Here is a 576,716-nt window from a genome sequence, read left to right as displayed (position 1 = left end):
TCATCTTTCCACAGTTTCTCCCATTGCGTCATGAAAATATTCTGTATTTTGGGGGAACCAACTGCTTTTAAGGAAAGAGCTCTTAATAGTGTGCTGTACTAATTTAGTAGATCCATTTTTTACATTGTTTATGGATAGTTTAACTACTTTTTAACAATAACCTATTGGTTTTAGTTATATGTGTTTTGTCTGTGTTTTAATTTTTGTGAGCCAACTTGAGTCCTGGTTCTAAGAAAAAGGCAGGATAATAATAATAAAATTATTATATCATCTAATCACCAATTTCTAAAAGCTTTTTTGAATGAGGAAGCCCTTTACTATCTCCATTTTAAGATTTAGCACCTCCTGTGCTATGTACGGTCTAAAACATTTGTATCCTGAATTCTGCTTTCTTCCGCTTTGCTGAACTTCAATATAGCAAAGTTGGGGTTTGTTCCCCCTGAATTGACTGCCTTTCCAAAACTAGTTCATTATATATCTGTGAACTACAGCACCAAAGTAGGTACTCATAATGTCTCAGACCTTCAGATGGTATAAACCATCAAAGTTCAATTAACATCAGTTTTCTAGTCTAATTGACATTGGAATCCTTGGCCCTCTGACTCAAACTCAGCATTTTATTTCGCTAGAGTGATTGCTATCATTGTGGGACAAATTACTTCATTTTTTATAGCTGATTTTGACTTAGCAGAGTATTGTGATGAGGTGCTAGAATTTGCTACATAGCAAATTGACGTAAAAGGAGGGAAAATACATGAAACAAGAGAGAAGATATACCGGATTTAGAAGAGGACTGGCTTTACCCTTATCTCTGCACTTCAGTGCTTGGGGCCAGCTCAACTATTAGATTTCTTAGATGTCTTGCTTGCTTCCATCAGATGGAAGTAATATAAAATTATGTAAATCAACTTTACATGAAGTAAAGAATCATGGACCAGTCAATAATGTTTATGCATTAAGAAAGGGCATCTCCTCCTGGAAGAAATAACACAGGGAGCAGATCATAAGCAAACATTTCTAAACAGACAAAGGGCTGGTCCCTGCAGCACAATATATTATCATATTTCCACATAATTAGTTTGTTTTCCACTTGAAATCAGAAAACGATTCGACATTGCAGCCTGTGCCTCAGGATGGTACATACAGTAGAATTCTCGTGTGCAGGTTCATATGTTGAATAATTAGCAAGAATTAATCTGTTGAAATTAAAGTTTGGAATATTATAGAACTCATGAATAGTGTATGGGACAATCAAGTAAATTAAACCAGAAACAGAATTTAAGAAGACAGACAATAGCAGATGACTACTGGCAATCTGTTTTTTAATCAGTGAGTTTGCAAGCCAGAGGGTTTAAATATGGTTATTGACTTGGGGGGGGTATATAAAACCCTTTGCAGGCACAGTAAAGGAAGACTTTGCAAGGTAAGCATAATTTTCTTTTAAATTCTGGAAAGCGGTTCAAAAAAGGGGGGGGGGAATGTTCCTTCTGTAAGGCGCTTTCACCTTTCTCCAGCACATGGTAAGCAGAAAAGCACAGTTCTGAAAAAGAATTTGTTCCAACTGAACTGCAATATGGATTGATGGTAATTCAACTCTTCCATTCAAACTTACAGTTTCTTTCCCGAAGCCACATGTGCAATATATGTTTAGTTTATTTGCATAACCCACCCCAACTATCTTTAAAGTAAAACAAAACAAAACAAAACAAAACAAAGAACCCCAGACTGAATTCACATGACAGGCAACTAATCAGCATAAAGAACTATTTATTTCTTGTGCTTATTGTGCAGAATGTTTCAAAGCAACAAAAAAAACCCAACCTAAATAACTCTGAATTCATAAATCCTTCAGCTAGTGATATATTGGATGGAAAAATAATATTTCGCGTTGGAGGAAGTGGCTTTGAGTCGGAAAACACACTTGAGTTCCAGTAATCTGTAGGATGCTGTTAAATTTGAAGCAGCTTCCAAACCGTTTTTTTTTTTTAATGGCCGTTACTGAAACCTCACTCTTCAAAATGAATGAATGGAGCTGGTCCAGTACATTGGCTGTAGACCAGTCTTTAAAATACAGCAGAACAATGAGCACCCGAATTCGCAGCCAGCTGGTATCATGCTTGGGCAGTGAAGGTGTCAAAATATTAGTGACTTTTTTCATTTGTCAAACTCATTGCCAATATGGGGAAAGCATGGGCAGCTTGCAAATGTGAATCTTGCACCGATGCCATTTGGAAATCTTGCCTTAAGAATATGCATTCAATATCTTTTTTTTATACAGTGCCCTAAGTCTGGGGAGAGGGGAGGCAAAGATAAAATATATTTTACTTGGAAGATAAAAGTGGTTATTGATTTATTGTCAAACATCAACAACTAATTTATTATAGTGGTTCTGTTTGCCCTGCAGTAAAAATGGATCCATCAGCATTCTTGTCTTTAATTTTCTGGAGTCTAGTAAGTCAACCATTCAATTCACCCTAGAACTTAGTATGCGAGGTCACAGGGTGTGAGTAAATATATCTATACAAAATGTAGATGGTGGGGAGCAGGGATAGAGCAGAGCGTGTAGAGAAATGTTTGCCTATATTTCAGTTACAAGAGGGAAATTAACATATGTTAGTGGTGTCTGACACTATTTCTGCTCCAATAATTTCTAAAAATGTATGCTTTTCCATATATATATATATATATATATATATATATATATATATATATATATATATTTCCATTTGGAACATCTTGTAAAGTCCACGCACACCCTGACTTTCAAACTAAAATGGCTACTGTGGCAGTTATTTCACCATGATAAAATTCGGATTTGAAAGTATTGATAATTAAATAGATCATATATTGTGTTCTATAATTTCCTTAATATATCCACACCTGATTAAAATCGATTGTTTTGAGTTTCATTTTGATTGGATTCATCCCCACCGAATGGCGCATTCAGAGATTCGGGTACAGAAGTGTTCAGCATGTAACTACTGTGCTTCAAGCAATCAGATCAATTCCAAAACAATCAATGATTTGCTTCTGCTTTCCCCTCTTCCACCACTTCAGTCTCTGAGCAATGCAAGATTCCATGGATTCCAGGCGCAAAGTTCAGTTTCCTCAGAATGAGGGGCAGCAGAGACTGTGGTGTCTTCATGATGGTTTATTTTGCATATAAATACAACCTGAGCCTATGATAATGGGGCTCACAGCATTAACACCCCAAGAAGGCCTTGCTTCTTCGATAGCCACAGCCTTGGATCCCAGCAGAAATCAGGCATGGTTCTGTCTCCCAGCTCCTCAGCCTGCAGCCTTCCTTCTAGCTTCTACTTTGCACACACCTCAACTCTGACTTTTGAATTTCTAACTACCAGCAAGTTGAGGGAGGGGACCCATGCATTGACTGCCTAGCCCAGAGCCACGTCCTTTGTTATGTTAATGGACCATATTTAGAGGGCCATTACCAAGAAACTTGTCTGGCTATTTCAATAATATGAATCCTGGCTTAGATTTTTACCTTGCTGGATCCAGGAATTAGAAGGGGCCTTAGGCATACAGCATACCCTCACCCACCCAAACTAATATATATAAGTTTTGTTCCACCGCCCAGAACACCCACTCTAATTTCAGGAAGAAAAAGATTGACACAACTTTGGAACAGAGTGACAATCTAGCAAGGCATAAACTAAAATAAACCTAATCCATTGTTCATGTGACATATTCTTTTTTAAATCTCTATTGGAGACATTTGAAGTTTGTTACTCTCTTAAATAAGGACGCGGGTGGTGCTGTGGGTTAAACCACAGAGCCTAGGGCTTGCTGATCAGAAGGTCGGCGGTTCGAATCCGTGCGACGGGGTGAGTTCCCGTTGCTTTGTCCCAGCTCCTCCCCACCTAGCAGTTCGAAAGCACTTCAAAGTGCAAGTAGATAAATAGGTACCGCTCCGGCGGGAAGGTAAACGGCGTTTCCGTGCACTGCTCTGGTTCGCCAGAAGCGGCTTAGTCATGCTGGCCACATGACCCGGAAGCTGTACGCCGGCTCCCTCAGCCAGTAATATGAGATGAGCGCCGCAACCCCAGAGTCGGACACGACTGGACCTAATGGTCAGGGGTCCCTTTACCTTTTTACTCTCTTAAATATCTAAAGCATTTCTTAGGAAATAAATATTTGACTATGTTGCAGTTCTTGAATTATCCCATTCATGGGGTTAGGAAAGAAGCCAGGGGTTATAAGTATGACCCATGGGTACTATGAACACATGGAGACCTCTTGGCAGGGTTGGTCAGAGAGAGGGAGGGGGGTGGGATGAGAGTGTTGAGCTTTGATGTTAGGAAAGGGTTGAGTAATCTGACAAAAAACAGCCCTGCCCCAACAGTGCTGGACATCCCAGCAGAAGAGGGACAGCTGCCTGAACCCTGTCCTGCAGTAGTATGCAGAGAAAACAGGATGTCCTGAGAAGTTTGTTGTCTTCCAGGTGCAAAGATTCAAGATGTGACAGAGAAGTTGCCAAAACCCACTGACCACAACCCCTTCCTTTTTATTCATGTGGGTACAAATAATACTGCCACACACAGCCTTCAACAAATAGCAAGGGACTATGATACTCTGGATAGGAAGCTGAAGGGCCTTGGGGTGTTTTTTTATCACTCCTTTCTGTGAAGGTCGTAGCTCAGGAAGATAGAGGAAAACACTGGAAGTAAACCACTGGCTGCCCCAGGAAAGAGTTGGCTTGTACAATAGCTGAATCCAACCTGAGCGGAGCCCAGAGTTTGCAACCAGTGTCAATAGTAGATAAAACTGAGCCGTGATCTTACTTAGTAGATGGCAGCTTCCTGTGTTCCTTTGCATGAAGAGCTCTGCATGTCCTTGGTTGTGTGTGTGCATTGTTTGAGAGGGTGTAGAATGGGTAGGGCAATGATGTCCTCATGGGGCTGCATGCTGATTAGTCCCTTCTCTTCGTGGCCAAGATGGAAACATCACCTTGCCATCACACACTGGTATGTGTGGCAGTTTTTAAAGATGATTTGGTGTGCTTGTTCTATTTTGTTTCTATAGCTATTGTTGCGATGCTGATGTTCATCAGATTGTGACTAGATTCCACCACCATTTGCTCTAGCATAATGGAACCAAAGGATTGCTCTGCCTGCATTCACTTGGAATTTCTCCCTTTATGAGTGTGAACGTTTTCAAAGCCCAGTGGACAATGTTCCTTTTCCCTCTTTATGACTAAGTGCTGTAAACCATGTTTCAGCCTTCCTCTGCTACGCACCATATTTTCATCCTCTTGCAAGAAAATGTTCTCCTCCTAAGCAAAACAATTACATTCCTCACATTTCCTTCAAAATGCCTTTCATTTTCTATCTTGCCTGATGGAAAAGAAAGAGTATGCCAAGTGTCACTGACCTTAACTCTCCTGAATCAAACATATCTGATGTGATATATAGGAATCTTTGATGTGTGGATATGCTAATCAGTTAAGAAATGTCAAATTTGCATATATTTCAAGTGACCCAACAATATTTACCTTAGAGCAAAGTTTCATATTTTTCTGACAATTGCAGCGTTGAACAAGTGACTCATTTAGCATATTTAAGTAGCATGATGTCGCAAGAATTTACCAAAGAGTTGTTTGAAAGCATCAAAAAGATGAACATCACTGTCTGAAATTAACAAGAAGACTAATTTGATTTGACAATGATGTTGATTTCATTAGGGTCACTAGCTATTGAAGAGGCTGAGGACAAATAGTGCCTTGAAGCCCTGATAAAACTGAATATTTAAACAGTTCATTATGCAAATTTGCCCTCTACCTGTCAGTAGTAACTAAAATATAGGGTTAGAATGCTGGAGATGTATAGAGTTAGAATTCTAGAATATACCAGTACCTGGCTGTTGTTGTTTGTAAAAGTTACACCTGTATTGTCATTATATAAGTGTTTCAATGACCAAATAAGTATAGAGTTTGGTTCTATTTTCTATAACCAAAGTATAGAAAATATAACATCACCAACCCAAACAGTTAGTACCTAGTAGGTGGTAAAGCAATTTCTTTAACCTATTTTTAACTGAATTAATTTTTGCATTATCTGAGAGTTATGCTTAGTTGACTTCCATTGAATTATTTCCATGGCTATATATGAAAACAAACTGATAAACTAATCTTCATGTAGTCGGCAGTGCAGCAGTACATTTTGAAGTGCATTTAATGTAGAGGTTTGTTGAATAATAACCCATTAATTAGGATCAATTGGCAGTCACATAATACATCAGGCATGGGGAACCTCTGATTCATGGGCCACATTAGGCCATCCAGGGGTCCTAATTGGGTCAGGGCTCTTTTACTTCAGCCATGTTCACCTGCCCCACAACTGATTTCAGCTGTAGGACAGGTAAAGTAATGGCTGCAAAAATCGAAAATATTGTTCCTCTGCAAGCAGGGCTTGCATTAAGCACCTTTTACATTTAGCTTGGCTCAGCTCCACTCAGGAGCTCTCAACCATAACTCTCAATCCCTGCTGCATCTGGGCCTTGCATTTAGCATGGGATTTAAATTCAGAATTGATTACAAGCCAAATGGGGTTGACTCCATTTGGGGGCTCCCAATTGGAGCTGCTAAGTGGAGCTGATCCCTTCCACAAGTGGGTCTTGTGCTCTTCCTTTGAGGACACAGCTCATTCCAAGCTACAACTGCAAAGGAAGAAAGGGAATAAACAGGAGCACACTCCTGATTCTGTCCTTTGAAGTGGATGCATTTGAAGTAGATGCCTTTTGATACTTTTTTTTTTTTTTACCAAGTTCTGCACTGGAAGATGCAGGAAATGTGAGAGCTAGTGGCTAACAAAGTTCCCATTAACCCAGTAGTCCAGAAATTGTGGATCAGTTTATTTTGCACTGGAATTTGTAGATAATTGATCATGTGAATAGTTATAGGGCATAGACATGAAGGGGAAATTAAAAGGATCTATTAATGCTTGTATAACATGATGTGAAATGTACATTTTTAATCCTCCAGAGATAACACAGGCATTCAGTTCCACATTTTATGAAGTTCCTAAATTAAGAAGAAAGTGTATATATAGAGAAATATAGCTGTATTCAATGTAACATTGTGTTAAAGTAACTTCAGGGTACACTTGTTCTGCTGGTAACTTTGTTAAACAATAGAGTCTAGACCAGTGATGGCCAAACTCGGCCCTCCAGCTGTTTTGGGACTACAACTCCCATCATCCCTAGCTAACAGGACCAGTGGTCAGGGGTGATGGGAACTGTAGTCCCGAAAGAGCTGGAGGGCCGAGTTTGGCCATCACTGGTCTAGACTGTGCAATCTGTTGCCTAATGAGTTTCTGCTATTACAACTGTTACAATGGATTCCTTTTGCTGTGCAACATTAAAACTCGCCAATCTACTAGCTCAAAGGCTCTTGAGCTGATGGGCAAAGAACTTTGGATGTATCCCATTATGTCTAAATTGAAATGGCTGGAATCATTCTAATGTACCAACCCAGCTAAAGCAAGTTATTTACCACCTCTCAATGAGACTTAAGTATGACTTACTTTCATTACCTGAAGCCAGTGTCTCCATTTTTATCATGAAGAGGAACAGTGGGAACTGTGGAATTATATGAGAACCAAAAATACTGATGATTATTTTTTAAAAAAAAATATAAACGAATATCATTCTATGGACTGGGTAAGTGCCATTTTTATTCCTGATTTTTGAAAAACGTGTAGACTGTGAGAATGCTCCCCCACCTGCCCCCAGAATATGTTGGAACAAGAACTAGAAGTGATTAGTGTTTGACATGGTCATTTATCATGTCCCAAACTGAATTGGCTATTAATTCTGAAAGCATAACAAAAACAGAATGAACTGAGTGTTTAACAAAATTGCAAGTATTATTCAATTATGACAAAATATTAGATTGGCAGCATCAAAAACCTGATATATCAATGTGCCACATGCAACCCTGAAACAGAAGGGAATGCTTTGAATGATGTAGATCAAGAATGGAAGCCTGACTGAGGGCCAAACCACATAAGATTCAAGAGAACTATTATTAAATCTCTGGGTAGGCAGGCGTGTGTGTGTGTGTGTGTTTTAAGTGCTAAGCAAGTACAGGGGACTCTGAATTTAACTGTGTCAATAGTGGTAGCAGAGGGACTGTTAATTTTATTTCCATTTTACTGATCAAAACCCATCCACGTAGCTCTGAAATGGTTGAACACCCCTCCCCTAATATCACCAGTCTGATCAAATTTGGAGCCCCTTTCTCCTGCTATAAAGATTTATTTAAAAGAATTCCAGTAATGGATAGTCTATATCACATGGGTTGTAGCCCTATAGAAGTCTTTGGAAACACCTACAGAGCATAATGCATATTTCATGGATATTCATTTCAATGGTCTTGATAGGAGCTAGTGGCAAAAATTAAGCTACCTCTACCCAAAGTATCAACTTATATAGGACTGGATCCAGAATTTGCTCCTTCCTGTGGTAGAATGCTCTGAATGCAGCTCAGCTCAGCATGCTATCAGAAGTAGAAAGGGAAAGGATGTGATTTTGGCCAATTTCTCCTTTCCCCTGCAGCCCCCAGTACCACCTCCCATACCATTCCAGAGTTTGGGCGCAACCCTCCAGGTCAGATCTGAACCTTGTTCTTACACTGGGCTCTACAAAAAAAAATTGATACTCTTTTTTAATGAGTACGGCACCATGTTTTGAAGTATGCCCTTGAAATTTAAAACATAATGGTGAGTTGGCCAACGCTGACCCAACTAGCCTCACTGAAGCCCAATTTAATTTTTGAAAAAAGCATTTCTCTCTTACTCTTTGTACTCGTTGCTTTTTGGCATGCAATCTGAAAAAAATAGATGCAACTTGGTGCAGTATCTGTTAAGCAGCCATGGGATTGTTAAGCAGCTGTGGGATTTGGTGTGTGGAATTTGCCTTAAGAATGCTTCATATTCACTCTTCGTATCCATGGGCATTTTCCAGTGGATTTTAGGGCATTTGAAGCTAGCGCAGAACTGGTCAACATGCCAAAACCATAGAGCGGGACGTGCATGTTGACTTCATAATTTTAAAATGTAGCACAGCTACATATTTTTCCAAAGGTGCAAGAGAACAGAGAGTTCTCTGTACAAAGAGGATGAAGTGGAGCCAGCTTTGTCTGAGTCAATGGAGAATGGAAGAAGGCTTAAGCTGCACATTTTCACTTACACGCTCGTAAGGTTGTTGCTTTTTTCTGTCTAGGGGTTCTTCTATGCTCTTTTTCTTGTGGAGTTTCAACTATCCATGCAATAAACTCTTCCATCAGTGAACCATTTCTGAATGACTGGATCCAACTCAGTGCCTTAGCAGTTGTCGTTGTTTAGTCATTTAGTCGTGTCTGACTCTTCATGACCCCATGGACCAGAGCACGCCAGGCACTCCTGTCTTCCACTGCCTCCCGCAGTTTGGTCAGACTCATGTTGGTAGCTTCGAGAACACTGTCCAACCATCTTGTCCTCTGTCATCCCCTTCTCCTTGTGCCCTCCATCTTTCCCAACATCAGGGTCTTTTCCAGGGAGTCTTCTCTTCTCATGAGGTGGCCAAAGTATTGGAGCCTCAACTTCAGGATCTGTCCTCCCAGTGAGCACTCAGGCCTGATTTCCTTAAGAATGGATAGGTTTGATCTTCTTGCAGTCCGTGAGACTCTCAAGAGTCTCCTCCAGCACCATAATTCAAAAGCATCAATTCTTCGGCGATCAGCCTTCTTTATGGTCCAGCTCTCACTTCCATATGTTACTACTGGGAAAACCATAGCTTTAACTATACAGACCTTTGTCGGCAAGGTGATGTCTCTGCTTTTTAAGATGCTGCCTAGGTTTGTCATTGCTTTTCTCCCAAGAAGCAGGCGTCTTCTAATTTCGTGGCTGCTGTTATCATCTGCAGTGATCATGGAGCCCAAGAAAGTAAAATCTCTCACTGCCTCCATTCCTTCCCCTTCTATTTGCCAGCAGGTGATGGGACCAGTGGCCATGATCTTAGTTTTTTTGATGTTGAGCTTCAGACAATATTTTGGGCTCTCCTCTTTCACCCTCATTAAAAGGTTCTTTAATTCCTCCTCACTTTCTGCCATCAAGGTTGTGTCATCAGCATATCTGAGGTTGTTGATATTTCTTCTGGCAATCTTAATTCTGGCTTGCGATTCATCCAGTCCAGCCTTTCGCATGATGAATTCTGCAAATGTTAAATAAGCAGGGAGACAATATACAGCCTTGTCGTACTCCTTTCCCAATTTTAGCAGTAAGGTTGGTTAACACCGAAAACCGGGAACACATACGGCAGTGCTTTTTGCCTACATCTAATTTCTCAGATCCACACAGCAAAACAACATCAAAAATTCTTCCAGCAGTTTTGAAGCTGGTCAAGCATGACCTAAATCTACAGGCAAAGCTCCACTGAGTGTTTACTGCAGCAGAAGCGATGCCAATTGCTTTTCCTCTTTGTCTGACATTGGAAAGCAGATCAGCCAAGACAACATTGGCCTGCCCGGGAGTTTAACAAGTCGCTGGTGTCGCTGGTGTTTGGCCTCCCTCACATAAACACAGACCTTAGGTGACTTTCCCAAGAATTGCCGTGGTCATCCACACTTTGGGAGTCCATTACAACACTTTCACTTTCCTACCTAATAATACCTTTCTTTTTTAAAAAAAATAATTCTGATCCAATTGAATGGTCCCAAAGTATTTGCTATATAGTCCCATCTAAAGGACAATGTTTTTATGCCAGACATATGGCTTGGTCCTATCTATTGGCCAAAAGTTGCACATTTTCTCATGTAAGGTTTTCAAAGGGCTGGTCTCTTGCACAGCTTGCAAGTCAGTGACCTGCTTGCAAGGTTCCAGTTTGGGAATTTCAAAGCTACAGATTACCATGTGAAAAGCTGCTCATGAACTTAGATTACATGAAAAATCAGTTCCTGCAATGCATTTTGGACATGCTTTTTATTTTTGGTTTTTGTTTTCCCTCAGCTATACAATCAATGAATCAGAATAATAAAGGGGAAAGGGGAAATGAACATCAAAGTTTCATACAGTTCAATGAAAGAACAAAACTAAAGTGGGGAAGGCATTTGGTGAGGGAGGGAGGAAAGGGGAAGAATAGGCTCCAGCAGAGCGTGCTGTGAGTAGGCACTGGGGAGTATGTTGCTTCCATATTGAGAACACCAGCATTTTGGCCACCAACAGGACGCACAAAGTCCAATTATGGTGCCCCTCCATCAAGCCCTACAACATTGGATTATGATGGAATACCGCATGAGTTAAGATGGACAATGCTATGGGGTTATCTAAATAGTGTGGCTCAATTGCTGAAAATATGGATTTCGGCAAAGGAGATCTGGATTGATGTCACACCTCTGTAGCAGCCTCATTGTGTAAGCTTGGGGTGGTCATTATTTCTTGGCTTTTATGCTTACCTGTAAAATGAAAGTCTTACTAACCCACATCACAGAATTCCTGTGAAGTTAAGCAAGAATGTAGAGCTCACAAATATTCTGTAAAAAAAAATTGGTGGAATTGTTAATTTAAAAGATTTTGTAGCTTAAAGATGACAATTGTTGGGTGCTAATCTTTGTTTAAATCGCTTCCTCTTTGTTTGCATACCATTGGCGAGAATCATGATAATTTTAGACACAGATCTTACTGACAGGCTATACTGGCAGACATGAGTGTTGTCTCCAAAGAAGATGCACATCAATAGGCAAAATCTACAAGTTGTCACTGTGCCCAGACTTCTTACTTGTCATTGTAAGGAAATTATTTTGACTGGGCTGTATTCCTGAAGGTCAATGCCAAGGTTACTTATTTGTTTTTACGCCATCAGTCGTGGGTGGACAATTGCTGGAAGACTTGTCTTCTTTGCCAAATATCTTCTGCATGGTGCCATCCTGCACATTCCTATTCTTCAATGGGTGGCCTCTGAGCCTCACAGAGTCTGCCCATTCTTTCAAAGAACCTTGCTAAGTTCTAACTCTTTTTCTTATCAGTACCACCACGCCCCTCTCTGTGTCTTGCCAATTTGCATCAGTGTCTCAGTCCTAAAATGCATGCTTTCCAAATTGTACCTAATTACAGAGGAGGTGGTAATCCATCTGTTCCTAGGGGTTGAGACCATGTATGACCACAGCTCTACTTACCCATAATATCTGAGTCAGGGAAGACTGTGCATGAGCTGGACTGTTGTCTGGGTGCAGTGGTAGACTGAATGAGATCTAATAAACTGAGCTTGAACCCAAATGTATTATATTCCTGCCTGATCACTGAGGTCTTTTGGGGAGTCACTGTTTTTCTAATTTTCTCCAGTGGCTTGCATCCACCAGGAGCCATGTGTTTAGTATTCTAGGCCCAATTTTATAGAACTCCCTTCCACTTGAGGTCTGATAGACCCTCCTTCCTACTGAACTTCCAGTACCTACTGAAGTACATAACTTCTAGCAGGCATTTTAACTGATGTTTGGTTTTTTAAGGCTTACTTGGTTTTTATTTTTGTATTCTATCCTTACAAGAGACTAATATAGTTAAGTGGTATATAAATTGTTAAATAGTGTATAATTTGTTTAAAACAAGCAATCAAAGTAACCCTTATATCTGTTTGCTATCCTAGATTGAATAATTCTGCATTTGCATAGACATTATATCTCCACAGGGCATTAAAGGTATTGAACAGGATACAAAGTGATTGAATAAGGTTATCACAATGATTCATTTAGCTTTGATAGGTTTTGGTATTGCTGCTATAAATTTGACTGTATTGATTACTGTGAACATGCATATCACTGGACAACTAATTGATGATCATGGATTGAGTAAAATAATATTAATGCCCATTGATGGATGGCAAACTCTCTCCCCTTCTTTGGAGAGGACAGCCTTCAGCTAGCAGGAGAGACAGAGAAGCAGCTAAAGCAAGTTGGATTTGGACACAAATTGAGACAGAACTGAGAGTTTTTGGCTGGAGTTGTCTAAAACCTGAAGCATTCTTTGGTGTAGTTCCTTTTTTGGAATGTGAAGTGGGATTAGCAGATCTGCTACTTGTTTTTAGGAGTTTCCTTGCTTCCAATATGTTTTGCTTCTAACATAAAGCCTCTTGGTTTCTTCTTCTATCATACGAACCCTAAAGCTGTTCCCTTGGACTTCTCACAGTTCAGGAAAGTGTGGTTGGCATAACAATATATCTTCTATAATAATAGGGACGCTGGTGTCTCTGCGGTCTAAACCACTGAGCCTCTTGGGCTTGCGGATTGGAAGGTCGACAGTTCAAATCCCCATGGCAGAGTGAACTCCCATTGCTCTGTCCCAGCTCCTGCCAACCTAGCAGTTCAAAAGCACACCAGTGCAAGTAGATAAATAGGTACCACTGTGGCAGGAAGGTAAGCAGCGTTTCTGTGCACTCTGGCTTCTGTCATGGCGTTCTGTTGCACCAGAAGCAGTTTAGTCATGCTGACCACATTACCCGGAAAGCTGTCTGTGGACAAACGCCGGTTCCTTCAGCCTGAAAGTGAGAGGAGCACCACAACCCCATAGTCACCTTTGACTGGACTTAACTGTCCAGGGGTCCTTTATCTTACCATCTATATCTATATATCTTCTATAATAAAACAATCTATGGTCTTTAAAACTGTGGGAGTATTGTTTTTGTTTCTAACTATGTTATGTATTTTTGTATTGTTATTATAATAATTAATTAATTTAATTTCTATACACCACACACTGGGTTGCTGGAAAAAATGCACACCACACAAGCTAATCCATTTTTGTCATGCAGTGCAGAGAACCAGTGTCAACTTCTTAGCAGGGATGGGGAGTCTGTGGCCATGCTGATATAGCTGGGCTACAATGTCCACAATCTCTGACCACTGGCTGATGAGAATTGGAGTCTAACAACATCTGGAAGCCACACATTTCTCATCCCTGGTGTGCGAAAGGCAGCCTTCCAGGGAGTTGATGCACTGAATGAGCTCACTGAGTCCAAGCCTCCAACTACACACAGTAATCTGCAATTACTTAATAACTGTGCTAATCAAATGCTGCTCAAAGATTTAGCCAGCAGAGTATACAGTTTTTGTAGCATATAGGAGTGTTTCAACTAGGGGAGCTCCAGATTTCTAGCACTGGATTACATCATGCTCATAGTTAATATTAAATCAATTTCGCATATAACTGGAGAACTCAACATTAAGGAAATGGAATGACCTGTCTGACAAAGAAGTCTTATAGGAAAGGTTATTATTACAACATAATCGTATAACCTTGCATAGCATACAGCAGCAGAAGGACATGCATTTCACATGCTTCATTATAATTGCATCCCCATTATAATTTTGCAGTTAGTTGCTATGAGCTCTGGTCATGAAAACATGCCAACTTTTGTATGGGATTGAAGCCTGCCTAATTTTAGCAAATTGAGAGCTGCACAAAAGAAAGGAGATAACTACTATGTTGTTATTTTTCATTAGAGAATTGCTATATTAAGAGGATGTGATCCAGCTGTGTTTGTTTAAATAAAAGTGTGATTTGAATACCTCCTACAGCTATGCTCCTGCCAATGAATAAAAGATAAAATGCAGCTCTCCTTGGATGCTGGGCTCCCAACTTCTAGCTGACTCAGAGATTTATTGTTTAACATAAGGAAGTGAAAAGCATGTTGAGCAGACCACACACAGGGCTCTTTTGTGTATTGTTTCAAGCCATACCGCTAATAGATTTGTTCCACCAAGGCTCACAGCAATTCAGCTGTGCTAAAATGCTCCACTTAACTGTGAAAAAATGAAAAAATAAAAATAAGTAATTATCTCTAAATAGTAAATGCAGCTTAGATCAAGGCCGTGAGTAAGATAAACAGGAAACAGTGCAGTTCAAAGCTGCATATAATCATCCTTATGATAATGAAATTAAGCTTTTATTTCCTCAAAGTGAGCCCTTTAACATGGTACTGAGATCCTGTGACTTCCACAGCTACCATGATACAATCTGTGGCATTGTTTGAAATGCATCCTGTTTATGAGCCTTGCATTTCATTAGGCATTTCAAGAAATATGGTGTCTACAGGGCTGATGGAGATAAAACATTCTTGATTGCTTAATCATGGGTAAGCAACTGTGAGTGGGTGCTGCCTCCCCCATCACTTCACCAATTCCTTCCTTCCAATTCCCATGTCATTGGGTCTAATTGTGGTTATTCGTATTGGGTTGGACTCCGACAGAATTAGTTCAACTTCAATCCCATTGGCCAAGATTCAGTTAACTTCGTCTAACTAATTTGGAACATTATACCTGTGCCTCCACCAGGTTACCATTTTCAATTCTTGAATGGTGCAGACTCATTTGTCATATGACAAAGTCTTACACAGCATTTATTAGAGATTTATGCTCATTTGGACAGCCTCTCTTCCAGTTTATTAGGGACTAGGTGGGGGATGGTTTGCAACTCGAGAATATTTGTAGACAGAGCAACTGGATTGTTGGGATAGAGATAATGCTATATAGAACATTGGGACTTGGCTGTGCAATTAGATGTCAGCTAAGATGACCACTGGTTTCTAAAGCTTTATGTGTAAATGCAGTTAGGTCAATTTTCTGTCATGTTTTATAGAGTCCCTGTTATCATACTTTTATATCAAGAAAGAAGACGGAGCGTGTGGCTCTTCTTATGCATGAAAGTTACATTAGTTTTGTATTTTCTGTATCTCAAAGCAAAATGAAGAGCCTGCATTGGCTAGACTGCCCATTCAATTTGAAAATAGCTATTTTCTTCTTTCCATCCAATGCTATCACATCCACATTGAATGGTGTTCTCTATGGGGGGGGGAAACAATTGGATATGCAGAAAGTTTCCACAAGTTTTCAGACTTTACTTGGCAATCACAAAGACTAGAAGCTTCACTTCATGTTCTAAATGAATCTGACTCATGATTCTTTGCAGGATGCCCAATTTTGCATTAGAAATTCATGCTAGTTGCTGTGCGGTTTCAGCCAGTCAGATTCCTAGACCTCCTGCCTAAGAGATGACAACTTGCTGAATGTTATAGTTTTTCAGATCTTTTCCAGAAATAAATCCTTGGTGTTTAATGAAGGGTCATCATAACCAGAGTGTGTTGCAATTGCCTTCATAGTTGCATTACACCCAGGCATGTAATCATGATGAAGAGCTGAATGGGCTTAGTTATTGGGCCAAATGCAAAAGTGAATGGCCACAAGCCAGCGAACATTTACGGTCAAAGGGCCTGGAATGTAGATGGACTGACTTGGATGCATTGAGTTCATCTAAATAACACAAATTCTCCAGTGTATTTCCCCCCATCTATTTAAACAGTAACCTTTCTGTTGTAATTAAAACAATATGGATTCCTAATTTGTTGTTGTGGAGATCAGTTCAATAGAGTGTCCTAGGAGAACTGTGACCATGACTTCCCAGGCATTAAGCTGCAGGCAAGGATCTTCCTTGGACATCTATCACCCATTGTCTGTGTCTGAATGCTAGAGGAATTCTAATAGGCTTTCCTCTACCTTTAATCAGGCAGGGGAAAGATACCTCTGTTAGGCTGTATACCAATTGCCATTTACTCTGGCTCCAGTGTGCTCCCATCACTGGCTTTTGAACAATGCATTTTCACTCTAACCAGTTGCCACCTGAAAGGACAGTTGACAGCGCAAGCACAGATGATAGTGTCTTGGGTGGGAGTTGAGGAGGTTGCAGACACAGGCAAATAAAACAGGGAGTGTGCATCAGGTCAAAACATCCCTGCCCCCTCTTGGGTGGGTTCAAGAGTGTGCAAATGTGACTTGAAATGTAGCAGCAGAAAACAACCACACTGAATTTTAAGTCACTAGTGTATACATAGCTTTAGTACAGTCTAAGTCAACTTCACCTTACTGTGGAATTTTACAAGACCTAGGCATTCACAGCAATTTTCTTAGCAGCTAACATCTCCTGATGCTACCATTTTCAGCTTTTTAGAGACCCATGTGCATTGGATTTAAATAATAGAAGGGCAGGAAGAGCCTCAAATCCCTACTTTCTGCCTTTTCCTTTTCCTTCATGGGAGCAAGAACTCAAAATGCCCGCCTTCAAGTAGTGAAACATGGACTTCCCCTTTGCCATGTAATTTGTGTGAGATCTGCTATCTTGTGGTCAAAGAGACTCAGATGTTCCATCAAAAACAGACATGGCTTCTGATGAGGGAACTTAAGTCTGCCTTATTTTAGGATAAGAAACACAATTGAGGGGTCACTGCTTTTTAACTGCACTCTTAAGAGCAACATTTGGGCTGCTTCCTCCCACACTGCCCTTGGGAGGCAGATCAGCTATAAAGATCATCTTTCTGGTCACCATAGCACCATTTGCATGCCATTGACCATACTTGTAGCTGACTATATAGTTCTCTGCTTCTTTTGAGATGTTTCCTTGGGACCTCAAAGTGCACCACAGCATGTCTTCTAGTGTTCATGTCTTCTAGTTCCTCTGCCATTGGGGCACATGGTTGCTTTCTTTTCCATTGCACTTGGGCAGGGTAATATTTCCTCTTAATTTGCAATTTTACTAATCCCTAAAGGTAGGGGAAAAGGTAAGTCCAGTCAAAGGTTACCATGGTGTGCAGCGATCATCTCACTTCAGACCAAGGGAGGTGGCATTTGTCCACAGATAGCTTTTTGGGTCATGTGGCCAGCATGACTAAACCACTTCTGGCGCAACAGAATACCATGACGGAAGCCAGAGCACACAGAAACACCATTTACCTTCCCACTGCAGCGGTACCTATTTATCTACTTGCACTGGTATGCTTTCAAACTGCTAGGTTGGCAGAAGCTGGGACAGAGCACGGGAGCTCACCCCGTTGCACAGATTCGAACTGCTGACCCCCCATCAGCAAGCCCAAAAAGCTCAGTGGTTTAGACCACAGCGCCATCCACTCCCTAACTAATCCCTACCTCCCCCTCCCCCCTAGAACATCTGCCTATGTCGGGTTTCAGGAATAAATTGCCATTTCCAAGCATCTGATGTGTCTTGCCCAAGGGGCGGCAGAATTTCAGTGGCAGCTCCTCTGCATACTAGAAATTGAATAAATGTGTACCATGTAAATGAATGAGTTTATGGGTGCTTTAGAGCATTTATCGTGGTAGCTTTCATCAAGGTCATGTGCCTAAATGGTTCTGCTTTCTCAGATAAGCCAGGCAGTCTCAGATTCCAAAGCAACAAAAACAGGTTCAAGAAGGAGCCTGGCTGGGTGTATGGATACTGGATGGGACTTTATTATGCCTGACTTCAGCAGAATATCCAAGGCAACGAGGGTGGGGGCAGGGGGAAGAAATGTGAGACCATTGAAGGTACTGGCTGAGTTATAGTGCCAGAGAGAGGGAGGCAGGGAGAGAGAAAGGGGGGAAAGCAGACTACAGAGGGAGAGAAAAATGCCTGAAATGTCTGCAAAATGTAACTCAATTATCGGAGATCAGCCATAACAAGGGAGGGGGGGGTCACATAAGACTGCAAGAGCTATAAGTATCAAATAGTTACATTTACTGCATTTATAAACAGATATCTTTTGGCAGGAGTATCAAAGAGGCCTCCACAAGGCATGAGATTCTGGGCTCGAATCCATTCACTCTGTGAATTAATTGACTTGGTTTGAACTCTGCTGTTTTCAGTCGGAGAATTCACTGTGAACATGTTGTACGTATCTCAGATATCAAATAGCAAATGTTCCGAAGCCAGACACTGAAAGGAAGCCAGAAAATTTTTCATTAATCGGGACTGTATGCTTTCTGAGAAAAAGGAAATGGGACAACACCGAGGGAACGAAGGAAAACATCCCTCCTATTTCTGTTTGCACCAATTTCCCAATGACTGTTATTAGTCCGTGTTTGTATTGCAGTAGCAGTTAAACAGCAACAACAACAATCCAACTGTGACTGAGGTTGCTTTGTGGAAAGCAATGCATTTGAACATGATAATGTGCAATTCACATCTAGGTTTAAAATCACAGTGGGATTAGAAATAATGAAGGGGTGGGGGAGAAGGAACACTGTACAACCGAACCAGGAGAAGGGATTGGAATAAATCCAGCTCTTGTAATCCTCAGGGCCCCAGTCTATGCATCTTTCACTTGAGGAAGATATATATTCCATCTCAACATGTACAACAAGATCAGAACACAGACATGCTTCCTCCACAATGTGAAAATGGAGGTCTGTATCCATGGTGAAAATCCAGGTGTGTGTATCCTAGCGAATACAAAGAGCCACTGGATCAGGGCAATTGTATTGTTGGTGCTTTTGACAGCCTGTAAATTTTGCAGAGTCATGTTTTCACTTTTGCTAACTTAATCAAATACTGCTACGGACAACACCAACCTATGTTTTGCTCAGAAGTACCAGTAAGTGCTTCTGAATGCATTGCAGCCAACAGCTATGTATGGGTAAAAGCAGCAGTTATTCCTTGGTACAGAAGCCAACAGGTAAAATAAAGTGCTGGCTTATATGCCTGAGGACATTATAGCAGATCAGATAGTTATTCAGCCAGCTCCAGAAAAGGCAAATACTGGAATTCAGAGCATTTACTGCAGGCTTTTATATGGACCCCTCCAGCACCATCAAATTTTAATAAAGTTGTGGTTTTGAAAAAAAAAAAAGTGTTCACAGCTTCATAAGAAGAAAGGGAAATTGTACCCCAGAACTGTGAGAGGCAGAGGCATTCTGTCTCACCTCATCTCAAAAAGGACATTGTAGAGTTGGAAAAAGCTTCAGAAAACGATCAAAGGGAAAGAGCAAATCCATTGTGAAGAACAGTTACAGGATTGGGGGCATTTTAGTTTAGAGACAAGGCAAGTATGAGGTAACATGATAGATACTTATAAGATTACGCACAGCATTGAGAAAATGGATACTGAAAAGTTTTTCCTCCATGTTTCATAACACTAGAGCTCATGGGCTTGGAATTAAATATATCCACATCAGGGAGAAAAAAAATCTCAAAAGAATTCATGAAGATTAAGAGCACTTCAATGTGTATAATCAGCCATTATAACATCCCCTGGGGTGGCTCTCAAATTCAGAAAGCCATATTGCCTCACAAAAATGAAGATTTTAGTAAGGAACACTGTATTCCTTTTCTCATGAAGCATTCTTCAAATTAAGGATAGCTGGTCCTGAGTACCATCCTTGCACTGATTCCCACTAATTAGCACCATCTTGAAAAAGCCTCCTTTCGTTACAAACCTACACAAATTACTGTTGGATAGTCAACCAATAGCTGAATCACCTGCATTTCCCTTAAGTCATCACAATATAAAACAAAACATGAGGGGATAAGCATAAGAAAAACCACAAGTCATCCAAGTATCAAACCATAAAATGTGCAGAAGGGGGAACAGAGTGATATACAATGAATTCTGATATAGATGTTTGTTGGACCATTCACCAAAAGTTACCTACATTTAATGTTAATGTTTTCGTGTGAAATGTAATGATTGCATAGATCAGCCTGAAAGCAATAAAGTGGCAAAGCAGTTTTCATCCTAACAAGAGCCCACTCATTGCATAAAAGTGCCTGTGGAGTGGAGACATGTGCAGCTTGCAGGCTGTAAATTAACCGCCTTTGCTCTGTGTAAAGGAACAACAACAACAAAATTAATGTTGTAATCTGTTGAGATCCTGTATTTGGCATGAAGGGAATGCCAGCCAGCTGTTGAATCTAAGGTTGCTTAATTTATAGCAGAAAACTACTGCTTGGTTAAAATGAAGTCTGGATATATTTAATTACTCAATCTGATATATATATATATATATATATATATATATATATATATATATATATAGAGAGAGAGAGAGAGAGAGAGAGAGAGAGAGAGAGAGACACACGCACACTATGAAAAAGTTGCAGCAACTTTAAAAGAGATAATGTTGGCAGCAATGAAGTTTTTGGACTAAATATAGAGCTGACAGTATTTTGTTCACAGATTTATAACTGGAAGCCCCATGCTACCCCTCTCTGCCACTGGTGGGCTGCACCACTGTGGAAGTCACTGTTGTACCTGCTGAAAGTGCAGTCTTGTGGAAGATAATGTTGACAGTATCCCTACCAGTGGTAGCCAGTGGAACCCCCTGAAATCAAGTGTTTCTGGGGCTTGGGGGGGGGGACTGGATTAGCTAAAGATATGCTGGATCCTAAACTGTTCCAACTACCAGTGCCAGGTCTTATCCATGCTGTTCTGCTGCACCAGTCCGAAGGCAAAAAAAAAAAAAAGGAACAGCCACAAAAGCACACCTTTTTGTAACATGAAAAGCAGCCCTGATATTAATTTATACTGTAGTTTGGACATACATTCAAGGCATGTGTTACTAAGCATGAATGAGTGAGTTTATACAGATACAGTGGTACTTCGACTTACGAATTACTCAACATACGAATTTTTCGACTTACAAATGAAAAAAGTGCCCGCACGCCTACAAATTTTTCGACATCCGAAGGACATCTGTTGGCGGTTTTAGATGGGGTTTACTCGACTTACGAATTTTAGATGTGGTTTACTCAACTTACGAATTTTTTCGAATTTTTCATTTCCAATGCATTCCTATGGGGTAATCGCTTTTTTTGACTTACGAATTTTTCGACCTACGAACGTGCATTCAGAACAGATTAAATTCGTAAATTGAGGTACCACTGTAAATCAGGTTGCTTTATGTCAAGAATACTTCCACATCCTGAACTGCATTGGCTGGGACTAGATGACCCTTTGGGTCTTTTCCAACTCTATGATTCTATCTTCATTCAAGTTCATGGTTGCCATCTCTGAAGATCAGACACTAGATTTAAAGATACTGTATGCTCATCTGGGTTTCCGGTTCCACATGCCTTAATGGAGGCAGCCCCCACAACAGCGGATGATCGCCGGCGAAAGAAAAACAAGGATGACAGAGGGTAAATCATCCTTGCAAATTCCCCCCAGGGATGGGGGGAATGGGCTTTACTCGCAGGTCATCTTCGTACCTGGCTCTTACTCCGGCATGGATTATGGGAGGCAGGGAGGTTCTGAGTGCAAAAGCACTTCGCCTGGCAAAAATCTTCCTACGCTGCTATTAAGAAGCAGAGGTTCTCCTTTTAATTGGATCTTTAATTAGCTTTAAAATACCAACATGTGATGGGAAAGGGTTGCAACAACATACTGCACAAATGTGCTGACTCCCAGGAAAATCACAGTCACTTGGCTCCTCTCCATATCAAGGTAACATAGCAGTTATAAGCCAAGGCTTGGCTTAGTGGGTCTGAACTCAGGATCATAGTTATGCTCTGTCCTTCATAAAACCACAATCTGTAGTCAAGGTTTGTTGTCATGGTCCCACAGTTTGGCTTACTGTGATGTTTGAACCAAGCCATCTTAAGTGAGGGATGGAGGGAAAATTAAATTTAGTTTAAAACCAAATCTATCAAATTTACACTTTGTCCTGTCTCAGGGACTCATGACCCAAACATGGAACAGGTGCAAAGGTTAATGGTTAAACCAAAGCTGTGAGGTCCATGGCTAGGAACAAGCTAACATGTTGTCCCAACATATTATCCACTTCTTGATCTCTCCTTTTGAAGAGTAGGGTGAGTAGGGTGGGTACAGTCAGTCACAACACTCCCATACTGAGGCATGGGGACTAGGCAAGCAATCATATACTTTGATGGTTAGGCTGGGTCTGGACATGCCAGGTCAGCTGAAATTGCATCCTTGGAGATGAAGGAGGGGTTGACACTGTCCAACCTAGTCACAGGCACTTCCCCAGAGGTGGGAAGTCCCTCACCATCAGGAGCTCAGACCGAGGCCATATCAAACACACCCTCCTCTGTACTTGGGATATCTGCTGTCAGTGAGGTGGGAATATTCCCCAACAACCCACTTGGTCCATTCCCCAGCTCCAGATCAGCACCTCTCCTTCCACTGGGTCTCACCCCAAGATTAGGTTGCCCACTCTTGTCACACCTCTCCTCCCCCAGTTGCCAGGCCTGCCAAAAGGTTTCTGTGTGGCTTATGACACACTTTCCTAGAATTTTGCAATGCAGTTCTCCTCCCAATGTTTACAAAAATGCATATAAAGGGAAACGCCACATAAAATAAATATATACCGTAAGTGAACATAAATTTGATTAGGAGAATTTTTTGTGAAAAGGTTTACATTAGTCAAAACTGCATGCAAATTGTGTTTATTCAGTAAAATTTGCACTTAAGCATTGAAGAATTTTAATGAGGATTTTTTAAAAGAAAAATAACCAATTGGTCCCCCACTCCTAATATACAAGATATTTTCACTAACGAAAGGCATTTAATTCTATTATTTCTATTCATGGTCAATATAGTTCTCTCCCAATTTTGCATCCTGTTAAACAATGGTGTGTAAGGCAGACAAATGGATTTTGTTTGTTTTAAATCATAACAATTGCATCAAAGGAGCAGCATTTTTTCGCCTAACAAAATAATATAATAATGGAAAACTGCATCAATAGCTTATTTATTCTAATTAGTTATACTCCTTTGCATCTCTTTTTAAATGAATTACAGTAAGTGACTGCATAAAAATAGCGGGGGAGGGGGGCACCTTTGCCAAAAGAACTTTCCTCATCATCACAAGCTAATGAGAGTGTTTAATGTCAACCACTTCTTATTTTGAGAAAGGCATTCATTTAAAAAAAATCACATCACAAAACAAGAATTAGTAGTTTTATCTAAACACACTGTCTACACAGTAAACAAGTAAGCTCCATAATTGATTTTATTAGTGTGTTAATCCTTGACAGCATGAAGTAACAACAGACTGCTACATGACAAAACAAAAACCAGGATGTATAATTGCCATTTTAGGTAATTCTGACTGTAGCATTTTAACCATAGATCACTGGGAATTTGTCATTTCACCAACAATGAAGCAAAATAAAGATAAATATTTTCATTTCTCTTGCATCCTCATTAGCTACTGGTCTCTTTGTGCTTCATCCGAGTGCTTGCTTATTTTTTCAGATACCTGACAATAAATACACATGCTGTCTGTAATTAAGAACAGCAAATGACTGTAGCAAAATATCTCTCGCACAGAGTAACATAAGAATGATGGAGGAGAAGGCTATCAGTGACTGCTCCAGTGGCTGGTAATCATAAGTGATGGAGTGTGCTGGCAGGCTACCCAGGGGCATCTAGCTGTGAGAACAGGATGCTCAAGTAGATGGGTCTGATACAGCAGGGCTTTTCTGAATTCTTATGCAATGGTCAATATGGCAATCATCATCATTCAGTCTCCATTATTGGTATACAGAGGATACTAATGTATATGAATCAAAACATAAAGTTGTTATCTGTTCATAAAAGGAGATGCTTTAAGATAAAACTGAAACAATAAGGGTAAAAAGTGCCTCTCAAATCTTATAGTGATGTAGTTTCATCTCAGAAATTTTGCTACATTCTCCGTAACGTCACGGTCTTTCCATTTATTTTTTTCCAAGAAAAGTAGCTTGTGCACCTGTGTATAAGATGCAGGGAGAAAAATTACTGAAATCAAAACTCTAGTCCAGTGTGTTGTTGGTTTTTTGCTATTCATTTGTAATGTTCCATAAAACACACACGCAACACACACATATGCCTACTGTTATAATGCTGTTTGCCTGCTTTCATGCTCTCTTCCTCAAGCTTCACTTAGGTCTGTTTCAACCAGGATCTTCTGAAACACAGTGTTACAAAATCTATAAACAGAGTTGTGCCACTACAATAGGAAAGGAGGAGGCAAGAAGGTGACTTCCTGTGTTTTGCACAATGGATATGCCATTGGATCTGAGTCCTTATTCATGGCTGTGGACCTCATAGACTTCCAGTTTCTTCAGTTCCACTTATTGTTTCTTGCAGCCGGGTTCTGTCCTTTGATTATATAGCAGGACTATGCACTGCTCTGCCTCCAACCCATTCTAGGGCCCAACCCAAACTCAAGGGACCATACAACTTCTTAATTTACTCAGATGTCTGTATTGCGCTCAAAGAAACTAAAGGGGATTTAACTGTCCTGTATTTGGACAAGTTTTATATCCACTCAAGCTATGAATTTTTCATAATGAAGTCTATAAGGATTACAAATGTTTGGCAGCTGAAAAGGACTTTATGTTGACATGCGTCTGGCCTATTCATCGAAGGAGCACTCATTTTTAATTGCTATTTATCCTATCAGCAGAACATATGAGTGCATTCTGTAGTGTATACTTACAGAATATTAAAAGTAATTTTCAGATATGTAAGGCACAACTGAGTATTTCACCTTAACTCTGTCTTCTGTATTCTGAGAGTGGAACTTCCACCCGCTCCTTACCTCTACTTGGCCAAAGCCCAGATGTGTTGTTCGGCATTCAGGCTTAACCCAAATCCAGTGCCCAGCCCTGTTTTATAAAAAAACTTCTTGAGGAATCCAAGCAGGCTAAGCTTCAGAAATATGAAATTAGCTTAAGTCTTCCTGCTTCTGTTGTTCACTCTGGCCCCATATACCAGTCTGCCCAGAGTTCTGTTTTTCCTATGCTCATGAGGGCTTTCATCCTAATACTGAGAAGACTTTTTGGCTTTTAAACTATAAAGAAATAAGGTCATATAGCTGGACTTGCTATAGAAATGGGCCTTGAAAATACAAACAAAAAAGAGAAAAATCCAAATGTTGGAGCAGAATCATCCCTGGCTTTGCACTGCTCTTAAGGTGTAGTGTATAGGATGCTTTATAATATGTTAAACTGAATCCCAGTTCCACTAAACCGTTGGATCCATGTTCCTCAGCAACATATAGATTAAGCTCTTTACAGTAGATATATGCATTATTATGTACTTTATCACAAGCAAATGACATAGCCATTTACTTTGGCTTGACTTTATCCTTTTAAACATGATTTATGGCTACAATCATGTCCTTATTCAATAACAATTAATGCAGGGAAATCTCTCAGTAAAGCAAATTTATGCATATAAGTACTGTATGTCTTTTAAGTAAACTGGTCCTGAATTACTAAACGGTTTGGGGATCTAAAAACTTTAAAACAAGGAGCAGAGCTCCTATCCTGGATTGTGAAATTGTAATCAGTTGCTGAAAGTCATTACCATATAGCATTAAGGAAATAATTTTATTAACTGGAAGACAACTGCATTTCTTATTGTGATGCCAAAATACCAAAAAAAAATCAATTATGTTTTCCTAACATTTTAAAGTTCCCATTTAAACCACTCGTTTTGCTAAGGGCAAGTGGTGGAACTCAGATCTGTTCAGTGCGTTCTCGTTTATTTATTCTTTAAAAACGTGTTGGTTGCTTTTCAGGCAAGAAGTTGCATAAAGAGATTTATAACAATGTTGTTGGCATCCATCTGTCTTGAGAGACAATGAAGTGCATCTCTGGGGGGTGAAGAATCACAGCACCTGCTGTGGGTGCAGAAACTGGTAACTCATAACTGCAGTCTCCCGCATTGTTTTTGCTGTGTTAGCAGCACCGAAATGAACTCTTCAGGGCTCAAGCCTGGGCTGCCCAGATGACAATACCCTTCTCTCAGCCTCACTGATGTGGTCCACAAGAATACATTTGGCACTAGCTTGGTTGCAGGAGTTGCCAGAAGGAAGCATAGGAGATGTCTTAGGTACTCCATTCCAGATTTGGGTAGGGTTTACTCCATAGTCTTCTCCTGAAGAAAAAATCTGTACTCCCACAAGGTAACGAGTACAAATTTTTTCTCAGGGTTTACTGCCAAAGCCTTTCTCACAAATGAGTATAGACTCAAGGCAGCGGAGGTTTAGATCAGAGTTTTCTATCTCCTAGATGGGCTACCTTCCCAAGTTGACAAGCCCCACCTGCTCCTCATTTCCCTCTACAGCCTTCTTGAGCCACCATTTGTCTGTTCACTCAATCGTCTTCACATGCACCTAAACCAGAATACAATTTTAAAAGCAGATAGCTGCTTCACTGTTGAGACCTGCTTCCCAAAAGGAAAATGGCTGCCGCTGAAATGAGCAGGCTACAGTGGTCTGCATTTGTAAGAGTGTGGACCATCTATATGCTTGCATATTTGTAGATGGGGGGACATCTGTTTGTGAATTTGCATGTGGTTTGTGTGCTACTGTGAGGTTTTACAGATAACGTGTGTCACTGCATGTACCTGTGTATATTTAGATATCCTCTGATGTTCTTCATCTATTTAAATATTTCTGTCAGGTTCACTTCATGTGCCATCGGTGACTACAATAATGGACTAAGTTCCCGAGCATTTTAGGCCACACTGTCTTGGTTTAGTTCCCCCACCTCTTGCAGCTAAACAAAAATAGAATATATTGTATGTCTAGTATATCTCCAGGCAGGGCTGGCAAAGACTCCTGTCTTTAGAACCACTACCAGGTAATGTAGTCAGTGTGGAGAAAGATGGACCAATGGTCTGATTCAGCATGTGGCAACTTCCTATGTTCCTACTTAACCGAAGAAAATGATTGATGTTGGAATCCAGGCCTGGAGACATAGTTTGTTGCTTTAACATAACCCATGACACATTGTTCCTGCTATAAATGGTATGTTTTCCTACCTTCCCCATATAAAGCAGGACTTGAGTTCTTGCAAGTGAGACCCCCATGTGCCTCACTGCCCTGATGTTAAAGGAACAAGGGGTACATCTGAGTGAGAAACTGGAACCATAGTTGACACTGCTTGATAAATAAGTGTTCTTGTAGCTTAAGTGAGAAGGCATTAAAATACAACTTGAGAAAAACAGCTTTAACCTTTTCTTCAACACATCATTCTTATCTTGGCATTTGTAGAAGGGAAGGGTAGTTAAATTAAAGGGAGCTATGTACATACGGCCAGTGCTTTAACTTTTATCATCAATGTGCAATCGCCAAACAGTTTACATCATTAAAAACAAACTGAAATCCACTAAAAACAAAAACAAAAAAACTCCTAATGGAATTTAAACCAGGGACAAGATCAAGTATCTAACAGCAAACAGGGGCTTCAAGTCTTCTGTCTCCAGAAAAGAAGACTACATCGGGCCCAAACCAATCTCCTACTGGAGGAAATGCCACCGTACGAAGGCAGCCACTGAAAAGGTTCTGCACTTTATGAAAACTACTCTCACATCGACTAAAGATGTCACCCTGAGTAACTAGCAGATTGTGAAGCAGAGGGAGAAGGCCAAAAGGAGTGAATATCAAATCCTTCAGTCACAACCGCCTCCCCTTTATTTGCAAATATTGGACATTTAGGCACAAAGATAGTATTTCATGTGATCTTTCACAGAATATTTTAAATGTTTAAACCAGTCTACAAACAAACAACAAAATCACTACAACTGATACTCCAAATGACAAATTAATTCCCTTCCTCAGATTTTATATGACTTCAAATTTGATTGTGAATATAGGTTTTTAAACCATTAAAGTTGTTTTCCTCAGGTATGAACATGGGGTCATATTAGGTATCACTGCAGTTTATCTACTTTAAAACAGTGGGAAGAGGTTTCTCTCACTAGAGCTTATTAGAATCATTGCCAGATTAGCCAGAGGCAATTTTAGCCTGTATAGGTGCCTTTTGGAAAATTGTAGCTTTTATAGATCTTAAAGAGGGTTTTTTTTAAAAAAAGAAGAAAGAGCTTTTAAAAACATACAACATGGGCAATAAGCTAATACTAGCTTCTGTTGTTTATTTACATTTTCATCTCTTCACCTTCTTTGGGGGTTTCTTTTTCCACCCCTGTAGTCTTCCAGTTTTCAGTGCCAGAAACACAACCTCTGCAGTTTTCCACAGAGCAGCAAAATAAACACAGCCCATTGGTCTTGGCTTTGAGTCAAGGCAGCTTCCTTCACGCAGCAGGGAGCACTCTTGGGCAATCCATTCCAGGCTACCTTTGGCCTTTCACTCTGGCTATTGGAAGAATTTACAACCTCTCAGAGCTCAACTCCAGAACCTGTTTCATGGGATATTAATGCATTTGCTTTCAATATTGGCCAAAGGTAGCCAATATTGCACCCTCTTTTTCCAAACTGTTTTTCATGTTCTGTCGAGAGATGATGGTTGTCTCTCACTGAAGGTTGCTGTCAGGGCTAAGACCACTTAAGAACCCATTTCAGAATGTGGTTTCTGTGGGATATAAACACAGAGCAGTCAAAACACAACATTGCTAGAGTGGACATGAAAGTGTCTCAGTCCTCCAGCCTTAACTTTCTGTTTACCTGGACTGAGACAACTTCCCCTATGTAACTGGAGATGGGTGTGGCTTCACCTGGGCAGGTTTACACAAAAGCACAGGGGGCAGTCTCTATCTTTCTCTTTTGGACTCGTCTCTTCAAGGAGCAGGATGCTCTCTTTGCTTGCAGCCGAGAGGAGCACAGGAGAAGCCTGTTCCCCTATGGAACCAGCTTCACTACATGTAAATACATTTATCTAAACTAGCCTGCCTTCTGAGACTGTACTGTAACTCAGGATGACTGTAAGTAAACTCTTTCTATATCTTTTATAAAGCACTGTGTTGTGTCTTTACTTTTAAGAGGGAAGAAGGGGAATATACCAGGAATATAAATTCTTCTAGAGGCTTTAGCAAGCCTGTGCAACCGTTTTCTGCTGTGCTTTAGAAGGGGAATGAAACTCTGCTACGTTTGGAGCTTGTTAACACAAGCTGGGATAGGATATCCTCATCCACATTCCTAAACATCCCCACAGTTTCAGCTGAGGTTAGGTGGTACTGGGTAAAAAATTAATTCCAAGGCATACATGAGAGCATCCTAGATTTCTGATGTAAGCATTCCGACAGTACGGGAGTCAGCCACAGGGGAACACATTATTGTGACATCCATTCATCAGTCTTCAGATGAATCAGTAGTCAGATCTGCTGACTAAGCAAAACAAGAAGGTAAGGTATAGCAGGCATGGTTATTGCATAAGCTTCATACTTCTTGCTGATTGCAGGCACAGATGCTGAATATTCCTTCTGTACCAGAAGTGGGCTCCACAGACTGCAACACATATCACAGAGGAGTGTTCATTCAGAGCTAAGCTGGATTCCACCCTATCAGTGCAAGGATTTCTGCGTGCTCAGCAGTGTCCCCTCTGTTACAGAGGTTCTCCCAACCCTCTAGAGCTATTTTAAGGAGGGTGCAGGGCATGCATGGGGAGGGGGGGAATCCCACTGTGCAAGTGAACATTTCCCATTATTTCATCACATGTCACATGTCACTTGTTTTGATGAACCATTATTGTTCTGTTCCATTTGGAATATCTTTTGCATTTTAGAAATGATTTTATCTGTCTTTATTATTGCATGTTTTATGGTTGTAATCTGGCCTGGGATGTGGCACTGAAGGATGGGTAAGAAACTTTATAAATATTAAGAATAAATAAATATCATCTGGTTCCTGGCTGAGGCCCATGAGCCCACTGAGTCTGTAATCCTAAACACATTGAGCACTTACTTTTGAGCAGGGGCAGAGGAAGGGGGTGGTGGGGGCGGTTCACCCCGGGTGTCACCACTGACGGGGTGACAAAATGGCAGGTGGCACTCACCGCGGGGCATGCAGTGCTCCTGGGAGTGCAGTCCTGGGAGTGACACGGTGGCTTGGGCACCCACAGACTCCACGCTGCCCCAAATGGTCCACCCGCCGCCTCCCCCCCCCAGCTGTAGGGCAGCTGAGAGGGAGGAGGCAGGCAGACTCCGTGGAGGCCCCACATAGCATCTTGCCCCAGCTGGCCCCACCCCGTGGGCACCTGGCCCCACCCCGGGGCGCAGGGCACGTGTACGCACTGCAGGCACCCAATCGGCTTGCTCCGCTGCTGCTTTTCAATAAACCTGCACAGGACTGTACTGTGAAAGGAGAAAATGAGTGGTGAGAAGAACATTGTCATTCTCCGCTGGTGTGTCTTGTTCCTGACTTAAGGAGAGGGATAGAACTGTTTGCTGGATTCTATCCAAGTGTAGCAGCTACAGTTATGATACACAGAGAGTAGCTACCAATTTAACACGAATCATACCATGATATATGAAGTTCACATAACCAATGGACTCCATAACACATGAAAACATCCTTCAGGCATGTTGCCCCAAATTTATTTATTTTAGTAAAACCCTGCAATACTTTGTAATATGACAGTATTACAGCGTAGTGTGGATATTTTGACAAGGATCCCACAGAGCCCTGCTTACGTTTTGAATAATATTTTTGTTTAATTCGTTTACTCATTCCCATTCCAGAGCTTCTAGATTTACAGCAGAGATTGTTTTTAAAGGGTAGCACTATGGCTGCTACATTAAACAGGCATTCTAGTGGCTTGCTACAGTAAATCACTCTGCCCTCAGCCTATCAATCCCCTTTCGGTATTTGCAGCTTTTGAAAGCTGTGTTTCTAAATGGAAAATGGCCTAGCATGAAGAAATTATCATCCCCATTTAAAGGAAATGAGCCCCTTTTGTGGGAGGGGGGTCTTCAGTTTCATACATGTAAAAGGCCCTGGACCTTGAATGAAATAACATGTGAAACAGAAGGACACAGATATACATTTACAGGCAATTACTGTGATTGCTTGTGATCCAAAAAGTAGTTGAACACCACTTTGTGTATTCTTTGAACAGAGAGACAGTAAAGAAATTAGATGAATAAAATAGAAATGAATAAAGATGGGTTGTTACACAACAGCAATAAAAGCAATAATATGCAGGTTCTTCCACAGGAATATGAGCAAGCGAGAACCACTTGATGTCTGTATGTAGGAAATTCAGGAGCATGTCTGAATGTGTGGACTGGCTGAATGACCTATGCCAAATGCCTTGAGGTTTGTGTTTAATCTTAGAGTCTGGAGCAAGAAAACCAGAAACTGATCATGGCAAACAGTTGGATGACATAGAACGTCTTCTTCAGAGCTGCTGTTAGAAAAAAAGAAAGAAAAATATGTTATACATCCAGCCTGCCACTATCCCAGCAAAATGGCCTGCTTTCTTAAACAAAGGTGGTCTTAAACAGATATTATCTGCATTGGATTAAAAACCATTTGGTATTGCTGCGCAGATCAGACCCAAAGTAACAAAGCCTTTCAACAAGATGTAAGGAATTTAAGCTAAGATACATAAAAGTGGGTTGCTGAAATACAAACTAGATTGCCAAATTGTCTGCGCAACTAAATTGAAAAGGTACAGTCTAATTTCTTTCCAATCTATCCCCCCCCCCGGCTTAGTCAGTATTCAAAGCCCATGTGCGAAAAGAGAGCTACAGATATATCTACAGAAAGACAACTTAATGTGTTTTCGGAGTTGAACTATATAATGGCTGCTAGAGCAATCACTAGGCAGTACATGCAGAAATTCCTCCAGCACACAATGTAGGTCACTTGAGTCACCATGCAGCACCATGCAGACCATCCACAAAGCGCCGGATTTAGGTTTGATGAGGCCCTAAGATACTGAAGGTAATGGGGCCCTTTATATGTCCAGCTGTTCTTTGCCAAAAACAAATTGTCACTGTTTTTTGTGTTGAATATATACCGTGTTTCTCCTAAAATAAGACACCGTCTTATATTTTTTTCCCCTCAACAAAACACAGTACGGCTTATTTTCAGGGGATGTCTTATTTTAACCGCATCGCATCAGTACGCTGTATAGCCACGCCTCTCCAGGCTGTTTTAATGGGAGGTGCCGCATCACTATGGCTTATTTTCGGGGTATGGCTTATTTTCGGGGAACGGCTTATATTTCGCAAATGCATAGAAATCCTGCTATGGCTTATTTTATGGCCATGTCTTATTTTAGGAGAAACAGGGTACTATATGGTAATTTATGGACCTAATAGGTATCTAAAGCCATTTGCACATAACAAAATAGGAGCCTACAGAACACAAAACACTGTTGCTGTATGTAGGTTTTATTTTATTTGTTTTTTATCTTACATTTTGGAAATGTACATCCAGGTGTTTTTTTCCTTTAATCTTTTTGGGGCCCCCAAGAGAGTGGGGCCCTAAACTATAGCTTGTTTAGCTTATAGGTAAATCTGGCACTGCATCCACAAGAAGCTCTTTAAACACATCAGTAGCAGAGCACCATCTATGAGTGAGGCTGGACCCTAAGATGGCAAGGGAGTCAAAGGTATGCTAAAGCAGGATAAGGAGATTCCAGAGAAACTCAATTACTCTTTTTTTTTCTTTTTCTTTTTTTGCATCTGTCTTCACAGCAGAATATATAGAGCAGATTCCAGTGTCTAAACTAACTTTTGCAGGAAGTGAGTCTGGGGATGAGAGATGAAGTTCTAGGCCTAATACACTAAATAAAAACTGACAAATCACTGAATTCGGGTGGTATGCATGTGAGAGATCTAAACAAACTCAATTGTGACAACAACCAGCATTTCGAATGAGGCCTAGAAGCACACTGGCAACAGGTTCAGAATCACTGTTATCTACTCAGGTTGCTTGGCCTTCACAAGCAACCAAACAGGTGGAACTTCCACACTGCCTCCAAAGGCAGGCACCCATAGAGTGCATTGTAGTAGTCCAGTCTGGATGGAACATAACCAGAACATGAATGGCTGTGGCAAGCTCTGCTTTCTCCATAAAGGGAGAAATCAGCTCAAGCTGTTTGAATGAATAGGTGTTGGTTATATATAAAAAGGATTCTGTATTAAAAAAAAAAAAAAACAATTCGTGAATGCTACCTGCAATTGCCAAGGCCCATGATCTTAGACCGTTAAATGTGGACAAGGGAGCCAGAGTGTTTTAAAAGGTTTTTGCTGCAACCAGCCACCTACCAGACTGAACAAGCTTGCCTGTTCAGCTAGGTGACTGGCTGCCATAAAAGATTTTCAATATGCCCCAAGCTATGCACACACATCTTCCATTCTTTTCCTTGGCTGTCTAGAATTGCAGCCAAGGTCTGTATTCTTTTATTTCAGCCATTCTTTTCTATGCAGAGTCTTCTACCCAAAACATGCATTCAATGCTCTGCCTTTCTTTTCTCAGACTACATATTTACAGCATAAAGTAACTTTTTTTCTTATCTGGGTGCATGCGCACACACAAAAACACACAATTTTTATGTGTTTGTGTTAAACTAGAACTGTTTTGGAGTGTGATTTTAATTTCTTTCTTGGAAAGGGGACGGCAACTGGTTTTTAATGGTTACAGAGTAGTGACTCACAGCACACTGTCCCAGATGCTGTCACCGTCGCTACCAGAGCAGATTCGCAACATCTTGTCGCAGGCACACATCAATGCCTGTGCCTGCTGCCTCCTTCCCAGAGGACAGCCTAACACCTGCTGCTGGCAGTGTGCCAGGCCTTCAGGGAACAAATGTTCTATTGCTACTGGGTGATAGGATGGGACAGACTCTAAATTTCAACTGAACTGGCTAAAGGCACCCTAGGGCTCACTGCACCCAGGCCTGCACCCATATGGTTCCCAGTTCTACAGGGGGAAAAGAAAAGAAAGCATGAGGCTGAACATACATTTGGTGTCGTCTTTCAAGAAATTCAGGACTGAGATCAAATATAAGCAAGCATTGAAATTTGTAAGCATTAGCGGAGAAACTGATCTTTGTAGCCATTGCTATAGCACTGGTTTAAATCTATTCTTTTCCCCCTTCCTGGTGCTTCTTATGGTATTATAAAGTTCTTTTGGTAGTACTTTTATTTTTTTATTTTATTTTTTACAGATGAACCATAACCACAGCGACAGTTATTGCAGAATATAATGTGCCTATCGTCAGCTGAACACTCCTTGCCCTCAACAGTTTATAGCAATAGAGAATATAAACTGTTTCTGTTAGAGGCTGGTTTGATCCTGAACTCTATTCCTGTAATACTAAATGAGCTATTGAGGAATGATGGATAAAGACAGCTAAGGACAGCTATCAGAAAGGTGAATATATTTAGTAGGTAAATGTTTACAACAAAAGAAGCACACTTTGGTGAACACTACAATCCATAATTAAAAAACATCAAAATGATATAATAAATCCAAGCAAAAATTTAGCTCCTTAAAAAAAATTCTGTACTCTTTGTATGCTCCAGTCTATCTCTGCAGGTTAAATGTAACTGAACAGCATAGTATATAGGCATAACCAACAGTAATTTGCCTAATTGCAACAATTGTTGGACAATTGTTACATTTTAATAACTCTAGCGTCACATTATTACATTTTTCCATGCATCTTTCCCTGGAAATGTAGTTTTATTTATTTGTATGTATTTTTATGTAATATATAAAAAAATAAACCACCCATCATCCAGTCATATATAAGTACAGGATACAACAACAATAAAACACAACAAAAGCAAAACATTATATTGTATCATAAAAGAATAAAAAAGCTAAAAACAAATCACAAATGTAACTTCTTTCAAATGCCCCAGAAAACAAACCAAAAAAAGAGAGGCTTAACCCATTGTTGAAAATATTGTAATGTACATTATAATGCATTGGGACGGGGGTGGGGTACACAGAAAGTTATGGCAAGCAGACATAACCAGGCCTAGGGTCCCTTGCTAGAACAGCTCTGCTGGCTACCAGAGTGTTTCTGGACAGAATTCAAAGTGATTGTTATGACCTGTAAAGCCCTATGCAGGTAAGGTCCAAGCTACCTGAAAGGCCGTATTCCCTCATAAGAAGCTGCCCGAGTTTTGAGCTCTCCAGGGGAGGCCCTTCTCTCAGTTCCACGACCCTCACAGGCACAGTTAGTAGGGATGCAGGAGAGGGCCTTATTGGTGGCTGCTCCCAGACTTTGGAACTCCCTGGAAAAACTAAACTGGCTCCCTCCTTGTCCCTTGTCATCCTGCTGCTGGCAGGTGAAGACCTTCCTGTTGTGCTGGGAACCAAGGTGTTTGAGAACCAAGATACCACTGTACTGTTAAACTCGGCAGGAGAATGTCTTGTGGCCTAGATTTTTTGGTTATAGCCACACCAGAAGAGCATGTTAGTACCATGTTATTTCAGATAAAGAAAACAAGACTTAACATTGAGTTAATTTTTTAAGGTGTGTGTGTGAGAGAGAGAGAGAGGGCGGGGGAGGGAGGGAGGGAGGGAGGGAGGGAGGGAGGGAGGGAGAGATTCACTAAAATGTAGCTTTTATACATTTTGTTATACTTTGGAACAGTCTTTAAAGAAAAAAATTATATTCAGTTATAAAAATAATCAAGCTTCCAACTAGCATGTTCTGGGTTACTATTACCAGATGTCCAATTTTTAGCTGACATGTGAAACAGAGGGAAAACAGAGGCCAACATCTACATTTTGCAGGTGTTTATTTTTAAATATAAGCTCAGTACCTCTGACCTATATAGTTTAAAAAAAAATAGGAAGAAATGAGACTCTTGCAAGCTTAGAGCACATTTGTGTCTTTTTATTACTGACTCCAAAATGTTGTTTGCATTCATAATGCTGTTAATAAAAAATATCAAGAGGCCTGGGCAATTGAAGGGCTGATTGCGCGATAAAAAGGTTCCAAATTCTAGGTCTCTGGTTTAGATTTATTCCCAGGGAGATAATCACTGAAGGATGTTCACATCTGATGTTTATTTGCAGTCCTGTATGACATCAGCTTGTTATTCTGACAGTGGACTCTCACATGAAACATTCCTCCCGCCTTCCTGTTAATGGCCTTAACTATATAATCACAACTGTTATGTAAACGCTGTCTTAAAAACCTAATTCCTAAGGGCCAAACTGTACACTATGTAGAGAAATGTGCCATTTTGGTTTGTTTGCTTTTACTAAATGCAGTGGTTGGGGATGCTAATATTTGCAAATGGTACAGTTAAAAAAAGAAAGAAAAGAATTAGCCCCAAATAACTCCTTGTTTTCTTCAGCAAGGGTAACACTTTAGTATCTGGCTTGCATAGGGAAACTGGCACAGGGAGAAAGGAATAAATACCCCCATCTCTATGCCATTTTTTGATCATCACCCTCTGATGGTTCAATGTAGTAAAAGTAAAACGAAGTCTGCATAGATCTCCCAGCATAATAGGGGGGTCTAATAAATGCACTTCAGCCCATTGATTTCAATGGGTCTTCCCTGAGTATGACATAACTGGATGACACCCTGTGCTTTTTAGACCTGAAGCACAGCTGAATTGTAAGCGCCTCCATAAACTGTTTCACTTTGAAAGGCTTTTACGATCAGTCACTTCTTACTTCCTTTTTTTACTGCTGGCCACTTCATCCACTTCCTTCTAAGAGCATCTGCTTTGCATGCAGAAGGTGCTCAGTTTAATCCCCAGCATCTGCAGGTAGGGCTGGGAATGGTTCTCTGCCTGAAACCCCAGAGAACCAGCATTTGATCAGACAATGTTATTCTAGATGGACCAGTGGTGTCACTCAGTATAAGGAAGCTTCCAGTGTTCCTTTGTTTCTCCTCTCTTTCCTTTATCTATGGATTTTTCTGGACCATACCCTATATAGCCTTTATCCTGGACTGTGGACGACAAATGTAGCATGCAGTTTGTATCTCATGAGGACAACCCTCAAATAATTCACGTGGATGTACTTGCACTTGGTCTTATTTCCAGATACCTCAGTATTATAGATCCACAATAGTCACAGTGACCTACAAAGCTGCTTGTGCAGCATTCAAGTGTGTGAGTAGGGTCATGTGTCTTACTTTACTGAGGTCATTATCTGAAGGTCTAATAGAGGACAGTCCTCTATTCCAACACCTATCCAGTCAAGTTGAAAGATAAAGAACCATGTGGAAGGAGAGCAGGAACCTTGAAGTTGTCCATCAACAGTTAACACCTGGACAGGTAAACTGGGCAGGTTGCATTTCTCCACTATGGTGAGATGTATTGCATTTCCATTTAAATCACAGTAGGTACTGTATGCATATGTTTACATCGACACTAATAATAATAATACCCCGCTCAGCAGGCTTGGTTGCCCCAGTCACTCTGGATGGCTTCCAACACACATAAAAACATAATAAAATATCAAACATTAAAAACTTCCTGGTACAGGACTGACTTCAAGTGTTTTATAGCTCTTTATCTCCTTGACATCTGATGGGAGGACTTTCCACAGGGCAGGTGTCTCTCTGCCTGGTTCCCTGTAGTTTCACTTCTTGCAGTGAGAGAACTGCTAGAAGGCCTTCAAAGCTGGACCTCAGTGTCCAGACTAAACAAAATTTGTGCAAATCTGCATCCACCTGTATCATGTGATTTTTGGTGATACTTTTTCTCATTTTTTGGCAAGGCATACATGCCCACCATACACATGGGAAAGTGGGGAAAGATTAGTTGGTTGGCCAGGGAGGAGGACTGAGTGGCTGCTGGATGAATTTAAAGCTTTGGTCCTAACAGCACTTGCACAGAAGGCAGTCCCACTGAAGAAGGTGGATCTTACATCTCAGTAAATAATAAAATACTGATAATAAAACTGTAATGGTATCATGAGTAATATGCATGATGGGTGCTTGTAACTGTGTTTCAACTCAGCTATGCAGATTCTTTATTCCAAAATTAATAATGAAGGACTGAAATAAGAGTCTTTCATTTAACATGACAGCGTGGGGGCTATGTGTTGATCCTTTTGTTAAAGAAATGCATACAACACATCCCGTTTGCCTTGACTTCTTAGAGAAAGTGATTTCAGACAAATTAATTAAGCAATAAGACATGACAGTGTGTGAATCACCCTGTAATGATTTACGCTTTATTGTGGTGTTAGGCACAAGGCCAAAGGCCGAGTGCTGTCAAAGCATCTAGGTGTAAATTATTTGATTATCCGAGCCCTAGAGTGCCTTCCAGTAATTAGAAATGCTTCGCTATAAAACTTTGCAAGAAGAATACAATGGAACATACTTGTTTATCAAATTTCCAGGCAGGCCGCGCTACTTTTTGCTTTGGCCTTGAGCACCTCACATTATAAAGAACTAGCATTTCATACACATAACCAGCGATGCTTCGTTCTCTTAGCCATGCCCACACTCTGACCTCACCGGAGCGTCACTGGCACATCCCTTCAGCCACTTTCTGGATATCCTCCAACAGTACACAGTGCTCAACATTTTTCTGTCCCATGCCATGATTCTGAAGGAAGAACCCTGCATTGAAGAAGCTGCAGGTAAATGGAATCACTTACAAACGATTTTATTCTGGCTACAACCAAGTTGCAATCATTCTTTCTTTGCCGTGATTGCCAGGGCTCTTCAAGGAATATAGAGGTAATAATTTTGTGAGGGCTTGCTTTTGAGGGCCTACCTGAGGCATTGTCATTCTTCAGAGAAGCTGTTTGAACACTACTTAAGAACACAGTGCTCTTATCTGTCCTCTGTTGCCATAATTGGAAATTCTGAACCATGCCATTTTCTATCCCAACAAGCATTCCTTTCTTCCTACCACTTTTCACTATATTTCAGGACAGAGGAAGACATTCTCTTGCAGCTTTCTTTTCTTTTCATTTTCTTTTTTGCCTTTGAGTAGGTGGAGAAGGACAGAATGGAATGTTATTAACCTCTATTAGAAGAGGCCCTGTTACTTTAAAAAAGTGGATTGCCAAGTCATACGAAACTTGCAAGTCACCATTTCAACCATTTTATGATGCGGAAGAAACTACTCATTGCTAAATCCTGATTGAACTAATGAGTCAGCAAGCAATACGGTACCTTGGGTTTTTCCCCCTTGTGGGCAAACTTTTCCACCACATTTATCATCTCAACACCTATTACCAGTCTCTCAAAATTGAAAGAGCTCATAGAATCATAGAATCATAGAGTTGGAAGAGACCACAAGGGCCATCCAGTCCAACCCCCTGCCAAGCAGGAAACGCCATCAAAGCATTCCTGACAGATGGCTGTCAAGCCTCTGCTTAAAGACCTCAAAAGAAGGAGACTCCACCACACTCCTTGGTAGCAAATACCACTGCCGAACAGCTCTCACTGTCAGGAAGTTCTTCCTAATGTTTAGGTGGAATCTTCTTTCTTGTAGTTTGAATCCATTGCTCCGTGTCCGCTTCTCTGGAGCAACAGAAAACAACCTTTCACCCTCCTCTATATGACATCCTTTTATATATTTGAACATGGCTATCATATCACCCCTTAACCTTCTCTTCTCCAGGCTAAACATATCCAGCTCCCTAAGCCGTTCCTCATAAGGCATTGTTTCCAGGCCTTTGACCATTTTGGTTGCCCTCTTCTGGACACGTTCCAGCTTGTCAGTATCCTTCTTGAACTGTGGTGCCCAGAACTGGACACAGTATTCCAGATTCCAGATTTTTTTGGAGAATGGATTAAAAGGCCTAGTAATCAACACTTTTTTTGAGTTCATTATAAATTTTCTCCCAGAAGTTCTCTTTAAGAATTATCCAAATGGCAGGACACACTACATAGCTGAGCTGGGCTGAGTTCAGACTGGAAGATCTGAAGGTGTATGGCCTGGTATATGCAAAAGAAGAGGTTTCTTAGTTCTACTTCCAAGTTCTAGTTTTGTTTGATTTTCTACTGATATTGATGTTGAGCAGGAGGTTCAGAGCAAAGTGCTCCCAGTTCCAGTGGTCACCCTTGCCAGTGATCTGGGGTTGGGGAAAGTTGTGACATGGTTTGACCCAGATCTAAGGTGTTCCACATTGCATAGCACTTTACAGCTTTCTAATTAGAGAGTCGATACCAGTTCTTACAAAAGAACAGCCTCTTATGTATAAGATTAAAATAAAAGGGAGGAAAAACCCAGTAGATCAATCACAGCAACATAAGCACTTAATGTAGTAGAAACTAAATTTGTGAGAGATGCAACTGTATAAACCTATTCCAACAGAATCCTACCCTGAAAACATAATTTATTTTTCACTCCTACTTTGGTTGTGTTGCTGGCACCCAACACACATTTGTATTCTTTTTCTATCCAATGTTTCCCCCTTCGTTTCATGCTGTCACAAAAACTGCAGCATGTCCCATGGTGCATCCTACTCAATCAAAAACATTCACATAGCAAAAGGGATTATTTTACTATCAGCCCCATCACGTTATTAGTCAGATAGCTTTGTGGAACCTGACAAAGGAACAGGTGTTGGGATTGTTTTAACATAGGATGAGTGCTGCAGTTGCACACAGAGGTCAGGGTATTTTTGTTGTGTGTGTGTGTGTGTGTGTGTGTGTGTGTGTGTGTGTTTTAAGAAAGTGTAAGCAGGTAGTAGAGAAAAAAATGCTAGAAATATATCTAGTGAGTTAATTAACGCAAAGTTTTCATTTAGACTAGATTCCCCCCTTCTCTGTCTTTTCTTCTTCTTCAACAAATTGTATACAAGAATTAACAATTCCTGGGTAGAATACTAAATTGCAGCATCTCATACTGTGTACACATCACTGACTGAAAACACAGCCAGTTTCAATTTGGATCGAAGATTGTTTGGGGAGAGATGCATCAAAACACAAAATTTCATAAGAAAGAACAGGAAAGAAACAGGATACATACAGATTGTGGCCAGCATCATGTATACACCCTGTTCCACACCAGTGGTGGGAGCACACTGGATGCATAGTAAACAGGAGGGTGTACACAGCCTCATTTGAACAAGGAATCTTACTATTAGTCCTGACTACTGTCTGAATGAGATTCTCTTTTATTTGTAGGGGGCAGGACTTATGTGTTGTAAATGACATATGCATAGTTAGTTGTCCCTTTTAATGCTCAGAAATACCTGGATCAGCAAAGGAAAAGCAAGTGATATTTTATTCAGTGTTCAAACATCTATAGAGAATGAAGCTATTCACTGGAATAAATATAGCATTCTCAAGAGTCATATCTTACAAACCTGGCAGGCCACAAGACAGGTGTGACCCAACAAACTGGAGAAGAACCAAAAGAGACAATTTGTCTTCACTGCTTCATTCCAGAAATCAGAGATTTAAAGAGTGGCTTCACATTTGGGAGCAAAGCTGTGGAAGTCAGTAAGTACATTATGCTTCTTCTGCCTTTCTGGGGTAACATCCAAAAGGGTTGTATCCAGCAGAGTTGCCCCACCTATTCAAAGGACCTCCACTTGTACAACAGAACTTCCCTTTCCTCTCCTCCCTGCCTCTGTGCATCACCCAAATAGGTGAGAGGAGGCACAGCAAGAGAAGAGGGAAGGGTCTCCTGTTCAACAGACGTCCTTGTAGGAATGGGATGAAGTTGTTAGATACAGTCCTAAATGTGCTGGATTGGTGTTAGACTAGTAGCAAGTCTATTCCAGTGGTCATAACTTGAGGTCTGGACTGCTCTGTAAGGCTGCAATCATTAAGCATGCTTACTATTGATTGATTGATTGATTGATTGAAAAAGTTCAGTGGAACTCACTGGAACTCACTCATGTGTTCCACTATAGAATACATTTGCCCATAGGTGAAATTCAAGAAGGCACCTGCAAATAGAAAGTGAGAGTAAGATGCAACAGGCATCCTTGGAAAGTAACAAATATTACAAGAATATTTAATATCAATAGTAATAAAGACATAAATTTCAATGGTGAAAGTTTTAGTCTAACCTTCAAGATTTATATCGTTACCAGTGTATTAGATCTTTTACAGGTGCCTTCTGATAATCTAATAGGCCATAAAAACTATGGGTGTATTACACCAATAGGTAGCAGATACACATTTGAATTTAGACTACTCTTTTCATTAATTATAACACATCACTTGGAATTACACAGGATAGCCTCCAGATATTAACAAGCAATATCTGCTTTTGATTTATAGCCTGGCTATTGGTTCTAGCCAGGTTTGGAAAGGGAACTGGGAAAGTCTGCAGCCAGTAGTCCAGTAGATTTCTCTTAAGGAGTATGAAGGCTAATGTTTGTGTCCTGCACAGCGTTAATTACAGCACCATAGAGCAAAAACTTTTTAAGAAGGGTGCTATAAATATATTGAATGGGTTAATTAAGCAAAGCTTTAATCTGTATTAGCCCCCCTTTCTATTTTTTTTTCTACAAATCTCAAATTTTGCACAAATCTCAAATGTTACTCTTTTTTGGTACACAAATTAGCCATCCCCAAGTAGAATGAAAAACTGCATCATCTCTGGCTGTGTACACTTTACCAGTTTAAAACACAGCTAGATTGTTCTTGGTTTTTTTATCAATTCAGATTGAAGCTGGTTTATGGGGAAATGCATAAAAACACAGTGTTTCATATGGAAGAACACTGTATACATATGTGCTTTGGGGGGTGGGGTGGGGGGAGGTACTAACAGGTTGTAAATGATACATGCCATTCTTTGCCTTTTTTAATGCTTAGAAATGTTGGCCTCAGCAATCAGTATAATACAGCCTGTTCTGCAGGCTACCACAGCCAGCCTGTGGTAAGACTACCAAAAGATCTTTTTAAATGCTTCCCATACACTCTGCCATCTTGCGCTGCTATCTTAGCAGGAGACCTGTAATGACTGGAACGAGTCCTGACTGAGCAACCTGCATTCCTAGGTTAAAGCAAGTTGTTTCACAAGCTATTTTATAGGCCATAAGACTATGGTTGGTCACATAACATCAGAGGGAACAGCTTAACCTTAGTGTATTCCAGACACTATGCAATGCAACTGGAGCATTTCAACAGAGCTCAGCATTTCTCCTGGGTGTTCTGTGCTGAATGGAGCTATTATTATAATTTTCCGGTGAGCCATCCCTGCCTCGGTTACTCAAAATATTTTGCAAGCATTGAGGAGGGTGAGTTGGATCCAGACTTACTCCTATGAATACAGAGGAAATACCACTGATATCAATGGATCTACTCTAAGTATAACTGTCAGGATCCAATCCAGTTAGTTTTCTACAAAGTTGCTGATTATGAAACTGGCAATGTGTTTTCTTACATTCCGCTGAAAGAAAAATAAATACTAAGTATGGACCACTTTTTCCTTTGCACTGTCTCTTAATGAAACAGAAGAGAATGCAAGTCCATTCTTAAGGTGGCTTTGAAAAGCAGAGGGTAACAGGCATCTGGTTGTACCTGCTGCTCTTACGTTGGGTCGCTCATGCAACAGCACTTCACCAATTCTCTGGAGCTGATTTTAAGGACACACATTAGGCTGGAAGGGACAAGAGAGGAACCGGAAGTTCAGGTGTGTGCACTGAAGTCTGTTGCTTGAGCAGAGCTAGAGCATTGGATACAGGCCATAGCTATGGAATAAATGAAAGTGTATCTTCAGACCATAGCCAGAGAAAACACTTCTAGTCAAACATTCTCATCAGGTCTAGCTGGACTCTGGCATACAATATTTCTCATCCAGCAATGATTCTGCAGGAGAAGTGCCTCATCCCAAGACAACTGATGCCTGCAGCTTTAAATTGTAGTGGTTAAGTGTGGTGTAGTGGTTAAGTGGTTTAGAACAGTGGACTTGTAATCTGGTGAACTGGGTTTGCTTCCCTGCTCCTCCACATGCAGCTGCTGGGTGACCTTGGGCTAGTCACACTTCTCTCAGCCTCACTCACCTCAAAGAGTGTTTGTTGTGGGAGAGGAAGGGAAAGGAGATTGTTAGCCGCTTTGAGACTCCTTAAGAGGAGTGAAAGGCAGGATATCAAGTCCAAAATCTTCTTCTTCATCATCATCATCTGAGGCCCTTCTTCATGCACCTTCTCCACAAGAGGTCCAGAGGGTGGCGACACAAGAATGGGCCTTTTCTGCTTATGGAATGCTCTCCCTAGTGAGGCTCACCTGGCACCTTCATTACATATTTTTAGGCACCGGGCAAAAACATTGCTCTCATCCAAGGCCTTTGATTAATTAAACAATCTATGACCTTTAAAACTGCTGGGTGTGGGTGGGTAGGTGATGTTTTTGTTTGCTACTGTGTAATGTATTTTTGTTTTTTATGCTGTAAACTGCCCTTTAATCCTAAATTAAATGGCAGTATAGAAATTTAATAAATAATAACTGATTTGTTATTATTGTAAACTGTTTTCAAGATCATTGTCATTAAAAAGAAGTTAATAAATAATAATGTCAGTGGAATCTGAACCCAAGACCACCCTCATCTCACTTACTATATAATGGTAAGAAAGATTAGTACATTATATGCTTATCAAACCCAAGTTTTCCCTAAATGCCAGGATGCTGGAAATGTGATTCAGTGGCAAGTCATAAATTATTCTACTGCCAGAGAGAAAAAGTGGACATCCATTCATTCTTTCCTCCCCTCACAGACCTGCTACATCATTTTACATCAGATTCACTCTGGACTCTAGGACTTCAAGTACAATTATAATTAATGTTTATCATACATAAGATTTCTTAATCTCATTAGAATTTAATTATGTTCAATGATGAGTAGAGTAATGAAATACTCTGTGATTCTTCTGGTGCTATTTATGGTTTCTCTTACATATTTTGGAGTATTGGTTAATGTCACAATCATTTCCCCAGTCACATCACAAGTGAAACCATCATTGTGAGTTGTTTCACTTTTCCTTATGCTGCATCTGTGGTTTACGCTCTACTTTCTGGCTCTCATCTGCCATCTGACTCATCCACCAAATCACAAAGTTGTAAGGTTTAACTACCAGCATGGAAGCTTCAGCAATACAAATTTGAATCTGATTGTTCTCGACTAACATGCTGCTCGGGCGCATTTCAGTACTTTCATACGCTACTCCATTTTGTTAAGTCCATCTGTCAGATCTCCAAGATGTGCTCCTCTTCTTTCAAGCAGCTTGTTTTCCCTCGTTCACTTTCAGCTACTTACTCCGTCGTCCATGGATGGAAAGATCCAGCAAGAGGGATCGTGATGGTGGATGGAGGAGACAACATTTGCCTGTTTGCCTCCCCCCTGCAGTGCCACTTTCCTTCACTGTCCTGAAAGGTCCCTCAACTGAAGGGTGGACGATGCCACCAAGAGCTGCAGGGAGGAAGATGAATCAACAAAAGTCACTTCCCCTGTCCATCAGAAGCAGCATCTGCAGAAGACTCTGCTGCAGAGATGCTTCCACTGCCAGGTGTGAAGTCTGAATCTTACCCTCTGTTGTTTTTGTTTCCTCCAACACACAACTACAGCTACCTCTCTGTAAACTGTTATATCCAAATAAGATCTCTGTGTGAGGAGTATGTTAAGTTGTGAAGGGACCTAGGTTTCTTCATTTTGCCAAAAAAACAATTAAAAAATACCTTTCTGCTTAAATGAATGCAGTTAAGCGTAAAATAATGAAGTCATACTTTGCTCCCCAGTACTACAGCTCAATGTGAACAACACCAAAGAGTCCAAGATCTCTTGGAAATGATTTCAGCGTAAAAGTAAACAATGGTTTGGCTTGGTATGCAACTAAAGAGTCAGGTACACTGTAGAAAAAATAAAGTAAAATAAAAGTCAGTACTAACAACTACATCACAGTCTAGCCTAGAATCAGAGTGTCTCTGTGTTAACCCATGACCACTATCTACTCTAACCAGCTATCAATACTTAAGGTTGCTACTTGCTGCCACAGCTCACCAGAGCCATTCCTTTGACCAGTGACAAAAGGCATGATCCCTGCCTGGAACCCTGGCAAGCTGCTGCCAGTGTGTGTAGATGCTTCTCTGAGCTAAATGGTCCAATAACTTTCACTCAGTTTAAGCTCAGATCAAGTATTATTATGTTTAAACAACATTTGAAAAAATTATCTTTTTGCCAAGACTTTTCCTCTTCTTTCCTCTTCTGTGTCTTTTTTCCTTCTCGTCCCTTTTCAGATGTTAAGTCTGCAAGTAAAAGGCCAGTTTCTTATTACTGTTCTCTTGTATAGAGCAAAAATGTATGTGCTGAACAAAATTATTGCACTTATGCCTAAACATATATGAGTTCTACATGCAAGGAGGAAAAATGTGCCTTGGAACTCACATATGACTGATTTGTAGATGCCCCCCTTCATTTTTTTCTCCAATATGTAACTTTAAACATAACACAGAGTGCTGTAAGAACTCATACCTAAGAAAATAATGGTATATATATATATATACCATAGTTTTATTCTGCACAAACAGGGTTATGCTGGCAACACATGTCAAAACTAAGTAACTTTTGCCTAATTTAAATGCATTGTCGTTTTATGCAACATATGTTCATTTTTTAAATACTTGCTTTGCCAGAAGCTAAGGAACCAGCCATAAAAATAAATTAAACCAGACAATGTCTGGTAAAGTTTAGAGGGGGGAAATGGCTCTGAGATGTATTGCAAAACTATAGTCTTCTCTACTATATCCTATAAAGTGATGCATTGAGATGATTAGGTTACTGTGCACATGGTTAGACAGAAATTAATAAGAGTACTGAAAATCACTTTTGATTGTAAAAGACAAATATCACCACATTTAAGGGAGAATGTCTAGGCTGGGTTTTCGGGTGCAGTCCTATCACTGATAGGGGGATAATTACGAAGGGAATTTAACTGCTCAATGGCAGGGTAGAAATGTGAGCAGAGGAATGCCCTGTATTCTTCCATTCATCTCTGGGGTTTGATTTTTTTTTTAACAATGAGACACATCCTCAACAGCATGACCAGTGGATCTAAGCCACTTCCTAGAACAGCCTATTTTGGGTCCAAGTAACATTGGTGTTCCAATGTGGGTTGAGCCAGGGCGCTACTGGAATGGGGAAGGGAGGGAAGCTTCAATTATGGATCCCCCTCACTGAGACTCACTCACTCTCTCTCTCTCTCTCTCTCTCTCACACACACACACACACACACACACACACTGGGGGAATAGATCCAGTCTATCCCGTTATCCCTGGGCAACTTTCCATGGACCATGGGATTTCATTCTTTGCACCTAACAAGGTAAGTAAATTCTTTACTTTGTTTAGGTCTTTCTGAAAAGAAGAGATACTAAATCTCAATCATTCTGGAAAGTCATGTATTTTGTGTTGACTCCATGTGAAATGCAAGGGGAGTAATCACTTCTTATCTCATTAGGGCTTGTAACAAGCATTCTTCACCCAAAGACCCAGATTCTGTGGCCACATAGACAGTCACAGGTATAGCACTAAAATAAAGAACATGTGCTATCTGTAGAAAGAAATATCCTGTTGGTAGGAGGGCATGACGGAACTTTGATCCCATTCTGCATTCTTGCCTTATTCTGGGCCAGGATTCTGTAAAACAAGGAATACGGGATTAGCAAGAAGCAGGGGGAAGTGATCCAAGGGGGAAAGGAGGCAATAAAAAAGAGTGCAACTGAGCCTGTGTAGAATGACTTTTCAGAATGTTCCTGGAAGTAGGGCTGAACTAGATCTGATGTTTGCCATGTAGGTTGCCCTTTCATAGTTGTTATTTTTTTAATTAAAAAATGCAAGCTTTCCTCCCACTGCAAATTCTACAGGAATGGGGCAATTCTGTTCAATACTATGGTGGGGCCAAGCTGAAGCTTCTCTCCCCTTCCCCCCACCCCACCCCACACCATTTTCCTGGTCAAAATTATCCCACCCCACAAAGCTGGATATTTCTTTAAAAGAAAAGGAAAAGATCCACAATACAAGGGCAAAATACATAACAATTGTCCGGTTTATCCCTAAGTAAAATAGATTCCACGTCAGATTGTGTAGCTTCCAAAAACAGGCATGGAAATTTAACATTGAGGAGCCATAGATGAGATATAGCGCACTATTTTTAAAGGCATGTATATGTATATGCATTATAGAGGTCAAAAGGATTCAGCCAAAAAGAGGGAGAGACAAATGTTTTTGCTAAAGTAATTTTGCAATTCCCTTTCCAATGAGGATTCCATTGCATATCTAAATCATGATACATGGGGGTCTTGTCTAAGAGCAGCAGGCTCATAAAACATAATAAGGCCAAACCATCAACCGTCTACTGACCTCTCTATATGCTTACAGTAGAGGCGCTTTAATAGAGATAGCTGCATCCTCTAGATCCCCAGACCTTTATTTGAACTCTTGGCTGCAGCATAATTGACATGCAGAATTAGAGTAGATATTAAGACCTGGAACTGAACTTCTTCAGGAGACTTTGCTAAATTCATATAGCTCATAGAATTATAGAAGAAGCTCCTATGAACATAGTGGAATGATGCCATCCTGATTCAGATTAACCAAATCTACAATTATATTTAATTGCCATAATTTGAACACGCTGCTCAGTTCCTACTGTCAGCCTCACATTCCCTTTAGGGCAACTAAGCCATTTCTTTCCTTCCTCTATAAATTTAATGCCACATTCTCTGTGCTGGTATTTTGTTGAGAAGGCTTTGTTTATTTCAATTAGCACTAAAAAGAAACTGGAATGGGACAGATTTGCTATGTGAAACCACTCTGTGAAGAAGCCATAGCCTTTATGTTTTTGCAATTGAAATACAGAACCCACATCAAAGTTGACTATATAACCTGACAACTTAGCCTGGAAAATGACAAACGTACGTTTGATGTGGAATCTGTATTTCAATTTCAAGAATCCGTGGTCTTTTGTGCTTTTCCTATACCTCCTAATACCCAGCACTTAGCTGGGCCACCCAGAAAGTTTCTGTAATTTCAGCCATGTATCTCAATTAGGAAAACTATTAAGCAATTCATATGCATGATTTATTAATTAATGCATGAAAATGTGGAAAACTGGCATTCTTTACATGTTGTACTAATGAGCCGTGGTGTACTCTTTTAGGGGTTTTAAAAACAGTAATACTAGATTGGGTACATTGTCAGGTCTAATGAAGACCTTTTAACAGGTAAAAGTCAAAAGCCATATGGGACATTCAAACTCCTTGTGATCACACCTATTTAGCACTCTCATTATTGACAAAGAAGCAGTTTTTGTCTGATACCACTGCATCTTCACTGTTGTCTCCAGCAGAGCTTTCCCAAGGGGTTTGGGACTTCTGCAATCTGCATCATCGGCTGATGTTCAGATAGCTCTCAGAATACTGCTGTGACATGTTCTCAAAGCATCTGAGGTTAAAATTAAGTGATTCAGGTGCAGGAACTGGATCAGATCAGTCTATGGAAGTGTCCAGAACACCATTTTGTCCTATATTGTTGATGGATATCCATATTTGAGGCCTAAAGACTTCTTGGATAACTGCTTTCCATTTCATGTGTACTCGAAACTGCTTGGACTAGTGTGGCCCATTTAGATCAGCCCTTTCCTCTCATGGCTCATTACATCAAACAGGAAGGGATTGACTGGTTGGGTTCAGGAGATGACAAATGTACCCTTGCAAGAGGGAGTGGTCCCATCTGTTATAAAATGGGTATTTTTTTAACTGCTCCTGAAGAAACCTACTCTGCACCCAGAAGATTTCAATGATTGTTGGCCAGTTGCTAATAATTCCTTGTTTCACTGGATGCTTGAGCTCATGTCTGCTATTCAATCCTGGATTTTTTTTTGGATGAGACTGTGTTTGTATATCTATTTCAGTTGGGATTCAGGCTGGGTTGAGCGCCCTAGATTGCTTTGGTCACCTTTGGCAGAAGAAAGGCAGAGACAGTATGACCATGTTGATGCTTCTAGAACTCTGAAGGAGTTTCAGGACCTTCAACCATGTTATCCCTCTGGGTGGGCTGACTACAGTGGGAATTGGGGGCACTGTGTTCAAGTGGTTGTGCTCTTACCTGGGCAGACAGTTCCAGAAGCATGCTACTTGGCAGTTATGCTATGGGTCCCATGGGGTTTATTTTGTCCCACATGTTAATGAACATCTACATAAAACTACTGAGATCATCCAGAGGTTTGTGATGAAGTGCCATCAGTATGCAGATGACACCCAGATCTATTCCTGCTTTTCATCAAATTCAAATGAAGCACTAAAGTGGAAGCGCTAAACCAGAGCCTTGCTGCAACAATAGACTGGGTGAATGCTAGCAAACTGAAGCTGAATCCAGACAAGATGGAAGGACTAGAGTAAGCGGTTTGTTGGAAAGCTGATAATGTGAAGTTTGACAAATGGAGAGATGGGGTTAGGCTTGTTAGGCATATCTGTTTATTAAGCACTTAAAGACAGGCAATGTAAGGAACAGCAGGTACACCAGTTATATAAATGTAGCATGTGCTCAGTTTCCATACTTGAACCTCCCAAAGCATGGTAAAACACATTCTTTTCCTTGGCTGGGACCTCCCCTCCTTCATCACCTTCATCTTCAGGCAGGTAATACTTTGTCACAGCCTTATAAATACCCTTAAAATATTCTAAATATAGAACCTAAACTTAGGGAAGGTTTTAATGTTCAATGCTGTTTTGTGTTCTTACTATTTGGTTGGAAGCCGCTCAGAGTGGTTGGGGAAACCCAGCCAGATGGGTGGGGTATAAATAATAAATTATTATAATATTATTATTACAAAACTACAGTTGTGAGCAAAGTCAGGCCAGAGTCTAGTGATGCAGCCCTTCAGAATTCCACCATAGTGCTAGAGCCTCTTGCTGAATGGCTATGAAGTCGGCTAGCCACAGAGTGGGGAGGCGCAGTAACCTGGGAGGGCAAATTGTGGTAAATTATTCTGTAAATACAATTGCCACTACACAGTAGATAAGAACTACTGATTGCTGTGGAGAAGCATACACTGAGCAAGCACACTTTGCATTTGTTTGCTATTGTTTCGGGGGTTTTAATGTCTGGGTAATTTGGGCAGTTGTAAAATCTACTTTTAAAAAATCCTGGTGCCCCAAACTGCTCTCAACCATAGACCTGTAAGTGCAGTGGCTTCCCACTCGCAGATGTCCACCCTCACTGTGTGGACATCAGAGGCACAGTCAGTGGTGCTTCACGGGCAGGGCCAGCAGTGCAGCACTGCAGACCATTATAATTTCTTCAGGTAATTAACACATGGAAGGTGTCCTTGATTTCTGGCTTCATTAAAACTTCCTTCCCCTCTTTCTTTGCAGATTCAACTGCTATCACTTTTCTGTCAGCTCACAGCTTCGTATCACAGATATAAGTAGTTCTCAGCACCTAATGTATTCGCCATATATATAGAAGCAGAATGAAACCTGCATTTTAATTTTTGGAGGCTGGGATTTGAAAGAACAATCTGCTTTGTCTGATAAAAGCACCTACTCCTCCCAACACGATTCTGCTTTGTATTTCGTATAAACATAAATTCCTCCGGGAGCAGGTACCACCAGCAGACCTCAGAAGCCTCAGAGCATTTTAACAATCTCATGTCTTAAATAGCATATTTTGCACAATGTGTTGAGGGTTCCAGGCCTTCTATGGGAGTCCTCATAGATAACTATAAAATCTATCAGGCAGCTTTGTTCAATGAATGCAACATATCCTGAAGAGCAAGAGCCTCAGGAGCACCAATATGGCTAACGCAAGCTGGAGTTTTTAAGCATGACTGTTTCATGAGATGCCCAACAGGGACAACTCAATTTATGTGGCCACATTTCTAATATAGCATTTGGAAAGCACATATGAGGCCATGATTGCTTATATCACCCTTCCTTAACCTCACCTTGCATGTATTAACCTTGTTTATTTCCACTGTATCAATGCATAAATCAAATTTATATTTAATCACGTGTATAAATATAAAATGGGAATTGTATAACATTAAAAAACAATGCAATATAATGTGTAATAGTTGACCTATCATACAATCTTTTTTTAAGTTCAGAAATAGCTTCTGATTTCCTCACCAGCTTTTCCCCCTAGTAAGCATAATTGTTTCATCATCACTGTTTTTTTTGCTAATCCTAATTTATTTTTTCTATTCCTAATAATAAAGAATTGTAACTAAAGCAGAAAGCTTCTGAAAGTGGCCTTGATGCGACTGATAATATCATCATCAGTTTTAGACCCTTAAGTAGTAGCAGTTGCCAGGACATTGTCCAGTTCGCCTCTGCGTAGCTCCTTCCTTATTTCAGATAATGTGATATGTCGAGATATTGAAAACCAGTAATCGCCTAGCCCTAGTTAGGATGTATGCAGCCTTAAACTCCAAATTTAGATTAGAATTAATGATTTGGTGGCGGGAGGTGTCAACACCTCTTTCTTAGATGTTGCGGTACTGTCCAAATTTCAGGAGTGCCGCTAGGACCTTTCTATCCTACTGAATTTTTAAAGTGGTGTGATGTGTCTAAAGTTGTTTTAGCCCGCTTTTATTTTATAGTGGTTTTTATTGTTCTGTTTATGGTTTTAATCTGTTTTAGTAATTTAGTGATTTTTGTGTATTTGAAAAAGCAGGGTAGACATCTCTAAATACGTAAAAATAAGAATTTAAACCTGCAAAGCAAACTTGCATGGGGAGGGGAGATCTACATGTTCCCCTTAAGCTGTTAGATCTTATTTCTAAACCCTGTCAAAAAATAATAGGGAAGCTAAACATTAAATTTCTTAATCTACCCAGGCTGCGTGCTAGTAGGAACTATGGGAACAGACCATCACTCATGTCAATGAAACTTGCATGACAAAAATGCTTGGTTATGTTCCATGTCTGTTCACCAAGCATATTTGCATTAATGCCTACAGTATTCTTCTCAGTATGGAGGCAGTGAGAGATTTCACTTTCTTGGGTTCCATGATCACTGCAGATGGTGACAGCAGTCACGAAATTAGAAGACGCCTGCTTCTTGGGAGAAAAGCAATGACAAACCTAGACAGCATCTTAAAAAGCAAAGACATCACCTTGCCGACAAAGGTCCGTATAGTTAAAGCTATGGTTTTCCCAGTAGTAATGTACGGAAGTGAGAGCTGGACCATAAAGAAGGCTGATCGCCGTAGAATTGATGCTTTTGAATTATGGTGCTGGAGGAGACTCTTGAGAGTCCCGTGGACTGCAAGAAGATCAAACCTATCCATTCTCAAAGAAATCAGCCCTGAGTACTCACTAGAAGGACAGATCCTGAAGTTGAGGCTCCAGTACTTTGGCCACCTCATGAGAAGAGAAGACTCCCTAGAAAAGACCCTGATGTTGGGAAAGATGGAGGGCACAAGGAGAAGGGGACGACAGAGGATGAGATGGTTGGACAGTGTTCTTGAAGCTACTAACATGAGTTTGGCCAAACTGCGAGAGGCAGTGAAGGATAGGCGTGCCTGGCGTGCTCTGGTCCATGGGGTCACGAAGAGTCGGACACGACTGAACGACTGAACAACAACAACAACAACATTCTTCTGGGCAGATATTTTGAAGGATGCCTAATGCAGAATGCGGTGATTTGTAAGCAGATGCCAGTACTAAGTGCTTAGATTAGATAATAAATAGTACCTATCCCTTGGATGCATTACAGTGAATTTTACTATGCTGTGTAGTATTAGATTTTGTATGTGCGAGAGAGAAAGCACTTTTAGCACCTTTCCAGGAAACCTGTGGGCCTTGCACAGTTACCATTGGTTACATATAATCTTAAATGGATTCGTTCTCATTTAAATGGTCCCCACTGAGTGCTTCATTAACCTTGGGGGTAATAAACAACATTTCTTTTATTTTACCACAGCATTTAACACTATCCTACTTATGGCTAAATCCACTGCGTGAGCTGAAAATACACCTCTGCCCCTCCCAGAGAATAAACCACAGGTTTCCTCGAACAATGTGCAATTTGCCACATGTGTTGAAGACTTCTGAAAAGTCAGGATTCATCAGATAGCCAGACATTATTATGGCAATAGACTTGCTTTGGACTTTTAGCAACATGCTTTGGTGAATGATGGGGTTTGGTCATCAGCCCAAGAAAACTGTTTACAGGTAGGTAGCCATGTTGGTCTGCCGTAGTAGAAACAAAATAAAAAAATTCCTTCCAGTAGCACCTTAGAGAACAACTAAGTTGGTCATTGGTATGAGCTTACGTGTGCATGCACACCTCAACTGGTGATAGGTGAGGTTTACAGGTATATGCCAATAGCTTCAGATATTTCTTACGGCGCCGCAAGATGTGAGGGATGAGGAAACAGGGATATAATGGATAGCAAATGGCTGCTTAGCGCAGGAGCTCCAAGCCAACACTTCACAGCCCCATTAAATAATACCGGATCACAGATGTTTTTAGCACCCGCAAGTTCTCTATTATCACTGGCACGTGAGCAACCCCTCTCCACCTATTTTCAGGTGCAAAACTCCACTGGAAGTGCATTGGCTTTACAAAACAGGACTGCCAAGGTGTCTGCCAAGGTGAGAAAACTGGGAAAGCCACAGGGGAAAGAGCTTGCATCCTTAAACAACAACAAAAATGGGATAGCCAATGTAGTGCCCTCCAGATATTGTGCACTGCAATTTTCACCAACCCACCAACCCACATTTTCATATATTAATTGTTACATAATACTGTGAAGCAAAGATATTGACTGGACGAAAAACAGCAGGGGTACCAGCACACTGTATCACAAAAACGTTTGGCTTTTTGTGTGACACCACTGACATCACTACCACAGCACCACACTTTATATATGAGGAAATAAGGGCCAAAGAATTCAAACTGCTGCAGCATTAAAGAAAGAAGCCTTCTTCTCACTGGACTGGTCAAATTAATTATGCTAAATAGCTGAAAACAGAGAGAAATGAAACAGAATTGGCCCTTCAAACAGAGCTTGAGGCAAAGCCAGAAATGAGACTACTTCCGAGTGATCCAGTGATATTTACAAATCAGACTTTTTTGCTATGCTCCCTCTGGGTTTCCATTAGCATTATGGACTTGTGCAGAGGAATTGCAGCATATGGGGACCCAGGGTGCAAATGTGAAACTCTGGGATGCTGTTGTCGCTAGAAATAGAATTTCTCCAAAGATGTTTCAGCAGTTATCACCATTGACTTTTGATCCAGCAGTTTTGTGTCATTTTTAATGCTATTTACATAATGTGATTATTATGTTTTTAAAATGGAAAAGTGTTATGGGAGAAATCTGTCTTTGAGGTCTCAGTTCAGGATGTAATAGATACAGATGGACAAAATCCATCATTTTGATGGGGATAATGCAAATGAAGTCACTTGGGCTCAACAGGTAAAAATAATGGAGGTAATGAGTGCTAATTTAGTTGGGATGCATGAGAGGAGATTTTCTGGAGCCACTACCCAATTGTGGAACAGCCTCCTGTGGAAGGTTTATTTGTGTGGCGTCCCACCCCCTTTCTTTTAAACTTCTGTCACTGCATAAAGATAACTTTGTATTCTCATTTTGTATTTTTGTTTTGAACCACCCTAGAATCTTCAGATGAAGGGCAGTATACCAACAACAACAACAACAACAACAACAACATTGTTCCAGTGATTTTTCATTAACCTTAACCAATTGATGTTTTTATGATCTCATATGCTGTTTCTGTTTTTAGATTTTTAACTTTGTGATTGTTTTAATTGGACATTGTGTGTTGTTTTTATTGGTATTTGTATGTTGTTAGCTATCTTGGAATGGCTGCTTACCCAGTCTATAGGTGGGTGGTGGTTGCGGCCCATTGTGGCAGACCCTCAGCTCCACAGAGCAAAAGACCTCCCCATTGTGTGGGTGGCAGTTGGGGCATTCCCCTGAGTGGCCACAAAGGATTGTGGGATAGCCTGCCATCCCTGAGATTTCAAACTGGTCGATCACATGGCCAGAGGACCTTGCTATAGAGGCCAGCATAGTACATTGTGGCCTACTTCACAGAACTAAGGTTCAACTACCATGGCTAATGGTCAAGGATTAAGGGAGTTGAAGTCTAGCAACATCTGAAGCGCCATAAGTTCCCCACCAACAGATTTATGCTCACATAGACAAACATCAAGCCCTTGACAGTATGTGAACCAGTTTTCATATGATAGAGAGTCAATCAAAAGTGTTTCCACAGAATAATAAAGAAGACTCAGCTTCATCTAGTCTCCTCCATTTCCTCCCAGTTTATCATTCTCAGTCACATAGTACATTCTAAAAGTAGTAAGCGTGCTATCTGGATATAAGCCAATAGGCTAGTTTGAAAAGAAAGAAAGCCACACTAATTAAACCCAAGAGTCGGAAGGAGGTGTGAAAAATACTGAACATAAGTTTCATGACACATTTAGCCATGCAACTGAAAAAGAAACAAGAGCTAACCTAAAGAAAATGTTCAAAAATGGAGGGGATCTTTCATTAATAGACTTCTGGATAGCTAAACAGTATCAAGCTAATATTTTCTTTTTTTAAAAAAAAAAGAAAAGAAAAAAGGTTGGGTTTATTTTATTTTTACTGTTTCTATACACTCTTGTCCTCTGTTTTTATGCTGCATTGATTTATCTGTATAGAACAAATTGCTAATGCTCGAACTGACTGCTAAGAATAATGAAAGGATCAATGCTCCTTTAAATACATCATCTCTCATTTCCCCAACAATGATCATATTCAGATCCCAAATGAGTTGTACAATACCACACAGAGCACTCCGGTAGTTGGGGAAAGAGCCGGAGTTCAATGGTAGAGCACATGCCAGTCATACAGAAGGTCCCAAGATCTTCTACCATCGAAGGGAAGTCAAAGAGAAGCCCTCTCCCTCAAATGTTGGAAAGTTACTGCTGCTTGTTGGCATGAACCAGTCTTGCTGGCTGAGGCTGGTGGGAGTTGTATTCCAAGATATATGGAGAGCACGAGGTTGGGAAAGGCTGGTATGGGGATAAATGGAGCTAACTCAGCACATGACAGGTAAATACATAAGGAATTGGGGGGTGGGGGACATGGACATGATCATCAAAATATTTAATAATGCTGGTCTCAGTTATAGTTTTTACTGTATGCAAGCACTTGGATGTCCTTCATAGCTATGCCATCTGTATAGGGTCAAATAGCACTATTTCATATCTAATGGAGAATGAGTGCCATCATTCATATAGATCACAGTACTTAGACCTCTGCCAGCCTGCACTGTAATTCAGATGTTTCTGTAGTTATATCCAGATTCCACACGGGGCACAAGAAGACTACAAATGAGTTGGGCTAAATTAAGAACTGGTTTGAATCTTTGCCAGTGTTGCCTTTTATAATCGTTCAAACGTAATGATCTGGATCCTGCAAACAAAAAAACCTAAAACCTAAAAATGAACGAATGAGAGTTGTTTGGTGTGTTATGAAAAGTGGTGAAAAGCAGGGGTGCATGTGCTGTACACTACTGGCCGGCTTGATGTAAATGCAGAACTTATTTTGGTTCTCTGTAGCAAGATGGAGAAGTTCCAAATGCACATGGGAAGAGGATGCCAACGCTTCCTTTCATCACTTATTCCTTTTGAGCATGAAAAGAAGTATGAGAAGGAAGTGGGAGAATAAGTTGCAAGAGCAGTTTTTAATTATTCCTTTCCCGTTGTAATTATTATAGAGTGTGTGTTTTAGTCATGGACTCTTTGAAGCCTATCAGAGAATACATGAGGGGATCCCAGAGACACGTGGCATAGCTCTGTGCTGCCACATAAAGGCTGGGAACGCTCTCTGGTGGATGTGCATTCAGTGGCCGCATGAAGTGGCCCTTTGTGTCCGCAGCTCCTCCACACAAGTGGACAATCCAGATCTTTGGCTGAACCTTACCATATGGAGATGCTGCATAGCAAGCAGAGCCTCTCTACCAGCTACTAGGATCCTCGTAGCAAGCTGTGCTACACATTACAGCCATTGTACTCTGGGACGTACTGCTTGCAGCAGCTTCCACATAGGTTTCATGACAGATCAAACAGCTCCAAGTATGACTCGGCATCATGGGGAAGTACTTTCATTGGTTTAATATGACAAATGTTAGTATATTACAGAGCCCCGATGGTGCCAGTGGAGCATTTTTGAGTCATGGACTGTTAATCATTTATGGCCCTTCTTTCATAGTATGCCAATAATGGTTGGGATTTAAAAAAACAATGCTAATTTAGATGCTTTTCAAAAAGATGCCTGTACACATATATGCAAACACACACAACAATTTACATTGTATATGTGTGCTATTGCAGGGGGGTTAAGTGTGGGCTCCCCCTATTACATGATTTGGAATGCAGTTTTGCAAAGTGAATCTGGACTTGCTCTTGCTGCTATATCAATCATTTTTGTGAAGAGATTTCAAGCAAACAGGCATTAGTGGCTTAGCCTTTTGTGTGTTACACTGGGTGCTGCACACCTATTTAGTGTAGTGCCATTGGACATATTAATCAGGTCTGCTAAGGATGCTTCCCTGCACACCGCTTGATAAATAATATCCACTTCAGAGCGGAGTATGTACGGGCAAAGGTTAATGGTCTGGCTGATGCATTGTTTCATTTACACTGGCTGTAATTCTGCTTGCTGGCACTGAAAACGGACAAGAGACCATATGCTGTATGACACATGTTACAGAGTATTGGCGGCCAAGAGTTTTAACTTTGCTCCCCAAAGAACAGTACAAGAGCATAAAGGGAAGCATAATCTCCTGTCCTGAAAGGAAGTATGCTTTCTGTTAACTGCTGGACAAATGCACATCACTACCTAAAAGTTAGGGATGCGGGTGGCACTGTGGATTAAATCACATAGCCTAGGGCTTGCTGATCAGAAGGTTGGCAGTTCGAATCCCCGCGATAGGGTGAGCTCCCGTTGCTCGGTCCCAGCTCCTGCCAACCTAGCAGTTTGAAAGCACGTCAAAGTGCAAATAGATAAACAGGTACTGCTCCGGCAGGAAGGTAAACGGTGTTTCCATGCGCTGCTCTGGTTCACTAGAAGTGGCTTAGTCATGCTGGCCACATGACCTGGAAGGTGTACGCCAGCTCCCTCGGCCAGTAACGCCAGATGAGCAACGCAACCCCAGAGTCATTCGCGACTGGACCTAACGGTCAGGGGTCCCTTTACCTTTACCTTTACCTAAAAGTTATTTCTTTCTGAGACATTGTATGTCTCTGTTCTCACTCAACTAATGTGAGCTTTGGAGGAATGCAGAAATATGCATGAATGAATGAATGAATGAGGAAACCAGTAGAAACATCAGAGTAGCCACTGAATGTTAGAAGATGGCAGTGTATATCAAAGGGCCAGGGACAGAAACCAGGACTTACCGTATATACTTGAGTATAAGCCTAGTTTTTCAGCACACTTTTTGTGCTTTAAAAGCTGCCCTCGGCTTATACTCAAGTCAACCATTCCTTAAGAAGTGTACAAGAATGGCGGTTCTTTACTCTCCCCAGGCAGCTTGTTCCATTCCTGAACTGCTCACATAAATGCAAACTTTAGACCCCAGAAGGCAGAAAGCCTATCAGTTAAGGAAGTATTAAAACCCCACAGGTGCTCACTTTCCCTGGCTCCTGCTTAAACAGGACAGGATCCCAGCCTTCTCTGTATAACACAAGGGAACATTGCGCTATGGGTTAAACCACAGAGCCCTAGGGCTTGCTGATCAGAAGAATGGCGGTTCGAAACCCTGCGACAGGGTGAGCTCCACAGCAGCAAAGGAGGAAGAGGAAGGAGCAGTCCAAAGGGCTGCTTTGGGCTGCTCGTTCCTCCTCTACCACAGTGGCAAAGGTGAACCGGCTTATACTTGAGTCAATAAGCTTTCCCACATTTTTGTAGGGAAATTAAGTGCCTCGGCTTATATTTGGGTCGACTTATACTTGAGTATATACGGTATCACAAGTCAAGAGCTGCCAGGAAATGTAACATTGGCTTCTATTTGAGGTAAATCCATTGAAGATGCTCTAATAATAGCTATCATTGAAAGTGCAATGGAGAAAAGGGAAGGAACATCAGACGTTCCTGTTTTGTACATGGTGTCTAGTTAAAATGAGAACCCTGAGTTAGGTATGCAGAAATCTGTAGCATTCTGTTTTCGGTTCAGGAAAATTTACGACAGTGCAGTTGTCTGCTTGTGGGTATAGTAAGTATTAACATAAGCAGTTGAGGGGGTTTCAAAAGGCGGTCAGATTGAAACTCAAATTTTGACAATACATTCTGGCCCCCAATTTTAACAAAAAGCACCACTTATCTGGTTCAAGTGGAAATGGCCTCCTGAAAGTCTCTACCCTATCTGTGGGCAGCAAAAAAAAAAAAAAAAAATGGAAGGGAGCTGATTAGTCTTTAGAGTTAATGCTCCTTTGGAAAAGAAAGTCCTATTCTGAGAAACTTTGGCTCAGTTAACACTAAATGTCAGTTGATGGGATAGATAAAAAGACCAAGGGACTATGGGTGGGGATTGGAAAGAGCAGGGGCCAAGACCATTGCTTCCTTCAACAATAATGAAATATATTTTGGCTGGATTCACGGATGAGTCTGAAATCGTACATTTCCTGGAAGACATGCTATGTGGGCAGAACTGAAGAGATATACTGCCAATATAAAAGGTGCTCCAGCAGAACAACCCCGTTATATTGATGGAACAGACCAAAATGCCAGCGGAGCACTTCATCAGGAGAGCTGTTCCACTGGTGAAGAAAGGATGGCAGGAGGGCTCAAATGGGTGGGTAGAGTCAGGGTGGAATGTGTGCGGCCTAAGGGCATCACACTTGGGCTGTATCCAGTACTCCTTCTCCTCTCCTCCCCTCTCCACTTTATCCATTGCCAAGGCTGGTTTTCCATAAACAAGGCCACGATTACATTAAAGCAGACTTTGCATCTAGCTCATAGTTTGACTAAATCATAATTAAATAACTAAGAAAATATTAAAAAACAACACCAAAAATAAGATTAAATAAAAATAAAATAAAATGAACTAGACGCTCAAGGCAGAGACCTATTCATCCTGCTTGGAAAGCTGATCAATGTTATACAATGTGTATGGTAGAATGTTGTATAATGAAGAGAGGAAGCTGATTTGAAGCTTATCATGAGCTGTGAACCCATTGGCTTTTGAATCTGTTTCAAAACTCTGCAGTGGAATCTGGAGCACAATTCCCACAAATAGTGCATTAGGCTGACTTTTGAACATTTTATCCTACTGCCAAAAGTAAAGGGGAAGAACTGAAACAGTTAGATTTCAGCAACTCTGTGCAATATATATCAGCTATATAAGAATTACACTTGAAAACTGGATAAATATTACAAAGCAGGTAGGATCCAGTTTGTGCAATATATATCAGCTATATAAGAATTACACTTGAAAACTGGATAAATATTACAAAGCAGGTAGGATCCAGTTTGGACATGCTGGCCTTCGCCTGTCACTACAATCTTGGTCCTAACTTGATATTCAAAATGGTGGGGACTTCATCTTAGTGTGGACAGCTCTTTAAATTAGTTTAAAAGACAGCCTATTACAGTGCCAACAAAGTGAAGATAATCACACATGCCAATCCTGAAACTATGCATCCTTCTATATTGAATCACTGTCAGTTACAGGCATACACTGAAAATCCCCAACGCCACACTTGTCACTCACTAGCCCATGGGCCTTACTTTGTCAAAGTCGTTTTGTCCTTCAGCTCAGAGCACTAATTGCTCAGACATTACTCTAGAAAGATTATCCAAAAGTAGAATGGTGACTCTGTTTTAGTTTTCTTTTCTTTCCCCACAAAGTATCCAGATGGAACAGAGACTCACAGACATGACCCCTCCCTGTATTGCAGCTGTGGGGAACCTCTTATGACTTGGGGCTCCTCTTCTTCATCGATGAGCAACAGGGGTCTCATATACCTCTTGCGTATTCTTTAAGGTTTGGAATTAGAAGCCCCAAAATCTTAGCTGGCACCACTAATTCTTACATCGCTTTCTGACTTTACAGGGATTGCAGAAGACCAGCCATAAATCTACATCCGTAACCCATGTCTTGATTCCATGATATAAATTACAAAAGTAGAGAATTGGCTGTGACTGTGTTAGTCTGGGACATGGGTACATTTAGGTTAAGTCCGCATTCTTAAATATACTTACCAGGGAGGAAGCACCACTGGATCTAATGGAATTTATAAAGGTAAAGGGACCCCTGACCATTAGGTTCAGTTGTGGACGACTCTGGGGTTGCGGCACTCATCTCGCGTTACTGGCCAAGGGAGCCAGCATGACTAAGCCGCTTCTGGTGAACCAGAGCAGCGCACGGAAACACCGTTTACCTTCCCGCTGGAGCGGTACCTATTTATCTACTTGTACTTTGACGTGCTTTCAAACTGCTACGTGGGCAGGAGCTGGGACCGAGCAACGGGAGCTCACCCCATCGCGGGGATTCGAACCGCCGACCTTCTGATCAGCAAGCCCTAGGCTCTGTGGTTTAACCCACAGCACCACCCGCGTCCAGTAAATATGCCCAAGTTTACACTGTTATTCTAGGCTTGGTATCCATTTCTGGTGGTGCCCAACAGCTCTAGTGCTGTTCAGATGAGTGTTCAAAAAAATGTTTCAGACTCTTCCTTTACAATAGCATTTGCTTTATATGCTTAAATTTAAAAAAAAAAACACAACTTTCAGGTGTCAGGTAAGCTTACCTTCAAAGAAAAGATGGAAGGAGGGTTTTTTGCTTTGCTTTTTTAAGTTCCCACAGCAGGAGGGGGAGAGCTTTGCCGCCATTTCAAGTGGCATTTCAAGATGGCCCTTAGCAACTGGCAGCATTCAAATTTGAACACAGTATTCTGGTGCGGCATCATTCTTGGGCCATTCTGGGGTTGGATTGATGGCTGTGTCATTTTCACACATGGGACAAATTTACACTCAGTCAGGATGAAGTGGTATTGAAGCTTCTTCTTTTTTCAGTTAAAAGTGGGGTGGGGGAGAGAGACTTTTCTCCAAAGGGAAGCTCATTTTTACCAAAAGTTGCCAGTATTTCACCACCTTCACAGCAGAATGAATGGCCTTGTGGAAGGGGTGTGAAGGAAGAAGATTGAGCTTGGTCTTAAGCTTCTTGAATTTGATTTGAAGCCAACATCTTGACTACGATGTCAGCACCTGGCCTCCTCAGTCAGCTTCCAGGTACCTTGCTCCCCAAAAGATGCTACAAATGCCTAGGACTCCTGCAGAACCTTTCCTGATGCCCCAAACCCCATCAGATGGCTGCATCTTGCATCCATCTTAGTTTACCACAATGGCCCAGAGTGACAGTACATGATGAGCACTGTGAGAAATTAAATTGGCAGCAAGATCGGGAGCTCAGTGCCCCGTAGAGTACAGTATTGTTCCTCACTTTCAGGTAAGCCCACCGGGGTCCACCAATGGAGGAGAAGCCTCCCACAGCTTGCTTTTCCTAGGACCCTCCCAAAGGTGCAGCCAGCCCTGGTGTCCAGAAGGTTAGAGGAAACCATTCTACAGGCCAGGCTTGTGATAAAATCTGCTCATGATGAAGTACTCCCATTTGTACTGGCTGAAACATTTCAGCAGTCTTTGTGGGAAGTCCAATAGTGAACACATTGCATCAGTCAAGCCTTCAAATAAGTCTGAACCTGGAATAAAGCACCACAGCCTTATGTAAACACACAGAAGGCACATGTGGATATTTTTTCCCATTTTAATAAAAAGAATGTCTGCAAAACAAAGGTGGGTTTCTATGCTTGGGAATAATTCTAGAAGATATAGTGCACCTTCTACACCCCTAATATTGCGGGGGGGGGGGGGGAATTACTGAACATTTCCAATAATTTCACTCATTATATACTAAGTATAATATATTATGCAGTTTTAGAAAATTAGCCACATCAAAGTGATTGTGTCATCCTACTCTGGGAATAGACTGTCAAATATTTTTTCAAATACAAGGAGCAATCTTGCAGATGATTTACCCAAGGAAATGCCATACTCACAGTGCTTCACTGAGATCTAAACAATGGGACTATTCTAAGACAAAAATGTTAGAACATTTTTTTCTTTATTAGCTTTAATCATTAGAAAGACATATAGCAACCTACTAATTCAGTACTGTATTTCTTTTAAACTGTGTTTCTAAACACACACAAGTTAAAGTGAAGCATTTTTGTTTATATGGAAGGAGAATAATTTGATGTGTTTTTCAACTTTTCCAAATTGTCCTTCTAGCATTATCTTTTTTGTGCTGTCAAAATAATAATTCAAAATGCAATTTTTCTCCAAAAAAACTGTTTATATTTACTCTAGACAGCAAATTAAAAAAACTACTCAATATGAAATAGCTGCACTGATGTCAATGCTTTCACTTGCTGCATGCATACTGGTTGCAACCATTGATTCTTTGGCAATTTTCTTCTTGAGTTCAGAAATGCATGCCCCAGGGCTTATCTGGGCCTTATTCCAAACACACACAAACAAACACACACACACACACACACACACACACACTTTTTCCTATGACAATCTCAAATACATGTGCAAAGATTAGTGTCATTAAATTCATTAAAACTTATTTGGGCGTTTTAAACTGATTCATATAAAACAGCTGCCATGTAGAACTCATTTTTAATTGTCTCTCCTGGCCTGAAATCCTGCACAATAGCTGCTTGGTGTGCTGAGGCAGCCACAAGAGGGAGCTATTTGAAGCAGACCTTTACGCCACAATTGCTATGGTCTGGCCTGCTCCCATTTGGGAAAATACCCAAACTTTATTACCAAAGCTAACATGCAAGCAAAACAGACAATTACAGCTAGTTTGTGTGCAACTATGCTCCATTTATTTTTCTGAATTATATCTGTCTTAGAGAGGGAAAGCTGTGGCATGTTCATCCGTCAGCTTTCTCTCTGGAATTGAATGGATGAAATGTTAATTAGGATTTTACTCAGCAGTTGTCAGGTAAATGTTCTATCCTTTCCTAGCCTATCCTGCTTGAAAGTGGAAGTCTGTTGCCAGGCAGAGTTGAGGAAACTTGGCTGAGAGGATGAGGTAATATTCTCTGAATTACTGACACTTTACCGGCTGTTCAGAAGCCTGACCTCTCATGCAAAATGCATATTTGGGAACTATTTATTATGGAAATTGTGTCTTCATCACAACAGTGGCTCATTTAGACCTGGAGAATGCTTCATTTCCATATTGTTAGATCCTCACCTCCCTTTTCTGTGAATACAACTTTTCTCAAGTTCAAAACCTGAAGAGGAGCTTTAATGACAGCAGGAAGTGAAAGGTTGACCTAACAATCAGCCCTGTGGGTGCTCACTGGGTGGGGGAGCAGCCCCCACTCTAGTGAACCATACTCCCCAAATGCCCAACTTTCAGTTTGAAAAGGTGTAAGTTTCGAGCATTTATAGAACCTGAAATATGATACAAAAAGTGCAGGCACTATTCTTCTCTTTAGTTAGTGAGCAACTAGTCAACTCTATCCTTCAGTGTCTTCCCCTACTCCCTGGGGAAAATCCCACAGACATGTGTGAATCAGCCTGAAGACTAGGAGATCCATAGGCAAGGGGTAAAATGAGCAACTTAAAGGTAAAGGGTAAAGGGACTCCTGACCGTTAGGTGCAATTGCGGACGACTCTGGAGTTGCAGCGCTCATCTCACTTTATTGGCCGAGGGAGCTGGCGTACCGATTCCAGGTGATGTTGCCAGCATGACTAAGCCACTTCTGACAAACCAGAGCAGCGCATGGAAACGCTGCTTACCTTCCCGCTGAAGCGGTACCTATTTATCTACTTGCACTTTGACGTGCTTTTGAACTGCTAGGTTGGCAGGAGCTGGGACCGAGCAACAGGAGCTCACCCCATTGCGGGGATTCGAACCGCCAACCTTCTGATCGGTAAGCCCTAGGCTCTGTGGTTTAGACCACAGCACTACCCGCATCCCTCTTTAAATGAGCCACAGTTTTCCCCCATTATTCTACAAAAAGGTGCAACTTAAATTGGTACTGAGAAAAACCAACGTATTATCACAAGAGTGATGTTTTGCAGGGTTTTATGTATTACAAAGTAACTAACTAGCTTTTGGGGGGGGGGGAGCTCAATTGCCAAGTTTCAGCCAGAAGTGAATTTCTATCACCAAGTTAATCCATTATGCCTGGAAATAAGAGCTCACAGCAGAAATGCTGACACAATCTTCGCAATGGCAGCAAAACTGTTTGCGCTGTTGCAGCACAGCTTCGATTGTGCTTCAGCCAAGAACACCTTGACAATCTTGTTTGGGTCTTGTGATTAGTTTTTTCTCTCTCTCCTGTATGCTGGGGCTCAATAGAACTAATAGAGGAAGGGTTTTTTTGGCAAAGGTTTGGTGATTACACAGCACCGTGGAATGCTTCTGAAGCAGAATCAGCCTAGGTGCAAATAACAAATGAATTGTCAGTGCTGCTCCATGAAGTCAGTACAATGTTGTTCATACAGATGCTTATTTATATTCAGCCAGCTCCTTCTCCCTTGCTCCCTTTGTTAACGTTATTGAAGAAAACTGACTCCTGCTGCCAGTGTTATAGAAGCCGGTGCCAACAATTTAAAGGCACAATATAGTGGAATGGAAGATAAACATATAGTCTCCAGCCTAGGAGGAAGACACACGTGCAAGGCAGCTAGTGTTTTGCAATTCTATTCCTGGCCATGTGAAATTAATGAGGCACTTCTTAGAGAAAGATTAATTAACACCTGGGAAATAGAAAGATTTATGGGGCCAAATTCTGCATGACAGAATCCCAGGACAAATCCATTTGTAGTTATTTCAAAGTGTGTTTTTAAAGGGGGGGGGGGACTAAGAGAAAACGGTGTCACTGAGTGCAGAACCGCATTAATATAGCAAGATTACTCAGATACTGTGTCCATCAAAACCAGCAGCGTTAAACTTGAAGAAGGAATTGAAAATTAATTACTATAAGGAACTATTATTGTTGATCTCAGTATTTAAATCCTGTGTCTGATATTGGATTCTAACTCTGGAAAGCACATCATAGAATTTTAGGCCTTGTGAGAATCATTGCTCTGTAGAATTTAAAAAGAGGAATGAATATAAATACACCTCCATTTCTGCTTTTCCTTGCCTCTTTATTTTATCTTTCTCAGCTGCTTTCTCATATGGAACAGGAAATATGATGGTGGCTGTGCTCAGGCAGAGGTGTAGCATGGTGGGCATGGGGGCCGTGGCCCCAGGCAGAATTTTGTGAGGGGACGCAAACAGGTGCCCCCACAGCAGGCTCCTTCATTGGAGCCTGGTTCCACGCGAGAAGGAGCTGCACCTAGGCTGGGGCGCTCATACCTGGCTGAAGCTCTGCCCCAGGGTCAGGCCTGATCTGGGGCCAGAGAGCAGGTGGAAAGTGGGCAGCAAATTCCCCACCCCTCTCCTCCCTGGACAGTGGCACCCAGGAGGGCACCCCCCACACCCTTCTGCCCTTGTGGGTGCTCCCTTTTTCCTGGGGGGCATGCCCTGCACACATGCCCCGGGCAGCACAGGCATGCATTCCACCGCTGTGCTCAGGTACCCTAACTCAACACTCATACAGTTCTGACAATCTGAGAAGGAGAGGGAGAAAGCGATGTACACCACCTTGAGTTCCTTGGAGGAAAAGTGGGATATAAATGTAATGAATAAATAAAGTAAATTTTAGGACAAGGGGGGGGAGTCCTCCTGTTCTCCTGGAGAACAACCAGAAATAAGCAATAAGCCCTCAGTAAACATATAATTACCTTGAATATTTTTTGCTGTATACACTTTGTTTCTCCATCAGAAGAGGAAATTCTTCTATTGGATGATTCAATAAAAGAGAAGATTGTGGTGTGGTTGTTAGAGGTGTGGCAGCTAACTGAATATTGTTACATACACACACACACACACACACAGAGGCCTTAGATCACATCAAACAGCTGGCTGCATTCCTCACAATGTCAAACGTGGGTGTGATCCAATAGGTACGTTGGGAAAGTCAAGGTGATGCAGGAGACCACATGCTTCCTTCACTTGTACCAGTTCAACTGAAATATATACAGATTAACCTGCTGTTCACTTCGTGTCCTTGATCTTGCTGATGATCTCTGTCAAAAGCTGATAAAACACAATTATCTTTTTTCTGTTCTTCTACTTCCCCAGCATTTAATGTCTGAGCCAGGACAAACATTGTTCTCCTGTGTGCCCAACATCGGTTATGTCAGCGTAACCACATCCACTCATTGTGGTTTGCAATTTCTGACGCCATAAGCAGATTCACACTTTGCTTTCCAAGTTCTGATTGCTCCATAAAGCAAACAGTATCATTCAGAATGTTCATGGCTCATTTTAAACTAAAATCTGTAGAAGCCTATTAACCACACAGTGTAAGATGTTTGCAGAAAATAGCAAACAACAGTAAATATACAGATATTATACTTTATTGATTGATTGCTTAGCATAACTGTCTTGCTTCTCTGCTGAAAGCAGCGTCTGACACACTGAGCAACAAATACTGTATATTCTGGCGTATAAGACTACTTTTTAATCCAGGAAAAATCTTCTCAAAAGTCAGGGGTCGTCTTATACGCCGGGTGGAGAATCTGCGGTCGAGTATATCTCAAATTCTATATTTTAACTGGAAAGGTTGGGGGTCGTCTTATATGCCCAGTAGTCTTATATGCAGGAAAATACGGTAGTGATGGGGGGAAATTGTAACACAAAGACTGAGAACTCAGAAAGCTCCAAAAGGCATCCTAAAAACCGTCAGAAGTACAAACAACCAGTAATGCCTGAGTCTTAAAATACTGCCAAAATGCAAGCCTCTAAAGGGAAGTATTATGAAGTGTGGGGTCCACCACAAAACACAAGTCCATGCCAAAGGAGCTCTCCTCTGTAAAGTCAGAACCTGAAGCATGACTTCCCCTGAAGATGTGCACAGACCCCATCCGCCAGATCCGATTAATGGACCTGATTTTTAAAATTCAGATCTGACCTTATTTTTGTTCGGACCGATACAGATTCAGTTCAACCTGGATCATGACTGGAAAAATACAAATCTCCAGAAATCCTGTTGACTTGCATTGCAAAAACAAAAAAAGGGCCATAGGTGATATATTTCTTGTTCTTTCACATAGGAACATGACATTTGGAGACAGTTAGCCACTATAGAGGAGATGAACCCTGCCATATTTCAGATAGCTGCAGTGGCCTCTGTGACAGGCACCTTTAAAGTTTACAATGTGTTGAAGTTAAAATGGACACAACGTTTATGTTTTTTCACACAGAAACATGAAATCTGGAGACAGGATGGTCCCTGCTGAGGGGAATAATCCTGCCAAATTTCAGGTGGGTAGCTCAGTGGGTTTTAAGGTTAGTCACGTTTTAATTTGGCTTTTTCCAAAATGCAAAATATATTTTTAAAAGACTATGGACATAAGAGCATAAGAAGAGCTTGCAGTGGCCCATCTAGTTCAGTAGCCAACCAGATACCTGTGGGAATCCTGCAAATGGGACCTGAGCACAAGAGTGGTCTTCTATCCTGCGGTTTTCAGCAACTGATATTCAGAAACATACCGTCTCTGACAGTACTGCCTCCTCTTAGAACAGTCTCCATAGTTTAACTATGTGCTGCTTCCTTTTATCAGTCTTTAATCTTCCAACATTCAGTTTCATTGGATGTCCATGAGTTCTAATGTTGTGAGAGAGGGAGGAAAAAACTGTTCTCTATCTGCATCCTCCATTGTAGTGGGCATTCGTCTGTCTCAAGAGACAATGGAGTGTGCCTTCAAGGGTGAAGTCAAACAGCTGTGTTAGCAGCACCAAAGTGACCTCCTTGGGGCACAAGCCTGGGCAATGTGTATGGAAGTCCTGGGCTGCCCAGATGACAACCCCCCCCCTTGGCCTCACTGATGTGGTCAAAGGAAACCAGAGCAATATATTTGGCACCAATTTGACTGCTGGAGTTGCCAGAAGGAGGCATACCAGGCACCATCTAAACGTGTTAGGGACCCCACATTTGTGTACGGTTTACTCCTTAGCCTTTTCTTCTCCCAAAGACGTCCTACAAGGCAGCAGAGGTTTACGATCAAAGTTTTCCTTATCCTAGATAGGCTACCTTCCCAGGTTGACTAGTCCCATCTGCCCCTCATTTCCCTCTACAGCAGGCATCCCCAAACTACAATTCCCATCATCCCTGACCATAGTCCTGTTAGGTAGGGATGATGGGAGTTGTAGTCCCAAAACAGCTGGAGGGCCAAGTTTGGGGATGCCTGCTCTACAGCATCTGCAGAAAACACCTTCTTGACTTTACACTTGTTTCCATTGAATTACATATGCCATTTTACAACCCATTCACTCGATTCTCAAAATTCCTTATGGAGCTCTTCAGAATATTTTTGTTTGTTTTAATGACCCTGAGCAAACTTAGCCACTTCGCTCCTCACCCCTAAATCTGAGCCGTTGATAAATAAGTTAAAGAGGACAGGGAGGACCTTCACTTTCTACACCCCTCCATTGGGAGAATGGTCCATTCATTCCTGCTCTCTTGCAGTCACAGTTCTATGACACAGCAGGTACTGCAGTTTAAAAGGAACATTAGTAATCAGCACAGAAGCACTAGCGTTATAACCAGTAAAACTAACACAACGAACTACATGTCTGAATGCAGTCTCAGACTGTCAATCAGGGCAAACCAAGCAGTCTTGTTCCTGAATCTTACCCTGGTGTCCAGCTGGTACGAGTCAAGAAAATCCAAGAACTGCTGCAGCTGTCTGCTCAACCGTCTTGTCCCAAAAAATAAAAATAAAATTATATACCCTGGCCCAATGTCAATATTGTGTAATGTGAGAATCCTCTCATGTACATTTTTATTTTGAAATATCAGTCTGTTCTTAAGAGTTTTTAACTTACGGTATATGTTACGTTTGTGTTAATTAAAGCCTCTACATGCTTTCCTCCCCTCTTCCCCTCCCCTACCGGAATATGGATATCTTTGGAAAAAGTGATCCAAGTGAACAGAGCTATCCTTTCCCCTAATGATATCCAGCCACATGGAACATTAAAACTGATTTGTCCAGGCAAACTAGAGTTTCCATTTCCCCTACTAATTTGGCCTATGGCTTCATTTCCTCTTTGAAATGAAAACCACATTAGCTTGATGGAGGAGGAGGAGGAGGAGGACACAGAGTAGAACCACCTCAGAATGCATGGAGGAGCTTTACCCATGGAAGGTGTGTGTTTTAAAAATATATGTGCTGGCAGATAGGGACCCTGCACAGTCAACATCTTCCGAAGACAGCATTGAGAGGCAGTAAAGGAAATGGTCACCTCATGAGAAGAGAAGACTCCCTGGAAAAGACCCTGATGTTGGGAAAGATGGAGGGCACAAGGAGAAGGGGACGACAGAGGATGAGATGGTTGGACAGTGTTCTCGAAGCTACTAACATGAGTTTGGCCAAACTGCGAGAGGCAGTGAAGGATAGGCGTGCCTGGCGTGCTCTGGTCCATGGGGTCACGAAGAGTCGGACACGACTGAACGACTGAACAACAACAACAACAAAGGAAATGGTACTACACTTGATCTTAGCCAGAAACATCACCTTGCCAACAAAGGTCCATATAGTTAAAGCTATGGTTTTCCCAGTAGTGATGTATGGAAGTGAGAGCTGGACCATAAAGAAGGCTGATTGCCAAAGAACTGATGCTTTTGAATTATGGTGCTGGAGGAGACTCTTGAGAGTCCCATGGACTGCAAGAAGATCAAACCTATCCATTCTGAAAAAAATCAGACCTGAGTGCTCACTGGAAGGACAGATCCTAAAGCCGAGGCTCCAATACTTTGGCCACCTCATGAGAAGAGAAGACTCCCTGGAAAAGACCCTGATGTTGGGAAAGATTGAGGGCACAAGGAGAAGGGGACGACAGAGGATGAGATGGTTGGACAGTGTTCTCGAAGCTACTAACATGAATCTGACCAAACTGCAGGAGGCAGTGGATGACAGGAGTGCCTGGTGTGCTCTGGTCCATGGGGTCACGAAGAGTCGAGCACGACTAAACGACTAAACAACAACAACAAAAGTAAATGGTGGCCCTCATCCAATCCTCTACTGACTCTAGACACTGATCCAGCCCATGAACAGCATCCCATACTGATAACACTGCACTTCAAATCCCTGGATGATTTCCCCCAGTGGCTTCCTAAAGGGACAGAATACAACCTTATGAAACCCCACAACCAGAGCAGAATGCTGTTTTCTGGTATCTGTCCTGCAGAGCAGCAACAGAAAACTGTAACACAGGCATCCCCAAACTTGGCCCTCCAGCTGTTTTGGGACTACAACTCCCATCATCCCTAGCTAACAGGACCAGTGGTCAGGGATGGTGCGAGCTGTAGTCCCAAAACAGCTGGAGGGCTGAGTTTGGGGGCGCCTGCTGTAACACAATGCCCACAACTTCCAATCTGCAGAGCAGATCCAGAACTTTGCCAATGCATGGTCCATAGTATCAAAAGCTACTGAGAGATCAGGAATAAACAGGGCCACACACTCTTGCCTCTATCCTGACAAAGGTCAACACAACCACAACTGTTTGCATGTTGAAAACAGAGTTGAAGCTGGATTGAAATGCATCGTTATGTAATAATCTGGGGGGGGTGTAGATATAATGTGGAGAGACGGCTCTGAAGTTGCATATATGTTAAACCCCAAAAGCTAAATATACAAACACACTATATATGTGTGCATAGGAGATGAGCTGTATTAATTTTGAAAAACCTGGTTTTTCTAAAAATGGACATTAACCACCCAACTGCTTCTAAGCCCTCTTTACAAAGCAGAAACCTGATAGATGCAATTTGGGAAAGTATGGTTTATTTCACTTTCCTGCTGAAAAGCAAAGGACAAAATTGATTGAGAAAGGGATTTTGTTTTTCAAGCTCTAGAGGGCAAGGGCACTGCAAAGCAATGGAGATGAAAAAGGGAAATGAAACTATAAAGAAGTACCTGACAGTGTGTTTTCAGTACCAGTCATAAGATGCTGTACAAGCAAAAAAAAAGTGTGAGAGAGAAAAGAGATGGGAGTAGTCTTTGCCCTTCTGTTTCCTTTTAATATGATCATATTTCTGCCTCCCAACTACATCAGACTACTGAATAAATGCTTCCTATAACATGCAGAATGGGACGCAGGTGGCACTGTGGGTTAAACCACAGAGCCTAGGGTTTGCCGATCAGAAGGATGGCGGTTCGAATCCCTGCAACAGGGTGAGCTCCCGTTGCTCGGTCCCAGCTCCTGCCAACATAGCAGTTTGAAAGCACGTCAAAGTGCAAGTAGATAAATAGGTACCGCTCCGGCAGGAAGGTAAACAGCGTTTTCGTGTGCTGCTCTGGTTTGCCAGAAGCGGCTTAGTCATGCTGGCCATATGACCTGGAAGCTGTATGCCGGCTCCCTTGGCCAATAAAGCGAGATGAGCGCCACAACCCCAGAGTTGTCCATGACTGGACCTAATGGTCAGGGGTCCCTTTACCTTTACCTATAACATGCAGAAGCACACCTTATTATCAATGGCTAAAGACTGACCTCCCAAAAAGCCTGTTCGAATAGATGGTACTTACTTCAGAAGTTATGACATAGAGACACAATTTAAAATCCAAAAGTATCAAAATCTACAGCAGCCCTTTTTGACAATATATTATGCTTCTTTCCTTGTTTTTGACTGTGACTGGTTTGTTACTCAAGGAATCTTTGGATATATTTGCAATAAATGACTTTCCTATTATTGCAGAATTGTTTTTCTCCAATATGGTCATTTCTTGGGTTAAAAAAAAAAGATTAGTGCATTTCCAAAGCTTGCTTCATGTGGGAAGGAGATGCTAATTTGAAAAGTTTTTAGCCTAAGGTGGAGGAGGGAGTGGGGATAGTTTTCATTTTCTGAGCCTTGCTTTCAGGAACTTTTTTTTTTTAAGAAAGAAAGAAAAAAAGGCTAAAACCAGGTTCACTGCATCATTCCAGAGGCCCCAAACAAAATAATTCTTTGTTCCTCAGTGAAACATATCTGCAGAGGAGCTGAGTTGCTTCCTGTGAAATACAGCCCCACAGATGTGCTTTGCTAGGAGTCACCCTGCTTTCGCTTCCTTTGGTCAAGTCATCAAGAATAGGCACTTTGTGCTCCAGTGAAAATGATGCTGGTGGGCTTTCCTGATCTCTGTTGAGATTAAACTTTTCTCACAAACTGGCCCAACTTCCTGGTGACATTTTTCTGGTGTCTGCAGATATATATACATACAGTGCTTTTTTTTCTTATGTATACCCTATGTACCCTAAGGTTACCAGATTTTTTTCAATGAATCTGGGGACACTTGTCAACTTCAATGGATTATGGGGACTGATTTGTAAATCCGGGGACTGTCCCCGGGAAACAGGGACATCTGGTAACCTTTGTGTACACCCCCCCCCCCCGAAAAAACACTGTGTGTACACACACACACACACACACTGAAAGAGTGAAACAACTGTTGTTGTTGTTGTGTTGTTGTTGTTGTTTTAAAAAAATGTTCTCAGTCCAGAACAAACCTTCAAATCTGGTATGGAAACTGCAAAAAACAGACCAGCAGAAGACATTTCCTATGTGAATTTGCAACCGGGTGGAACCAAACAAGCATGAAATCAAGAGTGGATTCAGTCGTGGGGAAGCCACTCAGTAAAAGTCAAATGCTGTGGTTGCAGTATATCATTTTCTGGAGTTGACACTACTGAACTGACTTGCATTTCCTGTATTTATCAAACTTACTAAGTGTGGGCAAAATTCCCGCAGTCCTTATGAATCCCCTGTCCCAAGTTCCATTTTGGTGTAGTGGTTAAGAGCGGCAGACTCGTAATCTGGGGAACCGGGTTCGCGTCTCCACTCCTCCACATGCAGCAGCTGGGTGACCTTGGGCTAGTCACACTTCTCTGAAGTCTCTCAGCCCCACTCACCTCACAGAGTGTTTGTTGTGGGGGAGGAAGGGAAAGGAGAATGTTAGCCGCTTTGAGACTCCTTAGGGTAGTGAAAAGAGGGATATCAAATCCAAACTCTTCTTCTTCTTCTTCTTCTTCTTCTTCTTCAATTCTGTTTGGGAAAAACAAAATGCAGATTTAGATGTTTCCCTCTAGACTCTGTGATTTAAGATTTGCAGACCTGTTTTAAGCAAAACCTGTGCCTATATAATCTATATGGCTTCATCACACCTGTTACTTCATGGAAATTCAAGGCTTTCAAACTCTTGGGTGCAGCCTGGGGCGTGGAGGAAGGAGGCACACTGGAGGAGAAGACTTTTGATTGAGAGCCGCCAGAGGGGCAGTCAAGGGAGTCTGGACCTGCCTCTTTTATAGGGTGTGCTCTACTTACCTAGTTATTGTCTTGAGGTTTTTCAAATCTATCTGGAGGGTGGCGCATACATAACATAAATGTCTGAGTCTTTCCTTTTTTTGTAACGGTTGTTTCTAGCATATAATAGAATTGTGAATTATTTTAAGGGGTTGATTTCTTGTTTTAGGGAGGATATAGCATTCAAAAGACATTCACACATTCTGATCAGGCTGGGGTGGGGGGGGGGAAGAGAAAATGCTATTCTTTTGGTTGCCTTTCCCCCTCCCTGATTCTTTGCAAAATTACTAAGACGCATGATCTGTGGTAGTTTGGGACATGTATTAACCAAGGAAGCAATCTGCACATATTATTCATTTTTAGCACTCTGGTGCACATCAAGACCAAAGATTATTCTAATTAACCCTGTTAATTAGAACCCCCGTGTTCTAATTTGTCTGCTGAGATTCAAAATAAGCATGGGTGCTTTTTTTAAAAAACTATTTAAAGTGCCAAGCTAAAATAATACAGGAATCCCCCCTCCCGCCAAGGAACATTGTCAACTGCTGCTACTCAGCTTACATTTTCTCTTGTGCCATCAAAGCAGCCTGCTGGTAACCTAGATATATACATTCCAGTCATTCCTACAGCACAAGCTTCAAAGCCTGTCGGGAATGATTTCAGGAGCCTTTTTCGGCACAGAGAACATCTAATCCCGGCCACGGAGGCCAGTTCACTTTGCAGGATCAGTCTGCCCAGGAGATAAAAGGGTAGGCCCTAGATTCTCTCTAGGGGTCACCCAACAGACGCTGTTAAAACGACCACTGAATGCAAAAGGGGCTATTGCTTTCTCTGCTGTGGAAGGAGAGACCAGCGATGGGTAGGGTGAACGCAATGGGCATCGCGATTTGGTGGAGAGTGTGAGCCAAGCATTTCCTGCTGGCAGAGGTCCTATGGAACTCGGAGGCAGATTAAGAATGCTCTCATCTTAGGCAGCCACCCAACGGGTGAGTGGTAACAATACCACTTGCTCTGCCTGACACGGCCGGTCCCTCAGGTAATTAAAGGGTCCAACTGGCACCAGTTTATGTAATTTAAACCTCTTCCTGCCAGCTTTTTTTCCTATTACTATTTCAAGCTAGTCCAATGAAAACTGACTAGGAGGTAACTTATCTGTTCCAACGACAACATTCTATGTATTAGCATTCAGCCACAACTGCAGGGGAGACACTGAGAACTCAGTATGCAAGAAATGCAGAGCTGAGCTTGAAAGCCTGTCCTTAACTCTGTCCCTTGACTCTATTTTCAGACAACTGCTTGTTTAGAGATCCATGCCATGTTTTTGTCATAGTTTGAGCATACCAGGATCCAGGAGCAGCAATAACCCAGCTTTTACCCAGGTACATTGGGGCACCAGGGTGGGGGATTTTCATTGGATTGTAGCTAAGGAGAGATGGCCATGAAAATTACAGTGGGATGCACCATGGATTTTTTTTTAAGCCCCATATATAGCTATGAGCCATACAATTAAAGCAGTGTCTGGTTTTGGCCTCCAAAACACTGCATGTACAGGACCTAGGACAGCCACTACAAAGTGCATGCATTGGTCCAATAAGAATCAGAGCTAAAGCACTTCTGAAACAAGGACACTGATGACAGCCTGAGCCCCTCTCCTCAACTGTGAATTGGAAGAGCACTGCTTGGAATTGTGCTCCCAGTGTCTCTAGCCTTCTAGCAGTGCCTTCACCCATTTTGCAGGAAGGCTTTGAAAAGGAACCAGAGCTACCTGTTGAATGGCAAAATGGTGCACATTCTATGTTGAACAGGTCCAAGTCACTGGTCCCATAGGCAGAGTTTCCTTCTTCAGAGTCTTCTGCAGCTTGATTTTCCTGTGTAAATTGAGTATGATGCCCGTACATGGTACATGAGGCCTCTAATGTAGTTCTTCAACGCTGAGATCACACTGTGAGGGCATCTGAACTCTGAGACACAATCACTGTTGGGAGAGCTACCCAGGTTGCTTTGAACTCAGGGTGGGCTGTGTTGCCATTTCTGTGTATCTTATTCTGTATGTGTTGTCCGTTCAGTGGTAACTCATGGCAAGGCCTTCTCCATAGTCGTACCCCAATTATACAGCTCCTTTCCTTTGGAGATACTGTTGGCCCCCTCAGTATTGTCCTTCCAGCAGCACCTGAATGTACATTTACCGGTATTCATTCAGGCCTTTGGCAGGTACTGAGATGGTCAGGCTGTATATGATACTGAGAGGTTAATAGCGCAATCCTAACCATGTCTACTCAAAGCTAAATCCTACTGGATTAAGTGGGGCTTACTTGCAGGTAAGCGGGGTTAGAACTGCAGACTTGATGACTGATTGTCACTGATGGTTAGTCACCCCTGTAGAACATATTTTCGTTGATTTGTATGTTTGACAGGGCCGCAGGGTCAGCTTGTGCATAAGTTATGCCTGTTTTTCATTGCTGCCTTTATTTGATGGCATAGCAACACCGGCGTGTAAGGTGCTGTAAGGAGTACAAGAGTATATAAGGTTCCTGCTTTGAGGTGCAGGAACAACAGGTAACAAGAAGGAAAAGAGATACAGTGGTAAGCAGGGCAGCAAGATGTGCATGTGCTTACACTTAGTTTCAGGGTGGATTACAGTACAGCATTTTGCCACCTCCAGAAATGTCATGAAGGTGGTACAATACATTCATTGATTATCATATGCAGCCCTGGTACAAACGAACTGTGCATCTTTGCCTATGGATTCAGAGAGTTGTTGGATCAGTAATCATCTTAAAACTGGCTCAGCCCACCTTTCTATGCCTTAAGCTTTATTATCCCAGAAGGAAAGCTGCTTGCTAGTAACTGATTGTGGTGTTTTTTTAATCCTAAATGTTTGTAAATGGCTTGTAAATCAGAAACCATTTTCTGCTAGTATCTACAGTGCTGTGAAATTAAAGAAAAATTCTTGTGAATAAGCTGGTTCATAATTGGCTGACCCACAATACAAGCTACTCCTGTGGTTGCTATTTGGAGGAGGAGGAGGAGGAGGAGGAAAATGTTGTCCAATAATAGTAGAGAGAGCAACTGTTCCACAACTTTGCCAGTGTTTATCTAACACAATGACAGTTACTACATCATTAATCACACAGTACATTGGAAGTAAAGTCAATGCAATAGAATGGTGTCAAAAGAAATGTTTCTGCATTTGTAAATAAGCTTTTTGGACTAAACTTGTCATTTCTTTGATATGCTTTATACACAGACACACACATACTTTACCAAGCATGTCTTTCAAAAGGCTGATATTATAAAATAAGGGATGTTCAAAGTAGATGCTCAATTTGCATGCACTTGAATCCACTGCTCCTCTGAGATTTAAATAAAATCTGTATATAAATACCATGTAATTAAGGTTCATTATCCCAAAGCTATACATTGTAATGCCTTTATAAGTGTGATGTAAGTGTAATGTAAAGTGACTGTGTGATGTAACAGCAGCTTTCCCTTTTTAAAAAAAATAAATAAATGCTATTAGCGAATGCAATTTAAAACTTATTTGATCAGTTTATTCAACTGAGCCAGGTGAAAATGTCTACTTCTCTTGTTTCCAAAGGATCCCATGCTAAAAAAAAAAAAAACCCAAGCATTTTTTACATTATAAACCCCAGGAAGATTGTAATTAAACGCACAAGCAATCTGCCTTCCCCGACAAGTTTAACAAAAGAGATCTGAATCTTTTAAAGTCTCTTTCCATACGGATTGTGGCTCCCCTGCTGTTTGGAAAAGATAATTTCACTTGTAACCCTAATAACTTGAGCACGGCGGAGGCTGGCTCTGCGAACGGCATGCACTTCACTGCACATCTTGGCTCAGTTAGAAATCGGAAACAGATGGTCCTTGCGGCTGGCGTCCCACTCGGGTCCACTCAGTGCCAGCCCATGGTCGCTGGCTGGTTGCTGCTGGCACTGTGTGACTTGAACATAGTAGGACAGTGGCAGAAGAAATCAAATCTTTTTCACTGAGCAGCACACACTAATGTGGTTTGACAGATCTGACATTCTATACCCAACATCGAGTTAGAATATATTAACCTTTTAGTTTTCTTAAGCGTCTCTTGTTCAAGTTACGAAGCCACCATCAGTAAAGAGTTTTGGGGACAAGGAAGCGCTTTGCAAAAACTACAGACAACCCTTCCCACGTGCTCCCCCACCCCTGAAGTTGTTAGAAACGACATGGTTGCATTCAGGAAAACAAGGCGCTGAGTTTGGAACCCCTGCCCTAAAGCAGGCCAAACCCTAAGCTGGTAGCGTCAGCATCTGCTGCAATTCAATCAAGGAAGAAAACCAAACAGCAAGTGGGGGGGGGGAGAGAATGCAAGCGCTTTTGTAAATGTACAGTGCAATCCTATATACAGTATATCTGCTCTCAGAAGTAAGCCCTGTTGATTTTAATTGGATTTACTCCCAGGAAAATGCATATTGGATTACAGCAATGGTATCTTTTTTCTTTTACTTCCTCCCTCCTCCCCAAAGAATCTCGACTACAAATAAGATTCTTTGTTTTTGTTGACTAAGGGAATGTTCCTGTGCCTGCCTGAGCTTGGCTTTCATGCCACAAGTCTGCTTGCTCTTGTTGGCGAGGAGCCTCAGCTTGGCTAATCTTTCTGGAATCGAGCTTTGGCCTGTGATGAAGCTGTGATGCCATGCCCAGCTCATACACTCTCCGTGTGGCAGAGCTGCTGCTTCCCAGTAGCTGGATCCCCAGCCATGCTGATAATGTCCAAAGGATGGAATCAGGCGGATGTACCGCCACCAGTCTCCAAGGACGCATCTGAATATGGGGAGGAATTCAGTTCAGGTCACATTCAAAAGCAAACACACTGAATCAACACTTTCCTAAACAAGGTGTGAACCGGAAAACAGCCATCCTTCGGAACTCACACCTCTTCACATTTTTCAGTGCCAAGGACTGCGGAGGAAAATGAATATACAAGAGTAACGCGTAAAATGAATTATATTAGAGGGGAAATGCTTGGTGAAAATCTGTATATTAGGCAAAATTGCATACAAAAAAAATGTGTATATTTGGAGAAATTTGAACTAAAGTGATTGTGAATTTTCACGAGGACTTTTCTAAGGAAAAAATGCAAACTGGTGTGGAAATGTGGAGAACAAAAATTACAATTGGAAGTGTGTGTTGGGGAGTGATCATTGCAAGCAGCACCTATGTGAATCACTCATTTATTGTGATCTTGGCCTCTAAATGTTATGAGACTGGGATGGAATGCAACCATAGTGAGGACCCAGCTACACATGCCATTAACAATGTGACTAGTGTTGAACATTTAAAAAAAAAAAAAATTCCCGGTGCACTGCTGGGGAGGGGTGATGATCGAGTTCACTGCCTAGGGGGAAGTGAAAGTTAAGTCTACCTCCACATCTGCAGTCTCTATTAAATTCATCACACACAAACACACGCCCACCCTGCATGGGATTTAATATCAGAGTGGGGAAACTCCTGTCTGCACATATGGGAGGTGTTTTTGTTTTTATTTTCTTGGGGGTCATGGGGGTGGCTGGATGTCAAGGAGATTGTGGCTGGGGAAGGAAGACTTAAATCTTTCCACACCATACCATGTGATCTCCACCAATGCTTGGTAGTTCATTTTGTAAAGCACACGTGGTGTTTGCAAATCGCAGCTTCAACCTCACTTGTAGTTTTGCCCTGAGCCAACTACTTTGGTTATGTATGAATGGAGCCAAAGTCTGCTTCCATAAGATTCTCCTCCTGGGAAGATTCTAGCGGGATGGAGAAGTCCTCTGCGAAGAAGAACTGTGAGAAGCCCAGAACATAACAGCATCCTGGAAAATTCCTCTGTGTAGACTTGTAGCCAGCACACACCAGTTGTGTGATTACTGCAGCCTGCTCTTTGTGGCCTAGTAGAGATCTGCCCAGGGATTAGCAAATGCTCTTAAAGTGTGTTTTGCAGAGACAAGTTGCACTGAGAACAATCCCATGTGCTGCACGTGCCCTTAGGACACATCTGCCCTGCAGGATGTGCCGGTTATATTTCATGCAGCTTTGATTCACTTTGTCTATACAGAACATTTGCATTTTCCACATTCCCGTGCCACATTGTTCTCCTTTTATTTCATCTTATCTCCACAATGTTTGAGGTTTTTTTCTCAGGTATCCAAATATGATCAGCTTCGCTGAGGCACATGGTGAGTGTGCCAGGTCTCCATCCACATATTTGGGGAATGATTATTGCTTGCTTCTTCATCACATTGTGTAATACACATAGTAAGTAATAAAATCAACAAAAGCTAAGACTTCTCCAGTCATGTATTTAAAAGGGACAAGGTCTACCTACCCTGTCTAACGGACGAGCACAACAAAGCCCACTGACATCTCTAACTACCCTCCCAATTGTGAAGCGTAAGCCTCGGTAGGTGGGAATGTTTTTGCCTGGTGTCTAAAAGCAGGAAGAGATGGCGCCAGACATGCTTCTTTGGGGAGAGCATCCCGCAAACTGGGAGCCACCACTGAAAATAATGTAGTAGTAGTTACATTGTATTATTATGTGTTCAATGAGCACATGGAGATGGGGAAGTGTGAGAGGGATTTGAGAGCATGCATGCCAGCCCCACATCCCTATACCACCTGTGCCATCTTGATACAGCGTTTCCAATAATGCAACGTCTTCTAGCCATGCATCATATGACACATTAGGGACAACTCCCTAATACAGCTGGCAACTTTTTTATTTTCTTTCAGAGGGCAAAGAGGACTCTTGTGCCTGTTTAACAGCCACAAGGCAAGCAGAACTTGAACAGATGCAAATTTCCCTCATCGCTGCATAAGCAGGCTGAGAGGTACACACCCACTGAATTTCTGCCTGTTGTGCATATTGGCCTACTGAGAAACATCATCCTGTTGAATTTTTGCCTCCTGTGCATCTGCTAGGGGAATAAGAGCCCAACCCAGGAAAATAATGACAGTCCTTGAAGACTAAGTTATATAAATTTTCAGCTCGAATCTCTTTTAATTATACCTCAATACCACATTTATTTAGAGTTTGGTCCTGCTAGTGCATTAGTTGATTTAATGCACACCACACTAAGGATTCAAAGTGATGAAAAGAGAACGACTCACATTATGCCTGAAAAAGATTGGGCCCTAAGGCATTAGAAGTAGCACTTTGCTTGTAATTGAGTTGGCTGTCATTTAGGGTTTTGGTTACTCAAAGCCCTTCTTAAAACACCATTGTAATCAAACATTTGCTTAGAGGTAATCACATATGTGCTTTGTTGAATTGGGACCATACCGAGAAATGGCGGAGGAGAAGGGGAGGATAGACCTAAACTGCTAAAGAACATTTAATTGTTGAGCCACCTAAAGATGTAATTAAATGCTCTTTTACACTAATTTCAAGACTGCTATACCAGTGTAAGCAATGTTTGGGTCTTCTATAGCCAGGCCAATCTAATAAGTTTCAGAGGCCCCAGCAAAAGCATTTTAAGCATGAACTCGTGTGGCATGGAAAACTTTGCACATGTAGCTTGTAAGCAGGGTTCCCAGGAACTAAGCAACACTCCTGTACAGATCACTGCAAAGCAAAACACAGAAATTAAGGTGGCACAACTTTTCATATCAATATGGGTCCATGCCTGAACCAAATTTCTGCATGTCAGATTTATGTTAGATAAGTAACTGGATGTGACCAGTTTTTGACCTTTCATATTTACTCACTTAAACATGTGGTGGTTCCTTTTCTCTTCTTCATTTTAGCCCCCACCCCTATAACATTTTTAGCCTGCAGTCCTAGTCATACTAACCTGAGAGCAACTCCCATTGAACTCAGTGGCACTTACCGCCAAGTAGCCACATATAGACTTGCTCTGCGAGACTCTTTTGCCAGCCTGCATGTGAGATGAGGGGTCTTTAAAAAAAAAATTGATTGCACTATAGGATATCTTGCAGGTGTGTTCAGACTCTGGCTCCCATCAGTCCCAGCCCATATGGCCAGTTTCCGGGCATGATGGGGATGGCAGTCCAGCAGCATCTTCCAGGCACCATGTTGGCTAGACCTTCCCTATCCCTACCACTTTCTGTTAGAGCTACCATCTTTTTTTAAGTGGTCCTGGTCCTCTGCATCCTGGCACTCAAAGATAACTTCCCCAGCACTTCATCTGCACGCTGCAGAAAGGTTTACTGTACTAGTTAAATCTTAGCTTGCCATGTGACACTTATAGGAAAAATCTCCCTTCTATGCATTATATTGGTACCGTTTCCTATATTTAAGAGGAAGGGCCGTGGCATTGTGGCAGGACATCTGCTTTGCATGCAGAAGGTCCCAAGCAATCCCCAGCACCTCCCAGTCAGGACTGGGAGAGATTCTAGTCTGAACATCTGAAGAGCTACTGCAAGTCACTGCAGGCATTGCTGAACTGGATAAACCAACGGTCTTCTTCAATATAAGGCAGCATTGTGTATGTTCCTATTTCACAAGACCTTCTTTCTTTGCTTTGACTGTGCTCTGCTACAAGAAAGAAGAAGAGTAGAAGAAGAGTTTGGATTTGATATCCCGCTTTATCACTACCCGAAGGAGTCTCAAAGCGGCCAACATTCTCCTTTCCCTTCCTCCCCCACAACAAACACTCTGTGGGGTGAGTGGGGCTGAGAGACTTCAAAGACGTGTGACTAGCCCAAGGTCACCCAGCAGCTGCATGTGGAGGAGCGGGGACGCGAACCCGGTTCCCCAGATTACGAGTCTACTGCTCTTAACCACTACACCACACTGGCCAGCAGGAAAAGCTTTTCTAGGTATAGTAATCAATCTATCTATTTAATGTCTGTGTGCAAGGATGTTCTTAGAGGCAGAGGAGAATGGCATCTTTGAAAACTGCCGTGTGATCTTCGGATGAAGGGCAGTATAGAAATGTAATAAATAAATAAAAATAAATTAAAGGTGGTCTTATGTGCAAATATACAACTTTCTGTCTACCTTGCCTGTTTTCCAAGATGCTCTTCATCTACTATCCTGCTGCCACCATTTCACACACCCTTCAGTGGGCAAGGGAATTGCTCAGACTCACAGATGCAAACTGTGTACTGCTTTAGTTTCGGTAGCGTTTCCAAGCTGATTATTTGACTAAGCAGCTCTTGCTGCTTAGGAGCACTTTCTAGACGAGTACAGCAGGTGGCAGTGCCTATGCTACGTGCCACTGAGAAAACTTTGAGAGAGAACAACAAAGGGCATCCCTCTTGCTCCGTCTGTGGAGCCAGTGTGGAAAATGCCAGCTCAGTGGTAGAGAGCATGGCTTGCGTGCAAAAGGTCCCAGATTCAATCCCAGGTAGTGATGAGAAAGATCCCGGCCGGAACGTCTGGAGGTGCTGCCAGCCATTGTCAACAATACTGAGCTAGATGGAGAAATGGTCTGACATGCTACAAGGCAGCTTCCTGCATTTTTAGTATAGTGGATTAGCAAAAAAAAATGAGAAACCTACACCCTTACAGCACAAAAATGGGTTCATATAAAGGGTGCCCATAGAAAGTAACTTTAAGAGGTAGAAGCATTCCTAATATTTTCAAAATGCAAAAGGGTGGTCAAATTTGTACTAAGTTTGGGGGTGGGTTAGTTATAAATAATGTGACTGAAATATACTCAGAGTCAAGTGTGGATTTCATGCAGTTTATTCAGCTCATAGTAGCGAGGTATGAAAGTTCCCCCAAAACGTCTGCTTTATATACATTATTTACACAATGGGCCCCACGTGATTGGCTAATTCCAGGATACTCCTGTATGCCAATCAGGTTGCGGATTCACTTCCACTTGGAGCTGGATTGGGTGGCTCCTGTGGACCAATCAGACTGCTGCATTCTGGATCCTATTGTTCTAGGACCAACCAGGCTGCTGCATTTTGGATCCTATTCAACTCAGTACATAACAGTGACATTTATTTAAAAGTGGGAGTGCTCTGCAATAAGTTCACAGCATGCGGGATTTTCTGAGAGAGAAAATGCTGTAGAGTTTGCTCCTAAGACTCAGCAGGGCAGATGTTGCTGCAGGGCAGCTAAACAAATCATTTAAAAACTATTGTGATCTTTGACTTCATTAACAAAAGCTTAGTGCCCCAATAAGAAGTAGCAAGACCTGTTCAAACAATTGCCTAAACCAAAGGTGAGGAAGCCTTGCAGCCAGGCAGCCCAATATATTTATCTTCATAAGTTTGACAGGTGAGTGGGGTCACCCACCTGACATCAAAACAAAGACTGGGATCCATCTTGGGCAGGCAGGCTGAAGGCTGGCTGGGAGAGATGCCTTTGACTCCAGGGCAGCACTGCTATGGGGAACAAGTCCCTCTTGAAATGACCATGCCATAAGATCTGGACTCCCTCCATGCAGACTGAAGGTGTGAATAGGTGAAATAAACCATACTTCTTATACTATGACAGTCTCCATTGTGTCTCCAATTCTCCAAAGGGGCACAAACCCTGAGTGAGCACCTGGAACCCTCTGGCAGAGGGTGGGGGTGGCACCCAACTTTTGTAACACTATTTTGTGTAAACATCTGAGGAAAATTCCTAATGATAAGAGCTGTGGGATAAACTTCCTCAGGAGGTTCTGGGATCTCCTTTGCTGAATGCATTTTCACTCTAGATTATGTTTCATCTTCCAGGAATACTGCAGTTGCAAGGTTCCTGCACTTAGCAGGGTGTTGGACTGAATATGACCCAGAGAAGCTATAGTTAAAAAGAACTTCCCCTTCTCTCTTCTGTGCTGTTCCTATTTCTATTCAGCTTCTACCACCAGCAATCAGGACATGTGCATTATGAGGGGGAAAGGGTTCTAGTAACAACTGTCAACACTCTTTACATGCCCCATTTCTCAGAATTCTTTGAGGGAAGCCATGACTGTTTAAAGTGGCATGATGTTGCTTTAAATATATAGTATAGATGAGGCCCAAATGCAGCAAAACAAAAAACATAGTGAAAAGCAATTTGGTGACTGGTAGGTAGCCGTGTTGGTCTGCCATAGTCAAAAAAAAAAAAATCCTTCCAGTAGCACCTTAGAGACCAACTAAGTTTGTTCTTGGTATAAGCTTTCGTGTGCATGCACACTTCTTCGGATACACTGAAACACTGTTAACAGTCGTCAACAGGTTTTCCACACTCATCAGCCAATCACCCATTCCCACCACCCTTCTGAGTAATACCCCTCCTCACTCTCTCACTATATATAAGGGTCTGGTGACTTCTGTTTCAGTGTATCTGAAGAAGTGTGCATGCACACGAAAGCTCATACCAAGAACAAACTTAGTTGGTCTCTAAGGTGCTACTGCAATGATTATTATTATTATTATTATTATTATTTTATTTTTATTTAGCAATTTGGTGGTTTACCATTGCATTTATATAATAATGTCCAGTGTGCCTATTTTATATTCTCTGTTATGATCTACCATATTTACTTGGGTGGTCAGGTTATGACTATGTGCTGTATAAAATACATCACTGAGTTCTGAGCTCGTGTTGGACATGGTTAGTTTTCTTTATCATGGGAGCAAGGAGTGGGGTTGTTCTAAAACTTCCCAGGATGTTTAACTTGGGCTAGTTAAAAAAAAAAAAAGAATTGAGGACTGTGGTATTTTGATTAATCATATTGAAGAAAAATACTTTGTTTCCATAATGCATTGAAAATTATGGATTGTTCTAAATTTAGGTGACTAATTAGTTAAAATAAGAACGTACCTGGGATGTGAACTCTTCCTTGGAGCCCATGCACAGTTTTGGAAAATTCAGGAGGGTTGATTCAATTACACCAGCACAGTTCCTTAAGAGACCTAATCAGAAAAACCTGTCTTCAGTTGCACAATGCTAGCGTGCATATTCAACACAAGGCCAAAGGCATGTGATTGGATGGGGCTTTAATTTGACCAAGGATCCAAAAATAGCTGGTGGGATAATTTTTTCCCCTTGGATTTTCTCCCACAGGAGAAATGTACTGCTTCATCCCATTGTGATTTTGTTTCCCTTCCAAGCTGGAAGACTTGGTCACTTTAGGCTTGTTCTGCTGGATCAGAAGAAACTTATCTCAGCTGCCTTCCATGCTACTGACTGGGATTATGTCACCCTAATTCCCATCCCTCCACCCTATATAGTGAAACAAACAAAAAAAAAACGAACAAACAGTGTTGAGCAGGCCTCTGCCACAAAGGGGAATGGAAACCGGGTCAAAGCTTTTGCTCTCATTTTGCATTTGCAGCTAGAATAATAATAATAATAATAATAATAATAATAATAATAAACAACCACCCTTCATCAAAAGATCTCAGGGTGGTTCACAAAGATATTGGGTGCTCCAGCATCTTTTTCAAAAATACCTCTCATGATCTGGTGGATGCTATCTATGGCTGATCATTGGTGCACACGGTTTGGTCCTGCCTGGTAGTAGCTCCTTTCTGTTTAGATGTAATCACCTGCACTAATATGGACCTTTAAGATTTGCAGATGTACAATACTGGAAGAACAGTTCAATGCATCCAGTAGTACCATAGATCAAAGGACTGAAGGATCTCTTGGTGTGTAACTATGGCAGACTGTGGCAGAAAATAATATATCTAGCCATTTCATCTTCATATACTGACTTGTCTGCATAGCAGGCAGATGTGTTGTTTTTGTGCTAATAAGGACTTCAGGTTTCACTGGGAACCTGTGCAGTTTGTTTCCCCTCCCAGCCCTTCTACTCACCTATATTCCCTTCCCCCTCGTCCCTGGCAGGGTCATGTGCTTCAAGAGCTGGGAAGAATCTGGTTGTGCAGAATCAGCAAAATTGGGAGGTGGTACTATGTGCGTGACACCTCATGAGAAGAGAAGACTCCCTGGAAAAGACCCTGATGTTGGAAAAGATGGAGGGCACAAGGAGAAGGGGACGACAGAGGACAAGATAGTTGGACAGTGTTCTCGAAGCGACTGGCATGAGTTTGGCCAAACTGCAGGAGGCAGTGGAGGATAGGGGTGCCTGGCGTGCTCTGGTCCATGGGGTCACAAAGAGTTGGACACGACTGAACGACGACAACTATGTGTGTGAAGGAACAGTATCACAGCATTGGTCTATGTTTCAGGAAGACTTCATCATCCACCCAGATTTTTATAAAGGCATTTTATTCAGGTATCACACCATACAGGAAAGAATGCAACAGTGAGTTTCTTTCTATAATAAATATCTATTTTTACTTAATCAGTTTGTATTTATTTATTCTTTGAAATGGGAAATTGGGAAGATAAATAATGGATGGCTTTTATATGTCTTGCAACAAATTCTGCATTAACAATTTCCCTGCATTTGCCCATTAAAAGCAGCAGCACCAACTGCGAGGCACAGGGCATATAGATCTGAGCAATGTCAGTTCCATAGAACTTTGCTGAGCATTTCCAGAAAAGGTGTATGGGTCTGCTTCGAGCATGCCCCTCCTCAAACTTAAATTGAGAATATTTTTAATGCAGAGGAATGGAGGGAAATGTTGTCACTATGATTTTGAGCTTCCTGTTTTGTGAATTTGCCATTTCATTTCAAAAATGAAAAGTGTGAGCTTTATTCCTTTCTGGCTATGACTCTACATCCTTCCCCAAACTTAGAAGATATTCTCCCTAACCTCAGACATAACAGAAGCTGATTATATTAAGTCTGGTGTGCTGTACTCTGCACATGAACAGAGATGGTTACTTCACATGTTTGTAAATTATCTGTGCATTGCATGTTCTGCTTTGCTCTAATGTGTCCTGGACTCCTGACTCGAATAAAACTATCATTTAGAACTCCTCCATGGAGAGGGAACTCATAATGGGTGGAACAACAGGTTATTTGGTATTCATCTGCATGCATTCACAATAGGGATATAGGAATGGTACATCTCTACCCTACTCTAAGATTTCACTTCTAGAAACTCAGATTAGAAACTTGAACCTTGAAGAACAATGCTAGGAATCTACACAAATACACACAATTAATGTGGAATTCCCCACAGGCTGTAATTTTCTAGGGACTGCTTTAAAAAAAACAACACAGGACAATCAAGTGATTATCACCTGCTAATTCATGGGACATAAACTTATCAGTGGCTCCTAGTAATGGTTAGTAACTGGTGAAATTATTCCATCAGAAATCATAATTAGCTAATCATGTTACAAAACATATGTATCAATCTAAGGTGAGCGTTCTTCATTATTTGGGGATACTGTAGTTTATACAATTATTTGCGCATCAACAAAGTGCATCTCGAAAATGTCTAATGTGTAGTATGGCATCCCAATGTCATGATGGGTGTCACGGAGTCATGTATCACCCTCTCTATGACTGGCTACTTTCATGGGCCCTGTGTTTACAGTTAGGTTGACATGGGACCAAAGGAAATGGTTGTGGCACAAGCAGAATCAGATGAATAGGCAGCAGAAATACACAAGAGGATACCTAGCAGAACTCAGGCAGCTCTTCTTAAGGGTGGGCTTATTAAAGGATTTCAGATCCAAATTTTTAAACAGATTGCCTCAGCAAACTAAAGGGTTAAAACACAGTAATTCCATGAGGATATGCATGGCACATTTCTTGAGGATATGCATGGGACATTTCTAGTTCGTTAAACAAGTAAAAGGTTGCAGCAATCAACATCTGAGCACAAGCAAAGATGACTGAGTTTGAATGTTTAGTTGTGCCAAATTGTATGCACAGACAACAGAAATTAATATTAAAAAATCTATGTCTTAATTGTGAAAATATTAAAGTTTGTTAGATAACTGAATGTGTACATCTGGACATTGAGAAACCTCATAGATGTAGCCTGCAATGTCAGAACTGGTCCTTTAGTATGGTGGAATCGATCCTTTTGAACTCCCTCCCGTTACATACCAGACAGGTACCATCTCTGTTGTCTTTTGGGTGCCTGTTGAAAACATTCCTCTTTCAAAAAGCCTTCAAAGTGAAGATTCTTGCCCTAGTTGCTATGTGTATTGAATCTGAAAGAGTTTGGTGTCGTTTATTTTATTCTATTTATTACATGTATATCCCACCTTTCCTTCAAGGAAAGAAACTGTGACTGCCCAAGATCACCCTGTCTGTGAGCTTCATGGCTGGCTGAGTGAGGATTTGCACTCTTAGCAACCGTCACAACTTTGTAAGGTTTGGCGGTTAGGCATTGGCTCATTGAATTGCCGGGGAGGGGAGGGGAGCCATCACCTGCCCCTCCTCTGAACAAGGGTATTCTGTTAAAGGAATCCAGGGCCTGGATCCTGTCTGAAGTCCGCTTGAGGGGCTAGGGCCATGCCAAGCATATGGGAACACCAAGGAGAGCAGGGTCCCCTGATGTGGCTCCCTCTTTGGGTGGTTTAACCTTATTGACTTCCTGCAAAGGGGGCAGGAGTCGGATATAGTCTATGCCAGGGGTCTGCAACCTTTAAGACAAAAAAAGCCAATTGGACCCGTTTCCGAAGAAAACAACAACTGGGAGCCGCAAAACCATTGCAACATTTAAAACAAATATAACACTGCATTTTATTTTTAAAAATCTGATTTAAATTTAAAAAATCTGATTTAAATAAAAAAATCCATTTTTTTAATCATTCATTTTTATCCACCCTGGGGACCACTACCAGGTCACAGCCTGATCCAAGGTGGGTTGCAACAGCATACAAATATTTGATTTGTTGTTGTTTTTTTAAAAAATGAGTCCTCAACTGCACACTTGTGTTAAATGTTTGTCCCATGTCTAATTGAAGACTGCTGGCTTTTACAATAATCTTAGTGTCTTTTACCCTTAATATTCCAGACCAGAGGCTATGCTCACCTCTTCCAATCTCCTCTCTTGCTAAATAAAGCACAGAATTGCACCAGAGAAGCCTGTGATGTTTGTGCTGACTTGCATACAGGTGGCTGTAGTAGTTCATAGTGTTCAAACCTTTTTAGGGGAGTTCTCTGCCCCCTTAATGACAATGGCGATAGATTTTGCACATGAACACAGATCCAAGTTAGGACTCCTCTCTTCCACGCCAAGAGGTGCTTTGTCAAGGCTCCCCTAACACACACTCAGGACAGAGGAAAAACTGCAACCTTTTGGGGCGTCCTGGCCTTGCTCCGGGGCGGAGAGAGACGCGCGCCCGCGAGAGCGCGGTCTGAGGCTGCGAGCGGAACCAGGAGCGAAGGAGGCAGCGGCAGGGAAACAGGCGCCGCTTCCTCGACCATTTTTAAAAAGAGGGCTTCCCCCTTCGCTGCTACCCGCCGCCCCTGGCCCAGCCCACAGCTGCCTACCTCGTCGTCGCCTCGATGCATCAGCCAGCAGCACCTTCACGCCAGCAGCAGCAGCCACACCTCCGGAGGGAAACTGCTGCTGTCTGCTGCTGCGCCTGCGCTGGCAGAAACGAGGCACGACGCATGAGCAGAGCAGCACAGCAGCAGCGCCCTCAGCATCCGGAGGGCGGGTGCTGCTGCTGGCCAGCTGGGGAAGTGGACGGGCGTATCCGCCCCGGAGCCCCAGAGCCGCAGCAAAGGTGTAAAAGAGCCACATGCGGCTCCGGAGCCGCGGGTTGCTGACCCCTGGTCTATGCCAATGCCTAAGCCAATACCGCTCACATTTCTGTAATTCAATAAAGTCGTGGCCAAATTTTGCCCAATAACCTTAAACTTAAAATTTCTGTGTCTGTGTGAATTATTTTGACAAGGGGCTGGTTTGGGGCCTTGCCACGCAACCACTACACCACACGGATTGTTTTTTATGCATGCAATTGTTTTCTATATGTTTTTATTGTACTGTATTGTGAAATTGCTTGGTGAGATGCTTCCTAGAAAGCAATCAATGAATGAAATAATTAAATGAATAGTACCAAATGCCTAATTTCGATTTTTGGCATCATCTCTCATCATGATGGGATCAGAGGTGAAATGCCTCTGAACACCATTCGCTGGGGAACAATAGCAGAAAAGGGCTACTGAGTTCATGTCCTGACTTGTGAGCTTTCTAGAGAGACATCTGGTTGTAGGGAACTGGATGCTGGACTAGATAGAACTTTGGCCTGGTCCAGGAGGGCTCTTCCTGTGCTCTTAAAGGAGCTGTCTACATTTCATTTTGTGCTAGATGTTTTATCCTTTACATGAATGAATGCTGGAACCTTAAGGCAATCTCTCAACATGTGTTCTGTAATTCTAATGTGGATGGGCTGCTTGATTTCTTATTATAACTGCTAGCACAGCTACTACTTTCATACTCACTTAGCAATGTACGGTAGGTGTGCTTAAGTCTTACTGAGAGTACAAAAGTGACACTCTCTGACCGTAAGGCTTAAATCTAAGTAGGCTCATAGGGGAGTGCTTGAAAGTAACCGAAACAGAGCAGGCAATGGTCCCAGCAGTAAATTTTAAGAAAGTCAACTTTATTTATCTAGGGGGGTTAATGTGCTTTTGCAGATACTGTCTTTTGGCATTTCCATTCAAGTTTAGTAAACACTTCACTAATTCTTTCCCTGCCTTCAATCTCGGACACATTGTGTTTTGTATAGGAAGTAGTCCACATTCATAACAATCTCCGTAGGCAAATGTGTTCTAATTTTCATCCAGCATCTTGCTGAGTAAACATGCATGCTAAAACTGTCATACACATATAATCCTGTGTTAATCAGGAAGACGAAAAGGGGCCAGAGGAACCTGGATATGCAGGTACAATTGGGGGGGGGGGGATGTTGACGATGATCTCAGTCCTGAGCAGTTTTTCCTACTTTACAGAAATTGAGGTTTAAGGGGAATATGTCTTTGTGGTTTATTAGCTTTCTAATGATATGGTTTTGCATGGGTGTCATTCACATGTCATGTTTTGCAGAACAGTGATTGACAAGAGTTAAATTCAAAACATGTAGTCGTTTTCTAGTGTGTGTGGGGGGGGGGTTATTATTTCCTCCCCCACCCTTTTCTGTGATTGAAGGAAAACTGTTTAGATGTTTGTTTCCAAAACGGCATCTGTCAGCAATCAAAGCGGGGGAAATGCATAAAACAAATGCAATTGTTTAGAGTAGCATTTCCTGGATCATGTTAAATGCTTGATTTGCTCCCCATTATGTTCACTAAATAATTTTGTTTTCCACAATAATTGTAATATTTTACATGTTGCATTTAATCTTCTTTCAAGGCTATTAGTAACAGCTCACTTAGAAAAGGAGTAGTTGCTCAACAAGAAAAGATCCGCTGCCACCCACATCATAAAGAAAAATGGTAAAGTTAACTGCACCCTAATTGTTCTGGATCGAAAACACAGTTATTCAACAGCATTGATTCTTTACATCAGACTACTGTACTGTCCAGAATGGAGTGATTTCATGCTGTTTCCACTGCTAAAATGAACTCTATATTCTTTTCCTGTAATCACTTCGAGTGTTTGGCATGTTTTTCATAGCTAAGTTAAAGACAGAGCCAATAATATCAATACTGGGCCCAAAAGACCCTATCCACATAGTGGAAAACAAAGAATTTCATGCAAATGTTATCAGTCAATATATAATCAAACAAGGCCACACCAACTTATAGACATACTGGGGAGGGGGGCAGGTTTGATCGTTTATTCGCCTACATTTTTAATAAGAGACAGAAAGCAATGTAGGCTCAGTGCTACTCAATTAATTATCACAAGTGCTGGCTAGTTGTTTCCTGTGAAAGAAAGGGAAGCAGGGAAGGATGAAATTCAATCTCATGTTGGTTAGATGCTGATTGTTGCTTAATCATCTTACTTTATATTTTGCATTACAGTTTTTTAAGAGCACCAAGCAGCCTATAGAAGAAAGAGCAGGTACTTTTGTTGGCGCCAGAGTGAACAGACGTGGATATTTCGGCCACCCATCACAAAGGCCTCTGCTAACAACATCCATTTTCTTCTTGGATTCTGAGCACAACTTTACGCTAGCCAAAGCTACACCTGTAAATGGAGCTGATACTGAACACGCAGAGCATGCTAAGGACAAGTCTGACACCTGCGCCACTGATGTGATGATTTTATCATTACACACTTGTATGCATGTACATTTATGATATGCATAAACACATTCATTGGTAAATTTATTGGTAAATTTACCTGGAAATTCTGAAACCTTCTATCTCAAGTGTCTTCTTGAGGATAAGTCAAATGATATTACCCAAGCCATGGCAAAATTTCTCTCGGAGGTAATAAGAAATAGAAGTCAACATGCTCTATACAAAACATAGTGACTGCCTTGAAATCTTTTCCTTGTATCTCTGCTGCATTTTTGCTTTTGAAACTGTTTTTGTGGGTCTTAGGACCGTAATAAAGAATGTGTGTGAACACGCAGAGCACACTAAGGACAAGTCAAACACCTGCACCACTGATGTGATGAATTTATCAAATACACACATACTTGTATGCGTGTACATTTAGGATATACATAAATACGTTCATCTGTGTGCACACCACATGTGGAAAGAAAAGGAAATCTCACTCAGAAATGCATACGTACACATAGAATTTTATTCTGTCCATGCATATTTTTAAGATTCTTATCTGACATCTGATACGCACATGCACACACACACACACACACACACTGTATAACAAAATTCCTCAGTGTTGTTAGAGCTGAGTAAAAACTACTTCTGACCAATAATTAATAACTGTCATGCAGGTGAGACAGTTAGAAAAGTCTGCATTTTCAGGAAGCTAAACTATGGAATTCTTATTAATAGGCAAAATATTTCTCCATAATTTCAAAATCAATTTTGAATAGTTTTACACTGATGAAGCGCATTTTAATGAAGCTTAGATATCAAAATCTTATTATTCCACAAAAATTATCAAAACTATTTTCCAGCAAGCGGGAGATATTTAAACCATTGAAAAATGTGACCACCAATCTGCTAAAATTAAATATTTGAATGAAATCAATAGACTCGCAAAACGAAACACTCTTTTTGTTGGTTCAGTTGTTCATTCATGTGTCACTGAAGGAAATATCTTCATAAAGTATGTTTGGATCCTGCATTTCCAGATCCCTTCTTCAAGAATATGAGTAACAGGTAAAAATATTTATATTAATACATATGTGTGAGCCTCATGTCAATAACATGTGTCACTTACTAGGAAACACATCTCATAGAACTTAGAAGGGCTTCCTTTCAAGTAAACATGAACAGGATTGGCTGCCAATAAACCAAAAAAACAGAGGACACAAATTATATGGTTGAGTTTTCATTGTAGTTCAAGGTGTTCCGCATACAGTATTATGCAACTTTGTGCACAACATCGCAGAATTGGTCTTCTACTTTCGTGTTATGGCATGACTTTTGTTGAACAGGTGATGTATATCAGTGGTGCAGGTGCTAGAAATATAAGTGGCAAACATTTGTGATGTTTGCCACTTATATTGATGAAAATGATGACATACAAAATGTGAAATGGTTTCCTTCACTGAAGTGACTTTACTGAGATAGATATATAGCTGTATGAATGATCATTTGTGGTGTAGCCTGAAGTGAAGATATGGCGGGCATGTGGGTGATTTTGGATAACTTGGTGTTTTGGATACTCAGTGTATGGAAAATAGGGCTCTAAAAAATTAGAACCATAAAGAGGAAAAGTCTAATTCAAAAGTACCACGTCTGGTATCTGTTTGTAGGCCAATGGATTATTTTGAAACGTTATCAAATACACACACACACACACACACACACACACACCTGTATAATACTCAGAGGGGTGAAGTCAAATCTTAGATTTCATTTTTACATGAGAGCATTTTTAATTTTCTGAAGGATAAAACTCTTTCTTTAAACTATTTAGACCTGCATTTTGCTTTTATTTCCTGAAATGATTATCTTGTGTGCATAATGTTAAAAAATCACACATCTGAAACCTTCATTCCAGTTTGTGTTTCTTCTTGGTCATATGTATGGGGAAAGTAGCTGTGATAAACAGATACTGAATCAGACTGCAAATTCTTTTTTCGGGGGGGGGGGGGGGGAGCAGAACCTAAAACATTGCATGATAGTCTCTAAGCAGTTCCATCTGTCAAGCAGAAATTTTAGGCTAATAGCCTGTGGCGATCTTCCTCCGCAGTCCACTACCTGCCTTTGTCCTACTAAGTCTCTATTCATTTTTTTTTAAAGCTGGGGGGGGAGAGAGAGAGAGTGAGAGAGAGAGAGAGAGAGAGAAAGGAAAGGGGAAAACCTAACAGACCAAAATCATCTGAGTGATGAAGCCCTAATTTTATCCGCCTCTCTTTGATGTTAAGCGGTGGGTTCTTACTTTAGAAAAAAAAAAGAGGGGGGAGAGGGAAAGAGAGAGAGAGAAGGAGAGGGAGAGGGAGAGGAGAAGACAGTGCTGGGAGCAGATGACTTTTCATCCCTACTTCACCTTGCCACTGGGTCTGTGAGAGATTGGTTCACTGTCAAGGAGATTTTTTTTTTTTTACCCATGATTCCATATGGTATGGACTGGGCTACATGTTGCCCAACATGCCAGTGCAAATGTTTTCTCAATTAGGTGTCTTATCTCCCGTGAGTTAGCATCAGATGAAGCTTGCTGACAGCATAATGGCAGGGAAAACCTCCGACGGATCCATCAAATGGCAGCTCTGCTATGACATCTCGGCCAGAACTTGGTGGATGGTGAGTTGGCAGCACGGCTGCCTTTTTTTTTTTTTTCCCTTCTCCCTCCCCTTCCTTTTTCTACTTTCCCTCCCTCTTTGACAAAATGTCCCAGACCTCACATTTATCAAATTAACATTTGATTTTTTTTTTCACACTCTTCACTGGAGTAGCCTTCCACTTGTCCTACTTGTGTGTTTTTCCTCTGTAACAAGAGACTGTTCATGTGCCCTACATTTAAAATTGCTCCCTCCCCTTTCGGTTCTATTTGTTTTAAAATATAAAAGTACATGGACAAGTAGTTTGAAAAGCTTTCTTTTCGAATAACAACTTTTTCCTCAACTCCTTTGGGTCATCGTCGGTGATGTGCTTTTGTTGTACTGTGTTACAGATTCTTGTTTTTATGTTTCCCTATTGGACATGTGGCTGCTTGTGTCAAATTATTAGAGTTGCTGATTTATAATATTTGCCAGGCAATATTAACACGTAATGGGCTAAGGAAGTTCAAGAGACATTTCAGGACATGCCATTTCTAGGAAAACTTTGGTGGTGGTTTTTTCCCCCCCTCTCGTATCGCCGTGTATGAATCATGGCATGAGTGTCCCATACGAGGACCTGGTCTAACTTTTCCTTTCATATGGTTCTGTTAGAATTGATTCCTGTCCTGTTAGGATCTGGAGCTGGGTGTTATAGATCCCATTTTGAATGTCTTTTGGGTTCAATTAAAAGTTTTAATAAAGTTCCGACAGGCACTCTCAGAATGAGTTAACTCGCATGTCATGGTCACTCGGGCCAGACAACCTTTGACATCTTGAATCTATCAGAGGTACAGTGAGTTAGGAGGATGCACAATAGCCCATTGTGGCAGAAGATGCAAGCCCTGTTGTGTCGAAGAGAGCCCTCAAATCATTACTGCCCTCGTTAACGTGCCGTCCGTTAGGGATTAATTTGTTAGCAGGGCTTCTTCTTTTCTTTTCTTTCTTTTTTAAAGTTTTCTGTAATTATTATTCTTGTGGCAAAGCGTGATTTTTTTTCTATTTTTTTTTAAGTGAGAGAAATTTTGCTGCCAGGACAATACATGCATTATGTGCTCCTAGCTGGACCGTGAACCCCTCCGTTTCAGTTCACATAGATATCACGGCTTGTTTTTGTTTTCTGTTTTTTTTAAAAAAAGGACTGGTGAATGGAATTACAATGAAACTGATCATGCCATTGTTTTGTATGATATGCTGAAACAAGTAAGTGGGAGCAGTGAGGCTTACACACAGAGAGACACACACGCACACACAGAGGAAACATCTCCCAGATCAATTTTGATGTCATTCGGAGAAGTTTAGGATGCCTGTGGACTTGAAATACATGAAAAAAGTGCAATATGGAAGGATTTCATTCGGCGACTTGGTGGTATTCATTGCTTATATCAAAAGGTGTTTGAGCTGTTAGATTTGTTTGAACTTTTCTTCGTTAGAAAGGTTTAACTGGTGGTTGCTAGCTAAATATTACATGCCGATTTGGGTTAATTAGAATAGAGGAAGTCTAACCGCTTCATTCATACCACTGATTTTCCAATTAGACTTTCTGCCAGCAGAAAATACAGAAGGGATGTTCTTGGGTGCTCTGAAACTGTCTATTCATTTGACTGATTAGCCTGTTATATACTGAACTGTGATTATTGATGCAAATCTATTTTTCAGGGAATAGCCCTAAACTGTTGTTCTTCAGTACATAGATTAGACGCCACACTTATGCTCTTATAAAGCTCCTGTTTTTATTGTCTTGTTCTTATGGTGAGGTGGGGGGGGGACTGTTTATATTTTCCCCAGGAATCTTAAAACATTGTCTCAATTTTGAAAATATATTAAAAGGCTTCATTTTAAAGAAAATGCATTTACTTTGCAGATGCCTTACTGTTGTGAATATAATATGAAAAAAAAAATGCTGGAAACATTTAGCAATGCACTTGACAAGAAAATAAACAAGCTTCATAACCAGACAAGCTGTTGTTTAGATGAAACCTTACAGAAAGTTCCTCTAAAACTTTTAACATGCCACATAACTTATTTCCTCAATGTACAGACACTAAAATCAACCCACTAAAAGTTAGTGGACTAAAAGAAAAAGACATTTTTTATATTTAAAAAAAAATCATTGAAATGAACCATACAATGATTTGTACAACAGACATGTTCGCTTTCAGACAAGGATTCAATTATTGATACAAAAGTAAAGCAGTTTTGATGCACACTCTGTAATATAAAGCATATTTTAGCCCCCAAAACCTCATCACATCTGTTAAGTTCTTTTAATCAAACCTCAGCTACACAATACATTTTAATATACAAAGACAAAAAAGGAAGCTTTGAAAGTTACCTCATGCATCGTCTGGCTGCACAAAAAAATCTCGGCTACTGCCTACTGCTAAACTTCAGTTTGGTACTGCCAGCATACAAAGAGATGAGTGAATGCCCTCTTTCCACCCGCTTGGACTCAGCTGCCAACACTGGGATATGCAATTTTGCTTTTTAATGAGTCGTAAACAATTTATGTGTGTCAATGGAGCGAGTTTGTTTTATTTCGGGGAGCAGGTTCAGAATCGGTTTGAAGTGGCTGCCGTCTCTACTGTATGGGAGTATGCTGTCCAAAATTTAAAGGTTCTGTGTCATTTTGATGAAAAGACCTATTATAATGAAAGAAATGGCTGTATAAAAGGGTGGGCACAGTAATCTCTTAGGCTCGGACTCTCTCTCTCTCCCCCCCCCCACTCTCCCTGGCATGATTTTACTCCAGTCTACAGTGTGTCTGTAGCTAGATAGTTGCTAGAATGGATGTCTAGTGGGGAGGGGGGATGAAAAGCTTATTTTACTTTTGGACTAAACACTCTGTGTGTAAAAAGAAGAAGAATGAATGAATGAATGAATTTTGGCTTTACAATGCAAACTTCTCATTACATCTTTCTGATAAATTGATCTACATACAACTGATGCCATGGTGTATATATTAGGTCTCATCTTCATGGGAGTGAACAATGTTATAGTCTAAGTAAAATGCAGACTGTAGGTAATTTTATTATTTTGGTGGCTCTTGCTGCCAAGTGATATGTTCAGTATCATCAGACACTTCATAGCACAGTACTGTAAGCAAGACTCAGTACATGTGTACATTTTAAGAATAATTACATTTGTTGTAATGACTGGCAAGAAATCTTTTGAAATCTAACCCTCTCTCCCTCATGCTTTAATCATGCCATTCTTGAAACAGATATTAATTTAGGCTAACACTCATATGACATCTTGGGTTTGCAAACTTCTGACATACAGCAAACCTATGTGAAATGAATTTGCCTCCCTAAGGTTAAAAGACTGTAAAGTTGGGCACTGTGTTAAGGACATTTTATTTTCTATTTGAAAGGGGGGGCATGTAATATCCAACAGGTATTTAAAATATTGAAGGAGGTATCCAAAGTTTATGTGACTGCTACCATCTCTGCTAGCTTTATCAATGTTAGTTCCTGTTTTTTCCCCCCATTTTAGTAGTATCCTATAGAGGATTATCACATGGGTACAAGTGATAAAAGAGTTACAGAACTGTATACAATGCTGCACTGACTTCAGATGCTGAGCCCGGTCCCAATACCAGGTTGATGTAAAGATGGAGTTGCAGAAGAGACATGAATAGAGTGAATCTCAGTCATAGCTTGCCGTGGTTGAGATCAGAAGAAATATTTCTGGCAAACTGTTCATCCAAGTCTCTTCATGATGACTTTGCGTCTTTAAAAACGAAGACTTATAAAAGAAGCTCTTCACTTGTGGGGACAGACATACTTGCAGGTGCTTCTGAGTTTAAATAAATCCTCCAGGCTTTCAAACTTTGTAACAGGTACAACTTTTTAATGGACACCTACAGGGTACTTGTACCTGCCACTATTAAGCATAACACAGTAATTCAGGGACCAAAGCTACCAGTAGGATTACACCAATGTAAACCCTTCTAATATACTGCAAAATCTTCATTTCAGGATAGTCATTTCTTTCTTATAACTACCATAAAAAATAGTTTTTAGAAATGTAACATTAAACATATTTAGGCCTTCTACAACATGATTCCTGAAAATTATTTTTGTTGCGTTTGTGTTCCTTCCGAGTTTCCTATGGAAGTGCTTAAAATGATTCAGGCAATCTTGGAAGCACCTAAAGTGCATACACAAAAAGCGAAAATGTGTAACTCTTAGCTTAAGAATGCGTACATCTTCAAAGTAAAGTATTACCAACAAAGAGAAATGTAAACCACAGCATGTTTCGTAAGTGTTGTATTTCATGATGTAGTCTGAAAAGATTCCATTAAGCATTGCAACTTTTTGTTTGATGTACAACTGTCTGAATGCATTGGCAAGTTATACTTCACTACTCTCATTTTGTATTTCTGATGGATATACAAGTACCATAGGACTTTTCTTGTATTATTGCATTGGTGTGTGTGTGTGTGTGTGTGTGTGTGTAATATCACTCTATCGTGGCAAAATTTTTGCCTGAAAGTGTACAGCATCTGTGAAATCCAATTCTGAATCCTCTTTTAGAAATGTTTTCCAACTGACTAGCAAAACTTGCTTTATACAGCATGATGACCTGCATGCATTGCATACTTTCTGTCCTGCTGTATATCTTGTTCTTTCATTGTACTGTCCCCAGTTTCTTCTTTTTCCAGATATATGCTCTATCTCCATTTCTTTTCTACCCTCTTCCTTCACCTGCCCTGAATATTGTTAGGAATGTTTCTAATTTAAAGTCGAAAGAGCCAGTGGCTGATTAGAAGACAGGAAATTGGAAGATTAAACTGTCTGGTTGAACTTCCTTTACTTATCAGCACTCTGAAACTTACACTGGATTATAAACTCAACAACAGTTACAATGTTATTTTCCCTGTTGTGCTTAATTTTTCTTTCTTTAGACAATCTGGAAATTAGGCAGTTGATGACTCTGAGCCAAGACTGGTTGTTTCCAGCAATTGGGTAAAGGAGATTCGAATAAATATGGTTATTATAAAGATCTGTTCCCCTTTACGTTCCAGGATTTGCATGAATCTGAGTGCATACTGTGTTTGGGATATATAGATATAATGTAGACATGATGTGTATAATATGAGCCATATCAGCTATTGACATTGAATCAAGCATCAGATCATATCATACTTTCCAAGGGAAATAACATTATTTAGTAAGAGCAAAACGCAGCATGATAATCCTTACTCAGACCTTAATTCCCCCTTCAGAAATATATATATTTTTTTTAAAAAAATGCAATGCCATGGGTACAGCTGTGCAATATGCTGGCAGAGGAATAGCAAGGTTCCCTAACGGAGACATCACTAGGCTATTGTTCCAGACCATAGCTTGACAGCAGAAGGAGCTTGTTTTTCCCCAATTGCTCAAATGCAAAAAAGAAAAACATTGGGAAGCATTTCTTATAATAGCTCAATGTGAACAGTTCAGGCCCAAATCAAGATTCCGTTGGCTGTACATAGAACAAGAGCTGACTGACCAAGTCGCTGCAATATAAGCATCCTGAATATTATGAATCTCCTATGAATGGCGAAGCCCTTTATTGCACTGGTTCAAAATTTGGGACGAAACTACCACTACTATGCAGTTCTGTTACTCATACCTGAAAGACCTTTACTCCATTCCAATCTATAATAACTTTTATGTATGTGTTAGCTTCTAATATTTAAATGGTAGGAGACTATGATTATTATTTTTTTAGATGTTATTGAGGTTTCCTATACAGCATTATTTTTACAGTAGTTCTGAAGTTTGGTTTTTCTGAAAATATTTTAGGTATTCATCTCAGTTGCAGAGAAAATCTGAGATAAAAATGTAGCTAAAATAAAAATGAGATCAGTAACGAGGAGCTCGGAATCGAAGCTGCTTATATTATGCCCAGCAATAGTACACATGCTACATAGAAATGGCCACCGGCAACAGATCCAGTGTGGTGTAGTGGTTAAGAGTGGTAGACTCATAATCTGGTGAACCGGGTTTGTGTCTCCGCTCCTCCACATGCAGCTGCTGGGTGACCTTGGGCTAGTCACACTTCTCTGAAGTCTCTCAGCCCCACTCACCTCACAGAGTGTTTGTTGTGGGGGAGGAAGGGAAAGGAGAATGTTAGCCGCTTTGAGACTCCTTCGGATAGTGATAAAGCAGGATATCAAATCCAAACTCTTCTTCCTCTTCAACTACAGAAGGTTTTAAATCCTTTTCTCCTGTTGTTTTAACTGGACAGCCATCATATCCACATTTGAAGCACATTTAAAACACACGACTCCCCCCCCCCCATATTCCTGGGAACTGTAGCTACAATTCCCAGTACAGTAACCTTAACAAACTTCAGTTCCCAGGATTCTTTGGGGGAAGTCATGTGTTTTAAATGTATGATATCATCCTGCTTCCCACCCAGCACACACAGACAGAGGCTCCTATGTGTAAGTAAGAAAGAGATCTTTATTCAGACACAAAACAGTACAGACTTGCTAATAGACACATTGGGCTCATCCACACTTTTACTTGAATTCTAGGCTTCCCCTGGGAAAGCCCACTGTTTACTTCTGAACTAGACCAAATGCCAATAGGGTTTTCTGCAGATTGACATTCTTCTTCCGATTTAGTGGTAAACAGCGAGTTTTCCCAGGGAAAGCGATGGGACAATAGAAAAACCTCCTGGACCCGTGTCTAGAAATCAAATGGAAGAAATCGCGGGACAAAGGGAAGTAGGTGAGCCCTGTGTTCAGGAGCTATAATTCAGGAATTCAAGAGTCAGGCAAGATGTTCAGAACTGGACGAAAGCATTGATGATGTCCCAACCATTTCCTTCTGATGCAGCTGAAGTTAATGTACAATAGGGAGAGACCTCCACCCCTGGTTTCCACCAAACAGCCCCTCTTTTGTTTCTTCTTCCTCTTCCTCCTCCTTCTCCTGCGTCAGGGCCTGCCAACCCAAGTCCATGACCACCATTGATATATGTTGGTAACTACTGTAGCCAGGACAAGTTAGTTAGTAGGCCCATACCCACACACAGGGTGTGATAAAACTTTCGGGAGCTCAAGTGGACAATGAGAAAAGATTATTCTAGTAGGGCCTTACGTATCTGTAGACAGAAGAATTTATCACAGCTTGAGATGGGATGTCACACCGGGTGGACCATTGAGGGGCTCCATTCTGGCTTCTGGTATTATTTGAAAAAAAGTCTTTGCAACTGTTGTAGCAAAGTTCAGTGGCAGAGCACATGCTCTGGGTGAAAAAGATCCAGGCTGTGGATCCCACACAGACTTGATCCCTGGCATCTCAAAGCAGGGCTGGGACAGACTCCCATCTTAAACCCGAGAGGGCCCTTGACAGATGGCTTAGTGGTCTGACTTGGTATAAGGCACTGGTCTTCAGCAGGTGTGTGAGGAGAACCCAATACAGTGGTACCTCGGGTTACAAACACTTCGGGTTACAGACTCCGCTAACCCGGAAGTAGTACAGTACCTCGTGTTAAGAACTTTGCCCCAGGATGAGAACAGAAATCGCACTGGCAGCCTGGCCCAATTAGCTAAAGTGGTACCTCAGGTTAAGAACGGTTTCAGGTTAAGAACGGACCTCCGGAACGAATTAAGTACGTAAGCAGAGGTACCACTGTACCTGAATTGCAACCTAGCTTAAGGTAGATTGTAAGCACACCATGCTATCATGTAAATGCACCATAAGAAATTAAGAAGTGGGTCCCCAAACACTTGTTTGGGCTAAAGGTGGCCCCCAGAATTCAGAAGGCTCAAATCTGCTGTTATACAGTAAGGTAACTTCCTAAGCACATGCTTATCTGCCATGTCAGGCCTAACACTTTGATGTTGGCTATCATTTAGAGCCCAGCGCATGCCTATGTCTCTGGCTACCCACTATGGCAAGTGCAGCTGCATGGGGCCCTTCCATTTTTCATAGGGCACAGTGGCGCAGCGCAAGTCACTGAATCATGTTCCGGACTGCTTCTCTGTAAGAATAATTCAACATATAGAGAATCTTATGAATATTTCTAGCTGCAAAGGGGAGAAGCAGGTGGAAACAGAAGGGGCTCCTTTTTAAAGGCTCTGATAAATTGCAGTGGCAATAAATTGTTTTGAAATAGAAAAGGAAATATATGTTTGTGTGTGATATGTATAAAATGGCGTGCTATATCAATGTCATTTTATCTCTTTGAATATGCACATTTAAGAAAGGGTGCAGGAGGTGTTTATTGTTAATTAGGAAAATCCATATCAAAACTTTACTTAAGGACCAAGCAGTTAGAGGGTCTAGGAGTTTAAACATATTGCAAATATAAGAGCCTGTCCTAAACAGCTTTGAATTTATGGCCACTGAAGTCAAAGTTCTGGACTATTTCCCATATACCAGATTGCTGAGACATGGCTATGGCTAATCTATGCGTTCCTAGAAGAGACAAAACAGTTATATTAACTAATGGAGCTGAATTCAAACCATTTGTTACATGTAAACATAGATTTTCCACAGGGCTGCTGAGTATAAACTTAACCATCGTCCAACTACAGACACATCATGGCGTGGTATAATACAGACCCCACATGTTTCATAGGCTTTTACTACCAACAATTGCAGCAACCTTCCTTCAACAGAAACACTTGCTGTCCTCAGCCTGCACTGACCATGTAGATTAATTTCAATATTCAGTTAGAATTCTGCAAAATGGGACCAAATACTGCATCAAAGAACACATATCACCACAGAAAACACACAAGAGTATTGCAAGCCATTTAAAATATAGTCTGTTAGGTTGTAAAAACTTGTAAAAATTTTGTAAATAAGGTTAATGAAAGTTTGTTTGTTCATTTGTTTGTTACATTTCTATACCACCCTTTTCTTCCAAGAAGCTCAAGGTGGTATACATGGTTCTCCTCCCCATTTCATCATCACAACAACCCTGTGAGGTAGGTTAGGCTGAGAGTGAGTGACTTGTCCAAGGTCACCCAGTGAGTTTCATGGCTGAGTGGGGATTTGAACCCTGGTCTCATCCAACACTACACTGGTGTATTGAAAATTCTGCATCTACTTCAGAATGCATAGAGAGATTAGAGGCATCATTTTGTTTTGTGGCTATAGACAAGGGATAGGGGAACCTGTTGCTCTCCAGATGCTATTGCACTTCGACTTCCATCAGCGGATACAACGCTATACCTATAGGCCTTTAGGTGTACAGGTTGTGAACTAAAGGTAGCCTACAAAGACAGCTGCCAACTCTGCTGTCATTTTTAGGGATCTACCAATGAGATGTGAATCACATTTCTCATTCTGCCCAGGTCACCATATCCTGGAGTGGGCAGCACAAGTGGTCTAACAATGGACACACTGGATTCTTCACCCATGGTGTGAGCCTGACTTCCACCTGACTTTGCAACCTGTTTTGCACATGTGTGTACCTCTGAGTTGAATGTCAATTGTACCTTTCCCTATCTTTTACCTATGTTATGTGTATGTCTATTCATCATTAAAATTATTTTAAGAAATGCAATTTTTTTAAAAACAATCCCAAAACTTCTCCGGGAATTAGGCAGGGCACAGGGCCTCTCAAAGAGGACTGGCCACATACAACTTTTGAGGCCCCTAACCATAATAAAAATAAAAATGACAACACCTGAAAACAAAATAAGGCATCAAAAATAGAGGAAAAATATTTTAGTCTAGTCTGGTCTGGTCTGGTCTGGTCTGGTCTGGTTTACAAATGCTTTTCTAGCCGGAGAGAGTATGTCACATTTTGGTCTGATACACATGAAAACAGGTTGGGAAACAGAATGGCTGGGGCAACCCAGTCAGATGGGTGGCATACAAAAAAAAGAAATCATCATCATCATTCATCATCATTATTAAAAAGTATCCAAATTTTAGACCACCTATGGAGATAGAGACCCTGGGCCAAATGGACCTCTTCACACACACACACACACACACACACACCACATTGGCCCTTGACATGGCAGGTGTGTTTGTGAAGTCAAAGGTACTAACCACTGTCCACAGCTAGCATTTCCCTGTTCAAAGAGACACATTTTGAAAAGCTGCCATATGAGTCTTCTTATAGTTCACACTGCAAGCGTAAAAAGTATACTTGGGCTGAAAAGGGTGAGGGCACTTCCAAATTGTCTTGGGGGGGGGGGGCTCTACAAACTGTTACATCTATCTTTGCCCTTCAATTTACATGCATGCCTTCATGTGTTTCAGGATAAAATAGTATTAACTTTTTCCTAAGGGCATATCAGATTTCCCACTCCCCTCCTGCATGCCTTTTGTTCCCTCTGCCCACGTGTAGTTCTCGTTGATTTCAGTGGGATGTGGGCTACAGAGGGTCCTGAGGCTTTTATGTGTTTACTGCGCTAACATTTTGCAACTGTCAATCTGCCACATTTAGAAACAGAACCGTCAAGTGTAAATTTAAGTAGAAATGCTAGAATTAAATGTACTTGCAGAACCACAGACTCCAGTGAATAACCTAGAAATCTGTTTCCTAGCTGGGTTTTAATGTCAACTTTTCATTCTACATTAATTCCTCTGAGGCATCCTCCCTCTACAGCTTTCATGTGGTTGAATGGCATTATGCATCTTTGACAATTTGATCCATCCTGGATCTTTTGCTTTTGCACCACTCTACTTGTTGCTGTCTTTCTCAGTTAAGAAGTACAAGGCGCTGTGGCATTGCCAGCTGCAATCCCAGGCTGGATCATTAGTCAAAATCTGAGGTTAATCAACTGCAAATTCCATTAGCTTCATACAGAGTGAAAATAAAGAACAGACGGTCTCACATGCAAGCCAGAAGTCAGGTGCAATACAATGAAGCTCGCCTTCAGGTATAAGACTTTTTCCATTCCTCAAAGAAACATTCTTCATGATAAGAGGGAAAAGATCAAATGCACATGGGGGGGGAGTAATGGGGGCAGGAGTTTCAGAGAAACATCTGTACAAATTTTGTATTAAGACACCTCTTTGCTTCCAGTACAGAATAAATTTCAGTTCTTCCTCAAATGTTATTTCCACGTACATGCATATACAGTACATTTTTTCTCATTCTAAGAAATAGAGGTCAGATATTATTCCAGTTTTCTGATATTTACATTTATATTTATGCACTAGCAAGGAGAAACCAAGCATTTTTTTTTCCTATTTCTGTAAGCTCACATTTCACAGGGATACATTACTTACTCACCTGTAGAGGGTCTGTACTTGAGTAAAACAGAAACAATTTTCACAATTACTTTGAGAATCAATAGTTGATTTTTTAATTCCCTTGAATTGCCAATTAAATATTCTCTCTCTCTCTCTCTCTCTCTCTCTCTCTCTCTCTTTCTCTCTCGCTCTCTCACACACACACATTAACTAAATGCTGTCCTAAGAGCAATTTATCTGTAAGATTAATCTGTTCCACTTTGGATAAATAGTGCTTCTTTGCTAGGACATGTACCGGTAAGTAAAATTATTCATGACAAAAATTAACAAATGAAAAATTAAATCTACAGTTGAAAGCAATGCATATGACATTAGCTGCTAAAATAAATGTTTTCCTATTAAAAAGCCACATAATGCAACAAGGTTCCAATAGTTCACACTTAAAACTGATTTATTTCGTAGATGCAGATACTGTAGTGATTGCTTCCCCCCTGCAATTAACAATTCACATGAAAATGACTAATAGCATGGGATCATGTTTTAAGAACCCGTTTTCTTTTTCTCAAACTTCCTTGTTGCCGTTAACATGCTGAATTCCTGTATCACAAGAAAGTTAGACAAAAAGGAAAAAAGCAGGCTCTAAAAATATTAATAATAATTTGATAAATGATTATTTGGATCCTGTTAATAAGGAATCAATGGGAATATTGCAACCACCAAAACAAAAGGCTAAACTACCCAAGCTCTGGGAACTGTAAACTAACAATTGCTAACACAAATGGTCCCTTTCTGATCATAGTTTGTGGTGGAATGAAAGATGCAATTGTCTGGAAGTGATGAATATGGGATCCATGCTGGCGGAAGAGTCAAAGGTCATCTTATGCAAAGGTCCTTTTCTCTCTGGCACCGTTTCCTTTGTATAGCATAGTTTGGCAGCTATCTCCTTGCACTTCGGCTACCTGCCAATGCAGCTGGTACTGTGCAACTATCTGGTACAGACTACAAAGCATCACTCAGCAACCAGCAGCTTCACATGGGGCCCCATTTGCAGGATGACAAAGAAAGATGGGCTATATGTTCTACCATCTATGCCCATTTAAAAAAAAAATACTCTTAAACTGCATCACTGCAAGTTATTGCTAATAATGTAGCGGCGACTGGATCTGTATGATCTGTTCTGGGGGCAATGGTATTATCTTTGTCATGTGTGAAATGGTGCAATCAACAGGGAATCAAATATTTGCTCTGTGTACAGAGATATAGATATAAACAGATTAATGTTAATTCGCTCTAGCATTCTCAAGAGTGAAAGAAACCTTTTCCCCCTAGGTCATCATTAGTGACCAGTAGCACAATCAACAATGAGACCAATCATACTCCATTTAAGTGGGGAAAGGGGTATTGTTTTAAATCTTGTTTCAAGTGTCTTTAAGAGGCAGGGAAATGATTTTTGAAAAACAGGCAGCATGACTCCTATTTCTTTAACGAAACTGAAAATCTAGAAGGCAATTTGTGCAGCTGTCATCCAAACTTGATTTTCTTATGGAAAAGGCAACACTGTAATCATGACCGCAGGAGAAGTTTTGGGGTTGATTTTGCCACACACAATAAACACACAGTGTGCTCCCACTCTTTTGTCTTATTTCTTCAGATCTATTGTGATCTATTGAGCCAAATGAAAGGACTATCTTGGCTAGGAGGATGCTCAGCCGCGGAGTTTCAGTTCCTTTCCCCCAGATGCCCATCGTGCCCAATGCCTACATAGAGAGGAATTAAAATTCTCTTTGAGTGAAAGTTAGAAGGGTTAAATTCTCTTCCCCTGCTGCAACACAGAAAAGCAATATTTTATGCATTTTAAAATGAGTTCTTCCGTATTTTAAACAGAACAGGTTCTTGAGCAGTAGAAATGGCACTGACACACACTCTCCCTCTGTTGACCACTTTAGCTTAAGTAGCCAGCCATAGATTTCATATCACTAATTTTATATGTTAATGTACCAGTTTCTGTGTAAATTTGTATAGCCATATTGAAGACACTGGGGCAGATCTGCTTCAGCCCAGATTTGAAACTAGATCCCTTTGCCATCAATGGATTATTACAAATTTGCATAGTTCACATTGAATTCAGTTTCTATCCTATAATTTTTTATTTTTTTGTGGTTGGAGGGAGAGAGAAATTAATTTAAAGGATGAGAAAACATAGAAGGCATTCTTGGACTCTTCATACTATTATTATTATTATTATTATTATTATTATTATTAGCCCTGTAGCCATATTACATATATGTAATCGTTTGGGCTTTCCTCCCATCCTCTTTGTGTGACTTGCAAGGTTCTTGAAAAATACACTAACTTTTAAATGGAAGTAGGCAATGACAAATGATGATCAAAGATGCCATTGAAGAACCACTTCTGTTTCCTTCCTTCCTTCCTTCCTTCCTTCTTCTTTTTTTTGGTTACAAATTACAGTCAGAATCTTAGGGAGATGAGACACAATAGGGGAGGTGAAAACCCCCGAGTCTTTGGTTTCTGTCTCTTTCCATTTGTCCCTGATACTCCGTTTCGTCACTTGTTCCGATATCAGCTACTTGAAATTGTTATATATAATTTAACATTATACAGAAGCATTGTCATATCAAACATAGTGAAATGGATTCCAAAAACACCATCTGGTATTTGGGAATGCACTGTGAGTTGGGAACGTGAGAAGAGATATTCTTTGCCACTTTGCTTGGGATCCAGCCATTAGCAGTGTAATTGCCAAGGAAAGGTGACAGGCTTCAGGCAAGTGGGTATTTTTCCTTCCCCAGCCTATTAACTCTATGAGTCCTAAACCAAATACAAGAGACATTTTCAGGACAACCTTGTTTTTACAAATGTTTTTTTTTTCCTTAATGGGGCAAATTAAACAACCATAAAGGTTATTATTGAACCACTAAGACGAGGAGAATAAATTGAAGAATCAGCTTGTTGAGATAAGAGTTGAAATTGAGGCACGTCTGTCTTTAAAGCTGCAGCGTGCATTAGAAGTGGATTTGCAATGATTAGATTTTTTTACAAGCTTTATCCAAACGTTCATTTAAAAGCCACCATTGGTTTCTTCTAATCCACCCGAAATTGCAAAGTCCATGTTGTTTAGGTCATCTGTGACCATTCTAAACTGTATTTATCTGATGCAATCTGAGTTCAAGATCCAAAGCACTGTGGAAGAATGTAGGGAGACTTCAGACTTGATGATAGGGCTGTTTCCTTCCCTGCAACCCCTTCTCCTTCCACCCCTATGTCTTATGGGAAACTGCTTTTGAAACAGAAGGAAATTACTACAGGATTTTGTGATATGGCATGGGACAAAAGCGGGACAAATAAGTTAAAAACTCTGCACTAGTCCAGTCGAAAGCAACATTTAGAACCTGTCCTGCATTCTCTGTCTTCTTCATCTTTGCTACCTGTTCTGTATTTTGCAAACAATGCATGAAACTCAGTTCTGAAATCACATGATATATTGAGTAGTCAGAGGGAAGCATAAGTCTACTTTTTTGTTTTCAAAATCTTCATTATGACTTCATTTTGATATTATAGTCTACAATCACCTGCCACAGGGGGGAAACTGCAGCTAGGAATCTGAGCGCAAAAGATATGGAGTGATGTTAATTTATGGTAAGTTGCACCCTGCTACTGCTACTTGAATATATAGCTATGTAAATATGCACCATCTAAATGTCTGAGCCATGATTTACATAAAATTAGAAGGTGGGTTCTTCATTTTAAAATAAACACTACATGGCTTGGACCTGTCTGCATTGCAAACCACCTCCTCTCTTCTTTACTCCTCCATTGCAGTCTTGATCAGGCCTTCCATGCCTTGTGTATAAATAGGGAGGGTTCATAGGGACTCCTTCTCAGAGGGATCTCTCTCTGATTCACCAAAGCCCAAACCTGTGCATGTGATGGAGATGGTGCTTAACTTATTCACATTTTTATATGTTTTGTTTATATATATGATAGCCCAGACTTTGTCGTCATGAACAGAGTGGCTCCTTCAATCTGTGGAAGGCTTCTGATCCAGCAAAGAAATCCCACTGGTGTGGCAGAGGTGGAAGCAATTGCTGTTGATTCCCCCTTTCCCATGAAAGTCCCTGTGCAGTCTGAAAGCCCGCTTCATGGAACGGAGGTGGCACTGGAGGCTAAAGGGGGAAGGGGGAACGGGGAAAAATATCAACCCAGGACCACTGGATCCATCCCAATATAATTATAACCAGGATGTTTAAAATCCTGAAGCTTGTAGAATGAATTTAATTAAATGTATAAATGCAATGAAATCTGCCGTTCTAAATTTACATATAATACACATGGATTGCATAAAAAAATAAACTATGCATGTTGTATTCAATACTTCTGCTTCTATATGCTTGGAGGAGGAAAATGGTGCATTATATATGCACTCACATTTGATGCGATCCAGGTGTATTTTGGCCTGGAGGAGCGGTGTGCATACTGAAGTACAAAGAGCAACACAAGGAAGTGGCTGTAAGGGTCTACACATGCATATTATGACTTGTACATGTGTGTGAGTCTTCCTGCTCCACATGCCCAGGTAGAGCGTCCATGCTAGCAGTAGTAGACAGCATGGCGGGTGGTGCAGCTCACTTGACCTCCAATCAGTTGTGTTACTACTGCTTGCCAGGAGAGATTGGGGAAGTGGCAGCAGCAAGGTTGGCATGGTGCAAAAGCACCAGCGGGAACAGTGGATTGGCTCCTGGGTGGCTTTTATTTATTTTCTTTTTTTTGCAAAAAAATAAATAAAAGAGATCTGAAGTTTGAAAACAATGCCTTTCAACTTAGTCAGTTCACACATTCATATGCAAGTCATCAAGGCCCACTCTTTTCCTTTTTCATTTGCTCTGGTAAGTTGTTCCCACAGAGTCCTAGCTCCAAATGATGCAGTATATCTCTTCACACCTTGATTTATTTTCACACCAACCTTGCTGAGTGAGGGCTGTTCAGCAGCTATGAGAAAAGTAAATTCGGTGTTAAGAGATAATTAGGAAAAGGTTCAAAAACTTAAACTGCCAATATCATAGTGCATACCCATAATACAATTCGATGGGTACCACCACACTTTTTGATTCTATGCTGGTTTGGGTTGTAGCATCTCAAAATGGATACTGTGCCACCAGGAAAAAAAAGTGCAGAAAGGAGCAATGAAAATGATTGATAGTGTGGAGCATAAGAAAATAAGAAGACCCTGCTGGATCAGGCCAGCGGTACCAGCTAGTTCAGCATCCTGTTCTCACAGTGGCCAACTAAAAGCAGGTGCTGAGGGCAATAGCATCCTCTCCTATGAGGAAAGGTTACAGCCATAGGGACTTCCTAGCTTAGAAAAGAAAAAGAAAAAACATGTGTAAGAGGGACATGTAGGCAAGAGGTAGGCATGATGGGGAGCAAGTAGACAAAAAGAAGTTTTTCTCCCTCACTTCTCATACTAGAACTCAGGGGTCATCCAGCAAACCTGAATGTTGGTGTGTACCAGACTGACAAAAGCAAGGCACTTCTTTGCACAGCACATGGTTAAACTATGGAATATATTACCGTAAGATGTAGTGATGAGCAACAACTTGGATGACTTCAGAAAGGACTAGACAAATTCATGGAGGATTAGGCTATCAATGGCTACTAGCCATGATATCTGTGTTTTGCCTCCATTATTTGCGAATTTGACTGGATACTCCTCCTCTGTGTCGATGAGTCCTGCTCAGGACTGGGGTGATGTCAAAATGTGCGTTTTATCTATATGTTTGCCTCATTTCACGGATAAAGGGTGAGTGGGATAAATTCTTTGAGTGAAAAAGAGCTGGCAAAAAAACCCAAAACATCCTTGTCTGGCTCTTTTCTTTCCCAGCCCAGGTGCTGTACTCCAACTCCCATCAGCTCCAGCCAGCATAGCCAATGGTCGGGGCTGATCGGACATGTAGCCCAACATCTGAGGGCTACAAGTTCTCTACTCTTGGATTAAAGTAACAGTGTGTAATGCAGGGCTGTTGTTGGACTACAACTCCCATCAGCCCCAGCCAACATAGCCATTGCTTAGGGATATTGGGAGTTGCAGTCCAATGTCCTCCGGAGGGCCTCAGCTTCCCCTGGTGTAATGAGATGAGGCAGGGTGGGGGTGGTATCCCTGCCCTTCTCTACAAAGAGAATATCCAACTCACTTCCCATGTTTATATGAGAACAAGGCACCCATGGCTAACCAGTTCTGTCTTGCTTAGTTCTCCTGCACCACGAGAAGGACATATCCTTCAACATTTCTCCAATGAAAATGGGGACATCATGTTTAACAACAATGATAAATTTTGTTCTTGGTATGAGCTTTCAAAAGCTCATACCAAAAACAAACTTAGTTGGTCTTTAAGGTATTTTGTATCGACTATGGCAGACCAACACAGCTACCTACCTGTAACTGGAACAACAATTTTATTATTTGCACCCTGCCCGTCTGACTGGGTTGCCCCAGCAACTATGGGTGGCTTCTGACATATATAAAACAATTTTTTTTATTCAATAACCTTTATTAGGCATAACAAACCAAACATTTTCAAACATATATTATGTATAAAATATATAAAATATGAGCTCAATAAAATAAGGCTTGTATTAATTAAATCTTTAACTCTAAAATTCAATACTAGTCCGTTAAAAATAACTTAAAACTTCTCATAATAATCCTTAGTTAAAACATCCATTGATATAAATGATATAACAATATAATAATGCCGCATTACTAGTTAGTTGAAATCTCCTAATCCTCTTTGTAATGACTTAGTCTTTCTGTATGGACTGAGCTTAAAAATTCGGCTACTATTGAAGTGATTTTATCATTACTGTCCGACAACAGTGTTTGAATAGTTGGAAGTATAGAGGTCGGTCTATCCATTTGTAAGGCATCTAATAATTGATTTCTAGCGTTAGTGTCAAAATTACAAAAGAAGAAAATATGATCCAATGTATCAGGTTCCTTCTTACTGCATTTACAGAAACATTCAGATTTTGGGAGAGCTAAATACCTTCCTCTTACTATCATGGAGGGGAACATATTAAATCTAGCTAACATAAACAGCCTACAAGATTCGTGATTCTTAAGATTTGTAATACAGTATATCCCTTTTGGAAATCTCTGCACAAAGGGAAATTTAGAAAGAGGGGGGGAGCAAGTGCTGTGTTTGGCGACATGAAGAATGGAGAGAACACTATTTTCTAAAAGCTTCTTCCTAATAATTGCCCAAAAATGTTTGGAATCCGAGTTTTCGAGGCCAGTTAAATTAAACCCTATGGAATTCAGTTTTCTTCTACAGATCACAGACAGATTGTAAATTAAATTATCACTTAGAAGATCAGAAAGGAGAGAGGTAGGAGTTGGGGCTCTGTAATGAAGGAAGATCCAATATTTCAAGGTTCTCAACCATGCTCTTACTGATAAGGGAAATATTCCCAACTCACAACATATTGATTCAAATCTTACTGAGTTCGCAAGTCCTAGTAATGACCTGAGAAGGGATGCATGAAATTTATCCAACCTCTTAAGATATATAAAACATAATAAAACATTAAACTTTTTTTTAAAAAAAAAACCTTATACAGGGCTGCCTTCAGATGTCTTCTAAAGGTTGTATAGTTACTTATCTCCTTACCCTCCAAAGTTTCTCCAGTGAAAATAGGGGCATCCTAAGGAAAAGTGGGACAATCAAATCAGAAACTGGGATGGCTTCTGTAAATCTGGGCAAGTCCCTGGAAAATAGGGACACTTGGAGGGTTTGGAGGCCATTAGTGGCCACAGGATTGTATAATCCAGGCAGAAGTGGCCAGCACGCTGTATGCAGAATGTGGGTGAGTTTGGGCACACTAAAAGCAATATTTGTCTAGCGCACCTACACATGATCCATACCAAGGGTTACCAGATGTCCACATGCTCATGTGGTTCATAAGCCCTGCATCCTCTGCTTCCCTTCACCATGGAGCACTTTGAACTGAACATAAAAAAGCAGTAGTAATCTCCCTGCTGTTCCACACTCCAATTCCTGTTCCTCATTTTATGGCAATCAGATCGTGCAGACACTCAGTTGTGGAAGATATTTTTAAAGCAGCAGCATCTGGCTGCTTGGCAGAGACTCAGCAGGCAGTTGGGTTTGGTTGCTTTGGAGTTGCTTCTGGATCTGTCACATGTTTTGGCTCCAGGGGGGAGGAAATAGTCTGGGCAGCCTTGCTTCCTTGGACATATTTCTTATTTGACTCACCTTTTGGGTCCGAATTGTGCATTTCCATTCATTTGCCAACAAGCAATGACTTCAGCGGATCCCTGGCTTTGTTTACAGAAAAAAATGCTCGTGTCCTCTGTTTTTTCTGCATGACTCACATACAGATCTCTGCTCGCGTTACAGCTGCGCAAAGCTTGCCAGCGGAGGTGGACGTGCTTGCGAGGAGAGTTGTTGGCACAGCATTCAAACCTGTATCAGGCTGTGATCAGGCTTATCTCCTCCTGGAAAGTAAATTATCATCCTCTGAGAGGCCAACAGTTCCAACAAGAGCCTCTCTTCCTTCCCCTCCACAAACCAAGCTAACGCGTTCAGTGCTTCCCGAACACTTTTGTTTAGAGGTGGTGCCTTGTTTTAGTTTTGTGTTTTCATTGAAATCTGCCTGGCTGGTTAGATTCACAAGCTGCAATTGTCATTTTTAACAGATTCCAACAATTCCTCACATGGAGTACAAAAAAGTAGTCCCATGCTAGAAAACCCCTTGATCAAAATTACTCCTCACTAGCTGAAGAAGTGTGCATGCACACGAAAGCTCATACCAAGAACAAACTTAGTTGGTCTCTAAGGTGCTACTGGAAGGAATTTTTTAATTTTTAATTTTGTTTTGACTACGGCAGGCCAACACAGCTACCTACCTGTAACTCCTCACTTTGCAGTCTATTCTGTGATTCACCAGCATATGAGGGTAGGTGTGTTGGTGTCCAAGATAAAGCTTGCCACAAGTATATGTGACAAATATGTTATGAGAACTACAGAATTGTTGATAAAGTCGACAGGTGTTAGGAACAAGGGAAGTGCATTTCACAGTAGTACCCATGAGCCACAGTATGCTTGGCGCTGCATATCAGGTGCCCAAAGTCTGTTTGCTTTGCTTTGTGCAACTGACTAAAGAGTCATTGTGTAACATTCAAATCACAATGTGGTAGAAGAATTCTGGTCAATACCAGTTCCATTTGCAGACATGGGAGGGGAGTGACTTTCTCATTTCTCATTGATTAATTTAAGAAATTTAAGAAATTTCGAACCTTTTAGAATTTGCATGTATTTATTTAACTTCTCATAGCAGCCCACATGATGAAAATTATAAAAGAAAAAAACCAAGTGGGCCTTGCAACAAACAGTTGTAGCAGTGTTCCATCCAGCCATGCACCCTTCCAGGATACTCCCTTGTATTCTGCTATGGCATTCTAGATCTACACCCATCAGATATTCTGTATCCTGAGGCCACTAAGCATGCTTGGCTGTTCCCCTCCCTTGGAGTTTTTGTTCAGTTTTGTACTTCGGTAAACCTTGTAAAGGATGCGGGTGGCACTGTGGTCTAAAACCACTGATCGGAAGGTCTGCGGTTCGAATCCCTGCTATGGGGTGAGCTCCCATTGTTCGGGCCCAGCTCCTGCCCACCTAGCAGTTCAAAAGCACATCAAAGTGTGGGAAGGTAAATGGTGTTTCTGTGCGCTGCTCTGGTTCGCCAGTAGCGGTTTAGTCATGCTGGCCACATGTCTGTGGACAAACGGCGGCTCCCTCGGCCTATAGAGAGAGATGAGAGCCGCAACCCCAGAGTCGGACATGACTGGACCTAACAGTCAGGGTCACCTTTACCTTTACTGGTACCCTTTAAAAGCTCACCAAGTTCAATGCGTCGCAAGGGAAAGAGTTGGAGCACCATAACTGAAAGACCCTTTTACCTGTCTCATCTCTGTAGCAGTGGAGCCTGAAAGAGGGTCCTCTGAAAAGTATCTAAATAGCCAGGGAGCGTCATATGGGCAAATGAAACCCCTGCATAAATGCATCCTCTGCATTCCCAACAAAAGGGGTATACTAAATCTTTCTCATCTGCTAATTTTCTGCATGATCCCTGGCATGCTATTTTACAAAACGCAGATTTGGAGTTTGGGTGAGCAGTTATATATGAAGTAGGGTTGCTAGGAGAAAGGGCATCAGCAGCAAGCATAAAGGTGGCAGAATAAAAGCTTACAGTCATGGTTTCATCACCCTGTACTATGCAGCAAAGTGAATATGGCATTAGAAACATCTGGTTGTCAACCAGATATAGCTACATTTGAGCTTATTCCTTACAGGTCATTGGGTTAAGGACAGTGGACAACAGCTACATATTTGGCAGAATCCTTAGTGCTTCCAGTATCTGCTACAGTATGAGTAATTATGAATTTCAGAATGTGGGAGGTTGTTTTTAAAGTATCTCTGTGGTTTCACCTAACAAATGTTAGCTTCACAGAAGTTTATCCCTTTGACCTGCTGTAGCAAGTCAAGATAATCCAGAATTTTTACAACTATCAAGGGACTGACAGAAACAGGTGGATTCCCAGCAGGAAACAACAGCAAATTCTTCAATATAACGTGTGTGTGTGTGTGTGTGTGTGTGTGTGTGTGTGTGTGTGTTTTAAAGAGACCAAACTAAGCAAAATTAAACCAAAGTTTATTTAAAATAAGAGTCATTTAGCATGTGGTGTCCAGAGCTACTCTATTAATTATATCAGGACAATTTTTCATATTTGTTTTATTTCTTTGTCCTTTCCTTCAAAGTAGATAATTTATCATCATGAATGCAGAGGGTAATCCTCTTTTAACTTATGACTCCTTATAAAGCTTCCTTTGCTGCGCTTTTGAAGTTTCTTACCATGCTTTCAAACATTTGAAATAGGTTTTAAGACTGGCACACTCAAAATTAGTAGACACAACCTTTAATTTATTCATAAGCAGCCTAAATATTCTAAAACGTGTTATTCCAATAAATTATTCTTTGTGAGAGAGTTTTCATTCTGCAAACTGTATATTTGGGGTAGTTGAAAATATGGCTTGTCCTCTCTGTACTCAAAATGGGAAAGTCTTTAATGACTTTTTAAAAATATTGTACATGTTTACGTCCTACAGAGGGCTGTTTCAAATGTTGCTACTGCCACACAAGGGTCACTAAAAAAGTTTTTCACTTTTGCGGTGTTCCATGTGGAAGGAAGAACATCTAACAGCTTATTGCCACACAGGTCTCTCCAAATACATACAAACAGAAGCAAAAGGGAAGGATGCCTCAAATAGTAATATAAAATATAATCGTATAAAATGATAAAATGCCTTTATATAAGTGGTTAGATACCCAATGCATTTCAGTAGCAACTTTCCATGGAGGCACATGAATATAGTTCTCCTTGAGGCAACATCCCTCAAGATGGTGCAATCCTGTACATCATATTTCACCAACCAGGTGTCCTCCAGACAGCTTGGACTACAATTCACATCAGCCCTGGCCAATGTTCTATACGTGTCTACACAGAGGTAAGTCCCGCTGAATTCAGTGTGACTTGCTCTCAGGTAAGTGTGTAATAGAACTGCAGGCTAATATGTGTTTTGATGCCGCTGCTTCTGTGTGGAACCACGCCATGGGGAAGTGCCAGTTCAAAGGGTGTGTGGCAATTTTGTACTGGCCCAGATAGTCTAGTCAAATGGAAGTTAAGGCTTCTCTATCAAAGTGGCCAATCCATTCTTTTTTCACCATAAGGCTTGGCAAACAATATAGGTATCATGGGGTCATCGAGCTTGGCTTTATTGTTATTGGTTTACCTGCTCTGTTGTCACAAAGAGACAGGGCAGCTGTGGGCCCAGCAACTAAATATTAACCCACTATTTTAATTCTGTATACTGTAAGTTGCCATGGTAAGGGAAAGTAGCCCTGAGGGATAGCTCAGCCGGTAGAATAGCTCAGTTAGCTCGAGCCCAACGTTGGGTGAAAGATTCTTGTATCACAGGGCATTGGACTAGATGATACTCGTGGTCCCTTCCAACTATGATTCAAGAAATAAAGTGATAATGGTGATAAATGGGATGTGAGTAGAAACTAAACACTATTGTATATATGTATATAACTATATAAACATAGTGTACCATGGGCTTTCAGATGAAAAAAAAAGATTTTAAAAAAGAGTTTGGAAACCTTTAAACAGCAAATCATTGGTCCTTGACAGACTGGTATTTGTTGCTTACAGTATAGGGTCTAATGAAGGTGCTGGAATGTGGGGCAAGGCAGATGGAAGTGGCCATCCCCTGGTGGCAAACACAGAGCTTGCCACCACATGCATTTATTTGAACTCTGTCCACCTGATCCCACCATGCAGATTCCTGTCATAAAAGCTCAGGTGAACAAATAAGCTGGAAATAAATGCACATCTCACTCCAAGTTACAGGTGTTCTCTTCCCCAGGAGGATTGTTTGTCTTTGAATTGCTGACCTGCTTGGACATTGGAAGGAGCCAACCACACCTCTCCGTGCCAAAGACAGGGGAGAGGGAAAACCTCTCTTTTGCCAAGCATTAAGACCTGGATTGAGATTTATCCAAAACTGTTTGAAATTGTGAGGCAGGGCTTCCTCTTGGCACAATTTGTTAGCTGAACAGAAGCCAAAACATCAGTCAACTTCACTAATTTTAACTCTGGTCTGTGGTTCCAGCTTGGTGAGTTTGTGTTTAATCTATGTTCAATTATGGATTTAGTCTGTGGTTTAACATATGTGGCTGAAGTGTGGAGGTTCTTTTATAGTCTTTTCACATTTGTATCCCTAGCTGGATGAGAGACTTGTGTGCTCAGTGAACAGTTCTGCCCCAGATGCACCTGCCAGGACTGCACAGGTGCATGGCCCTATTAGAGGGGGCATGGAAGAGGCTGGAATAGCCTCTAAATAGCTATTTAGAGTTTCAAATAGCCTTCTAAATAGATAAACTGTATGTTTTCTGGTAAGCTTGTATGTTCCCACACATTAGACTGAAGCTCATTCTGCAGCACAGATGATGGAGAGAAGTTCTGCAGTAGAAATATAGTGAAACCTTCCTTGTGGTAGACACTTGTACATGCAAACTGATATTACATGAGAGAGCTTTATTTTTTAAATAATTTGTATTAGTTTTCCAATATACCCCCAATAATAACCAAATTATAACAATAACAATTAATTACCAAATTATACAATTATCAAAGCACCAATCAACTTCCAATTAACACATTTTAGTTAAAGTGGCTCCCCGCATGATGGTCATGGGGGGATTTCTGATCTTATATCACTGCGTTCCATAATCTTAATGAATGTCAGTTACATTTCAGTTATAATAATAATCCCTTAGTCAACAGCTACATAATTAAAGATTTCCATTCGTGATGTTACAATACATAAATTCATAAAGATTCAAGTGAGGAACTCAAATTATCTTTATTTCTGCCCTGCATTTGAAAACTGTTATATCCATGGAGATTCCTTCTGTCCATATATGGTGTTGTCTCTTTCACTTCCCAGCTGTTGTTTTCTCCCATCGTGACTTGGGGCAGAACTGAATCTCGAAGTTTCTCAGAGGTCTTATCTCTCCGTCACTTGCTTCAATGTCTCAGAACAGGCGACAAGTCTGCTAGGAACCATTCTGTCTCACAAGTAAAACATGCCACAGATCTTCGCCATTTCCCCCTCAGCCTAGGAAGAGGTGGGGGAAGGTGGAGGTGAGAAGAATGACTCTGTCTTTCCAACACAGTCATACTTGAGCTTCCCCTCCCCCCTCCTTTCTTCATTTCAGATCAAATGCAGTTTCCATTTTTGCTTGTTAATATCAATATTACTCCAATGTCCCTTCAGGTGGACAGAGCCAGTTTGGTGTAGTGGTTAAGAGCGGTAGACTCGTTATCTGGGGAACCGGGTTCACGTCTCCACTCCTCCACATGCAGCTGCTGGGTGACCTTGGGCTAGTCACACTTCTCTGAAGTCTCTCAGCCCCACTCACCTCACAGAGTGTTTGTTGTGGGGGAGGAAGGGAAAGGAGAATGTTAGCCGCTTTGAGACTCCTTCGGGTAGTGAAAAGCGGGATATCAAATCCAAACTCTTCTTCTTCTCTTCTTCTTCTTCCTTCCTCACTTGCAAATATCTTTTTATCTTATATTCCAGAGAGGGTTGCCAAATCCTAAATATATAAAAGAAGCTTAGAATAAACAAACCATGGGCTTCCCTCTCCCCAACTGACTCTCATGCTGAAGAAAATCTTATCTCAATTCAAACCTTTGATCCATGTAGCTGGTATATTCGGTGGTATGTTGTTGCAACCCTTTCCCATCACGCACCATTACTTTAAAGCCAATTAAAGATCCGATTAAATAGAGAACCTCGGCTTCTTAATGGTGGCATAGGAGGGTTTTTGCCATGTGAAGTACATTTGCGCTCAGCGCCTCCCCACCTCTCACATTCCATGCTGGAGCCATAGCCAGGTACCGAGATTACCTGCGAGTGAAGCCCATTCCCCCCTGTACCTGGGGGGAATTTGCAAGGATGATTTATCCTCTGTCATCCTTGTTTTTCATTCGCCAATGATCCCCCGCTGTCATGGGGGCTGCCTCCATTAAGGCAGGTGGGACCGGAAGCCTACATGAGAGAGCTTTACAGCTTGAAAGGTCCTAGTTGACAAGATGCGGGCAAGATTGTGCTTTGATAGGAACAGTCCTGTGATCAGATAATTATGACAGGAAAGATGCAGAGAAGTAATGAGTTCATGCAATGACATGAACATTTTGAAAACACCACCTGTCCTCCAGTTGTTGCTCTTTTTAGCCAATTAGCAAAATAACTGGTCGTGCTGACATGATCCATCAAGACCAGCTATTTAAGCAAGTTTGTCGTAGTAGGATATTTCTGGTTTGTTTTTGTTTAATGGCATGGGAATGAATGTCATATTTGGCCTCACCTCAAACAACAAGATACAGTCAGTGCTGCAGAGATCAGTGGCTGTGGCTAAAATTGACTGTGACCTTTCTGTTTATGTCATTAGATGATTTTGAAGTGACTCCCACCACCAACACCCGATAGCCTTTTCAAGAGTGAGCATACATGCTTTCTAAGTGGTTACTTGTTCTAGTTTGTTGCTTTTGGTTATCTATCAGTTTGTTTTAATTTGGGGGCAGTGGCGGGGTAGAGCTGACTTGGTAGCATCAGTCACCAGTCAGCAATTGATGTTAGTAGTTTCACACATTCATACCATCAGAATAGGATTAACTTAAAGCTTACCTGAACTATTGGCCACCAATAGTTATTTCAAGTGAGGAGCACAGGAGAGGAAACACTGGCAAGCCAAACTTTTCCTCCACAACTTGACCAGTGTCAGATAAAAGTTGATGAAACCTCAGGAATATTGTTTCTACATTAAAAAAAAGATTATGCATGCTCCTAAGCTACCATTTTTAAAAGGCTACAATGGAAAGTGCATGATTTACCTAAAACTGGAAGGTGTCAGGGAAAGGGGCTTGTACATTTCCCCCTATAGTTTGATCGCTGACATTGTCTAGGAGCTCAGAGATCAAAGCAGTGAGTTTGGTGAAAGTGTTATTTGGCTATTTAGTAACTATGAATATACAAATTTTACTTTCAGACCTCAAAAGATATATGCTAATATTAACACACATATGCTTGATTTTCTTTTTTAACGCTTTGGAAAGTTCTTTGAAATATTTTTAAATATCTCTCTATACTCAGCATCTGTTGGGACTATGGATGGAACTGGTTAAAATAGCTCTGCTGGCTTAGATTTAGCACTCTGGTCTCTGAGCAGAAAGTGGTTTTTATATAGACCGTTTAAGTGTTAATTCTGAATTTCCTATATTTTGCTGGTTCAAACCAGACTCCTGACATCATTATGTTTCTTGTTTTCACTTGGACTGCAGTCTGTTTTTATTAGCCAGAGGGGGAAAATATTTAAAGTGGAAATAAAATTTTCATGGAAGTGTTGACATGACAGGAGTTGTGTGTGTGTGTGTGTGTGTGTGTGTGTGAGAGAGAGAGAGAGAGAGAGAGAGAGAGAGAGAGAGAGAGAGAGAACGAACTCCACAGACGCTTCATAAAATCTGAAAAATATTTGGCCAGATAAAGATTAATTGTCCCAAACATTCTTGTCTGATGGCAAATAATGAGTTTGCCATCCAATAGGTCCGTGCCTAATAATAGACACTCTTGTGTGCTAGTAAACTTAACACCATTTTAATAGAATGGGAATTGAAACCTAGGTTCATACAATAGAAGCTTCAAGAACTGGAACTAAATTAGTATATATTAATATGAAACTAATTAATCATCATTTGTGATTGTCATTTGTAATCATTTAATAAAATTATTATTAATCCTCATTTGTGAGCATTTGTCTTTAGGAGTCGTACAAGATGTACACCTTGCCATTCATAATTGCATTATGCAGTTGCATCTCATGCAGAAGATGAGGTGACCATGTAAATAAATGCATGGAAAATGTCCAACTCCATTTGTTTATCAAGGCAGCTCACAGTGTCACATTTTGCAAAGAGCTGCCTAACTTAGGCTAATGCTGTGATGTCTCTTGTGTCTAATATTTCGAAGATATCTTAAGACAAGGACTTCACTACAAGGGCAAATACAAAAGCACTTACGGCTTGGTTTTGGTTTTCTAAATGAAGAGCCAATTTAAAGTTGGCCAAGTAGTTTTCCAATGGAAAATAGAAGCTTCCTCATACTAATGGGAAGACTGTGTTTTTAATTGACACTCTCAATCAATGTTTTTATTAAGCGTTTTAAGATAAAAGTAGATTTTATTGCTTCCAAAGAAAAGTAGTTAAGCTATTCTAAAGAGAGGGATCCCAAGCTACAGTCACATCACTAATGACGTGGGATGTTTGGGGGGGGGGTGAGGCTTGTATCAAATGCAGCGCTGAGTAACCGTCTCATTGGTGAAAATATTTCCACTTGTGCAATGGGTCTTCCCCCACTTCTTCCCCCAATGAGTCCTTAAAATCTCTTTTAGGGTTTCCCGCAATCTTCTGGTGCCCATTAGGGGATGACACAGGGTTCATGTTGGGGGAGGAGTGGGGCAAAAGTCCCATTGCACAAGCAGATATATTTGCTCTGACTGTCGCCTCATACTACATTGGATAGAGACCTAAGACTTTCATTCCACTTAATGTTTGTTTGTTTGTTTGTTTGTTTGTTTGTGATCAATAATCCTGTTTAATCCTTACATATTTTAAAAGTTTTTTTTCACTGCCTTGTGACTAATGTGAAAGGTGGTATAGAAATGTATTTTTTTTATTTATTTATTAAAAAAATGTTTCTTGATTTCTTTGATACAAGCCACATTTGTATTTTGTATTTGTTTTTCTATATGAGCAAGTGCAATTGTGTCGTCACATCTTTGCAGATGCCCACTAGCTTATTGATTTTGTTAAGACTGAACATTAAAGCTAGTGACATTTTATCTGCAAAAAGTTTTATGAATCAATTTATTTAAAAGGACATGTTGTAATGATGTATGGTAGGTGCTAATAATTATTATCATCATCTGTAAAAGCCTCTGGCAATTGCACCAGATACATGAAAGAAGCAGCGCTTTTCTGTTATGTGAACATATCTCCTACATCACAGTGAAAAAGTTTATCATGACTTCTGTTAAAAAATGGACTTCCATTTCATGCGGCTGAATGTGGTGCCTTCCATAGTTCCAGTTACAGGTGGGTAGCCGTGTTGGTCTGCCATAGTCTGAAGAAGTGTGCATGCACACGAAAGCTCATACCAAGAACAAACACAGTTGGTCTCTAAGGTGCTACTGAAAAGAATTTTCTATTTTGTTTTGACTATGGCAGACCAACACGGCTACCCACCTGTATCTGTTAAAAAAGTGAGACTGTTTTGAATATCTGGGTCCAAATATTTTTCTGCATTTTAAAAAAAAATCTGAGGCAATGACTAGGTTTTACATAATGGGAAACAAAAGCCCCAACTATGGCAAAATAATTTTGCAAAAAGAAATAGTTTTTAAGGTCTGTTTTTATGGTCAACAGCACTTTAAATTAGTACATCTGTTATTACAGTGTTTGAACTGTATTATTATGTGCCTGAGGAAGGTGAGTTAAGAGAGGGGAAGAGAAAGGGGCATCTTCTGGTGGAAACAGGCAGGGGTGATATGGTTGCAGGAACAACACAACACATGTCAGGTGAGGGGAAGAGGCGGGAGGGACTATTAAGTTTGGTCCCAGTCTTCTTCTCTACCTTGGGTAACATGAATGGTCATGCTGACTTCACAAGTGCTGCTGTTGCTTAATGCCACTAAGTTTGTAATAAATAATCAGTTTTCTATTATCTGATCTTGGAGGAGGGAACCAACCTGTTATACATACAAAGCCATGAGCGGATAAACCTTAAGGAGTTGCCCTCTTTCAAATGTTTCCACTTCGGTTTTGGAGACAGTACCAACATAAGCTCAAAATTTGCCTCACCATAGTCTCTTCAGCGGTTACCCTTATGACCACCATGCTGAATGTGAGGTTGTTCCAATAAGTCAACAGCTACAAACATGTGACAGGTCACCCTCTGGATCTGGTTTGTGAAGAAAGTGGACTGATAGTGGAGGGTTTTGTTATGACCCTTTTGTCATTTCCTGAAGTCTGCTCATTTTAAACACCGGGTATGAAGTTTCTATTCTACTATGTTAATGGATATTTAATTGTGCGGTTTGTTTATTAAGATGAGCTGTTTTATATTTTATTACGGTTTTGCTTTAACTGCATTGTAAATTGTGCAGGGATAAATATTACGAAGCGCAGCAGATAAATGCCTTAAATAATTAATAAATTAATGGCACTTGTGAAGGTATTACCACATTGGGGGGGATCTAATGTTCATTTTCACATTCTTTGACTTTCACATTGTTACGCCTCCATTATACTATAACCGACTGCAAATAAATGCCCAGAATAAAAACTAGGCATAGGAAATCAGCCTTAATCCTCAAATGCTAATTATATATTAAAAATCACATTGAAGTGAATGGAACTTTGGTAAGATCATTCCCCTAGGAATTGCAAGTGGAAACATATCCCTTTGTATTAAAAGTGTTGCTTATCGTTAAAGCTGAACCTAGAAACCCCTAAACTTGCATCTTGTCTTGGACTGCATCTGCTTTCCATTTTACATAGTTCCTTGTGATGACTGGCATACTGCACCATAGGAACACGCAAGCATTCTTGGTATATTTATGTACCTAGTCAAAATCTTGTCTTGCATCTTTCGAGCTCTTGTCGCCACAGTAACTGCACCTCCCCTGTGGAAATGACAGTATTAATAAAGCTCTTAGTAATAAAGACTCTCCCTCCCCAAGTATCTGTGTATCCACAATGAGTGATGACACTTGGAGCTTTGAAACTATCACTTGCTTAATAACTTTCCATCCTTTATTTTGGATCAAATCCATGGAAACAGAATGTGATAAGTGAAATCTAATGAGTGTCTTCAGGAAGGGATGGAGAGCTTCTGTTATTTCATTTCAGCCCTAAGAGTTTTAACTTCTGGCACTTTCGTCACATTTCCAAAGGGTAACAAAAGGTTTGTTAGATTCTCCCCAGCCCCCTCCCAATTTTGTCATGCTGTATAGCACATTTCGTCAATTAAAACACAACTTCGGCCTAGCAATTACAACAGGGGCACGGATAAAGGCTGTTGCTGTGAGATTTCTCCTAGAGAAGGATATCTGGTTTGATGCAGGTAGGATTTATGGAATAGCATATTAACAGCAACAACCTTCTGTGCAACCACTTAGCCACTGTTCCTCAAACAGTGGACCACGGCCCATCATTGGTCATCACGCCACCCTCAGGTAGGTCTCAGTGCCACAGCCTTCCCAGAGCCTGGCTGTGCTTTAGCCTTTTGGCTAGACCAGTGCCAGCACCAGCAACACCCTGCACAATGAGAAAAGTTGGCCAGGAGACCATGAAATTTTGGGGTGGGGAGAGAGAGTAAGGAAAGAAGGTCTTCCTTCTCTGAGGAGAAGGGACCAGAGGGGATGTTGAAGAAATCTGGAATGTGTGATAAAGGATTGTTGTTGTTGTTGTTGTTGTTGTTGTTGTTGTTGTTGTTGTTTTAAAACTAATAAAGTGAGAATAAAAAGAAAAGGGTAAGAGACTACAGTATAAGAAAACATGAATGGAAGAAAGGGCAAGGAGGAGGAATGAAAGAAACTGGTGGTTTGTGGGAAAGAGATGAGGTACATGTTAAACACAAAAGGATGACAGAATAAATGAAGTTAGAATACTTTGAGATACATTTGTGGAGAGAAAGGGAAGACATAAAACAAAAAGCTTTCTCTATTTAGGGTGGGGAAGTGAGCCCTTGGCTCACGTGCAGCCTAACAAGTTGCTCCAAGCAGCCCCCAGAGCCCCCCACAGCAAAATTGGGCACTCTTCTCCCTCTGGCACAGTGCCATTCCTATAGGAGGTCTTACTGTCAGTAAACAGGAAGGACTTGGGTCCACTTGAGAGCAAAGATATCCTAGCAATGATGCTGTGCCAGAGAGAGAAGGGATGCCTTAGATGGGGAAACAGATGGGCCAAAGGCAAGCAGAAATTGCCCCATCACTGTGCTGAGCTGAGTGAAAAGATTTATGCTCCTCTCAGTCCAATGCAACGATTGAGATGAGTGCGGTATGTACATGGATGTGTGATGTGTGCCTGTACGTTTGTGTGTGACTGAAAAAGAGGGTGTGCAGCACATGTGTGGGGGGAATGTGTTTGTGTGGCATGCATCTGTGCATGAGTGAGTGAGACCACTTTGGCCATGACCACTCATGCAGGCATGCTGACATGCATCCCTTTAAGGTCAGCCACCCCAGATGCGGCCGTCATGCCAGAAAGTTAGCCATCCCCAACTTAGATCCTCTGGATGAGCAAATTCTATCTAAAATGAGAGGTCTCGCACAAGCCAAAACACAAACAATGTGGGGCTTTAATTAACGCAGGGTATAGATATGCAGCTACATATCGTGACAGAGAAACCTCTCCAGTCAGCGTTACAATATAATGTGCCTGAGATCAATAATGTGTTCATCTTTCTCAGTCAACTCCCACTGACCCTCATCTGCAAGGGAATGCACAGGTCACCCAAGGGGTGTTTTGTTTTGTTTTGTTTTGTTTTGTTTTGTTTTGTTTTGTTTTGTTTTGTTTTGTTTTGTTTTGTTTTGTTTTGTTTTGTTTTTGTTACTTCAACCTGGCTTCCTTCTTTTCCTTTTTTGAAGTTGGAGAAATGTAGGATGCAAACCACAACTCAAGCCAGGTCTTGGTGAATCCATCCAAGTTCATCGCTACCTCTTGTAGGAGCAAATTCCATAGTTTAACTATGCACCCTATGAATAAATACTTCCATTTGTCTGTCCTGAATCTTCTAACATTCAGCTTCATTGGATGAACCCCTACTTTTGCTATTATGAAAGATGGAGGGGACACTTATCCCTATCCACTTTTTCTGCAGCACACATAATTTCACACACTTCTATCATGTCTCCCACCCCGACCCCCTTGTTCTTAGAGTTGCCTTCTTTCTAAACTAAAATGTCTGAAGTGTTCTAACTTTTCAACATAGGAAAAGGTTTGCAACTATGTTTTTGATTAACAGGCTTAGTTGGTTTAGTGTGCTACTTTACCTGTTTGTCATTTCTTCCTGTGGACAAGGCCAAAGGTTTCAAAGGAATGGCACATTGGCATGCAATTCAGCATATCTTGCACAATAAGCAAATAATACACAATTGCCTCGTGTATTGGAAAGGCCTGGAATCTCTAGTTCTTTTGGTACACAGAAGTTTGAATAAAAGGGAGTACTATTCACACAGGATTTCTTTAAGATATGGCTACATGAGAGGGACATTTAAAAGTGGATTGTAAACATGGGGGGGGGGAGGGGACCAACACATTTCTGAGTTTAAATTATGTATGCCATACAACATTATAAGGTATTGTCAGAAGTAAATACGTGTTACCAAAATTAGAAATTGTTGTTGGCATCCATCTGTCTCGAGAGACAATGGAGTGTGCCTCCACGGGTGAAGCCAATCTGCTACATTAGAAGCACCAAAGTGACCTTCCTGGGACGCAAGCCTGGGAAGTGCGTATGGAAATCTTGGGCTGCCCAGAGGGCAGGACCCTGCTCTCGGCCTCACTGATATGATCCAAAGGAAAACAGAGCAATACATTTGGCACCAGCTTGGCTGTAGGAGTTGCCAGAAGGAGGTATACAAAGTGCCATCCAACCATCTTAAGGACTCCACTCCGGATTTGCGTAGGGTTTCTTCTTTAGCCTTTCCTTCTCCCAAAGCTATCCCACAACACAGTGGAAGTTTAGGATCAGAGTTTTCCTTCCCCTACATGGGGTAGTTTCCCAGGTTGTTGAGCCCCATCTGCCCCTCATTTCCCTCTACAGCACATGCAGAAACCGCCTTCTTGACCATTGGACCCACTATTGGTCTTGTCCACTCAATCCACTGTAAGCTGTGTCTGCATGCAGGGGAAGTCCCTAACTCACTGAGGGCTTGAGTCCTGGTTCAGCCAGCCAGTTGAAGCCATTCCCAGGGTATGGCCACTGTCACACACTGACAGCTTCTAGAAGCCGCATGTAAGAGCTGAGTGCAGGGTGGGGACCAAGGTGGAGCATGACATGTTGCCCACCAGAGGTTCTACCCCTGCCCTAACACACACACTCCCAAAATTAGACATAATGAAACCAAATAATCTGTAAACAGCCCTTCCTTCCTTTTAAATGCCTATCCTCACTGGAATTTTGACCCGTTAATAAATGTTGTGAGCTTTCCTGAGAGACAAAAGTATTCCTTAAGCTCCAGCAATTCTTGTATACAGAAGCATATGAGAGATCACATTTGTCACAGGTTTGCTGTTCAACTGACATTAAGACCAAGGTCATACAGAGAATAGAAATAGCTTCCCAAAGTTAATTTGAGTGAAGCTTTAAAGTTAAAATGTAGCTGAAGTCTCACCCATGACATTCAAAATTTTGAATACACTTCAGGGATCTTTCAGAATAAAAGGAATTATATTTAAAGATGGTGAAGGTTGGCTCATTCTCTTTTATAAATCAGGCAACCAAGCATCATCTTAATTGTATTGACTGCAAAGTCGATCAATAGAGGAGCTGGGAAGCAGCCAGTTAAACAGCCAGCCACATAACTTGCTGACCTAAAGAAGGTTTATCCTAGAATGTCTTGTCGTGGTGGCTGAATTTTATTATTGTCAGTAAAATATAAAATGTGTATTTAAAGAAAAAGGTTCTGTTGAGCTAAAAACATTTCTGCTGCAACCATGCTATTCACTCTTACTCCCTCTCTTACACCCCTTATATTATGACCCCTGATTCTTATGCTCCATTACAAGGAAGAGGGGAGAACTGATGTCTGTTTTTTTCTTTTCTTCCTCCTAACCTGATTGCAAGGACACAGCATAGCTCCTAACCACAGTACACTGGGATTTGTTGTTTTGTTATGGGGAAATTAATTTTCTTACTTCCTTTCATAATGTAAATGCCACATCATTAGCACTAAAAGAAAGCCAATCAGAGCAACTAATGCATCATATTTTTTTGAAATAAAAATCATCTTGAACAAGTTACTCAGAAGTCCAGTTCCCCTTTGTGCCTTAGTGGGGGCTGGGTATACCTCTTCCCTGCCCTGCCAGCATCATTCTACTAACATTGGGATCACTGCCCATAGAAAACCCTAAAACAGGGTATGTCAGGGATGGGCTGAACTAGCCCAGGATCTAATGGATCCCAAGCAGGGCTAACCCAAGACATTTTAGCACCAAATAGATAGATAGATGATAGATAGATAGATGATAGATAGATAGACAGATAGATAGATATAGATGATAGATTCTATACTTCCCTTCATCCGAGGATTACAGGGCAGTTTACAATACTAAAACACAAAATGCATAACATAGTAAGAAACAAAAATGATACCCTCCCACACACACACAGTTTAAAAGGCCGTTGATAGTTTAATTATCCAGAGGTCTGGGACAAGAGGAATGAGTTTGCTTGTGTAACAAAGGCGCCAGGTGAACCTCCCTAGGGAGAGCATTCCAGAAGCAGGAAGTCACTGCAGAAAAGCCCATTCTCTTGTTGCCACCCTCTGGACCTCTCATGGAGGAGGCACACTGAGAAGGGCCTCAGATGATGATTGCAGATTCTGGGTTGGTTCATAAGGGGAGAGGCGGTCCTTGAGCCATTTAAGGCTTTATAGGTCAAAACCAGCACTTTGGTCACATGATGGCCCCTCCCCATCAGGGAAGAAGGAATGGAAACAAGGAGGAAATAAAGATCCACATCAGAACCTGCTGCCCCTGGATCCTGCCATCTGAGATGGTAGCGCTCCTTGCCTAATGGATGGGACGGGATGGCCCTGGTCCTAAGTTGTCCCAACTGCAATCATATGAAGGCATCAGGCCCAATCAGTGCTGTCACTGTGATTTGCCTGCCCCAACCACTGTTTGTTGTGGGGGAGGAAGGGAAAGGAGAATGTTAGCCGCTTTGAGACTCCTTAGGATAGTGATAGAGCAGGACATCAAATCCAAACTACTACTACTACTACTACTACTCTTCTTCTTCTTCTTCTTCTTCTTCTTCTTCTTCTTCTTCTTCTTCTTCTTCTTCTTCTTCTTCTGCAGATGACAGGAGTGATGGAAGTGTGTATACAGTAGTGTCTCCATCACACCATTAATCCATTGGAGTGCAGCTTAATTCAGCAGCAGCATACTATAGAATACCAGGTTGTTAAGCGCTTTGCAGTTAAAATGACTTAGCTCCACTGCAGCTTGGACTTCGGGTTGATTGTAGAATGGACAGTTTGACTCTTACTGTCATAATAAGCAGCCAAAACGATTTTAGGGCAGTGCATAGGAGCGGTGCTTCTAGCCTTGTTCCTGTCCTACACTGACTCCAACCATTTCCTGTCATATAACAGCTTTGAGCCATGTTTGAATTTCCTTTCTGGTGAATGGTAGCAGGTCCTGAGAGTTCCTGGCATGGTGACAGTGATGTATCCCTGCTGCCTCAGCACAATACCCAATCAGGTGTTGAGGAGTTAAACATAACATGCACGCCCAGAAAAAGTCAACATTCCATTAATGGGCTTTCTTAATTTAATATTAAAAAGATATGAGAACTACAGAGCTAGATTATCTCATCTGTACATGAACTTTAAAACCTGTTATCTTTGGCTGAAAATTCGATTTTAGGTTTTAAAAAAAACAAACACAAAACCTTGATGGTATTATGTTCCATTCATTCATTGTGGTGGCTTTCTCAGTATGAACTGGATGCAAATTCATATGGATGTAACCAGAATAGGAAATATGAGCAAAGTGGTTACATCCTTTTGCAATCAACTGTTAGAAAACCTGGCTATCATCTGTTCAATTAGATGGCTTTCCCAGTTTCCACTGAGCTGAGTTTTTAATTTACTTAATTGCAACCATCTCGGCCTAGCAATTAAAATAGAATGTTACCTGTGGGATGGGATCAATTAAAGGTTTGAAAATTCAATTTAGGATCATGATTAGCTTGCTTTACATGGGTTGAGTTTTTCCTAAATCATATAATTGTATAATTCAACTATTTTTGATACATAATGTAATGCATCCCTTATTTCATTTTTAAGTGAAAACATATTTTTAGAGTCCTACTGGGAAGGGGGGGGGGAAGACAACCATTTCCCTTTTTTATTAGAAAGATCTGAAAGTCTAATACAAATAAATATTTTTTAAAATGTATACTGTGCTTGGTAGCTGCATATCCTCCAGAACTAAAATCATTATGCCTTGGCTTGTTGCATTCCCCATATATTATATCTTTTAAGTTACAATCTGGAAGAAGAGAAAATGGGCCATAGCATCATATATTTTATGCCATGTCCCTGGAACTAGCTTCTGAAAATAGACAAAGGAGCTTCATGTTCTGAAGTGGAAAATTGATAGCAGCACAAGGCTATTACGGGGGGGGGGGTGCTTCTTCCAAAATGTGCTGACTCAAGTGCTTTCTCTGTGGCTGGAGTGGGAGAAAAGTTGGTCTAAAGGCGGCTGGTACTTAAAACAAATGCAGCATGGCAGGCACAGACTTCCTAGCAGGATTTTGCAAATTTGTATAGGCTTGCCAAATAACTACCTAATGGCTTCTGCCTTATTTCCATTGCTTCCCTCCAACACATGAATGTTAGGGGAAATGTGCAAAATCACAAATAAATTCCTTCTGGAAACAACAAGGAGGCAAAAAAGTAAAGAAGAAGAAGAATAATGTAGAAGTGCTTCCCTCGCGTTCACCCACCCTTGTTTGTACTGATTGTCAGGTCTGTACACAGTCTATTCAAGTATTACTGGGAGATGGGAACCTGAGATGCAGTTGGAATGCAAATGAAACATGCGCTTGTTTTCCAAAGCCTCTTGAAAATGCAAGCGTAGCCAGGAAGCCATAGCCCCTTGTTGTGTTCTTTTGCGGTTATAAAACTAACCAAGAGTGTTACCATCCGAGAGAGAGAGAGAGAGAGAGAGAGAGAGAGAGAGGTCATTTTTAGATGAGCACAACAGCTAGACTAATCTCAATAAAATTGTAGGATTTGCTGGTATGATTGTATGGCTTGCAGTTTCGTTAATCCCACTTGGTGGGGCACCTTAGTACACAAATCGGACTATTCCAAGCTTATTTCCTGTCATTTAGAGGATAGGTGGGTCTGAGATTTGAACTGAGGGCTTCCTTTAACATACCTTTAATCACTACACTAGCCACTGGTCTGCCTAATGGGGCCTTATTGTGAACCTGCCCAGGTAGATTAATCTAACTGTGATCCTTTCTTCCTTCAGGAGTCAGAATTACCACTGGTGCAGGGCTTTTTCTCTTGGCATGCTTATGATGGCAGAGCTTGGGTAGTACCTTTTTGTTTGCAGAAGTTTAAAGAAATCTCCCAGGGCCATATCCATGGTCATGATACAATATAATCAACACTGGAACAAATAAGGTATCATTTAAAAGGTATCAGGAGAAAACAGTGGTGCCAACAGGGCAGAAACAAAAATGGTTGCATATGCATAGGTGATTATTAAAGAGGAAAAATAAGAGCATTTTTTTTATCTTTAAGCAATATTTATACACACATAAATGCATGTAATATGACATTGACTTTTGCTAATGAAGGGGCCTGGAAAGGTCCTGAAAACAAAATAATTATAATGTTTCGGAATCCACTTCATGTTTTCCAGTACGCCTACTGGAGTAACTCCAACTCAGGTTTTACTAGTCAGGCAGCATGAAATATTATGGTGCGCCTCATTCTCCTCTGCACTGATTTTAATAAAACAGGGCTTTGTCTTGAACATTCCTCTGCATTTTTCTGGGTGATAATTTGTAGAATCACTGGTGTGGTCTGCATGTAAGAGCTCATACTGCCTAAATGAACTGCGTTTTTGCTTTGGTTGGAAAATGTGTGAATTCCTCGCCCCTACCATTTATATTGTGTGATGTCTAGAATCCCAAAACAATCTGCATTCTCCCTCTAAGAAACCCATCCAAATGACAGGCCAATCTTTGGTGGTCATTTCTAGTTTTGTTGCTCCACTGTCAGCAGTAAAGACACACAGCTGCATTTGCTTCAAGCCACATTCTCTTTCCCCATCTCACCCTGTTTGGCTGCTGTTCCAGCACATTTCCTATAGCCAGAGGCTAATGAAGCAGTTTCCTTCTCAGCTGATAGTGGGAAATCCTAGGGTCCCTTGGAAGATAACCAGAGATTTCTCAGTGGAAAAAATCAGTAATGCTAGGAACAGGAATTTGGGATTGTTTAATAGGGAATCAGACCCTTGGTCCATCACCAACTATATTTTGGTTCATCAACATCAGCATGCTGAAATGTTTTCAGAATACAATGATACATATATGAAATGCATATATAAAACCATTAAAATATTACATATATAAAAACAATTTAAAAACCAATACAGATACCAAATAGGATGTAAAAAAAATCTCCACTTAGATGGCTTGTTGAAACAGGGAAGTCCATATAGCTCCCTATTGTCTACACTGGAATGAGGAACCAGTTGCCCACCCAATGTTGCTAGACTACAGCTCCCATCATCCTTTGCGTTTGGCCAAGCTGGCTGGGACTGATGGGAATAACACTGGGAGTCCAACAACACTGGGAGAGCTACAGGTTCTGTATTCATGGTCCACACTGATGGGCTGTAGCTCTCCGAGGTTTCAGGCAGAAGTCGTTTCTCAATCCTACCTGGAGATGTCAAGAGTTTGCACCTGGGATATTCTGCATGCAAATCCCAATATCTAGCATTAAGCTACATTCTCTCCTACAGCTTCTCTCTAGACCAGGGTAGCTATCCTGTGGCTTTCCAGATGGTGCTGGTGTCCAACTTGCATCCATCCCAGCCAGCATGGCCAATAGTCAAATATGATGGGAGTTGTAGTCCAACAACATCTGGAGGCCACAGAACAGCCACCCCAGGGCAACACAATCTTGCTTAAGCTTCAGCTAGGCTGCAGTTACTAATCTTCCTCTGTAATAGGCAGTTATAGAGGAGTGTTGGGTGTGTTCTAGGTTGCAGCCACATTTCAAGCAAGACAATAGTGAGATCCAACATGACTGGACTGGCAGTGGTGAAAGAGGAGCATAATCATGTGCCATGCCTATTTGCTCTTTGTGTCAGATGCATTTGATGCAGATAATTTTAATAAACTTTCCATTTTCCCAAAAAGGTAATGTTCTTCTTTTTATATTTGAAGAGTCATTCAAATCCATCTCTAAACCAGATACCTCCTGGCTTCCCTTTTCACATGCAAAACCGCTTCGTGTTGAGGATGTTAATGTACAGGTCTGATAAGCTAAAGGGTTCTGATAAGTTAACAAGAAGTCTGTTAACTTCTTTAAATGTTCTTCTTTTCTACCCTCTGGCAGCTTGGGCAAAGAAATGCTTTTCCTTTTAAACAGACTTTGACTAATTAATTTATTCCATCTGTTCTTTCCTCCACCAGTGCAACCATGACATAGAAATTTCCGAAACAGATTTGGTTCTTATATTGATAACCAGGTCATAGAAGAATGAAAGGGTATGGAGAAAGGGGGAGTGAAGACAGAGGGGCTGAAGAGGAAAGAAGTGGGTAATTATTTTCATTCTGAATGGCTTTAATCCAGATTGCTGATATCCACAGTATGGTGAATACATTAGAGCAGTCAACACGTCTGACATCATTCATGCAACTTAAACAAGTAGGGAAATCTAGAATGCCTTAGGAAAGGGTCTGAAATATATAGTGCTGTTTAAAAGAATTATAGTTTTGTTTTGCATCTGCCATTAGGTTTCTGCCTTGGGGTAAAAATGAATGGCTAACACTCAACAAGGCCTAAATGTGTTTTCAGACGTCATTGTGCATCCTATACTGATGACAGTCCATCACAGAACACATTGAATATTTGTATGCATTTGGCTACTGCTTTACATCACTGTAACATTCTAATATATCTGTATTTTAATCTTTCCCCTGAGAGGCAGTGTGGAGTAATGGACTTAGAGTAGTGGATTTGGACAGCGGAGATCTGGGATCAAATTCTCACTTAGCCATGAACCTCACTGGGTTGCCTTGGCCAAGTCACAACATATCAGCCTAGCAATCCTACCTAACAAAAATGGGATAGTCATCTGTACTTGCATCTCTTGACATCCTTGGAGGGACGGCTCTATATACATCAGAGGAATTGTTTACTTGTTTCTGGCACCATATTTCTCCTATGGCATTCCACTGAACTGATCTATTTTCTTGATCTATTTATGATACAAGTAACACCATGGTCTGTAATCCTGAGAGCAGTTCTATACTGAGTCCCACTGAACCATGAGTTTTCCTTGAGCCTCAGAATACAGAGAGACAATGTCAAGGCCAGACCATGATCAGCTTGTTTCTGGTCTGTGTTGATTTTGTATATTCCATCCTTTTCCATATTAATCTGCAATTGTTTTAACCTGCATTTAACAAATCATGTTTAAATATATTTAATATGATATACAAGAGCAAAGACCCAGAAATATTTAGAGGAGTCTATAACATTGAGTAAAATCTGAATAGGTATAAGCTGCCAAAAGCACAACATACCTCTGTAATCTAAAAATTAAAATACCAAACTGCCTTACTCTTTAAGCATTTTCTCTGCCTTACCCTTTATGGTGAATTTTTCTATGTCCATGAGAGATTTCTCTTATTCCTAATGGGTCTCCATACATGTTCACTAAGCGAAACTACAGTTTTGCATACTACTCTAGCCCCTTTCAACGTGAGTCAGAGTATCGGCATGAAAAATGGCAGCCTATGCTTCTGACAAGGAAGTCAGGCATTTTGCTGATCACAACCATAAACAAATGAGTCCAGTGCACCAGCCCTGAAATCATGCATTACATTGTTCTCTAACTGCTCTGGATTGGATCCCGTTTCTGCAATGTTCATAGGAAGAAATGGGCAGTTGCAACCCGCCTATCTCCAACTACAATCAGATAATTTTAAAATGCAGCTGCCAAACCAGATGAAGCTGACTTCAGCTAGACTAACCAGGAAGACAAGGAAAGCCTCATAATGGGTAGCCATGATTGTGGATAATCAGCTTGACCAATCCAAACCATTAGGTCATCCCAAGCAGGTATACCTTACATACCTAGAGTTTATGTCAATTCCAAAGTAGAACTTTCAGACTGCACACAGTTGCACACCATGCAAGAACTGTGAACCAGCATTCTTTGCAGCATTAAAAAGTATCCCAATATGTACTTCTTAGTTGCATGTTGCTTTATAAATTACAGACTTCAACATTCATTCACCTAAGCTATTGCAACTCCATGTAACCACTTGAGTTTAATGAGTACATTTGGGTTGGCCATGATAATGGGGGGTTTCCCTGTGTTTGCACAGAACTAAGTAGCATGAATCTGGTGCTGGAAAATGCCAGTTTAAGTTTAGGAGCTGTTCATTGGAACTGACAGCAGGTAACAGATCAAATATTAGAGTTTGCCTTTAGGTTTGAAACAGGGAGGTTTTTCAGTTTATGGTGTTTTAATGGCGTGCAATGCTTTGTGACAGAACCAAGCAGTATGGCAGAACATAATGCAACATGACAGGCAAATTTCCTGTTCTCTTACAACAATTAACTATCTTGCAGGTACAGCATGACAATGCAATTCAGATCATTGTAAGGAATTTAAAAATTTAGCTAAAGGCATGTGGCAACAAATTTGTATTGTTATTAATTGCACTAGTGGAGACAGTAACCCAGGAAGAGTGGCTGAAAATAGACCCTCCTCAGTTTGCAACAAGTGTGCACAGTTTGATAATTTTTTTAAGGTAACATTAAAGCAAGAAAACCATTTAGTTTTTCTTTTCTGTCAAAAGGCTTTTGATGGTTTTCGTATCTTGGGTGAAAAAATTGTGTTTTAATGTCATAATGTTTTAACAATGCTGTTATGCTGCATAGTACTTCAAGTACCACTTTAGTTGCAAATTAAAGTGCGACATAGATCTAAATCAGGCATAGGCAAACTCGGCCCTCCAGATGTTTTGGGACTACAACACCCATCATCCCTGACCACTGGTCCTGTCAGCTAGGGATGATGGGAGTTGTAGTCCCAAAACATCTGGAGGGCTGAGTTTGCCTATGCCTGATCTAAATAAATAAATATTTATCTCGGTGTCAAATTATTTCTCCTGCCATTGTGAATTACATTGTCTGGTCAAAACTGATTGGTTACACAGCAGTGTTGGTGTCTCCTGGTGATCCAGAAGCATTCTATTCATTCTCAATTTCATCATCGAAATCTTATTAGCTATGTAGTGTTGTGTCATCACATTCACTACATGAGCCTTGATTGATTGGGATCACCCAGGAAGAAGAAAGAAGCAGCAGTCTGGAGAAACAATGACACTGAACAGGATTGAGGGGGAAATGAATATTTACATATAATATAATGTATGTGGGAAATATTTCTGCCCTTTCAAAGTAACTATTTTAAAGATCAAAATCTGATAATATTTGACACAATCCTGCTTTTTCTTCTTGGTGTGTACCAATTTAATTATATAGAATAATAAACTGCCCAGTCTGTGTGACATACACTTTCTCCTTGAAGAAAGCATGGCTCCTCTGTCAGGCATGACAAGGATCAAGTCTGTAACTGGAGTCAAATACTAACACCAGCAAAAATCCAATGTTGATTGGTCTTGCTGAATAATGTGGTAGCTATATATGCAACCTCCCTCATGTGATTTGCCCATCAACTACTTGAATATGTCTATGACGTGATGACTTCTAAGCTGTTCATTCTGTCTGGCAGCGAAAGAATGGATGGCAAACAACAGACAAATACCTGAAATTAAGAGAGGCAACAAATTGGAATGGGGTTTTGTTCAGACATACAGAAGATGGTTCTTTTGTGCTATTCTATCCCACATTGCTCTTCCCAAGCAGAGTGTATTTCTGGAGTTTGTAGAATCTGGAAGGTGATCTAGTAAATGGTGTCATGTGGAGAGCAATGTCCATACCAGACATCCCCTGCATCTTACAGAATAGACAGAGCCATCAATTTAAAGTGAAGATGAGCTAGCATGTAAAAATCATATCTGCCAAATCTAACTCAAGTGCCAAGATTTCCAGGTGTTCCATTGTGCTAAGATACAGAACTAACTTTTTTTATTTCACTCTCTCCCCTTAATTTCTGAAGAGATGGTCCAAAATGTTTCAACTACATTTTGTTGCAACATGTCAGGCTGGGAATTTATTATCTCAGCCCCAATAGGTCTTAATAAGCCTTACACAACTGTTTAGGCGTTTATTCTATTAACGGCTGTTCATTCCAGTCACTACACCTGAATATTCATGATCTTGCTATTCCCAGTGCTTCAGTGTAGCAGCTGTTTGAAATCCACAGCAAATGTTCAAGAGAGTTCCACAAATATAAACACCCTCACAGCTAAATGTTCGGGGCCTGTGCATCACTAAGGAGAGACATGAAACATTTATGTGGAGCGTTTTTTAAAAAGAGAGAGAGAGAGAGAGAGAGAGAGAGAGGAAGAAGAAGAAGAAGAAGAAGAAGAAGAAGAAGAAGAAGAAAGCATTTATAAAGCTTAAATGGTCCTTGCCCTTTGGGGAACACATCAATGTGATTTGGGAGCATTTCGCCATGGAGGACAAAGAGTCTGGAGAAGCTTACATTCCATGATGATGTTACTCACTTGGCTAAACATTAATTCTGTGTAATAATGGAGGAATTCAAGTTTAATTACTTTTTGACTGGGTAGTAGTATCCAATGATATGGGTTATTTCAGAGTTCATTGAAGTGGGCTGATTGAGAAATGTAGTTCAAATATGTGAATTTACCCTAAGATAAATGTTCTTGTTTCTTTAGTGCACATCACCTCATGCCAATCAGCATATTATTAATTTTGCCATAATTTCAATTCTTTTTACAGTCGCTAGATTGTGGAGCCTTATGGGTTCCTCTTTAAACTATATTTCCAGTTCTTCATGAGATGCAGACCACTTAAACCAGGCATGTCCAAAGTCCACTTCGGGGGCCTAATGTGGCCCACCGGTCGGTTTAATCCGGCCCCTGTGGCAGTTTATTTCCTGGGGTAAAATCATAAAAAGCTCAACAACTTCAATTGGCCCTTTGGTCCACCCTCACGGCCCTTAACTTCTTCAAATCTGGCCCTCTTTGAAAAAAGTTTGGACACCACTGACTTAAACTTAACACAGCTTTCCTTTCTGACCATTTGCCCCCCTTACTTTCCTCTGTCTTGGATTCTCAAGGTCTAATCCTCATTCTTTGGATGATTTACTCTAATTCACCTTGAATTTAACTCTGACTGCTGCAATTCAGGGCATTAGCTTTGTCTTCACTTCCTCACAATTCCACTTCCATTCTCTCCAGAGGCTTTGAAGTTATTGTTGTTGGGGTTAGTTTCTTCCTTTTGCCAACAGTGTATGCTATAATATCTACCCCCATCATCATTCACATCAGCCATTTTTAAAGTAATGCCAAACTCGTGAATTTGGAGCGTTTAAACTTTGGAATTGTAAAGGTTCCCACTCATGAACAATTCTGTCATTTCTCTACTCCATAACATTCATAGTAAGGAGGTTTTTTTCAGTGCAAAGAGACATTTGGTAAAGTTAGCTTTCATGCTGATCTAACCAACAACAGGAGTTTGAGCATTTGTAGCAAAGTTTATAGCAACCCTGGGATTAGCAGTAATACACCGGGGAAAGAATTGTTCATACACAGACCTGATATCTGTGAACAGTAACGGTTCCAGGCTAATAATGAAATAATCCATTTTTACCAGATGAAAGAAGAGGGATCAGAAACGTAACTTGAGCTGAAGCTCATAATGGTACCAAAAGCTTATAATGGAAAATATCTAAAGAATCCGAGACTCTCTTTGTTGGATATGAATGATTTCTTTTTTCTTGTGAAAAGTGGATGAAGAACTTGAGAAGAAGGGCCTGAGTGGATTTTATGAGAAAAACCTCTGTTTGGGAAAGAACGGCTGGTGTCAGGTTGCAGGCCAAACACATCTCACTGTTACGTAACAAGAGGCACAGATGAAAGATGTTCAAAGAATGATGTGCACAGCAAGTTTGAACTTTTTCATCTTTTGTCTCTTTTGTGGCCAACAAAAAGAGGGGGTGGCAAATTAGATCATTCAACATTCAATAAGAGGTGCTTTCCAAAATAAAGCAGAATATAATCATTCATAATATAATTTGCCACAAAATATATGGCTTCAGCACCTCACTTAAGCCTGCAATTCTCACTTGTGTGTGTAATTCTTACTCAAGCATGCATCGCATTGAAATTATTGAAACTTCTCACCTTTAATTTATGATGTGTTGCAGTTATATTTCAGGTTGGTTGGCTGCTTCATTCTTTCCCCTTCTCATGATTTTATTCCTCATACATACAAGAAACAAAAGGAAGGCAGGCAGGCAGGCAGGCAGGAAGGAAGGAAGGAAGGAAGGAAGGAAGGAAGGAAGGAAGGAAGGGTTTTAAAGCGTTGAGCTCTGCCACTATTTTCTTCTTCTGATGATGATGAAGAGTTTGGATTTGATATCCCGTTTTATCACTACCCGAAGGAGTCTCAAAGCAGCTAACATTCTCCTTTCCCTTCCTCCCCCACAACAAACACTCTGTGAGGTGAGTGGGGCTGAGAGACTTCAAAGAAGTGTGACTAGCCCAAGGTCACCCTTGGAGGAGCGGAGACGCGAACCCAGTTCACCAGGTTACAAGTCTACCGCTCTTAACCACTACACCACACTGGCTCATGAGGAATGATATCCCATGTGCCCTAGCCACAAGAATCCTTGGTGTCCTATGACAGTCCCTTCTCCTAACTTCAGAAGTTTGAAAGCAATTTTTAATTAATAAGTAGGAAAGGAAAAGGACTTCTTTTTAAAACATGTTTGGAGTTAAATGGGAAAAGGGGTACCACTTTTAGCTTCAGGGTACCACAACCTGCCTCTGATTCTACATCTAATTTTTCCCTGGAAGGCCCTACAGAGAGACTGTATGTAGAAAATAACATCTGCTCCATGGGGGCAGCCATCTTTTTTTCTCTTTGACAGCAATAGCACGGCATCAGGTCCAGTTGCTCCTAGGGAGAATTGCAGCCTGTTTTCAACATGCATGGCAACAGTTGCACACAGTAGTCACATCAGGCTTTTTTAAGCACGTGATTTTTTTAAAAAAACAACTAAATAATCTGTGCACATTTTAAAGAATTTTGTATATTCTCACCCTCTTTAAAATCTGCACAGAAATACGAAAGAATAGACTTAGGTTGGAGCACAGGCAGAAGCAGAATGGAACAACCTTAGGCCCAGCTATCCCTATCTTCACATGGTAGTGCCCTCCCCAATTGTGAAACTCCTTTTCCCAGAGAGACCCACCTGGTGCCTGTTGTAATGTCCAGTTGGCACAAGACAAAGACCTCTTAAATGACATCATTGTTTTATACTGTCTCAGCTCTCTGGATTTTTATCCGTCAGCTTTCTGTTTTAAATAGATCCGTCTCTGTGGATTTATTTCTTTGTTCTCTGTTTTAATTTAATGTTGTGGGGTTGTTTGGTGCCTTCGTTGTATTTTTATTGCAGTATGATGATTTCTGTTGCAAGTCACTCTGAGAACTTTTGTTATAGGATTCCATAAGTAATGCAAATAAATCAATAAAGTTTCGTATAAATAAGTAGTCATAATTTTAAGGGTTTTTTGTTTTGTTTTGTTTTTTGAGACGCTAGATGCTAGGGCAAAGAGAAAAATCTGAGGAGCAATAGGTATACAGAAAGATGTACTGGCTTACCTATCCTTGACTTGCACCTAAAATATCTTCTTTGGTAGAATTCTGTCTTCATATTACAGTTGTACCTTGGTTCTCGAACGCCTTGGTACTTGTACATTTTGGCTCCCAAACGCCAAAAACCTGGAAGTGCCATATTTTTCCATCTATTAGATGTCCTGTGTATAAGGACACACACACCCTATTTGGGGGGACTCAATTTTAAGAAAATGAGGGGAGATGGCCCAAAGTTGTTGAGCCGCTCCCCCCACGTAGCTGCAGGCAGCAAACACTCCCTAGATCATTTCCTGTGCTCAGGTAGGGAGTGTTTCCCTCGTGCAGCAGCAACGAGGGAAGTTGTGCTCCAACCAGTCAGCTGGTTGGCCGGAGGGCACCTTCCCCCATGCCACTGCACATGGGAAACGATCCAGGGGCATCAGGGAAAGCTGCGCACTGCCAGCCAGCACCCCCAGTTTACTCCCTGCACGCAGTGGCATCTGCCCCCCAATGCCACTATCTGTGTATTGGGTGACGCTTTTTTTTACATGATTTTTGTGCTAACAAGCCTTGTCCAATACACGGAAACATACGGTAAGTGTTCCAGTTTTTTAACGTTTTTCGGAAGGCAAACATCTGATGCGGCTTCTGCTTGAGTGCAGGAAGCTCCTGCAGCCAATCGGAAGCCACACCTTGGTTTTCAAATAATTTCAGGAGTCGAACAGACTCCCAGAATGGATTAAGTTCGAGAACCAAGGTTTCACTGTATATGCAGTGATACCATGTAGAAACACATTCCAAGGTGGCAAACTTCAGAAACAGAAGGTTGTTAATGACTCAAGACTGATTGTAATTGTCCATGCAGGTTTCCCAAATTATTCAGTAATTTCCTTGTATTTTTTCACACATCTCCATTCCCCACCACACACACCAAATTCCCCTGTTAGCTCACTCTAACTTCTGGCTTCTATTTTTCCCTTTTATTTAAAACATCCAGACTGCCTGTTTTTTGTTTTGTTTTTTAAAAGAACTCCATGATTACTCAATCAATGTGATAGTGTTCCCTGCAACAGCCAGGCCCAACCCTACTATTAGACAGAGTGAGGCAACCACCTCAGGCGGAGAATGGCTGAAGGTAGTAACAGCAGTCCCTGAGCACACACACTTCTGTTTACAGTATTGCCACATGACCTCTCCTGAACCCCCTAACTAACCTGCTGCCTCAGGTGCTGTGGGGAAAGTCAGTGAAGTCAGCTTTTGTATATGGAATGGGAGGGGTGCCTTCTTCTTCTTCACCTTAGGCAGCAAAATTTCTTGGGCCAGCCCTGCCCATAGCCCTTGGTAAGAAAGCAATGAGTGAAGAATGGAAAGGAGAAATATTGATGTGTCCCATGAGCCTGTCACTTTACATCTCTGAAGGCACCTAAGAGATAGATAGATGATAAATAGAGATAGATAGATAATAAATAGAGATAGATAGATAGATAGATAGATAGATAGATAGATAGATAGATAGACAGACAGATAGATATTAAACCCTACAAATTTGGTCCCAGGTTGGCTAAGAAGCCAGGTATATAATTTCTGAAATTCAATAACTTGGGCCAAGAATGAATGATGGCAAATTATTATGATTGCTCGGGGGGGGGATGCATACAGCATTTAAACACCTGCCTGCCGCCTCCTTCTATGCGATCACCTCTTTATTGAATTTAAAGTATGCATACTTGGTCCCAGTCACTTCCATTTTTTTCTATCCCAGGAAACTGAATTTGTGATATGCAAAACTACATTGTGTTAAAGGGAACAAATGTGTGTGTGTGTGTGTGTGTGTGTGTGTGTGTGTGTGTGTTCACTTATACAGAAATAGCACATTTCACTTTCAAAATCTCCAAGTGCATTACTGTATAAACTAGTTAAAACCTTGCGTGTAGGCAAATATGTATCCGTAAGCTTGCCTGTGCACACATGTTTATGAGGACAAATCTACATGATTTATATGTACACGGAGGCAGATAAATCTTTTTATTTCAGTGACTGCTGCAGAGAGAGTGAAATAAGAAATAGCTTGTTGATTAGCAAAGTGATTAAAAGGATCATCTTATTGATTCCCGCCCAGCTAGGCCCAGACCTCAATAATGAACACTGAATGGTTTAATAAGAAGAAAGGCAAGATTTACTAGACACATGTGCTTTTCATTAGAGAAAGCAGAAAGGAAATAAAAATGCTGACCTATCCAGTCATGGGCCATTGTGCCTCTTATTCCAATAAGGAGCTAACAGACAAGTACTAGAAAGTAGGCTTTAGCCGCAAAGGAAGGTTGCCTGTTGAAATCATTGAAGTATAGTGGATTTTTTTTATTAAAAAAAATGTTCTGTTTCCAAATTTTTGTCTTGTGTTTTATTATTTCCACGCAATCAATTGCCTGTTAGGAGTGCAAAATGCTCAGAGCAGAAAGATATTGGAAGGGAAGATTGCAGCAATGCAGCATGGCTTCTTTAGCTTAGATAAACTGTCAGCTGGTCTGGGAAATATATAGAAGAATTGCCTGTGTTATCCTTCCATTCCCCAAAAACACATACCAAGATGGTCTTTCCTCCAACTCCCTCCATCTAGAAATGTAACTCGTGGACAGATCACTAGTGGTCAGCCTTTTCAAAAGTGGGAGACACCGTTATTCCAGACATGCATTTGGAGATGCGCTTTTTCATTTTGCCATATATTTGGTGGTAATGCTGTTGTGACCCACCCTAGGTTAACCTGTGGGCCAGCAGCAGGTCTTCTCTTGCCCCACCAACTGAAGGCCAAGGGGAATGATGACAAATCTTGTGTAACAAAGATTGCTCAGGTCCCAAAGGTCCAACACTAGAAGTTTTAGATGAGTATACCTTTTTCAGGGTGCATAACTATATCCTGGGCTATCAGTTGCTACACACAACAGCTGACTTACACTACAGCTGGATTGGTGACATTATCTTTGTATACTATTATGCATTTTTAAGTGTGATTTTTTTTTATTCCATTATGTGTGTGTAGGTACTTTCATGAAAATATAAAATTGCCTTAAATACTAAAATATTAAAGCCTAAAATACTGGAAATGTTCTTACTTTGACCACAGATGAAGCATTTTCCCTCTGTTTATTGATATAAATTTAAGGATTTGGGAAGCATTTGAGTTATGCTATTAGATGGGTATAGGGGGGGAAATGGGTATAGAAAAAATGTTAAAACTAATCTACCAGTGCAAAATGGAATATTTATGGGGGTGAGGGCATCATAAAAGAAAGAAATCCATCCTGTTCTTGAATGCTCTGGTTGTTCTGCCTACATATAATTTGCCACATGGGCATTTGATGACATAAAGTACATATGTTAAGTTACAAGTGGGAAAATGCTTAAGATGGTGTGATGTACTATCTAGTAGTGAAGAAATTCACTTTACAAGTGAATTAACAATACACTCAAGCACTTTGAAAGTCTAGAACAGGGTTGCTACAGTCAATGCTTGTATTTGCTCTTACACAAAAGAATGTGCTAACCTATTTTTGAGATTCTCTTATCACAGAAGAGAGTTCTGTTTATTCCTTTTCCCCAAATCTTCTTCATAGGATATAGTCTCTGAAATTTAGATTGCTATATGATAGTTGTGTAAGGTAAAGGTAAAGGACCCCTGGACGTTTAAGTCTAGTCAAAGGTGACTATGGGGTGTGGCACTCATCTCGCTTTTCAGGCCAAGGGAGCTGGTGTTTGTCCACAGACAGCTTTCTGAGTCATGTGGCGCAATGAAACACCGTGATGGAAGCCAGAGCTCACGGAAACGCAGTTTACCTTCCTGCCACAGTGGTATCTATTTATCTACTTGCACTGGCATGCTTTCAAACTGCTAGGTTGGCAAAAGCTGGGACAGAGCAATGGGAGCTCACCCCATCGTGCAGATTCGAACCACTGATCTTCCAATGACCAAGCCCAAGAGGCTCAGTAGTTTAGACAACAGCGACACCCATGTCCCCAGTTGTGTATAAGTTGCATATAAAGAGTCTATGCCAAGAGTTACTAATATAATATTTTAAATTTAACAAGTTGCATTTTGCAATATAATATTTTTGACCATTTATTTCTGCTGCTGGTTTTTAGTGCATGGCTTTGAGTCCTCCTGATGATTTTATTCTCTGCTTACTTATAGTATTCTTTGTGTGGGCATGTATGCTGGTTGTTTTTAAGCTAAAGGAAAACTCATTTTATCCATGCCCTGTCTTTTTAAAATAAAGTCTCTAAATTCTATGGACAACAACTTGCTTGAGGTAGAGAAGATTATAAAGAAAAGCCACAAACTCTGGTGGGTTTGTTTGTTTGTAAATCTTAAGTAAAAGACTAGTATAGAATATGAGTTGTTACTCAAAAATTGATACTTCTCTATCCTATCGTGCTTCTTCATTCAGCAGTCATTATAATTTCTGGTTGAATACATATTGCTCAGTCTTTAATCTAGCCTACACAATTACTAAGTTGTTGGTTTGCCTCTGCCTTCAAATTGTGGCTGTTCATAGTTATTGCAACCCCACTCTTTTGGTATGCTTAATAATAATGCTATTATTAACTAGGTCCTGTACAGCATCACTTCATCTATCTATATCTATATCTTCTTCCAAACCCAATTTTCTTCCAATTCCTAAATATCTTTCAAACTGAATTCCTAACACAATGGAATTGCTAAATGTACAGGTATTAAAGGGGGGATGTGGCCCCTTCTCTTTGCACTTTTTAATAGGTGCAGCTTTGCATTTTTAGAGTTATTATATGAGCACTACTCCAATAGGTGTCATTGTAAAGCTGGTGAACTCTGAATAAACCCCCCAAATATGCTGATGCTTCTCTCTGAAAAAGTAAAGTGAGTATTATATGATTCTTCAATCTGCTTCATGTATCTTAGCAAATGTGATCTAACACATCACATGAGATTTTAAAGCGTTCTGCAGAAGTCTGATTAACAGCAAAGCACTAGGGAAAAGTATAGTATGCCATTTAATTGCACTATGTACTAATGCCCAAGTCATTTTCTTGTGGGCTAAGCTTTACTTATCAGCTAGCCTTCCCATATATTATCTGTATACAACAAACCATGAAAATGTTGACATTGCTTTCAAAGAACTCAGGCAGCCTAACCATGAAGCTGACTAAAATTAAATTCTTAAACTAGTTCAGCTGTATCAAGTTGGTCTGTATCCAAGGATTCAATATCAAAAGTGGGAGAGAGTTGCTGTGAAAGTGCTCTTTCTTCTCAGTGGGTTTTCAAGGGGGCTGTGAACAAGAGCAAAAGCGAGGAAGCCTTGGTTCCATCTTGGAATGGGTTTGGTGCAGTTGCCGCACACAGTTAAGTCAGATTAGCTACATGATGAATTAATGATACTGTAGCTACCGGTACACTATCCCCAGTTACCTGAAGTGACACAACCAGAAAGAGAAGCCCGGATTTAAAGTAACAAAAATGGTGCTAAGGTTACCTCAGCTCTTGAATAAGAGTTACAATAATAATAAGACATCAGGATTTCAGGCTCATTTCAAAAAATGAACATTCAAACAACAAATGGTTTCCACCTGCCATAAGAAGGGTTCTATGCATATTGTTATTTTATCTGTTGAAACCATTTAGGTATAAATGGATGTTTTAAGTACAATCAAATTTAGGTGCAATCAAAACAGAGTAATGCAGAAATCTGGGTGGTGTCACATAACAATGTGAGAGATGTGAGAGAGATAAAAATAGAGGTGATCTAGAAGGGAATTGTTTTTTCTAAAACCTTTGCATTTGCAAAAAGTGCCTCCTTTCGGTTATTTCATAGGGGAGCTGTAAATCGTTGTGAGTTCTTGATAAAAAAGAGGAGGTGATATTTTCTATGAACCAGAAATGTGAACAAACATTCCAACCACTATCACACAGAAAATGAGAATGACTGTTAAACCTCGTATGTATATATATATATATATATATATATATATATATATATATATATATATACACACACACACACACACACACACAATACACACACACACACACACATACACACACATACACACGGTGTAGATGTGTCCTGAGTGGATAGCAGACTAAAAATAAAGTGTTCTTTCCCACCATCAAGCTACAGTTTTCTCCCCGACAACTGGATACTAGTTTGTGCTACTGTCTGAAATACACTTACCAGAATATGCCCTGTTGAACATTGTGGGACTTTCTTATAAATAAAGAAGTGATAATTTCTAAATGGTGGTCAGAGTGAATGGAATTTGGAATGGGAATTTACTGTAAAAGATAACAAACTACTGTACTTATTGTAAACCGGCAAGTTTTGAACTGAAGGGCAATATAAAAATGTCTTGAATTAAACTAAATAGTTATCTCTGTTACACATATATGTTGAAGAGAGTATGCAAAACTTCCAGATGACAGGGAAGCGTGGACAGGACAACTTTTATTCAGCTGTCACACAAGCATATGGGCACATATGCAGAGCTGGTGAACAAATAGACAAGAGAACACTTGCCATCTTTCTTGCGGTCCATTACAAACCTTTACACAAATCATCCAAAGCAAGGAAACCACATTTGTCTGAAAAGTCATGAGAAAGTATGACAGGAAAGGGTTACTCTGTGTCATGTTCCAGTGAGGATTTGGGGGGGGGGGGAGACTGTCTAAGGTTTACTATTGTCTGCAGGTTTGTCTCGGTGAGAACAGAAGGTTGAGCCCAAGGTGAAGTGTCAGGAGGAAAAATTGAGGGAATCATAGAGAAGATGGGCCTTGTACATAATTGATCTGACACAGCACTGCCCACTCTATCATCATGGCTGAAGTATGGCTGGCCCCCTGTGCAATAATGCATGTGCATTTGACAGCACAAGACTGTGTGTATTAGGGGCTTGGTTTAATCAGGAAGGCTACGCTGCCTGTCAGCGCTGCCATATCCTTGTAAAAGTGAGAATGGGCTTCCAACCGGCAGGAAAAGCTCTGTGATCTTAAAACAAAAATGAAGTAAAAACAAAAACAAACCCTGGGGTGGGGGGGGAGCATGCATTTTACAGAGGTGCTGGTATTTTATTCCTTCTTCTTTGTTGTATTGTTTTTCCTGGCTTATTTCTGCTTTAAACTAGAGCTGGGAGGGTAATTGCACTGGTACATAACTTTAATAACCTCAGCAATACAGAGTGCAAGGAGTCCTAAGCTCAGTTTGAGCCAATGAAAACAGAACTGTCACAACTGTTATTTGAAATAACCAGTCTGAGAACATAACTGGAAGAGCAGTATATAAAATACCTACAATAAATAATAAATAAATTATTAAATACAGATAATTTAATCATGGAACATCAGTGATTGAGAAGGGAATAAGAGAAATTATGAGTGTGCAAATTAAAATTTGTCTCTCTCTTTTTATTAAAAAAAGGAAATAACTCCATGTTGAACTCAGAGCATATATTTACAGATTACTTCACTGTAGAAGCATTTCATATTAACACCAAGTTGAGAGGCTACCCCAAGGTAAGTGATCAGATTAGCATCTGTTGAGATGACGCACAACTGTTTGCAGCAATTTCCAGAGCTAATCCAATTATGCAGAGGATTGAGGAGGACACTGGAATAAGGAAGATAAGCAAGGAAGGTCTCAGAGATAAAGTAAGCCAGTCAAGGACTTACATTCTCAAGCAAGTCTAATCAGGATGTCTGGCAAGTTAGAATAGGACAAGAGCTTACTGTAGGAGATATTTATTTCCAAATAGAAATTAGCCACTAGTTTCAAATTTTATTCCAGACGCTGGATGGGGCAGGCTGATTGTGTAAGCCTATGCATATCTAGTCAGAAATTAAGCTGTGTTTAGTTCAGTTGGGTTTATCTCAAGGAAGTGTGCAGACCTTTCCCTGGCCTGATAATTTAGTGGTGCAGTAATACAATTCTAGAGAATCAACAATATCTGCCCAGGGCCCAGAGTTTAAGATGTTCAGCAACTAGCACATATCAAACCCAGCCCCATGACTTTACAAGTTATCACACTAGTCTGGATGTCCCACATTAGGTGGGCATTCCATGCATGTCTACAGTACCATTGGATATCTGCTGAGAATTCATGCTCAGCTAACTCACTGATCAAAGCAACAGTAGATGAAGCAAGGCATACATTCTATGCACATTTATTTGCACTTCAAGGTCCCCAAGCCTTTGAGGAGACCCAGAGCTTACAGGGTTAAAGCTCATGGGAAGTGACGTCCTATCCACTGGGGTGGTCCACATACGGGGACTATGTTCTTTGTTATGTGAATGTCTGTATTATTTTCTCTTTTGCCAAGAGGGAGAAGCAACATGCCTGCGCTATCTCCTGGTCCGCTGTTTATTTTAGCTGCTGTACAATAAATGCTTCCATAGTTTAGGAGAAGCTGTGTACTGGTGATTTATTGCCTGCTAGAATTCTTAACACAGACAAGCTGCTTCAACTGCTGCTGGGATACTCTGCCAGAGACGACGAAAGCTAAGTGGTGAGGTGAAGCCTGCCGGACACCATTGCACTGTCGGTTTTCTCACCTCATAACTCAACAAGTTATGGAGGTTATCTGACTGCATAACACCACAAAGCCACCCCCAGGGAAAATAAAGAGACAAGGACACAGAATTTAGGTTAATGTTAATGGGCAAAATTTGGGCCACAACTTTATTAGTTACAGAATGTGAGCGGTATTGGCTTAGGCATTGGCTTCAACAGACTGTATCTGACTCCTTCCCACTTTGCAGGAAGTCTGGAAGGGTAAACCACCAGTAGGGGGAGTCCCGCTGTTGAAGATTGACTCGAGCAGCCAGAGACATGCCATGGTTTAAATTGGCCCAGCCACGCCCCCCCAGCACCCTGATTGGCCGCCTGGCAAATGGCGCGGCCAAGTCACCCTCAGTGTGATGTGGGATGCTATCCTGCTCCACGCTGAGGCAGGGGTGGGGCCTGGCAGCCTGAGCGCAACCCAGTCCCACTCAGAAGCAGAACCAATTTGCTGCATTCAAGAGACATTTGTTGTCAGGAGCTGTTTGGCCTGCACGGTCTCCTTCACATGGAGAAGTTCACACACATACATTGGTATGCACATAGGGCCCTTCCACATACCAGCCAGGTGTGCAAGTGACAGAGGATGCTAAATGTGCATGTCAGGATACAGTAACTACTGTCTGCCCTCAGGGAACTATGTAAACTGTAATGGTGTGAAGGTCTCTAACAGAAATTGCTGCACTGTTTCCAAATTACAATTCCCAGGATTCTTTCAATAATGACAGTAGAACTGGTATGAAACAGAATTAGCTTTGTAAAGTAGATCTTCCCTCTACTGAGTATGAAGGAGTTATTGTAGAGTTCCTTAGTGCTTGCTTGATATATGTCTAAAAGAACCAGATCTTCAATGCATAGTTGTCCACCTCTCTTAAGTTCCCTGAATTGCTCAGAAGTTATTTCTTCAACAAAAACACCCCACATATAATCTAGCAACAAGTTTTGTACTCTGAGCTCCCACTAAAATGAGCAAATCCCAGGGCTCAGTTCCTCATCCATGGATAACAGGAGCTGATACTTTGTTTCTTATCCAATCTTGATAGTAACCACAGAAGTTATTTATAATCCTCTGGCCACTTTGACTTATCAGTCTCTGATCTTGCAATGTATCTCAACTCCTAATTGTTCTTTGTGTATCAACCAGAATCTCTTAACATTGTACAACATGACCCAAGCCTACTGTCCAAGCTATAGATTTGCCCCTGTGGGGAATTTACATTGTTTCATCCCTGAAAATGCCAAATGCTATGGGACTTAAAGAGCAAGAGCTGAAAGTAATAAACCTTTCACAGACAGTTCAAGTCTTTAAAAGGCATCATATATATTGGAAGAACATTACCTAGTATAAAAGAGGAATTTATACATTTTGGATTGTATCCACTGCTACTCAGAGTAGACCCATTGACATTAATGTACCCAAGTTAGCAATGTCTAGTAATTTTGATGGGTCTACTCTTAGGACTAGAATTTGGATAATCGTCTACAGCCATACTACCCTGAACACGCCCGATCTCGTCTGACCTCGGAAGCTAAGCAGGATCAGGCCTGGTTAGTACTTGGATGGGAGAATGGGGACAATCAACTTTCTGTTGCTTGTTAACCATTTTCATTCTCATTCTGCCCTTTGATGGTAAAGATCAACTACATCTGTGTTAAAGTGGCTGGTTAACAATATTAATTCACTACAGTTCATGCACGAATCTATTTATACAAAATAATATGTTTAAAAATACTAACAAAATAATATGCATATTCTTGCTATATACTTGATAAAACTAGATAAATAAAAACAGCAAATCAACTAACATTTTCTAATTTAATTGGTTAGGTGTGCTTGATTCAGTAACATTTTATTCCAGCACAAATGAGACTTAGTGGAATTTGTCTGAAGGGCATAGGTGCCTTTGATCACATATTATCATTTTTATAAAGATTAAGTTCTTTATTTTGGAAAAACCAACATTTGGCCTGAATGAAATCTCTCATTGTGGGATTTGTTTTTAAAGTAAATCCTATTAAATCCTGTTTGCTTTGAAAAATATGAATTTAATTCTCACAGTTCCAATCTTGTACAACATTCCTAATTTTGGATACTATTATATTTAGAGTAAACAGTGCCAGTTCTCCCATTAGGCAATATCTTTGACCTTTGCCTCAGGTGGCAGATCATGAGGGGTGGCAGATGAGTATCCTTGGACTGTCTGCCGCTGCCAGGCCAAGCCCTAAAATTAAACAGAGTGAGGCAGCAGAGTGTGATGGATGGTTTTGGAATGAAGCCACGCCTCCCCAATTGGCGCACTCACCTCGCACACATCCACAACCATGCCAGCCAAAAAGACAATTTTACCCGACAGCACCTCCCGGCGAAGCCTCCACCTCGTGCACAGAAACAAGCCCACCCAAAAACGCACGCCATGACAACACCTTACCTGGCTACACCAGGGGTAGACAACCTAGGGCCCGTGGCCGGATACGGCCCACTCGCCTTCTAAGTCCAGCCAACGGACGGTCCAGAAACCACCACCATAGTCATTTAAATGATTTTAAATGACTATAATGTGCCCTTTTAAATAAGATGGGGCCTCCCTGCTGTTTTTACATGAGAAGAAGAAGAAGAAGAAAGAAGAAACAAAAAGAAGAAGAAGAAGAAGAAGAAGAAGAAGAAGAAGAAGAAGAAGAAGAAGAAGAAGAGTTTGGATTTGATATTCCGCTTTATCACTACCCGAAGGAGTCTCAAAGCGGCTAACATTCTCCTTTCCCTTCCTCCCCCACAACAAACACTCTGTGAGGTGAGTGGGGCTGAGAGACTTCAGAGAAGTGTGACTAGCCCAAGGTCACCCAGCAGCTGCATGTGGAGGAGCGGAGACACAAACCCGGTTCCCCAGATTACGAGTCTACCGCTCTTAACCACTACACCACACTGGTGTACTTTTATTTGAAATGGATCTCCAAGTTCTTTATAGGACATAGGAATTCATTTATATTTTTCCAAAGCATATCCCGTCCCACCACAAACACCTCAAAACTGCACCAAGACAACAACTACACATCAAAACACACTGCAGACATCCTACACTTCAACAAAATAAGGTATAAAAACCATACGTTTCCTCTTTTCCACTATACTTCCTTTTCCAATCCACATTATTAGCCACAGCAACGCGTGGCCGGGTCAGCTAGTAACAAATAAAACAATCCCCAGTTGGGATAGAAAAAGCAGATGCTGCCTAAACCCTAAAAATGCTAGGTGGTATTCCTGCAGGTAGATTCCTCAAAATTGCCAGTGCTTTTAGTCTGAGAAAAGGTCTTCCTCAGAGTGAAGCACTGTGTGTGGGGTGGCAGTTCTACAGTTCTCTACTGTAACATTTTAAATAGCATTTCTTTGCCATAACAATCCATAATGGGACCACAGAGGGGAAGGATTACATCTCCCTTACCCTATGCCACAATTCTAATGCAGATCAGCAGCTGCTTATGGCTGCTACTAATTTCATTAATATCATAACTTCCAGTTTGGGTCCTAAATTTGGAGAAGAGGGCAGATAAGTAAAACCAGTGGCCAGAAATTACTTCCAGGTGAAAGTTGTCTCAGGTTGTTATGGCATAGCTGTCAACTTTCCCTTTTTTTGTGGGAAATTCCTTTATTCCAGCGCCGTTTCCCATTGCAAAAAAAGGGAAAGTTGACAGCTATGGCCATTTCCCAATGCAAAAAAGGAAGGTTGAAAGCTCTGTGTTATGGGTGTGGCTTTTACAAACAGGAATGTTTATATCCAACCCTACCCACTCCCAAATTCCAAAATTCAGCAGGATCCCTACTTTAAGAGGATGCAAAATATTCCTTACTTCAACAACAAACATTGAAATGTACTTGTTTTAGGTGCCCCTCAGTGTTGACTTTCAAACAAAATATATAGCAAAAAAGCATGTTTGTACAGTTTCATAATTTAATTTCATTCCAGTGCTGGTCTCCTGAAAACAAGGGAGAAATATTTTTTGGGGTGCTGTATGGGGAATCTTTGCCCCCCCCAGTTGTCAACTGACCATACTGGCTAGGTTGATGGCATTTGGAGCCCAATAGTACTTGGGTGGCCAAAGATTCCTCATCCCTGATTTAGACATTCTGATAAGTTACCTTTAATAACAAGTAGTGAAGAAAGTTGTCAGTGAAAATGAGAGAGATTATTTTCTGCACCTTTAGATCATTTGATTATCATGTTGGTTTCTGTAACAATACCAACTGAAGCTACACTTCAATATGTATTTACATGAGAAAACTGCATAGGGCTTACTTCCAAGCAAATACTCATAGCTGCTTTAAGATTTATTTGCAATGTAAATTGTTGCCACTTCACACATCAGTCCAGATTAATTTTAAACAGAACATATGTTATTCTGTTGTTCTGATATCTACACTGGTTATTCTGCTCTCATCATGATGTCTAGCAAATAAACTTTGCAGGAGTCTTTAGTGATATTCATTTTAGAGCGTATCCAAAAGTCTCTGGCAGACAAGGGTTAACAGTCTCGGTCTTCCCTCTTTGTGCAGACATGAATAAATTAGCATCCTGAGTGTAGAACATTCCCTTTTACAGTAGGTGGTGTTCTTGTTACACTTTCATACATAGCAGGCTAATTAACTATCTGAAAGAGAACATCGTTAAATTATTTCTCCTACCTCTGCTTAAAACATTTCAACATTTTAATGTGCCCAAGCAATTCAGTTATATTTAAAATGAACAGCTTAACCACAGTTTTCTTCTATAATGACATTCAGAACGGAGTTCACACTTTACTCTGGACACAGAAAAATTTTATAGAAGGGTGGGGGAGCCTATATTTGATTCATTATATTTGCCGGTAGCTAACATTTTCAAAGTCACAGATGGGTCTTTTTCCTATTCCGAAGGTGTTTGATGGTTGCAAAAGTATTCTTTCCCATGGATGTACAATCTCTACATTGTAATTTTTTAAAAAAAATGACAATATGTTTGGAGTTGCATTCATTTTTTCCTTCTGAAAGTATATTGCAAGCATTCTTAGTGCTTTTGGAAGAAAAAACATACAAAGGCTCCTTGTTTCCTGCCTAGTCAAAATATCTGAAGTGAAAGCACCAGTGAGACAAAATGGGATAGCAATTGTTCTTTCTTTCTTTCTTTCTTTCTTTCTTTCTTTCTTTCTTTCTTTCTTTATACTGCCCTTCATCTCTGGGAGGTTCACAACATAAAAATGCAACATAAAAGCACAAAATAAGTGATAAAAACAAGAACCAAAAAACCCATAAACCAATAACCTCCCCCCCCCCCAATGCTAAGTATTATCAGATTGTGGTGCTTCATTAATATTATCAACAACTGAGTACTATACATTGTGGCTTGCCTGTAGGGCAACATGGTTTTAATTTCAATTTTGCATCTGTTGCAATAAGGAAACACACAACAAACACATATGGTACTCCCTTTGTATCACACACACGGAATGGGGATGGACTTAAAAAAATTAATGACACATGAATTAAAACAGGGCAAATTTGATGGTTGCTTTTTCATGCTTACAGCTACCTGCGGAACTCCCTGCCAAGGGACAGTATGAATCTTAGTAGTATAAATGCCTTCAAAACTTCTGCATATCCCTCCAAAGCATGTATCAATCCAGAGCAAAGGCAGCAGCAGGGGCTGGTACTGAGAAACGCATCTTCAATTATTTGTATGATACCGATGACTGTGTGGCATTTAAATCTCTTTACAAAAAATAATAATTAAGTACTGTACTTCCGTATTGGGTCAGCATAGCCTTGTGTTTATATATGTATAACAAATATATATATATATAAGTGGCTGTGCATTATAGAAGTCTGAGCAAGTCCCATTCACCCCTCACAAACACAGCACCCCAGTCTAAAAAACACACACTGTTCCCCACCCTAGAGGAAGTTTGCCGGGGGGGAGCAGTGGTGCTTCTCTTCCAGTATTTAATATCACAACAACCTTGTGGGGTAGGCCATGTTGCGAAATAGTTATTTCTCAACATGGCCTACCCCACAGGGTTGTTGTGCCAATCCCTAGAGGGGGACCACAACCATGCATGTATCCCTCCCTGTAAACCCACAACCGCACCTCATGCCGCAAATACCCAACCACCTGACAACACACATCCTTCGAAACCCCAGACACTGAAACACCCACACCGCACAGCAACGGAACGGGTCACCTCTGTTCCGGGGATGCTTCAAAAGTGAGCCTGGGAAGCTGGGAAGCTGGGCACTCCAGGCTTTTCTGGCCTACTTCAGTGTTGTGAGGCTGCCTGTCGCCTGACACATCCAAAATGGCCTCTTTCTCGCCTCCTTGGCCTGCTCTGCCCTTTACCCTCAGGGATTGTGGGCTTTGGTTTTGGCCTTCTGCCTAGGCTAGAAAGCCTGTCATATCTGGCTTCTTCTGCCTCTGTTCTGCAGAGGGTATGAGGAGAGGCAGCTGTGTTTCTGCCAGAATCAGTGGAGGGTCCCAGGCCGGATTCAATGCCACAATGGCCCACAGCCAGCAATTTTGTGGCAAAAAGGACTATTCGAGGAGTTCATGAAGGGGGACAGAGACTCTGCGCAGAACACCAGGCACTTAAACGCAGGTAGACTTGGGCATTTAAAGTTATTTAAGTGTGTTAAATAGGAACACAGTCAATTTATTATTAGTATGTAGCCTGGCATGGTTGTGGCCTAGTCATTTTCCAAGACCGAGGCCTGGTGATAAGGCAAAGCCGCTAGTGGGATCTTTTAGTTGGAAACAGGGATATACAGAAAAATCACGGAGGGATCAAGAATTATCTTCTGTTCCTCCTTTGGCAAAATATATACTTGAAAAGCGTAATTGTTGTACAGTGTGTTAGCAAGATTTCAAAGCAAACCATGCACCAACAGAGCATTTCACCATACACCCACCCCTCTACTGATGGACTAACAACATATTACATTAAATGCATAGTGTGCAGAGCCATAAGCAGTGTTTTTAAATTAGTATTTGGATGGTGGTTGGGGGGAGAGGTTTTCATTGCATATGTTCAGAGAGGTCCCAGCTGCAGTCCTCCAAAATCAGTCCTTTTACAGAAAAAAGGTTCCCAGTAACACTGCTAATGTACAGTACAGCTACTGTATATAGTATGCTTAGAAGTCTCCTGTCATCATTCTATACACTCATATTAGACATAAGTTTATTTCAGTTCCAAAGTATCTGTGGCACAGTTAGTACAAATCACTCTTTTCGTTTGCTTAGTATTGGTCTGCCTTGAAGAAGTTCAACAAAGGGCATCGAAAACTGATAAACTATCAATAGAAGCTGGAAAAATTAGCAGTTGCCACTAGTACTTCTCAGTTAAGGCTATTAAAACAGCAAATAGTCACATGCAGGTACTAGATACAACAGAAAAAGCAAATGTAGTTCTCTTTTCTATGCATAAGGTTAATTAATAACATGCAAAAGCTCATAGTTTATGTAGGAAAATATTGTAGACATTTATTAGTATGTTAATGGACATGGGTGGTGCTGTGGTCTAAACCACAGAGCCTAGGGCTTGCTGATCGGAAGGTCTTCAGTTCGAATCCCCGTGACGGAGTGAGCTCTGGTTGCTCAGTCCCAGCTCCTGTCAACCTAGCAGTTTGAAAGCACATCAAAGTGCAAGTAGATAAGTAGGTACCACTCCAGCGGGAAGGTAAACAGCATTTCCATGCACTGCTCTGGCTCATCAGAAGTGGCTTAGTCATGCTGGCCACATGACCAGGAAGCTGTCTGCAGACAAATGCTGGCTCCCTCAGCCTATAGAGCAAGATGACCACACAACCCCAGAGTTGTCCGCAACTGGACCTAACAGTCAGGGGTACCTTTACCTTTTCCTTTACCTTCATCAAATTAAATAACAGACAGCAATGTTGTATCAGATAGGATAACTGAATTATCTTTTTTACTGACAGGCAGATTCTGGAAACCATACAGATTTGCTTTTGTAGTACTTTCAGTGTGGCTGAACAAAATACCCTATTTCTCTTCTTTCCCTTAGCTGGTATTTCCTTTCAGTTACATCCCTTTAATCTCTAACCATAAAACAGGCCTAATACTAGGTGGCCCTTGGCAGCAGATGTTTGTAGTGGCAATGAATAAAAAGTTACTGTTTTGGGTTGGTATATTTGTTTGTTTGTCTTCATTCACAACAATCATTTGCTTGGAAACAATAGCAGTAGAAATAGCATGGAGAAGCCATCTGTGTTAGCTGGGTGGGTCATATACAGTAGCGACAAGAGCAAATTCTGTCATGCAGAAGGATGTTGTGAAGATTCACTTGATCTGAAAGTTTGCTCACTTCCATGTAGTCTTGTTGACATGTGTCTTGATTTCTTGGTCATGGAATCTCTTTAAACTAGAGTCTCTTTGCCTCAGTTTTTCCTCTCTATAAAATGGGTAAATGTTTTCTAAATGCTCACTTTAATAATATACTGCATATATATCTTTGACATATGACTTGGCATGGAGTATACAATGGCAATTTCTTACTTCTTACTTTGTGCTTGTGATACTGTTTGAGCCTGAATTCTGTTAGGGTGATATATTGGACTTGTTGCATCATATAGTGCTTGATGGGATGGGGGAAATGGATCCTTTGGAACAGATAACATGCCTACTGCAAACTTACTCTTCTACACTGAGTCTACTGAGTGCTTGCTAGACCTTATCTGGAGTAAAGTATTTAATTTTTAGGAACACAAGTATTTATGTTTATGGTGTGGGCATCAGAAATTCCAAACTGCAATATTCTGGTTTTCCTTATAGATCCTTAGAATGTATTTATGATAATGTAAGAAGTTAAAATATGTCAATATTTGCCATTTCTTAGACTGTATTCAGTATTACAATAACTGTCCACTGAAAATATCTCAAGATGCTGAGGACACTATGTTAACACATATGACATATGCACACTAAAAACATCAGATTCTCTTGCGGTTCTTTAGTGGCCTTCTTTTCAAACTGTGTTCTTTGTCACTGAAAAGTGAAGCCTTGCTTTATTATCAGTTCTGTAGGGTTGTATTACACCCTTTGGCTATGCGAAGTTCACACGTTTAATTCTTACTGTAATCCCCCAGAGGTCACAGTAAAGGTCAGGATAGAACATAAATGATACTTTGTGGTCTAACATTCACACAGTAATCAACTCATAAATCCTGGTCATACTGTAATGAGAGTGTAAGCGATAAGGAAATGTAGAGACTGAGTCTTCATGAACAAATAATGCTGAAAAGATAAGTAAGCAATTAATGTTATTGTTAAATGTACTGCAAGTTGGGGAAAGCATTCTTATTTCTCTGTTTTAGTTTCTAATATTTATCAAGTATCCATCAGAGTGACTGTATTAATGTGAGCATATTAATTTATTGGTCATACCTAAAAACATATTACTTGTTTGGAAAATGGCATTTGATGAAAGGACTCTATTTCAATGGTAGAGGACATGCTTAGCATGAAGAAGGTCCCTGGTTCAATCCTGGACATCTCCTGTTAGGCAGTGGAAGGTTCAATTCCAAAACCCTAGAGAGCTGCTTCCAGTGCTGCACGAGATGGAGCAATGGTCTGACTTGGTACAAGGCAGCTCCTTATGAAAATGACTTTCTATTCAGAAATAATGAATGATTCCCCATATCTGGCTGTCATATAATAGTTCCTCGATAAAACACATCAAATCCCCCATTTATAGCTGAATGGAATGGGCACAACCACCTTCCATGAGAACTTGCAGGGAAACCTGGGTAAGAACAAAAATTTAACAACCATGAAACTCAACCATCACAATTTTTATTTTATCTAAAACGTACATCCTACGCTATTTCCAGAAAGCAAGTTTTTCTTTTAAACAAAATCAGCTTGTTTCATATGTTTAATTAGTCTCCTAATAATCTTCAAGATCATCTGCATTTGGCCTTTAACATCTTTCTGCTTGTGATGTTTGGAGGGCAAGGGTATCAACTCTTGGTTATGTTACAACTCCATCCATATCCTTAAACTCAACTGATCTTTCACTTGAGCAAATATTCCAAGTTTTGTAGCATTATTTTATTCAGGGTCAGTTAGAGAAAACCAGTGAAATGTGGTTATTTGTGGTTAGGATATTTGCATTTACATTAATATTTCACTATATATCTATATTTAATTAGCTCATATATGAAATATTATGAGAGAGGCAGGCCCCCTCTCTGTATACTGCATGACCCCCCCCCCCCGTTCATAGGTATGAAAACCTGTGATAAATACATGCTAACGAATCATAGCTAAAAATGAATGGTATGCGAATGGTTCCCATATGCTTTTACCTTTCCTGTAGTGCCTCTTATGTCAGTCTAGTCTCCTTGGAGGAAAGACATAATATATATGTGATATATAGAGAGAATAAAACAACCTTCTTCATCTGTGAAGAATTTTCACCCTGACCAATTAACTGATGTACAGATAATTGTCTTCAAGGTGTAGCATGGGTTGCCTATGCCTGGGGCCATGGGGGGTAGGACGGAGTACACATGTGCATTCAGCTGCCTAATGGCATCCGCATCACCCATGAAATCACAGTCACAGAGATAAAAAGAGTCATCCTGTTCTTTTGGAGAGGTCACTTCCTTGTTCACATGGAGAAGCCGTTTTCAACGGAACCCAGCAATGGAAGCATGCAGCTGTATTGAGGCAGCACTGGGTGTTGAATTTTTGTACTCCCTAACAATTTTGGGCCTGGGGCAAAGCCCCACACTATGCCACTGCTCCCAGGTATTAATAAAAGAACTGAGCATGATTTACTACAACACAGATTGACATCCATCTGTCTCAAGAAACAATGGAGTGTGCTTCCAGGGGTGAAGTCAAACTGCTGTTTTAGCAGCACCAAAGTGACCTCCCCGGGGCACAAACCTGGGCAGTGTGTATGGAGGTCCTGGGCTGCCCAGATGACATGACCCCCTCTTGGCCTCACTGATGTGGTCCAAAGGAAAGCATAGCAATACGTTTGGCACCAGCCTGACTGCAGGAGTTGTTGGAAGGAGATGTACAAGGCACCATTCAAGCATCTTAGGGACTCCAGTCTAGATTTGTGTAGGGTTTACTCCTTAGCCTTTGCTTCTCCAATTTAGGAACAGATTTATTAACATATGCTTAAAGTCAATCCAGGCTGGGGTTTTTCCATTTCATCAAATTATTAACACTTGGCTTAGGGTTTACTGAATAAAAACACCAGGCTATGAGGATCAAGGCTTGGGATCCCCATTATTGTTTAAGAATATGAAGACTCTTCTGGAAAGAAAAAAGAAACCTGTTGGGGTGGGGAGGAACCCCCTAATTTGCCTGATTTGGGACAACTGGACATTTGCAACAGGCATTCTCTTGTCATTTCAGGGAGAGATCACCATTTGACTCTTGCTCTCTGAATTATCCTAGAAGATTTGCCCACAGCCTTTCCTTTACATGATTTCTTCTTTTACGTGTTCTTTTTGTGGGTGAATCAGAGCCACGAGAAAGGAGAAAATGTGAGAACTTAGATTATCTGAAACACTTTCCATGCTACTTGGGGAATCCTGCATAATGTATTGTGAAGAGACTATTGTTTCTGACACCTTTTAGTGGGTATGGTATCTCACTCTTCTTAAATAGGCATAAACAGACTCTGAGGTAATTTGATGAACAATTGTTACAGCTTCTACAACTGCTGTGAAGTTTCTTCCCTTACCCCCTCCCTCCCACAGCATTCTTTGAGTAATTCACATACCAAATGTATGCTTATGTAAAACAGCTTGTGTTATAGGCTGCCAGTACTTTTTCATATGACCTCTAGTGTAAAATGCAGTATGACTGGCCTCAGTTATATTATTCTGTCAACATTTTGGTCTGAGCTTGAAGCAGCTCTCTGCACAGCTGGCAAAGGAAAAGTGGACATCTGTGCAACTAGTCCAATAAACCAAGAAAAAATAATAGAAATTCAGTGGAATATTATTCTAGTCTTGGGGAATGAAAAGAATTTCTTGCTCTGCAAAACACACACAAATGCTGAGATTTCTTATTCACATACCTCCAGAAAGACTAAATCGTAAATCAGCACCATGGAAAGGTGAGAAGTTTAATATGGCTTTTATTCCAAATGTAAACATATTCATTCATATGCCAAATAATGGGGATTAATTTAAAGAGCTTTAGTTTCCTAGGAGTTAAGGTAATTTATCCTGCATTAGGGATTAGTTGTACTTCATTATGTGATATCCCCCCTTTAGCACACGCTGCCACTTTTAAATAATATAAATAATAGCAGCAACCACTATTATCAATAGGCACAATCAGTCCTTTTTCCAATAATAATAATAATAATAATAATAATAATAATAATAATTTAGGGGTACTCTCATTTTCCTACTCATATTGAAATACTGTCCCTCAATGCGGCGAAATTTGATTCACAAAATGTTTATGGGTATGCATACCCCCAGAAAAAAGCACTGGGCACAATTCAATCAAATAGATTTATGTTGCAATCGTATATTCATTTACTTGGGAATAAGCACAATTGAAAGCAGTTGGACTTACTTCTAATTAGTCCTATATGGAATTGCATGTAAAGCATTGTATACAAATCATTCAATGATAACAAAGTGATTAGCAAATCCATAATAATAATGCTACCTACAGTAATGATTAGGGACGTAGGTGGCGCTGTGTGTTAAACCACAGAGCCTGGGGCTTGCTGATCGGAAGGTCAGCGGTTTGAATCCCCGCGATGGGGTGAGCTCCCATTGCTTGGTCCCTGCTCCTGCCAACCTAGCAGTTCGAAAGCACGCAGTGCAAGTAGATAAATATAGAGGTACCTCTGGTTACATACTTAATTCGTTCTGGAGGTCCGTTCTTAACCTGAAACTGTTCTTAACCTGAAGCACCACTTTAGCTAATGGGACCTCCTGCTGCTGCTGTGCCTCCAGAGCACGATTTCTGTTCTTATCCTGAAGCAAAGTTCTTAACCTGAAGCGTTATTTCTGGGTTAGCGGAGTATGTAACCTGAAGCGTATGTAACCCGAGATACCACTGTAGGTACCACTTCGGTGGGAAGGTAAACGGCGTTTCCGTGCGCTGCTCTGGCTCACCAGAAGCGGCTTAGTCATGCTGGCCACATGACCCAGAAGCTGTACGCTGGCTCCCTCGGCCAGTAAAGCGAGATGAGCGCTGCAACTCCAGAGTCGTCCGCAACTGGACCTAACGGTCAGGGGTCCCTTTACCTTTACAGTAATGATCAAGCAGCGATTTTACAATAACACAAACGAAAAGAAATAGGAGTAAATGCCAGCTTTCAACAGAAATTTTTTTTAGCATCAAAAGTTTTCAGGTTGATTTTCGTTTATAAGTTTATAAAAGCATGGAAGTCATGGTGCTGTAAGAGAGAAATGATTCTCTTTTTGTCTCAAGGCACTAGTACTTTGAGTCATTCAAAGAAACCAGTGGCACAATTTTCCGAACAAATAAAGTGTTTCTTCTATGATGTCACAGGTTGTTGTGAAAACGATTACTGTTAATGGTGTTTAAAAACTATATTACATAAATTAATTGAGGATACAGTATCAGTCTTCCTATTCATAGAGTGAATGCCCTGCTTACAAATGCACTACTATCACACAAAAAGGAACCTTTCATCTGTGATGTGGAAATCCCTTAAAGAGGGAGAGGTTGCTGTCTGTAAACCACAGGATGTGATCCATCCACATTGCATTGCTTTTGGTGGGTTGTGCACTGGATGTGTGTCTATGTGGGTATCCTGATTTGCTGTACATTCTGTTGAAAATGATGCAGTACAGATAGACACATGCACTTAAATTGCCATTCTTATGTCAGCACCCCTCTCCAGTAGATGTCTCTTGACTGTAATACACTTTGGCATGTAATTGCATGTCTGTGGACACTAAGGATGCAACTCTAAGCATACTTCTCAAAAAGCAAGTGCCGTTGCATTCAGTAAAAGTTCCATCTGAATAAACATACTTAATATTGCATTGTAAGGCACAGTATGAAACTATGATATCTATTTCAACCCAACTGGCCGTTGATTTCTTTTTCTTTTTTTCTGGGAAAAGATGGTGTGTGTCAAATGGTTAATTGAATAATGGTTCCCAAAAAGATGTATTTCCAAAGATCAGATATCATATTTTTGACAGGCTAATGAATGAGATTTCCTCAGCTGTAAATTCCAGAGCTCCTCTAGTCTTAATCAGATGAGTAAGAACAATTTAGTAAGCTATTCCATGATATCTAACACAATATACCTAACACTTCTAACACTGTGTCATCACTCACCTTAATTATTATCTGTATTTTAAAATTAAAATTTAATTTGTGAAATAATGTTTTTGATTTTAGCATTTTACGCCAACTTCACATTTTGTGATATGGTTGTATAGAAATATTTCTATAAATAAATAAAATATTCTGTGGTTTGTATAAATGATTTCCATTGTCCTTGTTTCCCTCTTTTTCATTACAGTATTTATGCAGTTAAGCTATTAGAACCAATTTATTTTCAATGTTGACAGAAGTTGGTGAATATCGTCTTAATCCTTTCAAGTTTTCCATTTACGAAATTCAGTGGAGACTGTTTCAATTAGGGTCATCTGGTCACGTATCCCTTGATCCTTTGATCGCTAGAGCAGCAATACTGTGTCAGTAATCTGTAGGCCACCATTTGGGTTAATGAATCGGCTTGGCTTTAATTCTTGCCCAGATGTAATCTTTTATAGTTTTAATGATTTGGTCTAACATGAGTTCCAATTGAATGTAAACAGCTTCTTGGATATATGTGAAAATTCTCTTTTTAACATTTTGCCTCTGTTTCTAATTAATTGTAGAGCAATTAAATCGAACCCTGATCTGTTGGGATCAAGATTAAATCATAGAATGGACTGTGCTGCTTATATCTTTGGTGAGATCATTATTGTCAAGACTAATAGTAATCAGGAAAAGAGGAAAGAACCAATGTAGCAGGGGGAAGGGAACCATTCAATCCCATTTTATTTCGAATATTCTCTTCTCACTAGACATCTGGTTTGGCTTAATGCACAATCATAGTTTCTCTTATATAACAGCTTTACTGAGAGATCTCAAAGTACGTATCTGCCAAAATAAATGTGAACTAGGTTACAAATATTTCTAATATAGAGACATGCTGAAGGAAAGACAAGGTATATAAAATAAATGTCTATGGTTTTGCAAAATGGTTCTTTAAAAGGCAAGGAGGAGAAAGATAACTAGTAGAAATGTGGGGATAGGTGGATGTGTGCACAATTACACTTATAGAAATACGACAAAGCAACTCTGAATGGTAAGGGGGAAAGGGCCGGTCAACAGCCAGGATAAAGGGAGGTACAGGAATGTTTGTCCAAAATAACGTGGGCAGTTGCAGGCGGAAGGGGGAACAGTGGGAGAGGGTGGTTGTCCTTCTGTGCTGCCTGTGGGTTTCCCATGGGCATCTGGCCTGCTGCTTTGAGAAAGAGGATGCCAAACTAGATATGCCTTGGATTCTGATCCATCAAAGTTCTTGTTATATCCTTAAACCTTGTCTTCTGTTATTGTGCTTTAGTGCTATGGACCAGCACCTAAATTAGTTCAGAGCAGCAATATTACTACTTGGAAAAGAGTTATCCACAGGGGTGGACCAAGGGAGGACGGGGGGGTCCGCCCCGTGTTCCAGGGGAGGGGGTTTGACACTTTGCGCCCCCCCCCCGCCCCACCGGGCGGGTCCCAAATGGGGGCATGCCGCCTTTCCCCCCTTCAAGCGGCTTTTTTTTCGGCGCGAGGGACGGGCCAGCGAGGAGGGGGTGTCACGCTTGTCGCTGGCATGATGCCCCCCCTTGCTGGCCTGCCCCTCACGCTGAAAGAAGCAGCCAAAAGGGGAGAAAAAAGGAAAAAAAAGGAAGCAAAGCTTCCCACTATGCTTCCCTTTTTTCCCCCTGCGCAGGCACGAGCCGCCACCCGGCATCCCTGGGGGCGGGGTGTTGCGCTGTGCACGTGCGTCATGATGTCATGACGCACACACACGCTGCGATGCCCCGCTCCCAGGGGTGCCTCTTGGCTTCCCGCCCCGGGCAGCCAAGGGGCTAGAAACACCCCTGGTTATTCATGCTCCACATACATTATAAAAGGTTAAGGAAAATAATCTAATGTTAGTAAGGTAAGGTATAAATTTGCATGAACCTTATGGCAGAACTAAAATTGTATTTTTCCTCTGTCTGTAACCTCAGCACCTTAGCAGTAATTGCTAATTTGCTGTTTATACTTTCTTTGAGCAAGTTGGGTAGGCCAAGGTCTCTGCTGGAAATACTGTAGGAGCCATCTGCTATCTTAACAGTGCCAGTAAAGCAGCATGCATTCTGAAAGGTGTAACACTCACACACCCAGACTCCCCTCAGTGCCACAAAGACGTTAAGCCACAATTTTTGCAAATTCAGGAGCTGCTGGGTAGCATCTTATACAATATTATGAGGGATCTCCGCTCAGCACAGCTCTTTTATTGCATGAGGTGGCAAAAAAATTCAGGCTTGGTCCTGTTGCTGCACACCTCAGCTACAATCCTGAGTGCAAGCAAGGGATCAAATTTGTAGGTGTGGACAGGCAGTACTAACACAGGTTTGCCCTTAGGATGAGTTGTTCAGACTAAGGACTAGGCCATTGTCAACAACTTTATAGAACCACCTTCTTCTGCGAAAAGCTGCCTGAACGCTCCAATTGTCCTTCAAAGCCATCAACAGTAAGGTGAGTGGTGACCTGTGACAGGGTGTTGTTGTTGTTGTTGTTGTTGTTTATTATGGTGCCCCATCTTTAGAAGTCTCTCTCCAGGGAGGGCCATGTGGTACCAAGTCTGCTTTCTTTTCTTCCTTGGTGTTAGGTGAATTACTTGCCGAGACCTTTTCGAGTTAATAGCTTTTTTTGTTTTTAGCTGGGATATTTTTCTGCTCTGCTGCTTATATTGCTGTTGTTTTTATTGAGTACTTGTGTTTTGAAAAATATTTTTATGTAAGCTGATCTGGGAGTCTTGCCAGCTGAAGAGCAGGATAATATGGTGGAACCCCTTTTGGCCCCTTGTGTCGGCTGATTTGTTGGCAGCTGCAGTATCACCCTTTGGACAGAGTGGTACAAAGAATGAGGCATCTGGGCTGTGCTCCCTGAGCCTCCAATCTGAGCCTTATGGCACTTTACAATAGCCTTTTGTGAGGTGGGCCTGTTCTAGAACTGTTTTCTTCAATGCAGCAGACCCAATTAACACGATTTTCCCACTCTATAGCCAATTAACTCAAGCTAAGTAGGAAATGTCAAGTCCAGGTGGGGCAACTGGATGTTTTCAGGATGCCAGAAATAACATAGCAGAAATTAAATTTGGTTCAGAATAAAGAAAATTTATGTATGCTGTGGAGTGTCAATTTATACTTCAGCTCCATATTAGCTTGCAAGGGGAAATAGAACAGTGCCATCTCTCTAACCAAATGTTATGATAGGAAAGGTTGCAAGTTAATTAGAATTCTGCCATCTTTGTGCCAAGTTTACCACAATTAATTATTATTTTTAAATCTATTTCTCTCCTTTGTAGTACTTGTTCTTTGGTAGAAAGGAGATGTTTGAGTCTTGCTGAAATTGTGTTAACAGTCTTCTTCTCTTTTACCTCTTAAGGTTTTTCAATTAAACTGCTGTAATTTGCTTTTCTTCTGCCAAGCACAATAATGACTTATTAGGCACTGACAATGTTAGTGTAACCTTTTCTTCTTCTTCTTCTTCTTCTTCTTCTTCTTCTTCTTCTTCTTCTTCTTCTTCTTCTTCTTCTTCTTCTTCTTCTTTAAAAATCCGAATGAATTCCAATCACAATCTAGGCGTCCAATGAATCAACACCCCTATTGTTACACCTGCAAATTGTACATAGAGAGAAGCATACTTCAGAATTAATGAGCACAGCTGCAGTCTCTTACATTCAACACTTGTAAAATAGACTTCTTTAAAGTGCCATTATCACAATATTGATAGAGTTATTTATAGTACTGCAAACGTTCCCAGTCATAACAGACTCCTTGTTATTCCACACACACCCAAATCCCCCAAAGTAGTACACACTGTTGCCATCTTCTGGCATCTTTCCAGAGCCCATGAGAAGGCAGCAGGTGGACAATCCTTCACAGATGAACTCAAAAAGACATGGAAAAAAGTTGTCATCAGCAAATGTTATTGGAGGGAATAAGCTGAAATGTCAGGGCCCCCAATCTGCAGCAAACCTGTTTACATGTGTTTCCAGTGTACCTTCCCCTCCCATTTCCAGGATGGAATGTGGAAAGTGGTCAGATGGAGTTGCCAGCTTAGAAGTGTTGTCCAAGAGTGAGAACTTCCATTTCTGCTTGTTTTACCATAACTCAACTAAGCAGATGCAAGTTCAGACTTTCAGCTATGGTTGTTGAAAACAAACATCTCAGGTGCCAACTTCTGTTGCTTCGGGAATAAAAGAAGTGTTGGCCTTGTGTTATATGAGTGCACAGCTAAACGTTGCATGAGGCAACAGCACTGTTGTCACTAGCTAAGTTCCTTCATTTCTAGGAATGTGTGGCAAAATTAATCCTAGTAATCTCAAGCATTATCCTTTGTCTAATGGTTTGGAAACCCAATATACGAACTGCTTGCATAACTATAGTCCTGTTGACATAGTGACATACAGATTTTAATGAAACCATTCTGCAGGAGGAGTCAGTGTTCATCAGTTGTATTCAGGCTTATCATATCTTGCCTTAGCTTCACACCCATCATCATACTACATATTTGTTTGTATGTCATTCAGAATGTTGAAATCATAGACCATCCATCAAGTGTGTCTTCCTCCTTCTCACGACTTGCTGCTTGCTGCCTGTTCATTTGCAGTTCCCTCTGGGCCCAGTGGGGATCAATAATGATCTCCTCGGCAGATGTCCAGCCTTGTTCACCTTGATGCCAACCGTGGCTGAAAGGATTTTAAGGAAGGAGAAATCAGGTTCAGGAGACACACCCTTAGTGCACACCCACTGTGGTCAGTTCTCCTCCCTCAGCCCTTATGGTGGCAAATACACAACTCTCCAGTGTGTCTGAGCCTAAATCTTCAGTCATGAAATAGCAGCCTTCCTTCACCTCCAAAGAAACCCCTGCCATCTAGGAGCTTCAGATACCCCATATACAAAGCATTATGGGAGCTGTTGGGAGAGTTGTCCCAGGAAACAGCTTTGTGCGTTACTTTGTAAATAAATACGTATTTATATACCACCCAATAACAAAATGTTCTCTGGTGACTTACAAGAGCTTCCTGTACTATAGGAAGGGATGAACATTGATTGATCTACCTTACACCAGGGACAATTGAAACCCATTCTTCGGCTATTGTCGGTGTGCCACCCACTTCTTGGAAGCAACGTTTTCCATTGGCATGAGAGAAGTGCATATGCACAACTTTCATCAGGGGTCATTTGCAGTAGAGAGGGGCTAAGGAAGATCCTGCTTGTGAGCTTCCCAAGGTGGCTTGGTTGGCCACTTTGAGAACAGATGGTATTTTGCCTGATCCAGCAGGGCTCTTCTTAAGATGGTGTTCTAGCCAACTCTGTATATTTATATAAGGGCAGAGGGTCAATACTACTCTCATTTCTGACCCCCAGCTTTTCAGTTTTCACACAGACACCTAGGCTTATTAAAGTGTATGTGTGTGTTTACACATACACACAGAGATAGAGAAAGAGTGTGTTTTTCCTTGACTTTTCCCCCCCCTCCATGGTGGAAACAATAGGATTTAAAAGGAAATGGTTATTTATTTCATTTATATCCTGTTCTTCCTCAAGGAGCTCAGAGTTCTCCATCCTCATACTAGCTGGTCTAGGCATCCTTAGCATCAGAAATGGAATGTGTGATATATTTGCAATATGTTCTGTTTCTATTGAAATCCTCTTTTCAAACAGCACATAGCTTTCAGCGTATACGTTGCAAAATTAATACACTTAAAATCAGAGTGGGAGTCCTCATAATTCATTTGGAGCTGTTTTTAAAAGTTGGACATTGGTCAAGGACAGCTTATTGATTGAATTTAACTGCATATATTTTCCTACCCATTTTATTGAAGCCTATTTTTCACGTCACTTGAAAAGGCTGCTAACATTTCAGTAAGGGGATATGCCAAAGCATTGCTTTAATTCATTATCTTTTGGACACTCAGTAGTTGTGGCTTGGCCTGAATTAAACCCTATGGAGAATGTGATAGTGTAATTACTTTCAGGTACCCAGAACTGCTTTTAATTGAATTCTCTAGGAGATTATTCTTATGATTTGTTCTGCACTCATATCAGAGATAAATGTCGGGTATTTCAATGATATATAAATATTTCATCAACTAAGCAGAGGTTTCTTTTGGTACCTTATGAATTTGAAAGGTCAATGATTTGGTGAAATATTGCTCAATTAAGAATGACTAATTATATAAATGAATCTGCTACGAATTGGCTTGGCCCCTTCTGTCATAATGAATAACCATGGTGATTTTTGAGGGAACAATCTGTGATTTTGTTTGTCTGCCTTCTCTGAGCCATTCAAAATCCCTTGAGATTTTTGTAGACAAAACTGAGCATTAGCTAGATTGCTTCAATAAAGTAAAGTGTCATGTGCATCCAAAAGTTTATGTCATCCTACTACAAACTGTAGTTAGGATCTAGATGTTCCCAGATTAGAATGAGTTATGAACTGTAAAGAAAGGTGAGGTAATGTTGACAATTATTGCAACTGTGTAATGGAGCAAATTCTGAAAAAAAAGTATCAGTCAAGAGCTACTTGCAGAACTTTCCAAGTTTTGTGGAACAATGGTATCTCGCTGAATTAGCTTTCCAGACTGATTGGGGGGCAGAATCTGTAGGTCCGCTATTAAGAGGATACCTTATGGTACTTGGATTTATTATGGTACTATGTCATTATAAACTGTCTTCAATTTGTTGGCATTATCATCACCTTTAATCTTTCAGCTTGTCCATACAAGAACAAGTCAGCACTGCAAATGTTTAGACCCCAAGTTGAAAAACCAACTCTAATAAGCTGAATTTTCCAAGCCACCTCATCATTTTACTTGTCTCTGTGTGATACTAATATTTTTTTAACTCAAAGAAAGCAATATATATAGCAAAATATATAGGTGGGTTTATATATATATATTCGGGACGCGGGTGGCACTGTGGTCTAAACCACAGAGCCTAGGGCTTGCTGGTCAGAAGGTCGGTGGTTCGAATCCCCATGACGAGGTGAGCTCCTGTTGCACGATCCCTGCTCCTGCCAACCTAGCAGTTCGAAAGCACGTCAAGTGCACGTAGATAAATAGGTACCGCTCCAGCAGGAAGGTAAATGGTGTTTCCGTGCGCTGCTCTGGTTCGCCAGAAGCGGCTTAGTCATGCTGGCCACATGACCTGGAAGCTGTCTGCAGACAAATGCTTGCTCCCTCAGCCAGTAAAGTGAGATTAGCGCCGCAACCCCAGAGTCGTCCGCGACTGGACTTAACGGTCAGGGGTCCATTTACCTTTATATATATTTCAATTAAGCAGTGGTGGGAATGCCCAGATTTTAGCCTCCCCTCCCCATCCTGTTAGCAAAAAAATAAAATAAAATTTGCATCATTATACAGTCAACCTGATGTGCCCTCTGCTAACTAAATCCAAAAAATAAAACCAGTTTTAGCAATATACAATTAATCTATCATGGGGGGGGGAGATGGGCTTCACCTATAGGTAATGAAGTATTTAAGCACCTTTGATTGAAACAAATTGGACCACAGAGGATGTGTGATTTTCAGGGCCACTGAACATTGACAGTTCTCTCACTGAACCATACTGACAGAATAGACGTGCATGGCTGCATTTGCAAAGTCAGCTTAGTGGTAGGTTATCAGTAGAAAACCACTTGACACAAGATATAACTGTAATCATTTTGCACTTTCATTTTGGTTTCAGAAAGTCTGACCAGAAACCATCTTAAATCCCTATACATTTCTAAAACCATAAAGCAGCATTCCTTTGGTCAGTTGTTGTACCTTAAATAATACTACAAGTGCTAATTTCATTTGTGCGTATGCCTGTCCTTGATCTATAAAAGTAGCTTTGTGGTTATATATCCAAAGTTCTAATCACAGTTCTTCAACTAAGATGGTCCTAAGGCCTTCTGTGGTGAACTTGTCAGGAAACGGCCTACTCACAAGTAGGACCCTGGCAGAACTAACATAGTCTCTCTCATTGGCAACATTTATTGTTAATAAAAACATACATCACATTGCAGTGCACTTGTTTGTGGTGGCTTCAACACTCAGCAGGTAGCAGAAGCAATAGGAAAAATTTCAACTGAAGCTAGCATATGTTGGTTTCATATTAAGATCACAACATTAGGACATTTTCTTGCCTCTAAATCTCTTGTTCATACTTGACTGCTATGTCGCAAAGGACGTCAGGATAGAATCACACTGGAACCCCCATCCTAGCCTGACTGAAGGCTTCAACCAGCAGCCACTGTTTGAGCTCCTTCTTAGTTGAACGCAGCTGTATGGAAAGCATGAATTTTGTGGTTTACTAAATAAGATGTGTAGCTGGGAGTAATACCCAGTGAAATCAGTGGAACTTCTGAATAAAAATTTATATGATTGTGCACACCTTAAATCTGTTCTGGGGGCTCCTTACCCTCCGGAACAGTTTTGGAGGAGAGTAAAGGGAAGTTCTGTTGCACAAACGGGAATTCTTTTGCTAACATATAGTAATTTCTTGGATACTGCCCAGTATGTTTTTAATTGCATAAATCTGCACTGTTCTTTGGAGAATATCAGTTTAATGCTATAATTTTAAAAATCAGTTGTACCATCCATATTTAAAATGGAAACTTTATTCACATAAACATAGCAATATAGCTATTTTTGATGGAGTGCAGTGACTAAGACTGATGATCATTTTATCATTCTCTTATGCTATGCAAAATATTCTGTAATGTAATATGAGTATTATATGACAATTTATTGCATAGATGCTACTGCACACATGCTTGTCTATGCAATGTTTTGTCCATCTTGTTGCTCTGCAAAGTGTTAACTTTTGTAGCCTTTGCAAGCCGCCTTACAAATACAAAGCACATACAAGGGACAGCCTCTGTTAATTCTGTGATTTCTAATGATAAGTGATCTGAATCCATATTATAGCCATTTAGTCAGGAGCACAGCAAGGGGCCTATTCTCCTGTCTGTACTCATGTGTTAACTCCTATTGACAGGCATTAATGGGAACTGCTTGCACATATGGAGAAGTGAATAGTCCCTATGGGAGTTGTATAAACTAGTCTGTGCCTATAGAGATGCTGCTTCAATGGCCAGGATTAATATGAGCGTTGAGGAATGTTGTGGTGAAACAGAGACCTTTCTGCTTCTGGTGATCAGGTGTGAAGGGGGGGGGGGACAATGTCAGAATTTGTTACTTAAGAATTCTAGTTTTTCCATATATACAAATCAAGCATATCAAGAACATAACATATTCCAGAAAATATTTTAAAAAATTATTAGCAATTTGGAATCAGTGTTGCTTTACTCTTCCTGCAAGTAAAAATGCCCCAAGAAATTTACTGTGACTAACAGAAATTTTACTTAAGCATTCTTACATCTGAGTTTATATGTTTTATTGACGGTCTGGCTAGTTATCCAGTCCAAACCCATATCAAGTCTCCTCTGCTCAGGTAGATGTTTGTACCCACCAAATTTTGTTTTGTTATAACCACACACTGGCAACCCTTTATTTTTGAAGGATTTCCTATAGTGAAACTCAAGCTGAAGCATTTGGGCATGTTTTGATATAAGCAACTAATTGTGCAGAGATGTTTGAGATTGTGTTAGCAGCCACTCCACTAACGTAACACGTAAATAGGACCTAAGTCCCACTGAAATCAAATGGATTTAAATACATGGAAGTGGGCACAACTATGATTTATATGTTTGTACTAATATTTGAATTTGGCCCGGTAGCTTGCTGGCAGCCACTGCAGTGCTTTTGGGACCAATGTCCAGGGTGGACCCAATACATTTTGGCACCTGAGGCAGACCCTAAAATGGCACATTCCTGCTTGCGAGGGAAGATCTACATGAGGAACAGAGGCAGGGGGGAAAGATTGACACTAGGATCTGATGTCCCAGGTGGATCCTGCCACCTGAGGTGGTCGCCTTGCCTTCCCTCATGGGTAGGCTGACCCTGCCAACATCATATGGTCCCACCCGGCAGTCGTACTTAGCAATTGAGCAGCCCCATTCTGCACTAGCTGCAGCCTCCGGTTTGACCTCAAGGACAGCCCCGTGTAGAGTACAAGACAGTTGCTAAAGCCAGAGGCCACCAGAGTATAGACCAGGGGTCAGCAAACTTTTTCAGCAGGGGGCCAGTCCACTGTCCCTCAGACCTTGTGGGGGGCCGGACTATATTTTGGGGGGGGGGGGAAATGAACGAATTCCTATGCCCCACAAATAACCCAGAGATGAATTTTAAATAAAAGCACACATTCTACTCGTATAAAAACACCAGGCAGACCACAAATAACCCAGAGATGCATTTTAAATAAAAGGACACATTCTACTCATGTAAAAACATGCTGATTCCCAGACCATCCACGGGCTGGATTGAGAAGGCGATTGGGCCGCATCCGGCCCCCGGGCCTTAGTTTGGGGACCCCTGGTATAGACGACTGAGGCCAGGCTATGCCAGGCCAGGAGCAGCTGCGGCTGGTGAACCAGCCTAAGATGGGTATGAGCAATCCTAACCACAGAAGCTGCTTGAGGAGGACTCCCAGGCTATGAAACTGATTATTCAATGGGAGTGCAATGAAGGCGTGACATCCTTTTCTGGCAAAGCTTGTGGTCCTTCAACAGCTCTGTGTTGGGCCAAAACTGAGTAAGTGAAGCTTACCTCTCCTCTGCCTATCCATGCAGGTAAAGAGCTGGAAAAGGATAGGTCTGAAACACAGAGAAGGCAACAGTGATAACATTTTTGTCAGCCAAAACAAAGGTGGATTAAACCAGATTAATTAAGAGTACTGTACAGACAGAAACTATGCTGAAAATGTTTTTCTTCTTCTTGATTTCCATCTTTCTTTCCCCTTTGTGCTACTATGCAACTGTTTTATACATTATACAGAGGATATTTTCTTAACCACCAGGCCATTCAAAGGCTTCGATTGCTTCATACTGGTCTCCATGATTATATTTCTTCTATGTTTCATTCTGAATTTTTCATTAGGCACGGACTATACACCTGACTTTCCTTTTCCCATATTAAGTGTGTTAAAAATACATCACTGCACCAGAGATGCTGACTCAATACTCTGGGTGGAGACTTGATCTGATGTATAATTTTAAAACTACTGCTATACATATATTAGATTTTTTTCTTGATAGTTAGTATATATATATAAGGATAATATTTTTCTACTATGCTGCTGTCAAGTTAACTATGCCAGCATTAAAATACCTTGAGAATGACTATTACAGATACTAAGATCACAACATGTAAAGGGTTCAGTGGTTTTAACTCAGTAGCCTGGTTCATGGTTTATCTCTCAGGGCTGTGCCGACTTGTGTTCTCTCCCTTTTTCATGTGCTCAGATACCTTCCCTCACTTTCTGGCTTGCAGACATTTGTAATTGTCTGTTGTTAAATCCAAATTGGGCAAATCATAGTTCAGCTTCAAATCAAAATTTGAAACCCAAATCAAAGTTCCCAATTTTGGGTTGGAGGCAAACTATGGTTTCTGGTAACCATAGCTTGTGCAATTTAGATGTGATATAATAATAAAAAAAATTATGGTTACCACAAACCAGGAAGTATGAGAGAGAATTGGAGTGCATGAGGAGTAAGAGAAAGGAGCTTGTGAGCCCCAAAGCATGACCCCATTGACCAAATCATAGTTCAACTGAAGTATCTGTAAAATTGAGTTTTGTGGACTCAGTTAAGGTCAGCTAAGAATGACAGTTTCTGATTGGCAAGGCAATTACCAGTGTGTATTCTGCAATTGCACTATGTATGCTTGGAATTAATTGTTTGATGCAGAATTTGACATGCTAAGAATCTCTGAGATCTTTTATTTCTTTAAAGCACTAGTCCTTCTGGTTCTAAAACTTTAAAACATGTGGGTAATGCCTGGTGAAAACTTGGATGTCAGGTGGGCTGTGCAAGAATTCCACCGGTCTTGGGACAGAACTTCCATGTTTTGCATTGCCCCGTGACTAGCAGGAGCACAGAAAATGGTGAGAAATAAGGAATTATGTGCATGTTTGATTGATTTCTAACATTCAAATGGGTTGCATAACTCAACCTTTTATCTTCAAAATTTGGGTTACCAAAATTTGCAGAATTTTTATTTATCTTAAAATGGTTATCCTTTTAGCCAAGAGTATACATAGCTGTGACTTTGTAATGGGTCAGTAGCAGGTGATGTATAAGGTTCTCTCAGGAACTAATTAGAAGCCTGATTCCACAAAGACACATAAAGTTTTCATGAATGTAGTTGGTGTTATTGATTCAAACCAGCGAGGTGCTTGCTCTCTGCAGGGTTTAATTCTTCTCACACCTGTGGTTCTACAGTGTTGGTTATACACACACACACACACACACACGCACGCACAAACAAACACAGTACCTTCACAATACTCCTAGTGTTAAAGCAACAGCAACACAGAGGCCTTTCCGCCCCCCATTATTACTTATGGACTCCCATACATTGAGGTTATTTTCAGCTTTCACCACTCCAGATAGCAGTGTTTTGCTTGCTATTTCGCTAATCGTAATGAGCTGACTCCTTGTAGTATGTTGCTGTCATTGGCAGCAGGCCACTATACCAACAAACTTAGCACCTTTGCATTTCCTAAAGGCAGGAAAGGGTTACACCCAGCACAAATTTAACTTGCAGTGTCAGCCTCTCCCAAATGTCTTGTGAAAAAACACAGTGGCAATGCACCCTGCGATGCATGTTTGGCATACAGGAACAACAAAACCAACCATCATGTGTTGTTGAAAACTCCCACTGAGCAGTCTTTTAGGTACAATATCATTTTTTAAATACAACACATGCAAAAGGATATCAGCTTTCCATTGCAGTGGACCTAAAGAGAGTGAAACCAGCTTAACTGGCTGCTCACCCAAACTCCTGCACACATGCTGGGGGATAGTTCCCACGAACCCCACTTGAGCTTGAATACCTATACTTTATTTATTTCATTGCATTTCACTTGTACATCAGTTCCAATGAAACACCTCAAAGCAATTTAACAGTAAAAATAGTTGCACTTGTGTTATTAATATTGGCAGGAGATGATCTCATGCATATTTGTAAAATATCCAGTCATCTAGTCCGCTGTGGCTGATGTGGGTGCGCCATCTTGCCCTGGAGGCATGTGCTACAGCAGTGTTGCTGATGCTAAGCAGATTTGGGTTTGGTCATTGCCTGGATGGGAGACCACTTAGAAACTTGGTGCATGTTCTCTTGAGCTTCAACAAAGGAAGCTGCCTTATATTGAGTCAAACAGTTGGTCCAACTAGCACAGCATTGTCTACTCAGCCTGGCAATGTCTTTGGTTTCAGACAGCAGTTTTTCCCAGCTTTGTCTAGAAATGGCGGGGATTGAAATGGGGCCTAATGTAATTAAATTAATAATAAATCACAAATGACCTCAGGTTATCACCAAGAGAAGCTTCTGCAAATTGGCTGGTAGTTCCTCTCCACCCACTTATGGACGCGGGTGGTGCTGTGGTCTAAAGCAGGCATCCCCAACCTTCGGTCCTCCAGATGTTTTAGACTACAATTCCCATCATCCCTGACCACTGGTCCTGTTAGCTAGGGATCATGGGAGTTGTAGGCCAACACATCTGGAGGGCCGCAGGTTGGGGATCCCTGGTCTAAAGCACTGGTCCTCTTGGGCTTGCTGACTGGAAGGTCAGCAGTTCAAAACTGTACAATGGGAACTCCGTTGCTCTGTCCCAGCTTCTGCCAACCTGGCATTTCAAAAGGCTACCAATGCATGTAGATAAATAAGTACCTCTGCTGTGGGAAGGTAAACAGTGTTTCTGTGGGCTCTGGCTTCCGTCACAGTGTTCTGTTGCACCAGAAGTGGTTTAGTCATGCTGGCCACATGACCCAGAAAGCTGTCTGTGGACAAATGCTTGCTCCCTTGGCCTGAAGTGAGATGAGCACCGCACCCCATAGTCGCCTTTGACTGGACTTAACCATCCAGTGGTCCTTTACCTTTTTTGTTTTTCTTTTACCTTTCCACCTCCTTCCTTTCAGGTTTCCTCTGTGACACAATGACTAACAAAGCAAGAAAGCTAGTAAACATTTATCAGGACCAGTAAGTTATTTTCATAAGGTTTCTTGGGTCCAAAATATGCCTCAGCCCAAAGTCTCTCCTGCCCCTTAATGCAACCATGTGTATTCTTTTAAACTACAACATAGGCGACCTCAGGCTATTTGTCAAAAGAGAACATGACAAAACATTGGCTATCAGTGTCTGCATTTCTGAAAAGTGAGTCTGCCGAGTCATAATTGAAGGTTTGAAAGGCAAATGATTTGAGTGCTAGTTTTAATTACCGCTTGGTGAACTTTAGCGTATGAGGATTGTCACAACTTTCCTTGAGGATTAATTTCAAGCCAGGCATTACAGTGGGAAATTATTAACTTGTACTTTGGTTCAGCAATTATCTGCATTACAAGGTTTATGCAATTAGCTGTTTAAGATGTCATTATATTTTGCCATCTGGTACACAGGAGTTTATGCATATGAACAGGCACGTGTTGAAGTGATTCTGACTATATGACTCTTGTTCTCACCCAAATCATCACTGTAATGAGTCGGAGACACTGTGTACAATACATTAATGGCAGGTGCATATCATCAAGCTTCATTTTAATAAACGACATTCTTTTTCCCTCATCACCCCCCACCCTAGTTTTAAAGTATGCTGAACAAATGCTAGAAGATTAATTACTAATTTGCAGTTTAGCAAAGACCGAGGATATGTTATTGCAAGATGTTAAGGAACATCAGTTTTCAGACAAGAGCTCTGCAATATTTAGTTTTTTGCTTTCTTCACTAACTTAGGGATAGCAGCAGGCATGACCCATGAAACGTCATGGGAAGCAAAAGCTCAGTGATTTATACGAGCAATTTTCAAAGGAGTAGTGAAGAGTAAATAACTGGAAACAAGTCTTCATGATTAAACAGCTCAGTAGGGTCATTCAGTATTAGCTTGTGTTACATTTGAACATGTGTAATAAAACATGTTGCATTCTGAATTTGTTTGCATCTATTTTCTAGCGCCTTTAGTAGCTACATGAAAGTTTACATTCAACAACAAAGTTTAAAATCCAAGCTTTCCGCATCACATTTCCAGGCTGGGAAAAAGTTCTGCTGGAAATTAGATACAACTAAAAATTAGCTTCCCAAAATCATTTATTTATTTTATTTATAGATGTATCTCTAAACTGCCCTGATGCAGAACCAGGTGGTGGTGTACAGCAACATAAAACATCATAACAGTGTGGGGTGCAGATTCCAAATAAATAAAAAAAAGAACCAGCTGTCAGGCAGCTGTTAACAGAAGCCTTGCTGGTTAAAAAAATGTGGCAACTACCAGTACTCTGATGCAAATTTGTTCATCCTTATCTTTTGAAGTCAGAAAAATGAATCTAGATATTTGAATCTTCAGTGAAATCTAGAATGGACTCTGACTTTGATATATTGTTAAAGTATAGAATGCAATTTATTTTAATAGGCTCTATACATAATGGTTTACATATTTTGTACCAGTTGTATACTAGTTGCTAAACAACAGATATGTGCTATGCAATCTTGTTGACACTATTTAGGACAGTTAAGGCCAAAATATTATCCCTTAAATGAAATGATTACTGAACAAATCATCCCATTCTATACATGAAGTGTATAGAAACTCCTTAACCTCACAAGAAGCCAGAATTAGATTATTAGCATAATCTGTGGAACTATTTCCCATGTTAGGCTCATTTATTCATGCACACTTTGATAAATCTCTTGAGACTGAACTTAATTTCTAGAGACCTACTGCTGGCATATTTACAACTAGTCCACTGGAAAATGCCCATCACCAAATATATACTTAGATGAGAAGCAAGGAAATATTCTGTTCAGGATGCCAGAACAGCAGTTATTCACAGCAGGAGGTGTCCCTGGGCATCTTTCAGCTACTACAAATCAATCACAGCCAAGCATCCCTCATCCACTAACACTTTTATTTGGATGGTCTGCTTACCATTGTTCACATCCCTGCAACTGGAATATTCTGCTGAAGTATTAAACGTGGCCGCATAGTACTGTATATGTTTGCCAGGCACCAACTGTGAAACTTTGATGGTTCCTAATACATTTATAAGCATTATATTTTTCCTTTGCTTCTCATTTTAGGTCCGTAGTGCAGCACTTCCATTTGCTTAGATCAATGAATTATACTTTAGATCACCTGAGAGGCAAAAGAGGCATCAGGGCAAGGTGTGTTTTCAATTAGAATCCCTGAGAGCCACTTCATGGGAATTATGTTCTGTGTATTTGTGTCCAAGCGTATTCAGTACTTCACTACTGAATTACATTAAAAGGGCGCCCTCTACTGCCACATTATATTAAGTGAGTAAAGGGGAGAGACACTAGAGTTCAAATGGTTGGTTATTTATAACGGGCATTTTTTCCTAAGGTTATACAATTCCACTGGTATGTAGTACTGTGTAATACATTTAAAGCATTCTATCAGATTTGACCATCCAAAGTAACTTGATAATCTACTAAGGCAGAGAGTTTTGCACTCTGTGGAATCAGTGAAATATTACTTAAAATCAGAACGAACACAAGGTATGCACCTTGACGCTTATGAAAAACTCAATGGAATTTGTTTTCCAAGTTGGAGGTGTGTGTGTAAAGTGTGTAATCATGTATTAATTAAGCTGTAGTCAATATCCTGTCGCTTTGTGCATGTACTGTATTAAGCAATATAGTGAAACTGAAATAATGGAAAAGATTAATGCCTTAAACTTTGAGAAGTTTTTGAACATACATGCAAATGCTAGGCAAGAGGTTCACTTTGCACTATAATGGTGAAATTTGCATGGGTAAAGGCTGGTTATGTGAATAAAGAACATTTGCTGTGGGAATTTTAATGCAGTATCATTAATGAAGTTCCTTGGCAGTGTCTGGGAACACACCATGATGTAATACTGATGAAGCTCAGCAGCTATAGAGCTGGTTAGTTCCTTGATAGGAGACTGGGGGGGCTCATATGAGCTTTATAAAGGAAGAGCCAAGATGTCAGCTGCCCAGAGTGGCTGGGGAAACCCAGCCAGATGGGCAGAATATAAATAACAAATGTATTATTATTGTAAGTGTTACAAGAAGGATGTGGTTCCTTTTACATGTTTTCCTAAATAAGATAAAAGTCACTTCCTCTTTTGTTAACCTTTTTTCTGCAAGTGAATTTTATGCCTTTCTTTACATGAAAAATCCCTTTAATATTTGCAGAAGTGAGCTGGAATTTGTACATTATTACCATTATGTCAGTTTCAAACTGGACAGCTAATAAAATGTGGTAGTGATAAATGAACAGTGGGGGATAGCTACCTTAGAAACATTGGGTTGCTTTAAAAAAAGTTTTCTTCATAGTAGAAGAATATTTCTTCTCTGATTCTTCTCTTTTATCATGAACAGACCTGCATTTTCAAAAGTTGAAAAAGGGACAAGTAACTTAACATAAATACCGGGAAACACTTCAGTAGTTGAATTTCTGCCTCTCATTGACGGCACAGGAACCTTACTACAGAATCATAGAATCAGAAAGGTGTAGAGTTGGAAGGGACCGTGAGGGTCATCTAGTCCAACCCCCTGCAATGCATAAATCTTTTGCCCAATGTGGGGCTTGAACCCATGACCCTGAGATTAAGTCTCATGCTCTGCTGACTGAGCTATTTGTGCCTTGGACACTGAAGTATGATTTAAAGTTTCAACCACCTTCTTCGGTGTCGAAATGAAGTGATTGCCAGTGGAATTTGGGACACAGGAATGGCCTCACTCCCTTAGTCACAATTCACACATGGGAGGATGCAGTTGGAAAGCCAAGGCCTGATTATTCTCAGTGGTCACAATTCCTCATTGATGGTTTGAAGGGTGGTGGTGGTGGTGGAAGGAAAACTAGAAGGGAATGATAATAGAATATAGGATCCTTGAAAAAGACATGGCTGACTGGCTGAAACCCTGAACAGGAACACTCCATACCATAGCATTGTGTTGCCTGTTCCACTTATTATTTGGTTTCAGTTGCTGCTTGCACTTACATCTGCACCCCACCTTCCTTGCAGGAGCTTAGGTGGTGAACATGGTTAATTAATTCCCAACCCATCTTAGCCTCACAATAACTCTGTGAGGTAGGTTATGCTGAGAGGTGGTGACCAGCTCAAGGTCACTTCATGGGTATGTAGGGTTTGGACCAGAACTAGCGTAATTTTGTGATTTGTTGGAGCAAGAACTGGGAAATCCCTGCTCAACCATGAAGCTTACTGGCTGACAGTGGATCAGTCACTGTCTCTCAGCGTAACCTACCTCACAGGGTTGGTGTGAAGATTAAATGGGAGTTAGGAGAACCATGTGTGCCACCTTGAGGTCACTGCAGAGAAGCTGGGATATAAATGTAATAATAAAAAAGAAAAATCCTAAATCTTCCCCATCCTAGTCTCTAATCACTATACCATGTGGCCATGTATCTGCCAGTTATCATATGGAGAGTGTACAGCGTGTGCATTGTTTGATGAACTTTGACTATGGAATTCAGGCTCCAATAGATGTTTATAATTTAACTGATTTGTTAACTGGGCTCTATGCAGTTCCTTTGCAGGGCTGTTAATACAGGCCCAGGCCAAGGGAAGAGAGGGAGGCCTAGAAGCTGAATGGAGCTTAAGTGGGTAGTATGCAGTTAAATTACTGTGCCTGAAAACGCAACACAGTGTGAACTAATGGAACATAGATATACTTTTGCAATGATTTCAGTAATGGTTGCAATGCTTTATGCACTGTCCCAGAAGCAAGATCATATGGAGAAAACACAGCAAGGAATGGCTGGCTGCATACATTCTTGTGTAGTAATAATCCATCTCTTTTACACAAACCTAGCTGCTGTTTTAGAAAATACTACACCAAGGTGTTGATCTTGACTGCAGAATTGTTCTCCAGGTGTTTTCAGTCTCTTGATTTTTGTGTGTCTTTTCCCTGTCACTGTGCAAAATGGGAAGCATTGAATTTGCTCATAGCTGTAGCCAAATTACCTTTACACATCCATTCAGTTTGTAGCAGTTAATGCTCCATGGATGTTGTGTCATCTGTACTGGCCCTTACCTTCAAGTGGACTTTTTTTTTTTAATGCCATGAAGGAAGGGGGAGTGGAAGAGATGCTGTTCTAGAAATGAGGAATGGTTTGCATGGAATTTTTTGCATGGATTTTATTATTTTTATGTCTGTCTATTTAAAAAATATGTATGCCTGAAAATATGTTTGTCTTGTTATATGTATCAGCCCAGTTGTTATTTTAATAAGTTTGAAAACTCCCTTTTGAAATCCCTTTTCCATTTCTATTTAAATGTTGCTGTTATTACTGATACATCTGTGATACATACCACTTCTTTTGTTTTGATTCAGTGTTCCTTTGAATTTGATAAATTTGCTTATTGCTGTTTTCATGTTATACAGTTTCAGGAAAACTAAGCTGCAGCCTTTGAAGGGGCATTACTATGGGTTCACCTCTAGGTGGCGTGCCAATCGCCTAGCTCAATTTTTCAAGTGCTAGATAATAACTCAAAGCATTCCTTTGACTGTCCTCTGCATGCATGGCTTCAGAAATACTTAGCTGTTTCCCTTAGCTTCCACTATTGATTTTTGTTGTTGTTTAAATATATAGATACATCCAAACCCTTTGGGCCTAGTGCTGCCGTTGATGAAGAAGAATGTTTTCACTTCAAAACACAGTTATTTGTAAAGTGGACTGACACCCTGACTGCTAAAAGCCACATTAATATGCAAGCTAGCTAGCTTTTGCATACCATTCACCATCCCAGACAGATTTCCTGCTTAGAGCTAGAAGGGGGAAGGGGAGGAGGGAACAGAGATTGCCCGGAATCAAATGAACAAGACTGTGTGCTTTAGAAATCATCTTTATATGAACTAGTAGAGACAGGAAGAGGAATTAACAACTTTCAACAATTTGTTAATACCTCAAATTGTAGATATTTTCCCCATTTCTGTATTAGTATACTGAGTGGACTGAGATCTGTTTCCAGCAGCAACGTACCGGGTAAGAAGTTAATAGTAAATCTCTGTTTGTAGTGCCTCCACTGAAACACCTGTAGAGTTACGTCTATTACTACTAGTTCTCAGTATTCTTAGGAGCATTTCACTTGCTCTTTCTCACCTTTTTATCACAGATTTCCTCAAACATATAATTTTGGAAAATCCAGATTCTATTTTACTTAACACATACACAACCTTCCCCATTCCACACAGCTTTGGCAGGACTTTTCACAAAACTTTAGGCGGCTCAAATGAACATGCACAGCTATTTTTGCTTTCAGTATCAGTCCAATTAGATTAAAAAAAATCAAGAGTCCACACATGTGTGCCTCTTTTTAGTTTCAAGCCAGCAGAAAAACTTTTCTGCAAGTTGCAAAAGTCCGAACTTTCTATCTCTTACTCAAACACACACACCCCTCTTTTCAGTCTCTGAAAGATACAATTGTACGGCTAATGGTTTAATGATAGATTCTTCATAATCATCCACAGGCAGGCAGATCTTTAGATCTGATCTTTCTTTAAAGCTTCTTCAGCTAATCTGTTAGCTTCAGTACCCCTTGCTGAGGTAAGCTGGTAAGCAGGTAGTCCTTTCTGCTTCTCCATAAGTCAGCTAACTATTACAGTCATCTGTGTGAAGCAATCACTGGAGGAGGAATGGAGCCATACAAAAGAGACAAGGAGCGTTTCCTGCACAAGCTGGAAATTTAATTTCAGAATTGCTTTTTCTGTGTGTGTGTGTGTGTGTGTGTGTACACAAGTGTCTTCTCTTTGTATATTCTGTGTGTGAATGATGGTGTTTACATCCAAATTAATTGCACAAGCCTACCTACAGAACACTCACAAATAATTTTCTGTTCATCCCCTATGCTATGTAGGAAACTTTTCTCTTTAATCTGTTATCTTAAGTGTTAATTCACACTATACTGTTTTTGTCTGTGCAAGCAGACTCCACTCATGCACACCCACACAAGCAGACATTTATAATGTGTAAACTAGACATTTGTGAATACAGTCAGCAGCAATTCAGGTTGTAGCGGATGGTGTGAACATGATAAGGCTATTCTGTTCCCTTTCTTTCCTGGCTGAAATATATGCATACTTACCTGAAAGTAAGCCCCACTGCATACAGTGGAACTTGCATCTGGGTAAACATGCATAGGATTGCACTGCATTTCAAGGCTGCTACTGATAGCAATGGAAGATACTGTTGCCTATCTCATAAAGACTAGCTTTTGCATTGAATTTGTTAAAAATAATAGCATCAGCATGTTTCCATCAGTTTAAAAGTGAGTTGAAATTACTTTGCACAATATTGTTACAGCCTGAAATTAGTTTGGGCATGATTTATCTCAATAATACTCTTTGGAATATGCAATTTTCAATGCTAATTTGTACCTCAGCTGTGTTAGATATATTTTTACACAAGGTTACAGTGTCTGAAACAGTGACTTAAAACTAGTAGTATAAAGATTTTACTATTTTTATTATAATGTAGAATAAAAGGGTTAGTAAAAAAGATAATAGAGGCAGGTTAGGCTAGAAGGCAAATAAGTTTTCAATCTGGTTGGTTGGTTTAAATCTAAAAGTTGATTAGCTGTGCAATAACCCCCCCCCCCTCAAATTTGTAGTCTCCAAAGTACATATTCATATTCCATAGCTAATAATTATTATTTTTACTATGTTGTTTTGGTACTTGTGTTAATTTAATTAATTGAGAATTATTATTTTAATTTTAAAGGACAACACAATTTAGTAGACAACATAATTTAAACATGATTTTTAGGCAAAACTTTTGTTCTATTTTTTCTGGATTTGCAGTCCGGTTTTAAGGTTGTACCTAAGTCATATTCAGAGCAAACACATTGAAATCAATTGACTTAAGTTTGTCATAATGGTTAACTTAAATCTATTAATCTAAATGAATCTGCTTGGAGGAGAGCTTATTTGGATACTACTCAGATAGTTTCTTCTGGTGGTTGATGATATTTTAAATGTGTTTTTAGAGGTTTGTATCTTTACTATTTCTTTTTGCATTCATATATTTTTATGATTCCAGACTGCTTTGAGAACCTTTATTAAGGCCCCCAAAGACAAGATATAGATGACTTAATTAATTAATGGGTTTTCACCTGAATTTGTGGCAGACCATTGTGGTTCAGTTTCTCATGGCGCATCTGCACTGAGGTTTACTTAACTTGTCCTGTACGTCACTGCAAAACAGAAGTACTACTATCTAGAAATAGGAGCACAGTCGATCCTGTGCACAACCTACAATTTCTCAAGTTGGTGATATAGACAAAGAGGCAAATGCAACTCATATACTGATGTTATACAGTTAACAACAAACATGTGGGCACATCCTTAGGCTCCAAAATTACCTTTTAGTAATGTATATCAACAACAGCAACATAATGTAATTTTAGGAGATCATCAACTGTAATTTATACATAGTGATATGCTAATGCAAACATGCAGTGGAACTAAAGTGCATATCAATTATTTTGTAGACACAATGATCAAAAATTAACAATGGATTTTTTTAATGCAATGAACAAAGTATTTCATTTTTATACCTTTTCATAATTCTTTGGCCAAACTCCAAATATTAATTGTTATTAACTGTGGGCCGTGTTTAGTAGTCAACCTTGGAAGTCATGCAAGCCAGGGATTGTTTGGGGTCACGAAGAGTCGGACACGACTAAACGACTAAACAACAACAACAAGCTTTTGAAATAAAGAAAGAATGTTTGGGCCTTGAGGGAACTTTAATATTAGACTATTGCTATCTATAAAATGTGAGTTTCTGTGAATGCTTAATTGTGCACCTGTAAAGGAAAGATTAATGTAATGTTATGTATAATATATATACCTCAAGTCCGCCAAACTTTTCTATTCTGAATACCCACAATAAAAAAGTGTATCCAGTTTCTCTTTAAACAAAAGTCTTTTATAAGCCATTAAGGTAAACAAAAGCCTTGCAGTTTGTATTAGAAACAGTGAAACCATAGTGGCCTGTACAGTATACACAGTGATGTATCACAATAAAAATAAAAATTGGTATGCTACTAGTGCTGTTTGTGGCCATGAAACAGGGAAATAAAGCCAGCACTGCTTTGACATATGTTCCTGTGTGTGCTAATGTGTACATGCATGTGGGCAAAAACTTCAGACCAGGGCACAGAAGAGAGTTAAATGATCTGTCGTGTGCGTGGACAAGTTGGTCTCAGTACTGTTCAAGTGGAAGTGGAGGATCATCCTTTCAATGCAGGTTGGTGCTTCGAGGAGCAGCATATGTAACTTTACTTTAAAATGGGCCATCTTATTCATGTCTTCTCAGAAATAACACCCACTGAGTTCAGTGAGATTTGGTTTGCAGCCCTGTCCTCTGTGTGTGAGAGGGGAGGGGGAGATTCTATTTTTTCCTCAATATCTGCCTTGGCTTTTTTAATCTGCTCAGGCATTTTTAATTGCATCCACATAATTCTCCAGTCTTGACTTATGCATTGAGCTTGGCAAACATAACTAAAGTCAGTTGAGAAGTTGGAATGAAGCCCTCACATATGTTCTAGCTGTAGGCTCCATCATAATGCTCAACATACACGTAATGTTGAGAAGCCAGCTGGAAGCTCCCCATTGTCGATTAGTTTGAGCAGGGTTCTTTATTCCAGTCTTTTGGAAATTATTTCCATCTGCACTGCATTCTCCAAATCCTGTGATAGTTCATAAGAATAGAATTCTTGGTTTAGGCCTAGATTTACAGCCTATGGTATCTTCCTGTAGAGTGCCGTAGAGTTCTGAAATTCCCAAGCAACTTAGTGTCTTTGAAAACGACTTTACATGGATCCTAAGTCTAGCAGCTAAATGTAAATCAGGAAGTCTCTTCTCCAAAACTTGCCACAGCCACGAACTCATTGGGTGACGTGGGGAAATTACTTTCAGATCCAGCCTCCTTAATAGAATCATGAGATGCCAAACTTACTGGCCTCCTTTAAGATTCCACAATTATTTAAGATTATTGTTACAAAGCCGACCCTACTATTTATTAGGCAGAGCATGGCACAGCAGTAGCACTATTGGTGCAGGGGGACAGAGAAGTTGCACGTGTCAGGATGGGGATAGCAGTGGCGATCAGGAGAGCCTCATGGTGACAACCCCACAGGTGTGCACATACCTGTTGGGCCACTGTCACCAACTCAAAGCTCTCTCAACCTCGCTGCCAGTACCACCACCCTGCTCCCCACTCTTGATAAGCATAGGGGCACTGGGAGAATGCCACTGGCTCCACTTCTCTTCACAAGCTGCCATTGGTGAGGCAGCTGGAAGACAGAGCTATGTGTGCTACGTGTCCTACACTGTTTAAGGTAAACAAATAGTCTACAGACTTTACTACTTTCATATGCAGTGTTGGACACTGCTTGGTGGGCACGGCAGTTCGGGGGAGCAAAACACACACCCTGTCAGGGGTGGGCTTTTGCTCCCCATCACCAGTTTCCCCAGAAACAGGTCTTCTAACTTGGGGACAGGGAGAGATAAACAATTGAGATTGTTTAAAGTTTTTGAGGGGTACTCACAAGTACTTTAGGGGAATTCTCACAAAAATCCAATTATTTCTGAGGCAAAGAGGAAGATGTTTGCCATTCTCTAACTGGAGGGCCTATTTTTCCCTAAAGAGATTTTAGGGGATTTCAGAAACACAGATTGCAATATCACAGGAAAGCAGCCTGCATTAAAAAGCAGAACTGGAGCAGGCACATTTTTTCTGCTTCTAATTCTGTATTATTTTCAAAATTAGCTCTGGGTCTGTGTAGAGGAAGACAGCTAGCGGAGAAGGAGAAAACTCTAAATACTATCCATCAGTGGGAACTATACCGTATACTGTTTTCAGTTGCATATTATAGAAATCACCCTTTCATATATGTCAGGCCTAGGAAATCTGTGGGCCTCCAGGTGTTGATGAACTACAACCCCCATCAGCCCCATCAGCCTTGTTTACCGGTAGCCAGTATGGGCTATGGTCAAGGATGATAAGACTTGTGATTCAGCAACTTCTAGAGGGCCACCTTTGTTACCAATATATACTTAATGCATTTGGCACTATTAATCATACTTGCACATTTCTAACTCATTCCAACAGAGTTTGTGCCAGAGAGGATCCCAGGAAAATGTGTCCTTCATGTATGGTTGAAATTAAGCATGGGTCAATTGGGTTCATGTACCATTTTGCAACAAAATTGTATCAAAAATATTTGGAAATGAGAAAAACATAACTATCACAACGCATATTACTTCAGATTACATGCACATCATACATTTAAACCACATACACCAAGAATCCTGGGAACTGTAATTTATTCCTTACAAAGCTACACTTCCCAGCACTCTTAACAAGCTACAGTTCCCAGGATTCTTTGGGTGGGTGTGCTTTAAATGCATTGTTTGTGGCAGCCTTCCTGCTGGCTTCCAGTGCTTAAAAGTTACATTTAGCTGAAATTTGTTCCCTTTCCTGTACTGGGAGGTATAAATTATATAAAGGCTTGTCAAGACACCAATGATTTATTCAATGCTTACAATGCTCTAGGTTATCAGAGTTTTGAAACTTCCCCAACTTATATTAGTACTCATAATTATGAAGTATGAGTAGTAAGAATGTAAACTAACTGTGCACCTGTTTGTAATTAATGCAGAGTGGCAGTTTTTAGCTGTAAATAGCACTTGTGGCTCATTTATTGGCACTAAAGACTAGCAGGGACTTTTCTTATCTGTTAAAAGATAATAACACAGCACTTTATAAATGAGCTACAGTATAAGCATACAGTATGTATGCAGAGAGAGAATACTTTCATGACTGTATCCTGAAATCACTAGCTGTATTCTCACATTCTTACTGAGGCCAGGAACAGAGCAGCACAAGAACCATACTGATAACACATGGTTTATTTGGGCTGGGATTGTGCTGATTCAGAACAACCATCCTACTGAGTACCAGCCTTTCAAGAGATAAAGCCTATGTATGCTTTCTCAAAGGTAAGTCCCACTGAACTGAATAGGCCTTACTCCTAAATATGTGTGCATGAGGTTGCAACCAGGCAGCCTCATCCTATTCGGAGTTCTGCTCAGATTTTCCTCTGATGTGTTAGCTTTAAACAAGCAGGTGTTTATAAAGGAAGGAAACATTTGAAACAGCTATGTGTAATTCTGTATGCCTAATTGTATTTATCTGTTGTACAGTATCTTGTTTCCCAGCTTTACCTTTTTGTGAGGTTACTTCATTTTATCCTCACAACAACCCTGCGAGCTAATGTTTCTGTGGGCTAGATTGAGAAGGAATTTGAACCCAGGTTTTGTTGTCTTCAGTTCATTTCAATGCTAACCATTACACCATACCAGCTCTTCTTGGGGAAACCTGCATTCTGAATGGTCCTGTTCTGGGAATAACAAATGACAACGAATATGTGCTCTATGTGGGGCTACCCTTGAAGACACTTCAACTCTTCCAAAACACAGCAGCCAGATTACTGGCTGGGGTTGTATTTAGAATTTATACAACCACTCTTCTGAAACAGCTGCATTGGCTACTGGTTCATCTCTGAGCCTAGTTCAAGGTACTCATTCTAAATGGCTTAGTCTACTTCCCTACAGACCCTCTCGGGTGTTGTTAAGATCAGCAGAGGAGGCTCTCTTGGCAGTTCCATTGCTCTCAGAAGGGTGGCAGAGGCCCAGAAGAGGGCAGTTGTGGTATTCATTCCCCATAGAGGTGCATCATTTCTAGCACATTCATTATACAGCTTTCTGGGAATGCTGAAAGACACACATGTTTACCCTGGCCTTTGACACCTGAGATGTGTGATTTCAAAATCTACCCTACTCCTGTGGCTATAATTTGTTTAAACTGTTTTGATTCTGGATTTTAGATTGTTGTAACCCGCTCCAAGACCTGGTGAAGAGTGGGTAATCAATATGATGATGATGATGATGTACTTCCTCCAAGCACCAGCATCAGGTGCTCTTGGGGCTGGCTCTTATACTACTCAACAAAAGTTGACATTGAATCCTAATGCAGCCTTGCAATTAATTAGCCACTTCCCCATTTCTCCATAGTGAGTAATGATTCCTTCTGGGCAAGCAGTTAGCCAGGTGCACTGTTCAAAGCACACTGTGCTCCCAATTCCTCCAGTGCCTTGAAAAGTTTTTGTACTTATCTGGAAGGTTGCACTAATGAAACTAATGTTAACTAATAACAGACCTAGGTGATATTCAAGGATTTGGAAGTACCATAAACACATTAGAGTATGTGCAATATTTAAATCTGCCATTAATAGGCATTTACTGGTAATTGCACATGTTTGAAACACCTTTCTCTCCCTCTTTCCTTTTCTGGTGAATGCCCTGCCCTATGCAGATTGTAAATGGCTTACTGCTAGGGGCCCATCTCAGCTTCTGTGGATGAAATCGAGTGTAGTGGAAGTGGCTTTGACACATACTCTGTGGCAGAGAACGTGTGTCAAGACCATGTCCACCACATTTTAAATGTGTGTTTGCTTGTTGTTCGTACAGTACCAGGTGCACAGCTGGTGCATTAGGTGGTGGTAGTAGACATGACCCAGCCAAAGCAGGAGAGAGTTAAGCTGGTCCTTAAGTCTCCTTCCATTGAAATCAATGGACCTTCAAGAGAATAACGTAACAGTAGATGACCTAGAGATGATGTTTATTTCTAAGGGATAATGACATTAATGAACAATGTTGATGCAAAAATAACACTGAACAAGTTTATACAGAGCAGGTGTGTATTTGTAATGTGCCTATTCTTTTCACACATCCTGTGGTTATTTTCCTGTGTGTCTGTTGTTGTTCAGTCATTCAGTTGTGTCAGACTCTTCGTGACCCCATGGACCAGACCAGAGCATGCCAGGCAGGCCTATCTTTCACTGCCTCCCGCAGTTTGGCCAAACTCATGTCTGTTTTACTTAAAACACAAGTCCCTGCTCTCTTTTCTTCCCCATCCACTTCCACAACTCTCCAATAATCCCGCCGATACATTTGGATCACACAGTCCAGCGGTAACACAAATGTGGTAGTTTAAAAGTCTGGCGGTGGCCCCCTTGGCATTAACAAGAGGAGGAGGCGAAGGCTCTTGGGGCAAGCAGCCTTGGAGCACCCCTGTTCGCAGGGACTTTCCTCCCCAGGCTCAGCGGCTGCTTACCTTCTCCAGCCCGTGCACAGCGTAGGTTTTGTGCCTTCCCTTTGCCACTGGTGTGTCTGTGTGTCTGCTAGAGACAAACGCGCTGCAGCAAAGTCGTGCTCTGCTTACAAGTGACCGGATTCCGGCAGCGGCGCCGTGAACGTCACTTTCCCCCTCCTACGTGCCTCGCTCGCTCCGTCTAGACTTTTTTTTGCCGCCGCCGCCGCCGCCGCCGCTTCCCCCCCCCCCGCCCAATTCAACCTGCGTTACAAGGCGCTTGCCCACAGTAAGGAAAAGGACTGTTTTCGTGTTTTTCTCCCCACTTTTAAGCTACTCGGATTCCTTAAAAACAGCAATTGTTTAGAAATCTTCAGAGGAAGCACTGCGGGGCAGGCGCAGAGCCGCCCGCCCCGTCCAGCGTCCTTGCTCTCGCTTTCTCCAAAGCGACCTGCGGCGGGAGCGGTGCGGGACTCGCCGCTGCGATCAATCATCTGGGCGATTCTCCTCCGTGCTTAAACTTCCATTATTCAGCTTAATGTTGGCGGGTGGGTAGTGGTTTGGGGCTTTTAAATATATATATATTTAAATATATATATTTATATATATATAATACACGATGGACTGCGGCAAAAATGGCACTTGATGGAGCCCCCTGAATTCTGCAGCAGCAGGAACGGCTGGCAGTGAAGGGGCAAACCAGCAGCCCGGACTTGATCCTTCCCTTTCCTCGTCCTGGGTTTTCTCGGCTCTGCCTTTCCAAGGGACTGCAGAACAAGCGCTGGGATTTACACGAGGATTCGGTTCTGTACCCGAAGCTCCGTTTTATGTGTTTTGCAATTGTTGTATGTGCGTGGCGTGTGTGTGTGTCGCTTATTGTCTTTTGCGTTCGTTTATGTTCTCTATCGCTTTTCCCCACCGATTTTGGAAAATATTTCATATGGTGGCAATTATATGTTAACTATTTTTTAAAATGAAACCCACTCTTCTCTTGGGGGTTTGTGATGGGGGGATCGGGAGGCGATGGGATCCTAAGCACTACAATCCTAAACACACACACACACACACACAAAACTTTGAAGGAAATGTCAATATAACTGTTTGTGTTAAGGAGCGAGGTGTTTTATTTGCTGCCTGGGGCTGCAGGGCGATCGATTCAAAATGCCCTTGCTGCACATCCAATGACTGTGTAATAAAATAAAATAATAATAATCATATGCTGTGACCTATGCGACTCCTGGTCAATATCCCCTTGATGGTGATGATACTAGGGAGAGGCGCAGAGGTTATGGAGGATAATGCTGACCCAGCTATTTCCCCCTCTCCTTTGAATATATACCACTCTCTTCTGACATGAGGACTGAAAAGCTTCTGTTTTGCACTCCCACTTTCTTTAATACTGGCCATGGGGTGGGGGGGGGGGAGACCTAATGGGAAAGAAAAGAATGTTGAAAAGGATCATTCCGTAGAAATACTTTTAAGTGACAGGTCAAACCATTCTGGAAGGTAGATCCTTGTGTGAAGAAAAAAAAATCCAGTGGGTAAAAATGTCTCCCATTCACAAAAAAGAATGGCAGAGTCTCTCTACTAGGTAGATAGCATGCCGCAGACTGCCAGCCGCAAGAGCTAATTGTGGTATCAGTAAAATCTAATAACACACTGGCAAGTCTAATATTAAACCCCACCTCATTGTTCACTTCTATGTAAACTTCCTAAAAAAATAATGTAAGTATGGCTTTAAAAGAGTTGAACTGTAGAACAAACTAGAAGCGAGCACCTGCCAGTTCTACCCATCTGCAGGCTCCAAGGCTTGCAGCATTTCTTCCTCGAGTAACTGTCCAAATCTGAGGATTATAATTAATGGCTGAGGTGTAAAGAAAGACCCGGGGATGGGGAGTGAGTGTCCCCCTCCTGCTGAAAAATCAAAAGCTGCACGTTATCACCTAACCATTTAAAAGGATATGTTTTGCTGCATGCAAAAGTTGGAAAATGGATTCTTGAAGTTAAAAATAAATAAATAAATAAATAAATAAATAGACCCAAAAGATGAATTCTGTTTGTATGTGGATGTTGGTGTATCAAATTTAATCAACGTACACAAATTGAGTCAATTTGTCCCTGTTTAATTCCTATGTGACCCGTTCCTAAGACTTGCAGTACCTGCAGGTGCTTAGCACTGGATGAACCAACACCAGCAACCTCATAGTTCTGTGCCAGTGGTGCAACCATGTTGCACTGGTGTAACCAGCATCTATAGTGGTACACAGGGGCCTGCCATTTTGCATATTTATGTTGTTTTTAGGAATTTTGGGGGGAATGTTTTTAAAATTATGCTTTCACTGGAATATTCTACTTTGAAATGAAAGCTAACCACCAATTGAGACTTTCTTTCTTTCTTTCTTTCTTTCTCTTTCTTTCTTTCTTTCTTTCTTTCTCTGTCTGTCACTAGGTACTGATACATATTCAAAAAGTATAGCTTTGAAATTAGTTAAAATATGTTTCCAAAATGCAATATTCCGTCACAAAATGCAATATTGCGTTTGACGCAACTGCTGTGTTTGTAGGCCAGACTGTGACCATACCAGGCATTTCAGTGCAGCAGTTCAAAGTATTCTATAGCTTAGTTGTATGCATATTGCCTCAGTAGTAACGTCCATGAAATTTAATGGGGCTGACTAATGTAGGTGTGCACAGGAATGCAGCCTGAGACAAACATTTCAGACCCAGAAATTAACATGCATTGATTTAGATGTTATCTTGTCACCTGAATCCTAAGAACATTTAAGTGGATGCAAATCCCATTGATTCAGATGGGATTTACACCTGCATAATTATTCTCAGGATCATAGCCCCAGACACCATTCATTTATAAAATGTCTTAGTCATGATCTTAGCTACTGAAGGAGATGCATATATTAAAATATGAATAACAAATCTATATGGAAAATTTATTTACAGAACAAATCTATATGGTAAAATTGAATGCGGCTTTTTAAAAAATAGACGTTTAATTTTAATTTTAATTTTTTTTGTAAATGGATTAACCAGGTCATGTGAAGGCAGAAGGCAGAATAGTATGGTCAATGATGGTATTTTTTTTAAAAGAAACCTTTAAATTATAAAAATTATTTAGTCTTGCTCTGAGTTATAGTGCAATCCTGTACATGTGTACCAAGAAGTAACTTCCATTGAATTTAATGAGATGTACTCAAAGGTGTGTATAGGATTATTATCTTTTTTTTGTAAGTGACTATAGAATCAAATGTCTATCTGTAAAAGCTGTCTGTCTTTTTCTGCTAATCCTAATCATCATTAATATGTATATTAACTTTATTAATTTAAAAAGTGGAGCAAATTTCATGTTTCTTAAACTCCATTGTATGGTAAACTGTTTTTCTTTTCTACTGAAATTTGCACCATATATATATATGTTTATAACTTAGGTTCTGAATTAGAGAAAATAAGACTTCTAAAATATATAGTTTTCTCTATTTCCATAATGGAGGGGTGGGCAATGGACTCTTTTTCACACTTTGAACTTACACACTTCCTTCATGTTACACATCTCAATACATAGGTTTGATTCAACTTCTAATTTAAAAAGCCAATTTTAGAGCCAGGTGTTGTGATACGTACCCAATAGTGATAAAGTAACTGCTGAAACTTAGTAGGCCTACCTTATCTCTCCCTGAATATACAGTGGGTGGTATCTGCTGTATCCCACGTAGGCAAACTGAAAACAACTTAAGTCCTTTAACTTCAATGGGAATACTCTTGAGTATAATTTATTACCCAGTTTCTTTAGGGCACAAGGTTTGCGCCATTAAGTTATGGTACTTAAGGAAGTTGAAGATATGACTTGAAAATCATTGCCATTGGAAAAATGTTCTGCCATTTCTCATATGAATTTTGTTGTCTATTTTTGAGAAAGTAGCAAGTATGGGGACAACTAAATAGTAACCCGCTGAGTTTGTCACTTCTTTGTTATTGGCCGGGATCAGCATAATTAGGACTGAAAGGTAGCATTCTAGATATTTTCCAGTTTTCACAAACCCATGTTGCTCTTCCATACTGTTCTTTTGGATGAGATTATCTTGCTTATATCAGTTATCTTGTTACAATCTACATTTTTGCCTCAATTCTAGAATTTCAGATTCAATAGCATATGAAGTAGCAAGCAATTATAAAAGGCAAACAAAACTAGTAGGTTCGCTTTTTTGACACTGTAGCAAAATAGTCACATAAATCAGCCATTTAATCACCATAGTCCATAAATACAGTTTGCAGTAATTATGCCTCTTTTAAAAACTGTGCATTTTGAAACATATTTTACTGCTGTTTTTCTGCTTGTTTTTTATTGCAGTGAATATATATAAGAGCAGGCCTCATATTATCTTCTTATGTATAGATTTGTAACCCAATTTGACAGATTTGAGTTGTAACTTGCTTTTAACTAATTAATTAAAAATTAAAAATTATTATTAAATAACACAATATTCCACAATTTTATCCTGAGAATATAATTTCTATTCGTGAAACAATGCAAGCAAATTCTATGTAAAACAATCAACCCCAATGCTGGACTCAAAAGATTTATAACCCTGCTATATGCATTGATCTCCTTTTTACAGGGACAGTCCTGATTAAATACCCACATTTTTTAATGTGCAATGAAAGGTTTCATTGATTATTTGTACCAATAACTGATAAATGCTCTTAGTATAGTAATAATTAGCTTTTAGTGCTAATTATTTATAACTTTACACAATATAAAATTATTGATTTGGAAAGCAAGACCTATTGGTAGCATAAGAATACAAATTTCTAAGTGCAGATAAATAATAAATTGTATTCATTGATATAGTACAGTTGTTTGTGATAGTACAGCCCTTGGCTGGCTGGCTGGCTGGCTTGTTGTTTCTAAAGCCTCTCCAAAGAAAGATGGCTTGGTGTATTTTATTGATGGTATGGTTTAATGAATAGTTATTATATTCTCCATACACTACAATTTTTGTTCAATCTTCAAATCTACTTGTTTTTATTTTTTCTTTGAAGCTACACTTTGGGTTTATAGTTTTCCAAATGGAAATTAATTTCAAAATACTACCCAAGCAGCAAACTACATGTTAGACAGCAGCTGTATATTACAATGCCTCTGGAGTGCATGATTTGCACTGAACAAGGGGCAGAAGTGAGAGAGTGCTTAACTCTTCCCCATTCAGTTGCTTTCTCCCTGAAACTCCCAACTGCTTTCATCCTTCAGGGATCCAGACACTTGTTTGTGAAACACAGAACTTGAGCCCTTCAGGGTTAAGGGTGGCTAGATAGGGCTAAGTTTCAAGGGAAGGGTTCTCCAGTGCAAATCACCTCCTGCTGGGAATGCATTGCAGCAGAGAAGGGACAATCTGGGGGGTCCCATGTATGTGGCTTTAGTGTAACATGTAGTTTGCCCTTTAAACACACAAATAAGTCATTTATTAGAGCTGCTCCAGGGACTGTTGCCTACCTAGAGAAGGCTGCCTGAAGCTGCCTGCTCTATCTTCTAAGAAAAGGTTGGCATCTTTTGCAGGGTGGCGTGGATAATCTCCACCTTTGAATGAGGGGTGCCAAGTCTTTTGATCATAAAGGATAAGACTGAGTTTCTTTGTAAGTTTTTTTGTGAAGTTATGAAGGAAGACGTGTCTGTCCTATTACTACAAAGGCCTACTGTTTCCTATTTTGTTTGTTCCCCAATCTGCTTATTTAAGGCTGGAAACAAATGAGACCTTTATTTATAGAAATATCTCATTTGTAAGGATCAGTGCCAGTCTCCCCGTAGGATAGTAGACTTTGCAAGGTTCAGTGCTAGCTACTAACACCTGCAGTGTCAAAGATCAGTGCCACCACTAGCTACACACCCAGGTTCCAGGTTTGGAAAAAGTTGTTGAAAGATGGTCATGCAAAAGCTTTGGGGCACTTCCAGTGTGATGGAACTTGATAACTATGAGGATATATATAAAACATTTCAGTGTATTATTGTCATAAGAATGTGATGCATCCAATAGTGATGCATTGAAAGAGCACTGACAGCTCTGTGGATCATGCCCCTTATGTTTATAGGACTCAGTTCACATGTGGCAGTGGGAAAATACCAACTCTTTTAATGGTGCAAATCTGTACTTTCTGGAGGAATCTGATTCAGAGCAGGATATAAAAAAGATAATGGGCATTGGGCAGCATTGGAAGGACATTAATAATGGTTCCTAGGTATGAAGCTGAAATAGTAAAATACATAACCTTCCCCTCAAATTGAGTGGTGAAACATGCTCCTAGCCACAATTTATTAAGTATTTATTGCTATGTGAATGCTGCAAGCCTGCAACTTAGTTTTGTACCCATCAAATTGTTGGGTATGTCAGTAAGATGCAGTAATTTGGTGTAATCATTTGTTGTACACTGCAGTCATAACTGGACCAATAGGTCTTGGATTCAAATCCTGGCATAACCATGATGCTCACTGAGTGATCTTGGGCCAGACATTATTGTTTCTCCTAACCTATCTCACATGATTGTTGTGCTGATAGAAAAATGGGGTAATTCCTACTTAGGAACACAGGAAGCTGCCTTATATTGAGCTAGACCCTTGGTCCACCCAGTATTGGATATGGTAACTGACAGCAAGCTTTAGGGTTTTAGGCAGGGATCTCTCCTGGCTCTCCTTGGAAATGCTGAGGATTGAACCAAGGGGCTTCTGCATGAAAAGCAGATGCTCTACCACTGAGCAATGTCCCCTGAACTTACCTGAGTTCTTTGGGGAAAATACAACTGTAATAAATTTATGTGTAAGTCTTGTAAATTGAACTATGATTGATGTAGGCTAGTATAATTGTTATGGTATGCCCTCCCCTTTTTAACACAGACTTTTATTTACAAATGAAAATACAGGCAATGAGAAGGAAGGGCACAGCTTAATTAAATCACTAATTTGGGGGGAAAGGAGTCATTAGTATTTCATGGGTAGACTTGTGGGACAACTATGGTAAGCAAACCCTTCTTATTTTTATATCTCCACTTCGTTGAGGCTGGAAAACCTTTAACTGTTACAAGTGCATTTGGAGCTGGACTGAGTCAAGACGATGTAACTTCTTTCATGAAATATCACATACACAGTGTAAGACATGATGCAACAGTGTTTCTTTTCAGCTGTGCAACTTGCATTGGCTACATCCTTATTTTATTCAATAACTACTTTGCCACAGCAGTCCATGTCTCTTTGACTATTGGTGTTGTTATTATTACCAGTAGTGGTACCCCATTGTCTGCAATTTCTACAGAATTTCTGCAGCAGCATAACTGCTTATTAGCTTGAGAGGAAGTGGTCACATTAGTCCAGCTCTGTGCTCTTTCCATTGGCTTCCTAAAGAGTGGCAGATTGAATTTAGAATGGCATAGCTCATAATAAAGGCAATGAATGATTTGAGCACTGGCCATATTTGAAATTTGCTTTTAAGCCTCTCCTACAGAAAATGCGTGCCACCCAATGTTAAGAGATATTCACTGTCTCATCTGAAGCCAGCCTTTGTGTTAGTATCACCCACCAATGAAGCTCTCTTTTTTCTGATATTTAATTTTGTCACCTTTCAACCTCCCGGCAGTCTTTTAAAATGTAATTAATATTTAAGGTTTTTAAATTATAATCTGCCTTGTTAGGGCTATAAACACATGGGTTATATGTAAAATTATGTTGCTGTTATTATTTTTTGTAATATTACTTCCCATAAGTAACATTCACTATGTGCGCACAATGAAGAAAAATACACTGATTATTATTTCCTAACAGCTGCACTTACCAACATGTGTGCTGCTAGGACCCAGCCTGAAACACAAAAACCTACAAAACCAGTTTGATTAGAGATTATACCTGGAGAGAGAGAGAGAGAGAGAGATCAGTATTTATATGATGGGTAATGAACAAGACTGAGCCTTCAGTTTCTCTATTACAAAAAAAAGAAATTATCAAGCTTGCTTTTTTCTTTAAACCTTCAGATAATTTTTATATATTAGGATGCTATTGTGCAGGGAAGTCATAGTACATAGCTGTTTTATATACATATACGGAGAAGGCCAATAAAATGGTAGCATCATTGCAAAGGGGCTAGCTAAATATTTAGAACTCCCCTCCCCTTTTGGTCTGAAGATCTAGCTGATAACATCCATAATTTGAATGCTATAGTGAGGAGTTCTTCAGCCTTTAAAAAATAAAATATTTAAATTAAATAAGGAGTTTAAAGTATACAAAATAGTGAGGTGTGCCACTTATAATTGGTGATGTCATGAGAACTTTCAAATGGATGTTCTAATAGTTTTTGTTAAAGATTGTTGTGGCACATTTTATTGTAGATGGAAACAGAAGTAGCAACTTGAGTAAAGATAACTATCCGCCTGTTTAGTTTTTCAGTATGTACATATATCTGGAAAAGCTCTTAGTTTCTACTTTCTGCTAACAAGCATACATCAGCAAATCAAGAACTGAATGCATTATTTACTGCACTTTTGCAGTATTAAAGTAATGAAACTAGAATATTTCTCAGTCACTAGTAAACTCACAACGCATACTATTTTCATGTAGCTGTCTTCTATCACTAGACCATTTGATCTATCCAGCCCAATGCTTTCTACTCTGGTAGTGACACTCCAAGATATTGGACAAAGATCTTTTAACAAGTGATTCCAGGGATTAAACTGGAACCTTCTGCACATGAACCATGTGCTTTACTACCAAGCTATGGGTTTTTCAGCCTAAAACACATTTAAACTGGTCATCTGATTTCCATCAATTTTGACTTTGAATTAAGGGAGCTGTCCTAAGCTCCCAGGTAGAACAGCTGAGGGGCCATTTGATGCTGTGCACCTCCCTTATCAACAAAAGAGAACTGCTTATGCTGCTATATCTAAAACTGTTGTTTAAGCAGTCCTTGTGCAAAATTATGCTATCAAATCTATAAAGCAACATGAATTAAGGGGCAAGCAAGTGCCTTGCAAGCAAGTCTCTGTAGCTATTGCACATTATAGGCTGCATCTCACATTGTAGAATTTGGACCTAAGTAAGTCAATTGATGATAATGGGTCTACTCTGGGTATTCGTTAGTCACAAACCATGCACAGAATTTAGAATTAGCCTCCATAGAATGGCCACTCTACTGGGTGATAAACTCAGAGACCTTCTCAGATGAAAACAGTTTTAAAATGTTAATAAATAATAGAATTATAGACCATCAAAAGAAGAATTTTTGGAGCACTGATAATATTCAGTATGACTGTAAAGCTGTTGTTTTTCAATTGCTCTCTCTCTTCTCCCATTCTCTGTCTTAAAATCAGATGATCACCATCATTTGAATGTGCAGTTATGTTCAATCTATTTAGCAGCTAAATTACCAACTGTTTAGCTGAACTGTGCAATAACACTCCACAACCTCCATATGTTTTAGACTACAACTCCCATCAGGCATTGAGAGTTGTAGTCTAAAACACCTGGAGGAAATCAGGTTGGCAAAGGATGCTCTACAACTTTGTGCTGTGATATCTTTATGTGGCATCCTCTCTCAGCTTATTCTCCGCTATAAATGCACAATGGTAAACGGTGTCTTAAAAATACAAAACAAATATGGTTTTAAACTAATATAGGTTTATCCCCAGCAGAAACTTGTGTTGGTTAATCTGTAAATTTATCTGTAATGCAAGATAATTTCTGTCTAGACAGGCCCTACAGACATGTTCTGAAACTCTACCCCTACAAGAGATTTATTTTCATTCCAACAGAATCAGGTGCAAGAGTTTGTTTCATTAGGCAAAGTGGCACATGGTGTTGGTAGAATTGTGGGGGCAGCAATTGGCCAGGGTCTTCGAAATGTTGACTAAATAGGGACTGGTCTTTGGTTTTTATAGAATTTCAGTTGGCATGCCGTAGCTATGCTGTGCATACACAATGCATGTCCCCTTTGATTTTCAGAGCTCTGAAATCCCTCAAAGGTTCTCAGCAATAACCTTCAGCAGCAGCTTGGTGAAAATCCTTCTTTATATGCCTTAGCTTTCCCCAAGCCCCATGGTGCAAGGCTTCATTTCCTTGTAACTGTTAGCATAGCTCCATCAGAAGCAGTAGGAGTAGCAGGATGAGTCAGTGGAGCTACAGGAGCTAAAAGTGCAGCCCAGAGAGCTCAAGAAAGAGTGGTGAGAGAAAACAGTCTGGCCCAAGCTATGCTGTAAGAAAGGCTGGAAAGAGGTTACGTGTGGCAGGGGATAGAGAACATTGGTGGGGCCAGTGGCTACTAGCAAGAAGGACCCAAGCCTTGGGGGTCACATTCCCTTCTAGGCAACCTTACAGGGACCACAGACAAAAGTGCATGGAGGAAAGGATAAAGGTGCTTGACTTTGGAGTGATCTTGATGCTGGAGTTGTTGCAGTTCTGGTTGAAGTACCCAGGGCCAGAATCAATTGTGTGTTGTGGGATCTGTTGCAGCTTAGTCTGCTAATGTGGACGAGGTGCTGGCAGCAATATATCTGACCACATGCCCTCTTGACTCATGTCCCTCGTGGCTTTTAAAATCTAGCACAGGGGGTCTGATTGGTTGGGTCCAGAGCATGGTTAATGCTTCATTGTGTCACTCTGCAAGAAACCAGCTCTGGATCCTTTAGACTGGAATAACTATCAACCAGTTACAAATACCCCTTTTGGGGGGAAGGTGATGAAGAAAGTTGTGGTTTCCTCTTGTGCTTGATCTAAAAGCTGCAGTTAGAGCAGAATACCCTGAAATGATTGCTGACAGGAGTGAGACTTTATCAGCATAAAACACTTCTGCTCAGAGACCTGCATTGGTTCCTGATATGCTACCAGGTGAAGTTCAAAGTGTTGCTATTAGTATATAATGCCTTGAACATCTTGGGAACAGTTTACTTGTTGGATCATCTTGCCTGATTTGTGCCCACTTGACCACTTAGATTTGTGGAACTGGCATGGTTACATATGCTGCATAATACTTGTTCTGCATCTGTAATAAATCAGTGCTTTAGCATGGCAGCACCTCCACCTTGGACCTCCCTGCCAATTGACTTCAGGCAGGCACCTTCACTGTATTCTTTTCAGCCCCTGCTGAAAACATTTTTGTTTAGGCAAGCCTATCCAGACATGCAGAATGTTAACATGTGTTTTAATCTGGTATTTAGCTTATTGTTTATTTTTATTCTCTGAATGTTTTGAATAGTTTTAAACTGTTTTGAACTGATAATTTTATTGTTTTGTTCTTTTTGTAAACTGATTTGAGCTCTTATTACAATCAAATGATATAAAAATCTTGTGAAATAAATGAATAAAATTTAACCTCCCATACAAGAACTATCACTTTGCTCCATAGTGTCCTTCTTACAGTTTATGACAGAAGTTTTACAGTAATTCTATTTTTTAATCATTGAAGTAAAAGAAGTTAACAAGAAGAATACACATTCTGCTCTTTGGATGGTGGTGAGCTGACACAATTCATACCATGCCTTAAAGGTATATTAGCAACAATCAAAACTTTAGATTAACATTTTGGATAGTGAGTTTAATTTTTTAACAATGCTTGCTTGATCAATTCAGTAGAGGATGGCAACATTTTGATCCCAGTGGACAGAAGATATAAAATATGAGCAGCTCAGGTTGGTGTGATTTATGTGCAAATTTTGGAATGTTATTGCACTCTTAACCTAGGAAATGGGAGGAGAATTTCAGGAATATATAGTGATCAATGCATATTGCCAATTGTGCAAATAGCCAATTATCAACAATGTAACATTTCTGCCATGTAATTCAAGATTCTGCCATCACTCTAATAATTTTACATAAACCTAATTACTCCAGTGCACCTATTTTAGATCTTCCAATTTGATTAGAGCTAACCAGAGGTTGTTGTTTTTTTTAAAAAAAATAAAACACTCTTAAACATTTGAGCTTCAATAACAATTTCTTTTAAGATGAAAAAGATGTCCTGAATTTGAAAGTATAAAGAAGGTGAACATTACATTAAAATGCCTTTAGTCCCAAAACTTGCCAAAGTTATTAGGGCAACCACATCTCCCAGCCTGCCAATCTACTCCCCCCCCCACACCTACTCTTTGATCCTCCTCCTTTCATGAACCCCCCTATGCTATTTCCTTTGAGTTGCACCAGCAGTGCACCATCACATATGCACACCATCCTTAGATTGCTGCTTAGTCACCAATGCTTTTTTCTAACCTGGATATGGTCAGGCTGGAAGAAGATGCAAAGCGCACTCCTGTCATCCATTCTTGACAAACAAATACTGTTAAACAATTGCATTAATAGAGATGACAACAATAGCAGGAACAAACAGCTGGTGCACGTCCAAATGTCCTCATGCTCCATTTCCAAGAGTCAGACTAATACCCCACTCTGCATGTCCAACAGATGGGACAACCGCTGGACTGTGGCTGGTATTCTTTGTTGATAAGCAAGACCTGCTTACTTTCAGTAAGACATAGCAATTTTTTAAAAATAATTAAAAAAAGCAGATCTAGAGCAATTTTACATTTTAAATAATGATGGCAGGATGCAAAGAACGATATGAGAACATAGGAATGGTCTCCTAAATCAGATCTAATTGTTCATCAGGTTCAGCATCTTGTTTCCACAATGGCCAATTAGTTGCTTCTGGGAAGCCCCCAACACTTTGTGGCCAGTCACAATGGGCCAATTTTATTTTATTTTTTGCACCTTTGGGATTCCGCCCCCACCCACAAGTTTGTTGTTCTGCACACCGTTTCTCCTGTATCTGTTGCTAACTCATTGTGCATGGATGGTGCCTACATAAGGATCCACACTTGTAGAGTATAAAGCAAGGGTTGGCAACCTAAGGCCCATGGGCCACAAGTGGCCCATGGGGGTCGTTTAACTGGCCAACGAGCCGCCCCCGAACCAAGCAGTCCGCTCGGCAAGTCCCTGCATGCTGTGCTAAACCAGCACAGCGTGGTGTGGGGACTCGCTTCCACAGCACCGGAAATTGTGCCTGCGCAGACGCCGGAAATCGCAGGCACACATGCTCAGGCATGCATGTGATCCAGCCAATGGAGGGATCTCCGCTGGAGTGAACCAACCCAGGCGAGGTAAACCTTGCCAACCCCTGGTATATAGGATAAATATGTTCAAGTTTTTATAACTAGGATTCAGCAGAACTCAATATTGAGTTTGTGGACTATGATATAGGACAGGCACCCCCAAACTCAGCCCTCCAGCTGTTTTGGGACTACAATTCCCATAATCCCTGACCACTGGTCCTGTTAGCTAGGGATGATGGGAGTTGTAGTCCCAAAACAGCTGGAGGGCCGAGTTTGGGGATGCCTGATATAGGACATTATGCATGATTGCTAAATCAACTTTCATCATGACAAAATATTGAATAGTCTTCAGTGTCTATTACATTAAAAATCCAAATTATTAAATGGGGGGGAAGCAATGAAACATTCAGAAGTGCATGAATTCCTTCTCTCTGCCCAACAGACTGCACTTCTACATTATTTGTTCATAATGTGAACATAGGTGCAGATAATGCCTTCATTGCTATATCTAATAAGAACCTATCAGATACCAGTTCAATCTATTTGTTCATGTAGCACAGTATTGACCACTAGAGGACAGCATAGTGGGGTAGTGGTGCTTATCTGACCTCCTTGCACCTGCGTAGCTGCTGCTTACTGGGTGGGATCAGCGCATGGCAGGAAAAAAATGGTGTGCTTGCCAGTTCGTTCATCACAATGCAGAGTTTTCTATTGCCTCACCCCTCTCCTTCCCGGCAAGCAGCAGCGACTCAACAGCCAGAAGTTTGGGTGAGTGCCACTGCCTCACCACGCCATCCAATCCAGTATTGGTATTGTCTCCCCTGCTGGCAAAATCTTAGAGCTGATTAGGGCTGAAAGATCCAAGACCTAAGAGGAGGATCAAAGAATAATTTGCAAATGATCAGTGTTGTGTTTTACAATGCCACTGAAACAAGTTAGCCAACTAAACAGTATTTTCTGCATTGAGGTTTTCTCTCTATTCCAAAGCGAGAAAACCTCTATTTCTCTCTATTTCCCAGATGTCATCTATTCCAAACTCCTAATGCTTCCAGATGTTGTAGGACTCTAACTTCCACCAGTCCCAACTAGCATGGCCAATGGCCAACATTATCTGAAAGGCCACAGGTTCCTAAGCTCTGTCCTAATGCAAGGCACAGCTACTCCATCCACACGTATGCTAGTCACAATAATAATAGGATCACATGTCACAAGCAGAGAACAAGTTTTCTGCAGAAGACCACTTGCAAAGCAAATTTCTGCGAACAAGCCAAACCTCATATTGCAGGGTCAGACACAGAAGAAAGAAAAAGAAAAGACAAGATTTAACTTGGGGAACAAAATTTCTTCTTGTGGAGTTGCCTGATTTTGCTACAGAATTCTCACTGCTGGAGAGGAACAAGCTGCCATGCAATTTAAAAAGTATTACGGTATATTTGCATTCTCTCATAGATATGCATGCATCAAGCCTTAAATATGCTGATCTGTGAGACCCCCACACAAACAAGACTTGTCCACCAAGGGAGAAACCTTCCTGATCTAAACAGGCCAAAATAGCATCACAGAAACTGAGCATAAGGCACATTGCAAGCAGTAGTTTTAAACGAATTTCAGTGAAAAAATTGTTTTACACTAACAGATGGTTGAAATCCTTTAGTGGTCTGTTTTTACAGGTACTGTAGATAATGGACATTTTGCAACTACTTTTCAAGTTGAATGGTGTAATGAATAAATGAAATGACCAAAAGACTTTGGAAAGGGAGAAGTTACTCCAAGGACTGCATGATTGTGTACCCATTGGTTTCAGTGGTGCTTCTTCGCAAACACTTGCGCTTAAAATTTAAGCATTCAGACATAGTTTCCTCAAACACATACTATGTGAATTAATGGAAGCAGGTCCATTAATTGCAAGGAAACTTACTTCAAAGTAATGGGTAAAACTGATCGCTTACTTCCACTGGATGGGATCCTGAGTCTAGGCTCTAGGGCAGGGGTCCCCAAACTAAGGCCCGGGGGCCGAATGTGGCCCAATCGCCTTCTAAATCCGGCCAGCGGACGGTCTGGGAATCAGTGTGTTTTTACATGAGTAGAATGTGTGCTTTTATTTAAAATGTATCTCTGGGTTATTTGTGGGGCCTGCCTGGTGTTTTTACATGAGTAGAATGTGTGCTTTTATTTAAAATGCATCTCTGGGTTATTTGTGGGGCATAGGAATTCGTTCATATATATTTCTTTTCAAAATATAGTCCGGGCCCCCACAAGGTCTGAGGGACAGTGGACTGGCCCCCTGCTGAAAAAGTTTGCTGACCCCTGCTCTAGGGTCTATGGAGCATTCTTGTGCAAGAGAGGATTTTTGACCCCTTAAGTGGCAAGCCTATGCCTCCTTACCTGGGAGCAATTCCCAGCGAACTCAAAGGGGGACACTTCCGAGTAAATGCATCAAGGATTGAACAGTGCACGCACTATTCAGCTAGGGAACCGGTGGCAGAATATTACATTTCGGGACAGAGCCGTCCTGCGCCGTGCAGCAAATCTGGCACACACACACCCCGCGTGCCTCCTGCTCCTCCTCCCCTTCCATTCATCCCTGCAGAAAGGGCTAGCACTGCGCAGAGAGAGAGAGCTCCCCTCCTTTTCTCCTTCCTTCCTGCTGCCGCTGCGGTGTTTGGAAGGAGGCCTAGTCTGCTGGCAGCGCTTTCCCGGCCGGAGCGCGCGCTGAAAGGAATTCCTGAGGCCGCGATTGGCCCAGCGCTGGCCTCCGTGAGAACGGACCTCCTCCCCGTGTGTGTGGCTCCTATGCAAATTGCAGCGATTGCGGAAATCAGCGGGCTGGGAAGCGGGGGAGGGGAAGTCTGTCGAATCGATTGCAACTTCTGCAAAGTCTAACACAATCCAACGCACACAAGGCAAAGCCAGGGAGAGAGAGGGAGACACACACAGAGAGAATCTGAGAACCCAGCCAACCCGGCTTGGATCGCTTTCAAAAACAGAGAGGCTAGAGAGAGTCCATCACAAATCGTTTTGATTCGGAAGGTGTCATTTATTTACTTATTTATATTTTTAAAAGCTTACCCAGCAGCTTGGTAATTAACTACCTTAAAAAAAATCTTCCTGATTTTCAGAAGTTACAAGTTTAGTTTATTTATTTTTTATAGAAAAGACCAACGTGTGAGAACTAATGATGAAGCCCATTGACTCGACCTTTTAAAGTTTCTCACGTACTCTTTATTTACATTGCAATGGTACGTGGATGTGTCTTTTTCAGCCTTTTATTTCCATGCTTTCAAAAACGGAAAAGAGAATGTGGTTGACGTGAGGTTTTAATGGCTATTGTATTGCAGATGTTTGCTTTGTAACCTGTTTTAATTGCTGCAAAGTAAGGTTTAACGGACTGCGTTTGCCCGTGTGCGCACTATATACCAGATAAGAGGCAAAGTGGGTGGGTTTTGTGCGTGCGCTAGACTTTCCTCCCCCCCCCCGCCCCCAGCGATCTGAGAAAACCGCTGAGCTTGCTCGGTGTAACCCCCCCCCCCCAACAAAAAAAAATATGTACGTGCCCAGCTCTGTAAAAAGACGTCTGGAATCGGCAGCCAGCCCAACACAAAAGGAAGCGTCTAGACTAGGGATGTAATTGACAAGCCCATTCTCTAATCAATGTAGCAAATGTCTATGATGGACTAGAGCGCCATCCAATAAGAGAACAGGCTGGATGTTGTAATGTTCGAAATATCCAAAGTGGAAGGAGGTGGGAAATAGCGAGAGCGGCGTTCGTCCCTCCCTCTTCTCTAAAGTTCTCTCTGCTCGGCGCACCGAAGGATAGTTGGGAGCTGTCAAATCAACACAGAGCTATATAATACATTTGGATTTTGCTGGGAGATCTGTAATAACAAAAAAAAGTTTTCTCTCTGTGAAAGTGCATGGCGCGATCAGTTCTGCTTAACATTACATTCACCTTTGTGCTCTGTGATTGAAACCCTTGAGCATTTCTGCAGCAACCTTGTCCCAAATTTATACTCTGCTGTCGATATTTCTTATGAAGGAGAGGAGAGGTCACCAGTGAGCCCCCCCCCCCTTCTGACTGCACTGTTGTTTTTGTTTCTTTGCTATTTTATTCTGGTGTGTTCCGATCATTGCCTGGTTGTTCGAACCATTGTTACTCGTGATTGGGGGCATCCTAAGATATGAAAGTGCTTTGGAGGAATCGAGCCCCCCCCCCCTTAACATGATTACAGGTCCCGCTGATTACACGGGGATTTACTCCCAAGTAGACATGATTAGGGCGGGAGACTTCAAACTGCTTTGGAGGACCCTGTCCTGTTGAATTCTACTACATGATTTCTGCTGCAAACTATACTGTAGGCTACTTCTATGCTTGACCGTTTGATGAGTCCCTCGAACGTGTGTATGCACTACGTATTGGGTAGGCACGTCTGGAGTTTGTGTGCCCCCCCCCCATTTACTGGGAGCAGTCAAAGATAAACACTTTGAACTGTCGTTATTTATCTGAGCTGCAGTTTTAAGAACTCACTTGACTCCCGTTTAAATCAGTGGGACTGAGAAGTGCTGAACTCTGAATCTCACCCAGCGAGTGAAATTTGCTTATGTAGAGGGAACAGTGAGGAGGGATTGTGAGAATTTTAAGATCCGTGTGTGTGAGAGAGAGCGTAAACGCGCGCACGGGTAGGTAGGTGGCATGATATATTCCCTCTCTTCTCTTTCCTCTTTCCTGCACTGAACTCGAGAGAATTGGGAGAGGTCGAACTTGCTGGTTGGGAGCCAGGCTGGCTGTCTTTCTCTGGACCGGAGCTCTCAGTAGAAACCAAGTCCAACATAACCAACCACACACTTGCGCTCGAAATAGCCTCTGGCAGCCCATTCCGGTGTAAAACCCTCGCCTTCAGCCATGCAGGAGGTCCTTGAGTCTTCTTTGGAAGAGAGCTTGCCAGGGCCAGGGCATGGGCTTTCCGAAACGCTTCGGGAACTTCACTGCAGAATCCTTTAAGCTCTTTTAAAGCGGAAGTTTGGACGTCTTCGCGCCGGGCAATGGACGCCAACGGGCCCCCCAGTTTCTCAGCGGCCAGGGCGCTCGAGTAGGCAGATCTCGCTTTAAGAGCCAAGGCAGCGAAATCCCCACTAGAAAAGTAGCTGCGAGGAAACTACCCGCTCTGACTTTTTTCGGGGGGGGGGGAGAGGAGACCACCCCCAATTGCTTTAAAGTAAAGAAATGGCATGGAAAGTATCGATTAGTCGTGACTTCAGTTGTCATTTGCCGGTTGTCGAGCGGTCCTCCAAAGCGACTCTGCTCCGGAGTAAGCTCCCGCTTTCGACCGGCGGAACTAACCCTGAGGAAGTGGTTTAAAGATCTCTCTTGCCTAAAAAGTTTTTAAATCATATTAATGCGATTTCCCGTTAAGTCTCTCCTTGATATATATTCAAGATGGTCCGTATAAGTGAACCCTCCGCGACGTAATTTATATATCTAAGAGGATTTCACCGAGGCTAGCGAGGTAAAAGTTTCTGCAAATAAAACATGGCAAATGCAATGCCGGGCAGCGTGCCAGGTAGTATATGGATAGGAGGAGGGCTCACGGCAGAAAGTCTCTTCACAGAGAGACATATACCATTTCACGGTAGCAGCAGCAGCAGCAGCAGCCTATAGCACTTTTCGAAGTTCCCCTTTTAAAGAGACAATGTTGGATTCAGCCAGATCTTCGTCTGCAATGTTTTTAATGAAGCGGGATCCTCTCTAAGTGTATTTGACCGCCTCCCTCCCCCGCCTCTCTTGCTTCTTGTTATATATCTCTTTTTATACCCTCGGGACGACGGACTTCCCCTCCTCCCCTCGGTGGGGGAATCTTCCCGAGGAAACCTTTTCGGGGGTTTGAAGCAAGGTTTGCGCCTCTTTTGAGGAGGGAAGCTTAAAGTTTATATTATGTTCGTGCCTTGCCCAGCAACATACTCTCGTGTGTGTGTGTGTGTGTGTGTGTGTGTGTTTATGGGGGATCCAGAGGGCGCGCGCGCGGATGTGAGAGCATTTTTGTGTAGGCTTCTCGGGAGGGGGTGGGGAAGGCGAGGAGGGAGCGGATGTGCAAAGGCTCAGTGCCTGAACTTGGATGCAACGTCTGCCTAGAGGGCGCAAACAATCATCCCACGTCCAAAAGTCTTACGAAGGGCGCCAAAAGTTACTTAAGATAATATTCCTAACCACAAAGAGCTGGAAATCATACGGCAACGCCGTCTGCCAGCGACGGCAGCGCAGCCAAGGGCCCGATCCTGCCTCGCTGACAAATTAGCCTTCTCCTGTCTGCTTTGTGGATTAAGGGAAATCATAAAACATCTCCATAAGCATTTGTAGGGATGCGTGTGTGTGTGTATGGGATGAATACACACACAGAGGGAATTAATGTTTCATGGCACATGAGACTGGAAAATGGTGAAAAACATTAGTATGTGTGTAAAATGCTTGTGCTCTCTGTTGCTAAAACATATCCTACCAACATTTGGGTCTTATAAAGCAGTGTTTTTCAACCTTTTTTGGGCAAAGGCACACTTTTTTCATGAAGAAAATCACGAGGCACACCACCATTAGAAAATGTTAAAAAATTTAACTCTGTGCCTATATTGACTATATATAAAGTAATTTTTCAATTTTTCCCACGGCACACCAGGCAACATCTCGCGGCACACTAGTGTGCCGCGGAACAGTGGTTGAAAAACACTGTTATAAAGTACCATTCCCAGCTAACTTGTCTGCCTAGTCAAGCCACCATTCACATTATTCGCACAACTATGCTGAAAAGTCAGGCTGGGCTATATGTCTGTGGCTAAAGCAGTGGTGCATTTACTGCCCTGTTCACATTCCACTGTCAGTTTCAGGACAAACACCCCTTTCCCAGTGTTTGTAGCAGCATTGCTGTACATTTCGAACAAATTGTGCATGGTGACAAATGCGGTGACTGGTTGGCATAGCTTGGTTAAGAGTAGGCACATGCAGGACTATCTGGTCTGCTATGTGGTGAATTGGTTGTGGGAACAGGCAGTAGCTATATAATATATAGGGGGCACAAAGGAGGTCAAGGTATAACTGCCATTGGACCACCAGCTACTCTTGGAAGAGAGGGGCAGATAAGTAAAAAAAAGGAAAGACATAGCATGGTAGGGAACAAATTGAAAGTCGTAAATCATAAGTGAGGTTTTTCTTAAAAAAAAAAAATCAGTACTTTAGTCACTTCTTTTTCCTCAGTGTTTTAGCTTTTTGTAAGACTGTCAGCCAGAAAGTTCTGTCGAGGAAACTTGGAAAGCCAAGAGATCCCAGCAAATGTTTAGTTGGGTGTGTTTCTATGTCATTATATCACTGACAGGTATTGGGCCATTCTTTTTATTCTTTTTTAAAAGGTATGAATGAAAACTGAAGGTAATTTTGAACTTAGCTTAGACACCTGCAATCCACAAATGATAATTTTAGTGAAGCACTCAACTTGGGAAAAGGAAGGGCCTCCAGGAGATAAAAGTGATATAGCGACTTAGGCCTCCTCCCTTAATAGCCTTGGGCAATGTATTTTCCTCTAAAAGTCCTTGCAGTATTTTAAGACACCTAGATCTCTGGTCCATATCAGAAGTCATGCATGCTGAATGTGGTATGTCTTGTGGTATTCTCTTCCTCTTTACATGGTTGTTTTTTAAAAAAAAATATATGAATGGTTGTGGATATGCAAGTGTCTGAAAGCTGCAGCATTTGGGGAAATGAAAGGAAGACCAGAGAGGATGCCACTTAGGAGACTGAAGAAAGACTAGAGAGAAAATGTAAGATTCAATAAAAGAAAAGTTGTCTGACTGGAAACTTTCCAAACCCTCAAAACCAAACCTTTCTTGTGCCAAAACAATGCATTATAAGATAAATAAAGGACAGAAGGCTCAATTTAAAGTTGAGCAACTTTAAGTAGTAACTTTATTGCTTGAGGGTTGCAGTGCAGTTTTGAAGTTGTGCATTATTAGTAAAATAAGCATCCTTGGCTATAAAGTGCCCTGAGTTTTGTTTTTTAAAGGACATTCATATGCCAATAGCTAGAAAGTTCTGAACAAATGTGTTTGGCTGTGCTCTCAGCTCGTGATCATGCTCTCATACAAAGCAGTCCATACAAATAATATCCACAATTATTAGAAGCTGCACACTAATGCCTTATTAGCCCTCATATTTAAACAAAACAATGTAGAAAGCCCCACCCATTAGAGCTTTACTTGGGGCACTATTTCTGGAAAAACAATTTGCAAAGTTTCAAATCCACAGTGCGCCCTGACTTGTCTGTCAGCCCTTAGAAAAATGCTCTATCTCTGTATCTATATGCTTTCTATGGGTGCTGCTGCTACTGTAATATTTCGGAAAGCCTCTTTCCGCATGAGACGAATGGCGAAAGTTTAGTCCAAAGTCCTTAAAACGATCTCCTTGAAGGTCTTGTGGATTGGGGGTGGGGGTGGGGAGAGAAGTTGGGGTGGGGGTGGGGAGCGAGAGCGTCCGTGGAGGGGGAGGGGAGAGCGAAAGCGGCAGAAATATGGAAAAGTAGTTTTGTTTGCTTAAGCACATCCTGCAGAGCCTCTCGCCGCTCGGGAGCCCTGCGTGCAAACGGCTCCTGCTGCCTGCGCTACCCAGTAATGCACTGAGAGCCTGGGATCGGGGATCGGGAGGGCTGGCCGAGCAGTAGCACCGCAGCCCCCCTCCCCCGGGCAAGGCAGCGAACGAGCTGCTGCTGCTGCTGCTGCTGCTGGCGGAGCGGTGCAGAGCGGAGCAGCAGCAGGAGCAGGAGCAGGAGCAGGAGGCGCGCGGGCAGGTTCCCGGGGAAGCTGGAGGGAGCCGGGCGCTGTCGAGAGGCTGCCCGGGCTGCGAGCGCGGGGGGAAGTGCGCGCTATGCCTTTAACGCCCGGGCACAGGAGACATGTCTAGCGTGTAGGCTAGGGAAACTCTAGGCGGGGTTAAAGTTCAGCTCATGGAGCTGATCAGCGCTGCTGGCTGCAGTTGAGCAGAGTTGGAAATGTGAAAGCAAGAAGCAGGCTCGGCTCTTCCCCCCTCTTTCTTTCTCTCTCTCTCTTCTCTCTCTCTCCCTCCCTCCCTCTCTCCCTCCCTCCCTTTCTCTCTCTCTCTCTCTCTCCCTCTCACTCACACACCTCCAAGCCACAAACCCCCCCGCAGCAACCATGTATTCTCCTCTCTGTCTTACCCAGGTAAGAAGCTTCTTCGGATTCATTTGGGGGGGGTGAGGGCAAGGGGCTGCTCTGTCCGTCTGTCTTGGCCGGGGGTTCGGGGGAGCCTGGCGGCGGGAGGGGGGCGCAGAGGGCGGGAAGGCGAAATCCCGCGGGCGGAAAGTAACTTTTCTTTCCCACTCGCTTGCATTCCTGCTCATGCACGGCCATTTGTATCGACACATGGCTAATGGCGCCTCATTATTAAGGGTTTAATTAATATTGGGGTGCGCAGACGTCTCTGCCGGAGGGTAGGGGGGTCTGGCGGAGGCGGCTGGGGTGGGGGTCGCGCCGAAATCCCGTGTGTGCGTGTTCGTGTGCGCGCGTTCGAGGACTATCTGCACGTGTTTCGCAGTCGTGCAACCTCATTACATGCTTGGTCATCTGAAATCAATACTCACTGTTTGTGCTTCCGAGGCGACGAATGCATGCAAATGGAGCAACACACGACACAGATACAGTTAGATGCTTTCTGTTTTGTTTTTAAAGTGCAGCATTGAGAAGCTGCGTGCTGCATGCATCTCTCTCCCCCCCCCCAATTGCTCGAGCTGCATTGCTTTACCTCCCCAAACTCCTCGCACACTTTTTGTTCAGCAGCCTAGAATTTGTGTGGCTGGTGGTTTTGCAGCGACTCCTTCGGTTTGAGTCCCAGGCGGAGACGTAGTGCCAGAGAGAGATGCATTGCACCTATGCCTAGGGCTCTGACCCTTTCAGACATTGCACGGGGTTTTTGCACGGCTAGCTGGATGTTTCAGGAACCCCCAGGCGTTTCTTAGCCGGAGCCCCGCGTTGCTGCTGCTCCGGTTCCTGCTGCAGCGCCTCCTGCAGCGCCTGCCCTCCCGCTCCTCTCGTGCACCAAACCCAGCTCGGGATCCTCGGCGGCCACTGCAGCCCTTGCATGTCCCTGCCCAGCGATCCCAGCCCAGAGCTGCCTCCCCGGCTGCCTCCAATGCGCCTTGTCACTTGCTCGGGTGTCACGTTCGCCTGGGGTTGTTTCCTTTGGGAAGTTGGACTTGCAACGTCCTGCTTGGAGAAAGAGGAGGCGGAGAAGGCAGTTTCTTCTTGCATAAAGTTGCTATCCCTTTTGTTTGCAACGCAGCAGCTCTTAAGTTCTTCGTGGGCTGGCAATAATTTCGGACCTGATTCCCACCCTACCACCCCCACCTCGCACCCACCTCTCCAGATCCCCTTCCGATTACACTGCTCTGAATTGGAAGGGTTCTGTTCCTGACGCCTATGCAACACATGGGAAACTGCTCCCTGAGACTTCGGACAACTTTCCTTTCTAACCTCAAACACGATCCTACCCACCTCCGCGTGGTGTGTGCCCCCCCCCCCTCTGGCCAAAGAAAACTTTAGGGCAGCGCCAAATCTTCAGATAACAGTCACACACCCTATCTTCTTTCTCGGATTTATTTCCACAATTTAGAAACATTGCCCCAAGATGTATTCTCGTGTGTGTGTGTGTGTGCACCTTCCCTTTCCCTTCTCTTTCTGCAACTCAGTAATCTTCGTTGGAAGTTTGTTGCCTCCCAGTCTTACACTGTGAAAGTTTCTAGAGGATTTAGATAAAGTTCTTTCATTACCATTTCAATACATGTTTCTGGCACAAAGTGCTGCTACCCACCTTCAGTTAGCAGGATGTGATGATGATTTTGGGGTGAAACATTCAGGGACCCAAGTGTCCAATATTATTTCCTGCCTTTGTATGGGTTTTGAAGTGCATGTGTGGGTTTCTTTTAAAAGAGGGCTTCACAGTGGATTTTGCAAGATGACCAAGTAAATGCTTAGGTGTGGATAAAACTTAGTCACTGACAGAGCCTCACTACCTAACCTATAATCCATGAACTTGCAACCAGAATTGCTACACAATGCAACTTAACTATGTTAACAACCTCAAAGTCCATTATAGGCAGATGCCACAAACATACACTTTGGAATGCGTTTGGAGCTTCTGTACATCGTCCAAAAACTAGACCTAGTGAAAAGTTTTGTCTTACTTCATGAAGAACTCAGCCCAGTTATTCCCCCCCTTTTGATTTATTTACACAGGGTAGAACAGATCTCCCGCTCTTTAAAACACATGCACACACCTACATCAAGCTGCCCACTCTCCCTCTCACCACACACACACACACACACACTCATATGCATACTGTATGTGGGTACTGTACTCTGGTTTTTAGTTGGCCCAACCATACAGCATGCAGATTGCAGACAGTTATAGCACATATAAAAAGGAAATTTTAACATAAGAGACTTTCTGCTGCAAAGCACTCTGCATTCTCATTGCACATTTGGAAATAGCATCTAGGTATTCAAAGGCGTCTTTATACAACCTACCAAGAGTGTTTCAAATATAGAGCCAGATCACATATAAACCATAAGTTATACTATTAGGAAAGGCTTAAGTAGTTGTATTAGCGTTTCAAAACCCTTGTCTCCTTTAAATTTGTCTAGTAGCCTATGATTTAAAACATAATCATAAAGCACATATACCCGGCTAATGGAACTGGAAGACTAGGACAAAGTACCTGTTAAAGGGTTATCTACTACTCCACACCACTATAGGTGATTTACCTACTTGCTGTTTATCAGACATTGTCTTGGCTTTACATTAACAGCTCATCATAGATGTGCAGGCAAATATACGTTGGCTTATGGTTTATAGAAGTATTGATGCTTCGAGAGTTTATAGAGCTGACTAACTTTCAAATGGAGCAACGCAAATGTGTTTCCAAAGATTGCTAGAATGTTGCATGCTTTTATTTGTAGAGGGGCTTAGGTTCTTTTTCCGGTCGCCTTTTCTCATTTACAAATATACACCAATTTTGTTGTTCTGTGAGCCAGACTTTAGCTGTGCAGTTGTGACAATGTGCTTGTTGAGGCACAATACTTATGAGCCGCAAAAAGGATTTCTAAACTCACTTTTGTTATCTCCCCTTACCCAGCCCCGGCAAATAATAATGGAAGATGCATATGTTCTTTTTAAAGCAACCTTCCTTGTTCAAAATGCAACTTACTAAACTTTATGAGAAGTTTTGGTTCTAATCCTAATTTAGGACAAGGACTCCATGACCACTTTTTGTATTGGCTACTTTTAATCTTTTAAAGTGATTCTGCACACATACCTGGACTTTTTAAAAATTCACCAGGAAAACCTTGGTAATTGAACAAACCGCATTGTAACATAAAATATAAAGCTGTAATTCATCTCAGTTGTTGGGTATATATTATTGCTCCTTTTCTAATACCTTCACAGTGAGATTTTGGAGGCTGTCTTTTTAAAAGGGATATATTTGTACGTGAAGTAGAATTATTTTGAAAAAGCAGTAAACCTCCCATCTACAATCTTGACAAATCCTATTTGCTTAACAGTCCTTATATCAGCAATGATGGACCTCTTCACTGTAGCATTATTTCAAGGCCATTTGGTGGTTTTTGAAGCTTTTACATAAAATCTTTTAGCTGTTTTTTACCTTTTTCAACCATGCACTATTGACTCAGCATTACAATAGAATAAAAGAAGTATACTGTAGTTGGGAAGGAGTTCAAGTTAGAGCCAGGAAGGACTGCAAGCATACAAGGTTAGTTAATAAAATGTAGAAAACAGTTTTTAGGATAAAGCCAATATCTGAAGTGGTCATTTATTTTGCAGTGAATTACTTTAGCAAATGTTTTATACAGCTTAGGAGATAAAACATTATAAAAGGCCCCATTTGTGATGCTGTTGACTATTCTAAACTGTGTCTCTGTGTGCGTGTGGAAAAGGCCTCAGTGTGTTGTATCCTGCGTAATAGTTTACTTTGCTCTTAGTGGCAGCCTCTATTAGTGATACATTTGGTGTGTGTGTGTGTGTTTTTTAAAGTTCATTTTTGAAAATGCAAATAAGCATTCTGCCTTTGATCTACTGCTGTTGAAACTGCTATTATCCTAATATGTTTTTTGTACTTCTTTGAAATATAAAGCAGGGTTGTTTCAAGGGAGTGTCAGAAATCATCATTTTGTGAAATGTCTATTTTGTATATTAGACCCAGCTAAACATTCATGCAAATATCTATCCCTTCCATTCCCAGCAATATGTTTTGACCCCTTTATGTACTTTCTAAGAATCTTTTCTACTGAAATACATAACATTTTGTCATATATACTGTATACTGTATAGATACAGTATATAGCAATTAACCACTTGCGGACCAGAGAGGCCCACAGTTTTTAGAATCATTTGGGCGTTGTTTCTTTCTTTCACACCTGCATTTGTATGAGTATAAAAGAGACCTTGTAAAGCATTAAATAGAGATGCTTCTTTCTTTTTTTAATGAAATTATTTTGGTAACGGTTATAGTAACACATTTCATAAATGAATGAATTACACGAAAAAATAAATTGCCAACTTATTTACTACATAAGCATGTGTACTTTTATGCGTAGGAGAAAGTCCATGTTTATAAAAACATATGTTGAAAGTGAAAGAACCTCTTCCAAATGCATGCCAGTTACAGTAGGAGAAATAATCACATTTCACAGCTGTGTGTTTACAGGATCAGATATTTAAATAGCATATGTTTTTCTATAGGTACTTCCATAACCAATTGCATGCATATCAATAATATACATAATGATTATAATACATTTCCAATAACCTGTATGGCCTTTGCAGCATTTGCAGTGTGCACACCTTTATTTAAAAGTTTGATCCATGACCTCTCTTTCAATATGTTCATTGACGTGGGAGAAACGTTTAAATGTCTTTTTCTATTTTTATAAAAGGGCAAATTAAAGTAATATGTATACTGTAATGTCAATGATTTATTATCCACATTTTGTTACACTGTACAAATCTAGGTGTTTTATTTTATAGCTTTCTGGATCTGTATACAAACTTTCTAGCTTCCAGGGTTCTTTTTATCATTTAAACAAACTTAAGTAAAAGAGAATTGTACTCGCGATGTGTTATATACTGTTTTTGTTTTATGTAAAAAGATCGGAGAAACCTTTCAGAATTCCACATTTTGAGGATTTTATTGCATAGGTTTAGAAAATGTGATAGCTTTTTATGCTTTCTTACTATTAAAATAATCATATATTCAATTCTATTTACATAATCCTAATTTGAAATTCTATTACATTACAGGTCAATACTTTAAAATACATTTTAGGAAAAGTTTGTACTGTACATCAGGTTTGACATAACAGTACTAATTGGCATCCAGATGTTTAGGTTTTGCCAAATCGGTGGGCAAATGCTACAGTGGCCACACCATTCACAGAAGGGTCACGGAAAGAGCAAAGAAATATATCCCTGCTTTGAGTTGGGATTAAGATCACAAAAAACTTCTTGCCAATCTCAGGTTACTGATTCTGGACTTCTATTGACTTAAAGGGAACTATTGTAAAGTCAGTGGTTTCAGGCTTATACCTCTACATCCTGATTCGAAGTACATTTCCTTAGAAGTCCATCCCATGGATTTTAGGAGGACTTATTTCTGAGCAAACGTGATTAGGATTGGCATGCCAGGATGTTTTCAGCACTTGTGTTTAAGTGGTTTTGCCTTATTATTTTTTTCCTGAATGAGGCCTTGTGACTACCAAAAATTGGGTTATTGGATATGTTTATGATTTTACCTGTTGTATCCACTACAATGATTTGGTCCTCCCTGTGTTCTGATGACTTAAAATTGCCTGCTTGTAAGTTATGGTGACTATTAGTGAAACAAACAAAGCCTTTGCGATGCTAATTATTCCTTTTTATAATTCTTCATTTTAATTCCTTCCAGGATGAATTCCATCCCTTCATTGAAGCACTTCTTCCCCACGTCCGAGCATTTGCATACACATGGTTCAACCTACAAGCTCGAAAGCGAAAATACTTTAAAAAACATGAGAAACGCATGTCAAAAGAAGAAGAAAGAGCTGTGAAGGATGAATTGCTAAGTGAAAAACCTGAGGTCAAACAAAAATGGGCGTCCAGACTTCTGGCAAAACTACGGAAAGACATCAGGCCTGAGTATCGGGAGGATTTTGTTCTAACTGTCACGGGGAAAAAACCTCCATGTTGCGTTCTTTCCAATCCAGACCAGAAGGGCAAGATGAGAAGAATTGACTGCTTACGCCAGGCAGATAAGGTCTGGAGGTTGGACCTTGTTATGGTGATTTTATTTAAAGGTATTCCGCTTGAAAGTACTGATGGCGAACGCCTTGTAAAGTCCCCACAGTGCTCAAATCCAGGGCTGTGCGTACAGCCGCATCATATAGGGGTTTCTGTTAAGGAACTCGATTTATATTTGGCATACTTTGTGCACGCAGCAGGTAAGTGCCTTTATTCCATGTTGTTCAACTATTAATGACTTTTTGAACCAAACGATTAGGCAAATCTGTGCTTGCATCCGCCATGCTGGTTGGCAGTGTGGCTGTGATAGTGGTTGAAGTTTAACCAGTAGTGGGAAGGATATAGACATCCTGTGTTGTATTGCAAAGCTGTTAATAAAAGGTGATTGCAAAAACATGAGGGTTTTTTTTGCATTGTAACCTAACATCCTGACTTTTTGAAGCTTTTTCATAAGTACGGAACTGTAGTATAAAGATGGAGACTGTATGTACAAAATATTTCTAGGCCTGGTTAAAGATTGGAAATGAGGGTGCTGTGTATTTCTGAGTGATTATTTTGCTCAACATGTTCAAAGTTCACTATTTTGTGAGGAAATCAGTAATAACTATAAAAAACTTACAAGCCCAATCTGTAATACAGTATGGTTAAATATCCAAAATTTGGCCACTTTAAGAAAAAACACTGAGCACGCAGTGATGACTCCTCACAGATACACAAACTGTCGATTTTAATTGCCATGGGTAAGAAAACATCTGCCTAATGAAAGAGGAAAAAACAAAAAGTTCCTGGTAACCTCTGCCTGTGGGTAGAATATTTCTTTTAAAGGATGGGTTGCTAGTTTAACACGTGAGATTCAGGAAAATGGATCATGCACTGTTTGCAACTGTACTTCTGGCTGTGACTATCATATACCTGCCACTAGTAACAAATAAGTGCTGTTACTGATCAAGACAGTGTGTGTTTTCCCGTAACCTTGTTTTAGTCAAATTCATAGTTTCTCAGTAATTAGGCCTAGCAGTTTCAAAGCAAGCCACTTGTCTCTCTGTGACTCAGACATTTCAGTATTTCAGTTTGGATCAGATTGGAGAGGAAATTTAATAAGCTTAACAGTTTTAATTTGATCTAGCATTTTTAGGTGCTAGGTACATTCGTGGCTGTTGGATGGTCTTATGGAAAATGGCAATTGGTCTTTATTGTGTGACATCTTGTCATTTAGTAATGTTGTTGAAATCATTGGCATGTATTATTATGAAGAGGTTTTGTGCTTTTCTCCTAGAAAGGATGGCTTGCTTTAAGTTTGCAAATGTACGTGATTCTGTTATTTGCATTGTGTACTTACGCTGAGTGACGTGTCCAAAAATATTGGTGAAGATGCGATCTGTTTCTGAAGTGCTGTGGTGTGGATGCTTTCTCATTTAGTTAAAGAATAAATACCAGAGCTCAGTTTCATTAATTAAGAACTGCCTATGATAGACTGTAGACCCAACTTCATTGTAGGGTTTCCTGTGAGACTTTACGGAAAGCTGATGAATCAGTTAAAGATTTAAAATATGGATGCTTTCATTAAAAATGTTTGGTGCTAACAGCATGTTGCAAACTATCTTCATACATCTGTTGACTCAGGACATGCATTGTAGATTGATTTTTCAAATAATCCATGGCAATTAATTGAAAGTAGTTGTTATATTGATTGCAAATACTCATAGTATCACCTTAACAAAGTTACTGTTATATATCAATGCAATCAGGCATAATATAATCAATTGCTTCCATTATGGAATATATATCTGGCAATATTCTGTGGTACAGTTGTGTTGCTATGCTAACAATAGAGCCTAGTAAATTTGGTAATGCGCACCTTTGTGAGCTTTGACTTTTTTTTAAGCATGCCAATCGCCATTGTAATTGTATTTTCATTTATAGGTAAACTGCTTTTGGGGGAGTATTCATGTTTGCAGGTCCTTATAAAATGTATTTTTTTACATCTTAACTTATTTTTTCCGCAGGTGTAATATATCACACTCTTTTTCAGTTCGTGTTGTAGAAAATATTTCAATGACGCTATGTATTTGTGATTCTTTCCAGTAGCACCTTAGAGACCAACTGAAGTTGTTCTTGGTATGAGCTTTCGTGTGCATGCACACTTCTTCAGATACTGGAAAGAATTTGCTATGTATTTGAGAACGTAGTTACAATTTGCATTATGATTGGACAACCTTCATTAGGGGTAATTGTTGTAGTTTCTTTCTTTTTTGCGCTGATGTATCCCAGGCTCCTTTGTTAAACCTGAATGTTGGCCAAGTTAATAGTGATTGGCTCTTGCAGAGCTGCAGTAATGGCAACTTGTACTGTATGCGCAACAAGAGCATTTCAGAACAAAATCTTAAAGGCCCTTTGTCTTCAGATCAACCTGATTTGCTTTAAAAGGTTTACTGACCTTATAGTTATGCTGTGAGAGTTGCCAATAAAAATGTATAAAATAATAGGCAGGTTGATCAACGTATAGACAGCTGAGCTGAGGAGCGTCTTCTATAACCCCAAAGGTCTGCAAACAGAAAATGTTTCTTTCTACTTAAAAGTTTTGAGAAGTTGCCAGTGTTGGCAAGAGGTTCAGACTCCAAAACGTGCTTTCAGATATTTGCCAAAACCATTGTGGCCTTTTCACTCAGTGCTATTATTTTGTGTACTGTTCCAAGATACTTTAATTCCTGATGATTTCTGCAGTATGATGTCCCTTTCCTTCTTAAATATGTATTTATAACAATTGTGTGGAGGACTCTTTTCCTCCTTCTTCGTTGCCCCCTCCTTGTGCCAGGACATAGTCATTTGCAAGAAAATCATGTGTTCAAATCTAAACAATGCTCCTGCTTGCGAAGTAAGTCTGAGCCACAAAAAACAAATTATTCTCCTAAGGAAATCATGTAGAAACAGGGATGTAAAATTTGACAATTATATGAACTAGCTTGCAAAGATTGAAAGAAAACTGTGAATAAAAGAATTTATGAGCAAAGATGTGGCTAAAGTACACTGAAATTAAAACATTGGTTTCAATTTTGAGTTTCAGGGTTTTTTTCAGGCCATCAAAATACAGTAGTGCTACCTTTAACTTTGGATTGCTTTCCCCCTCTCAGTTCTCCAGCCCATGTATCAAATGACAACTTGGAAACTGTTGTGACAAACAGTATTCTTTGTGGGAGTATAATAGCAAAGTAAATTTATGACCAGCCCCTTACCAGATGATCTGTATCAGAATCTGCAATATACTTGGCACGTGGCAGGGTCACCATTTAAGTTGTTAGGGTCATAACCTTCGCCACCAGGCATTTGACCTTTGAGATAAAGTTAACCTTTGTTCATTAGTAGGCACTCAAGCGAGAACTTCCTTGTTTTTTACTGCAGCAGAGCAACTTCAGTTAACATGATCACATTGTAAAAGGGGATTCTAAGCTCAAGCACTGGGTTCTGTGAGAGGTTAAAGATTTTTCTGTTTGTTTTTTGAGGATATTTTAAATGGACAAAGCTAGCTTGTGTTTTGTCAGCCACATACAATAGCTTGTGTTTTTGACCATTATCTGTTTTAGGCATGGTTTTAACAGCACAAGCCTATGCATGTTTACCCAGAAGTAAGTCTCACAATCTTACTCTCTAGCAAGTACATGTATATTAAGGTTTGCAGCCTAAACATAGCAAATGCTTTGAACTCTCTCTCTTGTGTGTGTGTGTGTGTGTTTAAAATTTCCGAATTAAAATTTTAAAATCTGACCAAGATATATTAATTGAATTAGACCTTTTCCTATAGATTGTAATGCTATTAAGAACTGAAGCCAAAGTCATGACAAGGCTGATTTTGTTGTGGTAGATGTGAAAATGTGTTTAGTTCTGGAGAAAAGTGACAGTGTAATATAAAGAGCACCCTTTTTCATCTATAATAAACCAATATTGTATATTATTTGGAGGGTGGTGATATTTACCCCATAGCTGGTAAAGCTGCACCATGTGAGTTAGTCGGTCATGAAGCATAGTGAGAGATACCTTTGCAAAATTTTGGGCACTTTTGTTCTAAATCTGAAAGGTACATTGTATACTTCTAGTACAATTGATCATTATTGAAATCATCCTGCAATACAGAACATTTGGTATTTATCAACAATGTGAAAGCTGTTGTAATAATTCTGAACACTTCAAACAGAGCTGGCACAAGATTTTGTAACCCTTGATATCTTCCTGCAAAAAGTATATATTTTCCATATAAAGTATTTCTGATCACACCACATTATTCCATGACTGTGACAGTGTGTACTTTATTCTAATTATGTAGCCTTTAAAAAATGTTCTTTTTAAAAATTCAATGTTTATTTCATTTAAATCAAAGGAAAATAAATGCCGTTTCTTAGGTATGATGTGCTTTCATTGGTTTGTGGCTGCTGTTGTCATTCTTTCATATGGCTGTACAGTTATGCATGATTTGCTGATTAACCAGATGGCCATAGTAACAGATTGAGAACTTGCTCCCTATTACTAAAAAGCAAGTGTAAGATCACAAAGGTTTTTAGTTAGAATGGTATGTGTTGGGTAAAACAAGACTCACTAAAAAGAATTTCATATTCCATTCTAAACTTAATCTACAGTTTTAGGTATCTGAAGAAGTGTGCATGCACACGAAAGCTCATACCAAGAACAAACTTAGTTGGTCTCTAAGGTGCTACTGGAAGGATTTTTTTTAAAAAAAATTTTTTTTTGCTATGGCAGACCAACACGGCTACCTACCTGTAACTACAGTTTTAGGGTAATCCTGCGCATGTCTACTCAGAAAAAAGTGGGTTTAAGTTCAACAAGATTTACGCCCAGATCAATGTGTGAAGTTGCAGCCTAGGTGTGCCGACTTCTCCGTATGTAACCCTATTTCATAGAGAACTTAACTTACACTTCAGCATCAGGTGAATTGGATCCTCAATAATGGAACCTTGAATATGTAGCTCTCTTTACCAAGATTCACTTTGTCCCAAGTGGAACTCCTATCTAGCATTACCCTTCATAAACATCGCTTGCTTTGATGCAGTATCTTAATTTAGATGTCTTCTGGGCAGTCAAAACTTCATGAAGCACTGTTGAGCATGTGTAGCTCTGTTTTCTGCATAGCTGGAGAGAGCTCCATTTGTGAAATAAGGTTGTGTACCTAGAGCAGGTGGGGGAAACCTTCAACCCTTCAGAGGTCATTGAACCATGTGCCACTGGCCAAGTTTGCTGGGGCTGATGAGAACTGTGGTTCAGCAGCCTCTGTAGTGCCAAAGGTTCCCCACACCTGACCTTGAGCACTCTTCATTATTGCAGAAAGTGCAGCAGCCCTTGGGTAGGTATCTGCGTGACACTGCACAGTAGCACTTCATGAATGCTGAATGCATCAGATCAGGGAGTATAGCAATGTATATCAATGCATCAGATTAGGGTGATCAAGTACTAGTGCTTGAGTGTGTACTTAAGCCTCATTGATTTAATCAGGACTGCAGTACGCAACTTTTGCTGAGTTATTCTGGACTTGTATGCATGTTCCACAGCATAAGAAGTATATTGTCCTCGGTACTTAAATGTATTTATTCCTTTTATAATGCTAGCTCCTGTCTGCCTTAGTTAAACTTACACAAAACCAAGATGCTAAGTCCATGTAGTGTGTTGCTACTGTTTTTAGTGTGTTTTGCTTTCCCTTGTTCCCATATTTGTGAGAACTTCTAGCTTCTTATTTCTGCTGGTGGAAAAGGGCATGCAGACCCCAGCCAGCATAGCAGTTCATGAGAGAAGAGAGTTGCATTGATGGTTTGATATGGGAGAATCTTCCCTCAAAATAAATTTTAAGGGTATCTTGTCCCTTCAGAGATTGTTATCTGGCATCTTGAGAACTGGAAACAGCTGTAGGGACAAAATAGCAGAATTGTCTAGTGTATTAACACTTCAATCTCTCTTGATTATTATCATCCTCCTGCCTTCCGAGATCTTTGTGCTGCACTATATGCAACTGAGGCACTTGCATCTAACTCTTCTCCAGTCATACTGCTGAAGCTCTTTCTGCTGGTGCAAATGTTCTTTGGGAGTCACTGTTTTATGATTCACTGAAGCAAGGGATCCCTGTTTTTATAACCCCGCCATGGATTCCAGTGTTCTCTGTGTCCAGTTGCCAGATCCAGCTGTCGACTTTGATGTGACAGCCAACTATGTCTCCAACCATAACTGGTGAAGAACTTACATTGCACTCTCAGATCCATCTGAGAATAACTGCTTTGCATGCAGTACAGTGTAGAAAGGGATCTCTATTCATTGGGACTTTCTGTTTCGGTCAGTGGAGAAGTAGTTTGTATTGCTGGCCGTAACAGACTGTGGTTGACAGAAGCAGGATTTAGATGGGGACAACTGCATTCCCCTGCTGCTGTAATTGAGATGGTAAGCATCCATGCTAATTTCAACCCTAACGGTAGTGGAACTTATGAGTGTTTGCTATATCATGAACTGCTGGCACAAGTTCAGTCATGTGGCTAAGCTTTCTCCAAAACAGAAACAAATAAAGCAGAGCAGCGTATAGCCTTTTAATGTTTCTTAGAATACTTCCAGGTGTTTTCAGGAAAGAAGTATCGCATGATTTAAATGCTGTTTCCTGTATCCTGAAATAGCAGATGTACCCAATCAGTAAGAAAAAAGAGCTCCTAGTATAAATGTAAAGAGAAGTATTTGAGTCAAGTCCATGGCATTTATAGCCATGAGGCTAGCTCAATAGTATGAAAACTGCCCAATATTGCTGGCCAGGCCTAACTTGTCTTAAGTTACTGTACTTTTTATATTTCCTTTCTTTTCCACCCAGTGATGAATAGCATTAATTTAAATCTATTTAAGGCGAGTGTGGGAGAAACCACAATCTTTGTTGTGGTCAGTGGTGTACACAGCAGGGCTGGATGTTTCACTTGATTGAGGCCTGAAAGCTGACTGTAGAAGACCTAAAACATCATGTCAGCTTTTTCCAAGTCTTGCAAAAGAAGCAGTGTAAACTCAAATATTCTGCAATGTCAATAACCATTATTATGATGGCTGCTTACTGTCCCCTTCAGAACCCTCCCAATTTAAATGTAAAAGACAGCAACAGCGACAAAAGCAACCCAAGTCAGTTTCTGTGAAAGCAGCCACCCTACAGTTTAAAAGAGCCCATAGTCAAACTAAATCAAATTAATGTAACGAGCCTGTAATCTAAAGCAGTGCTTGTGGAGACGTGCTCTCCTTCCTTCAAGGTCTAGGAGTGAAATGTTCACTGTCGCACATCACAAATACCAACTGATTTTAGGGTTTTGGCCAAAGTTTAGGAGAATAGTCCTAAACTTTGCCTTGCCAATGAGTTATTTACTATCCTCAAGGGATTGTTGCTCAGACATGAACTATAACTCAGGCTCTGTTGGATGATCAGAAATACGTAGATTTGTGCATTGGCAAAGGAGAGTAATATCTTGATATTATAAAGCTGTTTCAATAGCTCTGATACAGATTGAAAGGTAGTACAGATTTATCAAAGTTTTCCCCAAAGTGAATTGTAGCTCAGTGAAGAAGGATCAGGTCTGTGTTTCAGGTCCTGTTCAAGCAAATAGCATGCTATGCACAAAGTCTGCAATGCCTCTATTCATCCTGCCCTAAACATTGCAATCTAGCAGTCACCCATTGCTTCAGTTGCAGGGAAAACCTAGTGGTGCAAGGCAAGTTGCTGCTCTTCTACTGTTCCTAGGACCTTTAAGTGTGGTCCTGTGAAGTGCTGTCAAGCATTGGGCCAGTATTAGGCTATATGGCTACCATCCTTACATCACCCTTTCTAGGATTAATAGTATCTTTCTGGCAATGAGTGAATGATTTTTAGTAGTGTCACAGTGGGCTTTGGTAGAGAGTGATGCCATAGCCTCACTTACTGTTGTTTACCAATTCTGATGTGAAAAATGACAAGGCAGTCTCAGGCTATGGAGGTGAATGATGAGAAGGACATGAGCAATGTTTCTTACATTAACATTAACTGCATGTTATGTCTGCACAATTGGTGAAAATTGGTGGACATGAAACATTTGCTGCTTAGAGTATATTTTTTGTAGGAAGCCTGGAAATGTATGTGGACATTAGGAGAGTGGTATTTAGTCCCACATACTTAACTTTTGGTTTGTTTGTTTATTTAAGGGTTGAGTAAGTGACAGGAGGTGCTTTTAAGTTCGTAACCAGAGGTACCACTGTATTGTAGTGATTGATCAGTACTTCCACACATTCAGGTGATCAAGCAGTTATCTAATGTGCAAGTTCTTACTGAGTTGCCAGGGAAAGCTTGGCCAACTGCAGGGAAGAACTGCAATGGATAAGGAATTAGAAATAGCCAGAAAATAGTCTAGACCTTTACCAGAACTGCCTTCCTTTTTGCTATCAAATTATTAGTTAAATTGTATGAAACTTTATGTAAAATAATTTGTCTATCATGTTCTGTTGGATTATTTAATTGTATGGCTGGGATTAGAGCGGGCAAGTTAGTGTTGGTGGATCACAACTTCCATCATCACTGACCATTGGCTATGGTGGAGGGAACCATGTTAGCTACCCCTGAATTAAAAGTTGCCATCTCTTGTTCTTCCTAACTAGTTGAACCCAGGTGGACAGTGATTGTCATTCTTTTCATTTGTTTGTTGTGAAGGTTCCACAGTTACCCATTTTCTCTTCTATCCTAAATTTGTATTGTGATGTTATCGCTTTATGGATAACATCTGATTCTGCATTTCATTTCCCCTCTAATCCTGGGAGTAGTGTTCTTTTGCCTTTAACTAGAGGGCTGTTGTTGAAGTAGACAAGCATACTGAAGCAAGCATACTGAAGCAAAGTCCAGACAAGATGGAAGTGATTATGGTGGGTAGCCTGTGTGATCTGGATTAGGTGAGTCTGCCTGTTCTAATGGGATTTCGTTGTCACTAATAAAGAAGGTTATAGCCTAGGAGTACTCTTGGATCTGGCTTTCTTCCTAGAAGCACAGGTGGCAATCTTGGACAGAAATGCTTTTTATCAGTTTCATTTGATACTCCAGCTGTGCCAGTTCCTGTGGAAAGAGGTCTGAGCAGTAAACATCCATGTCTTTGGAAACTAGAGGATTGAGTATTGCAATATCGTCAGTGACTGTCTTTGTCTGAGGTTCTCTTCTGGGATGCTCTCACCTTCTGAGAAGCACTGGCTGCTTGCTCTTTAGGTCATGGTACTCTATCTGTGGAATGTCCTCCCCAAGGAGGCTTTCCTGGCACTTAGTATACTATCTTTTCATTGCAGGTGAAACACATTTTTGTTCAACAGGCTTTTTAGAATCCTTCTAGACCTTTTGAGGCAATGCAAGTTTAATAGATCTCTCCTGGATTAGAGCGTGTTGGTTAGAGTTGGTTAGAGTGTGGTGCCGATTACACCAAGGATGCAGGTTCAATCTCCGTATGGGACAGCTGCATATTCCTGCATTGCAGAGGGTTGGATTAGCTGATCCTAAAGGTCCCTTCCAATTCTACAATTCCATGATTCTATGATCTGGTATTCTTTGATTTTTAGTTCCCCCTCCACTATTTATTTTTAATCAAGAAATGGTGTTGTTTTCAGCTGTTAGTAAGCTGCTTTGAAGTCAACGGATTTAATAATGATAGGCACTAATAAATGCAGTAAGAAAATGTGCTCAACATCGGTCTGCCCATGAAGATTGGCATCTCATTGATGGGATCTATAATGCGATCTGCAGCACAACATTGCCGTGTATCCTCATCTGCTAAGAGGAGTTCTCCTTTTCAGTGTTCTAGATCACCTGAAATCTTGTAGTGTTCATGGATCGGAATGGGTGGTGCTCTAGGTGTATGTGATAAAGGACCCCTCATCCCCCAAGATCTGCCGGGAAACTCTACACTTGAGCATTTTCTTGCTTTCAAGGGGAGCATGGTTCTGGGCCATGTTAACAGGAAATGTCATCCACTTTGCTTTCCTTCCTCCTGAAAGATCCCAGTATACTGCTGGGAGGAGAGAGTGGTTTTTTTAACTTCATCACATATGCTGTAATCTCTCTTCCAGAATGCACACAAGAAACTGTTAGGTGTTCAAGGAGTTCAATTCCCTTTCTCTCTATGCACCCCCATCATAGCTGTCAACCTTCCATTTTTTGCGGGAAATTCCCCTATCAGTACTATAGTCTATAGTATAGTACTGATAGGGGAATTTCCCACAAAAAAATGGAAGGTTGACAGCTATGACCCCCATTTCTCTCTTGTTTTTGTTTTCAACTAGCACTCTAACATTCTGTCTCAATTGCTGTCAGCCATAGGCTAGATTGATAGATCCACACAGCCTGACTTGTAATTCCTTTAGACCAGTCTTCCTCAGCCTAGTGTCATTCCCAGATGTGTTGAATTACCATTCAGATCATACAGTTATGAATTGTGGTCCAAAACATCTAGACGGCTTGTGACAGACTGCTTTAGACCACTCTCTGCCTTCAGCTGTCTCACCTGCTCACAACACACTCTGTAAACCTGGAAGCTCACAGGTCCCTATTAAGCTGTTTTGAGGTTTTTTAAGAAGTTGCTTTCTCTTAATTTACATCTTTGCATACCTATGGAATGTCTGTATAAGTAGAAACTGCTGCTTTGTATTTTGTTCGGTCAGTTTTAGTCCAAATCAATTGGTACCCAAACTCCTCATTATTGTCAGAGGGAAGGATCAGGATTGAATCCAAATACCAGTAATTATGATTGGGTGTAGAAAATGTTTTAGTGTCACTCTTTGAACTTTTGCGTAAGTTAAGATTTCTTCTGTACAGTGTCACAGTATGTTAGGGGTTTGATTACAATATGAGAAACACATTGAATAAGAAGCAAAGAAGGTGAAGCATAGACCATAAAAAGGTCTTGAGGTGAGCTTTCACATTGATAGATTCTATAGTAAATACAGAATTAATATTGCCTATCGCTGTTTCATTCTGTTACCATCAATAATAAACCTTGCCTATATCCAAGGTCACTTAAACATCATTGAAGCCAACAACATTTAAGCAACCTACGTAAATCCAAGAAGGATTGCAGGCCAAGAGTGAAATCCATTGTGTTGTGGAATGTCTTAGGTTCCAGTGTCCACTAACACAGAGGATTTTCTCCAGTTCCCCCTTTTCTCTGTAGCTACCTGCACCTTTGAAAATCTTAAGACCAGTGTGGAAGGCAGCATAGGACAGGGCTTCAGGTGGAAGTGGATAAAATTACTTCCCTTTATCTTACTGCTGTGTGTCTCAGCTGGACCAAACACCATTTTGCAAGTGGAACAACAGCATTGCATTCCCCCCCAATAGCTTTTATTACTACAGTTGCCCACTCTAGTTGTTTGCACATTATTCATGTGCACCAGTGAAATTTTACTGATGATTTAGCCCTACATAACCAGTCTTTAGAAGGCTCTTTGTAACATCAAACATTATAAAAGTAAATGATTAATATGATAATCTAATAAAAATTGGTATTTTGAAATGCCATCATATAATTCTGATCCATAGTGCAAATAAAAGCTTGCATACAGCTGCGTTGTGTTTAAACTAAGGCCTGTAACTTCAACTTTTGATTTTAATTAAACCTGGAGGGTAAGCAAATGCTCTCCACATAGTTATGTTCAGCTGAATGTAAAGTTGGCATGATGGACCCACCCCCCATTTTCTGCTTGCTATTACCAGTACTGCAAGATGAATCTTTTTAATTGCAGTTGTACATAACACATGAGGAACTTTTCAAAAACCCTACCATTTTAGGCATTAATAGAGTTGCGGGGTCTGTATTTTCCTCAAAGATAAATACAAAACTAAATGAATATTAGTGGTTTTGTAGGTATTCTTAAAATTTTCATTCTGGGAATAATTGCCTGATACGTTTATGAAGTATATTAGTTCCTATTATAAAAGTGGGCTAATGAAGTCAATGAATTATTTCAAAGTATTCATGTGTGTATTTGGTGTTACCGTCTCCTAATTTTTCAGTAATAATAATCAAGAAGATGGGTTGAGTGAACTAGTGCCACTGACAATAAGCTGAAACGATATTTGGTTATATGTTGCTTTCCCTGGTAGAATCCTGGCATGATCCAGGGGTTGAAGAATATGGATTGCATTCCTAGTTCTCCCATCACTTCTGACCTCATGGTACCATGGTCCTTCCTGCTCACTTCATCCACCATATGCTATAATCTGGATGATCATAGAGTGTATTCATCCCTTATTGTGTGACTTTCTAAACAAATAGAGCCTGCTGTGCAGTTCCCTAATGCACTGCGCTCAGGCATGATTCACCAAGTGAGTGCTGAGGTAGGCTGAAAAAGGACCAGTCAGTACAATCCAGTGACAGGTTGCCTAATGGGTGCCAGATGGGGGCATTTAAAGTGCTGCATCATCAGATTTGCCCAATAGACTCCCTTTCCCCCATCGCCAAAGCCATTTGTTTCATGCAACTGATACCTTAGATTTTCTGAATGAAAGTAAATCTAAAAGGCAACAGTTGAAATTTTTTAAAAATATTTAATTTGTATCATTTTGGATTGAAAAATGTCACCTAGAATATTTAAAAATATACACATGTGTAATGTTTACTCTGAAAATAATCAGCATGTATTACATGAATATTATGTGACCTGTAGTCCTTTAAAATATAATTGTGGTCATTTAATTATGGTTGGAGAGAGCAGATAGGAGGATATCCTGCAGAACACATTAGCTATTACTCCAGTATGCTAATCTTGTTCACTTTGCTTTCCAGTTCTTAATTTTATATTATATTCTGTATGTATGTTTGTATATAAAATATTTGGAGAATGATGTCAGAGGTCTGCTATGAAATTTGAGTAAGGGCAATGATGGTTTGTGTATAGCAGGAAATGAGGGATCAATGTGTTTGGAGAGAGGGACGGGGACTGAGGAGAGGGAAGGCTACAAATGTAACAGTTTTTATTATTTGCATATATGTAATGTACAAAAGAGAAGGGGGGTTGCTAGGCTTTATAAAACTGGTCAAAATGCAACCCACACATTCTTTTTAAAAGAATATATTTGTGTGTACATTCACAATAAATTGTAGAAAGATCACTAGGAGTCAGATCTTGAAAGACTGGATTGTCTTGATTAAAGAACAAGTCTTTAAAGATGTTACATACCCCTACTGGGTGGAAAACAATATACCTGAAAATTGGTACTCCCAAGTGCTTTCCTGGTCACATAGCTATGATGACTGAGTCTATGCACGAATGGGTAGCACTTGATTATTGCAGAATCAAGTGATGACTTGCATGCGTGAACAATATGATACAATAAATATTTATTGCTTGTAGCCATAGGCCATTGCATGCAATACACATAAAAAGCAAATGTCTACAACACAGACATAAAATATGAGTAATTAAGTTACCCACTTCTCATATAACATGCAGACATGTGTGAACAAGCCAACATAGTTCCCCTCTCATGTAGCATAGGAACCACAGCAGCATAGCACATTCCTGTGCTGCTGGGGTTACTTGAGAAGCCGTGGGCCATGAGGAAGGAGCACACACTTTGTCCTTCTGACACTAGAACTGTTCCAGTTTCAGATTGAGGGAGGGAGGGAGGGAGCAGTTCACACATTTAGGGGTGAGCCAACAAGTGGTGTGTTATTGAAGGATGTACATGCATACATACATTTGCTTAACTTATTCTTTCTAGAGGCATATTTGCCCAGGATTTTCAAGTTTATGATTTTGTGCCTTAGTACGGTATTTGTCAACATTTCCAGGACCCAACTAAGTTTCTAGTTCCATAGTGGCACCAACACTGTGACCCACCCTAGATCAGGTTGATATCTAGTAATGGGTAGTAATGATATCAAACCATTTGACTCAGTGGTTTATGGCGTGTGTGTGTGTGTTTTCAGATGACCTCATATACAAATAATGGGAATCGTGTTCTTTTTTTTCGGAAGACATAAATGGTCTCCATATTCCTAAACTGAACTGGAATCACTCTTACTAATCGTTATACTATGTAATTTTTCTGTCTCCCACAAGCATTGCTTATTTTCTCTCATTCACTCACTCCATTGTTTGGGTACTGTGCCATTCTGCCTTATCAAAATATTTTTCATTTTGCATGTTAGAAAAGTGACAGCTGGGTCAGAGATGCAGACATGAATAGACATAAGGAAGGGCCAGGATCTGTGTGGTGAATAAACGCCTCTCCCAGGATCTGCTCCCTTTTGTTTCCTAATCTTCAGCATAAAACTGCCATAACCATGTGCTCTGTCTGAGTGTGACCAGTCCCTTCCCCCAACCCGAGCAAAGACTGAAGTCTCTTCTTCTAAATAACCTTTTACGTTGCTGGACCTGCACCCTAAGAGTTCCATGCATTAGTCTGCCTTGGATCTCAGTGCTGCTATTTCCCAGTGTCTAGTTACAGATCTGTCTGTAATACTTATCTGTTCCTTTATTGTCTGTGTTGCTTAGCTCCCCTTAATCTCCGTCAGAATGCAAAAAATCTGTGTGTCCGGTTTCAGTGTCGCTCACAGTACTTTTAATAACTTTGTGTTCCCTTTGATTTCAGTTATCAGAAACTGCACGGCTGGGTTTTCCCGTATCATGCTCAGTGGCAGGCTCATAATGGATTGTTCCTCCAAAGAGATGGTGCAGTAGCTGAATTTGCCTAGTTCTTCCAAGCCTCTTCTCCCTAAATACCCTTTTTCATTTATTTTTGTTTTGTTATTGGCCCTACAACTTCAGGAGATGCGTTTTGTTCACTTGCTGATGGTTTGGACACACTGGTTCCTTGGTAGTTACAAATCTTGGTAGTTACAAAATTAACTATATACCAAATAAATCTGCTAGTTATACAAAGATTATTCAATTGATTGATTGACACTGAAAGCAAACCCCCACACAATATAAGCAGAATAGCAGCTTATGTAGATCTTGCTGCCGATAGAAGGTTAGATACTCTATTCTAATTAAAATAAATTCCAGCAGCATAATATAGAACAGAATAAGGGATGTTGGTGGGCTGTAGGAAAAGAGCCATAGATATATGTAGATATGTTTCCTGAGTATGTTTTCCTTCATGGCTGTATGATTCTCATGCCAAGAACACTTTTATTCTCAAAATATTAACAGATTTTTTCCTCAGTATTTAACAAAACCTTTCTCTGAATTATACCATTTTATTTTTAAAGCCAAATCTGGAGTTTTGAGGAATCTGAAAGACAACACCTGATTCTCTGCTGGAAGCTTGCAGCAGTACAATAAGCCATTGTGTCTTAGGATAACAGTGGCCTATTGGTTTAGACTGAGGTCTCAAGAGTCCATGGAATCTCCAGTTTGAATCAAGCAGGTAGTTACCCTCCTTTTAAACATATTATGCACGTGCATCATCCCTGATTGGCATGACCACACAAAAAGGCCATTTGTAGTTGTTTGTACATATACATCTAGAACTAGTACTGTGGCATTTTTTCCAAGTGTCAACATTGGGCCTGCTACACTGGGCCCAAATTCAGATACATTTGCTGCACAGCATCCTGCACTCTGGGGGAGCAGTCGATGGAGCACAGCTGCTGATGGGCTGCATTCCAGATGTTTGCAGTCTCTTGCATGATTTACGTACACTACAGTTTGCCTAATGATGTTGAATTCTCAGGAATGACAGTTACTGTGGCCTCCATTTGTACTCTGGGGCTGTTGTGTGTGATCATATGAACTATAAAGGAGATTATTCCAGAATGCAACACTTGTGGATTATGGTTTATATCTCTAGCTATAGCCGGTAGGGAACCTTTTTGAACCTGAGAGCCATTTAATTTAATGAACAGAGGTTGCATGCCAGTAGTGGATTGAGCCAGAGGCACAAAGTGACTGAAGCAACATGTAAGACTTTTGTATAGAGGCCTACATTCCAGCCATGAAAAAGCTAATAGGTTTACACACACACACACACACACACCTTTCCATCTGCTGCTGCATTATCACATTCCAGCCAGGCAAAACCACCTGAGAAGGGTGTAGAGCACAGCTGGTGAGGGTGTGGCCTGCAGAGAGGGGATATAGTCTAAGGATAATGACAAGGGCTCATGGGCATAGCTGTCAACCCTCCCTGCTGTTTCCCGATGCTATAATAAGGGAATTTCCTGCAAAAAAGGGAAAGGTTGACAGCTATGCTCATGGGGCATATTTGCCTCCTGGACTTGAGGTCCCCAACCTGATGTAGAACACTTAGTAGAAAGAATCAACTTGATTTCAACTGTGTCTGAAGTTTGTTGGTCTTTGTTAGTAAGCTGCAGTTGTCAACCATATTAATGCACTTGACCATATTCCTCAGGATTCAATTTTTTAAAGTCACCCCCTTGCCCACATTCACATTGTGTATCTGCTAGTAAATTAATTGGTTCCAGGAATGTTAGCATGGTTGAGTGTGTGAGGTCACATAGAACATATATGTCTAGGTATTATAACAATAGAAATCAATATTTTGTAACTGTGCTGCTCAGCTCTGAAGATAGGTACCTCTGATGCCATAATTTCACTTTGCAGTGAATATTCTGTGAAAAATGAAAGTAATCTGAATCTCAGTTATCTGACAGAACTGCTTCCTCAAAGGCACCATGCGTCATTTCAGTTCAACATAGCTCTTTTAAGCCTCATTCCATTGTAACAACATATAATCATGTTTTAATAGAAATCTTACTATGCTAAGTTGGACCAAAAGTCCCTTTTACCCTGTAGTGGCTACATTTACTGGCAGCTGCTTTTTATGATCTCTCAGACAAATACCTTTCCCAGCTCGGCTACTGATTCTTTTACCAGGATACTAGAAATTGAGCTCATGGCAACTATTGAACACATTCAGGTCTATGAATATCATTTGGTGCTTTAATAGAATACCTTAAATAGATTTGTTTGGTAGGTATTGTTTTGTATTAATGTTTTACAAATGCATGGCAGAATATCAGCCCTGCTTCTCCACAATGGGAGAAGCAGTGACCATGGAGGGATTGCATGGCCTTGGCAGTGTGAGGGCGACACACTAATGTGTCACAACACACAGTTTGGAAAGCTCTGCTCTAGAATAGGAATCATTTGATCACCCTCACACTGCCAAGGCCACAGAATACAATCCCTCCATGGGTTAGTTTAACCTCTGGTTTGCTAGTAAAACTGAATTACTGTGTCACAAAATGATGCATGTCTAAAAAGTGTGTCACCAACATGAAAAGTTTGGAAAGCTCTGTTCTAGAGCCTCAGCACATTTTAGGCTCCCTAAGGGACACTTGTACTGACTTTTGACCATGGACCATGGCTTGGGTGCTTCAACAATAGGGACTATTACTAATCTCCTACAAGATTGTACTCCTCCTTTCCCCTCCCTGTACCTGGCTGCAGAGCTGAAATAGATTGTTTTGGTCCCCTACTTCTTTTATCCATTTCTAGTGATGGACATGAGCATGTGGTCTGGGCCTTTAGCCAGATATGCATTACAGCATTTTTCAAAAAAACAAAACAACCTATGTGATACCAAAAGTGGTGACTTTAGTATTGCTTTAGTGACTTTTGTTCAAGTTCCCAGCTTGTGGAATTGCATTCTTAACACCTTCTGTCCAGAAGGCTAGCACCTAAGATGTTTGGTGCTCTTGGAAAGATCAGTACTGCAGTGTTGTTGTTTTTAAGGCTTTTTGCTGTGATAACCTGTTTGTTGGGATGATATCTTTTCATATTTGTGAAGAAGACAAAGGAAGTACAGTGCGAAGCACTGAACAGTTTTAAAAAACAGTTGGAAAGCATATAAAAGGTTCTGTGTGTGTGAAAAACAGGACAGCTGTGATGGTCTATTGGGAAAGTATGTACAGATGGTGGTAGGGAGGAGAATGATGACGGCATGGCTGATAAATGAAATACCAAATAGAGGGAGAGAGAGAGAATAAGCATTGTGTTTGTGATCTTTGTAAACAATATATTTTTGGGGTAGATCAGTAGAATTTTTGGTCTGCCGACTATTTAGCCAGGAAGTAAAACTGTCTGCACATTTTTTCAGGTCTGATTTTGTTTACAAGATGAAGATAGTGTTTAATAAATTGTATGCCATGTAATTATTGGAGGAGAAAAGTAAACATATGGTTTTCTTCACATTTAGAATGTCATGAGATTGTCATAATGGTGTCCATAGTACTCCAAATAAAATTGGCCATGAATTAGTCACAGTAACATGTGGGATTTTTGTGAAACAGATTTGTTTGTTTTGTATTGCAAATAATGGAAAAGATGAATTAAATTTGTATTTGGCTAATAGATACTAGAATTTTGAAAAAGAAATGATTTTTAAAACAATGAAATCTCTAAAATACTGTTTTTTGATTATTTAAAATATTTCTCTCTCATCTTTTTAGAAATGTACACATGACCATTATATATGAAAATTACATGCATGTGAAATTTATATATATGCTACAATATAAACTATTATTTGCATCTCATTCGAAATACCACCTCTGGGACTGAGTCAGGATAAAAGGAAAGTTGGCTAATGAAGAAAGAGAGAGAAAGTTTCATGGGTTCCAGTGCTTTATATATATTTTTAAAAGGACACCTGATATTCTGAATCAAAATTCCTTACCCTACTGAGATGTTGTGAAGACTGTATCTACAAGATAGCCAGGTGCTCAATATTGTCCTGCCCATGCATGAAGATCTTTAAATTTTTCTCTGTGTGTGTGTTTCCTCTAGTTGTAAGTCACTGGCAGGGGTCTATTGTAATTTGTGTAGAATAATTGCAGACATCTTAGAAAACAATAGTAAGTACCACTAGACTTTTCTCAGAAATGACATAAGGCTCCTGTCGTAATGCCCTTTTCTTGACCTTGCCTGAGTCCACAATTTTAATTACCCAGTATCAGTTGTCTACATGTGTATTGACAAAGTTAAAAAATGGGTTATATATTGCTAATTAAGATGTTGATTGTCACACAGTCATTCTCCTGATCTGCAAATCAATGCATATATTTGTATATTGCTTTTCCATAAGAAAAATTCACTCATGGCAGTTCACAGCAAAAGTAAAACCCCATGCCACCTCCAAATTTGCTCTAGAGGGTTGGGGAAAACCCCAGGACAGTATTCTTTGCTTATGAGTTAAGGACTCAAGATCAGGCCTGGATGGTTTCTTGCTTATATATTTTTATCCCTTCTAATAATTATTTTGCTTTGCTAGCTTTTGGAACAGAAGGTTGAGCTAGATGGCCCCCGCGGTCCCTTCTAAGTCTACAATTCTACGATTCTAAGTCTTGTGCAGTGCAAGCCTATGGATGTCTGCTTAGAAAAGGGATAGCCAACATGTGCTGTCCATATGTTTTGGACTACAGATCCGATCAGCCTCTGCCGGTATGCCAATGAGCAGGAACAATGAAAACTGTAGTCCATAAATCCGAAGGACACCACATTGGCTACCCCTGTCTTAGAAGTAATCACCCATTGATTTCCGTGATCAGTTGTGTAGAGGATTTAAGCCTCCATTTTTGTGTGTGAATGCGTGGTTAGCCCTTTTTTATAATAGCATATTTTCAGCTAGGCAGGAAAAACAGAATTTCCCCCGTAGTCCAAAACAAAATCACTGCAGACTGCCTTTCTTCAGTTCTCCTTTTCGGTCCATTACTTGGTGCCTCTGTGCACGGTTGCAGATATGATCAGCAGATGAAAGCATTTTCCTTAATAATAAATAGGCTCTAGTTACGCTGCACCTTTCTACAAACAAACATTCTGTCCAGCCGCATTATGAGATCCAGTGATGTCATCTTATTCGTCTTCTGTTTCCTCTCTGTGTTTTGCTTCAGAGTGAGTTGCTCTACAATAGCACATTTCCAGCCCCCTGCGTTACACCTGGAGATTGATTGCTTTTGTTTTAGATTGGAACCCATCCAGAATTGCATAGCCTTGCCTGCCAACATGGCAGTTCAATATACTAATGCATCAGCTTTAATGTTTTGACTTTCTGATCTCTGGTACTTTGAGTTCAAGTCAGAGATATGTGCAAGTTCAGAGCAAGATGCTGAGTTTCAGTTATGGAGGGTCTAATTTTCCTGCTAACTTTATGGTTCATATGCAAAGAAGTGCATAGGATAAAAAATATTTTCTTAGCCCATGAAAGTTGGGTTTTAAAATGCAGGCATAGCCAAACTTGCCCTCCAGCTGTTTTGGGACTGCAATTTCCATCATCCCCGACCACTGGTCCTGTTAGCTAGGGATGATGGGAGTTGTAGTCCCCAAACAGCTGGAGGGCCAAGTTTGGCCATGCCTGCAATAAGAGGAACATGCATGGCAACTGCTGAAAAACTGTTTATTATTCCAGCTGAACAGTTTTCTAAAAGTAAGCTGCAGTTAGAAAGAGGGGTAAAATAAAACAACCAATAAAATAGTGAGAAAGAAATCAGCCCTGAGTGCTCACTGGAAGGACAGATCCTGAAGCTGAGGCACCAATACTTTGGCCACCTCATGAGAAGAGAAGACTCCCTGGAAAAGACCCTGATGTTGGGAAAGATGGAGGGCACAAGGAGAAGGGGACGACAGAGGACGAGATGGTTGGACAGTGTTCTCGAAGCTACCAACATGAGTCTGGCCAAACTGCGGGCCTGGCGTGCTCTGGTCCATGGGGTCACGAAGAGTCGGACACGACTAAACGGCTAAACAACAACAACAACAACAACAACAACAAGGTCTGGTCTATGATACAGTAGAAAGTGATTCAGCTACAAACTGAAGGTGAGAGTTGTTGAATGTTCCCCCATATAAACAGTTTTCTGCAGTTAGAAAATGAGCATAGTTGGGAGTGCACTGTGATAGAGCCCCGCTCCTTTACATACTAATTTCTTGCAGGGAATTTCATAAATAAGGAAGCATTAAAAATAGTATATCTTCTTCAGGTAAAATGATACTATCACGTCATCTGCTGCATGTGAAAACCATATCTCAAATTATCATACACTGATGTGTAAGAGATAGATTAGATTTATGCAAGTTTAATTTGTCTCACTGTAGTAACTAAGTTTACGTCTTGACCTTCAAAATGTTTCTGAACAAGGGAACATATCTCGTCTTTTGTAGGTGCGAATATGCCTATTAATATTTTACTGTGTAGCAGAAATGTTTGTATAGAAAACAATTAATGCCTAAGGACTGGTTACGTACATTCCCAGAAACATGATGCCATATCATGTGTGACTAGCTAGTGATGAGTATATTTTGTATTGTATTGGTTCTCTGACTGGAGAGTAATGTTAGTATGAATCCTGTTCACTCTGGATCTACCCCGGAAATGAGTAGTTGAGGAGGCTAGTTATGGTGGCAGCTGGGATGTTCTGCAAAATTATCAAGTGCAGTTTTCTCTTATAAAGGATCTGATGTGATTGGCTTTGTAGTAGAACTTGCCAACATAATTACAAGGTCATCATCCATGGAACTGTGAAACTGGTTCCATAAGCTCTATGGGTTTTAGCCTCATACTCCAATGCCACAGTTATAGAGAGTTTCAAAATACGGTAAGCTTCTGAGATGTTAGAATCAGTTGTTAAAGGTCAAAAAATGTCCTTTTACAATACATTTGTGAGTCTAGCAGCTCTTTGTATCCTGGCTAGGATTTCTCAGATGAATATGCCACCTTTCTGAAAAATGGGGTCCTTCTGGATTAGATGGACCTATCATGTTGGATCAGACCAGAGACCCATCTAGTATTCTATTTTCACACTGGCTAACCACATGTCTATGGGAATCCCTCTCCCACTAGTGATCTTCAGCATCTGCTGTTCAGAGACACATCTCTCTTCTAATATTGAAGGTAGTATACAACCATGATGATTAGTAGTCATTGACTGGCTTATTATCAATGAAGTTGTCTAAACCCCTTTGAAAGCTGGTGGCCATAGATGTATCTTGTGTTAGTGAACTCCACTTTCCTTTTGTCTGCCCTGAATTTCCCAACACTCATATTCATTTAATGTCCCCAGGTTTTAGTATTGGGGGGGGGGGGAGGGAGTAAAAGCTTCTATCTACTTTTTCATGCTGTTCATAATTTTATACAGATCCATCTTCTTCTCATTGTTTTTTCTAAATTAAAAAAGACTCAACTGTACTTTTGTTCATCCTATGAAAGAGTGGAAGTGGTTAGTCTTTTAAAAAAGAAAAAGAAAGTGGGGTGTAAATTACCAGAATAGTGATTACCATGTGTATAATTTATGGTGTTGTAATCTGAAGGTAACTTTGAATATATGGTCTTTGCCATGCGTGTTCTGCTGCAAAAATAATAGCATTGACTGTTGATGGAAGTCTTGCCTTCCAAGGAGCTTAATGGGAGAGTGGAATGAGGTGGTTTTGGCATGCTACTTATTTGGATAATCAGAAGTTTTATACAAACCAGAAGTGCTGCTTGCGTACCATACATAGACTCACATACTGGGAAATGCCTTGTGAATTCAGATAACGTAAGCATTTTGGGCAATCACATTTTTGACGACAGATGCATTTCTGCAGTTGAATAGCTGGTCCAAGGAAAAACATGGTGTGGACGTTATACAGTTGTTCTCTCCAAACCACAAATTTTTCACCATCCAGTCCACCAAAGATAAAGGCAAGCAATGGTTTTAGACCAAAGGAATGTTAGTGTTAGCTTAAACATTAGAAGGAGCTTCCTGAACACTTTAACTATTGAATAGGTTGCTAAACAAGGCATTTTGTGGAAGTCTTTCATTTGAACCTCATTTGAGGCTGAAGAGAAGAAGAGAAAAGATATTTGGCATTCAAGTCTCAGAGGAAGAGATACCTTGCAGGAATTGGACAAGTTAGACTGCTCCCTTGAGGCCTTTTCGGCCCTGCCAATGGAGAATTGCTTCACAATTACCTTATGATGAAATCAGTTATGGAGGGCTGGACTGTTTTATCTGTAAATGTTAAGGAAGCCTGAAAAAGTGGCTTGTTCATCTCATAATGTCAAGGGAGCTAATTCCTTGTCAGATCCAGTCATACACACCATGTCACAGGGGCAGCCAGAACGGTGGTTTGATTGTACCTATGTAAAAGTGAGTATAATTTAACTTTTGATTAACTACTTTCATACATCAGTGCACACACATAACATACATACAGCATATTTGAGAGAACTATATGAAGACAATTTATTAATGTTCACTTCCTCTTCAGCAATGAAACATGGAATTATATATCAAGTATTGATCCACAAAAAGGATTTTCATTTTATTCATATTTTAAAAGTGTTTCTAATTGAGGCAGTGTGGTAATTGAATCTCAACTTTTTTAGAGCCTAAACTTTTTAGATTCTAACCACAGTTAGCAATCAAAGTGTTTTCTAAAATTATTTTGTTATGTGATACAATAAATCCCACAAAAGGAAGATGAAACAATATGTCTTAATATATATGTTACTCTTAAATATTCTTACAGTGGAATGCAGTTTAAGGGCATTCTTTAGTTGAACAAAAAGAGAGAGAGAGGAAGAGAGAGAGAGAGGAAGATTTCATTACATTCAGCACAGTATGAGATTAAGTCAAAGTAGTTTTGCTAATTAAATTCAATTGCCATCCATTAGACCAATGGAATGAGATGAATCTACTATACAGCTGACACAGCACAGGTATGCAATTTGGCTAAATGGCTATTTCTAAACGACAGCACACACATTTCTCTGCTTGTTCCCTTTTTTAAGAGTTAGAATTTCTGCACGCACTCTGCCCCTGTTTCTAAAAAAGAAAAAAGAAGAAGAAAAAGGAGCCTGCTGAAGGGCAAAGATATCAGTTTAAATAATCAGTCTCAAAGGACTATATGATAGCAGCGAATCAGCTTGAAAGGGTGTACAAATTTAAGCTTGCAAGGTTTGGAGTCAGTGAAAGGGAGACATAGGGTTTCTGGTCCCATTGGCTGTTTCTTTTTTATCATTGATTGATATATGTTTTATTTATTAAAGGGGTCTTAATCAGCCAATAAACTTGCTGGAACCAGGTTGTTTCTGCTGCATTTACCAACCCAGTATTATTAGCTGACTGCATAATACTGAGAGAAATGATTTCAAATTCAGATAGTAGGCTGACGTTCTTGGCTTAACTTGATGTTTAAGGACATGCTATATTCCAGGATGAGGAGTTTCTTACTCTGTTGAAATGACAGGAATACCATTCAGGCATTGGCCAAGACAAAATTTTGACAGCCAGCAAGCCTATAATGTTTCCAAGTGCACAGATTTACACGTCCTGCCAAGATGAAAATTGGCTAAAACCAAAAAGGATATTGGGGATTGACACTTTAGGAAGAAATAACAGAGTAGTACTTTGCATTGGTTTAAGAAATGTGATCCCTTGAACTGTTTTACTTCCTGGAATCCTATGAGCTAATGTGTAGTAATCAATCCGATTCCATTGTGAATGCTAACTGCCTGCAACATAGCACAGTGGAAGAAAAGTCAACACAGTACTTGCACGAAACAGCTGGCTATTCCCTATGTTGAAGCTGGATGCTGTGAAGTCCAAATGTGCATGCTTGGCCCCATCTCCTTGGAACGTTTGCGGGATGGAAGACTGAACAATTGCATCTACAAATTATGAATGTGGTTGAGAGTTATATTGGATTTTCATGTTACCTATTTTTAGAACACAGCAAAGACTTCAGGGCAAAACTAGCACAATATAGCTGGTGGTGGGGAAGCCCTAATGAAAGGCATTAATTGAAGGCTGCCATTATTTTATAGCAGTTTTTCTTCGATGCTTTCCCTTGACACAATTGTTGTGCTGATATTTGCTGTTGTTCAGTCATGAATCTTTTGCATTGGTTATTTGCGGCTCACAGCTTGTGTGTAGACCAAACCACAAACCCAGAATCAGGAGGTACAGCAAACCAAGGCTTGTGGGTTTGTTGCTCCTGGCATGGAGCAACCTAGAGCAGGGAGGACTTTTCTGCATCAGCACACTGCTCATTCACATTAAATCATAGATGGACATTAACTATATACTTTAACTTGAAGTGAGAACCAGGCCTTTGCTGCTCACTGATTTCCTCCTGGCCCCTCTTCTCTTTCTGAACCCTGTTACAAGTTCAGATGAAAACAAGGAACAATATTATACATGAAATGCAACAGCAGAATACAGGGGCTGCAATTCTTTATGGCCCTCAGATTTTGCATCCCATTAAGTACTGACACTATGATTAATTTATCTTAAAGGGTTACTTTTTCTCAAACAGTGGTGGCGATGGCGGTTGTTAACCCATATTCACTAGTGGTTAAGAGTGTGTACAACATTTATCAAAACTTTCTGCAGTTTCTTTCATCTCATTAGCATCTCAATCTCTATTCAGTAGTTGATGTCCGTTACAGCAAGAGTGCTCAGTTCTTGTTTTCAATAAGCTGGTTGTAAAATGTCAGACTGTCACTTGCAATATAAAAAAGCAAAAATGATGGTATTTGAAAAAAATGTTACACCTCATAAAAACAAATTGTAAAGACATGAAAGTGATCTTGGTATGTTTTACTTTTCAGGACAGTTTAGCACAGCTGCTTTAAATACCAGTTGTCTGGATTCCCACACTTCCCTACCAATGGAGAGGTTTACACAAGCATAATTTAAGTTACAATTACCCTAATTAACATCTTATTTGCATAAATACTTGAAAGCAGAGCAACAAAGAAATGCCTTAGAAGCTGAACCCCAGTGGAGAAATGTGTTTTCACTGTGTTTTGGAAAATATAGGCCATTATGTTTAAAGTTTCAGGCATAATAAAATAAACTGAAGTTCTATGGTTAATATTTTTATTACAATTTGACCATGCCCCTTTTTACTTACTAGCTGTTAAATTTGGGAGGGAATCTTGCAGCAGAATTCAAGACACATGAAACTGTCAAACATTTTTTAAACTATTATTCAGAGATGACAGAAGCCTTCTCGTTGATCAAAAATAGCATTTATTTTCTTTTTTTGTATGAGCCAGTCTAGTTCCAATCATATTAAGTGGTTGGACCATGAGAATCATGTTTGAAATCTTTTCTTTCAAAAAATATTCATAGGAACGGAAGTCCAGTATTTAAAATGATAGTAAAATGGAGTTATTTTCTCTTTTCTCAACTCTCAAAGTGAGATGTTTATAGCACTGTAGGCTGGGCCCACTTTTGATTCTGAAAGTTTTTTCAGACTTCCTGAGGTCATTGCAAATATTGCATCCCACCTGTCATATATCCTTACTCAGAAAAGGCTTTTCCAAAAGCAAAGGATCACAGATTCTGAATTGCAGAAATAAAACAGTTTGTGGCTTCTGGGGCCGAAAACATTAATTTTAAGTGTGTGCTTAAATTTATAAAACTTGAAGAATACAATTGGAAGTAGGTGCAGATGAAAAATGTTAATTTTGAACTTCAGTGGAACCTCCGTCTTGTACATTTATATTTTGTGATTATTTCTTGAGTTAGCTGATGGTACTTCTGATTTTTCTTATTTTATATTGCTGGTGTATGTTATATTATTAAAAGGTTTCAATTTAGGTACATCTTAGTGTAATTGTTATGGCCTTTGACTAGCATGAATTTTGTGATCATTGCTCCTGAGATACCTAACTTAAGAGCAGCTCAATTATAGAAACAATACTATGACTGCTAATACAAACTGATCACAGGATTTTGGGGGGAGTACTCAGTGATTGAGTATCTCATTTGCATGCAGAAGGTCCTAGACTCAATGCCTTAAGTTTCCAGGTGGGGCTGGGAATATCTTGTGTCTGAGACTCCGGGGAGCCAGTGCCAGTCTGAGTAAGCAATACTGAGGTGGATTGACCAAGCCATTATGCCAGATTCCTATGTTCCTAAGAGTTGAGGGAGAGAAACAAACCTCTAGTTTGTAATGAATATACTGCCCAGGATAGAGTTTGATCAAAGGCTCCCTGAAATAAGTCAAAGTGTTCCCTGCAGATTCTCATTTACGGTACTTCTAAATCAGGACATCTTATACTTTTATCAAAATAATACCTTCCTCAAAGGAAGAAGGAAGACAAGGAGAACTCGGCATGGGCCTCCCATACCGAGTTCTCCCATACCGAGTTCTCCTTGAGAAGCCTTGTCCTGTTGAGATATAGGAACTCCTTAAGTAGTAGCTTGTGCTGCCACATCTAGTGCAGCATTCTGGCAGGCTGGCTAAGAGATTAGTACTCCATTGCAGTGACTCATAGGATTAAGGTGAAACAAAGGCTCAATTCACACATGCAGACATCTGTTTGAATGGCTGCTTGTGGCACAGCTCCTCATAGGCATTCCATGTAATCATCTGAGGCCATTCTTCAAGTGCCTCCTCCAATAGAGGTCCAGACTAGGGTAGTAATGTGAGAAAGGGCCTTTTCTGTGGTAGCTCCCCATTTGTGGAATGCTATCCCTATGGAGGTTTGCTGAGCGCCTTCATTACATACAGGCACCAGGCGAAAACACTGCCCTGTAACCAGGCCTTTGGCTGATCAACATGGGTTTGTGGGAGGGAGGTTATTGGTTTGTTTTTGCTCTTGTTTTTTTATAATGTATTTTTATGTTGTGAACCACCATGTGATCTTTGGGTGAAGGGTGGTATACAAATTAAATAAATAAGATTGATTGATTGTGTGAAGTGGCTTTCCATGCTGTTCTGGCATGACAAACCCTCCAGGGTTGCAAGAAGGCCTGGTTTCTTCATACATATGGCTTACACTATATGGACCTGTGTCTATGCAGATGTCTTATAACTAGCCACCAGTTTGGGTGGCTGCATGTGTGAACTGAGCCAAAGCCAACCCCATTCACCCCAAAACACAATGCAGTTGGTAGAATTTAGTATTGGCCTCCCCATGATAGGATGAAGCAGGAAACATCCCAGGAAAGTGAATTTATTGACCGACTATTCAGTAAAGTCATACAGTTCTTCATCCTGCAGAGTTAGGATGTAAAGCTGATTCTTTTAGCTTCTGGCCTGAACAAGATATACACAAAAGATTTGCTGAATGCAGAGTGGATAAAGGAGGAGTCTGCGCTTTGCCTAGCATCTGTTGGTACTTCTTTACAGAGACTTCCTTACTATTTGAGACTGCTGATTCTAAAGATGTTCTGGGATGAGATCTGACCATTTAAAAAATCTAATTAATATTAAGCTGCAGTTGCACCTTCTCTCGTTAAGGGTTATAAAATCAGTTCACTGAATGGATAGGGTAGCAGCCTCTCTCTCTCTCTCTCTCTCTCTCTCTCTCTCTCTCTCTCTCATATATGTTAATGAAGTATTGATCCTTTCCGTAACTGATTATAGTGTCTGTGCAACCACTGACCTGGTTAGACTGCTTTTCAAAAAACTTCTTGCCATGTGAACTGGCCTGAATAACATCTAATCACATTTATTCCACTTCATTTCTGATTAATTCCGTTCAAGGTACCATATCAAGGTAATAAAAATGAATGGATTAAGAATTGGGGCCTTAGTATATTAAAAATCAAAACATAATCACAGGACTTTTTCAGTGTTTATGTCTAAAGGGAGGTATGTGTTTTTCATCCTATACAAGTACAAACCCTTTTATGGAAGTTGATCTCTTTATGATGGCATTTACTTTTGATAAGCTGTCTGCTAGAGGTGTTTATAGTTACAGACAGTTATGATATTGCTAAATGTTTAAGTCCTGTATTATCTTGTTATAACTTGTCATTATTTAAAGTAGTAAATTTTAGTCTACCTGAAGAAAATTGTGGTGCATTGAAATACCTGTAATGTAATACCTACCCACTCATTGGCCCCAATTTAACATTATTAACTATTGGTTTTATTAACAATTATTAACAATTGCTTAGTGCAGTCTCTGCTTTTTTTTTTGAGCATCAAGTTTATTACAAAGGGAAGCTATAGAGCTGGAATTTTCAAATAATCGACACCTCATCTATGTATGCATGTACTTCTTGCAGGGGCAAGGAACAATTTTCATCCCAGGGACCACATTCTTTTGTGCACAGCTTTCTAGGACCAGAGGAAAAAAACAGAGTGCAGCAATAGGCATGTGTTGCAGTCTCATTGCTGAGCAAAAACGTGCAGAGCTCAGTGGAGTAGGAGGCCAGCCAAGTAAAGAGTCTCTGAGGTGTACTTGCCTGGAGGCAGAGTCGGCATCCAAAGTCAGGTCCAGTCCCAGGGGTCGGGCAAACAGCAATCCATGTGATCAGACAGTCCAGGGGTCAGGGAATCCAATGATTTTGGGGTCAAGGGTCAAGATGAGCAGGAAGCAGCATGGTTGGGCCAGGAACTACAAGCACTGTTTCCAGCATCTGACTGCTGCTGGAAGCTCTGCTTAAGAAGGCATTGTGTGAATTTAGTAAACCAAAGGTTATAGTGAATTAATAATAGTGAACCAGCTGACCAGAGTTGAACTGCAGTTCTATTGCTATAAAACTTAATTTAAAACGTATAATTGGTGTTATATGCTATGTGTTTACAGGGTATTACTTTTGATTTTTCTCTTGATTACACATCATTAGTCTGTAGTACCATTCATTAACAGCACAAGCTTGCATATGTCTACTCCGAAGTAAGTCTTATTCAGTTTCAGTGGGTCTTACTTATAGTTAATTGTGTATAGGATTGCAGACTTAGTGATGGCCATTCATTTCAAACATGTAAGATCTGAAATTAAGGAATATTACCGGAAAGGTATATTTAATGAAATCAGACTAAATCCCAGTTTTCCATATCTGTACTGTTTGTACATAGAACTACACTCCATTTAAAAGGGACAGAGTGTTTCCATTAAACTACAAATCCTTAATAGAAGAGGTTTCATCCACACTATTTTCCTATCTTTTTGAACCACTGAATGAAAATTCCATATGCATTCTAACCACTGCTATTACTAATGGGGATAGAGTACGTACCGGTAAACGTCTAGTGCTTTTAAGTCCAAGTGCTTGTAGTGCATAAATGTTATGTATGAGTCTGATGGTCATCAAAGCATCTGCTTCAGAAATGTTCCTTCTTTTGTTCAGATCTCAAACTTACAGCTTGTTAAATCCCCAATAAAAGAAAATAACTGTCCAGTTTTCCATGTGTTAACTAAAACAAACAAGGACAGAAGATTCTTTGAGCTGTTTCGGCTGGTATATTGATATGCAGGAACAGGATGCACAATCTCCCTGTGCTTCCTGTTCTTACACAACATTATCATGTCTCAAATACGAACTTTGTTACTTTTATTACCAGGGACATGCAAAAACTGTGTGTATGTGAGGAGCTTGCACATCTTCCAGGTGGGGGGATGAATATTGGGTGTGACATTGTCACAGATGAACAGGAAGTATGGGAAATGTCTGCATCCTGTCCTGCACAACAAGGTATTATCCAAAGCAACTCACAGTCTGGGGATAAGCAGATCAAAGAGAAAACGAAGAAGTCAAGATATATTGGTACTAGAATCGTATGTTATAATGTTACAGTAGTAGGAGATAGATAATTAAGAATAAAAAGGAGAGGCATTGTATAATGGTTCCAAACAACCTGGCTTCAGATTCTGCTTCGTCATATATTCAGCTCATAAACTTGTATATGTGCTAGAATGTAGGCAGTATATTGCCCATGATATCCAGGTTCCTGTCCTCTCAATATTTACATACACATTTTCCCTTTAAGCCATTAAAGGTAAAGGTACCCCTGACCGTTAGGTCCAGTCGCGGATGACTCTGGGGTTGCGGCGCTCATCTCGCTCTATAGGCCGAGGGAGCCGGTGTTTGTCCGCAGACAGCTTCCAGGTCATGTGGCCAGCATGACTAAGCCGCTTCTGGCGAAACCAGAGCAGCACACGCAAACGGTACCTATTTATCTATTTGCCTTTGACATGCTTTCGAACTGCTAGGTGGGCAGGAGCTTTAAGCCATTGTTGTTGTTGTTGTTGTTCAGTCGTTCAGTCGTGTCCGACTCTTCATGACCCCATTAGAGAAGCTCAAAAAGAGAGTAACCTAAACTGATTCTGAATAGTATTCACACTTTACAGGTTGGTGGCAGCAACCAATTTGGAGCTCTTCTGGCCTCACCATGCCACATCTTGATAAATGCCACGCTGCAACTGCAGGAGGGGGGTGCTGCTGCTGCTACCCCCCACCCCAACACACACACACACACACACACACACACATATGCCATGGCTCTGCACCACCATGTTTGGCCCTGTTTTGACAAATGCAAAAGTGCCCACAGTTCAGTTCTGCAGCAACAAGCAAGGTGTGAAAGAAAGCTCCTGGAAGAAGCTGACAACAGGAAGCAACAACGAGGAGGTAATTCTGAACATAATCAAGTGCTTGTGGTCTTAAGTAAAGTTAATGTCTAGCTGAACTGAAAATAATCTGCATGAAATTAGAGAAATGTTTATTTCTCTCACATTTGCATCCCAACCCACTTTTACCACCTTCAGGACAGCTTACATGGTCTTATATACTGATTTTCACAAGAACTCAGGGAGGTTATGTTCATGGCAGATGTGGAATTTGAACACAAGTTTCTCTGGTAATACCCTATCTATCTACTCTATTATACTGACATGCTTAAGAACTCTAACTGTCCAAAATGTTTGCCTGTAGTATGTTATTTCTTTTATTCTGACCCAAATTTATGAAATCACATGTGCAAATCAAGTCTTTATTATGGCTAGCATCCTTTCCTAAATGTCCAGACTAGATTTTCTGGGTGGCAGTGCAAAGCAGCATTGCTCTGCCTCTAGGCTTGATAATTAAATATTGGTTAATAGATTTGGGTATCGTTGATCAACGGAACACTACAAGGGAAGTACAGTAAAGTTAAGTGATGCTCTAAAGTGTTTAGGAGGGTGAAGTTTCTGTTTGTCCCTCATTTGAAGCAGCTGTAAAGGAATACAACTTATAATCATATTACTCAAATAAATTGTCATTATGGTACACTTTTGATATTTATTTGGCATGAGTAGTCTGACTTTTGTTAATTTAAGCAATTAGTATACCTGAAAAAGCTATTTTTGATATTTAATTATTAGCAAGGGTTTTTGTGTAGAAAAAAAAGCAAAACCATTCATCCAAAGTTATAGACACCAAGTACCAAACTGCAATATCCTGACTCACAGTGCTTTATCAAAAGCATTGCCAGTTTTCTGCTTTATACTTGATTGGGCATAAAAATATCCCTGCACAGTAACACTTTTATTACCTCATTTGGTTTTAGAGAACTTTGCTTGCAAGTGTTTATAGTGGTGTATAATAACTGGAGTTGCAAATATCTCAAGAATGGAGATTAGTTGTAAATATGACATACCTAGTATTCCCAGAAGTGATTCTCATCATCCACCTATGTAATGTCTCCCACCTCCCAATACTGTATTTGTTGGTTAACTCTCTAAACTGCAAAGCACCCATTTTTGTAATCTCCAGTAATCAACTTCTTATTTCTGCCTCTTGCATCCCACAGTTCTCTTGATAGAAGTTTTGGCATGACAGAGTGCAGAAGGCCTCCCCATATTTGGACAGTATGGCAAGCTCAGCCTCTGGCTCTATTTTCTCTAATAAAATTTCTGGTTATTGCACTGCTGCTGTAATTTCCAAAGCAGACTTGTTCAGCCAAGTTTCACAAGTTAGATGTATATCTGAAGATAGGCAAGCCTCTTTCAGAAATTTCTGCAGAAGTGCAACAATTGGACGGCTGGACGCATGAGATACTTGCATGTGCAAGTGGTTGTGTTTGCTCTGTTGTTTTAAACTTCAAGTCTTTAGGGCTTAGTGCTCATTGAGAGTATTTCCTTCCTTAAGGATTTTCAACTGCAGGCATGGACTGAATGCTACCCCTTACAAAACTAATAATAATGCATATATGGAAGACTAGATTTCTGGGAGCAGGATTCCAGTCTACATGCCCCCCCCCTACATAGGAAAATGTTTTTTCCAGGGGATCTGAGGCAGGGAACAGGAGAGGTGACCATGGAGAGACATGTTCTGTAAACATTTTCTTTGAATTATCACAAAGCCCATGGGCCTTTCTGGATGTTCACTTGGAACATTCACAAAGACTGACCCCCTTTTCAGCAGTGAATTATGCTGGATAGGTTATTTCCTGGTTTGGGCATTGTATATGGCAGACATCCCTGGGAATGACAGATTTTACCAAATGCAGTGTGCAACTAAGTATTTGTGAGGAAGGGAGAAACGAAGTTACAGTGGTACCTCGGGTTATAGACACTTCAGGTTACAGATGCTTCAGGTTACAGACTCCGCTAACCCAGAAATAGTACCTCGGGTTAAGAACTTTGCTTCGGGATGAGAACAGAAATTGTGCTGCTGCAGCATGGCAGCAGCAGAATGCCCCATTAGCTAAAATGGTACCTTAGGTTAAGAACAGACCTCCAGAATGAATTAAGTTCTTAACCCGAGGTACCACTGTATATTGCTCTCTTCTGTCAGGGAAAGAAAGTGGCAGTAGCACTGCTTTGCTTTCACTTTCACACCACGCTATTTTAGTTGTGTGTTTTTTTAAGTGCAGATAACATTGTGTTTTCATACACCATGTATGCGTGGACTGTTTTGTTCTGAGAAGTATTTTCGTTCAGAGTGCTGTCAAAGATGCCTCCCCATACAGACGCACACCAAATTAGTAAGTTGGAACATTCTGTTCTATAGTTTAGTCTTTTGTCTTTGGTCAATTCATATACTTTCTCATTCTACTTCTAAATAGCTGCATGTGCAAAGAATACTCAAGTTACAGAAAAAAATGTCAACCATATGTAACATACAAGAAGATTAGTGGTAATAAAACTGAATTAATTGTGGTTTTGGCAGTCAAGACAGCATAAGGGCCATATTTTAGAGTTTTAGGCAAATCCACATGTATCTCAGAGTTTGCTATAGATCTGCAGTATGTGGGGCTACTTAAATGCACATCCTGCTTGGTAGTCTGGCCTGTCATTCAAAATGGATGGCAGGAAGCTAACATCTCAGAGGTGATGATAGTGCTATAGATTTTAATTCTAATGCCAGTCATACTGGTTGAGACATGTTCTGATAAATGAAAAATGAAATTTTCAAACATTATTTACTGCCTGCTGTGTATCTTGGCCAATAATCATCATAAGGGTTTAGCATAAAAAAATTCCAAGGAGCACTCTGGCATAGGTTTTTAAAATAAGTGCTGTTAAACGTTTGGGGGCTTTCCTTCAAGATGTTTCATAATAGCATACTGTAAGGACTTATGCCCTTAGACCCAAGAACTGGATGTTTCCTGTACTTGCCCATCGATATGGAAAATTTTGACTTTAAAGGATGGTGCTGGTGAGCATTTTCTTTTCCATATAAGATTATGGGAAATGTGTGTGCTCATAGCTTTTGGGATTATAGGTTATTCTCATGTTTACTTTTTTGAAAAGAAAATGTTATCCATTTTCTCTAAGGCGAATAAATTGTTTCTAAATCTCTGCATATAGATAGCCCAGCTGATAAACAGTTTCATAAATAGAGAGTGCTGTCTGCCCAAAGCCAGCATCAGATATGCAGTGTTAGTTAAACGAAGAAGATGAGAATGAGGAATAGAGAGAAAGAAAAGAAAGATATCTGTTGGTTTGCTATTAATCTGAAGTTCCAGATTCTTGCTTGAACATGTCTGAGTTCAGATGAGGCAACTTTCAGTGCTTCACCAAGTGCTTAAATTTAGGTGACGGAAACACTACTTTGCTAATTTGAGCGGAATGTTTAAAACAAAGTGTTACTGTTTAATCTGGGCACATGACGTGCGAATGAATGTTTGAATGAAATGACATAATTGTTGGTTAGTCTGTATAATTTAGAGAGGGGGCCTATCTCAGCACAAGTTTCAGTTCACAAGCATTGGGAAGAATTCTCATTTTGGAGGGAGAAATTATTTGCCTTCAAAAACAAGAAGTACAGCTTTCTTCTTTTCTCATATTTGTCAACCTTTAAAAAATAAAGATATATCTCAGACTTGCTTATCCATGCCTTTCAGCTGAAGAGCATTTTTCTTAACCTCTTTCCTCACATTGCGTATGATATTTAATCCATCATGTTAACTTTAAACAATAATACACAAGCTGTTGCTGGCAGTAGCATAAAGCTGATGGTCCATCTGGAAAGCAGAAACACTGATCAGGGAAATAAGTGAATTAAAACTGTTTAGGGGTATATTTGCATGAATTAAAAGAAAAAGAACCCAGAATGGAGAACATTGTATTTAATAGTTTTTTAACAGGCAGTTTATTAATTGTTTTGTGTTCTCGCTGAGAGGAAATCCTAACACAAAATACACTTATTTTCCAGCTAGCCATTATTCTTAGAAGGTGGTTGTTGTTTTTTAAAGTAAAGTAATAATGCTTAAAAACCACTGTCGAGAGTTATTTTAGCTCGTAGAATACATAGTCAAGGATTCTGTGCAAAATGCTGCATTTTGAATTCTTTTTCATGACTCATAGAGGAATAATAGGGACAAGATCCATCAACCAATTTGACTCTAAAGGTTATGACAGGTAGTTACAGGGGGCTTTAAATACCAGCTGTAGCATAAGTCAAGTTTCATATTGAATAGTTTTTTTTTAAACCAATCAAGAGACTTGACTTTAGAAAAAGCAGCACAAGAGTACTGCCCTTTAAACAATGAAAGGACTTTGCATCACAACCCACAATGGTTCATATTCTGCCTATGCAGTTGACATCAGGAGGAAACACAATTATGGGATTAAAATCTTTTGACATATTAATGTTGGGCACAATCCAGCAAAATTTAAGCTTCAAGACCCATGGATTTAATTTAGAATAATTGAAGAACATGTATAACTCTGGAATCAATAGAACCTTAAAAAAAATCATTTATGGTTGTTAGGACTGTCGCTGACCAAAAGTAAGTGTTCCCATTTTCTGGAATAAAATACATCTTCCTTACATTGTTTTGCCAGTAAATTTTAGGTTTCTGGTCCAGTGCATTTTATGAGAAATTTTTAGTCAATTAGTTCATTTTGAGAGCATGAAGTCTCACTATAATATTTTGCTGATTTTTTTTGTATCAGCATGTATAGTGCATGTATTTGTGTAAACCACCCCTTCCAAAAAATACTACGGCTACAATTTTAAAATTTCTTTTGTTGTTAGGAAAGTTGTTAGTTGTTAGTCTTTGATTTTATGAAGACATCAGGAAGCAAATAGGCAAATTATATAAATAAGGAGATTTTTTTTTTTAAAAAAAAATTGAGACTTGCTAAACATCTCGGAAATACAGTATATTCTGGCATATAAGACTACTTTTTAATCCAGGAAAATCATCTCAAAAGTTGGGGATCGTCTTATACGCCAGGTGGAAAATCTGTGGTCAAGTATAGCTCAAACTCTATATTTTAACTGGAAAAGTTGGGGGTCGTCTTATACGCCCAGTCGTCTTATACGCCCGTATATACGGTATATGCTTTTAGCTTTAAATGACTATACATAGAGTGCTGCTGAGTTAGTGGAAAATTTTACACTGAGGAATGGCAGTAACCCAAGTTACCTGTAGGATTCAGAGTCATATGGAAACACTTACGGAGCAGTGGAAAACTTTTTGAAATACACTGGAATGAGCTAGCAGCATTATTCAATAGAAAAAGGAATATGGATTGTACTAGTAAGAAATATTACACACTCTCTCTCTCTCTCTCTCTGAGATATATACTTCAAGTCATATGCTGGTATTTATCCAGTTTTTCATTTATATTTTACAAGCAGCCTGCCTATAGAAGTAATATACTTTGAAAGGTATGGCTTTTGTGCTTCTTAAGACTCTAGAAGAGTATATAATAATAATTATAATATAATATAATATAATCCAAAATGTTTATGGTGCTAGATGCCAGAGCATCTGTCCTCTTCACAATAATTAAAACTGACTTATCCATAAACAATAAATAACAGGCTACCCACTCAGACAGCCAGAAACTCACTGCCACATAAGCTCACTAGCTGCACCCATCTGCCAAATAAAATCCTCCTTGCTGCCTTCTATTGTCAAAAAAGGCCTGACTAAATAAGCATGCCCAGGACTGATACGGTCTGATTCTTTTCCGTAGGTCATTCTTTGGAAGGGAACCTTGGCCAGCTCTTCCTTTTCTGGGGGTAGCCATAAGTCCCTCTGCTTGACACCCATTCTGTGTGTCCCAAAGGACAACAAAAACTCCATTCTATTTTATTAGGATAAACCAACAAGTACCTCTTTTTTCCTTATGTAATTTAATTAAGTTATTTATTACCAACTTTTTGGAACACAGGAGTGTAGGGGGGTGAGAGCTACCTCTTGAACCCTAGGGAAGAAGTGACTTAATGACTAGAAAATAAAAGAGAATTTGCTTGGGAAAACTGTGGAATTAAAGTTCCAGATGAAACATGCACCAGTGATGCATAACATTTTTGTTAATTGGGTCTTAACAGGTTTCCGACTTACGCTGCAATCATTTTAGAAATGGGTCACACTAGGCAGCGCCGGCAGGGTATCCCTGCAGCTTATAGAACATTTGCCTTGCAGTAAAACGGCATCTAAATTTGGGCTCATCTGATTGCGTAGTGAATATGCCTGACTTCAGGGGAGCTACACCAATTTGTACCCATTTGATGAGCTTGTTGCCTCTTTACAGCTGGAAAACTCAATCCACAGTGTACTTGGCCTTACAAGCCCCATTAGTGTGTGTAGAATTGGCATCTGTACAGAGCTGCTGCTTAAAAAAAGAGATTGTCTTAAGAACCTGTCTGCATACATCCAAACCATTTAGATAATAAGAAGGGTTTGGATAAGACTCAATGAATGAGAGACCTGGGTCCATGACCTCACGGAGATAGATAGATAGATAGATAGATTTGCCCCTGCTGCAGTCATTACAGGGTCCATGCTGTTAAGGGGAGAATGTGTGATGCCAATTTCATGTATCAAAGCGAATTCAGATATCAGGTAGGCATAATCTCAGAATACATGTGGAGGATAAATTTGCCCAGATAATGATTTCAACCTGTGATTACAAATATAATAGAGAGAACTGTCTTTCCATGTGCAGGGAAGCATTGGTTTGAAGACTTTATAGAAAACCCACCAAAACACCTCTTAGGCATTCAGGGATAGTAGAGTTCCACAGAGGACCATAGCACTTGCTTGCTGAAACAGTTGAATCGGCTGACTTGCTACAGCCAGTATGAAAATGTGCAAGAGATGCCAATTCCACAGTAGGCATCTTATTTTATTATCCCAATCTTTCCCCACTGTGTGTTCTGAGTTTCTGGGGTAAACTCCGAATTTATACTCACAGGAGTTCAGAAGTTTCTGGCTTTTGCAATCCCTGCCTCTTTCTTACATTATTTAAAATGTTTAAAATATTATATTAGTTACAACAGTTGATATGATTTTGTAGGGTTAAGATGCCAACTCCACATCTCTTATTATTTGAATGAATGAAGGGCTCTGGTTCTATTACAGGCTTACATTTGCCCCAGTTTGCATGTGCATCCTATATACTAGCCTATAATCTGCCATAGGAATGACTGAGTAGCCATTTTTACCTGTTAGACTTCATTCTCCCCAAATGATGTGCCTGGGCTATAGGGCTGTACTGCTTAAGATTTCAGAGGTGGGGTTTGTGTCATAAGATTTAATGTCCTTCTGTACACAAAAAATCAGACCCTACGATTCTACGATTCTATTTTTCTATGTGCAGGGATGTTTTTTGGTAGATGCAAGAAAGTAAGCCTCCATTGCACATGTTTATCATTTCAGTTAACACCACACTCTAATCCTGTTGATTTCAGTTGAGTGGCATTGCTTCAGTGCCCAGTAAATTGTCCACTGTTGAGAACGAGCATTTGGGAGAGAAACTTAAAAGAAACGACACTTGCCCTCATGGTGCTGTCTGTAGAGTGGTGGCAGCATCTCTGTATACCACCATTAAATCAGCTTTGGGGAGTCTTGTGATAGTCTAGCATTAGAATCAACTTGTTTGCTAGTGGGGCAACATGGCCATTTGGTAGCCAAAGCTAGTGAGGAATGCAGCTTACATGTACTGGGGTGATGGAATTGATCTGTCACCAGAAGGACTTGTGGAATGTGGAGGGTATTGCAATATTTCCTTTAAGGTTAGTGGGAGATGGTAGAGAGAGCCAAGGTGGGCAAACTAGTGGCATTTTGAGGAGCTGTTTAGTTGGAAAAGCAGGAAAAGGACTCCTAAAATTTTAATTTAATGAAAGATATGAAAGCATTAGAAGGACTGGAAAATAGTCTCTGTGTTACTAGAGTGTAAGGCATGGTTCTTGATGGGGCCCAGAGTGATTTGGGGTGAAGCCTGGGGCCCCAGGAGATAATTGTGGCAAGACAGCCACCCGTGGTAATGTTTGGAAGTTAAATTAAGTTGTCATCTATTTTAGTCCAAGTTACAGTGTCCAACTGTATTGATTCATTTAAGCAGTAACAATCCACATGAGTCAGAACCAGGTAGGATAGGGTAACATTGTCTAGTCCTAGTGTCTGGGGAAACGGTAAAACCTTTCAGTTTAACCCAGGGGTCTGCAACCTTTAAGACAAAAAGAGCCACTTGGACCCGTTTCTGAAGGAAAAAAAAGAAACTGGGAGCCGCAAAACCACTGCGACATTTAAAACAAATATAACACTGCATTTTATTTTAAAAAATCCGATTTAAATTTAAAAAATCCAATTTAAATAAAAAAAATCTGATTTAAATAAAAAAAAATTTTTTTGATTTATTTTTTTTAAATCATTCATTTTTATCCAACCTGGGGACCACTACCAGGTCACAGCCTGATCCAAGGTGGGTTGCAACAGCATACAAATATTTGATTTGTTGTTGTTTTTTAAAAAAATGAGTCCTCAACTGCACACTTGTGTTAAATGTTTGTCCCATGTCTAATTGAAGACTGCTGGCTTTTACAATAATCTTAGTGTCTTTTACCCTTAATATTCCAGACCAGAGGCTATGCTCACCTCTTCCAACCTCCTCTCTTGCTAAATAAAGCACAGAATTGCACCAGAGAAGCCTGTGATGTTTGTGCTGACTTGTATACAGGTGGCTGTAGTAGTTCATAGTGTTCAAACCTTTTTAGGGGAGTTCCCTGCCCCCTTAATGACAATGGCGATAGATTTTGCACATGAACGCAGATCCAAGTTAGGACTCCTCTCTTCCACGCCAACAAGTGCTTTGTCAAGGCTCCCCTAACACACACTCAGGACAGAGGAAAAACTGCAACCTTTTGGGGCGTCATTCTCCTACCCATGTCTCTGTGAGAACCAGCCCTTTATTCTGCCTCCCGTAGTACATCCTCCCCCTTCAAGAAATCATTTCCTTTGGACTTTCGGCCCATCTCCACCCCTATTACTCCTTGCCCTCGCGAAGGAAGCATTTTCACAAGTTTTCTTTTTGGTGGGCTGTCCGTGCTTCCAAACACCTGGAAGTCACGACAGGGGCTTCTCCCCCACCTAGTAAATTCTGCCTCTGCATAAGTTACGCAGGTTTGGTTTTCTTTACCAGGGTGCGGCGCAGGCGGCCAACTTGCGCTCCCGCGCTCCGCCCGGCAGCCTAAGCAACACACCTGAGGAAGCAGCGGCAGAGGACTCCCCCTCCCCAGTCCCAGTCCCCCACCCCAAGGGACTCATTGGGGGGTTGCAAAGCCCCCCGCCCACGGCAGGCAGAGAGCTCGATGGTGGTTTCTGCCCAGCCAGCCCAGCTTTGCGCCCTGGAAGCCGGGGGCGACGTGACTAACCTTGCCTGGTGAGGTCTGGCGGCGGCTCCGCTCAACGCTGCTGCGGAAGAACGCACAACTGCCTTTTCCTCCATGCAGCCTTTTTAAGCAGCCACGTCCCTGCTGTGCGTGCTCGGGCTCCTAGGAGCCTCCAAGCCCCCTCGCGACATGTGCACCCATTGGCTCCTGAGACGCGGGTCCCGGGCAAGGGCAAGTCCCGGCCTTGCTCCGGGGCGGAGAGAGACGCGCGCCCTGAGGCTGCGAGCGGAACCAGGAGTGAAGGAGGCAGCGGCAGGGAAACAGGCGCAGCTTCCTCGACCATTTTTAAAAGGAGGGCTTCCCCCCTCGCCCTCGCCCACCACCCGCCGCCCCTGGCCCAGCCCACAGCTGCCTACCTCGTCGTCGCCTCGATGCAGCAGCCAGCAGCAGCCACACCTCTGGAGGGAAACTGCTGCTGTCTGCTGCTGCGCCTGCGCTGGCAGAAACGAGGCACGACGCATGAGCAGAGCAGCACAGCACCAGCACCCTCAGCCTCCGGAGGGCGGGCCGCCGGCCAGCTGGAGGGCGGCCGCTGCCGCTGGCCAGCTGGAGAAGTGGACAGGCGTATCTGCCCCGGAGCCGCGGCAAAGGTGTAAAAGAGCCGCATGCAGCTCCGGAGCCGCAGGTTGCAGACCCCCGGTTTAACCCAATGCCCAAACTATCCAGTCAAACACTTGAGTTGATGTAGAGGCATCTTGACTCTTTATCACCTTTTTAAAAGAAAGAGTGGCTCAAAAGATGGAGGTGTCATTCTCTTACTTTTGTCTGTTTGAGCCGGTCAGGCTGGAGACAAAGTCCTATAATAAATTAGATCTTAATCCTCCCCCCTAAAGTAAGATTAGAGTATTAATTGGTATATTAAAAATTCACCCAACTGTGGTAATTCCTCTGTTTTAAAAGCGAAGCAGTCTGTGTTTCACTAAATCCTACCCTTTTTCTTTCTCTCCAGAAGTATCTTCACTAAGCAAAATTATTCTAATGCTCCGAAAGTTACCATGATGTTATCTTGCTAATTAGTGCTGTGGAAAAAAAAGATGAATTAATGTTATAATTAAAAACAGTGTGTTTATAACGGTTGTTTGTGGTGAATAAATGTGACAACTACTTTGTTCACCGGTGATGTGATGTGTTTCTCTAATGATCTATGCAGGCCTTTGCTGTTATTTACATAAAGGTTCTCAAGAGGCACCTTCCTTTTCTGTCAAAGTGACATAATGTACATGTGCATGTATGTGTGCACATAAGGAAACAACTGTAGAAAATGTTTGTCTCAGTTGCTCGGAATTATGCTTAATTCAGTCAACAGTTGCTCAGCATTATGTTAGGGTGCACTGTGATGAGAGGCAATGTATTCAGATCAGTTTTGAGGGTGATACTTTCCAAAAAATCAAGTAGATATTGGACAATTCATACCCCTATTAAACCCCAGAAAGAAATGGAATTGCCCACACCTATTTGGCACAAGTGAACTGAGATACCTTAGGAAGGGAACACCTAAGGCAGATGGAGAACCCAGTTAGGCACTTGTTGCACACATATATGAGTGAGTCAGAAGTAGTAAGAGCCCAATGTTGTGACCCTAGGACCGGTGTTTTAGTTAATGGAGGAAGAGGTTGGAGGGCTCTTTATGAAGTCAAAAAACCTCACTGATGACTCCCTCTAGTTTTAGCCAAATAATAAGCCCTGTAAACTTTTAAAAACAGTGGCCGAGGATTTTTTACTAAGTGTGTCCTGTGGACTGCAAAAAGATCAAACTTATCCATCCTTAAAGAAATCAGCCCTGAGTGCTCACTGGAAAGACAGATCCTGAAATTGAGGCTCCAGTACTTTGGCCACCTCATGAGAAGAGAAGATTCTCTAGAAGAGACCCTGATGTTGGGAAAGATGGAGGGCACAAGGAGAAGGGGATGACAGAGGACGAGATGGTTGGACAGTGTTCTCGAAGCAACTAGCCTGAGTTTGGCCAAACTGCGGGAGGCAGTGAAAGATAGGCATGCCTGGTGTGCTCTGGTCCATGGGGTCACGAAGAGTTAGATACGATTGAACGACTGAACAACAACAACAAGTGTGATTAAGCAGTTTGCTAACTGTATAAACAAACAAACAAACAAACAGACAGAGAGACAGAGACAGACAGACAGACAGACAGACAGACAAACAAACAAATGGGAGCTTCCCTGCTGAGGAACCAAGTGATGCACGGTGTCCTTAGTTAGTAAAAATGTTGTTTTTGCTCAGTTGCTGAGTGCATGTTTGAAACTGTGTAATAGATCACCATTCACTGTTAAAAACTGCAAAGGAGAGCTACACATTTGCAGGAGTTGGAAAAGAGCATCCTAATGTCTGGGTCAACTTATTTTAAAGCATTTGACACTTTTAAGTGGAACATACCCTTGCCTTAGCAGGCTGTATACTGCAACTGCAGCATCCCCCGAAAGGCCAGTATTTTGGCTCTAAACTGAGAAGTACTTCGTCCAGAGTTGTCCTATTAATCTCGGTGCCATTTTTCTGAGGTAAGTTACTGCAAAATAGCAACCACTATTTTTAACTCGTTTGTGCTGTCAAAATTCAGACTTTTAAATGTTGTTTGGCTGTCGAACCTACTCCATTTATATGAGAGTGATGTTTATTGCAGTGCAGGAGGGCAGTATGTATTTTTGAAGTTCTGCTTGGCCTTTTTCAGGGATAGAGCAAGCTGTTCTTCATATATCTTAGCCTGGGAAAGCTCTGTTACAGTTAAACGTGGAACAGTATCTCCATAGGAGCTGTTGCCAAGCAGATACATGGTTTTGGAATGTTCCCAGCAAACTTCCACAGCTGATACTCTAGCGACGAGCTCGCCTTTCTTTTCATTTTCCTCAGTTAAAACTCTTCAAATAGCCAAAGGATAGAATTTTGCATTGGCCTACATCCTTAAATCCCTCTCAATAACCATAATTCACTGTGGGTGATCTGTATTCATTCCACCATGATAACCACAATTAATTTTATATATTTTTAAAGCTGACACAGAACTATTTGTGAGAGGTGGTTTCTGTGCAAATGTAAGGGCACAATTATGTAAGACACTACATTGAAGCATTAGCTCCTGGGATACCAATTCCCTGGTGCTGACACTCTGACCTAATCTCATACCAAGAACTGCAGCAGTCGTGTGCACGGCTCACTTGCATACCTAGCATAGTAGTGCTTTGAATCACATGGCGTATTAAGGAAGGCAATAGCTACTGGATGAAAAAGCACTTCTGCGGCTGCACTGTGGAGCTGCCATAGTACGCCATGGACCTGTAGCAGGATATTGTCAGCGGCTAATTGGATAGAGCTCCATGTCTTTTTCCTGAGTCTTACAGCCACAGCAGCCCAAATGCTGCAGCACCTGAAGGAACTCCATAGGAACAGGCTGCCACTATGTCTTGGTCCATCCATGACATCATTCCTCTGCTGCCCATCCCATGATAGAGTATATTTTACCACAGCCAGAATTAACTGTGGTCAGTTGCAGAAGACCTACTGTCCTTCATTTCCCCAGTTTCAGAAGGCTATGAACTTTGGCAACAAAGCATTTCAGATTGGGAGCTTGTATAGCAGCTGGAGAATCCACTCCCTCCTTGCTCTAGTGATCTGGGCAGCGCTTCCACGTGCTTCCGACTCCTCTTGAGTAGCTTCCTGTGCAATTATCCAAGCACTGCCCTGACACTGTCCTTACATTGGAGGGTGAATGTTTGCAGCTGGAAGCCAGCATTATTTGTGGAGATGCCCTGCCCAATTAAACACTGCACTGGGTTCCAAAGCACACAGACAACATCCAAGAATACAGGAGGCATTCCACTGTACACATTCACCCTCCAATATGTTGAGTGCAGCTGGGTTGGGCTGAAGGGCGGAATTGAGGAACCTGGGCTAACAATTGTATTTTCACGCTCCTTCACGGGATCCTAATGGTGTGGGAGAATGCAAGTCCAATTAGGACTAGATGAGATATCTAGATTGGTCCAAGTTGAAGCAATACTATGTTTTAAAGTAGAATATGCTTACCTAATCACTTGCACCTTATTTTTACTTCCTGATTGGTGCTTATCCAGAAGAGATAAGAAAAAATCAGATCACTACATGTAGAAAAACTGAATTCTATAAAAGGTTTATAAGAGTTCTAGAGTATAGCCAGAAGTGTGGATACAAGGCTTCCCTATACAATCAAGGGGCTTTTGTCTCAGTTCACTCTTGGCAAGGAGTTTTAAATACTCTTGTTAATTTCCTATCTTTCACTGGACACAGAGCTAAAACAAGGGAGCAATTTATTATTATTATTTTGTTTAAGCTGTGTTTATATATATATATATATACATATATTTTCCAAGCCCAGTCCCTAGCAGGATATCCTTGTTTATGCCTCAAGTTCCAGGACTTTTTTCTTTAAGAAAGCTAACCTTAAAAAGCCTTACTCACAATACCTTCTTTTATTTTTAAAACCCAATTGCTATTCATAAACACATGTGAATGTTCTTACTAGTTTTCTTGTTTTAGAGATACCGGTAGTGACATTGGCATTTGACTTAGATCAACTTTGTGACATGCACATTGCCATAGAGCATTGGGAAGAAAGAGATTGAATTTAGTTGTCACAAGATTTACACAGGAAAAGGCAAACGGAAAACTTTGAAACTATAAGAGACCCAGTTTTTCCCTGTTGAACATTTTTGGATCTGTACAAGATTTAGATGACTGGCCAGGATTAGATAGTGCTTCCAGCCCTTCAATGAAATTTGATATGTAAAGGGTGCTGGATTATTACAGTACATAGCTGTACTGATTTTTATTTCCATTGCCTAATAATGCACATGGAACTGATTCAGTCTTTACGATTCAGTGCGGTATTTGTTGTACTGGATGCAAGTAGGAGGGTGTCTGCATGTTCCCAGAAAAACTAATGTGATTCCAACATAGATGTGACAATCACAGGGCAGTGTTGTGCAAATTGTTATTTCTTGTTTTATGTTGATGGTTTTGTTGGCTGATTGCTGTCATTCTTGTAGTTGAACTGATGGTGGAAAAGCAAGGTAAAAATATAAAAGGTAAATAAAATTAAGACTTGTTCAGCCTGGATAACTCAGTTGGGTTACAGCATGGTTCGATCCCTGCTTATTCCTGCATTGCAGAAGGTTGGACTAGATTATCATTGGGGTCCCTTCCAACTCTGTGATTCTATGAACAGGTGAGCAGCTTTCTCATTGGTCTGGGAACTTTTATAAAATGTTGTTTTAAACAAGAAAGGAAAGGGGAAAATTAACTGTGGCCTTTTGCATAGGTCTATTCACATTCTGTCTGTAAAAGCTGGTTGTTCAACATTCACTGTGTTCTGTTTTTCTCCCTTTCTTGTTTATAATACCTGTTTCATTGCCTTCTGTAAAGGGTGTATCTTAAGGCAGCAAACAAGCTGATGGAATTTTAGTTAGTTGGTGGTGTGCTGATCCTGGCACATCAGTTTTTGACACTAACTACAGCTATTTATTTGGGTAGTGTCCAGACTATGGATTCCCCTCCCCCGGAGATTCATATGGCCACACATCACAGGTCTTCTGTTGAACTATAAAGGGTTTTTACTATTTTTCTATACCTTTGTTTTGAATGACTTTTTATGCCTCTGTCTCTTTTACCATTTAACTTTTATTGTGGAACAATTTACTGGGTTATTTTGAGGCATCTTTTTTAGTTCTATAATTATGTTGCTTTATTGTTCTTATATTTACCCATTTTATTATTTTAAGTCACTTTGAAGGCCTTAGATGGAAATACATCCTGTAAAAGTACGTACGTACATACTTACATACATACATACATACATACATACATACATACAGTACATACAATGACTTCTAAATTAAGGACATTGTCTAATCAGCCATTTCTTTCATACATAGACATTCTGTTTCTGGACACATATCATGTGAATACATTCAGTTTTGTTCTTTGCTACAGTTTGTGGTTAACCGTGAGCCTTGGTTCAGATGACATACTAAGCCAAACCCTACCTTAGCTCAGCATGGCATAGGAATAAAAGCCTGCATGTTCACGTCCCAGTAAGCAGTAGTTTGGTTTACTGTGTTGTGTAATTGTGGTCTATATCTTAGTGAGCTGGAGTTGACTATCTAGTTTGAGCAAGGGTGCAGAAATCTAGGTAGCCAATAGATAGTGGTGTCTGAAAAAAAATTGATGTTGAGTTGCTGCCTAGGTCAGGAATTAAGCTCCTAAGCTTTGCACCCTTGAATATGAGATTATGACTGTAGTTACACCAGAAAATAAGTTCTCACTGAAACCAACTGATATGATAAACCACCTAAAAGTTCCGTTCAAGTAGACACATTTTAACAATGTAATGGAGTAACCTTGCCATCTTGACCACTCAGCCTCAACTTCTGGAATTTAAGAATGTGCTCAAATGGTTTCCTGTGCAGGGTTAGACTGTAAGTGACAGATATGTTGCAACTACTACTCCTAGCTTTTATCTGAGTTCTTGTTTCTCCTCTTTTTTAAAAAGACTCTTCAAACATCGCAAATGAATGATTTAAAAAATGCAAATCTTTTATATACTGTTATACTGCTCTGTGCTTGATATAGTGTTATGCTATATTAGTTTAGTAGCGGTATAGTCCTGATAACCGCAAAGCCCCCAATCATTGTTTTTCCTTATTTGTAAATAATGTGTTAAAAAGATATGGAAATATAACAGTAGGATTTTTCATTTCTGTAACTTATCTGCCTGGAAATCTCTTGTATGCAACTTATGCTTGCAAGTGAAACACTAGATAATAATTAAGGATAACTGAGTGTCCTGCTCTTGAAAGAGGCCTTGCGTTTCGAATGTTACTTCAGGTTTTCATTAATCCTCAATCACCTTTCCAAAACTGCATGGGGGGAAAAGTCAAAAGGGCACTGTAAAATGGTGTGAATACCACCTGCTTGACATTAAATCAGACCAGGAATGTGATATTCACAGTAATCCGTTTTTATTTAGATTTTTAAACCCCTTCAGATTAACAAGTCAATGATAAGTGCAGGCTGTGAAACTGATTACCACTTGCATACTTCCAGATACAAGATATATCAATTGGTTCCGTGTGCATCAGTTAGCTTGGTCTGAAGGAATAGAGCACCCCATAATACCCTTTTGAGTTCTAAAAAAGTAACCAGACAGGGAGGAACTGGTTTGGTCATTTATTTACCAAAAAGAAAATCTGTATGCCAAAATGAAACATTTCAGCAAACAAAAATTTATCACACATCAGTCGGGATCACATTTCTGTCCCCCTTTCCCAGATAGCTGAGGCTAAGTTAATTTAAATATGTTGGACTTCTGCTTGACTTGCCATTCTTTCCCTCTGATTAGCCTTAAACCCTCAGAGTTCCATGACCTTAATAAAGCTATTTTTCTTGACAAGTTAAAAACTGCCTTAACAAGCAAAGCTCATCTGGGCTGAAACTGAAGCCAAGTTAAGTTGATGTTTTAGATCCTCATTAAAGTCCACAGCATGAAGCACAACGTGTGTTGTGTTGTGTGTGTGCGCGCACACACACGGACGTGTGAGACAAACTGTGCACTATGAAACATATTGGCTTTACATTTAATTAGACAAATTATACGTAACCCAGTAAATACCCTGGGAATGTAATCAACATTAGGGTTAATAAGGAGTCTTTGGAGGGCAAAAACCCTAAATTTTTCACCAAGAATAAAATTAACACTAAGAGCCAAAAAGCAAAAGCTAACATGAATCTCAGTATTGATTGCTATAGTAATCATATTGTATTCTTACAGAAGTTGAGGTGTGTGTGTGTGGAATTACTATGACCTTCCTCAACTCTGTTTGAGGTTTGCCTATACTTGGTGCAAACAGATTGCTCTGAAATATGTTGTAAAGGAAAGTTGTAGTAACTGGGTTTTTATTCTCTGTTCAGTCCTTGCCCTCAGTTGATGCTGACTCATGGAGAGTCAGTGAAATTCTGGCTGCTTTGGACAAGCAAATGGAGAATGAAAGCAATGAAGGAAAGCCCCTCTGAGTAAATGCTACGACTGGTTTGGCAATACGCTGGGAAATGCAGACAAAATGTGGTCGTGCTGCCTTCCATTTGGAAGATGTCCCTCAGATTCATTAGCATTGTGTCTGTTACTAGGCTTATCAGCTAAACAGCCAACAGACATAATCTGTGGTTTATATTTTTTCTAATGCTTCCCCCCCCCCCCCAAGGGGCTGCTGACGGGACATAATCCACTGTTTTTTATTGCATTGCCTCTGGATGTGTTGTAGCTCAAACAAACAGATAATTCAGGGGCTCCAAACTTCTTTCCTTTAGGGCTAGAGTAGTGAGGTCTTGGCTACCTTCTCACAAACTCCAGGGCTGTTTAAAGTAAACAAATTATTTGTTCATGTTGGAAGCATCTTATTGCCCAGCCAGAGATACAGCGACAGAGTAAAATTTGATTTCAGGTCATGATGAATACCCTTGATAAGGAGTAGATCAGTACATTATAATTAACCGTATTTCACTGCAGGGCTGTATTTGCTTTGTGGCTTTTACTGATTTCAAGAATAGGGGTGTGTGTGTGTAGTGTTAGCCTACTAAACATACCAGATTCCATATGTCCAGAGTAGAATTGCAAATGTTTTTCTCCTGTCAAGAGTTTCTGTACTTTTAACAGCAGTATGCCAAATTCAGTAGATCAGGGTATGGTTTGAGAAGCACTCAGTCTGACCACTTTATATTTTGCCAGCACAGCAAATAGGATCCTAATGTACAGATTTGATGAAAACAATGAATATTTGTGGATATGTTTTCAAGAGTCTTTAAGAACTGAGTGCTGTGTCACTCAGGACTGTGCCATATGCAACAGTGTAGTATTTCCATGCTGGAAAACCACATGTAGTCTCATTCTGTGTGACAAGTACAGCACAGCCTAGAGTAGTTCATATATACCAAGTTTTCATCTGCAAGTAAACACTTTGTCATTGGTGATAGATATGGTCTAGATGTGGTTTTTCTACATGGAAGTGATATCCATGTCACTGGTGGTGTTCAGCTAAGTTTTACATAGACTTAGTGAAATTAATGAACATGACTAAGTTGCGTCCATTAATTTCAGTAGGTCTACTTTGTGGAAAACTTAATTGAATACCACTTACCATATGTGGAACGGCTCCAATATTATTCTGTTATTCTAGATAGCCCCTTGCCCCCAAATACTCCATTGTGCTCTAAAGTGCACATATTGTACAACCACACATTAGTTTTTGATAAGCTCCCTCTGTAATTACATCTTTAATCCGTGAAAATTGTGAGATTGTTCTGGTGAAATCAATGAAGACAGGATCAAGCTGTACTGTATAAGATCAGACTCCACTGATAGAAATCATTGCCAATCTACTGCAAATGAAGCAGAGCTCCAATTCCCAATTGTTTAACATTAGCAGCAAAGTGACTCCCATCACACCCTACATTATACTGTTGAAATGAAGAAAGTAGGAGTTTATTAGGAATGGGTTTTTATGTGGAAGGACACTGAGCTCCATTTAGTTCTGGGATTTAAAACAAATTATTGAGCTCAGAATTCAGAAGTATTAAAGGTCCAACTGGTGCATTTTAGGGTTAAAAAACAAAGTAGACCCTGCAAGTAGATTCCATATGCCTAAAGCCTGGCCTACTCTGAGCTGAGTCTATGCATAGAACCAGAGACGTTTCTTTGTAGGATGTCCAGTGCAGTTATTTTATTACTGCAGAATTTTGCAATTGGAGAACAAATTAAATAGGCTGAGTACTGGAAACTTGCTTCTTTTCGTACAATTACAGAATGGCTGAGCAAGGCCACAGAAATAGCAGACATGGACAAATTGACCAATACTCTATGTCAAAGAAATTGAATGCATATTCAGGCTCCATTTATTATCTATTGGAATAATAATCATGGACATGAAAGATTGGAAAGAGATTGGGTTTTATTATATTCTGATATATTTTATTTAATAAGACCAGGGGGGAAATGCAGAAGTAGTTTGTGCAAGCCAAGCCACTCAGCTTTGATTGCTGAGAATTCTGAAGCTTAGGGAAAGGTAGAGGATGCTAGAGAATCACAGGCAAACAGGGAGGGAAAGTGGAGCCTCTGGGCACCTTTTTCTGCCTGTTGTTTGTTTGTTTGTTTGTTGTTGTTGTTCATTCATTCAGTCGTGTCCAACTCTTCGTGACCCCATGGAACAAAGCACGCCAGACATGCCTATCTTTCACTGCCTCCCGCAGTTTGGCCAAACTCACGTTAGTAGCTTCAAGAACACTGTCCAACCATCACATCCTCTGTCATCCCCTTCTCCTTGTACCCTCCATCTTTCCCAACATCAGGGTCTTTTCAGGGAGTCTTCTCTTCTCATGAGGTGGCCAAAGTACTGGAGCCTCAACTTCAGGATCCGTCCTTCCAGTGAACACTCAGGGCTGATTTCTTTAAGAATGGATAGGTTTGATCTTCTTGCAGTCCATGGGACTCTCAAGAGTCTCCTCCAGCACCATAATTCAAAACCATCAAGTCTTCAGCAACCAGCCTTCTCTATAGTCCAGCTCTCACTTCCATACTGTTATGCTTCGTTTTGAACTCCCAAGGCCAAACTTGCCAGTTGTTCCTTTTATCTCTTGACTCCCTACTTTAGTATTACAATCCCCTACAATGAGAAGAACATCCTTCTTTGGTGTCATTTCCAGAAGGTGTTGTAAGTCTTCATAGAATTGGTCAATTTCAGTTTCTTCAGCACCGGTAGTTGGTGCATAAACTTGGATTACTGCAATGTTAAAAGGTCTGCTTTGGATTCATATCAAGATCATTCTATCATTTTTGAGATTGCATCCCAGTACAGCTTTCGCCACTCTTTTGTTGACTACGAGGGCCACTCCATTTCTTTTACAGGATTCTTGCCCACAGTAGTAGATATGATGGTCATCTGAACTGAATTCACCCATTCCCGTCCATTTTAGTTCACTGATGCCCAGGATATCAATATTTATTCTTGCCATCTCATTTTTGACCACATCTAGCTTACCAATGTTCATGGTTCTTACATTCCAGGTTCCTATGCAATATTTTTCTTTACAGCATTGGACTTTCCTTTCGCTTCCAGGCATATCTGCAACTGAGCGACCTTTCGGCTTTGGCCCAGCCGCTTCATCAGCTCTGAATCTACTTGTACTTGTCCTCCGCTCTTCCTCAATAGCATGTTGGACGCCTTACGACCTGAGGGGCTCATCTTCCAGCATCATAACTTTTATATGCCTGTTGTCTTTGTCCATGGAGTTTTCTTGGCAGGGATACTGAAGGGGCTTGCCGGTTCCTGCTCCAGGTGGATCACGTTTAGTCAAAACTCTCCACTATGACTTGTCCATCTTGGGTGGCCCTGCACGGCATAGCTCATAGCTTCTCTGAGTTATTCAAGCCCCTTCGCCATGACAAGGCAGTGATCCATGAAGGAGTGTGTGTTGTTTATCTGTGCTTATCTTTCCTTTAGTGGCTAATTGCTCTGCTCCTCCTTCTCACAGCTTCTAGATACAATTAGAAGACACAACAAAGAGAGATATGATAAGCAGGAATAAATATGGAGTGAAGAAAGGTGGCCCACAACTGATTTGCTTGCCTGCGATCCCTTCCTGCTTTCTCTGCATGTTATTTTTTTCCATTGTAAAATTTGCAAATAAAAAAAACTAACACTAATAAATAAGGAAATGGGGTGCAGCTTCTGCTACTTTCAGCTTGCGGCTTCTTTCTTGTGGTTTCAGAGCAGGAAGAGAAGAAGGTTGGGCTTGTTGAAGGAGAACAAGTTTTGCACTTTCTTGAGTAGAATGAGTTTTGGAGCTCCTATCCCCACAAAGCAAGAGGGCGCCTTCAAGGCACAACTGACACACAACTTGTCAACATTTGTTGTTTTCTTTAGTGATTGTTCTTAGTTCTGTTTTCCCTTTCAACAGATGCCTGTTATTACTTTATCTCGAACAAGGACTCTAACTCCCCAGACAAACAATGCAAACAAGCAAGCAAGCAAAAAGTGAAATAAAAGTTAAACTGGTAATCTTGGGTTTTGTTTTTAAATTCAAGCAGCTAAAAAAAGCATTGAAATTGTTAAGAATTTGCTGTTTTGCTTTGGAAGTAATTACAAGTCAATAGCATGTGTCATTGTAAAGTTAGCCACTATATTAGCAGTTTGGGTTTTTTATTGGTTCAGATATGACTAAGCAGGATTAGTACATGAGAAGCTTATGAAAAATAGAAGTGATAAAAGCAATTTAACTGTCAGTACATTTGTGTTGTGGTTTTGCTATGTGAAACATTATTGCCTGGCAGTGGAAAGGACACTGAGGACCACTTATTTCTGTGTCAGTAGCAGTGGAAGATTATTTCACTCTTGGAAGGGATAAATACAACAGATTAAAATTATATTTAAGATTATGCAATGAAAATTTGCAGCTGTGTTCTTCACTGGCACATGTGTGTGCAAAGGCAGAAGAAACTAAAGATCAAAAATATTATTGAAAGTTCGTTCCCACTTTTGTGGACATTATGGTCACTCATGGTAAAGTCTGTGGTTCAGAGCTCTTACTCTGAAACTTACTGTGGTTTCAGCCACTGAATCAGCAATCCAGCTGCATCAACTTCAGTCTTGCTCAATTCAGTGTGCATATCAGAATATAAGATTGCAGTTTTAGTGAGGAGAAGCCACTGACCTGTATAAACTATGGACGTTTTAGGGAGATGAGGAGATAGAAGTACTAAAAGACTATCAGCTGAAATAAAGCATAAGAATTAGTGCCATGATTTAGATATTCCATTTGATGTCATACACATTTTTCATCTTCCTTCCATTGTTTGTGATAACTCTTGTTTGGTGTGACTTAGGCTAGTGTCATTTGAAGGACTGCATTCACATGAACCTACCAGGCCTTAATATTGACATCAGAGGTCCTGCTCTCTGGTCAGTTACTGGAGAAGATTGGGTGGAGTGAGTAACAGGGGCAAGGCCTTTTCAGTGCTGCAACCCAGCACATTGTTGAATTTTGTTCCCCTGGAGCCCAAGCCCTCCCTCTGTCAATCTTTAGATGTGGTATAAATAGGTATTTTGGTCAGCAAGGTCTTTTGATCTCATTTTGTGTTGGTTTTGTATTTTAATAATTTTTATCTTGTACTATTTTTTCTGATTTCATTATTTTACAATGTTGTTGTTAAATATATTTGAACAATGTTTATCTTCAACATGGGACATGAGCAAACAAAAGGGGAATTTCCTCAACAGCATGATCTGGAGCCTTGGTTTGGACTTGGAAAGCAATCCCTGGTTAGTTCTTACCATAGTTTGAGTGGTTTGAATGTCATGGCAAACTATGATTTTTGCAAACCATCGAAGAAGGAAACTGTATGAGTGTGGGCATAGTTTTTGTATTGTATTCACTTAAGCTTAATCTGTTGACACTGGTTGTAGCAAAATAGGGATCCAATAATATATTTCCAATTCTGGCAGTGGCAGTGAAGATACAATACCTTTAAAATGATATGACCAATATATTTTGTAAGTGCGATGAGCATGAAAAGCATATTATTATTATTTTGCATAATTAATTAAAACATTGTTTGTTATAGGTATATTCACAGTTATCCATATATCACTTTAAATAGAGGCTGATGGGGTTGTTGGAATGACTCTTAATACTTAGGAGTCCCTAGTGACCACTTTAAGTGACATTTTCTGCCTCTGCTGCTACATCCCTTAGCTACATCCCTGGGGATGCATGCTTCAGGGTGTTTTTTTAGAAGCAAAACTCTTAAGCAGGCATCTGCTTTAGACAGTTGCTTTCAGTCCTATTGATTTCAACAGAATGCATGCATCAAGACAAAGTTAACCATGTACTTAAGCACTGGAATGGCTTGCTCCTTGTGTCCACTGAAACCACAGACTTCTAGATTTCTGTTCTCTGAATGTGGTATACCATTATCATAGTTGTTCCAATATTACTTTGGAGTACCAGTATCTATTTATGTGCAATGTCGGGTACTAATATCAGTCCCCTCTCATTGTGTACTCAAGTGGCAGTAGTAACACCACACATTTTCACACAACCATTGGGCCTCCTTGTTGAACTGGGTGTGCTACATTTGCTGTAGGACAAAGGAGAGAGCAGGCCTTCTCACTCAATAGCAGAGCTAGATCACTTGCCCCAGAGAGCAGCTGGCAGTCCCTAGATTTCTGGTTAAAATTATTGCCCTCATATCTATAATCCCAAATTTGTACTTGGGTTTGCTGAACCCTATTAGCATACCTACGGCTCCATATAATCCTTTTTTTCCAGTTGCATTCAACGCCTGAGTGTTTAACTGAGCCCCATTGCTTTAAATTAGACTCTGTACTGTTCTAAGTACTTGCAGACATCCTGATCTATTCCATTTTGCACAGTGAAGTGTTTTCATTAGCGCAGCATTCATGCATGTGTGATAGTAGCTAACTGATGTAATTAACCAGCATGTCAAAGGCTATTTATTTCTTGCACATGCAACCATCTTTCTGTGGTAAGGAATCGTTTCTGCTGACACAGTGCGTATGTAAACATGCTAAACTACAAGCCATTGCCCTTACAGTCTGCACTGTACTCACAAATTACAAACACTGATTTCACTTTTAAAAGGCTAAACTAATGAGAGTTACTTTAAATTTCCATGCCACTGTTAACTACACGTGTAGCTGGAAATGCAAAGGCAGGGGTTCAAAACAAAGAAAGATCAAAAGAGATGGCATAGGTCATGGCGTAGGTCATCGCCTACTTGATTGTAGGTCAACCAAGTGCAGAATAGTATTGCTGTACTTGTCTGGCCCAAGTGGCTGCTTGCCTGTTGCTTTTAAACCTTACTTCTTGTGTTCTCCGGTGAAGCCTGAGGTTATGCACATGCGTCAATGCTTGCAGCATCAAGATTGCTGATTGCAAATACCCTGGGAGCAAAAGTTTATGTGCCAAAGTACTAGAACATTTTGGCCCTAATTTCTTTCAGCATCAAGGGGTCAGGCTTCTATAGAAATAAAATATGAAGAAAAATGGCAACGCAAAACAAGGATGAGGTCTGGGAGGTGGTTCTTCAGGCAGATTCTGCATCGTAAAATATGATATGTAAATGATTCCTGCTTGGAGGAAGAGGGAACAATAAATAATTCAGGCATCCTATCACCAGTTCCCTCACATAGACTTACTTTGGTTTCAACCCCTTTACAACATAAATTGCTTGCATGCTTTCTTGATATTTTGGTAAAACCATGAAAACTGTAGAAGACTTATTCTCTGCTAGCTATAAACGTTTCAATGTTTGCACTATGATCCAGGGCCATGCAGATGTTAAAATTCCCAGATTTATAATCCAGATCCCACATCTATTCAAGTATACAAAGACACAATCTGTATAATCTCACATTTATTGTGACCTTGTAGCAACTCCTTGGCTTTCTTGCTTCGATTTGTTACACTCATTAGCATAATTCGGGGGGGGGGGGAATCTATGAAGGTTAAAGACATGGCTTTACTGTAAAAATCTACAGTGATGAGAACTTTATACAGTATGTTTGAAGTTTACAGTTTTTCTGTTTTAAGTGTTACAATTTGTTCTGTTTAATAAACACTTCTTTATTCAGCACAAAATTTATGGAATTTGCTGGAATAAGATATGGTGGTATTTTGATTGCCTTTAAAAAGGGATTATACAGATTTGGGTCTATGGCCCCAAACCATGATGATTATATGGAACTGACATTGAATATCAATTCCTAGAGGACAACAACAGGAGCAGGCTATTCCCAGAGGCATATGGTCGACCACTGTGGGCCAACTATGTTGATTGTTTCATAATTTTAGATTTTACAAATTTAAATAGGTAGCTGTCTTTAACATGAAGTGCATTGCCAGTCAGTGACGGAAACTGAACTTGAAATACAGTGCTTCAGAGTGTCTGCAGTATTCAACAAACACATTCATATCTTCATATCTTGATGAAATATAGTGAAAATGGGTTATCAATAGGTTTTCTTTTCTCCTCTAAAGAGAGTGTGTTCTGGCAGCGCTGCTGGCATGTTGATCATGGAAAGCTGTGTCCTATGCTTTGTTTCTTACACAATACACACACACACACACACACACACACACACCACTTCATTCTCCAATACAGCTTCCAGATAAGGCCATTGGCACTGCTGTAGACTGGTCCAGCCACACAATTTGTCTTAATTTTGCGGTACTGTCTAAGCAAGTCTTGGTTTACAGGAGGCCACCGCACGGGGTCTCATGAAGCCCAGCAAGCTTCTTCATGTGGTCTGCCTGGCAATAAGATGATTTAATAATTTGTGTGCCCATTCTAAAGAGGTTTGGCTGCTTACCATCCAGCCTGCCCTCAGGGGTGATTTACTTAACCATATGCTGCCATAGAAGCAGCTGCATTTGATTGCATCTACCAAACTCTGAGGTTTATCCGCCACACAGCTGAAGCCTTTCTCCTTTATCTGCCACTTCCCTTGGCTGTATGCCCCTGAAATCATTTGTGTCTAAAAGGAGGACAGAGAAAACTTTTAGCATGTAGTTGGGTGTTGACAATCTGAAATGATGAATTGATCCTCTGAGGATCCATAGGCAATTTGCTGAAGCAACAGTAATAAAAATCTTGACATTGCTCATTGCTTTGTTGCTGATACTGTCTGTTGGTGAATCTGTATTGCATATGCTATAATCAACACTGAAAATTCAAACCAGCTCAGTAGCTCTCAGTATGCAATTGACTTGACTAGTATGGTGGACTGATTGTATATGCCTATTTTTTAAAAAAATTCATGGGTAGTAATTTATTTCTCTTTTTAGCCTGTCCCATCTCAATGTCTATGTCTGGATAATAATGCCTTATATATAAAACACAGAATTTATAATATGAAACAAAATCTTGACTAAAAAAATATACATGAGCGCCCACATAGCATAAGAATTTATTATAAATAATTGCCGTGTTGAATCAGAGCAATGGTTCATCTAGTTCATTAATGTCTAGGCTTACTTTGATTGGCAACAGCAAAGAAATCTCAAAGAGGGTTTAGCCATATAGATGGTGCACTTGAGATCTTACATATATGCAAAGGATATTTTCTGCCACTGACCTTTGGTCTTTTCTCACTATAACTTAGTGCAATAGTGTTTATGTTCAATAATGAATACATTGTTATTTCTTCCATAAAATTCTGACAGGATTTCCCCATTATTATGTCAATTTGAATTTTGTAGGCCGTATTCCCATGATTTGGTATATATACATTACTGTTTGATATATTCTTCAACAGCAATATGAGGGGTTAGGAAAGGAGGTGAATTGTTGTTTGCTAAGATCTAGATCTGTGACCTCTTGACCTTCTGATCTCTTCTTATCCTGTCCAGATGGAAATTCTCGATGTCAGCTGCCCTATTTGTGGGTGTAAGATTGGCACATTTTCCTCTTTCTCCTTTCCCTTCCAGCACCTGAAAAGACAGGTGTCGTATGGTGATTCTTAATAGTTAATTAATCCAACTTGTGTATTATACAAAATACTAGACTTTCTGCTTTGAGGTTATTGGGGGAGGGTGGGGTTCAGTACAATCTGTCGAATGCCACAGTGATCATCCAGACTTTTGGCTAAAGGGGGATGCCATTTTTATAAGTTTTGAATTAGACTACGGGATACCAACCTTTGCTCCATGGATACATATGGATGTTTGCTGGAGGTGCCAGGCCCTGTGGTCACTTTTCTGCCCCCTCCTCCAAGAAACACACTTCACTTTTCCAAAGGATCTGGGTAAAAGCTGGATCCAGTAAAATCAGTCTGAGACTTAGAAAGCACAGAGAGATGAAATAGTAAGTGTGAAAGAGTATCATTCTTCCAGCTTTTTTCTTCAGCTCAGTGTACTTTTCAAGGGAGAAAAAGGACCAAGCAGGCAGTGAGTGCAGGGGTAGGGGGAGACTCAAAGCTTTCACTGGTGTCATGGGAGGACCTCAAGGGCATCATTGCACCCATGGGTGTCACAATGGCAACTGCTGAAATAAACTGCACAGGAAATATACCCTATGTGTCAATAATGGGAATTTTGGGTTATTGTAGCTCAGACAATGGAGATACTGTACTGTTAATTATTTAATCATTTAAAATGATACTTCAACATAATAATAGTTAATATATGAGTTAATGACACTTAATATATACCCTAGATTAGGAGAGAACTGTGGCACATACAGTGCTTTTAATATACTCATAGCATTTGAAATAGTCTCCAAAGCTACCTAATTTCTGGCCAGTGTGATACCATACAGTATATCTAAAGCATCCCAGACAGATGTCTCTCCGACATTTTCTCGAGTGTCTTTGAGAGAGGAAATCCCATAGTTGCTGTAGGCAGGGTTTTTTTCTTCATTGATTGACAGTTTTTTATGATTTTGGAGGACTTTTAAAAGTTATCCTAAAATTTAAAATCATTGCTTCTTGTCCTTTCTTAACACTGAACATGATCTCCCAAATGATGTCTTACTGGTGCTGAGTAGAAAAATTGTATAATTTCCCATGGCACAATTCTTCTATGCTATAGACACAGCTGGTGTCACAGCATCTCTCATCCCTCATCTCTTCGTCTTACTTTTCCACAATTACTACTAGTAACTGCTATAAAAAATGGATGGTTAATGATTTAATGGTGTAGGCAGTGCTTGCTAGATAAGTGTTTGTGAAGCTTGCATGTTCAAAGCAATATAGCAATCAATCCTAAAGCAGCACACACACACTGCTAAGTCTCCTTAACCTTAATGAGAACTGCCAATGTTTATATCTTGTTCAAAACCACGTAGACCTTGATAGATCAGGGTTCATCCTCTGCTGATTTATTTATTTATTTATTTTCCTCACCTGCAATTGTAAACACTGTCCCCTAAGCCATCAAGTTCAAAGATGTACCCTATTAACCTGGTCATGAATGCTTGAAAAGTTTAACTTGCCTGTTAAAAATGTCTTACTAGCCCATACCTAATTCTGCAAAACAGCAAGTGGATGGGGAGAGAAATCGACAAGAATGAGTTGCTTCAAAAATTAGGCATGGTGCAATTTTTCCAGAAAGCGCAGTATCATAGCCTAAATTTTTCAGGTAGCACAGTCTCTTAGAACCCATTTGGAGACCTCAGTGACTTGGCAGTTTCCGTTTACTCTGCCACAAGCTGGAAGGGTGACTAGGTTGTTGTTGTTGCAGTAAATCCTTATTGACACAATCATAGATGGATAACAATGGTAAGTTATGGTCCAGGTTGAAAAAACCAACCAAGTGGAGTTCATCATATCACTGTATTATGATAGATCTTTTATCTTTTAGTAAAGAGGTCATCAGTGTTGGAGTGGGGAAGAAATGCATTTCAGATCTTTGTAAAAACACTCATTGAGACTATACTAAATTCAGGTCCTGTGTGTTGGGGTTGTAGCATTTTGGAGGTGCTTCTTAAAGTGTGTACAGTGGTACCTCCGGTTATGAACTTAATTTGTTCCGGAGGTCCGTTCGTAACAGGAAACCACTTGTAACATGTGGTGCGCTTTCGCTAATGGTGCCTCCCGCTGCTGCCGCGCTGCCAGTGCGCGACTTCCGCTTGCATCCCAGGAAAACGTTCGCAACCAGGAGCATCTACTTCCGGGTTAGCGGAGCTCGTAACCTGAAGTGTTTGCAAAGAGGATGGTACACAACACGAGGTTCCGCTGTATGTGAAGGTGGCACTTCAGTTCTTTGTTGCATCTGGTCTGTTTTGATTCCACAACAATAAGACAAAATGATAGCAGTTAAATTAAAGAATGATGTTTTTAGTGACCCATAAGTGAGCCTCTTTATTTATTCTGGGTGTTCTGGTTTCTATGGAGCGCTTGAACTGACAGCCTTTTAATGGGAAAAAGTGTATATTTCTTCGGATGAGGGGTGGGAGGTCTTAATTTCCTGAAGCACCCCCTTCTTGGACCAACACAAAGCTGTGTTTGCAGGCAGTAATGGCTCACTGCAAGGGCTATCTAGCTCTGTGTTTGCCCCGGCTTCTCTGAGGGGGTGAACACAGTGTTGAGGGAGGTCTTGGTTTTAGAAGGTTGGGAGGTTTATTAGTGTTGACAGTGTGTGAACTTGACATCTTTTGTAATAATGAGGTTTTAAAATGTGAATTATTCATGCCTTGCTTTGAATACAGGCTTATTGTGTTAGTTGGAGCTGTGAAGAGAGGAAAGATATTAATTAAATAATCGTCACTGTTCTAGAAGATCATGTGGGAAATTTTTGTCATGCCTTCAGTATAATCAAGGGAACTGGACACAATACATACTTACTGAAGTTAGTTGTAGCTAGATTCAAAACATATTGATAATTCTGTTCTAGTTTAATGCATATTCTCTGTTAATAGTGATTAAATCTTGAAATCACTGGGGCAGGGGCTGTTTGGGTTGGTTCAAATTCAACAGTTACCCAAAGCAGTATCAGTCTCTCAGACTGTATAAACCAACCAATTACCTGATAATTAAGAAAGTTCTAATAACAGGCACAGATGGAATTATATTTACGAATGCTATTAGTGTATTTGTGTGGGTTATAAAGAGGAATTTTGTGTTGCTGTTTGTATAGAGATTAGATACTGCAATGTGCCTTGAGGTTTATAGGATAAATAGCAAAATGGCTGGACAAATGTTAAATTGGCCAAGCACATAGGCAAAATATATTTAATTTGATGTTTAGGAAGAATTTATATTTTGCAGCTAAGCTGAATTGAGTCACATGTACCAAGTGCTTAGAATCCATATTTGGGCAGGAGCCTTCCAAGGACAAGTGATTTTATACAGGAAGCAATGATAGTATTTTACTAGCTAGTGTCCTTCTCTACATTAGCATCAAATAGTTATACTGCCGCAGCTATTCTGCCACAGCACCAATGGTGTTGTTAGGATGAAAGATCCTGACCACATAAGCTATTAAAGACTTCCTAAGCAATGGTGTGTTTTTTGTTTTGCAGGAAATTGCAGTAGAGGCAAACTTTGTTCAGGATAGCTTCCCCCCTGTCTCTTTAAACTTCCTCTGGCTAATTCCACTAAATGCCACAAAAGTTCTCATTTCCTATCTAGGTCTGCTTCATTCCTCCCCCAGAGCAGTCACCCTGCAGATTTGTTTGAAGTGACTCTTAGTCTGAGTGTGCACAAAGTTAATGCCATTTGTCTAGCTTTGACACACGGTTTACTGTGACTTGTGTTGAAGATGGAATTAACACCATTACCAGAGAGGTCTGTGCTACAGAGGTCACTGAAAGTGCAGTGCAGAGAGTTCTGTACTAAAAATATACAGAACAAAATATTGTTCCTGTTATTTCCAAAGTTCATGATAAGGCTGTTAAGGAGGACACATGAATAATGGCTATGCAATTAAGACATTCAGCCACATTCCCTAAACTTACTCATATCAAGAGGTTGGTTCTATTCTATGATGATGTGTATGAATATTAAATCCATTGGGTTGACTGGACTGATTCATATGCAGCTGAAATGATGTTGAATGCCTATTTCTGTGCTTCTGAAGTCTTCTAACAATCTACTGTAACAAAATATAACGGGGAGAGGTGGATCTTCTCTACCTATTCTGCAGGCAACTGGTAGACTGGCTACTGTGCCCTCTGGCCTGATGATGTTGTTGGTGAATGCACAGTTGGTTCACAATTTGAGGGAGCCAAGCTGATGTGTATTATTGAGACCCAGGGGAGTATGCAGGGCAGAGTCAACCTGTCTGGACTTTGTTCTCCTGAGTACTCAATGCAGCATTAAGCCAGACTGGGACAGGGGGAGTCTTTGTGTTCCATGAAAGTATGATCATGCTCATCAGGGCACTTTGTACCTAGTGGTGTGCAAAGCACATTGGAGCAGCCACTGGTGTACCATCCACATTGCTGTCCAGTGGTTTTGTTCACCAAATTAGATGAGGTGGATTTGGGTGTACTGTTGGACAACCCTGTGGAACTTTAACATCTATAAGGAGACCACCTTTGTAGTGCTAGCTCAGGACTTCATGGCTTTCATAGACATCCGCATGGCTGTGTCAGTTTGTTACTGGTCAACCACAGAGGGCTGGGCATACACTTGGTCTAATCTTCAGGGTTGGAGATGCAATCTACTAATTCTGTTGATTCTCCTGGATCGGTCAGCAGCTTTTGATATGATTGACCATGTTATCCTTCTGGACCACTGTGGGCTCCATTTTACTATATTTTCAGTCCTCCTTATGGGGTTGATTCCAGAGAGTAGACTTGGGTGAGTGTGACTCTGCCCAGCGGCGGAGCAAGCTGATCAGGTGCCTGGGGCGGCGCGCGTGTCCTGCGCCCAGGTGCGGGGCCACCAACCCACGGGGGGGGGGGCAGGATGCTCTGCGGGGCCTCTGAGGAGTCTGCTTGCCTCCTCCCACTTAGCCGCCCTACAGCTAAGGCGGAGGCTGCGGGTAGACCGTTTGTGGCAGGAGAGACGCATGGCTCAGGCGCGCTGCAGGTGGGGCAGACCACCCCCACCTTCCTCCACCCCGACTCTGCCTCCCTGATAGTTGATCTGTGGGATGCCACAGGGTATTAAAGGGAAATTAATGCATATTTTGTCCCCTAAATAAGAATGTATCAGATATTGAATCCGTTGTGCTGTGGATTAGGGATTCATAATGAGAAGCAGTGTGAAGTATATGAGGTTAGCATCATCTCTATGTTTCTGTATCTTAGCCTAATTGTTGTGCCATTTGTGTTCAATAACTGCATCGTTGTGTATAGCAGGTTGTAAGAGTTTCTAGCTTCAGCCTCTGAGATGGCTTTGGTACATTTAAGAAATAATTCCAATGTACAGAGTTTCACTAAGTATGTTTTTTTCCATCACAGTCAGTTGCAGTTATGGGAATAGCCACATCTTGCAGACTTTCCCTTTTTATGGAGCTCTTTAAAAGTAGGCACAAGAACCCTCTTAAGTGTCTGAACCAGCCAACCCCACAATGTGGTTAGTGGGTGGTAGGCAGGTGGTGAAATTTATTCAGCACAAAACTGAAATATGTTTCCTACACAAAGTGGCAATCTCTTCCTGCGTGTTTACTGGATGTAGGTAGCAAAAAAAAAAAAAAAAAAGTCGTCCGCAAGGAAGCTGGCTCTGGCCTAACATTCTCACTGTACATTTTCCTTGCCTTATGAAAGGAATATTTATATGTACCTCCTCTGCCACAGGAAAAGGGCTAGTGGTAGTTAACTGGACAGTTGGAACAGATTGCATCTTGCACAGTCCTAGAGCTGTAATTTTCAGTAATGGGGTTTTGAATCTCACAGTAATAAAAGAAAACCTTTTTGCCTAGATTTGATCATTGACAGAATTTCTAGATGTGTTGCTTTTGTGCTGCGTAGATGGGAAGTGAAGCCACCACCCACCCACTCTCCCGTTTTTTTCTTTTTCAGCCAGCTACTATACAAAGAATGCATTTACTGTAAACCTGGTTTGAATTTTATTCAGGCCATTAAAAAAATAAAAATAAAAGGGAGGAATAGGAGGGTTAGAAAAACTGGGAAGACTTGGAATGAGGTATAGAGGTATAGGGAGAGGGATGATATATGTAACCATTTGAAATCAAGCTTTCATCCCAAACATTTGTGCTTGAATTTTGGAGCTGTTGATACCCTTAGAAACAGTAGAGTACAACAGTAGTAGTTGTTAGACGTGCTATGGTAACATAAAGAAGTGCACCTAATACTTCATTTTCAAGAATAACTGGAGAAAAATAACAACCAGAATTTAGCAAATACACATTAGATTAAGGAGGTAATTTTAAACCCAATAGCTACAATTGGGTGGCGCTGTGGGTTAAACCACAGAGCCTAGGGCTTGCTGATCAGAAGGTCGGCGGTTCAAATCCCCACGATGGGGTGAGCTCCCGTTGCTCAGTCCCAGCTCCTGCCCACCTAGCAATTCAAAAGCACATCAAAAGTGCAAGTAAATAAATAGGTACCACTCCGGCGGGAAGGTAAACGGCGTTTCCGTGTGCTGCTCTGGATCGTCAGAAGCGGCTTTGTCATGCTGGCCACATGACCTGGAAGCTGTACGCCGGCTCCCTCGGCCAGTAACGCGAGATGAGCGCCACAACCCCAGAGTCGGACACGACTGGACCTAATGGTCAGGGGTCCCTTTACCTTTTTAATCACCATTGAACACAGTAGGATTTACCTCTGAGAAAACATGCACAGAATTATACGCTGCATAGTAATATTTCTTTCCCTCCTGTTCCCCCCCCCCCCGATCCATTGAGACTGGATCTTATTTACATTTTCATAACCTGATGAGCTAGGCTAGGTTACTTAAATTATTTAGAGTTAGAACGAAGATTGGCTGACACAGGTATTTAATACAATACAACCAGATAATATATTACCCAGATATTAGTATTTTTATATAGGTCTAATTTGGCAAAGCACAAAATCCGTTGCACACACACTTTGCAATGATGGAAGAGCTGCTGGGCTGGGTAGACCTCTGTCCTCAGCAACCCAACAGTAATTGAAGATCTTTAAAAATGCATGCATCCTCCGTCTTTCCCATATGGGCTCCTAAGGCAACATGACCTTATGTGGCCATTATCTGACCTCTTTTACTCTTGGATTACAGGGTACAAAGCAAATTTATAGTTGTTTATTCTCTCCTCCTATCAGCTATTAGTGCCTAATCATATGGTCTATTGATCATGTGATTAATCACCTGCCTAAAGACGCAGCAGATCTTGTGGAATGCTGCACTGCACCACACTGAACTTCAACCTTTTATACAAACTGGAACAGTAAAAACATTAGTCAATGCCGAAGCCTCTGGTTAGTATGCTGCTAGAACACCAGGAGGTAAATCTTGTTGGTTAAGAAAACACACCATACTATCAGTTGTTCCGTTTAAAAAACATAAAATCCTCCCACACTTCATTTGCAGATACATACACTTGCCTAGAAGATGATTTTAATGCATCCTATAGATACTAATTGGCGGGGGTGGAGGCAGGGACTGTGCTGTGTTACAGCTTCCACTATTTTTACCATAAGGATCTGACAGCATTTCAATAGTAAAACCTTTATTTTCAAGGATTTATAATATGCTCGTGACATTTGGCTCTGCCTGAACTATGAGTCTTTAAGATTCTTTCATCTTGTTCCCAACTTGTTGTTGTTTTAAATACTGATTTGCCATATTTTATTTGCAATGTTCATTTGTGATACAATTTATTTGTTTTACCTTTTCTCTTAAAATCAGCATTATATAAAATTGAGTATAAAATAAAACAGAGATTTTTAAATAGTTAAAAAAGAATTGCTATACACAGTACGTGGGAGCTGTTTCTCACAAAGACCTGTTAAATGGTATTGTCATGATGGAGATGTAATATAGACTAGATCAGAGGCCTTCCATCTTGTTGCAAAACGACCTTTTAAATATTCGGGTATAGAACCAGCTTTCCATCTGTTAACTTGTGGAAAGGAATATATCACTTTTAATCCCTGTTCATTTTTCATCCTTGTTATTTTCTTGAAATCTCAACTCAGTATGAGTCCTAGAAACACTCCACCTGCTTCCCCTCCCTCCATCATCCCATACCATCTTATCACTGCGAAAGGAATATGGAACTTGGCATATCACAATTATTTGATGTTCCTGACCCTTGACTCTGCCCCTAGTTTGAAAGGCAGAATGGGTTGCAAGGTCAGGGATATTATACATTGAAATAAATGAAGCACATCCCATTTATTATCTTCTTGTGTGGTGAGAAGGTGAGAGCAGGAGTCTGAGAGTCTGAAATACTTAATATTCCTTGGTAAGTAAGAAGTGAACTAGCGTCCTAGGCATATTTCAAGCCTGTACATCTGTCTCAAAATTCAAGCAACAAATCACAATGCAAAAATCTTGTAGCAAGGAATATCGCAGTGGAAGCTTGTGTAGAAGAAGGCATGGGGACTTCTCTGAGTTATGCTGTCTACAGATGAGGCATTGGGCCATACTCTATATCATGGCTACTGTTCCAAAAAGATTCAGGATTCAATCTATGAAGATATTCATGCTGTGTCACACACTGTATGCATGTGGTGATGGGGCTAAGCTCAGTGCCACAAGGAAACCCTGTCAGACACCAACTGCTGTGAAATCTCTGCTCCCTTACCAATCTATTTGGTGTTTGCTTAGGTATGTGAACAACCCCTGCTGACAAAAATGTAATTAAACGAAATAAATGAAAAAGGGGCAAGTAATTTTAAATGGTATTAGATGGAGATGGAGACTACTACTTGTGCTTCTTGTAGGAGAGCTGGTAGGAGAGGATAACTCATTCACTTTCTCAAAAGGCAAGGCCAATTCAACTTCACTATACCTTTCTGTGGAAGACTTCCTTCCCAGTACCTGGCTCTGACTTCTAAGAAGGAGCATATTTGTTTCAATTTTGAAGCTTTGACAATTTAATCTTATTCATTTCACTTCCAGTTTTTCCAGTTCTACATATATTTGGTATATTGTGCATGGCCTTCTCTGATCATTTTTGTTGCGAGGTGTGGAGCTTTTCCATGGATCAGCCACACTGGTCCTACCAGAAGCCTAGATTCCAGCACTTTTGCATCTTTATCCCAAGCAGGTCATTTACCATTGTGGCAGAGGGGAGAGGCCCTGTTCTCTGCTGCCTCCTTTCATTTAAGAAAGCAGAGTTACCTGATGACTGTTTTGGTGGCTGACTGGTAGCTACCATAGCAGAAACACCAATTTGTTTTGCCGTCCCTGCATGTATTTCAGTTGAAATGAAATAAAGCAGTCAAACAGAATGAACTTGAGACAGACAGAAACAACAGCGCTCTATTTCAAATCTATACAGGCCATAACCTGTCCAAAAAAGCTATTGAACTGCTAGGCATTGGGACACTCACACCTGAGGAGATGGTGCAGCTGTTCCATCATGCTAAAAAAAGGGTCAGATTTTCAAAGCTCAGATGGGAGGAAGCTGAAGAGGGAAAATGGGGAAGGAGAATGTTTTGTTCATGACTTCATGTAAACATCCTAAAAAGCAAATAAAAAAAGGAGGACATTTCCTATGACCATGATGTCATGAGCCCCATGTCAAGAAATGTGGAGGGACGATCCTGGCAGAATTTGCCAGAGGAAGAGGAGACAGAGATTACTGTGTCTGTTGATGGGGGGAGTCCAAGTAGTATGCTGGGAGATATCCAAGTTGACAGGGAGAATCAAGCGATGCTGCCATTGCCCTGCCTCAGGAGAGCAAGGTTGCCCCGCAACTGAGGAAGCACGTGAGCACGAGTCAGGCAGTGAACTGGTAAAACAGACTCAGGTCCCATCTCCAATGATGCATCCTCTGGTGAGGGCAGACCCAGCTCGTAGGAATTCCTGCTTACTTGTCCAGTCCAATTACTTGGGATGAAAACTGCGCAAAAGACTCTGCCTGTCCTGGTTTTTAAAAGGAGAGCAAAGGAGACATGTCAGGTGTTGAGATAGCATCTTAGCTTAGAACTCTGCTTCTGAACTATTGGACTATGTAACCTGTGTCTTGATCTAAGTTTAAGCTGTGGACTGATTTGTGAAACGAGACCTTCAGGAATAATTGAGCTGAGAGTGAGTACTGTGTCTGAATGTGGGAGCCAGGACACATGATAAGACCCTGTTGGTGCAGAAGCCATCCTTCCCAACAGGGCTAGCACAGCACACACTGAAAAGCTGGGTCATGAACAAGGCCAGCCTTGCAATGAGTAATGTGTTGTAGCTCCCCCACCCAGCTGGCAAAATCTACTGCAAAATGGGATGGTGTTTTAATTCTTCAGTTCAGATACAAACAGGTCTGAAAATGGAACTCCTGACTGGATACAATGTATTAATATTCTTTTAAAATTAGTGACAATTAACCTCTGTTTACCTTGGAGTAAGCATTTATCCAAGAAGCCTTATTTACTTTTCATAATTTTAGTTATATTGAATTACTGCTTTCCTGACATAAAGAGAACTCAATTCTTTGTAGTATATCATATTCTGCTCTTTAAAAAAAAGTAAATTTAATATGTGGCACTCTTATATAAAGAGCATGCTTAGAAAACACAATAGGCAGAAATCACAAACGGTGCTCCCATTTATATAAATCTGAATGTGTGGGAGAAGTGTTCATTGTGTCCAGCTTAAAAATCATGCACCATTATGTCCTTGATACATTAGCAAAGGACACTGAGTTGGCTCAAAGAGAAATGCAGCCACTAAAAAGCATTAATTCTCCTGGAACTCACAGAAAAGCAAAAATAAATTAAATGTGCCACCTTTAAAATTTTGGCTATGTTAAAACATTATGAGAACTACCTGTTGGACAAATTATGATAAATGATATCAACTGACACACTGCAACTTGTCTGAACTCCTTTTGGCTGTAGTCATAAGAGGCAAGTTATACAACTTGCAAATTAAACTTATATCTATCATACTACTTTAAAGGAAATTATTAAGCAGTAGTAATTATGGTGTTCTGTATCCTTATGAAGTAGCAAAATTCTTTCTGAAAATATGTTTCTGAAAAATCCTTAGTTCTCAGTCTTGAAATTTATGTCCCTGCAATGCTCAAAATTTCTCCCCTTTCAACAAAGTGCATGGAAGTTATATTAAAGTGGCTTACCTAGGCTAATATGTAGTTGTTATTTCATTTATGAATTATAATAAAAGCAGCTAAAACAGTTTTTAAAGCAGTACAAAACACACACACACACAGCTTTAAAAACAGTGGGATAAACACTTAAGGCAGAGACCTTTTCATCTAGCTGGAAAGTTTATGAACTTTGACTAACCTAGGTATCATATTTATATAGAGAAAGTTGATGGAGACTACTGGCATTAAATTAATGACCTTGCTGATATGAGTGTCTTTCATACAAAATAATCTTCATTTTAAAAAATCCAGAATAACTTCAGAGCTGTGTATCTTTCTGAGATGAAAATGCTTATTTTCATCCTTTTGGGTCAAGACTTGGGTTGAGAAGACAGCAGTAATTTCTGGAAGCCAGCAGTGCTTTGTCTCTTTTATAATGACAACCCATTGCTGGGGCCCCAGCATATACCTGGTCCTTCCCTGGCTTTAGACCGGCCTTGGGGCTGGATAAGTTGGGCTGCTCTACTGTGACAGCAGGTTCTTCAGGGTCCCCAGTTGTGCCAGGGGTCTTTGTGTCATCTCACAGCACTTCCTGGCTGAGGTTCCCTCTGGAACATGGTTGGGCTGCAACAGGAGTTAGACTTGTACCAGTTCACATCAACTAGAACAGTTCCCATTTCTGCTTTGAGCTAGTGCTTGCCCTCTCCCCTCTGCTACTAGGGATATTTCCCAGTGGCAGAGGAAACTCGTTTATGTATTTGTGGGAATCAGGATGTCAGTTTTTGCCTGTTATATTTTCTTTACGTCTGTGCACCCAGCACATCCACAGTTGTGGGGAGAGAGAATTGCAACTTGGGTAACAAGAGGCTTTGGAAGAGTTTTCACCTGGCCAGCATAGTTGGTCTCCTCCAAACTGTTATGTACCTTGGCCACTTTTCCTCAGGCTTGAAACATATGTAAACATTCATCCCTCATACACTACATGTGCAAAAGAAGTCACGGGCAAAGTAAAGTAGGTTAGTAAGGTGACCGAAGAAAGACTGATATGAAAGCTTCTTATACTTTTCATACTGGAAAAATGGGGGTTAAAGACATATCTCTTGGCTTATGTGGGTCAGTGGCCAGAGCCAATGATGTTGGTGCTCCAACTGATTTAAAATATGATATCAGTTAAAAATTACTTCTTAGGTAATAGTTGTTAAATATAATATTTACCCATCCCACCCCTCAGATACCAGGAGACCGCATATTATCTGGTGAGGGGTGGAGGATTATTCTTTTAGTATTGATTAGCACACTAATTAACTGGCTGGTAATTCAAGGAGCTGTGTAGGCTCATGCAGAAGGCTATTTCTGGTCCATTGGAATCTGTGGCTTTTCTCACCCCCTCCCTTTTTGTGGTAAATAGCTGATCCCCCTAAGAGTTTTTCAGTGTTGTGCTTTTTCAGTGTTCTTCAGTTTCAAAATCAGTTTTGCAGCTAGTTGAGAAAAACAAGCCTATGTTCCTACTGAGCTCAAGACCTGGGCCTAATTCTCATAATGCAAGTGTGGGGCTCACGTGATTGCAAGCCCCTCCATTATAAATCTATTGCACAAAAAAACTTTATGTCAGGGAGAAAGTTGCTAGCCTAGCCTGGTTCCAGATATACTATTTTTTCTATGTGAATATACAGGGAGAGAGAGAGATTGTACGGAGGACTGCAGTCTGAAGTGGTATAGCCTCAACATGTTTACCCCTTCAGTAAGTACTAGACCCTCGTTTCAGTTATTTGGGCCCCGGCCATTCCATTTTGTCTAGCTATCAGTGAAAACAGAATCTGTCGGTTTTGAAGAGCACAGATTAGGAAGGAATGTGCCGTTTGGAAACGTGGCAGCCCTCATAGTACTGTGTATGGTTTAAATTAAACCTTTTTTTGGAAAGCAGAATAGCTGCAGGCCACATTTTGAGGGAAAGCAACAGCAGAAAAGGGTTGGCTGTGGTTTTTCCTTTGCTGTATAACAGACCAACTTTCTCTTGTTTTAACACAGAAGTGGGGGAGGGAAAGCTGGACTCCTTCAGACCAACCACACAGCTTCTCTGCTGACCACAAAAAGGAAGTTAGGCATGGCAAGGCTAGGATTAATACCCACTGTCTCTTAAGCCAACAGGGTGTGAGAACTTTTTATATGGATTTTTTCCCTCCCTGCCTTTTTGCCAGATTGACGGTGTGGTCAGAGTTTAGACATCTTGAAACAAGTACAAGTTTGCATTACATTGTGTTCCAGGCTTTTCTAAATTGCATCTTAAATTCGTTTACGCCCACTGCTGAGCTTTTAGCAGGGCAAACCACTAATAGCTTTGTGCTACTTGCTAGAGGGATAGGAAACATAAAAAATATGCCTTGAACACTCTAGGCAGTTGGCAGATCTTGACTGGATGATAGACTATAGTTATGCTTAATGAAACAGGCAAAGCCAACTCTTAATAGAACAGAGCCCTTTATTCTATGTGAATAATAAGATTAAGAATTTATTGAATTATTGAATTTACTAGTAATTTGTCCAAATTTCCTTATTCACTGGCTCTTCTAAAAATTGACTGTGTGCTTTTATATATAATTGTGACATCACATATTTCCATGTGCAAGATATTTGATTTTATTTATTTTATTGTATTTTTAATATTTTGTTGGAGGCCGCCCAGAGTGGCTGGGGAAACCCAGCCAGATGAGTGGGGTAACAACAACAACAACAACAACAACAACAACAACAACAACAACAACAAAAACCACCTCCTAGATGGCTTTAAAAGAAAGACAGACAAATTCATTGAGGTGAGGACTATCAGTGGCTATTAGCTATCTATGATGGCTGTGTTCTGGCTCCACAACTGGAGGCAGCAATGCTTCTGAATATCCATTGCTGGAAACCACAGCGGGTGGAGAGTGCCGCTTTGTTCAGATGGAGCTTGTGGGTTTCTCACAGTCATGTGGCTGGCCAATGTGAGAACAGGATGCTTGGCTTGATGGTAGCATTGGCCTGATCCAGCAGACTGTTCTTATGTTTGTAAGCAAATCATGCCTTCCTGAAGTATATAAGAACATAGTAAGCTGCTATAGACAGAGTCAGACCATTGGTACCTCTGTCTCAATGCTGTGTGTGCCCATAGTTTCAGACATGGGACTCTCCTAGCCCTACCTGGAGATTCCTGGGGTTGAACCTTGGCCCTTCTGCATGCAAAGCAGATGCTCTATGACTGAGCTGCAGCCCATCCCCTTATGCTATTTTCTCACATGAAAACAGGCCTATTCTTTTGATGTCTCATATTTTTATTTTTAAGCATTACATGTACAGTGGTACCTTGGTTCTTGAACTTAATCTTTTCCAGGAGTCTGTTCGACTCCCGAAACTGTTCAAAAACCGAGGCGCGGCTTCCGATTGGCTGCAGGAGCTTCCTGCACTCAACCAGAAGCCGCAGAAGCCATGTTGGATGTTCGGTTTCTGAATAACGTTCGCAAACCGGAACACTCACTTCTGGGTTTGCGGTTTTTGGGAGCTGATTTGTTTAGGAACCAAGCTGTTCAAGTATGCTAGTTGATTTTTGCACTCAAGTCCTGTTTTATAATTCTGTGAAACAGTTGTGGATTTGAATCAGCTGATATTTAAGCATATGCATCCCAGAACTGAATGTACTTGGAGTGGCACATGATCATTATAATCATGTAGTTACTCTCATAACCACTGCAAATATTTAGTAACACATATTCTGAAAATATTGAAATATAACAGTTTATAAATTGAAACCATTTGTCCATTTGATAAATATCAGTCCTGACCAGGCATGATGTGCAGTTTTTGTATATTGTTGTTACAATATTTTCTAAAGACATAATGCTTCCTGTGTCTCGTAATGATGTAGTCTATTATATTTGTAGTCAATTAATAATACATAAATATGTCTACCTGTAGAACAGTTTCCTTCTGATAGGGAGAGTTTCCAGATTATCTTTACTTGCTTGCTCTTTGTTCACGTGTGCTTTGGTAGCACAGGAAGTAGAAAGAAATGAGGAAAGCTTTCTCTTAATTTGTTTTTGCTGCACTGGAAGACCTCCATTGCATCTTGATCTTTTTTCACTGCTGAGGAATTATACAGTAACAAATTGAATCCATTGATCACTGTCTTCTTCTCTGAAGTTTCACTTTGTAAGATTCTATGCAGTAGTCCATTGACTTTGATAGAATTACCAATAGCAGTAATCAAGGCAATTAGGATGAGGCCAGATTATTTCCTTTAGAGTATGGCTGTATGAGGAAGAAAACATAAAGGAATTATCTTATATCCAGTAGCAAGAGACCTGTGTGGCCTTTTGTGGTGGGGGTGGGAGAAGAGTGTTGAGTGTTCTAATCTAAGTAGCTATTACTATGGTAATAATAATGAACTACCAGGTGCTAGGATATATAGTATTTGCCTTATATTCGCTGGAAGAGTTATCACAAAGTGATTTTCCTTTCAAGATTCACATGTTAAAGTGTTTCCAAATGTTAAAATTTCAAGGTCCCACGTCATGAAAAATAACAGTGAATTAGCTTTACTTCAGTACAGTGGTACCTCGGGTTACATACACTTCAGGTTACATATGCTTCAGGTTACATACTCCACTAACCCAGAAATAACACTTAAGGTTAAGAACTTTGCTTCAGAATAAGAACAGAAATTGTGCTCTGGCGGCGCAGCGGCAGTGGGAGGTCCCATTAGCTAAAGTGGTGCTTCAGGTTAAGAACAGTTTCAGGTTAAGAACGGACCTCTGGAATGAATTAAGTACTTAACCAGAGGTACCACTGTACACAGGAACTTACTATCTTTCCACATTAGGGGAAGGGGGAAGGGTATCCTTTACATTACTATTCTAGAAAGCACTTGGAACAATCGTAGGACAAAATGGGAAGGATTAAAAACTCCTTTGCTACTGGTTGTGCAGATTTTGCAGATGCTTAAGCTGTACTCAGAACTGTAAAGAGGCAAGAAGTCACTTAGCATGAACAGATGTATTTTCTTTAGTAAACTCTTTCAGGCTATTGTTTCCTAGCCATTAAAATATGCCATCTTGATACTTGGTTATTCACTATATACCATAAAATATTTATTAAGGTCATAGAACTGTAGTGCAGTAGAAAAAACCCACATGTGGAACAATATGCTTGCTGTTATTTTGGATAAGAACATTTCTGCTGGGTTGCATCACTGTCTGTAAATTTTATTGATTATAATTAAGTTCGTCTGTATTGTCTCTGGGAATGTACATAGCTTAAAATCAATATTTCTTATATTCATTAGGAAAACCAGCTTGAAAGGGATTGTAGTAGAAATAAGCAGCAAGGCTGTCACTTTGATTGCATTTATAAAGCATTAAGGGCTCACCATTTCTCCTGCTTTTCTGAGTGTGTTTTAAACCCATTTCACAAATTTGTCTCCACATTTAGCTGTTTTACTTTTACCCATTATCCTATTATTTATATCAAGCTTCCATTAAGAGAAGGCATGCACCAGGTGTCTGCTGCAGGTAAACTCTGATTTGAGGTATCTGAAACTTTCATCTGCCGAGCTTCAGCTGCATTAATTTACATGATGCATCTGTCCTGCATCTGTATCATCTGCTTTGACAACATATGAAACCATTTTAGGCACAGAATAGCATGTTGTCACCTTACTGAAATTTGTGATTAGTTAAATAGGGGCAGTGCTTCACACTTCAGTCAACTGTCGCACAAAAAGTCATGTCACAAAGCCTACTCCCTCTAATACAAAAGTTGATGATTGCAGGGTGTGTTTTAAAGCTTTGTTTTGTTTATACAAGTTTCATAAATTCAATCCCAGCAGTCTGTGTACATCCATGAATGCACTATGACTCCATTCTTAACATCTGTTTATTTACCATTGTTTCTAAAACACCATTCAATAAAATTTCCAGTTTAAACAATTTTAAGTAAACACATACAGAGTGCATCGTAGCATAATGCATTCAAAATAGCACATATAAAACCTTAAAAGCTGCTTATTTAAAATCACACACTGAAGCCCTGTTGGAGCATTCAAACACAAAAAATGAGGAAATCTAGCAAACCCTAAAAGAGACTGCAATCTACACCTTTGGAACCATGACCAAGATGGCTCTGACTCTCACCCACATCTGTCTAATCTTGCAAAGCAGGTCCTCTGAATTTATACTGTAAATCACTTTGGGATGCCTCACGTGAAATTATTCATAAATAAATGTAATTGAAGAGATTCACAAGGGAGTATGTGACCCTTAAAGTAAGCTGTAGATTGAGAGGATATCCCAATCAATAATACTTTGCACATTTTTTTTAAATTTAGTTTTATTCATGGAGATTGTTGGGATTAAATGGGGGGGGATAGTTCACAGATTTATTGAAATTTAATCCTAACAATCTCTGTAAAGAAAATTAACTAATAAATAAAAAGTGGTGATCTGGTTAACCCTATGGTGGAGTTGAGAGGTGAAACAGATCTTGCAGTGGTTCATAGTTGGTAGCAAGGACCAACAGGTTCACTCCAGCCCTCTGGCCTAGAGCCATTAACTCACTGTGGTGCTGAGAACAGTTTTAGCATGTGAGCTTCTTGAAGGCAAGTTTATTGCTCTCCTTAGCTGCCATCTCATATTCAGGGGTCTTGGATTTAGATGGTGCCTGGTTACTAGTGTCAGGTTTAGTATTAGAGTTTTCTTTCTCCCCCCCCCCCCAATCAGGGTGTGTTGTACCTAGCTCTCCTTTTGACTTCAGCCACAAAATGCATTATTCCACAAGTTGTGAATGTTTATTAGTTATTGATCCACCCCTTTATCGTTTATTTAGATACTCAAAGCTTGGAAATCCTGGTGACCACACTTAGTTTCAATAACGGAATATTTACAGTTCATTGACAAACCATCCACGAGTAAATAATGAAATCAAACTTGCTATTGGGTAATGTACTGTCAGCTGGAAGGGGAAAGAACTAATGATCAGATAGGTCCAGATGGGGCCCAGATAGTTCTCCCCATTGGGGGGGAATTATACATGAAGTTGGTAGTTTATTTATTACCATTGTATCTCACAATTTCCCCAAGAAGCTAAGGACAACATACATGGGTTTCTTCCATTTTTAACTTCAAAACTGTGAAGTAGGTCAAGCTGAGAAGTGACCAGCTTAAAGTTGCTAGTGAACATTTGAACTTGGGTATCTGAGGTCATAACTCCTAGCACTGTTATTACTGTATTACACTAACTGTCGTCATGACACTACATCACACTTGCTGTCATCATTTCTTCATAGCAGCGGGGGAATTTTTGGGTGTGTGTGTGTGTGCTGGTACTCATATCTTGATAAAAGTGCCTGTAGGTGCCAACACAAAATGGCTGTCATAGGCAGCGAAGAAATAGGTGATGGTACTCTGAACCAGTGAGTACTGTCACAAAAAAGCACTTCTTTATAGAGAAGAAGCCTATAAAAAGTAGCTGTCCAGAATATAACTGTTCACAAGAAGTATCTGGGCTATTACCAATTTGATGCTCCTTCACTCCCAAACTTCTTGCTCACATACATCCTAACTAAATGAAAGCACAGAATGAGTGACAATATCATAATGTCTAATATAATCAATGTAAATCTTGCTAAGTGTTGTGATTTGGTCACGTTAGATTTAGAAAAAACTATAAGCAGCAATAGCAAAAACTGCAGGCTAGGTTTTACTTTGCAAAAAAACAACAGCAATAAACTGTGCTCAAGTAAAAGTATTACTTTAGCGGTATTCTTGCTCATTTTCTTTGGAGGCTGTCTGTTAAATAGTAGTCATTGCCCAGAAACGTAGAAACCTCAGGCATACCCGTATTTCTCAGAAAGATTAGAAGAGGCTTGGTTTACCCAGTTAACTCTCGGCAACCATTTCCAGAAGGCCTGGTGGCATTTGCCACAGCAATATCTCCATTGTGTGTGCATTTTCGGTTCATTAAAAAAAGATGTTAATTGTGGCCGGTAGTCGAGAATCTTTCTTTTAAAGTCAGTTATCAGCGGTTTCCTTTTGCATGGCTGGCTCGCTGATGGGGAGCTGTCCATTTATTTAAAAAACAATGCCTCAGTTATCATATTGTTTAGTGTGGGGTGGAGAAGTGAAGCATTCAAATGCGAACAAATCCAAAGCAGAAAAGCAACACAGCAAAAACAGGGAGGGGGGTTCAGGGCAGATTTTACAACCTGAATAAATTAGTTTAATGAAGGAGTTTTGTTGGAGTACTCCAACTGATAGGTCTTGGCCCTTAGTTATTATTTCATGTATATGTTTTTGAGTATTTTAATTACATGTTTAGAATTTCATTCAAAATGAAAGTTTATTTTTTTATTTTTTACAAGTATTACCTCATGTCAATAAAGTACTGTGTACTTGTTAGTGTATTTGTATCAGGCTTGTCCAAAAGACTTTAGTCTATGGGAATTCATTTTTTCTTTAGGATACCCTCTTTACATAAAAGGGACAGAAGGTACAGCCTTAGATCTTATTCCATATATAAGTAGAAACACAAATCCCTTTAACAATTAATAGGTACTCTGTTGACATTCCAGACAATTTATTGCAATGCATCACTCACAATATATTCAATAAAATTGATAAACTGTGACTGCCATATCTGTCATGAACCATGCTGAAGGAAAAAATCCAGTTTTGTCCAATATAAAACATTTAGTTTAATATCATTAATGCTTCTTCTAGAGTTCACAAGCAGAGTCCAACTCCAATATTATTCTGTAGTTCCAACCTGGTACACCTGCTTTTCAGGTAGGAGATCCCAGCCAGATTCATTAACTCAGAAATTCCAGGGATGCATATCCTATTAAGATGTAGGTTTGACATTCCTTGTCTCGATCAACCATTGTGCTAATACCACCTCTATTTATATCCATAGGGTATACATTTTTATTTTATTTTACAAATAAAATACATTTATTCATTTTAGCCTAATAACTGCCATCCTGATCTCCATGACTTGGTATACAATGGACTTCCATTGTAGCCTATAATAAACTATTATTATTTTTATCATGCCTAATGGATGTTCCTCTGTGTGTGAAACTTCACTGCTTGGGCAAGAGACTGGGAAGCTATGAGTCTGTGTAGATCTTTGACCTATTCTGATTGTTGCCTTCTTCATCCCCCCCCCCCGATCTGTTTACCTGTTTTGTGAGAGCATGGGAACAAGTATGGAATGAGTGTTTTTCCGTTAGTTATTTGTAAGATTCTTATAAAGTATCTGTAACCAAAGCATAAATGAAACACATTAAATCTGCTGGTGAATTATTTCAAAAGGTTATGACTTCTTGACTGTCATAATTGGTTTATCTGAAAAGATCATTAAAGATCTTGGGGAAATGGATACATATATGCCTTTAAATTAATTCACAGAATAGGCCTTGGGTTAATGGAAGTTTAGCTTTAATGCTTAATCAGGAATATGCAAAGGAGCTTGAATTAAGAAGAACCTTTGTATTACTTGTGATTTGAAGCAAATAATCCATGGCATTGTAAAGGGGTTAGGATCAATTATTCCTATTATTTTAGATAGTGTTTTCCATTGCAATTTATTTGAGGTCCAATGTATATGCTCTGAGGAGTTACTGTCAATTGACTACTAGTGTGTGATGACATTCTGGCCTGTGACCCTTGTGCTTCAATTTGGAACCTTCACTATATTGTTTCTAGAAGGAAAAAAAAATGAATGCAGTGTGTTTTGGAGTTGATAGCTTCTCTAAAGTATGGAACAAGGAAATGTATATTCAAAAGTTCCAACTTGTCTATGAACAAGTTGCTTTTTGGAAGGGGCCATAGTTTAGTGTTAGAACACAGGTTTGGCATACAAAAGGTTCCACAAATTGGTAATCGGCATACCTTCTACAGTGCTACAATATGATCCAGTCTTCTGGTTGTGGCAAAAATATTGGCAGCACCATTTTGAACTAGTTGAAAATTCCCACCCAAAGTATAGGGTTGCAGTGTAGATTTACCTGTTAGAAAGAAGGGTAGGATATGTCTAACAAAATAGTATGTCTCTGTTTTATCACATCAAGTAGACCCCAGTTTGTGAATGGTCCTATGCATCTATGCAATAAGTAAGAATAAGGTGATTTCTTAAAATAGACAAAACCTGGAACACCTGAGTTCGTTCAAGATGTCCTCCACCTTCTTGTTTTTGTTATGCAGGTGTTCTTAGCAATTTCAGTGAATAGGGGTGGGCAGAAGAAATGTTCTGTAGATAGAATTATTTCTATAAATAGAAGAAATTTTCTGAGTAGTCTAGAATGGATAAGTGGGTATTTAGAAATCTTATACAGAGAATCCTAAACCTACTGATAGTATAATGTAGTCAGGCATAACTATACTTTTAAAAATATATTTGGTTTGCTTCCTGATACCATTAACACACTGTAGTGTGAAGTTGCCATATAATATAATGTACATCTGACTTGGGAGATAATTTAAATAGTGAATTAGTTTATGTTCCAGCTGTTTATGTTCTGGGCCTGCTTTTATCTGGAAAATTAAAATCAGGTTTTTTGAAGAATAGCCCCACAGATTGTTCAGTATTTAGTGGAAGGAACATTGTCTAAACTTGATTTACTGCATATTTCAGGCAAACAGACCTTTGAAAAAGCATCGACCTCATGCCAGCTTCTCAGAAAGCTTTGTTAAGTGTTCCCTTTTAATCCCAGTTTGCAGGTGACCTTAGTTTGAGATGTGCTATTCTTTAACAAGGGTTCATTTGTCAGTTCTTTTGGATTTCTCAAAGTCCTTTATATAAGACAACGTAAGAGGCTGATTTAATTATTCTTATACACTTAACTAACAATCCTCCCTGTCTCAGTTCAGCAGCTGTAGAATGCACTCCCCTTCCTTAAGTGAACTGGTTAGAGAGTTGAGGAGGTTACTTGAGGTATTGAAAGAGGGCATGTAGGTAAAAGGAGATGATCTTATGCAGTGTTAATCTGGATTACGTTGGAGAAATTAGTTTTGATTTTGATTTTCACAGATAAAGCCATTTCCTTTTAAACAATTACATCTCAGCACACTTGTCTCTATTTTTCATTACATAATTATTTTTATTCAGCAACTTTAAATACTTGAATGCTCCAATGAATTAGTTCTGTTGCTGAGTAATGAACAGCATGATGTTAAAGACTTTTGTGTAATTGTGGTATGTATTTAGAGTACTCCTAAATATAGTAGTGAAATTGAAATAGGGAAATCAGTGTTTGGCTTCTTGAAAAGATCTCTGTGCGTTTTTAAACACATTCAAAATGCAAGTTTCTAGCCCTCATAGTAGATGAATTTGAAATGTTTAACCAGCTTCCTCCAAAATCTGTGGAACTATGAAGCGCCTCTTATCAAATTCCAAACCCTTCCTGTTTCTTCTAACCCACTTATTATCCTCAGAACCAGCTCTATAGATTCTAAAGATAACATTCACAGCATTAATTTTGGAAGGTAAACAATGTATGTAGATTGGGATAAACCTTTATGTATAATTACTTTAATTAGAGAAGTGGGAAGGTTTTTGATACAGCAAGACCATGATCCCTCCTGTATTTTCCTTGGTGGGATTTCTCTGGCGCATTGATTATGACTGAGGACTTGTTAGTATCTGCAACTGAGAGAAGTAAAGGCATTGAATGCAGTTTACTCTAACTGCAGGAAGGATTTGTCGACTGAAGAAAGGCCAAGTGGGTCACTGTCATTGGAACTACCAAAGGATAATAACCAGAAACGATGGTGCCCTCCTCAAAATAATTCTACAACTGATAATTTGATAGACTGGCTCTGCCACACGAACCATCTATTCTAGGACAGCTGATCTTTTGTTCTGTAGAGCATAGTGCACTTCCCAGTGGGTATTCAGAGCAGCATCAGCATCACTGGATCCTCAGGGAGAATGCCCTCGCTTTCTCTGAATGACCACCAGAACTAGAAGACTGAGTGATACTTTCAAATTCACCCTTAATTAATGAGCACATGCACATTTAAGGCAATGATAGCAAAATGTTGACCTACAGCTAACCCAGCAGAAAAGGCTATTTAAAGCTATTTGTTTCTAAAGACTGCCTTTAATTGATAATGAGAAACAATTTGATTCATTTGCTGCATGTTTTCCTCTCCTTTCTTTTTTTGTTGAAGGAACATTCTATAATGCAATTCCTTTGCTACACACTGAATTTATTAAATGGACTATATGAATGTTCTAGTGCTATTTAATATTCTCATAAACCATGGAATTTAGATCTAATAGGTCATTGTGTGCTGCTATTACATGATTGCTCCCTACAGCATATTTACTCTGTGTATTGACTGTCCGGCTTAGTTTTTAACCACTTCCCTTGGGAGATTCTTCTGCAGCCCAGTCTATCTTATTGCAAGGACAGTTTTCTAAATCTCCACAATAATTTTTCCTTTCTTAATTTAATCACTTAGTTCTTACTTTTATCATCCCATATTACTCTTCTTGATGTTTATACTATTAAATATTTAGAGTCTTCTCTGATGTTATTGCATAATCAAGCTGTAAACGTTTAGCTCTTTGAAGTGTTCATCATTTAATCCATTTCTCTAGTCCCCTAATTAGTTTGGTGGCTGTTCTTTGATACTCTGCGTACTGGGCTACAACACTGAGCATCAAGTGAAGGATTAGGAATTTTTGGTATTGTGTAGGTTGATTGTTAAATAGATCAGTGGCTATTGTAGAAAGACCACATGTCAGTGGAGTAGACAGGTGTATCTTAAACACCTGGTGGTGCTCCTTGTGGTTTTGTTTTGATGTACTTGTGTACACAATCTGCATGCTTATGTCTCCAGAGATCCGTACTGCTCCCCCACCCTTTCCTAGAAAGTGGGCCTTTCTCCTGGTTTCAAATGAATATAGGACCATTCCCTTCTGCTTGAGGCGAGGAAAGCAGAAGAAGATGTGTACATGAAGGAGTACAGGAGGCCCTCTGTTAGTCACTATGCATATACAATTGTATGTGGAGTGACAACAATATCATACGGTTTTTAAGAAAAATATTTTAGGAAATCAACTAGATTAAATGTTGGTTTTTCTGGTCTGTTATAGTTCTTGTGCAGAAATTGCATTGACCTTTGACACCATATTGAATCATAAGAATGTATTATTTCCCCCTAGTTGGTAATCTGTTTTGGTCTTGTTACTTTCTAATTTTTTACTTTATCCTTGATTTGCTTTTTCATTGTTCCAGCTCCTTGTTTAAAAGTAATTTGCTTTTTGGATACCTTTTCACACTTCTTACATTATTATTCTCTGTATCCCTTGGCTTACACAATATACCAGTTTAAATTCATGATAAAGTTTTTTGTACCATGAAATGAATGAGAATGCTGAAGAAGAAAGATAGGACTTACATTTTTACATCATTTCCCCCTTCCCACCTTGAATCCCCATTAGCCATACCTACCCAACTCATGATATTACTATTTGGTATTACCTAGAAAAAGTTCTATTAAATACAATGGATTGGATCCTACAAAGTTCTTAGCTCACATTCCTCTTAACATAGTATGAATTAGGCAGAAACAAAGTATGCATGAAGATGTTGAGATGTTGTTCCTGAGGGCTGGACTAGAACTAATGGCTGGAAGTGGCAAGGAAGCAAATTTTGGCTAAGCATCAAGAGAAACTTCCTAATGGTGAGAACTGTTTTAGAGTGAAACAGATCAATTTAGGAGGTGCTGAGCTTTCCTTCTCTGGGGGTATTTAGGCAGAATATGGATAGTCACCTGTCAGGGATACTGTATATTCATGCATTGGCCAGAAGGTTTAAAGCCCTATACAGCCTAGGACCCTCGTACCTACAGGACCGCCTCTCCTGGTATGTCCTACAGAGGACCTTACGGTCTTCAAATAAAAAAAATATTGGAGATCCCAGGCCACAGGGAGGTTAGGCTGGCCTTGACCAGAGCCATGGGCTTTTTCGGCTGTGGCCCCGATCTGGTGGAACGCTGTGTCACAAGAGACTAGGGCCCTGCGGGACTTGACATCTTTCTGCAGGGCCTGCAAGACGGAACTGTTCCACCAGGCCTTTGGCCAAGGCACAGTCTGACCCCCTCTCTCCTTCTGTAATCCTCATAGAACTGTAGCCCAATGGTTGCCATTAATTTGATTCTGAATTGATTTTAGAATGTATTTTAATTAATTGACTGTGATTTTATGTACACTGTGCTATTTGTTGTTGTTGTTGTTGTTGTTGTTGTTGTTGTTGTTGTTGTTGTTGTTGTTGTTAGGCGGCCTCCAAAATCCCTTCCGCCTTGAAAATTCTGTGCCACATTACAGATGCCAACAAAAGTCAACATATTATTGAAACTATATCAAAATAAAATGTACCTGGCACAGAAAAGCAGAATTTACCATTTTCTTCAGAGGAAGGCACCAGCTCATTTGATATTTGAAATCAAAGCATGATGCCTATATTTTGTGATTCCATAATCTTCAAAGTGCTTTAAATGACTGAGGCTGAAAGTTTGTATAGGACTGCACCCTTAAGCTTGCATTGGCAGAGTTCTCTATGGCCAAGAACCAAAATGTTATTGTACCTGTTCGTTTCAGTGAATGGATGTGAAGCAGTCCCTTAGGTTATGCCACCTATTTTTCTAATGACAGTAAGCAAGATTTCAAGATTCATAGAAGTGTCATTGAAGCATATAAATGATTGATCTAGCACCCCACCGGCTATGCATTCTGGCCCACCATGTCTCCCATCCATCTGTCTGTTTTTATCTGCCTTACTAGAACTGCAAAAACTGGGTTTTCAAGCACATGACAGGCCATAGTACCTGGCTGGAAATTAATGCTTGTGTGGTTCTTAGTTAAAACTTAATATTTAAGATGTCACAAGAAGATTCTTAGTTGTTTTTGTTGCAACAGATTAACATGGCTACTATTCTTTGAAACAGTTTGAGAAGCAGAAACATGTGACTGTTTTCTTGCCCTTTCTCTTGCCATGCCACCTTAGTGTCACGTCACCTCGCCCATAATGGAGAGCGGCACTGAGCCCCCCACCCCACCCTCCAAAGGGCTTTTTCCATGGTTTTGTTCATTATTGTTTGTAAAGTGCTTTGGGGAACATGGCTGAGAGACATGCAAGGCATCATTATGGTTAATAATCCATTATTTAAAATATTTGGGGCCATTGAGAAAAATAATGACATGTATGTAGTGGAGTGGTTAATGCGATTGCATCTCTTACAGGTTTCACCAGATACACTCACTGTACAATGGATAATTGTTAGCTCTTGTTGTGCAGATGCTGTTGCAGATGGAGCCCTGTACCTGCATGCATAGCAAATGAATTAGACTGGCAATCCCCTTTATAAAGCATAAATATGTAATTTGTTCAGCTGTTGTAATTAAATATGTATGTGTGAAACAGCCACCATTCAGGTCATTAATGATGCGCTATGCCAAATTAGAGCTTACAGACAGTAATGTACATTGTTGTGCAGTGAGGGAATTGCAAATAACATAGCTAAGCCTTTTCCTAGTAAAATGATGGATTCTGTGGCATTAAAGTGAATATTTATATTTCTGGCATTTTGATTACTTCTGTCTATATTTACACTAATGCACAATGAAGAAAAACACAATTGGATAGAATATTGATGCTGTTAGTTTTATTTGATTATTGTTTGAGCATTTTAAAGTACCCTTTAGGTGCACATGTTGTAGGATTTTATGCAGTATCACATTTTGTATCCATTTGCTGCATATGCTGTTTCAGTAATTTAAAAATAAAATAAAAGTCCCAATCTAGAGAATTTTTGTGGGCTCAGGAGCCCAAACGCATATGGGGCATTCCTACTCATGCAAAGATTTTCCTATGCAAAGCAATACTTGGGACAATTTGTGTGTGTACATGACCATTTAGTACCTCATTGCAGTCAATGGGGGAGTCCTTGCTATTATGAAACTCTACATCAGGCATAGGAACCATGGCCCTCCAGATAGCATTGGACCACCCCTTCCATCAGACTTGACCATGAAAGCTGAGACTGATGGGAGCGGGACTCTAACCGCATCTGGAGGACCTCAGCTCCTCATCCCAGCTATATATATATCCACTGAAAAATCTCTCAAGCTCTGGATTTATAGACTAGGACCATTCAGTCTACCAATTATTGCTTCTGAGAAACTTTCCATCTTTTAAAAAATCCATACATATTTATTTATTTAGAAGATTTTGATTGAATGATTCTCAAGGTGACTTAGAACAGATTGCAGCAGTACAAAAACAAACAAAGCACACACCACACACTGACAGCTCTCTTTAGTCCTCTGGCTGATGAATGGGGCCATAGAGTGTTTTCTCTCTAGGTCTGTACTTTAGAGTGTACTTCTTGGCAGGGAAGGAGAAAGCATGCTTCTTCCAATTGCTCTGGGACTAGGGAGTCTTCTCCTCACTGTGATATTCTTTCTGGGAGGCAGGGGATGTAACATCCTGCTATCCTTAGTTTTCTGCCTTAAAGCAGCCAGTTTGTGGAGCTGCCATTGCAGAGCCAGCATCCTGGCAATGGTGTCATTGCAGGGACAGGGCTGGGCAACTTAAACCTCACTACCAACTTGCCCCACCAGGTAAGATGCAGTAACTGCTGCTGGGAGACCAGCTTTGCTGCGCAAGCCACTCCTTTTCCTTCTGCAATCTCCATTCTGCTGATCTACCTCTCATTCTTTCTTCCAATCCACATGTTATTGTTGTTGTTGTTTAGTCGTTTAGTCGTGTCCGATTCTACATACAATGCACCAAGTACATGTGTATTTCCCTGGACCCCATGGACCAGAGCACGCCAGGCACTCCTATCTTCCTCTGCTTCCCGCAGTTTGGTCAGACTCATGTTAGTAGCTTCGAGAACACTGTCCAACCATCTCGTCCTCTGTCGTCCCCTTTTCCTTGTGCCCTCAATCTTTCCTAACATCAGGGTCTTTTCCAGGGAAATCCACATGTACTTGGTGCATTGTATGTAGAATTGGACAATTCCTACATGCATTGTTGCTTTAGATCATGGTCATTTGATTCTGGTGCTTATGAATTTAAAGAATATTTTTTCAAGGTCTGGTCACAACCATTTCCATTTAAGATTTGAGAAACACCTCAGCGGTCAGAGCTGAGTTCTCCACCAATGCATTTTATAAAGTTTTATAGGCGTAGCCAAGGTGGGGGCAGGGGCAACTGCCCCCCCCATCAAGTAAAAATAACAAAACTTAACTAACTGAAGTTCTGCCCCCCAAACATAAAGCCTGCCCCTCCCTAACATAAAGCCTGGCTACACCCATGTACAGTTTCGATCATTTCAGTATGCTTATTCAACAGGAGGACAGTTTATAGTGTGCTTTTAAACTATATGGTTGTTTGTTAAGTAAATTCTGAAATTCAGAGGCTGCAGTTTTGAACATGCTAACTAGAGACTATGGGGCTTATTTCTGAGTAGATGAGGACAGGATTGCACTGAACATGACACTACTGATAAAAAGAAAGGATCCAGATTCTACTTGTATTAAATAAGTTATGATTTAAAATTGGGATGTGTATGTAATTTGATTAATAGATAATCTGCACAAGAGGATTAGGGTAAACCCTTTCTCTCTCTGTGGTGTTTGAAATTGTAAGAGGTGAGCATCTTTTTGATCTTGTAGGCCACCTATTAAATAGAGCTATTTTATTTTAAGCCGGCCCTCTGTACACATAACTTAGGTTACCTTTCCCAGTGTGTATTCCTGGTCTGTCTAAAATAGATTAGGGTTTTACATATATTTTGTTTTGATGTCTGGTACTGAGTATACAAGAGCTAATCATCTTGACCTTTCTGACAAACAGAGCAACAGAAGGATGCATCTCTCAGAGTTAATTCTGTCTTGTTCTCAGTGGGAACAGAACATTCCTCTGTGATCCTCTTTCACATGATTCACTCAGGCCTCCTGGAAGCCACTCTTGATACTATTAGTGCTGGGATACTTAGTTCTAAAGTAGATCGACAGTAGTGACATCACAGACCATTTGTGGTTTAGAGACAGATTGGACCAGGCAAGTGGAGTTGTTAAGACTCATATTAAGGAAACAGTAGAAAATGAGATTAGATAGCAGATTTTTTTTGCATTTTTTACAGTTTTCATTTTCAGCTACTTAAGCCCAGATTTAAGAAAGAAACAAGGGATTTCAATGAACTTAACAACCTGATTTAAATAACCTGATGATGAAATCCTTTATTAGTCTATATTTTGTACCAGTTAAGAGATGACAACACATAAAATGACAATCAGTGTTTCAGCATATATAATTTTATTTAAACAATTCCATCAGCAATCTGAGAAGCTATATTTATTTTCAAGATTTTTTTTTTGATATAGCAAAACTGGATGAAAGTTAAATTGCCTTAAATTACTTGAATCTCTTTCAGTCAGAAAACAAACAAACTTGGAAGTATATACTATACTCTGTTTCTTTCTGATGCAACACAATGAATGTTGCTGTATTTTCAAACTGACAGTAAATAAATACCAATAAATTGTTGCAAATCTGTCTATAGGATGTCACCAAGTTTTGCAGGAGTGATTCTTCAGTTTACACTCGTGTTTAACTTTGTCTTGTTCCACCTCTGGATTCCAAAAGTACAGTACAACAGTTCTTATTTGCTTGCCTTCTGTTTAGTTTCACAATTATTTATCAATGATGAAGCAGGTCCAGCCATTCCTGATTGGCTTAAGGTCCAGTGAGTAATTAAGAGTTCTCTTCTTACCCCTTGGTTCATCCTAGAGTACCTTTCCTCATCAACACTAGGGCAGTCATTATCTTGCCAGTGCAATGAAGCAGGTTTTTTATTTTATTTTAAATGGCTTCATGTACACATTGACCTGAAAGTGACCCTAGCTGGTGAGCAAGGAAGTGTAGTTATAGGAGATGGCAAAAGGCAGAGGAGTATCACTCCTGATGATATCTGCTCGGAATCAATCACTTCTGAAATAATTTCTGTTATAACTCTGATAATTTCCCACTTGTCTTCTTGACCGAGGTAAGTTTTTAACAAACAACACTGCCTGTAGACTAGCACAGTGTTTTTCAACCACTGTTCCGCGGCACACTAGTGTGCCGCGAGATGTTGCCTGGTGTGCCGCGGGAAAAATTACTTTATATATAGTCAATATAGGCACAGAGTTAAATTTTTTAACATTTTCTAATGGTGGTGTGCCTCGTGATTTTTTTCATGAAACAAGTGTGCCTTTGCCCAAAAAAGGTTGAAAAACACTGGACTAGTACCCTGTCCTTCCCACCGCCTCCTCCCTGACTTTCCCACCACTTATGATGACTACCACTCCTGTTTCTATTGCCGCTGTTGTGCCCACCTTGCATTTTCTTTGGGTGCTACTGCCGTTTCAGATGATCTCTTTAGCCAGAGAATTGCTACAGAAATGTTCATTTAATTTATTTATTTAACATATTTATAGAGTGCCTTGCAGCCATAATGGCTCCCAAGGCAATGTGCTATTAAAAAAACACCCAACAATTCGGCATCTAAAAATAAATCTAGGGAGCAAAAGAGAAAAAGTCAGAACAACCAGAATAAGCAAAGCACAACCACCAATGAATTGCTTCATCTAAGCGCTGAAGGCACGGTGGGAAAGCTTTCCTTGTACTCCAAAAAGAGAGCAGAAGTGCTATTGTCAAGCATCCAATCAGGAAGAGTTCCACAGAACAGGGCGACCACATAAAATGAACTGTTCCTTATTGAGGATAGCCGGGCATCTACAATTAATAGAACTTGGAGCATGGCTTCATTTACAGGCCTTGCTACAATAGTGTATGCACAGCCTCACTTCAGGCTTTAAAGAGATGTTGGCCGTTTAAATTCTGTAGCTGAAGAGAAAGCAAGGGAACATAGCTACAAACTTAAAAACCTTGGAAAGTGGGGGAGCAAAAGGACAGAGAAGGAAAATACATTCTGGGGCACTGGGCAGAGGAGGGGAGGAAGAGTAAATAAGCAGGGGACGTACCTGTTCCCCACTAAAAGTTATTTGCATCATTGACTTAGAATAATACTGATAGCAAAGAGATTGAAAAGTGTGCGGGGGGGGGGGGGGGGAACCATTGCATTATTTATTGAAGGATTATGTTGTCAGTGAGTAGAGGAGATATTAAAATACAGTAGAAAACACCCTGACTTAGTCTTGTTTATCTGAAATACATAGCTACACAAACCAGTGTATGTATCTCTTGAAGCTTCTGGAAAGTGTGACTGTATGTAGAAAGTGCTTATGCTGAGCTAGGTATCTGATTATCTGAATACTTTACATGTTCAGATGTGGGAGGTTGAACAATTCTTCTGAGACATGAGGCATGCCTACGGTACTTGCTTTTCCTGGTTGTTTTGCAATTGGAGGAGGCAGGATTCGTTTACACACTGGACACAATCTGGAGAAAGTTAAACTTGCCTTAAGTTTAGTATTGAGAATAGGATCTTGCCTTCAGGCAACTAGGCAAGGAAATTGTGTTTTCTCTCTCTTTTAGATCACAAATAGTAGACCATGTTGGCATGTGTGCATAGATGAGTCAAACATATTATGGCCTTATTTGCAAGGCTCCTCAAGTTCCAAGTAAATTCAATGTGATGGGATTTATTATTTTTTTAGCATTTTTATTCCACTATTTGGTCCAGAAAATTTCCCAGCGTGGCTAATATGAGATCAATAACCAACATGGCAATCCCTGTCTGCAGGCTTAAAGTCTGAAAGACACTATACGAATGGAGATGGGGGTTGGGAGGTATGAGGTAGAGGCAAACAAACTCAGATGCAGTTATAAAGCTGTTATAAGGATCCGCTTGAATGGAAGCATCTGAGGGAGAAGAGTTGGGGCCGTATGAAACTGGACTTGTAAGCCAAACCAATGGAGTGGTCCTGCTTCCTATCTTTTCCTCCGCTTCCACCAGGTATTTTTTATTTAGCTTACTTAAAATACTCAAGTCAGGTACTTAAGTCACATAAGGTTGGATCCATTTTCAACTTACTGCAAGATCCTTGTGCAAGAATAGAGAACTGAAATCTAATAGTTTTCCTCATTAGTGCAAGATGTTGCACGATCACTTGCTCAAGGCTTCAAGATATGTGGCGCTGCTAAGTACCGGTATTTGTTGTAGGAAGTCACATGCAATAGTTTGAGGAACAGGTCCACATAATTTATTCTGCTCTCTAGACCAACCCATTGATTGCAGTGGGACTTCCTTATTTATTTCATGTACACAGCCCACCTCTCCTCCTATTGGCTCAAGGTGGCATACATGAACATATTCTTTATTTTATCCTCACAGCAACCATGTGAGGACATTTAGACTGAGAATTGGTAACTGGCCTAAAGTCACACAATGATCTGTGCTGCTGAGTGGCGACTTCAGGCTGGTCTTCTGGTCCTCACCTGACATTCAGTCTCACCACTGCTCCACAGTGGCTTTAAGTGCACTTTGTTTCCTCTCAGCTTTACTCAGCACATGTACTTAAAAGCTTAATTTTGGGACTGTTACCAAAAACATCTTCCTTATCTTCTGCTTTCAGGCAGAGGGTTTCTTCAGCCATTATGGTCTGCTACCTCTTCACATGGCTGATTGCGGTGCCGTGTGAAGCACCAGCGATTCCTAAACAAAAAACTGAGATGAGAACTGCCTCAGTTTTCCAGAGACCCTTTTAATCCTTTTAGTGCCGTTCTCAAATTCAGATTAACCAGGCAATCAAAATACAAGAGTCCAACAAGTCAAAAGCGGTCTTGTGGGTAAACACCCAAAAGGTACTGCCTTATTTATTTATTTATACGAGCCTGCTGTGAGCTGGCAGAAGAGGAGGAACGAATAGCCACATTTCTGTGCAGGGAGGAGGGGGACTTCTCTCCCTTAACAGCATGCATATTTTTATGCTGGAAGCACAGAAAGGGCAAAGCATTCAAAGGCTCCTCTGCCAACCCACTCACTTCCTGCATGGTCACCTGTGGCTACTAGGTTGCGGCTTACATGCAAGGTTGAATTGAATACTTGTGCAAAAATAGCCTCCAAGAAACTTGTTGTCATTATAAGTATTGCTAGTACTGCTAGCCTCCTGTCAATTTTAGCCGCTGAATTATTTGAGGCAGAATTGAAGTGCACCATCCCCCCCGTGAACAAAGGGTTAATGTCAAAAAGTGCACTGAAGGTGAGGAGGCAGGACAGATGTTGAAAGTGACTCACCCTACCTCCCAGAACTGACAAGGCTGGGTTGCCATTAGTTAATAAACGTATTAACTGTGGCAAAGCCGTGTTAGATAAATCAGCCATTAATAAAAGGGGTGGGAGTCCCACCGTGGCAGCTGGCCAGGTACTTTATGATAAGCACTTGCAGGACTGGGCCAATCAGACTTGATTGTTTGCTGGCAGTGGCTTCGTTGGCCAGTGCTGCAGTAAACACTTTCCCTTGGAAGTTGGTTTTCTGTTGTGTCTGGCAGGCACACTGGGCTGCTTGAACTTTAGCCAGAGGCAAATATTTATACATCAGAGCATGCAGTGTTCAACTGGTCAGGCCTGCGAGAACGAGGGAGAGGGCTGTGGGCTTTCTTAACCAAAGAGGATGTGTGTCCTTTTTAATTGCATTCGTGACACGGTGAAGTGGAACCACATTTGAGTCTGTTTCAGTGTTAACTTTATATTCTGTAGCATAAACTTTACAAATTTGTATAAACATTAGTCATATATGTATTTTTTAAAAAGGGACATCCTGATGTGAGCTCTGTTCCTTTAATTCCTGTTGGAAAGTTTACAGTTAATATTTTCCCTGGAACGCTGTCAAGCTTTTGACAGAGCCTGAGTGTATGCTGAACTGTGAAACTGAGAAGCAGAGCAAGTTGTGAGAAATCTGTTTCTACTCAAATCTGTAAGGTTTATAAAAACTTCAGCAGAGAGGCAGAAAGAGGGGGATAAATATCTGAGACTGGCTCTCGTTTTGCCTCTCATGGAGCGCAGTGAGTCCGCCATTTTAAGAATTCAGCAAAGGGCGAAGCTTTCAGACTCCTTACATGGCGGCTGTATTTACTTCAATTCCGGCCAATCGAACAGTCTGTGCCAAATCATGTGACATGCCACGAATGCACTTACAGTCATTTCCTTGTTTCTAAAAACTTTGTTACCTCTACAGATTACTTTACCTTGTTTTTGATGCCAAATGTTCTTCGCCGAACGTGTCTAGCAGGCTGGCGTTTGTCCACAAAGTTATTTTAGTAGGTAAAAAGTCTCCGAGCACTTGAGCTGTGTGCATTCTTTATGTAAAATGGATTTCCCCTCCTGGCCTCAATCCAAGAGCACAGAACACTCGCTGGGCGAGAAGAGAGCTTCTCTGCAGAGGAACTGGTGGACTGACACACTCTAATTTTTTGGCTCTTGACCAGACAAGTGAGATAGATGCCAGAATTCAACAAAATAACACATTATTGTGTAATAGGAACAGTACTCAAAGTGAGCAAAAGCTCACAGGAACTGAACGCCAGCACTTCTTTCTTTCTTTTTATAACAGAAGCTTGAACTGGCACTTTTAAAATGTTATTTCAGAGGAACAAGGGATGAAATATAACTGTGATGTACAGAATGAATAAAATCATACAGTTTATAACATAAAGCAGGAGGGAAGGGGAGAAGGGGGAGGAGGAAGGAAGAGTGGAGCTGAAATTAGTTTTGTGAGGGTTTCGCTCTGTGCTCATCCATGTTAACCCTTTCCATTCACTTTCAGAGTTCTAAATTTGTACTCAAGCATTTATTTACATCCCACATTTAATTCCACTTTAGTGCTCTAAATTAAGTTTGTATTATCTTAAAACCAGAGGGCAATATGGAGCCACAGAGGGGTTGTCATGGTGCAGCCTCAGTGGGTGTTGTTGCCAACCTTCCCTTTCCACATTTTTTCCTTTCTACAACTTCAAACAACATACAAACATCAATCTCAAAAACCTTTCTATTCTGGAACAGTAAGGTGAAGGGTTTCTTTTATCATTAGCAATGTTACAGTTCTGCCATGCTGTTCTAGAAGAATCTAGTCATATGGGCAGATGCCAAGGTGGATGGAAAAGGGAATCCATTGTACCTTTCAGTCTGGGCAGGTGGCTGTTGAATAAGAGATTGAATATTATATGTGTATCAAGAGGCATAAGGATAGGGTGGGGTGAGGCATGCTTTAGCCTGAAACTAACTCCCATTTTTATATGAGGAATGGTTGAGGAAGTTGGGTATGTTTAGCCTCGGAAAGAGGCAACCGGGGAGAGATATGATAGCCATCTTCGGATATCACATGGAAGATGGAGCAAACTTGTTTTTTTCCTGCTCTGGGGACTAGGACCCGAACAAGTTACAAGAAAGGAGATTCTGACTAAACATCAGGAATAACTTTATGAGAGTAAGAGCTGTTTGACAGTGGAATGGACTCCCTCGTGAGGTTGTGGACTCTCCTTCCTTGGAGGTTTTTTAACAGAGGTTGGATAGCCACCTGTCATGGATGCTTTTGTTGAGATTCCTGCACTGCAGGGGGTTGGACTAGATGACTTGGGGTCCCTTCCAACTCTATGATTCTGTGTCTGGCTTTCACTCACAGTTATGTCTTAATTTTGTGTATTGCCAAGTATATGATTCACACTTTGTCCTTTAAACACACCAGGATGTCAGCTACAACTTCCAGAGGGGTAACCATTTTAGTCTGATGCAGCGAAACCAACAAGGAGTCTTATGGCATTTAACAGATTGATTATAGTATGAGATTTTGTGTTCACTAAAGTTTATGCCATAATAAATCTTAGTCTTTCGGTACTGTAAGACTCCTGGTAGTAGAATGTCAGTGGGATACGTTAATTACTTCATAATTCTGATAGTATTTTAGCATATTAGACTCCCCCCCCCCCGAGTGCTAGAACTTTCTGCCCCTCAATCTTAGAATAATCTTTCTCCATCCTGGTGTCCTCCAGATTATGTTTGATTCCAATAGCCATGGACAGCATTACCAATGGATAGAAGCAATGGGAGTTGTAATCAAGAACATTTGAAGGGCACCAGGTTTGAGAAAGTTGACATTTCTTCCATCAGTGTTATCATATAAGTAGTACTGATTGCCTGCATCTCTCATTTATTGAGGATTCTTACAGCTGCAGCACTTTATGGGAGTTAGGCATTTGGATTTGGGCTGCAGGTAGGGTCTTTTCAGTTGACATATCATCCGACTGAGAATAAAAGAACCTATCAGAATTAACTTGAAGAATAATGATAGTATTTTCTATTAGTCAGGGAAGGGAAGTAGGTTTGTATTTGCCTACGTGTTATTACCCTGTATATCACACTGAGGTGATAGAAGGATGAAAGTAGACATTTTATTCTTCTTCTTTTTTTTATATGTTAATGCGCCTTGGTAATTTTGTTTTATTTTAAGGATTGAAAATGAGCCCAGGTGCAGTTAAGAATAGCTGATACCAAACAAACAGTAATTCACGTTTAACATACGGGAAGGATAAAGAAATGTCATGTACATAAGCAAAAGACAACTGACATTAACGCAGCAGGCAAGGTGATTACATAGCAATCTAGTAACTATATGTGATCATTATTGCTGGTTGGTGGGTTGCTTAAATGAGTACCTGAAGGTTAAGTAATAGCTGTAGGAGGGAGGAGAGAGGAACAGGAGGAGAGAGGAGGAAAGAGAGAGAGGTTGATAGAAAGGTAGACAGAAGGTTAGGAAAGAGAAGTGGATAAGAAGCAGTGTGAATAGCTGGGGAGAGAGATGATTTGTCTGTGTTTTAGTAACTGATACTTATGGGCTTTGATTATATTTGTTGGAAGCTCCTGGGGAATAATAACAGGTTTTTGAGAGGAGTCTTTTATTTCTGTAAACCACCTACTCTGAGATAAATGTTTTATATATATATATAATATCATCCACTCTGAGCTGTTGCCAGCCCAGTGGGTCAATGTGGTTACAGCACCATGTTTCTATGGCCTATGTGATAAATAGTGGAGTAATGCAGCCCACATGGCATCTTTGGCATCCGTTTCCCCAACACAGTATGCTTCAGAGTCTCATTTATTCATTTAAAACATTTATATACTGCCCTTGATGCTATTCCAGATTTCAGAGTGATGTACAACTAATTCTATCACAATGATAAAACATCATATAAGAACCTTAAAATAATTAAAATTATAAGAAGATAACATCCTTGGGTGTAACCTGAAACTTTTTGTCTGGTACTGAAATGATTGCAGCATAGACACAAATCGAGTATCTTTGGGAAAGGCATTTCACAATCATGACACTACTGCTGAAAAAAGCCCTTTCCTTTATTGTTCAGTAGCATACCTGTGCTATGGTGACACCTGGAAAGGGGCCTTAGAAGATCTTAAAACATGGGTAAATTAATATGGGAAGATACACTTCTTCATGTAATTGGGTCCCAAGCCATTTAAGGGCTTTAAACCCAAGTACCGGTATCCTGAATTCAACCCAGAAGTGATAAGCAGCTAATGATAAAAAAAAATAAAAATTGGCAAGATATGCACAAACATGCTAAAAGTTAAAGGGGAATGAATAGGATGTCCATCCAACATTTCTTTCCTGACAGAGGTCATCCCTTAGCTTAGGCTGACCAACGCTGTTTCAGTGCCCAAACCAGTTCTGTTTTGAAATAGGTCTAAGAAATAAAACAATATTCAATAACCTTTCCTAAAAACAAAAGGGACTTGCACGTCACAAATAAAACTGAGCAGTCCCAAGTTGTTTAAGGCTTTAAGTATCAGCAACAAAACATTGAAAATGGCTTGGCAGTGCAGATTTTTCAACACTAGTGTAATATGCAAAAAGCTGGGTGTCCCACTCAGCATCCTAGTAGCTGCAGTTTGCACTAACTGCAGTTTCCAAACCAGATGCGAAGTTAGCTCTGCATACAACACATTAGAGTAGTCTAATTGTGAGGTCGCCAATGTTTGGACTACAGTGGCAAGGCAGTGCTTGTCCAGGATTGGGTCATGACTGTTGCACCACCTGAGGTTGGTAGTGGGCTACTAAGGCATGGATCACACCCATGAGTGCCAGGTTCATGACCCTCATTTATTAATTTATATTTTGGGGAAATGGCAGGCACTTCCTTCAACCATGGAGTGGCTTTTCAGAAAGTGGAGGGGGGCAGGAGGGTGCTCAAGTATACTGTGTGTGTGTGTGTGTGTGTGTGTGTGAGAGAGAGAGAGAGAGAGAGAGAGAGAGAGAGAGAGAGAGAGAGAGAGAGAGAGAGATTGAGGGAGATTGACTTGGATAGAGAGAGGGAGAGATATGTGTGTGGTTGTGTATTTGTGAAGTGTGTGTATGTGTGTAAGAGAGATTCATGTGTGCCTGTGTTCTCTGTGTGCAGTGAGTGTGTGTTCTGTTTTTGCGCAAGAAAAGGTGTATGGTGTGATCACTTCGCATGTTTTTCTTGGTACTGAGCAATATTCCCTGCTGTTATTAGACAACAGCAGCACTAGGTGTGTCATCAATATTGTGTGATTTTCACAGCTAGGACCAGCAGGTTGTAGGTGACTTTCGCTGGCAAGCATGGGATTGCCGGGTGGACACAGGGGAAGCAGTAACAATGACACTCTCTCTACTTTGGTGTTATATTATGCCCCACTCCCCATGCCAACCATGTGTTATGCCAGGCCTCTTTAGCAGACATTATTAAAACCACTTCTTTAATTCAAAATGTACCAGCTGATCCGAAAAGGTTGGCTACCCTTGCACCGAGGCCACCTGGGCTGTCCTGGTCCATCACAATTTATGCTACTAAGAAGAGGCAAAACAGCCTACACAAGATGGAGGCAATAGACCTGAGGCTCAGGAGATAATGGCATGGAGGCAAGGACAGGAACAGAGGTGCCAATTCAAAGTTCAGTAGCTAGACGGTAGGACCACAGTTAGCAATCCTGCAGCTGAGACAGAAGAACCAAATTGTTTTAGCACTGCCTTGGAGCAACTAGCAGAAATTTATAGTTTGAGCTATGGAGTCAAAACTAAAACCCTACTCTTGGAATGCTTCATATGGCCAGTTAAAAGGCTGGTGCCTTTTTATGTAGTTGTTGGATTCTTATAGGCAGTGGGGTTTCAAGTTGCAGGGACCTCTTGGGACTTCTCTGATCTTCTGGGGATTTTGAAGTCAAGTTCAGTGGCAGAGAGCTTTGGGGAGGGGGGCATACCTCTGGTACCAGTGGACCCATTTAAAAAGACCAGAAGGTGAATCTGATTCCATCTTGGGGCTATTTCTAAATTGCATCCTGATTTGGTGATCATAATCCACACAAACAGAAAAACATATCCCTAGTTATGTTAATATATAATCATTGTGAATGAGATATCAATGAACCTGATTTAAGGGATTCCTAAAGTATGGAACGATAATTTAAAATAAGGGATAATAGAAAATCCTTTTGTGGATTGTTGTCTATGTGGCTTTATAGTGACACATTTAGGTGATGATTTTATGTGCTACATCAGGGCCTCATATTAATACAAAAAGGGATGATGAAAATGTTTATGATATGTTCCAGGGATATGGGTTCTGTTTCATATTGTGTTACATTAACAGAACAAATAATTGGATGTGTGGGTTGGCGTGATTGAAATGTTTATTTACTATCTAGTTGTCCTGGCAGTAGTGTTCGCCATCTTATTTAAATTAATGTCTAATAGAGATGCACTGTAGATTTTATGTAGGCACACATATAACTGATGGTTCATTTAAGGAGTGCATGCACTAAATATGTTTTTGCTATCCAGCCAAGCTAACGGCTGTGTAACTGTTGAGCATAAAACTGTAATATCTATATTTCCCAGCTTGCAGTAATGTTTCTGAAGTCTGGGATAACTGATGCTAATCTCCAGTTTGTTTTGTGGCTTTCCAAAAATTAACTTGAAACAAAATAAAATGTGATGTAAATCCATTCATTTTAAAATGTGTAATCGAAAGCAATAGGCAACATCTAGTCTATATAGCAAGCTACTCAATGGAACTTAAAAAGCCAAACAAGATCCCTGGTATGAAAGAATATGAACATTCAAATACATCATCTGTTAATTGCATTCTTGGTCTCCGAATTTCCCACTTTGGTGCTTATTGTAACTTCAGCTTATCCTCTTGAACTGACTGTAGAGTATTTGAAAACATTTTAAATAGGACTGCAAGCTTTTAATCAATGCGATTAATCAAGTGAAGCTTTAATAGCAGATTAAAATTTGGCGTCCGATTAATTGGTAGGATTGACAATGAGTAAAGACTCTGGAATTTAGATCCCTTAAAGGACCTGCCACTGTGTAGGGCACATAAATTTGCTGTCTCCCTTTTCTCTGCACCAGAACTGATGAAACAGAAATGTAAATGGTTGCTCTGTTCCAATTTGTCTCCAAAATTGGCAGAAACATTTAAAGGAGAGGACGCTATACAGTAGTATATTTTTGAAGGATTTACTTTAGACTAAGTTAGTAAGATAAAAATCTTGCCCGATAGTAGACAACAGTATTTCACCCACTGGTATGTGCAAAGTCTGATCTTTGGGTGGCCAAAAAGAGAGAGAAAATATTTTGATATCTTCTATACCTTTTATCTTCTGAGTCTTTGATCTTCTAAGTCTTCTAAGCCAATTTGATTTTTCCTACCCTGCTCTTACCCTGGAATGTTCACAGTGCCCAGCACTTCCCACCTGATATTTCCTAGAACAAGTTAAGATGGGAGTATCAGGGACAAATATTCTGACCACTTTAGACTCATAGCAGGGATGAAAGTCATAATCGGTTCCCAGTTTCTCAAAATCCCAAATCCAGTGTGAATCAGAATACACTTGCAGTTAATGTACAAATTGGACCATTTTGTTTCAACTCAGTAGATCTGTCATAAGGTCATCTTACAGTTATTTAATTGTTCCCAAATTAAATGGCAGCTGCAGTAATATGCATATGTCTCTGCTGAGAGGTGGTTTCCCTCATAGAAGCAGCGAAAACAGTTGAATGCTAAGATGCAAATGCTTTGTTTTTGATGTGAACCTTTAGAAAGTACTCTCACCAATCACCCTTGCTGTGAGCCCACATTTTATTTATTTCCTGCCAGTTCTTCAACCAAACAACCCAGCGCTGCAGAACAAGGGAAAGTCAAAATAAAAAAATAAAAAAATAAAAAGATTCCTTCCAGTAGCACCTTAGAGACCAACTAAGTTTGTTCTTCGTATGAGCTTTCAGTGTGCATGCACACTTCTTCAGATACACTGAAACAGAAGTCACCAGACCCTTATATATAGTGAGGGAGTGGGGAGGGGTATTACTCAGAAGGGTGGGTTTGGCTGATAGGTGTATATATAAGGGTCTAATGTGCTATTGGAAGGAATTTTTTATTTTATTTTGTTTTGACTATGGCATACCAACATGGCTACCTACCTGTAACTGGGTATATATTTGTGACGCTTGAAAGATAAATGGTTACTTCAGCTTAACAGCGTTTTGCTTTTGCTCTGAATGGTTCCTTTTGTTTTGCATAGACCTTCACCTTTAAGGGCAAGGAGGCAGCTTGCTTTAATGATACAAATAACACATCCAGGGGATTTCCTCCCCTTCCCCTTTTAACAGAACCCTCCCCAGCCAATCTGACCTAGCACCTAGCAATGTTCTTGGCTTTGGCCAGCAACAGCTTGGGAACCCAGGTCTGCTTCTGAACCCAGATGGCAGTGCGTTGCCATATGTCAAGAACATATGCTGTCCTGATTCTTAAAAAAAACCCAAACACGTCCATTCTTTCATCCACACAAATGGATCTTAACCCATTGTGTAGCAAGAAATCTCTTCACTGCCAATCCTATTCATTCTCTACTGACATGCTTCTGCTGGAGCAATATGATTGAGAGTATAATTACAGGCGTTGCACCAAAGTTTTTAGCAAGCTTTCCATTTCAAAATCCTCGTCAGGCTTCTATTGGCTTTGAGGTTGCTGAGAGAAGACGTTTGTCATCATTAACAAATTTGACAATATGGTAGCAATTCTGAGTTCTTGATCAGGAGAGGAATACAGACTTGTATTTCCGAGCACAATCTATTCACTTGTACAACCAAGTGAACTGTTTCTGTTTTATATGAGTGAGTCTTTCGTAGAGGCATGGCTGTTAAGGATTGGGTTTATTTTATCCTCTTCTTTATTAATTGCTTCAGCCACAACAGTGGCAAACACCAAAACAAACAGAACAGTAAAATAAAATAAAGACTGCCTGTCTATCTTTCCTGCTTACCTAGGACACTAAGTTAGTCAGTGCTTTTGAACATCAAAACATTTTGATGCCTTTGATATGCACAGACAGGATAAAGAATTGATGTTGGGGACTTTGTAATTTTTCGTGCTAAGCGACCTACTGATAGGTCAAGGAAGTGCTTAACTGTCCTTCAAAAATAATTTCAGCATCACCCTTTTCTCTCAAAATAAAGGATAAGTTTTTTTTAAAAAAGAAACATTCTTTTTCCAGCAGCAGTCCTCTTCCCCTCCCCCCTTTGATAGTCATGAATTGAATGCTGAGGCGTTGAAATCTATGACTGAGATCCAAAGGAACATTCAGCTAGCTACTAGCTCTGTGCTCCCTAAAAGGCTTTGAGCCCGTGTTTCTTGAATGATAGACTACCATGACACTAGGCAAGTCTGAAATTGAAGGACCTTCTGAAAGTATTTGGGGGTGCACCCAGTGTTATTTTTCTAGAAAAAAGAGGTGCTGGAACTCACAATGAACACCTCCCTCGTTCTCTTAGAATGGCAATGATGCCCACCTGAGGTGCGCCAGAATTGAGTTCCTGTGAGTTATCCCTGAAAAAAAGCCCTGGGTGCACCCAATGCTGCTGTTCTGTTTGCACAATGAAACTTTCCCCATCTGTATTCCCACACACTCAATATCTGCTCCAGAGTTGAGGGACCTTCTGGAGCAGATTTGGGGAGTTTGCAGGGGGAGGAGGAGAAGCTGTGTTGTGCACCACTGATTATAACCTCTAGGTATGCCTGAAGAAGCTATTTAGTTTATAGCCATTTACTTCAGTACCGTAGTTCACTAAAATGGGTCATGATTAATAAATGTTATTAAAAAAAAAAAACCATATTCAACTACTTTGCCACCTCAGCATTCAAACTGTCCTAAGAGAAAAGCCATAACAGAATGAAAACAGCATCAGATGCACAGTAATAAGTATATTTTCACATTATTGTGTGGCAGAACTCCCATACTACCAAAGATGGTCTAAGCAAAAATATATTATAATTCACACTACATATTCATTTCTTCTCTCTTTGTTATTAATAGCTGTACTACATATAAACTAGTAGTGCATTGGACATCATGGGTCATCGGTGGCAAGGTTTTTAATATTTCAGGACAGATCAATACCAATGCAAATAAAATAATGTTGTGTCAGGTCTGATTTCTCAGGGAATTCAATGAGACCATGTCCGTTCTTGACAGCCAAACTCTGGCTCTGCAATTCAATACAAAGAAAAGGCACTGGTATTATCACTGCTTTTTAATGGATCCACTTCAGAGAAAACTGGAGGTATTCCCCAAAGAATACCAGTCTATGAGAATCAGATTTACAGGCCTGCCATTTTAACATGGGCATAAAGAAACTTGATTACTGAAAAACAAAATTAATCTCAATGTTTATTTTGTTGTGCATGTATTTGTGTAGAGTGGATAATTTATTTTGCAATTCACTGTTAGTTTTTTTAGGCCAAGTGTATTCCCCACCCCACCCCAAGCTCTGTGCAAAAGAAAAAATACTGTCTGTACCAAAGTCAGAGAGCATAGCCATTGATTTCAGTGGAGCCAGAACTGCAGCCACAGAAACCCAATGGAACTTTCTAAAAGTGCAGGTTAAGAGAAGGGTTATTCTACATTGAATTATGTATATAAATCTTTTATATAACTGTGCTAAGCAAAGAAGCATACAGACGATTTTCTTACTAGGTCTGGTCTAAGGGTATAACACTTACACACTGCTTTGAAAGCAATGAAAGCAGGGTTGTTGTTTTTTAAGAACTCCTAGTTCTTGCTGCATTCCATGTTTACTCAATAAAGTTCATGTAACCATCCTGTTCCAAAATCAAAAGGAGAGACTTCTGTCTCCAATTCTTGCAACAGATTGTTACAGGTAAATTCTCTTATTTATTTATTTTTCCTTTTTTTATTAACTTACCCACTAAATTTGTAAATCACATTTCAAGGCAGTTTACCATCAAAACAATAAAAGTATTCAAATAAAATGTGCAACTGTAGCCACAAGATAAATTAGAACTAAAAGGCATCAACATTGAACAATTTTTGGGGAAGAGACTGAGAAGTTTCTGACCCTCATAGGCCAATCTAACCTCCAAATTGAAAACCAAAAGTTGTGGTGTAAATCCACCATGACAGGCAGAGCTGGGAGCTCCAATTCTATTTTACTCCTTTCACTTCAGTAACTTTTTGTTGAGTTTGTTTAATTGGCTACTGGTACATCACAAACATTTTTATTACTGCCATTGTTCCTATGCTTCCTATTAATCAGTAATCCAAAATCCTGAGCTTGCACTACAAAAATTGCACTGCATTTACAAGAAAAGATCATGGGCCTAGATTCCATCTTTGTAAGACTTACCTTATTAGCCAGTATTTTTACATAGGCAGAAAACTGTTCCTTCAAATTAAAGGGCCAATATTGTTTCTACTCTACTCAGCAGTGAAGCTCCCTGAGTGACCATGGGCCATTCACTGCCTCACAGCCTAAGCTACCTCACAGGGTCATTGTAGGTATTAAATGGATAGGGCGAAAACAATTGAACTCCACCTTGTGTGCTTTGGAGAAAAGGAAAGATAGCTCAGTTGGCTAGAGTGTGGTGGGGGTTGGACTAGATGATCTTCAGGTTCCCTTCCAACTCTACATTTCTATAATTCTGTGAAATGCAATAAATAAATAGCCCGCTGTATATCTGAATTTGGCTCTTCCTAATGAAGATTACTAAGTGCTTGTGGCTGCCATCCTGTTTACCAGCAAATAAGCCATATTTAACTCAGTGAGTCTTGCTTCCTAGTATGCATGTATATGATTGCACTGCCAGTTGCAGAATGCTGCTTGATGTCACTTATCCTCTTCATGGTAGATTTGATGTTGACCTTCTAATAAATTTGGGTGAGCTCTGAAACTTGTACACATAGTTGTACCTTCATGCAAAATCCCTTTTCTTTGTGCTATACGGAACGTATGTTTTGCAAAGCTCCCTCTGCCTACTCAGTTTTGCACATTTTCCTGTGATGATGTAATTTTCTTAGTGCAATGTTTTTGTCCTTACACCTGTGGAATTCTCCAGTATAGCCATTGTCCCAGTAACTCATATTTTGCTTTTTGCTGCTGATAGAACTTAGGCATCATCAGTTTCTGTTGTTCCTGTGATAAAAGCCTGACTAGTCATAAGAGTGATATAAACGTTTAAAAAGTTTTATGCTTTCTATGACCTTAATCTATTGCTGCTGAAATACTTGTATTTCCCTTGCAATACAGCAAATATGGGATTTCTCTGGGAAGTTTTAGCCATAGTCAGTTGTTAGTTCTGGATAACATTCTGGCAGAGGGGAGCTAATATCCTCCAAAGCAGGAAGGGTAGTCCTGTAATTCACACAGAAAACTCAGAATATAACCAGAAGGGGTTAAATTCTAAAAGCCAGCCAGGGAACAGATACCCTGTTATTTGCTTAACAAGGTTTTTTGTGTGTGCATATTTCTTTCACAGAGTGTTCTGAGTTCATTTCAAATAATTCTTTCAGCTGCTTCCTGGACTTCCTGTCATGCAAATGGATAAAACAATATGACTTGCTGGGTGGGGGAAGAAACCTCTAATAAATTACATAGTAAAGCTATATATGCTATACTTTGAGCTCATGTCCTGGTCCAGTGTTGTGCTGATTCCAGCATTACTTCTGTAGGCTTGAGAAGGTAGAAGACAGGTGGATGCCATAGAATTCTAGGCTATGTAGCAGCTGAACATCTTGCAGTAGTTAATAGGACTGTCAGCAAAACCAGATATGTAAAGATTATGACTTAATCTAACCATAATGGTTGTAAAAAGAAATAAAGTGGAGATATAGGCAAGTGCCTTATGCACATGTGAAGATTCTCCTGGACAAAGGATTATTTTTTTCTAAAGTTGCTTTCTTTTCTTCCCACCAATAGAACAAGCTTATTTTTCTGGAGTAAATTCAGCCTCTGGTTCTATTCTCAGGTTGTACATAGGCAGTAGATCAGCACTTAATCAGTCCCAGGCCCTATAACAATCCAGGATGCTTAAGAGTACAGTGGTACCTCAGGTTACATACGTTTCAGGTTACATACTTCGCTAACCCAGAAATAACACTTCAGGATAAGAACAGAAATTGTGTTCTGGTGGTGCAGCGGCAGCGGGAGGTCCCATTAGCTAAAATGGTGCTTCAGGTTAAGAACAGTTTCAGGTTAAGAACGGGCCTCCAGAACGAATTAAGTTCTTAATCCAAGATACCACTGTACACAAATCTCCTTCTATTCAGATATTATTAGATAGGAGCTTTTTGGGTTAACGATACAATACCACAAGAGGCAAATCAGATTTGACCTTACATGAACTATTGGTCTGTACTGTACAAACAGCAATATTACTGTATGCGGTTTTGGTTTGGGAGACACTCACACACCAACAACAACTTATATCTGTTCACATAATGGTTTATTCTGCCCTTTGTCCTCTGTACATCTGTGACTTTTCCAAGACAATTGGCAAAGTGTTGTTAAGAACAGATGTTAAGAAATTGTTCATCTGTTATCTGTAAACCCCACTAGTCAGTGCTTTCAGGAGTGTTTTATCTAGGGGTTTGAACTATTTGCTGGGAACAGAGATACACATAATTTAAAACAATGAGCCTTGTTTGATTGATGAATAGTTAGCCTTTGATTACGAGTGTGCTTTAAAAATTGGATATGGCAAGGAGTCAGGCACACGGTCATTTATACAACATTCCTGAAAACAAATGCTGGGTTTGTGGAAGGAGGGAAAGATAAATAAGTGGTAGAGCTGTTGGGAAAAGAAGAACTCTACCTAGTTACTATTAGCCATAGAAATCTTTTAATATGTTTCTCCCAGTCATAGAAATCATGGTCATCCCTACAATCTGAAAACAAAGCACAATGCTAAACGGATATATAAAATTTTATTTTTGGCATACATCTTCATGGATGTTAAATGTGGGTGGCAGCAGGTTACCACAATTCACAGTATCTGTTAAAATAGGGTATTTCTTTCAACTTCTTTCCTGTTGAATATTTATTTGGCTGTAATTTAAGCATGTGATAATTTTCACAGAACATTTTCCTAGTCCACCTAGTCCTAATATCCTATTTCAGGTCATAGCTCTGTTGGGCCTGGGGATGCAAATGCTAGGATGATCGATCACTCATCATTCATATCCTGCCTGCTTCAAGCAAATGTTGAATTAAACATTTTTATCTTGTTCCTTAAGCATCTTAGCTAGTGCTCATTTATGGCTCTTTCCTATCCTGATCTGTTTAGTGTGTGTATGTTCTTTTCATTTGACTTTAAAATATCTGGCTGTTGATTTCATGTCCAGTTGCATAGCTCCTTTATTTTGGGAACAGCAGAAAACAAAAACAAAAACCCTTCTTTGTTCTCTGCTTGCTATGCTGGAAGCTTCAATACCCACTTTCAGTACTGTCAGACTCAGAGTGGCTGACCTAATATTCTCTGCCTGCCAGTAGCCTCAAGGGACTGTTCTATCAGCCCAGGAATGCCAGGGCAGTGGGATCTTCCTCCTGGCCTAGATGCCTTGTGCTTTTTAGCCAGAGAGACAGTGGCTGAGTGCCACAGGGATTTCCCTTTTACTTGGAACTGCAAAGTAGGAAGCCGCAGCAAGTCATAATAGAACTGAAGCTCAACAGATAAGCAGCAGCTACTCTTATGGCAATGAAGACAGTTCAGATGAGGCACAGCCAATGGACTACTGGTGTACTTTTCTACTAGTAGAAACCTTGATCCTCACTGGAAAAAACTAGTACCATTTCCTTAACGAAATTCTAGTTACTTTGTCACTTACAAATGGGTTTATCCCCCCCCCCCCGGTCTCCAAGCTATGTTCCTCATATTTTTCATTCCCACAGCAATATAGCTTGGTGATTCTTATGCTTCCCATTTTACAGCTGAAACACTGAAGGCAAGAGTTAACCTCAAATATAAAGGCAAACACACAGTTGCAATCCAAATTGGGAAGAAGAATCTGGAGCAGGGAAATTAGTTTACTAAAAAAAATGGGGAGAGAATTAAGAACCATGTTGTTTTTCTGCATAAATAATAAGTTCCACACACCCAAAGAAGTTCTGTCTTTTTATATTAAGGGTGCTATAAATGTTGGTCCTAAGGCCTATACTCATCAAAATTAATAAATATAAGTTTAGTCCTGTACACTAACTTCAGTGAATCTACTCAGAGTAGGACTATCATTGAATATCACCCATCCTTATAGTTAGCCCCTCATTGGTGATTAGACATACGTCAACCAGTGAGTTCTTGAACAGAGACGAGCCAGAACTAATTTCTTAACTTCATTTTGACATAATATTTAATTACTTCACCCCAGGTAGCCTTTGCTAAGTTTTTATGCCAGAGCCCAGAAACTGATCAATCCCTGGGAGATATGTTGGCAAATGTCCTGTCCCCACTGCCATGGTAAGCTCCAAGGCCTCTGGCCTAATTTTGGTGCTCCTATGTTGGTAGGACCAAAATGGGGTTTGGGATGCATTGAGTGCATGGCAGCAGTGGACCAGGAAAAGCTTAGTTCCAAAGGATCCAACACCTTCCCCGTCCCTCATCACTCACCTCCAAACCTAGGAGTTAACTATATCAGCCTTTGATTTGGCATAGCTTATTTCCCTCTCTTTGTTTCCATTGGGAATGAACTTCGTAACTGATTTTTAAAAGCAAACCATAGGGGATGTAGGAGAGGGAAAGAACAAAGGAGAAGTTTTTTTCGTTCTCTATCTCTATCTTTCTTTCCTTTTGACATGATCTAGCAGGGCAATGAATGTAGTGGATAAATTGCCTTCAGTTCTTCTTCCCCTTTCCTTTTAATTCCCTACAACAGCCCTGTGAGGTAGGCTAGGCTAGACAGTGACTGTCCCAAAGATACCCAGTGAGCTTCATGGCCAAGAGAAGATTCAGACCTTAGTTTCCCAGGTCCCAGGTCAACACTCTAACTACTACACCACACTGACAAACATTGTATGAAGCCAGAAGCCAGCTAATAATTGACTACAGAGTATTATTGACATTGTAATTATTATGCACAATCATTTCAAAGTTCTATCTGCCTGCACTTCAGATATCTAAAAACTAAATTGCTAAACACCATACAAAAAAACCCATCATTTTTGTTGCCAAAGTGTATCATATTGAGGAAAGAGGAAAACAATAAAAGATGCAACTAATTTACTCCATGTTAAGGTTCCCCAGTGGGGCCCATTTACAGAATCTCTTAATACACATCATTTACAAACTTTGTAACTGAACACGCAATTTGGGTAAAGCCTGTTTTCCTCTCACTTTTAATGTTAGTGTGAACATAATTGTAGGCCAACTTCCCAGAGCAAATAACAACTTAGTGTGGGGTAGTTACTCAGAAGAAAGGGCTAAATTCTGCATACTACAACAGTCCCAGTCTTGGTCAGAACTCTGGCAGCTATTATTTTTAAAGGAAAATGGCACATTCAGTACATACACACATTTAACATATTTAATCTGTGAGTACAGATGAAGCTAATGGCGATTATTCTAGGTGTGTGAATCCAGAAATATAGGCTATAATGTACAGGAGTTTGGAGTTGTTGTTGGAGCCAGGTTGACATATTATGTAGGTGAGGCACTAGGGCATTGGGGGTAAATATTAATTTTTGCAGATTTCTTCAGTGAGGGGTCTTAAAAATAGGTTTTCTGGTGTGAGGAATTCAAATCCACTATTGCTTTTGTGATTAGACAACATTTAGTTTGGTAAATCTACATTTGATTAAAAAGCACATAAACTGCTCTCAGAAAACCAATTTTTTTAAATTTTATCTTCCAAAAATGTCAAGTAATGCTATTAAAAATTTAGTTTCTCTGCATAAAGCATATCCTACTAAGCATACAACATCACCTTGTAATCATAAAACATTAGAAAGTAATGACATCAGTTAATAAGAAATTTAGACAACAAGTTTCATGAAGTCTTGCTTTGATTCATTCTTGGACATCTGCCACTAACTTGCTTCTTGGGTACTGTGGACATGGTTTGGATATTATGTCACAAAAAATACAACAAAAGCATGTGCTATTGAGTTTTGTGTGTACAGGCAACTTTTAAATTTAGTAGTGGAAGAAAACTAAAAGTTTTCCCACTTTGCATTTCCACAGTTGAATTAACTGTGTTCATTAGCATATTTGCTATGGCTAACATTCTTTGCTCATTAACATGAGAGTAAGCCTCATTCGCAACCCAAAAATCCACAACATGAAGCAAATGCAACAAGAGGTATGACTGTATATGCATATACACCTAAGTAACCCTACGTCTAGTCATAGAATCATAATACAGTATTAGTTTATTATTTTTCTAAGATCTTTGTAGTTTTCTTGGTTATCCTGAATGAATGTAAGTGTGCATTTCTCAGAGTGCATACCAAATGGCAACCAGCTTTTACATCGTGGTGTATTTAAGCTCGACAGCACCAACTTTACTAGATGATTAACCAATTTATTGCGGCAGTGTGGTATTTATACCACCGATTAAGTGAAGTCTGCCAGTACAGTTAAAAGAAATTAGAGACACCATCATTGCTAAATCACTTTACCATTCAAAGAAAAACCATAAACATATGCATTCATTTAATTATAATGGTGCCAATTATAAAGAGAAAATGTAATGCTGAGAGCAGTGGGTTTTATGTCATCATAATAATGGCATGTATTTATCTTGGTTTGGCAAGTTAGTCCTTTGTTTAATAGTTGGCTTTGCCTAAATAGAATGTGGTTTGCTAAAACCCACAATAACCCCTGCCCCCTCCCCTGTGTTGTTGCACAAATGCTGAGCAATAATCATGTGGTATAAATGATTAATGTAGGCATGGGTTAGCAAGTATCACTGAGGTTTAAAGAGTGTTTTCTCTTTCTTTTTAATTCTTTCGTTGGCCAAGGGACATACCGTGATTAAATGGTGACCTTTAGATAGCATAAGGAAGTTGCTTCCCAGTCCGTAAAGTACACTTGCACGTATGGCTTGATTCTAATCTCCTTAAATTATGCACCTTCACCCCCCCCCCTTTCTTCATTTGTCTGTCCTGAAAACATGCTGATGTTGTTTGAATTATTATTTACGTGCATCAACAGTTAGGTCACAATCTATCATGAAGTCGTCCTGAGCAAGACATTAAAATAAATAGGTGCTGCACAAGAACTCGTTTGGGGTATAAATATCGCAGTACAAAGTACAGGTATATCAGTTAACAAGTGGAAACATGTGTAAATAGCTGCTTTTCAGTTTAAAATAAATGGGACAACCTAATAAGAATAAACAAAACCACAATTAATGCGTGTGTGTCCTGTACAAATGACACAAGAAGCATATATTTTGTAACTGGGTATCTGTGATTTCAGCAAGGAAGAGCGGATCAAAGTGGGGATTCCTAGGACTGGGCTAGGAACAGCAGAGACTGAATTTTTCACTGTCCCACCAGTAGCTTTTGGTAGCTGTGAGGTGACAAGGAATAGGCATTCTCAGTATTAGACCATGGTCTCAATTTATTAGGCCAATAGGTCTCAATTTCTGTTTGGTTATTCCACATTTTGACTACTTAGTAGCACCATCAAAACTTTCTTTATTCTGCCAGGCCTTTGTGGTGTAAGAATTTTTCCACTTATATTCCTTCTATTTCCTTTAGCTTCTATTTTATTATCACTTTTTTGTATGTTTTTATTGGCATATTAAGTGGGTTGTTGATATATTTTCTGCTGTTCTAGTTATATATTTGGGTGCCACCCTGGGCTCCCTCTAGGAAGAAGGACAGTGTACAAATGCATTGAACTAAATAAAACGAACAGTATAAACCCAAGTCTTGTATTTAGTGGTTGATATTCTTGAATACCATTATTTATACTTTAGGAATGCAAAATATAAAGCCATTTTACATGGATCGTAACCGTTTGTACACTAACATGCCTATATGTTTGATTTATGGTACAGATGGCAAGACACAATGGTTGAGGAGTGTGGTTTCCTTTCAGCAAGTTAGAATCATAGAGTTGGAAGGGATCCCAAGGGTCATCTAGTCCAACCCCTGCAATGCAGGAATCTCAGCTAGAGCATCTATGACAGATGGCCAGTCAACCTCTGCTTAAAAACCTCCAAGGAAGGAGAGTCCACATCCTCATGAGGGAGTCCGTTCCATGGCTGAACAGCTCTCAGAAAGTTTAGTCAGAACCTCCTTTCTTGTAACTTGTGAACATCCTTAGCTTGTCAGCATCCTTCGTTGTTGAAGTTCCATTGGACGTAGTAGAACTACACTAGTCTAGACAGCCACTGTGGATTCCCCTGCAGATGCAAACTAGGTTGCCAGCTCGATCCCACCACTTGTGTTTCTGTATCTAAACCTCTGGCCACCACGTTCAAAGGAGAAGGAACTGGTGCATGTTGGGTAGGTGGGTGGTCTGACATCTTTGTGTTTCAGAGTTGATGCATTAAAACACAGAGCCAAATTGTAATAATTTTTTTGACACTGGAGCAAGAAAATTCAATGCTAAATGTGGTAAATGTTAGAAAATTTCAGACTTGGAAAGAGTTAAATGCATTACTTGGAACTTGATATATAAATTATGGCTAAAGCAGGATATGGGCTGGGGCACTTGATTATTCTTTTATCGATAAATAAGAGTGGCATACAGTTAATTTCAGCACTGTAATTGAGCAGTGCATTCTGGGAAGCTGAAAAGCACTGTAAGATGAGGAAATGTTTTAGAGACTAATCATGAGAAGAAAGAAGCCTTTCATAGCCCATATGATGCTGTTGTCAGAACTAAAGGCAGATAATGATTCCATAATAATGGCACATTGTGAATATTTAAGCTGGAAAGATTGGGACAAAATGAGCAGACATTGTTAGTCTGAAAAACTGAACAGTTGGGTCTTTGGGTTTCAGGAACTTGCAAAACTTACACGGAAACATTTTGCTCTAAAAAGTTTAAATATAAAGGCAGACAACATTTATCTGAGACTTTTACCAAGAAAAGGGTGACACGTAAAGTTTGGACATGGCCTCTTAGTTTGTATTTTCCTGTTCTGTGTGTGATAGTCATGAACTTTAAACATTACACAATGTCTTAAAAAAAATCAGTGTTAGCCATGATCTACAATATTGAATATACAATAGAGACTATCATATTGCAAATAAGTGGACTAATTTGCATGTATCCCCAAGGACATCATGAATCCTATAAAGAACCCTAGAGCTGGATTATAGATGTTGTCTTTGTTCTTCATTAGTGTAGTTGAGCTTTCTTTCTTTAAACATAAGTTAAATATAGTTTCACGGCTTCTCATATGTTTGGGAATGTTACCAAGAACCTTGGCCTCTGCAACCTTATTTAATTTCAGAGCCAATGGCGAAAATTTAGGGATACATGCTGTTTTCTTAGGTAACAAACATGCTGGTTTCAACTAGCATTGACTTTGTCAAGCCCGGTCCAGAATTGGACAGATACCCCACAGATTGAATTCCTTTAGATAACCCTTTTTTCTGTTTAGAGGGCACAGCTTGGAAGTAGAGAGTAAGAAAAATCTCCCACTCAATATAATTAATTCTGTGACAATAATTAGCTCCTTATGAAGTTTATATTTGCTCAAACATGTTTACATTTATTTTGTCCAATAGCATAAATAAACAGTTCCAGATCTTATTTTTCTTTTGTTTTGTACCCCACAAAAACAATGGAATTGCATTCCTAACTGCTATTCTGTGAGGATACATAATTTATTCAAAATACACAGATCCAGGCGCAGAGGAAGCCTCCTCGCTACCCGGGGGGGGGGGGCAAACGGAGGCACCGCCTGGGGGAGGGCATTGTGACGTCACGACGGAGTGTGCATGCGTGCTCTGGATGAAACAGCAAGCCACAGTACAAACTTCCGAAGTCCTCCTTTCCATCATGTAGGCGGAAGGCAAGATTTGCTTCAGTTTGTGTTCATCACAATAAACAGCCATTTAGTACTGTATGCAAGTGCAACCAGTAGAACGGAAGGTATAGTGGGAACTCAGCCAATGTAAGGAAAGGGAAATTGGGATAGATCTGCCTGTAATCATGATAATACACAAAATGAGGGGCCAGAAGAAGAACTAGCCTCTAAGTATGCTGCCAGTTATCTGTGCAGCTGGACATGACCAAAGATTTATAATTCAGAAATGCTAACAGATTAAAGCTGCAGCTTTTGTGATATTTTCTATACCAGTGGATTTACTTCCAAGAAAATATGACTGGACTGGTAAAATTTCACTAAGCTTCTTTTAAAGTGTTTTTTTGGGGGGGGCAGAAACTGCCCACCCTTTTTTGAGTACATGTTGATTTTATAATAATTTTATAGGTTTAGCTTACATCAGGATGTTCAGATATTCCTGTGGTCTATTTGGCACAAATACCATATTTTCTTGAATGAAAAAGGCTGTGCAACCTCTGAACAGAAAATGAAAATGCCCACTGAGGAATGGTTCCCCAGATATGGTTCAAGAAGAACTGAATCCAAAAATGAATAAAGCCATGCTTCTTTAATACTTGCACTCCCTAGCACTGCACAGAAACAGCTTGCCTGTTGCGGTAGGTAGGAGTCCTTCTGACAAGTAAATCGTCTGATGAGTAAACCTATCCTGCCACTTAACCAGAGCCCTTTCTCACACATTTTCCACGTGTCTCTTGCAATGTGGAATGAAAGCACAGAAATACTACTGTGGGAATTTATTGGGACAAAGAAGGGTTGAGTAGAGAATAGGAAGAAAAACATCCTGTGGGTAGAATGGTTGGATTAGTTCATGCCATGACATGCCCGCTTCACATCATTTATCATGGCTAGTAAAAAAAAGGGGGGGGGAGTTTAATAATTTGTTTACCAGCTGTTTAGAATTTAGGAGTGAATTGCTCATTCTTATGCAGACTATTTTCCTTTACTTTTAAACTAGGTGTAATAGATTTAATGACTGCCTGAGGTCAATACTGTAATGACCTGGATGAGAGTGAATGAATTGATATCCAATTCAAATAACACACAACAATGACTTGGGAAGCAGTATAAATGATTGATTGGGGTTGTATCCCTTCCTTCCCGCAAGTGCTGGTTTGGTGTTTGGTAGTGGAGTTGGATCAAGCTCTTCACTGGATTTAGTCAGTGGGAGCATATAATACTAATCTTGCCAGAACCCCACTGGTTAACCTGGGAATAGTGCTTCAACCTATTTGTAATTGGTTTGTGCTTCCCTTGAAGGCTCAGATTTGCGGTTTGGATGGATCCAACGATGGGACCAGATATCTAGGTGGCAGGGGTTACCAGATCTTTGTGTGGCTGAGGTTTGTGTGCCAACTCTGTTCATTCTGGACGTACCAGATCTGGTGGTGATAATGCCTTAGTTTCATCTTGTTTGATATGTGGAGCTGTCTCTGAAAGCTGTTCAGAAACTTCTGCTGGTTAAACATGCTACAGCCACACTGGAGTCAGCTGTTAGAAACATACTACCAGTACCTACCTCCCCCACCTACCACCATTAAAACATTTTCACCAGTCCATTTCTGGGCACAGTTGAAGGTGCTGATTAAAACCCTAAATAGCTGAGGACCAGGGTAGCTAAATAACTTCCTTCTCCCATACGAACCTGTCTTGTTTCCAGGAAACTCCTTATCTATTGCTTTCCAGTGTCTGTTACTTGCCTGAAATGTCGTTTTTAGAGAAACCCATCTAGCCCCTTCATTAATGAACTTCTGCCAATGGCCAAGACCTTTCTTTGTTTTAAAATGTCTTTACTTGCCTAAGATCCAGGATAATATGCCGCCTTTTGGAAATTCCACCCCAGACATCAATTCCACCATTGAAATCCCAGTAGTGTCTGGGAAAATCCGGACATAGGACAGACTGTTGCTCTGTTTTCTTGTTCTGTTATACCGGATTGGTTTTTATATGCTCTTGTATTCTATGTATTGTTTTTAATTTAGTCTTCTAAAGATCTGTTTTTGTACTGTTGTATGCCACATTGAATTCTAATGCGGAAAACTTAAGAATGAATCAAAATTTTGAGAACACATTCAAGGTACTAGTTTTTACCTCTTAAAACCCTATATAGGCTTGGTCTAGATTACCAGAGTGAATGCCATATGTGAGTGCCTTTTGCCATATGTACTACTTCATGTGCTAAATGCAGCAATGTGATTTTCTTGCAGGTGCTTCTTGTATTGTCGGCATGGTTGTTTAATAGAACTTTATTGACTCTTCCTGAGATTTGCTGAATCTTAAGAGCTTTGGCTGGCCACGTGTGCCATTAAGACTTCTTTTATTATAATCTATTAATTTACTTTTGTCATCTATGATGTCATATATCATTTTTTCCTGCTGGATTTTTATTGTTTTTTTAAATAAATACATTGTTTTTTATTTACTGCTTTTTTATTTTATGCTTTAAGAATATTCAGCTGAAGAGTGGGTTACAAACCCTGTCATTTAAAAAAATGATACGAATTTGGTGTAGATGCAGTCCCAGTGTCTTCAGAATTGGTTTTGTTTTGGCTTTAATGTAAAATTCCTGTTATGGAGCCTAACGTTGAATAAAGTGAGTAAACTGAAGAAAGAGTGGTCACCCAAGGAGCAAAAAATACAATTTTTTAACACTGTGAAATATTTCAGCATTTCTTTTTGAGGAAAAATAAAAGAGCAAAATCCTTCATATTTTAGGGGAAAGTTTCTTTTAAAACCTGTACGCCTAATACTCTGAATGAAATGCCTGCTCAAGAGTCTAGGAAAGCTTCCTGGGAAGAGCAAAACAATCCAAGCCATATGTATTGGGCAGTTTGCCAATATGCCTAAGCCACCTGGCTATATGCGCAGCCAAGTATGCCGCTCTGACTAGCCAGCTTTAACCTTCAGGCAGCTTTCTTTCTTTTTAGCTCTTAGAAAGCTCTAAAGACCTCCTCATTGCATCCCACATCTCCACTGCCAGTAGTTTGTGCACAGACAGGCTCTGTAGTTTATACTAGCCAGACAGCTCTCAGCACCCATTCTGAATATGTTTCTTTTGTCTGGAGAGCAGTTCAGTTGTGTTGAACCAGGGCCATAATATGAGTGTGGGGATGGCAGACTGAAACCTTTACCCATATGCCACTGTGTTATTCCCAAGACTGTAGAGACTCCATTTTGTAAGTAGATGCTACCAAAGATTTTTGTTAGCCTCTTTTATTATAGAACATTTGCATGCATGTTCTGCAAGTACTAAACTAGTTAGATGTAGTTTAGGTATTTATGAATGGGTGCCTTATTGATGCTAACTTTTTGGCATTTATTTTTGAATTACACTGTGAGATACTTTAGGAGACCAATAAAGGGATTGAGAGAAAAATCCAGTTCAGCAATTATTTGATAAAACGCAGCTATGATTAATGTTGAAACAAGTAGGATTAATAGTTATCATTGTGTAGGAAGTTATATATTGCAACTCTGCAAAATAATTTGTAGACTGTATCTTTCTAATCCCAGAAGCAGTGCCATGAAATAAGATCACTTTTACCCGTTTTATTGATGGGAAATGGAAGTTGAATGTTGGGAGCATACTTATGTGTTGTCAGGTAGTAATTTTTTTGCTCATCTGGGACTTCCCCTGCATCTCCAGAGACCAACTCACTCTTTCCCTAACAATAAACAAAATCTTAGGTGGGTTTTCTCTTTCTAAGGGTGTCTTAATTTATGGTCCCTAACTGTAGGACAAACAGAAATAGATCCATGGAGTTTTTCCCCAATAGCAGTAATCATCACATATGTACCTACTGAATGAATGACTTTACAGGTTGTGCTTCCTTTTGCAAACAATTGCCCTTGTTAAGAACTGAGGCTTGAGGTGAGCAATTGACCACAAAAACTGGGCCTGACTTGCTTATGTGCCTTTAACAGCAGCTTGAGATGCTGAAATCATCAAATGAAGCTTTCCACATTGTGGAGACAAGAATCATGAACTGCTAATATGCATGAATGAATCTGCTTTTAAAGGCACACCTAAAGAGACTAGACAAAAAGTTAGCAACATTGCTTGAATTTGCGGTTTTAGGATGAAAGCGCCAATCAGTGTTTGCATGACACAGAACAGTTGTGCAGTCCTGAGCGTTTTTGTGCACTAGAATAATGACATTATTTAAAACAAAAAACAAAAAATTCCTTCCAGTAGCACCTTAGAGACCAACTACAGTAAGTTTGTTCTTGGTATGAGCTTTCGTGTGCATGCACACTTCTTCAGATATTTTGTTTTGACTATGGCAGACCAACATGGCTACCACCTGTAACTGGCATTATTTAAGTTCAGGGTTTGCTAACAAACAAAATCTAGCATGTTATTGTTACAATTCTGATGCCTCAACATATTTTTGTTATAGATACTTATTCAAAAGGTTATCTGTTTAGGTTTTCTCAAAATGTTGTGCTAACAGTGTATAAAATATGTACAAGGATTTACACTCACACCATACCCTGTAGAAATGGAGGGGGGAATGTTTCTCTAGTGGTGTAACATAGGACTCTGAATCTTTCCTGGATTTTGAACACTGGCCAAGCTGTTTCAAAATTAGATATCAAAACATTAGGATACAAATACATTTTAATTTGTTCTTGAATTATGAAGGAATAAAGATCAGCAGTATTTTATTTCTCGTTGTCTCTCTGAACTTTTGATGGAAGGATGCCTTAGTTAAGCTTTCATAAATATTTGTATATAATTATTAACCCTACAGCTCTGCCTCCTTTTCCATTTAAAACCCACTCCCAGCCAATTACTTTTTATAAAGAAAGAGGGGGGAATGGCTGAGCCACCCTTGTAGGGGATTGCTGAGTGCCCACCTACCCAATCCTACCCAGCTGTCATTGCTGCACCAATGTTGGAGCTGGGCAATGTCCAGCATCAGAAATCTGCTCCACTTAACCATGGGGCGGGGTTGCATTGGTCCGCGTGACCACACACTCTCCTCCGGGTGCGTTCATCAGCAGCCGGCCAATTGGGTGGCTGTGGGGGCATGGCTGGGACTCTTTTAAATGGAGGCGTGAGCCAGGAGATTCCCTCTTGTAAGGTTTGTGGTTAGGCATTGGGTGACCTCATGTTGGGGGAGGGGAAGCCCGGCCAGCGCCTGCCCCTCCAAGCTTAAGGGTATTCCATTAAAGGAATCTGGGGGTGTGGATCTTGTCCGAAGCCCAGGGCGGGGCTAGGGCCATGCCACTACCCCTTCGGGAACCCAAGGGTAGCTTGAGCTGGTCCGCATTGATGGGGCTTCCCCTACCGGTGGTTCACCCTTACCAGACTTCCTGCGCAGTGGGCAGGAGTCAGATATAGTCTGGTCTATCCAATGCCTAAGCCAATTACAGCTCACATTCTGTAACCAATAAAAGTTGTGGCCAAAATTTGCCCAATAACATTAACCATATATTCTGTGTCCTGGTGTCTTTATTCATCTTGAGGGGGTGGTTGTGGGGTCTCGACACGCAACTACTGTATAGGATTAAGTGTCCCTTTGAGCCAGTCTTTTCAGTCTGCTATCCATCCCTGTAAACGTCCCAAAGAACTGTTTGAAATTTCAGGCTGCAGTCCTATACAATCCCATTGAACACAGTGACATGGGCATCATTAGTCTCCGTTGTTCTTAACTTCACCAGTTTCTCTCTTGTTTTAATGGTAACAGTTTGATTTAAGCTGTTGTTTAAACCTTCTTGAAGACTAGGATTCACATTTGTTTCTTAGAAATAGTTATATTTTAACTACTGGCATAGGAAAGTCAGATATATTCAAATACCACTGAAACACAAATAGATTTATTTGTATTTGGAAGTCCACCTACCTATGGTAAGGCAGCTTGTTTTGGGATCTCAACAGATCACAGTGGAATTCACTGGCTAATCATTCCCCACTACAGAATATCTGCCTTCAGCTTGAATTATCTTGTGCAGACATCCTGGCTAGCTGCAGTGCAAACTTCTGATGCCTTTAGCCTGAGAAGACCTGGGTTTGGCAGCCAATAAGTTAGAGACAAGGGTGGGGGAAAGAAACCCTATCTTTTCTGGGGCCTTTTCCTTCTTGGTTTCCCTTGTAAAAATCAATATATATGATCAATGGTTGGTTTTGAGTTGTTCACGACATGCTGAAGTATTTCAGATGTAAACGGTGAGTGTCTGGGTTTCAGACATTATAATGTGTCAAAGGAGCTTTGATAGCTGCTATAGCCATCCCAGATTACATTTTATTTCCAGTGACAGGCTTTGTAAGATGAGAAGGGAAGAAATTCAACATTTCTAAGTACAGATCAATTTTACACTACTGCAATAGCTGAGGAGCAAATTTTTTGAGAAGCCAGTTCTGTTTAAACAGTTGAACGTACATTTAATTCAAAGGTGATGTGATTTTCTCCATTTCCTTCAACCACCCATTTCAGCATAACATAAACATTTTAGCGAAGCAAAAACCAGCAACACTTGGATAAAGGGAAATATCTATTAAAACAAGTTGCTTCATTTACACACTGAGTTGCCGATATGGAAATATACGGCTGGCAAACATTAAATCTGGATAAATAGGAACACTGAGTACCAGCTTCAGACAATCTTGTTTTGTAGATAAACGGAAGTGGGAACCTCTGACAAAATGTTTTATGGATTAAATAGCATCACTTTAAGGCTTGGTGACTTATTGTGAATTCTTCAGAGGCTTCCTGTGACCACTAGGTCTCAGCCTACCTTCTGCTGCTGCTGGCAGTCCTCTCAAGACTTCCAAGAAGTATGGAAGGTGAATATTGTGTTTGACAGGACCCTGGTTTCCCCAGTCCAGCCCCTTTCCATTGCCTTTGCCACCAGGTCCTTTGAGGCTGTGGAGCAGCAGCAGCAGCTAAGGTAATGCATTAGCTGTTGATCTGGTGAAGGGGGAAAAAAACTTTTAATGGTTTTTTTTTTTTTTTTTTTTTTAGCTAAGCAAACTTGACTATACCTTCTACTTGTTTCTCTGGGGTCTTCTTTTGGTTCCACTCTGGTTGGCACAGGGGTGCTGAGTTCAGCATCAGATGGAGTAATGGCTGCAGTTCCTGACTTATTGGGGAAATAACTCAGAATATGGTTCTGCTTGCTGCAGAAGAAAGACAGTACTGTAGCGCTGAAACTGCTTATATTGTTTCCAACCTAGTTTATGCATTCGAAGCTTTTTTTCACTAAAATGATTGCATGACAATTCAATAGAATTGTTACATATTGAATGCATAGGAATTGTTGCCTAGAGTGCTCGCCGTTTATAAGAAACATAAGGACAGGGCTCAAATAGTTAATTCAACAATTAATTATTAGACACGGTGCTTACAGGTCCAGCACCAGCATGCAAGTATCTTCTTTCCATCTAAGATTCCCTTATTTCTACAGACTCACTTATTTCTCACTTTGCCCCACTTCATTTAGATCTGGTTGAGAATGACTATATGAGCAGTGAGACATTTTGCAAGTGAAATCTCTGTCATATTTCCATCTTTATTGCACACATCATATTCCAAATAGAATTTTTCTTTGAAGGTCCAAAGAGCCTACACCAGAGGTTCTTAAATCTCTGCGGACCACAAGCTCCATTCAGATGATCCAAATAAAGTTTGTTAGATAGTCAAGAATAACTGTGCTCAGCTGTGGACTTATTTGTATCTGACAGCAGAAGAAATGGGAAATACATAAAATATTTACCAAGGCATTGGATGCTATTAAAGGCCAGCCTGAAGCGATGAGCCTAGCAAATGTCAAGATCACAGTAGAGGGGTAGTCCCAAATACCGTATATACTCGAGTATAAGTCGACCCAAATATAAGCCGAGGCACCTAATTTCCCTACAAAAATGTGGGAAAGCTTATTGACTCAAGTATAAGCCGGTTCACCTTTGCCACTGTGGTAGAGGAGGAATGAGCAGCCCAAAGCAGCCCTTTGGGCTGCTCCTTCCTCTTCCTCCTTTGCTGCTGTGGAGCTCACCCCGTCGCAGGGTTTCGAACCGCCATTCTTCTGATCAGCAGGCCCTAGGGCTCTGTGGTTTAACTCACAGCGCAATGTTCCCTTGTGTTATACAGAGAAGGCTGGGATCCTGTCCTGTTTAAGCAGGAGCCAGGGAAAGTGAGCACCTGTGGGGTTTTAATACTTCCTTAACTGATAGGCTTTCTGCCTTCTGGGGTGTAAAGTTTGCATTTATGTGAGCAGTTCAGGAATGGAACAAGCTGCCTGGGGAGAGTAAAGAACCGCCGTTCTTGTACACTTCTTAAGGAATGGTTGACTTGAGTATAAGCTGAGGGCAGCTTTTAAAGCACAAAAAGTGTGCTGAAAAACTAGGCTTATACTCAAGTATATATGGTACATGAGCTTCCTGTGTTATGCCTAACTATGCAAATAGCATGCCAACAATAACTGCAAAATCAGCTTTTGGATTTAAGCTTTGGGAGAGACTAGAAAATTGTCACAGTGTGACTTTCTAAATATTTCAGACATGGTATATATCTTCAAGTGAATACTTATACAAATAAACTTCAAGTATGCACACTTAAAGCAAGTATCTTAACCCACTACACTTTCAGATATCAATCATGCTGTATTAATTGAAAGGATTTGGTCTAATCTCATAAAGAAACAGGCAAACTCTTGGCTTTCCTTTAAAGTAAGAATATATCACTCATGCCATCCATTACTGTGCTATAATTATGGTAAGTGAAGCAGAACAGAATCGATGGAGCAATTTATCAATGCATTCCAAACTTGTGTAGCGCAGTTGACGTCATGCAACTGCAGATACTATCCCTGAATCTAAAAATACCCTGCAACCCGGATGTTATTTCTATCTTTTTCTCTTTATTTAATATTTTCATAAGTACTGTAATTACTATTCACTATGAAATTATACTCAATTTAGACAGTTTATATTCCAATTCCTAAAATTTATTTTTAATAAGGGTAAAAATTAAGAATAAGGGTAAAATTGAAATATTTTGTGCTGCAAGATTGTAAAAATCCCAAATAGTTTAAATTTTGAAATTTGGTCTAATGCAGGCATTGAGAATGTTACTATCACCATCGGGGTGTTAGGGTTGCAGTCTAACTTTGTAACTTTGATAATATTATACCATTGTCTATAGTAAGTGATTTTTTATTTGAAATAAGTGATTTGGTTTTGTTTTGTTTTAGCCCTGAAATTTGCAGTTTTGCAAATTGTGGAATTCCATAATTGTGCCAGGACAGTATTTGCCACTTTGCTGCTATTCAAGCAATGTCTACTCCAGGCAGCTCCTGAGCAACTTATTCCCCAGTGAGATAGACATCTGCACTATGAATTTTATAACAACTCTCAACACCCTTAACAAAGTACAGTTCCCAGGATACTTTGGGGGAACCCATGACTGCTTAAAGTTTTATAATACTGCTATAAATGCATAGTGCAGATGTGGCAATAGATGAAATGCAGGAAGGGGGGAAAGTTTCTGGCAGCACTGACCCAGTTCAAATAATTCTGTATTTGTCAACCTTGAACAGAAGCACTCCACATGACAACTTTGTGTTGCAGGGGCCTACTGATTTTCACAATATGTTTGAAACTGAAATTGTCACTCAAAAATTAGATACTGTTTTCTAGACATTGAGCAGGCTACATTGGAAAGAAAGAAGAAAAGATAATAAAAACAAAGATTTAATACTCCCCAGCCCTGCTGGCAACAAAAGTTGACTAAATATGGGGCAACTAAGGGGCAATTCAACACACACACCCTCCTAACACAAGGGAAGCAATAAAACAAACTAAACTTCCAAATAGGGAGTTTTAAAATTAGGGTTAGACAGCATCTTTGGTGCATGGAACTTTATTGTGAATAGATGCCATGGTGAAGGACCTTGCTGGTTAATATTATACTGTATTAAGTGTTGTATGGAACCTCTGATTTGATTCTGCTTCTAACTGATTGTGGAGAATCATGCTGGGGCTAGCCGTTGTATTTCCAAACATATAGGGGGCATCAGCTTGGGGAATATTGTGCTAGAATTTGTTTTTTTGGAAGAGGATTGCATGCAGTAGCTATATAATCCTTTTTTATGAATTAGGGGGAAATTGGGGGTGGAATCCTGTTCATGAGTAAGAAGAACCTTTGAGTTTCCTAATAAAATAAAGTGATTTCAAATAATTAACTGATGAGAGTACTTCCCCTTTCAGTGATACTTGTGAAATGTCTAAAGTAGCTAATGAAAAACACAATGTTCTCTTTCAGGGAAGTGCCTATTTTAAATAGTTAACTTTCACTTATTCTTTTCTTAAATAACCCAGTTAAAATCTATTTCACTCTCCATGTGATCTTAAATGTATACAAAGAAAGAATGATCCTGTACTTTGACTCTAGCTAGAGTTTCGATGGCCTCATTAAACATTAACAAAAGGGAAAGTGCATTCTGCATTTTGTAATTCTTGATCTGTCACTTTTTTATTGTATATCTGTAATAGCTGGATAGCAGAGTATATGTACATGTCAGTAGTACCGGTACTTGGACACTATACCTGCAATCTGGGTAGCTTATCTGAGATCATAACCATCCAGCATGTTTTTGTTTCCTGTTTGTATCTCTCTCTCTGTGTGTGTGTGTGTGTTTTGTATTGCAGCAAAAGAAAAGATTAAAGGGTTAAGGATCATGCAGCTTGAATTTCCTTAATAAAACGTGTGTTCTAGGAAATCAGAATAACCCTCATTTAAAAAACAACAACTGTTTTGTTTGATATTACAAAGAACCGTTTTACCTGATATCACACTACATTGGTTAATTTGGACTATATTTAACCACTATTCTGTTTAAATAGTGTCTGCAACTTCTGAATGAATGCCAGACAAATTCTCAAAATGGTTGCCAAGCTATAAGATGGCTGCCAAGGACTGAATACATAGAACAGGTCCAAGATGGTGACCAACTTCACAAAATTTTCCTGTATCCCCCCCGCCCAGGCAACGAAGATGCTGAATTTGGCACCAGTCTCTTGGCACTACAATTTATAGAGTCATCCAGAGATCCGAGTAGTAACTGTGTTCTTCTTTCACAGTACTTGGCAGAAAGCTGTTTAAGGGATGACGTGAGGTGAACTAGCTAGTGTAAAATAACGTTAAGAGCTTTCTTTCCTTGGCTACAGTATACCAAGCATGAACTGGAAGGCTATATTATTTTCAAAGAACTCAGAAGTAAGCAGCCATCAATGATATTTCAGACTGTTTTCTTTTGTTACATGCATCTAAAGAAATACAAACTTTATATATACTGCAAGCTTCAAACGTATTTTAGTTGCTGCATTTGTTTACTTACATTTATAGCAAGTTGCATTCTGGCAGTAGAACTACTTAGCAGATTGAAATAAAATCATAAGGTTGAATTAAAACACACTGCTGTTCGTGCTGATTAGAATTTTAGCTTAGTGTAAATACTGGATGTTGTACTTTTCCGGACTTGGCAAAGACTCAACATGGATCTCTGGGCTATAGAGAAGACAGTGTGTACTTGAATGCTTTTATAAAGAATTGGAGAGGTAGAACTTAGCTACTTCTGCTAGTGTGCTGGTTAATTATGTAGTTGAATAATATGCTATATGGTTCCTTGGAAGCTGTAAAGAAGGAAGAAAAGGAATAAGATAATGCAACATATTGGTCCCTAAGAACACTGAAAAGCTGGAATGTATTTAAATCTTAAGCATTGTTGTCTAAACGCTTCTCTAAATACACCATTGGGTAAAATAGCTGAAGTATATTTAGTAAAGTGTAGGATGTATTCACAGATTTTTGAATGTCTTATATGGGGGATGTATGTGCACATATGCTCTGGAATGTACAAAGTTTTGTATGAATTTTAACAAAAGAAATGTTTGTTTTACATGGAGTGCTTTATATGGCGGTGTTCCCTACCCCCATCTTCTTGAAGAATGAGTTGGTTGTTAAATACAGTTTTAATATCTCATGGAGAGCAGCCCTGTGTATGTTTGCTTAGGCAAGAGTCCCATTATGTTTAGATACACTCAGATAAGTGTGTGTAGGATTGCAACCTTAAGCTCCTTCACGCTCAAGTCAAGTTGAAGGATACCCACATCAGTTGTAAATTCCTGGCTTCCCAGTTGACTTATTTCTCCCACCAAACCAAAACAGGCAAAAGTGGTGCTTTGTCTCTCTAAGAAGGCATTTTCCCAACCCTACAACTTTCTTTCTCACTGACTATTTTCCATAGAAGTAACTCCCTATTTCATTTTGAATTTTGCATTATTGCCTGAATGCTTTGCTCTTGGACCTCCTAAGCTCGGTTTCTATTGTGCCTCCAGCCCTCTGCATATCTTTCTTTATTCTAGTGCAGACTGGAATTGTGGTCACCATGCATACATTCGTTAAACTAATACCATATCTCTGTGATACGTTTTTTCATTTTCTGGTTCCTGACCTTCTGGCTACTATGTTGGACATTGTGCTCTTAGGACTACCCATTGGTTACCAGTGGGTAACCAGATGCAGAGGACAGTCACTGAGTATATATACCTTTTGTGGGACAAGGCTACCAACAGAAACAGTGTAAACTGAACAAAATAGGCTCACATTCAGCATTACCAAGCCAGTGTCAGAGCTGGAGGTCAGTAAAATGGATCAGTAAGACACAGATGTTTGGACACAAAAAGAACTTCTTTACCATTAATAGTTGTGGTGTATGAATTTTAGCAGCCAAGCTTCCCCTACTAATATTCCTTCTCTTACACCATTATAAGGAGGGTCAGTCTTGCTGCCCTTTACATTTGGGCTGCAGTCACTTCAGTTTTGAAATAGTCACTTCAGTTTGGAAATAGACTTTGCCCGTTTCCCTTCAATGTAATTGTAACTGAACTATTTTTGAACTGGCAGCAGTCAACATTATGGTTTCCAATGTTATCCTCTTTATTTTTAAACTAGTTTTGATGTAGCGAGTGCTTATGGTAGCCTGCATGCACATAGTGCGCTAACATACATGTATGCCCATGGCTCATGCAGAACATAGTTTTTGTAGAGTGAGTTTCAGTGCAGGGTAGCCCGAACAGCTGTTATTCCTTTTTATAGCTTCTTTAATCTATGTGCCAGCAAGTCAGTTTACAAAATCTGTTTTGTTGATGACTGCTGCGATAATAATTGTGGTGTTTTGTGGCTTGGCAAAAGCCGAGGGTCTCCTCCGAGGACTCTTGCCAAAACCTTTGAAGGGGTTGAGGTGGATTCCCTGCCAGAATGAGTCACCACTCTCTATTTTATTTAGTGTCCTTCTGCCAAGGCCTTAGACACTTTCTGTTTTCGTTCTTTTGTAGGCTTTCCTTCCCACATTGTGGTTTTCTTCACAGCCAGAGCTATGTGTTTGCCAGGATAGGTGAGAGAGTGTGACGAACTCTCCAAATGCCATTGCTAGGCTCAGCTTAAGTCCTAGTGATTTTTTTAACCGTTGCATTAGCTACTGCAAAAAAGAGAAAAGAATCCAAATGATGATTAATTTTAAATTTAAAAAGATAGCTTCAGTCAATATGGTATGGAGAGGTTTCTCAAAGTTATGTGAAGCAACTTGAAAGGTATCACATTGTTTCCTCAAAAATAATCTGTTTTATGTGTAATGTACTGGTATCTTCAGGTGATAAGGTATAGTGACATATGTTTGGACCTCTGGAGCAGAGAGGGTGACAATTTAAAGAACATTGATAAAATTGACAACTAGCAGAAGACCTTAAGCACATCCAAAAGAAACCAACCAAAATTGTATCCTACTGCCATTTCAGGCAGTCTTACAAGACACCACTTCTAGCTGTGATCAGCTCTCACCTATTTCCCTGACTGCCAAATATGGGATCTTTAAAACTTCTTTTCAATTTTACCTGAAAAGCCAGCAGGGAGTTTGTTTTCTGTAGGTATGAACAGGTTGGTATATTGCTGCCTGGGAGTACAGATGGTGATTGGGGTGTATGTTCTACAGATTTTGCGTCACATTTAAGGGGACCTGGTAATACTCCTGGAACTGAGGGTTTATAAGCAAAGATATAGAGAAGTGGCAGTAGAGCCTTCAGCAGATTACGAGGGATTATGAAGCAGACCCCATGACCCCATGTTCATTTTTGTACATTTATAAACATTTTGTTCATGTGCATTAATTTCACATTTATTCTAATAGTGATAGGAAGCAGCAGGTATAGGTTCAGGGCTGTGGTAGCAGAAATAGAAGTAAACTGAAATTACTATAAGGACAAGCTTGGAGCTTCAAAAGCACCACAGTATCTAGACGCAATACATAAGAAAATGTGGGGAGGGTGAATAATAGTTTGGGATATATGGTATCCCCAGTTTTTACATTTCAGAATCCATATACCAATATTTTATTGTTATTTTTTGGCATTAGGCTCGTGGAAACATGCATTTAAGGGACAGCAGTTCAAATGGTCCACAAATTCTGTTTTTATTCCATCTTCTTCATTGTCTCTGTGCAGTCACACACATGGGATCTGCACCTGCTCAGAGCAACACCTCCAAAACTTCCAGAGCTTTTTAGAACTTTTCAATGGAGAAATTCTTGCATTGTGCTTATGCCTCAAAGGGTGGTCAGGTGCTTTTTCACTCAATTCTCTTCTGAGCGCTATTTGAAACACCTCTCTTCATTTTGGCTTTGAGAGCTCCCCCAAATTAATTTAACTTAGTTTTAAGTTTAGGATTAGTTTTCTTGCTTATTTTAGCCTCATTCTGTGCCGGACCAATGTAATTCAATTATTTCCCCTCCTTATAATCCTACTGATTCTACTACAATTCTACTGATTATTACTGCCACTGCCACTGTTCCTTCTCCCGTTTTCTTTTTTTTGCAACATAGGTATAGGGCGAAGAGCCATTGGTGTATTATAAAGTATAATCAGCTTTTGCACCAAATTAATGTAAATGCGAGTGTTCTTTTAATAGAAGCAGAATATTATTGATTTATGTTCATCATCTGTACAAATTATTTAATTAAAAGGGGCATTTTTTAATATATTGTGGAAGAAAATTTAAAATCCGGAAGAATGTTATTACATGCAGCATTCCATAAGAGCCCTCCTTTAGAAAAGGACTGCATTGTTGGAAGTTACACTCATTCATTTGATGTGGTATAAATACAGTAGAAGCTACTTTTTTTAAAAAAAAAATCCTATTGAAATTAGAAACACTGAAAGAAAGAAATAAAATAGAGGCCTTTTCTCCCTATGTGCCTAACCATAGAATGTAAAAGAGTACAACAGGCTCAGTGAATGGCTGTTCAGAAAGTTTCTTTCTGGTCTCCAGAAGGCTGATTATCCAGATAATAGAGCCATTCACAAATATATTTTTTTCCAGCATAACAAATAATAAAATAATTGCACAATGAAATTCTCATGGAAGTGCACAATTGATAACAGAAAGGGATAAAAGAAAGGGAAAGAACATTTCATCAGGATCTTGCATCCGATTAATTAGAAAATATTTGTAGAATCTCTTTCTTTGTCAAAATCATGGTGTGCTAAAGCCGTTGAAGTTCACAGGATGTGCTGAACTTGTACCCTTGAATAACCTGCTTTCTGTGGGCTGTGTATCTGCTTTTCTAGCCTTTGCGGGAAAGGCTCAAGCGTGGGTGAAATCCCATTAAAACCTTCAGTACTTTGCTCCTGAAGAAGAGAGAAGCAGGGGAAGAGAGGGAGGGAGAGGGAGAGGGAGAGAAATACTACTATGTAGTACTGTATGAGTTAATGTTCATAAATTGTCAAAACTGTTAAGCTCAGTGATGCTGTTGTTATTTATTTAGATCATTTATATCCTACTCTTTTGTCTAAAGGTCACTCCGGATGGCTTACATACAATAAATTAAAAGAAAAGAGGCCTACAGGCTTAATTACAGCACACAAGGAAAATGGACAGGGAGGGAAGATGAAAAAAGCAAACTCAAGCACCAACTCTAACATCTCTTATAATGACCAGCTGGTGAAAAAAACTACTCGGGCCCAAGAGGCACCTGATGGAGCTGGGCTTTGGGGAAAGCTGATGGAATGTTCCTGCTTCTCATTTTTCCCACTGAGGCAGTCTAAGGGGATGACTACTACCAGGTGAAGAGGCCGAAGACGCCTGATAGAGCAGGTCTTTCAGCAGAGCAGTAGAACTGCTGCAGTTTAATACAAGCAGCCATGTGGCTCTAGGGATGGTGCTTGGTGCTGCAGTACACATGTGAAAATGTTTAGTTAAAAAGTTTGACTGTGCAGTTTGATGGCAGATAATTTAATGGATCTGGATTGTTCAGTTAATGTGGACTTTGCTAATATCAACATGCAGGTGACCTAAGTCTCCATATCATCAGTATCAGGAGTTTCATCTTGTCCCCATACTTCTGTTGGGAAGCGAGGACAGTGCGTTCTAGGTAGGACCCATTCCCCCTGAATATAGTTTGGAGGTACTCCTGGATCCAGCATTATCTCAGGAGGACTAGGTGGCGTCATTGGCTAGGAGTGCTTGTTTCCAGTTGCAGCTGGTTTGTCAGCTCCAGCTGTTCCTGCTATGAAAAAGCCTTGCCACAATAATGCACTCCCTGGTAACCTCTCCCATTAGATTACTGTAATGGACTCGACATAGGACTATTGTTTAAGGTGGTCTGGAGCTGTAGCTAGTGCATTATGTGACCGCCAGTTTTATGAGGAATGCATCTAATCAGAATTGTATAGCATCAATTCTGCAGGTTCTTCACTGGTTTCCAACATACCACCAGGTCCAATTAAAGGTTGTTAGCTTATAAAGCTTTAAATGACTTGGAACCAAAATATTTGAAGAAGCATGTCTCCCTATATCAGTCTGCCCAGAATAGGACCATTTTTACAGTGTCACTCCATTTATGGAACTTCCCTCCTTTTGTGTATATGGTACTGTTTTTGATGGGTTCTCAATACCACCTGAACATAACACCCTTTCACTCATGACTTTGGGAGAAATCGATTTGGTTCATGTAACAGATAAGGTCTATGTAATGTATCTGTTTATATAATGCACGCACAGCCATGTATTGATATGATCCGTTCATAAATGGAATTTTTGTTTATTTTTATTGCTTTAGTTATTTTATTGGAAACTACCCTGTAATCATAACTGAGGAGGGGCAGGTTAAAAATAGAGTGGCTATAATATATATGAAAATAAAGGACATCATTTATAATACCTAGATTACTCTTGAAATCAGAGTGTTGGGATGACCAATATTTGGTCTGGCCCAATAAAGATGAGTTGTTTGTGTTTTTTTGTGGTTTTTTTTTTTAATGTCATAACATTTTTATTGTAATGAAAGATTAGTTTTCATCCACATTAACAGTCTGTAGGCTTTTGAAAGTTGTAACTGGCACATATGTGACCAGTGTATACAATTTATTAGGCGAATCCTCATCTTCATTGCGTTTTCTGGATAAACGCACACGGATACGGTAAGGAACATTCCTTACTCCTTTTGCCCAGACAGCCTTGTTCAAGTGGGTGTCAATGCGTACATCAGGAGTCCCCATCTCCTTCATTGCAAATTTACGGATCTCCTTGAGAGCACGAGGAGCCCGCTTCTTGAAGCCCACGCCATGGATCCTTTTGTGAATGTTTATAGTATATTCCCGAGTAACCACCTCATTGATGGCTGATCGTCCTTTCTTCTTTTCACTACCTTTCTTTGCAGGAGCCATCCTGCTCAGGACCAGACCAGAAAAAGCATGAGTTGTTTGTTTTATTCTTGGGAAGAACAAACACTGCACATTGATTATTACATTTTAAAATATTTGAGGGAACGTGTGTCAAAGCCTGACATTAATAGGAAAGGAATGATATGGTTATATTTCCTTCTCTTTCATTTCTTCTTCCCTCTTTTCCTTTTGGTGTGAAATAAACACGAAGCTCATCCATTGCAGATTTAATTATTGTTCTGCTGAATGGTTTAAAAAAAAATGCATGAAAACAGAAGGGCACAAGACTTCCTGAAGCTTTACTTGTCATGGCCATATGCAACTAATTGTGCATCATCCACCAGGACTGATAAATTTGGGAGACGCGTTTCTAAATTTATTGAAGAAGGAGTCTGGGATTTTGATATGGAAAACTTGAAAAAGGTATTTGGAATCTGGATGAAATATTCATAGATATAAAAATTTATAGTACCAAGAAAGGGCTGCTGGGTGCCATGATGACTGTGCCTCTGATTTCCTAATTCCTGTTTTCCCCTGTTTTCTCAGCTCTGTGTTTAAATAAACTCTTCTGGTTATGCCTTTCACACATCACTGCTTTTGGCTTCAAAGACTCCTTTTAATAACTTATTCTTTGGTTTCATTTCCTTTTGAACATGAAATGGTTTAACCAAACACGCTGTGTACTGTACACCCCCACTAACACTGTTGGAGGGGGAGAGAGACTTTATATGTAACAGTGAGTTTGTGTTCTTTTTGCTTATGCAGCCTGCTGTCCTTAAGTTTTCAAAATAGTTTTTTTTTTAAGCACTGTGTCAGACCATCCCCTGAAATACTCAGTCTGGACCATGGTATCCACTGCTTTAATGGCAGTCTAAGGACCAAAACAGACATGATGCGGGCCACCGTTAAAGCGCCTACCTGTGTACTTGTTTCATTCTTTGACAGAGTTAAAGAACCCTTTGCTACACCTTGACTTTTAAAAAAGACAGTAGCCAAGATGCCTGTATGGGCTCTTTTGAGCATGTGGACCACATTTTGCCTATGCCTGCTTACTCTATTATGTGATTGAATCTTGAGCCTTTTAGAAGGGAAAGCAAAAGAGTTTTATTCTCAGTCCTACACAGAGGCCATTTCATAGTAATGCTAATGCCTGTTGCCAGGATTACTTACATGAAAGATGCTGTGAACTCATGCCATTGAACTACGTTTCCATACTTCATGTCATCATGCTTTATTCTACAGTGATAACACATCTCAACTAGTCCACCAAATGCATAGTACATTTCCATGAATTACTCATACACCGTTAAGGCAAATTAAACAATTACCCTGGGGTCACAGAGACAGATTTTTACTCACAAACTGAAATTGCATTCTGCTAAAAATAGCTATGGTATTTTCTCTCTGTTTCAATATATGGGAATTTTATGCTGCACCAGCTAGGGACTGGCACAGTACAGAGATTCAAATAGGGCTGAAGAGGGTTGCTATATGTACTCTTTTTCCAGGACACATCCTCTTTCCTAAAATGGAGAGTTTTCATAGTGATCCATAGTTAAAAGTAGAAGTCGGCAGATGTGTCCTCTTTTTTGCTCTTCAAAATATGGCAACCCTCCAAGAAGCTGGACTGGCTTAGAATCCAGAAGACCCTTGGCTGTCCCAGCTCTGCCCCAGCCCTGAAATGCCCAATTTCAGGGCCCACTTCTGGCATTGGTATGGTTTCCACCATCCCTTCCATGGTAACAACCGGATCGGATTGCAACCTTAGAAAATAACTAGTACTGTTTTTACTTATTCAGTATATTAAATTTATTTGGTCACCTATCGAGAAATATTCCATGGACGATTGAAAATGTAACATTACAACTTCAGTACACAATAAATAAAATCAGCAAGAAGTAATGCTAAGGGTGTGTCTACATAGCTTGGCAATCTTAGATTCATTTCATGTAGTTTGGTCCAGAGATGCACATATTTGTCCTTTATTGATTGCTTCCTTTCTTAGTCCCACAGCTAATAAATATGTTCTTTTCCATGTTCTTTGTCTGTATGGGTTGGTTTATTTTGGAACAACTAGTCAGTGCCTAGGGATTGGCCAATGACAAAAGGTGGGAACCGTGAAAAATTGGTTCTCCTGAGTTTTCAGTTCTCATTTTGTTCCAGATGAGGAGCAGATGAGCTAGGTGCTAGGATTCAATGAGCTACAAATGTGATGGCAGATGCCTAGGGATAATGTGAAGTGTCTGTTAGTAATGTTATATTGTGTTTTAAATGGATGGTGTTTAATTTGGCTACATTTCAATCCAGGGTTGTCTTAACTGCAATAATTTAGGGCCTGCAGTGATACTTATCTGTCAGTAGTATATGAAGTATGCTGGAGAGCTTTGATATTGTCATTATTAATATGTTAAGGCTGATTTCCTATTTCTGTATCTTCACTTTGGGGGTTTGGGGGGCATCCAAAACCCCCATTTTTGTTTTTTTGTTTTATTTTGAGTTGTCTTTGACAATGTGTATTTTATTGTCGCAAGCTGTGTTGAGTTTGGGTTTTGGAAAAAAGTTTGATAGAAGTTTTAAAAAAAACAAATAATACTTAATCTGCAGCAAAGTAGTAGCATGGGCAACCCTTGAAGTTTTGTGCTACTCCAGTTATTCCAGTGGAAGCAGCTTTCCCAGCTTCATCTGTCAGGTTGCAACAACATGGTGGAAAAATGGGCCAGGTGCTGTGCACCAAGTCCCAAGCAACTGTTTTGAGATCTGGCTGCCCTGAAGTAAGTGTGTGAGGAATCGGAGCTTCAGTTTGCTCCCCAATCGAAATATTCATATCACGTTAGTCCCATCTGAACTGATACCTGCAAGGAAATGCAATAGTGATTTTGGAATTTTCATCTGTTCTGAAGCATGGGAAGATGTGGCCAAACTACAGTATGTAAACCACCTAGGGATTTTCTGTCAAAGTAAGCAGTATCTACAGTTAGTGAAGATGAATAAACATTAAAGCCATAAGGATGAGGAAAAGAACCAGTGCCTTAGATATTCTGGATCCTGGGAGTAGAAGTTTGGTTCTGCCTGCAGATCTGAGGAAAGGAAGAGTAGGGGGTGAAGGTTGTCAGCTTCCTGAAACAGGGCAGGGGGTGATGGATGCTCAGGAATGTAGATTCATGGAGTTTAACAGCACCTATTGATTGTGTAAAAAGAGGTCTCAATGCTCTTCTTGTAACTGAGCTTGAATTCAGTATTCTTGTGCCCTTCCAGCTATGCATTTAAAATAAATTCATCATCCTTGTCTTGGTGACCCCTTTTTGGTCACTGTAGGGGGGTTCAGACAAATCTCCTCCCATGTTCAAATAATGTGTGGTGGAATCATAAAGCTGTACAGACTAGACCTAATTTTCGCCACTGGGTATGTCAGAGGTCGGGGAGACATGACTGTTGAGTATGACCCCACTCACCACGCTGTTGTGTGAGAGGTCTTTGTCCGGACACACCTTGTCTCTCAGTCAAAAAGAGAGAAATGCTGAGACTGGCAGAATGTGCTGGGGAAAGGTTGATTAAAAGTTTGAAATGGCAGAGAGCTGTTGCTCACCTGATCCTATGGAAAACAGTCTGCTGGTCTCCCTTCCTTGCTCCTTTGTCTAAGATTTAACTCCCTTCATCTCACAACTTGTTGAAAGAACTAAACTCCCTTCATCTCACAACTTGTTGAAAGAACCAATACCCAAAACCTCAAATCAAACCTAAAACCAGGAAACCCTGGTGTCCCCAGTGGATATTGAATAGAAAACATAGGAGAGAGTAGTAAATAGTGTATGATGAGCAGAATCCTGTCTTTCGTTACCAGAGACCACGTGTTGGTGCTGTAGATCTTTTCCAGAATCTGCCCTATCAATATATCTACTTTGAGGAAGATCAGGAGGCAGGTGAGTGGAGTATATTCCAGAAAAATAGGTAAAGGGCTGGAACCCCACTGGTCACGAGGGAAATGGAATGGTTCAAATTCCATTACCTATATAATAATGTGTGTGTCTATACATATGTCAGAAGTGCCTGTCTTTTTCGAGCTTATGAACATTCAAAGATACAGTAAACACAAAGGTGCTTTTATTTTGTTGCTGAGAAGAGGAGGTCCTGGGAAGTTTTCATAGGGAAGTCACTCATCAGAAGCACCCATCAGTTGAAAACTCTTAGCTCACACAGTTATTGCTTCATCACCTGATCTGAAGTGTAGTTGCACTTGTACAGAATAGATATTGCCTGCTTTCCTCCCAAGTATTTTAAAGAAGTTATTTGGTTACCTAGACACAGACCCCACTTCTGAGCTCACTGTGCTTGCTTTTTAAAAAACTAGTGCTTCCTTTTTTAAAAACAACAACAACAACAACAACTTCAGTTGGCTTGAAAAACAGATTGCAGAGTTTGCACACTGTGAATTGTAATTAAAGTATAAGGGGTGCTTATTATATCAACAACTGGCATGAGAACCCCTGAGCAGCAGGTGACCCCAAACATGTGATGTCCCTAACAGCTAGGATCCTTTTTTCACTGGTTTAGCAATCTGAAAGACCAAATTGAAAGAAGCCTAGAGGCTGTATATTTCATTGGGTCCCAGGGGAAATGAGGAATACAGCTTCCTTCTGCTTTGCTGGGATATAGCCAAAAACTTTCTAGAGGCTCTGTTTCTGACAGAGGCTTGTTGAAGGGGGGAAAAACAACCTTCCACCCATCACCCATAGGACCATAAATCTGACATTTCCCACAGTTTCTTTGAGGCAGGGATGTTGCTGTGTCAGCAATATGTCCTGAATCTTATGCTTTGTATTGTTTGCAAAGGAGCAGTCAAGGGACCTCAGATGCTTTTTCTTTACTGTCCAGCCGTTCCTGTGGTACAAAGTCACAGAGGTTTATAAGATACATAGATCAGAAGAGAATTTAACTTTATTCAGAACTGGTGCTCTGCACATGCATGTGGATTTATTTATTTTTTTACTATTGGGGGGGAAAAGAAGTAAAATTGAAATTTCCGTTTCCCCTGATAAATAAAGCAGACTGGGGTGTGGGTATCCGTGGGTGTGATACAATTCAGTCTGACTTCTCCCAACAAAAACACACAAGGAAAAAACCCAAGATTGATGTGTGCGTGTGTAATCCTTGGAATATTTGTCCTTGGTAGATTGGTTGAAAAGCATTATTAAACACACTCCTCTGAATGCAAGCAGCATTGAATTCAGTGGAACTTTCTTCTGAGTAAACCTGCAAAGGATTTATTTTTAAGGCTTTGTTTATTTAAATGGATATAAATATGCCTGTCCAAGTAGGAATCTCAGCATGACTTCTGCAAGGCAAAATTGTGCACTGCTAATCATTTACATATATCTAAAGGAAAAAGAAGACAAGCATATAAACGTGGTCCATACATATTGTAAGCCTAGATATACAAAAGGACCCTTGTCAGAGATTCTTAAAATTAGTAGGTCCATTAATGCTAAACATGGTGTGATACTGTATAGATAAATAGATACTTTTTGTTGTATCATTGTTTCATACTGTTAGACCTTGGTGTTCACAGGAATCTGTAGTGTTTGCTGAAAACATTAGCTTTAGTGTGCTCCATCATAGAAATGGCCAGTGCATGGTTTAAGATTTATTAGCAACGAAATAAAATAAAATAAAATGGAAAGTGTCCAAATAAGAGGCAGCAAGTATAATGTGAAGAAGAAATAAATAAATGTCTACAGGATACCATTGCCATAATTACCATTACAGTACTTTTTTAAGAACTGCAATTTTAAGAAATATAGGACTATCTGAAGCTGCTAGGCATAATATCTAGAAGTGCATCCTATGCATGCAGTGAAAATCTCAGCTCTGATATGCAGGGTCAAATGCAGGATAGGTCTCTCCATCTTGCTGTGCATGTGACCTTCCCATGAGCATCCAGATAGCTACAGTAAAAGATGAAATACTGATTTCAATGGACCATCATTCAGACATAGCATGGCTATTTATTCTGTTGTTTTGTGTTATTATTCTGAAAGGTACAACTGCTATGATGATTTGAAGTGAACAGATACAATGTGTCTTTATTAATCTATTTATCCACAGCATTGCCCAACAGATACTTCAGTGTACAGAACTGCAGATTTAATTGTCCAGTGGATCTGCAAACATTTTATTCCCTTCTATTGTATACCACAGTGAGGTTAACTTCCTGTGCATGCTTTGTTGGTTCTCTGTCCCTGTGGTGACCCAAGTGTGTAGAATGTACCAACAGTTTGCTAGCAAGGCACAAACTCTCTCTATTGGCTTTTGCACATGGATCTTGTATGTGTTTTCCCCATTACATTGGTGGATAGTTCTGAGCACAATTAATTTGTTTGTGTGGGCATCTCCTTCCTTCTCTATTTGGCACCCCTGGGACTAAAATGTAGGTAGAGGACATTTTGTGGCCTAAGGGCCACATTGTCCAATGGAAAACTGTTGGAGCCACATTCCAGTTGCACAACGAAACAAATTTTCCATAGAAATGTATATTTAATTCTTAGTAACGCCGCTATGTGTTCTTCGTGAAAGAATACAAATAAGGTCAGTGCACAGCAGAAATGCAAGCCCTCTTTACGGCTATTTAAAAAGCTTTAAAATGCATTTGCACCCAGCAAATTTATTGCACGCAATTGTGAAGTGTATGGACTACATTTGGCATATTGGTAAGGGACACAAGTCGGCTGAGACACTTTCCTCTCTGCTTGAGCTCTTGCAGAAAAGGGAGCTGCAGAAAAGGGAGCACACGACAGCCAGGGTGGAAGGTGGGGTACAGACAGGTTGCTATGTGAGCCTGGAGCTGCCACAGCAGTCTGGCAATAGGCTGCCTCAATGCTGTCATGTAACAGCAGGAATGCCAATACAGTGGATCCTGGGCCAATTCGGCCTCATCACCTCCCTACCCCCAGAAAGCCCCATTTTGGGACTTTATAAATGTGCAGCATTGGGCTGTGGAAACATTGAGAAAATCCCTTAAAATTCCTAAACCACTAAAATGCTGTCCTTAATCATTGTTTCATGTATTAAGAGCTGTTGGTTATTTACAGGGCCACAATACCCAAAATTACTTTTAGGCATATAACTGACACTTATCATTCTTCTACATCCATTATTTGCTCTTTTGTGTGTTTAACAGTATAAAGCACTTGTGTAATTCAAAGGAATATAGATTTCAGCCAAACTGCCTTCAAAATTATCTTCTTTCCTTTGATTTTTTTTCAGTGATTTTTAAGACTTCATATGTTTGATCCGTATTCTGTCTCTTTAGTCTCAGCATGGCATAGGATTTACAGATTTTTAATTTATTAAAGATATAGAATTGTAAAGGAAAAATAGAAGTAAAACATAGCCTAATGTGGAAATATTATCAGTAGTTATAGATGATACAGCCAGATGAACAAACTAGTATGCTTTTTTTTACTTCAGTGTAACGATTTAAACAAAGGGTTTAAATAACATCAGTTATAATAATGAAAATCAACAAAACTAATTAGTGACTTTCCTAATGCAATAAATTAGTTCTCTTAGTAAAGTTTCAGTTATTCAGAAAGTGGGCAATGGTAACTCAATAGAAGTGGGGAGTTGTACTTCTGCTCATTTTTCAAGCCTGCAGAAGCATTCCCTGGTTGTCGTTTTCAATGCTATGTGATCGTTTTCATTCTGAAACAGAAGTAGAAAGTGATGCTCTCTCCCAGTATCATGACCAATCTTTAAATTGGTCTCTTAAATCTTTGCTATTTTTAATTTCCCTTCCAAGCTGCAATTGCTGAGCACGACATCAAGTGAAAAATAGCCTTTACTTAATATTTTGAGTGCAACATTTTAAAGCTTTCTCTCCATCCCATATGCTTTATATTAAAAAGAGAGTAACATAGTTTTCTCTACTACACTCATATTGGTGAGCATCTGCTGCCCTTCCAATGAGAAGTTATTTTTAAAATGGCGAGTTTCTTAACATATAACCTAGTACTTTGAGCTTTGGCACAATCTACTGCAGCATATTGAATCTGCGGGATACTATTATCTTTCCAAGTTTTTAACTCTAGCATCTTCATGAACAACTTACCAACAGGCTATCAGATTAAAAGGGGGAGGGAACTTTATCATGGCACAACAAATCTGTTTTAGGAATGCCTATAATGATACAGATGTAACTACTGTATAATGCACCCTTAATATAATGACATTTGGGTTTGTTTCTAAATTCCAATTCAGTTTTCTTGTAAGCAACTCCCTCTGATGCTGTGTGAAATAAGGATGTTTGTGTATTTGACTTTTACCTATATGGGTATGCAAAGGTGTAGGGGAAAATTTATGCACGTATGAACAACATATGAACTTGACACGACCTTTTGTTTTAGTATATACCAAGGGCCTAGGCTGCAGCAGCCCGAAGAGGACAAATATGCTACTTTGGTCTCAGTTGATTAAAAGAAAAAGTGTTGGTTAGGGTATGAGATGGGTATAAGAAACAGTACAATTGTGTAAGACTGGCAGAATCAGGAACTTAGAAATTGTGCTCAAATCTGTTTTCTGTAGTTCAGTATATTTTCAGATAGTTTGTTCCCCCCAAAAAGGTCTTTTAAAAAAAACTTGAAAAGGAAGCACATTGTTTGAAATAAAGACCAAGAAATGACAAGTCATCATGAAAAAAATGCTTTTGCCTACTGCAACTGAATATGAATTTAGCCAAATTGACATAGAAGCTGTATCAAAGATGTTAGGTTCATGCTCCAGCAAATATTAATATTTCAGCCACTACATGAAACTATCATTTAAAATTAACTTTGCTAGAGTCATGTTTTTGCTCACTGATTTATTGTGCTGCTAAGAATTGATCAAATAAATATTGACCTCCCACCTCAACAAACTTGAACACTCAATGTGGGTGATTGTTGTTGTTGTTGTTGTTGTTTGGTGTGTTTTTTATCCTTAAGTATTCTGATATATTGGAACAGATGAGGTTTCTCTAATTCATTGTGGTGGAGTTTCTTGTTAAAAATGAAGATAACTTAACCCAGTGGATTGCATATCTTTGGCCCCATTAGAATACCCTATGTGATATGTGGTAGGGGACTTCCAATATTAAAAATGTTTCAGAAAATGGGTCTTAGAAAGACCTCTTCCTAAGAGACACCAGACAGACATTAGGGTTGATAGTACTGATTTTAATTGACTGGTTTAATTTACTGGTTTAAGGACATCACTTGTAGAACTAGATAGGTTTTTTGGTAAATATTGATACCAGTCTGAATCCCTATCCACTCTGGTTTCACATTGGATTCAGAGTACATAGTAACCCCATGTAGAAGAGTATTTTTAATTAAGTATGCCAAAACTCAGAGTGATACAGTAAGCCCTTCTGTCATTTAGCTGCAAAGCACAGGGAGGAAATTTCCTTGCCCACTTGTACAACATGAGACTGAAGAAATGAAGAGCCATCAGTAGATCTCCTGGGCCCAACTGGTTGCAGTTGTCCACTTCAGATGTCTTCTAAACTATCAGATGGGCTAGCTAAGTAATCAGAACTGGACTCCAACAAATGGTCTATCAAGGAGAACAAGGTGGAGGAAACTGAAATAATCATTAAGATTCCACATTAGCCTTTCAGCCCTTGCTTCCCAAGATTGTTGGACCTGAATGTAGTTAGTCACCCTGCTAAGGTCACAGATGAAGATTTTATGACAAAGTACATTGGTCCATCCCAATCCATAAATCCACCCAGCAACTGAACAGGAAGCATTCAAGGTTATTCTGACAAGGAGGCATATTTGTAGACTGCCGACTTTCTTCTGAAAAGAAAAATTATCATCTCATGGTGTCATTCACTTGGTATCCAAACCTACTAAAGTCAGGGTTTGAGATTTCTTGCAAGATTGTCAGGATGAGGTTCTCAAACTGAATACTTTAAAGAGACACCTTGAAGTCATAGAGAGCATAATTTCCAGACTTCTTCATATAAGATTTTTTTAAGGGCAAGTGCTGTTCACTTTTTAGAACCTATATTAAGACTTCCTTTGATACATTATGCACAGTATTGTGTTATTTCTTATGCATTGAAAATATCATTTCTTATCTCTTCTGCCAGGAGGGTGTTGGAGCTGGGTTCTGTGCCAGGCCAGCCTATATTTGTGAGCGAGTATGCCTTTCATAACAGGGACGCGGGTGGCGCTGTAAACCACAGAGCCTAGGGCTTGCCGATCAGAAGGTTGGCAGTTCAAATCCCCGTGACGGGGTCAGCTCCCGTTGTTCGGTTCCTGCTCCTGCCAACCTAGCAGTTTGAAAGCAAGTGAAAGTGCAATTAGATAAATAGGTACCTCTCCAGCGGGAAGGTAAATGGTATTTCCATGCGCTGTTCTGGTTCTCCAGAAGTGGCTTAGTCATGCTGGCCACATGACCCGGAAAAACTGTCTGCGGACAAACGCCGCCGGCTCCCTCAGCCAGTAAAGCAAAATGAGCGCCGCAACCCCAGAGTAATCCGCAACTAGACTTAACGGTCAGGGGTTCCTTTACCTTTACCTTTTATGCCTTTCATATGTCACAATGGTTCTTCACCTCAATCCAGGCTTTAAAACATGATCGGGCAGGCCCTTCTGTTTCTGCACACCATTCACTTACAAAGTGGAGGGTTGGGTCTGATTTTTACAACAAAAGAAGCGCAAGGTTGATGAGAGCGTCATATTGCCTCCTCCCCAACCTTTTCCATTGCTTTTGGTACTTTTCACCCCAAACTGCTATCAGAGCTGGGCTGACAGAAAAGTGCATAGTGTGTCCCCATTCTGTCCAATTTGGCTGTCAGTCTTAAATTCTGGTTGGAGGTGAAGAACCATTCTGTTTGTGTGAAGAAGACATAGGCTGGTGCCTTTTTTATATATACTGTTGGCAAGAACTGGCATGGTTCTCTTTCTCTCTTTTCTGGTCTAATTTATTATTGGGATTCCTCTTTTTCATAACTGTGACATTTTAATAGGAGTATGAAGGTGTTTACTTCCTCCATTGAAAAGTTGCTCAAGCCCTGCATTTTAGAAACTTTGAAAAAGAAAAAGAAACCCTGGGACTTCCTCTGCATTATATGTCATATCTCATTTGCAAGGGGGACCAGCATCTTGCTGTGCCCTGCAATCTGGATTGTCCCTGGAGGCGTATAGATAAGCTTCATATCTCTTTGTAAGATACTACAGAATTGAGACACTTTCATCTGCAAATGCTGTGTTTGGGCATACAGTACTTCAGGCTATCCTAGACTAATTCTTTCTTCTTAACAGGAGAGTTAGTGTTCACTTTATTTGGAGTATACCCTTTCTTTACTGCCCAGTGGCGCACACTACATTGTGGGGATGTACTGCTTTGGTACACCCCATTCACCTGGCGTGACAACAGATATAAATTAAAGAACAGCCAAGTGATTCTTACCTATTATTTGATCTTCAGCTATATCTGCTGCCATTCTTGGCTGTCCATCTAGAACAGGGGTCTGCAACCTTTAAGACCAAAAGAGCCACTTGGACCCGTTTCCGAAGGGGAAAAAAAATCTGGGAGCCGCAAAACCACTGCGACATTTAAAACAAATATAACACTGCATTTTATTTTTAAAAATCCAATTTAAATAAAAAAAATCCGATTTAAATAAAAAAAATCCTATTTAAATAAAAAAAATCCATTTTTTTTTTTTAAAAAAAATCATTCATTTTTATCCACCCTGGGGACCACTACCAGGTCACAGCCTGATCCAAGGTGGGTTGCAACAGCATACAAATATTTGATTTGTGTGTTTTTTTAAAAATGAGTCCTCAACTGCACACTTGTGTTAAATGTTTGTCCCATGTCTAATTGAAGACTGCTGGCTTTTACAATAATCTTAGTGTCTTTTACTCTTAATATTTCAGACCAGAGGCTATGTTCACCTCTTCCAACCTCCTCTCTTGCTAAATAAAGCACAGAATTGCACCAGAGAAGCCTGTGATGTTTGTGCTGACTTGCATACAGGTGGCTGTAGTAGTTCGTAGTGTTCAAACCTTTTTAGGGGAGTTCCCTGCCCCCTTAATGACAGTGGCGATAGATTTTGCACATGAACACAGATCCAAGTTAGGACTCCTCTCTTCCACGCCAACAGGTGCTTTGTCAAGGCTCCCCTAACACACACTCAGGACAGAGGAAAAACTGCAAAACGTCCCGGCCTTGCTCCGGGGCGGAGAGAGACGCGCGCCTGCGAGAGCGCGGTCTGATGCTGCGAGCGGAACCAGGAGCGAAGGAGGCAGCGGCAGGGAAACAGGCACCGCTTCCTCGACCATTTTTAAAAAGAGGGCTTCCCCCCTCGCCCTCGCCTGCCACCTGCCGCCCCTGGCCCAGCCCACAGCTGCCTACCTCGTCGTCGCCTCAACGCAGCAGCCAGCAGCCTTCCGAGAGGAACCGCGGCCAGCCCGCCCCCGCGGTCCCACGACCCAGCCGAGGAGTCCTGGCCTCCAGTGCCCGTGCGGGCACGCGTCCAAAGGCCCCCTTCCTGCCCCCATCCTGTCCCGCCTCCCAGGTGCCTCTGGATGCCGCGGGGTCCCACATAGCTGCCGACCCCGGAGCTCCCCTGTCTGCCCCAAGGCCGCCTCCCACGCTAGGAAGACTCCCGGAGCTGGGCAGGGTTGGTCCCGCCAGGCAGGCTTGGGGGGGGGCGGCCTCTCCCATGGACGCCTGCTTCGGAGGCGGGGTCTTCAAAGTTCCCCCTCCCGCTCGCCCAGCTCCATCTCTTCCCGAAGGAGTGCACGCCAGAGCCCTCAGCTGAGCTGCGCCACCTCTACTGCGTCTCCACCGCCTCCGAGCCCCGCTGCCCCGCTGTTCAAGGCCATGTGATCCTGGGTACGCCCCTGAGTGCGCGCCGAAGGAGTCCCCGCCAGAGCCCTCAGCTGAGCTGCGCCACCTCTACTGCGTCTCCACCGCCTCCGAGCCCCGCTGCCCCGCTGTTCAAGGCCATGTGATCCTGGGTACGCCCCTGAGCAGCGCCCTCAGCCTCCGGAGGACGGGCCGCCGGCCAGCTGGAGGGCGGTCGCTTCCGCTGGCCAGCTGGAGAAGTGGGCGCGCTTATCTGCCCCGGAGCCCCAGAGCCGCGGCAGCCGTGTAAAAGAGCCGCATGCGGCTCCGGAGCCACAGGTTGCTGACCCCCGATCTAGAACAAAGAATGTGTGTGTATATATAAACTAAAAGAGAAAACAAAGCTGGAAAATATGTTAGTGTAGTTTCTGAGATTTGTATAGCCTTGAGGAAAGAAAACTGCTACATTGAAGGGGAATGAAAATGCCTTCCCTGTTCCTAAACTTTGGTTTTGACGCTGCAGTTTTGGTTTATATTTTTTGAGATTTTTGAAGTGCTGTTTTTTGCTTGCTGCTTGGAAAATTATTGACAGAGAAACCACAGGAAAGGGTCGTTGAGGCAGTCTTTGATGATGATGATGATGATGATGATAATAATTTATTATTTATACCCCACCCACTCTGGGCAGCTCACAGCATATATCAGAACATACTCAAACAACAAATATTAAAAACTTCTTCATACAGTGCTGCCTTCAGGTGTCTTCTAAAAGTTAGATAGTTGTTTATTTCCTTGACATCTGATGGGAGGGAGTTCCACAGGGCAGGCGCCACTACCGAGAAGGCCCTCTGCCTGGTTCCCTGCAACCTCACATTTCGCAGTGAGGGAACCGCCGGAAGGCCCTCGGCGCTGGACCTCAGTGTCCAGGCTGAACGATGGGAGTGAAGATGCTCCTTCGGGTATACTGGGCCAAGGCTATGTACTGATACCAGTACACATTCTATCCTGAACAGTGAAGCATATCTTATACTGTTGGAGTAGTAGTGAGATAATTCGTCTCAGTGGTAAGAATCCTGTTGGCCAACTGTTTTATTATTTACTTAGTAAGACATTTATATTATGCCCTTCTGGTGTAAAAGCACTATTGCAATTTCATTCTCATCAGGAGAAGCCCCCACTTGTGCATTCTCCAAAACTGGCTTGGGAGGGGGATTAGGAGAACACGCAGAACAGTGTGTTGGGTGCGAAGAGGAGGGATTGTTCCATCTGGCAAGCTGAAAAGTTTGCCATGATGAAATCACCAGCTCAGTGTTGAATTTCTCCCTATATATTTTATAATCTATCTTTGTCATAACACAGTTAATATTGTCACTATTTTACAGCCACTTTTCAGATTACACTGAGATGACAGGTTTAAGGGAAAGATCTAGAGTAAAAAATGATCTGGAATAATTTTTTAAAATTTGGACACTATAATTAACAATGGGCCCACCATGTCTGCCTGCTTGTTGGCATAAATCATCAAAGGTCCGATCAGCATTTTAAACTGCTCTGTGGTGCGCATATGCAGCAGAACTATGATGGCTCTAAGTAGGGCAGTTCAGATATTTCAAAGCACTTGAGATTAGTACAGTGTGAAGTAATTTAAAATTATTGTACTGCAATTAATTTTAAATAACTGAACTCTGCATATGTCTAGAAAGCCATACAGATCCAATTGGAAGCTCTCTAAAATTTTAAATGGCCCAATAAATTTAAATCACGTTAGAATTCATAGAAGTGGATAATGTAAATCTTTCGTAAGGGCAGGTTAGGAAATGGATAGGAGGACGGAGACTCTAATTTGAATAGATATATATTTTCAGTTTGGAGTTTATAATGATGAAATGTGATCTTAAGTTCTCTAAGATAAGGGGGGCATCAATTGTTGACCCATGTTGTTCTTTATTTTTTCATATTGTGGATGCTCAGGAATGCAAGTTTCCATTAATACTTTCTTCTGTATTACAAGGGTTGTGTTGTTATCACCCTACCTCCTTCCAGCATAATACCTTTGACATGGCTCAGATAATAGGAGCCTATGACTAGCCACAAAACATATTTTACCATAAAGTAAAAGCAGCCTGGAAACTTTGCATGTGCTACACCATTGTGGTAACTTATTGCCATAGAAGAATGAAGAGCCAGTCCAAGTATTATGATCAAAGAAATGATAAATGTGCCAGCACCAATGAACACTTTGGTACTAACCAGTGATAGTAGGAGCACCAATAAGAAGTGAGGTTAATTCCAGCTCTTTTGAAAGAGCCATAAATGATCTCAAATTTGGAATGTTTTCATGGTGAATTTTGGGTTGTAGAATCTTCACAACTTTTATTCAGATCCAGCTATTGCTGCAAAGGTATAAGTACTCATACCTATGCTAATTCAACTCTTCTCTCCCCCCCCCTTTTGGAATTTTCTTCATCTCCTTTTTCTAAACGGCCAACCCCTAATCAGTATACCATTGGAGCCATTGTTACTTTCCTTGGCAACCAGTTAGGAAGTGAGTGCAAGTCCCAGGACTGGGTGCTGAACAAAAAGTTCTTTATTAAGTGCTTTAAGGTGCAGGTTAATGTTGGTTGCATATAAGAGGGTTTTGTTTTCGTTTTTTAAGGGTTCCCTCCTAATCTTGACTCACGTCTTGCAGGCAAATCCAGAGTGGTGGAACTGCAGGAGGCCCCTCAAGAGCTCCTTCCTTGAAGCTGTACCTTTCTTTTAGACAGTTGTCATTATCTTTGTCTAAAGGTCACGGCTAAATTGAATAAAAGGAAAGCTGTGTGTTCCTGTCGATGCACAAAGGCAGTATTGACTTTCCTAATCCAGTTTGCTGAGGGGTGAGAGAATTAAATTAGATATCTAAGCACAGAAATTGAGAGCCTTTGAAAACAAAGATAAGGAGACAGGCTGTATTTCCCCCCTTTTTTTCCCTGGGAGCTCTGGGCTCACGATTTTGCAGGTGTGTCATCTGATCCATGGCTTGCATCGATCAAAACTGTGCCAATGCATATTTAATTAGCAAGGGGACCCTGGATGCATTATGGCCATCATCCGTATATTGAATGGACTGTCAGACTTTTTGAATGCTTCCCAGCTACCCCCCCTCCTCCCACCCCGCTTGCTTTGTCGTTTGGGGAGCTTCTGCATTTTGTCTGAGCAGCTAAAAGTTTCTTTGTTTTTAGTTGCTGATGCATACAACACGACTGAGGAGAATACAAACAAGTTTATTTTGTCTTCGGGGGAGGGGAAGCCTGAAAATTTGGGTTTTAATTCCTCTGGGCAACAGATTTTCTCCTCCTGTGTTGTTGTCTTTTTTAGCATAGTTGTGTAGTGTTTTAAGAATATTTTCATAAAGCCGGAAGCCTTTTATGACAGTATGAATTAAGTCAAAAGTTAATGTATGCCGCTACAAAAGAAATATGGTCTAGTAATAAACAAAGGGAGCAAACCTCTAAAAAAGCAAACATTTATAAGTGTATTAAAAACTAGTAACAAATTCCCCTCCCCTCTGAAACTCTGTTGCCTATCACTCCATACCAGTACATTGTTCCTGCAAAAAATAGAGTAACTTAAACTGAAGCCAAATTCTATATTTTTTTGAGTCTTGTAAATATCATAATCATACTGTATTATATATGCAGTTCATGAGATATAGCCTGAAATAAGGATCTTTTGTGCAACCCCCTTCCCCCCCCCCAAAAAAAAGTCACCTTGGAGTTTCTGGGAACTCCTTTTTACAAAGCAGGACAACTCAGACAAAGTGTTGCTTGCTAAACAGATGTAATACACAAAGTCTGCTTAGAATAAAGGGCAGCAGACTGTGCGCACATGTTTTGGTTTCATTCATGCTCATCAGCATAGTCTAGCTAGTTGTTTTTGCTCATCTACTTATGGGCTGTCTAAGTACAATTTTCTGGTAAAGTAACAAGGAGTGGGAGGTTGGGGGGATTGGCCACAAAAGTTTGCTGCAAGGGCTCCTGGGAAATATATTTGCAGACATCTTCTCACAAAGGCTGACTGCTTCCTGGCTTAGACAGAGTGTTGCCTGATAAACAGACTTAACACAGAAATGTCTGTCTGGAATAAACAACAGCAAGCTTTGATTTACATTTCTATTATCAAAGATAATCTCTTTCCCAGTGTATGGGAATTAAGAGACCTCTCACAAAAATGAGGCTAGGGTTGCTGTGATTTTACCACTGTGTGGAACCTTTTTTCTCAGGAGTTAATGGGGTACAATTTAGGTAAATAGAGTTGCTGAAAAGGAAAGGACTTTGAAGTTAAGGGGTAGGGTAGAGCAGTGAAGAGCACTTGAGCAAAAACTTGAATATACCTGTATCTATACTGCTGAGGGAAAATTGGAAGCTGGTGTAAGTTGCAGGTGGTAAGCAAATCCATCTAATTATTATTTTTTCAAATGCCCACCTTAGGCTAGGGATAGGGATTTGGGGGGGGGGGTTAGGGAACACTGTTGGAGTACCCTCAGGCAGTCCTGCATCACTTTATACTTACCCAAGAAAGCGTACAGACTTATCCCAAAGTTTCCTCCATGGTGTAAAGCTTCATTTTCTTGCCATTAATGGCTCTGTCCTCTCCATGCACATCACTGACACTGGAAATGCCTGTCCTCACCATACTTCTTTCTGAGTCCTTCGATTATATACCTAGCAAGGGATCACCGGGGTGGGGGGGGTGATTTTCTGAAAAGCGTTCATGGGGGAAATATGCCATCCCACAAAGTTCTGCCTGTTATTCAAATCAGACTCCCAATTGACACTACCAGTGACTACTACTCTCAGAAAACTATACCTACTGGGTTTTTAGATGTTAAGAGACATGAGTGTTGTCCCATAGCATTGTCCTTTGACTCCATGAAACTAAAATATGTATAACCTAGTCCTAAACATGTTCATTCAGACATAGTTGGGTGCTGCTGGGTTCACTGACAGTTCCTTCACTGTGTACCCTGTTTCTCCTAAAATAAGACATGGCCATAAAATAAGCCATAGCAGGATTTCGATGCATTTGCGAAATATAAGCCGTTTCCCGAAAATAAGCCATACCCCGAAAATAAGCCATAGTGATGCGGCACCTCCCATTAAAACAGCCTGGAGAGGCGTGGCTATGCAGCGTACTGGTGCGATGCGGTTAAAATAAGACATCCCCTGAAAATAAGCCATACTGTGTTTTGTTGAGGGAAAAAAAATATAAGACGGTGTCTTATTTTAGGAGAAACACGGTATATGTTCAATATTGCAACTCAAGACAGCAAAAGCAATTTCCACATGTGAAAGAAAAGCCATAGGTGGGCAAAGATCAGTGATAGTATATATTACTCTTCCTCAAAAAATAATTTCAATGGAGATATAATAGTATTTCTTTTCCTTCAATCTTCTACTCATAGTCCTCTGCAAATGTTTATTTATAAATGTCATTATTATTCATTATGAATAATGACTTTTGGGGTTTGAATCACCTGTTGTCTTCTCAGTTCCAATTGTTAATAGGTTTATAGGTTTATCCCCAAGTTGTCAGGGGGAAAATAGAGAGTAGAATTCTTTGAATCAAAAAGGTCAAAAGGCTTTGTCTATGTTAGAGAAAGAGGCTGCTGCTTTCTGTGGTTTTTAGAGACTGATAAAGTTTCAGGATCTGAGTTAAGATTTTGATATAATATTACTGTGCCTGTGAAAGTCAAGAAATCCTGTCTAAGGGCTAAAAAGTCTCAGAAAACCTGATCATGAAATCAGATGCTGCATCAGAAGAAGAAAGTTTGGCTCACCTGTCATGCCTTTTCTCTTATCAGACACAGTATATTCAGCAAAGTAGAGGAAATATATGTGATTACTAGGGGCTGTCTTCCTTTCCATTGTTGCCCACCCCACCTACCCATCCATCGCTTGCCAAATCCCTCCCTTTACACCTTGCCCCAAGCCCCTATCCCCTCACAACTCACTCCCTCCCTCTTCACTTCACAGCCCCTTCTCCTTCACCACCCCAGCCTAGCTACCAACCTCTCCCAAGCCATTGACAACCCCATCCCCCCCTCACAGTGTGTCCAGAACTCTCCCCTTGCAACACACCCAAGATCCTCCTGTTGCTGCCACCACTGACAATGGAAAGGAGAATGGAGAAGAGAAAGTCCACTCAGAAACTCCACAGTACAATTCCGTGGGAGCACCGCCATATAACTAGCTGATACAGCCCCGGAAAAACTTATCTATAGGTTCCCCCCCCCTTCCAATACTGTGATGTTTATGATTTGTTGGAATCCACCAGCAAATGTTTCCTCAAACTAGATTACTGGATGTGTGTGGCTAATAATTTACTTTACTATAATGGCTCTATCTCCATCTGTAATAAATTAAAGTCTCACTTTAATAATACTGGGCACAAACTGCTTTTAAATTCCATTGATTTCAGCAGCAGTTATGTACTGTATATTCTGGCGTATAAGACTACTTTTTAATCCAGGAAAATCTTCTCAAAAGTCGGGGGTCGTCTTATACGCCAAGTGGAGAATCTGCGATCGAGTATATCTCAAAGTCTATATTTTAACTGGAAAAGTTGGGGGGTCGTCTTATACGCCCAGTCGTCCTATACGCCGGAAAATACGGTATATGTTTAACTTTCTTCCATTGAAATTAATGAGATTTTAAAATTATTATCTTTAGTTGGATCAGAACTGCCCTGTTTTTGTAATAATTTTATAATTATTTATCTTACCTGCCCTAACAGCAATAAAACCTGCTTTGAGGGAAACACCAATTTAGTATCTATATGGTTATGCTTTTTTGCATCAATCTTAATTTATGTAGGTGGTGGAATATAACATTACCTCTGTGTGTTTGTGTATTTGTGTGTATGAGTGTGTGTGTGGAGGGAGAAAAATTAAATAAATGCCTAACCTGAATTTATATTAAGTAATAATATTAAGTAATATTAATTTAATTCAAACGTGGATGAAAAATTCTTTCATTTTCATAAATTAAATTTGTTATCTACTCTGTACATTGATTTCACTGGATATTTTTTGTGTGCATCAGAACACAAAAGTGTGTAATATACAGTAAAAGCTGGATTTTGAGTTATCTTTTTAGGAATCCAAAATAGGGAAGTTACAGTCAGTGTACTATTGAATAGGGCTGTGGTGTGTGAACCAAATGAAAACTGTGCTGTGTACTTTGCATTTTTTGGACCGCTCTGTGAATTTCCTCTTTAATAAGCAAACACTAAAACTCTTGACTGTGTCAAATTATCTTCAGTATCTGAATAAAAATCAAGGAAACAGAATTATATTTTGTTTTGAAACATTTTGGTAATTTGCTTTCTTCAGAGTCATAGTTCCCATGTTTAATCCTGATGGTAGCCGAAAAGACTGAAGGGTCTTTTCAAAAACAGACTAAATTTAAAGATAGCCAGAATGAATAAACTAAGTCAGAAAAAGTATAAATTCTGGGATAAATTTGTGGCATCCAAGCTTTATTGTATTTCAAATCCAAGAACAACATAGTATAGTTTTTTATTCCTTGTTTGCAACATAATATCACAATATCCTTTTACATTACTTGTTTATATATAATACTTCATTCTAATACTTTTGTAATTGTACATGTCAATCAGTAGCCTATTATATATTTTAGACCCTAGAAGGCACTGAACTCCGGTATAGTTGGGTGTTTCCTGATGGTGCTGTTTTTGTTTTGAGGCGCAATAAATATTGTCTAGCTTCCTAGCTGCTTCCTCTAAGTGTTCCATGACATGGTATGGGAGGTCAAGTTTTAAATGCACCAAATTTCTGACAAAGAAAATTAGCACCATTTTCTGCAGCAGACACATTCCCTTTAATAATCCTGTAATAGCTTGATTTGAATAGAAATACAGATTTGCATTTACAGGTAGGTAGCTGTGTTGGTCTGCCATAGTCAAAACAAAATAAAAAATAAAAAAAATTCCTTCCAGTATAGTAGCACCTTAGAGACCAACTAAGTTTGTTCTTGGTATGAGCTTTTGTGTGCATGCACACTTCTTCAGATACACTGAAACAGAAGTCACCAGACCCTTAGCTATATATAGTGAGAGAGTGGGGAGGGGTATTACTCAGAAGGGTGGTGGGAATGGGTGATTGGCTGATAGGTGTGGAAAACCTGTTGACAACTGTTAATGACTGCAATTGGTCTTACAGGAAAAAGCAAGGGGTGAGATGGCTAAAAATAGCTTTGTCATGTATAATGAGATAAGAATCCAATGTCTTTGTTCAGACCAGGTCTCTCCATGGTTTTAAGTTTGGTAATGAGTTGCAATTCAGCAACTTCTCTTTCCAGTCTATTTCTGAAATTCCTTTATATTAAGACAGCTACTTTGAAATCTTGTATAGAATGTCCTGGGAGATTGAAGTGTTCTCCTACTGGTTTCTCTGTCTTGTAATTCCTAATATCAGATTTATGTCCATTTATCCTTTGGCGTAGGGTGTGGCCTGTTGTCCATCTGCCAACAGTGCCCTTCAGCTCTCTATATTGGACAAGCAGTTGTTCTCTAAGGTGCTACTGGAAGGAATTCTTTTTATTTTTTATTTTGTACAGATTTGCATGTCACCCACAAAACTTTGCAATGCTTACAAATCTTTCATCTTTGCTGAAGTAGGCCTTAAACACAACTATGAGACTGTTCTGACCAAGTTTGATGCCCATTTCATCCACAAGAGAAATGTAGTTTATGGGAGGACTTGCTTCCATCAAAGAGCTCAGAAGCCATAACCTGGATAATCTCCTAAATCATGCAGTATGTCGAAATGGCACTATGGAGAGTTGGAGAAATAGAAAGAATGTTTTGGGACATTGATCCTGTGGACTTTGTTTTAATACCTGACACCAAAGCACGAATCATACAAACAGCATGCAGAATCTCCATACCCTTGTCCCCCACAAAATGGGAATGAAGCCGGAAAGGATGGAGGAATGCAATATTAGGAAGTATTGTAGCATGAATCATTGGTCCCAGATATCAAGACAACTGAGAAAATAAATACGTTTTATAGATCTGAAAAAGCATAATGATGCTGTAATCAGAAAAGGGGGGAAAAACCCATGTTATTGCAACCTTATAAGACAGAAACATTTTGTTCACTTTGTCTATTTTGGCATTTCAAATAAACTCGTGGTTGACAATGAAACCCAATTTATGGCTGCACAACCACTAGTACTCACAACCCACAAACTGATGATGAGACAGAAAACGTTGCCTCTTCAGATTTCTGAAGCGTTCTATAACTGGTTCAATTCAGTGAGAGAACTACCAGAAGAAATATAGTTTCATATAAACATGATATAGAAAATACATGTTAGATGCTATTTACCAGTCAACAATAAATGACTCTCCCAGATCTCCCATACATAAAAGAATCCAACAACATCTTACTAATTCTGAGAAGATACAATTGCTGAATGCAGAGATAGTACCTGAAAACACAAGTTCATCTACTAAGACTGAGTGAGTCCTCTTTTGAGTCTAATAGCATGTGGCTATTCAGATCTTCATTCTGGTTTGGTCTAGAAAAATTCAAAATTTACAGCTGAGTGGCTGATTACCTGAACTATCAAATGTTTCAGTAGTGCTGATTATTGTTTCCTGCAGCAAAAATTGGGTGACGTGTAGACAGTGTCATCATATGGTTTAATCACTAAATGGCACTAGATTTAATTTTAGTTAGTAAGGAGTATTCTGTTGGTGTTCTGTTCTTGTTTAAGAAAAATGATAAGGTTCTTGTCTTGTTTCCTGACCAGTGTGTCCTCTAAGCCTTCCATGGCAAAAGTGGTATACAATTATATATACTGAATTTAAAAACAAAACAAAACAGTGTGACCCAATAGCATGAACATCCTTTAAAAGAATAGCCTTGTTAGACTTATCAAACCTTTATTAGGCATTTACATATAAAATTGCAAGATCAAGAATCACGTACAAAAACTTTAAAATATATATACACAAAGAAACAACATTTAAACTCATAGGCTGATGTATGGTGTGTGTTAGTAAAATCTAAAATTTCCTCCTGTTAAAGTGCTCCTTGAAGCACTGCTGCCAAAAATTCAGCTACCCCCGCAGTCATACAAAAGAATAGCATACAAATAGTTAGCAACTCCTGCAGCCCAGTCATAAACATACTTACTCAGATGTAGGTCGCATGTGGGTTATTCCTAAGTAGGGGTGCATACGATTACAGAATTAAAATTTTAACATGCAAGCCATTTCAACTTAAATGACAGTATAATAATGCTATCTCACATCACTGAAATTTGGCACACAGCTAGATGAGTTGTTTATTTTTTAAATAATTTTCATTTCCTTTAGAAAAATCAAGGAAAAATTATTTGTTAATGTTTGGCAAAAAAGACACCAATTCTGAAATCCACTATGTCACTAACAATTTGGTTGAACTGAACACACACTGAAAAAATGCATTTGAATGAAACTTATTTTAGATGTTTAGATGTACAATTGTAAATATACAAATTGTTTCATGTACTTTAGCTATAGTTTCTTAGTTGATACGGGCTTGTCTATTTTACTCTATAACAAGTGCATATTGACAGGAAGTGGAAAAAAATCCATATGGAGTATCAAAAGTTTCTTTATGGTAGTCTGATAATTAAAATGTTCATTAGCTTAAAAGCTAGCATGCTTTTTCAAAAAGTAATATGTTATCATAGTTTGACCCAAAGTCAACAGCGGTACTTCTTCTTTCCGTGCTGTTAATACCTCAAGGGTGGTGTTATCACTTCATAGCAATAGAAGTAATATTTTCAATTTAATCACAGTACAGTGTTATGACCTTTTGATCTTGCGTGGAGTTCTCTCTAAAAAGTGGTCAAATTTCAGACTATTTCACTGCACCTTGAAAATTCAAGGTGAAGTCAACTCTAGGGTTGCCACAAGCATAAGCTTCTCTCTATCAATGCCAATTAGACAGGAGGAGGATCTGTAACAAAATGCTGGTTTCAGCCAGCCATGCTTTCTTCCATGATATTATAAGTTGCAGGGGGCTGAAGCAGGGCATTTCATTCCTTCTGCAGGCTCACACATACAATTTCCTGGTTTTCTCTTCCAACTGACACTCAGCAGTCCATGACTACTGAGCATGCTCAGATGACGTTGGTCCATTTCTTTTTCGTGAGATTGCCCACTTCAGATATTTTAACTGTTCCTTGTACTTCTGGAAACCTCAAGATTTCCCAGAGCATTGCTAATAATTCCTTCTTGTTTCTCATTGGCTCTTCTTTGGCACCAGAATCTGCCACCATTCACCACTTGAGTTCACCACTTAAAGAGAGTAATAGATAGCTTTTCTGAGCATTTTTAGCTAACTCTCAGAAAGGCACAGGTATGGGAAGTTCTTCCACCAGCTGTCTTTTTTCCAGTTTTCATCCTCCCTAGCTTCACACGCTATCTAGGTTAAGAGAAGAAAGGAAAATAGGTGTGATCCCCAGCTCTTACAAAGTTTCAAGGTATGCCAACCCTGGGAATTGCAGCTCTGGGAACCTGAAGCATTGGCATCAAGAACCAGAGAGGTTTCTAGGGTTTAGGAACAGGCTGGAAAAGAATGATAACGTTCAATCCCCATAGCTCTTTATTCAGACTGAAATTCATTCAGAAGCTGCTGTGAATTAAAGCAGCTGATTACGTCTGAGCTTTCATACAAAGGTAGTTAATAATACAAACATGAAAAGGTTAATGTCTCAACAGCAAGTTGTTAGGCTATTGAAAAATAATGACATTGCAGTATTAGGGAATCTCACATGCCCCCCAACCCACACTGAATTACAAAGCCAAATTCTTTGCCTGGCGGCATGGTTTTTCAAAGTTTTGTATAATTACAAATTTTGGTTTCAGATTTTGTAGAATTTATTCTACAACAAAGTTTGATTAATGGAAAAACTAAGTAATGTAATCTGATTACTCCATTAAAGTTCAGTGAAAATATAATACTGTATTTTCTATCGGATGGAAACATAGAAAGATTGCAATATATATCATCTAAAGTCTGGAACTTGGAAATCTTATTTCCACAATTGATTCCTATAATTTTTGGCCATTTTTATGTTTTTTAGATTCAAGTCAGTCTGAAAGTCCAAGCCAGCCAAGTGAAGCTGATATCAAGGACCAGCCAGAAAATGGTAAGTATGTACCTGTTGCTGCCTTAGATTCTTTGAGTCCATATCTGTTTCGGTTTTCCCCAGGCAAAATTAGACTTGTACTGTCTCTTAGCAGCAAATGCCCCACCTGAGCTGTGTGGAGTTGGTTGTCCATTAGCAGGGTTGGCAGAGCCCAACAATCCCTCCTACTGAAGACACACCCACCTTTCACTGCTAGTTACCACCACCCCGTCTTCAATATAAGGGTGGGTTGTTTTTTCTTGAAGAAGGGGATCAACTGGCTGGGACATGCAAGGACTGTACTTTTCGAGTGTTGAAGATGAACACACAAAAAACCCACTGAAGAAGAAGAGTTTGGATTTGATATCCCACTTTATCACTACACGAAGGAGTCTCAAAGCAGCTAACATTCTCCTTTCCCTTCCTCCCTCACAACAAACACTCTGTGAGGTGAGTGGGGCTGAGGGACTTCAAAGAAGTGTGACTAGCCCAAGGTCATCCAGCAGCTGCATGTGGAGGAGCAGAGACTCAAACCCAGTTCACCAGATTACGAGTCTACCACTCTTAACCACTACACCACACTGGCTCCTGACTTAAGCACTTGAGCAGCTCAGTTGATTTGGGGGGGAAGTCAGGTGGGTGATGACGCTTTGTTACTTTCCTCCCTCAGATTTAGCATGTGCTCCACGTGGTCAGCCTGGACCTGTTCATGAATCCTGATTTCCTATTAATTCTTTTAGATTAAAATGCATAAACAAACAAAAGTAGAAGACAGAAATGAAAATGTATCAGGAGACATTCTTTAACCCGTGTTCAGCCTTGATAGATCTGTGTCATCCTGCTTCCTGGGCTCCTCTCTTATCAGAACTCCTTTTCCTCCATGGTGAATTCATGTCATTGCATGCTTTTGTCTAAACATTTTGTTAGCATTGTCTGTTTTTATTTTTAAAAAAGAAGAAGATAAATTTGATGATTCATAATTCCCCCCCATCAAACTACATCAAATTTATTAGAATGTGTATGGGGACATGGTATGCCTTTTAAACTTCAGCATTTTGAAAAGATGTCAAGCCCTCTTGAAGGAGGAGGGAGATAGTATTTATAGAACTGTGCAAAGATTAGTGCTGGGATAGTGAAATAGCACATGACAGGAGTTCAAGTCCAGCAAAGCTCTTAACCATCATGTGTAACTGTCATTTGACAGACAGAAATTGATAGTACAAGTTTTAATCATAAATTTAAAAGTTGCCCCCCCCCCCAAGGAATTGGCTGCTTTTATATGTAAATGCAAACAGGACGCTATACTTTAGTGCATCTGTGCTCCAATGTTTACTGAATTAATTGCTCATTAAATAAATGTAGAGATTTTAGATCCCCACCAAAAAAGTTATTTAGCATCTAAATTGATACTGATTGTAATTCCAGTGCTTTCTTTGTGCTTTGAGTTGCAATTCCTTAACTGTACCTCAGTAAAGAAAAGGCACCTTGTTCTTCCTAACAGTAAAAAGTGCTAAATAATGGCATGCAGCTACTCACAGAACTAGTTTGTCAACCCTTGTGATAATAGTATTGAATTTATAAAGGTAGCCTAAGAATTCATCCATCTACATATTTATTTATTTAGATAGGGATGTGCCTGCATTAGATTTAAGCAGATTTAAATCAGTAAGAGGGTGCTTCAAACTTTCCCATTAGAAGCAATGGGACTTGTTAAACTTTGTTAAACTTTGGCTGAATGGTCGTCCAAAAAAACCTATTGAGCATCAAAGACATTATGGCTGGAGATACTTATGTGATCATGACAAACAAAGATACTAGAAGACCACCCTGCCTTTCCTAAGAAAGTCAGGATGCAGACCATATGATTGATGGAACCCAGCAGGATATGCAAATACTTTTCAAGGTAATGTCCCAATTTTATGCCTGAGAAAGGTGTGCTGAAACAGAGAGCTTAATCCTTTCCCCTCATACTATTTCCCCTCTAAACACCACTCTGAAGTACAGGGCCGTCTTAAGCGCATCAGGTGCCCTGGTGCGGCCGGCCAGCTCATGCTCCCGCGCTCCGCCGGGGAGCCAGAGGGCGCAGCGCGGCCATCTCCCGCTTCCGCGCTCTGCTGGGCAGTTGGAGGGCGCGGCGCAAGCCGGCCAGCTCCCGCTCCCGCACTCCGCTGGGCAGCCGGAGGGCGCTCCCGCGCTCCACTGGGCAGCCGGAGGGCGCTGCCGGCGGGGCTGGAGGGTGGAGGTGCTTCCGTGCTCTGCCGGAGGGCACAGCGTGGCCGGCCAGCTCACGCTCCGCCGGGCACCTGGAGGGTGCGGCGCAAGCCGGCCAGCTCACGCTCCCGCAGTCCTCTGGGCAGCCGGAGGGCGCTCCCGCGCTCCACCGGGCAGCCGGAGGGCGCTGCCGGCGGGGCTGGAGGGTGGAGGTGCTTCCGTGCTCTGCCGGAGGGCACAGCATGGCCGGCCAGCTCACGCTCCGCCGGGCACCTGGAGGGTGCGGCGCAAGCCGGCCAGCTCGCGCTCCCACGCTCCGCTGGGCAGCCGGAGGGCGCTGCCGGCGGGGCGGGCGCGGCTGAGGCGCCCTCCAGACCCTGGCGCCCTGGCACCTTGCGCCAGTCGGCTCTATGGCTGAGACGGGCCTGCTGAAGTATTTCTTCACTGAGAGATACATTGGAGGGACTGGCTTTGCAGCAGAAAAATAGCCCAAGCAGAAAGTGTTAAATAGCTCCTTCCCACCCTCAACTTCCATTCCTGCTTTGCATTCTGGAGAGAGAGAGAGAGAGAGAGAGAGAGAGAGAGAGAGAGAGAGAGAGAGAGAGAGAGAGTTACATGCAGTTGTGTATCATGTATAAATTGGCCCTAACCTTACAATAATGTCATTGCTATGCATGACTGTCTTTCCTAAGGCTTCCCCTTCATTGTAGAAGATAGATCAATATCTCAAAGAGACTCTGATGAAATCAGAGAATGACTCTCCTGGCATTTGCATGTTGAACCCAGTCTCATACTGCATTGCCATAATTCAATTGAATGCATGTTGAAATGATAAGTAATGCAGTTAAAAAGTGGTTTGTGTCATCTTGCTAACATTCTTACAGAACCTCATATTTATACCCATGCTTCTGACTATTGTTCAGGAGAAGGTTTTACTCGAAGCTGCCATATTTATCACAATATGGAAGCAAACAGTTTGGCTTATAATATCATTTAAATTGCAATTCGAGGACTACAAGTTCTGGAGTAGCTATTCCTTTGAGATAAATTAGTAGGAGGAAAGAGTTAATAACAAGTAAAGTAGGTAGAAAGGGTGCTCTGAGTCACATGACTCAGAAATAAAGCTGAATTATGGATATAGAGATTTATTCATTACAAATGTAACAGGAAACCGTGGTTTCCCATTGTAAGACTTCCACTATAAGCCTTGTGGTTGTTTGCTCCTCCTTTCCTCTTGTCCTTCATGCATCAGGAGTGGAGATAAAAACTTTGACTCTTGGTTTTGAATAAATCAATTTCCTGCTCATATGATTCATCTCTAACATAACCAATAGTTGGATATCTGTTCACCTATCTTGTGGTTTCAAGTGGCTTCTCACTGATTAAGCACCAAAACTGAATTGATAAGATAAATGTGCTAGGTGAAGATCAGTTCCATCATGAACCATAAAACCATCTCTGTGCAAAGAGTATGTTCTCCATAGATTAGCACCCTTACTGATTCATGTCTGGTACAGAGGTCACTGGCGCTCACCAGTGCACTATGCCACAATCTGCTTACCCATGGCAGTACTGTGCACAAGAACAGCAAACGCTCTTTACTGCATGCATTAAAGGTAAAGGGACCCCTGACCATTAGGACCATTAGGTCACAAACGACTCTGGGGTTGCAGCGCTCATCTCGCTTTACTGGCCGAGGGAGCCGGCGTACAGCTTCTGGGTCATGTGGCCAGCATGACTAAGCTGCTTCTGACAAACCAGAGCAGCGCACAGAAACGCCGTTTACCTTCCCGCCGGAGCGGTACCTATTTATCTACTTGCAATTTGACGTGCTTTTGAACTGCTAGGTTGGCAGGAACAGGGACCGAGCAACAGGAGCTCACCCTGTCACGGGGATTTGAACCGCTGACCTTCTGATCGGCAAGCCCTAGGCTCTGTGGTTTAGACCACAGCGCCACCCGCGTGCATGCATGTGGGTGCATGCATTACCCAGCCATAATAAAGTGTTTTCCTTCCTTTATTGCTTCTAATCCCAAATTCTGAAGTTGTTAATCCTATTTCTACAACTTTGAGGGAAAGGGGAGAAGACTACATAGAAAACTGTTGGAAAAACTACTAAGCAACCTCTCCCCCCTGCTCTAGATGTACTTTTGTATATTGGCTATTTGTGGAAATTACCATACAGTGGTACCTCAGTTTACGAATTTAATCTGTTCTGGAAGTCGATTCTTAAACCGAAACAATTCTTAAACCGAGGTGCGCTTTCCCTAATGAGGCCTCCTGCCACTGGTGCCCTTCCACTGTTCGGATTCCATTCTTAGACCAAGGTAAAGTTCTCAAACCAGGACACTACTTCGGTTTTGCGGAGTTCGTAAACTGAATCATTTGTAAGCAGGACTGTTTTTAAACCAAGGTACCACTGTACTGTATATTTTTTAAAATGCATATAGCCTGAATATGCTATTGCATATTTAGTGTGTTTTCGTATTAAAGTCAGAAGTATGCAATCATTTGCAAAGGTCTTTCAGGTTATAGTCAGTCTTATACAGTTTCTCTCCCTGATCATAAATCTTATGCAGGTTTACTGGTAACATAACTCCCATTGACTTCAGCAAGACTTTCCTCAACATAAGTGTGCACAGGATTCCAGCCATAGTCTGGCTGTTGGCATCACTGCCATTCTGCTGTACAACTCCTGTGGAAGTTGGCTGTCAATCCAACGTCATATGGGGGAGTCACTCAAGGTCAGTTCTCAAGGCAATGTTCAGGCCAAACATGAAGGCTGCCTCACCAGTGACCTACAGGTTGCAAGAGCTGCAAATTGACAGAGCACTTTGGATGTCACAGCTGTTAACCATTAACCTCCTCAAGCAACACATTCTGATAAAAAAGAAATCATCCAAGCAAATACTGACACAAAGTACTGATAGCATGAAGCAAATGTTTGTGGCCTGACCACATGGTGCCTGAAGGACATGACATACTCATTGTACTTTAAAGTTAGCAGTCTCTGTGAAGGAATAGACAATGTAGCTAAAATAAGTATCTGGTTTCTCAAGACAGGAGAGGGGACACCCCCCCCCCAATATATACAGTGGTACCTCTGGTTACGTACTTAATTCGTTCTGGAGGTCCGTTCTTAACCTGAAACTGTTCTTAACCTGAGGTATCACTTTTGCTAATGGGGCCTTCCGCTGCCGCCACGCCGCACGATTTTTGTTCTCATCCTGAAGCAAAGTTCTTAACCCAAGGTACTATTTCTGGGTTAGTGGAGTCTGTAACCTGAAGCGACTGTAACCTGAAGCATCTGTAACCCAAGGTACCACTGTATGTAGTCACAATCCAAGAATCACTTATTGCATGTCCAGTGGGACACCTCCATGCTGTTTCACATTCAGTTTGCTTCTCAACTTATTCAATGAGCAGGTTTTGTTCAAAACCGACTGGGGTCAAGGTATTTAGAACACATATTTATTCCTTATAACCTGTCCATCAGTTAAGATAATCTTCTCTAAGTGTGGATCCTCCTTGGAAATTAGGTGAGTGACTACCAGAGAACATCCTTTTTCTCATGTGCCAAACAATCTCTGAAACTTTCCTCCTAGGCATGGCTGATGGTTGCTTCATTGCACTGAGAGACGTGTGCTCAGTTTTCATGTTCTTTTAGAGATGACCTTTTAATTGGTTTAGTTTCTATTTTTATCTTGCTGAATGTTTATTGTGTTTATCTATTGTAGGCTTTATTGGTGTTTTAATCCAATTTATTATTTATTATGTTTCTGATATGGATTTGGTTTGCAGGCACTTATCAAAAGACAAGGTATAAATCTTTGTAAGTGCATAAATGATGGAAGGAAGGAGAGTTTGAGAACAATCCTGTACCCACACAGGAAGATAACTGGGTGTTAGGGCCATTTCAGAAGTGGGGAACCTGCAAAGGAAAAGGTTGTAGGCAGGTAATACAGAAGGTTTAATCAGAAAAATTGTACTTGTTCAGCAAGAATTCCAAGGAGGATAATATAGAGAAATATAAGTTGTTGTTTGTATGTTTTCTACTGTGACTATAGTTCAAAATGGTTGTGCAAATATGAAACTGAGTTCTAAATCTTTCATCATCTATAATATGATTCTACAGCAGTAGATTCCCAAAACAGTTAGCCCAAAAAGTTTGTTCCTTAAAAATGTCTCAAGCTGTGCTACAAATTAGTGTATCTTTTGCTGTCAACCCAGTAACCCCTGTCCTCAATTTGCATACCATAGCTTCTTTTGTAACTCCCTCATTTAACAGGTCCAATGAAAGACCTGTTACTTGCAGTGAAATACAATAATTAGCCACTTATTTCCTGTTTCTTGTATTAATTGAAAGGGCTTGCACTGTAAATATAGAACCTGTAGATAAAAGTGCACTCTAAAATCAGTCAGTTAATAGAAGTATTCATTACTTGGTCGTAATTAAGGAAGAGTTCTGAGACAGAGGTATGTGTAAAAGTTTTATAGGTTTCTTCCTTCCTCATCCATTTTTATACTTCCTCTTATAAAAAGCTTATCCATTGACTTTAGAAGTGCTGAGAGGTTATTGTCTCGTGAGCAGGCCTGTCATCTTGTGAGGAATTTTACATTAGCAGTTATAAACCCTTCCTATTATACCTCTGCACATGAAGAGCCAAAATGAGGGGAAAGAGAGAGAAGGGAGGGAATTTCTGTTTTGACTTAGAGAGGATTTAAAGTCACATTCACCTTTAGCAGTCACAGGGAAAGCCTAACAGATGCCACTTCAACCTGTGCCAAGTGGCTGTGTTAGGGCTTCGCCACTTCTCTACAAGTCACCTAAAAAGGTGAGCTAGTGGTGGCATGCCAAAAGTGAGGCCAGGTTATGTCAGAGTGTATACTGGGGCACTGCCTGGACTTCTTCATGTTAAATGCCTGCAAACTGGGTACCAAAACAACCCTAAAAGGGAACTGAAGTCTGGTTTTAGTGAATAAGAGTGCAGTTTGGGGATATGGTGGGGATAGCAATAAATGGAATTGTTTTGTTCAAACATCTTGTTGAACCATTTTTTTAAAAAAATCAAATTCCTCCACCCTGTATGGATTCTGAAGTCCATTGCAGGTTTCAAAACAGAGCCCAGGATGGTAGCTAAACTTAACAAGGCATGTGCTACAGCCATGTACAATGTAAAGACACCATTATGCCATATCACATGCTTTCTTGCACTTCCCTGGAAAGCCCCAAACTGGAATAAGTCATATAGAAAAGAAGGAAATACAGATGGATCCAAAATTAATGCTGTTATCAATCTTTAGTGGCAAAAATGTCAGAATTCCATATAAGGAAATGCTTATCATTTTGTTTATATCAGCAACACTTATTAGTTGTGAAATGCTGGAAGAATTTGAAAGATCTATCAATAGAAGCATGATATAACAGAGTATGGTCACTTATACTGGCAGAAAAATTGAGTGCAAAGACAACAAAAGGAAACAGATAAAATAGAATACGGTCAGGGCCACTTGGTTCTCCAGTTGTGGCATGCCATTGTAATAAGGGAGAGTGTAAAGTTTTCAAGTATTCAAATATAACGTAGGTCAGACTGCATAGCATAATTTATCACGTCAGCTGCAGTGGCAGAAGTGTCTCCTTGTGTTGCAGCAGCCAAAGCAGCACCATAGTGTTTAGCTGCATGTATGCTGGTAATCACGTCCATCACATTTACTGCGTTTGTTTGCATGTGTCACATACTATAGTATTCCTAGACTATGCGGGTGTTTGATAACTGAGAAATTTTGCTGAATGCATGCAATGAAATATGCCACCTCTTTCTCCTCCTCTGTCTCATCTGCATGATGCCAAGTGATTTATCAAATGATTCTTGAGCAAGTTCTTACAATCACCCCCAGGCAGTTTACTCAGGAGTCTTAGAAGTTAGATGGGAAGCACAACTCTAAGCTACTGTGTGTGTTTCTCGGAAAGTACCAAAAAAGCAAGATTGGGAGATTGAATTCACAAAGGAAGGTTTCTCCTGTGACTTGTTAGAATAAACCTTGGAGTCATTTGTAATAAAGAGGTAGTGATTCTAGCTACAGATCTCCCTTTTCTTTTCTTTTTAATGCTTTTAACACCGTTCAATCTGTAACTAACTTCATTTTCAGTTGTTGATCTTACTGTTGCACCAATGGATTGTTTCCCTACTATTTAATAATGGCAGTTGTGCACAGGAAATCCTTCCTGCTCCTGATTTGTTTCATTTGTGTGTGTTTTGCACTGTGGGAAGCAGTACCAGTAGAGAAAACGGAACACTGTAATGCGTGACTATAAGAAAGAGTCTTGCATGGTTGGTTTATTTATTTAAAACGATTATAGCCATTCACAGTAAAAGTCTCTCTTAAGGCAGCTTACATGATAAAATTTCAAAACTACAACAGCAATGCAAAAGTATAAAATGCAAAATATACCAATAGTGCTTAATGAAGCAGAAATAGTAAAGCACCAAGTACAAGTCAAAATATAAAAACACAATTCATCCAATATAAATCAGGGGAAAGATTCATCTAGTCCAGTGTCCTGTTTATCTCAGTAGAAAAACAAATGCATTTTTATATTCTCAAAGTTATTCTTATAGTCAGCAGATCCTTATTGCAACTATCCCATTTTCTGTTGGAACATTGGTTTTATTCACTCCATCCCACCCCTATATCAAGCTTAGCAGTTGTCACTTACCGGTACTTTAAATATGTGATTCTCAGTGGTTTAACTTAAGGCAGGAGGACTTTGTAGAAAACTATGAAATACCGGTAAGTTTCTGACACTGCCCAGGTTTATTATTTATGATCTGGAAAACTTACTGGGCAAACTGATGAATCAAGCCATCTAGAAATGATCACAATATAGTTTATTATTTATTTGTATTCCACTGCATCATAAAGATATATCACAGTGGTTTACAACAATATAAAACATAAAACCAAAAGAATAAAATCATAAAAAGTTTTTTAAAAGTTAAAATAAAATAAACATCAGTAGACCATTGTGGGGGATGTAGTCTTAACTGCTTGTGTAGGGCTGGCAGAACAGAAAAGTTTTCCGCAGTTGTTTAAAAGTTGGTAGAGAAGGCTCCTGAATACTAACTAGTACAGCCAGTTTCCTCTTCAGATCTCAGCAGACATCAAAATTCAAAAGACCGTGGATTTTGCCTCTGAAAGCAGCAGCGGAGGAATTTCAGAAAATACTTATAGACCACTGCTGCAAAATCCATGCGGATCCACCTTCCAACATATTTCAGGATGCTGTTTATGGCATACAAAGTGACATATGAAAGTGAACCAGTGTTTCCAATTTTATGTTCCATCACAATCCATAAAAACCACATCAAGTGAAAATGCCCTCTTACAAATATGTAAGGACTGCAAATATGCACAGAGAGGCCTTATGGGCTGCTTCTCAAATGATCTTTACCAGGAAACAGCCAGAATCTAACTTTGGAAATTGGAACTTAAGTACTCATTTATTTATTTCAGTTGACTTTTTGTAACGTAAGGCAAGGTAGTAGAAGGGTTACATCACATTTTGTATTTTATACGTTTAAACTTTTCTTTTATCCATCCCAAGTCTTTGAGGTGGCTCACACAATAAATCAAATCGGCAAATAATGAGCTGGCTTCAAAGGTTCCCTCCTGGCAGTGGTAGGTTTTTTCCCTCTGACGTAGTGAGTCAAAGTTAGGGAACCTTTTGGACACAACCCAGCTCATTTAAAATCCATCCCTCCACGAATAGAAGAAATTGGTTTCATTGGAATTGGCTCTCGGAAGATTATTTTCTTCAAGGCAGCAGCTGGTTATCACTGCTCTATTTCCACTCCCCCCCCCTTTCCCCTTCCTTTCAAATTGTAGCTTTCTTGACCCATTTTCATTAAAGAAAAACTAGGGGGAACCTGGTCCTGAGAGTAGGAGGGCAGCATCTCCTCCATGCTGACTGATGAATCTGCCAGTGGGAGTACAAACGATCTAGGAGTAGAAATATAGAGCATGCCCTGAACCACATAAATGTAAATTGTTGTTATTAGTGCTATTCTGCCAACCATAAACTGTCCCCGTGAGACTCTGAAGATGCAGCATCATGCCGAAAGAAATCCTTGCTGTGAATGGGCAAAAGCAGCAGCAGCGCGCTATTCTCTCCTGGGTAATGAATTTACCTAGCTGACAGATCATTAGCCCTTTCCGTGTCTGAACAGGATGATGGACAGGAACACAAGGGTAGCCTGGCAATACAGTACATGACTTTTACAACCTTTTATGTCTTAGGTTAAAGCTGTGTGCCAGGAATAAAGGTAAGTATTCAAATTAGCACAGTGAACACAAGCAAGCCGTAATAGGAAAGGTTCCCCCTTCTTTTCCTCCTTTGTGGGGAGAACTGATGCTCAATAAGGTGTGGACATTGTGAAGCAATAATAAACTGGCTTTTGAAGACCTCCCTTCTTTAAACACTGCCTTTGGGTGAAACTTGGGGTGCCATTTAGAGAGAGCATACTGAGTTGTCATTCCTTCCTCTCCCATGCCAGTCCATGTGTAGATATTTTCAGAAGGGCCTGCAAACAGGGTGGCTAATCTGCAGCCTCTGGGTTGCAACTGCTCCAAGACATACATACATACATACATACATACATACATACATACATACATACATACCACGCCCATCTGGCTGGGTTTCCCCAGCCACTCTGGGCAGCTTCTAACAAAACATTAAAATACAATAGTCCTTCAGATATTAAAAGCTTCCCTAAACAGGGCTGCCTGTTGTTGCTTTTTGTTGGTTTTTGAAGCTCTCCTGGGTCTTTAATGTTTAAAAATGTTTAAAATTTTGTTTATAAAACAAATTAAGGCTTCTTTAGATGTATTTTTCCAGGTTCTGTGAGTCCCTTGCTGTGATGCCATTATTCCAAAATGCTTGAACTAGTTGTATTATTATCTGAACTTGTGAGCTCTGTCAGGGATGGGGGAACCTGTGACCCTGCAAACATTGTTGGACTTCAACTCCCATCAGCCCCAGCCAGAGAGGATGGGAATTGTAGTTTAACCATATCTAGAGGACCATAGGCTAGCCACCCCTGAATTGGGCCCAAGTGAAATGCTCTTTTCACTTTCTACAAACTATGGCAGATTGAATCAGAGAACCATCTTCCTTAATGAAGTATTCCTGCCAGAAAGACTAGCATTTTGGAACAGCTAACTCCTTGGAAATAATACAATATAGCTTGCTCATAGATGTCAAATAGGGCTGTAATTAGGTGCCCAATTTTCAGTAAAAGATATTGGGACAAAGTAGGGGTTTTGGAATATTTGATTGAGTACTTGATTGTTTGCATTTATACCACATCTGTCTTCCAAGGAGCTTAAAGCAGCGTGTCCACCCATTTTAATCTTCGCAACAACCCTATGAAGTAGGTGAAACTGGCTGGTCCAGTAATCTTCATGGATGAGTAGGGATTTGAGCCCATGCCTCTCCTCTCCTAGTTTGACACTCTGAATCGTTATAGCACACTGACTTTCTTAATTCTTATGTAATTCTGTTAATTTAATTCACATAAGGATTTGTCTGAAATAGACCATTTGGAGGCTGCATCTCATTGGCTTCCTACAAGTTGCCAGTAGGTGTTCATGAACAGATTACCGGTAGATTAAAAGGGTACCTGTGTAGATCATCAAAGCCCCTGGGGCTGGGTTGCCCTAGCATTTCTTGTCATGTGTGAAATATTTATCAAGCTAACATGTTTTTAATACCTTATTTTCCTTCACCCTGTGGAAGAGGCCCTGATGCTGAGAAGACATGACATTTTAAAGTGTAGACCCCACAAATACAACCACGCACACAGTTCTCATCTTCTTATACTCATGGGGCACTTTTTAAAAACAACAGGATACCACTCACTATCAACATCCTGTTTGGTGTTGTCCAGAATACAAAAGTTCATTTCTATCCCACAAATAAAACACCCACCCCAGTGTCAATATTTAAACAAAATGAAAACTGGTCTTTCAGTTCCTGGCATGGGGCTTTCTGTACAGCATGCATGTCACAAATCATGTCACTTTTCAGTAACCAGGCTGCTGCCAGTGGGAGGCTCAGAAACGCTCGTGTTAATCAAAAATTTTAATTTCAAATCAAATTGACAGTTTACACATGGTGAGGAATGCTGCTCACCATGTGGTATCTCTTCTGTCCCTTCATGAGTATGCCACACTGGGCAAAATGGGTGCCACTTGCTGTTAAGGACGTTGACTGCAGCGCTTGCAAATTTATAGGTCTCTGTGTATTGCTTATGGGGAACAGCTGATCTAAGGAAGCCCCTTAGAGAATATGAAACAGAAGGGGTTTCAGTAAGACTGGCATTGGTAAGCTGCTCTTGGCACAAGCCACTGCAGAAATGACAGGTATTCAATAAACATCACTCTGGCTAAGGGAAAGATTTAAAGGAGGGAGGGGCTGGGCAGCAATAAACAAGGCGCTGAAACAAATGTGATTATTTCAGCTCTTGATTGGTTTGAATATGTAAATAGTACAAAAAATTAAAATGACTTTAAATTTATGTTTCTTTGAGCAAAATAAGGAATGAGCAAGCCACCCATTCCTTCTTGCGGTTTTATATGCTTTAGAAGTAACAGCTACACATACTGAGTAAGCTAACAAAATTTAGCTTAATGAGAGTTGTTTTAGTTACATTATCTATCCAACACACACACAGAGAGAGAGAGAGAGAGAGAGAGAGAGAGAGAGAGAGAGAGAGAGAGAGAGCTTTGCAATTGGGAACTTTCTGGACATAACATTGCTTCTGATTAAGATCAGTCCAAAAAATCACATTTGTCAAAATCAGAATGAACTATTAGTAAACAGGGAACATTGAAGTAGATTAATGTTTGCAGTATATAGCCAAGTTAAAAACATATGAGCACTCTTATTAAGCCTTTGAAACATATTTGTAGGTCCATTTTGTTTTGGTTGTTTTTAAACTGTGTGTGTGTGTGTGTGTGAAGGAGACAACATGTATTTGAAAACAGCTATATTGTACAGATAAACCCTTGAGAGAACTATGACTGTTTGTAGAGACATACTAGCCTAGTTTAGTGTTTCAAAAACAAGCCTGAGAAAGCTTTAAGTTGAGATGTCCCTGGGGGAAATCAGAAACTTTCACTTCCATTTTCGATTAACCAAAGTTTAGTATTGAAATTTTGGTGTTATGGCCAAGCCCTACACTGTGGTTAAGCTTAACTATGGTTTATTGTAATAAGCAACTTTCATAAGCCAAGGTAAACCGTAATTAAGAATCATCAGTTTATTAGGCTTCAGATATAACACTAAATTGTGATTAGTTAAAAATGGAAATGAACATGCTGAAGAAGAAGAGGTGAGTAGAGCAGCACATGACTCCTAGGCTGGTACATGCTCATTTACATAACAGTACAGGTAGTTCAGCTTTGTATCCAAATGAGACCAAAGTGTGGAAAGGCCATAAGCCTACATCCAGCATCCTGTGGAATCAGTTCCATTACTGAGCTGTCAGTATTGTCTGCACTCCTAATGTTAACTTACTGTTCATTTATTTATTGACTTGATCACTGAGCTCTAAACCTGAATTTTAAGTCACTACAGCAATTCCAGAGATTACAGTTAAGGTATGTTGTTTGTTGCGATCAGTAAAAGAAATTATGGCAGTAGTGATAGGAAAAAGAAGATAAATAACTCCTTTTTATTATTTTCTAAAGGTGGCTTGTCTTTTCAGAGGCCATAAATATTCCAAAATGATTAACTTTCTATAGATCCCATCTTGTTTGCTTTGAAAGGGTTTTGAGGAATGTATGGTAAACTAATCTACAAAATGAATATGTCTATTTATAATGATGTTTCCCCTTTTAACATTTCCTTTTTGCATTGGAAATATGAAAAAGCTAAAAAAACAAAAACAAGCTAAGACATCTGTTGTTTTCAGAGATGTGGTTGTCCAAACAGTATCTATGCTGTTGATTTTTCTAACAAAAAGGTTATTAATTTTTATTTCACAAAAATATTGGTTGAGTTTTAACACAGCATTAGCTTACTTAACTTTTAACATTTTAAGGCTCCAGCTTTAATCATAGTCATACCTTTTGATATTAGATTGAACAGAAAAGAAACCTTGACTTATAGTGTGGGCATGTGCATTGACTAGTGCTGTGCGCCATATTCTGTCAAAGTCCAAACCAATTGGGAGGTCCAGGTTTTAGCCATGTTAGGTGGATACATCCCTGGATCACCTTTGGGTGATCCAAGGCTGTCAGAAGTATTGCTCACATCTCAGAATGTAGCAAATCCTTACCCTGTTGTGGGAGACCAGTAGTAGACTGTGTCTCTGCATTAAGACAGTATCTTCTTCTTCTTCTTCTTCTTCTTCTTCTTCTTCTTCTTCTTCTTCTTCTTCTTCTTCTTCTTCTTTTTGTATGCTGCCCCCCTGACTGGGTGGCTTCCAACTGATTACTTAAAACACAATAAAGCATCAAACATTTTTTTTAAAACTTCCCTAAACAGGCTGTTTTCAGGTGCCTTCTAAAAGTCAGATAGTTGTTTATTTCCTTGACATCTGATGGGAGGGCATTTCACAGGGCGGGCTCCACTACCAAGAAGGCCCTCTGCCTGGTTCCCTGTAACCTCACTTCTCACAGTGAGGGAACTGCCAGAAGGCCCTCGGAGCTGGACCTCAGTGTCTGGGCTGAATGATGGGCGTGGAGATGCTCCTTCTGGTATCTTCAATTAAGGCATGTCAGGTAGCACCTAGTAGAGACCTTTGCCTGAAATGTTGGAGAGTACTATGGTACTAGATGTACCTACCACTGGACTAACTCACTATAAGCCAGCTTTCCTATTGTCTGCCATATTGTAGTCCTCCTTGCCCTTTCTCTCTCACATCTGTATTGGCCAACTCAGTGAGATGGCAAACCAATTGAGCTATCCCACTTGAGACAGCAGGTGAGGATTTATATGGTGGAGTTCTTTACGATACAAAATAGAATTCCTGCACATGGAAAACTAGCTGTTCGGGAGAAGACTAAATTAGAAATATTTTCTTTAACATCTAGTTTTACATATACATTTGAGCTTTCATGTGCAGTATCAAGAAGTACCGGTACAGCTCACCACAGGTTTCTCCCCCTTTGAGAACCAGCCTGATGTCGCCCTGCTGCAATCCTTCTTCTTCTTAGGATTACGCGTCATATTGTTCCAATAATTATTGTAAATATTATGACTACTCATGTTAACAAGTTCCACATGACCCACTTAAGAATCTCTCATTTGAATGTTGCGAAATCAGTTTACCCAAGATAAAAAGCTTTGGTTCAGTGATAATTTTCTATTCCATGTTATCATGCATTGTAAGAGACAAAACAGGGATAAACGAGAGTATTTCATTTTAGCTTATTTATATTTATTCCAGGTGTAGAATTTGACAGTGTCCTTTGAAGCCAAAATTATTATCTTTTACATGATGTTGCTCTTATTTCAATGTGCAGTCCAAATAATTCTTAGACCATTATCCCCATTTGCAATTATTCTGAAACGGTCTCTCTGTGAAATTTATGAGTAGACTACAAAGAACAAGTTCCAACTAATTTTGTGCATGCTATGAAGAGTTAACAAAACTTTCATTATTACACTCTATTAAACTGGGACCAGGAAACAATTTCTAATCAATGCTCTGATCTGGACAGGCTTTTGTGTTAGGCCTAAGATCTTCTGTTCTCTATTCACACATGCTCACTTCCAGCTGTTGTCATTGAAATCCCACATAATCTCTCCAGGTCAAAGGGCAGTCATCCATGACTGCTGCAGTTAAAAGGTTATGCTGATTTGCGTTGTCAAATATTGGCTCTTTTTTCTCTTGGCCACTTGTATTCTGCCTTTTTCAACAAGAAAGATCCAGCCTAGGATTGTATTACATGACTTTAAAGTCTTTAAGGTGTCCATCCATTGTGCTAACATGATTTATCCCAGATAGTCTAATTTTTTCCTGCTATATGCCTCAAAGAATGTGCTGGTGGTTCTTAAAAACTTTTCTAAAGCCATATGTGCAAACAAGCTTCAGATAATATGGGCATGTGAACCCAGTGGCTTAGTGGTTATTTGGAAGGAAATGCTTAATTTGAATGGCTAACGAAGTGGCCTTTAGTTAGTTATTAGTGTGATGCTGAACTGATATGAAAAGCAACTCTCAGCAAATAATGGTAGCAAGAGCAATAGAGGGGAAATCCATGCAGTACAGCTAAAGTGATTTCTTAGGAATAGCAATTGGCCCTTTATTTTTAAAGCCTTCATTTCATCTAACTTTATTTTAATGTTGAGATATTTGGATAACAAGTCCATACTTAAATGTCTTTATTAAACGCACACAAGCACACACTGCAAATATGCATTGATCAAACTGTGAAACTTTTAAATAGACTGGCATGGGAAGAATATAATTCACAGCATGCTGATTGTCACCATCACATAGGAGCATGTGAGTGAATAGTCGGAATTCCACAGAGGGATACGTCGCTTTCACAGCTTTCACCTTTTATTAAGGATAAAGACAGTTGAAATCTTTTCTAGCCTGCCGCAAATTCAATTTAAATACAGTAAATTACAATTCTAGTGACTAGGAACATCTGACAGTTCTGTTTCTAGTGCAGATAGTGACTTATTTCACTTCACCTCAGAGGAAACTTAAATATGTTGGGATCTGTTCAATGCCTGCATTGGAGACTGCCTCGAACTTTGTTGTACCTACACCACAAGTGTAAACTATGGGTACTGTTCTACCATATGCCTCATTAAGTGTGTAGTCAATAAACTCACACCAGATTGCATGAAAATTGTCATGGTTTTTTTAACCTCTTGCTACTTTTAATTTTTGTGTCAGTTTTTCCAATAATTTTGTTTGGCAAATTGCAGTAATCCCATTGATTCATAGTGATTAATAGTTGTTCTTGCAGCAGTTAATAGCTATGTTATAAGTTCTTCATTTCTAATTTGCAACATATCAGGACAATGCGAGTTAAGCAGAGCCATTCCTGTGGTCATGAGGACTATCTGCCTTATAATCAAATATATTTCTGTAAATGCATCTTTCCAGAACTTTTCTGTTTTTGGACACTCCCACCACTTGTGCTGATATGTCCTTATAGTGGAAGATCCTCTACAACACATAGGAGAACGGTCCTGTTTTATATGGGCTAGGCATCTAGGGCTCTTTCTCTGGTTAAGGGCTCTTTCTTTCATTGTTGCCAAAAATGGATTTGTATGTCACTTTTGTCCACTCTCTGTTCCATGCCTCTATTTCAACTTATACATTTTAATTCAGTTCCTACCAGCTTCTCAAATTTTGCTGAGGACAAAATTGAATCTCTGTAATATATTTATACAAAGATGATGTTAATATGTTTGCTATTATATTTTCTTCGACTATTATTTCTTCCTATGTCAATTGTCTTGTGGCTTCATTTTTAACCTGGGAATTTGGTAGCCTAATAGCCATGATATTTGAATATTTTCCGATTTAAATTGCATCTTATTAAAGGTAAGCAGTAGTTCATCTTTATAAAAATAAATTCCTTAAAACCATTATTTTATTTTTCTTTCCACATATCTGTAGTATAGACACTATAATTATTTTTGAAAACAGAGTGGAATTGTAAGGAAATAATAGGTGAGAGGCCTGGGATCAGAACCTTTGCCTATTTTGTCCAAATTTTAACAGATTTGTGAACAGATTTGTAAGCCAGTACAAAGAGAGGAATTTTTTTAAGGTATTACTTTTAGAGGCACACCATCCATTTCTAAGTTTTCAAATGTTCCATTGAGTTTCTTTATTGCCAGGCATTAGGTTTGTCATGTTGCTGAGTTGACATGTGTTGTAATAGCTGTTTAGATTTTGGAGTCCTCATCCTCCAACAGTTGGGTGAAGGTACAGCAAATATTTTAAAATGCATGGCCTGTCTGTCTGTCTGTCTGAAATATGAGTTTGTTAAGTTTTCTTCCCCACTGGAACATACGGGCAGGTGGGATCCAAACTGGTCACATCTGAAATAAAAATAATACTTTTGAAACAAGCATTAGTTTAGTTGCAGTATCTGAAGCTTTTTCTAGTTATTGGGACTTGTAATATTTTGGAAAATTGTGGGGAAGTAACACCATCAGCATAAAGTCGCAGAATGTATTCCCTTCCATTGATAGTTTACAATGTATAATCTGAAAGACACCAGACGTATACTTCATACATCATTGTCCAAATTTAATCATTTCATTGCATTTCAAATGACTTCCAGATTCACTGTCGCACCAAAACATAAGGCTGATACTTAAGTTAGTAGGTGTACTCCTTGATAGATCAGAAATCTTTTTAGCAACTTTTTCAGGTGCCCCTGTAACAAGTAACAAGTATCATAGACACCTATTTTGTAAGTATTAATAGAAGTTACTTGCATGACATTGTTTGTGAAACAGAGGATTATCTAGGTAGGGGATAAAACCAAGAGGAATCAAGTTGCAGTTAGAGTAGGGAAGGCTTTTCTTTCTAATCAGGCATTTGGTTAAGATAATAGGCTTGAAGTTCTAATTGATCACTACTATTTTAAGATTTTAAGATGTCTCTGTATAGTAAGTTACTCTACATGGCAAGGCTTTTCAATGCTGGCATTACTTTGCAGTACAGAAAAGCAGCATTTACAACTTGTGCAACAAATATTAAAAGTCTCACTTTGTAAGAATTTATTCATCAAGACAGTTTCTCTTTGTGTGTATGCTTGCATTTTAATGCTGTTTTCAGCTGCTGTGGTTTTTATGTATGAACCTGTTTTTAATGATTGGTGTCTTCTTATCTTGTTTTGTATGTTTTGTTAGCAGCTTTGAGCATATTCATTAAAAGGACAGCACACTATGCCTTTTACTCTAAATAGCTAAACCGTAGAGAATGTGCAGAATGACCATGGTGAATGTGCATAATTGCTGGTTATTATGCACATCTTTCCATGGCTACTCTATACAATTTCCTATAATGCTTATTGATGAGAATATACGCAAGGCTTACGTTCAGTAATGCTTGTAGATGCAAACATTTCCTATGAGTTAGTGAGCATGCACATGGCTTACACTGGGAAGCAATTTATGTATTTGTGAATGCAGTTCACAGTTGTAACACCTGCATTGATTTTGTGTTCTGAGCTTGATGCTCTGCCATTCAGGTTAGCTGGGTACCCATCTAGGAAAAATGTTAGCTAATAACACCTGACTTTTACTGTTTGCTCAAACCCTGGGTAATAGAAATGAAAATAATGCTGGCAGATTCAGGATTCTGCTGGTGCCAGTGGGCTGAAGAAATGTGCTTCCAGCCCTACATTATTTATTGGGAAATCAGCTTGAATGTGTTGCTTGAATGGAGAATGTACAAAGGCTGCTTCTAATAATGCTGTATCAATACTGAAACACTTTAACAGTAATGGACCTGCAATTTTAATTTTTGATAAATCAAAATAAATCATTTGAGTTCAATTAAACCTTGCAGGCAAAATAAATATAAAATTGTGTGCATGTGGGGGTTTTGTGGGGGGGAGTTATATTATGCAAGAACTTAAATAGAGATAAAAAGTATTTTTGGTAATTTGGAAATGAAATCAATGAAACTGAAGCTGAAGGAATTTAGTATGTCTGGGCATAGCAAAGCTTTATATTACATTAAATAATATACGTGTGTGTGTGAGAGAGAGAGACTTGATAATCTTCATTAGAACAACCTTAAAATGTATGCCACTTATCCTATGGACAAGAACAACTTTACAGTTCTTTTAATAATCCCTTTATCCTCAGATTTCTTTGACCCTGATTTCAAAAGCAATAGGTCAGGCTGCCCTATCAGCCACAGACCTCTAATTGAAGTCTTGATATGTACTGTACGAACTATAGTATCTGGTTCAGCAGAATTCCTTGTTACCCGATTTGCAGTTTGAAGGCTTCTTGTTTTGTAATTGATTATACCCAGAAAATTAAATTAACATTTGGTGATAGACATGTTTTCATAGAAAAAGGGAAATACTGTTATGGGAAGTGTAATAACATTTTGATATAAAATATCCCTTACACAAATGAAACCGGCAAGCAAGCATACGCCTTGTCTCTTAAAGAAATTCAGAGGATTAGAGTTAAAGCTTTCTTATGCAAAGATTTGGTTTCTGTTTTGAAAAGCTCATTTTAAAGAGTTTTTTTTCTTTTTATATGAAAAGCATTCATTTTCAAGATTTTTTAACAGCTGCTATTTTAAGATTTCCCTAATGTAACCTCAGAAAAGAAGAGTACATCTTTAAATCTTGTTTTGTTTGAATGAACGAGTAGATAATCCTGATCAGATGTTTCTTTAGAGAATAATGTTTAAAACGATTAAAGAACTTAGCTGTCCCATCTGATTCCTAGGTACAGTATTTTAATTTCAATTGTTAAGTCTTTAGGGTCATCTGAGGTAACTGTTTATTAAAATGAGCTTCTTTTGTTCAGATTTCCAGCTGTGATGCTTTAATATATACAATTCTCCCTGTTAATCTGTCATGTTAACTTTCCTAAACTCTAACCATATATCTGCCTACCTAAACAGCAATTAGTGATAAGTGGAAAATTAAATATTCAATTTCATTCACATTAAACAGATAGTGAAGTATTTAAGAATACTGTCATTAAGTGCTTAAAATTAATCGCATCTATAATTTTCTTGTGTTTTGTAGGACATTTGGGCTTCCAAGACAGTTTTGTCACATCAGGCGTTTTCAGTGTGACTGAGCTAGTAAGGGTCTCACAAAGTAAGTATAATTTGTAGTTACATTAGAATATCTTACTTTGACATATTTCTTTCTTTGATTCCTCCATCCCACATGATTACTATGCAAAACGTTTTATGAAACTGATCATTCATTCTCCAGTTCACCATGCCTTACATCAAGTAAATTGTGCTATATTTCTAATTAGGTCAGATGTATCATATTGTAGTAATAGGGTCCTGATTTTACAAAAGGACGTTGTTCATTCTGAAACCTGCTGTCCTACAAATTGCTGTAGTAGAAAAGCAAAGCATGCATGCAGACTCTAGCCTGATATAATTTGTGATGTTACACTGATTAAGGACATATATGGCCACCGAACAGCACTCTAGAAGAAACTGCAACTGATTGGGATGCTCTGTCCTGGTAGTCCCAATCGATGGGAGGGAGCTGCTGTTGTATTTCTGCATTGCTGTTGTGCCACTATTGTTTGCTACATAATCATCATCATCATCAGCATCATCATCAGGATCCCTAAGCCCAGGCATGGCCAAACTTGGCCCTCCAGCTGTTTTGGGTCTCCAGCTCCCATCGTCCATAGCTAACAGGACCAGTGGTCAGGGAAGATGGGAATTGTAGTCCCCAAACAGCTGGAGGGCCAAGTTTGGCCGTGCCTGCCGAAGCCATTTACATAAAGCACAATAAAGGTGTATCACAAAAAACCCAAAAAACTTCTACACTGTGACTTGAAGCAGAGGGGAGCTGGGTGACCAACTACGAGGAACCCTGAGGGCTAGAAAGTTGGCATAACTTTGCATATAGGTTTCTATATAGAATGTGCTCTGGAATTGACAAGCTTAGTGGAAGAAGATATAAATTGCTGGCTCTTATCCATTTGCCCTCAGAATAGAGGGGAAACAAATGCTGATTTTTCAGTACACCTAGGAACAAGTCCGAACTCACCGATGTGTCAGGACCCACAGTTTAAGAACAGTTGCGTCACATTGCAAATATTTTCAGAGCTCATTTCTACAGTTTTGAAATTAGAACATTAATGTTTAACCAAACTTTAAACAGTCGGTCTTTTAATGCACAATAGCACGGATTCATGCACAAATAAGGGGTCATGCCCAGTCTTTTTGAAAATAATGGTTCTTGTGCTGAAATATTCTATGTAGAATGTGAAGTATCTGATGCTGGAATTGTATGGAATTCTGTCTATATGAAGCTATTGCTTTTGACCTTTAAAGAATGCTAATATTCTTGGTCTGAATGACATTCTGCAGTATGATCATTACCAGTTTGTCAATATTCACTAAGAACAGTGAATTAGGAGTACCTGTCACCACCCTGTTCAATTGATCAAAGGTTCCTTGATTGTATTTTACTATGACATAATCCAGACAGTCCAAGGAGAAATGGACGCCATTGTCTCATGGCTATGCCTCAGCTTTGATGACATCTAAACCAGGGCTCAAGAAGTTAGTGCTTTGCTGATTTTCATCTCCAGTGAAAAACTAAATTTAAATCATAATCTAACTCCAGTTAATTATTACTGCCATTTAAGAATGCTTTTGCCAGACTTTTCTCTAATTCTGTGGAAGAGGGGGGGGGGCTTAATTTTCATTTGCTCCAACACATATTCAGAGAAATGTCCATATTCATTTCAGTGGAAGGTGCCAATCTATATGCATAGTTTATTACACATATGGATCAGTATCCCATTAAACTAAATGTAGATGTCTGTGTACATAAGAGATCTATATGCCCATCTGGTCACACTTAGATCCTCGTGTTGATGCAATAATTTTAAAGTATTGATAGAGGGATCCTCCACACTCAAACACACACATCCACACTCATATCCACACACGTCAAATTAGTAAGCTTATTTTTCACCTGCTGTAGATATTAAACCTCTACTCAATATTTTACATTATAAATCAGTCTATTCAAACAGTAAACCAAACAGACAAGGATGATATAATTTATTGCAACTAGAAAACCTAGGAAAAAGTGAATCTTGTGGTACTGCTGCCTGGCATTAGACTGTCTAGGTGTGGAGCCTTTGGTTAGACTCTTCAGTTAAAGCAACAGATAACAATCTGTTTCACTATCACACAAACAGGTGAATTGTATGTAGCGTCCCTGGCAATAGGAAACTAAAATGAAATGTATGTTTTACATTGGCATAAGGTGGCACCCTAGTGTTTGAAACTTGCAATAATTCAACTACTATACAGCACAAATCATTATTGCTTAAAAAGCAATAAAGCAATAAAGCAGTGATCTCTCATGTACAGCATGACTCCCCACAATCACCTTGGGAGGTCAAACCTCCTCTTTTGTCACCTTTTGACTGGAAGATTTTGTAAGGCCAGACAGCGGTTTCCCTTATTGCTGGTTTTGGGCTGTATCACTAAGGCTGAAAGTGCAGGATGGGAGGGAGCAAAAGGTATTGCAAGAAAGAGGTCCCAGTACATTGTGACTACTGCCATTGCAGATTTGAACTTGGTAGATCTTGGGGGGGGGGGTTATTGGGTTGTTGTTTTTATTTTGATTATGTAGTTTGTGGTTTTATATTCTGATTTTATCCTGTGAACCCGTCCTGAGACCTGCAGGTATAGGATGGTATCATCATCATCATCATCATTGATCCCAGTCTGCTATAAAGTGGTCGGGATGGGAATTGACAGTTTCTCTTTGGCTTGAGATATTTTATTCTGCAGAAAACCCAACAAACCTAAGCCTGCTGAGTAGAATGTAATGTTGATGGGAAATTAACGTACACAGGGATTTAACATGGTCATTTATGCGGAAGCGAGAAACAGTGGGAGGGATTCAACATCACACTATGTTGATTGTTGTGCCAGTGCAAGCATTTCAGCTTGTCATATGGAATGATTTCCCCCCTCTCCTCCACTCATGCACTGTTCTGGGGGTTTTCCTGACCGCCCCCAAGCCAATTTCAGGAGCATACTGAGGAAGGAGAGATGGGAAAGCTCCATTGCACAGGCAAAAGTCATTGCTCAGGCTTGCATTGATGGAACTCATTAGCTGAATCATACCCTGAATTATTCACACTGCTGAAAGCAGGCATGAAAGGCACAGTTTATTTTTTTTGGTTTACCAGGACCACACAAACATGTGGGCTTCCCAAAAGGAACTTGGAGCACTTTGCTCTTCCCTGATCTTTTGTATTCACTTGCTGCACTGAGTGAGTTGGCATGTCATCCAAACTCAGGCTTGTGGTTAAGTTCTGTCCAGACTAACCACAAGCTCTAACCATGGTTTGGTCTTAACTACAGCTTATGGTTAGCGAGGAGAGAGCTTAATCATGGGCCTGGGTTAGGACAACATGCTAAGCGAATTCTTGGATTAGGTCAGTACAGCATGCAAATAAGATCAGGGAGGAGCAGAGTGACGAGTTCCCCTTTGGATACCTGCAACATCCACATGGTAAGGTTGGGTTACCGTGTACTGTGAAACAGACCAGTGTGTATAGAGTGATTTAAGCAGACCTTAGGATCATGCAGCCAGTTGCAACAGATCCCTGGATCCAGAGCAGCAGCAGTTTTCTCAATAGCTGAAGCCTGAAAATGTAGAATGGCTACTGGCAATTAGTCACCAGTCAATAAATATGAGTGCCAGAGCACTTTTAGGTAGAAATGGCAAACCTTTGTGGTTTGGCTCAGATCCTCTTTCTGTGCTTGGAATAAATAAAATCATGATAGAGTGCCTGTGGTAATGCAATTCCCCCTCTTTAACTAGTTAACCACTAGTTCTCTATATTGGACAAACAGGCCAAACCCTACGCCAAAGGATAAATGGACATAAATCTGATATCAGGAATCACAAGACAGAGAAACCAGTAGGAGAATGTCTCCTAGGACATTCTATACAAGATCTCAAAGTAGCTGTCTTAATACAAAGGAATTTCAGAAATAGACTGGAAAGAGAAGTTGCTGAATTGCAACTCATTACCAAACTTAAAACCACGGAGAGACCTGGTCTGAACAAAGACACTGGATTCTTATTTCATTATACATGACGAAACTATTTTTAGCCATCTCACCCCTTGCTTTTTCCTGTAAGACCAATTGCAGTCATTAACAGTTGTCAACAGGTTTTCCACACCTATCAGCCAATCACCCATTCCCACCACCCTTCCGAGTAATACCCCTCCCCACTCTCTCACATATAAGGGTCTGGTGACTTCTGTTTCAGTGTATCTGAAGAAGTGTGCATGCACACAAAAGCTCATATGAAGAACAAACTTAGTTGGTCTCTAAGGTGCTACTGGAAGGAATTTTTTTTTCATTTTGTTTTGACTAGTGGAAAGGGTTCACTTGTTGTATCATATTGAATAATTTGGTGGGAATTATGCAACCTTCTCAACTGTCACTGACTTCATTTCAATTTAAGCGGTGTTCAGGATTGTTCATACAAATGCAGTCTCAGCTAGGAGCTGATTTTGTATGAGAAGTGCTGAATGAAAGATGATTGACCAGCCAGTATTTTGAAGGGTTGTATCTCTTACATTCTGCTGCATGATAGCTGCACTGTTTCTCCATGCACAAGCCTTTGAGTTTTCCACTGTGCTAATCAATATTGTAAGAGGAGTAGTTAAAAATCAGCAGCATGAAACTAAATGCTAAGTTCATATTCAATAGCAAAGCACCACTGTCCACAGGCTACAACCCGAGTTTGGCTATGAAAAGACAGACGCGAAAAAAGAAAAATTATAATACAAAATAGACGGCAGGCTTAGAATCAACCGTTGCGTTGCAGTGACCTTGCCTTTTGTATGCCATTACACAATTCAATGGCCGCCCACTCAAACCTTGCTCTCAATCAATATCCTATTAAAGGAGCACAAAAAGTCTCCATAAACTTAGTGGTTAGCTATGTTTATAAATGGAATTCAGCATAATTAGCTGGTCAATAACATACTGCACTAGTAATGTTAAAATGAGCACCAGACATTTAATATCTGTGATATTCTACAAGGCTTTGTTACAAAAGCTAACATTACAGTCTACAGGACATAAAGGCCTAGCCACAGATTTCAGCCACATTTCCCACATCTTCCTTTCATGCTTACTAATCAGTTTATGAAAAGGCTAGCTGGTTAAAATGCACGCTTGTTCCTTAGGTTTACCTCCGTTTAACCCTAGAGACACCATCACTTTGCTGCTGTAATTTCTATATATCTATTTGTGAAGTCAAATCCTTCTCTGGATAATATTCACAGTTTTAAAGTAAGTGCCTAATTAGAGCACAGATCATGTTGATTTCCAGAAAAGGGTGCTTTTGCCAACTTGCCACAGTGAAACAGGTAAATACAACAACAGCAAAACTGATATAAACACAGCCTCCTTCCTTAAAAACCTCCTGAGCTGCTAACTGTAAGAGATCTGATTTCATCTGATTTAAATTAGCCCTCCAATGCCATTGTCTTATGTGCTGAAGTGTTATGGAAATGCTTATGAACATTCTAATTGGTTAAAAAATAAAATGAAAGCATCATCCCAATAGGGCTGGAGACATACTGTAGGGGTCTAGCTGCTGGTGCTGAGTAGGATGCAGCAGAGAAGGAATAGACAGAATTAGTGGCATTTTTGTAATTATTATACAAATTTATAATCCACACTTCTATAAAAATAACAAGGTGGAACACTGTGTATAAAAATAAAAGCAACATGTTTCCCCATGAAACATCATTTAAAGCATTATTAAATACTGGTTGGGTTAAAAAGAAAATTCTCCAAAAGAAATGGCTCCATGTAAATATCTTTGGGTCTCCTACTCAAATGCAGATCCTCAGAACAAAGCTGAGAGGTAGGACAAGTGGCCAATATTTACTCAGACATCTCCTTGGCTGAATGGGGACTTGAACTTGAGCTTGTCTTGTCCTTCCCTCTGATCATTGCATCACATAAGACAAATACTCAAACTATTTTTTTGCTATTTCTTTATTTGCATATATCAATGATTTTTATTAATAAAATGGTAAAGATTTAATTGTACTGGTAGTAGCATATTTTTTGGAACCTTTAGACTGGGGTGACTCAGGCAGATTCATCTGGCACTCCCAGTGATTGAAATGTATTCCATGTGTAAGGAAGGTTTGTGACCAGACCACCCAGTCAGCTGAAACTGGATCCCAAGGCAGCATTAGTTCAGTTAGACAAACTTTACACACATCAATCAAAGGAGAACTTGAAGGAGAGACTAAGTCTTCAGTAAAGCTACCTTACTGTGTGTTCACTTTGTCCAGATATCTATTTCAAATGGGATCTTTGTACAGGTGAGCTATTCATTGGGTTGGAATCGATGCAAAACATTTAGACATATCTCCCTAGATTTCAGTATCCTTTCTTAGTCTTGACAATGTTTTTTTCTGGAATCTCTGTGTTGGAAAACACATAGATTTTAGTATGGTCCCATGGTATAACATATTCTGTGTAGCTTCCTTACACTAAATGCCACTTAGTAAAGAAACTAGATTTTAAAAACAGAATTCTTCCTTTGTAAAAGGAGCATAATTAAAACAGGTTCTCCAGGGTTCACATCATAAAATGAAGGAGAGGATTTTTTGACCCAAGCTTTTGAGACAGATACTAATGCATGTCACAGAACATACAGCCATTGCTAGAATCTTTTGTGGACACTGCTTTCATTCCTTCAAATGTCCCTAAAACTACAAAGCCTACTAGCCTGCTTTTTCAAAAACATATTCCAAAGAATGAAAATTGGGATTCCTTGTTTTGAAATATTGCTGCCAGTTTATATGCTGGCTACAATAAATAAATAAATAAATGGATGAATGAATGAATGGTGGGATCACTGAAGATTATCATTGCCGACTTAATGGTTATATCCAGTTCTTCATATGCCTATTTATACCCTCCACCTCTAGCATGTGGAAACCTCTGCACTCTGGAAGAGCGATTAGCTCAGTTGAGCCAGAGATTTCAGTTGCACCTTGGGGGCAACCAGAATGAAGCATTTCTGCAAAAGAAACTGCTGAGTCCTTCTAGCTATAATGGGTCTATAGACATATTTGGCAGGTGGACTTACAATGGCAGAAGGCCAGCGTCCTTGCCTCTTCTACCATGATATTTTGTCTGCCCTTGTAAGCTTTAACACAAAAAGGTAAAGCAGACAACTGTGTATTTCAGCCTCAGAGTTAAAGCACACATCTTTGCAGTTCCAGCCTCCTTTCTTCCCAGGGAATGGAGAAAAGTTAACCAAGTTCTAAACACGTCCTGTATACAGGCTTCCCTTGTCCTTTACATGATTAGTTGAAAAATGGTGCTTAAAAGATAAGTAAGTTGAAAATGGGCACGCAAAGCCCTTTATTGCCAGTTAAACACACAAATACAGAGAAGAGAAGCTATTTCATCCCATCAATAAACAATTCTCTTAGTGCTACTAATGTTAATGACGTTGGGTTGCTCCTACCATGATCCTGCTTCACTTATTAAAAATTCTGTAGAACCTTTTAAATGTGCACATTCTGGACCATTTTATTGCATAATAGGAAAAGCTTTTGTTTTTAGTTCTCTGTATGGCGAGCACCTACATTTTAACTATATAAAGATGTGATGGCCTGGGACTCGGGCTGGGACTCAGAATCGGAGGAGGCTCAGTCCGCATCGGATCCTCTGCCGCAGGCATCAGCTGAACCTAGTCTGGGGCCTGATCCTGAAGAGCCTCAGTCTGCTCAGGTTCTCCTGCAGCAAGCACCAGCTGGGCTGAGTCAGGGGCCTGAGCCTGTCCTGGCTCCAGGTGCTGAGGATACCTCATTGCAGTCAGCTGGGCCATCAGAGGCTGAGGCGGCCCCTGGGTCTAGTAACCCTGCGGCGTCTCCTGAGCTGCAGAGACTAAGGGCTGAGAGAAGGAGGGACCTGAGTACTCGCAAGAGGAGTGCTCGCCTTCAGGCGAGGCAGGGTCATCAGGGGATCGGGACCGGCCGTTACCTCGGCAGAGATAAAAGGGCGGTCAGATCCCGCCCCAGGTTGTGGGAGCAACATTGCTGCTTGCCAGATCCTGTCTGTGTTTCTGTTCCTCACCCTGCCTGGATTCCTGCCTTGCACCCTGCCTCGAATTCTTTGGACTGACCCTTGTTGACTCCTTGGACTTCATACCGGACTTGGACCTTGCCTCTTGCATTACCCCCGGGACCAGCACAAAAGAGAACCTTCTGATTAATGTATTTATTTTGCTTTCAGAAGTCTTACCTTCTCCACATATGCTACAGTATGAAGCAAGTTATGTGTCTTTTACCACAAAAATTAAGTGAGGTGCTTAGGAACCTACAAATGAAGAATTTTCTATCCTGATTTTCCAGGGTTTCTTAAGGGAAGCTGTGACTCTTTCAGCCCATGGTTGGAGCCTGGTGGGGTCAAGACTGGAGTCTTGCAGAGGAGGAAAGGACAGAACCCCTAGAAAAGGTTATGTTCATCTGGGGGCAGTAGTAGAAAACCTGTGTCCTCTCCAAGTGTTGTTGGGCTACAACTCCCATAAACCCTGACCATTGCATATGCTGTATGGGTGTTGTTGTTTGTTGTTATCTTTTACCACTTTGGTGTTTGCATCCTGGACTCCTATGCGGGGAAGGTTGGGATAGAATTAATACTATTATTGTTATTTCTGAAAACAACCCCAAAACTGAAAAACCAGACAAGCCAATTGAAAAAATGGTCAATCCCATCTATCTCTTCAAAAAGAGTCTAGTACTGTGTAATAAAAGTTGCACTTAAGTGCTTAAGTTCCAAGTAAGTTACGGTGTAGTGTTAAGAGTGTTGGACTAGGACCCACTCCCACATGAAACTCAATGGATGACCTTCGGTTAGTCACTCACCCTCAGCCTAGACTAGCTCACAGGATTGTTGTGAGGAAAAAATGGGGTGGAGAACTATGTACACCACCTTGAGCTCCTTGGAGGAAGGGTGGGATACAAATATAATTGTCATAAATGTAATAAAGTAACAAATACAGATATTACCTATGGCATGAGTTGCTATTCGCTATCATGTCCTTACTCTTTCTCACATGGTATTTGGCCTAAGACCCATGCAGTCCTATTTCTCTGCCTGCCTGCCTGCCTGCCTTGATATCTGTACATCTCCAAAAGTATTTTCCTTCATGAGGAACAATTAGATTTAAAATGAGAACACAGAGAAACAGATGCTGATTGGAGTAAATTAATAAAGTAATACAATAGGAATATAGTAGGACTTACTTCTGAGTACACATGCATAGACTTGGGCTGTGTATCACTCCCACACACACTTTCTGTCTTCAATAATCCTGTTTAATAAATATAGTGGCTTGGGAGCAAGATTTCTATATACCTGCTTCGAAAAGACATTATTAACCTTTCAGTTTGGACTTCCATAGGTCTTGTGTGAATGAAAATTTATCAAGCAAAGGCTTTTTAAAGCACAAATAAGTTTGGCCAAGACTGCTAAAACTGTAGAGTGGATGCTGCAGAGTGTACCTTTATGATTGATTTCCATTCAAGTCAGACTGACTGCAGTGTGGTCATTTTTCTAACCCATAACTGCTCACACTGCAGCAGTTTGCTATCCGCAGGGTGTCTGAATTATAGCAGTCCATGTCCGTGTTACCTTTTACACAAATTACTTACACTGGTTTCTTTTTCCATGCAAATTCATCAGTTTTACAGCCTCTTGTCTCTGCTGTCAGGAAACTCTAGCAGACAGCACAAATTGATAAAATGAGTTAATTTTACAATGGTTGGGTTTTTTTTAAAGTTTCATTCACCCATTGCACAGGAAGCATATTGTAGTTAAAGGAAGACAGCAAATGAGTTTAGAGTGTTCTTGTAAATTATTTCCCAAGTTAATTTCTTTCAAAGATCATTAAAGGCTGGCTCCCATTTTAATATCATTGTGCTCCTTCCATCCTGTGCTTTTAAAAATGCATTGCTATCAATGCATCTCAGTTCAGTGGCTATCTTTAAACCACTGCTGAGAGTATGCCATAGTTTACATGAGTAAGCTGTGTGAGGATTTTGTTCTTTGTATTGCCCATTATTCTTGTACTTCAGCTGCAGTCCATAAAACACTAAGTACATAGTTGCTCCTCAGCTGAAGATTGCAGTTTAGCATATTGCATACTGTACATGTGGAAAGCTCTCGGTTGGTAAATGCTGGAAAGGACCTCTGCCCGAGACCCCAGAAAGCCTCTGCCAGTAAACTCTGTCAACGGGGCTGGATGGACTTGCTATAAGGCAATGTTATGTTTATAGCATCGCTTTAATCCTAGCACTGCAAACAGACATTTGCGCTTATGCAGCTAAAGTGGCATTGCACAGAGACGGTGGTTGGCAACCTGATGTACTCCAGCTATACTGTTCTGTAACTCCCATCAGTCCAGCCCATGTGGCCATTCATCAGGGATGATGGGAATTGTAGTTCAGAACATTGACAGGACACCGGGTTTCCTGCCCTGGTCACTGTTGTAGAGGAGGCAACCAGTCAGGGCCGTCTTTACCCAGGGGTGCGGGGCACCTAAGCACCGAATTCTGGGGGGCACCAAATGTCCCCGCCCCCCTCCTCCGTCGCTCTGTTACTCCGTAGCATCAAATATTCCTGAAGAGTCAGGAAACAAAAGCAGTTATTTCTGCTGCGTCGTTTACAGGTGAGCGATTTTCCTCCCCAAAAAAGGTCAACACTTTGGCTCCTCCCCTCAGAAAAAGCTCAACAACTTTGAGTTAGCACCCCTTAAAAAAATTGGGGGTGGCTAAACTAAATTTGGGGGCACTGGGCGGATCGTTGCACCCCAGTGGTGCATATGCTAAAGATGGCCCTGCAACCAGTTCTTCTCAATTATCTACAGAGATGGACCTTGTTGGCCATGGACACACTAAAGGAACATGTAAATCAACCTTGATTGCTTACCACTTGCCGAATGTATTAGATGTATGAGAAATGAAGTATATTGATATTTCACCATTCTTTATGCATACGGTAGTTTAATCTGTAATGGCTCATTCACATAGGCAGATCATTTATACAGACAGTGAGTTGCTTCATACAGTGTCAAACCATGGTTTTGGCTATTCTTGGGCTTGCATGCTTCCTCCACCTGGCTTCCTTGTGTACTCTGTTTCAAACCCTGATTTCCTTGTTTGGCAGACCTTAGGTCATTGTTAGATCCAAATTAGCAAACTATAGTTTCCACTTGCCCTTGAAACCAAAATTGGGAATCTGGCTTAGATCTAATGCCCTAACTATGGTTTGGGTATTACATCCAACATGACTTGCCTCCGTTCAGTGGCCCAAGACATTTTGCACGCTGGGTAAACAAGTATATGGCACCCACTCACACCCATTGCTGACTTGATGGGCTTGAGCCAATCATTGCATCTTACCCTAACCTACCTCACTGGTAGCGAAGATAAAAATGGGGAGATTGCATACATTGCTTTCAACTCCTAGAGGAAATGGAGATTTAAATAAAATAACACTTTGAAAACTGATATATGGTCTACTGTAATGTAATAAATTCTTGGGAATGGCTCTGATTTTATGCCACAGGATGTCATGAAGCAGTTAACTGACTCCTGGATCCCCTGGAAAGGGAGGAGAGGAGCTGTCTGTTTTTCTCCCAGATCAATCCATAACTGGCACAGAAAATATACATAAAGTTACTGTTGAGGGTGAACTGTGGTAACAACAACTGGCTCATCCTGGCCTTGTCTGTCTATTGCCTGGCTGGGGATTGCCTGGTGATTCCTCCTAGCACATGGAGGCAGTTGCTGAATTGCAGAGGATGAAGCTGCTGCCTCTCTGCCTGTTAACCCGAACTCATGTCAAGATTGAAGTGTTTCTTCCCCTTCATTCTAGTCTGAGTTCAGGATTACAGGATTCTACAGTTTCTCTATTGCACTAGCTGTTCATATAATGGCAGCAAAAAATAATAATTGTTGTTGGGGGGTTGCTATTTGTTTACAACAGGTGAGAGAAGTATTTGGATCCCCCGCAACCACCAAGTAACAGCTGCATATTTATTGCGTAATATTTTTTTTTTAGAAAGGCCTTTAGCAGCTTCTTAGGTGGATGATACCAGATCCATATTAGTGATGGCAAGAGATTCATGACCTTCTGTCTTTACACTGCAGAAAAAGGAGTTCATAATATCTTTGTGAGAAACTAGTTCATTACACACATTTGTAAAAAAGTTGAGAGAAAAATGTAACAAAGGAAGATCTTATCATTTGCACAGGACAGCAAACATTGAGAAATGCTTGGGAGAACATTGCTAAGGTGCTCAGTAATGCCAGACATGAGAAAACAGATCTAAGAAGAAGCAGCATTCCTACAGTTTCTGAAGCCATTGAAATACATGATGGTGCAAAATCAGACTTTACCATCAGTAAAAGACCTTCAAAGAAGACCTTAATCATAAAGTTGCATAATGAACTTTTAATCTTTCTGATTACAGTGCCAATTAACTCATACCTTACTACCTACATGCTGGTAGGTCATTAAGGTGAAAGTGAATGTTTGAAATGTAATTATTCCTTTTCCACACCACTTACCTACTTCCTTTCCTTTGTTTTCCCAGCACCGATAGCTGCCGGAACAGGGCCTAATTTCTCACTCTCAGATTTGGAAAGTTCCTCATACTATAGCATGAGTCCAGGAGCAATGAGGAGATCCCTACCAAGCACTTCCTCTACCAGGTAATTTGATCTCTGCATGATATTGGGTTATGGTTCAATCCCCCTGAACTACATGGACATTTCAAAATGAGTAATGCTGTCATTTAGTGCTTATGTTGCCTGACATATTCTGCCTGAGACACTGATCCTTTGTAAAAATAAAGTAGCACTCATATACATTCTGGCGCTTTGCAGAGTTATACAATAGATTTTTCTTCTGCTTAATGTTGATGTAAATAAGGAGCCATTTCTTATCATGCCTGTCAAACGACTGATCCACTTTAGCTGAAAGAAAAAAAATCAATCTGGATCATTAATATCATTCAAAATGGCAACAGGCTTTAGGCGTACTTGTAAATCCAATCTCATGGATACTTAAGAAAAGGACCACAGTATGAAATAAAAAATATCCTTGCTGCAAATTAGCACCTAAGCCTCAAAATCAAGACTTATAGGAACCCAGACTAAAAAAATCACCTGCTTGGTTAAGTCACTAAATTCCTAAAGCTGTATCTGTAAGTTGATTTCTAAAGGGCAATTCCTCAAATTTGCATTGGTCTCTCTGCTAATGCCCTTACTGATTTATCTGGATCCTGCTGTTCACTCTCCTTTCTTGCAACGTAATGCAACCTATTGTATAAGAAGTAATATATCTTTAGTTTATTTATTTGTTGTTGTTGTTATTATTATTATTATTATTATTATTATTATTATTATTATTATTATTTGTTGTTGTTGTTGTTGTTGTTGTTGTTCAGTCGTTCATTCGTGTCCGACTCTTCGTGACCCCATGGACCAGAGCACGCCAGGCATGCCTATCTTTCACTGCCTCCCGCAGTTTGGCCAAACTCGTGCTAGTCGCTTCGAGAACACTGTCCAACCATCTCATCCTCTGTCATCCCCTTCTCCTTGTGCCCTCCATCTTTCCCAACATCAGGGTCTTTTCTAGGGAGTCTTCTCTTCTCATGAGGTGGCCAAAGTATTGGAGCCTCAGCTTCAGGATCTGTCCTTCCAGTGAGCACTCAGGGCTGATTTCTTTAAGGATGGATAAGTTTGATCTTTTTGCAGTCCATGGGACTCTCAAGAGTCTCCTCCAGCACCATAATTCAAAAGCATAAATTCTTTGGTGATCAGTCTTCTTTATAGTCCAGCTCTTACTTCCATACATCACTACTGGGAAAACCATAGCTTTAACAATACGGACCTTTGTCGGCAAGGTGATGTCCCTGCTTTTTAAGATGCTGTCTAGGTTTTCCATTGCTTTTCTCCCAAGAAGCAGGCGCCTTTTAATTCGTAAGGCCTCATTGGACAGCCACTTTGCTTTCTTGCATTTCCTTTTCATTGGGCTGGTTTTCGTTGCTGCCTCCTGTATATTGTTACGAGCCTCCACCCATAGTTCTTCAGGCACTCTATCCAACAAATCTAAATCCTTCAACCTGTTCCTCACTTCCACTGTGTATTCATAAGGGATTTGATTTAGATTGTATCTTACTGGCCCAGTGGTTTTTCCTACTTTCTTCAGTTTAAGCTGGAATTTTGCTATAAGAAGCTGGTGGTCTGAGCCACAGTCAGCTCCAGGTCTTGTTTTTGCTGACTGTATAGAGTTTCTCCATCTTTGGCTGCAGAGAATATAATCTGATTTCGATGCTGCCCATCTGGTGATGTCCATGTGTAGAGTCGTCTCTTGTGTTGTTGGAAAAGTGTTTGTGATGACCAGCTTGTTCTCTTGACAGAACTCTATTAGCCTTTGCCCTGCTTCATTTTCAACTCCAAGGCCAAACTTGCCAGTTGTTCCTTTTATCTCTTGACTCCCTACTTTAGCATTCCAATCCCCTATAATGAGAAGAACATCCTTCTTTAGTGTCATTTCTAGAAGGTGTTGTAAGTCTTCATAGAATTGGTCAATTTCAGTTTCTTCAGCACTGGAAGTTGGTGCATAAACTTGGATTACTGTGATGTTAAAAGGACTGCCTTGGATTCGTATCAAGATCATTCTATCATTTTTGAGATTGCATCCCATTACAGCTTTTGCCACTATTTTGTTGACTATGAGGGCCACTCCATTTCTTTTACAGGATTCTTGCCCACAGTAGTAGATATGATAGTCATCCAAACTGAATTCACCCATTCCCGTTCATTTTAGTTCACTGATGCTGATGCCCAGGATGTCAAGGTTTATTCTTGCCATCTCATTTTTGACCACATCCAGCTTTCCAAGGTTCATGGTTCTTACATTCCAGGTTCCTATGCAATATTTTTCTTTACAGCATTGGACTTTCCTTTCGCTTCCAGGCATATCCGCAACTGAGCGACCTTTCGGCTTTGGCCCAGCCGCTTCATCAGCTCTGAATCTACTTGTACTTGTCCTCCGCTCTTCCTCAGTAGCATGTTGGACACCTTCTGACCTGAGGGGCTCATCTTCCAGCGTCATAACTTTTATATGCCTGTTGTCTTTGTCCATGGAGTTTTCTTGGCAGGGATACTGGAGTGGCTTGCTGGTTCCTCCTCCAGGTGGATCACATTTAGTCTAAACTCTCCACTATGACCTGTCCATCTTGGGTGGCCCTGCATGGCATAGCTCATAGCTTCCCTGAGTTATTCAAGCGCCTTCGCCATGACAAGGCAGTGATCCATGGTATTATTTATACCGTGCCTTTATCCCTGACAGGGACTTAAGGTGGCTTACATATTTTTTTTAAAAGCTACCAATGTAGAAAAAATAATTAAAAATTGATAGAATTATAACTATATCTGCCTATCTATCTACACACACACACACACACACACACACCCCAGTTAAAACCATACAAGTAGTTACAATAAAAACAGTTCAGCACCAGCCCTTCCATTAAAAGCAGAATCACAGATTTGTAGAGTTGGAAGATACCACTAGGGGCATCTAGTCAGGTGCTCTGCAATACAGGAATCTTTCAACCAATATGGCTCTCAAACCCACGATCCTGAAATTAAGAGTCTCATGCTCTACTAACTGAGCTATCCCTCAGGTCCAGTCAGTTTTCCCAAACGCTGTTAGAACAAATATCCTTTTTAAATTCTGGTGCCCAGAAGTGGGGACAGTATTCCAGGCGTGGTCTGATCAAGGCAACATAAAGCGGGACCTTATACAGTGGTGCCTTGCTAGACGAAAATAATTCGTTCTGCGAGTATCTTCGTCTAGCGATTTTTTTCGTCTAGCAAAGCGCCAATGTAAATAGCGGTTTTTTCCGTCTTGCGAGGCAGCCCCATTGACAATTTCGTCTTGCAGGGCAGCCTTCCGCTAGCGAATGCCTTTCGTCTAGCGAGGCATTCGTCTAGCGAGGCATTCGTCTAGCGGGGCACCACTGTACTTTTGTTGATGCAGTCTAGAATAGCATTTGCTTTTTGTTGTTGTTGTTGCATCACGCAGTTGACTCATGGTCTATCATGACATCTGTATATCTTTTTCACATGTAGTACTAGTAAGCCAGGTGTTCCCCATCTTATATTGGTGCAACTAGTTCTTCCTGCGTAAATGTAGAACCTCAGATTTGTCCCTGTTGAAATTCATGTTGTTAGTCTTGGCCCAGTTTTCCAATCTGTTAAAGTATTCTTGAATCCCCAATCTTCAGCAGCATTGGCTTCCTATCCCAGTCTGGTGTCATTTGCATGTTGGATCCTAATACTCGGAGTATCTTTTTCTAAGCACTCACAGACTGATAATTAATTATATTTTCTAGTACCAGTTTACTTCAGAAGGGTCCACTTGCTGCAATAACAAAACATTATGCTATGATATTACTTATAACAATTCTTCAGGGGTCACATAGTGGAGTGACAATCCACATGATAATGTTACATGGTTTGTCAATGAAAGTCATGACTACTCTGTTGGGCTCATTTTTGTACATAAAAAAGAATGATAAAAGTCCAACAGGTCCCTTGAATAGGTTTGTAACCAAACAGCTGTCTGCTGTGCATTTGCAAGGCCTTCTCAATTCCATTAGACGTGTTCTCACCCAACCAGCCACTTCAGCAGTTGTTCACAAACTGAGTATTCCTGGATTAGACCCAATTTAATTTAGATGTGCTAATAGCAGTGTGATTGCTGCTTGAAACACAACAGTGCAGAGGCAGTTCCATGTGGTTAGCTGTTTGTTGGAGGCAACTTCCCATACAACTTCGGTAATTTCAACAATGCCAGTACAAATTCTGCACCTTACATGATCTGGGCCTTAGTCAAGTGATTGCCAGCTCTCCATTAGACCTTGGCCAGCTCTTTCCTTCAGAACCTTAGCAAACGTGTCTCTCTGTTTACCATGGTTCTTGCCACTTTTGATCATTTCCTTCAAAGATATTACTTCACTGTTAGGGAATGTGTGCAAGCCGATAAAGTATATTAAATACTGGTACACACGCGCTTATATAGTTATTCACATAGGTTACTCTGGCTTACTGCATCTTCCCACTATGTGTTACACTCAGCAGAGATAAGCATGTGGATTGTTCACACATGACAGAGCACCCAATTGCTCCTACACGGAATTGATATGTAAAAAAATGTAGTGTGAAGTAGCCCTCAGCTGTAGTCAGATTTTAAAAAAAAATATTGACACCTATAGCTAATATGAAGAGTTTGTGCTTACTTTCTACAAATATAAGTCTGTATGGTGATGACTAAGAGAATATACTATTTACTTAGTCAACATTCTGAAAGTTGGCAAATAAACTAATTATTATATAGCAGTAATCAGCATATTTATTTGCAAAGTTTGGCATTTCTGTGAATGCACTGGGCAATTATCATTCATTTATCAGGCTATACTTGTTCCCATTACAGGACTGGTGGAATAGACAGATGATTAATGGTACTTAAAAGTAAAGCTCAGTTGTCACTCTTGTATGCTTCTACAAATACCTTACACAGATAAGGTGCTAATTATAAACAACACCAGTAGTTAATAACTGCACAATATATTCGGGTTTTTCTCTCACATAGGTTACTTCTCCTTAAATGTCTTACCACTTACAGTTTTGCTATTTACACCTAAACATTTTTATATGAAAGTATGTTCTGATTGATTTTGCTAATATTTACTTGTAAGTACATAAGCTTAAGACTATAGTGCTGGGGAGATTATCAAGGCAATGACCGTGTTGTAGGCAAAAATGTATTGTGTCCACATTTAAAATGCCATGATCAGGCTCCGATGTACCTTTTTTTTTGCATTCCTAGACTATGGGCAGAATATTAAGAATCTTGATTTTAATATTTTGAAAAATAAGTGTCTGGCCCTCAGGAGCTTAGTATACTGCATTTGGAAGTAATGATAAACTGTTAGTTCCAAAGCAGTGCAGTGGGGAACCTTGTTGGCTCCATGGGCCAGATCCTTATCATGAGTCAAATTTAGCAAGTGGGCAGGGCTGCCCACCTGTCAGTCACCTGGCATCACAATGACATCAGATGATTCGGTGCTATGAAGTCTCAAGGAAGCAGTTTCCAACCTGCTTAGGGCTGAGTTTGGGAACTCTCCCATGCACCCAAATTGAGCAGGATTGACATCTCCCCCACTCCTCTGCACCTCAGCTGTTCATAACAGTGTCAGCAAACCCTGTGCAAGGCTTATCCTTCCCTCCTTCTCTGGCATGGTGACCAGGATCAGATTGGAAGCTTCTACATCTCTTTTTAGGTTAACTACACAGTTTAGTGTCATATCCTAATCCTAGACTTTGATTAACTTTAACTTTGGTTTGTTGAAACAAGACAGCTTTATAATCCATGGTTTGATGTGTCTTGTTTCACCTTGTAGTTAAAATTAACCACACATTGTCAGGTTTGGATAATCTAAAATTAATAGAAAAGTGTCTTCTTGCCCCCGCTCATCTATACTGGATGGAGACAAGGCTTGTGTGAGCCTGCGGCATGCATAAATTCATTCCCATCACAATAACCCATGGTTATGATCCCATCCAAACACAGCCACTGTAGCTACTTTTCTTCATACATGGATAGACTTCCATGGGTATCAGTAAACAAAGGGTCTAAAATAGGAGGCACAATGAAGAGGCAAACTTTATTCTCAGATACAAGTGCTAGTATCTTCTGATACCACAGAAATCTTGCTTCAAATGTCAAATAAGAAAATCCTTACTGTGGCAAAATCCAAGAAGACTCAGTGTGAATTATCTCTATAAAGACTTACGCCTGAGAGGAATTATGGCAGTTTATTACCACCACCATCCAAATGCAATAGATCTCTGATACAGAAAACAGCCTTCTCTGGCTCACTGAATAGGACGTTTAGTCAGGTAGCTTACCCTTGGGAGTTTCTGCTTCCTTTGTACATAGAAAAGTGCAATAGACTCTATAAAGCTGACAATAGATGTAATATCTGCTGACCCTGTCTTGGAAAGTGAATTCAATAGGACATTTTTCCTCCCAGCCGCAGTCTGTTCCTCATACTATAGCTCAAGAAGCCGAGGGCTCCTGGCTCTGCAATTCCCCACATTACTCTGCCAGAGTCCGAGTCGACTGACCTTCAGAGCTCAGCATAAGGGTTATCTTTCCTTTCAGGCTTTGCTTGAATGTTACATGAGGGAGGAATGTATGTGGCAAGTGATGAGTAACAGTCTTTCTGCGTTTCACCTCTGTATCGCTCAAGTTAAAAATCTTTTTGGCTTCATGAAGTGAATTCAGAATTGCTAAGTGTGTGTGTGTGTGTGTGTGTGTGTGTGTATAATCTCCAAGCAATGATTTCCTTGCCTAGCCACACTATTTAGCAAAATCCTCAAAGCACTTTTCTGGCTCCCCAAAGTAGCTGCCTTTATGTCAAATTTGTTCTCTCAATCTTTTCCTCATTTCCCACAGAATTTGCTTTGCTTATCCAGTTCTATTCTGTGATGATTTGTTAATGTGAAAGAGAGAGAGAAAACTATAAAACCTTTCTCATAATGACTTTGTTCCACGTAAAAGACCAGTCCATGTTAAAATGGAATGGATAATCTTACTTGTAGCAGCATCTTACATGTAGCTGCTGCTGCTGCTGTAATTGTTGTAGTAGTTGCAGCTGTTATAGTTGTTGTAGTTATAGTTATAGTTGTTGCATAGACTAACAGTAACCTCATAAGTGGATCCTTATGTACTGAAATTCACACCAGCAACAGACAAGAGGGAAGTGCCAGCAGACTCAAGGCATTTTTGGGCTGGGGCTACATAGTTCAATGAGGACTGAGCTTGCTTTGGGCAGCTTAACTGACTTTGGGGCAGACAGGGATGGAAACGAGGCTAGAGGAGTGGGAAAGAACTGGAATGGGGTGAAGAGGAAATAGCTGGCTGGCTGGAACCCTAAAGGAGAGCACTCCAACCTGCAATACTTTGTACATGGTGTTTTTACAGAGTAGCTATGAAATTAATCTTCTTCATGGAATAAATGTCAGACCAATTCTCCTCCTCCCATACCACTGAAGCTTTGTAAAAAATAAAAATAAAAATGGGGCTACCATGCAAGCAAGTTATTGCTAAGGCTGAATTCTTAAGAAGAATGGAAATGGTTGGACTAAGCAACCTGCTCTAAAATACTTGACCTTTGCAGCTGGAAGTGACATAAGCAGAGTTCAGGCAATCCACCTCCTGCACCCTGTGGCCACATCCTCCTCCATCCTCTCGTGAGGAGTTCTACGTACGTACATACATACATACAGTTCCTCTATGCAAGAGGAGATCCTGAGGCAATCAGGATCCCCACCTTACATGGATGAGCTCCACAGGCATGTACATGCATAGTGTCCCTTTTCACACACTGAGCATCTGTACGGTTGGCCTTTACAAACTGAATACTACATTTGAACACCCTGTTCACTTAGGCTCTGGTCTGTGACAAACTATGGGGAGACACTCTTGCACATATATGCACACATGCTTAAGCTCTCATCCTCTTACATTTCTTTGTCCGCCGTCTCCAAAATAAATATGATGGATTATGGACTAGACTGTAAAAGAAGTGGGATTGTTGGCCCGGAGTTTCCGCATGCCACCCAAAGGCAAATGGAACTGAAAACACCAGCAAGTCTTCAGCCAGTATTCTTTACCTTCTCTCCCAGGCCTCTACAGGCCTCTTTGCACATCATGCTAGTAGAAAGCAGGAGTTGACTTTTGTTCCAAAACACAGGGCTGGGAGGGTGGAGGAAAGCACTCAAGGGAGACAGAAGAAGATTAACAGGGCAGAAGAAGCAGAGTAGCTGCATCACCTCTGCTTCAGAGCAAGGAAGTTCTCCAGAGCTGCAATTCTAAAATGCAGCCTAACATTTTGTCTCACTTCAGCTCTTGCATTAATGTCTCTCTCTCTCTGTGTGTGTTTCCTTTAATTCTAGCTCTACAAAGCGCCTCAAATCTGTAGAGGATGAAATGGACAGTCCTGGTGAAGAGCCATTTTATACAAGCCAAGGGCGGTCTCCAGGAAGTGGCAGCCAGTCAAGTGGATGGCATGAAGTGGAGCCAGGTAAATAGGGCCACTCAGGTGGCTTTTTAGGACTTCGAAGCAATCTTCCATGTATGTATGTATTTATTTAAAAAATATTAGACTGCATTTCAGATTTAATATACAAGGTAGTGTGTGTGAGATTACAGAAGTTGAGTGCTTCTGCAGCTGTAAATATTTTGGTAATATTCATTCCAGTATTTTAGGCAAGCATTTGTAGTGTTGAGTTATGGTTTCCGTGACTCTCAAGGCTTTCTTATTCCAAAATATTACTGAGAATTAGGTTGGCTTGCCCCCAAAGAATGGCATCCTGCAATTTATATTATGTTGTAAAATGACAGGTGGGAGACCCTTTCAAACTATTGTTAACGTGAATTGATTTTATTCTGTAATGGCTTTTTAATGGCATTGCAGGGGAGGTTGTTTTGTCGATTTAAATGTTAGAAAGTTTGAATGAAGTCTTTCTACGTACCATTGATACTGTTGTTCCACTTCTGGATTTGTCAGTTACTTTTCAAGTCATCCTTTTGGCTTAACTTTTCTTGTGTCTCCTGCTACATAAATATCTTACCACTTGTCACAAAATCTTTTTGCCTCTTAAAGGAAATTATATTATTACTTTTTAAAGTATAATTGCAGCTTATGGGCAAAAGGCCCATTGATTTTTGTTCTAGGTGATTTTTTTGTTATTGTTATTTCTAATTTGCACACAATTCTGAAATAAAGATATTGATTTTGAATTTGAATTTGTGAGCAAGCAAGCTACAAGACAGTTAGTCTAATAAATACTTGTCAAAGCAGTCCATTGTATTAAACCAGGGCTTGCTAATATGGTATCCATGGGTGCATGTGCAGCCACAGAGGCCTTCCTTTGTGCCCGCAGGGTCTCCTCCCCAACTGAAATTAGACTCAGGAGAAGTATTCTTTTGTAGCCAATAGTGTTGTGTTCTTGATTGTGGCGTGTGTATGTGGTGTCCACAACAGTTTCTGCTGTTTGTAAATGTGCCAATGGACTCACAAATATTGGTGATCCCATTATCACTTCTGGTGCTACTGGATTATATTACTCCATTCTCATGAAACAGTTGCAATATCTTAGGCTAACAATACCAAGAGAACTAAAGAATTTAGATCTTGCCATGTATTGTGGCAAGGTCCAAGTTCTTAAATTGCTGTTACCCTCTCTGAAAACATGGGATGAAGGGTGGGTATTACTAGTAGTAGTAGTAGTAATAAAAATTAATAATAATAATAATAATGTAATAATAAAAGGTGGAGGGAATGTAAGGATGAGTGGTTGGGCTTAAGGAAGAGCACTTATGTTTAGAAGAATAGGAAGGAATACTATAGTGCCTTAGTTTCATAATGCAGGGAGGAAAGGAAAGAATCAGGTGAAATGGGGTGCCGGAAGAAAGTGACTTGGCAAATTTCTAGTCATGAAAGTAGGGTTGCTGAAAAAGGGATACGGTAAAAGAAGGGAAGAGCTAATGATACAAAAGAGTATCAGAGGTTTTAGAATGTAGAGATGGTAGGATGCATTCTAGAAGAGTGATGAAATCTAAACTAACTGCTCAGTTTGGCAAAAATGATTTAGCAGAAGTCACCCAGCCGCCATCCTCACTTTGGCAAAAGCGACATAAGACATGTACAGCTGTTTTCTTGGACAGGCAGAGTTCACAGGTATGAAGAAGTTTCCACTTGCTTTAACAAAACCATATAAAATATTGGATAAGCTAAAGTGCTTTCCCAGTTTCTCTTAGAAAGGAAGTTAAAAATCCCATTCATTCTTAGGCAACCTGCTTTTCACCAAGTCATATATGTGTTAAGATTATTTCAGTTTCATATTCTAGGCTGGAATGGGGAACTTCTCGATACTATTGAACTCCCCCAGCCAACATGACCAATAGTTTGGGATGATGGAAACTGCATTATAGGGGAAACTCCCATAGGTGTTGCTTATGGGTGGTGGAAGCAGCCTGGACCTTAGGGGCTGTACAGGCACACCGGCAGACCCAACCTGGCATTTCCACTGGCTTGCCCACACAGCCCTGATCTCCACCACCTAGCCTCATTGGTCTCCTTCTCTATAAATGGCAGCCATGCTACTGCTGGGAAGCTAGTGTTCTGGCTCTGATCCAATGGCCAACATACTTATGTTGAAGCTTACCTCAAAACCACAGAACTGTAACCTGTAGCAAATACATGCATAATATTGGAGAAATTATGTACAGTAGATGGCACCATGCTGAATACCAGCAATTCCTGTTCATGTATCTACACATTCAGCCTCTATCTCCATGTGACATGCAGTAACACTGTTAGAATCAAAGTTTCACACTCCAATCACTCTGAATTTTCCTCTGCTGATGCATTATGCATCTGTAAAATTCCAGGCAAAATGCCCATAAGGAAGGGATCTGCCCTATGGTTACTGCTACATCTGATGCAGTTTTTGCAAACAAGTGTGTGTTGCCTTATTTGTAGTTTGGGCATGATAGACCAAGCAAAACACAGCATTAAATCCTTGCTCCTAATACTGTACTCATGGAGACTCACATCCATTTACCTGCACTCCAGTGTGCTTGGGGAGCTCTCAGGCCTAAAAAGGCTGGAGTCTGCCAGAAAAGATGAATTTCCTTTCACCACAGGAAGACACAGGGAAGTAAAACAAAGCAGACACGTAGTAAATTATTCCTGCTTTTCAAATACCACTTGCGGTATCCTCCTTACCATTACTTTATCTCAGCACTTTCATCACATAACTCTTGCTAACGGAGAACGAAGGAAAGAGGAGATAATGAGGATACTTGGTAAGGAAATCAAGCGGCGTCAGGCTTCAGTTTGTACTCTGGTGCAATTCCGTATAGGCTCCATTTTTAAACTAGTATAAACTGTTATACAGCCATAAATACACCTAAAAGCTCTTGGCTTTGGGATTTTGTTTTATTTTAATCTGCCATGATCAAATGCGCTCCGTGAAGCTGAATGATATAAAACATTCTGCTTTCCCCTTTCCTTCTCTCTCTCCCTCTCTCTCTTCCTAACTGCATTCTGTAATCCAACACAGATGTGATGTCCTTTTTAACTTATGTGGCCCTTTTGAAGGCTGACATATACTGTAAGGTACTGGCTTCTCCTTTAGATATCTTAAAATTGATATATAGGTCAAACTGACTGCTAGATATTTAACCTTGGAATTAATAATCTTCTCTCACTATTTTTCACCACACATTAATATTTTTGTGTGGCTTTAAGCCCGCAAAAGTGAGCTCACAGTGCTGATTAAAATTATGGGTTTTTATTTTATTTTTGAATATCTTTTTTAAAAACCTTTTGTTATTTGATAGCAGCACAAGGGTATAACTGGTTGGGTTACCTGGCCTCCCACTCTCTTGACATTTCCCCCCAGTTTATTTTTGAATTTCAAGCCTTGAACCTGATGGGAAGAAAGTCGTTTTAAATTCTGTCAGGTTCTGGTCCCCAGATGAGCAGCAGTGGATAGATATAAAAGACTGTGATACAAGGCTCATGGAACTGGGATGGAATTCCAAAGATGAAATAAGAATTCATGATAGATACACATTATCCAATGTGTTGTTCTAGATTGTTTGTCCTTTCTTTTCCTCAAACTGTCTTACACATTTCTCACACCACTATAATAATCAGTGGGCCCTTCCCATTCCTCTCTGATGAGATTGCTTCATGTCTTACGTGAAATATATTAACACTTAAATATTAACAATTAAAATATTTATACCTGTTTAAAATATCCTGCTTATAGGATATGGTAGGTAAAGGTAACAGACCCCTGGACGGTTAAGTACTGTCGAATTTGACTATGGGGTGTGGTGCTCATCTCTGCTTTTAGGCCAAGGGAGCCAGCGTTTGCCCACAGACAGCTTTTGCGGGTCATGTGGCCAGCATAACTAAACCGCTTCTGGCACAACGGGGCACCGTTACAGAAGCCAAAGCGCATGAAAACGCTGTTCACCTTCCTGCCACAGCAGTATACCTATTTTTCTACTGATGCTGGCATGCTTTTTGACTGCTAGGTTGGATAGGGTAGCTGAAGTTTTTAACATAAGAAAAACATCCATAACAAAACCATGCCATGGAGAAGGAAATGGCAGGAGTAATCTCTACAGACCCAAACTAGCCAATTAATCCACTGAACATCTGCCATATGCACATGAGGAAATGGGGTTAAACTAAGTCACATATTCTGCACTTGGGTGCAGGGAAGGAGGAGAAGAGAAGCTGAACAGGAAAAAACATGGGAGGAGCATGTAAAAAGTGAGTGGAAAGCCTAGCTATTCCACAGTAAATGTCCAGTGTGGAGGCAACGTGGATACTTTGCTACTAAACATTTAATGCATTTTCAAGAGCAAGCTCACTAGGACCTTGAGATCACAATGCATTAGTCTCGACTGCTGCTACATGAAAGAGGATAGCTGTGTTAGCACATTAAAGATCTTTTTCACACTCTGAGTGATTGGTTTCTTATCTACAATCTCAGAATGCTGCACTGCTATTGGATTTGTCATCAATACAGCACAAACATGTATTTATTTATTTATCTAGATAATTTTTACCCCATTCTTCAGCCAAAAAAGGCTGCCAAACCAACTGAAATACCATAGTCCCTTGTCTGCAAGCTTACAATATACCGGTAAAAGGCACAACACAAAAGGAAAAGGGGTGGGGGTGGGTATCGGTATGGAAGAGGAAAATGGCAAACATACGCCAGTTATATAGTAGCTCCTGTAATGGTTAGCTGGAATGGAAGCAGTTAGTGACAGGAGGTGCCTTATCTTGCAACAGATCTGATTGTATGAGCCCTGCTGTCACCTCCCCCACTAAAGTAGCCTGCTGGAATGCCAGCTGATGGGCCCAGTGGTCTTTTATCAGAGCCAATGTTTTTTACTTGCAAGAATTGGGATGCACGCAATGATAAAAGCACAGAGCATGTTGAAAAACAAAAATCCCGCCTATGCTTATATCTCCTCTGTGTAACTCACCAAATAGGGTCTTTGTTTACTGCAATCAGTATAATGTAGCTAGTTTTTGAAAACAGCTAGAAAATTTTGTAGGAAGATAATCTAAGTTGTTGAGCGTTTTTTAGTGCCAAAGTTGTTGAGCCTTTTTTTTTGAGGGGGGGCCTCCCAAAGTCAACCGATTGGACATCCCGGATCTATATCAATTGCTGTGTAGAAAAGAGGTTATAAAAAGGTAGTCATAGCACTCCAAAATGTACATATCTTGAAAAAACCAAGCCACCACCACACCATCCTCACAATCCTTAAAGTATGCTAAAACCATTGTAGGCTGATGAAGGTGCTTGTATAATGGATATACACTAACATGTAATAAACTCCATTGAGAGGTACTGTTGCCTTAACCCTCTGGAGTGGGTGTTGGTATCTGCACAGGAACAGGAGGAGCTCAGAATTCTTCTGCACCATATATTCCTGACCACTGTGTTAACTTTTTTCTGTTTCTTTCTGTGTCTAACTGGTAGCTACTAGAAGCACTAGCTGAACTGACTTTAGTCAGATATATTATACATAGCTTAGAGAATCATTGCTGAAATCCATGATGATGTATTTCTTTTTGTACATTGTCTACTTTTACAGAGCCTCACTTCTGTTATATCCAACAGGCTGCAGCCAACAAAAATCTATTAATGAATATGATGCTACAAAAAATGCAGCAGGTCAATAGAGGTACTTGAGGCACAATCATAGTCTTTTTCCATTGTAGCCATTAAGTAAAATAATTAAATACCCTTCATTTGCTGTAATAGACGTAGACACGATGACAGAAAGTGACCGTTGGATCAATATGTCTCTCTCTCTTCTGCAATTTATGAAGGAGCTGGTGACCATTATCTGTGACAATAATCTGTTTCATTGACATTATTGCCTTAGTACCACAGAAGTTATAGAGGGAAGAACTGTCTGAAAATTGCATCCATCTTTTATTATTATTATATTGGACAGTGTCTTCTTGGCTTTCCTCTATCTGTGGGTGTCTTCCATTATTACCTTAGTATAGTATGACACTCGTTCTAGCGTGTGTCCTTCCCACACCACCCCAGTGACATTGGAAGCCCCAAGTCCTGTAGGAGGAGTCCATGCAGTGGCTCCTTCCCATGCTAGCATTGCCCAAACTACCAGGGCAGTGTGGACCTAGTGTAAAGATAGATGCATTGCCAGCTTCTCACTTTATCAGAGCAGTGCCGCAGAAACTTTCTTTCCATTGTTGTATTTGTTCCAGGGTCAGGCCATAGGCCTTCTAGTCCTGTATTCAGTGTGCAACAACTGCATGCTAGATAGCTTACAAGCATAGTCCCAAGCCAACAAGGAAGGCATGAGCGTCCTCTCCTGCCCACAGCATTTTGTATTCAGAGATATACTACCTTTGTTATTGGACATTTGTCCGCTGATAACACCTACCTTATTTAAATTTGTCTATTTTCTTTTAACCGTCAAAGCTAGGTTGCTGTTGGCTCCAAGGCAACACTGGCCTCCCAAAGAGACTTTCTGTGATTCCCAAATAAAGAACCCACCAGATGTTCATAGAATTGTAGAGTCGGAAGGGATCCTGAGGGTCATCTAGTCCAACTCCCTGCAACTAAAACATCCATGACAGATAGCTATCCAACCTCTGCTTGAAAACCTCCAAGGAAGGAGAGTCTACCATCTTCCAATGGAGTCTGTTCCACTGTCGAACAGCTCTTACTGTCAGAAATTTCTTCCTGCTGTTTAGTCAGAATCTCCTTTTATGTAACTTGAATCTATTGGTTTGAGTTCTAGTAAAATGCAACACATGAACCGTTGCAATAGAACATTAAAATACTCATCCCATTGGATGCATATACAGTATAGACAGACAGCCGCCACACCCAAATAAGCAGTTTTGGGTGTAGTTCGTGATCCAGAAAGAGATGTACCCCCCCAACTCCCCCCCCATGGATTTCTTTATAGCTGGATTGGGGCAGATTTGTGGGCTTGGAGTCAAAGATAGCCATAATAATGCTACATTTGGTCCCTTGCACAATCCAGTGTATTAGGTACCATGTACTGTAAAGTTTGTCTTTTCAGAAGGGGATCAGGAAGAATCTGGGTTTCAGGATGATTAAGCAGCCAGGAAACTGACATTAGAAAAGAAATTAAATGGAAGCATACTTGCAACATCTCCAGTTCAGTAGAACACAGCTGAGGAACCTTTTTCAGACCAAAGACCACATTCCCTTCAGAACAACCTTCTGACAGTCACATGAGTGGCGGGTGGGGCCAGGAGCAAAAGTGGGTGGAGCAACAAATGTAAACTTTACAATTGCACAGTAGCTTAATTTCACACAGTGCTTAATTTTATTCTCTATCCAGGTGAGCAAGAGGCATTATCAGAGTTCAGGGACACATTCCAGGCAGGCAAAAACACTTGGGGGTTAAAGCAGAGCCAGTGTGAGGTGGGGTGTAGGGAGATGTCCAGGAGACAGAGGCTGAGGCCTGGTGGATTGCATTCCACCTGCTCCAGGCCTGAGGTTCCACACCCCTAGAGTAAAAAAAAAAAAAAGGTTCTAATAATGGAGGAAGAGTAGAACAAAAGGCTGGGAAGAAACTTGGCACAAATTTTCTGTTTTGTGACCAATTGCAATAAAGTTCCTGCCACTTTAATGTAGTACTAGATTTGCAATAAGAAAACACAGAAGAAAACATAGAAGTGTTTTCTTTTGTCTTCGATATTTTTAAATGTGCCTGTAACAACCTATGTTCCATATTAATATTTCATTTTAACTTTTATTTTCCTGCACACCTGGCTCCATAGTTGCTTACATACTCCTTTACCATTAAAAAAGTAATGAGTTTAATAAATAGGTATAGACAGTGCTGTTTTTTCTAGAAAAAGAGGTGCTGGAACACACCCCTGAACGCCTCCCTCGTTCTCTTAGAATGGCACTGGCACCCACCTGAGAGGTTCTGGAACTGACTACCTGTGAGTTTCCCCTGAAAAAAAGCCCTAGGTATAGATATATTTTAAGATAGTCCAGCATGTATTGCAATCCATTGAAATAATTAAACCTCATTATGGTGTTGTGATTTATTGCCCCGTTTCAACTGAGCGTAATGGCCTAGGTGTCCTTGTTCCATCAAACCTTTAACATACAACTATCCATATGGCCGGTCCAAAGAGATGCTGCTTTTGTAACCTATTCAAATGCCAGCTGTGAAAGAGATGGAAAAAGTTACTCATGCCTCCTCCCTGGAAGTACAAATTTAGCTGAATGTCTATGACCCTTTTTGCTGATGCAGTTATTGTGTCACAATTGCTGCTGCCCTTGTGGGCTCCACACTGGAATACTGCAATGCAGGTACCCTTGAAAACCAATTGAAAAACTTATAGGTAGAGCAGAATGTAAGTACATCTTTATTTTAGGACAGCAAATTGCTGAAGAATACTGCCTCTGATATCTGAAATACTTTCTTGTTTGTCCTTTACTACACTTCAAAATGCTGAATTTGGTATCCCAAAGTAAAAGTAAACAGTCACTATTTTTTCTTAGATTGTTGCTGAGACAAGTGGTTTTAAACACAATCCCAAATTTCATTCTGGGGCTTGTATAGAAGGTTCTCTCATAATTAGCAAGAAACAATTTCCGATAGAACCCCAATGACTCCTCTTTTCTGATCAGCTGTGTTGGCAGCAGAATTCTCCTATATTTAAATTTCTATTTTGCTGTAAGACTTTTCATAGTTACACTATTTATTTGTACATTTGTCAAAACCTTTTTATCTCACTTTTCTGGCCCAACGGGCCCTCAAAGGCAGATAACAATCATGAAAATAAAATTTAAGCACCACGTCAGTATTATAAAATACAATCTCACAATAAAAAGAACTCTACCCATAGATTGGCTTCGTCATACGCACTCAAGATTTACAGGGCATGTCTTATTTCAATTAATAAATAAATCACTTTTAAAAAAATATAAAGCACCTCTTCTTTTTTATTCTGTGCCTTTTAAAATATGTAGTTTGCATGTTTGGGACACATCCTGCTAACCCTGTTGAATAACAGGGGCATCAATTGTCTTTTTAGAGCCATTTAAGAAGTCTGAATTTCCCCTTGTTTTTGTGTTTAAGTTTCTTTCTTTAGTTAATAGTTTTTTGTGACGTAGAGTAAAATGATTAAAACACAAATATAGCATTGGTTTCATTGGGCTTTGTGAAGTGGAATGTGAGGGTGTTGGAAGATAACTGCAAGCTGCAGTCATGCTCCTTTTGAAGAAAGAGCAAGAAGTATGTGGAATATGTTGCTCTCAGTGTAAGATAAGCTGGAGTGTGTTAATCAAATATTTTCATGATATGAAGGCAGTTAAGAAAACAGTAAAAAAAAATTACTAATTGCTCTCTTAAGTAAACAGATCTATCATTAGGTTGTCAGGAAGAGTGACATTGAGCAGAAACACCTTGCTAATCCCTTGAAGATAAGTATTTAACGTAATTAGGCAGACAGTGTCTCTTTTGTTGAATGTAGCATTAATCAGTAGGAAAACTCCAACTTTACAGAAAAGAGCTTTTCCTGATATGCCTTTGTGTTAGAAAGCTTCTTACACTTCTTTTGTCAGGACACTGTACTTGTAGTATTGACAGCTACAGTTCTTTGGGTTTGTATGATGTGCCATTTAATATGAGAAAAGCATTCTTATTTTTTCATATCGTTACTTATTTGTGTGGCTATGTGATATATTAGGTTAAAAAAACCACTGTATTACATAAAGTTGTTTATATATTTATCATTCTATTAGTTACAAGTGGGGGCAATGGCATTGGGGGTCTCCAGATAGATTTGGGGCCATGAGGGGTTAATCTTTGTTTTCCCTACCTACCCACACACACACCTGGGGGTTTTATTTGCCCTGATGTAAAGGTAATCAAATCAAATCAAATCAAACTTTATTCACGTAGCCAACAGGCCATTGCGACTAAAAATACAGATAAAACAGATAAAAATACTGGGGAAAGACCAGTCAGGTACACAAGATGTAAAGGTAAAGGTAAAGGGACCCCTGGCTGTTAGGTCCAGTTGCGGATGACTCTGGGGTTGTGGTGCTCATCTCGCTTTACTGGTCGAGGGAGCCGGCGTACAGCTTCCAGGTCATGTGGCCAGCATGACTAAGCCGCTTCTGGCGAACCAGAGCAGCGCACAGAAACACAGTTTACCTTCCCGCCGGAGCAGTACCTATTTATCTACTTGCACTTTTGACGTGCTTTCGAACTGCCAGGTGGGCAGGAGCTGGGACCGAGCAACGGGAGCTCACTCTGTCGCGGGGATTCAAACCACCGACCTTCTGATCGGCAAGCCCTAGGCTCTGTGGTTTAACCCACAGCGCCACCTGCGTCCCTTGCCCTGATATATTTATTTTTAATGGCATTGGATCGGATGCATAGATCCAGTGAGTTGAGTTATGCTCATGGAAGGGAAGGAAGGCAGCTTTTGCTGATTCCCTCTCCTCCCTGCAACCCTTTTCACACACCCTGGAAAAAAAATCTGCTTTCCTTCCAGAACAATGTGGAAGTGGCATGGGTAAGAGGGAATAGATACTCTTTGTTCAAACCTTAATTTTATAATTTGCAGCAAATAGTTGCTTTAGGTGCGGTGCTTCTCAGATAGAAAATGGCATGGGAGAAAGAGCTAAATTTCCCTTGTTCCACTCTCCAACCAGATCAGGACCCCCAACAGCTGCTTTATGTAAAGGAAACACAGGACTCAAGCATCAGATCCAAAAACATGATCAAAGTCACGTCTGGTTTGACATCTCCTTTCATTCTGAGTAGCTCAGAAGGCTTTGAGGGGAAAGGATCGAGTTAAAAGATGATAGGCAGACTTCTCAAAGTAACAGGTAGAGGTCAAGTTGGTTTATTTGTTGGGCAGAACAGAATGTAGAGATGAAAAATCAAATGCCCTGCCGTAATAAGGGTTTAGGTGAAAATGCTGACTGGCCTAAGTTTTGATTCCAGCTGACAGAACCTTTTCTAGTGTTCATTACTTGATTTCACAGTTCAGGCAATTTTAAGAGGCTTGGCATTATATTCTTGTTCTCCTCTATAAAACGTTTTGATTGCTTTCTAATTTTTGCTTTAAATAAAGTTATTGGGGTCCACTATCAAACACAGTTCCACTTTTTAAGTTTCCGTAAAGTCAATATATAATCAGTGTACAAGAAACTGAGGTTAGCTGTTAGAAAGTTATGTTGTTTCGTTTCTTCCTGTGACAGTTTATGTTACTTTTACTGATTGATTTGAAAATTCCTCCATACCTCTGTGCATTAATACCAGTTAATGTTCTGTAAAAAAAAAAAAAATCACACTCTGGCTGGGCCCCTCTCTACACTTTTTGGGCACCTGATAGACGTATACATACAAAAGTGGTCCTCTAAGAAGGCAAGCAACAGGCAAAGTCACCAACCCATGCAACATTTTACCTATGTAGTATAGGGAAATGAAATAACTAAACAGTACACAACAATATGCTACAATAATATTGCTACTGTGCTGTGATAAATGCGAACCGTCTGAAGTTTGGGAAGCATCATTGTAGAGCAGGGATGAGAAACCTGTGGCCTTCCAGATGCTGGAAAACTGCTCCAATCACTACTGACTATGCTAGTTGAGGCTGATGGCACTTGTGGCCCCAAACATCTGGAGGACCACATGTTCCCCATTCCTGTTCTAGGAAGAGACTGAACTCAAAACCATTCCAAATGAACAGGACAGGTGGTTCAGGACAAGCTGAGGCAAAATTATCTGGGGAGATGCAAGAATGACCAGATGTAATTGATCAAGGCTGCAAGCAGGAAGAGCAAACTACTCAAACTATATAGGGACAGAACCATGAGCAGTCATAGAGGTGGTGCAAGGCAAGAATTTTGCAAGCTAGAAGGCACACTTGTTGCCATCCATCTGTCTTAGGAGACAATGGAGGAGTGCACCCTTTGGGTTGAAGTTACTGTACCTGATGTGGCTTAAGGCACACTGTTCGAGAGGGGAAAGCGGTAGATCAAGGGGCAATACTTCAGAAGGTCTTGGTAACAATAGTCCTTGCAGTTGGGAACCTAGGAAACATGATCACCTAAGCCTTATATAGGCAGTATCTGAAAATAGAGAAACTTCCCAACCCCTTTTATACTAACTTAGAATGTTGTTGTCTTATGGCTACCTAGGTAAGGTTCAGATCAGAATCACAGTGCTGAAAAGGGAAGGATTTAATGCAGGGGGCAGTGCTACTTTCATTTGAAAAATGGTACTAGGGAAAGGATTAAAGTAAAGCAACACAGGGTTTCCAATAATTGTTGGTCTGCCATAGTCAAAACAAAATAAAAAATAAAAAATTCCTCCCAGTAGCACCTTAGAGACCAACTAAGTTTGTTCTTGGTATGAGCAAGTCTCTTAAGGTGCTACTGGGAGGAATTTTTTATTTTGTTTTTCCAATAAGTGGTTTCAGAGAGTATGGTGAAAGGAAGGCGATGCACTGAGACAACTAGAAGTTATGTATGTATCCATTTGTGATCTGGCATCATAACAGAACTATTGATTGTGTAGTCAGGCCTATAATAAAAGGCATAATCTCCTGGTATACAACAATACGTAAACTATGCAAATGGAGTAAGGAATTCAGTCATGTTTGTGGTTCCTGGATTAATGCAGATTCAATTGGGTAGTTCTCTCCTAACTTGCTCTTTTTTTCTGGTTCTCTTTTCTCCATTCCTCAAGAGCTCCTAAGTATTGGTAAATCATGTTACCCGACAGTGCATCTCTGTGCTGATAAGATTAATTTTGAACAATTATGATTTATGTTTAATCTTGTTGAGATATAACACATTCATTAATCAACATGTATATTAAATAGCTTCAGATAACAACAAATTCTCCAGATGTTTTTATCCTAGACTCCTTGCTAAAGTAAAGGTGTTTAAGATGTTGCTATAATGAAAGCTGTAGATCTAAATAAACCTGAATTTGTTTAGGTTATCAGTCCTTATTAGTATAGCAGAAATTGTTGCAACATTTTTAAATCTCTAAAAGGTCAGTATCTGAAATAATAGAGAAGAGAATCATATTCAAATCCTTTCATTCACTTGCAGTTTACAATCCATTTGCATCTTGTAAGGATGTGGCTGAAACATAAGCCTATTTTTGATCACTGACTTCCAAAAGTTTCATGCTTCAGCTGCAATAATAGGCAAAGACTGATACACAGCTATGTAAATGGTGTTTGAATTTATGATTGTATCATTTGCCTGTCATTGTATTTTCCACCTGCAAAGCTTCCATAAACCAGTGTATTCTGAATAGCCATGATTTGTTCTTACTGCTGTATGTAATCTATCCAGTAGAGTACAATCATGGTTGCAGAAATGGCTTTGGGATACACCCAGAAATTTAACAGTAAGACATCTGAGGAAAAGGAACTGTAAAATATAATGGTACAAAGTATTATGGTACTATAGCATCTGAAGAAAATGTTAATGACATAAAATTAGATGGGGTACAGAAGGTTCCACCAGCCTTGGATTGTTTAGCTTTAATAAAAATGAAGCAAGATGGTTGTAAATGCAGGAGGAGGAGCTCTCAATGAATGAATGAAAGACATTTCATGTTTTGTAATAATACCTAGGAATGGTGGGGGAGGAGGCTAGTAAGAATGTTGATGCTTCTTGAAAAGGTGTTTCAGTAGCTGCTCCAAAAATAAGCTGCTAATATGCACAAGGTTTTTTTAATAGAGAACTATAAAACAATTTTATTTCTCTTTATTTTATTTCTTTGGATACATCAGGAAATCAGAATTTATATGCCATTCGCGTGTTTTAATTGTTCAACTTTATGTTTCTTAAAATAATGATTATGATGATTTCAGTTACCAGTTGAGTGCTGAGCTAGTTGTTAGGGCCCGGGGAAATAGATTAGGTGTTTTAAGAAAGAAAAGGAAGGTTACTATTTTTTACTTTCATTGCACAATGGTTATTGTAATGTTCATATGGTAGATAAAAGTAGTAAGTTAAGAGCCTAGGAATGTATGGGTCAAAACTGTATTACTGATTCATATACACATTCAAGCAGAAGCTGGACAGGCATCTGTTGGAAATGTTCTAACAATCACACCTATATTATGCCAGTAAGGCCCACCTGATAATTGATAGATTTTGCATAACTAATAATTATGAATTATGGTGCTGGAGGAGACTCTTGAGAGTCCCATGGACTGCAAGAAGATCAAACTTATCCATTCTCAAGGAAATCGGCCCTGAGTGCTCACTAGAAGGACAGATCCTGAGGTTGAGGCTCCAATACTTTGGCCACCTCATGAGAAGAGAAGACTCCCTGGAAAAGACCCTGATGTTGGGAAAGATGGAGGGCACAAGGAGAAGGGGACGACAGAGGATGAGATGGTTGGACAGTGTTCTCGAAGCTACTAACATGAGTTTGGCCAAACTGCGGGAGGCAGTGAAGGATAGGTGTGCCTGGCGTGCTCTGGTCCATGGGGTCACGAAGATTCGGACACAACTGAACGACTGAACAACAACAAATAATTAAATTAGCTTTATGTTAGCATATGGCTTTTTTTGAAATTTATTTTTGTTCTTTCTTTTACAGCATTCAATTTTTTTGGTGCAGATAGGTTTTCTTATAGATTGTTTAGAGAGCCCCTATAATTGATATAGTATAGGCCAGGCATGTCCAACAGGTATATCGTGAGCTACCGGTAGATCACTGGACGTCTGTGGTAGATCACTTGTAGATCACTGCCCCCCCAAAGAAGCTCAACAAGTTTGGCTCCTCTAAAAAAGCTCAACGTATTTACCCTGCACCCCCCAAAAACATGGCTTTCCCCCTCCCTAAAAGGGGGTGGATCACTGCCAGTTTTTAACTTTGTGAGTAGATCGCAGTCTCTTGGGAGTTGGCCACCCCTGGTATAGGCCAATGGTTCCCAACCTGGGGGCACCTGCCCCTTAGAGGGTCCGCTCATTTAAGGGAGGGGGGAGGCTTCTTCAAAAGGCAGATGCTTTAAGTCCCAATGGAGTAGCTTCTCCCCTCCTTTAAATGAAATATGTTTAAATAAGAAGAGGGAGGCTGCTTTAAATACCACTTTTTTCAAAGAGCTTTAAGAGAGACCCACTCCCACTCTACTCCTGTTGTGACTCTGGAGGGTCAAACAGGAGCAGGGGGTCAGCAAAATTTGGAGGAAGGGTTATAAAGGGACTCCCCATACTCATAAAAGTTGGAAACCATTGGTTTAGGCTACATTCCTTCATCTCTTGCATATATTCCCCATGTTGATAGATATATACCTATCAATAGTGCCCATATTTATGTTGACATTAGTAGTCAGTAACTTTCATTCATATAGCAAACATGGAACTGTGTTGTATCATGATTAGAAAGGTATTCTGAGGTGATTAAGTAATCAATCTTTGGCATTTTAAACCGGAAAGGTGTTGTTTTTGGTTGTTTTTATGCTGTGCATTTTTTGTGGTTTTTATATTGTGTACTTCCCTGTGATCTTTGGATAAAGGGTTGTATAGAAATTTAATAAATAATAAAAATAGTAGTTCTAGAGTGACACTGGATTTAGCATCTAGAAGTACACTGAATCCCCCCCCCCCAAAAAAAAACTTTGTATTACCTTTGGGAAAAGAATAGAAATTGTGACGTTGTCATTTTTGGTAGTGATGGATGATTTACACTTAGCAGAACTGTTCTTCAGCTTGGGAAAATGTGTAAAGTTATCCACTGAGCAGACAGATATTGTGAACAGAATTCATATACAGCTTCCTCTCATTTACTGTATTTGGAGAATGCCCATGGATCTTTTCCTATTATGTAATAGGAAGCGTTGATATTTCCTGACTAGCGAATACAAGAAGGTTCAGGATTTTAAACCATTGTGCTGCTCTACTGATCGATAGAAGATGATGAATATGAAATATTTCTGCACCCACACTACTAAGTTGGGTTGGAGGTTTGCGAACTGCAGAATTCTGAAAGGCCTTCCTGGGAGACTTCATCATCTATTCCATGACTCCACTAACCTATGATTCCATTTTTGCTTGCATTTGTGCATTTGGTGGATGGACATGACATGCATGAGTTGGAATGAACAAAATAGCTTTATACTTAGGAAAATGACACATGAATGAAAATTTAGACAGCTTTAATTTGGAAAATTTCTCCAACTTATAGTAATACAAAATTGATATGTGTACACCCATCAAGATCAGTATTGACTAAATTTTCTTTTTATTGTATACTATATTTAAACTTTTAACTAAAAATAGAGTAAGGAATGCACTGTTTTCTTGAAATAAAATTATTTTTTTCTTTATTGCCATTGTGCACCTGAGAGACATAGCTAGTTTAATTTAGATCAAGTGAGAAGTGATATGTACAAATTGTTGTGCATTTGGATGAATATGCAGAATTAAAAAACACAGCAACTCAAAGTTTCAGCTGTTGAATTTGTTTTAAAAACACATAACTTTAATTTTACATTAGTGAAGTGTGTTTCCCATTACTTCTACCACTAAATATTGACAGAAGATCAAACCATGGGAGTCCAAATGCTTCTAGGGTACCTTCACACACCAGGGCAGTTAGAACATTTTAAGTGGCTTAAAGTGCTTTAACATTCATATGTACTCTTCTTAAAATGTTACATTAAAGCACTATAGGCATGGATTGCACCATTAGATTGCTTTACAAGAACACCATTGAGTGCCCATTGAGCTCATATTCTGGTGCCCCCATATGCTTCAGGACTAGATGAATTGCAAAGGAATGTAGTGCCTCCTCCAAACAATGCTAACCCCATTTGTGAATCCAATGCCTTGTAGTTGCCACTGCAGTATGCATCCCAGAGAATAATGGATGATTAATTTGATGTGAACTAGTACAGCAACTCAAGTGCATTTATAAATTGCCACCATAACTAAATGAAAGAGGATATTCTCATAAATATGCAGGCTGTGGGAGTTATCTGACTTAGTCATAGTCATAGTCCATTGAATAAAATGGACTTAAGTTAGTGAAGACTAAGCTATGTCCATTGATTTCATTCAGTTTACTCGGCGTATTAGTCAGATACCACATGATATCAGGAACATTAGCATAAGATGTGCTAAATTAGCATTTTGGTTTTAAGTTCATTTTTTAATTGCACATACTGACAATCTTTGCTGTTTCAAGAATAATGTCATGTGGCTGTGATCATTTTAGAAAAAACTAGGTTTATTTTGGCTTGTCCCTAGAACTTTTCTACTTGCATGCAAGCTCTTTTCCTGCTTTTATTAACCCATTCAGAGAATGTTTCAGTTCTGCTGTTTAGACAGAGCACCATGCTCATGCACCATAAAATGTGAATGATGCTATTTGCTTTGCAACATCTAACTTGTCTTCCATACCTTTCCCCTCTTAAAGGACAAAATATTTAATAATAATAATAATAATAATAATAATGATAATAATAATAATAATAATGTTTATATTACACACTTAGTACTCTCAGTGATCTCTTATCCAGAGAAATTATTAGGTCCACAATTCCTTAGCTACAGTAATACAGCAGCATCAGATTCTGCTAAAGACCATTCACTGGCCCTAAAATATGCTTTTAGAAATTAGCAGTTCTTGTTCAGTCCCTCAAAACATTTAAATTAAATTCTCAAAATTTATGTTCTTCATATTCTTCTGAATGATGAAGCAGTCATATTTTTGGATCTAATGCGTGCCACCACTTCATTTAATTAATAGATTATTCCTGTCAAGAATGTCATAGAAGCTGTCAAACACTTTTTTAAAAAGCCACCTCATTTAATACATATTATTATGAGATGGTTGTAAGATATTTCAGTTTGCACATTGATACTTTACTTTAAAATCCTGCACTAAATTATATTAGTGGTCCAATTTCAGAATAAGTTTGTTGTGCTTAAATGTCATTGAAATCAACTGGGCAACTAATTTATGTCCATCATTGCAATGAAACTAGCTTCCTCTGGATTTGGACCAATGTGTGTGTAATTTGGAATATTCAGTATTAAATACTTATCATGTCACATACATTATCTTTGCAGTTCTTACAACTCAGAAAGAAAAAGCATCAGCTCCAATAAAGTACCCAGGGGCTGAGACCCCCTACTGAGTTGTGGTGGTATTTGAAAGTGACTTCTTGATTTGTATTCATGCAACACAATTCTCTGCATGCCCCTCCTCCCCAAAGGAAGTCCCACTCTGTTCACTGGAGTTTAATCCCAGGTAAATGTGCATAGGACTATATGTTAGCCACTATGCTATACCAGCTATCATTCAAAGAAGTTTCCCCCAGTCTGGTGCCCCTCAGAAGTTTTTGGCCATGAATACGGTACTTGACCTCATGTTTCTGTAATTCAGTAATCTCAATATGAATTGCTCTGCTCGAGTACATTTAGACTGTAGTCCTGAACACACTTACTAGAAAGCAAGCCTCCTTGAACACTGTGTCTTACTTCCAAGTAAACATGCACTGCATAGGATGACACTGCTAAAACTTAGCTAATATGGCCAATTAGCAGCCACAATGAAAATAGTTGATATTTGCTATCACTACATAGGTTAATGATTAGAATTGCCTTGTGTGAGGTTGAGTGACTATTCGTCCCTCCAGATGTTTTTGGCCTACAATTCCCATCACCCCTGACCATTGGCACTGTTAGCTAGGGATCATGGGAGTTGTAGGCCAAAAAGTCTGGAGGGCAGAGTTTGCCTATGCCTGGACTATGGCCTTATAACTTTTTGATCCAGTGCACTTCTGTTCTGTCAAGATCTCTGTACCTACCCATTGTAAAAATGCTATTATCCAAACTATAACAATCAGATTTGTATTGTTTAGTAATTTAAAACAATAAAATCCAACACATCAGTTAATATTGTAGTAGAGTTAGGAAATGTCAACAGTTTGAAAGGAAAACCATACAAGTTATTAACGGCACAATCCTATTCATGTCTACTCAGAAGTAAAGTCCCTTCAAGCAATGAGAATCCTGTCCTTTTAATGTACAGTGGTACCTTGGGTTAAGTACTTAATTCGTTCCGGAGGTCCGTTCTTAACCTGAAGCGTACTTAACCTGAAGCACCACTTTAGCTAATGGGACCTCCTGCTGCTGCTGCGCCGCCAGAGCACGATTTCTGTTCTTAAATGGAGTTCTTAACCTGAAGCGTACTTAACCCGAGGTACCACTGTATTTGTTATAATATACATGCTGTAATCCTGTGCATATTTATATGGGAATTAATCCCAGTTCATCCCAGCAACATGTGTATTATAAAGAATACAGTAATAATACAGGAGTCTCATTGCTTGGAGGGAGTCTACTTTTTAAATTACCTCACTGATTTTCTGTTCTGATAATGTTGCCTCTCTCTTTTTGTATATCTATGTGCTTGTGCATACAGACACCAAAGATGAGGAAAGTGCATTGTCTGTAGCCTCTGTTTATCAAAGATCTTTTAAACGGAACATTCATTTATTATGAATTAATTGTATTCAAGAGGTACAGACTCCAGACTTGATATTAAACCAACATAAAAATTAATGGTTTGTATCCAACACTCAGCGAGTGGAACTTCCCTTCCTCTCCTTTCCCAATGCACCCCTAAAATCTGCTTGGGGGATGGTCCCCAAACCCTCAGGAGCAGATTTTGAGGGTGTATGGGATGGGGCTGGAGGAGAGAGCTTCCACTGTGCAAGTAGCAGGACATCAGCATTGGATAGAACCCCATCAGTCGTATCATTTATATGAGTAGAGACCATAGCTCAGTGGCAGAGCACACATTTTGCATGCAGGAAGTCTAAGGTTCAGCCCCTGGCATCTCCAGTTAAAAGGAGGCAATTCTGAGATGAATGGACAAATAATTTGCCCTGGCATAGTATAGTTTCCTATGCTCCTATTAGTATCAATCCTGATGATACAATGTCAGAAGAGGGTCTTCACTTCTGTGAAAGATCTTTTTTTCCAGTGAAAGCATCTATTAGGGGTAAGTTTTAAAACAAACAAACAATTTCAATATTATAAAATACCATTCAGGTTGCACTACACTAAAAGGCTATTTTTTAAAATTTAAAAATCTCCCACACAGTAGAACCTCAGAAATGGATGCTGTTTGTAACTCAGAAACCTTTAATGCTGCAGAAACATCTGGAACTCTTCAAGGCATTCATCCAGTCCACCCACCCAGTTCCCAAAACACTTCTCAGTTTTGCACATATCCCCAGAAATTTCCTACCCTTGCCGCCAGGATATATGTACATTTCACCTCACTCTCACTCAAGGGTTTAACAGAAGCAGGAACCTGTGGGCAGGAGACAGATCTACTCTTGGTGTTTCAAAACTCTGGGCAGTTTATGAGACATATTCAACACCTGTCCATAAGCCAGAACAATCTCTTTAAAATGTATATATATAATATATATATAATCTAAAGAATAGGGCCTAATAAGAGTGCTAATTAATAACATGTCAGCAAGTTTCCCTCAGATATTTATATATATATATATATATATATATATATATATATATATATATATATATTTGGATGCATCTTAATATATATTTCTTCACGCCAGTGATGGCCACCCTTTGCCCCCAAAGACAATCATAAATAAAAGTGAACCTTCAAGCTTGCTGTTGTATGCAATTTAATTTGTCCTTTAAGTTTTTCTATCTGCTTTCGCACCCCCTTTCACATAGGCTGTTGTTCCATGACCTAGCATTATTAAATTGCACTTATCAATCATTCTTGCCAGGAATGCCATCGCCAACTCCATTAAAGAAGTCAGAGAAGTCTGGTTTCAGCAGTCCCTCGCCTTCGCAGACCTCCTCCCTTGGAACGGCATTCACACAGCATCATCGACCTGTCATTACAGGACCCAGAGGTGAGGCCTTACGAAAGTGCACCAATGGGCTTGGACTTTAACCATGGTGCCCCTAGCCATCAGGGTGTGCTGTATGGATAGAGTTGCTGTTTCAAGTGCCTGAAGGTTTTGGATAGAGAGCAAACAAAGATTGGCTACCTTAGTCTGATCTAAAGTGGTTTTGATTGCCTAGGAGTCAATCTGAAGGAGGACCGTGGCTGTGTTTTGATTCAGAGTGAATTATATTTTAATAGTTTGGGATATAAGTGTTAAGTGTTCACTGTGTCTCGTTCAGCAAGGAGCTATGCATTCTATTGCTTCATCATTTTAAACTTTCAACAATCCTGGTTTTGCATTGTGTGACATTTTGTATTCAGTTTGTACGATTCATTGTTCCATTCCACAGGCCCTCATCACCATCGTCTTTTAGTAGCTTAGTTAGTTTTCATCAGTGTATTTGTGGGTGACTTAAAATTAAGCACTTGACCGCTCGGTTTCCAAGGGGTGAATAATTGGTTAGAAATAGCTCTTCAGATTGAAACAAAAAAATGAAGAATGCTGCTTAGTTAATTCACAAAGACCACATCTGTGCTTAGTAACAAGGTGAGGAAAATCACTTGGTTTCTGAGTCATCCAAAATTTGAGGAATTTGCACCTAGGTAATTTTTAAAAAATACCTTCTTCCCTGCTTAGTGGCATTCATAAATAAACTTTTGCTCTTAATAGTTTTTATCCCAGACAATCACAAAATAAAATGGCCAGTTGTGATAGAATTTGCTTCTTCCTGCAGCATTTTGGCTTATTGGACATACTAACCTGTTACACACATAACGCTTCCTAGGTATAATTTTTTTGATAAACGATGTTCATATTAGACATGTCTACTCAGAAGTAAGCCCCACTGGGTTCAATAGAGCTTACTTCCAGATAGGTAGGTATCAGAGTACAGCCTTATTGTCCTCTAAATTGCACTAGTATAAATCTATATGTAGGCCAACCAAAACATCACAAAATAGTGTGCAAGCTTTAGAGTTCTTCAGAACTTTGACAAGTTTGTAAATAAAAGGGGCAGCTAAAGGCTGCAGAATCATGGCCAATTACATGAGGGCTGAAGCACCAGTGAGGTCAGGTCTGTCCACCAAAGTATCTGCCCTGCCCTGACCTCGCTTCCTCTTCACTTTCTCCTAATAAGCAGCAGTGACCTCACTGCTGAAAGGTTATTGCTGTGCCTCCATGCAACCAGGTGAGCCACCTCTGCTTTCAAAGAAGGCTTTTAAGGTGCTACACAGATATCAGGTGGCTCCAAGACTTTTAGTATAAACTCAAAGCCCACCAAATAGCACTGGTGTGCAAGATGCCACCACTCTGAAACTTTGCATGGCTTTCAAAATTATTCAGACAGAGCAGAATGGAATTATTTGCAGTTAATTAGGTAGCAAGTTGCTGGGAGCCAAGCATGCATTTTAAAAATGCTCCTGATAATTGGTGAAAATAGAAAGGTATTCATAGGATCAAAGTTACATTAACAGCATATTCAGCTGTACGCCAGCTGACCCTGAAGTCTGCCCCTGAAACTGAAGGGCAGCCTAGACCTGGCTCCACCAGAGTATTGCAGTGCCATAGCTAAAGTGGTATGGGCAGGCTTAACATGATGATGATGGTCCGTCTGAGTACTGCTGGTGCAGAAAAAACTTTCAAGCAGTTACAATGTTTTGGCTTTACAAACATTTGTCCAGCTAAAGGATAGAGCCACTTCTAGGGACCTTCGTATCCAGTGCTAGTGGGTATAGGTGCCACACTTTATACTTGCTTACAACTTTTAGAAGTTTCATCCTGCCCTGGAATTTCATGAACAGAAGTAAGGGGCAAGATGCCCCCTAGAGTCTAGTCCTTGATCATCTGCAGCAAGGCATAACTTTGGGCTTTTGTAAACATTTTGTCTTTCAGATGCACAGTGGCAAGTTCTTAGTTAAACCAACTGATTACTCAGCGGGGCAGAACCTCACCAATAGCCTTGTGGTGGAGTCATTGCCACTTAGTTGAGGTGGCCAGGCCAGGGTTGTGTAGATGCACCACTGGAATCAATACGGCACTCCCACCAGTGTGTCTGCACAACCTCAACCCCTAATTGGCAGCATCCTGGTAATTGGCAGCAAACCCAGAATTCTAATTCTTATGTGTGCAAATAATAGAAAGTACCAAGGTTATATCAAAAAGTAAACCAAAAAATAAACTACTGTAGAGTGTGTGGGTTGGGGGGGAGAAAGCAAATATGTATCATGCCCACCTATTTTACGGATTTCTCAATCATAAACCCCTTATCAAGTTATTTTCAATAAAAATCTTGAACAGCTATAGAAGAAATCTAGAAAATCTTTCTGTATTTCTTCAGAGAGCATTTCTCTGAAAAAAAGTTCTGTATTTTGAAGGTGTGTAGGTCAGAAGCTGCATCTACTGTTTTCTGCCCCTGAAATGGAAATTGTCACTGCATATGCTCACGTATTCACTGTCTGTTGCTTCCACCAGAAAAATCTGATGGCATGTAGTGAAGTTTTTGGGTGTTCTTTTAAACTTAATGAGAAGTGGGGGTAGAATCAGACACACTCCATTTCCTCCTGCAGCAACACAGATTAGAAAGAAAGAGAAAATGATTCCATAGGCACGGACTCTCTTAACCTGGGGGTGGGGTGGGGTGGGGTGGGGTGGGGTGGGGTGGGGTGGTAATTATCAGCAGGGGTCACAGCTGGGTAGGGAAGGGATAACATCCCTTCATCACACACTGAAGTACTGATAATTAGGAGGACCCCTACTGATAATTAGGTAAAGGAAAAAATTGAGACATAAATGCATGCTACACATTAAGCATAACATGTAGTTTGACCTTGATTTAGCAAGTAAGTGTCATTCAACATCAACGGGCTCAAACCATCTTAGGACCTTCAACCACAATTTTAACCTAAGGAGGATTTATGTATTCTTATCCCTGGATTTCATGCTCACCTGGTCAGATTTCAAGAGGCTCCATTAAATTGCTCGCTGTCAATAATCATGCAACTTTATGGACTAGTTTTGCATTTGCTCAATACAGTACACTTTTAATTTTTGTTATTTATTAATTCCCCCCTCCTTCCTCTCAAAGGAACCCCTGTTCCCTACAAGATAATAGCCCCAAGCATGTGGAGATAAAAATCTCAGCCAAAGGTAGAGCTGACAAGCTGGAGAACATGTAATGGCAATAAAAGTTATAGAAGTGTATAGAAGTAAATAGAGTTATCAAGGCTACATCTCTTGGCAAGACATGGCATATCTACACTGAGAACCTTCTGCCCAAACATGATGAAGCTATTTGGGTTTGTTGTGCCATGAGGGATGGAGACTTCCTGGAAATTAAAATCTCCATGTATCATTACTTAGATTCATCCTATACCATGGATATTCTCAGAAAGGATGTGTATGAATGCTTCATATCTTAGTGGATAAGAGAAAGAGGGTGTATGGATATTTTCAACAACTGAAATAAAGCCTAAGCACTTGTAACTTTAATTGCTACTCATATTTGTCCCCTTTCCCTATTATCTCATGTATAGCTCCCTTTCTGTGTGACCTTTTCGCTGTCCATCTTTTTTCTAGACTTTTCAGATTTCCTTTCCTTACCAATGTTGAAATATAACTTGTAATCCTCTTGGGACAGAGACCTGTATTCTTTTTGTTTTGTTTTGTTTTGTTTTGTTTTGTTTGTTTTGTTTGTTACTCCCTAAAGCGCTTGTGTACTGAAGGCATCTTAATAATAATGTAGAATGCAGCCTGAATTAGCCTGTAGATTTAGCCTAAAACATTACAGATGGGACTTCATTTGATGCATATATGCAAACACTTTCTGCGAACATTTCTTAAGCCTGGACAAAATTACCTGGCAGTCCAGTTTTTTCACTTCTAAAACACTTTTGTTTGCAAAGCACCAGATGCATGAACATGGCTCCACAATACGATCTTGCTGCTACAAAGAGTCGCTGAATGAAACAGCAGGAAAGCCATGGCTCTCATACAGAAAGGAGCAAGGCAAAGACTCCAGCAAACACCTGTGCTATAGAGAGCTGCATGTGGGAAGCTGAGCCCCTAGACGGTGCTCCTCTCGATTATTCATCACAGCTGTGGTATAGCCATCTGAAAGAGAGTGTAGGTTTGGCTATCAAAAGTATCAGCTGATCAGTATGTGCTAGTCCTGGTGTTTTATTGCCTGCTTTGTCTGTACTTATCCCAGGCAGATGAGGCATCATACTAGCATTCAATTTAGGAATGGAATGAATATCCACGATTTTCTGCTCCAACAGCAAAATGTCTTACATCCATTCACACATGCAGGAAGTAGATGGTTTCAAACGGACCTCTGTGCTTCTAGTTTGTGTGAATCTCTAATTTCCAGCAGAAATATAAGCACTAGTACAACAGAGCTGGGGCCTTGCATTGACTAAAGCTCTTCTCATGCATTTTAACCCCTTTATGTTCCTCTTGAGGGGGGGGGCATTTAGTCTTGTGCCTTCTTCACTCAACTATGAAACTTACTGTATCATTGCGAGGCAGTCACTATCTTTCATCTTACTCCAACTCACAGGGTTCATTCAGGGAACTCAGGGATACCAGCAGCAATAGCTTAGCTGCACCAGATTCCACCAGATGCCATTTTCCTCTCAATAATAAATCTTTAAAGAGAAAGGTGCTGAGTTTGAAGCATTCCTGGAAGTAACATCCAGTGCCCTGAAAAATCTTATTCTGTCCTGCTGACTTCTTCCACTAATAGTTTTAGCTGGTTGAAATCACTGGCACCAAGAACCAGAACGGCATTCTCTTCAGTCCCTGATGTCTATAAGCTGGAGCCAGGCCACTTTCTCCTGCCTGGGTATTGAGATCTGAATTGTCACTGGCTCTGAATATGTGAGATGTTAAAAGGAAGATGGGCTTGGGGGCACAAACCAAACACACACACACACACACACACACCAGCACCAACATTTCCCAGTATGAAGGCCATCCTTTGTGCACATCGCACCAAAATATGAAGTGGGTTTCTAATCATATTCAGTATCATGGTCCTGGAGTCAGATTCTTCAACTTCAGGCAAAGCTCTCAGGTGAACCTGTAGGGCCAGTTGCGCCTGCCTGAAGACGTGACACTGCTTTCCTCTGAGAAGGACTCCACTGCAGAAGACCCAGGAAAACTTGAAGCTTCCCTTTTCCATTGCAGTAGATGGAGAAGTTGCTTTGCTTCCTTTTTTCTCCCCTTTCGGAGGAGCAGCCCAGCCAGCGCCGAAAGAAGCCTGTTTAAGATTGGGTGGCTGGCTGTGGGCGATGAAAGGTCTTCCACCCAGAGCTTGAGAAAGAGAACTGCCATTGTCTAGGAGAGGTTGTAGATCTCTGATGATGTACTGTTTTAACTTGGATGCTGTATGTGATTACTAGTGGTGTTCTGTTATTTTCTTTTTTGGGTCTGTCTTCATCCATATCCATAGTGTATCATCAGCACATGCCCAACTGAAACTGTGCCTACCACTTTCAGAACCAACAACAACATAAAATGTCATTGGAGAGTAAATAGTGCATGGTTACCATATGTGATTGCTCCATCTACTATCTTCAACTGCCTAAATTGAGCCGTCAACGTTATTTTTTCTCCTCTTTGCTTGTTTGTTGAAGATATGAAGATATGAGGCAATTGTAGGGAGATATGGTGAGAAACTGACAAAGAAAAACACTGTGCAAAGCCCCTGATATACTGTAAATGGGTATTGGACTCAACACCAGCACCCACACTCAAGTAGCTGCTGGGCAGCCCTTAGTACAAGTGCCTCCTCTGTCAGCTCCCTATCTTAAATTTCCCAGAATGCCCCAGAATGCCTGAAGAAGCATTGCCCCAGTGCCTTGTGGGATGTAACTGCTTACCTGCTTATGGGATAGGGACAGGAGTCCCACCAATGTAGGAGGGGATCCACTTTTCTAGTGTCCCCCCTCAAATCTGGAGTTCCCAGGACATAACTTCTGTTTAACTGTGTCTCAGATGTGAAAAGTTTGAAGACTACTGAATTAAATATTATGACAGCTGCTGGGGAAGATACTGCTATAGGATTTGATTAGAAACTCTTCCCTATTCTGACTTACAGTATTTGTGCTCTTACATTCCACTCTGCAAGCAAGACGCTGGCAAATAGTTAAACCTAGACCTAAATAAAAGTCAAGAACCGTGTAATTAAAACTCTACCTTTATTGGATTTTAAAGAGTTGCCCTGTGACATAGGAAATATTTAGATGAGTAGCTTATTTAACTGATTTGTATGTGAGTGAACAGCTTAGAGGACTACTACCCTAAATTAACTATAAGACCACCCACTGAGATTGCCTCGTAAAGGATCCTGATTGCTTAGCTTCATTATATGCAACCATTCAATAAAATGCTAGATAAATGCATAAGTAAAAGCTCTATTACACTAATAATTTGCGCAAAGATAGATGTGTGGGACACCATGCTGGGTTAATTTGTCATCCCTGCAGCAAACTTCTAGAGATGGCCTTTTTAGTGAGGAATTGTGTTAATATGTTGTTCCACTGAGGACATGTTAGAGCAACAAGATGACTTGGTCGCTTAATCTTTTAAAGAGGCAAAAATGCCCTGAGGGAAAAGTGGCAGGGAGAAGAATGGGGGTGATTAACAAAGTGGACCTAGATTTAAAGTTACCCTGACAAAAAGAGACTTGATTCCGCTTATATAAGGGAAGTGGGGAGGACAGGAAGAATGGGGAGGCATATATATTTTTTTGAACACACTAATAGGATTTCATGCATATCTAAAATAATAACATAAAAATTGAATACTCTTAGACCACAGTATTTAGCCTGCTCTTTTGCTGATTACATATTCAGTTTCGTTGCTTTTCTTTGATGTGTCCATGGAGTTAAACTGTATGCTTTGAACAGAGTATTGAACTGTAGTATTTTATGCTAAATTTCCTTTTATGCTAAATTTTCCATCCTGCTCAGACATTCACACACCAAAGTCCATTATTATATTTAAATCCAGAACCCATGTTTAAGCACCAGAGCTCAGGATTTCCAACCTCTCGTATTGACAGAACCATAAATCAAATTAAAGTTAAGTGAATTACTGTACCATGCAACTATAGCTTTAACAATGTTTATGTAGTATCAGCTTACCATCTGCAGAATGGAAGTGAGGAGAAACACTGATATTCTAAATGGGACTAGGAGTCCTAATAACTTAGCAGCAATCTATCACTCTGGATTCATTGGTTCCATTAATATACCCATTTTAGTATCAAAGCAGAATTATATCATTGCACAAACAAAATATATGACATTATTTTACAAGTTTTTATTTAATAGCCTACACTGCATTCAAGTATGAAATAATTTATTTTTTTGGAAAAAATTGTTGAAGCAACTAATTACATATGAAACCCAGTTCAGACAGTCTGAATACAAGCCTACAGTACATAAGATACTTGGTTGGATTTAGGCTTAGTCATGCTTAGTGCAGACTCATTGAAAACAAGCCATGACTAACTTAAGTCCCATTGAATTATGTGGGTCAACACAAATATTTCTGTATTTAGTACATCAGGCATAACAAACCTGATCTTTTTGATGGTGACACCCATCATCCCTGAACATTAGTCATGCTGGTTAGGGCTAATGGTAGTTGGAGACCAGGAACTTATGGGAAGCCACAGGTTCCTCATGACAGCTATAAGTAGAAAGAGTATAATTTTGCTAAACAAACAATTGCAGCAGCAGCAGCAGGCCTTAATCAATCACAGGGGTCCCCAAACTAAGGCCTGCGGGCTGGATTCGGCCCGAGCGACTCAATTATCTGGCCCGTGGCAACCCCCGCCACCCACTCTTAGCAGCGTGGCACGGCACGGCTGCCCACTTCCGGGTCAGCGGAGCACCGGAAATAGCTTGTGCATGTGTGCAAGCGTCATTTCCGACGCACCTCCGAGTCGGAGGAGGCCCATGCGCATGCGCACAAGCTATTTTTGGTGCTCCGCCGACCCGGAAGTGCGCCGGAAATAGCCTCAGAAACCGCAAGTTAACCAGCTAGTCCCTCTCTTTCAGCCTAACCTTTTTCACAAGGTTGTTGTGAGTATAAAATGGGGCGGAGGAGATGCGGATATGCCACACTGAGAGCTTTTGAGGAAAGTGGGATAGAAATGTAATAAAATAAATAAATGAATAAGATCCTAACATCATTATGTGTGCAGTCTTAATTTAAGTCGCTTTCCATATAAATCAGAAAATAGTAGCATACCCTATATCTTTTATTTATCACTAGTCGCTCATCTGAATTATGTGTATATAAAGTTACATTCAATGAACAGAAAGTGTAAGGCTGTGGAGTTTTAGGACTGCTGAAAGAGTTAGTTGTAAACATTTTATTTAAGCACATTTGAATAAGAATAAGCTAGAACAATCTTTAAAACTTTAGTTCTTCAGAGGTGCCTTGTTGTTAGTTGGTGCTTCTTTTAATCTTAGATTGGTAGAACGTAGGAAGAGTCGGGAAGCCAGTTGTGATCCACCTCCCATGTCAGTCAGTGGCAAAACTACCATTGATTAATGGAGCTGGATTGTGCCCAAAAGCTTTAATTTTTTTTCAAGCTGTTGGTTCATACTTCTGTTCTGTACCTCTTGAATTGCATTATATATATAGAAGTTCAAGTTCCCTTCAAAACTCCTGGCCTTTTGCCAGCTTTCCTTATTAAAAAGTCACTCTTCTTATTTCTGATCAACACAGCTGTTGCAGAGCGTTTCAAAGCATTTCACATCAGCCAGCATGGTGGCTTAGCCAATTAGTACTCTAATACGGACATTTTTGAAAACAAGTACTTTCAGGGTAGAAAGAGTGGGATACATCTTACATAATTTGAACTGGCACTTGCTTTTCTTTAATGTTATGAGAGAAGTTGCAGATCACAGTGAGCTAAAGCATCTCAAAAAGATTGAAAAGGAAGTATCTAAGGAAGCGAACTACAACAACGTTTCCACTTTAATGCCTTTTAACAAATACTTTTCAACTGTAATGAGGCTAATTAGGTCTTTTTTTAAAAAAAAAAAAGGAGCTGGTGGTACATTCTCATGCTTCATTGTGACTTAGCTGTTGCTATTTTTAGAAAGAGGAATTCATGTTTAATGAATTTGTTAATAAACTTAGATATATTTATCTGCATTGCTTTTATCTTGTACCTCTAAAACCAAGAAAACCAAGCATCCCAGGAAATTATTCTGTCATCAGAACATGGGAATTGCTCATGCTTCCATTCCATCCCATGCATCTACAATAGTTATAGAATACTGGAATAGAATACAATAGAAGGAAGGCCTGACAACAGGGTTATTTCCAATGGGAGTCTGAAATTTGACCCGCATAACTTCATGTGTCTGTGGAAACCTGCAAGCAAGACATGAGCACAACAGCACTCTGCCCACCAGCAACTAGCATTCGCAGGAACACTGCTTCTGACAGTGGAGGTAGGACAATAGCCATCATGGCTGGTAGCTGTTGATGGCCTTCTCCTCCATTAATTTGCCTAACACATTTAAAGCCATCCAAGTTGGTGGCCATCACTGCCTCAAGTTTAGCGATTCACTGCTCAGTACTTTCTTCAGTGTGTCCTGAATCTTCCAGCATTCAGGTTCTTTGGCTTTTATGAGAGAGAGAGAGAGAGAGGGAGAGAGAGAGAACCATATCTGTATCCACTTTCTTCATGCCATGTATAATTTTATGTACATTGTTACGTTGCATTGCATTTGCCATTTTATTGTTCATTCACACACTTTGGAGAGATCATTATGGAGCTCCTCACAATATCTCTTTTTTTAGGGGAGGGGGAGAGCCAACAACACTGAATATTTTGTATCATCTGTACACCTGTCCTCATTGAGGTTCTGATTGCAGAACTGAGCTGACCTTGGATAAAAGATGCTTCATGAGAGGGGGCAAATGGAGGTGCGCATGTACTCCTCACCTCTGCATCCATATTCCTGTTGGCATTAGATCCCTCCATCATTTTCTTTCTATGTAACCAGGATAGATTTGGGTTTAAACACACTGCATCTATCTGTCACATCAACTTTGGCTGTCAGTTTGAAGCTCTGTCTGCAGTATTGGAAGGGTTAAATATTGGCCTTCCGTACAGAGTAGTTATAAGGATTACAAATGTATATGAAGTAACCTTAGTGTTAAACAGGGACCTGATCTGGCGTTTGAAAGCCCCAAAGGCAGTCTCTGGCCCTCATCACCACTCCACTCCACACAATGACTAAAGGACTGGGAAATTGCATAGGAGTCCTTGGTAGGCCATTCCCCTTGCCCTATCACCTCCTTCCCAACCAATTTAAATAAAGAGCACTGTTGCCAAAAAGCGTAAAGACTGAAATTTGTACTTTCCAGCTTTTTGGAACCAAGGGGAACCACCTTTGGATAGTAGAAAAGAAGACAGCTGAAAGGAGTGTTCTGGTTGAGAAGCTGGGGAAATAGAGATTGAGGAAACCTCACCTGTTTTGGTATATTAGAAGGTTTTGGAAGACAAGCACTGCCATGTGGGGAAGGTGTCCTGCTTCCCACCTAGCACATGAGAAAGAGGCTCTTAGGTGTAAGTCAGAAAGGGATCTTTGTTCAGGGCAAGTGACAGTACAGACTCGGCAGCAGAGTTCAGGAGTCACGATTCAGGGGTTTGGGTATCAGAACTAGACTGAAAACATGAAGATGTCTCCAGAGCACATTGCTTGTCCCTACCTCTGCTTCCTGCCAGCCACTCCTGTCCAGCTTCCTTTAATCTCCCCGCCCTCCACCAAGCAGATGTACAGTAGAGGAGGAGAAGAGTGGGCTGCAGAGAAAGAGGTAGGGTGGCATTTTCTATGACTGGTTTTGATGGCAGATACAGTTCCAGTAAAGTCAAAATGCAGAGGGTTGGTACATTGGGGTCAAATAGTGAGGGGTATTGCCAGAAAATGCTGCTTCTGTTACTTTCTCCCCTCCTTCACCAAAACTGATTTAAAATTATGGGTGTGGCTTTCTGAGCATTTGCTGGGTGGAGGTTAGGTTGGAGGGACAAACATCCCTGTTTCCTATGATGCAAAGTTACTGAATGAAAACATGCTGCAATATTTAAACAATAAAATTTATAAATGCTTCCTTAAAGGTCAGTATTGTGGTTACACTGGTTTCCAAAGAGGAAGCATAAGATTGAACTGAAATGTTTTACCACTGAGCCTCTTAGGCTTGCCGATCAGAAGGTCAGCAGTTCAAATCAGTGCGACGTGGTGAGCTCCTGTTGCTCTGTCCCAGCTTCTGCCAACCTAGCAGTTTGAAAGCATACCAATGCAAGTAAATAAATAGTTGCCACTGAGGCAGGAAGGTAAACAGTGTTTCTATGCACTCTGGCACTCAACACGGTGTCCCGTTGTGCCAGAAGCGGTTTAGTCATGCTGGCCACATGACCTGGAAAGCTGTCTGTGGACAAATGCCGGCTCCCTTGGCCTGAAAAGTGAATGAGTGCCACACCCCATAGTTGCCTTTGACTGGACTTAACCATCCAGGGGTACTTTACCTTTTTACCTTTTACCTAGCCTATTATCCTCAGTCACACGTTACAGGTGCGTGCTGCAGGTCCATCTAGAGCTATAGTGCCCTGCATGTTCTCCAATGCTTCAGCATCTCTAGTCAGTAATGATGCCTATAGCAGGTGGAGAGGTTTCATAAATGTTTGAACTGGTAATAGCTTTCCTTGTAAATGTCACTTCCTGAAAGTTCACGTGCAGCTGTTCACTTCATGTCCCGTTTCACAGGATGCTGAGGACAAGCGATTGTCACTTTTTGTTAGTAGCACAAATATAGCTGTTGGGAATTCCAGCTGTTGCTTCTGGATCATTTCTGACATATTGCAGTATTTTGTAAAATATAGGCTACACTGTGCTATCTTCTTCTTGTGCTTGGTGGCTTGTAGCTTACATAGACCAAAAATGTGTGTGTGTGTGTGTGTGTGAGAGAGAGAGAGAGAGAGAGAGAGAGAGAGAGAGAGAGTCAAATCCTTCCTAGTCTTTATGGTGGAAAGGTTTTAGGTTCCTTAACAAAACTGAGGTCTCAGTAAAGGGAGGTGCACTGTGTAATATTACAGAAACCTGGAAATTGACCAGCAGTAGCAGAGCACCTGCTTCACATGCAGAAGGTCCCAGGTAGGGCCAGGAATGTCCCCTACCTGAAACCCTGCAGAGCAGCTGTCAGTGAGTGTAAACAGTACTGGACTAAACAGACATTATCCTGCAACATTGTTGCAAAGCAAACATGGGCACCAAATTAGCCAGCCATGGAGTCAGAGCATACTGGGCCAGTTCAAAGAATTCATATTAATAGAATTATTATACTGTATTATGCAGAGTTACAGTAGGAAATCAGAGAGATGCTGAGAAGTCGACAAAATAATAGTATAGAACTGTTTATGTTAAGTATTTCAGAGTGAAAGTTAATTCTTTATTTAGAGAAAAACAGTTTTAGAGCAACTTTTAAGGCTACTTTGTAATGATAATGCTCCAGTTTTACTGTTTACAAGTCTTTACATTTTAATTTAGATACATTCCAACACATACTTTATTATTTGACATCACTACCCCCTTCTTACAATATTGAACTTTATTGTTAGGGTATCCTTGGTAATTATTTTTAATGACTTATGACCAGCATAACCTGGTACCATAAGCCACTTATTGTGAATTATTGTTTATAATGATAAAAAAATTGTGCAATAAATCATAGGATTCTTTTGTTGCGGAACAATTGACAAATCACAAAAATATATTAACTGCACCCACCCTGTCTTTTTCACCATACCTGTATACAGAGGTAGTGAAAAACTAGGAAAGTGGGGGGGGGACCTGGTTAAAGTGAGAACGGCACATGTTACACAATGGCTTAAAGGCATTACAATTTTATGATTTTTCTCCTGATTAATGCAACATCTTTGGACACATCGTTTCACGTGTATCAATATTCTTCTGACAGATCTTTAAGCTGCAACATGCAAACATGGGGTGATAATTTGTGGGATTTTAGGGTTGTAGCCAATGCTAGTCCAACTCGGAGTAGACATAGTGAATTTAATAAGCACGACTAACTTGTGTCCATTAATTTCAGCAATTGTACTCTAATTAGAACTTAGATGACTACAACTCTGAGGTGAGGTTTGAGTGTGGCAGTGATAAACATTTCATCTAGTAATGAAAATTACACTTTCTCAGTAGAAGAAATTATTGTTTGGTAACATATGATGAGGACTGTAGAACATACTCAACCTAGTTCCAGGAAAAGGAAAAATGAAGAAATTCTGCAAGGTTTGTTACCATTCATTCAGTGTAGGTAGAGGAGCTGTTGTTTTAGCATTTGCTGTTTGAACACATACAAATAGAAACCAAACTATTCTCAGGATGTGGCTTGGATATGCTGCACTTGGCTATGCTGCACTTGGCTATGAAGCCTATGCTCAAGACAGTGCTTATTGTCACAATTAGCAGTCTGCACAATTACCAAATGAAAGGGCCTAGCCAAAGTCATGGCCCAGTCCCTTTAGTTTGCAACTGGTGTTCCAATTTGTAATCGAGCTGGATTTATAGAAACAGAAGAAAGGTGGAGTGGAAAAGGAAACTGATATAGTTGGATGGGCTTGTCATAGAAGATGGATAGAAAGAAAGAAAGATAGGATGTGTGCATGGTCAGAATCAGAGCAAGAAGCAGGGTTTAGCACAGCTTGAAACTAAAGAATAGATGGTGCCCAGGTGAGTTTGGAGAGTTGTACAGAGTCTGGAAATGAAGCAGTTATGTAGTAGGGTAAGATTTTAACACGGGAACATGTCTGAGCAGCTAGATGCTCAATGTGGTAGATGAGATATGCAGAAGGCAGCTTCCTTTGTTCTAGCTAATCAGGAGTGATGTTTTAGGATGATTGTAAGATGCTTATATAAACAGAATACTGGCTGACTTTGCAAAGTGAATGTATTTTGGGACAAAGTCATGTTTAGCACCTAGACGGCTCTTTTCTGGAGGTGGAAAAGGTCTGTACCCTCAGTGACCATGCAGGTTTAGTTATCTACTTCTATGATAATCTGGGCTCCAAATATGTAGCTGGATTTCTGTCACTACTGGGTGTGTTGTGGAGGTTAGTATGAGCTATTTCTTCATGGGGAAAATAAATATAGGGTAGTAGATAAGTTTTTACTTAGAGGAGACCAATTAAAGTGAATGTATATACAACTAAGTTAAGTCCATTAATTTCAATAGGTCTGCGATGAGTAAAACTTAGTTGAATACCACTCATAGCCCAACATAGGAGCCGACTCCTAGGGGCTGAGGACCATTTGGGTCCCTCAATAAAATATTTGATGGGGCCGCCCCCCAAATTGATGGGCATTGTTATTCACATGCTGTGTGTGCACTGTGTTACGTGATCGATTATGCAGGGCAGGGCTTACTTACCTGCCCCCCTCCTCGATATTTTATTCAAGTCACACACACACACACCCCGTAGCCCAACTAGTATGTAATGAAGGATTTGTTTCATTTTGTTAAAAAGAGAAATCTTTGTTACAATCAGTCTAATGTCAGTGAAACACCAATGCAAAATGCTGCTACTTTATTTTGGTTTAATCTTCATTCAGCTATTGCTTTGTACTGCCAAGTTGTATATACACCCAACGTATTAAGCATGCTTCCAGACTAATGCAGTCTATTCTCCTGTTCACGTAGTAACTTTCAAAACTTTTATTGAAGCAGTTCTTTGTGGTTTACAAATGCAGTGCATAGGCATAGAAAGTTATAAAAGTTTAATAGGGCTGGTTGAGAGAGGATGTCTATATACTTGGTCAGAAATAAACCCTAATGTGAGAGGAGCGATAGCATACAACCCCAATGGACTTATGTGATGCAGTGTGGTGAAGTGAAAGAAAATCAGCAAAATTAAAAAAAAAAATCCAGATACATTGGCTTATAGAGGAATAAATGGGAACATATGACATTTTCCCAGTATTCCAGTTCCAATATTATTGTTGCTGGGTAAATGTACATTCCACTCCTACCAGATGCATTTTGGACTGCTGTCTTGAATAGGTTTGTGTGAGTTACTTGAAAAACCACCTGGATAGTGCCCTAGTCATGAAGAAGGTAACAGAGTATAGATCTACTCTGTAGACATAGCAAATAAAATTTAAAACTGTTATCTGTTCCATAGGGCTATATTACTGCATGGTAGCATAGAAGAAAATATCTGAGTCTTTGCCACATTTTCTTCTATAATTACTATCATTGTCACTTGAGTATCCATGCATATTTAATTGTTCCGTGTGCCACCCATGTCTCCTGCCATTAATTATGGAGGAGTAAATAAACTTGCCCATTTTGGAGGAATTTTTGTGCAGGGGTTGATTCCTGTTCAGTGTGGAGAAATTTGAGATGCATACGAGATGCATACAGGAATATCGTATTACTCACAGAAAGGTAGTAGTCAAACCACTGTATCTTAGTTTTAGCCTCCTTTACCTTCCCTAATACAAAAATTCTGCTTGTGGTATTGTTGTAAGGGTTATTGAGAGCCAGTCTGTACATAATTTTAATCCATGGCATGTGAATTCACTATCTTAGATTGCTAAAATTGCCCTGGAGTCACATTTGAATGACCACTTTTCACTTAGAAAGGACAAAATGAAAATGTTAGTTTACATGAAAGCAAATGACTTGAAAATCATAATTCTCCATTGAGCCGAAAAAGTGACATACACAAGGGCTGCAAGAGCATCATCATTATATTATTGCCCATTTATAGCCCAAAATAAAACTGGTCCCTATGTGGAAACCAGAATTACGCAGAATGTCAATTAAATCAACTGTAATCTCCCAAATACATTTTTTATTGCTCGATTCATTAGAAAGGCTCTTAAGGTAATGAATAGTCGTCACTTTTACCAAGGACTTCTGGCTCCCTTATAAATGATGACCACTAAAAATGCAGAAAAGACATTTTAAAAATCTGGCTGCATTTAAGCTCTGCCTTTATATTTGAAGTGCTACAGAACTCAATATGACTTGATGTATTATAAAAATTAGTACCTAGAACATCAGGCACATACTCTAGGATGTATAGATTTTGGGAAGACCTTTTTTTTTTAGTGGGGAGGATTTTTTTTCTTTTAAAAAATAAAGAGCTATATTAAAATAATTGAAGTTTCTATATAAATAAAATTATAAATTTGAACTGTGTTTATCTAAGTCCAAAAATCAATCCCTTATAATGCCTTCTTTTCTTTCTTATAGCAAGTCCACATGCAACACCATCGACTCTTCATTTTCCAACATCACCCATTATTCAGCAGCCTGGGCCATACTTCTCACACCCAGCAATCCGCTATCATCCTCAGGAGACTCTGAAAGAGTTTGTCCAACTTGTCTGTCCCGACGCTGGTCAGCAGGCTGGACAGGTGGGGTTCCTAAATGTAAGGAAGCCATTTTATTTCTTCAGATGCTTTTGTTTCTGTGCCAAATAACCATGAAATTATGCTAACAAGTGTTTTTTACATATATAAAAACAGGGCCTTAATTTTTCACTGCTACAAAGTGACTATGAAGAGTGATCCAGCCAAAGATATGCATGTTCAGGTCCCACTGAATGTGACTGAAGTTCAGTTAATGTGTTTTTAAACTGCTTTATTTTTACATGCTAAAATTTCTGACTTGTAGCCAGATGTATTAGCAGCTCATTGCCATGTTGGTTGTTAGTGCAACTGTAGCTTTCCAGGCAAAATATCATATCATAGAATATTGTGTGTTAACCCAGGATATAATGCTGGCAGCAGCCACTACCTTTTTATAATGGGATTGCTCAGAGAAGGTATTGCTGCTGCTTCTTTTGACTAACAGCAGCTTGGTGTTATGTCCTAATCAAGGCAAATTGAGGTTAGACTTAACCATGGTTTACACAAACCATTGTTTATGAGACCATTGTTTCAATAAACCATGATTAAGATGAACAACAATTTAGGGGTTGGATATAATTCTAAAGTGCAATTTATTGATAATGTATGCAAAAGCTTCTAATCTGTTAGCAGCCACTTCAGAAAAGAGAGGGAAAATCACATTAGCCCTGAGATTTGGTCAGATAAAGCTAAGCCATAGTTTGCTTATTTAGAAAATTTCTCAATTGCTTTATATTGAAAAGAACCTTAAAGTGATATACAAAAAGAGAAAGCAATATAATACAATTTATTGTTAATCTGATAAAAATCTATTTGAAAATTAGCAATGACCTGGACTGTCCTTCTAGGAAGGTCTGGTAAAATAAAAATATATTCAACAGGAGCCAAACTCCCCAAAGGTTCAGTGCCTGTCTGAAGGGAGTTCCATAACACAGGGGCTGCTATACTAAAGCTCTGCACTATGTCACCACATAGTTGACCTCAGTGGCATGCAGCACTGCAAAAAGAACCTACCCTGATGACCACAGTGACCATACCAATATAGAGAAAGTAAGGTAGTCCTCAGGAACCCAAACCCCAATTTATTAAGGACCTTTTAGACCAATACTTAAACCTGACCTAGTAGCATATTGGCAGCAGTGTAGTGCCCTCAGTACAGGCAATAGGTTCTTCCAGTTGGCAGCCAAACAATCATGTTCTGGACTAGCTTCTGGATCAAGTCTACAGGCAGCCACATTTTAGAGTGCATTACCGTAATTAAGAATAAAATGACAGTAATTGGTGGCATCCCAACCCAACATCCAGTATAACAGCATTTTGTGTGAACTGAACTTCTAATTCATCCTTTAGGAAGACTTTCACCTGCCGTGGTCCCAAAGATTCAGCTTCATGCTTTCTGACTTCAGCACTTCCAAGGTTAACAAAATACCTTGTAATTTTTATTAATTATTTCTTTAGACAGGAGAGTAAGGAACAGCTGTTTCAGATCAGCCACATTCACTTTCTTTTAAAAAATGACTTTCTTATAGCACTTTAGATTAAGCTGACCAGTACTTGAACTCAAGAAGATAAAAGTACAGATTCTTATAGTTTGTTATTCCTGAGAATTGTTATCTTTTCTCCTTATCTCTCTGAAAAATTAAATAGCACTCCATGATTTTTGGTTGAGCAATCTCAGGTTGTTGTTTTTGTCAAACTTAGTAATTATCTTCAGGTTATTGGAATAACACTCCATTTGTATGCAGAAATGATTAACTGTATGTACAACCTTATCTAAAATAATGCTTGGCTTTCTTGTGAACAGTAGGGCACAACTGAACAGTAATGATTTCCTCTACATTTCTAATATGTATAATACAGTGTAAACAGTTGGTTTTAGCACCCAGTTTGTTACCTGAACCTGATAAAAGAACAGCATTGCTTTGGATCCAAACTATAGCGCTGGATCTAAAAGCCATTAGCAGAAAAACAATATCCACTAAAGCAGTTCTGCAAATATTTAAGAGTGCATTTAGTGCTATAATAAGTAGGCTCTTCTATAGCAGTTTTCATGTCTCTGCTTGGGCAAAAGCGGAATAACATATTGAAGTTTGGACTACACAGTTCCTAGAAAGTAAAACCCCATTAAGAGCAACTTAGACTGCTTTCTCCTCCCACAATCTACTTTGAGGGACTTCTGGTTGCCCAGATCAGAGTGGGAGATACTAAGGACTGCAATAGAGAAGGGTAATCCTCAAAAAAATTGCTCTCTTCCACCAGATGACTCTTGCAGGAATAGCACAAGGAGAATCAATTGGATACCACCCATTGCTTATAAGCAGTAGAGCTGTATTCTTTAAGTTATTATTAATCAGATGACTGACTTCACTCTACTCAGGAGATTTCATTCATTGGATTCAGGAAGTCAAAGTGGTCTGGTATGATGCTGGCTACACCACTTCTTTAAGCACCTAACGCCACAAAAATTGGCTGAACTTATGACTTATGATTTCTTATGAGTCACTTCGGAACAGTATCATAGCCTTGCAAACTTGTGAGTAATAGCATTCCTTGAAGTCAACAAAGCCTCTCAAAGGAATTAAATGGATTTAGCATGTTTTAAGCTTCAGATCCCACGTGAAATATGCATTCTGCAGCATCCTGGAACTAAACATTTCCACCATGCATATTCTCTACATTTAAATAAAGAGTTTTTAATCTTCATCCAGTTACAGAATACTAAAGAATATTGTCAGCATTTTTCACAAAATCAAACCACCTGATTCATTCACAGTTTGTTCTCATTCAGCTGTGTCATGGTGCATATTTGTACCATCATATGATATTAAATATTTAAAACAAAGCAGATAGTGTTTTCTAACAGAATATTTAAAAAGTGAAACTCTGAGCAGTACAGCTCTTATGAGGATCAGCAATGGCTAATTATTAAAAGAATAGTTGGGGTTATTTCAAAATGTGAAATGTCAGTTTTATTTTCTCCTTAATTTTCTCATTTCTTAGTAAAAATAATGTTTAATGTTGCAGTCTTAAACACAATATTGATTTCAGTGAGTAATTGATTTGAAGATTGTGGCCTAAGTCCATTTGAAACCTTGGTATGGAGGTTTCCTCAGCTCTTAGAGGCAAATCCAAGGTCCTAGTGAAGATTAGCAACAGTAAAGCTATAAAAATATTGTCACTGCAAAGGTGATGCAGCTTTAGGCTTTTTATTATAATCGATTCAGGGCTCTGCTCTTTGTGCATAAGATACAAACTTCCAGGAAAATAATAAAGGCAATGACCTTGTTTGCAAGTAATGCAAAACACATTTTAGGTTCATGCACCTCCTTCTCCTCTGGCATGGGAGTGAGGAGAAGAATGGAAACTCCCACTGCTATTTTGGAAACTCACACTTCTATTTTAGAATAACTGCCATTTGTCTGTTGTCCAAACCTAAAAAATGGTGGTTAAAGTTAACTGTGGTTAGCTAAAACAAACCAGTTTCAAACCATAGTTTATGAAACTGTATCGTTTCAAGTTGCCATAATTAAAATCACCCCAAGTATAGGGTTTGGACAACATACTAAACTAAGGTCAACCTAAAGTGAAAGCAAAAGTTTCCTTACTGCTCTTGAAGCCACAGCATAGGAGGAGAGGGGAGCACTTAAGCCCAAGCCTTTCTGAGGCTCATATGTCCACATTTTCCTGATGCCTTCAGTTTTCATATAAGGAAAAGGGGGTGGGGGAGTTGCTGAGTTTCTCCTTTTTTCAGTTAACAAGGAAGTGGCTTCCATAAACTCTATTGTCCACCTGCAGTTCCCTGCACCATATCTAAAGCCATTCCCAAGGGCCACTCAAATCTTGGGAATAGATATTCAGGGGGCTAAAGAGGGGAGGAGAAGGGGTGAATGTTCTTCATAAATGTATAGCTTCTTCCATTTATAGAAAGGACATTAGCATCCAAATCTCTTTATAAAAAGATTCATTTTAATTTCAGCTACCTGTTTGTTTGCGTTTTTCTTTAGCACTGATCAACTGTTCTCTTGGGACAAGAGGCAGCTAATCATGTTTTTTTTCCCTTATGTTTTTGGCAGCCCAATGGTAGCAGTCAAGGCAAGGTGCACAATCCATTCCTTCCTACCCCAATGTTGCCGCCGCCACCTCCACCACCAATGGCCAGGCCTGTGCCTCTGCCAGTGCCAGACACAAAGCCTCCAACCACGTCGACAGAAGGAGGTGCCGCCTCTCCCACTTCACCAAGTAAGTACAGCTGCAAGGAGGAAAGGAAAGGGCTGACTAGTATAATTGCAGCTTCATTATCCATTTGTTCTGGAAAGTGAATCAAAAATGCAGTAACAATATTCCTGCCATTAAACTCACCTACTTAGTGCACACTAAGAGCACACATTAAGGCCACAACAGCAACAAAAAGCAAACATTAATTCCTTCTGGACAGAAGTAAGATAGATTCCCAAAACTGTTTTTTTGCTTTGGTAAATGTTTTATAATATCCTGTGCCTCACGAAGATACAGCACGACTTTGAAGTGTGTTTAAAAATAACAGCAAATGAATTTAATGCATTGTTTTCTGTGTTTCTTTTTCTCTTGCTATTAATTCTTTATTATATTAATTGTCACACAGAAACATGATATAGTCAAGAAGCTTGAGACATGGTTAACCTGGGTTTGGGGGATTTTGTTTGATAATTTCTGGATTTTTGGTTATATTGATTTTAAAAACTTTTTGACAGTATTCTTTATGTAAAATTCTTCATCACCACCATTATCATTGGTTTTAGTTACCTTGCAGCAGAGACCTAAGCATGATCTAAATCATTCATACAGGTACATGTAGCAGTGATAGTGGGCTCTTCTGTTCTACAGCAGTAACAACACAGTAGAGTGATATTTGCTTCCAGAAGCAGCTTTGACTCATTACACATGTTCACTATTTAATTCCAAGGATATTCTGTTCCAGAAAAGCAGGAGCTGCTTTAAACCACAAAGGAAAACTCTTCGCTGAGTGAAGGCTGCAATTCTGAATGGTCCTTAGAAAACAGAATAGGACTCACTTCTGTGTAAAGAAGTTTAAAAGCTCCCATTGCTACTCAGTAAGGGAGCAGCAACCTCAGCCTTGCCATGGAGATGCAGAATTATGAGACTGCAGTGAAGTTGCACACTTCTTAGGGGCATAGCTGTCAACTTTTCCCTTTTTTTTAAAGGGAAATTCCCTTATTCCGAATAGGATTCCTCGCAAGAAAAGGGAAAAGTTGACAGCTATACTTAGGGGCTATGTGGAGCCACAGATGGAATTCTGTTTTCACCCCATTGAGCAAAAGTAACATTACTGCAGCACTAAGGAATCATAGAATTGTAGAGTCGGAAGGTACCACAAGGGTCATCTAGTCCAAACTCGTGCAATGCAGGAATCTTTTAGCCCAACATGGGGTTCAAACCCCTAATTGTTTTTATTGTTATTTTATTACTGTATTTACTTGAATCCAATGCTCACCTTTTTCGGGCCAAATTACGTTGCAAAAATTAAGGTGTGCATTAGATTCAATGTCACATTTACATTCGCCAGCAAATACTTTTTTTGGTTTCAAGGTTCTGAAAATTGAGGTGTGCATTAGATTCAATGGAGCATTAGACTCAAGTAAATATGGTATTTATGCCCCACCCATCTGGCTAGGTTTCCCCAGCTACTCTGGGTGGCTTACAGCCTGTATAAAAAATTGTAGCACATCAAACATTAAAAACTTCCCTAAACAGGGCTGCCTTCAGATGTCTTCTAAAAGTCAGATAGTTGTTTATTTCCTTGACATCCGATGGGAGGGCATTTCACAGGGTGGGCGCCGCTACTGAGAAGGCCCTCTGCCTGCTTCCCTGTAACCTCACTTCTCACAATGAGGGAACTGCCAGAAGGCCCTTGCGGCTGAACCTCAGTGTCCAACCCTGAGATTAACACTCTCATTCTCTACCAGCTGAGCTATATCTTTTCTATAGCTGCCGCCTGGAATCAGCATAAGAAACTATGTGTCATCCAGGTCCAACAGTTGAGTTGTTAGCTGAGCAAAGAAATGATAAACCACAGCCTCTTCACTGAAGCCTAATGTTCTGTGCAGTGTAACACATTGGCTCTCAAATGTGTCTAGGTCCATACGAGTAAATAAAGAATTCCCACATGTTGGCTTTATTTTTATTTTCTTCTCCAAGTGGATGTAAACTGTTAATCATATACTAACAACAGGAAGATTTAAAAAGCACTATTTAAATGGAGATAAGCACCTACTTTGGCAGCCAGGAAGATGATGGTCATGTCTTCCTAGGGCTATCTAGTAAAAGTTTATTTAGCTGAAGGATTTTTTCATACTGGACTAATGTGGGTGAATCCTGGGTCCATAATACCTGCTTGAAATATGATTGTGCCTGCCTGTGGTAAAACATTTGTGTGAAGCAGCCACTTGCAAAACCATATCTTTTCTTCATGCATAGCTTGGGTTTTCTTGATACAGGAGTTTTATTTTGCTCTGTTTTATGCATAGGCCTGGAGAAGTGTGTTTTCACATGTGTGTATGTAAAATAGACCCAATTTACAAAATACCTAACAGCAAAGTTCAGTGACCTGCATAAATTCAGCCTGTTTTCACATTGTCCATAATTTATTTCAGCTTCTGCTAGTCGTTTAGGCAAGAAGCTATGCAAGACCTGAAATCCCACCTTTTGTAGTCCTTATTAGTTCCCTTTTAGCTTCTTGAATTTCACCATGCAAATTTCCAGACGTGTCTTCAATGCCGTTATGAGGAAGAAACTCAAGTTTTAAATAAATAAATGATTCCCAGGATGCTGAATTCTGTAGTCCAGAACAATTTCCATAGTTGAACAGCTGTAGAGTCTGATGCAAGGATACAGGCTCCTCCACATTTACCTCCTGAGAATCTTCCTGCGAGCTGCAGGTGGGAATTTCCCGTAATCACAAACTAGTAATAAATTAACATTGGACATAGTAGATGTATCATGCAGAAGAGGAAAATTAAAATCAGGTGAGCGAATAGAATCTGCCACCAAAGCCAGCAGATCTGTTTACCAGACACTTGCCATTTGTCTCTTAGGAGAATATGGTCTTCTTCCAACAACTGTAAAATGCTGCTGATCTTTTATTTCCTTTATGCAGGGGCCTTGGTACTTAAAGCACGTTCCTGGCCCAAGCCCATTTTCTTATGTTTGCAGCATTCTTTATGGTAGAAGGCATTGATCTAGTGCAAAATTGTGGTCTTTCAGATGTGTCCTGTCAAGTTCTGTTGTTTGCATCTTAGTTTTTAAAAAAAGTGTTTGAAGGGAGTTAAATGTTAGCACCAGTCATATCAGAATAGTGTAGCTATTCATATCATACATACCTTCCTTCTTGTGAGGAAGAAGCTGCACACTGTATTAGATTACTGCTGCCTGGAATTCTGCTTTGCCAGCAGTTATCCTTGTTGACTCTCCAGTTCTTTGACAGTAATCATTCTCTCAAAAAAGTAAGGAATATGAAGACTACCCTTCACACCACAGAAAATTAAAAGTAATTCATACTGAAGAAGTTGCTTGTGACTTGTACCTTTCTATATACTGAGTTCAGACCAAGTTTGATATTGCTGACTCTGATAGGTAATAACTCTAGAAGGCCTGAGGCAAAGATCCTTCCTAGTTCTGCTATGTGGGATAATTCAGCTAGGAATGCCATCCGTGGCACTTAATATTATATGCATAAAACAGATGCTGTTCCACCGAGCTATGGCTTCTCCCTGTTGCATAGCAAAAGGAAAGATGGGTCATATACTCCTAATAAAAACAGAAAAAACAGGTACCGGTATTTCTATTGCATTACAGCAGCACTAGAGTTATGTGTCGATCGATCATCTCACACAGCTTAGAAGGCAAAATATACTTAACCTTCAAAGACTTAGTACAGATCAGTATTGTTGATTTCATTGACTTGTAAGGTTGATAATTACCTGAAGTCTGAAGTCAGTAATTCCTTTGTTACCTGAATGGTGTAGGAGACACTATGGCGATTGGAAGGTTTGGAAATGGTAAAGCCTGTAAATTACATTTCCTTTTTGTCTTGTGTCTTTTTATTCCTGTTTTTCTAATAATCATGCCTTTTGAAGCATGATGCTGAGGGTGAAGAAAGTTTGTGACTTTGATCTCCAAGTGTAATGTTAAAAATATATTCATTTCAGAAGCTTTGTTCAGATGGGCCAAAATGAATTGCTGCTGTGTGAATGGTCTGATACCATTTGCTCTACGTTTGTTGTTGTTCAGTCGTTCAGTCGTGTCCGACTCTTCGTGACCCCATGGACCAGAGCACGCCAGGCACGCCTATCCTTCACTGCCTCTCGCAGTTTAGCCAGCGTCATATCTTTTATATGCCTGTTGTCTTTGTCCATGGAGTTTTCTTGGCAGGGATACTGGAGTGGCTTGCCAGTTCCTCCTCCAGGTGGATCACGTTTGGTCCAAACTCTCCACTATGACCTGTCCATCTTGACCTGTCCATAGCTTCCCTGAGTAATTCAAGCCCCTTCGCCACGACAAGGCAGAGCTCTATGTTTACTTTTTCTTAAGAAAGAGCCTAATACGATAGACCATGTTTACAGTATGGCTGCTAGACACATTCAGAAATAGAAAAAGAGTTTCTAAAAAGAAATAATTAAGATTTGACTTCAAAATTTGCTATAAACATTGCTATAAATGCAATAAATATTTGGAAACTTATATAAAAATGTGACTTACAGCACCTGTGGTCAGGAGACAATAAAGCCCCTCTAAACATTGATTCCTGAAGAGCATTTGAGCACTGCAAATAAGATTTTGCCCTGTTCTCAACCAGCTCTTCTGTTCCATTGCAAGGGGATGCTTTGCGGTTGATTGAGGTGGGATAGATTCACAGTCCTCCTGACCTTAGGACAGGAAGTCTACTCTGGTTGACAGTAATTCTCTGTGATTTTAAGCAGAGCTTTCACATTGCATGTGAAATACATAAGGAAGCTAGATTGATACTGTACACACAACAAACTATGTGCATTACCAGACATCATGTGTGTCTAATTCTTGTGCTAATGCTTTTTTTATAAAAAAAATTGTAGTTCCATTGAAATTTATTGTTTAATGGCACATGAATCGTTGGCCATCTGTCCAATAGTACTCTGATGAAAAGCTCACACAAAATCATGGCAGTTCTCCCAATGACTGTATATTGGCTGCTTAATCACACTGCATCTTTGGATGACTTAACTAACCTTCTGTAAGGCTTACAGCACAATCCTTGGTATGTTTACACAGATGTAAGTGCCGTTATGCACAATGGGGCTTTTTTCTTAGGTGAGAACACATAGGATTGCATCCTGTGCCTGTTACTTTGAAAGGAATGGGCACCATCTTGTTAATATCAACAATTATCTTAGTAGAAAGTGATGTAACTATGGAAATGGTCTCCATAGAATGGATGGTTTCCCTTCTTTTAAATTGTTTGTTTTTCATAATTATTTCACTAAAGTTTGTGTGTCTTACTCCAGATATATATATTTTTACCATGCCATTTTGTGTTGATAAGAAATACTGTTTCTTATTGCTCAATTATGTCCATATTTATATCGCCATCATTCAAAACCCAGTTTCCCCAAGTCAGATTCTTGACCCCTCCAACGTGAGCTCATTTCTGTGTTCAGCATTTGTATAGGTGGCTCCAAGACCGGTGTTGTTTTTGGTGTTGTCTGTCTGTGATCTAGTGCTGCTTCCTGAACGCATGTGTCCCTTCCCTTCACAGCCTACTCGACACCCAGCACCTCCCCTGCAAACCGATTCGTCACTGTTGGACCACGGGATCCAAGCTTTGTAAATATCCCTCAACAGACACAGGTGGGAAGCTTTCGACTTCTGCTTTGTTTGCTGTGCTGCTTGTTAACTCTTTGGTGCATTTCGGTGTTGCTACAGAAAGTGACGTGTGTCTCTCCACCAGTCAGTTCATCTTCATGGTCTGAGTAACAGTGAAATGTCATTGCCAGTATTTGTTTGTATGTTTTGTTTTCCAGAAAATGTTGTGGCAACAATGCTATAATCGAATTCAGTCTTATAAACTTTAATTCTGTCTTTCTGATACAATTTTCCTTCTGAGACATAGAATTGTTTTTTCTGCAGCCCACTTTTTCTTATGGCAAGCCAAGACATTGGCCACTTGTGGTCACTTCCACAAGGGAAATCAAAATGTACAGAATGTCCCGTTCTCTACACTTGCATCACATGCCATTATACATGTTCAAACACTAATCTTTCCCCTCTTTCTAAACTGTACCATGATCACTGTTTTCTTGTGCAAGAGGGACCTTGTATCTTCAAGAGAAGAACCCTAGGGCCATTTTTCTCTTTGATAAACATGACAGTCAGCATCTGAATTTATTAGATCATCCAAATTAATAGCCATATTTTAAAAGTAGCCGCTTCATCCATCATATGCTGTGTTAACCCAAATTTACAGATTATTATTTTTTAATTGTTTTTAAAGCCCTCAAACTGAGACATATATGGTTGTATCCAAAGTAGTGCCAATGGAGTGCCACTGTTACAGCCCCACTTCAGTTTTGTCTCCTGCTCTGGAGCTGGTTTTGAGGACATGTTTGGGGCTGCCAAGGAGAAGAGGTGAAAGTTCTCTTCTTCTAGTGCAAACCTCTTGCTCCAGTGGAATAGCAGTGATGGATAGTGCCCAAAACAACATTATTAACAGCATTTCTAAAAACTAGCCTAAGGCTAGCTACAGGCATACGTACTTTGGAAATATGTCCAGATAATTGAAACATACTTCTGATTAAATATACTTAAATGTACTTGGGAGTTTGAGCTTGTTCCAGCACCTCGTCAGTTAGGCCAGGTGATACTCAGAGCAGTTTCTAAAGGCTTTATTACATATGGAAATGATGTTGCCTTTGACAGTCCTAACCCAGTGGATCAAGAATTCATTAGAGGAAACAGAGCACAGAATCTAGGTTGAGATGGAAGATAATGGTTTTGCGTTCTGGTGCTTTCGCCAAGATTTTTCGACTGCACAGAAAACCCATAAATTATCAGACCAAGCATCTTTGTTGCAGCTGCTGTGGCACTTGCACAGCAATAAAAATTCCACAAGCAGTTACTTATACACACACATCCGTCCCAAAGAGTCATTTCTGGTATTTTCTAATTTCACCTGAAGAAGAGGAAGGTTTGGCTACTACATCGAATTAGAGGAGCCCCGTTATAAAATACCTACACACTCGTGTGTGTGTGTGTGTGTTTTACAGGAGAGAACTTGACCCAAGATTCCCTGGATATTTTTACCCAACTGGTTTGCTATACTGATATTCAGTATATGTAGGCAGTAAAAAAATTCACAAAGACCGCAGTGCTGCTCAGTGTAACATATTGATGCATACGGAGTATATTCAGAACTTTAACAAAGGAACTGAGGAAAGAATTTTGGAATACATCTGATTTCTACAGGTGGGAGAAAAATAATTTGTGAGACTGGGATCATAGGAGTAATGTCTCCGCTTGGCTAACAGAACACAAAGTTACCTCAAATATATTGTGGAGGTCAAAGAAATGTCTTTAAAGATTTTGTTTCCAGTGTCAAGTGGAACATAAAAGTGAAAAACCACCAAGAGCATCCAGAATTCAGCCAACACTAGTTGACCCCAGTGAAGTTGGAATAACCCTACCCTACTAAGACATTTTTTATAGCTGAATCAGAAGTTTGACCATTTTAAAAAAAACTCATCTTAGACAAGGACACCGAATGTGCTTTTTCTGGGCCATTTCAAATTCCCAATTGTCAGTTACGAAAATAGTTGTTGGCAGTTTTGTTAGCAACTAATTTGAGCCAGATGTTAAAAAATATTAAGGCTGTACTTAATATCGCATAATCATGAGGAAGGAAAGAATTAACAAGAGGAATTTGTGTTTAGGACAACCATAGCTTTTATTTAGAATGTTGTAATGGTTACCGTACAATGTTTCAAAGGTCAAGAGCAGGAAGCGTTTGGTTTCATTTGACAATTGAAATTTCAAATATAATCATTTAGCATGAAGACCTATGACAAACTGCAGATCTGTTCTTCCTCCATAAAACTGAAACATATAACATGGACAAAATAGCACCTACTACAATGTCCTTATTCTGTTGCCATTTTCACACATGGAATACAGCCTGTGTCCAATGGTCTTAAATACCATTTTCTGGTAAACTGTTGCTTAGCTTAGTGTGGGAAGTAGTTTATGGGAAGCAGCTTACCACTGAGTTGTGCTGATATTCACCGTGTCACTGCAAAACACCCCCTCCCTTTCCTGGTTTGCAGGTCTGGTGACAATTACCAAAGCCACAATAGAAGTTGTTTCATGTGAGCTAATTGTGACATGTAGCAACATCCTTGTATGGAGAGTGGCATGCAGAAACTAACCTTAATTGTGGCCCTTGCAACTAATTCACCACCATAAGCTTACTGCACTCTGAGCCTACCACATCCCATGTTACAAACTATAACTATTAGAGCAATGGTGGCTAATCTGAGTCCTTCATATGTTGTTGGACTTCATCTCCCATCAGCCTCAGCCAACAGAGCCAAAGGTCAAAGGTGATGCAATACTTCAGTGTGATGGCACCCTACTTTCGGGGGCTCCCTTCCCAATTCTAGGCTGGCCCCTTTGCTGTGTTTTGGCGCCTGCTAGAAACCTTTTTGTTTCCGCAAGCCGCCGCAAGCATGTAATTTTATTAAAGATAATGGTTTTAGGTTTATTGATTTTAATTCTTTTTTTAAAAAAATGTATATATATTGACTTTGTTTGTTTTTATTGGTACTTTCAATGAATATTTTAAATTTCCCTTTGTAGTCCCCTTAGAGGTTTGTTTTAATTGAGTAAGCAGTATACAGACTTTGTTAAATAAAATAAGAAAGGGCTGCAGAAATTCAACTATGTCTAGAGGGCCCCAGGTTCACCGCCCCTCCATTGGGGTATAACTTGCTGGTGTGGGAGGTGTCATAACAGGACTGCTATCATGGATGAGTGGACCTTATCGTTCCCCCAGCTTGAGGTGAGCTGATACAAGAGGTTAAAGATGGTCCGTTTGAGAAATGACTTTTCACAAGCAAGCAAACAGTAGCTGCAGTTCATCACACAGAAAACTGCAAGTTGTATCATGTTCACAAAGCATGTGAACTTACCCTCAGTAATGAAATCGATATATTCCAGGACTCAGACTGTGAGAGCACTGTCTGCTTTCTTGCTGACTTCTCCATTTGCACTGTTTGGTAAGGGCTCTCCTTTATAGCTACATGGATAGAAGTGGTTAAACTGTGTTGGATTTCAAGCCTTCTCTGCATTGAACAAGGTCACAGAAAGTACACCAGCAACTCGGAGAATATTTTAACTCTTCAGGGTCTGTTTTTATTGGTTAGGCAGTAGGAAGCTGCTCAGCTGTCTGCTTTTCCACCGCTCAGCCTCCCTTCAAGTACCTCCTATTTAACAGATGTACAAGAAAAGTTTTCACATGCTTTTACATTTAAATTGTAATGTTTATTTTGTGGCCTCATAACTTTAAGCAGAGAGGTATTTTAAAGCAAGCTGTTTGAACCTACAGTCCTGTACTCAGTTATTCAATACTTCAGCAGCCCTGTACGCGCTTACTTTGAAATAAGCCCCATTGAATTTGATTCTGTTTAAACAGATGTAAGTCCCTTTGATTGTATGGGGGCTTCCAGATTGCTTAGGATACTATAATTTTCATACCATTCTTACTGTTTAGGGGTAGACAAGACAAACCGTATTTCCATTTGTCCAATTTTAACAACTCATTGTAAATTTGCCTTCAGAGAGCAAGACACTAAGTGTTTGAGCACTAATGGCTGCAATCGTAAACAAACTGACCCTCAATTAACAAAATTATGAACATGATAGTAAACAATAGTGCACATTTCTATTGTCTAGATAACCTTGGTATAGTTAATTGTTTTGGTTGAGATTTTAAATAATTTAATTCTGAAATTTGGGGTAAAAAGAAAATCTGCAAACAGTTTATCTTGAGTTTTAAGTTATACCAGATATTTCCTTTTAGAACAGCATCTAAATTCAAAATGGAGATGTTCTCTTTCTTCCAAACCTTGCAAATAATTGAGGGGCTGGAGTTGCTGCAGATTTCAATTAAGGGATGTATGAGAGAAAGTGTAAGTGTGAGAGAGAGGGGGGGGGGAGAGAGAGAGAGCTGTCTTATTTGTAAAGGAAATACTATCCCATGTAGATAGTCATCCACTGAAAATATTCAGTCCACTTTCCCCTGACATCTAATACCAAGGAATGTACCACATGCAACCCAAGTGATATTGGAAGTGTTGCAACTCCTTTATAGAAAGTCAAGCGGAAATGGCAGACTCTCCAGTTACTGAGCCCTAAACTATAGACTCTACCTTGACTTCCCCCTCCCACAACATGTTCATATGGAATAGTGATTTATGTGGCCCTTCTCCGTCAGGCCATCAGGAACAGCTGCATGGACAGTCAACAAGACACTGGAAAATCCCCACGTTTTCTATCGCTTGCTTCCTTGGTTTCTGCCTCACCATAAAATTTGGAACATACAATGAATCACATGGCCCTACTCTCACTTCCTATCCTTTCTAAATTCCAGCACAAGAATAAGTATTTCTGGAGCCGATGTTTCTGTCTAGCTTGGTCTGTGAGGGCCTAGACATTTTTATCACCTTGGAGAAACTACTAAACAAAGTTTGATACCACTGTGGAGTTTGCAGCCAACCCTTTGGAAATAGGAGGAATATGAACTTGACTAAAGTCACATGATCTCAGCCCAGATAGGGTCATAGGGACACCAGCCTAAGCTAGTGGAAGACACTCCACAGTACCAAGCCCACTAGTGCCTCAAGTGACAGAAGTGGATCCAGAAGAACCTCCAAACTATGAATTTCAGAGTGACTATGACCCCCATCTAGAGCAAGTCACACAGCACACAGCTAGACAGAGGAACCACCAACTAATGGCATCTCAGTTTCAATTTATTGGCCACCATTCAGTCCACTATCACAACCAAGCACTAATTAAGTACATCCACTGCCTCACCTGAAGAAGATGAAAAGGAGAAACAACTGTATGTGAGTAGCATAGTGACTCCCAAACTCCACGTGTATCCACAGTTTCAAGTAGATAAGAAACTTACTTTAGTGTCTGCCTTTGGAGCCAACAACCCCCTTACAACAGCAACACATGGGGACAGGTACCTCTTGGTTATAGAGCCTGCAATGTGCTTTGAAAGGGTCTCTAGGTAGGGCTCAGAAACATCCCTATATGAAAACCTCAAGAGCCACAGCCAGTCCCTACTGGGCAAGGTAAACCAATGGTCAAATAGCCGTGCCAGAGTTAAATTGCCAAAGGACACAGAATTTGCCATTGGTTCATGGAGATTCAGAGACACAGACCAAAACCCAAAAATGATGATGCAGGATATGAATGATGATTGGGGTTGTTGTTGTTTTTCTAGAAAAAGAGGTGGGGGAATTTGCTGAGCACCGACCCAAAGTTGAGCTTTTGGGGGGGGAGCAGCCAAAGTTGTTGAGCATCCACCTTCTGCCAACCACCTCCGCAGCCACAACCGCTGAACCAACACAATCATTGCTCTGCACAGCCCCAACCTCAAAAGCTGCCAGAACACATCAAAGAGGTGCTGGAACTCAGTTCCAGGGAGTTCTGGCTGAAAAAAAGTCCTGAGGATGATGAAGCATTTAAAGGAAGGAGACCCTACCAGGGATAAATGTGAAATAACATTGGGAGGGGCTGTAGCTCAGTGATGGAGCATTGGCTTTCTATACAGTCCAATGTTTGATCCCTGGCATCTGTAGGACTGGATATATTCCCTGTCTGAAATACTAGAAGGCAGCTGCCTGTCAGTGTAGACCGTACTCATCTAGACGCATCAGTGTAAGGCAGCTTCTGATGTCCCTTTGTTCCTATAGCACTAAAATCAGATTTGGAAGGAAGTATTGGGTAGCTTTTCTGTTTTCTTTCATATTTTATTGTGCTGTGGTATTAGTAGTGAATATAATCAGTTGTTTACTGCCCAGCCAAGGAGTCTAAATGGTGGTTCTGTCCGGAATCTCTGGTATTTAAGTTCTAGCCCAGTGGATTTTCCCATAAATATTGTAAAGAATCATTATTCTAGAGAGCACCCATCAAGAAGGACATGATTAAGTGCAAGGCATTTCTCTTCCCTAGAAAGTGGTAACTAATGGCACAATCTACTGTTAGTCCTTCTGTGAATATTCATTAATTGCAAGGAAGAACTTCCCAGTGGGTTGTTAGAAATACTGATTTATTGTCAAATCAATAAAGCTTTAAAAAAATAAAAATAAACACTGTATGGGTGATCAAAGCAGCTTTAAAAGAAGTTAGCACTGTATCTCTAAGGAGGTTCTAAACTTCATAGCACTCTCTTTATGAAAGGTATTGGTTTGTCAGCCATGCAGGTGAATGATTAATGGGGCTAGCAATCCACCCTGAACTGTCTGTTTGGTGTTAGATTGTTGTGGCCAGCTAAAGTACTACAGAGTTTATAGATTCTCTAATTTCTGCTTAAAATCGTCTCTTACGCAGCTGCAATTTCTTTTTGCCATATACCTCCATTGTCCTGCCGAACATACATGATAGAGTCGAACTGCAGCTATGCATTCTTGGCTACATTTCCCCCCTTTTCCTTTTTGATTTTCTGCTCTCCACTTTCACCTCCCCCACCAACCTCCACTGCAGATAATGGTGTATTGGATTAGCCTTCCTTGCTGGTGCATCAGATCCCAATCGATTTATTGACTCTGTCAGAGAGGCTAGTACAGTAATTGTTACAAGAGCAGAATGGAAAGCACGAACATGTCCACATAAAAAATAAAAATGACATTTTGTTCTTTCTTTACCTTCCTCTTTTCCCTTACACTATAGATCTTTATGTGTATACGCAACGAGAGACCACCTAAGTTAACCCATTACTTCTACATTATTAATTGTGACAATTGGGGTGCTACATGATTACAAACATATTATTGAAAACATTGATCTCTATTGGGGTGCATTTTAGTAGGTTTTTTGGGGGGAGGACAGGCTTCTCTGATGGCTGTGTCAGGGTATCACTGAATCACATTTCCTTGTTGGCATTAGATTATCAATATGAAAGATAGTGAATCCCAATAAAGTGGTAACAAAGAGACTGAAACCCCAGTCCTCTATGTGTGCATAACTGCAATGGGCCATGTAGCAGCTTGCAGCTGTGTTGGTACAGTGACAACCTGCACTGTGCTAGTAGAACAGACCTGTCACCGTGTGCTGTGTATTAATCACAATCCTGTTACAGTTCTAGCCCTATGATAGCTGAAATGTGTTTAGGCTTTGTTGAATATGAATCATCCATAATCTTTTTTCTTTTCTTTTCTTTTTACCTTTTTTCTGCCAAAGAACTGTTTTCTGCTTTAATGTAGTGTGATGTCCTAGGATCAGCCCACACCAGCCATAGATCATAATGTTATGCTGGCACATTCTGTTTTTTATTATTGCAGATACAAATGAAGCTTTCATTAAACTACACATAAATAAGAAGATATATCAAATGCCATACTTTAGGAATCCTAAAAATTTGCTGTTGCTATTGCTCAGAGGAGAAAGCCCCTGGCAAACTGCATGTTTATTCAGAAATGAGACACAATGAATTAAATGGGATTTAGTGCCAGGTTAGTCAGCACAGGATACACCTTGGTCGTAGGAAAAATTATAACGCTTTTCCCAGCATACATTTTGCCAGGATTAGACTTTAAGAAACCAAGCACTTGACAAGGGTTATTAATCCACTGGCCCATGTAACTGTTCTAGTGAAATCATCTGGGGGGAAGATTCCATTGGCACCATTCATTCATTCATTCATTCATTCATTTTATTTTATTTTATTTTATTTGAATGCCACTTTTCCACACACACAAAATCATTCTCAAAGCAGCTTGCCACAAAGAAACAGGGAAGCATTTCAAACAAAAATGATTTTGTAATAACATAGTGAAACACAAATATAATAACATACAATACTATACAATACCTTTAAAATGTACTAATCTGTGCAGTATTTTTTATACATTTACAAGGATCTCTGGTGTATTTGGGATATGAAAAATTACTGTAAATTTTAGGTTGCACTGTAAAGTCAGTGCGTGTATATATATTAAATTCCACAAATACAGTTAGTTCATTTTTGCAACAAATTCTTTTCCTTTTAAAAAAAATCAGTGCTTATATTCTGCTTGAAAATAAATGTACAAAGAAAACTGAGTAATTTCTATCTTTCAGTGAAGTAAGGACAAAGGTCAAAATACCCATTTTCCTGGCAGGCAATAACCACAAATACAGTTATAGTCTAAAAATAGTATTATGGCACACCATAATATATTACTTTTCAAGGATTCCAGAACAGTTTTTCTCACTTAATAAGTAGCATGCCAGGTTCTCCTCTCCCTCTCCAATCAGAAATAACTTTGGAAACATATAGAAAGCCAGCTGATTACAAACTGTATTTGCTCAGATAAAAATTGTGGGCAATATGCAGAGGAAGTAGTACATTCTGGAAGTGCTTAAGTTGTCTAATTTCAATTGGGATTTGGCCTTGTCTAATTTCTCTGGTTAGTGCCCATTGCCTAAAATATTGCACTCAGTTTCTTGTGGCCAAGCCCCATTTCTTAAAATTTAGGGCTTTAAGTACAGTGGTGCCTTGCAAGATGAAATTAATTCGTTCCGCAAGACTTTTCGTCTTGCGGAAATTTCATCTTGCAAGGCACCGTTTCCCATAGGAACGCATTAAAATTTAATTAATGCGTTCCTATGGGGGGAAAGGTCCGGGGGCGCCGGCCGGAAGGGGCGCCGGCCAATCGCGCCCACCATCTTGCTGTTCGCCTGCTGCAACTTTAAAACGCGGCGCGGCTCCGGTCAGAAAGGGTGCCGGCCGATCGCGCCGGCCATCTTGGGTCGACTGCGCATGTCCACCCAAGATGGCGGGCGTGATCAGCCGACAGCCCTTCCGACCGGCACTGGACCACACCGCGTCGCGTTTTAAGGCTGCAGCGGGCGAACAGCAGTGCTACTGTTCGCTCGCTGCAGCTTTAAAACGTGGCGCGGTCCAGTGCCGTCTTACAGTGGTACCTCGCCAGATGAATTCGTCTTGCGAAAAACAGCCATAGACGAATTTGTCTCGCGAGTCAACTAAAAACTCGCAAAACCCTTTCGTTTTGCAAGTTTTTCCTTGTGCGAGGCATTTGTCTTGTGGAGTACCACTGTATGTACTTGGTTGAAGCCAATTAGTGGGATTGTGATTAACCCCATGCCACTACCGGTATAAGTGAACAGGTCATTTTTGTCAAAACTTGCAACTGACTGAATTGACAGCAAGATCTTGAATTTCAAACATCTGATATAAGCTAATGAAGTGTTTCAAAATCATGAGATGTGACCATTAATAGATGCTGGAAATGGAGATGTGTGTGTTGATCCCTTCAAAGAATATAATTATGATTACTGTCATAACAATAACTATTAATTCAGTTCATTTGGTATGCTACATACTATGAAAACACAGCACTAATAAATAGTTTGACTTTACCCCCGTGTGATGCCTGATAGGTTTGATGCAGACTACACCTTATGTTGAAATAAGGTCTCCTTCCATTTGCAGAATAATCATTCACCCTGAACCCAACACCATGTCCCACTGTTCCAAAGTTTTAAATTAATAAATAAGCAATAACTAGAACTGCAGTGTTTAGTCAATTATCAGTTTAAAAACCTTTTGACTGGTTTATTTTGCAGCAGGTTTTAAAAATTGTTTAGTGCTTTCTGCAAAATTACTTAAAAGAATTGCTGCTAATAGGATGTTGTATGTGTATCACCTAAAAGCAGAGAAATGGATGCTGCTTCTCCTCCCCAGACTCTTTACTTTATTAATATGCAGATGTAATAGATTAAACATTAACTGAGTGAAGCTTAACCCATTAAATATCCTAAGATTTCTTTAACTGTATGACAGCTCTAATAATGGACAGTGGTCAGTCTTAACCTTTGGGGGGGGGGTATTCAGTTAAATGTGTGTTATGAATTGCCCTTGACTTTAATTGTCCTTTATGGATGACTCTCCAGATCCTGCCCCTCAATACTGCCTACGTTTTTCATGTTGTTCCTGGATCTTCAATACATAGTGTCCTTTGATAACCAAGGACAGCTGTGGTGGACTCCTAGACATTTCTATCCAGACCAGAATGTCACTGCAGTGTAATGTGAGATGTGGCTTGACCTGAAAGCTCTGCATATTGGCGCTATCTAGGCAAACCTAAGGGGGTGGGAAGTTAGACCCAGAAAATGTACAAGATTGGACTAATATCATGACCTTGGTCCAACTGGAAACAGTCAAATAAAGCAGAAACAGCTTTATAGGGGCAGGGTGTGCATCAAAGGGAATTATAGTCTTAATTCCACCCTTTCGCATGCACATTCAACATTATTTAACACAAGCAGTTGCTCCATTAACACAATGCACACACTTTGGCCACAGAGGAATGCCCCTTCTACCATGGAAATGTGTTACCAAGCAGTAAGAGTCTTGGCAGATCACTTAATTATTTTTTTTGTCTGTTGCAGCAGTTGTAATGCACTATGTTGGAAGATGGGTTGTTGTTGTGGTGGTGGTGCTGGTGGTGCTGGTGTGTAGTAGTAGTAGTAGTAGTAGTAATTATAATAATAATATAAATGAAGCCATTAAAAATCAATATGAAGTTTTAATATGGACATGGCGCAGACCACCTAAATGAAGCTTATGGATCACTGATGGTCCACGGACCACCGTTTCAAAGCATTTTAGGTAGTATAGCTAAAAATGACAGGCTTTAGCCATTTAGTCATTGGTGCATCCTGTTGACTGCCTAATTCTTTGAGAGGGACACTTACATTTCTTACATTTTCATAATGCTCATCTTGTACTAGAAATCATTAGAAACTATTGAGTCCAGTGTTCAAAACAGACTCTTTGGTGTCAATGCCACCAGTATTAGGACAGTTCCATGCTTGAGGTGTGTGTGTGAGTGAGTGAGAGAGAGAGAGAGAGAGAGAGAGAGAGAGAGAGAGAGAGAGAGAGAGAGAGAGATGTATGTTTGCTATCACTTCCAATTAAATCTACATAGCTCCACATCAATGTCATCTTGGGTATAGCACCATTCCCTTCCTTCAGTGAAGGTGATAACCCTTGATTTTGACAAAATGCTAATTTTTTTTTTGCAACAACATCTATTTTGAGAACTGCTGTTTGTTTTCTCTTATACTTCAACTCTCCCTTGAGTCCAAAAAATGGGCTTTGAGGATTTTTTCTTATTCATGGGTACGGAACTAAAGAAAAATAGCCAACATTCTGTTATGTCTCATCACGTGTCTAAACATGATAATCTATTGATGTGTACTGACCAATTGTTTGTGAAAGAATAATAGCTGTATTTAGACATTTTTTCCTTGTTGCACTCCTAAGATGCATAGGGTTTTTTTGGGTTGTTTTTTTAAAAGTCTGTTTGTAGCTAACTTGCTTTGGGAGCCCAGCCTTTGGTTCAAACTGAATAAAACTGCAAGTACAGTCTTGAGAGCTTGCTAACAAAGGATTTTGCAAAACTAACAAAAGCGGAAAGTGCAATGAAGAACAAAGGGTTAGACTGTGATGAAAGTACAAGCTGGTTGTTACAACACTGGGGCTGTTAGGATAAGTTATGTTCCTTTTAAAAAAGTAATATTTTAACTGTACTGTAATGCTATATGCAAATAATTAAGAATATATTGTTCTACCTCCTTCCTTCCTCTTCTCTTGGTTATGTGGAAACTTTTAATACTGGAGCTTGAAATTTGTGCCTCTGGGTCTCAAATGCCTGAGAAAGCACTGCAGGCTGTAACTGCAGAACATTCCTTTGGTGGGCCCTGGAAACAGAGCAAGCTAGCACAAGAGAAGTTCAGAGAGATCACATGTAAATGAAGGCTGGCTCTAGGCTCCCAAGGAGCATTTTATTTAGTTTAAATTTGAACTTGAACTTTTAAATGCATTCCAATGGAACTGGACAGAAAGTATTGCTGGGTGCAGCGGGAAACCATTTTGCTCTGAGTACAGCCTCTTTGCAAAAGAGGTTGTTAACAGAGCCGAGGGGGTGGGTAGTTTTATATCCCAGACTTCCATAAAAACACACAAAGTGTGAAGAGGAGACACATTTCCAAACACTCAGAAAGAGGTGATGGGCTGGGGAGGGGGAGGCGCATTTGACCAGGATTCCCTGGCATGTAACCAAAGCATGTGTGTGGATGTATGTGTATATATGGCAAAACAAAACTGCCATGTACAGTGTGACTGAACTCTTACAGTGAAGGAACATGCTGTGCACTGACATGTGCTCTCAGTACCGCAATTCAAAGCAAGTCTTGGTTACTACTAAGCTTACCATATTGAAAAGGAGCGTAGTTGCATGCTGAGTGTTATATGACAGATTGACACTTGGCACAGCCCAGATCAGTGGTCCTTTATATATGATTATCTAGTCTGCCATACATAGGCGTGCTGTTCCTATACCACCAACGCATTCACAGGAGTGCTGTGCACCATTCAACAATGCACACAGAAGGCTCCTTTATTTCAATGAGACCTTTTCTTACTACTTTTAAACTTATGCTCTCTATCAAACAAGAGCTTGCCATTAAACTTTCTATGTAGTGGGTGAAGAAGAAAAAAGTGTGCGTGTGTGTGTGTGCGTGTGTGCGCGCGTCCCTTGCCAGGCCTGTGCACCTGCATCGAATCCCTGTATAGCTTGCCAATTAAGTGGAGGCTCTGAAAAGACTCAATCTGCGGTTCTGTAGTTTAAATTAAGGGCATGAGATTTTTAGTGCATTAACCTCATACCATTTAGAATGCCAGCATATCCCAATTTTTCATCTGTGTTTTAGAGTGTCCTGCAAGTAGATGGAGGCAGAGTGCTTGTATTCCAGTAAGAAAAACCTTATGAATAACAACAGCTCGTAAGCAACACTTTGGAAGTCTCTGAAAGATTTCATCTTGCTTTCCACTTAATCCCCTTGCTGCTGTACTTGAGTTCTCAAGTAACTTTGATAGTGCAGGCTCACTTTAATGGGTACAATCTATTTTTCATGACAAAGCAGGAAATAAGCTGTCTTTCGTGGGGAGGAGGAAAGATTTACAAAATGTAATCATTGTTGAAATATTCCCTTTGAACTAGCTTGTCCACAGGGGTGTCTGGCTCCCAATATCCCAGTTTCTTTAGAACACCCTTACTACTTCTTCCCGCAGATCAGGTACACTGGTGGTTCACTTCTTTGATGTCTTGAATGAATGAAAGAAAAGCATAATAAAAGGGAGCTGTTGATCAAGCATAAAATACTCTTTAAGCTGACAGAATGGCAGAGTTAACACATCCTAAGCTGCTTTTAGTTTTTCCCTTTTTCCCTCACATTTTCCTGTGCTTTGTGTACAGTGGGGGTTTGTATTTTTTTTCAAAGCCTCTGATCTATGTAGTATGCCGTCCTATAACAAAACCAGAATAGGATTGTTTCTTTCTCTTGTTTGCTTGACTACTTTTTCTTTTTCTTTTCCTTCTTCTCGCCACCTCTGCCTGAAAAAATCTGAAGTTAACTATTACTGTGACTGGCTTCGAACGTGGGACATGAAAGTTTGGGCCATTAATTTAAAGTAAACTTGGCAATAAACACAACTATTCCTTTCCTTCTGCAGAAGCATGTGAGATTTTCCTCATAAGAATTTTAATCTTTATCTTAAAAGTATAATGTTTGATCATTTTCTTTCGTAGCAAAAAGGCGAAAGTTTTCTTCCAATAGCTCTAATTTATATCATAAATTCCTTTGTATACACCATATTCAAAGTGACACTCGGTCTTGCTTGCTTGGATTACATTCAAAGCCTTTCCCTCTGATGGTTCTATATATTATATTCAGACTAAAGGCAACTGTGTTCAACCAACCTTTAATTAATTTTTCAGAATTCAGACACAGGAGATCCTTGACTTGGATTTACGCATTGTTACATAGGAAACTTTCTGGACTACTCAGTAGATCCAATAATTGCTGCATGATAAATTTTGTGGTAGGTTATTGGAGGGCACCTGCTTTCCATGACTGTTGCCACTGAGAAACACAGCTCCCCATTGTGGGGCACCTGAAACAGGAAGAAGTTGCGCCACTTCAGTCTCTTGGAAATGGGGTACTTCACTTCCCATTCAGAAAAAAAGGGAAAGGCAGTATTAGTGTTACCAGTGAACTGGTGTACTAAAACATGTTAATATAAAAACTGAGCTCACAACAGTGTAGTGCATTCTCTTTCTATATTATAGAAGTTTTCAACTTTAGTTGTTGGAAGGAAGTCTTGTTATAGAGCTATAGGATGAAGTTCAACACAGTTCACTACAAAATTTGTGTATATTTTGCTTCGAAATTTTTGTGCCTTTGGGGAAATTTTCGCCTCTTCCGGCTCCCTCAGGCAATAAAGCGAGATGAGCACCGCAACCCCAGAGTCGTCCGCGACTGGACCTAATGGTCAGGGGTCCCTTTACCTTTACCTTACCACTGATGCAGCCTGTGAAGTTGTCCCTCTTAAGTGCTGATCAGCAATATCCCTTTTCCTATAAGTTGAGGTGAAAAAATGGGACATTGTGTTTTGGGGTTGCATTCCCGTGCAAGATCACAACTATTGCGTGAGAGCATAGCACCCCAAAATGTGGCCCTGATAAAAGCACTTTTTCGGGGCGAGATCACAGTGCCCAGAAAGGCCACCATGCTTTCACGTGAAAAAATGGGATGTCATGGTTTCCCTGGGACAGCTGAGGGTTATGCTGTGGTGTGCCACAAAGTCCCCCCTTTTCAAATGTCATCTCCACCATAAATGAACAAGATGACATTATAACTAAGGTTGGCAGCAGCTTCACCTCTGTTGCGAGGGTATTTCATAACCAGGAAGTGATTGCTTTGAAAGACCTTCGAGCCTTACGCACTCTATTGCCTCATAGCCTTAGCATCTCAGCTGCAATGTCGGGACGATAATACTGATGTATCTTAAAACTGATATATCTTAATACTTAAAAAAATGAGCATTCTAAACAACTATATTAATGTTGTTGTGGCCATCAAAAAACAGGGTAGACTCACACAGACTTCAGTTTTCCAATCCTCTAACTCTGCAGGCTATTCAGTCCCAGAGAGTTCCCTCTATGGCACTGGTGGTGAGCCTTTTTTCACCGAAAGGTCATGTTCCCTTCTGGGCAACCTTTGAAGGCTTACATGCCAGTAATGCATAGAGCCAAAGGCAAAGATAGGCAGCACAACAAATGTGAATTGTATCTTTTGTACAGTAGGCTAGTTTCTTCACACTCACACATCACTCTCTTTCCTCCATCCAGGCAAGCAACAGGCATTATGGAGTTAAAGGACACATTTCAGTCAGGCAAAGACACTCAAGGAAAGTGTGAAGCAGAGCCTGTGATGGTTATGGCCTGGTTAGAGGGTGGGAGGGAAGGGACATTGCCTGGGCTAGAATATGGAGGACCAGACCAAGAGACCCAGAGGGCTTCATTTGGCCCTGGACCAGAGGTTCTTTGTTCCTGTCCTAGAGAATGATAGCCCCCAACGGCACCCATCAAATCCACAGCCAGTGCACCACCACAGAAAGACCCTGGCCTGGTTTATCACACAACGTACCTTACTTTGGGTGAGACCCCAGGAAGGGCCTCCACTGTCAATGTTGATACATGGGCAGGTTTATATAGGAAGAGGTTCTACTTCAAGTACCTGAGTTCCAAGTTATTCAGAGTGTTATGTTTTAAAGTCAACACTTCAACTTAGGCCCTGGTAACCTAAAGCCAATGTGGAATAGAGGTTATATTAATGGACTAAGACCTGGGTTGTAAGTTCCTATTCAGCCATGAAGACCACAGAGTGACTTTGGGCTGGTCACTGCCTATCAGCCAAACCTACCTCACAACATTGCTGTGAGGATAAAATGGGGAGAACTATGTGTGCCACCTTGAGCTCCTTGGAGAAAAGGTTGTCTATAAACACAATTAATAATAGTAATGAGATCTGGCCTAATCTTTGTATTTCAGCGTAACCTACTTCATAGAATTATTGTAAGGGAAATAGTGTTGGCAGGAGAGGGGGATTGTACATGCCCTGTATGCCACCCAATCTCTTTGGAAGAGAAGGGAAATTTTGTAAATCAATAAAAGCCCTTAGTTATGAATGCATTTGAAGGAAATAAAATCTAGCCTATGGAGTTTGTCAGAGAACATTCTGAATGTATTAATGTCCTTAAATAACCCATTTTGCTTTGAGAAGCAAGCCAACTTGTCACACCCAGTTCTGGATTCCACATTAACAACCTCCTTCCGCAGCATTAAACTTTGCCCTTGAGGACTTCGTTTTACTTTCTTCTATCCTTCAGTTACCACTTCTGTTTGTTTTGTCTAATATGTCATTATTTAGGGGGATGCACAGATAGAAATCTTTTAAACTGGGCTAGTTTGGGTTTGAAAATATAAATTTTAAGAGCCAAAAATAAAAAGACAGGCATTTTAAAGATTATTTGAATAACCTTTTGGTCTATTTCTGTACTGCTAGCACAGTCAAAACGTGTACTAGAGAATAAATGTTTCTGTTCTCTTTGAAATATTCTGAACTCCAGGACTGGTGTTTTTTCAATGTTCTTTGAATCCCAAAGAAAGACTTGCCAGGAGGTTTCTTTTCTTTTCTTTTTTAAGTCCCCTTCCGCAGCTAGCCCTGGATATAGGCTGACATTCTCAAAGCAATGTAATTGCCATTTCAGACTTCCTGTTTAGGATTCAGTCAAGTAGATATTGTTTATGGTTCATAAAACCTTACTACTGTGAGGATTTTAGGACACTGGCAGTATAGAGCCTCAACTTTCATAGTGCTGTAAATTAGGGAGGGGGGAGTGTGATAATACTCCTCTGAGGACATTAAAACAGAGCTCAGCAATGGTTAAATGGAATTTTATAAGCACATTCAGTGTGGAACTGTTTTGCATTACATGAGTTGAATACCTTAGAGATGACACACATCTGCAGGCACTTTATTAAATCCTTAGTCAGCACTTTTCAACCTGATGAGATTACTTCTTCATTGACTGGAGAAAGGAAAGTGAAGATCTTGTACTGGACTGCAGAATTCTTCTTGATGTTTCACCTTGAGCATGGGGGGAAGGACAGTAAAATCCATTTTAGGACAACACAGAATTGTAGTAGCCCCAGGTATGGGCAAAAAAAGAGAGAAGTCTTCGTGCAGGCCCAGTAAATGGTCTGGGCATTTCTGATGCTGCAGATTTTCTGAAGCTGTTCAGATGTGGACCTGAGTAGTTCCTTGCACTAGAAACCACTGGGAATCCCATATAAGACCATATATTTAAAAAATTGAAATATTGAATACATTTCTGATTGCATATTACCCAACATGCCAAAAAGTTCTTCCAGCACAGAGATACTTGTTTTTACTACTTAGATGGATCTGTGAATCACAGACCAAATGTGAGCATATTTGTGGCAGCACGTGTAAGTGCTTTTAAACACCCCCTTTATTTTGAAGTTTACATTTTCTTTCAATTGTAAGGCTGAAAGTTTGTCAAAAGCTGCTATTCGAAAACAATCCAAAATATTTTACCCTCACACCTGGAGTGGTGGAAATAGGGAAAGGGAAATTTAAAACACTACCACAGTAGAACCACTGCCTATGAACTTTTTTCTGTGAAACATTATGAATTTGTTGTGAATCCAGTAAATGAACATGCTCTTTAATGCCTTTGAAATGCAAACAAACAATAATCAAGGGTAGTTGCATGTTTGGGGGCAGGGGAGGCAGACTCCTGACATTGTAAACAGTGTACTGGGGCATTTTATTCTGAAAAAAGGCATCTTTGGTGGTCAGTTGAGTGTTGAACATCTCTGCAAATGATTTTTTTAGTGTCCAGTTTGGCCAGGAAAGAGTTAATCAGCTTTCCATTGTGTCAGACCAGACAGTGAGTGGTGCCTCCAGGAGTCATATTGACACCCCCAGTGCAGGGTAACTCTATTCCTTTATTGACATGTTGCTCCTCAAGAACACAACAGCACTGTCTGCAAATCATTGCTAAAATCATCTTTATAAAAAAAAAAAAAGTTTGAAAGCCTTAAGGCTTAGACAAAGGCACAAGAGCTGCAGTGCGCAGCTCAAAACTCCGGAGTCAGCAACTTCTATTGATTAAAAACTAACCTTTAAAGTAACTCTCAGAGTGTGTGGTTAGCATTTAAATTTAAACATGTCATGAGTTGATTTGTGTTACTGAATACCAACTCTGAAGGAGTTACATTCACATCAGATTTTTTTTTCTAATTCCCTTAAGCAGCTAAAGTATTTCATGAAATGTCAGCAGGGCAGGAGAGTGGGAGAGAGGTGTTTATGGGGAGAGGGTGCGACTGGCATGAGCCTCGTATAAGTTTTCTTTCCCATGCAAATATTCAACTCTTTCTCTCCCCCTATCCCACCTCAGTAAAAAAAAAAAAAAAGTGTGGGGAGTGCAACACAATAATTAGCCCTTTGTCTAACTTTCCCAAGTGCCAGAGAGAGGCTGATTAATTAAATATACAACAGCATTGGGTTTTGGAGTGGGGGTCTCGCTTGCTGGGTAGGTCGTAAATTAGGCTGAATAAATACTTCAATGTGTTTGCAGTGGCCCTGCTACGTCAGAGCCACTGGAAGGTTGGTGGGAGGAGAGCAGAGTGTTTCTTGCTAATGATAGTCACGTCTGGGTCTGTCTGGTTGCTCGTAGCAACCAGACATGATGTAACACCAGGATGAACTTGAACTTGGGGGACTTGAAAAGGGAACAATAGACCAGAGCAATCAATAAAGCCTATTTCAGTGAAGGATTACAGAGCTGCTCTGGGGTAACCTTGTCTGCAAGGCACACACTGAATAGTAAGATGGGTGAAGAAACTTCCCCACCCACCCACCCTGTTTTGAGAGGAGTTCAGAAGCACTGCAGATTCTCCCCCCCCCCCAAAAAAACCTGTGCAGTGAGTAGCAAAGGAAAGAAGTGGCATGGAAAAGTGCACCCCCTGCTGTCCAAAATGTGCACTGAGTACTGTATTATTAAAAGAAATACCATACACAAGCTACATTCTGAAAAAAATGCAAATAGTTTCAAGCGTTTTACTACATTTCCCAAAGTGACACAGGCCATCTACGCATCCAGACTGTCTGAATCAAATCCCTGTAATTTTGGGATGGTTACTAACTGACAATTAACATCAACCAGAAGAACAGCAGCAGCAACAACAAAACACTATAAATTAAGACCTAGATATCGTTCTTGATCACTACTTTGAAAATTAGTTCATCCTAACACTTCTCATTTGCCTCTGTCAGTTGCATACTTTACATGGGACTTGTTTCAATAAATCAGTAAATCTGTAACAGGAATGATACTTTAAATGCTTTTAAAATAACAATCATGTTAGGTGTGTTATCAAGTTGCATTGGAAGCCCCTATCAACTTGATAGGCAGGTTCTGATGATAGCTTCTCTAACAACTAAGGACAAATGGTCTTTCTCTCAATTTAAAACATGTGGCTTCTTGCTAGCAACTCCTAGAATCATGATTCTAAACTTGGGTGGTGTGTGGATGTCTGCTGTGCAGGGTAATGTTTCGCACCATCCAAGCTTTACTGTTCTCTAATAACACTTACATGAGAGCAAATTTTATTGAAATGAATACAAGAAGTTTGTGAATATATATAGAATTGATGTGTTTGAATCAGTGCACTATTAGTAAACACTGATCATAGTGGCCCTAATGAAAGCTGTTTACTCAGTTCAGTTGTGTAAATAATGTACCATTCTTTACTCACTTGAGTAATTTTATCAACGCCAATCTATATTAATTTGGTGAATAGCACTGCTAATAAAATAATGAGCTAAGGCACCCTAACCTTCACGAAAACCTTTTGAACAAAACCTTTTGAACAAAAGTTACATATAAAAACTACCCTGTTTCTCATAAAATAAGACGTGCCTATAAAATAAGCCATGGGAGGATTTTCAAGCATTCACAAAATATAAGACATACCCCAAAAATAAGCCATAGTGCTGGGCGCAGTTCTAGAGGGCGCCAAAGAAGAGGAAGAGGCCTGTTGGGTTGGCACCCAGACCCGGATGTTGCTGCTGGTGCAACCCCGTCAAAACGCCCAACAAGAGCCGCAGCGCATGCTGCCTGGAGCCACGAGCCAGCGGGACCCAGCAAGAGCCTCCTCCTCCTCCTGTTGGCTTCTGGAGGTCGCCTCCTCCCTCTTCTTCCTGCCGTGGCTCGGGGTGCTCCGTGCGGCACTGCTGGGCACTTTGTCAGTACTTCAGCAGCAGCAGCAACAGCCAGTTCCAGGCGCCAAGCCGCAGCAGGAAGAGGAGGAGGCTTGCCAGGTCGGCGCCCACCGCCCCGAGCCTCCGGGAGCCAGCAGGAAGAGGAGGTGGCCTGCTGGGTCGGCGCCAAGCAGGGCCGTGTGCCCCGAGACAGCTGGACCAAGCAGCAGCAACGCCGGCCGTGGCAGGAGGAGGCAGGTGCCCAGAACTATACGGTACTTAATAAAAAAATAAGACACCCCCAAAAATAAGCCATAGGCTTATTTTCTTAAGTAAAATAAATATAAGACGGTGTCTTATTTTTGGAGAAACACGGTATTTCATTTAATTACTATCAGTCTAGCTCTGACTCATAAAATCAGAAAAGAAAGATGGTGAAAGTGTGTGTGTGTGTGTGTGTGTGTGAGAGAGAGAGAGAGAGAGAGAGAGAGAGAGAGAGAGAGATGAAAAAAGACCAAAGAATTAGCCAGTGGGATGAAAAAGGAAACTAGTCATCTGAATTGACTGTGTTTCTCTTGCCAACTTATTTTTAAATAAAGCAATATTTATTTAACTTGCCTCCATGACATACTGCCAAAGCTAAAAATCATGTAATCTTAAAGCCAGCAGGATTTTTGCTTTTCTTTGTTAATATGCAATTTAAATATTAATAATACTGGGTGTTTTGGTGTAAACTCATTTTGTCTGAGAAATGACAGGGACAGTAAAAACACCACCTTGATTTGTGTCACCTAGCTGATTATTTATTTATTTATTATGTCACTTATAAAATCCAGTGATGCAAGGGCAACGTGTTTTGTTTCTGTCAAAGAAAGAAAGAAAAAAGGTGCAAATTATTAAAGCTGGACAGCCAGAAAATCTTTACATATAGTGGATGTGGTGTTAGACTTCAGTGATCCTGGCCTAATCACGGCCTAGCCTACCTCACAGAGTTGTTGTAAAAACTGCTTTTTCTTGGGGGTACGCACACCCCTAAACATTTTGTGAATCTAAGTTTGGCCTCATTGAGGTGCAGTATTTCAAAAGGAAATAGGGGTGGGAAAATGAGAGTATACGCATAAACATTTTTTTAGGGGGAGGGAAGCACTGGTTGTAAAGATAAAATGGAAAGGCTCTGTGTAAGCCACTCAGAACTCCATAGAAGAATGAGAGGATACTATTGCAATAGGTAATGGTAACAATATTAAAAAAAACAGAATCAAAAGTTAGTTTCAAGCATTACACCAGTGTGATTCAGCCCCACTCCTCCACACCAGTGCCAATTTCCACTAGGTGCACATGGCAATGGCACTGAGATGTTCTTCACAGTTGGGCTGACTTCTGAGACACAGTGAACACAAGCCTGCTTCCATATGTAAGAAGTTTTGGCAACCTTCAAATGAGCATATGGATGTTTGAATCATGGTATTTGAAAGATAGTGGAGGGATGGTTTAAATGGATAACGGAAGTCACAGTTGTGTATAACTGAGCTCATGGTGGCCTTTAGTGTTGTGTCTGCTTGTTCAGCTGACAGTAACAAGGCCTTGCCTAGTTATTTTATATTACCAGGGTTCAAAATCAAATAACTTTTTATTGGGTTTTGATTCTTCTCACGCCTTCATTGATTTGGTAGCTTTTCTGATGTAAACCATCAGGCCTGAAGAACACAAAATGTATTGTTGTGAGTTTGGGGCTGGGGGCTTGGCCATATGCCTGAGATCCTTTTAAGGCCTGTATCCAGCCAGGGTTAAAATCTAATAGAGGATTCAGTTATTCACGTTCTTGGTAATAGCGTATGTATGGGTCATGAAAGTAACAAAGGAAGTGACACTGTGCCAGAGGAAAAAAATGGGTGGGTTCTTCTCCCTCAACTGGCTAGTAGTTAGAAAGACAATGACCAGAGTTAAAGTATATGAGCTACAACAGGGGTCAGCAACTTTTTTCAGCCGTGGGCCAGTCCAACGTCCCTCAGACCATGTGGTGGGCCGGACTATATTTTGGGGGAAAGTTGAACGAATTCCTATGCCCCACAAATAACCCAGAGATAATAAAAGCACACATTCTACTCATGTAAAAACATGCTGATTCCTGGACTGTCCGCGGGCCGGATTGAGAAGGCGATTGGGCCGCATCCGGCCCCCGGGCCTTAGGTTGCCTACCCCTGAGCTAGAAGCAGGAGGATGCAGGATAGGAATCCCGAGAGACAGAACCATGCTTGATTTCTGCTGGAATCCAAGGCTGTGGATATGGGAGACCCTCTTGGGGTGTTAATGGTATGGGTCCCTCCATCGTAGGTTCAGGTTGTATATATGTTGTAACTAATACATCATAAAGGCACCACAGTCTCTACTGTCCCTCATTCTGAGGAAACCAAACCCTGAGTAAGCACCTTGAACCCCCGGGATCTTGCACCGCTCCGAGATTGGGGTGATGTGCAACAGTATTCTGAATCTATTGGAAATAAAACAATTCACCTCTCCAGCCCCCTTCCTGCTGTGGTTCACCTCAGTCTGTCATGACAGACATCTGTGCCCATTGCTTTGTATTTTATGGAGTGCTATGATACGTTTTAGTTTAATTTCATGGAAGACAGCTTTTATCCAGGTTTAACCTTTATTTACAAACATAGACTTGGCCAGAGAGAGAAGTATCAGCACTTTTGCTGATCCAGTTGCCTCTTATTTCAGGGTTCATCTGCTGTGTTCCTCATAGCAACTGACAGTGATGTCAGTCAGAGCCGTCTCATTCATAGGGGCAGGTGGCGCGGTGCACCAGGGCGCCAGGCCCCCCAGGGGCGCCCCCGCGAGCCCGCCGGCATACCGGGCGCCCCCTCCCCAACCTGCCCCCGCCCTGAGGGGCCTGGCACTGCAAGCCAGCCACCCTCCGGAGCCCCAGCTGGAGCGCTGGGAAGGGCGCGCAAAGCCCCGCGCTGCTCCAGCGCCACGTCCATCATCCCCCGAGGGGCGGCCAGCGCGGGAGGGAGGTGGGCGAGTGGGGGATGAGGGGCGTGGCGCTGCAAGCCGGCCACCCTCCGGAGCCCCAGCTGGAGTGCTGGGAAGGGCGCGCAAAGCTCCGCGCCGCTCCAGCGCCACGCCCCTCATCCCCCGTTCGCCCGCCTCCCTCCCGCGCTGGCCGCCCCTCGGGGGATGATGGACGTGGCGCTGGAGCAGCGCGGGGCTTTGCGCGCCCTTCCCAGCGCTCCAGCTGGGGCTCCGGAGGGTGGCCGGCATGCAGCGCCACGCCCCTCATCCCCCGCTCGCCCACCTCCCTCCCGCGCTGGCCGCCCCTCGGGGGATGATGGACGTGGCGCTGGAGCAGCGCGGGGCTTTGCGCGCCCTTCCCAGCGCTCCAGCTGGGGCACCGGAGGGTGGCCGGCTTGCAGCGCCACGCCCCCATCCCCCGCTCGCCCACCCCCCCTCCCGAGGGGCGGCCAGCGCGGGAGGGAGGTGGGCGGAGAGGCGGCCCACCGGGGGCGCCGAGGGATCGTCGCGCCAGGGCGCACGATCCCTTTGAGACGGCCCTGATGTCAGTTATCCATTTTACATGTTATAGCCACAATTCAGAACTGACAATAGAGAGGCAGCCTTGATGTGGCAATTTTAAAACATAGATCTTAGCCTTTTTTCCATTTTAGCAATTGGACCTTCGTGTATATGGCACAATATTTTCACATGCATAAATTTGGTCCGAGATTGATACAGCAAAAAAACACACCCCTTTCCAGGATTTCAGGGGAATCCAACTGTGTTTGGGCACATATGAATAGAATCCAGGGGTGTGGTTCAGTTGTGGGAAATGTATAGGTAAACTAAGTTTAGCCACAACCTTCAGATTACTTTAATCCAAGATGGTCTTAATGGTTTCATGGAATGTGTAGCTCATGATACTCATTGTATTGCCAGAATTTCTAAAGTTCCAAGCAGCTCCTGAAATCTTTATGTGGCAAAAAGCCATATGCTTCTTGTATTGTTGCTTTATCCTCTCTCCTCAATTGCCTAAACCTATTTTTGGGTTCCCTACAGCAGTGGTTTTCAACCAGTGTGCAGTGGCACCCTGGGGTGCCTTGAATGATGGTCAGGGGTGCCATGGGCAACACTGGCCTCTGTCCCTCTTTCCTTCCCTCCTCTGATGCCCTCTCACATCTCTGCCTCCCAAAGGATTGCACAGCTGTTTGTTGCAGCAGCAGTTCTGGCTACAAGCTTCCCAGGCAAATGGTGCCTCTGGGGCTGACCAGGGGGTGCTTCCCAGGCCACTGTGGGGCAGTGTGAAGAGGCACCTCTCTTTGGGGCAGAGTGGAGAGCTCAGAGACCAGGGCAGCAGCTGCAGCTGCCCAGAAGACTCCCAAGGAGAGGGGAGAAGAGAGGAGGCTGAGGGAACACTCCACAAGGGAGGGTGTTCAAAAAGGGCTGAGGGGCTGCCGGCTCTGCGGGCAAGGGGTGACATAACTGGGCTCCTGAGCCCCACAGGGGTGCTGCGGAAAGAATGAAGTTGGTCAAGGAAGCCGTGGACCCAAAATGGTTGAAAACTTCTGCCCTACAGGTTTATTATTTAAGTGACAGTTCATAGATAGAGCAGCACTCATGACATCTTGTGTCTCTTCCGTATGTTCAAATATACACACATCAGTCACATCTGTGTAATGATTTGCAATTTTCTTATTTAGTGTTCATAAAAAGAATAAGGAGAGGTGCAATGTCATCATGTGATTTCACTGGTTTAGTACCTTGGCACAAGAAATAGCCAAATGGATGCACTGTTAATTCCTAGGTTTCTTTACACTTAGCCATGAAAATGCGAGGGATTTTGCTGAAAGCACTGCATAAATACTTAAAAAATAATAATATCTTCCCTTTCTTTTCTGTTTCCTTCTTGCAGTCCTGGTACCTGGGATAAAACTCACAGCTTCCCACCACCCACCAGACAGACCACCTGACCCCTTCCCAACTCTGTAACATGGAAGCAGCAGCAACACAGTGCAGTTCGCATCCATGGAAGGGGAGATGAACAGATATTGACAGCAAGCAACTGCTCGCATTCAGAAACGGCAAAAGTTATGGTTGATTGACAAGGGCCGTAACATTGTTTGGGGGGGGCGGGAGAAGGGGATTTTTTTAAACAAAAGAACACCTTAGTGACCGATGTAATTTCTCATATGGTGCTGGAAATGTTTGGGCTTCATAATTTTTGAAGTGTTTCAACTGGTAGTGTAAGCATTAGGGACACTGGGTAGTAGAGCTAGCCTGCTGGCTGCTTACTGACTTGCTGTTATAACACTTTCCACATGGCGCCTAGCTGTTTTACAGTATTTTCACTGATTAATTTCCCATATAGGTGTGGGACTTCTTGAGAGATCATGAGGAACACACATACATGATAACTTTTGTAGTAGCTGAATTCTGCAATATAGAACTTACAGGACAGACATGGGGCATGTTTTTTCTGTAACATATCAGGTGTTTTGTTTTGTTTTTAATTTTACAGTCGGCAGTTAGATAAGTGACATGAATCATAAGAGCATTATCAACAGGTTGATTTCCACTCAAGTTGCAGAGAAATATAAAATATCAACCTACTGCTGTTCACATGAAAAAAGGTTTAAATGCTGCACTTACATGAAACATTTTTGATGATTTTCAACATGATATAAAATTCACACGGAAATGGGGAAGTTGGTCTGTTTTGATAGAAACTGACAGGAATCAATCAAAACAATCGAATTTTGAATTGAGAAAAGTGCAATTTCATTGGATAGCTAAATATCTTTGTAAGATAGAGATTGTTGAAAATTCTATTTTTGTTTTCCAAGTCCTACCACCCCAGGACTCTAAATTATCGGGGTAAAAAACAGCCTTGCAAGAAAAAAAGGGGGGGAGCTATTTTTGCTTTTTATGTTTTTTATTGTTAAACTTGTGTCCCTTTAAAACTGAAGGAAATTTAAAAAGAAATACAAAATTTAATGGTGCTTTTACCACAATATGTTATCTACATTAAATGCTAATTAATCATTTTCTGTTATCAAAGCACATAATTAAAATTAAATCATAATATCTGTTAATTTTATAAGCTAAAAGTCACTATAATAGATTATGCCAATTCTGATAAAATAGTATGTGTTTCCGGCAATATAGGGTATATCACTTCTCAAAATACTTTGGCCACAACCAGACACAGAGGTAGGTGTGCTTAAGCCCATTGAAACAAATGTCCTTAAGTATGCTTCACTCTGAGTTGGACTGTGGCCCTTGAGCTAATAAGAGAAAGCTGTCCAGAAAATAAAACGCCTTTGTGTCCCTGAACTGGCGTTGGTTTTTTTCTGAACTGCAAAGGCAACAAAACAGAAGCAAAATGCTGATTCTACGTCTTATACCAGTTCAAAGCAAGGACACTTGCTGAGAAGAAGAAAAAAAGTTTGGACCCAAAATGTCCTGAATCTTATGTACAAAAAAAAAAGAAAAAGGAAAAAAAAAACAGGAAAAAATGCAAGTGATTTTTTTTTCCTACCAGACAGCGGAGCACCCCTTTGCTTCCCATGCAACTTTAAGAAGGTTTCCTATATTATACATATATATACGTTCTGGTTGGCGAGTCTCGCTAATCAGAGAAATTCTCTGCATGTTCTAGTGTTAGTAACTAATTTTTATATAGTTAATGTAGGGTAAAGTAGAGTGCATTAAGACACAATATTGTAATCCCTAATCCAGGCACTTGCCTTTAAACTATGTTTGTTCGGCCCTTCAGAAGGGTTTCTACTACTGTCCTATACAATCAAGTAAACTGAATTTCTTGGGAAGACACTTTGCTCCTCATCTTTTCCCTGAAACTAATTTTTTGTTTTGTTTTGTTTTATTGATTTGCACGAAACAAAAACAAAAAAAATTCCATATCAATGTGCCTTGCCCTGGATAGCGATTATTTGTGGAATTGTTGCACATGTTCCTATATTGAAAGGGGTTTTTTCCCTAGTCAAGCATTTGGAGACACTTTTTTGTAAATGTGACTTTTATGTCAGCCATTGTCAGTTTCAGCATCTTAGAATTCAGTAGGATGTTAGTTGTTCCACAGATAGCGGTAGTGTTTTCTTGTCCTGTACGGTCAGTGGCAGTGCTATTCTGAGATCTGTAGATGCTAGATTATCAGTATTTTTGATGTTGCTGCATTTTACATTTTATTTGGAGTCTTCCTTTTGTTTTTTTTGTTTTTTCCCCAGATATATGAAAATATGCAATACCTGCTTATATCATGTAGAAGAAAAGCTTAGCAATTCTTAATTTTTCTTTAATTTTTTTTTTATTTGACCAAAGTCGGTGCTGCACTTGACGCAGTGTATTTTAGGTGTTTGTCTTTGTACTTTTTGTGATTTTTGAATGCACACGCAGGAAGGGCTCTTCTTAGAGAAGCAGTCAAACTGTGAAGCACTAAGCTGAACCCTGCTTCAAGCAATTTTTGTTTTACAACTGTTCCTTTCACAAGCAAGCCTTAAAAAAAAAACCTCCCTTTTTCTTCAAATCCCACACCCATTTTTATTAGCAGATTGCAATCAATCCACATTCAATAAAAAGTATATAATGCCCATTTTTATATGCACGTTTTTAAAACTTCCAAGTTCTGAAAATTGTTTACTGGTTATTCTCTATTTAAGGAAAAAAATGTTTTGGATTTTCATATATGTCAAATAAGTGGTTGAGTAGTCATTTGCTCCGTTGTATTGTGTGATTGTTAGTGTTATGGTATCACATCCACTAGCCAGCATCCTTTGCCTTCCCTATAGCACTTAGCAGGGCATTACTTTATTAAAACATATGTGCACTAAAAAAAATAAAAAATAAAAAAATTAGCAGCTTTCAGTGCTTCACAGTGAAGGGAAAAAAAGCCTAGACAAACATTTTGTCAGAACCTTGCTATAAGCCAAGGTATAACCAGTAAATTGGTTGTATATACAACGAAATTGCACCCTTTTTTAAAAAAAACAAAAACAAAGCAAACTAAGCAATAGTTTGGGCAGTTAGTTGTTTTTAGTGAGCATGCCGTAGTCATGGCCGCAAAGAGAGAGAGAATCAAATCTGCCCACTCAGAAGCGATGTAATTTGTATGTTGTATAGTTTTATTGATTACACTGATTTATTCTACCCTATTTTATAATGCAGGACTTTTGTAATGTTGTTTAAATGAGGAAAATTTCTGTCAAATTAGCTTAGTGGAATTTCTGATTGTTCGTTATAAAGGCAGCATTCATAGAATTGCTTTTCCCCCCTCTGGGAACTGGATTTAAGTTGAAAACTTTCCTGTTTCCTTTTTGTATGTATTTAAATACAGTTATTTTTTCCCCCTCCTTCTCTCGATAGTATAGCATATTCCTATGCTTGAGAAGTATAGGCTACTGAAGAACCATTGTAAATGGACATTGCAGATATGCTGTATTTTTGAAGGTGTTTTATCGTATTAAGTTTGAAGATGGTAAAGTTAGGGAATTCTGATCGGAATCTCATAAAACAAATTGTTTTAAAGGCTTTAAACATTAGGTAGGCGGTCAAGGGTGTTTACCAACAGGGGTTGTAAAGTATTAAAGACACTAAATTAAATTTTGGTTCATCTTATTATCATGCAGAAACACAGCAGTTCAGATCTGTTCAGGTGTGGAGAACAAACAGTTTTATTCCTCAAAGTAGAGCAGAGAATGGAGATCTGAGGGGAGACAACTGCATGGGGTGTGCAGTCTACAATAGAGAAATAATCCTGGGTCACACTTCAGAATCAGATTCACATGTCCATTCCCCCATTTCAAAACTGCTTTTTATTCTTTGTGCAAACAACTTTTCTTTCTGATCCTTTCTTTTAAAACTGCCAGATACACCGGCTCCCGCTCCCATTTTCCTCCTCAGTCCGCCCCCTGCAAAATAACATTGCTCTCTATGAACTGACTCCGCTAGTAGTTTCCTATTCTTTTGACCACTTTTCAAAATAGGACTTTAGCTTGTTGTCATTCTGCACACCCCTGCAATAAAGTATTTATTAATCATGTTATATAGTGATATCTAACGTCAGTCACCAGGAGTATACCTTGGCTGTTTGGTGATCTCTCCCTCTTCTCTTAAGAGTTGAAAAGTGAAGGAATAGAACCTTTTTCCCCACAGTATTCAGTCAGCCCACAGGAATATGTAAAATTCCTCTACCTAGTTTTCTTTCACAGTTTTCTTTTTGTTCCATATATTTTGCAGCTTTGTAGTAACAGTGTTAACATTTACTGTACACATACATACACACACAAAACAAAAGACAAAAAACCAAGATACATGGCATAAAACAGGTATTTTTCCTTGTGTTTTTTTTCTTTTTAAACAAAATATCACTTAATATTATACTTTGCATTGTGTCTCTGGAAATATCTTTCTTTTTTTCTTTTTTTTAAAAAATGATTTTACTTTGGTAGAAGGCCTCCATAGAACAAACACTGCAAACCACGACCGGCATGAAAATGTAAGGAGAGCTTCAATGGCACCTAAAAGAAACTCATCTTTCATGAGATCTATTGGGGGAGGTCTCATGAAGTGAACTCTGCCTACCAGGCAAGGTTTCCATTAAATCAAGCTTACAAAGCCAATTTTGTCTTGAAGTCAATGCATGTATTACTGTTTGACAGTAAAACCCGGCTATGCCACCATCAAGTCCAAGGCTGTGCAATAGTCTAATTAGTATCGAGTACATTTTCCTTTTATTTTTTCCAATAAAAAAGCAGTGGGATGAAAATTGCTTTGATATATAGCAGGTAACATTGAAGCTATTCCATAGCACTTAACTGTAGTGAATACTGTGTCACCAATTCTGAAATCAATTTAATGTTTAATGCAAATCCATTACATGGTGCTATTACAGGCTGGCAAAATGATTTACAAAAATGTGACAACTTGGGGCTCAATTCACTCTGCTTTCCAACAATGTAAATGCATAGCAGTGTTTATCTGCATGAGAACTATGCACTAATATAAATCTGAAAAAAGAAATATATCAACTTTGGTATCTAGTTTCCGTTTACTTCAATCCTTGCCTTTTTGGTCATTATTATAAATGCCAGCTTTAGGACAGAAAGAAATATAAGAAAACCAGCATAATACCTGATATATTAAAAATGTAGTGCCTGTGAAATCTGTATTATATTGCTCTTCTGAAGTAAGATTTTTTCTACACCAGTAGCCTTCGCTGTCTGTCAGAACCTTCTGATATAGGTGATGTAAAATAACCGTACAATATTAATGCATGCTATTCCATAATGCTTAGTGAGCTGTATGAATATTACTCAAAGTTATGTTAGTCTTTTTTTCTGACTTGGTTCTTGTCAGATAGGTTTAAAGATATTTCACTGAGAACACAAATTCTGTTTTTTTTCCCTCCTTGATTTTGGGTGTTTTCAGTATTTTGGATATATACATTTAACTTAAAATTCAGTATTATTTGTTGGGGGCAATTTTTTTTTATTAATAAGGGCAGGCATAGGGTTTGAAATCAGAAATCCATGCCTGGTGGTATTTTTTCCTTTGCTTAGAAGCATCCATAAGAACTCTTAAGAGCTTATCTCAGAAGAAAAATAAGACATCATTTCAATGTAAGGAACAATTCTCCAACTTGGAACTGACATTGAAAGTGGTTTCTTCGTTGACAGTGTTTAAACCAGGTTCCCATGCTTGACCCTTCTTCACATCAGACCTCCTCATATTAAAACAAACTTTTAAGAACCTTTTTAAAAACCCAACCTCATGTGGCTATTTAGTTTCATGCACCGTTGCAATTTTTTCCTTCAAAAGTCTGTATAAACTTTGGGCCCGATTCATAAATAGTCACTAGGCATTAACATAGGATTTTGTTGTATGATTCTTTCCCTAAATTTGAGGTCCCCCTCCTCTGTCCCCATGACAAGAACAAATTTTAGCATTTATTGTTACCAAGAGTTCACCTGATTTCATGTCCATCAGGAAGCAGAACACCTTCAATATACACATCATTTGACAAGGGGAAGGATCCCTAGAAGATAATAAGTTGATGAAAGCATCCTTATTCTGCACTTTGCACAGATAAAGGATTTTTACTGTCCTGCTGAACAAAAAGATAATTCTCTTGGCATAATCTGCTAGACTTTGTGCAGAGGTTTTGTACTTCATAATCTTTCCGAGTGCAAAGCAATGTTAGAGCGAATACTTCTAATTCAATATTTCACTAGATTTCATGTACTCATTCCTGCATCCTCATTTACAGCAATGCCTCAAATCAGTGAACTCCCAGCACCACCACCACTTCAAGATAGAAAGGATGAAGCCAGGAATCATCATGATCTGTAGTATAAATGCAAGAGCTGAAAAAGACCCTGGCAATTCCATGTAGAGAAGGCATTCTACCTTAATCTGATCTTGGAGAGCACAAATAGAGCAAATTGTCTGAGTGGACAGTCTCCCTGTACCTTCACTTTCGTTGCTACTGTAAGAAGGCAGGAAACTGATTTTGCAGCCACTTTGCGGACTTGCAAAATGTGTTAGTGGGAACATTCAGCAAATGAGAATACCCACAATTGACCTGCTGTTGGCTTCTTTGCACAATTAGACAGTCAGCGGCTCACTTGCTCAGTTTTGCCAATCAAAGTACTTATGGACACAGTGCAACTCGCTCCCACTGGAGGCAGTGATGGCCACCAACCTAGATGGCTTTAAAAGAGGATTAGACAAATTCATGGAGGAGGGGGCTATCAAAGGTCCATGATGACTTTACTCTGACTCAGTATTTGGAGGCAGCAATGCTTCTGAATACCAGTTGCTGGAAACCACAGGAGGGGAGGGGGCTCTTGTACTTGAATCCGGCTTGTGAGTTTTCCATAGGCATCTGGTTGGCCACTGTGGGAACAGGATCAGGGACGTCTTAGCCATTGAGGCTACTGGTGCAAGGCACCACGGCGCCATGGCCTGAGGAGGGCGTCTGCCCTCCAGCCCCACCGGCAGCGCTGCTCTCGCCCACCTCTTCTCGGGCTGCGGATGCGGGGAGGCCGTCGGTGAGCCTCCCATCGGTGCTGCAGCCAAGGCTCCCTGGACGGCAGCGGCGCGCCACCGCTTTGGCCGAGCCGGCGGCGGTGGAGGTGGAGCACAGCTGGCATCCCCCTCCACACCCTCCAGCTGCCCGCCACGCCTGGCCTTGCCCGGTGGAGCGCAAGGGGCACCAGAGAGATCTTCGTGCCAGGGCACCAGATTTGCTTAAGACAGCCCTGAACAGGATGCTGGACTAGTTGGGCCACTGGGCTTGATCCAGCAGGCTCTTCTTCTGTTCAAATATTGAGAAATTCTTTTTCATTTTGGTGTAACAAAATGGACATGTGAGAGATCTGCTGCAAAATCACCTCAGCCCTGTGTTAATACCCCTGTGTCTCTACTTTTTTAATGAATCGGGTCCCTTGTGCCTCTAGTATCCTTGTATTGACTCTCAGAGTTATCATTTTAGTTTTATTATGTTCTGTGAAAATTTGCAATTGGTTGAGAATCACTGTGGGCATCCATTCTTTTTTCAACTAAATCTCTGCAGGTTTTTGAGCTGGTGTGGATTAGTTTAACTCTTGTATTCAACCATTAGTGCTACCACCCTCTCACATTACAATACGATTACTGGAAGCAAGTACTGCATTTCCTATGCAACAAAAAAGGAAAATAAAAAATTGCTAATGCTAACAAGACTTCTCATTCTTTACAGTGTGTATGCAAGTATCTTTTTGTATCTCTTAAACTCACTGTAGTGGGAGCACAGTTTTTAGGTGATATGGTGAAACAAGACATGTTGAGATCATTGTATGACGGCTTGATATAGAACCCAGGATGCTCCACTGAAATTTACACTGGGTTACCTTGTTGAAACACCATATATTAGTATTTTGTTTCAACGAGGTAGCCCAGTGAAAATGTTCAGGAGAGCATCTTGGGTTCTCTTATCTAAATATTCAGTCTACACTAGGGTTCCCAGAGATCCTCCCTACAACATTAAGAGCTTTGAATGGCCTCATATCAATTATCACACACTTCGTTCCAACCTGCTATGAAATTTAACAAGATCCCTCCTTTCTACAGCTGTCAGACAAATCTTCAAGCATTCAGTACAAGGCACTGCCATCTCAGTATCCCATCGTAAATGTAGGTCTGTCCTAAGAAGTTTTGCTATCTGTGCTACCCCATGTTCCACACTCCACATTGAGAAGCCAACTGGACTGGCAGATTACAAAGTGCAGGACAGGTGCTGCAATACCCACAGCTGATTTCTGGCCTCCAGCACCTGATCACCCATTGCTCTGGGCGCAGTTTCATGCTTACAGCGTCATGAGATGGTATGTACTTTTCACATAGGCAAAGAAATGTATGAATGGGGGAGGGTTTAACATTCAGGATATTTAAAAGGCCCTTTTCAAATTCTGCTGGCATGTAAGAACCTTATTGGACTACACAAAAAATCTGTGTAGTTCAGCATTCTGTTTCACAGAGTAGGCAACTAGGTGCCATTGTGAAGTCTGAAAGCAGGACAAGGCAACAGTAGCACTTTCCTTTCATTTGAAGCCTCTGGCTGTAGAAATGGTTTGTTGCTTCTGCCCTTGACGTGAGAATGATAGTCACATGCTGCATCCCTTGTTCTATCACCAAAATGGGGGGGGGGGGCGCTTCTGACCAAACTTATCTTCGGTTCTGTCAGACACACACCAAAAAAAGCCCCAGAGTGTTTGGGTTATATACAAACATGGTCAGAACTCATCCACAGCAGCTATACTAGGTTTCCAAGATAAGAAAATTAAAGAAGCCAGCAGGGAGGCTCCTAAGTACCGGTATATTAGGTTTTTTAAGAAGATGAGGAGATTAGGAGGTGATCACACAGACCTGCAATAAGGCTCAAGTTAAAGAAAACTGTTCTGGTTGCTGGGTGGGAGGATATATAAGTTTAAGAACAGAAAGAGCGTGTCAAGGTTCTTAAATTTTGTCAGAACATTGTTTCTTGGGCCAACTGGAAGGCATGCAGGACCAGGATCAGATTGCAGCCGGGGCCTGGGGAATTTGCCAGTGTCAAGCACAGTATAAGGTGGAGCCCCCTCCTGCATGTCCTCCTCAAAAGGGTGAGATTGAAGCAGGGCTCACAACTGGGTTATAATTTGAGTCTTGCTCTTCATAAGAATATTTGTTGTTGGCATCTGTCTGTCTTGAGAGACAATGAAATGCCCCACAGGGCAATGGGTAAAAGGCCTACAGCATCATGAGATGGTACGTACTTTTCAGCAATGGGATCATCCTAGTTGTGCGTGTATATATTATTATTTTGACACATTCATACGAAAACATACATGAAAGATAACAGTCACAAGAAGCTTTAGAAGAGGACTTGCAGCTAAGACATCATCCTCATCTGTCAACAGTCTAGAGTGGGGGGAGATTAATTTTTACCTGGTGCTGAAACAATGCCAGGCAGGCCTTGCTGGGGAGACCTGCCAGAAGAAAACCGTTGGAAATAATAATTTTGTAGCCCTAGTGAATCCAACATCAAGCATCTTACCTCTGTATTTCTGAAGCTCCCTCTGTGCTGAAACATACTGAAAAATAACACATTGCAGTTTAAAATACCCAGTTTCCATTTCATTCCAGATTACTGTATACTTGTTTGCCCTGATCCTGAAGGATAGCTTAATTGTGAGGGTTTCCCCATTGATCCTCATGGAGGGAACAAATCTGTTTGGCCAAGGCTATGCATGCAAATATCTCCTTCATAGTAATGACTGGTGAATCTCATGTGCCCGGGAACATTATGTGCACATTGGAGCTCCTGCACCCATACAAGTTCCCTAGATTGAGTCATGGTGTGTTCAGCTTTTACCTGCTGCATTTGCATGCTCTACACTGAGCACAGAATTTGGCCGACTTGGCCTATCAGGCAGAGAGCCGTACACCTCAGGCAGAGCAGAGTGGTGGGACTTCTGTTAACTGGCTATTTTAATCAGTATCTGGGTGCCCTCCAGATTCTAACATTGGCACAGTTTGGCTGGGATGGCCTAATTTTCACTGTATTAATATGCTCTTCTTGGGTAGGAAATTGCCAGCCGCTGGAGAGCCTAAACAAATGCCACAGAAATAAATGCTAATGCTTCAAGCACAAGGAATGCTCATGGCTTCAGTAACCTAGGTGCAAAGCTTGAATGATGGTTTAAAGCAAACCTCCTTTTGCACACGTGTCGTTACAAAATACTGAAAGAGGTCAGTTTTATTTTATTGCAGTTGGTGGCATCTCTCTCTCCTTCACACAAACACACAGGCTCAAATTGCAGTGGCCCAGTCATATGAGCTGTAAACCAGGAACTTCCTCAACATTCAGTGCTGTGAATTTTTACCTCTGCCCTGTCAGGTAGCTCCTTCAAGCTCCAGTCCCTGCTGCAAACAGAAATACAGTACTTTGGGTTTTCAGATTAGCTGTTCACCGGGAGCTGCTTCCTTTTTAACTACAGAACGCAACTGGGCCTTTAATACTCAACAGCCCAGCCTTCTTGCTGCCTCAAATGAGTAAAATTCCTATTTTTATCAATACAAATGGCTGCAGAGTTATAGTGGGCTGAAGAATGCACTCTCAAGGAAAAGATAAAGATCAGATGTTGTTTCATATCAAACATACAGCAAAACTCTATGTAACACATGACAAACCTGGACGGTTTCATCTTGCTGTACCTCAAAGAGGATCAACTCAGTTCCTGTTCCCACTGTTACCCCGCCTCCTGGCAAAAAAGAATAGTGGAGGAATGCCTTCCCTCCTGTCCTGCACTGTCTCAAGCAAGGTAAGACCTAGGAATACACTCTACTTCATCCTTCCCCACAAAATGAGGGGAAATAGCTAAACATGCCCCTCTCTCCTTCATTCTCCAGCAGAAGCGTGTTTGCAGCAGTGACTTTTTTGTGTTGGTGAAAGAGAAACAACACCTCTGTAAAAGATGATCAAATATCTCTAAAGCTTCGAAAGAGTCAGCACCGGGATACTTTCCTCCATCCACCTGACTGTTTTGACTGTTGCCAGGCCAAATCTATTCCTGAGTCACTTCCGCAGCATTGACGTGCTGAACTATTAAAAGCGCCTCAAGTGATTGGCTGGGAGGCACGGGGCCTTCTTAGCACGACAGGGGAAGTCCAGCAGGCCCCTTCCAGGACCCCCCGAGGCCAGGGGCAAGGGTACCCGGCTGCTGCCCCCTTCTGCGTGGGCCTGGTCAAAAACCCTAGCTACTCACCTCTGCCTGCCTCTTGGGGGGAATGCCACCAAACCAAACTTCCCCTCAGTCAGGCTCTCACCCTGGTTGAAGGCCACAGGCCTGTCTCACACGGTGCCTGGTCTCCGCTTCTATAGTCTGACTGAAAACACGGGCCAACCCAGCCACGGTCGATCCCACTCCCCATGGCAGAACTTGCTGCTATAGTAAGGCAGGCCCTGGCCATACCCACAACCCCACAGCTGCAGTCACTCAGGCAGCAATTAGACACCAGCCTTCACTACAAATAGCAAAAAACTCTCTTAGGCTACAAGGGAAACATGTACAGTATATGGGTTTTCAAAAATTGCAAGCTGGAAATGTGGAGAACTGAAGGTAAGTGGGGCAGGGAAAGTAAAAGACTGAATTTGGCAGGTTTGCTTGTCCCTGCTTTTGCTGTTTCTTTTTTCTTTTTCTTTTTTTTAAAGGAGGTTCATAATTAACAAGGGTACATGCAGTTTTCAATTCATAGAGGCCTTTCTACAGGTCAGTTGCATTCGGTGTGAGGACACTGCTGTCATAGAGATGTTGGGGGAAGGGGGGAAGAAAGGGGGTAGTGATTTTTCATTTTTGTGTGGCATTTTTGTGTCGGAGCTGCGAGGATAGGTTCTTCATTTATCTGTTTGTTTGTTTTTGTTTGTGGTGCAAGAGGCTGGAAAGCCCAGAGTTGGTTGCATTTAGTTGATTGCAGTGATTTCATTTGTGTGTGTGTGAGAGAGAGGGTGGCTGGGTGGGGGTCAGATTAGCCATATTGAGTTGTATGCTGTTGGGGGGGGTTATGTTGTTGAAATAAAGGGGAGCCATGCTGAGGTGAAGGCATCCTCTTTTGGGTTTGTTTCTGTTTGTTAAGAATATGGCTGTCCATTTAGGGGCCATGGAGTCTTTGGCTACATCACTGTTTATTGGGATATCTCGTATTTTATTTCTCGCTCTCCCACCCACATTTTTTGACAATGGTTAGTTGTGGAAACTTGGGAGGAGAAACTTCTCCCTTTGCAAGGAAGCTGGCTATATGTATATATGCTGCATATACACTACAGTAACAAAGAAACACCAACTATTCCATCTGCTCCTTGACTTAGAAGTTAGCACTTTTTCAGCAACTTGCCCTGATGTAGCTTCAAGCAATCAGTAGGTACAGAAACCTGCCTTGAAGGACTATGGTTTGCAGTTGCAGTATTATTTTCCCAAACCCCAGGGAACTATGTTGCATTCCTAGCTGTTAGGGCCTAACACCAGCAGGCAAAGTGTTCTGCCAGACTTCAAGGAAAGTTGAAGTCCCACTTCCAGGGATCAATTAATGGAACTTAAACAAACAAACAAAACAAAAAACTGACATTCACATTTTAAAGCCTAAAATGGCTCAATCTCTGCATGACAAATGACTGATCCCAAAGCTTTTCATCATAGAGTGACAGTAGCAGCATTGAGATTCAAATCTCTATCCCATCTATAAATCCTTTTAACAGAATGCCTACACAAAAGTTTCCAATACAGAAAGTCTCAGTGTCTTCGCAGCCCAGAGAGTGTTTATGATGTTTATGTTTATTTTTAGCGTGTGTAAGAAATTAGACATTTTCCTTCCTGCCTGAACAATACCATCCATAGCTGTTAAGGAGAGAGAGGGGGGGAGTGAGAGAGAGCCATCTCAGCTTATTTTCACTATTTCATTTTTAATCTGGCTGGCAGGTGTCTTCCACTGATGTCGAGACTGTTGGATCCATGATGTTGTTGATAACAAAGCCCTAGGTTGGGACACTGATCATGGTTTTAAGCTCAGGTGCTATGGTTTTAAGCTCTGGGCATGATTATTTTCTGAGAAAAGCCTCTTTTAACACATTCAGCCTGATTACACAAGGGCTAAATATGCCCCCAAGGTCCCCTGCATCTGCTCCACTCCTGACCTTCTCATATTGAACAGGTTGGCATGAAGGAAGTTGCTAAGTATGTTCACTTAGAAGCCTCATCACTATCAGAAACCCTGATAACACAGTATCTCATTTTTCCTTTTGTCTGCAAATTTTGTCCGCCTGGTTTCCAGTCATCTTTAGACCACTCTTACCCACACAAACAAAACTTCGCCTTCCACCCTGACAGCCTTTTGTCATGGACATCAAGAGGCATCAACCTGGAGGAGTCTCCTAATCCAAGAGCAGGAACCAGCTGGCCAAGAGTTTTCTGTAATCCACTCTTGTAATGAAGGTCAAGGGGTCCAGCTGGACTCCCTTTTGTGTCAATGTTCTCATCAGTTATGCTTCTGGAATATGTTTAGAAACCTTCCAGCACTAAAACAGCAGCCTCCTCTACCCCCAACCCCTTTGCATGGTGATAGCCTGAATATGTAAGGGGGAAACATAAGATTTGTTTTCTGGAGCCAGTTCAAGACTCCTGTTACAGTCTCCGCACAGGTTCCGGAACTCTGTTGGTTTGGTACAATATTTCAGTCTGGTAGCTCTGAGACATGCTTTTCCTACTGATGCAACTCTACTGGTGGGACAGTGGAGCAAATATCCTTTGCATGGTTCTTGCTTTCTTGCTGCAATCCAAAGTTCTCTTTGCAATCCTGAGTCCATTCATAGCCAGAGAACAGCTGAGAGAGGAGCAGGAGATAGTGTGCAAATGAGCAATTTCAATTCCCTGGTATATTTTAACTCCTTGCAAATTAACAGATCAAAACATTACAAGGTCCCTTGTTTGAGCTAAATATGTTTAGTTTTGGAGATATATAATCTTCAAGATTCTGCATCACCTTTCAAGCTTATTAATACTGCAGAGGCATCCTGAAGAATTCTCTTGGATGTCGTGGGTATGAGAAATAAAATACCAGCCTTTTAAATTTATGTTATTAGCTTATTGGGCTATTTAATCTCTTCCTTAAAGTGTAAAATGTTTCTAGGGACATGGGAAGAAAGGGAATGGAAAAGCATTATTAAGGGAGTAGGTTAGTCTAATGCCTTTTATCTGCCAGAGACAAGCCAGTACTGGAGATATTTATTGGTTCAGTACTTCGGCAACATGGTATTAATTGCCTCTGAGTGTTTTGATAGGTAGTTAGCACAAGGGTATTAATGAAAATAGCACCACTTCATTTTAAAATTAACTACTTGGCCATTCAGCAACATGAGCTGATAAATTATGGCAATAAATTTGAAATGGAGATTTATGTAATCATAACTCAAATTCTGCTCAGTAGGCACACTAAGATGAGGCTGCATGATAACTTCAGTGCAATCTTCCTTCTCACTTACTTAGAACAAAAGCCATATTTTTAAGGATTCCTTCACACTAGGCTTCTCCCTAAGCACTCACCCTTCTCTTCCCAGCTCCCCTTTGCTTCAGCCAGTTGCTACCCCCAAGACAAACTTGGCTGCAATTATGCTTTGCCGTAATTGCAAATATGGACCCTATAGTCCATATTCTTTATTTTGCATTTTGTCATATATTTTTAGGAAGTGTTGAATCTTGTTAATTTAGGTCTCTCTCCTTTTCTAACTTTTCCAGTCTTAAGTTATTCACATTCCCCACCCCAGTTTGTAATAATAATAATAATAATAATAATAATAATAATAATAATAATAATAAATAAGTTACAGGTGGGTAGCCGTGTTGGTCTGCCATAGTCAAAACAAAATCGAAAATTCTTTCTAGTAGCACCTTAGAGACCAACTGAGCTTGTTCCTGGTATGAGCTTTCGTGTGCATGCACACTTCTTCAGATACACTGAAACAGAAGTCACCAGATCCTTAAATATAGTGAGGGAGTGGGGAGGGGTATTGCTCAGAAGGGTGGTGGGAATGGGTGATCAGCTGATAGGTGTGGAAAACCTGTTGACGACTCTTAACGGCTGTAATTAGTCTTGCAGGGAAAGGCAAGTGGTGAGATGGCTAAAGATAGCTTTGTTATGTATAATGAGATAAGAATCCAATGTCTTTGTTCAGACCAGGTTTCTCCGTGTTAAAAAATAATTTATCCGTTAATAAAAAATAATACCATGCAAGTTTCTCATACTTGTCAGCAATTTTTCCTACTGTGCACATTTGTTGCAGGGCAGTTATCCCCAACAGAATGTGTGTTGGTGCTAACTATTCTTCTAACTCTAACCCCAACTCCGATAAGGACCAAGGCCAGCTAGGAAAGGGGACAGGGATCCTGCACCTTTAACAGCTGTGTGTAGAAGTGGGGCTTCCAGCAGGCTTAGCTCCACATAGCCATTAAGTCAAAGCATCTGTTTACTCACAACTGAGACAGGTACTAACTATCCATGTCATCGTAGTCCTGTGAAAAAAGATGGGAGGGGTGAGAGTTAAATATAGAACACCCTAAAGTTAGGGCCTAAACCTTCAAAGTACTGTAGGGATATTTGTTTCATTGCACAGAAGTCACGCTAGCCAAGCCTTTAAAGGCCTTCATGAATAAGTTCCCTTAATCAGCCTTTTCCCCCCTGACCAGTGATTCATCTCTGGAAAGAAATGAATGACAGCTAACAGCCTTAGGCAGCAACGAAATTGAAAAAGTGGCCCTATAAATGTATTTCTTATTATAGCACCTGCCCACATATTGCATTATTGTGACCTATTGGAAAGAAAGGTACTCTTTCAGTGACCCTGATACGTGGAGCTTAATCCACCTAATGTTTTCCTGCTTGTTGCAGAAATGCAAGTCAAGCTGACATGCTAGCTAACAGACGAGGTGCAGGACTTTTTGCAGGGATGCATTCTTACTGCACATTACAGTAAACTAGTGTGAGCTATGAACTGCAAGATAATGAATAGTGGCTGTATTTGCAAAAAGTCCATGTGGATTCGTCCCTGCTCCTCCAACAAACTAGTACAGTGTTACCTCTGGTTAAGTACTTAATTCGTTCTGGAGGTCCATTCTGAACCTGAAACTGTTCTTAACCTGAAGTCAAAACAAAATCGAAAATTCTTTCTAGTAGCACCTTAGAGACCAACTGAGTTTGTACTAGAAAGAATTTTCGATTTTGTTTTGACTATGGCAGACCAACACGGCTACCCACCTGTAACTTAACCTGAAGCACCACTTTAGCTAATGGGACCTCCTGCTGCCGCTGTGCCGCCAGAGCACGATTTCTGTTCTTATCCTGAAGCAAAGTTCTTAACCTGAAGCATTATTTCTGGGTTAGCGGAGTATGTAACCTGAAGCGTATGTAACCCGAGGTACCACTAAATTTCTAGAGGACAGATGAAATCTAGGACAGAAGTAGCCAATGTGCTCTGCATGGAAGGGCAGGGGAAGAGAAAGAAGCTGATGGTAATCCTAAACACACTTACTGGGGGGAAAGTCCCATTGAAGCAGAGTAAACATGCATCAGGTTGCCCTGACAGTGACAGGTACTAGTCACTGCTACTTTAGGAAACTCAGGAAACTCGTAATGTAAGTAAGCAGCATTGTGTTCAAATTGGCTACATTCATATGTGCCTGGCTTTCTCTTCTTGGTTAGATAAACTCTATTCTGTAAATATTTGAAGTAGAATGAAGTTGCATCTGGGAACTAAGTTATCTTTGGGGGAACTATACAATATGTACTCCTTGGTTCCTCTCACTTCATAATTTAGGGAACATCTCATGTACAAACCTAAGCAGGTTCCATAATTTCCACATGTGACAAGAAGTGGGATTACATGTAAACGTAATACTACTACTAATAATAGGGACGCTGGTGGCTCTGTGGTCTAAACCACTGAGCCTCTTGGGCTGCTGATCGGAAGGTTGGCGGTTCGAATCCCCGTGACAGAGTGAGCTCCCGTTGGTCTGTCCCAGCTCCTGCTAACCTAGCAGTTTGAAAGCATGCCAGTGCAAGTAGATAAATAGGTACCGCTGTGGCAGAAAGGTAAACGGCATTTCCGTGTGCTCTGGCACTCATCACGGTCCTCTATGTGCCAATAGTGGTTTAGTAATGCTGGCCACATGACCCGGAAAGCTGTCTGTAGACAAACGTCGGCTCCCTTGGCCTGAAAGCAAGATGAGCACCACAACCCCATAGTCACCTTTGACTGGACGTAAGCATCCAGGGGTCCTTTACCTTTTACCTTTTACTACTACTACTAATTTATTATAGCAAGAGGACAGAGTGGCTTACAACAATAAAAAGATCCAACGCTAAAAGCCAATAACAATCTATGCACACACACACACAAAACACAAACAATAGGGTTGGCCATTCCTTTAGATACTTGAGTACTTAACTATTCATAGTTTTGTATGCTAGTACCATCACCTTAAACTGGACCTGGCAGCTATGCTTTCAGGTTCAGTGTATCATGAACCTACCTTACTGTTGCATATAACAAGCAGGTAGTGGCATTCTGCACTGGCTGCAGCTTCTGGAGCATCTTCACGGACAATCCCACATAGAGCACATTGTAGTATTCCAGCCAGGAAGCTGTCAGAGAATGGGTTACTGTAGCTAGGTTATCTTGGTCCAAAATTGGCTGTACATGTTAAATGAGCTGGAGCTGGGCATAGGCCTTCTGTGTCACTGAGTCAACTTGGGCCTCCTGTGATGGTTTGAATACACTTCCCTTGCCCCACCCAAACTAGGTGAGCAAAAAGTTTCAGCAAAATAAAGACTGCTACCTGTTGGGGGGGGGGTATTCTTGCCAAGAATAGTTCCCTTGGCTTTGTTCAGCAGTGTGAAGATGTAAAAAGCCAGAGAATATCAGGAGCATCTGGGCTTTTGTACTACAGTATAGCAAATTGCTGTTGCAATTATCTGGCAATCTGGGTTTTTAGGTTTTGAAACTGTTTCAACAGTAATTGGAGAAATCCTAAATTACAAATGGACAAATAATCACAGGAATCGTCTTCATCCACTTTCCAAAACAACAGAGTTTGGGAGAAAATATCAAATAAGTAGAAGCCCCTGGCAACAGTCAAGCCAATTTGGTACTCACTTAACTTTTGACACTTTACAAAGTCAAATAATCAAAAGGTGAAAGCAGAAGGTAAATGAAATAACTGAGAGGGAGAATCAATCACAGTTCACCATTATTTATTTCCTTTGTGTGTATATTTAATTAAAATGGTTAAATTCCAATAGTAATATTCTTAATGCATAATTAAACCAAGAAGGAAAGCTTCCCAAGGCCAATAGCCAGGGATCTCTCTCCCATGTACTCCTTTTTCTCACAGGAGAAAAAAGGGGGCTTGAATAACAATGAGAGAGGTGATCTTGCTGAGTGGCACAAAGAGCTACAGAACTCAGTGTAAATAATTCACCATTTCATTCAATATTGTGTTCGATTTCATCTGCCCAGCTGCCAATCTGGTTTTGATAAACTCTAGGTATCCTTAGCCTTAAGTGTGCTTACTGTACATTAAAAGAGATTGGTTTGGGGTAGATTTGCATGTCAGCTATACGGGGGGAAATGATATGAAGTATTTTCAATAGGCAGCCTTGATTTGTGTGATCCTCACCCCCCCCCCCCAAACACCCAGATGCTAAATATGGTGTTCCTCTTTTGGGAAGGGGCGGAATTTCTCTTTCAAAAAATGGCATATTTTGGTTACTGAATGAAGTATACGAGAGTTTTATGTGAAAGTCAGCTAAATATTGTATTTATTTATAAACATGACAAATTTAATAGGGTAGGACCTGTATTTGAATTATTGATTGTGAAATATGTAAGCACAGAGTAACCATCCATCAGTATATGCAGGAGGGCTGAGGACAGATTTATGATGTTTGAGTTTTTCTGCTTTAGCTGGCACTTGGTGTTTCTATTAATTATAGCCCCGTGCATTAGTTTCTGCAGAACTTGTTACAAATGCTTATAAAAGATGTCTCTATCATAGCATTTAAATATTGTTTGTGCAACTGAAACATGTTTTCTATGGAGGATTAATACACTGCTTGATTTAGGGAGCAAATTAAACTTGGTGGTGTAATTTACAATGGACAAAAGCTTTCTCTGCAAGGTGTCAATGTTCATTTGGATGTGAGTAATACCATCCTCATGCCAGTGTTCAGTATCATCATTGCTACATACTTCGCACACAAAAAAACTGAACCAAGGAAAGCTGATTCTCAGTTCTGCAGTCCAAATCATTTATGGTAATTTACATATGCAATGTTTCTGTTCCCGTTTAATTATGAAGATAGGTAAAGAAGTATGCAGGACAGTAAAAGGATGCTTAGGTTTCCCTCTGGTTTCTGAGAGATCCATAGTGTTACAAGCCTATTTTCACAGCTTTTTGGACTATAAACTTGCTATTTAAAAGTATGAAGTGGAGGCTATGAAGATACTAAGTTCTGCAACTAGTACACAATTCTGCACTTATTGAATGGTTTATAATCCACACTTGCATAAAAGCATATCAAGGCAGCATGCAGCTTACAAAATATAACAAAATAAAAGCATCCATGAAAACTTGATTTAAAATGCCAGTAAATACTGGTTGGTTAATAGATAAATTAATATTGCAAAGGCTCATCTAAACAATGCAGTTTTCAGTGCCCAACCTGGCCAACTCCTGGTGACAGTCCTGATGAAACAATTTTGGAGGGAAGTTCAAATCTGAATTAGTTTGGGCCTGGGGAGGTGTTCAGAGAGAGGGGGTGCCCATGCAGTGTTAGGATATGTACCTACTAAATGGAGGTTGTCTGAAGAGCAGAAGAGATGCTTTTGTAGAGCCATGCTAACAGCAAAAAGAATATTCCTTCAGTATTGGAAATCACATAGCATATCAGGTATTGAAGGTTGAATGCATGACTTTTTGCCATTGGTAGCTCATGAGACGTTCCTGTTCAGGAAAAGCATAAGGTTCCATGTCATCTGGAATAGGTTTTTCAAACATAGTAGTGCCTAGAGTCTGAAGGTAGTGGCATCTTCTTCTTTTATTTTCCCATTTGTTTTAATCATTATTTACTTATTCACCTGGTCATTTTAAAAAAGTGATTTGAAGGCCACTGTAGGATTCTATAGGGAAAACTACTCTACTTTTTCACGGTATCAAAAAGCTTTAATGAAATGTCTTAATTGCTCATCAAGTATCTATTAAAGTTCACTAACTCGCGGCCATCTCATGAGAAGAGAAGACTCCCTAGAAAAGACCCTGATTGTTGGGAAAGATGGAGGGCACAAGGAGAAGGGGACGACAGAGGATGAGATGGTTGGACAGTGTTCTTGAAGCGACTAGCATGAGTTTGGCCAAACTGCGGGAGGCAGTGAAAGATAGGCGTGCCTGGTGCGCTCTGGTCCATGGGGTCACAAAGAGTCGGACACGACTGAACGACTGAACAACAACAAACTCGCGGAGACTGTAGGATACTTCCCAAAGGGTCCTGCTTTTTGGTGCCTTTTAAATTGGTTCAGAAGAAATAACAAGAGGGCAAGTGGTGACTGTTAAATGACTTTTGCCTATGTCTTATTGTTCCTGCAAATGAAAATATAGCTGAGACTGAAAGTTCTGTGAATGACATCTGAGTAGAAGTTTCAATGGAAATAAATAATGACACACATATACCCCATCTTGACCACCCTACAGAAGTAAGAGCAGGATGGAAATTAATCCAGCACATTAAGAGACAGTGAATAGTGTACTTTCATTATAGTGTATGCATTATGGGTGCCTCTGGTGGGTACTTGAAAATTGGAAACAATTTGTAATGGGGAAATCAGTCGCTAGAAGCATAGGAAATCTTGATTTGTACAGACGTTAAAGCACATGTATTCATCCAAGCAAAAAGTGGTTAGATGCCATTTCTCGTTGTGGTCTTGATTACCTCTTGCTTCTGTAAACTACACAAGAGATAACAATGTTATATGTGCTAGTTATCCAATACTTTGCTCAGCCAATGCAGTTGTTGAAGGACTGGTGTTATATGTGTTCCAAACCAGCTGACCTTGTTGGCAGCAACATTCTGCTCTAATTATAGTTTCTGGACACCCTTCAAAGGCAGGCCTGCATAGAATACATTGCAGACATCTAATCTGGGGCATTAATTACAATGGCCAGGTCGTTCTTCTTAAGGAATGGGAGCAGCTGGCAAACTAGGCTACACTTGGGGAAAGTGTTCTTGGCTAGAGCCATGACCTAAAAATTGAGAGGAATCGAAGAGAATAACAGTGATCCTGAGTTTTGAGGGAGAGTGCAATCCCATCCAATACAAGATGCATCCCTACTCCTGAATCAGCTATCTTCTCCATCAAGAGAGAAGGATCAAGGGAGGAAAGGATTATCTTTCTGTTTGTCCAAATCCATCAATGACCCCAGTTACAAGTTCAGGAATTCAATTAGTTCCTTGGAATTTTATTGAAAAAGGAATCAGTATTCATGCCAACAGACCTTATGAAAGGTCAGTGTTTGGTAGATTGCACCTTTCCTTTTCAGCACCAGTTGTGAAAACCAGTTTACTAGATAGGGTGCTAAGTGAGACAGATCGCTCTGGATCTCACAGCTGATCTCACACATAGCCATACGCAAGCAAAGCAGTATCAAGGAGTGTATTCATTCAGCCATGGATTTCAAAAAGTAAAGCATATGCATAACATTCTCTTGCTGGACTGAAATGAAACTTAAAAGAGCTTAACTTTGATGCATCTTTAGCCTCTCCTCTCCTCCCAAAAAAACAAAAAAACTATTGTGAGCAAAGTGGTACGTTAACCTTTTGCCTGTTGATTTATCACTAGGAACTTGGTAAAATATGGGTATATTTTTGATCACATATTTTTGAGTCCTGTATTCTGTTGCATTGTGCATATTTCCAAGCGCATGCAAAGCAGGTGTATGTGCCACAAAGGCGGTAAAGTATAATGAAAAAGTGGAGGCCTGGAAGAATGCATAAATAACGCACATTCAGCAGTAATAATTGAAATGGGGTGGACGAGTTATAGCAGCCCTGGGACATCAGTAAGTTACATGCCCTTGACTTTTTCAGGTTGTAGTTGGGATTGTTATCCCATGATTCATTGATCATGAATAATAGCCAAGCCACATCAACTTCTCTGTCATATTCTTCTCTTACTCTGACAGGCTTCCACATCTCATGAGGGATCCTGCAATCTCTGTTTCCTGTCCTTGCCCTCAACTTCATGAGGGTTTTGCAGGCTGGCTTAATTCTGTGTCTTGTTTTCTAATATCCTGTGGGATGAGGTTTCTTCCTTCTTGCAAAATGCAACTATTTTTTCCTTCTGATTACATCATCATCCACTGCCATTCTGAAACTCTAAACTCTGTTTTCTGTCTCTGCTATCTCCTAGTTCAGTATGGGGCTCCAGCCATTTGCTAGCTGGTATATTCTTTGCCTGTTAGTGTTCTAGTTTATTGCCTCACCTCCCAGGCCATTACCAGGCTTTGTTCCCCTAAGGAACCACATTCAGTGAGGCTGGCCTGGCTTGTATTTTTAACATAGGCTGAATCCAGGGATTGGGTGTTCGGCACAGTTTTACTCCCAAAACCTTGATTAATTCTTACTTTTATTGGACCCATAAATTGAGGGTGTCTCACACCCCACAAACCCATAACAGTATGGAGACTATGACCTTGTCCCAGATACATATATTGGGGTTTCCACCTACCCCTGCATTATGGGATTGTATTGACCATGAACATATGTAATCTGTCTTCAGCCTTAGAATTCCTATTGCATTTCTAGATTTTCTAGATTTATTTAAATATTGTAGCACTTGCTTGCCAATGTGAGTTCTTGAAGGCATGCACAAGGCCTGGGAACATAGATAACTGGTGTGCAAATGCTGCAGGCCTAGAGACGGTGCATGGACTAAGAAGCTTCCACATGTATAATGTGGACATTCCTTTAGTGGCTGCCATTTTGTTTCACTTGATCCAAATCAGTCAGGCCCAAACATTTTTGTACTTGATAATGATAGGTTTTGAGTGTTTGGTGTAATTTCCTTTCTTACCTACTAACATGCTTATTATTTCTGTCCCTAACTGATCAGGGAATTTAGGATCCTCAAAAGTGCTCATAATTCACATTGTATGAATGACAGGGCCCACCTAATGGAGTCCCTTTGGCTGGGTAAAAGATTTGGTTTAATTTGACAAATCCACTAATACTATACTCATGCTTAAGATATTAGCAATGTCTCTTGTTGAAATATGAGTGGGGCTGAGCTTATTGTATAACATTACTTTAAGTGGTTGGCTCCTACATATAATCGGTATGCAGAAATACACAGCAGTACACATGTTCTTTAATTTCAGATCACCTGAACTACAAAGTTCATAAAGAGCCAGAATAAGAAGTACATTTAAGCACTTAAGTATATAACTTAAATGGAAGGAAACTATGATATCTGTCATCCCATTCACTTTGTCTAGGCCTTGAGGCAGTCTTTGAGGCTCTGGTTCAACTAGATTCCTACAGACTCAATTAACTTTTAAAGGCTGTGAATGAACCATTGAAACCACTGGGGCTACTCATGTGCTTAAATTAAATCACCTGCTTAAGTGCTGAGCTGGATCAGAGCCAGAATAAACTGAGAAACTGAAACCAAGGGAACTAGACATATCACTGGTGCATAAATAGTATAAAAGTTCTAGAAACAGGACAAAAGCTAGAAGGGAAAAAAGGAATGGCTTGGGCTAAAACTGTTGAGATGCCTTGCCCATTTGAAATTCATTAACTGAATCAGGGCATTCATCTGCTTCAGTGAAAACCTGAATCATATTAATTACCTTTGTGAACTTTGTTGCTTCAGATACTCATTAAAAGCCCCAAATCCATAAATTTATTCAGTCAATTTAATCTCATGGAAATAATTGGCAGTCAATTGACTTAACCCTAACTGTGGGTTGACTTCATGTATAGATTGTACAAAACTTCTTCATCAAGTGTATGTGTATGAATGAGAGAGTGAAAGAATTATCTTGAGTTATCAGTTTTCAAAAAGGTTTCCTCATCTGGCATCTTTAAACTTCAGATCCACAAGCTTATTTGGGACAATTCGCAGCTCAGTGTCTTGTTCAAGTCCATCCTCAAAAGTAACAACAGCATTGCCCAATTTTGAAACGCCCCCCCCCTTCAACTCCTGTCTTGCAGCACCATGCTGGCCTTTTAAAGTATTGGTACACAACTGCATGATAAGAAGAGGAAGTTTGGATTTGCTATCCCGCTTTATCACTACCCTAAGGAGTCTCAAAGCGGCTAACATTCTCCTTTCCCTTCCTCCCCCACAACAAACACTCTGTGAGGTGAGTGGGGCTGAGAGACTTCAAAGAAGTGTGACTAGCCCAAGGTCACCCAGCAGCTGCATGTGGAGGAGCAGAGACGCGAACCCGGTTCACCAGATTACAGGACTACCGCTCTTAACCACTACACCACACTGGCTCTCAGTGCTGGATGCAGGCACATTTTGGGGGTGCTGTATATATGTTGTCTCTGTGACACCCCTGTCCTACACTCTTGCTTGTTCTAAAGCACATTCTGCCGGAACAGATTTAATCTGTTGTTATTGTGGAATTTCCTCCCCACAGAGGTGTGTCTGGCATGTTCACTATACAGCTTTCCATGAAGACTGAAGACACACCTCTTTTCTGTGGCCTTGAACACCTAAGATGTGTGTTTTCAAGACCCACCCGATCACTGTGACTGTAGTTCATTTTAACAGTTTTTAATTCTGATTTTTAAATGTTGCAATTGTTTATTTTTTAATTGTTGCAAATTGTTCTGGTGAAGGGTGGGTAATGCATGCAGTCGTCTTCGTCACCATCCTCTGATCTGTGCCAAGATTGCACTTCTAAAGCACCTGCTGCTGCCATGTGTGCACCAACTGTGTTTTCTTTGGTCACCTCCTATTGGGGCAGACCTAGTGATGTTGCAGGCCTGTGCCACACCCCCTCTCCTACCAGACTTCTGGTATATCCCAAAACACATGGGTAAATGTTTCTAAAAAGTGAGGCAGGAACTGCAGGTGAGCAGATGCAACAAGGCGTTGTGTCATTTCTGCCAGTGCTTAGGGGACATGGACAGAAAAATTGAGGGGAGGGGAGTAGAGAACATTGATGTGCTCTGCTTCGCAAACAGGCCCATGAATGGTAACTCCTGCTTCAGGCAATGTTGTCGAGAGAAGATACAGTATGTACAGTTACAAAGAGTGATGCACCTAATCACCCCATGGAAGAACAAGCCCTGTGCTTTTCAAACCCTGCGTGTGTACATAGCCTTAGATCACAGACAATGACAGAGAGGAGAAGCAGAGTCTGATGAAAGTCTCTGAGATGCTATGGTCCAGAAAACACTGTTTCAACCACCTTGGCCTCTTCTTCATTTGCAGAAGCTGCATGAGATGCAAATATACCAGTGGACAATGCCAATTGAATCTTTTGGCTTTTTTTGTCCTGGGAGTGGGGTGGGGGAAGAGAAACCTAATAAAAGGCAGCTGCCATCATATATAACCCCAAAGCACTGCTCCAACTGGCCAATGTAACTTTTCTGATTATGTCCCAAATGTTAAGGGACAAAAAACAACCTATAGCTTGATGGTAGAGCGGTTGCTTTGTGTGCAGGAGGTTGGTCAATCTCCAAGTAGGGCTGGGAAAGTCTCCTGACTGAAACCCTACCAAGCCATTACCAGTCAGTGTAAACAACAATGAGATAGATGAACCAAGTATTAGTATATAGCAGCATAAGGTAGACTGCGTCTACCAGTGAAGGGCTGAGAGGTGTGATTCTTTAAACAACACTAAATAATTTCAGCAGGAAGAAGGTAGCAGCAATCAATGGACTTAACTCATTTGAGGATCAGGCCATAAAACTCAAACTATGACATAAAATAATAATAATGTCCCTATGTTTCATACTACTTTATAGAAATAATATGAAATAAATGAACATCTGATGGGTTAAGGCTGCCCTGTGAGTAACAATGGTTAGATTAAGCCCATAACCTGCTAGAGGGAAGTCAGTTATGTCAGTGATCTGAGAAACAAGAAAGATTTACCACAGCTTTGAAAAACCTGGAGCCCTCCAGATGTTTTAGACTACAACTCCCATCAGTGCAGACTGGGATTGATAGGAGTTGTAGTCCCAAACTTCTGGAAGGCACCAGTTGGCCAAGGTCTCTGCACAATAATCAAGAACAGCTCTGAAGAAACTCTTAATCTCCATCAGACCAATAATGCACATTCCAGAAAAAAAAATAACTCTGTAAATGTATATCTCTGTGATAGATAGTAATTGCTCCAGCAGAGCCATTACAGCCTATTAGGTCAATATTCTGCATTGCTAAAGTGCTTTAATTAATACACATTTACATAAGACATCAGGAGTTTCTCTCTGAGCCATGACGCAGTCGGGCGGGCGGGGGTGGGGGGGATGCGGAGCGCAGCACCTAGGCTTGCATTGCAATACACAGCACGTCTTGATGCTCAGTTATTTGTTTTAATTTATTAAAAGTGCCTGTCAGAGACTCAAGGCACCAATTACGTTCCTAACAGCATGACTATCTCCATATTCATCAACCGGTGTGTTCTCATGCTTCAGGAAATGAAGGGAATTATATGTTTATGGACTGTACGAGAGAGGATGATGTTCTTAAAGCTCTGCCAACTTGGCCTCCATTCACCAATTGCTTTCTCACTTTCTGGTGTTCTTTTGGAGTCGTTAAAAAACTGCATAGCTGTGAACTATATGGATGCCACTCCATTTATCCATAGGGATGTGAAGCCCCCCAATTTCTCAATAGGACACATAAGAGTGAAGGGGAGGGGGTTCTTGTTTCTCTCCCTTAAAAAAGTTGTGCTTCACAAGCTGAGTTCAGATGCGTGAATTGGTTAAATAACAGCTGGTTGTGTTGCTTCCCAGTAGCCCCATAAGCTGCCTGTAACTGCGAATATGCCTGCTCAGATGTCCGTCTTTCCTTCCCAGAGCTGTGTCTGAACCAACCCTGTAATGCCATGAAGAGCCAAACACGAAGTTCTATGCAATTTACAGAACCATGTTGCAACCACCAGTTCTGAAAAGCAAAACCTGACAGAGGAAGTTGTGTTGTTTGAGACTGTCCATTGGCTAGTAGTGATCTCACAGTCAGGGAGAGGAGTGAGAAAAGAAAGTGTCTGGAGAGTGATTTGTCAGTGAATATCTCCCAGTATGTTACCTTGTGAAGAAGGAAGAGCTGATTTGGGCTTTGGGTCGGTTTAGTAAATCTAAAAATGTGTAACTCCACTTGTCTTTTATACTGAATCATTTTTAATAAAGGCTTACTTCAGCGGTTATATTTTAGAGAAGAAGAGGTGTTTATCAGAAAATCCTATCTCCAGCCTTTTACTTTCCGTGGAAACAGACGGCTTGCCTTGCCTCTCTGTAGGATCGTGATTATGACAGAGTTATAAATCATCTGAAGAAACTTTTGCAATACAAATGGAGGTTTGGGATGCATGTGACAAGCTTCTTCAGCCAGCATATCTCATGCACATGTGGAAAATAAACAACTACAAGAGACTTAACGAGCACGAAAGACGAGAGAAGGTTTGAAGCCTTAGCTCTTGAAGGTCGTGAGAATTTTATTTCAGCACACACAAACATACACACACACACACACACACACACACACAGAGAGAGAGAGAGAGAGAGAGAGCACTTATATTCCACACAGCTTAATAAAACTTGTCAAAATCAACACTTCACCCATGTCATAATACCTCTCATCAGTGCTTTTTTCCTTAAAAAGAAAAGTTTAGGGGTACTCTCATTTCCCTACTCATATTGAAATACTGCCCCACAATGAGGCCAAACTTAGATTCACAAAATGTTAAGGGGTATGCGTACCCCTGCATACCCCAAGCAAAAAAACACTGCCTCTCCTCTCTGAAAGTAAAACATCTGAAGGTAAGTACATTTGCAAAGGTCTGGTGGCACAAACACACTTTCACCAGTGGAACGGACCCCAAGTCAAAGGTGAAGTGGGCTCACTCATAGCTGTGGGACAGGAAGCCTTGATACTTGGCTGCATCACCTACCTAAGACTTACTGGTATATGGGCTTGGGTGGAGGGTGAGTTGATCCTGCCTCCCTTGACAACTTGAACTGTGTGTGAGAGCCAGTGTGGTGTAGTGCTTAAGAGCAGTAGACTCGTAATCTGGGGAACTGGGTTCGCGTCTCCACTCCTCCACATGCTGGGTGATCGTGGGCTAGTCACACTTCTTTGAAGTCTCTCAGCCCCACTCACCTCATAGAGTGTGTGTTGTGGGGGAGGAAAGGAAAGGAGAATGTTAGCCACTTTGAGACTCCTTTGGGTAGTGATAAAGCGGGATATCAAATCCAAACTCCTCCTCCTCCTCCTCCTCTTCTTCTTCTTCTTCTTCTTCTTCTTCTTCTTCTTCTTCTTCTTCTTCTTCTTCACCACAGCAACTGGCCTGCCTCGCTGGGGGCCTTTGTGTACACCTCTGTCCCCATCTCTGCTGTAACTCTTCAGGAGAATTTCTCTTTTGCCTCAGGCAGCAAAAGTGTCTCTGACTGACCCCGCCCCATGACTCTCTTGGCTGCTAGGAGCAGGAGCATATTTTAGGTGTCCTCTATGCAAAAAGAGGCAAGCCATGGAGCAGGAGTTATATATGGTGAAAGGGTGCAGGGTTTTAGCAGCAGTGTGAAGCCTGATTTGGGGAGTTATAAAATACCAGCAAATGGGTAATTATTTGTTTTATGATTGCTTAATTCTCCAGCTAGGGGGATTTGCTTTTGATTTGCTAGGGGAATTTCTCTCCCAGGCACCTCAATAACTTGACTGGCCTTTTGTGGGGAGAGTACTATTTGTTACTCTGTCTCAGATGTATTCGGCCAGCCCTAGCTTATAGCCTGCCTAGAAGCCTCCTCTTCAGATTTCCCTTTAACACTTCAGCATTCATAATAATAGTGAACATCTGAAGATTCATTTCCATCTCCCTGCCCCATTTTCCTGCTCCTGTGTGTGTGTGGGAACCTTTATGAAGCGATTACTTAGCTTTGTACACAATTAAACATATTGACCCCACACATTTTCACTGATCCTTTATGAGCCTGTGCTGAATCAAAAACATCATTTTCCTATAAAATCACAACATTTTGTGTGTTTACTGAAGACGCTGTGGTTTGCATTTTAATTTGGGTATGCCCAAGGAGAAGGGGAGAAGGATCAATGGGCTTAAATTATTAAAATTATAAGCATCTGTTAATGAATCAGTCAGGTGTTGTAAAACTTACAGTACAGTACATCAATTTGCTTGCTATATTAAATTTAGTCATGCACCTTGACAAGAGAAGGAAAGGTGTGACACACATCTCTCTCCTCCTTTACTCACAGTGAATGGAAGTGACTCAGAAATACACAGCCTCCCCTCACCCCACCCCACTTTTTTAAGATTTATACTGAGTGGTGAGCAACTTAGAATGCAGGTGAATGGCAGGTCTGCATTACAAATGCCTGAGGTAACTATAAAAATATAAATGGTATAAGGTTATTGATTTTTTTCCCTGAGGCCACAAATTAGAAATGGCATGCTGAAGGGGGGGAAATCACTGGTCTATTCACCAAATTTTAATTAAAACATAAATAAATCATTGTAGTCTCAGCACTTGCATATAAACAATGGGAAAAGATGGCATGCTTACAACAACGTGTCAGTGTTTTGTGACTAACGAGTCACTGCAAAAATACAACATAAATGGGAACCAGACTCCCAAACTAAATAATATCATATGCAAAACATTTCAGCCTATTACAGCAGAAGCCACTGAAACCGCACATTGGGATTTGGAAGAAGTTGGGAAGAGAGAGGATAATTTTGCAAAGTACAGCAGTACTTAAAAAAAAAAGTTAAACGCTCTTCTGATAAAAAAAAAATTGTGTGTGTGTGTGTGTGTTGTATATCTTCCATGGAGTAATGGGCCGCTATGTCCTTATAGCAAACAATAACCATATGCTGTGTTGGGTACAAAGTGTTTGTTGCTTCATCAGTGCTTAAGAAGCTTGGGAAAGGAAGAGTTTTTGTTGTCATAAGCACTCTGTAAAGGCTTTTAATCAAAGCTCAAGGGAACAAAATATTTAATATGGAAAAACAACAATAACAACAACAATGAGGAGGTTGCATTACAGTATCCTCAAAGGGCTCCCTTGCACTTTGGGAGCAGGAAAGGCTGCCCTGTGACTTCCACTGGGATCTAAGGAGATGCGGAAAAAGCAATAATATACATTCCCACTTAAGAAAGGGAGATGTTGAAGAAGATAAAGGTAGCAGCATAGAGCTGGAGAAGGAGCAGAAAAGAGGCACACCAAGAGGCATTACCATGACTGAGATGCAGCTATGGAGAGATCCAAGAAAATCAAAAGCTGTGAAGGGTTCCAGAAGAACCAAGAGGTTCACACTTGCCCTGCCCATCTCTCAGTGTAGATCGTTTGAGTGACCAAAGCAGTTTTTGTCCCAAAGGGGATCAGAAGCCAGACTGGTAAGAATCCAGATAACATGTTGCTAAAACACTACCATACAGTCCAACACTTTGCTCAGAAAGTAAGATTAGATGATGATGATGATGATGATGATAGATATAGATTTAGAAAAAAACCAAGCGATGTTATCTTGCTACTATCACAGTAAAGCTATCCATAGCAATCAGTTCTGACCTTGTCTTCTTGACCCATCAATGTGCTTTCTAATTCTCTGGATAGGATATTTTGCAAAGTTAAGGGGAAACAGTGCTATAGAGTGCCAGCTGGCAGAGATCATTTACTGAGCCATTTTTGCACTCCTCCTAACTTCTTTAGTGCAGAAAAAGGGCCTGTGCTTACTCAAAGGCTACACACTAAGGTGAGACTGGCAGTTTTATGCTTTGTTTCTTTCATGCAAGGTTGTCTCAGCTGTTAAGTTATATCAAATGTATGAGAGGAAGGTCACAGGCCTGAGTGCCAAAAATTCATCAACAGGCCCCACTAAGCCCCATATCCCGGTTCAAATTATTTTTAAAAATTCAAAAATCCTTCTGTTTCTCAGTTGGATTGCTACTCTAGAAGTGCCTCTAAAATTAAGCTTTAAAATAGAAATTTTAAATGCAGTATAGTATCCCATCCCATGACTGCCTCTTTGTGTTCTTCACAGCTGGTTTATTATTATCGTGATAGGGATCGGTTTCCACATATAAATTCATAATGTAAGATCAATGCTGTTGGTCCTCAGCATCAGTACCACTGAATAAAACAAGCTGTCCATAGTTCTGTCGCTGTCTTGCTATTTTCTACACAGGAAGTTACCTTACACTATGTCAGACTACCTTGCTAAGTATTGCCTTCTCTGACTGCAGCACCTCTCCCTTTACCTGCTAAATGATTCCTTTTTTAATGGAAATTGCTAGGGGTTGAATCAAGACATTCTGTGCTCTGCCACTGAGATTTAGTCCACCCTTTACAAAATTTAAAGTGTGTTTACAACCAGTGGTAGCCTTTGCTTTTTAACTTTTGCTCATAGAGAAGTTGCTTCAGCCCCTAAATTATTTTGTTTGTCATTTTATGAACCTCTTCTAGCTCTACAATATTCCTTTTGAAGTGTGGTGATCAGAACTATGCCCAGAATTCCAGCTGTAGTTGTACCATGAGTTTGCATAGACCTTTTGATGTTAGCAGTCTTCAATTCCTGGTAATTCCCAAAATAGATTTTGTCTTTTTTCCTGCCAGCCGCTTATCAGGATCTATGTTTTCATCAAGCTATCCACCACAACCCCAATATGTGTTCAGATAGCTCAGACCCCATCAATATGTTTTTGAAGTTGGGATTTTTTTGTTCCAAAGTGCATCACTTTCTACTTGCTTCCATTGCACATTTCAGTGCTCGCCCCTCAGTCTGGAAGGATGCATTTGAAGTTCTTCACTATTTGCTTTTGTTTTGTTTTTATTACTCTACATTAAAAGGTAAAGGTAAAGGACCCTGGACGGTTAAGTCCAGTCAAAGGCGACTATGGGGTTGGGGTGCTCATTTCGCTTTCAGGCCGAGGGAGCCGGCGTTTGTCCACAGACAGTTTTCTGGGTCATGTGGCCAGCATGACTAAACCGCTACTGGTGCATGGAGGACTGTGACAAGTGCCAGAGTGAACGGAAACACCGTTTACCTTCCTGGTGCAGCAGTACCTATTTATCTACTTGCACTCGTATGCTTTAGAACTACTAGGTGGGCAGGAGCTGGGACAGAGCAATGGGAGCTCACTCTGTCACAGAGATTCAAACCGAAGACCTTCCAACTGGCAAGCCCAAGAGGCTCAGTGGTTTAGACCACAGCGCCACCCGCATACTTATGCGAATATATTCTACAACTTCATTCATCCGAATGCCTTAGGTACATTCATAACATTTGGGTAATCAGAAATTTAACTTGTCTTGATAATATTATGTAGGACTGGCATGAGTTGCAGAAAGGACACCCAGTAATTATGCTTATTTTTTTTCTTTAAAGATTTTGATTAATTAAAGATACATTGAGCATTCTCACAGGCCTTTTAACCTAGCAAATTATGGACTGTCCAGCTATTTAGTAGAATAAAATAAATAGGCCAATGGAGGGTCCTATTGCTATCACAGCATAATCATGTGTATAAATATGAAGGGAAATGTGCTTATATGGCAACATTGCATTGGAATGACATGTGGTTTTGATGGCAATGTAGGTTACATTGTATCGACAGAGGACATATTGATTAACTCAATCTATCTAAGTGGCAAATACATCATCAGTGATTTGTCATTAATGTGGTATTTACAGTTATCCCTAGGGATTTACTTTATGAGAAATTGCATGTGGCAACAAAAGTAGAAATAAATTATGACCACAAAACATCTCTCTCTTCTGACTATAACACATATGCTAATTATTGTGGTGATATATAGATATAGACCAAACAAAAGTGGCAATAGGTTTGGAACACAGACATGCTCCTAAGTTGCTCCCAGCATTGAACTATTATAATGTAATATGTGGAAGGGTTACTGTCTGTCTCATATTACGGCATGTTTAAAGCAGACTACTTCTGGAACCATGGGGCAATGCTCAAATTACGATGGAAATCCACAAGCACAACCCAACCTCTCCAGTTTTTGCAAAAACTTTCTCCTCCTCCCAAAGTATTTTAAAAACAGATCTTTGGGTGCTGTCATGAAAAGGTGAGGAGACCAGCCCTGCTCCCTTTAGCTCAAGCATGGGAGTAGCTTCCTTCTTCACACACATTTCGGGATAATTTTACACATGAGAATTACCCGGAGAACCTTCACTGAAGGTTTGGAAAACTAAACTAAAAATGATGTATTCTTTTAAAATTAACTTAACTATTCCATCCTTGAGGAAGACGAGAATTTTTTTTAAAAACCACATATATAATGTCGAAAATTATCTACAATGCAAAGAGCACATTTGTAAATCTCCACTAGTTTAATAAGAAATTAGCGCAAAGGCACTTTAGAAAACTGCTCAGCTTTGGGCTCCCATAAGTTGCCAGCAGGGCGGAGTGCTGCTGTTGGGAAGAAAAGCTCAAAGAATGCTTTGTGAGATGCCTGTGGACACTTTTGCTTGGTCTTTAAGTGCTCCTGCTTGCCAGCAGCCCCATGTAAAACCGAATGAGGAGGAACTACTTTCAGGCTTGCTAACAATTCTTCCAAAGGGGAGGTCTTTTTTCCTCCACTCTTCTGTCCCTTAGGAAGTTTTCAATAAATAAAGCATCCTCTGGCATTTGAAGAGTTAATTTGCTGCCATCTAGTGGCCCTCTAGTAATTTTGCAAGCTGTCCTTCTAAGTGCCCTGGAGACAGAATGATCTGTAAAAGGTGTGATATGCTTTGGCATCACCTGTGCTGATACTATGAACAGGAGAGGGAGAAGCATGCTGTCCCTGCAAAATTATTTGCCCAAGGATTCATGATCACTTTGTTGCTTGTTGGAAGCAGGTTTCTCAAGCACCTTTCAAGGAAAACCTGGCCTTGTTTTGTTTGGAGGGAAAGAAAGAACACCCCACAATTTGTTTATAGCTTCCCTGTGGAAAGATAAATAATTAAAATAAAATAGACAGTATGGGATGGCATGCAAGGTCTGTCCAGTAAAGCGATCTGCTTCAGGGGGCACCATGTTGAGGAAGGAAAGAATTGATTTTGAATGGTGCAAAAAGGCTTTTCTTAGGGTCATAGGTTAGAGCCCCATGTGGGGCAAAAAGTTCCCTGCATTGCAGGGGGTTGGACTAGATGGCCCTCAGGGTCCCTTCCAACTCAACGATTCTATGATTCTATGAAAAATGTTACCATTAGCAAGGGGGCGGGGGACGTTTGGGTTCTTCTCTGAAGAGCGAAATGTATTGGACTTTGCAGCGGAGGCAACAGTCAAGTATATTTCATATACTTAGGAAGACTAATTGAAGTATCCATCCAACTGATGCACACCTGTGTTAACTATCCTGCATGCACACCATACATTTAAAGCACATTATTTTCCTTCAATGAATCCTGGGAACTGCGGTTTACCCATTACAGAGCTACAGTGTCCATTACTCTTATTAAACTACAGTTCCCATGGTTTTTTCGGGGGGAATTATGTGTTTGGGTGACAATTAAAATTATTTCTTCATCATTTTTTTTTAACCTGGCTGCATTGTGTTGTTTTACAGTTGGATTTCCTTTTAAAGTCTCCATTTTCTCAGTGCCAGTTGTCAAAACTTGTTTATCCAGCTTCATGTAATGCCTTTCAATATGACCAATTGGTGATTATAAATCTCTGCAACTAGCTTGTTCAGTTACCCGAATTTTTCTTACCAAAACATTCTAAACGGCCTCACATGGCACTTACTTGTATTGCATCCATGCCTTATTTTTTTAGATATCTGGTTTCATGCAAATATTGCAGCTTTCTTTCCCTGCAGTGCAGGGAGAAGCTATCTGTGGGGAGTGAATTGTGTACTGCGGCAAAAGGCCTCTCTTTTCTATATATATATAATTTGAATTGATTTTCAGTTAATAACTTTTAACCTCCTGAACCAAAGAGTCTGTTGCATGGTACATGCATCAAAGCCTTGAGCAGGTGGATGATAGGCTGAAAACTGCTTTCCTATGTGTCTTCACATCCAGCTGCACAATCCTGGTACCTGCAGAAGATCTAAGTGAAGATTTCAGATACTAATAGTTGCTTCTTTCCTCCAAATTGACTAGTTAAAATTCTACAACATTTAAACAATTTAGGCAAATAATGTAGCTGTTCAAAACACACCCCTTGTCTGTGCATGCCAGTAAGCCACAGAAAGAGAGAAAAGCAGTGCTGTATTCTAATTTCAGTTTGATTCTCTGAGTGCTATTGCTTAGGAATACAAAAATAGCCGAGTGAGAACTGAGCATGCTCTGTGGGCATGGAATGCTGACCAGCTATTAGGAGAGGGTGTAGAGAAATGGGGGGGGGGGAGAGAGAGAGATAGGAATGGAGTGGAGTGGCTGGAACAATGAATAAAAGTAGTTCACACTATATATATTCCACCAGCTCATGCAAATTATCAAGGTGGGGTGTAATATTTACAACACAAAATTCTTGCTCATATATTAATAATACCGGTATCTGTTAGTCTTTAAAGTGCTACTAGACTTTTTTTTTTTTTTTTTGCTAAAAAAGACTAACAGCAGCTACCTGCTGGTGGTAATCAGCTCTTTGAATGCTTGCACCCAAACACCATTCATGAACAAGAGGGAGTTATTGACAGACTTGGGGTAACTGAGATTGCAGAAGTACAAAAAAAAACTTTATGAAAAAGCTTCTAAGACAGTTTTAGGCCTGGCAGGCCAGGTCTTTATCTCTCTCCAACCCGACCCCTACTCGTGAGCCAACGTTGACAGGTCGGCAGGGCTATTGATCTGTCCACCATCTAACATCATGATACTGTCTGCAGCTGACTGATAGGTAGGTGATCCCACCCGTCAGAGTTGTCCTTTGGGGTTGGGGTTATGGCTCTGTTTCACCAGTGTGTTCCCTTTGCTAAAACCAGGGAACGTTTTAGCAAAGGAGATCCTAGCACATGAGTGGAAGGTTCAATCTTGTTGGCTATGAGTGTCTGCTTCACCCAAGCATTCACCACAGGGAATGAGCTAGTGAATCGGCAACCAATGAAATTGAGCCCCACCTCCTTTCCCATCAACTGGGTGATGCCAGCTGATGGACAAATGGGCATGGTTTGGGGTAAATGTCTTCACAGGCCAGCTAGAAAAAATCTCCATAACAAAGAAAGGACAATCAAGGTAATATTCTGCTGTCCTACTGGTTTGACTGATTTACAATAAAGAATCACAATTGATCTTGAGCATCAATTGGGGAATACTGTACTAGGGAATTTAAATGACTGCCTGGGACAGTACATTGAAGGGAGAAGGTGGCATATTTTGAGCAATGGCAATGATAGATAGTAGTAATGGTCCATCACTAGCACTCCTGTGTTGTGTTTTTGCTTATGTTTCTCTCAAGGACTGCAGGATGTAAGAGTAGGCAAGCAAATGCAGTGCAATAGATTTTAATAAGTGAGGACTTTTAAGAATTGGATTGCAGTTTTATGAAAAATGTGCTCAATGAACATCATCCTAACCAGAAATGCTTGTGTCAAATAGGACTATGTGACCATGAAATTACATGAAGCAGTAGCTGCAGGTAGCAGATTTCAGAAGGGCAGCATTTTCTTATCTCCAAAGTCTAATTGGGAGCAGTGACCATGGTGCTATTAAATTAAACGTACATGTAAATGGCCATTTGCCAAGAAAATCCAACATGGTCACATTTGACTTCAAAAGAAATTTCCCCAAAATGAGGGGATTGGTAAAAAGGAAGTTGAAAGGCAAAGTCAAGAGGGTCAAATCATTCCAAAATGCCTGGGAGTTGTTTAAAAACACAATAGTGGAAGCTCATCTGGAGTGGATACTGAATATTCAGGACACATTAAACATAATACTAATCAGTTCATAGTTAAACCATGGAACTTGCTCCTACAGGAACCAGTGATGGCTACCAAGTTAGATGGCTTTATAAGAGGATTATACAAATTCATGGCAAATAAGGCCATTCCTATTACCGGTAACCATGATGGCTGTGCTCTGCTTCCAAGGTTGGAGGTAGTAATACTTCTGAAAACTACATTCTGGAAACCCCAGGAAGGCCTGGTTGTAGGCTTCCCACAGACATCTGTTTGGCTGGAACAGGATGCTAGGTTAGATGGCACCACTGGCCCAATCCAGAAGGCTGTTTTTATACATTGGTACCGGTATATACTATTAAACAAAAATGCATAGGGAGAGGGTTGGAATCAATTTACTAGTTTGCTGCAGGTGCAAAAATGTCTAAAGATGGTTATATACACTTATGCCTTACGGTTGGTACTTTTCGCCATCCCTGCCTTATCATCTTCAATGTGTGAGAGCTTGTAGTGCTGGTGAGTAAAAGACGAGCTTTTGTAAATAGTTATTTCAGGACCGAATCCTGACCTAGCAAGCTGTGACTCAAATGAAGCTTTACTTGATGGCTTTGGTTGTCACCCCATCTGTACAAGAACTGCAGCAATTTGAGCGAGCCATTTGTGTTTGGTAACATTTAGGATAAACAACACCCGAGTCCAGTTTACTCTTTGGTGTCTTACATACAGCCCCTGGTATCTGCTCTGGGCAGGGTAGCCATATAAGGGATAAAGTTCTGCATGTCTATAAAGCAGTGGAGCTGTGTGTGTGTGCGTGTGTGTTTAGACTTACAGTACAGTCATTATTTTAACAGCACTTATTGTGACTTAAGGTCAACATTCGTCTTCCAGAATTTTCTTTATTGAAGGAACGAAGCTTTATGCCATAACCCCATGTCTCTTCTAATTGAATGAGTGCTTCCTTTGTCCTTGAAGCAACAAAGAAATATGTGCATCTAGTCTCTGCAACATGGAAAGGATCTACTTTCAGATTTGGCATGTCTCAACTTTAAAACCAGCTATCTTTTTTTTTTTTTAAGGTGTATTGGCACACCCCTGCTTCAATTGCAATGTATAATACTGAAGGACATTGTTGTGGCTTTCTAGAACAAAGAATTGGCAACTACCACAGCTCAAACACTCACATGCCTATGTGTTTTAGGCATTAATGCAGTGTTGGAAGGTTAGCGTCCTTAAGCTTTTCCTTAGCTCCGCTACACATAGCTGCAAACTTATGAATATGCCAGAAAAAAATGCTTTCAAATAACTTGAGTTGGTTAACTGGAATGAAAAGACTTTGATTAGTGTAGTTCCTTAATAACCATGATTGTTGCTGTTGCCATGTGCTTTCCTTCCTGGATAGAATGAAAGAAGATTGTTCCAGTGTGTGGCACAGAGAAAATGCAGCAAAGGATAATGTAGAGGTGCCCACATGTGCTGGAAGTAGCTTTTGATACATCATCATGACATATACTGATGCAGGGTGGCCACTTCTCCATTGCGATAAAAATGGGGATGCTGGATTTGCAAAAGCTAATTTGTGTATATAGGTGCAAATATAGAAATAATTAATATACTGCACAGCTTGAGGTAAAGGACCCTGACAGTTAAGTCCAGTCGCTAACGACTCTGGGATTGCGCCGCTCATCTCGTTTTACTGGCCTGGGGAGCTGTCATTTGTCTGCAGACAGTTTTTCCGGGTCATGTGGCCAGCATGACTAAGCCGCTTCTGGAGAACCAGAGCAGCGCACAAAAACGCTGTTTACCTTCATGCCGGAGCAGTACCTATTTATCTACGTGGTTTTGAACTGCTAGGTTGGCAGGAGCTGGGACTGAACAGCGGGAACTCACCCCGTTACGGGGATTTGAACTGCCGACCTTCCGATCGGCAAGCCCAAGGCTCAGTGGTTTACACCACAGCGCCACCTGCATCCTGAGCAGTGAGTACCTCAGGAAAATCCAAGCACTGGTACAGAGAATATTGTTCCCTAGTTTTTGCTAGTCTAACACACTGATGTTAATTTCATAATGCTATGTTGTTCTGTGTAACATACTTCCTAACATTTTTCATTTCTCTTCTGTCTCTTTGCTTTTGTGCCCTACAAATTATTTCACAGCACATCATTCCATTAGCACAAGCCCTTGCTTCGCTCCTTAACCTGAACTACCACTTGCATAATGAGTGGCAACTTGGTAACCATGCTGTCTAGATTCAGCCTACCTGAATCTAGTTTTTTTGTCACTGTCACTTCTAAACTAATAGCTGCATTGTGTTTCTACTAGTTAGCTGTCACTCTGAACTCCTGCACTGCCAGTTTTAACTTTAATTTAGACTGGAATGCCTTTGAATTTAGACCGCAATCCCAATACCTTACCTAGGAATAGTCTCTTCAAACTATGACTCAGAAGTAGTAGAGGCTTTCTGGGTACAGTTTTTTAATAGCTTGTATTTAGCTGTTGTGGTGGAGGAAAAGCATTTGATGTGCAAAAACTGGCACAGGAGTGACACCCAATTATTGCTAGTATCAGTTAGATGTATCTCATCCTGATATCCTTAAACTTTAAACAGGAGGTGTTCATACTCTAGATAGACTATGGTATGTTAGATATCAGAGTACAAGTCAGCTTGACAAAACCCAGGTACACTTTGTTAATAACCATGTATTATACCATGAAGAGACATAAGTGCAGGAAAGATGAAAAAAAAGCTTTGTGCTTGTCAATATTGAGAGCTGGAGGAATAAAACATGGTTCTCTAGCTTTAAATCAGAAGATCAATTTTTTAATGCTATATGTTATATGTTTTGGAAGTCTACATTCTCATTGTGTTCAGTGGGCATATTTTCCTATCACCAATAATTCTCCACTGCACTGTTCCACTGCATTTCAGAAGTAACCACACTCCAGTAGCTGCACTTTATTTAAAGAGATTTCTTTATCATTTAACTTTATTACAGCAGGCACAGCCTGGACGCTGTTCGAGTGACAAGGACTATTTCCTTAATTACTGTGCATTGATAATAGCATTTACTCTGGCAGCTCCAGTGCTATTCAATCAAGCGAGATTCAATACAAAAAAAGCTGATTTGCCAAAAGGAAGATTAGCATAAGTGCCTGCAGTCACATTCTATTTTTAAAGGTAAAGTTACTTCTTGTCAGAACTTTATTAAGAGCCATAACATGATTACTATCATCTACCTGCTATTGTTAAAAAACAAATAAATCTTAAAAATCTGCAAAGTTCAATATTCAAGCTAAGGACATTTAGCATGCTCCCTCCTCCCATCCTAAAGTATTTGATCACATCTGATTTACAAAAGCAACGGCAGGGTTTATTTCTCATCCTACTCTGACGTAGATACTCAAATTTATTGTACCAAGTTTTCCTCCCCCTAATTTTGTATTGCTGCACTTAGTCATCGCTTGATTAAGTGATGACTAAGGAGATTGCTTTTTAAAATGGAACATTTCTCTCTCTTTTTTTGCAGTGTATCTAGCATAAACTGGAAATGCCGACTTCAGCATTACGCACATCTCTTAGCAGAAGGTTAAACAGGACATTTAAATATTATGGCAAGCTATGATGAGATCAAAGCTCAGAAAACAAATGGTAACTGGATAACAGCACTTGGTACACTCAATTATCAAACGTAGAAGATTGAGGATCACATTATGACCTGTACACGTAAATGAGTCCAGCAGGTCAAACCACTGAAGGAAAGGCGTATATATTCCATAGCTTACTCTTAACAAAATGGCAGGCACACTGTTTTAAATCCTTCTAAAACGGCTGAGAGTGTTGGATAGCCATCTTTTTACAAAGACTCTTGTTGCCGACTATATCTATCTAGCTAGGGGTTGTTCTGGGCTTGTTCCTTCACAGCTGGCTATTGTTGTGAGAATAAGAGAACAGACACTACTTCCATAAGTAAAATGATGAAGTCAGTAACTGAGCTCGCTCTTTCAGCAACTCGTTTAACAAGTGCTGATGTAGGCTTAGAGACACAGTGCATTCCCCTCTTATTTTAGCTCTTATGAAGTGGACTTGACTTTAAACAACAGTTAAGACTTTCCAGGTGGCAACAAAGCTGACAATACTGAAATTGCAAACAGTAGTTGTGCTGAAATATTAAGAGACTTTTTATACCTCTCTTCATACCAGGAAAAGCAAAACGCTTTATGGTTGGAAGAAGTGACAGAAAGAAGACAAGGGAAATGACAGCAATGACCATTGTTTATATTCCTCACGAACAGCAAGATGAAAATGCTACAAACATTTAGCTCTGAATTGGGGAGAGGGACAGTGATGTAAGTGTTCCTAGGGAACAATATTCTTATTCTGTTGAAGGAGGTGAGCCAAGACACTTAAGCTCCAGAGAACCTTTAACACAGGAAGCTATTTATCATAACAAGCTTGGTTGAGACTGTTCCCCATACTGAACCAATTAGAGTAGCTTATTTCGTCATACTTCATAACTTGCAATGATAGGTTTCCAAGCCTGGCACAGTGCAGTAATTGAATTTTGATCAAACACACATGGCCCATAACCCACTATGTGAAACTTTCAGAGCAGTTCGCAGCTTTTAAATATCCAGTCAACTTGTTGCCAAAAGTACAGGATGTACTTGATGCAAGGGAGAGAATGAATGAGCTGGAACTTGGTACATCTGTAAAACAACATTTTTTTGTTTGACTTCTCCTCTTGCTTTTAAAGAGCAGTCAGGAAAGGGATGCTGAATCTGAGGTCATTTCTTCCTGCCTTTACTTCTATGTTTGCACATACACTTTTCACAGTTTTTATGCAATTTGTATTAAGTCCATTGTGCAAGTAATTCATGATGCATTTTCCATAATTTATGTCCATTGTTTATTCTTATTTAACAAAATAATTTAAAAGGAAAGTCACTGTCCTATTCTTGACAGGGCTATGGTTATTGTCAAAACCACGGCCTGTGTATGATGAAGCTGTCTTCTGCTTTTTGGCATGGGCAGAGACAACGAGACAACTGATGACACAGATGCTTCCATCAAATCATGTCCTTTGAAGGCAGACCCCTTCCATTAGTTATTGTTCAGCTGAACTCTGGAAGAAATCAAAGTATAAAATGATTAATTCCTGTCAGTGGGAAAGCATGTGTGGTTCCATAGCTTCCACGAATGAAGGAGTTTCTGAAGCTGCCTCTTGTCCCACAGGAGCCCAGAGCACAATAGTAGCCTCTTGAGTCCCCTTTGCAACAGCACAGTCAAAACACATCCCCCTCAAAGCCTGAACAACAGCTGCCCCCCATTTGCAGCAAGAATGGAGCTTGGATTTTCTTCACTTTTGTTCTCCTTACTGTTCCCTTTCATAGGACTAAAATTCTATAAGGCTGGTTATAGGATAGACATGAGCTGCATCTTCTCTTCCAGCCACACCTTTTATCTATGTTCATTCCCAGCCCTTGTCATTGGGATGCTACTGTAGGACAAAGCTGCTGCTGGAGCCCCATGGGTGGCAGCTAGGTTAGCTGACTTCTCAGCTTCTTCCTCTTTGCTCTACGTCAGTCTATAGCTTAAAGCAGGGATAGCCACTGTGGTGTCTCCAGATATTGCTGGACTCTAGTGAGCATCACCAATGGCCAGGGATGATATGAGCTGTAGTCCGGTAACATCTGGAGGGTACATGCTGACAAACTGACTTAAAAGTATAGCTAAGCACATTAAACTATTGCATACCCTAGAGATAAACACCAGTGGCAGCAAAATGCATATGTGAGCTAGTAGACAGCTGTAAATCACCTGCTTCTTGTCACCTGGTTGTGAACCAGCAAGGAAATAGAGACATTTCAATAGCAAACTTTTATACACTGGAAAACAATGCAAATGAATGGTAACCTTGGTACGATTTGTAATTGCAGGATACAAATACATTCTGATTGCTTGAAGTTACAAACTTGCATGCCTGCAAACTTACAATACAGAAGTTTAATATGGAAGTCATTTAATATGACCCTGAGAAATATTTGTCGGCTGTTTTCAGCTGTATTGGGAAACCACATGGCACCAACTGAGCCAAAGAATTCACTGGCTTAGCACAAATGAGCAAATGTGTGGGTTCCTGGTGAAATCAGTCACTGTGCTCCTCCCCAGTCATTTTGCTCCTGCCATAAGCTGCGGTCTGGCTTAGAGTGCCACCTGAACCTGGACTAATGATTTGCTCTCCCTGACAAACCATGAGCTGTAAATACCATAGGACAAACCCTAGTCTCAGTTTGTGATTTGTCTAGAGGCAGCTAAGTCACGAGTTTGTGATTTGTCTAGAGGCAGCTAAGTCACAGCAGCAAAACAAGTAGGCAGGAGAAAAGTTGCCATGATCTCTTCCCTGGCAGCTGGCACATTTTTATTAAGCCATGCTTTGCCGTAACATGATATGTGAACCAGACCACCAGGTGGTACATGAGTCCCATGTGTGTTTTCAAGCCTTCTCCCTATTTCATATAAAATGTGCCTTTTCTCAATGCATAAGACAGACCCGTCAGGAACATAGAATGTCACTCTAGAAAACTAGAATTTTTATGGCTAGTTTGCTTCAGTTGTCTCATACGCCTGTTTGGGGGTAAAGGTACCACGAGGATATGAAGGTTAGCGGTACCAGCATGCTCAGTTAAAGGATCTCAGGTGACTGGGCTGGCAAGGGCAGCTGCTTGAGATCTTTCCTTGAGAGCTGCTGCCAGAGTAGACAATATTTGTGAAGATGAACCAATGCCAGTTCATCTATATGCCAGTTTCACGCACATAAACAGCTCCATTTGTGATTACAGAAAATATATATAGGGTTTGAAGGTCTAGAGGCAGCCAAGTCATGAGCCCTTTCAGTTGCCACATGTGGCGGAATAAGGCCTGGTTCATCATGGGTTAACCTATCACTCCCATGTTAGGTAGGTGTTCCCTGGGAGGCGGAGCTAGTTGGCATTCTAAAAGGAGGGGGAACAACCTTGAAAGGCAGTTGGGGGTTTGGCAGTTGGGTGTGGAGGTTTAGAAAGAGAAACTGCGAGGTTAGGCTTTGGGGAATGGGAGGAAAGGTCATTACCATTGCTAACGGGATGCAGGAAAGATTATAACTGAGCTGAATTATATAAGAAGAATTGTACCAGTAATAACTCAAGACATCCATGTTTTCAAGTTACCTTAATAAAGTTAAAAGTGCTTAAACGTTCGTGGACTCTGGCAGTGCGTCAGTGCCTCAAGAGGTGTGGCTGAGGGGAAAAGCACTAAGGGTTTCCTGTGATAGAGGGAACGGGTGGCTTATTTTCCTGGCATACAGAGGACTGGGCAGGGAAGCCAAAGGTGCCACGCAGTTGCCAAAAAGGGAAGGCAAGCTGCAGTAGTTTGGGAACCCAGGGCGGGAGATCCCAAAGGTGGCAAGAGTTGTTTCGAACGTGAAGCACTGAGGTACCCCAGAGACACTCCCATATAACCACTGAAGGATTCATCCTAGTTGGCAGAGAAACTTAGGGAGAGTCACGGTTGGGGAAGAATCGACGGGGGAGGGAATAGGATCCCTCACACCACACATATACATGTGTTGGAGTGTGAGCCAGGGTATTGGCATATTAATTATGAAACTAAATCAAATTCAGAGTACAGCCGTTTTCCATGCTATTCTTAATTTTACTTTTGCTATAATAATTTATTTGTACCCCATCCATCTGGCTGAGCTTCCCCAGCCACTCTGGGCAACTAGTGGAAAAGATTAAAAATGAACATTATCCTAATTTGATTGCTGTGTTACTAAACAATTCAGTTGTAGATTTAAAGTACATGTTGCAAACTTCTTCAAAAGGGAATTTATATAGTAATTATACTAATGGAAGACAACCTTTGAAATTGTCGAACAGTCTAGAAACTTGATGCATTAACACAGCAGCAGACGATACTATAGGCTTTCCTTGTAGGCTAAACACTGACAGGATCAGTGCTGAGCTTATAACCTGACCTTTGCAATGCACTTGTTTCACTTGGCATAAGGTATTTGGTTACGGGGTTTGGCTCCACCTACAGGAAAGAGGAGGCAAAATGTGGGGTAACTAAACATTGCTTTTGCCAAAAATTGCACCTTGCTGTCTTTTCAAGCAGGATCCACCAATATTGCCTTGCTTCACTGTGGACAAGGTAATGAACAACAGCCTCCTCTGCCACTGTTAAGAAGAGAATCACACCATTTCTACCTTCTCCAAACCACAACACAAATGAGAGTTTGGAGTAGGGGGATCTTTGCACTGCTGTGTGTTCTTCTTATCATAGGTGAGGGGAAGTTGCATGTGATGAGTGAATGTAGTTTTGAACACTCAGAAGAGATACTCTTGCATTAGTCACAAAACTCCCTAGAATTTGTAGAGGGCTTGGTTACAAAAAAATCATGGAACTGTGCAGTTATTCTGGTTTTATGTTACATGACAGGAAACAGGCATTTGACTCCTCTGTGCCATGCATACTTCATTTTACAAGAGTAATAGTTATTAATAAATTAATGAATTTTTAACATACCCAAATCAAGGCACTTACTGACATGTTTAAGGGTATATTTGTGGTTTTCTGAATGTCTCATTAGAAATACTCAGTCTGGTAAGTCTTGCTCCATAATAATCTATGATGTAACTAGAGCCATCAGAAGGTCCTACGATCTAAAAGAGAATGTATTACAATATATATTTTTAAAACCATTTTGAACAAAAACAAAACACGATTTTGAACAGTATATATGAAAAAGAATCTATTTAAACCATTACCATAGCCCAGCAAGACATACAACCTCTTATTAGAGCTAAAACTACTTATTAGAGCTTATTATTCCAAAACAAATATGACTGGAATTCTCTTTTAAATGTTTGTCGGGTGACTCATTTATATACTCTCCCTGCCCAGAACCCAAGAATGTTTACAGGCAGTCACCCATCCAGGCACTGACCAGACTGAGACCTGCTTAGTTTCAGTCAGGCGGTGGGCACATGAATCTTTAGGTGCAGCTGGGACTTAGAAGCAAACAAAAGCTGCAAGATTCCTACAGGAGAATATGCAGTAGCATGTATAAATTGTTATAACACTGCTGACATTTTCTGAAGTTTCAACAATAGGATGGAAAGCATAGCAACAATGTACATGTAACTGCAGATCACACTACCTTTACATGTGAACACTGACACATATATTTCCACAAACATCTGTGTTTAGGAAATTCAGAAACACTGTTTTGTGTTTAAAAGAACCAGCTCTTCAAGTGTCAAGCACAATCAAATGTTTTTACTAAGCAACAGTTTCAGCAACCATTTAGGAAGTAAATACATAATAATCTGGAACCATTCCCTTTAGTAAATATCCTTCTCACCCTCAACTTTCTTTAATTTAATATAAAAGCCGGCCCAACTTTAATCTTTGCATTAAAGTGTTTTATTGGCAGTTGTTTACAATTCATCCCAGAAACCTCACAAATTCATTTATACTTATGATGGCAACATGCAATTTCAAGCACACTGTTGTAATGGATTGAGTTCAGTATTATATAAGATAGGCTCCTAATTACAGTTCCCCTTCCCATGCTGTGAAATTACGTTCTAGCAGTTTTAATGTCATATCAGTTTTACCTAAGTGCTAACACAGCTGAACAGAGAAGCTGAGAGGAGCCTGAATGGGTAGATTTAAATTAAGGAGTTTAATGTCTGTACTTCTATATTGTATAAAACATCCACAAACATGCACTTCTTCCTTTGTAATGGCAAACTGAGAAAAGTGTCGATACATGAAATTATTCTGCCAAAACCCTTCTTGAATTCATGAGTATTATATTTCTGGCATACAATAATTTTAAACCTTTAAGGTTATTTTTAATTACCGGTATTAGCTGGCAGGTACAAAACTCATCTATTCTAAGCCCCACTGCTAACCCCCCCCCCCAAAAAAAACCCTTCCTGTATTTTCAGCCAGAGAACTGTGATCACTGGCAGTTAACATCCAAAAACTACCGTAATAACATACCTTCCAAGTGTCAAAAACAGAGTGGAAATGTCTATAACTATGCTTCATAGCAACTTAATTGTTTGGTCCTGAAGTTTAAGTTCTATCTGCCAACCAAGGATTCCTTACAGCTATACCTACCCTACTAGTATTACACCTCTATATTTTATGATATTGTGGTTCAAGAAGAGGTGTGGAATTTGAGGGTAGAGCAAATCCCTTCAAATGAATGGAAATTGTTTCTATTTTAGCTGTAAGCCACCTTGAGTCCCTGTCAGGAAAAAAGGCAGAGTATATATATTAAAATAATATAATACGTTGTCTGTCTTTAAAATTGCAACAACATGGGTGGACCTGGTTGGTTTTTGAACTTATTTTCTGGGTTCTGGGGTGCTGTACAGGAGCAGATCCACTTAATATATGAAATGAAAGTTTGGTTCCAGGAAGCCACAATTATCTTTATGCCTAGGTCAAATATTTTAATGAGAAAGCATAATTGGATACAGGGATAATTCTTCCTACAATTCTAACTTTGAGATAAACACAGTGATGGGCCCTATATCTTCCTTTGAAGATTTGTGTCTGGATGGTTGACGGTTCTCTGATAGCAGCACCAAAGGGACTACAGATGAGCAAATTATGGTTCTCCCAATTCTAATTAAAAACAAGGAAAAAGAGAGGATTTATCACTCTGATCCGTTCAAACCTGTGCTGGAACAATACAGAATTTTTTGTTTAATTGGGACTGGAATAAAATATTACTTTCATCTATTTCTATTTTGGGGTACCTTTTGATTGTACATGTTTCCTGTTCAGAGTTTAAGAGTTACCTATTTCTCTGTTAATTAAACCAGGAAGCAACTGTTCAAGGAAAAGTGCCCCAGTTACAAACTGTGGCATGAAAGGGGAGTATAAGATATGAACTGGGTACTCAAGTTTGTAGTGAGTGATGTCTTCACCCGTTTTCCACTAATTGACCAGGTGTGTGCCTTTGTACTATATGCTTGTTACATTACAAGATTATTTTTATGTTAACGAATATTTTCTTCCTTGTTTAGAGATAGAAGTCTTTGTTTGGGGCAATTAGTTTGAAAAAGGAGAGTACAATCTTAGCTAGAAACCAAGTGGTTTCAAGGATCTTCTTCCAGGCTTGGGTAGAATTTATAACATAGTTCTGATAAGGAAAGCTGAAAGACTCAGAGTTGAAAGTAAAGGAAGAGGCACAAATTTTAAATATTGGGTCAAGGCATAAAGTAATTAAGGAGTAATTTTAATGAGCAAAGTATTCAGGTGTCATGAGATTTGAAATGAGAGCCCCCCTCCTCAACAGCACATTCCCTGAAGGCATGCTAGCTTGGTGGTGTGGGGAGATGGAGAGTAGGTTGTCTGTTTGCTAAGAGGAAACGTGCTTCCAGGAGTAGCTTCATAGTTTTTCTAGGGTTTTTCCTTTACATTCTATTTTTTATTTCCCCTAAAGTTTATGAATTATTTTAGCTCAAGATTTCCAGCAGAAACCAGTAGCCCTTACTGTAGCAATTATTGTAGATATAAACCTTTGCTTTATATTTTCCAAATTTAAAGTCATTTATTTACTCATTATTCCTTAAAGCCCTTAATTCTAACTCAGTATTTGGGAAACCCATATCTATGTATCATACATTTAATTTACTTGCTTTAAAATCTTAAGTAACCCTTTGTATAGTGTTTCAGAATACCTTTATAATAAAGTAAAACTTTCCTATTCTTTTTGAGTTAGCTAGACTGCAGGGATGGTGTTAGAAGGATAACTGCTTTCTTATATTTCATTTTTCATTTATAATTTCTTGTTATATCTCACATAGTTAATACAAACACTTCCTATTTCTTCTCTTCAGCATTTGTAGTAGCCCCATTATTACATCTATTGTAGTATGATCACTTTTATGTAACTTTCTGTTTATTCATATCATGCTTTCGCCATCTTAAATGGATATTTACAATTTCTCACAATGTGTCAGTTATTTCATCTTAATACATTTTTAAATTTTCTTTTTTGTGTGTGGTTCTGACTCTTCAGTCACACAGAAATATGCTCAGTGGAGCATATTAATACAGATTGAATATAGAACCTGTTATTCATACTTGCTATTACATTTCAACCAAGAGAGCATGATGTCAAGAAATAGTGAATATCAGTCAGATAGGTAAAGGTTAAGTCGACATTATTAGCCTGCTATTCAAGCTGAAATACATGGAGGCTAAATCAATTCATATGATTTGGCAGTGCTTGGTTTAGGTCACATAGCAAAACATTCATTTTGAGACTAGCAGTTACTGTGGATTTATCTTTGTGGTTCTCAACTATATGCAGACAACTCCCCATTTATGCAGGGATCACATTCCAAGTCACTGTGTGTGTCGGCGGTATGCAAGTAAGTCTGTCCTACCCCCTTCCAGTGCTGAAAATGGTGTGTGCATCAGCAGTCGCGCATGGCTTGAATGTGTGCAAATGGGGAGTTGCCTGTATGTAACATAGGTTATAAGTAAACATTTGGTGGCTTGGGTCTATAAAAGCTGACTAATACTACAACAATGGAAAGCAAAATCCTCCCAATTATGGAAGATTGGCCTCAGAACATAACAATCTGAATATGTAGTCTTTAATAAATAAAAGAAATCTGAAATCTAGGGACCTCTCTCACACACTTTTCTGGACTACCAAGCCTCATATATTTTATTAGTGTTTTTCCCTCCTCTCCACCCACCTCCCACATGATTTCAATTTTCCCAGCAGTGACTAAGGTATGGAAAAATTGTGTTCCAGGAGACTCTTTCAGAAATGATACAAATATTTCATTGTTATATAGCTCCTACTATTCAAAAATAAATTAAATGTTAATAAACTAGAGCTGCTGGAATTAAAAAAAATGTAAAACACATTCTTTAAAAAATAGAACAGCCCTATAGCAAACTGCTTTTGAAACTGAAGAAAGTTTTAAAAGCAGTTATTGACATGGCATGGGAATCAGCTGTTCAAATGCGGGGAGGGGGGATTCTGCTGGGCTAGCACAAGTCCCTTGTGGAAATCTAAGTAGCTTTTTGGATCCTAGCCAATGTCTTTTATTCTGATGTAGCAAGCTTACCTGCATTGAAATCAGAATGAAGTCTATTAAACTACCGATTCCACAAAATCCTACTGTGCAGAACTTTAATAAACCTGTGAATTAAGTGAAAATTATACATTGAAGAGCATAAAAAGGTTTAGAGTGTTAGTTTTTAGACAAGGATATATTTTCCTTCACAAAACATCTTTCAATTCCTTAGAAGCCCTTGAGTGTTATCCTGAAGAAGAATATATGTAGCCAAGTAGTCATTTTTCGGTGCTTACTTTACACACACACACACACAAACACACACCACACACAACATACACACACACCTAAATAGAATTTTTGTGGGGAGAGATGTGGCTTTGACTGGTACACTACAAATAGCAAAATACTGTGGGTAACTTGGAATGGCCACAAACACACACAATGTGATATCCAACTAAGTAAAGAGTTAGACCCATTGAAATCAATAGACTTAAGTGACTTAAATTCATTGATGTTAATTGGTCTACTCTAAATATGACAGTAAATATCACCCTCAGGCTGTAAATTTAGACACCTACATGTGAATGACTTCAGTACAAAAAGTATAAGGGGGCAAGAAAACTCTCTAAATTGATTGGTAGGGACTTGCTACTTGATATTATGGAAGATGGCCGTTGAGAATTTTATATTTATTTAATGCTAGGAGTCCATTTGATGCTGTGGCCGGGTCCCTGTCCAAACAGCTTCCAATCCAAGACAAAAGCGATATAAAAAGAACAGTGTTAACATAGTAGCAATGTTGTAGCAATTTAGGAAAGATTTGGAACAAACTACATTTGCTTACATGGGAGAGCAGAATGTTTGTAAGTGTTGTAATAATACACTGGAGTCCCAGAACTGTCTATTTGTCTAACATGAAGAAGAATGACAGACTTAATGGGTTGTTATTCCATTGGGAAAAACCAAAATGACACTCTATAATCTGAATGGGTTTCACTCCAAATGGGTACATGAGGATTGCTACACTTATAAAAATATGGGCAAATAAATAATTAAAACATCTTTAGCCAAGCATATAAAAGCACAGGCACCACTCCTGCCAACAGTGTCTCAAAACAGCAAGGCCAGCTACTACCAAAATATTTACTGGCAACAGGGAAAAAATGCAAAAATAACAGAAAAGCAACATGTGCCAATTCTTTAGAAGATACTTGTCTTCTACCTCTATAGCATTTTCTGCTGAGGCAACAGTCAGGGAAGTCTTCCTGTAGAGCTGCTTGCATTTTAGGGACCTGACAGGCGCCTTACATGCTCAAGTACTGGTGTCTGGCAGAGCATTTCATGCCAAGACAGAAAAGCTTTTCTAACGTGGAGTCATTTTGTAAAGACAAAAACAATGATAAAATGGCTCTAAGAGATTTTTTTTATGATTCCACACAAGTTAATATCTCTGAAATGTCTATTAACCTATTTTCTAAGCCTATGATATCCACATGTGAATGAATTCTCTTAAAAACAACGTTTCTTGGACTGGTATATATTTTCCTAAACCCTTCTCAATTTTGTTGTGTATGTTTGATAGGGTGCTGCCAATCATTTTGATTGCTGGTATCAATTGGGACAACACTGATTTTTCATGACTTCATCTCAAGCCGTGAAGAATCTTAGAATAAACAAACAAACAAACAAACAAACACAAACATACACGCTCCATCAACTCCTTTTAACTCCTTGACCTTAGTGAAGCATATGAGTGGGTGTTGTCAATCACATTGGCTGTTATTGTTGTCTTTTACCAATTTTTTTCAAAAGTCCTATTTATTTGGATAAACCATAGCCTCAACACACTAAACTCAGTGGCATTTACTCCTCAGCAAGTATGCATAGTATCAGGCAGCTTGTTATACTAAAACCGTGATTATTTTTTACCAAGTTATGAATGTTTTCAGACAAAGCCTAAGACAAATGACTTCTACCAGATCACATTGAGGATCAAATACCAACTCATATTTCTTAGTAACTACAGTATTAAGACTGTGGAATACTCTAATTTTACAGGGTATACAGCCAAAAAGGGTATCAAAACGACAAAAGTAGTTTAAATTTGGGAGCAGGGAAGAAAGTAGAGAAGAGGATATTTAAAGCTATGTGATTAATGTAGATCCCTATCAGGTTTATAGGCAAGATTGAGGGGCATATCCTGTGAGTAAGTTTTCAGTGTGGTCAAGGGCAGGACAGACTAAGGGGCTAATGCTTGACTGAGAATTCTCTTAAGAAAGGCTGCTGAGGTCAAGAGGAAAAAGCCTAAGCATTTATTAAGGAAGCAGGCATGGCTTGTAAACATGGAAATCAATGGAGACGCTTCACAATGTGATCTGAAATGGCAGGCTTGTGAAAAATATTTACTTTTAAAATATGATGGTTGATTTGACTAGCCTACCAACTGAGTTTTAATGCTTATTCATCATATACATGGCATAAATTTAGGTCACAAATTGTACTTATCATTACTTCGCATTCTAGCTGTGATCAAATATCTTCAGTCATAATCTTCTTTGTTTGCAGTATGAATAGCACCTGCAGCCTATCAGCTCTTAATACTACATTGATGCATAGTGAGCCATTGTGGTGGCCTAATACTAAGATGATAAAACACTCACCTAATGCAGGATATCCTAGATAAAATCTATCTGCTCCCAGCCATCCAAGAAATAAGGACAGAGCCACTGCTACTTTGTAGGAGTAACCAGTTCTAGAAACAGGAGAGAGATGTGGATGAAAACAATTTGTTAAATCAAACCACCTTGCCCCAGTGAGTATTCTGGCCGCTGAATTCTGAACCAACTGAAGTTTCCGAACTGTCCTCAGAGGCAGCCCCTCATATAAAACGTTGCAGTAATCTAACCTGTTTGTTATCAGAGCATAGACAACAGAAGTTAGACTGCCCCTACCTAGATAGGGGTGCATTTGGGCCAACAGCCGAAGCTGATGGAAGGCACTCCATGCCACTGAGGCCACCTGAGCCTCAAGGAACAGCAATGGAAGTACCCACAAGCTGCCTACCTGCTCCTTCAGAGAGAGTGTAACCCCATCAAGAGCAGGCAACCTCCCATACATCCAGTCTAAGGAGTCACCCACTTAGCAGTGTCTAAGTCTCTGGATTGAGCTCCAGTTTCTTGGCTCTCATCCAGTCCATTAACAAGGCAAGTAGAGCTGTGGGTTCTTAGCATATTGATCACAAAATACTCCAAACCTCCGGATGACCCCATTCAGTAGTTTCATGTATATGTTAAAACAGCATGGGGGATAAAATCAAACCCTAAGGACCACAAAATGAAGCATCCACTGAGCCAAACAATGCTGCCCAAGCATCACCCTCTGAGAACAACCATCCAAGTAGGACTGGAACCACCACAAAGAAGTTTCACCCACCCACAACGTAGACAAGCCACTCCAGAAGGATACCATGGTTGATGGTATTGAAAGTTGCTGAGAAGTAAAGGAGAATTAACAAGGACATATTTTCCCTGTCTCTCTCCTGACAGAGGTAATCATACAAGGTGACCCAAGCAGTTTCTGTGCCAAAACTGGTCCTGAACCTCTTAGATGTGAAGCAGTTTTACTGCAATTTCTTAAAACTGATGTGTTACTCCTCTACACTTTCCTCTGTCATTCAGCTGAGAAGGAAGAGGGCTAAATCACACTTCAGACTAAGGAGGTGGCTGAAGTATATGAACAATTTTATAATTAATTTAGCCAAGTTTTACAACAAGTGGTGACATTATATATTGAACAAAAATATTCACTTACACATTTCGACACTCTATAGGCTTATAAAATCCAATTTCCTTTCCAGTAAATTGGGTTTCATTCCCAAATAAATTCTTGCAAGTAATATTTGGTGCTGGAAGACAGGCGACTGTTGGCAAAAAAAAAAAAAGCATTCTGCACTAAACTCCAGGGAAAGGCCTCAAATACAGAACAAGTGAAATAAATATATGCATGGTTTTATCAAGACAGCTAATACTACACTTAGAAGATGATTAAATATTAAAAAAAAATCTGGAAAAAGTGGAACTATACAAGTTAAGTTTTCTGAATTAACATTATAAAGTAATGACTAGCATGATAAAATAGTTGAACAAATTTATTTGCACCTACGACACTAAGCGGTGCTAAACAAAATATATATGACAAGACAGTGAAGTACAAATTAACATAGACCATCAAGGTGCATAGAAGGTTGTGGACCAAAGATGTTCACATACCACTGTGAATAAATACACCAATTATGCATTCAATTATAAATTGTGCCATACACAGTGTTACTGATCACCACTATACATGATCAATATAGGGTGGGGGAACTAGTGTTTATCATGAACAGCATTTAGTCAAATAATATGCACCAGTAGCTAGACTAAAAGCATTCTATTGCCATGCTCCTTACCATATGCAGTGTGATTTGTACAGTTCAAAGGTTCTTGTGTTTCATTGTCTATTTTAGGATCTTCACAAATATATGTTTGAATAATTAAGGAAAACAAATATAAACTGAACTCCCATGTTAAGTGTTCAACAATAACAACACAATAAATTATGATAAATTGTTTTTCTCTGCCTAAGATTTTACAGGCGGAAGTGGCCTGTTTTCCTTCTTATTACTAATATTTTGGGTATAAACTTTGTATTTGAAAAATGAAGTGTTTAACTAGGCTTTACAAAAGACACAGAATTTCCTGGTATTTATCTATCTCTTCCTAATAATGTGAGACAAACAAAATGGAAGAGATCAGACAATCATATAATGGTTTAAATAAGCCAAAATCTGAGGATAATTTTTGCTTGTACCCAGACAGCCCTTTGTATGAACTATAATTAAACCTATTCAGTATAGTTTCCCATTTTATCCAATCCAGGAAATGGCAGTTAGCAATTTCGTAACAAATTAGGATGCTATTAAACTATGGTTTAAAATATGTTATTTAAACCATAGTTTAATATCCTGACTTTCTTGCTCTGCTAAAAACAATTAAATGATGTACTTTTATCCACAACAAAATATGACCCAGGAGCCTCAGATAGGCAGCCCATTTGTTTAGAACAGGTGTGGGGAACCTGTGGCTCTCCAGATGTTGCTAGACTACAACTTTCGTCCCTTACCACTGGCCAGCACAGCTGAGGCTAACAGCAGTTGGAGTCCAACATCTGAAGAGCCAAACTCTTCATTCTTGAACTAGACTTTTTTCTTCTTAATTTTATTAGCATTCCTTTAGTCCAACACATCACAGACTCAAATAAAGTGACTGTACTACATGTTACCCCCAAACCATTTCAAAGTCATCTTAGCACAACAATAGACAAAGTGGGGTCACTACTCTTAACCCTCCCCCTACTTAGGGGTCCTTTACCTTTACCTTTTACTTAGGTTAAATATTTATTCTACACCTGATCACTGCCTGATGTCAGGTAACCTTGCTTGATGAGGTCAACTTCATGAGGTTTCAACATATATTTTCCCCCATATATTGCCTCTTTGCGGCTGCCACTTTTTTGTGTATTGCAGAGCTACTGTGCCCCTTAAGACTACAAAAGATTCAACAAGTGTAGCTTCTGCCCAGCATGCAGCTTAAGTGGTGCGAAGGCCTCACCGGGTGTTTTAAATCGCAGGAGCTCTGCCGGGAAAAGGGGCAGCCCCACGGCCCTCCCCAACCCATTGCAAGGCCCATCACCATGGCAACCAGGCACTGCTGGGCGCCCTCCGCGCAGCTTCAGGATATTGGCCGACTCTCAGGTCTTCGCACTTCAGAGAAAGGTCGCCAGCCGCCGCGCCCTGCGCCGCGAGACAAGCCAAGCACAAGGTTCCCAGGGACCAGAGCGCTATCACGCCGCCTTTTTTCCTCTTGTTCCCTGACAGCGGCATCTCCTGCCAGGCGGCCATGTTGGAAAAACGAGCCCCCGTGTCAGCTGACGTTTCCGCCCTATCTAGTAGCGTTGACGCCTCTCCCGAAGGGCCAGAGGGCCTCGAAATGGGGCGGAAGAAGCGACGCTGTTCTTTCAGGGAAGCCTTCATTTCCCCATAGCAAAGATGGCTCCCGTTCCTTATAATTTCCAATGCGGTTGAAGGCAGAAAGCGCCCGCTTCCCCCACCCCCGGTAAACAGACGTGCGGCGAAATGGGAAGCCGGGTGCCTTTTGAAAATATGGATGCTTTCCTAACAAAGCTGCGAGAGGAAGCTCGGATGCCCTTACTTAAGATGGATCCTTTTGAAGCGCGGAAACTTGATTAAACTGTTCAGCCCCGCCCACGGTCTCAAAACGAAAGCGAGTGCGGTGGTCAAAGGTTGATAGGATGATAAAATAAACGTGAATGTAGAGTATGAACAAAGGATAAAGCCAAGCTCACAAATTAATGTCTGTATCATATTATTTATTCAACTTATAGCCCACCGTTCCTCCCGAACAGGGTTTCCCAAATTTGGGTCTCAAGCCGTTTTTGGACTACAACTCCCATCATCCCTGATCGCTGGTCTTGCTAGCTAGGGATGATGGGAGTTGTAGTAAAAAAAAACCCCACAAAAACTGGCAACCCCAGTTTAGGAAACCCTGCTCCCGAAGCAGCCCAGGGAGGCACAGAATCCCTTCCGATCTCGTTGATTCCTCTCGCTTCCATCCACAGCCGCAACCTCTAAGGCTGCATTAAAAAAAAAAAAGCTAATTGGGCTTTGGGGTCATTTACCGAAATTAAGCAGTTTCACATGCACACGCAAAACGGATATTTGTATATCATAAGAAAAAAGCTTCACCTGCTGAAAATTTGTTAGGTTTTTTTTTTTTTAGGTCCAAAGGGGTGAAGAAGTTCACTGGCAACAGGGATTGGTAATCATGCATTTAAATGTTTTAAGCTAATTTTATATAATAGAGAAGAGTATTGTGTGGTAACTAAGGCTGCAATCCTAACCATGTCTATTCAGAAGTACCATAAGCCCTACTGAATTCAATGGGGCTTTCTCAAAGGTAAGTAAATTTAGGATTGCAACCCCACTTCCCTGCTCCTGGATTCACTGCCACTGGAGGCTCAGGTGCTACGGTCCCTTTTAGACCGAGATGACTTGCCACCGTACTCCATGCTCTACCAGATTGGATTGTGGCCATGTGCTCTACCTGGGGCTGCCCTGGTGAAGGGCAGGTAATAAATAACAGCAAAACAAGATTGTGAACTATCCTGGAGTTGAGAATGCATCTCTGAGACACTTGGCTGCCTGCAACTTCATTATTTCCTGTCCGTTTAGGAAAAGTTTAAAAACTATTTATCCCGAGTTCTAATAATAATAAGTACAGTAAAAGCCAAATGTGACTTGTGTTTGGTTTTTTTCAACTTAAAAAACCCCCCCAAACTGACTCATGATTTCTTCGTGCTTGGGGTTGAACATATTGCTGGTTTCATAAACAGCTACTGCTAAGCCAGCTGGATTCTCTTTCGCCACTTCCGCGTATTCACACGTTTCGGGAATTAATGGCGCGCTGGCGCCTCTCGTTTATCGCCCCTTCATCTTGCTTCTCTTTCACGCCCCCCTCAACCCCTGGATCATTTCCTTCTATGTCTCTCCCCACTTCTTTATGTGCCTTCCCCAGTGCCCCTATTAAAAAGAAAATGAAGGATCACCGCGGCCCTTGGGCTTGTTGGTTCACACCACGCGGAAATCAAACGGGGCAAAACCTCGCCGCCTGCTGCCTGTCGCTCTCTCTGCCTTCCTTTCCCTCCTGATCCGGACTCGCCCGGCCTTGGTTTTCTTGCCTAACACACGGCTCCCCCTTGCTGCCAGCTTCCTGTGTTGCAGGTGAGGCGCGGCTCCAATCCAGGCTCTCGCTTCCGCCCAGGTAAGAGCGAGTGGAAGATCTGAAAGAGGCAGCCGTGGCAGATCTCTCCTCCCACCGCAGAGACCAGGTAAGAGGGGGTCCAGGAACAGGAGACCCTTTCCTCGCCCCCTGTCATTTGCGGGAAAGAGAATCAGCGCGCAGCCGCTGGAAAAGCAACCGGCGGGGCATTTACAGGACGCCCTCCAATTACTTCCTGGATGTTTCTAAGTTTCGTCGAAAACACTTGTCGCACTTCGGGCTGGGCTGCTTTGCAGAGCCCTGAGCTGGAATTTAAATCTCTATGGAGTTTGTTCCCAGTTCGTGCTTTTCCTTCTAATTATCCAAGGCTAAAAAGATTTAATAATAATTTAAAAAGTTTGAAATTCTAATTTTAACTGCAAACTCTGCAAGCTTCCACATTTACTGGACTTGCTTGTTTTGGCTGAGGCGAGGGGTTTTGATCATTGCATGGTGGTGGCCACTTGCTTTGGGAGTTGTCCTGTTTAAAGTTTTAACATAAACAGTTTAAAGCATAAGACAGGGTGGAAAAGAAGCGATGAAAAGCTATTTTCAGCCTGGTTGTAGCTCTCGATCTTGGCACAACAGGTCAGCACAGCTGGGCAGCTGCTGAGGCCCCACACCTGGGCCCCTGACTAGCTGCTGCACCTTGCTTGAGTAGTTTCTGCCTCTCCACTTCTTTACACAGCCTCTGCCTGGTGGGCATTGAGACCACCCACAGGTTGAGAGTGGACACACCTGTAGCCTACTGACCTCACACCACCTGCTTCTGAGGTCTCTAGCAGCCACCTCTGCTGGTGGAATGCAGGCTTTGAACTTTGTGCCTCTCTGAGGACAAGGGGCCCATCTTCCCTGTGCTGCACCACTGTCTACAGTGGGCAGTGGAAACAGCACCAACATGGTTGTGTCTCACTCTCCTGACAAAGTGAACAGGTGGATCTGCAAGGAGCCTCCTCCCCCTTCTCTTTCGTGTCGACCCTTTCTGTGTTGCACCTTCCTCTAGTTGCCCCTTTCTCTGTGGTTGCTGACGCAGGGGGGATTAGGTCCCCAGAGCGAGCGCTGCTTCATGGCAGAAGCCACATCTCCTGTCATAGAATCATAGAGTTGGAAGAGACCACAAGGGCCATCCAGTCCAACCCCCTGTCATTTGTGAACTGCCTTTGGGCAGCTTCATGGAAGAAGCTGCCCAAGTGGGTCTGTCCAGAGAGAGAGAACCTAAGCTGTTGCTGCCTCTGCCTGCTCTTGGTAGTAAGCAGCTAGGATTGGATGTAGCAGGCATGGCTCTGCCAAGACATTTGCCACCTAAGGCAGAACAGCAAAGTGTGCCCTCCCGCAATCCATGCACACGATAGCCACAGCCATTTAAGTTTATTTTGCCACTCAAGGCAGCACAATCCCCCAAACCCCTCTCACCTTCCCTGGCGGTAAAATGCAATAGTTATAAATTAAATAATCACATGAAGCCTTTTCATGACACCCCAAACCAGCTGCCTCATTCTGCCAATGATAGGGCTGGCCCTGCTGTAGCACCATTTGGAAGAGTGCCAAAGCAGGGAGGACAACAGTAATCCAATGTGAATTAAAACTCGTATAATGGGAGAATATGGCAGGGGTGTAAATTTTTGAATTTGCTGAGTCCCTTTTATGTCTATGTGTAGCAGGAAGTTAAATAGCCACATGGATAATTCTTCTCAGCATTGTTTGGGTTATGCTAAATATTAATACATATTGGTTAATACATATTGTTTTGTGGCTGGGGAAATTCTTTTTAAATTCTTTAGGCTGCAATCCTGGCCCCTCTTGTTTGGAAGTAAGCCCCACTGAATTCAATAGGACTTGCTTATTAATGGATATGGTTAAGATTGTGCTGTTAGTGAAGAAGCTGTATTTATCACAATAGTAATCCCCCCATGAACTCCAAACATTTTGATTGAATGTGGGATTTTAAGAAGCAGCTGTAGATGTAAAATAATGGTTACAGGTATTGTGTGTGTGTGTGTGTGACATCTTTGCTCCACAAAGAAACATGCTGACCTCAACTTAACTTGCACTTTTATTTTAAAATGCAGATTATTTTGACTACTGCAGCACAGATAAGTCACCATGCCAGAAAATCCTGTTGCAGGTAGGCATCTCTGGAAAAGAACCCCTTGGTCAAATAATCAAATATTTCAAATCAGGTGTTTAATGTGTGATGTTTTGTGGGATCCCACAGATAAGCAGCAGGTGCTGCGGATTCTGGAACGTCTGCTATTGAAGCTACACGAGAGAGGAGACACTTCACAGATCGATAATCTGGCTTTTCTGTACAATACACTCAAGAATCCCTTGTTTAATCATATGCTGACTCTTCAGCAGTCAATCAAGCAACTGAAAGAACAAGTAAGTTAAAGACTGTGAAGTTTAGCAATGCTGGTGGTCATGTTTGAGGGCCGACAATGTTGTTTTACACTATATATCTGCTTGGGGTGAATGCTGATCTTTTGTCACTTCTATGGTAAATTTATCATCATTATAATCTATCATGGACTTACTAAATTGCTCACTAATTTGCCTTCGGACAATTATGTTCTATGTCTGGCTTTTCTGCCTCAAGCTGAGGGTTGGTTCCTGCCCTGGGCTCTTTTTGCAGGAAGGGTGGGATAGAAATTCAGTAACTAAAATAGATAATAAATAGATGACCACAAGGCCTGCTCCCCACTCTGTGATTTGTTACTAATGTTATACAGAGGTTTAACATCAGAGGTCAAACTGCTGGGTATCGTGCCTTGAACCTAACATTTGAAGGTTTCCCAGAGGTTTTCCTGCATTTGGCCACTCCTGAGATAAATAAGAAGCGTTCGATGCATTGACTCACAAATCGACTGGCAGGAGAAACAATTACATGTGCAAACAAATGTCTTCCCTTGCTATCCACAGCTTGCTTACATGCCTCCAAATCGTTCAGTGGATTTTGATTTTACCAGGAGAGGTTTGCTGGTGTTTGACGCTGATCAAAATTCTCTTGCTAATGGAAACCTTTATATGACTTGCAACCAAAACAATCAGATGACTCCTCTAGTTCCAAAGCCTGGAGTTGATGAGTTTAATTTGGCAATCCAGAGGATGGCAAAGGTATGGTACAGCTCCACTGGCAGACTAAATATATATTGCTCATCCCATTAATTCCAAATGTTTCTGGTGTTGTAAGTTTTACATTTGTACAGCAAAGCATGCAAGGTTTTTTTTTTTGGGGGGGGGGATGCATTATAATTGTATAATGGTAAGTAACAGAAAGCTTATGTTCTAAGTATTTTTTGAGCAGGTTCTTGCCAGACCTTGAATTTGTGGCATTTTCTTCGATTCTTGCATACATTCAATGTTCTTTTTGTAAATCAGCATCATCATCATCAGTGCTTTTTTTCTAAAAAAATGTTTAGGGGTACTCTCATTTTGACTCAAGAAAATCACCATTTTATAGTTCAAATTGGGAAAAATAAATACAGTAAATGGACAAAATTACAAAGATTGACAAAATGTTTAGGGGTGTGCATACCCCTGCATCCCCCCAGAAAAAAGCACTGATAATAATATTTATATCCCACTGATCTGGCTGGGTTTCCCCAGCTGCTCTGGGAAGCTTACAGTGTATCTAAAAACATAATAAAAGCATTAAAAAAACTCCGGATACAGGGCTGCCTTCAGATGTCTTCTACAAGTTGTGTTATTCTTTATCTCCTTGACATCTGAAGGGTGGGCATTCCACAGGGAGGGCGCTACTACTGAGAAGGTCTTCTGCCTGGTTCCCTGTAACTTTGCTTCTCGCAGTGAGAGAACCAGCAGAAGACCCTCAGAGGAGGACCTCAGTGTCCAGGCTAAGCGATAAGGGTGGGGAGTAGTTTTGTGGTCAATTTAACTATCCTATGTAATGTTATTATTTTCTAATGACATCAAGTTGAAGCCATACATGAAATTTGGTTCTCACTAGGCTTTGCTTGTTTAGTGTTTTTTTTTGAGGGGGGAGGGGGGATGTATTTTAAGATAAATGAATAGACTATTGTAAGTTAATTGTTTCTATTTTTCATTTATTAGGGCAGGCAAATAGAAAATATTGCAATAGAGAAGCCATTTAATGGAGGCCTTGGATTTAGTGTGGTTGCTCTTAAAAACCAAAATCTTGGAGAACCCGGTATCTTTGTCAAGGAAGTTCAGCCAGGAAGTATAGCAGCCAGGTGAGATTCTTGTTTCTTATTGTCAAAGCTCATAAAAATAACTCGAATTGGATAAAGGGTATGACATTCTTCATGCTGTTCTTTAAAACCGTTTTTCTTAAATACTATTGGCATTGCCAGGACCCTAGAGTTGCAAGACAGCCAAAAGTTGTCTTGTCAAATCTCCTTGTTGTAAGGCAGGACATCTTGCCCACCAGCCTGCCACAGATTAGTGGATGTGAACTGGACACTACAGTGCACTAGAAGCAGAGTACAGGGGCAGTATGGACAGCTGCCTGCCACGGGTGGCTCTGTATATGAAAGCAGATGAGCCAATAATGATAATCATGTTTAGCATTCATTTTGGATTTGAGCAGCCAAGGAACCCCATTATTATTCCTGTGATTCAGAAGGCGGGTGCTGAGATATAGTGGTCACTTTAATTTATGGACAAGTGAGATACGAACTAGGGACAACTCAAGCTTTTCTCACTGTACTGCACCAGCCAACCGCAATACTATTAGAGAAGGCAGTTCTGTATCCCACCGCATATTTGTGGGGGGTAGTGTTTGTGTCTTTGAAAACCTGTTATGAAGATGCTGCCATGCTCTTTTCAAGCATTTTGTTTGCTTTATCCAAGGGATCAAAGATTAAAGGAGAATGACCAAATACTGGCCATTAATCACACCCTGTTGGATCAGAACATTTCCCATCAACAGGCCATTATATTGCTCCAGCAAGCCACAGGTTCCTTACATTTGATTGTGGCCAGGGAGCCAACCCAGAGAAGCAGTCGGACCTCAACCTCCTTAAGTGATGTTAATTCACTTGAAATGGTAAGTCACAGCTTTGTCAGGTTTTTTTTATTAAAGATTTTCTTGAATTACAAAGGTAGTGCAATGTCTCTCTCATGTTTTTTCCATGTAACATTTCAACAAATCTTCCATGTAACATTTCAACAAGTCAATTTCGTTTCTTGAGACGTTAGGAGGAAAAGGGGGAAAGAGGTGGGGGGAGGTGGGGGTGGGGTGACAATGTTTCTATTTTACTTAATATATGTAGGGTTTGGAGTCAGCATTGTTTGTGCAGGTTCTCTGTTCACTTGTGTTCCTTTGGTGGTGAGAGAGGTTGGGGTTGGTGTAGGATGTGATTGTTCATTTGTGGTTGGCTGTGGTGGTCTTTGGTTTCCTGTGTGAGTGGGGTGGGTGAGTGTTTTGGGTCAGGTTTTGTGCCATATTGATTTGTATGCTGTTGGTAGATTTTTGTCATTGTCTTGTTAGGTTGTGTGTGTGATGAAGGGGAACCATATTGGGGTGAAGGTGTCTTCTTAGCTTTGTCAGTATTGAGTTTTGAATTACAAGCGTCTTAAAACACATTGTACAGTGTTTACAATGCTTGACAAATTGCACTGGGGCATTTAACTCTGTATGATTAGTGTCTTTGTCTTCCACACAGATAAAATGTAGATCAAACTAAATATGCAATAAAAAAACATATTCCTAGATGTATGTGTCAACTTGCAACTCTCTTGGAACAACCTTTCCTGTTCTAAACATGGGAGCTGTCTAGAATAGGCATGGTGGAACAGTAATCCTAGATAGCATTTTAATATTTTCTTAATGTTTTGCTGCTCTTAAATCATTAAGAGCATAATGCATTAATGCATAAATCATTTTACAACTTCAAATGGAGTTGTAAAAATAATAAAATTGCTTTGTAGGAAGTAACTAGCTTGAGTTCAAATGCTATCTCCTGTGTTGTTCTATAAACTTTTTGTGTGCTGTGCATTCTTATTTTTTTGCTGTTTATTAAATTTCTATACCACCCTTCATCCAAAGATCATAGGACAGCTTACAATATAAAAACATAACTATACATGCTATTGCAACCCGAAAGTATCATGATAAACAGACTTTCATCTTCTGTCTCTTCCAGATCAATTGGGGCCATGTCGAGGAAGTAGAGCTTGTTAACGATGGCTCAGGATTGGGTTTCGGAATTGTAGGAGGAAAGTCAAGTGGTGTAGTGGTGAGGACTGTTGTTCCTGGAGGACTGGCAGATAAGGTAACTGGTTTGTACTGTGTCCTTCTTTAAAACAAAACATCCAATAGTTATCAGTTGGAATTTTAAAGCAAGCTAAGGTGTTGTATTTTAAAGAGTGGCAGGCCCTGGTGGTGGGTGATTGATGCAACCAGTTGGAGACCCCTTACCTAGCTTAACCTGCACTTCCTTTCACTAGACACTGGAGAAAGATTGCAGAGTTATACCCGTCTCTTTCCACTTCTTCATCACTACTGCTGTTAGCAAAGTGAGTGGCAAGCACAATCCTAGCCGTGCTGCTCATTCCATTGTGGGGAGAGGACAGTAATTGGGCAGAAGTGCTGACTCCAGTCCATGACCTTTATTTCCACATGCCTATAATGATCAAAGATATTATTCAAGACTCAAGTCAGTATCTATAAAAGCAAGACTAAAGCTTGGGCAAGGATAACTAATTTTAAATGTTGACAGTGTCTGTGTTCCAAGTCAGATGAATGGTTTTTCAAGTATGCCATGGTAAAAAGGGGAATATTAGAAAACATGTGCACCATTTGGATCTAAAGATCAGTAATATATTAACCATTAGACTTAAAGTATTGGAGAGCAGCAACGCAAAGCTGCATTCATGCATTATGCCAAACTCGGTTAATCACTACATGTACTAACAGCAGTGACTTTGCTCCCACCCTCCCTGTTTGTCTTCCTACTATTATTAATATTAATTAAATTTCTATACCACCCTTCAAAGATCACAGGGTGGTTTACAATATAACTATAACTATCCCTCACCCTCTATTCACAGAGGTTTCATAGCCAAACAGATTTTGATTCTATCAACCTAATTTGCTGTATTTGCATGCTGCACACAACACAATAGTTTACTGAGAAACTGGAAGTTGGTTGGGATATTGCTGTGAATGTGTGCGGCCGAGGCTTGCCAGTTGTTCAAAACTAAGTTTTGGTGTTGTGTGTGAATGCAGCAAGAAAGTCTATAAACGAATCATATTTGTTCTGGTGCCTATGGAACTAATACAACTTATGTTGTATTTGAGCTCTCTTACACAGAACTCTCCGGACTTTGCAAATCTGGAGCATTCATGCTTGAGATTCCCAGAATAATAAGTATGAGTTCAAATAGGAATACTATTTAATTATGACATTTTCAAGTAATTTTAGTGGCTTACATAGTTTCCTGCATCTCCCATTTTTATCTTCACAACAACCCTGTGAGATAGATCAGGCAAAAAATAGGATACATGTCTCCCTGGCTCTAGTCCAGGGCAGTTGTTAGTGCTTCCACCTATAGCTTGATCATGCCAGGAAGATACCTACATGACCATAGAGTTATGAATCTTCATGCAACAACCCAAGTTGCTTTACAGGCTGTGGGTTTTGGAGTCAGCTGACTGTGCGCTCTTGATAGAGATTGAGACTTCACCAACAGATTGAGTCTGTTAATTTTTATTTTTTAAATTATGAACCTCTTGTGCTTCCATATCCATCATCTGGCACTAAAGGATGCTACACCTTTTGGGATTGGCGTTTCAATGCAACTTTGACTAAAACTTGCTGCCTCTAACCTTGTGGATACAAAGAGGGCTCTGTTTCATTTTATTAATATTAATGTACAGAAAAGAGACAGATTATAGGATGTGTTCCAATTCATAATATAAATGAAAGTTGGGAGACTTGAAGAGTTGAAATTTTAAAAGTTGGCTGTTCTGCCTCCTCTACAAAACTGTCTGTTATAATGAATGCTTGTGCCTTTGGAACACCTGTTTTGCTGTAAGGAACAAAATGTTTTGGCATCCAAAAACATATGTCATGCTGTCTTAATTTGCAGCAGTCTTGAGTGACTAAGAATAGGGGTACTGTACAAAAAGGAGAGTAATTATGTTAAATTTGGAAAGAAAAGGAGGAAGAGATAATGGCCACTTCCACACGTAACACTAAGCCAAACCATGGCATAGGGTGAACATGTTGACTCCCAAGGAGAGGACTGCACTTTCTTTGCTCATCTGTGGACTTTTTACCTCAGCCAGCCAGCCAAGCCAAAGTTTGGCTTAGTGTGTCATCTGAAACGGTGTTTGTGGTTAAGGTCTCTCCTCCTTACCCATGATTTGTAGCCAAGGTTTGTCCTGTGGTTACGAAGGAGAGACCTGAGCAACAATCCCAGGTTCAGACAACATGCTTAGAAAAACTTTGGCTTAGCTGCTGTTCCATGCTGCGCTAAGAAGCCCTCAGAGAGGAACAAAGCAAGTGTGAGCTCCTTAGTTGAAGCCAGCACGGTTCCAGGAAGCCATGCTGTGTCTTGCCTTGACATGAAAAAAGGCCATTGACTGGAAGAGCCAGCAAAGATATTGAAAGATTGTTTTCTTGGGGAGTTTACTTTGGTAAATAGCTGCTCACACAATCAATCTGTTCCACATGGGCAGTGTAATAGAGGACCAGCTCATTGGAGATCACACCATCTACTTCTGTGACAAAAAGAAATCTGATTCTTGCATGCATCCATCTTGCAGAAGTAACCACTCTCTACTTGTCTGAGCAACTCTTCTGGTGTTCTGGAGCTCATGTGTGGATGGTTGTTAGTCCATGTAAAGTCTGAAAAATGACATACCCACTAAATCTGAATTATGAACCTTTGCAGAAGCCAGAATGTTAACTTATGTGGGAAAAGCGTATCTGATTTTTCTTTCCATGCATGTCTGGCGGTTTATGGACTTGTGTTTAGTGCTTTGTCTTGAGACATCTGAAATGCCTTAGTTGCAAATAAATAAATAAATAAATTGATGGTTTAAGACTCACTCCTATAATTTATTTACTTTTCCCAAGAGTGATCTTGCTTGTAAATATAGTTTGGTGGAAAGTATGTAGAATTCCTTAAAAATAAATGGTCTTGCAATGTGCATGTGGCATTTAAGATACATTTTTCTAGGAGCACTAAATCCAAATTCCTCCATTTTCTTTTCTATTTAATAGACCCGTTTTTATAGGAAGTTGCAAAACTACAAATATTTATCTGTAGTAGTTTCTTAATTCCCGCCCCCTTGCCCTTGTGAAATAACCAAAGTGGCGGCTGATGGTGCAGTAGGTTTTAAGGAAATTTGATATTTAATATTTGACTTTTTCTTTTCAAATTAGCATTTGGTGCCGCATTGTTTCATTTGATAGCATTTTGCACAGTCTAGAGGCATTTGTGGGGGGACACGCAGTTATAGTTTGGCAGTGCCTAATTATACTTTAGTTACAAATCTTAAAACTATGCAAAAGTAAAGCCATGTTTCCTACTCAAAGGATGGCAGACTCAGAACTGGTGATCACATCTTGGAAATTGGTGGGACAAACGTGCAAGGAATGAGTAGCGAACAAGTGGCTCAAGTGTTGCGAAACTGTGGGAACTGTGTCAAGATGGTTGTTGCAAGAAACCCCGCGTGTGAAGTAACAGTGACACCGCCAACCCCTGTGGCCCAGCCTGTTGGTATGCTGTCTCCTTTTCACGACAGGCGATTTGGAACTGTGAGTATCTTCATGCTTTGGAGTTCCGTCACAAGTTGCATTCTGCAGCAAGTACGCTGTACGCCATAATCATCACAATTATAACAAACAAAGGCTTGACATATCTCGCTTTGCATGTCATGAGTCTATCTCATATATTAAACTCCAGTAGCTAATGAGAACAATTGCTTACATAAATGGACTTTTCCACGATATTCTAATTTTTCGAGTTTCACCTGTAGATCACAAGATTTCAAGGTTTCAATACCCCTCCCCACCCTCTCATTATATATAAGGGTCTGGTGACTTCTGTTTCAGTGTATCTGAAGAAGTGTGCATGCACATGAAAGCTCACACCAATAACAAACTTAGTTGGTCTCTAAGGTGCTACTGGAAGGATTTTTTTTTATTTTGTTTAGTCATAATGCTTAGAGAGTAGACCCATTAAAAGAAATGGGGCCTAAGTAACTCATGACTGATGTAGGACTGGTGTCCCATTGATTTCAGTGGGTCTAATCTAAGCACGATAAAGTCTGGATCCAGCCCTTTATTTAGAAATTTATCCAACAGGAGGTTTGGCACTTGACACAACCCTCTCTGTTTTAAGTTCCAGGAGTGATGTAATGATGTACCAGAGTCCTTGTAGTCTACACTAACACGTTTGCTGCTAAAAAATGAATCTTACAAATATGGTTTTAACAAATCTTTAATTTTTGTCACATTAAAGTGTTTTGTTTAAACAAAAGCCCTTCTCAGTTTTGAGTAATTAAAATAAACTAATGCTACTCAAAGTATGCAGGAGGTCTTGAAATGTAAGCAAAGCTGTGCTTGTATTCCATCTGTTGCTACTGTGCTTTTTAGGCATGGAATATTTTCAGAGATCTCTCTCCTGCCCTGTGGTGTGGTTTCCTCCCTCCCTGCTGCTTCTTCTGTTCCTTCTCAACTACTACAGTGAGATATTTGGGGACATGGCTCTTAGAAATATGGGTTTGTATTGTGGGCCCTGCTGGCCCCACAGTTAGACAGAATGAGATAGCAGGCCACTGCTTTGGGGAGTCATGAAAGGGGCAGCAAAACTAAACTTTTGATTAAAAATGTGCCAGAAAAAGAACAAAATGATTTAGAAAAAAGGGTGGGATTAAAAATAGTCAAGAAAGCTAAATATTTAGGCATTGATATAACAATGAAAAATATAAATTTATTTAAAAATAACTATGAGAAAATATGGAAAGAGATAAAACACGATTTGGAAAGATGGAGTAGATTACAACTATCCTTATTGGGGAGAGTATCAATAGTGAAGATGAGTGTGCTACCAAAAATGCTGTATTTGTTTCAGACTATACCAATCATAAACAAGGAAAATTGTTTCGAAGAATGGCAAAGAGATATCACTAAATTTATATGGCAAGGAAAGAAGCCCAGAGTAAGGTATAAATTGATGACAGATAGGAAGGACAGAGGAGGATTGGCGCTACCAAATCTGCAGTTATATTATGAGGCGGAATGCCTGGTCTGGATAAGGGAATGGATAAGGTTGGAGAAAACTAGACTGCTGGATTTAGAAAGTTTTAACTGCAGATTTGGATGGCACGCATATTTGAACTATGATAAAGTTAAGGTAAATAAAGAATTTATGAATCATATTATAAGAGGAGCCCTATTTAAAGTATGGAACAAATATAAAAGATACATAGAATGTCAAACACCATTATGGATTTCACCAGTAGAAGCCATAGTAAGGAAAAAAATGAATACAAGGAAGATTTGGCCAAGTTATAGAGAATTGATAGAAGATCAACAAGGCAAGTATAAGTTGAGGACCTTTGAGGACATAAGAAGATTTGAGATTGATAGATGGCAGTATATGCAGCTTGTAAGCATGTTTAATGCTGATAAAAGAAAAGGTTTCCCGAAGGAGAAGTCTAAATTTGAAAGAGAAGTGATTCAAAGTAGTAAGAAGTTATTATCAAGAGCTTATAATTTACTTTTGGATTGGGATTTGATGGATGAGGGAGTGAAGGAAGTAATGATAAAATGGTCAAAATATGTCAATTCGGTAATTTATCTTGAGCAGTGGGACAAATTATGGAAAGAAACTATTAAATTTACAGCTTCATATAATATTAAAGAAAACTTCATAAAAATGTATTACAGATGGTACCTAACGCCTGTAAAGATAGCCAGAATATATAAATAAAAAAGCAACATGTGTTGGAAATGCAATAAGGAAATAGGAACTATGATGCGCATGTGGTGGTGGTGTGAGAAAATTAAATCTTTCTGGCTATCGGTGCATGAGGAAATGAAAAAAATGATGAAAAAGTCAATAATGAAAAAGCCTGAGGCATATTTGTTAGGTTTAATAGATGAAGACATACCAAAAGGGAAGGAAAAAGTATTCTTATATGCTAGTACAGCAGCCAGGGTAGTCATAGCAGCTAAGTGGAAGGATGAAAAGGCACCATCAAAAGAGGAATGGATCTGTAAATTGAATGAGTATTTATTAATGGCAAAATTAACAGCGGCAATAAGGAATACATCAAAGCAAAATTTAAAAAACGAATGGATATGCTATGAGGAATATATGGCCAAACATTACTCAAGTGATGATGTGCTTGCATGTCTAGATTAAGAGATATGGAGATGAATAAAGGGAAAAAAGAGATTAAGAAGATAAGAAAATGTATTATAAAGAATGATAATACAGAATGCATATTGTGAAAAGGATTTATGACAGAAGAAGAAATGTTGCTGGAGGGGAGTCAGAGGGGGGGAGGGGGTATGGGAGTAAGATATGCTTGTTTTGATTACTATGTATTTTTTTTTCTTTCTCAATTTGTTTTATGGATTTGTATATTTTAATTTAAAATTTAAATAAAGTTTCTTAACACCTTTAAAAAAAAAAGAAAAAGAAAAAAAAAAGAAAAAAAAAGAAAGAAAAAAAGAAAAGAAAGGGGCAGCAAATTGCTATTTAATTGTCCGTTCATTATTATTACAATTTTTACTGTCAGGGATGGGGAAAGCTGCATGTGGGGTTTTCTGCCTCAGGTGCCAAAATAGATTGGCTGGTTGGCCTTGGGTACTATGAACATGCCTCCTGGCTAGGGAAGAAGCATTTGCTGCTCCATTTAGGGCTGTAAAATATATGGGGGGTAGCCCTGGCTGAAGTGATTTCAGTTTTTGTACTCTGATTCCAAATGCATTTTAAGTCTAATGATGCCCCCAAATGTTTCTGGATAATTACGAAACATTATTCAGATGAAAGGGGGGGGGGAGGTGTAATCTCGGCCCCAGTGCCATTCCTCTGACTTAATCACCTTAAGCTCAAGGAACTCTGTGCTGGACCCAAATGAGTTGCTTGCTAGAGATGGTGTTTGTTGAGACTCACTGCAGCCTCTTCATGCAGTATGATTGCTTTCTGGCATGGACTGAGAAGTTCAAGGGAGCCAGGGTGAGGCAGCTGGTTTGGGATGTCATGTCAGGCAGCAAATTTGTACGCCATCCAGTTTATTGCATTTTTACTACCAGGGAAGGAGGAAGAGGCATAAATAACTTCTTAAGACTGTGCCCATGCTGCTGTTAGCCTTGAGATAGTCTTCTGGATCAACACGTTGGACGTTTCCTAGTACCAGGACCTTACATATATAGTTAGAAGATATCTAACTACTTTAATTGAATTGCACTATCACTTTGTTCTAAGCTGTTAGTGGCAGTGTGGCCTTGTGGTTGATTATTTTCTTCCATCTCTGCCCTCACTTCATCTTGGATATATCACATTCTTGCTTACCCATTAAATTATATAATATTGTCCCATAGTATATATGTAACCATTCTTTCATGGCTATTTTCACCTTTTGTATCCTACTTTGGACAAACTTATGTGCTTTTCTAAGGTGGCAAAATGCCTTACTGCGTTTGCCACCTCAATTTCACGTGGGGAATTGCATATTTGAAATTACTTCTGTGTGAAAAGCAAATGTCAGAATTTATCATGGCTCCTTAAAAACCTGGAAGAGTATCAGATCCTTTGACTACTGCATAGGCCTGGGCTAAGTCCCCCTCCTTTGACAACCTGCTGCAGCCACTGATAGGAGCAACAGGAACACTTTAGAAGAATTCATTTCAGTACTTAAGCTATGAAAATAGCAAATCTCTTGTGGACTGAGATCGCAAAAGCATATTGCCCTTGGATTCTGGGACTGAAGAAGCATCCAGTCGGGAGATGAGTTATAGGAATTCATGGCAGAAGCTGGATAAGTGCTTAATACAGATGTTTATAATCTGAAACTTCAAGCTTCAACATATGCTTCCATTTCCTAGGAAAATGAAATTCATGAAGTTCAGTTGACTAAGAAGGACGGACAGAGTCTTGGTATAACAATTGTTGGCTATTCAGGAGTTTCTGATACAGGTGAGTTATGACATTTTCTCTTTTGCTACAGAAAGCCCACAAAATGGACTCTTTGCTGGAATCTGTAAAATTTCAACCCATTCTAAATGCAGAGTTGACAATTAACAGTGTTCTTTTTTCTTTCTTTAAGCAGAATCTTCAGGGATTTTTGTCAAAAACATAATACCTGACAGTGCTGCGGAACACAGCGGTCAAATAAAAGTCCATGACAGAATTATTGCTGTAAGTTTTAAGTCTTATTTTTGCAGGCTGTAGAATCATACGTTGCAAAACATTACTGGTGTAAGATCTGAGAATGTTAGGTATAAAATAATCTGTTTCAGATTATTTGCTGGCCGAGAATCCCCTTCACATGCCATCCATCAAATGGGAGTGACTTTTCCCTTATGTAAATCTTCCCTGCCAGCAAAGTGCATTCAAGACCTATGTAGTCTGTGCTGTCCACATGACTGCATCAGTCACATGCAGCTCCCTCCCACATCTCCCTGGTGGCTGCAGCTGCATATAAATGGCATGACCACTGACCGCAAGTTCACCTCTGCAGAAAATGCAGTGTGTGTGATAGTATATGAAAGAAACAGAGCTCACATTTATAGAAAGGTACTTTTTTGCCTCCCCCTTTCCACTGCCATTTCCTGAAAGTCTAATCTGGGGGGGGGGGTTTGAAGGACTCTGGGAAATGCTATAGAGTATGGTGTAGAGCAGGGGTCAGCAACCTTTTTCAGCCGTGGGCCGGTCCACTGTCCCTCAGACCATGTGGGCCAGACTATTTTTTTTTTGGCGGGGGGGGGGGGGGAGAGAATGAACAAATTCCTATGCCCCACAGATAACCCAGAGATGCATTTTAAATAAAAGCACACATTCTACTCATGTAAAAACACGCTGTTTCCCGGACCGTCCATGGGCCGGATTGAGAAGGCGATTGGGCCGTATCAACCTCTCCCTTGCCTCTGTACTTTTATTTTTAAAAATCCTGAACTCTTAGTTGCAAGGATCCCATATAATCTGAGAACGTGTTCACTCTCGCACACAGTCTCGCAACTGACCAATTGTTGTGTTGTGTTGTGTTGTGTTACGTTGTGAACCAGCCTGTGGTGAAGAGTGGTAAATAAATTTAATAAATAAGAAAATAAATTGCTTTTTCATGTCGGGGTTGATAGGGAGCCCTGCTGAGCTTAAGTAATGTTATTTAATGTGAGCAATCAGGCTCATCTTTGGATTTTAGAAATGCCCTGTAATTAGCCTTAAAACTGGTGTTATCGTTCAAGCAACTTGCTTTCTGACATGGATTTCCATTTAGAAACCAATTGTATGTGTCATACATGTCTATGTATTAGGTCGATGGGATTAACATTCAGAATTATACCAACCAAGAGGTGGTGGAGGCATTGCGAAATACAGGCCCGATTGTACACTTGGCGTTGCTTCGAAAGAAACCATTGTTTCCTGCTTTCTCTTCAGAAAAAGGCTTAGGCAGAGGTAAAGCTCTTCTTTAACTATACCTAATGTTTTTCTAAGCCAATGCAAATCCCTTGGCATTTATTTCACTGAACACCTTGGTATTTTTGTACTGGTGGTACAGTCTTATTTATTTACATGACTGGTCATTCCTGCAGAACCAGTTCATCCTGGTCATGTTCTTCCACTCTTCTGAGTACATGCTAAAAGGTTTTATGTGGGACTTCGCTTGAGGGTAACCACAGTTACTACAGATTGCAGCAGTAACTCAGATCATATTGTGCCAGTTTTTACACACACACACACACACACACACACACACACACACACACCCTTTATTTTTTCATAGGACAAACAAACAAATAAATAGATAGAAACATCAATAACAACAATCCATTTTATATTGAGGTGTTAGACCTGTGCTTAGAGGTGGTGGTAGGCTGGATGTGGGCCAATTACCTGAAACTGAATCCTGAAAAGAAAGGGGTGTTCTGTGTCCCAAGTTCTTGTGTCCAGGAGGTGGGGAGGCAGCCTGCCTTCGAAGGAGCCAAGTTTGCAGCTTGGCGGATGCTCATGGATTCAACTCTGTCACCGCAGGCTCAAGTGCCCTTGGGGGCTAGGAGTAGTTAAAGCCCTAAACAATTCAGGGCCCTACAAACCTGAAAGACGCATTCTGTACAGAGCCCCTCAGGTGATAAGATTGGCTGGGGGGCCCTCTTAGTATTTGCTCTGCCCTCAGAAGCTCAGGTGGTGGTGGTTCAGGAGAGGGCATTCTGTGTGGCAGCCCCTAAGTTGTGGAACTTGTTCCCCACAAAGGTTAATCTGGTAGCTTTATTGTATACCATAACTTCCGGCAAATGCTGAAGACACAGCTCTTTACCTTGTCTTTTGACACTGGAAGTTTTTGGGTTTTTAGGAGCTACCTTCTTTTGTTATTGTAAGTTATTTTAAACTGTTTTAATATTGTGTTTTAACATTGTAACTTGCTCTGGTACCTTTGAGTGAAGGGTAGGTAGTTAACAACAGCAGCAACATACTCCAGTACTGAGAACATCATTGGTTATCTGTTAGTTTTTGGGCCTTCAGAATTTAACACATAAACAACAGAGCTCTCAAAATGTTATAATGTGGTCCAACTGACTATATTACTATGCTAAATATAAGGTATTAATTACTGTGGAACCATTTATTTTCCTACATCAATGTGTGTGTTTTCAATTATAAACATTCTAATAATTTTTAATAAATTCTGGAATAGTTGTTCTACTCTTCTAAGAACTTATTGGGGTGAACAAGCCCACTTCTTTAATATTTTAGCTGCTGAATGGGGACAAATGCTTGTTAATAGTGCATTTGGGAGGTAATCCACATCCAGTAATCATGTGGAAAGTTGTATGCTGTGCCATAAAATCAGACTTGATCTGAAAGGTGAGGTAGGTAGAGTGACATGCTTACTATCTAAAAGGTTATATAAGCACACTTCTTGCATACGATCCTTGGATTGCGCAATTGACTGGAAACCTTTGGAATAGTTGCAGTGCAGCCAAATATGCCAACCTTATCCTTGGCTGGTGTCGTGGAGACTGAGACTACCGTAGATAGTGATAACGAGGAACTTCAAAAGCGAAAAGACAACTCTGAGAATGAGAGGAAGCAAAAACGCCATGCAGTTGGTAAGTGATACAGCTTTGGGGGGAGACTTTTGCTACACTGACCTTCTGTTTGCCAACCATATCATATATGGACTTTAAATAGTAGTAGGACAAATGAGTTTCAATAGAGGGGGACATTGAGCAATTACTTTTAGTAGCAGCCTAATTTGGCCTAATAACAGCAGGATATTTTTTGTTGTTGCACATTAAAAACTTTGTCTATTGTTTTTGAAGCTTTGTATCTGTACAGGAGACGCATTATGCTGCAGTTATAGAATTGCTGGAACCCTTATTTTCTGCTGCAGTTGACAAGTTATGATGACTTTGTCAGTTTTCAGCATATTGGGGCATTCACAGGCTAATTGGAAATTTTTTTTTGTAAAAAATAAGTGGTCTGTGGCATGCGATTCTACATCTGTAGGCTTGTCATTTCGTAAAATTTTATTTTATTACAGAAAGGTAAAAACCATTTAGGATACAGGAATGTAAAAGTGTTTTCACACTGGTAAATATATTCACTTACCTTTCGTGCTTGAGAGCTAAAAGCAGTCATTTCATTTCAAACATGGTTGATACTAAAACACTGTCTATAAAAGTTCACCCGGGAGCAGAATTTAATGGCCAAATTAAATTCCAAAAATAGGTACTTATATTGGAAATGCTGACAGGCACTTAATTATAATAGCACTAAAGTAAAACGCCCCTAATTTAAAGCCCTGTCTAAACTCTGGAAACGCCTTTCAAACTTAATGTAAAAAGTGTGTTTTTTAAAATGTGTTTTTTCTCTAGGTCTGATTGTGCTAAGCTTTAATTCAAATTCCTGGATAGATTTAAAACAGTGGTGTGGCCTAACAGCTACAATGATGTTTAAGTAATGGTACAGACGGTGAAATAAAATTTAATACAATGTTTGCATGAAACCCTTTATTGGGTTCTAGCTGAGTACCTGAGCATCAATATGATGCATTGGCTAGAATGATAGAATGATAGAATTGTAGATTGGGAGGGACCCCGAGGATCATCTAGTCCAGCCCCCTGCAATGCAGGATTCCTGTCCACAGCTTTCCCTGGATGGGCTCGAACCACCAACCTTCTGGTTAACAGCCAGATGCACTGACCCATTGTGCCACAGACTGCACTTTGCCTCTGATCCTGTAGGTCTAAAATCCCTTTGAAGCCATCCAATTGGTGGCAATTACTACAGCCTATTTAAGTATACACTGTGTGAAGAAATACTTCAATTTGTCTGTCTGTCTTGAATCTTCCACCATTCAGCTTCTCTGAATGACTCCAAGATCTGGTCCAGAAAAGTTATCCGGCCCCGTAGTGGACTGCACCATTATTTCAGAGCATCTGGTTGTTGAGTCTTGACAGGTGTTCCAATGGTTTTACTCCTGTCTGGCCATATTCAGAATGTGGTTGATAGAGAGGCTAGTTCAACTCCATGTGCATTGACTTACGGTGTCATAAGGCTTGGTGTTACAGACAATGCTTTTTTAAGATCTACATGAAGCCACATAAGTGTAGATAGGAGTGCAATTTAAGGATGCTTACCTAGAGAGACTTTGCAACCGTATGTCTTCAGTTATATGTTTCCATATTTCAGAGCGTTGTGTACACAAAGCTTCAATGGCAGCTAGCTTAAAATTCATTTAATAAAACTGCACACATGCTCTTCCAAAAGTTTACATAGGGCTGTGTAGGAAAGATGACACTGCCTTCAAAGGAACTTGCTTTCATAAAAATGAATCCCGTGCAAGATTCTTGATACAGAATCTTGATATAGTTCAGTAAAAGAAATAATCTTAAGTTTCACTGTGGCCTTGCAGAGATCTTTTGTTTATTTATCTTGGACATTCAGGGTCATGCAAAAGGCACAATGGAATCTTAGAAGCTCAGTGCATCTGAATAAATTCTTGCCAGGTAGCAGAGGTAAAACTAGCCTGTGTCATTTGGGAGTCCTCCAAAATGACACTTTGCTCAAATGTTTGAAGGATTACCAGTGAAGATGAAATGCATGCAACCCAATCCCTGTCTGTGTGTTTGCCTGCAAGTGAGTTCTGTGGGATTTACTTTCAAATACATGACTTCTACCTTGATATCTTAGGATGTGATTAAACACTATACACTGACATGCTGTGGTGGTTCTCTGTTTCTAATGAAAGCAAAACCCATTCTCTTAAGTTAAAGACTCAAGACAAGACTGGCTGATTTTCTGTTCAAACAGATCCTTAAGTGTCCTAGCCCAGAGTACTTCCTGCAGTAGTTCTATTTAATGTGACATTGTATGTTTTAAAAACATAAATAACAAAATAATGCATGTGGTTTTAGATGGAAAAGCATTAAAGTAAGTGCAGTATGCGTTAGGATTTCAGGAACATTGAATGCTGCTCATATGTAATGTCCTGTTACTTGTCCCAAATGGTAACAAAATAAGCCATAAAATAAAATAGCTTGCGGTAAACTTATCCTCCTGTTGGTGCCACTGTTACTTGAACTTTTCTGTCTGCCTGTGGGAGTTTTTGACTTCTGCAAGTTAAATATTACTTAGGGAAGGAACTTTTTATAAGTACGCTGAGCTTCTGGCTGGGGTCAAATGCAGGGCAGCCAGCCATTTTTATGTTGTCTAGCCATGTCAAATTGTCTTACATGGCTGTAATACCGCTCTGGTTGCATAAGTAAGAAAGCTGAAAAGATATAAATGTCAAGAAAGCCAGTTCCCACAGAAGGCTGGTTCAGAACTGAAGCTGATGCTAAAGTTCACATGGCTCACTGGCCTGATTAAGCCAAGCAAGGCTTTTATAATAAGAACTCTGCTGGATGAGGCCACAGGCCTGCCTAGTCCATCACCCTGTTCTCACTGTGGTCAGTCAGATTCCTTTGACAAGCTTGCCAGCAGGACCTGAATAGAGCCCTGCTCTCCCCTTTTAGGATTCCCAGCAACTGGTATTCAGAGGTACTTCCTCTTACAATGGAGGTAGAATACATCAGTTGCTAGCCTCTTCCATGAATTTCTCCAGTCCTTTTTTAAAAACCATCCAAGTTGCTGGTCATCACTCTTGTAGTCGCAAATTCTATACTTTTAACTATGTGCTGTGTGAAGAGGTTTTTATTTTATGTGTCCTGAATTTCCCAGCATTCTGCTTCATGGGATGGCACAGCTTCTAGCTTTATGAGAGAGGAAGAAAAATGTTTATCTGCCTGTTATGCACCTTCATCATGTTCCCCTTGTGTATCTTCCCCCTCCCAAAAGTCCCCTTTCCTCAAAATGGAGTTGCTCCAACCTCTTGATAATTCTTGTTGCTCTATTCTGCACGTTTCCCATCAATGCAATATCCTTTTTGAGGTGAGGCAACTAGAACCGCACGTTGCTGTGTCTGCCAAATGTATAAAGTTTCATGAGTGCATTCTGTTGATGTAGCCCTTGATGAGGAGTTGCTGCAAGTGAATGATGGCCCAGTCAGCTTTTATAAATGTTAACTGGTCCTTCTAAGTTAATTGAACTGAACTTTGCAGCCAAGAATGATCAATTGATGGGGCGAAACAATGCAGCACCCATGTCTCATTGACACAACAATTGCTGTCCTTACTTTTGAAATAAAACAAATGACATTGGATGATGCTTTGCTCTCCTGAAATGTTCTGCTCTACAGGGCAGAATTCTACAGTTTTCCTGTATACAGGGTTAGCTGCGGCCAGCTTGTCACTGCATGTCGCAACTGCTTACACAGATTGAGGAGGGCCAAGACTGCAAGGAGCTTGGCAGGAGCAGGAATGACAGTGGAGCAAATCCAGTGCTCCTGCTGTTGTTTTTGCAGCTGCAAAGCTCCATGCTGCCTTCTCCCTTCCCCCCTCAGCATCAGTGCACAGGGTTGGGAAGCTAGGAGTGCACTGCCCCTTCCCCACTACTGTTCCAGGGTAACACCTTGTACATGGATGTAGGTATAGATATGTTGGTGCTTTATTAATGTGTAATGGAAAAAATGCATTTCTCAAGATCTGGTCCTAAATTTTAACTGTTGCATCTAGGGAAAGCTCCAGAATTGCCAGAAAACAAATTAAAATCCAAGTGGGAAAAACTGCTGGGACCTGATTTTGAAGTTACGGTATGCTGTTCATATGCTTTTGTGTGTCTGTGTGTGATATATATATTAGTGTAAGTTTAATATTCTGTACAAATTAACGAGAGTGATTGTCTTCTGCATTTCTAGCTACAACTTTTTAAAAAAACCAAACACTCAAGGTAGTAAACAAAATGCAACATTTAGAATATTGAGTAAAATGTTATTACCAAAGACATGAATGATGTGAAATATACCATTAGAAGATGCAACAGCAGCAATCAAAGTTCAAAGAGCGATACCGGAAGATGTTCACTAGTAAAGGGAAGGCTTTGTTTCAATGACGTAGTCAAGGGGGAATACAGGAGAATGTGGACCTCTGGGACATACTTTTCACAGCAGGAGTGATGGCATTGTCTGCCAAAGTGCCAGGGAGTTTGATGGTGCAAGGTGATCTTCCTTTAGAAGGGTATTACTGTCTTGGCACCGTAATTTAAAAGTTCCATGTCCCTTCTGCCACCACCCTTCCGTAATTCCCCCAATCTTGGCTGTCAAGCAGATTCGTATGCGTGGAGGCGATTCTTAAAATATTGCAGTCCAAGGCTATGTAGGGTTTTAAATGTCAAAAGCATTTCGAATTCAACTGAGATGCAAATTGATTGCCAGTGCAGGCGATAAAGAATTGGAGTTGTCTTAACCCCATCTGATCAATTCAAACAATTTCTTAATGCTGCTAGCTATCCACTAGATATTTATCCTTTTACATCAATGATCAACTAAGAGCTTTCCCTTCCAATAAATAATGCTCTATAGTTGATTGGACTTTTTGTAAGCAATTAAAGTGACCCCATAATATTCAGGTTTTGTCTGCCTATATATATATATATATATATATGGCAGACAAAACCTGAAACCATGTGAAACCAGTCAATTATTTTCCTAACCCCATGACTGAAGTCAGACAGTAGTTTTACACTGAGTTGTAAGTAGCTTTTTGAAACTATACAAAAACTTATTTTACTTGATGAAGAAGTGGCATCATTAATTGAATTATCAGTATTATAACCGCCTTACAAATATTCTGGGCAGTTTACAGATTGTTAAAACAATGCACAATGTTAAAGTGCTGTTGTTATCTAAACTTCTGAAGTAAAATTGTCTTGTCTGAAAATGAGCAGCAAGAGGTCCCAGCAGACTTCTCTCTTCAGAGGCTGTTCCAGATTTTGGTGACACAGCTGAAAAGGCCCTGTCCCACCTGTGTTTCTGATGGGGGGGGTAGGGTCTGATGAGCAAAGTGTACAGTGCAACACACCGTGATACCTCTCGTTTAATCTGCACATTTAGGCTCTAATGCAATTTAATCTCCACGTAAGCAAGCTCTAATGTAAAAGTGTGTGTGAATTCAGTTTCAGCCACCACTGGCAATGCCTTGACATTCCAGAATTACTGCTGGTATGATTGTTTGTTTCAAGGTGGTTTAAAAGAAATAGTTATTTTACATGGGGTCCCTGGTCATCCCTCATCGAAGGAGCTGACTAGATCCACATCTGTTTTGTGTTAGCAGTGCTGCACCTTCAGGTGTTCCCAGGCCATTAAAAAGACCTGTGGGGTCATATTCTTATGTTTATAGGAGCAGCACAACTGTATCCATACACCACTGTCCTAGTAATGTACATGTAGGGCGATCAGCACTCTCCCTCCTTTCCGCAAAGGGGCATTGCTATGATTTATC

At 40.3% G+C, this 576,716-nt stretch overlaps 4 protein-coding genes and 3 long non-coding RNA genes across 23 annotated transcripts in view; 2 read left to right on the top strand and 5 right to left on the bottom strand.

The window, feature by feature from the left end:
* Positions 1 to 97,238: 97,238 nt before the first annotated feature.
* On the top strand, positions 97,239 to 496,149 carry NFIA (nuclear factor I A). 10 transcript variants are annotated; one of them, XM_033151946.1, is made up of 12 exons: positions 97,244 to 97,482; positions 224,423 to 224,954; positions 380,390 to 380,455; positions 401,414 to 401,488; positions 414,050 to 414,167; positions 422,493 to 422,620; positions 443,441 to 443,569; positions 459,908 to 460,086; positions 461,416 to 461,481; positions 464,139 to 464,304; positions 469,853 to 469,944; positions 495,434 to 496,149. In XM_033151946.1, exons 1-12 carry the CDS (start codon positions 97,387 to 97,389, stop codon positions 495,449 to 495,451), a joined length of 1,665 nt encoding a protein of 554 aa, XP_033007837.1. In that variant the 5' UTR covers positions 97,244 to 97,386; the 3' UTR covers positions 495,452 to 496,149. The 10 variants fall into 10 exon arrangements, with proteins under 10 accessions (XP_033007842.1, XP_033007838.1, XP_033007837.1 ...); XM_033151950.1 differs by lacking the exon at positions 97,244 to 97,482 and adding an exon at positions 212,629 to 212,653; XM_033151949.1 differs by lacking the exon at positions 97,244 to 97,482 and adding an exon at positions 218,207 to 218,627.
* Positions 157,799 to 159,989, bottom strand: LOC117048293. Its single transcript, XR_004426824.1, has 3 exons — positions 159,947 to 159,989; positions 158,620 to 158,691; positions 157,799 to 158,380 (listed from the first exon to the last, which is right to left on the bottom strand). It is a non-coding gene; the product is annotated as an uncharacterized LOC117048293 (long non-coding RNA).
* LOC117048294 lies at positions 172,707 to 196,425 on the bottom strand. The gene is made up of 3 exons (XR_004426825.1): positions 196,353 to 196,425; positions 178,718 to 178,764; positions 172,707 to 172,747 (listed from the first exon to the last, which is right to left on the bottom strand). It is a non-coding gene; the product is annotated as an uncharacterized LOC117048294 (long non-coding RNA).
* On the bottom strand, positions 354,993 to 355,434 carry LOC117048292 (60S ribosomal protein L31-like). Its single transcript, XM_033151958.1, has one exon. It carries the CDS (start codon positions 355,410 to 355,412, stop codon positions 355,035 to 355,037), a length of 378 nt encoding a protein of 125 aa, XP_033007849.1. The 5' UTR covers positions 355,413 to 355,434; the 3' UTR covers positions 354,993 to 355,034.
* On the bottom strand, positions 487,169 to 505,148 carry LOC117048295. The gene is made up of 2 exons (XR_004426826.1): positions 505,109 to 505,148; positions 487,169 to 487,377 (listed from the first exon to the last, which is right to left on the bottom strand). It is a non-coding gene; the product is annotated as an uncharacterized LOC117048295 (long non-coding RNA).
* A 31,797-nt stretch (positions 505,149 to 536,945) lies between these two features.
* Positions 536,946 to 551,901, bottom strand: TM2D1 (TM2 domain containing 1). 2 transcript variants are annotated; one of them, XM_033151944.1, is made up of 7 exons: positions 551,575 to 551,901; positions 550,245 to 550,318; positions 549,605 to 549,713; positions 548,455 to 548,546; positions 545,843 to 545,916; positions 541,257 to 541,393; positions 536,946 to 537,813 (listed from the first exon to the last, which is right to left on the bottom strand). In XM_033151944.1, the coding sequence occupies exons 1-6, from the start codon at positions 551,865 to 551,867 to the stop codon at positions 541,283 to 541,285; spliced, it is 753 nt and encodes a 250-aa protein (XP_033007835.1). In that variant the 5' UTR covers positions 551,868 to 551,901; the 3' UTR covers positions 536,946 to 537,813; positions 541,257 to 541,282. The 2 variants fall into 2 exon arrangements, with proteins under 2 accessions (XP_033007835.1, XP_033007834.1); XM_033151943.1 differs by having other exon boundaries at positions 541,275 to 541,393.
* A 1,695-nt stretch (positions 551,902 to 553,596) lies between these two features.
* The window catches only part of PATJ (PATJ crumbs cell polarity complex component), a 161,153-nt gene continuing 138,033 nt past the window's right edge, over positions 553,597 to 576,716 (top strand). For 4 of the 7 annotated variants that reach the window (XM_033151941.1, XM_033151938.1, XM_033151939.1 and 1 more), the window contains exons 1-13: positions 553,599 to 553,741; positions 555,741 to 555,796; positions 555,887 to 556,053; positions 556,591 to 556,785; positions 557,743 to 557,882; positions 558,502 to 558,697; positions 559,797 to 559,925; positions 563,199 to 563,420; positions 567,723 to 567,813; positions 567,944 to 568,035; positions 569,151 to 569,292; positions 570,804 to 570,944; positions 574,953 to 575,029. In XM_033151941.1, coding sequence (XP_033007832.1) covers positions 555,775 to 555,796; positions 555,887 to 556,053; positions 556,591 to 556,785; positions 557,743 to 557,882; positions 558,502 to 558,697; positions 559,797 to 559,925; positions 563,199 to 563,420; positions 567,723 to 567,813; positions 567,944 to 568,035; positions 569,151 to 569,292; positions 570,804 to 570,944; positions 574,953 to 575,029 — 1,614 coding nt within the window. In that variant the 5' untranslated portion in view covers positions 553,599 to 553,741; positions 555,741 to 555,774. Of the gene's footprint in view, positions 553,742 to 555,740; positions 555,797 to 555,886; positions 556,054 to 556,590; positions 556,786 to 557,742; positions 557,883 to 558,501; positions 558,698 to 559,796; positions 559,926 to 563,198; positions 563,421 to 567,722; positions 567,814 to 567,943; positions 568,036 to 569,150; positions 569,293 to 570,803; positions 570,945 to 574,952; positions 575,030 to 576,716 lie in introns of all 7 variants that reach the window. The other 3 variants (XM_033151942.1, XM_033151940.1, XM_033151937.1) reach the window with 3 other exon arrangements.

Source organism: Lacerta agilis, chromosome 6, assembly GCF_009819535.1.
Source record: "Lacerta agilis isolate rLacAgi1 chromosome 6, rLacAgi1.pri, whole genome shotgun sequence".
Classification (NCBI taxonomy): domain Eukaryota; kingdom Metazoa; phylum Chordata; class Lepidosauria; order Squamata; family Lacertidae; genus Lacerta; species Lacerta agilis.
The sequence above is the reverse complement of the archived record's forward strand: the minus strand, read 5'-3'. Positions and strand labels throughout refer to the sequence as shown.

What these genes read in the sequence shown, in the direction of transcription:
- NFIA (XM_033151946.1), top strand. Translation starts at nt 97,387, where the DNA reads ATGAAGCTTGCTGACAGCATAATGGCAGGGAAAACCTCCGACGGATCC. An exon ending in ATACTTTGTGCACGCAGCAG is followed by an intron (nt 224,955 to 380,389) that starts GTAAGTGCCTTT and finishes TATGTTTTTTAG; the next exon opens with ATTCAAGTCAGTCTGAAAGT. An exon ending in ATGGCATGAAGTGGAGCCAG is followed by an intron (nt 422,621 to 443,440) that starts GTAAATAGGGCC and finishes CATTCTTGCCAG; the next exon opens with GAATGCCATCGCCAACTCCA.
- LOC117048292 (XM_033151958.1), bottom strand. Translation starts at nt 355,412, where the DNA reads ATGGCTCCTGCAAAGAAAGGTAGTGAAAAGAAGAAAGGACGATCAGCC.
- TM2D1 (XM_033151944.1), bottom strand. Translation starts at nt 551,867, where the DNA reads ATGAAGGCTTCCCTGAAAGAACAGCGTCGCTTCTTCCGCCCCATTTCG. An exon ending in TACAAATCACACTGCATATG is followed by an intron (nt 549,714 to 550,244) that starts GTAAGGAGCATG and finishes TTTTGCCAACAG; the next exon opens with TCGCCTGTCTTCCAGCACCA. An exon ending in TCTAGGATATCCTGCATTAG is followed by an intron (nt 545,917 to 548,454) that starts GTGAGTGTTTTA and finishes CTTAATTCACAG; the next exon opens with GTTTATTAAAGTTCTGCACA.